The sequence below is a fragment of the Mesoplodon densirostris genome, chromosome 8, assembly GCF_025265405.1.
Source record: "Mesoplodon densirostris isolate mMesDen1 chromosome 8, mMesDen1 primary haplotype, whole genome shotgun sequence".
NCBI lineage: Eukaryota > Metazoa > Chordata > Mammalia > Artiodactyla > Ziphiidae > Mesoplodon > Mesoplodon densirostris.
The window spans coordinates 86724198-87276474 of record NC_082668.1 but is presented as its reverse complement, the minus strand read 5'-3'; the positions used below and the strand labels follow the sequence as shown (position 1 = coordinate 87276474).

General features: G+C 40.6%; 2 protein-coding genes and 1 pseudogene across 2 annotated transcripts; 2 read left to right on the top strand and 1 right to left on the bottom strand.

Moving 5' to 3' along the window:
- The first annotated feature begins 74198 nt into the window (after positions 1-74198).
- STK39 (serine/threonine kinase 39) lies at positions 74199-397917 on the top strand. Its single transcript, XM_060106877.1, has 18 exons — positions 74199-74528; positions 142925-143037; positions 158508-158616; positions 161942-162083; positions 163288-163343; positions 188478-188587; positions 188858-188959; positions 191892-192025; positions 199605-199653; positions 199756-199821; positions 264222-264344; positions 264442-264471; positions 273442-273504; positions 275251-275318; positions 338421-338473; positions 342612-342680; positions 388110-388174; positions 397353-397917. Exons 1-18 carry the CDS (start codon positions 74336-74338, stop codon positions 397425-397427), a joined length of 1620 nt encoding a protein of 539 aa, XP_059962860.1. The 5' UTR covers positions 74199-74335; the 3' UTR covers positions 397428-397917.
- Positions 397918-432217: 34300 nt separating this feature from the next.
- Positions 432218-433090, top strand: LOC132494753 (lathosterol oxidase-like; annotated as a pseudogene).
- A 95791-nt stretch (positions 433091-528881) lies between these two features.
- B3GALT1 (beta-1,3-galactosyltransferase 1) lies at positions 528882-530098 on the bottom strand. The gene has a single exon (XM_060107301.1). The coding sequence runs from the start codon at positions 530014-530016 to the stop codon at positions 529036-529038; it is 981 nt and encodes a 326-aa protein (XP_059963284.1). The 5' UTR covers positions 530017-530098; the 3' UTR covers positions 528882-529035.
- Positions 530099-552277: the final 22179 nt, after the last annotated feature.

Sequence of the window (552277 nt, the reverse complement as noted above, 5' to 3'; positions counted from 1 at the left end):
GCAGCGGCAGAGGCTGGCGTGACGTTGCACCAGGCTGAGGCGTGCCGTGCGTTCTCCCGGGGAAGTTGTCCTTGGATCCCGGGACCCTGGTGTGGCGGGCTGTACAGGCTCCCGGGGGGGGAGGTGTGGATAGTGATCTGTGCTTGCACACAGGCTTCTTGGTGGCGGCAGCAGCAGCCTTAGCGTCCCATGGCCGTCTCTGGGGTCTGCGCTGATAGCCGCGGCTCACACCCGTCTCTGGAGCTCCTTTAAGCGGCACTCTTAATCCCCTCTCCTCGCGCACCAGGAAACAAAGAGGGAAGAAAAAGTCTCTTGCCTCTTCGGCACGTCCAGACTTTTCCTGGACTCTCTCCCGGCTAGCTGTGGTGCACTAGCCCCTTCAGGCTGTGTTCACGCTGCCAACCCCAGTCCTGTCTCTGGGATCTGACCTCTGAAGCCCGAGCCTCAGCTCCCAGCCCCGCCTGCCCTGGCGGGTGAGCAGACAAGCCTCTCGGGCTGGTGAGTGCCGCTGGGCACCAATCCTCTGTGCAGGAATCTCCCCTCTGTGCCCTCTGCACCCATGTTGCTGCGCTCTCCTCCGCGGCTCCGAAGCTTCCCCCCTCCACCACCTGCAGTCTCCGCCCACGAAGGGGCTTCTAGGGTGTGGAAACCTTTCCTCCTTCACAGCTCCCTCCCACTGGTGCAGGTCCCATCCCTATTCTTTTGTCTCTGTTTGTTCCTTTTTCTTTTGCCCTACCCAGGTATGTGGGGAGTTTCTTGTGTTTTGGGAGGTCTGAGGTCTTCTGCCCGCGTTCAGTAGGTGTTCTGTAGGAGTTGTTCCAAATGTAGATGTATTTCTCATGTATTTGTGGGGAGGAAGGCGATCTGCACATCTCACTCCTCTGCCATCTTGAAGGTCTCCCCTTCCTACATTTCTTGAAGATAGTAGTATTACTGCTTTACTGAAAGCCAACAGGTGCTATATTGAAGTTGGTTCATTGGAATCACCTTTGCTTTTCACAGAGCAAGGTCTCTGCAGTACAGAACATTTACATTTGTGAAGCATGCCTCCTGCTGGATTAGTGGAATATTACATTGCATGTTTTCAAAGCTCTCCAAAATTGGATCTAATTTGTAAAGATGCCTTAACTGCTGTTCAGTTTTGGTGAGTGTGGGAAGGGAATAAATATAGAGATGATTTCTCTGAGCTTCTCAGATTATTTGTATAAACCTTTGCATGCGGTTTATGGGTTTTCAAATCATATCTGTCCCCAGAGCTCAAAATAAATGGTTTAAGGACCCAAAGAGATAATAACAACAACAATAATGGTAAACATTATATTCAATGTTTTCTGTGTGCCAGGAATGTGCAAAAATAGTCTGTGAACCCTGCCCCTTGCAATACTCACCAACACCCTAAAAGACAAGTTCGGTACATTATCACCCACACCCCCAGTTTACAGAAAGACTTAAAGAAGTTGAGAGCTCTTTCACCCCTACTGTCACCCACCCAGCCAGAGGTTGGGAGCCCCTAAAGTTTTTCTTGAACCACTTCACCCCATTAACTGGCCACAGAAATAGTCAGAAATAGTCAACTGAGCTGGGTTACCCAGATTCTTTCTCCTGGTAATTTGGATTTGGATTCAAATAGAACCTCCAGTCCGGCTGGTTACCTAAATGGAGGTCCTATAAACTCAGGGGCCCCCAGTGGAGGAGCCTTGTGCATGGAGAAGCAGAAAAAGGATGATCAGGAGAGAGGAAAATAATAAAACAAAGCACAGAGAAAGGCAAAGAGCATAGTTTTTCGTTCTTAGTCCCAATCCCTCATAAATTTCCTCGGCTGGTTTCATTGACTTGGCTTATTGAAATATTTCTTTTTTTCTATTAAAAAAAGTGTATAAAACCAAGTCACGTGAGCAATAATATGTAAAAGTGAACCAAATCTAGTGTTATAATGAAATAAAATCTGAAGTTAATATGGTACATTGAACGATGTGCATAATTTTTATTGTATTCCATGGCAATTAGACTAAAATAGGGAGCAATTAATGAAAATGACTGTCATTATTATGTCAACAAAGCCAAACCAAGTGATTCCAGAGTCAGCTGTAGGGAAGACAATTTACAGACAGCAGGAAGTGGTTCTGCAGTTCCTATGAAGGACCCTGGATTGAAAAACCAGGAGGTTAAGCCCTTCCCTTGCATCCACTTCTCTAGCAACAATAGTCCAGGTGGTCCAAGAGGTCCCAGCTGACAAGTGTGTGAGCCCCTTGGAGCTCCTCATCCCTGTGTTTCAGGACGGGGGACTGCTTCTAGGGCCCCAGAGTAGGCTCTTGTCTAACACTCAGAAATGAACTGTCCGAGGAGACACACGTGCTGACAAGCAAGAGACTATTGGGAAGGGGCGCCCGGGCGGAGAGCAGGGGGGTAGGGGAACCAGAACTGCTCTGCCACATGGCTCGCAGTCTCAGGTTCATGGTAATTCTGTTAATTTCTGGGTTTTCTCTCGCCAATTGCTCTGACTCAGGGTCCTTCCTGGTGGCGCACGCATCCCTCAGCCAAGATGGATTCCAACAAGAAGGATTCTGGGAGGTTGGTAGGGCATGTGGACTGGCATCTCCTCTCTCCTTTTCGCCTTTCCTGAATTTTTCCGGTTGGTGGTAGCTTGTTAGTTCCGTGTTCCTTACCAGGACTTCCTGTTGTAAGATAACTCATGCAAGTGGCTACTATCTTGACTGGCCAGGGCAGGTGGTTTCAGTCAGTGTTTCCCCTAACACCTGCACTGCCCCTCCCCCACTGCATCTCCAAGGAGAAGAATGCTGAGATTGATGGGTTGTGTTGGAAGGGCTGCGTCTGTTTGGGAGGCTCTCCTTTCCTCAACATTGGATTGGTGAGATACAGAGCATGGAGAATTTGAAGCTGCTCTTAGGAAGAGGCTGCCAGCCTGCTTCCCATGGTGCACGGTCCTTTGGTCTATGTCTACCATTAACTACCACAAGGCATCATCAATGTGGTCCAGTCTAGCTCACCTGGGGTCTGTACTGAGAGTGGAGGTGAAATCCTCATGGAAATAAAAAGTGTGAAATCGTCTGACTTTGCTCTCTGTGCAGATAGCTGTCTTCCTCAGTGGCCGGGGAAGTTTGAGGAAGAATTGGATTCTGGTTGTTGAGATTGCTGGGTCCCAACCAAACTCCATCCTCTCAATCTCTTTTCCATTGATGTAAGACCAACAAGGAACACTCAGAACAGTTACCATAAACCAGAATCTTAGAGTCCTGGGACTGGTTTGGCTTAAAGTAGCCATTACTTACAGGGATAAAAATTCAATGATTCAGAAATATTCCATTTTCCTCCTTCCACACATGGCTAAACCAATACCCTAGTCTCGACTTTGACCAATTAGAGGTGCATTTGTGCTAATGAACAAATGCATCTCGAATATTTTAGATGTATTACTTCCTTGAAAATGTTTTTGTCATATAATTAGCTATGATTCTGGCATGGGAGCAATGAGAATTACAGAAAGGACCAAAAAGTTTTTCCTGGGATTCATTCAGTATACATTATTGAGTAAATGCAAGGTGGCAGGCATGGTGTAAGGCACTAGAGAAAACATTACAAAATAATGTGTGTATTCTTCAGGAGCTTAATGGGTCAGGTACTCATCACTAACTAGTGTGATGACTTAGGGGAGCATTAAAAAAAAGGCTATCCCTATCTTGGAATATTTTAATAACCTTGGAACATTTTATACAGATAATGTTGGGTTAAAATAAAGATTAAGAGAAGTCTAGGAAGAAAAGGATGGGGGTGGGAGTGGGAGGACAATTATAGGAAAGGGGAGGGTGTGATCTCAGGGCTGGAGATGAATGCGTCCATATACATCTGAGGGCTGTTTTTAAATACTGTCTGTCTGAAGCCTCCCTCCACCCGCATCCTCCACTTTCCACCCTCCAACTCACCCCTCTTCCTGAGTCACCCAGATGGCCATTTCTCACTAGGAAAGGAGAAAAAGGAAAGGGTACAATTTGTCTAAAAGCTGCCGGGATACATTTGTGCATTTCATCTGCACACCCCACCATGCGAAGGGTGGGAGTTCTGTGTAAAGACGGGGAAACCGAGGTGCAAAGAGGTTGTGTGACTTCTCCACATTACACAGTTTGGAAAAGGCAGTGCCAAAATGCAAGCTCACATTTTAAAATTATAACTCAGACATATGTGTGCTTTTTAAAAAGTAAAAAAATAATAGAGAAGTATGAAACATAAAAAATAAATGTCTTCCCTTCACATTCCAAACTGTTTGGGGTATATCCCTATAGACATTTTTCCCTGTACATGCAAATGTGTATTTACACACATGACATATAACTGTATATGTGAACATCTATAATTTTTACATAAAGGGATGTTCTAACTATATCGTTCTGTAACTCACTTCCTTCACCTAACATTACATCATATATATCCTTCCTTATCAGAATCTATACATTTATTTCATTTTTACCTCTAATATGTATATTCAATTTGATGACTATATTACATCTTATTTAGATCTTTCCTTATTGATAAGGCTGGCCCTGTTTTGTTTCATTTTGAAATTCAATATTGGTGTTTTCTAATTAAAGTATTTTCTACATGTGAGTTTTCAAACTTAAACCATGAAGAATTCTGAGATGGAAATTGAAGGCTCTCTTCTCTCACCCTCCATTCCAGTTCCCACTCCCTAGAGTTTTGTTGTCATTTTTGTTACTTTTGTTTTTGTTCTTCGGGGTGCGTCACCTTACAACTGAATTAAATACAGATACTTGCAGTTCTTGATTTCTCTGCGTTAGAACAAACTGTTGTCCTGCCTCAGTGATAGCTGGGAAGTTTAACATACTTTTGCTATCTCAGCCTCCCTCTTTTAATGGTTAGCTATATTACGATTATTATAATTTTTAAGTTATTTAGGTTAATTACAGTTATACTTTTCTCTAATTAGGTCGTCTGTGTTTGTTAGAGGTTTCAAAAAATGTAAAGCCCCATCTCAATGCAAATATTTTCTGATTATGTAAATATTACACACTGAAGTGCCAAGTAGTATGCCAGGACCCATAGAGAAGTAGGTACTGTCCTCTGTGACCTAACCATGCTGACAGCTCTAAAGAAAAGCACTGAGGTCCCATGGATTCTCTTTTTATTTCTTCTCCATTTCCTTCTAGGCTGTACTGGGCTTCCGCTTTTCTTTGTAGATCATATCCAAGCTAATGGATCCAAGCCAAAGGGCTCCATATTCTCCAAAGCCTATAAGAGGCATGAGGGGCTGGGGGCTGAGGGAAAGTAGAGCTTCCATTATGTCCCCACTGAGGGGACATGGAAGTCCTCAGAGGGCCCCTGAACTGCCAGTGACCACAGGTTGTATCCAAGAGGCTGCCAAAGGCAGAGATGGGCTAAACCATCAACTTCACCTCTGAAGTTGAGAACGTAACATCTGTAAGTGCCAAAAAGGACCAGACTCTATGCCAGGGTTCTGGTTCTAGACGCAAAACAGGAATTTTCACTAGAACCTGCATGTGTTGATCTGAGGCCTCCTTATTCCCAAGCCCTAAGGTTACCTGTTCCCCAGCCCCAAACACCCAGATACCATTTTGATGAGGAGCAGCAGAAGGGAGAAGAAATACAATCTAAAAAGACTGTTTGAACCAGAAGAGACTAATATACTGAGATTTGTCTAGTTTAGTTATTTCTACCCCCATATCCAATGGGAAAGAGACCTAGAAGGAACATTAGTTCAAGAGACAGACACAGACCAGCGAGCTTGTTCACTAAACCCATTTTCCTTCCTCATGGACTACATTTCCCAGCCTTCTATGCAGTGAGGTGCAACCGTGCAAATGAGTTTTGGCCCCCAAAATGTGGATGTAAGTGATATATCCCATTTCCAGGTCTGGTACATAAAGACCTCCTCTGCATTATTCTTCAGGCTCTTTTCCTTTTCCCAGTGATCTTGGAAACCCCATATTGAAAATGGTGGAGCTTCATATGGAAGATCTCTGGGTCATCAGAGAGTTAAGGCAACTGCCTGCCAACTAGAAACACCTTTTCTGAAAAACACCTTGAGGTTGTTTTTCAGTTACTATCACTGTGTAACAAACCACTTGAAGACTTAGTGGATTAAGTCTTTATTATAATCTCTATCATTGTAATCGACACTTTATTATAATCTCTATCAGTTTTGTGGATTGACTGGGCTCAGTTGGGTGGTTCTCAATTCGGGGTCTCATTTGGCTGAAGTCTGATGGAAGCATCTTTCTTTTCATTCATAATTCAGTCATTGCCTAGATCCTTAACTAGCTCCTAGGAAATATGTTAAGAATTTAACTTCCCAGGCCCTGTTTCTGGGGAGTCTGGAGATTTGCAGTTTTTTTAAAGAAGATGTTTTAAAGAAGATTGGGGGTAGGAGTTTATTAATTAATTTATTTATTTTTGGCTGTGTTGGGTCTTCATTTCTGTGCGAGGGCTTTCTCTAGCTGTGGTGAGCAGGGGCCACTCTTCATCGCGGTGCACGGGCCTCTCACTATCACGACCTCTCTTGTTGCGGAGCACAGGCTCCAGACGCACAGGCTCAGTAGTTGTGGCTCATGGGCCTAGTTGCTCCGCGGCATGTGGGATCCTCCCAGACCAGGGCTCGAACCCGTGTCCCCTGCATTAGCAGGCAGATTCTCAACGACTGCGCCACCAGGGAAGCCCTGGAGATTTGCATTTTAACCAGCACTGTTTGGGGAGCTTTATTCCTCTTGTTAGTTCTCTCCATTTCCCAAGTCCTTAATTACCTAGACGATAGAGGTCAGCCCCTCCATAGACCTAGTAGGCCTTGCTTTACCCAACTCTGTATTTCACAACACACTTAGGAAACCTTCCATTTTGTCAGTCACTAGGAATTGGAGAAGTCCTGGAGTCCTTTCAGTCCCACCCTCCAGAGAGGAGAAAAGCGGAATTGCTTTACTCAGAGGAACATTGATCCTATTTCAAAAGACCACCAGGGAGGAGTGTCACAGGCTAGACTGCTCAAACACAGAATTAGCTTCTGTTGTGATTAGATTAACCTCATCTAGTTGACCTACAATTATTTCAAATCCAGAATGTTAATCACAAAACAAGCCTCCCCCCACCCTCCTTGTCTTTTTTTTTTTTTTTTTTTAATGCTTTGATCTTAGTCATTCTTTCTCTGAGCTCTCCACAGGCACTCAGCTCCCTTACTGAAAATTCTCAGCTCCTGCGTTCTGCAACTCCTCCAGACTTTCCTTAATAGTCATGCTTCTTGCCTGGGACTTGGTTTCCCACCCTGGCCCTGCTATGTTTTTACCCTCTTTGAAAACACTGCTAATATTGACCTGGCTCAAACAGCAAGCCATGTGGGGAGGATCAGAAAATGAGGAATGAGAAGAACTCTGTTCAAGGTCTGGCTTTGCCACCTCCTGGCTCTATTAACTGTCAACAGAAAAAAAAAAAAAAAAAAAAAAACAACATGAGAGTTAAATTTTATTTGGGGCCAAATTAGGACTATAGCTCGGGAGACAGTATTTCAGATAGCTCTGAGAAACTCCTCCAAACAGGTAGGGGGGAAGGTCGGTCTATATGTGATTTTGGTGAAGGGGGTGTACATCCAATCAAGTACACATTTTTGCAGAAGGTGGCTGCTAGTCACGAGGAGCAGACGTCACTATGAAGGATTTTAGTGCTTTTCTAGATATGAGGAGATGCAAGTATTGGGTTCATAAAATCTTCTCCTGGAAATATCTAACTATCTGATGGCCTGTTCTGCCAGTTTTTCCCAGAACGCAGAGTGCCTCATTCCTGATCTCCACCCTGAACTCCTTTCAGGGGGTGTTGAAGGTCAGCAGCTGTAGCAGGCTTGTAATTTTATCCTTGTAGAGGCAGATGGCAAGTGTCAAACTTAAGGTGGTGTACCAGACAAATGAAGTCCAGTAACTGGTCTTCATTTTCCTCATCTGTAAAATGGGTTTAGTATTAATCCAACTGTAGAGGGCTTGTGCTCCAGGCACACTGGTTTTCTTTCAGTTCTTGGAAGGCACCGTGCCCGCCTCCTACCACAGGGCTTTTGCAGAATTTATTCCCTCTAAATGGAACAGAGTGCCCCTCCCCCCCCTTACCCTGGTAAATGCCTACCCTTTCTTCAGGCATCAGTTCAGTGGTCATGTCCTCAGGGACTAGGCCAATGTCCCTTTCCTACCACTATTACCTCACCTTCAGGGCACGGTTCACAGTTCTAAATTTATATTGATTTGTGAGATTCTTTAACTAACATCAATCTCCTGTAATAGACTATATGCTCCCTGAGAACAGACACATCTGTTTTCTCTCACCCTTTTATCTCCAGCACCCAACACTCGATAAATCAGTGAATGAATATGAGTGAATGAATTATAGTTGTGAATAAAGGGGACCACGCATGTCAATCACTTACCACTGTTTTATTATTAATAATATTATCTTCTCCAAAACAGATTTTATAATAATAATACCAATGATCAGGTTCATAAGAAAGGAAGGTATATACAAGTTGTTTGTAAATTGTAAAGAAGTAGACAAATATTGGATTTTGGTGAGCATTGATATCCCTTAGTTCTTTTTCTTGCAAACACCTCACCAATCCCCTGCACAGCTATCTAACGCATAAGTACATAGAGACAACTGAGCTTCTAGAAAGTGATATGTATCTGGTTTGACTAGTAAGTAATTGTCTTCATAAACAAATCACAAGTCAAACAACAATGGCACCATGAGTGGAAGAAGTGATGCATTTTAAGGAAATGGCTCTCTTAAATCTCAGACACAGAGGTGCCTGTGATTATGGAGCAAACTTTGTCATAGAGAGATTGAGCAAGGGTAGAGGGGGCTGAGGCTGTGCAGGATGGGGAACTGAGCTGTCTACTGCCCTGCTTGCAGGAGGGGCATTGGGGCAGCCCAAGCACTAGGCCCAAAAGGATACGGCAAGCTCACGAGAAAGGCTTAGGCAATCATCCATCCTGGTGCACGACCTGTTGGATGCAGCATGGACATAAATGGAGTCAAGAACAGCTATGTGTAGTAGCTCCTAATGGTCCAGTCAACCACAGCGGGACTCTTCTCAGTGGTTGAAGCCACAGGGACTTCAGGGGAAAGGGGTCATGGCAGATTCGAGATGGCCTCAAACTCTTTGACAATCCTGCCACCGAGAAGCAGAGTGTAGTCCCTTCCCCTTGAATCTGGGCAGACTCTATGACTGCTTTGGCTGATAGAATTTGCCAGAAGTGATGCTGTGCCAGTTTCTGAGCCCAAGCCTTGTGAGACTAGCAGCTTCCAAATCCTATCTCTTGGAACAGTCTCTCTGAGGAAGCCAGATGCCATGTAGGAAATCCACCTACTCTGAAACCTTCATGCATGAGAAGGCCAAGCCACCGTACTGTCACTAGGCCCTGAAGGATGTGCCTGGGTGGGGTGGCGGGGCGAGAGATCGAGGAGAGAGAGAAAGGAAGGCCTAGGGAGCACTGAGGCACCACATGAAGAAATCACGATTGTTTGAAACCACTGCATTTTGAGGAAGTTGATTGATTCTACAGCAATAGATAGTTGAAAAGGAACCTACTGGCAAGAGACAGAGACTCCAAGGCAGGTGAGGTTCAGGGAAGAGCTGTCATCCTAAAGGGAGATTGGGCTATTAGGTAACTCATCGGGCTGATTCCTAAGAAGGAGAAGGCTAGGGAGATGACTCCAGGTTACTTGACACTCAGCATGTCCCTAGACACTGGACACACTTCACACTAGCCCACCAGAAGTGGGCCGAGGCCACTTGCCACACCTAGGCCATGCAGGTGACTAGATGAGAAACTGTCAGAGACTGAGCAGAAGGTAGGACCCATCAGGATGCCAGGAGGAAAGAGAGAGACAGAAGAGAGACAGAGAAAGCATGGGGAGCTGTGTAAAGATAAGATGGAACAGGGCTTCCCTGGTGGGGCAGAGGTTGAGAGTCTGCCTGCCGATGCACGCGACACGGGTTTGTGCTCCGGTCCGGGAAGATCCCACATGCTGCGGAGCGGCTAGGCCTGTGAGCCATGGCCGCTGAGCCTGCGCATCCGGAGCTTGTGCTCCGCAACGGGAGAGGCCACAACAGTGAGAGGCCTGCCTACCGCGAAAATAAATAAATAAATAAATAATAAATAAGATGAAACAATGCAAGAGTTGTGAATTCCAGTAAGTTTATGAGTTGTAGTAAGACTTTACAAGAGTTGACTCAAGTGTCTTTATAAGACTTGGAGTGTTCATATATTACTACCACTACTACTTATTCTTTTCTTTTAAATTTCAAGTTTAATGAAGGCAACAACTGTTCCACTATATTTTTTCCCCTCAGAATGTAGAATACATATGTTACAGGGGTTAATGTGATTTTGTTACCAAAATCCAACTTTCTTGCAGCTTCTTTGAGCACCCCCCTGCTTTTGGAAATCATAGGAGTGAGACATGAAACAGAGAATTGCAGATGACTGAGATCCCAAGGGAGGTGGAATTCTCAGGACCAAGTTATTTATATGAAGAGTAGGCAGTAAGAGAGGCTAGTTTAGCTCACAGTATTAAACAGAATTAAGAGAAAAACAAAAGAAGTTTTTGTGTAGGCTGCATTGTTTTGTTTACTAATCTACTGCAGTCATTCTCATAAAAAATTTTAATTACAGTGAGAGACAGTTCAATAACATCTTCAAATAATACAAAATTGTCCAATCCAAGAGTCCAGATTAGTATATGCCAATTCAGTGGGGAGTTTGTTATTCTGTTTTGTATTGTTTTTTCTTGTTTTGTGACCAACCAAGCTGAAAATACAGAAAGGACCTTGCCAAATTTAAATGACTAGAATGCCTTAGAACTGAAAGCATGCATTTCCTATCATTTAGGGAATTACTTCCTTCTTGTCTGACATAAAGGCTCTGTAGTCAGAGGTAATTCTCTTGGATTCTCATCTGAATGTACCTTTTCCACCAAGCACTCCTGCCTAGTGGTTTCAAGTGATCAAATCTTACTGTGCTCACTAGACTAGAAGACTCACAAGGTCATGTTCTATATATTAACTTTTTTAATTTGTTAAATCTTTATTGAAATATAGTTGATTTAGAATGTTGTATTAGTTTCAAGTATACGGCAAAGCGATTCAGTGACATTTGTATGTGTATATATATATACCCATACACACACATATATACAAACTTTTTATTTAATTTTATTTTATTTTAAATTTATTTATTTATTTATTTTTGGCTGCGTTGGGTCTTTGTTGCTGTGTGCAGGTTTTCTCTAGTTTCAGCGAGCAGGGTCTACTCTTCGCTGCGGTGCGTGGGCTTCTCATTGCAGTGGCTTCTCTTGTCGTGGAGCACGGGCTTTAGGTGCACGGGCTTCAGTAGTTGTGGCTCGCAGGCTCTAGAGCACAGGCTCAGTAGTTGTGGTGCACGGGCTTAGTTGCTCCTTGGCATGTGGATCTTCCCGGACCAGGGCTCGAACCTATGTCCCCTGCATTGGCAGGCAGATTCCTAACCACTGCGCCGCCAGGGAAGCCCCTGTATGAACTTTTAAAATGTTCATCACATACTTTAGGAGAATAATGACACACTATAAAAACTTCATGAATATGGTTGAATTAACTTCATTTCAAGGAACTTTTATAAACCACTGGTGATTATGTAACTACCCTTTTATGATACTAGAATACTTTATCATAGTGGCTATGTGCTTTAAAACAGTAATTGCTCTCTCAATTATTTCAAGCCCTAAATACACCTATTACAGGGATTAATATTTTTTGCATTGAACAATATTAATAATCTGTCTTTGTAGTTGAAAGAACTAAGATCACTTGGGTTTAGAAAACCCTGTTAAAAATCTATGCTCACCTCTTCTACCCAATCAGATAAATAGGCAACAAGCCGGTACTTTCAAATACAAGTAAGGTCCACACCAGATCGGCTAGCTCTCCTTGGTAGTAATTATATGAATTTTAAAAATTTCATATTTTATAAATATAACAAAAAGAAAGGTTGTAAAACAGAAAATAGACTTTGGAATTAACTATTTACAGTTTGCTAACAACTAACAAATATGTATTAGAAATTAAGTTTCTAGGGCTTCCCTTGTGGTGCAGTGGTTAAGAATCCGCCTGCCAGCGCAGGGTACATGGGTTCGACCCCTGGTCCAGGAAGATCCCACATGCCGGGGTGCAACTAAGCCCATGTGCCACAACTACTGAAGCCCGTGTGCCTGGAGCCCATGCTCCACAGCAAGAGAAGCCACTGCAATAAGAAGCCTGCGGGCACCTCAGCTCACTGAAACTAGAGAAAGCCCGCACGCAGCAACAAAGACCCAATGCAGCCAAAAATAAATAAATAAAATAAATAATTTTTAAAAAAATTAAGTTTCTCTCATCTTCCAAGATTATATCCTTAAAGATTCCCAAAGTAGGAAATGTCACTGAAAAGAATTTAAGAAAGAATTAGATTAGGGGCCAAGATTAGGGGTACATCTATAAACTCTATAAAAACTTTTTAATGTTTACTAAAATAAAGCAATAGATTCTACAGCTAAGTAAAGGAGAAGTCAGTGACACTTATGCATCTTAAATAGTAGTGTCATTGTTCGAATGATCTCTTGCTACGTAATGAGCCACCCCAAAACTTAGTGGCATAATCCACTTTATTAAGTTCCTGAATTCTGCAGATCAAGAATACAGAGAGGGTCCAGCAGGGATGACTTGGTCCAGCAGGGATGACTTGTCTCTCATCACAAATTCTGGGCCTTCAGCTGGGAAGACTAGTAAGTGGGAGCTAGAATCACCTGGAAGCTTCTTCAGTCTCATGTCTGGCACGTGGGCCATGATGAATTGAAGGCTGGGCTCAGTTGAGGCCATCACCAGAGACCCTATACAGGGCCTCTTGTCATGGCTTGGGCTTCCTCATAGCATGGCAGCCTCAGGATGATCAGCATTCCTACGTGGCCCCTCAGGGTTCCAAGAGCATGTGAATGAGGAGAAAGCTACGTGGCTTTTATGACATAGTCTCAGGTGTCACATAGTGAAAGTCTGCGATACTTTTTGGTCAAAATAGTCACAAGCCCACCCAAGATTCGAGGGTTGGGAACATACCTCACCTCTTGATGGGAAGGATGTCAAAGAGTTTGTGACTGTTTAAAAACCACCACAATCACACATTTTACCTCTCCTAACTTACTAGAAATAGTTACAGGTCTCATCTCCCACCTGTATTAGGCAGGGTTCTCCAGAGAAACAGACCAATAGCATGTGTGTATATATGTATACAGTAGACCCATGAGCCACATGGATTTGAACTGTTTGGGTCCATTCATAAGAGAATTTTTTTTTACTAAATACATACCACAGTACTACACTATCTTCAGAGGGCTGGCTGTAAGGTTATATGAGGATTTTTGACTGTACAGACTGTGGCCCTAACCCTTGTGTTGGGAACTGTTTCAGAAGGCATTGGCTCACACAGTTATGGAGGTGAACAATTCCAGAATCTGCAGGATAGGCCAGCTGCCTGGAGACCCAGAAGAGCCAACACTGCAGTTCTAGGCCGAAGGATGGAAGACTACTTTTGAACCAGGAAGAGCTGATATTGTAGATGAAGTCCAAGCGCAATCTGCAGGGGAATTCTCTCTTGCTCTAGGGAGGCCTCTTTTTGTTCTATTCAGGCCTTTGCTTGATTGGATGGGGCCCAACTACCCCATGGAGCGCAATCTGCTTTACTCAAAGACCACTGATTTAAATGTTAATCTCATCTAAAACACCCTCACAGAAACACCCAGAATAATGTTTGACCAAATATCTGGACACCCTGTGGCCCAGCCAAGTTGACACATAAAATTAACCATTACCCCACCCCATACCACATTCTCGGTTTTAAAAAGTACTTTAAAATTCCTTTTGTAGGGGCTTCCCTGGTGGCACAGTAGTTGGGGGTCCTCCTGCCGATGCAGGGGATGTGGGTTCATGCCCCGGTCCAGGAGGATCCCACATGCCGTGGAGCGGCTGGGCCCGTGAGCCATGGCCGCTGAGCCTGCGCGTCCGGAGCCTGTGCTCCGCAACGGGAGAGGCCATAATAGTGAGAGACCCGCGTACCGCAAAGAAAAAAAATTTAAAAATAAAATAAAATTCCTTTTGTTTTATTGCCAGATAATATGCATACTAAGGCTCGTTCTTCTTTTTTGTTGTCTGCCTTTCTGGTTTCATCAGAGCTCAGAATCGTTTTCCTAAATTACTATTTGGAGTGACTGGAGAGTCACATATATTTGATCCTATAATTCTCAGTTCCTAAAGGGACTCCAAGAAGTACATCTGCATTATACTTGAATTTATAATGCACAAGTTCATGCTGGGGAGGCGTAACCCCTGTGGTCTCCAGGTTTAAATCATCAGAGAACAGTTGAGATGGTATCTCCATTTTGGTCCTAATGCAGATCCTAGTTCACATTTGTTATCCTGCTTCCGTGTCTCCAACTTCCATTATCCTCATCTACATTCCATTCTGTTTCCTGCTGGACTGTTTCCTGCCTCACATTAATTAATACTCATTGTAGAGAGCTCTCAGCCAGTCAATAATTGTACAAAGTTCAAGCCATAAAATTCAGGCATTCTCTGCAGCTACAAAAAGTGCATCATCTGTGTTTATGTTGCTCTTTTTCTGCTTCTAGTAGTTATTACAGAAAACATGCAATGCAAGAATCACAGGAGGGGTGACTCTCCCATGTGGCTTCCTTCAGATGAGGAACAGAGCCCTGGATGAAGGCTTCTATTCAGATTTCTTACAGTCAGAAATGTTATGGACTTCTGTGGCCTTGCAGGAAAAAGAGTGCCTGGAAACTCTCCCATTAAGCAAACCCCTCACCCACATAAGACTTTACTGCAAAGGAGCTATTTTTCCTAGAGCTGAGATGGAGGATGTGTTCTTCCGACACCTGTTTTGGAGCACCCTGAGCTGGATGTTCCAGATTCCTGGGCCCTACCCAGACCAATTGAATCACATTCTCTAGTTGGAGGACTGCCTCAGGCATTTGAGTTTTGTTTGTGTGTGCGTGCATGTGTGTTAAAATATATGTGTGTGCATGTATATATATGTACACACGTGTATGTGTGTGCATATATATACATACACACACATAACATAAATTTATCATTTTAACAAATTTTAAGTGGATAGTTCAGTGGCATTAAATGCATTCATACTGATGTGCAACCATCACCATGACTCATCTCCAGAATTTTTTCATCATCTCAAACTAAAACTCCATGTCCATTAAAAAGTAACTTTCTTTCTCTTTATTCCTCAGCCCTAATCTTTATTCTACTTTCTGTCTCTATGCATTTGACTATTTTGGGTACCTCACATAAGTGAAATCATATAATACTTGTTTTTTTGTGTGTCTGGCTTACTTCACTTAGCATAATGTTTTCAAGTTTCGTCCATGTTGCTGCGGTGTTAAAATTTTCTTCCTTTTTAAGGCTGAATAATATTCCATTATACACACACACACACACATATATATATATACATATACATACCACATTTTGATTATCCATCGATAGACATTTGGGTTATTTCCCCCTTTTAGCTGTAGTGGATGATGCTGCTGTGAATATGGGTGTACAAATACCTGTTAGAGTCCCTTTCAATTCTTTTGCATTATATTGAGAATGCATTTGCATTTTTAATGAACTTCCCTAGTGAGCCTCTTGCCCTAAATTTTGATAGACACTAGCTTAGAGGATTTCCTAGTTAATTGTTTTGTCAAGTCTTGTGCAAAGGTATCTTGAAATTTAGTTTAAAGGAGAATGAATGAGTGGGTTTTTGCATCGTCTCTTTTCTTTTGCTATTCCCTCTTCCACATCCATGTTAAGGTCCTAAAACCTTGGGACTCACCTCCTATGAGAACCTCCTGTGATGAATATTTTCCTTTTCCTTTTCCAAGTTATTCTCAGCACAGTGGTCAAAGGACACTTCCTAAAACACCTCTCTCATTTTTCAAATCCATCCCAATTTCTTCCAAAACCTTACAACGATTCACAGTTGGGCTCCATCCATCTTTTCAGCCTCCTCTTCCCCTAGAAAAGCTGTCCTCTTGCTTAGGGTTTCTCTGAGTAAGCTCCCTGGACCACCAGCATCATCATTACCTGGGAACTTGTTAGAGATGCAAATTCTCAGTTGGCTTCAGATCTATTCAATGAGGAAGGGCGCAGGGTGTGGAACCCTGGCAGCTTGTGTTCTAACAAGCCCTCAAGGTGATTCTGAGTGTGAGAACCGCTGCTATTACTAAGCAACTTGAGATAGTCTTCCCAAAACCCTTCTCCTCTGCCAGCTCTTTGTCTTCACACTGTCCCACTTGGCAGAGATTACCCCCTCTTTCTGCCCATTCAAATCCTGTGTGGCCTCCAAGCCCCAAGTCATTTGCTACCTTCTTCACAGAGCCTCAGTTGAATCTGCAGTGGGAAATCCCTCTCTTAGCTCTGCACTCGAATGGGCCCTTTGCTGCGAGCCATTTGACAGTTCATCCTGTACTGGCTTGTATCCTTTGTTTCTCGCACAGGGCAGGTAATGACTACATTTTCTTGATTCGAGCAGATTTGCTTTACCTCTGCTGGATTAAAAAAAAAAAATTTATTGAAGTATAGCTGATTTACAATGTTGTGTCTAATTTCTGCTGTATAGCAAAGTGACTCAGTTATACATACATATATATAATTTTTCATATTCTTTTCCATTATGGTTTGTCACAGGATACTGAATATAGTTCCCTGTGCTATACAGTAGAGCCTTGTTGTTCATCCATCCTCTACTGGATTTTAAAGGAAGCTGAGGAATTCCTCAGACTATAGCCCTGGTCCCTTCAGACCAGCTAGAGTGCCATGTTGTTAGTCCTAAATCATTGATGAGGAGAACCAGACCTTTCAGACAGAAATCCCACCATGACTTACCAGCCCTGAGCCAAAGGTGGGTGCTGTGAACTGGTGTGAACGTCAGTCAGGTGGCACACTAATAAACATTTCTTTCAGGAAATGAGAGAGACTCAGCTGTAGCCACAGATGGGTAGTGGGCTTGGGGAATCAGCCGCCTGCATCCATCAGGGCGAAAGGGCTGCAGCAAAGCACAGGTGCAAGGCTTTTGTTCCCTAGCTCGCTCCCTGTGGGCTTATGGAAATGTCTGAGAGCCCTTCCCTTTTCTTTCAAGCTTTATGGCCCAAAGAATCTAAAGGATGCATTTGCTTCCTCGCAATTACTCTAAAAGGAATAAATAGTGAATTTTGTGTAGAAGATCTAGGAGAGTGTGCCAGGTTCAATTAAATCTTCTACAAAGCCTGTGAGAAGCAACGGTGGGAAGGCGAGATTTAATTTTCCCCCCAGAGGCTGAAGAGTCTCTGTAGTCTGTGGGGAATGCTGTAATGTGTTTGTAATGGGAACGTCTATCTTTTTGTTCAAGTGCTGCCTTATTCACTAGAAAATGGGGAGGGAAATGCTTTTCTACACATAACTTGATAAGAGGATTCCTTAGAAATACTGTTGTAGAATTAATAAAATGTTGAATGATTTTTCCATCATTTTTATTCCTAATAGTTGGTTCATGAGGATGAAAAGCAATTATTTTTATAATACATTTTCACGTAATTGACAGCTAAGTGTACTCAGTAGAGAATAATGAATGTACTCATTTGCAATGAATTCTTTAAAAGGAAAGAACAGAATTGGGAAGATTCTGAAAAATTTTACCCTTTGGGCTACAAACACAGACTTCCTGTCATCCATCATTGCCTATAATTTACAATATTTTAGACACTGAAGATGGTGTTATTATTTCTTTAAAAAGGCATAATTCTTTGAGAGTTCTGCATTTGGAACTAGTCTGTAGTGTTGCTTCAAATCTGCAAGCTGCATACAGTGACAGGAAAAACATGTTTGTTATTTTAAGCTGGCCATTTTTAGCTATACAGGCTAAATAGAAAAAGCAATCGTATTTAAAATTATGCTATTGAGTACAATTTCTTGATATATGAAAGGAAACTGTTTTCACTAAATGAAATTCAAAAACTACTCAGTGCATACAGGGGTCGGGGGGCAGGGAGTTGCTTAGTCTAAGAATGTTTTTTAGATCCTCTGCTCAAGAAGCTCAAGAAGCTCAAGAAGGGGGGCTTCCCTGGTGGCGCAGTGGTTGAGAGTCCGCCTGCCGATGCAGGGGACACGGGTTCGTGCCCCGGTCCGCGAAGATCCCACGTGCCGCGGAGCGGCTGGGCCCGTGAGCCATGGCCGCTGAGCCTGCGCGTCCGGAGCCTGTGCTCCGCAACGGGAGAGGCCACAACAGTGAGGGGCCCGCGTACCGCAAAAAAAAAGAAGCTCAAGAAGGGAATCACCACCTGATATTTACATATTGTGATCACAACAGCCAATAACCATTTAGAACCTTCAAGGAAATGACTCCAGTCTATGTCTCTAAAGACTCAATAATTTCCAGGTCCTAGGAAGAGGTCTCAAATACACATGAGAATGTTTGGAGCGCTCACTAGTTTCTATTTATCTTTTCAACAGAACTATTTTCACTATTACATACATAGCTTTAGGTCTCTACTTTAACCCCCTCCTGTATTCCCTTGGAGTTCTTAGTGCTATTGATGGAGAGTGTTCTTCTTGGGGCGCTGTCTGATTCAAGGTCAGGTTTGAAGTTATACAGAGGAATTTCCATGGGCATTCATTGTAGTGATGGCAGAACAGTACCGGCACGTAGCTTCTATTCCTTCTAAAGAGGGAAATGCTTTGATGTCTGTGAGAAAGGTTGGGATTGCTAGGTGGTCCTGTGGAGATATCAGAACTTGTGCAGTGGGGGATCTCAATTTTTATTCTCTTTTTCTGCACAGTTTTGCTAAAGAGAACTTAAGTTTGTTAGTTTGGTGAATTAATTTCAATAACCTTACTTCAGCTGCTTTCTTCTTCATATTTAAGAAATGCATTTGAATTTCTCTTTCTCCTCCAAACTTGTTTCCATACATGACTCTTGTCTGCTCTTCTCCTGAGACATGGCCAGCTCTAATGACAAATAGTCTTTAATAACTCCTCGGTCAACCATCAGATAGGAGATCTCTGAAAGAATCTCACTGGGCCAGGTGTCAATTTGACAGGAAATTACTATGCTGCATTCAGCAGCCTGAGAATCAAAATTTCAATTGGTGAAGTAAAACTTGACAGAGACATTGTGAAATCTTGTTTGACTAGTGACTGTATTCATGATTGATTTGGTTCTATCAAGCCTTGCATCCATCATGCCATGCTTTATTTATGCAAAGGTACTTCCCATAACAATATGCTTGTTTCTTTTCTTCATAAAAAGGCACCTGGTCCCTTCTGTCTGTCTCCATCTTTCAAACACTATAACTACCATATAATGCAGACCCTGTGTGTTTTCCCTTGTATACTGCCCCCATCTCCCCACACGATTCTACCTTATATATGCTCATCAAATTAAGCTTCCAAAATTGAAGCTCTGTCATATCATTTTCCTTGCCTGGAAACCTTCAGCTTTTCTCTCTTGCCTGATGAACTTACACTGGCATCCAAGGCTCTGCAAACTAGAGCTTTAACCAACTCTTTCAGTCCTATTTCCCACTCTCTCCTCCCCGCTGCAAACTTCCATAACCTTCAGCCAAAAGGAAACATACTGCAGCTTCTCACATCAACATCTTTGTTCATGTGGCCTACAAGAGGGGTTTGCGCACTCTGCCCTGTGGGATTGGGTCTGCAGCTTGTTTTTGTACAGACCTTAAGCTAAGAATGGCTTTACATGTTTAATGCTAGAGGAGAAGGAGTATAAAAGTATGCAGTAGAGACAGGATGTGACCTGCAAACCTTAAAGTATTTATTTTCTGTCCTTTACTGAAAAAGTTTACCAACCCCTGGCCTAGAGAACACCCTTCCTTCTCCTACTGTCGCCATGAAAATCACATTTATTACTGCAGGCCTGTGCTAAATGCTAAATACAGCCTCACACACCCCTTTCTGCCCAACTGCCCAAATGTCTCCTTTCTTCAAACCAGCTTAGGACCTTCTTGGACTCTCAGAGCTCTTACCTTTCTCTGTTATATAATAATTATATGTGTAAATTTTTATTAAGCTACAGCTCCTTGAGGATAGGGATGATTTCTTTCTTTCTTTTTAAATACATCTTTTTTGGAGTATAATTGCTTTGCAATGGTGTGTTAGTTTCTGCTGCACAGCAAAGTGAATCAGCTATAGGCATACATATATCCCCATATTCCCTCCCTCTTGAGCCTCCCTCCCACCCTCCCTATCCCACCCCTCTAGGTTGTCACAAAGCACCAAGCTGATCTCCCTGTTCTATGCAGCAGCTTTGACTAGCTATCTATTTTACGTTTGGTAGTGTATATATGTCCATGCCACTCTCTCACTACGTCCCAGCCTCCCCTTCCCCCCCATGTCCTCACGTCTGTTCCCAATGTCTGCATCTTTATTCCTGCCCTACCACTAGGTTCATTGGTACCATTTTTCTAGATTCCATATATATGCGTTAGCCTACAGTATTTGTTTTTCTCTCTCTGACTTACTTCACTCTGTATGACAGACTCTAGGTCCATCCACCTCACTACAAATAAATTAATTTCGTTCCTTTTTATGGCTGAGTAATATTCCATTGTATATATGTGCCATATCTTCTTTATCCATTCATTCATCTGTCGATGGACACTTAGGTTGCTTCCACGTCCTGGCTAGTGTAAATAGTGCTGTAATGAACATAGTGGTACATGAGTCTTTTTGAATTATGGTTTTCTCAGGGTATAGGCCCAGTAGTGGGATTGCTGGGTCATATGGTAATTCTATTTTTAGTTTTTTAAGGAACCTCCATACTGTTCTCCATAGTGGCTGTATCAATTTACATTCCCACCAACAGGGCAGTAGGTTTCCCTTTTCTCCACACCCTTGAAGGTAGGGATGATTTCTTACATTTTTTTTAAATTAACAAATTCCTGGGGCTTCCCTGGTGGTTCAGTGGTTAAGAATCTGCCTGCCAATGCAAGGGACACGGGTTCGAGCCCTGGCCCAGGAAGATCCCACATGCTGCTGGGCAACTTAGCCCGTGCACCACAACTACTGAGCCTGAGCTCTAGAGCCTGCGAGCCGCAACTACTGAGCCCACGTGCCACAACTACTGAAGCCTGCGTGCCTAGAGCCCATGCTCCACAACAAGAGAAGCCACGACAACGAGAAGCCCGCGCACCGCAATGAAGCGTAGCCCCCGCTTGCCGCAACTAGAGAAAGCCCGCGCGCAGCAACGAAGACCCAACACAGCCAAAAATAAATAAATAAATAAATAAATAATAATTTTAAAAAAAACAAATTCCTTCCAGCATCCCAGAATCTGGTAAAATGAATTAGAGACCAAATAAACTTAGTAAATATTTGTAATTGAATTCAATTAGGGTCAAATAAATATAAGCCATTTCCTAGGTTCCTAAAAATGGATGAGAAGTTTCCCCTTTACCTGAGCCTCAGGTTATGCTGCTCCAATAAGCAGTGTTCCCTGGAGAGGGGTCCCAGAATACAGTGGAAGGGTGAGCTAGGAGTTGAGTGAACCCACAGGAGTTGCTGGAAATCCTCTTGGCCAAGGGAAGAACACATGTGAGTTAACTCCTAAAGATGTCACTTACTCTAAAATGCTCTCAGGTTTGTGGAGTTTACTATTTAATAGTGGGGTGAGTAATTGATTTAGATCATTCTTTTTAAGAATTTTTTTTTTTTTTTTTTTTTAGCCACACAGCACGGCATGTGGGATCTTAGTTCCCTGACCAGGGAGCGAACCCACGCCCCCTGAATTGGAAGAGCGGAGTCTTAACAACTAGACCTCCGGGGAAGTCCCTATATGAATTTTTATATTGTAATTTGGAAGTTTACATTCTGGGTCTGTGAGGATCAAAAGTTTCCCAATCCCGGTGCTGTCTGAGGCACTCTCTCTAAAACTACAGCAAACATTTAGTAGAAGTTCTGGCATAATTCGATGATATACAGGGGTAAAATAAAGAAGTGGGCATGTGGGGTAACATGACTGATAAGTTGTTAAAGAGCCATGAGTGGGGTTGATCTGCCAAGTCAGGATAAAGCTGGTCATTCGTTGGATTTTGTGCATGTCAGTCATTTTCACTCGACAATGAGTTAAGTATAGGAAGCATCCTTTAGACAGGAAGTAAACCTAGTGGGTGTTCCAAGGAGGGACATGGACTTTGAAATAGGAAAAGAAGAGCTGATGTGTTTCACACAGGTTTCATACATGTCAACATGGTCATCAGTGTGAAGATCTTGTCTCATATTTGTGACAAATCCAGCAAGGACACACACTCTGAACTAGGAAGAAGTCCAAAGATATATATTAGGAAAACTCATGTCATAGAACCAGAAGGAGAGCTTGAATCATAGTTGAGGAAGGAAGCAAAATACTGAAACCAGAAATGGAGCGCCTAATTTCAGGTCTAAGGAGTGAGGCAAGGTCGTTATTAGCTAACAGGTAACCATACCAGAAGCTGGAAGATTGGACACAGCTCCAGAGTCAGAGGGTGAGGCAGGCAAGGGGAGTGGATCATGGTGAAGACTGTGCCTGGTATGAGGGTGTCAAACACATGATCATAACTACATGGGTAAGAATTTTCAGATCAAGATCAGTAAAAAGTAGCGATCTTCTAGTGAGATTGTATCCAGAGCACAGTCTAGGGCTTTAGAACTTTAAGCACCAATGACATTTTCCTAAGTAACCACAATATCGTTGTTACACCTAAAAGAAAAAAAAGAAAAAGAATTACTACTTAATATTATCTGGTACCTGGTCCATTTTCTAATTTTCTCAATCGTATGGAAATTCTTTACACATTGCTCATGGTGACATATTTTCAAAGACTGTGATGGAACCTAATGTTTATTGATTTTCTGTTCAATCTGTGAGGGTTGTGAATAAATATTTTCAGAATCCCATGATGACAGAAGCAGTAGCATGATGTCATATTGGAGACTCCAGCAAGGTCAGGAGCTGGACCGAGGGAGTGTTAATGGAAGCACAAGAGAGAAGCAGGGCTTGAACTACACCACGGTGAGCAGGCAACTGCCTACAGAGGGCTGCTTTCAGGGTGAAAACTCCTTCTCCACCTATCCCATCTGTTAACTCCTCCCTGTCACCCCGGGGAGCAAGCGCAGGCACCTGGAGCTACTGAGAGCCCAAATCAGGGCGCGCTGGCTGGCGCTTCCCAGCCTCGTTCTTTTTCTCGCAACGTGATCAGCCGTCCTGCCCGCTCTGTTTCAAGTCACGTACTATCTGCTTGCTCCGTGGCTCCCCCCTCACTCCTCTGCAGTTGCTTTGACATTCTGACTCCAACTAGTGCTTCGTTATATAGTTCCACGTCCTCTGGCCGAATTCCAGATACCCCTCAATTTGGGATCTCCACCCCTTACTTCATTGTGCTTGCCACCTGCCGCTAGTAATGGCCCTTCAGCTCCCAAACTCCGATAGGAGAGAGGCCCTAGTCTGTGCTTCCACATCCCGGCCAACATCTTAACCGCAACTCATGAGAAACCTTGTGCTAGAACCACCAAGCTGAGCCATTCCCGAATTCCTGATCCTCGGGAACTGTGAGATAATAAATGTTTATGTTGTAAGCTGCTAAATACAAGATACTGTTGTTACGTAGTAAGAGATAAGTAAGTTCCTTATTTCTTCCTACATTGATTCATTTGACCCAACAAATAATTATTGAGCTCTATTGGCTCAGTTGCAAAGCAAAGTCTGTGGCAGGGTATGCAGCACAAGCATCTGTGGACAGAAGAAAATGGCTACATCCCAGACTTACAGCCACAAATGGGCATCTCTCAGCCTTAGTTGTAGAACAGCCCCTATTTCCAAAGAAGCTGCATTTAACGCACCCCTATCAGACAAAGGGAAAGTACCCTATTTTTGACATATTTTAGGGACAGAGATTGTATCAATTCTCCCAGAGTTGTTTTCACTTCTCATTACTTTGTTTAGGAAGTTAATTTCCACCCTCCCTCAAAGTTCTTGCTATGATTTGAGTCCTTTTATTCTTATCACTTCTTTGGTGAAGTCAGGAAACATGCTCAGTATAACAAACCCTTTACTGACTCCAAATTACCCATTTCAGCATCTACATAATTAATTTTTAAAGGGCACAGATCCCACTGTGCTAAGTACAACAGAAATAAATAATGTATATCTATGCATTTCTCATGTGCTTGTCCCTAGCCATAGTGCATGGGTGAGAGTATTAATCAATCCCAATTTGGGCTCAGAGACCAACCCAGTGATGCAGTGTTACTACCGTTTGGTACAAGTATGCTTCCTTCAGTATGTAATTCTTTTTAATGCTTAGACTCACAGGAGAAAAAAGTGTAAGCCATCAGCCTTAATTTCCTGGCATTTATTTACTACACATCCCTGTTGGTACATTGCTGTTGCACATTCTGATGTATGACTTTCTTCTTCAGTACAAGAATTTTAAATGAAGTATGATTTTCCATGATACTTGTAAAGACTATATAGCAGCTTTGAATTCTTGAATAAATTATTATTATAGTCATGGCACATGTCCCAGGCCACTATATTAGACAGCTGAGGGGAAAATACATTCTTTAGATCAGCTGTAACTTTTCATTCCAGTAGAAAATAATCTGTTGGGCAAATGAGTAAATACATTTGAATTGTAATTCTATTCAAACAGTTTCCTCCAGAGCCAGCTTTTAAACCATGTTGACTGAAGATGCAGGTATGCCAATCGTTTATTAAAAGACCTACTGACCACAAGTTGCATAAATTAGACGCCCTAAATATAGTCATTTTTCCAATGAAATTCCTTAGCCTTTTGGTCACAGAAGCAAAAGTGAATCATTTTTCTTTGCAGATTCACTTTTTAGCTACTAAAAAATGTATGATGTTTGAACATTGGAATTATTCCTGAGTGGTCAGACATTTTTTAATATATAATTTTAGAGACTGGGGGCCCAGTGAGTGAGAGAGAAGATAAATGGATCTTTGGCAACTAACTTTAGACCCTGTGGCAGAGTATACAATTGTCCAATATGAACAGGCTTCTAAAAATAACCATGGGCAAACAGTGCCCGCATGGTAAATTAAAATACCTCCTACTGAAGACAACGGAGCTTCATATATATTTAGGTTTTTGGGTAGGACAGAAACCCGAGTCTGTTAGATGAGACTCTTAACCAGTCTCAGTCCTGTTTTAGTTGAAAGCAAGTTGTCAAAGAGATAGTAAGCCCAAAGAAATAACATAAGTTCACATTTATTTTTAGTTTCCAATTTCTCTACACAGTAGAGTCTTAAGAGGCAAAAAAGCACATTTCATAAATGAGTCAATTCATAGAACAGCTTTGTCAGACAGGTTATGTTGACAGAAAGATAGGTTGTGGGGTTGAAGAATGTCTCTCTGCACTTGAAATTCAGTGTGTGTTAATTTTAGAGAGAAATATTTATGTTACCATTGCAAATGTTTAACTTATAAAAAGCCATGCTGTGGAAGAGGGAAAGGCTGATGGGTAAGGCTTATGCAGCAAAAATATCTGGTTCTAATGTTTATAATAATCTTTTGTTTTGATAAAAGAACAAAAATACACATTTTCAGCATGTGTGTTTTTGAAAAATACCAGATGAAGTATTTGTTTAATTTGGTTTGAAAAGGAGTTTAAACTCAGAGTTAAGAAAAAATTCACTCTGGAAATGAATTTTGATTAATTTCTTTCATAAAGAGTAACTAAGGCAAATACTCTGTCCAATGCATTAACTATTAGCCATGCATGCTATATAAATTTATCTAAAATTAAATAAAATTAAAATTTCAGTTTCTCAGTTGTATGTGCCACATCAAGTGCTCAATGGCCACCTGGGCCTAGTGGCTACCATATTAAACAGCACAGATAGAGAACATTTTCATTTTCACAGAAAGTTTTACTAAACAGCACTGCTCTATATCCCACCTGGAGAATAGACAAAAATAAGTCCCACCTAAAATTGTTACCTAGGGGGGATTCCCTGGTGGCGCAGTGGTTGAGAGTCCGCCTGCCGATGCAGGGGACACGGGTTGGATCCCTGGTCTGGGAAGATCCCACATGCCACGGAGCAACTAAGCCCACATGCCACAACTACTGAGCCTGTGCTCAAGGGCCCACAAGCCACAACTACTGAAGCCCAGGCACCTAGAGCCCATGCTCCACAACAAGAGAAGCCACCACAGTGAGGAGCCTGCACACCTCAATGAAGAGTAGCCCCTGCTCGCCACAAATAAAGCCCATGTGCAGCAATGAAGACCCAACACAGCCAAAAATTTAAAAAAATAAATAAATTTAATTTTTAAAAAATAATAAAATTGTTACCTAAATTCAGTACCTAAGAGAAGATATAGGTAGTTCATTGGAAAAAGTAGAGATATTTTAAAAATAGAGAGGCACCTGAAGATTCTCATGCTACATAATGGTATAAGGGTAGTGGGGTGATCCACCAAAGATTTAACCTCTGTTTTGAATTGTGTTGTTGTTGGTAGTAGTGGTGGTTATTTACTTGTTGCATTAGCAAGATAGATTCCAGAGATTCCCTTGAATTATGCTGGGCAGGATGACTGATCAGGGAAGCAGAGAAAATATTGATATTTCCCATTAAAAATAATCTTGACCCAATCAAAGGCAAGCAAGCTCTGTTTTCTGGTGAAGGGTGTGGAATGAATACTCGATGTCTTGAAAGTTGGAAAGGAAAGGAGGTTGGCCAACCCCTCCCCAGTCTCCCCGAATTTCTGAGACTGGCTAGAGGGAGAATAGTTGCATATTCAGTGATGGACTGACCCTCTAATCAGCTCAAGCACAGCACTTCTGGGCAGAACTTAGCTGCCTGGGCACTTAGGTGATCTCCAGAGACCTCAAGGGAAGGAACCCTGCATCAAGCTGAGCCACCCACCTATGTGGCCTCCTTTGAAAGCTTAGGATGACCTGTGGCAGAAGTTGGCTGAGGGTGACTTCCCTGCAGCTCTGGACAGTCAAGTGGACACGCAAAAGGGACAGTGTGTAGCAGCAAGGAATGATGACCACAAAACAACAGCAGATCTTAAGACACAAAGTTCCTCCCCAGATAGAAGTGAAAGTGGATTGGCCTCTTTCTTGTATAGAAAGCCACCACAATTTTTGGATGAGCAAAGGGATTGAGGGAACCCCAAGAGTGTATTCTAGGATTTCCTTCCCATCTTACCTCAGGAAAATGAAAATAGACTTGATGTTAGACTTGAACCGCATGTGGTAGAGTAGTTAATACTTTTCTCGTGAAGACATGGCCAGCTGTAGGCTAACAGCTCACCCCTGAGCAGTTTGTATAAATATCCCAAGTTTAGAAATACTTCAATTGGCAAGAAACTCAAATAACTGGTAAATTAGCGATGAGACATGCCCATCTGCTGAGAAAACTTAATTCAGAGAGTGAACCAGTGAAGTTAATTTTAAAACACTTTTTGAGCAGATAAGAAAAAATTTAAAGATATATTTAAATTCTCGTAAGTTATAATTTTTATTAACAATTTTCAAACCCATAATATCTCAATGAATAACATATTTGCAAATATTGACTTTTTGTTTATTAAGTTCTAAATTAACTTTTTCAGTTCTTTAGGCAGGTTTGATCTGCCTTGAAAATAATTGGTTTCTATGCATGATTCTGTACATAACAGACTTTGTGTGTTAAAATTCATGGCAAAAATTGTCCTATTTTCAGATGAATTAACCCATCTTCAAAATTGTGAGATTTTCTAGAATAGAATAAAATATAATTTGCTTTTACTTAGATTTTGGAAAATAGTTCTGTTAATTTAAAATATTCTCGTAATTGTCATAACTTTTTAAATGATCATGATTTGAAATATTTGACTCATTTTAATTCACATGCTTTTCTTAGAAACTTAGCTCCTTTTATAATTATAATTATAAAATTATGTTAATTTTTGTACATAGATTATTAATGTCACAAATTTATAAATGCATCAGATTGGTATTAATATACATAACATTTCAACATTTCACTCTTCCACTATGTGCTCCAGTTCCCTGAAACCAATTTATTAGCTGTAGCTATTAGACATTTCCCTGACTAGTACCATATGAAAGTTTTTAATTGTTCAGTTCCCTGGTTTCCCAGAAGAAATGTTTATCAAAATATGTTTTCGGATAGGGTATGCTGAGCCTCACTCAACCCCACTCTATCTGCAAAGTCTGCTGCTCCCACTTTAAATCCTGGTTTCAGGATATTTATGATGATAAAAGGCAAAAGAGCTATAGTAATTCTCTTTGAGTTTTTTACTAAAAGTTTACAAAATTACTGTCTTAGACATAGCTACATACTCATACAACTATTCAATTTTGTGTGGTGTCAAGAATGACTGGCAAGTAAGTTCAAGACTAAAATAAAGATGGGATATTAAAAAAAAACTTTCATATTTGAGCTGGCTAGTGGACTTGCTGAATTACTAAATGGGCAGACTAAACATGCTTGGGCACCAAAAAAATGAGTGAGAAAGAGAAAGAAATTTAAGTTCAGTTTCAGTGAATTTATCCAGAATATTGCAATCTGAAAATCCAGGGGAAAAAGTATTTTAATTTCTCTTTAATGTAAATTGTGCATATTCCAGCTTAATATTATTTTAATTTTTATCCATACGTTTTGGAAAAGGGGCACCATTTTTTCCAACGGGTAGAGGCTCTAAGGGCAACAACTTTAGTAGGTGTCATAGTATCCAAAAGAGATGTGTTTCCACCATCAAGTCAGGCCATGTCTGTTAGGCAATAGGCATTTCTGTTCAGATGTAATGAACATATGTCCTCAACCATGCCAGCCAAGGACTCAGATGGGAGGAAATTCCCGAGGAAGTAGTACTTACTACCCTACACATACCCCTGAGTTTCAGGCCCCTGTCGAGATGTCTTATGTATTCCTGACAAATCCAGGTCTCTATGTCTCCACTATCATTAGAAGAATTCATAGACTTTTTTTTCAACCTGCCATAACCTGGATCTTAGGAGATTTCACCCACCAAACTGGCATTTCTTTCTGGTTGGTTGTGAATGAAACCCAGCATATACTAGGTGAGCCTGAGCCAGGGCCCCAGGAAATACTTACTTCTTTTCCAAAGAAGGTGTGAGTATTACCAGGTCACCCCTTTCCCAACTGGAACCCCTATCTTTGCCAGGGTGACCTTCTTTTTCCCTCCTCTTAGCCACTACTTCCTGCCTCTATCAGTAGATTCTCTACCTAATAAGATGAGCAATTCTCTTCTGGGGGCTTTTAACACATGCATAATTCAATCACTAAGATTGTATGTGCTGAAAGAAAGATTTATCTCCTGCCAGGAGTTCAAAAAGCACAGCTACTTTCCAGGTCTCTCAACCTCTAACCCTGTAAGAAAAGGTAACATTTCTTTCAGTGAACCAACCCAGAATTTTGTTTTCATTTAGACAGACATGAACGATACTAGCAAAACCCTCAGCTTTTTCAATCCAAATCGAAAGAATTCATAGGCCCAAAATTCTGGCCTCAGTTACAGGATATGTATGATGATACAAATCTTACACAATGAACGCGAGCATCACTCCAGTTGACTTAATCTGGCAAGATCTTCCTTAGGTATGAGTGTGAGTTTGGGCCTTAAGCCAGCAGTCAAAAGGGATTGTACATTTAAATGGTTACTTCATTTAGTGAAGTCTGCTTTTTGGCTAGGTCAGAGGCACCTTCTCCAAAATTTATTCAGAATACATATGAATCATTCTAGCTGTGTGACCTTGGAAAAATTATTTAATGTCTCTGTAGCTCTCTTTCTTCATCCGTAGAGTGACGTAAATTATAACATTTATCTCACAGGCTTATTAAGCAAGTTAACATATATAAAGCACTTGGATTACCTGGCACATAATAAAATCTATATAAGTATTAGCTATTATTATTATTACTATTTTTATTAGATTGGTAGAGGGAAGCTGGAAACACTTTACATTTATTCTGAACCCATGTAATTATCTAGCTAATATGATTTCCACTTAGAGAATATTTTAAGATGTATTTTTTTTGTACTTAAATATTCCCCAAATAACTATCTTAAATCAAATATAAACCCCTCTGGAAACAGTTTCTTTTTAGAAGAAAAATATTTTGCAAATGAATGGCTTATCTTTGGAAGATGAAGGAAGAGATAAAAATGGGAGGGACATTCACTGAAAAATCTTGACATAAGCTCCTAATTACTACTTGGGTTGTAAAGTTTTGTTTTTCATTAACCTGCATAAAGGTAACCACAGTTAAATACCTTGGTGATTTCTAACATTTATTTTTCAATTTACTTTAATATCACTTTGGCAATTTAAAAATCATTAAAAATACTTTTTAAACTGATAAAATACCTCTTGGAAAAAAATATTTCTGGTTTAAAAATGAACAGTCTTGGAACTTAAGGTTTTTGCTATGATTGTGTGCTGATACTGGACCAATTCTGCTATGGTAAAACACTAGAAAACTGGCTAAAATATTTGAAACAAGTATGTTCAGATATTGGACTACAGGCAGTACAGGACTATTATCCTTGAGGGAAGGAAAACAAGCAAAGTAAACCTACAATTACCCAGACTGACTCCATGGAAGCACCTTCCAGGCCATGGGATGGAAGGAAGAACCCAAGCAAAACACAGTAGTCTCACTGAGCAAAAAGACAGAGATCAGAGGCAAAGGGGGCTGAGGCAGCTAGAATCTGTGGCACAGAAAACAAGGGAATGAGAGGTGCACAGAATAAGGGCTCCAGAAATCTTCACAGGGATCCCTTTAAGTCTTTAGCTAAATACTTATCTGTATCTACATAGGGTCACAATCAATGAGACCAGGCAAAGATAACTACCAGGAAACTATAAACTGAAAAACCACTAGAGTATCCATAGAATTAGAAGACATTCAACTTTTGTACTTGAGCCAGAGTGGAGAAACTTCCTTGAACAATTGGGCATTCAGTAGAGGCTCCAGAAAGTCTCTGCCAAGACTAGAGCTGAGTTACCACTACAATATAGGTTATTCTACACATGCCCTACCAAAGCTTTAAGACAAGCCTCAAAAAGATTAAGGGGAACTGCAATAGATTAACTGCTCACAGGAATAAAACCCAACCTTCTTCAAAGAAAGATAGCAAAATTCATACACTTAATAAGATGAAATTCACAATAGAAGGCATACAATAAAAATTTACTGGAAGTGCAAGAATCAGGAAAATGTGACCCATAGCCAGGAGAAAATCAGTTAATGGAAGCAGAACCAGAATTGACAGAAACAATAAAATTAATAGATAAGGACTATAAATCACCTTTAATGAATATAATTAAAGATTTAAGGAAAACGTATACAATGAAGAGAGAAATGGACATTATTAAAAGAAAGCCAAGTCAAACTTCTAGAGCTGAAAATTAAAATATCTGAAATTAAAAATTCACTGAACTTAATATACTAGACACTGCAGAAAAAGGAATACGTGAACTTGAAGACAGTGCAATGGAAACTATCAAAACTGAAGTAGAAATAGAAAAAGAGATTTAAAAAAAGACAAACCTCAAATACTAATATATTTTCTTAGTGCAAGAAGCCAGACACAAAACAAAAAATGTTGTGTGATCCCATTTATATGAAAAGTGAAGACAAGGCAAATCATAGAGAGAAAATAGACTAGTGATTGCTTAGGGCTAGGGGTAAAAATGGGGGGTGACTGTAAAAATGTGCAAGATTCCTTTTGGGAATGTTGGAAATGTTCTAAAATTGTGGCAATGGTGCACATCTCTGCAAAACTAAGAAATCACATGGTTAAATTATATACTTAAAATGAGTGAATTTTATGGTATGTAAATCATAACTCAAGGTATTTTTAAAAATCAACAGCAAAGCATACATTGCTTAAGGAACAATGTCAAGTGGTCCAACATATATGTGATTTGAATCTCAGAAAAGGGAGAAGTCAGAAAAAAAATTTAAACACGTTATTGAGGTATAATTGACTTACCAAAAACAAAAAAGCACGTTTGATGTATCACCAAACTCTCCTTGAGTTTGGAGATAATTTACATCCATGAAACCATCACCATAATCAATGCAATAAACATATCCATCACTTCCAAGAGAAAAAAATTTTAATGGCTAAAATTTTCTAGATTTAACTGAAAATATTAATCCAGTGATCTAAAGAGCTCAACATACTTCAAAAAAGAAAACCAAGGCAAAGGCACATTATAATCAAATTGTTACAAAAATCACAATTATTATAAAGAAAAAATTTTAAATTAGCTAGACAAGAAAAGACTACAGGGGTCTGGGGACTTCCCTGGTGGTGCAGTGGTTAAGAATCCGCCTGCCAATGCAGAGGACACAGGTTCAAGCCCTGGTCTGGAAAGATCCCACATGCCACAGAGCAACTAAGCCCGTGAGCCACAACTACTGAGTCCATATGCTGCAACTACTGTAGCCTGCATGCCTAGAGCCCATGCTCCGCAACAAGAGAAGCCACCGCGAGGAGAAACCTGTGCACCACAACTAGAGAAGGCCCACACACAGCAACAAAGACCCAATGCAGACATACATAAATAAATAAATAAATAAATAAATAAATAAATAAATAAATGTATGTATATATTCAAAAAAAAAAAGACTACAGGGGTCTGAAGTTAAGAATAAAGTGACTTTTCATAAGAAACAATGCAAGCCAGAAGACAAGGGAAAACCATTTACAAAGTGCCAAAAGAAAGGTAAGTCTGTCAAACTAGTAATCTATATTCAGTAAAAAATATCATTCACAATGAAAGTAAAATAAAGATATCCTCAGACAAACAAACCTGAAAGAATTTCTTGTCCGCAAAACTTGTACTACAAAAAATGTTAAAAGAAGTTCTTCAGGCTAAAACAAAATAATACTAAATAAAAATTCAAATATACACAAAATAATAAAGAATGCCAGGGGCTTGCCTGGTGGTGCAGTGGTTGGCAATCATCCCACCAGTGCAGGGGACACAGGTTCGAGCCCTGGTCTGGGAAGGTCCCACATGCCGCGGAACAACTAAGCCTGTGCGCCACGACTACTGAGCCTATACTCTAGAGCCCGCAAGCCACAACTATTGAGCCCGCAAGCTACAACTACTGAAGTCCACGCACCTAGAGCCTGTGCTCTGCAACAAGAGAAGCCACCATGATGAGAAACCCATGCACTGCAACAAAGAGTAGCCCCCACTTGCCGAAACTAGAGAAAGCCTGCACACAGCAACAAAGACCCAATGCAGCCAAAAATAAATAAAATAAGTAAATTTTTTAATGCCATAAATGGTTAATATGTAGTACAATATAAAATACATTTTACCATTTTTAAATTATGCAAAAGATTGTTGATTTTCTGTACCAAAAAAATGACAATTTTGTGAGATTAATCACATTTTTAGAAATAAAATTAACAAGAAATCAATTAAGAAAAAGCATGAGGAGGGGAAATAGGAAATATACTGTTGTAATTTGGGTTTTTATATATGAAATAATATAACATTATGTGAAGATAGGCTGTGATAAGTTAAATATGTATACTGTAAACCTTAGAGCAGTCACTGGAGAAAAAAAAAAGAATGTGGAGGTATAGATAATAGTTCAATAGAGAAAGCTAAATAAAATTCTAAGACAATTCAACCTATAAAAAGGCATAGACTAAAGGGGAAAAGGAAGCCAAAAAAATTAGAAAGAGAAAACACATAGAAAGATGGTAGTATTAAGCCATCTTTAATGTGTGCTGGAGCTGATTGATGCCACCTCATGAAACTGAATGTACACCTTTCCCAACTCTCCATCTAGTGATAACATGTTGGTAGTTTGAAACCAACATTGGTGGGAATATTTACACAGTGGAAATCAGTAGATGCTATAAGTTAGGACTTTTTATTTTGGAAAACCTATTTACCATCATACCACTGACCTAAACCATATAAAAATTACATGAAATATAAAATGAATAAACTCTCTAATTAAGGGGCAGAGAATGGCATATCAATAGAACATAATACTCAACTATGATGCTATTTAAACAAAATATGCTTTAACAGAGATAGGTTATAAGTAAAAAAAAAAAAAAAAAAAACTATCCAACATTGTTCTTGAGATTCTAGCCTGGACAGTTAGATAAGATAAATAAATAAATAAATAAATAACATCCAAATTAAAAAGGAAGTATTTAAAACTTTCTGTATTCACAGAAGACATGATCTTGTATATAGAAAACCTAAGAAATTCATGAAAACACAATTAAAACTAATAAGCTTAGAAAGGCTGAAGGATACAAAATCAATACAAAAAATGTATTTCTATTGTTTACTTCTATACAGCAGCAATGAACAATCTGAAAATCATACTAATGGGACTTCCCTGGTGGCACAGTGGATAAGAATCTGCCTGCCAATGCAGGGGACACAGGTTCGAGCCCTGGTCCGGGAAGATCCCACATGCCACAGAGCAACTAAGCCCGTGCACCACAACTACTGAGCCCACGTGCTGCAATGACTGAAGCCCGCATGCCTAGAGCCCATGCTCCGCAACAAGAGAAGCCACCGCAATGAGAAGCCCATGCACCACAACGAAGAGCAGCCCCTGCTCACCGCAACTAGAGAAAGCTCACACGCAGCAACAAGGACCCAACACAGCCAAAAAAATAAAATAAAATAATAAAAAATTTTTTTAAATAAAATCAAACTAAGAAAACAATTCTATTTGTAATAACATCAAAAATAATAAGAATACTGGGCCTCCCTGGTGGCGCAAGTGGTTGAGAGTCCGCCTGCCGATGCAGGGGATGCGGGTTCGTGCCCCGGTCTGGGAGGATCCCATATGCCGCGGAGCGGCTGGGCCCGTGAGCCATGGCCGCTGGGCCTGCGCGTCCGGAGCCTGTGCTCCGCAACGGGGGAGGCCACAACAGTGAGAGGCCCGCATACCGCAAAAAAAAAAAAATAAAAAAAAAAAATAATAATAATAAGAATACTTAGGAATATTTTAACAAAGGAAGTGTAAGATTTTTGTAGTTTGTTAAAACTACAAAATGTAGTTAAAAGAAATTAAAGAAGACCTAAATAAATGAAAAGATAGCTCATGTTCATAGATCAGAAGACTTAATATTGTTAAGATTACAATACTTCCCAACTTTTCCTACAGATTCAACAAAATCCCTATCAAAATCCCAGTTGTCTTCTTTTGCAGAAATTGACAAACATCCTGAAATTCATAAGGAAATGGAGGGATTCAGATTAGACAAAACCATCTTTAAAAAGAACAAGGCTAGAGGACTCACATTCCCTGATTTAAAAACTTATGACAGGGCCTCCCTGGTGGCGCAGTGGTTGAGAGTCCACCTGCCGATGCAGGGGATACGGGTTCGTGCCCCGGTCTGGGAGGATCCCATATGCCGTGGAGCGGCTGGGCCCGTGAGCCATGGCCGCTGGGCCTGCGCGTCCGGAGACTGTGCTCCACAACGGGAGAGGCCACAACAGTGAGAGGCCCGCATACCGCAAAAAACTTATGACAAAGCAGCAATAATCAAGGTAGTAACGTACTGGCTTTTATCAAGGTAAGTCATATGCTGAAATGCTTTTCAATAAATTTATAATGATCAAAGTCACAGGGAATGTTTTTCAGTTACAATAGAATTAAAAATTAATTACTAATTAAAATATCAAAAATTTCCCAAATAGTTGGAAATTTAAAAATATTCTGAATAATCATCAGTCAAAAAAGTCATAAAGGAAATTAGAAAATATTTGAACCAAATTATAATGAAAACACAACATATCCATATTTGTGGGATTAGCAATAACTAGACAGAAAGTTATAGCTTTAAATGCTTATATAGAAAAAAATTTCTTTCAAATCCAAGAAGATATAAAATAAGAGTAAATTAAGCCAAAAAAATAGAGGAAATTAATAAAAAAGAGGAAATCTGTGAAATAGAAACAGGGCTAACAATAGAGAAAATCAATAAAATTAAAAGATAGTTGGGACTTCCCTGGTGGTCCAGTGGTTAAGAATCTGCCTTCCACTGCAGGGGACGAGGGTTCTTTACCTGGTCAGGGAACTAAGATCCTGCATGCCACATGGTGCAGCCAAAAAATAAATAAATAAATAAAAGATGGTTTTTGAAAAGGGAAAGAGGAAAGTTGAATACATTTATTAATCATTGTATAAACAATAGATATGAATTAAATTACACCATTAAAAACTGGCAAAAGAATAAAATATTAAATGAGAAAAAGAGGATTAGAGGCATATGCAATAGAGAGATAGCTGGGTTTGTATTTTTGTTCTAATGCATAGAGTGTGTGTGTCTGTGTGTGTGTGTGAATTTAAATATATATAATTATAGCCAGGCTTATTATTTATATGAAATTATAGCCAGCTTTCTCATTGTTGGAAGACTCCCTGAAAAAATGACTGATTCCAGGGCTTGGGCAGGAAGAGCACAGGGAAGCCTGGAACACTGTATTAGTTTGCTATTGCTTCATACAAATCACCACAAACTTAGCAGTTAAAAATAACACCCATTTATTATCTCAACATTTCTGTAGGTCAGAAGTCCAGGTATAGCTCAAATGGATCTCTGCTTAGCATCTCACTAGGCTGAAATCAAGGGGCCAACCAGGCTATGTTCTCATCTAGGGTTCAGAGTCCTCTTCCAAGCTCATGCAGGTTGTTGGCAAGATTCAGTTCCTTGTGATTGAAGACTGAAACCCCCATTTTCTTTCTGGCTGTCAGTGGTGATTTCTCTCAGATCCCAAAAGCCACCCAAAGGCCCTTTATGACCCTCTTACTTCATGGTAGCATTCTTCTTCAGAGCCAGCAGAACAATCCTTGCAGAGAGTTTTATATAATGTTTTTATAATGTAACAGTTTTATACATGTAACGCGATCATGGGAATCACTATCCTGCCCCCTTCCAAGGGGAGAGGATTATACCAAGTTTGTACATCAGGGGGCAGAAATCTCAGGGATCATCTTCGAATTCTGCCTGGTCTAAACATCTTGTACCAAAAACTAAGGAAGTTCTGAAAAAATGATGTCAGATGGATAGAACTGCCATCTTGAAAAGGCTTCTTCTCCTTTCGTCTTGATCAATTTGAGCAAACTAGATAAATAATAAGAGTAATGGGCTAAAATCCATTAAATAAAATAAAACAAGAACATATGAATTGGTACTACTGATACATATATACTGAAATATATACATTTATATATATATTGCTGTATATGGATGTATACATATATACGAATAAATGAATGAATAAATAAAAGGAGAACAAAAGAAAGCTCTTTTTTATGGTGGATCCCAGACGCTGTAATAAATGTTAGAAAATTACTATTTGTCAACCATCACAGTAGTATTTGTTTCAGGCAAGAATCACCAATAGATGATAAAATTAGTGGCCAAAAGTACAGTGAGAAACAGACTATTCACAAAGTCTCCTCTACAAGGTACAAATTAACGATAAAGGAGAAGGTAGCCACTTTACCGTGGAGGAACCTGGCAGTCATTAGTTAACATCACCAGTAACAGGACAAATTATCATCATGTTCCTCCTGATGTGCTCACTGGGATGGCATGATATCAATTCTTTAGTGTCCTGTCCAAAATGCATAACCTGATCAAATCATGAGGAAACATCAGGCAAACCCAAACTGAGGAACAATTTAAAAACTAACTTACCAATATTCTTCAAAAGTGTCAAAGACAAAGAAAAAGAAACACGACAGAACTGTTAGAAGCTAAAGGAGACAGAAGAAATATGACAGTTCACAAAAAATGAGATCGTACCTTGAATCCTGGACCCCCAAAAGGACATTAGTGGAACAATGGAGAATTGTAATAAGGTCTGTAAATTAGATATCATTGTATCAATATTAATTTCCTAATTTTGGTAACTGTACTATAGTTATATAAGAGAATGTTCTTGTTTTTGTTTTTGTTTTTTTGTTATTTGGGGTTTTTTTGGCAGTACACGGGCCTCTCACTGCTGTGGCCTCTCCCGCCCCGGAGCACAGGCTCTGGACGTGCAGGCCCAGCAGCCATGGCTCATGGGCCCAGCCACTCCACAGCACGTGGGATCCTCCCAGACCGGGGCACAAACCCATGTCCCCTGCACCGGCAGGCAGACTCTCAACCACTGCACCACCAGGGAAGCCCGAGAATGTTCTTGTTTTAAGGAAATATATATTTCAGTATTTAGAGGTCTTAAAAAAAGTCAATCAGTATAGGTCACCATATTAACAGAATAAAGGAGAAAAAACATGTTTATATCAACATACACAGGAAAAGTACTTGATAAAATTCAAAACCCATTTATGATAAAACAAAACATGATCAAACAGCAACAAAACCCTCAAACTCTTGGCAGACCAGAATAAAAGGAAACTACCTCAATCTGATGAAAGGTATCTATGAACACTCTACAGTTAACATCATATTTAATGGTGAAATACAAAATATTTCCCCCTAGGATCAAAGACAAGGCAAAGATATCTGTTCTCACCATTTATATTCAACATTGTATGGGAGACAAGAAAAACATACAAGACATATGGGATAAAAGGAAGATATAACACTGTCTTTACCATAGACAACATGATCATGTATACAGAAAATCGTAAATACTCTGCCGATAGACTACTAGAGATAATAAATGAATTTAGCATTGTTGCAGGACAAAGCTCAATATATAAAAATCAACTATTTCTATATACTAGCAACAATTTTAAAATTAAAATTAAAAAAATACAATTTACAATAGGATCAAAAACCTAAAATACTTGGGATACTCTTTTTAAAATTTTATTCTATTTATTTATTTATTTATATTATTTATTTTTTTTTTTTTTTGCGGTATGCGGGCCTCTCACTGTTGTGGCCTCTCCCGTTGTGGAGCACAGGCTCCGGACACTCAGGCTCAGCGGCCATGGCTCACAGGTCCAGCTGCTCCGCGGCATGTGGGATCTTCCCGGACCGGGGCTTGAACCCGTGTCCCCTGCATCGGCAGGCGGACTCTCAACAACTGCGCCACAGGGAAGCCCTCTATTTATTTTTTTATACAGCAGGTTCTTATTAGTCATCAATTTTATACACATCAGTGTATACATGTCAAACCCAATCTCCTAATTCATCACACGACCACCCCCCACCCCCTGCCTCTTTCCCCCCTTGGTGTCCATACATTTGTTCTCTACATCTGTGTCTCAATTTCTGCCCTGCAAACCGGTTCATCTGTACCATTTTTCTAGGTACCACATATATGCATTAATAAACGATATGTGTTTTTCTCTTTTTGACTTACTGCACTCTGTATGACAGTCTCTAGATCCATCCACATCTCTACAAATGACCCAATTTAATCCCTTTTTATGGCTGAGTAATATTCTGTTGTATATATGTACCACATCTTCTTTATCCATTCGTCTGTCGATGGGCATTTAGGTTGATTCCATGACCTGGCTACTGTAAATAGTGCTGCAATGAACATTGGGGTGCATGTGTCTTTTGGAATTATGGTTTTCTCTGGGTATATGCCCAGTAGTGGGTTAGCTGGGTCATATGGTAATTCTATTTTTAGTTTTTTAAGGAACCTCCATACTGTTCTCTATAGCGGCTGCATCAATTTACATTCCCACCAACAGTGCAAGAGGGTTCCCTTTTCTCCACACCCTCTCCAGCATTTGTTGTTTGTAGATTTTCTGATGATGCCCATTCTAACTGGTGTGAGGTGGTACCTCATTGTAGTTTTGATTTGCATTTCTCTAATAATTAGTGATGTTGAGCAGCTTTTTGTGTGCTTCTTGGTCATCTGTATGTCTATTTGGAGAAATGTCTATTTAGGTCTTCTGCCCATTTTTGGATTGCGTTGTTTGTTTTTTTAATATTGAGCTGCATGAGCTGTTTATATATTTTGGAGATTAATGCTCTGTCCATTAATTCGTTTGCAAATATTTTGTCCTATTCTGACAGTTGTCTTTTCATCTTGTTTGTAGTTTCCTTTGCTTTGCAAAAGCTTTTTAATTTTATTATGTCCCATTTGTTTATTTTTGTTTTTATTTCCATTACTCTAGGAGGTGGATCAAAAAAGATCTTGCTGTGATTTATGAAAAAGAGTGTCTTCCCATGTATTCCTCTAAGAGTTTTACTGTGTCCAGTCTTATATTTACGTCTCTAATCCATTTTGAGTTTATTTTTGTGTATGGTGTTAAGGAGTGTTCTAATTTCATTCTTTTACATGTAGCTGTCCAGTTTTCCCAGCACCACTTATTGAAGAGACTGTCTTTTCTCCATTGTATATCCTTGCCTCCTTTGTCATAGATTACTTGACCATAGGTGTGTGGGTTTATCTCTGGGCTTTCTATCCTGTTCCACTGATCTATATTTCTGTTTTTGTGCCAGTACCATACTGTCTTGATTACTGTAGCTTTGTACTATAGTCTGAAATCAGGGTGTCTGATTCCTCCAGCTCCATTTTTTTCCCTCAAGACTGCTTTGGCTATTTGGGGTCTTTTGTGTCTCCATACAAATTTTAAGATTTTTTGTTCTAGTTCTGTAAAACATGCCATTGGTAATTTGATAGGGTTTGCATTGAATCTGTAGATTGCTTTGGGTAGTATAGTCATTTTGACAATATTGATTCTTCCAATCCAAGAACATGGTATATCTCTCTATCTGTTTGTATCATCTTTAACTTCCTTCATCAGTGTCTTATAGTTTTCTGCATACAGATCTTTTGTCTCCCTAGGTAGGTTTATTCCTAGGTATTTTATTCTTTTTGTTGCAATGGTAAATGGGAGTGTTTCCTTAATTTCTCTTTCAGATTTTTCATCATTAGTTTATAGGAATGCCAGAGATTTCTGTGCATTAATTTTGTATCCTGCAACTTTACCAAAGTCATTGATTAGCTCTAGTAGTTTTCTGGTGGCATCTTTAGGATTCTCTATATATAGTATCATGTCATCTGCAAACAGTGACACTTTTACTTCTTCTTTTCCAATTTGTATTCCTTTTATTTCTTTTTCTTCTCTGATTGCCATAGTTAGGACTTCCAAAACTATGTTGAATAATAGTGGCTAGAGTGGACATCTTTGTCTTGTTCCTGATCTTAGAGGAAATGCTTTCAGTTTTTCACCATTGAGAATGATGTTTGCTGTGGGTTTGTCATATATGGCCTTTATTATGTTGAGGTAGGTTCCCTCTATGCCCACTTTCTGAAGAGTTTTTATCATAAATGGGTGTTGAATTTTGTCAAAAGCTTATTCTGCATCTATTGAGATGATCTTATGGTTTTTATTCTTCAGTTTGTTAATATGGTGTATCACATTGATTGATTTGCATATATTGAAGAATCCTTGCATCTCTGGGATAAATCCCACTTGATCATGGTGTATGATCCTTTTAATGTGTTGTTGGATTCTGTTTGCTGGTATTTTGTTGACGATTTTTGCATCTGTATTCATCAGTGACATCTGTCTGTAATTTTCTTTTTTGTAGTATCTTTGTCTGGTTTTGGTGTCAGGGTGATGGTGGCCTCATAGAATGAGTTTGGGAGTGTTCCTTCCTCTGCAAAGTTTTGGAAGAGTTTGAGAGAGATGGGTGTTACCTCTTCTCTAAATGTTTGATAGAATTCACCTGTGAAGCTGCCCATGAAGCTGTCCTCACGTGCTGAGCAGGTTGTCTTGGAAAGAGCTGGGAGCTCATGCACAAAACAGGACCTTCTGAATTTGAGAAATTACTGTAATTTTGTGTATAACGGTTTCTTACAAAATTTCACACCTTTACAATTCTGATGCTTTTTAAATAAAAACAAAAAACTAAGAACTCTTTAATATTTCCCCTTAACTGTAATAAAATGGGAAAGTACCTACAAAAAGCATATTGCTTTTTCAGATTATAAAGTTATCTTTTCTAATAACTTGGCTATTGTAAATTTTAAGGGAGTTTAGTGGACCTCAGAGCCATACCTTTCCTGATATCTCATCTGTGTATCTGTTTCCAGAAGCTGATTTCACAGGGTTCGGGGCAGGCGGCTGCATGTTTCTGTGTGTGGCTGTGTCAGCTCATCTCTGGAATGTTGAGAAACACCAAACTTACAGATGCATCTTTCTCTTGTCATAAAGAAATTTGAATTACAAATTTCAACCAGGAAACAAAACACATTTCTTGGTTTTGCTCAGTGTTTATGTACCACCTTACATGTTTTTTCCCCAAAAAAGATGATTAAAAGCAACATCTGAATAGAAATTGTTGAATTTTAAGTAACAATTTATTTTAAAAGATTTAAATTTTACCAGCCTAAAGAAAGTGAGAAAATAAACCAAATAAACCAATTTAAAGCCCGGGTGGGTGGAGGGAGTAGCTTTCTTTGATATGAATAATCAGGAACATTTTTGTTTGTTGAACTTTACCATCTGAGCAGTTCTTTCTATGTCCCAGGAAAAGTGCACTAGCTCCACATTGTGATACTTGTCAGGTGACAAATAACATTTGTCATTGAAATGGAACAATATTTGTATGAAGCCTGAGATGAAAATAGTGATATTAGCTTAAGAACTGCAAACTAGAAAGCTTTTCACTGTGAGACACAGTATAGTGCTTCTTGTCATGTATTTTCCAAGTACTTCTGAAGTGTAAAAGAGAGAAGAAACTTGCTAATTTATTTGACTGTACAAATACACTTTAATAATTTTTAAAATATTTTCATAAACTTAGTTTTGCAAATACAAAATTAGAGAATTTCATTTGTTCTGTGGAGTCTGTTCCATTGTACATCACAACAGACTTTTCACTTTCTAGCACAAACAGTTAAGTTATCAGAACATGGAGAACTTATCAATTTGGGGTGATTGGTGTTATAGACCCTGTCAGTAGGTTATGTTAAAGTGGCAATGAGTTCCAACATCTAATGTGATGTGACGGTTTTTTTTATGTGCAAAACAAAATTTTTCTAATCTAAATACAACAAATGTAAAAGATCAAGTGTGTTTCTTTAGGTTTACTTGATAGAAATTTCTGTAAATTGCATTTTATATTGCAAAGTATTCTATCACTGTGCATTAAAACATGGAACTTCATAGCTTTGTTACTTGAAGTAGAATAAACACCTACAGAAGAAAAAAAAAAGTCCTGGACTTTTGTTTGTTGGAAGATTTTTTTTGTCTGTGTGGTACACGGGCCTCTCAGTGTTGTGGCCTCTCCCGTTGCGGAGCACAGGCTCCAGACGCACAGACTCAGCGGCCATGGCTCACAGGCCTAGCCACTCTGCGGCATGTGGGATCTTCCCAGACTTGGGCACAAACCTGTGTCCCCTGCATTGGCAGGCGGACTCTCAACCACTGTGCCACCAGGGAAGCCCTGTTGGAAGATTTTTAATCACAGTTTCAATTTCATTACTTGTGATTGGTCTGTCCATATTTTCTATTTCTTCCTGGTTCAGTCTTGGAAGGTTATACCTTTCTAAGAATTTGTCCATTTCTTCCAGGTTGCCCATTTTATTGGCATAGAGTTGCTTGTAGTAGTCTCTTAGGATGCTTTGTATTTCTGCGGTGTCTGTTTAACTTCTCCTTTTTCATTTCTAATTTTATTGATTTGAGTCCTCTCCCACTTTTTCTTGATGAGTCTGGCTAATGGTTTATCAATTTCATTTATCTTCTCAAAGAACCAGCTTTTAGTGTTATTGATCTTTGCTATTGTTTTCTTTGTTACTATTTCAATTATTTCTGTTCTGATCTTTATGATTTATTTCCTTCTGCTAACTTTGGTTTTGTTTGTTCTTCTTTCTCTAGTTCCTTTCGGTGTAAGGTTAGATTGTTTATTTGAGATTTTTCTTGTTTCTTGACGTAGGCTTGTATAGCTATAAACTTCCCTCTTAGAACTACTTTTGCTGCATCCCATAGGTTTTGGATCATCGTGTTTTTGTTGTCATTTGTCTCTAGGTATTTTTTGATTTCCTCTTTGATTTCTTCAGTGATCTCTTGGTTATTTAGTAATATATTTTTTAACCTCCATTTGTTTGTGTTTTTTACATTTTTTCCCCTGTAATTGATTTCTAATTTCATAGCATTGTGGTCAGGAAAGATGCTTGGTATGATTTCAATTTTCTTAAATTTACTGAGGCTTGATTTGTGACCCAAGATGTGATCTGTCCTGGAGAATGTTCTGTGTGCACTTGAGAAGATAGTGTAATCTGCTGTTTTTGGATGGAATGTCCTATAAATAACAATTAAATCTATCCGGTCTATTGTGTCATTTAAAGCTTCTGTTTCCTTGTTAATTTTCTGTTTGGGTGATCTGTCCATTGGTGTAAGTGAGGTGTTAAAGTCCCCTACTATGATTGTGTTACTGTCGATTTCCTCTTTTAGAGCTGTTAGCAGTTGCCTTATGTATTGAGGTGCTCCTATGTTGGGTGCATATATATTTATACTTGTTATATATTCTTCTTGGATTGATCCCTTGATCATTATGTAGTGTCCTTCCTTGTCTCTTGTAACATTCTTTATTTTAAAGTCTATTTTATCTGATATGAGTATTGCTACTCCAGATTCCTTTTGATTTCCATTTGCATGGAATATCTTTCTCCATCTTCCTACTTTCAGTCTGTATGTATCCCTAAGTCTGAAGTGGGTCTCTTGTAGACAGCATATATATATGGGTTTTGTTTTTGTATCCATTCAGCAAGCCTGTGTCTTTTGGCTGGAGCATTTAATCCATTCATGTTTAAGGTAATTATCAATATGTATGTTTCTATTACCTTTTTCTTAATTGTTTTGGGTTTATTTTTGTAGGTATTTTTCTTCTCTTGTGTTTCCCACTTAGAGATGTTCCTTTAGCATTTGTTGTATAGCTGGTTTCGTGGTGCTGAATTTTCTTAGCTTTTGCTTGTCTGTAGAGCTTTTGATTTCACCGTCAAATCTGAATGGGATCCTTGCCGGGTAGAGTAATCTTGGTTGTAAGTTCTTCCCTTTCATCACTTTAAATATATCATGCCACTCCCTTCTGGCTGGTAGAGTTTCTGCTGAAAAATCAGCTGTTAACCTTATGGAAGTTCCCTTGTATATTATTTTTCATTTTTCCCTTGTTGCTTTCAATAATTTTTCTTTGTCTTTTATTTTTGTCAATTTGATTACTATGTGTCTCGGTATGTTTCACCTTGGGTTTATCCTGCCTGGGACTCTCTGTGCTTCCTGGACTTGGGTGGCTATTTCCTGTCCCATGTTAGGGAAGTTTTCTATTATAATCTCTTCAAATATATTCTTGGGTCCTTTCTCCTTCTGGGATCCCTATAATGCGAATGTTGTTACATTTAATGTTGTCCCAGAGGTCTTGTAGGCTGAGTTCATTTCTTTTCATTCTTTTTTCTTTATTCTGTTCTGTGGCAGTGAATTCCACCATTCGTCTTCCAGGTCACTTATCCATTCTTCTGCCTCAGTTATTCTGCTATAGATTCCTTCTAGTGAAGTTTTCATTTCAGTTATTGTATTGTTCATCTCTGTTTTTTCTTTAATTATTCTAGGTGTTTGTTCTTTAATTCTTCTAGGTATTTGTTAAACATTTCGTGCATTTTCTCGATATTTACCTCCATTCTTTTTCCGAGGTCTTGGATCATCTTCACTATCATTATTCTGAATTCTTTTTCTGGAAGGTTGCCTACCTCCACATCCTTTAGTTGTTTTTCTGGGGTTTTATCTTGTTCCTTCATCTGGTACATAGCCCTCTGCCTTTTCATCTTGTCTATCTTTCTGTGAATGTGGTTTTTGTTCCACAGGCTGCAGGATTTTAGTTCTTTTTGCTTCTGCTGTCTGCCCTCTGGTGGATGAGGCTATCTAAGGGGCCTGTCCTTATAGGGTATCATTTATTGCTTTCAGGGATTAGGCCTGATATTTTTTTCTTGGAGTTGAGAGAGGAGGGCATTATTTTGCCTATCACTATAGCCACTAACAAAATTAAAATTTCAGATCACCAGAGGGAGAAAATAAAGCAGGCATACTAACCCAACCAGGTAAATTCTACTCTAAAATGAAAAGGATCCTCAGAATGAATTAAAAACACATCTAAGTGTAAGCTATTAATGAAACGCCCAATTCATGCAAGTTAGTAAAAAGTTAAAAATGAAAGTTATGCACAAAATGTAAAGAAAGAAAAAGTGGCATTATTTGTATCAAAATAGAACTTAAAACAAAAATCATTAAATGGAACAAAGAATAATTTTATATTGATTAAAAGTAAAATCCACAACAAAAATATATTTAATAACATCTATATGCCAAATGACATACGTTTAAAATATATAAACAATTGTCAGATACAAAGAGAAACCACTAATGAGAATATACCTCCATCTGTTTCTAAAGATGAAGTGAACAAAATTAATCAAGGAAATGGAGAAACTGAAAAAGCCAGTATAATTACAAAGATGCAGAGAAAATTTTTTGAATCAGCTCCGCCAGAGGTCACTTTAATATTTCTAGATGTATGAGAGAGTGACTGAAATGCTCTATATCTGGTAAGAAAACAGCAGGTAAAATGGTGGGTTAATTAGCACAAGTCTGATGAATTCATGTACAGCTTAAGTGAGCAAATTCAGTTTCTTACAACAAATACCAGTGTGCTGGCAAAGGTTTTACAACCAGCAATCCAGGAGGGAAAAAGGGACTCTGTTTTGTACTATTTGTGCATTTCTGTGGTGTAAATACTTCCACCATGGCTGATTTCACGCTAACAATGTGAAGTCACTGAAGGTCGAGTTGGGGAGACATACATCCAATTGGCTCTCACAAGCTCTATGAGTTGACTCCAGCCTATGACTGATGCACTTAATGGCTTAGATAACAAGCACATTTTCCTTTTTAGTGAACAAATTTAACAAGCGTTCTGGTCGCTAAAGTCTCATGGATAAACAGTGCATTCTTGGAGACATAACTAAAACTTTATAGGTAAACAGTTAAGTATCACAAAAATCCACATGCCTTTCCTTATCATCAAACATAAAAATAGGAACTGATAATAACCCTAACAAAAAACAGAGCACATATAGATATAAACTTATGGCTCCCCCAGCCCATCTCCAATGGTGCTTGTTGTTTACTATTTCTTTGTGGCCACCTGAATATAAATGAATATAAAAAGAATGATTTCAACCTAGCATTTGAATACTTACACCTACAGATTATTCCCTTTTCAAAGCTTCTTATCAGATAAGATTGTAACCTAAAGTCTATCACTTTATTTATACATTCACATACACACATATAGAGATTTACACCCTACTGAGTATGTATTTCCCTTGAATATTGTTAGTCCATAGGCAGTTTAATAATCACAAATGTGAAAAAACTTAGAGAAGACATGATAAGATTGAACTTAAAATATATAGAGATATATTAATAAATCAATAAACAATTGCTTATTAGTTTTGTTGTAGGCTAATATTGAATAGTGGAAGAAGAGAGGGAAAGAGCCAGATTATTTTATGGGAAGAGAAGAAATTTAGATTCATGTAACAGATGGGAAAATGATGGATAAAGCCGATCAGAAGAAAAAAGTTTTAGGTTAATGGTAACTACATAAATGTATTTGTTTTTAGAGCATTTATAAGCAGATAATTATATAATTATGTATTCTTGGACATATTATGTATATGTGGCAATAGAAACAGAATGTACTAAATTAGTGGATTTATGAGAATATGTATTGGTCAATTAGATGTATGAAGACACTGACAGGACAAGGAGGCAACTGCTTGTTTTTAATCCTGCAACCACAAAAATGAGACACAGTTGTAGTTCATCAAATTGGAACAAAGGATACAACTATGACAACTATTTAGGCACCATTTCTAATTGCCCCAATGATTTAGTTAAGATTAAGTTTTGATGTGTGGTCTGTAGACTGATAGCAGCAGCATCAACTGAAAATTTCTCAGAAATGCAAATCTTGGACTACACTCCAGACTTAATGAATCAGAATTTCTGGAGGGGATGGGGGCACAGGAATCTGTGTTTTAATAAGCACTTCAGGTGAATTCTAAATGCTAAAAGAAGCATTGTATTAGTAGAAGTTCTTGAACAATGTAACTAAAGCAAGTGTTTTTTTAATCCAGCTAGTTTCCCTGATCCTGGCACTGTCCTTGCATAAAAGGAAACATTAGATGGAGCTGGATACAGACATTAGCATTAGTAAAATTAAAATGGAATGTTTATATATTTAAGAAAACAAGAATAAATCTTCCCCACACTTCCGTATATAGCTGTATTTATAAATATGAATTTATGTGTATATGACTGTTTCATATTACTGTTAACTGGTATTATGCTTGATGTGGAAAAATTAGACATTCAGTGCAATCAGTTGTTACTATTATTTAATGTAACCAGTGCAATTAATCCCCAAATCAAAATAAATATGATAAATACTGGAAAGAATGGTACAAATTTACCATTATTTACAGATATGAATGCCTTTTTAGAGAAATAAACTTGCTTGAAAGAATCATGGGAGGGCTTCCCTGGTGGCACAGTGGTTGAGAGTCCACCTGCCAATGCAGGGGACACGGTTTCGTGCCCCGGTCCGGGAAGATCCCACATGCCGTGGGGCGGCTAGGCCCGTGAGCCATGGCCGCTGAGCCTGTGCGTCCAGAGCCTGTGCTCCGCAACGGGAGAGGCCACAAAAGTGAGACCCGCGTACAGAAAAAAAAAAAAAAAAAAAAGAATCATGGGAAAAACCTAACTATAAGTATGCCAGTTTTCCATAGCCTAATGTAGTTAATTAAAGATATTAAACTAAAACCTCAAAGTGGTTTTTTAGAAAAAAATGCAGCAAAACTATCCTAATGTTCAACTACAAGCAAAAATAGCTATGAAAATTCTGAAAAAATTGGGATCTTGGTTTACTATACATTATGAACAAAGAAGAGAAAGAAATGAAAACATTGTAGTAGTGACACCAGAATAGGAGGGTGAAACAATATAACAAAATGGGAAACATGGAATCAGAGGTATATATGTAAAATAATTTAATATATGATAAAAGGGGCATTTCAAGATAGTGGAGAATGAAGGGTTTAGTCAATAAATGAGGTCCATACCCTTGGAAATATTCATATGCTTTGACCAGAGATATGTATGAATGGGTATCCCAAATATTTATTTCTACGTTTTTAGCTCATGACAAGAGTGGCAATTCATAGTGAGAAAAGGTATAGTTTATTGAATTCATAGCACTTGGATAATTTATTTTACAGGAAATACAGGACTATTTTGTAGGATTATTTTGTCCTCTAAAACAAAATAGTATTTTCTAGAAAGATTAAAACATTAAAATAGTTAATGGATAGAAATGCAAATTAAAATTAAAATGAGATACTTTCTTAAACTTACCAGATGGAAGGTTTGAAATTGCACTATGCTGGTGAAGGTATAGGGGAGACAGAAACTCTTAAGTATTGCTTGTGGGTATATAAATTGGTATAAGCCCTTTAAAGGACTCTTTGGCAATATCCATGAAAATGAAAAATACTCATCCCCTTCAACTCACTGTATCAGTCAGGACTCTCCAGAAAAACAAAACTAATAGGATGTATGTATAAAGAAATTTATTTATAGGAATTGGTGCACATGATTAGTGGGGGATGGCAAGTCCAAAATACATATGGCAGGCCAGCAGGCTGGAAACTCAGTCAGGAGTTAATGCTACAGTCATGAGGCAGAATTCCTCCTTTTCTGGAAGACCTCAGCATTTTCTCTTAAGGCCTTCAACTGATTGGATGGGACCCATCCACATTATCAAAGATAACATTTACTTAAAGTCAACTGATTGTACTGAATATATGTTAACCACATCTACAAAATATCTTCACAGCAACACCTAGATTACTATTTGATCAAAGAACTGGGTACTATACCCTGACCAGGTGATACATAAAACTAACCATCATACTCACCAATCTCACTTCTAAGTTTACTCTAAAAATATACTTGCACATGTAAAATTTTATACATATACACACATATTTATGGAAAATCTTTGCAGCATTGTTTTATAATAACCAAAGACTAGGAACAACCTAAATTTAAACAGAGGACTGGTTAAGTATTATATATATTGAGATGAAATATCTGAAATATTGTTAGGTTAAGAAAACTAGCTGGCTTCCCTGGTGGCGCAGTGGTTGAGAGTCCGCCTGCCGATGCAGGGGATACGGGTTCGTGCCCCGATCTGGGAGGATCCCATATGCCGTGGAGCGGCTGGGCCCGTGAGCCATGGCCGCTGGGCCTGCGCATCCGGAGCCTGTGCTTCGCAACGGGAGAGGCCACAACAGTGAGAGGCCCGCATACCGCAAAAAAAAAAAAAAAAAAAAAAAAAAAAAAGAAAACTAGATACCATTTTGTGTGAAAATATCTTTTAAAAATATTCACACTCATATGCACTATAATATGCACAGACTGTCTCTGGAAGAATATACAAGAAACTGCATGGTAGGTTAAAGGCCAGGACAAAGACTTCCCTTCTAGTATGGTCTTTAGTACCTTTTGAATTTTGAACTAGATGACTACGGTAATTATTCCTTAAATAAAATACTTAAAAAGCCAACTGGTCATATATCCCTAGAATGGCTAAAATTAAAAAGACTGACCGCACCAAATGCTGGAGAGGATGTGGACTAGCCATAATTCTCATACACTGTTGGTGGAAGGAATTGGAAAATGGTAACTTTGGAAAAAGTTATGGTGGTTTCTTATGAAATGAAACATATATCTACCCAACAGTCTAATGATTTCATTCCTTTGTGTTTACCTAAGGGAAATGAAAGCATGTGGCCACAAAAAAAAGACCATTATAGAAGAATGTTCATAACAGCTTTATTCTCAATAGCCAAAAACTAGAAAGAGCCCAGATATTCATCAACAAAAGAACAGCTAAACCTATCATGGTATATTCATATAATGGAATACTAAGTAAGGAAACAGAAGAAACTATTAATACTTGCTATAGATGGAATGTTTGTGTTCTCCCAAAATTTATATGTTGAAATCTAACCCCCAGTATGATGGTATTTGGAGGTGGGGTCTTTGGGAAGTGGTTATGTCGTGAAGGTTTAGTCCCCATGAATGGGATTAGTAGCCTTAAAAAAGAGACCTCAGGGGCTTCCCTGGTGGCGCAGTGGTTGAGAGTCTGCCTGCCGATGCAGGGGACACGGGTTCATGCCCCGGACCGGGAAGATCCCACATGCCGCGGAGTGGCTGGGCCTGTGAGCCATGGCTGCTGAGCCTGCACAAAAAAAAAAAAAAAAAAGAGAACTCAGAGAGCTTCCTCTCCCCTTCCACCATGTGAAGCCACAGCAAGAAGACAGTCCTGTATGAACCAGGAAGCAAGCTCTCACCAGACACCGAATATGCCAGTGCCTTGATCTTGGACTGCCCAGCCTTCAGAACTATGAGAAATAAACTTCTGTTGTTTATAATCACCCAATCTACGGTATTTTTGTTACCATATAGCAGCCCAAGCAAACTGATAGACTACTCAGAGATGCAACAGTATGGATAAATTTAAAAGACATTATGCTATTTGGGGCTTCCCGGGCGGCACAGTGGTTAAGAATCCGCCTGCCAATGCAGGGGACACGGGTTCAAGCCCTTGTCCGGGAAGATCCCACATGCCATGGAGCAACAAAGCCCATGCGCCACAACTACTGAGCCTGCGATCTAGAGCCCGTGCTCTAGAGCCCGCGCGCCACAACTACTGAGCCCACATGCCTAGAGCCCATGTTCTGCAACAAGAGAAGCCACTGCAGTGAGAAGCCCGCACAGAGCAACGAAGAGTAGTCCCCACTCACCGCAACTAGAGAAAGCCTGCTCACAGCAACGAAGACCCAATGCAGCCAAAAAAAAAAAAAAAAAAAGACATTATGCTATTTGAAAGAAGTTTTAAACAAAACACTACATATGATATCATTCCACTTATATAAAGTTCTAGAACACACAAAACTAATCTGTGATAGAAAAAGTTAGAACAGTGGTCTCCTCTGGAGAATGAGGGTGAGTGTTGACTGAAAGGAGGATGAAGGAACTTTATGGGGTTGGTGGTAATTTTCTACATCTTGATAAGGGCTTGGGTCACATAGGTCAAAGCTTCTAGAATGGCACACCTAAGGCTTGGATATTTCACAGTGTATAAATTTTAATTTGAAAATATTCTTAAACAAATATAGAACTCTAGTTGATATGCATATGTAGTTACTATATAGTAAATATATATTAAATATAATAAATAGTAAATATACTTTTACCTATCAAGGCAGCAAAGTTTATGTTTATTTTCAATGTAAATATACAGTATTGGCTATGGTTCAGTGAGAGGGGCACTGTTATACATGACTGATGGAAATGTTGATGTATAAATAATGTTTACTATGTTGTTATTCACAAATCTAAGTAATTGGAATTAATTTTTAAATTGAAAATATTTAAAAGTTAATTATATATATGAGGTGGAATACTTAAGCAAACTATTAAAAATTATAGAATATCAATTATGTGGAAATGTTTGAAAATATTTATTTCAGACATAAGATGTCTGAAATAAAAATTTTAGTTAACTAGAGAATAACTCAAATTATGTAAAATTTTGTGTCAATATTTAGAAATTTTATGAGGCATTGTCTTGCAGTAGAATATCACATACTAATTTTATTCCTTTTTCTGAATTTCAGTGTTTTTCAATTTTTTGACAGTTAATATGTTAATTTTGAATAGAGAAAAGTGCAATTTATTTATCTATTTATTTATTTGTTTACTTATTTAAAGTATAGTTGATTTACAGTATTATTTTAGTTTCAGGTGTGCAACATAGTGATTCAAAATAATTTTATAGATTATACTCCATTTATAGTTATTATAAAATACTGTCTATATTCCCTGTGCTGTATCCTTGTGGCTTATTTACTTTGCACATAGTAGTTCATACCTCTTAAACCCCTACCCTTATCTTGCCACTCCGGCCTTCCCTCTCCCTACTGGTAACCACTAGTTTTCTCTCTATATCTGTGATTCTGTTTCTTTTTTTTTTTTGTATTTACTAGTTCATTGTATTTCTAGATTCCACATATAAGTGATAACATACAATATTTGTCTTTCCCTGTCTGACTTAGTTCAGTAAACATAATACCCTCCACGTCCATCCATGTTGTTGAAAATGGAAAAATTTCATTCTTTTTAATGGCTGAGTAGTATTCGTGTGTGTGTGTGTGTGTGTGTGTGTGTGTGTTCTTTATCCATTCATCTGTTGATGGACATCTGTGTGTGTATGTGTCATCTTCTTTATCCATTCATCTGTTGATGGACACTTAGGTTGCTTCCATATCTTGGCTATTGTACATAATGCTTCAATGAACATAAGGGTACATATATCTTTTCAAATTAGTGTTTTTGTCTTTTTTGGATATATACCTAGAAGTGGAATTGCTGGATCATAGGTTTTTGAGGAAACTCCATACTGTTTTTCACAGTGGCTGCACCAATTTACATTCTCACCAACAGTGTATAAGAGTTCCCTTTCCTCCACATCCTCACCAACACTTGTTATTTGTGTTCTTTTTGATGATAGCCATTCTGACAGGTGTGAGGTGATATCTCATTGTGGTTTTGATTTGCATTTCCCTGATGATTGGCGATGTTGAGCATGTTTTCATGTGCCTGTTGGCCACCTGTATGTCTTTTTTGGAGAAATGTCTATTTAGGTGTTTCTGCCTATTTTTTGATTGTGTTGTTTATTTTTGTTATTGAGTTGTATGAGTTTATATGTTTTAAATATTAACCCCTTATTGGTCATATCATTTGCAAAGATTTTCTCCCATTCAGTAGGTTTTCTTTTCATTTTGTTGATGGTTTCCTTTGCTGTGGAAAACTTTTTAAGTTTGATTAGGTCCCATTTGTTTATTTTTGCTTTTGTTTCCATTGCCTTAGGAGACAGATCCAAAAAAATATTGCTACAATTTAGGTCAAAGAGTGTTCTGACTGTGTTTTCTTATAGGAGTTTTATGGTTTCTGGTCTTACATTTAAGTCTTTTTTTTTTTTTTTTTTTTTTTTTTTGCTGTATGTGGGCCTCTCACTGTTGTGGCCTCTCCGCTCCGGACGCGCAGGCTCAGCGGCCATGGCTCACGGGTCCAGCCGCTCCGCGGCATGTGGGATCTTCCCGGACCGGGGCACAAACCCGTATCCCCTGCATCGGCAGGCGGACTCTCAACCACTGCACCACCAGGGAAGCCCACATTTAAGCCTTTAATCCATTTTGAGTTTATTTTTGTATTTGGTGTTAGAGAATGTTCTAATTTTATTCTTTTACATGTAGCTGTCCAGTTTTCCCAGCACCACTTATTGAAGAGACTGTCTTTTCTGCATTGTATATTCTTACTGCTTTGTTATAGATTAATTAGCCATAGTGTGTGGTTTTATTTCTGGACTCTCTATTTTGCTCCATTGATATATGTGTCTGTTTTTTGTGCCAGAACTATACTGTTTTGATTACTGTAGCCTTGTAATATAGTCTGAAGTCAGGGAGTGTGATATCTCAGCTCCATTTTTTTCTTTCTTAAGATTGTTTTGGCTATTTGGGGTCTTTTGTGTTTTCATACAAATTTTAAAATTATTTGTTCTAGTTTGAGAAGGATAGGTGTTCACTCTTTCTAAATATTTGGTAGAATTTTCCTGTGAAGCTATCTCATACTGGACTTTTATTTGTTAAGAGGTTTTTTTTAAAATTATTGATTCAATTTCATTAATGGTAATTGGTCTATTCATATTTTCTATTTCTTCCTCGTTCAGTCTGGGAAGATTTTACATTTCTAGAAGTTTATCTGTTTCTTCCAGATAGTCCATTTTATTGGCATATAATTGTTCATAGTAATCTCGTATAATGCTTTGTATTTTTATAGTATCACTTGCAACTTCTTTTTTATTTCTGATTTATTGATTTGGTCCCTCTCTCTTTTTTTCTTCATGAGTCCAGCTAAATTTTTATCAATTTTATGTTTTCAAAGAAACAGCTCTTAGTTTCACTGATATTTTCTGTTGTTTTTTCAGTCTCAATTTCATTTATTTCTGCTCTGATCTTTATGATTTCTTTCCTTCTACTAACTTTGGGTTTTGTTTGTTCTTCTTTTTCTAGTTCTTTAGGTGTAAGGTTAGGTTGTTTATTTGAGATTTTTCTTAATTCCTGAAGTAAGCTTGTATTGCCATAAACTTTCCTCTTAGAACTGCTTTTAATGCATCCCACAGATTTTGGATGTTTTGTCTTTGTTTTCATTTGTCTTCAGGTATTTTTTAATTTCTTCTTTGATTTCTTCAGTGATCCATTGGTTGTTTAGTAGCATGTTGTTTAGCCTCCACATGTTCGTGGTTTTTGCAGTTTTTTCCTTATAGTTGATTTTTGTTTTATACCATTGTGTTCAGAAAAGAGGCTTGATATGATTTCAGTTCTCTTAAATTCACCGAGGCTTGTTTTGTGGCCTAGCAAGTTATCTATCCTGAAGAATGTTCCACATGCACTTGAAAAGAATGTGTATTCTGCTGCTTTTGGATGGAATCTTCATACCTATTAAATCCATCATGTCTAGTGTATGATTTAAGACCAATGTTTCCTTATTGATTTTCTGTATGGGTGATCTGTCCATTGATTAAGTGGGGTGTTGAAGTCCCTTACTATTATTGTGTTACTGTCAATTTCTCTCTTTATGTCTGTTAATATTTGCTTTATGTATTTAGATGGTCCAATGTTGGGTGCCTATATATTTACAATTGTTATACCTTCTTCTTGGACTGATCCCTTGATCATCATGTAATGTTCTTCTTTGTTTCTTGTAGCAGTCTTTAATTTAAAGTCAATTTTTTCTGATATAAGTATTGTTACCCTGGCTTTTTTTGAGTTCCATTTGCATGGAATTCTTTTTTCTATCCCCTCATTTTCAGTCTGTGTGTGACTTTAGATCTGATGTGAATCACTTGTAGGCAGGATATTTATGAGTCTTTTTTTTGTATCCATTTAGCCACTCTAAGTCTTTTGATTGGAGCATTTAGTTTATTGACATTTAAAATAATTATTGATAGGTATGTACTTATTGTCATTTTAATTGTTTTTGGGTCGTTTTTGTAGTTCTTTTTTGTTCCTTTCATTTTCTTTTGTTCTCTTTCCTTGTGAATTGATGATTATCTGGTTTTATGTTTGGAGTTTTGAGTCCTTTGCCTTTTTTGTGTATGTATAGATTTTTGGTTTGTGGTTTACCATGAGGTTTATACATAGCCATATGTGTGTGTGTGTGTGTGTGCGCACACATGATTTTAAGTTGCAGATCTCTTAATTTCAAATGCATTTTAACAACTTTGCATTTTTACTCCCCTTCCCTCATGATTACTGTTTTTGACATCATATTTAACATCTATTTGTTTTGGGTATCCCTTAACTGCTTATTATGTATATAGATGATTTTACTACTTTTGTCTTTTAACATTCCTACTAGCTTTGGATATGGTTGATTTCCTACTTTTACTGTATATTTGCCTTTACCAATAAGCTCTTTCCTGCCATAATTTTCATGTTTATAGTTGTGGCCTTTTCTATTTTTGCTTAGGGAAGTCCCTTTAACATTTCCTGTAAAGCCGATTTGTGATGCTGAACTCAGATTTTGCCAGCACCAGTGTCCACATGGTAGAACGAGCTCCCCAAGATGCCTGGCACCAGTATCTGTGTCTCCAGGGTGAGCTCCAGTTGCCTCCTGCCTCTCCAGGAGACTCTCCAAGATCAGCAGGTGGGCTTGACGCAGGCTCCTTTTAAATTACTGCTTCTGTCTTGGATCCTGGAGCATGTGAGATTTTGTGTGCACTCTTTAAGAGTGGAGTTTCTATTTCACCCAGCTCTCTGGGTCTCCCAAAAGTAAGTCCTGCTGGCCTTCAAATCCATACATTCTGAGGGCTAGTCTTCCTGGCACAGGAGCACTGGGCTGGGAGCCCAATGTGGGGTTCAAACCCCTCACTCCTTGGGAAGAAACTCTGCAATAGTAATTATTCTCCCCTTTGTGGGTTTCCCATCTCGGGGTATGGGTCTTTACTATACCATGAGTCCACCTCTCCTACCTGTCTTGTTGTGGTTCCTTCTTTATATATTTAATTGTAGAAGACCTTTTCTGGTAGGTTCTGGTCTTTTTCATCAATAGTTTTTCTGTAAATAGATGTAATTTTGGTATGCCTGTGAGAGGAGGTGAGCTCAGGGTCTTTCTACTCTGCCATTTTGGAAACTTCCCCAGTACATGCTATTCTTGGAAGGAAGTAATCCGGATATTTGAGGCACTCAGAAAATTTAAACAAGGTTAACTGAGAACAGTATTTAACTTTGCTGCATAACAAACACCCCAAAACTTAGTTTTAAAAACAATAACCATTTATTTAGTTCATGATTCTGTGGATCAGCAATGTGGGCTGGGCTTAGCAGGGTGGCTCTTCTGGCCTCAGCTGAGGTAACTCGTGTGACTGTGATCAGCTGCCAGATTGACTAGGGGTGGCTGGCTATTGACTTGGGTGTCTTGGCAGTCTTCCATGTTGTTTCTCATCCTCTAGTAGGCCAGCCTAATTCTGTTCACAAAGTCACTCAGAAAGTGTCCAACAGAGCTAGTAGAAGTGTGCAAGGACTCTTGAGGCCCTGGTGAAATTGGTACACATTGTTTCTGTAACATTCCGTTGGCCAAAGCAAGTTACAAGACCAGCTTCAATACTAGAGGTAAAAAAGAGACTCCACCTGTTAATAAAGTGAGCTGAAAAGTCACATCATGTAGCAGTTTATTTTATTTTTTTTATTTTTTATTTTTTTTCCTTTTTGCGTTATGTGGGCCTCTCACTGTTGTGGCCTCTCCCGTTGCTGAGCACAGGCTCCGGATGCGCAGGCCCAGCGGCCATGGCTCACGGGCCCAGCTGCTCCGCAGCATATGGGATCCTCCCAGACCGGGGCACGAACCCGTATCCCCTGCATCGGCAGGCGGACTCTCAACCACTGCGCCACCAGGGAGGCCCCATGTAGCAGTTTAGACAATAGGGGGGGGGAATAATTTGTGGCCATTTTTGCAAATCTATTATAGTGAACACTAGCCCTTATGTTATAAAAAGATAATATACTGACTGTTAAGGGTATGAATAATATGTAAAGATTTTTAATGGAGACTTTCCTTGTGGTCAATTGGTAAAAAAAAAAAAAACACCTTCCAATGCAGGGGATGTGGGTTCGATCCCTGGTCGGGGAACTAAGATCCCACATGACATGGGACAACTAAGCCCATACACTGCAGCTACTGAGCCCACACACCACAACTAGAGAGAGAAAACCTGCATACCACAACTAGAGAGAAGCCCGTGTGCTACAATGAAGACCCAACACAGCCAAAAGAAAAAATAATAAATAAATAAAGTAAAAGATTTTTAGTGATAAAATTATAAGTAATCAACCAATTCATGTGTAATTACTTACAAAAAGTTAATAAAATTCTACTTTTATAGTAGTTATTCAACATGGTAAAGCCCATCCACAACTTGTTATTCTTTTTTATATCTGGAAAACCTTAGTCATGCTAAATTTAATGAGCCTGATTCATTTTAGAAAAAAGAAATGTGGGAAGCAAATATAAGAATTAAAAATGTGAAGCAGAGTCTACTTCATTGTCTATATTTACCATATGTATTGAATTTCTGCCAGTTTGCTTTTACCTAGTCATGAGAAATTTTATTCATGAGAAATTTTAATTGACTTGCATTTACATGCACAATTCATACACGTGGGCGCACACATACACACATTCCTATACAAATTCTCCCCCTCCAAAGAGTAAATCTACTCTCTGCACCTCTTTGAAGACAATTAAACGTTTACATACACGACATTGTAACTCACCTACACTCCAATAAAATTAAAAAAAAAGAAAATTAAAAAAAAGAAAGAAAAGTTTACATAGTGTTAGCATGTAGGTGCTGTAGAATTTCTATCCAGTATCTTTTCTCAAGAAAGCCTAGAAAACTATGTAAATAAACATGTGGAAAGTATGTTTTTATGTACAGATTTATATATGGTTTAAAAATTTAGAATTTTTAAATCAAGGGTATACTTGGAGATCACCTTCAATCTGAGTTTTATACAGATAAAACTTCCAGGAAATTAATTGATTTATACATCTAATGCTGGTAATTTCTGAATTAAAGGAATAATTGCATGAACTATCTGTAGTAAATATGGTGGATTGGTGCTTAACATCTCTTTTATCTTCCTGTACTTTGGAGTCTGGAAAACGAATAACTATACTTCCTAGACTCCCTTGCAGCTAGGGTTCTGGATGTGATTTAGGATTGACCAATCAGATGCTTTTGCCACTGTGAGGCATAGGCTGTGCTTCTGCTGCATTTTCTTCCTCCACTGCTGGAAAAAATAATGATGGAAGTGTTTGCTTTTTCTGTGGGAGTATCAACTAAAGTCCTATTGTTCAAAGAACCCTGCAGTATGCCTTAAGACAAGGTGTGGACTGTTTGTAGCCAGTGTGCCACAATTCTGGAACCAGCAGTAGTGACATTCCTTGACCATGGCAGGTTGCCTGATCCTGTTGGTTTCCTGATTGTAGTAGTTTCCTGATCTTAAAGTCTTATTAACTATTAAAGTAGAAGTGTGATTCTGGAACTGGAGGATCCCTGATTATGGAAGATTCAGCAGCTCCCCTGGTGCCTGTGTTAGTTTGCCAGGGCTGCCCTAACAAAGTTCCACAAACTGGGGAAGCTTAAAACAACATAAATGTATTCTTTCACAATTCTTCAGGCTAGAAGTTCAAAATCAGGTTATCAGTAGAACCATGCTGTATCTGAAGGCTCTAGGGGCAATCCTTCCCTGCCTTTTCTAGTTTCTGGGGGTTGCTGGCAATCCTTGGCATTCCTTGGTTTATAGAGGCATCACTCCAATCTCTGCCTCCAGCTTCAAATGTCCTTTTCTCATGTGTCAGTGTCTCTTCTGTCAGTGTCCTTTTAAGGACACTAGACATTGGATTAAGGCCCACCTTAATGAAGTACAACCTCATCTTAACTTGATTACATCTGCAAGATCCTATTTCCAAATAAGGTCACATTTACAGGTTTCAGGTAAACATGAATTTTGGGGGGATAGTATTCAATCCAGTATAGTGCCTCAACAGTGAAATGTAGCTGTGCCAATCTTTCCTGAAAGTTCAATCCAGACTTAGTCCCTTTATCCTTCCTCCAAAATCTGAAGGTCTTTTAATATCCTGTAAACTAGCTAGAGTGGATTCTATTCTTCACAAATGAACTCAGACAATATATTTTTGTACATTTTTTCCTTAAGTGTTCCACTGAAGTTTTTTTTTTTATCACAGGTGTCAGTAAAAGAAAATTCTTCCTAATTTGAAACCTAAATCTTTCATACTCAGTCCTTTGAAATCTCAATTTTTTTTTCTTTTGTTTTGCAGTAGGCGGGCCTCTCACTGTTGTGGCTTCTCCCGTTGTGGAGCGCAGGCTCCGGACGCGCAGGTTCAGCGGCCATGGTTCATGGGCCCAGCCGCTCTGCGGCATGTGGGATCTTCTGGGACCGGGGCACGAACCCATGTCCCCCGCATTGGCAGGCGGACTCTCAAGCACTGCGCCACCAGGGAAGCCCAAGAATTTTATTTTTAATTGCTACTTTTGGGTCCATCGACAAAGTCCTAATCAGATACAGATGTGGGGAAGAGAACCAGAATTTGTGTGTGTGTGTGTGTGTGTGTGTGTGTGGTACACGGGCCTCTCACTGTTGTGGCCTTTCCTGTTGTGGAGCACAGGCTCCGGATGCACAGGCTCAGCGGCCATGGCTCACGGGCCCAGCCGCTCCGCGGCACGTGGGATCTTCCCGGACCGGGGCATGAACCCGTGTCCCCTGCATCGGCAGGCGGACTCTCAACCACCGCGACACCAGGGAAGCCTGAGAACCAGAATTTTTTGAGAGACTACTATATGACAGAGACTTTATTAGTTAATTAGGCTCTACAATTTGGTATCTGCATTTAACAGAAAAGAAAACTGAGGCCCAGGTAAGAGACATAACTTTAATAATACTTTGCAGCAAATAAATGGGAGTCTAATAAATTAAACAATAATTTTTTTAATAGTTCTATTGTTCCATGAAGTACTTTATTGGAGAGGGAAAGGGTAGTTGAAGGATTTTAAGTATCCCTGATTGTTAGATTAACACGGCATAAATAATATAATTATCCAGCAATGGAACCAACTTAAAATAAGAACTTCTAAATCTAAGAGAGTATTGTTTCCTCCAAATAAGTCACATTGGGAGCTATGTAGTGATTTCAAGTATTGCCCCAAGTATTTTGAATGTTTTCTGTTGGAATTGCCATTAGAACTGAAGTCACTGTCTTTTGAATATCCTTAATGGCAAGTTTTCTTTCCTTTTTGGGTTGCTTTTTTCCTTTTAGTATGACACTGATTTTAAAGACTAGTCAAAGGTTGTCCAGAGCAAAGTGTAGTAAATAAAATGGATGATCAAGCAGTGATTTCTGCAGTATACAATACCACAGATGTTTTAGAATTTCTGCATAATAAGCTTGCCTGACTGTTTGACCTTGTAGATTAATTCAGCATGGACAATACCATTTATGTTGATGAAACAAATTAACATTATCTTCATTTGTGATTCAGGCAGGCATACTTTCTTAGATCTTTGGTTTCTTGGACTTTTCCATTCAAGATTTTGGCATCTTCTTTTCAGGTGATACTTGAAATATCAAGTTTCCTTAGGTTTCTATTGTCCTCAGAAACACATTACTTTGTCCAGCTTCTCCTGAAAGGTTAGAATAAATGTCAAGTCTTCTGTGTTTCTGTTCATCACTCCAAATACATGGCAGTCTTCACAGCACCTTTGCTTTGGCTCAGATTTTCTTTTGGAATGAAGCTATTTAATGCTTTTTAAACACACGAAAAGATGCTCAGCATCCTCTGAATGAGAGAAACAAAATTAAAGCTACAATCACACTTTATCCACCTACCAGTGGGCAAAGATCAAGAAGTTTAATAACCACAGTATACTGCAAGAAAAACTTTCATAAATTTTCAGCCAGAGTGTACAACCCCTATGGTATGTAATTTGTCAATATCCTTCTGAGTTAAAAATGCACATAACCTTTGGTGTAGCAATCCTAATTCTAGGAAATATCCCATAGGTGTACTTAGACACATGCAATATCATACATATACATGTTATTCACTGCAAACTTATTTATAACAGCAAAAGAGTGCAAAAATAGAGGTTTGGTTAAATCAGTCATGGCACATCCATGCAGTGGAATATTAATTAGCTCTTAAGAAGAATTATGAAGTATTCTAAATCTTGCTTTGAGAGATGGTTACACCCTTGTATTCAGTTCTCCAAATGAATGAAAATGAATCTTAGCATCTTACTAAGTGCAAATTTTACCCCAGTATAAAAAGAAATATGGACAGCATAGAGCTAGGTTAAAAAAAAAAATTAGGACTCCATGACACCTTTTCCAAGACATTTGTTAAAGTAAAAAAAATGGGACTATGGATCAGTATGTATGTTATTATAAGTATAGAAAACAACATATAAATATGGTTGCATATGCATGGGATATCTCTTGAAGGATGCAAGAACAAGGTAATAGTAGTTGCTTCTAGGAAAGAGAACTACATAGGTGAATGATAAAGGCAGGAGGGAGATACAGTTTTCACTTTATACCCTTCCTACTTTCAATTTTTATAACTTGTACATCTACTTATGTATTCAAAAGGAAAAAAATTTTAATGAAGCACTTTCATAATCTAAATTTGTCATCAGCCACTATTCCCATGATTAATTGCCTATTTGAAAGAACAAACCTCTGTCAATAGCTATATGAACTCTTTGGGCTTCTATTGTGCTACTGTTTTCCACCTCACAGTAAACATTCTTGCTATCTTTGAAAAAAATGTTTGTCCCAATAAAATAATATTTTCTTGACATGATATTACCTCCATAAGCTCTTTCTTTTAGTATAGCGAGTACCTCATTTGCTGAATTAAACCCATCTGTGACAGTATCTGGGAAATACAAAATGGGCCATGCATTTTCATGAGAAAGGAAAAAATAATGGCCTTTCTTTATTCACACAGCTGGTTAAGGCAATGATCGGCTTCCTTTGACAGCCCAGTCATGGGAACACAAAGTGGTAAGCCGGCTATAATGCTCAATATTCAAATAATGCGTGCATTAAATGGCTTGAAAATAACACCAAAACACTGTGATTTTTTTTCTCTTTTTTCAAAAATTTCTTTTATGTTTTAATGGAAATTTAAAGAGTTAAACTCATGAAAATGCAAAAATTATTGGATTATCTATTGAAATATGTGTCAAAATTCTGTAACATTACCTGGCCTTTTCTAGTCTCTTGAATTGCTTATATATACGCCACTCTTCTTTGTATTTAAGGAACAACTGATTTGAAGACTACTTGACTGAACTATCTGCTTCATTGAGCTGTGAAATACTGTCATATAGCTTTTACTTGATTTGGAGACCAAACTAATAAATTATTTATATTGATTATTCAAGTTAACGGTTACTTTAGCATTTTTAAAACACAGATTAACAACAGCCATCGTTCACAGAGTATTGTTGCGGGTGCATAAAGGTAGTTTTGGAACTAATATTTATAATATTTGGATGGAGGAATAGAGGAACATATGGAGTATTTGTCTCTTAACTCAAAATTACCAAAATTTGATGCTTGAAGAAGGAACACTCCACTCTTAGTGATTGTCTCCTGGCTATCTACAGCCTTACCTTCTGGCTTTAAATGGTCTTAAACTGCATAGTACCTCAGTAGGCATTTTTAATTAAAATTAAATTGAAATTTAATTTAATTAATAAAATTTTGTTTAAAAGTTTTAATGTAATAATAGCGAATATGCCTTGTTAAGTGATAGAGGAATATAGTGCTGATTTTAAGTTTTAGCCTTTGGAGTTAGAGCATGTTTGAATCCTGGCTCTGCTGCAGATAAACTGAGATTAGGGTTCGGTTTGTTATTTAAACATCATGACCTTCAATTTCTCCGTCTATAAAAATGCACATAATGTGATCTACCTCAGCAGGTTGTAGGTGAAGATCAGTCAAGAGAATGTATCTAAAATGCTTAGTGCAATGTATCTATAAACTATAGCTATTGTTATTGTTGTAAAAGGAAATGCTTTGAATCATAGACATTCCTGAAAATTATCCTAAAGGAGTATATTATGATCCAATGTTATCTTGGTTATGAGGATTGAAATTCTATTCATTCACTCAGTGATTCATTCACATGTGGGGTTCTGAAAGAGAAAGTCATACCAAAGTCTTCTTTATAGCAAAGGAAAAAAAATTTCTTTGTAACAAGAACAAAGCTTTTGTGGGACTTCCCTGGTGGTCCAATGATTAAGACTGTATGCTCCCAATGGAAGGGGCCTGAGTTCAATCCCTGGTCAGGGAACTAGATCCTGTGTGCCATAACTAAAAGATCCCACATGCTGCAACTAAGACCAGGTGCAGCCAAATAAATAAATAAATAAAAAGTATTTTTTTAAAAAAAGAAAAAAGCTTTTGTGGGTTAACCTGATTAACTTATAGTAAGAATAGGTTCTCGAGGCATAATTTTTTAAAAATTTATTTTACTGAAGTATAGTAAGTCCCCTACATACGAACGAGTTCCATTCGAGAGTGCGTTCATAAGTCCAACAAAGTTAGCCTAGGTACCCAACTAACACAATCGGCTATATAGTACTGTACTGTAATAGGTTTATAATAATTTTCATACAAATAATACATAAAAAACAAACACAAAAAATAAAGAACATTTTTAATCTTACAGTACAGTACCTTGAAAAGTACAGTAATACAGTACAACAGCTGACATACAGGGGCTGGCATCAAGTGAACAGGCAAGAAGAGTTACTGACTGGTGGAGGGAGAGGAGGTGGGAGGTGGTAGAGCTGAAAGATCGTCAGCAATAGGAGCTGGAGGGCGAGCTGCAATTTCACTCACACCTGACGTTGATGGAATGAACGTTTGCATCTTTGAAAGTTTGCAACTTAAAGGTTCGTATGTAGGAGACTTACTGTATAGTGATTTACAATGTTGTGTTAGTTTCTGGTGTACAACAAAGTGATTCAGTTATACATATATATATTCTTTTTCGTATTCTTTTCCATTATGGTTTACTACAAGATATTGAGTATAGTTCCCTGTGCTATACAGTAGGACCTTGTTGTTTATCCATCCTGTATACAATAGTTTGCATCTGCTAAACCCAAACTCCCAACCATCCCTCCACCCCCCCCACCCTGACCTTGGCAACCACAAGTCTGTTCTCTATGTCTGTGAGTCTGTTTCTGTTTTCTGGATAAGTTCATTTGTGTCACATTTTAGATTCTACATATAAGGATATGTAAATACTAAATATCATATAGTACTTGTCTTTCTCTGTCTGACTTACTTCACTTAGTATGATAATCTCTATGTCCATCCGTGTTGCTGCAAATGGCATTATTTCATTCTTTTTTATGGCTGAGTAGTATTCCATTTTATATATGTTCCACATCTTCTTTATCCATTCGTCTGTCAATGGACATTTAGTTGTTTCCATGTCAAGGCATCATTTTTGAACCCTTCATATATTTAACACTGTCTGAAGTCAAAGTCATTTTAAGATGATTCCTTTCCATTCTGCTCTTCTCTCCCAGCTTCTGGGGTCTCTCCACCAAACCCAGGCCATCAGAGAATGGTTAAAATAAGACCCTGTGACCCAATAACTTGAATGCTCTAGTTTTGGAGTCTTTGAGTCAAAACTAGAGTCATACTCACATGACCAGTCTCCATCTCCCCAAACGACAAATTATTTGTTGACATGTCTGTCTGCACCATTAGATGTTGTTTCTTTGAGAGTAAGGGATAGGGCTCATCCATCTTTCCATCATTCCACAACTCTATGCAGAAAGCTTGCACACAGTAGGTACACAGTTTGTTTCTTTAAAATAATGTATTGAATAATATTTTATTCTAACCATTTCAATGAAAATATTTTTTTAAATAGTTACTCTTTAAATAGTTCTTATTTCAATTTTCTTATTACAAAAAGACAGTCCTTTTTAATGAGTATTTTGCTTTCATTGTCATTTGTTATGTCTAATTCCAGGAAAGCCACCAATGGCCACTGAGATTTTTAAAGTTGTCACCTATCTGGGAGCCCCCCGACTCAGGTGCTTTTCTAGTTGTGGCTTTCCTGTGTCACGGTGATGTTCTCAGAACTATCACAGTTATTTTCAACTCTGGTTGCACATGAGAATCCCCTCGCTGCCCAGTTTCTAGATGCAGCTTATTATTTAGTAGAATCTAGGTGACACCCAGGCATGGGAAGTTTTAACAAGCTGGACAGGTGACTCTGATGTCCAAGCAGGTTGAAAACCACCTGGACTACCTATGTTTTACTCTTGGGGGGAGGGGCAGCCAAAGTGCTGCTCACCCTGGTCTAACCTGAGTGTGGGCTCTATGCCTTTTGAATCATGCTATGCAGAGTCTGCAAAATTCTGCTCCACTGGTCTGATGTGGACTAAAAATGTTTGGCCTGTGCAGTATTATTGTCTTATAATTGTGAAATATTTCAAGCGTACAGAACAGTAGGGTCACTAATGTAATAGAAACTCATGGACCTATCATCTAGTCTAACAAATCTTATCATTTTGCTATATTTATGACAGATTTTTATTAAAGCAATAAAACATTACAGATGCCATAGAAGCCCTTTATGTGCCTCTCCCCTGCCTACCCTCTCAAGGGATCACCACTACCCAGAATTTGAAGTTTATCGCTCAGGTCCATGTTTCACTATGTATTTATTCAGAGACTGTGTTTAGCATTTTCTTGTTTTGAAACATTATGTATATGGTATCAGATTCTGTGCAGTATTTTATAAAGTCAGGCCAATATTTAAAAATGGAAATATTTCACATAAAATCAGATTTGTTGGCTTCTCCTAAAACAACCAGAAGATCTGGCAGTGCTGGGCAAGCTTTCTGGCATGATGGTGTACCATGCGGGGCCAACGCTGGTCGGTGTGACACTGTCCCACTGCTCACACTGTGTAGACATATGTGCTTGCACCTGGGCTGTGTCTCCTTGGATGCAGCTCTGGCCCCTGATACTGAACTTCCTTCCGTTATGATTCTGTGCTTTCTTCAAGGCCATTTCTGCCATCCTCTCCTAACTGCTTAATAGCAAAAGCATCTACCTCTCCTTCTGCTCTCTGTTTTGTTGCATTTTTATTTTATTTTTTTGCCATGCTCTGTGGCTTGTGGGATCTTAGTTCCCCAACCAGAGACTGAACCCCAGCCATGGCAGTGAAAGTGCCGATTCCTAACCACTGGACCGCCATGAATTCCCTCTTTTGTCTGGTTATCATTTTAATTTTCTTGCTATTTCCTGCCACTTCTCTTAGAATTCTTGACTTAGCACCAGTAGGGCATGGGTTTTTTGTTTTTGTTTTTTAGACTTTGCCAGTCAATAGTAAGAGAAGTGATTTATTTTGATCAGCAAATCAACCCATCATATGGCATCTCTGTGACCTCTGGTTTGGGCTAGTCTCCTTATTTTAAGTGTTGTTTACATGTTTCAGTAACTTGGGGGCAGCTGGGGTGCTGGAAGATTGGACACTGGATAAAATGGGATTGTATGGGTTATACAGTTCTTAAGGGCTGAGATAGATTTGTCTTTTATTTTTCTACAGCATTTGGCAAAGTGTCATGCAAATTATAGTCCCTAAAAATGTATTTACTGAATGAAAGAATATTAGTAAGTTAAATTATTAAATGTTTTATTACATACCCCTTATAAACCAGGGCAGCCCCTGACCCTCCTTTGTTTTTCAGAATACAGATAACTCAACATGCCTCTCCTGATAAAGATCTGAGGCTGGCATGGAGGCCAAAGAGGCAGAGATGAAAGAGTGCTCAGGGTTTGTTGACAGTTTTGGTGGGAGGATTTTTTTAATAGAGAGGAAAAGAGAGGCTTTGAGACATCCTTGGTGTTTGGAAAAATTTGAAGTTGAGAAGGGTTGAACAAAAATTTTCAGAAAATGCTGTTTTGTGTAAACAGGATTCCTGTTTGAGATTCTTCAGTGGAGACAGCAATAAAGAATCAGATTGCTTTTAATTACATTTTTATGTCAGTCTGCCTGGGACAAGACTAACAGGTTTTAGACAGGTTATATCATAGAAGACATATATATGCCACAGAGATTTATGATAATGCCTTTGGATGTTTTAGCAAAGGGCAAGCCTTGCTAAATATGGAATTCTTCCCTATGCATACAGAGAGTAGGGCTTCTAGTGAGACTTCTCTCTATCAGGACCCAAATCATAGTCAGAAACCTCTAAGATAAGTGAAGAGGCATTAATTGTCACCAGAGCAATTTTGTCTGTAACATAAAATGCAATAGAAAGTCAGTTTCAACAGTAGGTTGGGAAATAAATGAAAACACGTGTCTGGAAGTTACAACTCATATAAGTTTAATTCCTTAAATCACATGAATTTAAAAAGCAGTGTCTTTGCGATAATTTAGCTTAAAATAGATTTAAGCCTCTCTTTCCACTTATGGTTGGGAAATAGGCACCAATGACTCCTTAACATTAAATTGTGTTAACCTAAGAAAACTGGATCAACCAGCTCTGGACTTTGGGTAACAGATAGCATCAGCTGTGTCAGTGGCAAGCACATGACATCTCTATGGGTACGCTCATTGTAGGATGCCTTGGTCTTCAAAATTGGAAAGGTTCATATGTTCTCAAATGCATTTTTCAGATGGACATTTGACATCTCTGCTGAAAGTTCATTCAGATATTTACTCTACAGTTTTGTTTTTTTTTTCCCCACTTAAAATTGGATTAAGAACAAGTTGTAGTGTAAGGTCCAGGGCTTTGGTGGAGTGGTGGCTCCAAAGCAGTGGTTATTTCCATTGGTGCTCATTACTAAATTTGGTCCAAATGAAATGCAGTTGGCTAAAGAACAAATCCCATAATCCCGCAGTATTACTTCCCTAGGGCTGCTGTAACAAAGTACCACAGACTTCAGTGGAGTAAAACAACAGAAATTGATTCTCTCCCAGCCTGGAGGCTAGAAGTCCAAAATCAAGGTATTAGCAGTGTTGGCTCCTACTGGAGGCTCTGAGGGAGAATCCGTGCCATGCCTCTCTCCTAGCTTCTGGTTGCTGCTGGCAATCTTTGGCATCCCTTGACGTGCAGACATTGCTCCAGTTTCTGCCTCTCTCCTCACATGGCATTCTTCCTGTATCCCTGGGTCCAAATTTCCTCTTCTTGTAGGGATACCAGTCATTGGAATAGGCCCAGCCTAATCTATTTTGACCTAATCTTAACTTGCCAAGACCCTATTTGCAAATAAGGTCACATTCACAAGTGCTGGGGTTTGAGCCTTTGACGCGTCTTTTGGGGCGATGCAATTCAACCTGAGACCACCACCCTTGAGTTCCTCCCAGGAGGAAATTCTGGAGCCACTGCTATACTACTAAAGTGTGTCCCTGTGGGTAAGGTGTGTTTCACATACCAACTCATTCCATCTTTACTGCAACCCAATCATCCTGGGATAATTGTCCCTATTTTAAGAAAACAGAGGCTCAGAGAGTTTGAGCTGCCAACTAGTACGTGCAGATCAAGTATTTAAATCCAGCTATTACAGACTTAAACCCATACCTTTTCTACTACGCCCTGCCATCACCCTAACTCAAAAAAATTGGATGCTTGTCTTTGGAAGCAATTGTTGAAATAAATGTTCAGCTCTGTCACAACTTTCCCCTCAAACATAGTTACTAAAACAGGAATTATAAGAGAGTTGGAGATGGGAAATGTGGTGATAGATATTCTTCACACCCAAGAACATCTGGCCTTTTCTCACCAGCAATGGAAGTGACTTTGCAATAGATTATAGGTTAGCCATGGGAGAAAGACCACCTGTCAATCAAGAGAACCTCTCATTCCTTCAACAGAAGTCTATCTAAAACATTTTATACATTGTACTTGCGTACATCTACTTTTTTAATGCATTTGGGCAACTTGACTTTTAAAGGAATCTCATCTGTCATTAAGTTCCATTTTTCTGCTCCTTAAATAATTCTTAAATCTACCCCCTCATCATTATCCTCAATATCATGGCTTTATTCACATACACATTTCGCTAACTTTATTGCAGTGGCTTCCAAATCCGTCTCTCCGCCTCCAGTTTCCTCCCATCTAATCCACCCTTGGCATGGCTGACTCATTCTGATGCTTAAAAGCATGTTTTTATCCATTTAAAAAGTGTTATATTCATTCAACAAATATTTACTGAGGATATTCTGTGGCAGATGTTATTCCAGGCACTGGGATACAGCAATGAACCAAAGGAACAAAAATGCCTGCCCTCAGGGAGCTTATAGTCTGTACAGTTCATAACTGCCATTATTATAAATCTTTCTCTTCTATGTTCTGTTACAAATCTTGGCAGATAAGAATAACGATGATGACATTGATAAGGGTTTTCATTTTATTGAACATTTACTATGTGTCAGCCATTATGTTAAGCTGTTTACCTACAAATTATGTTGTAACAACCCATGTCAAAGTTATGATGCTGATTTTGTGAACGAGGACATTGAGACTCAGAAAGTTAAAGTCAGTCCAAAGTCAGAGAGTAAAAAAAAAATGTTGGTGGTGGTAAGATTTGAATCTGGCACTTTCTTTCTTCAAGGTCTTGGCCACTACACTACACATCTTCTTTTAGATGTTCAAAAGGTTGTACAGGAGGAAAAGCTTTTCCTTTAATTCTCAAATTTAGTAACTGGAAGCCTGTGAATTAAACTGACAAAAGACAGATTAGCAAGAGGAAAAAACACAGTTTATTTGCATGTGAAATGCACATTGGTGTGGGAGTACTCAGTGATGAATAACTCAAAGGGGTGGTTAGAATTGGGGGCTTATATACCATTTTAACAAAGGGTGATAAAGTATGGAGAAGTGACTAGACAAGGAAAAGGGGATTTGGGCTTCTGGGGGTGTGGGTAAATTGTGGGAAGGTAACTAGGAAATGTATGGGGGAAACTACCGGTAGATAAGCGTTGTTTGTGCAGACTCAGCACCATCTCCATGATAACAGTCATTCTCCTCTTCCTGGTATGGGAGAGGGGGCACCTTTGCAAATGGAAATTTCCTTTATAAATGGAAATTTCATTTACAAAAGGGCAATTTATGCCATGTTTTTAGGCAGACTGGGGGAGGGAAGAGAACTCTTCCTGTGTCTATTGTTTCTTAATTGCCTTCAGCTCAAAATAATTCTTATGCCAAAGTGGCATATTTGGGGTAGCCTATTCTGATCCTCTTCAGGATTTGTGAATAACTAAACCCTATTTAAACTCTTTGTAATGCAAATAACCACTGCAATAATCTGTTTATAAAATGACAATTTTGTATATTCGGTTTACCTAAAGAAGTGATTTGCTCTTCAGAGGACATTTGGCAACATCTGGGGTCCTTTTTGATAGTCATGACTGAGAGCGGGGGTACTACTGGCGTCTAGTGAGTTGAGGCCAGGAGAACAGACCTCTACAACACAGAGAATAACCTGGCACAGAATATCAAAACTGCTGAACTTAAGAAACCCTGACATATCATGAGGTAGTTGTACACACTTAACAAAATTTGGCCTCTTATTTTTTCTTTCTAATGTTTTAAAGTCTCTGACTAAATGTAAATAAAGAAAAAGATAAAGATAAATAAAGAATAAAGATATGCATTGAAATAAACGTTCTTTACATTTTAAAGGCTTCCTCCCCTGCCACCTTTCAGTTTAAATTTAGTAATAGGTTTTCAGGGGAAATTGCATGTCAGTTAAATACTTTTTAAATACATAGATTTCCAAGTTTTAAGTACCACTCTACTCAGTTGTTTATGGAAGCATTAACTTAAAATTCTAATCCAGTGCTTTTATATAATTTAAAAATATAATTCATGCTCTGTTCTTCATATATAAAAATGATGCCAAAGGCCACTGATTGTAAATGTTCTTTAAACTGATTTACTGGCAGTAGTGATGGGTCTGCACTCAGTCATCAGTTCTTACAAGTCATCATCCTAGGAGCCATTTGGAAAGTAGTCCGCTGGGTACAGATATCTGGTATATGACTACAGAACGCTTGTTCTTTGTGGGAAACTAAGTGATCCGTGTTTGATTCAAATATGTGCTATTGGTCTTGACAACATTATGTTTTCTTATTAAGTTCGAAGAACTTTCCTGGCCTTCACAGTTTCCCGGCCTTCATGGTTTGCAAGTCAAAATATAAATTCATATGACAAAATGGAAGTCATATTCATTTAATCATTTTTCTTTTCCCTAAAAAATAGTCCTTAAATGTTCTTCGGATTGGGAGAAGCACTTTAAGAGGTGAACAGTTACAGCATTCCTGTTCCCTATTTTTTCCCCCTTGAAACATCAGAGGCCTAGAATTTATTTGTTCTTGAAGTTGTGTTTCTTGACAGACATTAAAATTAATACAGTTTTTGAACACTCCTTCATAAAAGAATGTACAACTTCTCAGTTCAGCATAAATTTCTGTGTGTAGACCAGAGCACAGGAGTTGCTTTACCCCAACTGTTCCATCATGCTGTGAGAGATTAAGCATACTCACCATTCGGTTTCCATCAATGTTTTGATTAGACATACAACGTTTCTCCTAATGAATTTCTGGGTTTCATCTGAATTATCTTTAAAAAAAATTAAGGAGATTTTTGTATATAGACACAGGAGACAAAGTATCACAATCTTTCTGAATTTTTTTTTAATATGCTCATTATTCTTACTTATTCAGTAGTCCTCATCATGAAAACTACACAAGATAATTTTGGCCAAATGACCATTATGACCATTGGGTCACTGCACCGTTTCACCTTAATACAAGGATGGTGCAACCTTGGTCATCTATACCAGGGGAACACAGAGAACATTCAGCGTTAAATATGACACCTGTACTTAGGAAGACCTATGGTTATACCATAGCAATTTTAAGGATGAGGTAATTTTGGGAGTGATGAAAAGCAGCAATTGTTTCCAACGCAGTTTATTTATGCTGCGGTACAAACTTTGACAACCAGTATGCTCTGTAAAAGAAATGCCTGCTATCTGTTGTCCTAACGGGTTAATGTGTCTTGTTATTAAGGGTCTAAAATTTGAAATAGTGTCCAAATTTCTCTTACACTTCTTATTCTAGATGCACAGGCCCTTTCATCACCTCCCTGGGATCCAAGCGGCTTGGAACAAATGAAGAAAGTCTGTGAACAGCCAGAGACCTAAGGAATCATGTTTCACTAAGAAAAAACTAGAAGGGCTGCGATTAGATTAGGCAAGGTGGGGAAAGGGATATTGGCAGGTAGGTGGCCGGAAAGTTACAACTCGGGTTGTTTTTTAACTGGCGTCCTACAAATGGCCGGCGTGTAGGTGCCTCACTCGCTGACTTGTAAATGAACTTCAGGTTCTCTTTACTTGGGGAGACTTCGGAATCTGAGAACCTGGCGGCGGTTCAACGACCCCGTCCTCGGGGTCCCCAGGGGACATCTTCCGGAGAGTCCGACTGTCTGGGGCGAAGGCGCAGGGAAAGCAGGGAGTGAGGGGGCGAGGGACGCGGGCCCCGAAAGCCACTCCAATCCGGCCTCGCTCCCCTCCGGTGGAAACTTCCCCGGCCGCGAGCAGGTCCGGAGAGGGCGGCGGGGCGGCGGTTACCCTCGCGGAGACAGAGAACTGCGCGCACGAGGCTCGGGGCGCGCGGCGAGCGCGGCGGCCGCCGCCTCCTCCCCTCCCCTCCCCTCTCCTCCCCTCCCCTCCCCGCCTCCTGTGGCGCTGCCTCCTCCCTCCGCTCGGCTCGGCCTCCCTTGCTCCCTCCCCTCGTGGCTGGCTCTAGTGGCGGCGGCGGCGGCGGCGACGGGCGGGGAGGGCGTGCGCCGGTCGAGAGGTGTCGGCGGCGAGGGGAGGGAAGGGAAGTTTCAAGTGGAAGGTCGTCCGCCGGCCGGCGCGTCTTCTCGCTCTCCTCCGGCAGCATCATGGCGGAGCCGAGCGGCTCGCCCGTGCACGTCCAGCAGCCCCAGCAGGCGGCCCCGGTGACACCGGCGGCGGCGGCCCCGGCGGCCACGACAGCAGCGCCGGCTCCGGTGGCACCCGGGGCCCCAGCCCCGGCGGCGCAGGCGGTCGGCTGGCCCATCTGCAGGGACGCGTACGAGCTGCAGGAGGTTATCGGTTAGTGCTGCGGGCGCGGCGGGGCCGGCTCAGGCTGGGCGCTGAGGCCGGGCGGGAGGCGCGACCTGGGCGGGAGGGGACGCGGGATGCTGGGCTCGCCTCCATGCACGCCCGGGAGGCAGAGCGGTCGGCTTCTGGGCCTACCGGCTTCAACAGCTTTTTTTTTTTTTTTTTTTTTTTTTAATTTATTTGTTCGTTCCGTGAGCGCTGGTGCTGCAGGAGGAGGCGCGGCGGATGTGACTCGCACTGCAGACGAGCCGCATGCTGCAAACTTTTATCTCCCCGATCGCCGGGGCGGCGGAACTGGGGACCTGGCAATGCCGCCGCATCTTCTTCCTCCCGCGCGCCGGGCCCGCAGCCTGTGGTCGGTGGCCACGCGAGCAGGCAGCCGCGGCCGGGGTGGGGTTGCGGGGGCGCCGCCCTCGGCTTCCAGCGCCCCCGCGCCGCGCCTTGGGGACCGCGTCCTGGGGGACCCAGCGGGCGCAGCCGCGCCTCTGCTCTCCAAGCTCCGCGCCTCGGTCTCCCGTCAGCAGCCTCTCGGCGTGGATAACCGGGCTGCGTAGGAGTTGCGGAGGCCCAGGTTCTTTCCCGAGGCCGGGGAGGATGCTGGCCTCCCTCCCTGACAGCCGCTGCTCCACGCCCGCCTCGCAGCCCGGCTCTCCGCGCCGCCCGGCGTTCCCGGGTACCCGCCTCTAGGTAGCGGGGCGCGCCGCCTGCCGCCCAGCCCGGTCGCCCGTGGAAAGCAGGCACCCTGGCCTCTTGCCCTGCGTCGGGCCGATGCTTCCTTCTGGTCCAAGGCCGAGCTGCAAGAGTGAAAGCCGAGGCTGTCGGTGATATCCCTGCCTTTCGGTGCCTCTAGTCGGCCCACAAATACCACCTTATCTTACATTTTAAAAAACTTGGCAAAGTCGAATGGCAAGAAGCCGGCATTACCTTTCCCTGGGCCAGGCACGTGAAGGACCAGGAGAGTTGTGTTGGCCCTTATTGGATCATCTCGTCTGAGAGGCTTGTTAAACCCAGTTAGGGAACCCACAGGTAAAGTGGGCCCTCAGCTTCTAACCTTACTGGCGCTGGGATGGGATGCTGCCTTCCCATATCTTGATATTTAAGGACGGTGGTGAAAAAGGAATTCAGGATATTTCTCTTAAACTTTTTTTTTTCTTTTCATTAAAAAGAATGCTCCACTCCTCCCTTAAAAAAATTAAAACAGATACTAAGAATTTCATTAGGTGTTTAAACGAGCCTTTATCAAATGCTACTGTGTGAGTGAAACAGCATAGACTGAAATAAATACTTAAGGGCAGAACCCTAACCCTAACCTAGGCTATAAAAACTCCAAATAACCTAAAATAAGCATCTGTACATAAAATTCTTTGAAAACCAAGGACTTTCATAACTTTTGGCCAAAGACTCAAAGGATGAGGCTTCCTGTCACTGCGTGGATTAAATATTTTCAAGGGCTTCGCAAAGCCTAGAGTATTTGGTGAAAACTCCTTTAACCTGGTAGCTAAGCCCCTTCCTCTTCCCAGCTTTAAGGCCTACTCTCAACTGGCTTGCCCCCTCTCATATTCTGATTGCATTGATTGTACCCTGAATAGTCAGCTGTCTTAGGACCCATCTGGCCTTCCATTCCTTGTTGCCTTTCACAGGCTCTTCTCTAAGTGCCCATCTTTGTAGTGCATCTCACTCAGCTTCCAAGGCCAGTGTGAATGTTCTTGAGAAACCTTCTGCTTCTCCCAAGGCAAAGTATGGTGGCTTCTTATGCCCCTCTTTTTATATCTCACAGAACGTAACTCCATAATTTTTATATGGTCAACAAAATCTAAAGGCCTACTACGTCCCAAGCATCGTGCTAGGTGCTAGCAGTATAGAAATTAATAAAAATGGTCCCTGCCTTCAAGGACTTCCCAAGTAAACGACTGTAAGATGTGATGAGTGAGCACTGGTAGAGCACAAAGGAGGGATTGACTGCTAGGAGAAATAAGGAAACGGGGTATTCCGCGGAAGACATCTGAGCTGAATTTTGAAGTCTGAGTAAGTTGTAAGGTGCCTGATTATTTCCATTGCTGCCTTTCCTAGCTAGGAGTTCCCAGCTGTGAACTCTTCCTTGGTCTTATTTATCCCTCTGTCTCCAGCCCATAGGGATGATGCATAAAGGTTGAATGATGGTATCTGCCACATAGTTTCCATAGGGTCAGGACCAGCACTTACTTATAATCAATTTATATGCTTATTTTGTTAATTATTAGGGTCAGTATGCAAGCTTTGCTTTTTGAAAACAATGTTCTGAGCTGATCAGTTTTGTCAACTAAAATGAATTAAGTCTTAGTTTAATTAAAGTGAGGGGATTGATTGCAGGGCTTCTTTCTGCTTGCAGTAGCAACATCGTTAATTATGGTTGGTCAGTTTAATTAAAAAGAAGAAATTTACCTGAGGAATTTTCAAGCAGAAACACCTGCTTATTACTTCTACATTGATTTTTGCACATTCACACTGTGGAAAGGGCTTTTCTACATTTAAAATGTATCTCGTATTTTTCCAACTGAAAGAGCTGGCCTGTGGGGGGCCTGTGTTGTTGAAGTCAAATTGCTGGACTAGGGTTTTCCAGGGTCTTAATGTTTATAGGGAATTACAAACCCATTTCCATTTAGCGTTTAATGCTAGTTAAGTGTGAACTTGCGGTTAAGCACTTCTGCTTAAACATTACACGCAGAAGTTAGTAGTTCAAACATTGGACCAGTTTCGACATGAGTGCGGGTGGACAGCCTTGGCCTCTCCCGGCCACAAGGCAGGTGTCATATGATAGGGCTGCGGCAGTGTGAACCGTGACCAGCAGGAGGCTCAGATGTGCCTGAGCAGAAGGCCAAGAGAGGCAAGGTGTTTTAGCTTTGCAGTGTGGCACCGAGCACTTTTTCTTCTTCGTTTCCTTCTGGCAGAGGTTGCGGGGGGGGGGGGGTTCTCAAGATTTGAGGAGAAGAGGCTTACTAAAGTCCAAACAAAGCAGGTCCAGTTGTTCGACTTCTGTTTTAGAAAAATAAACACAGGATTTTGCAAGTCTAAAAGTAAAGTTTTCTCTTTGTTATATTGTTGTTCTTGTGTGGTGAAAGATGAGTGGAGAGTTTGTAATGGTAATCTGGTCCAAAAGTTTGTGTGTGACCTGGAAATGATGTACAGTCTATTGGAGGGAGCTTTATACTTAGAGAGGGGTTAACCATGTTATGAAATGATTAAATTCCTTCTTTTAGCCATCAGTATTAGTAGATTTCAAATATTTCTGTCTCCTATAGAAATAACTGCTCATGGGAGGTGTTCTAGCTTGTTTAATACTCTTCAGCCTCATCAATCTTTGTTCCTTAACCTCCCCCCCACCCCCGCCATCTCACTCTCAGATTCGTTCTTTAGAAGTATATGGGGCACCCAAAGATATGCTAGTTGAAAAATTAGTTTATTTGTTGGTGGTATTAATATTATCACTTTGATTTGCTAAACAAAGAACAAAAAGTGAATCGTGTAAATGTTGACTTGGGCCTCCTTAATCAATTGAAAAGCCTCAAGGAACTTTCCTGTCAAAGAGTTGTATTCAATGCAGTATCAGTTTCCTTATTTGAATCGGATAATTCTAGCAGGGTCTGTTATCCTTGTTGGTTTTCCTCTGAGAAACACTACACAGACTCATGCCTCAGAGCATGTTTGATTTTCTTAGATATTTTTTGCAGAATGAGTCTTTCTGTAGTTTTGCACCTTATTTCTCAGCGTTGCTTCACTTTTATCCTGGGCAGTCATTTAGAGTGATCCAAAAGTACCACCTACTGCATTTCTGGTTCTAGTCAACAAAAAGAATTTGGTTCCTAGACTCCTAACTGTAGTTTGACAGAGGGGTTCTCAAGTACTCTGTTTATTTCTCTGCCGGGAGCTTTGTTTAACCATTCCGGTGCATCTCCCCCAGGCACAAGTAATAGGCAACTCTCCAGGTCTTCAAGGAGCAGCAACCCAGAGCATTCCTGCTCTGTGCTCTCAGAGGTTCTGTGGAGCTCTGTGGTTTAGAGATTAGAACTGGTTTTATAGATGTTCTAGAGGGATCTTGAGGACAGTGGAACTATACTGCGTCACACTCTTTTGCACAGAACCTCAGAGGCCTGGAGCACTGAGTGTGTATTTTAATCTCCCAGACCTTTAAACCGGGCTGCTTTGCTGTTGCTGTCAGTTGCTAACTTGCCTTTTATTTATTTATTTGGCTGCTGGGTCTTAGTTGCAGCACGCGGGATCTTTAGTTGGGGCATGCGGGCTTCTTAGTTGTGGCATGTGGGCTCTTAGTTGGCGCATGCATGCGGGATCTAGTTCCCTGACCAGGGATAGAACCTGGGCCCCCTGCATTGGGAGCGCTGAGTATTAACCACTGGACCACCAGGGAAGTCCCACGTTGGCTTCTTCTTTTTAAGAAGAAAACAAAGAGAGTCCTGAGATGCTTAGCTTCACGCAGGTGTTTTGATTTTCATATCCTTTCACTTTTATTTTTTTGGTAAAGAGAAAAATGTGTATAGAACCGCTCTTTTCGTTTTTTTTTCATTATTGTGGTAAAATATACAAATATAAGTAACATAAGACTTATCATTTTAACCATTTTCTAAGTGTACAGTTCGGTGGTAATTACATTCACAATAGAAATGCTTTTCAATGTGCTGTTCAAACTAGCATGTGGGAAAATCTCTGGGTTAAGAGAAGCTCATGTTAGAATTTCTGTAATACTTTATGCATTTGATTTGTGACAGACAAAATTATAAATTCTCCCCTGTCTCTTATAAGTCTGTTGTATCCCCCATTTTTGATGGTGTTGGAGAGTAACTTAAAACGTGGCGGGCTCTGGAGTCAGATGGCCTGGCAGTGGCAGTCGCTGGCCTTGCGACCTTGAGCCAGTTATTTGGAGGTGTCTGCACTCAGTTAACTCATTTTCGACCTGGAGATGATAACGATAGGGTTGCAGAGAAAGGGAGACTCTGGAGCACTTAGAACAGTGCCTGGCACAGGGCGAGCTCTCCGGGAGTCTGAGCCTGCGCTGCCGTGCGCTGCGCCGGCTGATCAGGTCCGAGTTACCGGCAGAGAATACTGCCCTGACTCTGGCCAGACTGTGGAGCGTCCTGAAGAGTTTCTCTGCTCGGTTTGCATCAGGGAGTTTGCAGGAGGGGGAGTTGGCCCGCGAGCCCCCGCCTTCCAGTGGGCGGCGCCTTCCAGTGGGCTGCTGGCTGGACAGCCTGAGGCCCCTGCGGCGAGGTAGCTGCAGAGACCTGTGGAACAGGACAGCTCGGGGCCTCGGGTGCCAGATGGCCTTCTGACAAGTGGTGAGAGCATCCTGCGGGAAGGTTGCTGGAGGTACGGCCCGTCGCGAAAGGGCTCTGTGAGCAACCTGCTCCGACTGCACTTTTCAACCACCTCTGCATCCGCCCTGCGGAGGCTGCCGTGCTGGCAGGAAATGCTGCTGACTGAAAGAAATGGTCACTGTGTGCCCCAGCGGGTCAGGGGACGGGGCATTTGTCTGCAGATCAGGTCATCACGGTTGCTCTCCTGTCTCCTTCCTTGCCTCTCTGCTCTTCCCTCTACTTATAAATATTCTCGTCTCCCTCTAATCATTCACAGCAAAAGAGAACAAAACACCGACACTCTCGCTACTCCTTCTTCCTCTAGCTCCTGCCTTATCTCTTTCCTTCCCTTCCCAGTGGAGAACCTCCCATCCACTTCTCAGCTCACTGCAATCTGGCGTCTGCCCTCTTGCTAAGAAGCCAAAATTGGAATGTCCACAGTCACCGTGACCTTCTGTGGCTGCAGCCAGTGGACACTGCAGGCTTTCCCTCTCTTCCTCTGTCTGCAGGAGTCGGCACCATCTGCCATTTCTCCTGCTCCTTCCCTGCATATCCCTGCTCCAGGATCCACTTCTCACTGGGTCTGAGGCTTCACTGCCTAAAATGCCCAGGGCCTCTCTGGTCTTTGGACTGATATGAGGGCTACCTTTTAAACATCTTTGTTTAGATACTTCACAGAACTTCATACTCACAGTGAAACTCACTGCCTCGCCACCTTTGCTTCATCCTAATCCTGCTCCTTCAACGTTCTCCGTCTTACACAAGACCCTTGAGCGTGAAGCAGAAACATGCTGCTCGTCCTGCACTTTCCCGTCTTCCTGTCTCTCCCACATCTGATTGGTCCTCAGTCCTAAATACTCTGCGTGCTGGATCCCTTCTTTGCTCTCTCTCACTCTTCCTCTTCGCCATTGCAAGTTCAGTTCGGGCTCTTACCAGTTCTTAACTTGGATGACTGTAATGACTTCCTGACCAGGTTCCTTGTCTGCAGCCTTGCTTCCAGCTCTAGTATGCATTGCTACCAAAGTGATACTGCTGTACCCAAATTTTTCTCAGTTACCCCCAGGCTTAAACACTTTTAGTGGCTCTTCCATCATCCTTAAGATGGACTCTGAGCAGGTGTTTAAGGCCTTCGGGAATTGTCTCTTGCCTCCCATTCAGTGTGTTCCCCCCTGCCCCACACCCTTTGTCATTTCTATTCTCAGGACAGACTCACAGCCAGTGGGAACCTTTTGCAGTTGCTGAAATGCTTCATGCTTTCTCAGCCCCCGCTAGGCAAGTTTTCCCTCTGCTTGGAACACCCTTCCACACCCCTTCCGTTCCATTTTCATGTATTTAACAGAGAGCTCTGTTTCTCCTTTTAAGCATTACCTTTATTGAAGTGTAACATGCACATGGAAGGGTATACATGTCATAAATGTATAGCTTGATGCATGTTCATAAACGGAACCCACCCTGATCCAGGCTCGCTTTTAAGACCCAGAATAAATGATTTCACAGAAACAGTCTCTGCTCCTGAACCGCCTTCCCCTCCGCTCCTCTCTTGGCTCTTTCACCCCTGGTGGTCCTCATACCCTGTGCAGATTGTTTGCCTCCTTGCCCATCCCGGCACTCCTCCTTGAGGACAGGCCTTTGGCCTCCATAGCCCACACCTCCTATTAAAGATTTGATAAGTGTTTTCTGGATGAAGGTCTGAATTTTAGGGATAAATGCCCTCCCACCCCCCGTGGAAGAGGAACATTGCCTCGCTTCTGAATATTTGCCTCCTTGGATCCTGAAGATTTAATCTTGCCTGTGGTTAATGATGATGCTTATTCAGTTGCGTTTGGGCCAATCAGCTTAAAGGGCTCTGTAGAAATTAGCTCATTAATCCTCCCAGATCAAGAGTAAGCACTTTGAGTGATTGCACCTGCCTGTGCTCTGAAGGCAGGCGGGCAGGCAGGCAGGCAGCCAGCCAGCCAGCCAGAGGCCTGGCTTTCCTGAGGTCATTGTTCTGCGAGGTGGCCTCTCCAGATTAAAGGACCCGGAGCTCCCTGCCACAGTCTCTGCGTCCTTTTACTCAGGCATGCAGAGCAGGGTGGGGAAGTCCTAGCACGCCTCTCCTCTTCTTTAGAGCTTTCCTTTCTTGAGTGTACACATGAGCTCTCTCTTGCTGTTCGTGTAGTTACATATAACCCAACCTTGAAGATCTGTGGGCCTTCTTGCTGTGTAGAAATCAGGACTGTTGAAGAAGATCAGGGATACAGGTGAAACACAGCAGCAGAATATCAGACGGGTGGTTTTCAAAGGTTGATACGATGGCAGGAATTGTATTTTTATAAATGACAAGGGACTGGGGGGGTGATAGGATTGGTGTGGTACATGCTAAGACCACAGAACTGGATCTTTTAAAGTCAAACCAGTCTAATAGGTGTTCTAATTCCTCTGTGGTGTATTTTTGGGAAAGGTTTTTTTTCCCCGTTAAAAAAAAAATTCTCCATATAATCAAGTGAGGTTTTACATTTTCCTCCAGGACAGTTTTGCTTAAATTATCCCCAAACAACTCCAAGATGGCTGAAGTGATTCAAGTGCTTCAGGTGTTTCTTTTTCCAAATCTGCTGTTCATTGGTCAAGTTTGTGCTGCTAAAGAAGAATTCAGTATATTAATTAAAAAGGCATTTTAGATTTGGCTTAACTGGAAAGCAGAGGAGAAATAGCAGTCCTTTAGAGAATGGATTGGCAGTGCTTTAGTTCAAAATTGATTTGGATAAACACTTTGGGAATCTGATGTGAGTAAATGCTGATGTATTTCAAGTTTCTTCCCATTTGCCAAACAAATATTTGGGAATAAACTCTCACTTAAAGCTTTAAAAAACTTCTTGGACATTGAGGAATTAGATGAATTGACCTTTTAAACTGATTGTATATTTTGATATATGGGAAAACATCATTTTAAGATAGAACTTAAAACATCATTTTATTATTATTTTTTTTTGCGGTACGCGGGCCTCTCACTGTTGTGGCCTCTCCCGTTGTGGAGCACAGGCTCCGGACGCGCAGGCTCAGCGGCCATGGCTCACGGGCCCAGCCGCTCCGCAGCATGTGGATCTTCCCGGACCGGGGCACGAGCCCCTAAAACATCATTTTAAAATAGTTTTATTTTCAAACTTCTTCCTAGTAAGTGGCATTTGGTATAACTCAGAGGCCTAGTCCTGGGTGTTCATTCACTTCTTCGCTCAGGTGAAAATACACATTCTGGTGACATTTATGGGGTTCAGGTTTCCAACATTCAGTCACTAATGTACCAGAAGAACTAGTATGGTAAGTAGAGATTGATGACTTTCTATCACGTGAATGATAGATCTTCATCGGGGGAGTGTTTTAGAAGCCAGTGACCTGTGACAATTCTGAAACTTCTCACAATCACTCTATTGATGGTTGAGGTCTTAGAAGAATTTGTGATCTTGTTTTGAACGGTAACATCAGTTTGTACCGGGGTTTGTAATAAGGGGCATTCCTACTGGTTTCTTTCCTGCTCTGTTTTGTTTGGGGATTGAAAAGGATTCATCTTATGGATTGGTTCCTATTGGCGTGTCTTGTGTTGTTGACATTTTGCTTTGAATTGTTTGGTCTGTCCTTCCTTCTTCCCTCCCTCACTTCATCCTTTCCTCCCTTCCTTTCCTTTCTTCCTTCCTTTGAAATTGGCAATGTCACCAGCCCGTTTCTTAATTATGAGATGACTCAAGAAAGCAGAAGAGAGTGCCCAGGGGTAAGAATGATAGGTCAGTGCTGGCTTTTTAAGGTCAGCTCCTAAGTGAGGAATAGCATAGGAATATAGGGGGATAATGAAATTTAATTTTGGAGGAAACTGAAGAGAAAGTCCATTCCTGTTCCTTTGTTTCTACAACTGAAGATTCTAACCACCTAACTCAATTTGCCTGTGGTCCAGAAGTCCTCAGAATCTCAGGCCAATGCTTCCTACCCAGTTTAGTGGTTTTTTTTTTCCTTATATTTTGGCTGCGTTGGGTCTTCGTTGCTGCGCGGCTTTCTCTAGTTGCGGTGACCAGGGGCTCTTCTTTGTTGCGGTACGCCGGCTTCTCTGTGTGGTGCTCGGGCCTCTCATTGCCGTGGCTTGTCTTTGTTGCGGAGCACGGGCTCTAGGCGCGTGGGCTCTAGAGCGCAGGCTCAGTAGTTGCGGCACACGGGCTTAGTTGCTCTGCGGCATGTGGGATCTTCCAGGACCAGGGCTCGAACCGTGTCCCCTGCATTGGCAGGCGGATTCTTAACCACTGCGCCACCAGGGAAGCCCTAGACTATATTTTTAATCCTTAGTTAGAACCTATCAGTGAGGTGGAAGAGAGAGAGAGAGAGAGAGAGAGAGTGTGTGTGTGTGTGTGTGGGGGGGTGGCAAATAAAAGGTTGAGGAGCAGGAACTAGATGTACTTCAGGGCTGATCATTAGCTGGAGCAGAGCTTCTGCACTAGAGCCAGGTCCCTGCTGCCAGGCTGATAACTTTATAGCAGTCAGAGCAGCAACAGCCTTCCTAGCAGTGTCTAGTTCTGAGCTGTCCGGAATGGTAGCCACTAGCCTCGTGTGGCTATTTCAGTTTGACTTAATTAAAATTAAATAAATTTTGGGGTGGCAAGGAATGAAGAGGCGGAGCACAGAGGTTGTTTGGGACAGTGAAACTGCTCTGTGTGATACCATCATGATGGACACGTGTCGTACATTTGTCCAAACCCACAGAGTGTACAACACAGAGGGTAAGCCCTAGAGTAAACCGTGGGCTTTGAATGCTAAGGATGTGTCAGCGTAAGTTCATCAGTTGTAGCAAATGTACCACTCTTTTGGGGGATGTTGGTAATGCTGGAGGCTGTGCATGTGTGGGAGCAGGGGGTACATGGGAAATCTCTGCCTTCCTCTCAATTTTGCTGTGACCCTAAAACTGCTTTAAAAAAATAAAGTCTTTAAAAATGAAATAAAATACAGTTCCTCAGTGACACGAGCCACATTTTCAAGTGCTCAGTAGTCAACTGTGACTGGTGCAGCTGAGGAACTGTATTTTTTTAATTTAATTTTAGGTCTACAACCTGCACTATCCAGTAAAGTACCTTATTGGATAGTGCGGATACAGATTATTTCCATCACCACAAAAAGTCTTACTGGAGAGTGCTGGATGGTAATTTATCAGAAGTGTTCAAAAACTGACTAAATATTATTATGATGGCTGTAAATATCCTGAGGCTACCTCCTGATAACATGCTAAGGCATTGTCACTGACTTAGAAGTACAAAAGGAGACAAACAATGCTAACCTGATTTAAAAAAAAAAATTGTTTTCACTCTGTGCTCTATTAGAAAGCTAATTGATTCATATTTTCAGAAGAACAGTTATTCTTTTTTGTGTATGGTGAAACAGATACCCCTGTTGACGTAGAAAGATAGTTTTGAAGTATGAGTTTTTATCTTACTCACTTAACTCATTCTAGGATATTCTTGTGATTACTGTAAACACAGAATCCTCCTGAATGAAATCCAGTATTTTCAGAAGTATCAGAATGTTACATTTCCTTAAGAAATCACTTCAGAGTCTTGGGGCTGGATGTGGTAGACAGAATCACTTCAGTTTATCTTCTTTTATGTAATGAAGTAAGAAAGAACTGACAAAATAGTTTTTTTTTGGTGAAATTACAATGACTGTGAAATTAACTCCACTTAGAAAAAAATGATACCTGTGTCAGTTTTAGTCACTTAAATGGTGAGTTCGAATCATGGTCCCTTCTTTTCCCTTGATTTTAAAGCATTTCGGTAATTGAGTAATTAAAGGATTTAATAGTTTAGTCTAAGTTATATAACACAAAGCAAATAAAACGTTCAGTATTAAAGTCAGTACCTTAACAGAATTCAAACTCAATCATCACTGTTTGGTTAGGACACCTTTTTTGTTAGGAGAGGGAATTAATGACCTAGGGGTGGGTGAAAACATATATCTGTGTAGGGAGATTAACTGGGTTTAATTTTGGGCAATTCAGAAACAGTTTGTACTTTCTTACGTTTAGTGTCCCTAGGGTGACTGGGGCCGTCACAGAGAATGTTTTACTATGCAATCCTTTTTTATTTTTCCTCGTAGATGTCCTTTCAAGTTTCTGGAGTCCTAAATACAGTGCCTGACCTTCAACAAGGGCCGTTGCGGAAACATTTTTAATATGGCAGTTGGGTGGCTGAAATAGGACTAGGGGAAGTGTCTCTGTGTATTTTCAAATTAATGATCATTAGGACAAATTTAAGAATAGTGATATTTTTGGCATAAGTCTAGATCAGGACTAGATTGTATATCGTTACTAAAATAAATTCTCATTGGTTGTTTAAAAATTGACAGTCTTGGGCCTCCCTGGTGGCGCAATGGTTGAGAGTCCGCCTGCCGATGCAGGGGACATGGGTTCGTGACCTGGTCTGGGAAGATCCCACATGCCGCAGAGCGGCTGGGCCCGTGAGCCGTGGCTGCTGAGCCTGCGCATCCGGAGCCTGTGCTCCGCAACAGGAGAGGCCACAACAGTGAGAGGCCCGCGTACAGCAAGAAGACAGTCTCTAGGGTGAAGAGATAATGAGCCTCTTAGTTCATCTATAGCCATCTTCCTGATTGTTTCCATAGAGGCAGCAAGACTGTTTAAAGACTATAATTTCGTATTATATAATTTATATATTTTCATGAAATTATATAATTTATATATTTTCATGAAATTATATAATTTATATAATTTCATGAAATTATATAATTTATATAATTATATAATTTCATTTCATATTATATAATTTCATAATTTCATGTCCTACTCTTCAGAGCCCATTAGAAATAGGCAACATAGGCGGCTTTGTAGCTTATATATTTGCTTAAATAGTCTTAAAAGACAAAGAGGGTAACTGCTGTCCGGTCACTTGGATAGGTAAACGTTGCAGTCAGGCACTTGTTTGGCTTTTGCTTATAGGTTATGGTCCATTTAGCCTCCTGTATTAAGAGTGACATTTTTGGGAGTTCCATGGTGGCCTAGTGGTTAAGGATTCCGGGCTTTCACTGCCATGGCCTGGGTTCAATCCCTGGTTGGGGAAGATCCCACAAGCCGTGTGGCATGGCCAAAAAAGAAGAGTGACATTGTTCTCAGCTATATGTAGTTGTTTAAAAATGAAATATTCTCTTGGAGCTCCTTGGAAGAAAGGGAGTGACAAAAATGTGAAAAGGTGATATTTATGAGGTCTGACCAACTTTAAAATTAATCATATCAGGACTGATATGAACAAGAAGTATTGTTTCCTTCAAGGGGACATAGTGGGAGGGGGTCCACTTATACTTTATAGCCACATTTTATTTTAAACTAAAAAATTACCCATTTCTATCAGCCCTCTTATGAAGAAACGAGACTGGTTTTCTAATGTGACATTAATTTGCTCTTAAGGTATTTCCCAAGCTGTTTTTATCAGTTGTAGCTTGATCAGAATCGTTATTTAGCCTTACAAGATGACTCTAGTCTGAACAGTGCTGTTAGTTGTTTAAAGTCAGTTTTGTTTACTGTTATTTTTAATAGATTCTGCATCACTGCTTCATAGAAGTAATGAGATTATCCGGGACTGTGGTTTGCATTACAACGAGCAATTTGTCTAGAGGCAGGGATAGCAGTAGCAAAAGCTGAGGGACTGTGAAGATGTGTGATAGAGGGGTTGGGTGTGAGATTCCAAAACCAGATCTGTGAAGCCAGAGACAAGACAGGATCATTGGAAGGCAAAGACTAGCATGAGGCAGCAAGAGACCTCGAATCTGAGCAGGAGTGAATAAGGTGGAGAGTAAGGACTTGGGGGCATTTCCAAGTTTTGCAGGGGTTCAGCAAGGGGCCAAGGCAAGTAGGGACAATGTAACTTTTCCCAGAAAGTTTCAGTGGCAGCATCTTGCTGAGGTGGGCCCCTCATTTGAAGCTTTGCCTTCAAGGGAGGGTGCCTCTGATGAACAGAAAGGCTCAGTTCTGATGGTCTCGGTGTCAGCTATGTATAGCTATGTAACAAACCACCCCAAAACTTAATGACTTAAAATAACGACCTGTTTATTTGCTTACAGTTCCATGGGTTGGCAATTTGGGCTTCACTGGGCAGTTCTGCTGGTTTTGCCTAGGGACAGTCTGTGACCAGCTAGGCTGGGGCTATCTATTTTAAGATGGTCTCATCATGTATGTGGTGGTTGGTGCTGGCTGTTAGCTGGCCCTCTCTTTCTGTTGATTCCTCATTCTCAAGCAAGTGTGCCCGGACTTCATCCCTTGGCTGTGTTCCAAGGTAGCTGGAGTGGAGCTGCAAGGACTCTTGAGGCCTGGGCTTGGTGGAGACAAAGCGTCTCTGTGTCTCTTTCAGTTGGTCAGAGCACATCACAGGGTAGCTCAGGCTCAGGCGGGAGGGAGGTCGATTTTCCTGCTTGTTGGGAGGAACGGTAAAATCACATGGTGAAGGGACGTGTACAGAGACGGGAGGAATTCTTATTACCATCTTTGCAAACTCTCTACCACACAGCTTTATGTAGCTCAAGGGTGATGAGTACACAATGTTTGTCATTCATTTAACATTCGTTTCTAACTTGTGGTAGGGGAGCTAATTACCTGACTGCCTTACCCCTGATTGTTATAGTGTGGTTGATTACAGGTTTCATAAACTAATTTTTTGTGTGAACCATCCATCGGCATGATTTTGGCTAGAAAAGTGGCTTTAGAAATGTATGACTTTCTAAGAAATCTAAACATGTCTTTTCTAATGTAACATTTGAAGGGCAGAGGTGTGTGTGTGTGTGTGTGTGTGTGTGTGTGTGTGTGTGTAATGCTGATCCTTTTTTAGCCTTGAGGTGTTCTATTCCAGACTGACCTTCTTAAAACTCAAGAGCACCACATTAAAAATATAGATTGTTTGCATGCATATGTAATTATTTCTCCTGCCTCATAGAAGTCAGTGAAGTAGGTCTATCACAGCTCTAAAAACAACAGGTTTTCTATGCATCACTCAGTTTAAAGGTAGATTGTTGCTTAGACAATTATGAAAGCTTCTTTACTTTGAAGTCAATCAAGCAATATTGTACTGCCCATTTTATAATCAGTTTTCAAAAAAGAATTGCCAGCCTATTAGGATAAAAATATTAGAAACCCATTAATAGTTATTGACAGAAGTTGCCCATCATATACTAATGGCAGAAATCATAGAAGGACGGGAGTTGTGCAAGTATACCATTTTTTATTTTTATTTATTTATTTTTTTGCGGTACGCGGGCCTCTCACTGTTGTGGCCTCTCCCGTTGCTGAGCACAGGCTCCAGACGCGCAGCCTCAGCGGCTGTGGCTCACGGGCCCAGCCGCTTCGCGGCATGTGGGATCTTCCTGGACTGGGGCACGAACCCGTGTTCCCTGCATCGGCAGGCGGACTCTCAACCATTGCGCCACCAGGGAAGCCCAAGTATACCATTTTTTAAATTGCGATGTCTTTCTGGTAAACGCCCTTACAAAATATTATATGCTTTTAGATGTGGAAAGAGGGCTGGGTGTTATCTTTATACATATACAGATTTAAATGCTAAGTGGCTTGCTGTTTATTCCAAAGGGGAGACAGATCTGTACATGGATAAAATATGTGAAACTGGTTGGCTCACACTGCTTTCTCACATTAAGGAAGAAAGGCTGAGAAAAGGATGTTACCTAGACCTCTGAGTTATTAAAAAAACCCTCCAATCTAATTTATTTTAAAGTTCCAAAATATCATTCAGGTAATAATAGATGGTCATTATAGAAAGTTTGGATAATACAGATGGATAAAAAGGGGGAAAAAATCACTAGTTACCACCTGGCCCAGGACTAGATGCTTTGAATTTTGAATTTTGCTGGAGGAGTGTAAGTTTAAATGGGATAGGACTGCAGAAAAAAAGCATAAATTGATATTTTTGGAAATTAATACTTTTCAGCATTCCCAGTACTTTCACATTTAATTTGTTTGGAGCAAGAAAAATAAACTAGTCTTAGATTAATACTAGCTGGGCAAAAGTGATTTGTTTTTTGAGAACTTGGTACATACTGAGAGTCAAGCATACTTTATGATTACTGGACAGAGAACTATGTGTATTTTTCTCACACTTAAGTGTTCTTGGAATACATTTACAATCTAATCTTAATGTCTGTGTTACAGTTCATTTCTTAGAAGTATCTGTTACGCTTTGCCTTTTGTCCTCTATGTCTTATGGATCACCGTATTTGGTACTTGGCTGATGGGAAGTGGAAACATCTTAACAGAAAGTTCTGGGATAGAAGTAAATTAAGAGTGAGTAACTTCCCGTTGTTTGTGGGTGTGTTTGAGTACAGTAATGACTTAGATTTCACATTGACCTTTCATATCAAACCTCGTGCTGGCAGCGAGAATTTTCTAGATTGGTAAGATATCTTTTTGTAGAACTGGCTTGTTGATTTCAGGGACATGTGGGAGAAAGGAATCTCTAGGAATTTAATTTGATGATGTGAATGTTGAGCTTTTCGGTCTTTTAAGGTTGAATTTCATAGCATTTTGAACTATGATGAAATACCTGTTGGCACGACAAGTCTTTATTTTATTAAAAAAGTTTTAAATTACAAAGATATAATAAATACTTTTGTGTCAAATAGGTGAAAATAACAACCCTCAAATTTTCATTCCCCAGCGATACACACCAAATTGACCATACAGGGTATCCTTCTAGATGTTTCTCTGTGTATAAATGTACACATAGATTTTTTCCAAATGTAAATATTGTACATGAAATGTGGTAACTATGCATCATATTCTACCACTTAACAGATTTTACTTCTACAAGTAATATATATTACATGTATATTTTACTCCTGTGTATTTTTTATATGTATTTGTAGTAAAATATTATAAATATTCACAGCTTTCATTCTAAGTCATTTCTTATAGATCCACCTCATTTTAAAATATGCCAATTTATTTGTATTCTGGGTCCATTTCTATTCTGTGGATGTACTTTATTTAACCAGTCCTCTAGTGATTAACTTATTGGTTGTCTCCAGGTTTCCATACTTCTGTGGGATGGATACCCAGAAGTGGGATTGCAGGGACTAGTGGTATTGCCATTTGTACTTTTGCTAGATACTGTGAAAATCTCCTGCACTTGTTATGTTAATTAATTGCCCTCTTAGTTGCTCCCATTTCTGGTCTTAAAGATAGAAGAGTGTTAGATTGAGATGACATCTTGCCTTATTCCCTACTTGACCCAGACCTACAATATCTAAGACTAGGAGGAGAAAATGGTGGTGGGTTGGAAAGAGAAAAATAATCACCCAAGTTTAAGAAATCAAAGTTGCATCACTTTATGAACTAAAAAAGTGAAAGGTCGTGAAGTTTATTACTGTGGACAAATGTATGGAAAGACTTTCTGAATTGGTGAAAAGTCTGGGTTATAGAATGTAGCTAAATTGATTAATATACCCATTTGGTTAAAAGGACCCGGGACTCACTAAAATTACCCCCACATCATAGGGCATTCTTTATAAAGGTAGATATGGGGATGGGGCGACAGGAATCTCATCCATCATCCCAGGTTTTGCAGCAGCCCAGGAAAAAACTGAGCCTCTAGGTCTTTGGGGAATTGCAGTCAAATATGTTCTCGTGAACGCTGGGAGTGGACAAGACCTCAGCAACAGGAATTTTTGGATCCTCACTTCCGGATCCTCTAACCTTGGTGTGACTTAGCCAGTCAGTGTGTGTCTGCTTTTGCTTGTGCCTACCTGTTCCTCTTTTCTGCTGAGTCAGGATTTTGGCTCATTCATAATCCTTACGGCCCTTTCAGCTTCTCTTTTCCTCTTTCCCTTTTAGCCATAGCATCGGCTGCTAATTGCTGGCTATTTCTCAATCTTAATCCCAAAGATTGAGAATCTAGTTTTTACCAGAGTCCCTGCATAGGACACCTCCCAGCCAATGAACTGCTGCCTTAAGCTCAGGTGCCCTCCTCTGATAAGGATTTAACATCAGAAGCTCCCATCGGGGAAGGGAACTTGAATGTGGCAGGCACCACAAGTTAGTGTTTAATGTAACATTGCTCTTAGATAAGTAACCTGTCTAGAGTGTAATCCCGAGTAATGCACTTTTTTTAAATTAAAAAGTATATACTTATGATATGCTTTAAAAGCGGTTTATTCATTGAACTCAGTAAATACTTCCCTGGGAAGCAACCCCCCTTTTCCTATATGGAATGTAAATTTGGAAAGCTTGTACCCTGTCACAGTTGTAAGTTGTCTTCAGTTCTGCAGTACTGATGCCTGGATCATGAGATATGGTCTTTCCTTTTCTGCTGGACTTGAAAGTGCTACGAAATAGTTCATCCTGTTTATGTAATGATGGTGAAGTTCTGAAAAATATACCTAGAACCCGAAACTCCTGGAACAGCTCATTTTCCTATGTGAATATTTTTATCTCAACTGTATCTTTCCTGTGTACATTGAGAAGGGTATTGGGTTCTTCCTAATTTCGTTATGTGTTTGGCGCTCCAGCGTTTCAGAGATGAAGAGTTGCTAATATTTCTCTGGAAGATTTCTCTAAGCTTTTCTGTTTTCTTCCTGAGGGTTACTATCAAGTATCCACCCACATCCCCTTTTTCTTGTTTTCTTCTCTCCTTAACCCCAGTTTGCTTCTCTTTCAAGTAAAGGCTGGCAGGCTGAATGTTTCAGTGACTCTTGAATTCCTGAGTCCTTCATTTTGGTGCCTATGTCTCTCAGCATCTCAAAGGGCAGTTTCCGTGTTACTTTTAAAAATGAGAACCATGCTCATAAAATGCTGTCTTAGTTTGGTTTCAGATCACTTGAAATGTAATCTGATTTGCGAGGCAGCATTTAAGCTCCTGTTACCAAAAGGTTTTGATTATCATTTTGTAGGAATTTTTGTTGGGTCAGAGAAAGATGAACAACATATTTGCCTTTTGGAAGGACACCAAATGGTTTTATTTCATTTGGGGAAGTTTCTTCTGATGGTCTTGAATTCTGTGTTTTAATCTGCTTAAAAATGCCTTTTAGCACATAAGCAAAATTAAACATTATTTTATTAAAGTCTGTGCAATGCTCTTTATTATTTTGGAGAAAAATCTTTTAAATACTTTTTTGGTAAGGCCATGTGTAATTTAAAGCTTTCATTTTGGCAGCCTGGTCTTAGCTGATAGGCATGCTAATCTCTATTTGATTGCTTTGGTGGGGAGTTGGAAATCACTGAGTGCCTGGCTTAGAGTGTGCTTCTAAATGTGCTTTCTTTGGGTTTTCATTTTGTGAAATAATAATTTCCCTACATGTTGTTTTAGTATATTTGACTGTTCATCTGATTTCCAGATTTAAATGAAAAGTTTAACCATTTTCCCTTTTGGTGACATGTCCCTTTGTTTATTTCCCCCCCGCCCCCGCTGTTTTTTTGTAAATGCTGGTGAACACACATGTCTATGTGTAGAGGCCCTTTCATCTAGGAAAATGGATTTTTTTTGTGTTTTAAGAATTTCCCATTCTTTTCTGTTTTGGTTTAATTTTCATTACATTCTTTTCATTCTCCTTTGGAAGTGCCAAAATGTGGCAGAAATATAATTACATATAGAATATATGACTATATATCACTTTTTTTCTTTATGTGTATAGAGGGAAAAGAGATATATGGGTGTAAAATTACATATGACCGAAGAAAATTAGGGGTGATGCAAGTTATTTGACTCTTGGGTGAGAATTTTATTTAATACCTCGAGATATAGTTATCTTTTTTTTTTAATATTTACTTATTTGGTTGTGCTGGGTCAGTTGCGGCAGGTGGACTCCTTAGTTGTGGCTCGCAGGCTCCTTAGTTACAGCTTGCCATCTCCTTAGTTGTGGCAGGCAGCTCCTTAGTTGCAGCTCATGGGCTCCTTAGTTGCAGCATGCAGGCTCCTTAGTTGTGTCATGCTAACTCTTAGTTGTGGCATGCATGTGGGATCTAGTTCCCTGACCAGGGATCGAACCCATGGGAGATCAGAGTCTTAACCACTGTGCCACCAGGAAAGTCCCTGAGATGTAGTTATCTGTGAAAAAAAAAAAAAGTTGAGAATTAAAATTCTTGGAGGTTTTTTTTCCTCTATATCATGAAGACTTGAGGACTTGTAAAGGTGATTCAAGTCGACGGGATGATTCTGATACAAATTTATGGAGCACCCACTGTGTGCCAAGGACTGGACCAAGTACTTTACATACTTTATGTCTCATCTTTACCTTATTCCTGCTGGGATTGGTATGATTATCCCAGTTTTATAAATTAGGAAGCAGAGACTTGGGTGATTGCATTACCTTTTGAAGGTCACACAGCTGGGTCTGAACCCAGTGATGTCTGATTGTAAAGCCCCTGCCCTTTCCAGGGTTCTCTTTGCCTCCTCTGCTTTTGCTAAGCCATCTGCCTTTAGGATTCTCAAGCTATCAGGACAAGGAGTTAATTTCCAGAAGAAAGGTCACTGCTTTAAAAGCAGCATCACATGGCATTAAAGCTGGAACTTGCACATTAGGTTAACTCGGCTTGGAGCCCATTGGCATCATTTACCAGCTTTGTGACTGCGAGGCAGTTTCTGGGCCTCATTGAGCTTCATGGTATTTCATCATCAAAATCAGGACCATCATATCAGCTTTGCAGGATAATATAATGCATAATAAATAATAATGGTGATGATGATTATCATAATAGTAGTTAGCACTGAGGAGCTGTTATGTGTCAACCCCCGAACTAAACGCTTTTCATAGTTAGTTCATTTAATCCTCACGACAACCCGATGAGGCAGCTTCAGTTACCCCTGTTTGACATAGAAAGTCATCAGTACGTGAAGGCTGTTTTATTTATTTATTTATTTATTTATTTATTTATTGTTGTGTTGGGTCTTCCTTGCTGTGTGTGGGCTTTCTCTAGTTGTGGCGAGTGGGGGCTACCCTTTGCTTTGGAGCGTGGGCTTCTCATTGCAGTGGCTTTTCTTGTTGGGAGCACGGGCTCTAGGCGTGCGGGCTTCAGTAGTTGTGGCTCGCGGGCTCAGTAGTTGTGGCTCGTGGGCTCTAGAGTGCAGCCTCAGTAGTTGTGGCGCACGGGCTTAGTCGCTTCACGGCATGTGGGATCTTCCTGGACCAGGGCTTGAAGCTGTGTCCCTGCATTGGCACGTGGATTATTTTTTTGTTTTGTTTTGTGTTTTAAACATCTTTATTGGAGTATAATTGCTTCACAATGGTGTGCTAGTCTTTGCAACAAAGTGAATCAGCCATACATATACATATATCCCCACATCTCTTGCCTCTTGCGTCTCCCTCCCTCCCACCCTCCCTATCCCACCCCTCTAGGTGGTTACAAGGCACCGAGCTGATCTCCCTGTCCTATGCGGCTGCTTCCCACTAGCTCTCGGTCTTATATTTGGTAGTATATATATTATATCCATGCCACTCACTCACTTTGTCCCAGCTTCCCCTTCCCCGTGTCCTCAAGTCCATTCTCTACGTCTGCGTCTTTATTCCCGTCCTGCCCCTAGGTTCTTCATGACCACTTTTTTTTTTTAAGATTCCATATATATTTGTTAGCATACGTTATTTGTTTTTCTCTTGCTGACTTACTACAGACTCTAGGTCCATCCACCTCACTACAAATAACTCAGTTTCGTTTCTTTTTATGGCGGCCGGCAGATTCTTAACCACTGCACCACCAAGGAAGTCCCAAGGCTGTTTTTATTATTTATATTTCCTTAAAAAAAGTATATCGGAGTATTGTTGATTTACAGTGTTGTGTTAGTTTCAGGTATACAGCAATATTATTTATATTTTCCACAATATTATTTATATTTCCTTTCCATTGGTATGGATAATTGAGTATTCGATAACTTAGAGAATCCACTGTCATTCAATAAACTTTACTTAACACCTGCTGTGTGGTTATTAAAATAGGTAGTGATTTTTATCTCCAAGCTTTTTATCTTAGTGATAACTGTTTCATATATAACTAATATTTTAACAGGTTTCTTTTGTGTTGTTAAACAGGATTAATCGTACAACTCAAGTACTTATTTAAACATTTCACAGACAGGAAAATCATGGACAGAAATGCCTACATTCCGAACCAATTTTTTTTAAATAAATTTATTTATTTTATTTATTTATTTTTGGCTGCGTTGGGTCTTCATTGCGGTGTGCGGGCTTCTCATTGCAGTGGCTTCACTTGTTGTGGAGCATAGGCTCTAGGCACACAGGCTTCAGTAGTTCTGGCACGCAGGCTCAGTAGTCGTGGCTAGCGGGCTCTAGATCGCAGGCTCAATAGTTGTGGCGCATGGGCTTGGTTGCTCCGTGGCATGTGGGATCTTCCCGGACCAGGGCTCGAACCATGTCCCCTGCATTGGCAGGCGGATTCTTAACCACTGTGCCACCAGGGAAACCCCCGAACCAGTTTTTATGTGTCCTCAAAATAAAGTAATGCCACTATGTTGATAGAAAGGGCTCTGGAGATTATAGGAGAGGATGAGGAATCTTTAAAAAATGTCTTCTGCTGTCTGTCCTCCCATCCTTCTTTATCATATGACGTACCCCCCAATTCAATCAATAAATATTTGCATAAAGCAGCAATTCTCATGGCCTGTCATCTACCTAAATCAATGATGGGGGTCTTGGGAGGTTTAAAAAAGTTACTAACATTAATGCTGATGTGTTGACAACTGTAGAGAACACAGAATTTTGGCAGTGGACTCAAATGCATTTCATTACAGAAGAGAGAATATTGTAGAACTTCGCTCGTGTACTTCCCAACGTTGAAACCAGACTAAAAAATTCAGCCAAAACAGCAGACTGTTAAACATTTAAAAGAAAAGAAAACAAAACAAACCTGTGCAAACATACTACTCTCTAAATATTCCTGTAATACCCTGGAATCTCGTGGCTGGTAGTCAGAGGCCTCGTGTGGGTTAAGAAGGTTGTTCCTCACATATTGAAGAAAGTGGAACGATGGTTCTTAGAACCCAGAGAAGAGGGTAGGGATGAGTCTGTTCTTTAGAAAGACCTGAGGTGATGTGAGCTGGCCGAAGGTCCAAATTTATACACTTCCCTGCTTTTACTTGATCAGAGGGTGGGTTGATTATCCTCCACCTATTTATTTGGTGTTCGCTGAGCTCCGGTGTGTGCCAGGCATTGCTGCATCTTGATAGTATAAAATGGAGCTCCCTTTGGGGTCTGACCTTGAGGAACTTAGAAGGTCTAGAGGAGAAAACAGACAGGGAACCGATTACACCCCGGTGAGGTCATTCTCTAGTGGACATGTGTAACTAAGATTCAGAGCTAATCACCTCTTCTCCAAACTCCTTCTGACTTTACCACCAGCCTGTCATATAGTTATTGTCAGAATTTTAAAGGAAGGGATTTCAAATCCAAGTTGTGAAACTCCTGCCACCTACTGTGTGTTGTAAAGTTTGTTCCAAGGCAGAATTGTGGTGAGAGATAGACAGGACTAATGTTTTGATGAAGTTTGGAAATTCTCTTCATAAAAAGCAATTTCTGAAGTTTATTACTGTCTATACAAACATGGGTTAAATGCTAACATTAGTTGAATATCTGTATATGTAAGTATGTGTATGTATGAATCTGTGTCTGGCTTTTTGATGTGCATGTTTTGACATCATGCTTTTATCTTGTATATAAGCTGTGGACTCTTAGACAATCAGTGTTTAAACTTTCAACAAGGAAGAGAACTAATGAAAAGGAACAATGGTTTTTTTGTTTTCCCAGTAATTACATTTATCATTGTTCTGAAAACTCAACAAATGACCACAGGATGTGAATTTAATCAAGTTGTGCCTTTGAACAAAGATACCCTGGTTGTAGTGGAATTTTTTTACTTCCCATCATCCTGCTCACATGTTCCCTTGCCTCTGAAATCAACAGCAGTTCACTGTGGTTTAACCAACTTAACAAATAATAATTTCAAAAGAAAAAGAAATGGATTTGGGAAGCAAAAGGAACTACTGTTTCTCTGTCTCCTAGATCAGCATTTGAAATCAAAGATTTTAACCTTTTACTAGAAAAATATTTTTCTGTGTAAGGTGGCTCTCTTTAAAATATAACCCCTTCTTTATAGCCTAGATTTAACTGGAGGTGCTATTTGAATGAGTGAGGCAGGGTATATCATCTTAATCCCTTCAGTTGCCCACGTGTACAATTATATTATCTTTGACAGTTTAAATAAAAACTTAAAATTTTTTTTTTTTTTTTTTTTTATCCAGAAGAAACGAAAGCATTTAGTGGAGAAGTATTTAGAACCAGAACATTTCCTAGAAATACTGGCTTTCATTTGATGGACTGTTTTTCTTGATCCAGTAGAAATGCCTTGCCTTTGATTTCAACGTCTCTTTTGGCATTGCCTATACATGTCATCTCCTTGAGAGAAAAAGCTCTGTGTCTGTGTTGTTGGTCATCAGCACTTCATCAGTGCTGTGTTAATAGCTCCTCTTCCCGGTACTTTACGTGCATATTTTATTTAATAGTCATATCAAGCCAGTGAAAAAATCAAAGCCTTAAGATTACAAAAATTTGCCAAGGACAGATTTGGTTTCTCTCTCTTCAAAGTCCATACTCTTAACCATCATTGTCATACAGCTTAGGGTGGCTTTCTCTTTGTCCCAGAATTCTCACCAAGTAAGCCAGCTGCACCACTGTCACTTCTCTGCAGAGAGATGCTTTCTTTGGCATTTATTGCTCTTGTTAATTGAGCCGTTTAGTTTCATCCCATTACTTTTTCTCACACTGAAATCTGTTAAAAAAGAGAAACACTGATTATCACGATTATTCAGGTACACCAGGAAACGAAGACTGTTCATCTCTTTTCTGCATGAACACTCCATAGCGTGCCATTATGATCTGAGGTGCATTCCACGGTAAGATAAGCAAATAATGCTTACATGATAAAGTTTAAAGCAAATAAGTCAATCAAAATTAGCAATAGATAGATAAAAAACTAGATGAAAGCAAGAAAAGCAGGTTAAAGAAACTTGACTTGTCCTCCATCATAACATCAAGGTAAAGCGATGGCCTGGAAGGCTGTCTGTGAAGCCTCATCGTTTAAAAGGTTGACTCTAAGAAATGGCTTCTTTTGTTCCTAAGCCTGCATCATTAGGCAGCACTGAGCTTGCCAGGAAAGTAGTCGAGAGACCAGAGTGTTTTTGCGTTAAGAGGGGAGTGCTAGTTTGCTACAGACCACTCAGAGAAAAGATCAGGGATGGGCTAGGTAAGTTTTCTTCTTTAGCTGAGGGCATCTGTCTGATAGACATTGGGTTTGGACAGTGGAAGGACAGAGACCTACAAACAACCCTCTGTGATCTAGTAGGAGGGAAGTAAAAGAAGCCACAGGAAAAGCCCTCCCCTCCCGAGGAAGGGGACAGGGCTATGAGACCTCCTCATCATGGGGTGGGAGGAAGTCCCCCTACTCATGACTTATCCGTGCTCTGTAAGGCAGCTGACCAACAAATTGAGAGTTAAGTGTATATGCCGAGATGTGAACCCATTCAAAGTACCGATTTTTTTTTTTTTTTTTTCACTTAATGGCCGTAAAGAGTCATGTTTGGTCCACCAAGGTGCTTTAGGTACCACATAAGACTGGTAAGAGAATGGAGATTTTGCCTGGCCAAGGTAACGGTGCCTCCCAAGGACCGGTGTTACCTTCCTGGGTACCTGGGATCATTTGCTCATCTCTTAGACTAATTGGATACCTCTTCTCCCCTAAACAAATAGTACTAGATGGAAAAGGAACAGAGAAAAGCATTGGTCATCCCACATGTCATACTGCTCTGTTTGATTTCACTTTGAAGACAGGGCGGTCGGCGATCATAGCAGGTGATGTCAGTTGCCCTGATACGTCTCTGCTCCTCTCACTTCCAGCCCTGCTCGTCTGCTCTTGTAGGATTTCATCTTTTTTTTTTTTTTTTTCTTGCGTATTATTTAAGCCCCTCTGTGATCTGGTCCTAGTCTGCTTTTTTCAAGTCGTCTTTCATTACTCTTCACTTGTACTATTTCCTTCTTCCTGAAAATAAATGGTTGGTCCCACCTTTTTGCCTTTGTTGCTCCTTTGGCTACTTTCTAAGAGTGGTAGCATCCCTGTTTTTTTCCACCTGGTATATAAATTATATACGTCTTTCAAGGTTCAACCCAAAAGCCTGTCGCAAACTCTTGATTTATTCAGTTCTTAGGGAAAATCACCTATAACTAGATAATGCAGCTATGTGGGCATACAGCTTATTTGCTGTGGTAACTTTTAAATCCTTGAGAACAGGAAACATGTCTGTCCCAGGTTTTATATCCTGAGTAACGTTAAACACGGTTCTTGCCACTTGGCAGGAGCCGGTGGTCATTTGTTGAGTGGCTGCATGAAATTCAGTCTTCTGACTGTTCTGTTAGTGTCCAGTTCAGGCCTTCTCACCTCCCTTTTAGACCTTTTGGAATCTGTTTTTATTTATTTTACTTTTCTGGGAGTTTGGCGGGGGGAGGAGAAGTCTGTCCTCTGCTCGTGCCTTTGCTCTCTGTGCCTGGAATTACCTCTGGAGACATGTGACACTTTTTACTTTTGTCTCAGGCTTTCCAGGCTAATGTGGAGAAGTTTCTCTCAGGTCGGCGGTGTTGTTTAGGTGAGTCGTTCTTGCCAGCCCTCCTTGGGGAGCCTTTGTTGGGGAGGACTGGGAGGGCAGAGGATGTGGGCACCTCTGCCCTTACCTTGGTACGTGTGGTGTTTCTGTATCCCATGGTCACCGTTTCTGATGGTAGGACTTTGACCTGACTGGTCAGCTTCCCAGGAAAGATGATACATGTTGATACTGTGAAAGTGAACTTTCCCAAGACATTCTTTTGGGAATTTTCAACGCTTTTGTGGTTCTGTGCAAGTCTCTTACCTACTTTGGACATCCAGGCCAGGCTGCAGGACCCTCTGTACAAATGAAGCAAAGTCTTCTGCTGTCCTGTGGGCCTTCGGTGATTGACAGCACCAGTGCCGCTGATTCCAGAGAAAGGTTTCGTGGCGCAGAGCACAGGACTCGTGTGTGGTGCCCTCTTCCAGTTTATGTGGTCTGGTGCTGTTTAAATCCTTTCTTCGTCAGGATTCCCATCAGCCAGTGTAACCTCCATTTATTTCCTCCTTAATCATGACACAGTATTATAAGATGTTTATATTATCCCTATACATATTGTATTTTCAAAGTGGAGAGAATTTAAGTGATTTGCTGCTAGTAAGCTTTTTCTAAGTCATGATGCTAACATGGACTTGACCTTAAAATCAGTAGTTAATGCTTTTTCCTCTTTTTAAATATACATTCGCTTCCTGGACTGGCTTTGATTATCTATCTATCCATCCATCCATCCATATCCATATCTATATCTATACATATTATTCATTGAGTATATTCATGAATATATATATATATATCTTCATTCGTTCTATATATGAGGAATGGTAGGAAATTGAACAAGGTAGATCTGTAATAGAACACATTCTCTGTGTGACTTAAGGAATTCCAATATGTTACTTTCCAGGCTTCCTTTGTGGAATGTTCTTCTTAGATAAGTGGGAAGAATGGGATGCTTTTGAAGATACTGGTAGAGTGGCAGTGAAACACATCACCTATTTGGGTTTTGGGAGTTGGTTCAGGCTGGTAAGGAAATGCCTTGTGGTAATACAGCCCTGGCAGGCCTGAGAGAAGTCTCCTTTACCTGACACAGTGCCTCTGCTATTGCTGAGAAGCCAGGGCTGGAGCTGACCTCATCCCTCATCCCAGCCAGCTACTCCACCCTCGGCCACACAACACCTGGGCTGGCTTTTGAAGGAGACCCTGCTGGGGAAAGCTTCCTGGTGCGGAGAAGGGACAGGCTGTGCAGATAGCTGCCCAGCTGGGGAGGCCTGATGCAGGCCTGACTGAGACCTCCTTGGGAGATTAAAGTCCTCTCCTGTTCATGAGCTCATCTGTGGATAAGAGGTGCTGTGGTGGAACGGGCTTTGCCTTTAGAAGGTGGAAAGTACCCAAATAATGCATTCTTTTGAGTGCAGCTTTTAACGTTTCTCAGCTTAAAGACTAAAGACATATTTCTGTAAGGTTTGCTCAAGCTAAGGATGGTGATTCGCCACTTCATTAGATGAGTCACCTCCCTGAAAAAAGACATTTAGCCTCTTCTCCTGGACTGCCCTGAACCAGGAATTTCTTGCAAGAATTCCCAGGACATCCTTAAACAGCCAAACACAACTTCTGCCTTGGTGTGTAGGCACACTTCTGTTTCTGTCAGAGTAAATCAGGCTGGTAAGTCACAAATTAGGAAAACATTTTGGGACTTGTGTTTATTTATTTAACAAGTAGAATAAATAGCTGGCCTCAAAAAACCCAAAACAAAACAAAAACAAAAATCCAACCTCAGGTTAGTTGACAGAGAATCGTTTCAGTGTTTGCCAACAGTGAGGCTGTACCTTCTCTGGGTGGTGGGAAGCCTTTCCTCTGTCATCCTCTGATCTTATTCGCTGTCCCCTTCCATCTTTTGTCACCTTGCTGTTCTTTCCTCTGCCCCATGAGTTGGGTGGGGACATGAAAGCCTAGGAGGGAAGTGCTGGGGGCCCTTTCCTATCTCAACTGTTTATTTCCCTGTCTCTTCTCTGTTACAAAGTTTCTCCTTGATTTGCTTTTATCAAGTTTGTGAATGACTCCCTTTGTCAAGCTTATTGGAATGCCCTGTGGGAGGGATGCTATGCAAAAAAATAATTGTATTGCATAACTGCCCAGTCCTTAGAGATGCCAGATAGCCCTTGGCCCCAGAACAGACCCTCCTTGCTGGCAGGTCCTATGAAAGCAGGACACAGTGTATGTGAGAGGTGGCTCTGTCCTCCACCCAGGTACCACGGGGGTGACCTTTACCCCAGCTCTGATAAAAGGCTTATTTTAGGTTTCTAAAATGACTGTCTTTCCTTAGCCCAGAAGGGGGTGTTTCCCCGAGTGTATGTGTGTTTTCCCTGTGTGATTGTTTCCAGCTGCCGTTTCTTCACAAATGTCAAGTTTGTCTTTCCTGTGTCACCTCGAGGCACCTGACATTCGTGACTAATTATTAAAAAGGGCAGCCTTTTAGTTTATTTTGATGAAAAGAAAATCCCAGAGAATTCTGTTCAATACAGTATAATTGAGCAGGTGACATGTTGGTGTTTGGGATTTGGAAAAGCCATCCAGAAAAAAGTAGAGTTTTTGGCATGGTAGTTGGAAGAGCAAGAAGCTCCAAGGTGAACTTCAGGGATTTGTTACTGACACTGTGTGTATCCTCTGAACTAATTCCAAGCCTTTAAACTTAATACCAAGCGGTCAGGCCAAGGCAGTCACTGGGCTTAGGGAAGGGCCACTTTGGGGCAAAGAATCGTGCAGTGTGCTCCTATCCAGATAACATTTTCCTCCCCCTGTGAAATCAGATTAAATCAACTTCGGTTTGGAGGGTGTGGAAATGGAGGGGGTGTCATTGCACTCTTGGCTGTTGTGTTTTGTGGTAGCAATAGTGATTAGTGGGAGGTGTTTAGCTGTGAAGGATGCATATCAGCTAGCTCTAAAAGCTCACATTATTTCAGAATAGGATTTTATTTGGTATAGGCAGTTGCGTACCGTTTTTAACCTTTCTTTATGCAAATTTCATTAATTGGCATGTTCTGTATGCTCAAGGGCAAAATATCGTGTATGATGAAGTCAGGCAAGTTAAAAGTGGTTTTGGATCATGGTACATCCCTAGAGCTTCGAAACAATGACAAAGGATGATACGTACTAACACGAAGACAGCTCCGAGATATACACCAGTGGGTAAAAGCATCACATGGCAAAATGAAGAATAGAGGTGAATACCATTTCTTTTTTAAAAAAGAAATGGCAGCAGACCAAGGCAGAATTTGACCCCAGATGAGGAAGGTTCAACCACTCCGAAGTCTGTTCATGGAACACTGTCAGCAGGGCTCTTTTCCAAATTATGCTGTGTCACATTATTTTTTGGCTTTCATTTATGCTTATTCCCCTTACTCATCCCTTTCCCCCTTTGAACCTTTCTGCCTGTGTCTGTTCATCTTTTAATTTGTATATATTTTTGACAAACATGTTGTTTAGCATTCGTTTCCCTCCCCCGCCCAGGTGAAATTGATGTAAACAAAATTACATAAACGTCAAATTAACCCTTCAAGAATGAACAATCCAGTTGCATTTAGTGCATTCACAATGCTATATAACCAGCACCTCTGCCTAGTTCCCAAACTTCCATCAACCTGTAATAAAACCCCGGCCCATTCAGCAGTTAACTCTCCGTTCTCCCGTATCCCAGCCCCTAACAACCACCAGTGTGCTTTTCTCTTTTATTTTCCTTTTTCTTGGGGGGCCATGCCGTGTGGCTTGCGGGATCTTAGTTCCCTGACCAGGAATGGAACCCGGGCCCCGGCAGTGAGAGCACCAAGTCCTAACCACTGGACTGCCAGGGAATTACCGTGCTTTCCATTTCTAAGGGTTTACCTATTCTGGATATTTCATATAAATGAAATTACAGAATACTGTGACCTTTAGTGTGTGTGCATGTATTTTTGGATCAACTTAATTGAGGCTTAATCTACGTAAATAAAAGGCGCACATTTCTTAGTGGACCTTATACATAGTTTGTGTTTGCTTGTTTTGCATCGTTTGCATTTACTGACAGCACCCCCGTTTTGCAGACGAGGACTGAGGCTCAAGGAGCCTATTCCACTGCCCTGCAGCAGCGTGTGACTGTGGCTGGGCCGGCTCCAGAGCCCGTGCTGCTGACCACTGCTGTCCACGGCCTCTCAGCTCTCTTACACGTGCAGTTCAGAGCTTGTGTTTTCTCACGCAACGTGCTGTCTTTCCACACTGACAAAAAGTAGCTCTAAAATATTCCGCTGTTTGTACCATGGTAGAACTATTTCCCCATTGATGGGATGGATTTTTGGAATGTTTCTATTTTTTGTGTGTCATGAATCATATTGAAAGGACCATTAAGGACTAAAGAAAATTATAAAGTAATATATGTTTATACATTGTGGAAATATAGCCAAGCAAGAAGAGTAAGTGAAAACAAATATATGAGTTTCCTCAGAGGTAACCACTATAAACATTTTTAAACATAGCTTTCCAATCTCTTTTATGCATTAATTAATTAATTAATTAATTAATTAATTATTATTTTTTGTGGTGCGCGGGCCTCTCACTGTTGTGGCCTCTCCCGTTGCGGAGCACAGGCTCCGGATGCGCAGGCTCAGCGGCCATGGCTCACGGGCCCAGCTGCTCCGCGGCATGTGGGATCTTCCCGGACCGGGGCACGAACCCGTGTCCCCTGCATTGGCAGGCGGACTCTCAACCACTGCGCTACCGGGGAAGCCCTATGCATTATTTTTAGAGGAAAAGAAAGCCCTTTAGGAGAAAGGATGATATGTAAATGAAGTTTTATAATAGTTTACAATATATTATATAGATAGATCTTTTATATATTATATATGTAGATCTTTTTATCTAATTAGTAATAGTGAATATTTACTAAGTGCTTAAAATGTGACAGACTGTTTTAAGTGTTTTCTACCATTTCACAGGAATCACATAAGGGGTGTTTTGTTATTACAGCACATGAGGTTTATGCATGTTTTAAATTCATATAAAAGGTTTTGTGTTCTAACTTTTACCATTTTTAACTTTTTTTTCTTAAACTCGGCACTATGTTCTTATGGTTAATCTATTTACCTTGCTGTGTTTACATAGACATCAGTGCCACCTTGTCTTTTCTTCTAACTCCATGCACAGGACTGTAGGGCACATCCTGTATGTGCCCTCACGGACCTGCGGGGGGAGTCACTGGGGCATATGTCCAGGAACAGGATACACGGATCACGGGAGGGTTTATGTACTCAGACTCTATATAGGCCGAGGCAGATCCTTCCCCAGAATGGCTGTGCTGGAATCTACGCTCCTAGTCTCTCTGTTTTCTATGGTTTCAAAGATATGTGTATAAATGTCTAGAGAGAGGACCAGAGGATATATACATCACACCGGTGACACTGGGAACACATACAAGTGGACCAGGAGGAAGAGGATGGTCAGAGGGTACCTCGAGCCTTGCTGGTCATGATTTGATATAAGGAGGATGTCTTTGTGTGTAACTTGTGGTTATAAGTTACTGTTTAAAAAAAAGGTCTGGAAACCTGACCTCTACGTAAAGTTTACTGTTGTATTCTATGAATATGTTTGGAATTGTGAATGCGTGGATGAAGATTAGTCATGGCACATGGGATGAGGTCTTTTGCAGCTCGGTGCTTTTTGAGACCTGCTCTGAAGAGTTATCCTAGTACTACCTGTGAACCCTCTTGAGACATTTAATCCAGGCCCCCCACGTCAGGTGGCTCAGAGAGGTGAAGTGATTTTCCCAAGGGCACAGGGTCAAGACGGTTGGCCAGGTTTGCTGTGTGGAGAGGTGGTGTCGGGGAGATGGGCCTGAGTACGACTTCTCTCTGGAGGCTAATGTTTTGAAAATCAAGGTTTGGGAGGAAGTCAGTGCTACCTTCCTGCAGGTGAGGTGGGGAGGGAACATTCTCAACAGTGAGTTTCAGTAACTTCCTTGTCCAAACACTTAACTGAATGAATGTATTAGTTTGGTCTGTTTACTAAGCACAGGGTATTAAGATACGGTTTTCATGATGAGCGCTTCTCTGTAGAGTGAAGGTGTGTGTGGGCCTTCACGTCGGAACTCAAGCTTCCTTCTTTTCACCTCTTCTGAAGTGGGAGGAACGAGGGTTCTGGATGACTGAAGAGACATTTTTTTTTTTTTTTTTTTTTTTTTTGCGGTACGTGGGCCTCTCACTGTCGTGGCCCCTCCTGTTGTGGAGCACAGGCTCCGGACGCGCAGGCTCAGCGGCCATGGCTCACGGGCCCAGCCGCTCCGCAGCATGTGGGATCTTCCCGGACTGGGGCACAAACCCGTGTCCCCCTGCATCGGCAGGCGGACTCCCAACCACTGCGCCACCAGGGAAGCCCGAAGACACACTTTTTAAAGGGACCATTCTGGTTCCTCTGGGATATTATTTTCAGCTGAGATGCCTCATACTTTCTAAGGAGCCCAAACGCATAGCAAGCGATTGGTCACCTTTTATATGCAGTTATCTTCAAGGATTTCTCCAGTGCCTGCCTTGTCACCTTCACCCACACCCTGATCATGGTGCATAACTTGGTTTATAACAGAACCAGTGAATGTTTGTGTCTGAATTTTTACTTCAGAACCGGGAATAGGAATATTGGCATGAATGCACTGTGCAGAAAGAGGAGGTGTTTGCACACAGCCACAAAGATAGGTGCTTTTCTCCTCTTGCCCGGTGGTCATACTGGTTTCCTCTGATGAGCTACCTGCGGACAGAAGACAGCATGTTGTGGATGGTGCTTTATGAGGTAGACATGTTTACTGCTTACAACTAAGTAAAATAAAAAAGAATATATTGGAAGGCAGATGCAGGTACAAAGTCACATCTTTAAGACGGGAATGTTTCCTACCACTACCTATTACCCAGAACTCACTGGTTTGGAGGTTAAAGGAACAAGGCATGGTTGAGAAGGCAGAACTACCAGCTTCTCTGTTTTTCCCACGGTTGGTGAACTCTGTGTAAACTAGAACAGAAATGACCCTTATGAACAGGTACACATGTGTGGTAAGTACCTGATGGGTGTGTGCTGACCAGTAAATACTACTTCCTCCTTCTGACTCACATAGTTGAAATGAAGGCTTGTCCCTCTGACTGCTGTGTATGCTTCTGTTGAGCAGGGAAGTCGAGCAATCCTGCCATATTAAGTAACAGTCTTGAGACAAAATAGGTGCAATGGGAGAGATAACAGTTGTGCTTTGCTTTCTGGGTGAATTTAAGTTAAAACCTTCTTATTATCTAGACTTATAGCTACTGAATAATCTTTTGCCCAGAATATTGAAGATGCAAGATCTTTAAGTTAGCTTGAGAGGATTTGATCAGTTTGTTCAGTGGGATTAGATGACCATAGAGAGAACGGGCTGATTAATTACCTTTCCTTTTTAACTATATAATGCCTGCTCATGCTTGAGATTTTGATGAGCACATTTTTGCTTTACTGCAGAGAAAGGCCAGTGGAATAATAATTAAATTGTATAGCATTTTATGTAGATTGCCTTTCAGATGAAAAGAAAACCTTCCCTGGTGTTCCCACAGAAAACAAAAAGGAGATGAAAGATTTTTTCCGAGTGCCGATTTTAGATCTGTTATTCAAAGTGCGACAGTTTGCTTAACTGGTAGATAAATAAATGGGAGTGTGTGTCTTGATGTTTCTATGCAGCTTGTATGATATGGGAACTGGTAATGAAATTTGCAACACGCCTAAGATAGAAAATTATATGAAACCACAATATACATTTTCTTTCATAACTATTCTCTGAGCCAGCATGTGTGGGCCCCTTTCAAGAAGGGGAGGGAAAAAGGGTGATAAATGACCTTTGAAGTGAACTTTTGATATTTGCATTACAATTTCGTGGGTTTAAGCTTTTAATTTTTATATTTGTGGGTGATATTTGTGAAGAGTTTCCAGTATGTTCTGAGTAGTAGTGTTATGACCCTTAAAAAATGTAGCACATTTATCTGCCTATTTTATCTGCTCTTTTGAGTTCAGACCTGGCATACCCTTGCAGCATGGTGGTTTGGCGGGGGTGGGGGGGGGGCGGGGATTGGGATTTTTTTCAATTACATTAGTTTCTTATGGTAGGAGAAAAGTTATATATCTAAGTAGACATTCAGCTTCATGATTGAGTCTTATTTTTTCCCCTCTCAAAAATGGTTTTTTGGTAGTCTCTTGATAATTTCCATCATTCTTTAAAAAGTCTAACTTACTAAAATTCATTTGATTTTTTTGCTTAAGACTGATCACCATCAATGAAAATTTATCAAAACTGCTTCAGTGCAGTTTCTTCATTCATGCCTGGGGATGCAAAGGAAAGGAGCAGAACCTAAGATTTGGGGGGTTAACCAAAACAGAAGGTAGGTAGGCTTCTCTGGGGTTAGGTGGAAGACGGTGGAACATTTGGTTTTAGACGGATTTTTGGTGCCCTTGGGATGTCCACTAAGCTTGTTCTCTCAGGTAAGCTGGGCGATGGCGTGGTAGCAGACAATCCCCAAATCATAGAAGCTTAATACAACAAAAGCGTACTTCTTGTTCTCAGAGTCTTTGGTGAGTCTGGGAGATGCTCCAGGTCAGCTGTCTTTCCTGCAGCAACTCAGTGATCCAGGCTGCTTCAATCTTGTGGCTCTGTCATCTGATTGCCGCAGGAGGGGAGGGGCTTCGGGAGCTTTCCTCTGCCTCAGCCATGAAGAGTGACTCGTCACTGCCCACATTTCATTGGTCCTGCCATTCATGTGGCCTTGCCTATTGCAAGGTAATGCAGCGCTGTTGTGTTTAGGAGGGAGATACTGGTGAGCCCTCGTAAAGTCTGTTACGTGTGTCTAATTGAGGATGGGGTCTCGGAGGAGAGATTGGAACTAGACATAAGGATTTGAGAGAAGTCATTGTGTGCACTCAAAGGTGTAGCTTTCCATGATGGTTTCTCTGCATGTAGCTTTCTTCATAACTTAGGCTGTATTATGCTGCCCTAGAAGAATATAAAGGTAGCTGTTGCCACTGTCAAGGAAGTCAGGAAGGTTCTGTCGGTCCTTTGTTGATTCCTGTGCTGTGTTTACATTGTCTACCTCCAAAAGTGTGCTTGCACCTTGTTGATTGATCCTTTTGGGTGGTGTGAACTTGTAGGTTAGCGGGTCCTTAAATCTTTTTTTTTTTTTTTTTTTTGCGGTACGCGGGCCTCTCACCGTTGTGGCCTCTCCCGTTGTGGAGCACAGGCTCCGGACGCGCAGGCTCAGCGGCCATGGCTCACGGTCCCAGCCGCTCCGCGGCATGTGGGATCTTCCTGGACCGGGGCACGAACCTGCATCCCCTGCATCGACAGGCGGACTCTCAACCACTGCGCCACCAGGGAAGCCCTAGGGTCCTTAAATCTTGATGACAACAATTTGTCTTGGCCGGAGCTTAGGTGGTGAGCGGGTGAAAATGCTTATTATTATTCTCAATGGGATTAGGAGAGAGTTTGTGTGTACTCTTATGCATATTAAACATTATGGGGACACTGGCTTTCTACTATCTTTTTTTCCAAGAATGTTCATCACTTGCCCTTGACATAGGAATGTATGATCATACTTCTGCCATTAAACCCAAAACGTCCACAGAGAAGGGACCTACTGGGTCAGAGGATGAGCCAGTTTTGGTGGGTGTTTACTGCTCTGATTCTTCGTCTCTGATCTTGCCTTTCCCACCCCTTTTTCTTTCTTCTCAGCAAGTCTTCCTCTTTACTCTTCCCTCCGTGGTCTTTGGGAGCAGGCAGACCTACAGTTGGAGCTTGTTCCTGTGACCAGCTATTTGACATTGGGCAAAATTTACTCTTCAATCCTCAGTGTTCTTATCTGTAACATGGGGCTAAATGGCTGCCTCAAGGGCTTTTTAGTATTTAGAGATGTATGCAAAATACTACAGCACCTGGTGCATTTTAATTGCTCAATAACTGTTAGCTATGTTTAGAATTATCGCCATTTCCCATATTTCAAGGCACTCATGAATAATTCCTTCATGAAAGCTTACTTCGTTATTTCACCAGGCCGTGGATATTATTCACTCCATTGATCTGCCAGAACGCTTGAGATGTCTGCTAACATTTTGTTTTTTTCTTTATGTGTATGTGTATTCATGTACTGTCCTGTGGGGCAGTGAGTATCCTTAACTCATTGCTGATTCTGCTGCATTGCCTTCCTTGTGTGGTGCAAGTAATGGGTGCTCAATTAAAGGTTAAATTGGCCCAAAATGAGACAGAAGGGGAGAGTTGCTTCCCTAGTTAGCATATATATAGACAGATAGATAGATATACACACACACACAGAGATATGTGTGTATATGTATGTGATTCTCACTGTTTATGCAACTGAAACTTTAATGTAACAAAAAGGAGGAAGACAAAAGAAATAATGAAAATGCTGCAAATGGCATAAACAGTAATCACTATCATAAAGCAGCAGTTCATGACTGCTCAGCGGAGAGCTTAATACGAGCTTGGTCATTTATATCGCAGAGAAGGTGGCTTTCATTTCTCTGCTCAGCTCCTTGCAAGGCTCACAGCTTTCTGACTGGTTCTGCCTATGGGAAGTTGTACCTGTTGAGGCAAAAGAGGGGTGTTAAATGAGTCTCTCCTGGGGGCTTCCCTGGTGGTGCCGTGGTTGAGAATCCGCCTGCTAATGCAGGGGATACGGGTTCGTGCCCCGGTCCAGGAAGATCCCACGTGCCGCACAGCGGCTGGGCCCGAGAGCCGTGGCCGCTGAGCCTGCGCGTCCGGAGCCTGTGCTCCGCAACGGGAGAGGCCACAACAGTGAGAGGCCCGCGTACCGAAAAAAAAAAAGAGTCTCTCCTGAAGTCCGAGACTCATTAAGTGAGTGGATTTACCTGCTGTTATGCTCGTATTGTAGACCCAACTTGTGTCAGTGGAGTTGGTTTCCTTTCCTCTTAAAGGGGCCTCATTGGTCTTTCTGCCTGTGCCTCCAGGCCATCAGAAGAAGCTTGGAGATGTGTGTGAGTTCCCCCAGCACTCCTTCCGTACCTCGGATTGATATATCGCCGTCTTTGAACGCTGGATCCTCCAAGATGTCCTTAAGAAAGCTCTTGTTTTCTCATTCCTTTATTCTCTTCTAGAAGTGAGTGGAATGTTGGGGGGTCTGCCGTATAGCCTGTAACACCATAAAATGTGGAAGAATGTAGAGAGACCGTAGTGTGCGGAGGCAAGTACTCTCATTTTACAGTTAGGGGTCATGTGCTTTGCTCCAGGTCCCCCAGGGAATTGAGAGTTTTGATCTTCGGCTTTCTGCTACAGCACTTGGCTCATCAGGTGTCTCTTTGTGCTTGTGCCAGGAAGTAGGTATTGTACTGTATGCACCGGACAGAGAAACATGGGTAAACATGTCCCCTGTGGGATTTTTGGAGACCAAAGAAGGCCCCTGTGAGGACATTGCTGTCCTGTGTGTTGTGATTGGGATTGTGCTGTGCATTGGTGGCAAACCAGATGGATGTGACGGGGTTGTTAGAATTATAAATTTACAAATCTGCTTAAAAGGAACCGACTACTAAAACACACTTCCTCCTTTCTTGCCTTAATTGTCAAGAGTAGGACTTTTATAGGATTGTCCTCTACTGAGTTGCTTGTTCAGAGATCTGCTACTAAGGGAGTTGAATGTATATATTAAAAAACCAACGACAGTAAAACTTATTATAGTCCATATAATTCTCAATAGTAATTTAATAATTTATTTATAATTTATTTATAATTTATTTATTTATTTTTGGCTGTGTTGGGTCTTCGTTGCTGCACATGGGCTTTCTCTAGTTGCAGCGAGCGTGGGCTGCTCTTTGTTATGGTGCGCGGGCTTCTCATTGTGGCGGCTTCTCTTGTTACGGAGCACGGGCTCTAGGTGTGCGGGCTTCAGTAGTTGTGGCGTGCGGGCTCAGTAGTTGTGGCTCATGGGCTCTAGAGCGCAGGCTCAGTAGTTGTAGTGCATGGGCTTAGTGGCTCAGCGGCCTGTGGGATCTTCCTGGACCAGGGCTCGAACCCGTGTCCCCTGCATTGGCAGGCAGATTCTTAACTACTGTGCCACCAGGGAAGTCCCACAATAGTAATTTAAATTCAACTTCAGAGATTTTATTTTTTTAAACTTTATTATAAAGTAAATTTTTACTGCAAAACAATGCATGCTCATTAAAGAAAAATTGGAAAATGTAGAAAAGCACAAAGAAGAAACTATAAGTCACCCGTAATCCTATCGCCAAAACAGGAAGCAATATTTTGGTGTTTACTGTATATTCATAAAATTGGAATTACATTGTACATATTTCATAACCTGTTATATTAAATATAGTATTAATTTCCCCTTGTCATTACATATTATTCTAAGATAGACGTAGGGTTATTTAAAAATTGCTTTCAACATTTTCTAAAGAAAAATTTTCAAACATGCAGCCTAGTTGGAAGAAACTTACAGCAAACCTGGAAGAAATTTACAGCGAATACCCATATGTTCATCACCTATATTTTACCATTAATACTTTACCATACTTATTTCATCACTTATCCATCTATCCACCCCCTCTCTTCATCCATCAATCCATCTTATTGCGTTTTCCCTGCATTTCTAAGTAAATTTCAGTGCAGTGTATTGCTTTTAACCAAGCTAGTTAACCTTCATAGTTGTTTTTGGTTTATACCAATATTCAAAGGAATTTGTATTCCCTGAGCACATACAAAGGAAGGCCCAGAAAACTTGCCAAGAGAATTTTGTTGGGTGTAGTGAGAAAGGACATCCAGGGACCTAAAATTTGCCTTGGAACAGAGTGTGTGTCATTAGCATCTGAGGTGGCAAATAAAGAACCAAGAAGAAGGATCTCCTCCTCACTCATCTGCTTTTATGCCTAAAGCTGACTTCAGCGTGGGGACAAGGAAAATCTTTAGAGGGGCCAATACTTCCTTCCCTTGTGGTTCTCAATGCTGTCAGAGCCCCCAGTACTTGGTAAATCGTGAAGGTGGATTGACTTGTTGGGAGGAAAAGCACTTCTGCCCCAGCTGGGGCGGTTGACTCCCAGCTGCCCTGTGGCCCCGGGAATGTGCTTTCCTGCTTTCTTCTGCCTGGGGCTCCCTGGGCAGGAGGTTGAGGCCCTGTTGCTCTCCTCTGTAACTGCACTCTTGCTTCTGCTGGGGACAGATTTCCTGCCAGTTTAGGTGGCTTCCTGTTTGAGTGAGAGGTTCTTTCTTCTGTTTTGGCGATGGTGGTGGAATGTTGAGGGCCGGCGTGGGCCGCCGACCTTGGTGGCTCCAGAAAACACCTCTGCTCGTATCTCTCCGATGCCTGCTTTTAAAGCTGTATATCCTAAGGGGCAAGACTGGGTGTAGCCACCTTGCTCTGTGTACAGTTCCCAGCATATAGCACCTTGTGTGCTTAGCCCCTTAATAAATGCTGATAGCCAAGGAGCCTGTCCCTGTTAAACCCTCCAGAATCCCTGTAGCTAGTTGTTCTACTCTGCTAGCACGTGGTCCCCTCTCACAAGGATTTGAAGAACACGCATCGGTTCCACCAAGCTTGTCACCTGTTCTTGTGTTTGCAAGTGGCTGTAGGCCCCGGGGAGAGCAGGCTCTGTGCCTCTTCCTTCCCCTTCTTCTTTCCCGTGTTTCACATTCCAGGGTGTTCAGTCTCGGTGTCACGTCAGCGTCATTGAAAACTATAAGAAGCCTCAGTCCTGCCATTGGTGACGGCTCTCACCTGTTTTTTCTCATAAACTCAACTGCCTTCCTGGGAACTGGGGTCTCCGGAGCCCTGACTTGACATAACTAGGCTGCACAAGGCCATTCCCCTTCCCTTTTTTTTTTTGGTCTTCATCTCTTCCTTATTCTTGTTTTCCTGAGGGCAGTCGATTCTTAGACGTCTCAGGCACATCATCTGGTTTCTGAATTATCCAGGTTCCTTGATTTTTCCCTCAGGCAATTTCAGTTCTCATTGTCTGGGTTGGCTGGGACCTTGATTGTTGGAAAGAATGTCTAGTTTCTCTTGCGCCCCACCTGCTTTCTCTCCCCTCTAATTCAGGGGGATTTGGACCTCTGGAACATTTGTCAGTGTCTTCAGAGATCTTCGGTTGTCACAGCTGGGGAGGGCTGAGGGAATGTTACTGGCCTCTCATGGGTAGAGGCCAGGGATGCTGCTAAACATCCTACGCCATCTAGGGATAAGCCCCTACAAGAAAGAATTATCTGATCTAAAATGCCGATAGTGCCGAGGCTGAGAAACCCTGCCCTAGATTTAAAGGTACTTTTGGGGAAAATCTTCCCATCAATGGCATTATATGACCTCCATGCCAATATTACACCATCCCCTATCAGAAAGTTCATCTGTACATCCAGCCTAAGTCTCCCTCTCTTTTTTTTTTTTTTTTGCGGTACGCGGGCCTCTCACTGTTGTGGCCTTTCCTGTTGTGGAGCACAGGCTCCGGATGCGCAGGCTCAGCGGCCATGGCTCACGGGCCCAGCCACTCCGTGGCATGTGGGATCTTCCCGGACTGGGGCACAAACCCGTGTCCCCTGCATTGGCAGGCGGACTCTCAACCACTGCGCCACCAGGGAAGCCCAGCCTAAGTCTCTTATGCTTCAGTTAGTTGCTCTGAAGTGGAGATGAAAATGTGTGCTCACCATCTCCTGAGTATGATCATACTCTCCCAAGCTGATCTCAGTTAACTTTTAAAATTTATTCTCTTATAGCCTCTTTTCTGCCTCTCTTTTTAAGCTCTCGAGATGTTTTCCATATTTTTCAGGTATTAATATTATGTCTCAAATTGTAGTGACCCAATCCAGAGGCAGCATTCTAGCAGTTTGGCCAATACCACATATGACGAAAGTGGTTATCTTTGGGGTGGAACTGGTCGAGGTGGGAGGGAAAATCATGACCAACCATGTAAATGACTGCTAGGAGAGCAAGAAAACAGTTAGCTGCTTCTCCTGCTCATTAGAGGGTGTCCTTTTCCACGTCAGGGAGACCTGGGTAGAAATCTTTACCCTGCCACGTGCAAAAAGTGGGCCACAGGCCTCAGTTTTCTGGGCCATAAAATGGGGATGAAACACTTCAGAGGGTTGTTGGGAGTGTAAAGTGAACGGGACAATGTCTGTACGAATGATCATTAGCTCTTTGGGGTAAGTAGGGACTTGGTGTTTTAATTAACTGCGTCCATGGTTTTCTTTGGAGAAGGTACTCAAAATTGGGAAATCTACAGAGGTAGTTTGAGTTTGATGGTGGTTTTCAAACTTTATTGTGCAGAAGAGTTCCCAGGGTGCTTGTTTAAGCATGCAGGTCCTCAGGCTACAGGCCCAGAGATTCTATTTGGGAAGTTTGGCCGAGTCTGGGCATTTGTTTTTTTTTTTTTTTTTTCACAGTAACCCAGGTGGTTCTGATGCAGGCAGTGCACAGGTAACACTTGGCGAAATCCTGGCTAGTGGCTACCAGGTGAGCGTGAATGAGGAACCCCTGCCTTCTCAGGAAGCCTGGCTCCAGCTAGTTGATTTCTGTTTCTCTGGGGCCACTGACAGAGAATAATGTTTTAGAGCTGTTTCAAGCAGGACAGGACTGTTCTTCTTGCTTTTAATGATAACTGGAGGTATCTTTTTATTTTATTTTATGGAGGTATCTTTTTATTGGATGGTCTCCTCGAATGTTATTTTGACTCAGATTCCTAAGTCTTGCAGGAACTAGCTCAGGAACCCGGGCTGGGGAAATCTCCTTGACCGTTGGCTGATGGAATTGTGATCTGGGGTGGGGAAGGGGCAGGTTGGAGGTAGGTGGTGCTTATCCTTAATGGGGGTTTTGGAAGGCTTTGGGGAAAAAGAAGTGAGCCGTGGACGGGATTCCTCCCGGCTCCAAACTGCATTCCTTTAGGAATGGGATGAAAATGATCACGTTCGATCCACTTGCAAATTGTTCATATCTAGTTTATCTTTCCTTTCATTGGCAATGCTTGGCAATCTAGAATACTGACCACGTTAGTATTTTTAAAAGTTTCTTTTTGCAGCCGAGGTTTGAGGAGTGGGAGGATGGCTCACTGAGCGGACCCCTGATGGCCAGAGTTGCTAAGTCCTGAAATGAATGTTTGTAATTTCCTGACTTAAGGACAAAATAAACATCCAAGGCTTGCCCAGGAATATATTTTAGTGCTTCCCCTGTGCTGCAGCTTCGGATCTGCGTGTGTTCTCAGATCTCTTTCTGTGGCATATGTTTTACCCACACTTTCTGTCAGGCACAGCTTCTGGCTGCCAGCTAAGTTCTGGCCTCTGCAATGTAGGCTGCGACTCCAAAATATTTAAAAAGAAAACCTTGGAAGGAATTTTCATCATTTATTTAATAAATGAAAGTGCTAGGTAGAAATCAAAAGTCAACCAGGGAGTGTAGCTGGAACATGTAAACCATGTGAGATGTGCCTTTAAAGTTTAAAACCCTTCTTGGAATCCCCTCCTCTCCTTCCCTCGAGAACTCCCTTTAAAGTCCTGTCTGTTGAATTTAATGAGTTTGAAGCTGTGAATATGATTCTTACATGAAAAGTGTATAAACCAAAGAGTCAGGTTGCTTTAGTAGATATTTTCCAGTCCTGCATATAAGATGTTTGTTAAATATGTCCTAGTTTCTCTGAGTTAATAGAAGATTGTTTTGTTTGATAATGTTGGGTCCCTGAGCCCATGGCAGGTGGACATTTCTGTGGATTTTATCATAATAAAACCAAATAGAGGACATATTATTTGTAAACTGGTACAGAAATAAAAGGTGAATGTTTAATGGTTAAATGGTAGTGAAAAATGAGAAAGAAGGATTTGCTTAACTGAATAGTTTTTTTCCATTCCAAGTTTAACTAGTAGTATCCTTTAAATACATTTGTTTTAGAGTCAGGAATGAGGTTAGATAGTAGTTGGGTGTGCTTGCTTTTTGTAGATTTAAAGTGTGCTGATCTCTAAGACTACTGGTGTGGCATTTAATATTTCCGTGGATTTTTTTTTTTTTTTGGTCTCGTAAGTCATTGCCTTTTCCCACTTCTTAAATATTTTGATATGGTTTTTGATATGTTTTGATAAAAGCATGGAAATGTTACTTTAAAGTTCAAGAGAGAAACGAAGGTGAATGGAAAATAAACATTATTTTACTGGCCATATTTGGTCATTTTGGTTCTGGCTGGAGAATGTGAGGAATTGTAATACAGGTCAGATACCATCATGAAACATAATAGGACATCCGGATACTCCTAAAGCCCAAACATTTCCAAGGCTCTGCTGACAGCTTAATTATTTCAAGCAATATTTGATATGGCTGAATACCAGTTGTCCAAAGAATTTGGACATCCTTTTGGAGTCTTTGTCCAGCGTGAGCCCTGGCAGAAGATGTGAAAGTCTGCATGGACATAATGTTGAGATGCAGGGTTCCCATTTCCCATTTCCCTTTACAAAGGGAATCAGCACAAAGTGCCGCTTCTCCACCAGTGACTTTGAAATATGATACAGTTTGCAAAACTGAACAACTTCCTCAGTTTTCTAGGATGGAGTTCCGGTTCTCCCAGGATGGGATCTGATGTGTAGATAGCCATCTCTTTTTCCCCTTCTGACATTCTCCTGAAATGATCGGCCTCGTGAGTTAAGGATGGTGCATAAAAAGGTGGAAGAGGTGTCCCACTGTGGTCTCTGTGGCTGGTGGGAGTCTTCACAGAGGCTACAGCTGGCCTCCTCTTAAAGCTGAGAACAAACTTCAGTGGTGTAAGCCTCTTGTCTGCTGAAGGGTATAACCCCATTAAGGATCAGGGGGGTATCAAAGGATATGGGATTTTTCTTTTAAGCATTTCCTGAAGCTAAAGCCCCTGGAAGCCCCACCCTGCACCCCTGTGATACTTTTAGCATTGCCTAAAATACGATGCCACAGTGGAGAATCTGGAGGACAGCTGGGAAGCTGGGAATCGCATGAGCACGTTCCACTTTTTTTTAGTCACTCCTCAAGGAGTTAGGAAGCCTTAAAGAAAAGGCACAGCACAGTGTTCTCGCTATATATAACATATATCTCTATGTGTACTTTTTTAATTTTTAAAAAAAATTTTTAGTTTTTATTTTGTTATTGGAGTAGAATTGCTTTACAATGTTGTGTTAGTTTCTGCTGTGCAACGAAGGGAATCAGCTGTACATATACATGTGTATAGTTCAACGTTACCCGCACATGTTTAAATATAAACTATTTTAATGTAGTACTATTCTTAAAACATTCAGAGAGTTGCCTCCTGCAGCATTTCATCTGTGGACTCTTCTTACCTGTAAGTACTCAGCCACCTAGTGAAAGCTAAGACTTCGGCGAAAATTACAGTGCAGAGAACGTGATGTCTCCTCCAAGTCCATATTCCGTTCGCTTATTTAAAAAAAAAAGTGCACACTCTATGGTGCAGGTTCAGCTAATTTCCTGCTGGGTTGGTGAGTTATTCTTGTATCCTAGGTAAATAATCCTTGAATGAAATTGATGTATTTCTTTCTACTCAGTTGGTTTGGCAAATCATTGACAGACAAATGATTTTATTAGCAATTTAATGAGTTACCAAATAGAGCAATTTTATAAGAGCCTTGAAGCGTATGCATTTGGCATTGTTTTAGCATTTATTTGCGCCAAAGGTGGGTTATCCCTTTGAAATTGTTAGATAAAACTGAGAGAAAGGAGAATTCAAACGCCCACTTTTAGGGTTAAAGGCAATAGTTTATGGTTTAGTAACGTGTCGGGATTTTTTTTTTTTTTTTTTTTTTTTTGTGGTACGCGGGCCTCTCACTGTTGTGGCCTCTCCCGCTGCGGAGCACAGGCTCTGGACGCGCAGGCTCAGCGGCCATGGCTCACGGGACCAGCCGCTCCGCAGCATGTGGGATCTTCCCGGACCGGGGCACGAACCCGTATCCCCTGCATCGGCAGGCGGACTCTCAACCACTTGTGCCACCAGGGAGGCCCACGTGTCGGGATATTGTGTTGCAACTAATATAATTATAAACATTTTAGAAACATGAAAAATGTTTATGATCTAATTCACAATGCATTAGCAGAATACAGAGCTATAATTAACTGTGACTGTATATGTGAGTGCATATAAATGTGTGTGTGTATGTATGAATAAGGATTAGAATGTAATATGCAACTATGAAAATAGCTGTATTTGGATAATGGGATTTAAGAAAAATTATTTAAAACATTCTTTGTCCTTGTTGTTTAGTATGGTTTAATTTTAAGGAAGGGAGGAAAAAAGCTTTCATTTGACTGGTTTCTTTCTTTTAAGACTCCGAAAGTAAAAGAGCGGGATGGAAAAAATACCTTCGAATACTAAATATTTATATTTCTTCTTTTGGTTTTATGAAGTCTTCTTCATAGGAGTCAGCATCCACAAATATCCACTTGTAAGAGATGACCGAACAATTTGTTTCTTCCCAGAACTCTCTCTTGAATATGTGCAAACACATGCCCCTCCCTTGCTGACCTCTCCTCACTTAGTAACTGGGAGATGGCAGCAGTTTGGTGTGTACGTCTCCTTCCCCTGCATCCTCAGCCTTCTTTGCTCTTCCTGTTGGAGGTTGATTGAGCAATGCCTGGTAGCTCAAGCCTTTTAAATGTCATCTGGAGCAAGTAGAATTTATTCTGGTGGACAGAGCAGTCCTGGTGGACAAGTTTTGGGAAGGGTGAAGGGAGAATCAAGGCAATTCGTTACAAAATTCAGCGATGATTATAGTAGAGGTGATACATATTTAGCTTTAGTACCTCAGTATTTCCCCCCCCCCCCCCAGGTAATTTCCAATCCATCAGCTCTCATCCTTGCCCGGATTATCATTAATTTGTGCCCACACATTTATGGCAGCTCCCTAACCAGTCTTGCTGCATCTCCTCTTTCTCCACATACAACCATACCTCCATAGAGCAGCCAGAGTGAGCTTGATAAAATGTGAACCACATCATCTAATTCTTCTTTTCAAAATCCTCCAAAGCACTTATTTTGGTCCACAAGTCTCTCTCCATATGGTCCCTGCTTACCTGTCTGACCATCCCTTTTTCCATCTGCCTTCTTAGTCAACAAGTTCTGGCTACGCTGCCTTTGTCTGTGTCCCTTGAGCTCTCCACACTCATCCCTGACTCAGGCCCTTTACACGTGCTGCTCCTCTTCTTGGCGCGCTCTGCCCACAGATCTTTGTGTGGTGGCTTCTTCTCATCCACCTGATGTCAGCACCTTAGCGAAGCTTCCTTGACTGTCACAGCTCCGGGACTCTCCCCACCATTCAATATCACGCATGTCTGTTTTATTTTTTTCACAGCACTTATCGCAAAATAAAATTATTCATAGAGTTAAAAAAATCTAGCCCCCACCCCCATTAAAATGTAAACTCTAGGAAGGCAGGCACTTTTTGCTCTCTGCCTCCAGAACTTTAAATAGTGCCTGGCACATACAGGAAGCTCAGTAGAATCTGTTGAATGAATAAACAAGTACATATTCTCTGTCCTTATATGATTATATGACCTATAAATAGAAGTTCTTTTCAGCTCCAAGATACTGTTATTCTTTGCATGTTGAAGGTGTTATTCCAATTATTATACATGGTTAGTAGATCAGGCTTTTGGTTGCTGCCCCCCCCCGCCCCCAACTGGTGATGGAGTTGTTATATGTATCTATCCATTTTGTTCTTACTGGGACGGGATGGGCTGAAGCAACAAAGTGAAGCTAAGTGACACATGAGGAGATGGAATCTGAAACTTGGGGCTTTTTCAGGAGTTTGGTCTGCATACCATAGGCCACAGCCCAGAGCCTAGACCTGAAGGCCTGGCCATTATCACCAGCAGGTTTTTATTAAATTATGTGCAGGAGGGGTCATCTTGGTGGTGAACAAGGCGAATGAAGAGGGTAGGTAACTGCCTATTGAGAGCTTAGAGTTCAAGGTAGAAACATTAGTTAACCAAAAACTTGACACTAAATTAAGAAAACTAAATTACTTCCTATCATTTGTCGAGTAAATGAAACAGAAAGGAAATAAAGAAGTTTATCTGTTAAAAGATCAATTTAACAGGTACTTATTAATCCAGTTCAGCCCAGCTGGTAAAAGGTAATCAATGAGTGACTTACAAGACATATTGAAACTCATGCCATCCTAAGCAGCTCTCCACAGAATATACGTCTGCTTCCAGAGATATGGTCACAGATATGAGGATCTGGGCCTCATGCTGTAAGAAGGTTTCAATTAAACAATATTAGTAATGATTCTTTTTCTTGAACTATCATACGAAGTAATCTGTGTATGTTGAATTTAGACATCGTATTGCTCTTGTAAAGACTAATTGTTTCATGTGAATGTGACTAGGGGCCTGATATATATTGAATAAAAGCATTTGCAGTGATCTGGCTGTTCACCTTTGTTTACTGAGTATCCTTAGTTGATCATAATATTTGAGGAATCATGTTTTCTGGATTAATAAATTTCCAGGTAACTGAAGCCCAACTTAATTTCAACCATAGTTGCTGGAAGTAATTCTAAGTTTAATTACACTTGGTTTACTGAGGCAGGGAAGGAGAATCGTCCTCATCTTTCATTTGTGGTGCATTTCTGAAAATATACCTGAAAAGTAATAAACTTACATGTTGAGGGGAGGAGTGTTGAATCTTCATTTCTGAAGAGCTAAATACACATAAAATTCCTAAGTGTGGTTCCTTGGAGAAAGGGATTTGCTCCTTCTGGTGTCTTGCAGGCCGGGAGCCCATTCCCCGGGCTGGTCCCTCTGTTTTTGTTTTTGTTTTTGTTTTTAATTGAAGTATAGTTGATTTACAATGTTGTGCTATTTTCAGGTGTATAGCACAGTGATTCAGCTATATATGTATATGTATGTTTGTGTATATATATATATATGTATATATATGTGTGTGTGTATATATATTCTTTTTCAGATTCTTTTCCCTTATAGGTTATTAGAATACTGAGTATAGTTCCCTGTGCTATACAGTAGGTCCTTGTTGATTGATCATCTGTTTTACATATAGTAGTGTATATATATTAATCCCAAACCCCTAATTTATCCTGGTGCCCTCACCCCCTACTTCCCCTTTGGTAACCATAAGTTTGTTTGCTATGTCTCTGGGTCTATTTCTGTTTTGTAAGTAAGTTCATTTGTATCTTTTTTTGTTTGTTTTAGATTCCACATGTAAGCAATATCATATGATATTTGTCTTTGTCTGGTTTACTCCACTTAGTATGATAATCTCTAGGTCCATCCACGTTGCTGCAGATGACCTTATTTCATTCTTTTTCATGGCTGAGTAATATTTCATCGTGTATATATGTACCACGTCTTCTTTATCCATTCATCCGTCGATGGACATTTAGGTTGCTTCCATGTCTTGGCTGTTGTAAATAGTGTTGCAGTGAACATTGGGGTGCATGTGTCTTCTTGAATTAGAGTTCTCTCTGGATATATCAAGCTGCGCCCTTTATCCCTGACTCCCCAGTCATCTGCTTTCCCATGCCTCATACCTCCCTCCCCAGTCAGCCATAGGGGACTGGGAGGTGGGTCAGGCAGTTTCTAAACTTCCTACTCCCTTGTTAGGAGGTAAGTACCAGGAACCTTTGGGGGTCATTTGGGGAAGCTATATCCCCTATGCTTTAGCAATTCAAAGGGGTCCATGGACCAGCTACATCATACGTGTCACGGGGGAGCCTGCAGAAACAGAATCTCAGGCCCCACCCCAGACTTACTAATCAGCATCTACATTTTCACAGGATACCCAGATACCTTATGCTATCTGCACATCTTCCAATTCCTATATGGTCCTAACTCTTTGGCCGCCAGCTTTAAGACCATGGGAGGGAGAGTTCTGAATTCCTGCCAGGCCCCACCGATGGCAATGTGGGATCTTGCAGGAAGACCCACGAGGTAGGGCTGGCGGAGGCAGGGGCTGACAGCTTGCTCTTGCTCCCGTTGGTGCCCTTCGCGGGGCACTTCTTCCTCCTTCTGCTCATACAGCCGTGATCTCAGGCCTGATGGGGTTACCAGGACACTGCTTCCCCTGTGCCTCTTCTTTTCTAATGTCGTTTCAGACTGCCTGCGGCATCATTCCGCTGCTGCTGGGCAAGAGTGAGGCAAGAGAGAGGTAGGGAAAGCCCTTTCCCCTGTAGGGTTGCCTCTACTTCCTCTTGGATGGTGTAGTTTGGGGGAGAACCTCAGGTTGCCAGGGAGACCAGATAAGCAGGAGTTTGATCCTGAGTGAAGTCAGATCAGATGGAGAGATAGGGAGGGGCGGGCGGCATTAGCGGAATGGACTTCTTTCCTTCTGTCCTTGCGCTAGGAGAAATGTTTTAGTTCCTCGCTGCTTCGCGGATCTGGTAGCCAAGGATATTTACTTATCAGAGAAGTGGATCTGGAACAATGAATCATTTCCCTGCATAATTTTCCGTACACCCAGTCATTGTGGTGTAAGGGTTGGTTGGCCGAGCTGGCTCCCAGGAGTAGGGCTTGATGGGGTGGAGTTGAGAAGAAGCTGGCAGAAGCTGAGGCTCTGGGGGAGCAGAGGTGATCTCAGGGAGGGGGTTTCTCTGAAGCTTGTAGTAGGTCTAGTTCTAGTTTCCATCCGGGTGTCTGGGATAACCATAGTGTCGATAATATTCACAGTCAAAACATAATTAAACACTTCAGTGCCAGGCACGTTCCTTTGTATTATTACATTTGCATGTATCGTCTCATTTAATCTCTACAGCTATCCTGTGAGGTGGATACTGTTGCCATTCCCTTTTCGTAATTGAGGAAACTGAGGCACAAATGCCTGAGCAACTTGCCCAAGGTCGCATGGCTGCTGGGGCTGTCTGGCCCCAGGTTCCCACTCGTCATTACTACACGACCAGGAGGAAGTCGAGTGGGCTAGGCTTGGAAGTACAGAGTGGACATTTGGGGAGTGTTAGATGCTACAAAGGGCTATGATAGAAATTGTGTTTGAAAATAGAGTGAAGTGAGAATTAAATAAAAAAAGAAAGAAAAAGCCTGGCCTTTGTTAGGGGGAGCTTGGAATAGGCCCCATCCTCCTATTGGAGCCGGTGCACATCCTTATTAAGTGATTGTCTCTAAGCGCTAGACAGACTTTCTAGACTCGGCTTGTATATTGGGCTGGTACTCGGCAAACCACGTTCCTCCTTTGCCTGCTGTTCCCTGTTAAGCTCTGCTAATAGGGGGGTGCTGAGGGATTCTGGGAGGCTGGAGGAGGGAGAAAGGACATGCTTCATCCTGCTTGCTTACGGTTCTTATCAGCTTCCTTCCAGAAAGGGTCTTGCAGTCTCTAGCAGCAGTTGGTTCCGGTCTGCAGCTTCTTTCTGCATCCTGGAACCAGCCTCCTGACATCCCTCAGAGATGCCATCACCAGCCGGTCCTCAGACAGTCTCCCAGCCCCATGTGGGCCCTCACTGAGAGGCCCTCCTTGGAGCTCCCGAGGCGTTAGCCCCTGCTCCTCGGACATCTGGGTCCCAGCTCTGTGGGTCTCCTCCTCTAAGCTGTCACATTCTCATAACCCCAAACCCCCTCTTTGATTCCCCCGGTTCTAGGGGACATAGCTGCTTCCTGCAGTTACTCTGTGTCCCTCGTCTTTTCATTTCTCTTAACGCCTGTGGAACAATTCTTTATACTAAATAATATCTGTTACAAGACGTAGTGTAACTGGTTTTCCTGACTGACCCCTGGCTGATAAATTTTCCCAAGACCTGGTGCCCTGGCTGGGGAGGGGGCAGAGAAGCCGACACTCAGGATCCGTGGTTCTCAAACTTAAGGACATAGGGCAATCGCTGGAGAAGCGTATTAAAGATGCAGATTCCAGGCCTCTATCTGCAACAGTTCTGATTCAGTAGGTTGGATATGGGCTCAAGAATCTGCTTTTTAAACAGTTACACACTATACAGAAAATAGATAAACAACAAGGACCTACCATATAGTGCAGGGAACTGTATTCCATATCTTTTAATAACCTGTAATGGAAAAGAATGTGAAAAATAATACATCTATATAACTGAATCACTTGGCTGTACACCTGAAACGTAAATCAACTGTACTTCAATAAAATACAATAAAATCAGTTCGTCATAAACAAAAAAAGGAATCTGCTTTTTAAACAGACATCTTAGGTGTTTCTGAGATGAGTTCAGCTATTAATGACTGTGTCTCGCAGGCTTTGAGAAGAATCTGCCCAAACCCAGGGCTTCTCATGGGGACTCTTTCTTAGATCGGAGGTGGTTGTTGTCTTGGGGCTTAGAAACAGACTTGACTTATTTTTCTTAAACAGGCTTGGGGCTACGGATGTGCCAAGCTTAGACCAGGGGCCCCCAAAGTTGTACACTGGTCCCTGGAGGCTGAACACCCAATCCTTGCTCAGTGCAGCAAGCTCTGATGCAGTCAGCTGGGAGAAAGGAGCTTTCTGCCCAGTCGTGTGTTGTCCACTTGGCAGGCCTTGCCCTCCAGTGAGGGGGATGCCTTTTTCTTATTCCTACAAAGACAACGTGCGTGTGGCTGAGATGGGTAAGTGGGACTGACCTCGAAGTGTAGATACTGGCTCTTCCTTTTGCATTTAGAGCCCTTCCCACTTCCCAGTGGCTTAAGGTTGGAGCAGGAAGGAGCTGGAGACCATCCCCATACCATGTTAAAATACCGTTTGAGAACCAGGGCACTCAGCCTCTTTTGGCCTTTGCCAGTGGGTGTATCTGTTTATCTGTGTGAATAGCAATGGACATTCCTTTGTGGAATGTTGGCTTCTATTTGGTTGATTTAATCAGTAAAATGAGTGGGTTTTGCTGGGAGGAGTCGCTACCCCCTCAGAGCAGAACAGGAAGTTTTTCAGTCTTGCCAGATCATGGGGTTTTGAGTTTACAGGGGGCGAGGACTTCAAAGTGACCTTTACTGAGTATAAAAATCCAGTTTGCTCTGTAGGGATGTGTCCCTCCTGCAGTCCAGGGCCTGATGCAGTGTTTCCTAAGATGGATTTGGAGGGTTGTCATCGGCTCCTGTCTGTCACATCTCCACATTACCAGGTGTCTTATGTCACCTCTTTGTCATCAGGTGGAATCAATGAAGACCCTACTTTATTTTAGCCTGCCTCATTTTGCATGATTCCTGCATGCTGAGCAGTGGCCAGGGGATTCACTTTTTAAAAACTGAGGGTCCCAACCCATTCTGGTGGAACATTGCTCTTCAGTCTGAGCTTTCCCGTGGCACTTGACGACACCAGAATTGAAAGGGATGTTCTACAAACCATCAGTGCCTTCAGGCAGATGGCCTTGCAAGGCTTGTTCCTTGACGTTAACTGCCACGTCTACCAACAGCTACCTACTTACAAACACACACAGTGAGCGTACTGACTAAAAGTGCCTTGCCTCCTTGCCTCCAGGTTATATAGGCTCTTGGGCTGAGACTCGTCTGTATCGACCCAGCTTTGAGCACGGCTACACCTCCCTTGTTTACCTTGTCAACCCAGGGAGAGGTTGATGGGAGTTTCATCCACTTAGCAAACAGTTATGGAGGACCTCCTGCGTTCCAGGCAGGGGCCTCCGTGGAAGGGTTGGTTCTAGAGTCATAAGGCTGTGGACACCAACCCGATGAGCATGTTAAGTGCTGGGATGAGACTGGACTGAGTCCTTAGGGGCAGAGAGGCAGTGACTAACTCTGCCTGGGGTTGTTAAAGAAGGCAGCATCTCAAGTGATTCATAGCCAATCCCTGGGACTGGGTTGTCAAAGCCCCCCACCCCACCCAAATAGGATGATCTTTTTCTTAAACAATAAATACACATTCACGGACAGAGAGATCATATGTTTTACTCCAGCTTTTCTGGGGGTCAGCATTAGAATTAGTGTCAGCATTAGAACTCGAATCTTAGAATAACTATTCTGAGCCTCAGCTTTCTTTTTTTTTTTTTTTTTTCTTTTTGCGGTACGCGGGCCTCTCGCTGCTGTGGCCTCTCCCGTTGCGGAGCACAGGCTCCGGACGCGCAGGCCCAGCGGCCGTGGCTCACGGGCCCAGCCGCTCCGCGGCATGTGGGATCCTCCCAGACCGGGGCACGAACCCGTTTCCCCTGCATCGGCAGGTGGACTCTCAACCACTGCGCCACCAGGGAAGCCCAGAATAACTATTCTGTTTCAGCTTTAAGGGATCTAACCCTGAAGTGAGTGCTCTTCAGACTCCAGCTGTCCCCCTTATCCATGGGGGATGTGTTCTAAGACCCCCAGTAGATGCCTGAAACAGCAGAGAGTACTGAACCCTACATATACTATGGTTTTTTTCCTGTACATACCTACCTATGATCAAGTTTGAACTATGAATTAGGTACGGTAAGACATTAGCAATAACTAATCATAAAATAGAACAATTATAGCAATATACTATAATAGCATTTATATGAATGTGGTCTCTCTCTCTCCCTCTCAAAACGTCTGACAGATTTAATGCCCTTTCCACCTTAAGTAAGCACTTACGCACTGTGGCTGTAACTTCCGCAGTTTGAGGTGAGACAGCAAAACTAGCACACATTTCTGTTTCCTTCATGATTTCACAGGTGGAAGATTCCTTCTTCCCGTATATCTTAGCAATCTCTGCAGACAGTGTTGTTCTTTCCTTATGAAGTCGAGAGCGTTCACCTTTTCACTTAAAGGAAGCACTTTTCGGCTTCTCGTTGGCCTATCCGAATTGCAGCATCCCTACTCTTGTGCTTTGGGGCCCTTAGTAAGTAAAATAAGGCTTTACCTGAACACAAGCACTGCAATACCTTGACAGTTGATCTGATAACCTTAGATGGCTACTAAGTGACTTACAGGTGGGATACGCTGGTCAAAGGGACGATTCACGTCCAGGATGGGATGGAGTGGGATTTCATCACGCTACTCAGAATGGCACAACATTTAAACCTTGCAAATTGTTTATTTCTGGAATTTTCCATTTAATGTTTTTCGATCACGGTTGACCTTGGGTAACTAAAATCACGGAAAGCGAAACCACAAAAAGGGGGACGACTGTAATTGTGAAATGTTTTTTAAACTGGCAAGTAATCATATTTACAGAGTGACTCTTATCCACTGTGTATCATTAAGGAAACCAAAAATGTCTAGGAGTAAATCACAGTATCAATCACATTGAATTAGATGGAAGTTAAGAGTCTGATACTTAACAGCTTCTTATCCCATACGTACCACTCCTCTTTAACCAGGTACCTAGACTTTACCTGTATCCCTTAATAATAATTTTCTTTGTGTTAGATAATCCCAGTCCACTTTCCGAGTTTAGTAAGGGTAGTATAGAGCTGTGTTTAAAAATTTTAGAACATATTTAATTGTTGCTTTAGGTGTAGCTTGAGGTCCAAGGTGAGCATATGACATTCACTCCAGTTTGATTCCACGCACCAGTTTCCCTCTATCGCCCTTGCGATCAGAGCCCCGGGTGACTTTTTGTTTTTCTGTGGTATTATCAGATGGCTCTTGCTGAGTTACACACAAGCCTTGCTTTTCTTTGGTGAGGCCTGTGACCTCTAAAGGTTTTAACAAGCCAGGCTTTCCCAGGGAAGGTAGTTTATCCAGGTCAGTGGTGAAATACAAGTTCATTCACTGAGTGGCCATTTCTCTACCTCACCCTGGTCTTTATGATTTTTTTATAGTAAGCTCTAAATCTGCTCCAACAACCCCAGAAGGAAGCTCTGGTCACTGGTTCTTTTGACCGAGGCAGAAGGACATAACTCAACCAGCTTGGCTGTTACACAAACCAGGTTGCTTAGGAGGGTCACCTGTTTGTAGCTGCCGTGAGAAATGTGGCCTTGCTGTGCCCGGCCTGGTGTGTCCTGACAGGCCAACAGTAGCATCTGTTTTGTAAAAGAATCTGTCCAGAAAATTGCACATAACACCTGTCTCACTGTTTCTGTTCTTTGTGTTTGACTTGAGAGTTTACTGTGCCCGTGTTCCTTCCACATAGGATGCACCAAATGACCGAATAGCTCTGATGGCTTTCTCTTTGTATGAAGTAGCAGGATGCGGTGGATGGCCATGTGGTGACCTGCTATAAATCAGTGTGGGCCCATGACCTGAGTATATTCTCATATTATGTTGAACCATAGGAAATGTGACCATTTTTGATTTAGAAGAATGACAGCTTCATATGTGTAATCGAATAGATAATTTTAAATTTGTACCCTCAGGTAAGGAAGGGTACACATTTGAAGCCAACTAGCAGTTACCCAGGAAGGCAAATACGGCCTGTGGCGAGCTTTTTTTTTTTTTTTAATATATTTTTAAAATTTATTTGTTTTATTTATTTATTTTTGGCTGCATTGGATCTTCGTTGTGGTACACGGGCTTCTCATTGCAGTGGATTCTCTTGTTGCAGAGCATGGGCTGTAGGCACACAGGCTTCAGTAGTTGTGGTGCACGGGCTTCAGTAGTTGTGGCTCGTGGGCTCTAGAGCACAGGCTTCAGTAGTTGTGGTGCACGGGCTTCAGTAGTTGTGGCTCGTGGGCTCTAGAGCACAGGCTCAGTAGTTGTGGCGCACGGGCTTGGTTGCTCCACGGCATGTGGGATCTTCCCGGACCAGGGCTCGAACCCGTGTCCCGTGCATTGGCAGGCGGATTCTTAACCACTGCGCCACCAGGGAAGCCCATGTGGCGAGCTTTTATGTGGCTTACCATATTTTTATGTTTTAAAACATAAATTGCTAACCTTAATTTAGGAGCTCTCACACAAAATTCTGGATTTTCAGCTTTTCTGCGAGAATCAGAATCTTGCCCCGTTAGGTCAGTGATGTCACATGGCGCCAGTGGACTGAGGCAGAGTGGCAGCTGTGCCCCCGTGGAGCTCACGTGTGTGTCCATTCACACCCTGGCCAGCTTGTGGTCCTCATGGGATCTGATTGGCCTCATGAGCTATGAGGTTGGACACATGGCGTGAATAGGGCACCTCGAGCAAGTTGGGTAAAGAGAGAATTGGAAGAAATCACCAGCTGGACCAAAGTCATCTGTTTCGTTTACTGCATACCAGCAGCCAGCACCTCTAAAAAGAAACCCTGATACAGCTCTGGACTCTATTCACTAAAAAAGGACAACTATGCGTAACTAAGGAGCTTTTTCAGGTGCTAAGAGATGGACAAACTCTTGTTAAAGTTTCGGCTTGGTGCTCTTCATTTAAGTAGCATATGATGACAGAATTTGCTTCCCCTGGCCACCATTCCTGTCACAGGCTAATGTAATACCTTTCCTGTTTACCTTTTTGCTTTTTAAATCCTGACATTTATGGGAAGGGGTTACTGAACAGTTGACCATGTCCTAACTTTAACATGAAAGTTCTTGTCGACTAATATATATTTTAAGAGTTCCAGATGTTTATTGTTACACTGTTTGTAATGGGGGGGAACTGGACATAAAAAAAGTACTCATCAATAAAAGAAGGGCTGAATAAATTGTGGTACATCAACATCGTGAAATACTATATGGTGTTAACATGACAAATTGACAGGACACCAGCTGACCTGGAGGGATTTCCCTGAGGAGTAATTCTAGCTGAGATTTAATTAGTACGTCCTGTGTGCTAGGCATGGTTCCAAGGGCTTTCCATGTATTAACTAATTTGATCTTCACAGCTGCCCTGTGAACTCGGTGCTATTATTGACATCTTACAAGGGAAGAAACTGAGGCGTGGAGCTGTTAAGAAAGTTGTCCAAGGACAAGCAGTTAGTATGTAGCAGGGCTAGGATATGAACTCATGCAATCTGGATGAACAAAGACTTCTTAAAATCATTTTGTTTGACTAGATATCAAAGTACATTTTCAGTGAGAAATGTAGCTGTAGGATATTAATTCATAGCTGTTCCTGAATTCTCTGGGTTACTCTCTTATATCTTACACTCTTAAACTCATCATGCTGTATCAGACCTTAGAAATCATTTAGTCTTCTGGTTTTCCAGTTTAGCCCACCTCTTCCCCCCGCCCCCCTTTTAAACCAACTGAATCTTCCTGGTGAGCAGAATGAAACTTAGTCCTGACCTGGAGCTACTTTGCCCTCTCTCTTTTCCCCAGTACAAACTACAGATATAGTCCATCTCCTTCATGTTACAGATGGAGAAATGAGTCCCAGAGAGAGAGCCTAACATTTATTGAGTCGATGTTTTCCAGGGATGTGAAACTCATTGTTATTAAGCCTTGCAGGTAGATTTTATTATGCCCATTAAGGAAACGGAGGTATAGGTAGAAATAGGGCCAGTGTCACAGAGGGAATCAGTATCAGGGTTGGATAGAATCCCTGTCTACCCTTCTCAAGGGTCTTACTAACCTAACACTTGAGAATTACAGAGGCCTTCCAGAGGCCCTTCAGTTGAATCTTGCCTCTTATTGCTGTTGGAATTAATTAGGACGTTTTTGAGAACTTCTAACTTATATGGCATAATTTAGCATAGTGATCGTGGGAGAGTGACTTCAGAACAGACAAGGAAAGCTTTTTGTATTAGTCATCTTGGGCTGCCATAATAAAATACCTTAAGAATCGTTGCCTTCAACAACAGAAATTTATTCACTGCTTTGGAGGCTGGGAAGTCCATATCAAGGTGCTGGCTGATCTGGCTTCTGATGAGAGCTTGCCTCCCTTCCCTTCCTGTCCTCAGTCACATAGTGAGGGGCTAGACTTGATGGTCTTTAAGGCTCCCTGCACCTCTAAAGTTGTTCTTGATCTCTCTTACAGTTGAAGGAAATCTTTGGATTCAAAGTAGACTGTTCCACATCGTCCAATGAGTGGTTAAATCCATTCATGCTGTGACAGTCACCTCAGGTCATAAAGCTTTCATATTTATTCTTTCTAGAGATGAGAAGCTGCCAGTTGTTCTTTAGTCAGCTGTAGTTATAAAGCAATAACAATCCTCTAGTTGTATGGCTCTAATAAAAGACTTTCCCCAACACTACCTCCCCCTTTTAAATTAAAAAAATTTTTTAAAACACTATTTATTATTTTTTAAATTAAAAAAAGTTTTTTACAATTTTTAAAGGTTACTTTCTATTTACAGCTGCTACAAAATATTGTCTATATTCCCCATGTTGTACAGTACATCCTTGAGCCTATCTTATACCCAATAGATTGTATCTCTCACTCCTCCACCCCTTTATTGCCCCTCCTCCCCTCCCCACTGGTAACCACTAGCTTGTTCTCTCTATCTCTGAGTCTGCTTCTTTTGTGATATATTTACTAGTTGTTGTATTTTTGAGATTCCACATGGAAGTGATATCATACAGTATTCGTCTTTCTCTGATTTATTTCACTTAGCATAAGGTCCTCCAAGTCCATCCATGTTGCTAGCTGCAGATGGCAAAATTTCATTCTTTTTTATGACTAATATTCCTGTGTGTGTGTGTATGTATGTATCATATCCTCTTTATCCATTCATCTGTTGATGGACACTTAGGTTGCTTCCATATCTCGGCAGTTGCAAATAATGCTGCTATGAACATTGGCGTGCCTGCATCTTTTCATATTAGTGTGTTTGTTTTTTTGGATATATAACCAGGAGTGGAATTACTGGGTCATATGGTAGTTCTATTTTTAGCTTTTTGAGAAACCTGCGTATTGTTTTCCACATTGGCTACACCAATTTACATTCCCACCAACAGTGTACATGGGTTCTCTTTTCTCCACATCCTCACCAACATATGTTATTTGTGCTCCCTTTTTTTTTTTTTTTTTTTTGCGGTACGCGGGCCTCTCACCGCTGTGGCCTCTCCCGTTGCGGAGCACAGGCTCTGGACGCGCAGGCTCAGCGGCCATGGCTCACGGGCCCATCCTCTCCGCAGCATGTGGGATATTCCCGGACCGGGGCACGAACCCGTGTCCCCTGCATCGGCAGGCGGACTCTCAACCACTGTGCCACCAGGAAAGCCCTGTGCTCTTTTTGATAACCATTCTGACAGGTATGAGGTGTTACCTCATTTTGGTTTCGATTTGCATTTCCTTGATGATTAGAAATGTTGTGCATCTTTTCATGTGCCTGTTGGCCACCTGCATGTCCTCTTTGGAAAAATGACTATTGGCAGTTTTTCTGCACATTTTTTAATCAGTTTGTTTTTTGATGTTGAGTTGTATGAATTCGTTACATGTTTTGGATATTAATCCCTTATTGGACGTATCATTTGCAAATATTTTTTCCCATTCAGTAGGTTGCCTTTTCTTTCTTTTTTTTTTTTAACATCTTTATTGGAGTATAATTGTTTTACAATGGTGGGTTAGTTTCTGCTGTATAACAAAGTGAATAGCTGTACATAAACATATATCCCCATATCTCCTCCCTCTGGCGTCTCCCTCCCACCCTCCCTATCCCACCCCTCTAGGTGGATAAAAAACATCTAGCTGATCTCCCTGTGCTGTGTAGCTGCTTCCCACTAGCTATCTATTTTACATTTGGTAGTGTACGTATGTTCATTGCCACTCTCTCACTTCGTCCCAGCTTACCCGTCCCCCTCCCCATGTCCTCAAGTCCATTCTCTATGTCTGTGTCTTTATTCCTGTCCTGCCCCTAGGTTCTTCAAAACCTTTTATTTTTTTTTTTAGATTCCATATATGTGTGTTAGCATACGGTATTTGTTTCTCTCTTTCTGACTTACTTCACTCTGTATGACAGTCTCTGGGTCCATCCACCTCACTACAAATAACTCAATGTCATTTCTTTTTATGACGGAGTAATATTCCATTGTATATATGTGCCACATCTTCTTTATCCATTCATCTGTCGATGGACACTTAGGTTGTTTCCATCTCCGGGCTATTGTAAATAGGGCTGCTATGAACATTTTGGTACATGTCTCTTTTTGAATTATGGTTTTCTCAGGGTATATGCCCAGTAGTGGGATTGCTGGGTCACATGGTAGTTCTATTTTTAGTTTCTTAAGGAGCCTCCATACTGTTCTCCATAGTGGCTGTATCAATTTACTTTCCAAACAGCAGTGCAAGAGGGTTCCCTTTTCTCCACACCCTCTCCACCATTTATTGTTTGTAGATTTTTTGATGATGGCCCTTCTGACCGGTGTGAGGTGATACCTCATTGTAGTTTTGATTTGCATTTCATTAATGGTTAGTGATGTTGAGCATCCTTTCATGTGTTTGTTGCCCATCTGTGTATCTTCTTTGGGGAAATGTCTATTTAGGTTTTCTGCCCATATTTGGATTGGGTTGTTTTTTTTTGGATATTGAGCTGTATGAGCTGCCTGTATAATTTGGAGATTAATCCTTTGTCAGTTGCTTCATTTGCAAATATTGTCTCCCATTCTGAGGGTTGTCTTTTTGTCTTGTTTATGGTTTCCTTGCTTTGCAAAAGCTTTGAAGTTTCATTAGGTCCCATTTGTTTATTTTTGTTTTTATTTCCATTTCTCTAGGAGGTGGGTCAAAAACTATCTTGCTGTGATGTATGTCATCGAGTGTTATGCCTATGTTTTCCTCTAAGAGTTTGATAGTGTCTGACCTTACATTTAGGTCTTTAATCCATTTTGAGTTTATTTTTGTTTATGCTGTTAGGGAGTGTTGTAATTTCATTCTTTTACATGTACCTTTCCAGTTTTCCCATTACTACTTACTGAAGAGGCTGTCTTTTCTCCATTGTATATTCTTGCCTCCTTTATCAAAGATAAGGTGGGGCCTCCCTGGTGGCGCAGTGGTTGAGAGTCCGCCTGCCGATGCAGGGGATACGGGTTCGTGCCCCGGTCTGGGAGGATCCCATATGCCGCGGAGCGGCTGGGCCCGTGAGCCATGGCCGCTGAGCCTGCGCGTCCGGAGCCTGCGCGTCCGGAGCCTGTGCTCCGCAACGGGAGAGGCCACAACAGTGAGAGGCCCGCATACCGAAAAAAAAAAAAAAAAAGATAAGGTGACCATATGTGTGTGGGTTTATCTCTGGGCTTTCTACCCTGTTCCATTGATCTATATTTCTGTTTTTGTGCCTGTACCATACTGTCTTGATGACTGTAGCTTTGTCTATAGTCTGAAGTCAGGGAGCCTGATTCCTCCAGCTCCATTTTTCTTTCTCAAGATTGCTTTAGCTATTCAAGGTCTTTTGTGTTTCCATACAAATTTTGAAATTTTTTGTTCTAGTTCTGTGAAAAATGCCATTGGTAGTTTGATAGGGATTGCACTGAATCTGTAGATTGCTTTGGGTAGTATAGTCATTTTCACAATGTTGAGTCTTCCAATCCAAGAACATGGTATATCTCTCCATCTGTTTGTATCATCTTTAATTTCTTTCATCAGTGTCTTATAGTTTTCTGCATACAGGTCTTTTGTCTCCTTAGGTAGGTTTATTCCTAGATATTTTTTTTATTTTTGTTGCAATGGTAAATGAGAGTGTTTCCTTAATTTCTCTTTCAGATTTTTCATCATTAGTGTCTAGGACTGCAAGAGATTTCTGTGCATTAATTTTGTATCCTGCTATTTTACCAAATTCATTGATTAGCTCTAGTAGTTTTCTGGTAGCCTCTTGAGGATTCCCTATGTATAGTGTCATGTCATCTGCAAACAGTGACAGTTTTCTTCTTTTCCGATTTGGATTCCTTTTATTTCTTTTTCTTCTCTGAGTGCTGTGGTTAAAACTTCTGAAACTATGTTGAATAATAGTGGTGAGAGTGGGCAACCTTGTCTTGTTCCTGATCTTAGTGGAAATGGTTTCAGTTTTTCACCATTGAGAATGATGTTGGCTGTGGATTTGTCATATATGGACTTTATTATGTTGAGGTAAGTTCCCTCTATGCCTACTTCCTGGAGGGTTTTTTTTATCATAAATGGTTGTTGAATTTTGTAGAAAGCTTTTTCTGCATCTATTGAGATGGTCATATGGTTTTTCTCCTTCAATTTGTTAATATGGTTTGTCACATTGATTTGTGTATGTTGAAGAATCCTTGCATTCCTGGGATAAATCCCACTTGAGCATGGTGTATGATCCTTTTAATGTGCTGCTGGATTCTGTTTGCTAGTATTTTGTTGAGGATTTTTCCATCTATGTTCTTCAGTGATATTGTTATGTAGTTTTCTTTTTTTTTGTGACATCTTTGTCTGGTTTTGGTATCAGGGTGATGGTGGCCTCGTAGAATGAGTTGGGGAGTATTCCTTCCTCTGCTATATTTTGGAAGAGTTTGAGAAGGATGGGTGTTAGCTCTTCTCTAAATGGTTGATAGAATTCACCTGTGAAGCCATCTGGTCCTGGGCTTTTGTTTGTTGGAAGATTTTTAATCACAGTTTCAATTTCAGTGCTTGTGATTGGTCTCTTTACACATTCTATTTCTTCCTGGTTCAGTCTTGGGAGGTTGTGATTTTCTAAGAATGTGTCCATTTCTTCCAGTTTGTCCAGTTTATTGGCATAGAGTTGCTTGTGGTAATCTCTCATGATCCGTTGTATTTCTGCAGTGTCAGTTGTTACTTCTCCTTTTTCATTTCCAGTTCTGTTGCTTTGAGTCTCCTCCCTTTTTTTCATAATGAAGTCTTGGCTAGTGGTTTATCAATTTTGTTTATCTTCTCAGAGAACCAACCTGTAGTTTTATTGGTCTTAGCTATTGTTTCCTTCATTTCTTTTCATTTATTTCTGATCTGATCTTTATGATTTCTTTCCTTCTGATAACTTCGGGTTTTTTTGGTTCTTCTTTCTCTAATTGCTTTAGGTGTAAGGTTAGGTTGTTTATTTGAGGTGTTTCTTGTTTCTTGAGGTAGGATTGTATTGCTGTAAACTTCCCTCTTAGAACTGCTTTTGCAGCATCCCATAGGTTTTGGGTCATTGTGTTTTCATCGTCATTTGTTTCTAGGTATTTTTTGATTTCCTCTTTGATTTCTTCAGTGATCTCTTGGTTATTTAGTAATGTATTGTTTAGCCTCCATGTGTTTGTATTTTTTACAGTTCTTTTCCTGTAATTTATATCTAGTCTACTAGCATTGTGGTCAGAAAAGACACTTGACACGATTTCAGCTTTCTTGAAATGACCCAAGAGATGATCTGTCTTGGAGAATGAGCACTTAAGAAGAAAGTGTATTCTGTTGTTTTTGGGTGGAATGTCCTATAAATACCAATTAAGTCCATCTTGTTTTTTTTTTTTTTTTTTGTGGTACGCGAGCCTCTCACTGTTGTGGCCTCTCCCGTTCCGGAGCACAGGCTCCGGACACGCAGGTTCAGCGGCCAAGGCTCATGGGCCTAGCCGCTCCGTGGCATGTGGGATCTTCCCGGACCGGGGCACGAACCCATGTCCCCTGCATCGGCAGGCGGACTCTCAACCACTGCGCCACCAGGGAAGCCCCATCCTGTTTAATGTACCATTTAAAGCTTGTGTTTCCTTATTTGTTTTCCTTTTGGATGATCTGTCTATTGGTGAAAGTGGGGTGTTAAAGTCCCCTACTATGGTTGTGTTACTGTCGAATTCCCCTTTTGTGGCTGTTAGCATTTGCCTTGCGTATTGAGGTGCTCCTCTGTTGGGTGCATAAATATTTACAATTGTTATATCTTCTTCTTGGATTGATCCCTTGATCATTATGTAGTGTCCTTCTTTGTCTCTTGTAACATTCTTTATTTTAAAGTCTGTTTTATCTGATATGAGTATTGCTCCTCCAGCTTTCTTTTGATTTCCATTTGCATGGAATATCTTTTTCCATCCCCTCACTTTCAGTCTCTGTGTGTCCCTAGGTCTGAAGTGGGTCTCTTGTAGGCAGCATATATATGGGTCTTGTTTTTGTATGCATTCAGCCAGTCTGTGTCTTTTGGTTGGAGCGTTTAGTCCATTTACATTTAAGGTAGTTTTCCATATGTATGTTCCTATTACAATTTTCTTAGTTGTTTTGGGTTTGTTATTGTAAATCTTTTGCTTCTCTTGTGTTTCCTGCCTAGAGAAGTTCCTTTAACATTTGTTGTAAAGCTGGTTTGGGGGTGCTGAATTCTCTTAGCTTTTGATTGTCTGTAAAGCTTTTAACCTCTCCGTTGAATCAGAATCTGATCCTTGCTGGGTGGAGTATTCTTGGTTGTAGGTTTTTCTCTTTCATCACTTTAAATATGTCCTGCCACTCCCTTCTGGCTTGCAGAGTGTCTGCTGAAAGATCAGCTGTTAACCTCATTGGGATTCCCTTGTATGTTATTTGTTGTTTTTTTCCTTACTGCTTTTAATATTTTTCTTTGTATTTAATTTTTGATAGTTTTATTAATATGTGTCTTGGCATGTTTTTCCTTGGATTTATCCTGTATGGGACTCTCTCTGCTTCCTGGACTTGATTGACTATTTCCTTTCCCATATTAGGGAAGTTTTCAACTGTAATCTCTTCAAATATTTTTTCAGTCCCTTTCTTTCTCTCTTCTTCTTTTGGGACCCCTATAATTCGAATGTTGGTATGTTTAATGTTGTCCTAGAGGTCTCTGATACTGCCCTCAATTCTTTTCATTGTTTTTTCTTTATTCTGCTCTACAGTAGTTATTTCAACTATTTTATGTTCCAGGTCATGTATCCGTTCCTTTGCCTTAGTTTTTCTGCTATTGATTCCTTCTAGGGAATTTTAAATTTCATTTATTGTGTTGTTTATCATTGTTTGTTTGCTCTTTATTTCTTCTAGGTCCTTGTTAAACGTTTCTTGTATTTTCTCCATTCTGTTTCCAAGATTTTGGATCATCTTTACTATCATTACTCTGAATTCTTTTCCAGGTAGACCACCTATTTTCTCTTCATTTGTTTGGTCTGGTGGGTTTTTACCTTGCTCCTTCATCTGCTGTGTGTTTCTCTGTCTTCTCATTTTGCTTAACTTACTGTGTTTGGGGTCTCCTTTTTGCAGGCTGCAGGTTCGTAGTTCCCATTGTTCTTGGTGTCTTCCCCCAGTGGGTAAGATTGGTTTAGTGAGTTGTGTAGGCTTCCTGGTGGAGGGGACTGGTGCCTGTGTTCTGGTGGATGAGGCTGGATCTTGTCTTCCCTTTGGGCAGGACCACATCTAGTGGTGTGTTTTGGGGTGTCTGTGACCTTATTATGATTTTAGGCAGCCTCTCTGCTAATGGGTGGATTTGTGTTCCTGTCTTGCTAGTTGTTTGGCATAGGGTGTCCAGCACTGTAGCTTGCTGGTCGTTGAGTGGAGTTGAGTCTTAGCATTGAGATTTAGATCTCTGGGAGAGCTTTTGCTGTTTGATATTATGTGGGTCTGGGAGGTCTCTGGTGGACCAGTGTCCCGAACTCGGCTCTCCTACTTCAAAGTTTCAGGCCTGACACCCGGCTGGAGCACCAAGACTGTGTCAGCCATACGGCTCCAAACTCTGGAACTCCACACTTAGGCCCTCCTTTGCACGTGCTGCCTCTCCCCTTGTGCCGTTTTTAATTTTTTAATTAATTGATTGATTGATTTTTGGGTGTGCCGCGTCGTAGTTGCAGCATGTGAACTCTTAGTTGTGGCATGCATGTGCCATGTAGTTCTCTGACAAGGGATCGAAGCTGCGTCCCCTGCATTGGGAGGCGAATTCTTAACCACTGCGCCACCAGGGAAGTCCCTGTCTTTCCATTTTGTCAGTGGTTTCCTTTGCTGTGCAAAAGCCAACTCAACATCCCTTCCCCTTTTTAGAATTCTTCTTTGTGTCCATATTCTTGCGTTTGTCTGTGGAAGCCAGAAGGCTTTTATAGTCAAGGGCTCAACTGACTGGGAGTGGTAGTCCCGTAGTATGTACACTTATTTTACCGTTTCTGGGAATTCGTCTTCTTCTTTCCTGTTTTGCAGTTTTCCCAATGTGAGAATGTTCTGGGACGTGGATGGACGATGGCAGGGTGGGATTGGGGGGTGATTTACAACAGGTAGGGCTGAGCTTCCCATCAGCAGCTTGTTAAAGACGTTTGTTGATTTCTCTGCTGGGTACCAGGCCCAGCGCTAACTCGCTACTTATCACTTTTTCTGTGGCTCCCTTCGGTGATGGTCTCTTGTTCTGGAGACCTTGACTGGAAAATACACTCTGCTATCAGCAGGGCTCTTTGTAGTGTTTGGCCCTGGTATCTGGAGCATTCTGGATTGAGCCCAACATGCTGCGATCTGCAGGGCCAGTGAGGTTGATCCAGTGGGACTTGGAGTAACAGCTGATGGAGAAGCAGTGAGGTTAGGGACAGGCAGACCCTTTTTAACAACCTCTGACAGTGGCGTTTGCTCCTTGCACCGAGCTCTAGAGAGTGTGAGGCTCTCTAGGTTGTTTCTCTTTTCTTCAGCCATATAGGGCAGAAAATGTTTTCCTGGGAAGGGCAAAAGAAGGAAGGAAGGAAGGGAGAAGTGCGCTTCAGACTTGTGGGAGGTAGGAAAAAAGCATGGACGTTAGAGTCCTGCAGACCTGACTCAGATCCCGGCTCAGGTACTTGTTAGATGTGTGGGCACGTTTTCCGAGTCCCAGTGTTCTCACATATAAAATGAGACTGATAACAAAAACTGCACAGGCTTGTAACAAGAATTATGCGAGGAAAATCCCGACTCTATAGTGGGTGGTCAGTATCTGTGGAGTTTCTTCCCCAGTGAACACAGGTGGGACTTCCTGGAATGGAAGCCGTGAACTTGGAGACCTGTCTTTGGAGCATTAGGGTGACCTGCTCGGGTCATAGATCAGGGGGCCAGAGCTGATGATGAGACCACAGGGCAGAACTTCAGTGTTCAACACACCCATTTGGGCACTTCTTTGGGGGTGGGAAAGCCTTGATTTGCGCAAGAAGTGTCGTGCCTTTCTCTCACATGTATCAGGAAATCTATTATTGGTCTCCCCTCCTTATTGACAAAAGATCCTCCCTCCTGCCCTTTGGATGATATTCGGTGACTCATTTGGGAAATAGTACCCAAAGAAAAACTTGAAGGAGAAAAGTGGACGGTCACATCTGCCCCCTTTTGCACGGTCCCGAGTACAGGCTGTTTCTCTCCTTGGCAGTCTTGCAGGGAGAGGATTTATGTGATAAGAATGAGATTTTTGGTATTCTTTGCAGAATTGAGATGCCTTAACCTGGAGGTCTTTTTGCCCCTGTGGAATACAAATCCGATTAGGAGCTCTTTGTGCTGTGCCACAAATCATTACACGTCTACAGTTTGCTCTTATAAAATATGGATGAGGACATGACTCTGTCTCTTAGGAATTTGAGTGCATTAGCTAATGATCATGAAACCTTAGAAATGGGAAATGCATATGAATGCTGAGAGCTTTTGTAATTACACATTTGCATCATTTTGCTTGGCATCCTTGAAAAGCCCTGCTTTCAGCATGAGAATACTCAGGTTGATTCCTGTTCTTCTAATTGTAGAGCAGACTTGGAAGTAATAAGCTCACAGAGTGCTCAGAGTAGATAAGTTTTCACAGCATCTCATGGAAGCCCTGAAGTAGCTCAGGCTGGAGTGGTTTGGTTTGGGCTGAAGTGGGAGAAGAGCTTGAGATATTGTAAAGGCACTGAAATGGGAAGGCATCAGCATCAGACGATGGTAATGGCATCCACACAGGGGTGTGCTTAGATGCTTATGTCTCTTATTCTTTTTTATTTATTTATTTATTTATTTATTTAATTATTTTGGGCAGCATTGGTTCTTTGTTGTTGTGCTCGGGCTTGCTCTAGTTGTGGTGAGCGGGCTTCTTATTGCAGTGGCTTCTGTTGCGGAGCACGGGCTCTAGGTGCGCGGGCTTTAGTAGTTGTGGCTTGAGGGTTCCGGAGCGCAGGCTCAGTGGTTGTGGCACACGGGCTTAGCTGCTCCGTGGCATGTGGGATCTTCCCGGACCAGGGCTCGAACCCGGGTGGCCTGCATTGGCAGGCGGATTCTTAACCACTGCTCCACCAGGGAAGCCCTCTCTTATTCTTGTGACATGAGACCCATCACTTTCTCAGCCTTTGTTCTGGGCAGCAGTGAACACCCTGTATTGCACTGGGCTCTTTTTTTTTGGCGGTACACGGGCCTCTCACTGTTGTGGCCTCTCCCGTTGCGGAGCACAGGCTCCGGACGCACAGGCCCATCGGCCATGGCTCACGTGCCCAGCTACTCTGCGGCACGTGGGATCCCCCCAGACCGGGGCACGAACCCGTATCCCCTGCATCGGCAGGCGGACCCTCAACCACTGTGCCACCAGGGAAGCCCGCAATGGGCTCTTTTGATGTGGGTCACCTTCCTGGATTGTTAAGCCTCTGAAGTGCAGATACTGTCTTTGTATTCTCCAGAAAAGTGCAGTTTTTCCTTTTTTCTCCTTCATAGAATTATTTTGGGACTTAAGAAGCTCTTTAAAAAGATGTCAAATGATAATGTTTTGAATACTTTGAGTAGAAACTTAAAAAAATAGATATTAATTTGTGAAGGGGGTCACAAATAGTAACCAGACAGTGTGCCACTTGATAGCTGATGTTGTTTTTATTTCGTTTCAGGCAGTGGCGCTACAGCTGTGGTGCAGGCTGCTCTATGTAAACCCAGGCAAGAACGTGTAGCAATAAAGCGGATCAACTTGGAAAAATGCCAGACCAGCATGGATGAACTATTAGTAAGTAAAAATGAAGGGGATACTGCTCGTTGCTTTTCTTAACTCATGGATACATAGAGATGGGCCGGAGAAGCAAGAGAGCAGAGAGCAGAGGCAACTTGGTGTTTTCTCCTGTTTGGACACACTTATTTCTTGGAAAGCAGCCCACATGGCTTTTTTCTCCTTATGATTGTGTTGTGTAATATACAGCTTACTTTGCTTTGACAAACAGAATTTTGCTCAGTCCTCATAATCCCCAGGTGGGGAGGGTCTCAGTGTTGACACTCTTTTTTATGAAATGAGGGAACAGACTCAGGTGACCTAAGGTCATGTGATACTGAGTGCAGAGACTCAGATGACCTAAGGTAATGTGATACTGAGTGCAGAGTTAGATGGTGAGCTTCTGGTCCTCAGTCTTGAATCCTGATGCAAATAGGAGTTACTCCCTAAACAATTAGCTGGTCATTTTGGCTTTCATAAATTAAAAAATCTCCTATAAATTTCAGTTATTCAAAATACTGCAGGATAGCTTGCATTCTTATTGGCTAATGACAGGAGTTTATTTTTTGTACAGGGCAACTTGTACTTCTTCTAAATAAAGTACGTTACATAAATAACTGGAGCTTTTCGGTGTGGATATGGCTGTAGTACCATTGGTTGGTTGAAGGAACATTTGCTTTTGGCTTAGCTGACTCATTATTAAATGAAGAGCTTGGCAAATGGTTATTAGTTGCCCAGCAAACTGTGAAGGGTTTGAGAGTTTAATCTCATAAATATAGTTGTCGATCTGCCTGCCAATTTTCTTTTTTTCCTTGTGGTCATTTATTTGAGGATAATAGAATACTGCAGTGGAGGAGTTAACTGATTGGTTATCCCAACACTAATCCCAGGACAAATATTAGTCCAGTAGCTCCATACACGCTACAAAGTGTAATGACAGTTGGCTCCAAATGAAGAAGCCTTTTGTTAGAGCCTACATTGGGGGAATGGAATGTCATTAACAAGAGCTTTTTGTCTTTACTCAGAATATAGCTTTTACTTCAGGCATAATTACAGTACACTATAGTATAAATTAAGTACAAGGATAAAGCTGTACTTTTCCAGATCTATTTGGTCTTACATTTCAAATTAGATTACACAAGGCATAGTTTTCACTGGGATTGAAGCAACAGATTGCCGGCTAAAACTCAGATTAAAGGAAGGGCTTCCACAACTTAATGTTAATTTCCCCCCCCAAAGAAAACAACTCTTTTTTTTTTTTTGCATACATTTAAGGCTTTTACTCTCTTCAAAATTTCAGCTGTGCTTTGCTCTTACTGAAATTATTACTGCATACTTCTGTTGCTTGTTATCACGGTGACCAATAATATTGTGCCTTTGTCATGGGTCCAGTTTTCAAGATCACTTTCTGGAGTGGAAAAAGCTTTAAACAAACTGTGGAGAGAGCTGTGTCCTGCTTTTGCCACTAACTTGTTTTTCAATTTTAGTCAAGCTACCTAACAGCTCTGCACGCTTTAAAAAGAGCTGAGGGCCTCCCTGGTGGCGCAAGTGGTTGAGAGTCCGCCTGCCGATGCAGGGGATACGGGTTCGTGCCCCGGTCTGGGAGGATCCCATATGCCGCGGAGCGGCTGGGCCCGTGAGCCATGGCCGCTGAGCCTGCGCGTCCGGAGCCTGCGCGTCCGGAGCCTGTGCTCCGCAACGGGGAGGCCACAACAGTGAGAGGCCCGCATACCGCAAAAAAAAAAAATAATAATAATAAAAATAAAAATAAATAAATAAAAAGAGCTGAATCCCAAGATCTCTAAGATCCCATTAGGAGTCCTCAAGTTCTGTGGCTATACAAAGTACACATTAATTTTTAAAAAACCTTGGAGTGTACATTTATACTTACGCCCTATTTGGAAATAGCACTCTTGCCCATGACAACTTTGCCCATGACAGTTGTGTTTGATCGTGGTGTTCTGTTGGAGGTCTCACAGCCATCTTTTTACCACCAGCAGAATATTTATACAGAATATGTGTAAGGCTTGTGTAAGTACTTGTATCTGACATCTCTGAAAGCAGCCTGCTGGGCTGATGCTGTGGTCTCTGGTTCCTACCAAGCCGTCAGTTGCCTAAAGCTTCCATGTTTCCCCCTTGCTGACTTCTTATCAGCAGTCGGCTGCCAGTGATGATAGCTGTGTAAGGGTCCTAGTGGAGGCATGAGGGAGACTGTCATTCCGGGCCATTTTCTCTATTACCCCGGCACCAGGAACCATAGCAGTGTCATTTGGAGTTACTCGTAATTTAGCCAGAGCCGTCAGTGTGAGGACTGGTGCTTTTATGGCTTTGTGCTTGGCTCCATTAATCTGAGGTCTTAAGATTTACAAGTTTGCTTATTAGCAGTTAATTTCTTTCCTTCATTCTTCCCCCCTGCACCCCCGTCCCAGCAATGCCCATGTTGTGTTAATGGAGTATAGTGTATGTGCATAATTATCTGTTTTTCATTTTAAAAGATGTATTGATTTGTTGCTCTGATCTTTCCTTAATTTTGAACTTTTGACCTTTTTATGTCTTGCTATTTCTAGGGATGGGGAGAATGGCTCTGGTTCTTTAGGACACAAAACTCCCAGGTCCTTTGCAAACAAGCAGAAATGGAATTTACAGTCTAGCCTGCCTAAAGTTGTCAGGCTTTTGTAGCCCAGCTATCGGCACATGATTGTGTGGCGCGAAGTTGCTGTAATTCTTTTCAGCTTCTAATCCTGCTGCTGCTCGCGCTTTTATTATCTCTGTGGGTTCACATTTTGGCAGTGTTTGGACATCCGGTATCCTAATAATCCTTTAATTCTGTGTGTGTGTGTGTATTATATACAGGTCAGTGCTTTGCATCATTTCACAAACTGTGCCCTGTGTTGACTGGAAACCATTGTCCTTATAAGAAACAATGGCCGCTGGAATCCTTATCTTGTGGGAGTGTTATGTTATAGAAGTCACAGTTATCAACTATTTGCTGGCTACAGGAACAGCTGCCTCCCCTGTTGAAACTCTCACCTCCCACCCCTACTCTCTGCCCTGTCCCTACCCCCCTGCCCTGACTCCCATAGTAAGGTGGGATTTACCCATGGAGGTTGGGTATGATGGCAGAGAACAGTTTGGGACAACTGGCCCTGGACTCTGCTTCTTCATGTGATGGAGGCTGTCCGATTTTTCCATGGTCATAGAGTTTGTTCGAGGTTTGGCTGAAGAAGATTCGAGTGGTCATGATTTCTTTTCCTTTATTTTTATTTTTATTTTTTTGCGGTATGCAGGCCTCTCACTGTTGTGGCCTCTCCCGCTGCGGAGCACAGGCTCCGGACGCGCAGGCTCAGCGGCCATGGCTCACGGGCCCAGCCGCTCCGCGGCACGTGGGATCTTCCCGGACCGGGGCACGAACCCGTGTCCCCTGCATCGGCAGGCGGACTCTCAACCACTGCGCCACCAGGGAAGCCCTCTTTTCCTTCTTTTAAATTTATTTTTTAGTTGAAGTATCATGATTTCTGAAGCAAAGTAATAATCGCAGTGTCATCTTCTCTGAGAATGAAGGGAGGAAAAGAAATGTTCAGTGAGATCACTGGTGCTAAACAGTTGGTAATTTAAATAAAATTTATGCTGTTGAAATAAGTACTGTAATATCCTCAGAGATACTAATCTATTTGGTAAACACTTGAGTTTCTCCATTGTGCTTAGGCCCATAAAAAAGATGAGTTTTGGGTATATACATGAGAGGACAAAGGTATCCGCTCACTAAAACTTCATTTCATTTTAACAATTAGATTAGAACACCCTAGAGTAAATGTTTTCCTTGGCATCACATGAGTAGCGTTAACCTACTCAATCTAACCTAATTATTTTTCTATGCATTCTTTTGAATTTTCATACGTGTTTTTAACTTTGGCCTATACATCCTAATCTTACTAGGTTTGATGATCTTGGTGGTTAATTTTCCGGGAGCCAAGGGGTTTTACTGGTCTGTTCTATATTCTTAACCATCCCAACCTAGATACTTTGATAATTTCTGAGAGTTGTGAATCCCATGTTTGTTGTTAACCCCATATTTTGTTAATCCCACAGTGTTAAAAATGACTAATTATAATTAGCTTTACACCCTCTGGGAGATATAGTTTTAGAGCAGAATTTGTTCACTCCATAGTTATTAAAACCCTGCTAGATGGTAGGCACTGAGCTAGATGGTGGGAAAACAAAGAGGAGTCTTTTTTGTTGTGGAGCCCAGGGACTGGCCAGTGAGTCTCTTCATTTTGGTATTGGGTTGGTGAGATGTTTGAGCTAGGAATATCTTTCTGCACATTTCCCCCCTATTTGTCTAGAAATGGGTTAGCAGATTGATAGATTCTCTAATGTGTACTCCATTGAGGAAGTTCTTGCTTTCCAGTAGGAACTTAAGGCTTGCTAAGTGGGTCTGACCCACCGTCATGCAGACTAGTATATTCTTGTTGAAGATGGCCTTGAGGTTTCTTGAAAGACCTTGGTTCTCTGGTTTGTGGTCAACCTCAAAGGTTAGAGATGCTACTCGAGGGCACACTTGGCTTCTGTTAAAATTTATTACGTGGGTGGAGAATTTATTCCATGGATAGAGGACTTTTCTGAAGTCATCTATCTTTTTCAGTCTCTATTACCCGGTGACAATGAATTCCATAAATGTGACACAGTCCTTCCTTTTATTTATCCTAAATCCCACTTTTTTCAGCCTTCAGGGCACACTCTCCTTTAGTTCTACCCAGGGATTGTTGAACATTTTGGGTCATCATCTTACTTGACTTTATGATTTTTAGATTTTAATCATATTCTTCTCAATTTTTTTTCTCTAGACTAGAATTCTCATATTTTTAGTCTGTCCTTGGTACTGAGTCACAGAAAACTCAGTACCATTTTCTCATTCTTTAATATACATCAGTGCCATCAAATCTTACAGTTTAATTCTTAGGGGCAGGAGTGCTTTAGGTGTAGGAAAAATCATGGCCCTGGGGTTGAACAAAGTGCTTATTTCTTAAAAAAAAGCGGGGAAGGGGGTAAAATGTCTAGTTAAGTGATTATATTATGCAATAATATGTAATGATCATTAAAATATTTTAGTTTGTGATGAGTGACAAATGTGAGCAAAACCGTTTCAAAAAACAACTATGCACCAGTGATGAATGCTGAAATTTGTGGTAGAGGGAAGATTGCTTCCTGGGTCAGAGGGCCTGCATTCTCCACTTGGGTCCTCGGCTTGGGATGAATCACTTTCACTTCTGGTCCACAGTCTCCTCATTTGTTCAATAAAGAAGTATACTCGAAGGCAAAAATTTATTTTCACCACCAAAAGTTCTATGATTCTGTGTATTTAAAAATTAATTCTTTTAGTGAAATCCCCTTTTAAAATCATTTAAATAGAAACACTAATTACTAGCAAATTATGCTTTATAATTCGGGATAGTGTCAAGTCACTCCAGTATTGTGGTGTAACGATAAAAATTCACCATAAATTCGTAGATTTGGGTACACAGAGTGCCATCTGTTTCTCCTATGTACATAATGAAAAAAATTTCTCAGTCTTGAAATAGAAAAACTCTAGCATTTGCCCTTCTCTTCCTGTATCATCTTATAAAGAAAGATATTTTGCTCTCACCGACAGTATTTTTAAGTAAATCATGTTTATATTGCTCAGAACGAAGCCCTGCTCTCATTCTGCTTTCTGCTATAGTGCTATTTTATTTATATATTTATTTTTAAATAACTTTCTTTCTTTCTCCCCCCGCCGCCCGGCACGGGTTTCTGATTGCAGTGGCTTTTCTTGTTGTGGAGCACAGGCTCTAGGCATGTGGGCTTCAGTAGTTGTGGCACATGGGCTCAGTAGTTGTAGCTCACAGGCTCTAGAGTGCAGGATTAGTAGTTGTGGCACATGGGCTTAGTTGCTCTGCGACATATGGGATCTTCCCAGACCAGGGCCCGAACCTGTGTCACCTGCATTGGCAGGCGGATTCTTAACCACTGCGCCACTAGGGAAGTCCCTATTTTATTAATTATTTTGCTTTTCTCTTGATCTGCAGTTCCCTCTGTACTCCCCCTTCTCTCCCCCTGACCCTTTACCTTTCCCCCCTCAATCCTTCCATACGTTCCTTCCATTTCTTTAGAGGAATGAATTAGCTATGATTTGTAGGTTATTTTGGAGAATAAAGCTCTAGATATTGACTTTGCCTAATGGTCATTTGAGAGAATAGTTATCTCCTATTATCTAACACAGACTTCTCTCTTCCTTTTAAAATTAAATTATAGTATTTGGGGACCTCTAAGCAGTTCCTCTAGTCAGAAGGCTTTTTTTCCCTTTTAATTGAGATTTTTAAAAATGAAGAAAAAAATTTCTTCTGGTGCATTTTAACCTAATCTCTGTAGTTGTGTTAATACTTTTGCAAATCTTGTTTATTATAGAAAAAAATTTATACCAGTTTGAGGACATCAGCTTAAAAAGCTGGAAGCTATAATGTATGTGTTTTCTCTGTTGTGTCAGCGAAAGTACTTTCCATTCTTTTTGAACTAAAGAACTTTCTAATTAGTAAATTAATTATTCATATCCCAACACATCCCTTGTCATATGTGGTAACAAATTGCATTTGGCTATTTCTTGTAGAATCTTTTGTACCAAGGGTATAGCGTTAAAGTATAAGCCTACTTCACTGAGTGTAGTACTATTTTGAGCATTTCAGTCTCAAATATTACATTTTATACTGTCATTTGTCCCTTGCCACTTGGCTTTGTAATTATTTTCATGTGATTTGGTGTTTGTGCTTACCCAAATATAGTCCAGTTGAGGGCAGAATTAGAAATGAGAAACTTTTGGATAATTTGAGGACGTACCATTTTTAAGAAATTAGAGAATATCACATATGCAAAAGTAACTTATTTTTACAGCTCTAAAGTTACATTAGCTTAGGAATATGTATGATTTGGCTGGAGAAAAATAATTTTCTTTTTGGAATGTTAAATTTAAAAGTTATATCATAGCAGATCCAGATAATAATTAAATATCCTAATTGAATTTGCTTTTAAGTATTCTTATACATTTGTTAGAAATGGCTTGCTAAAATGTTTAATATCTCTTTTTTTTTCCCCAAAATGTAAGCAGAAATTAACATTTCAAGGCCACTCAGGTTTCTGGACTTATATGTGCTTGGTAACAGAGAGACCCAGTACATACTCATTTTCAGAGTAGGAGAAAATGGGGAAAACATTCCCAGATTGAATACAACTTCAGTTACATCTTTTTTTTTTTTTTTTTTTTATGCTTCACTTTTGCCATCCTCATAAACTTCTGGAAAATGTTATTGCTTGGGTTGAGACAGATGGTTCTGTTCTTTCCTATGTTATTGTCTTTCTTATTTTGGTTTGATTATATTTCCACAATTAATTAAGCTGACTCTGAAAAAGAAGGACTCGGAAACAGGGAGAAGGCTGGAGAGTGTTCAGCGGGGTTTCTGCCTCTGTTCGCTGGCAGAACCCCAGACTGCAGATCATACCCAGGCGTGGGACATGCACGGGAGGCCACAAAAAAGAAAGACACGTTTCACCTCGCATTCTCATCCTTTGGTGATGAAGCCAAAAATAGCAGCAGCGCTGAAAACTGGCCTGGGGTTTCCAGCAGCATAAATTGGCTGACAAGAAAGTTTCTTCATGTTTCTGTTTTTAACGAAGTCTTCGACTTTATTTTTCCCAGTATACCCAGTCATGGACAGTTAAATGATCAAATAGCAGTTGTTGATAGCTGAGTCTGATTCAGATTCCTGATGGCCAGCTTAAGAGCTTTCAGAACCCCGTAAGGCATCCTTGTTACTGTTTGCGGAAGAACTTTTTCAGCCAACTCTAAAAGAAAATAGTTCTTCCCCATTGAACTTTCCACATCACTCCTTTACTCTTTGCTTTCTTTCCTCTCCTTGGAAAGAGTTATTTTCTCTTGGTGAAAAATAACTATTGCGGCGACTTTTTCATTTCCAAGCAAAATTCTTTAGTTTTTTGGGGAATAGTTTTTGCAGAATGACCATCATTCATAACCAAGCAGACAGGCCCTGGGATGGGCATTCTGTTCTGTTGGAAGTAGATGTTTACCCATTGTGATTTCTCTGCTGATTTCCAGGAATTTTCCAGACCTACCTCCAACTGCCCTGATACTTTACCTTTTACAACTGCTCTCTCTAGTTTTAAATACTTCTCCACAAACACTGATTAAGGCTATCACAAAATTTGTTTCCCTTCTCCTAATTTCTTACAAGTGTTTCTCTGTCTTCAAAACATCTAGACTTTCCCCATTTCTAATCCTGTCTTCAACTGGACTGTACTTGGATAGACAGATACCAAATCATATGAAAATAATTATAAAACTAACTGGTGAGGGACAATGGTTGATTTATTCATAAATAGTACAGGTCAGAATATTTGACTTAACTCTTCCTTGAGTTGGTTTTTTCCTATTGGTACTCTTATTTTAAAAGAAGCAGGAGTTTGCTGCATATGTGGCATTTAATTTTTTATAATTAAAAAACCTCACAATGACATTTTTCATGATTGAAAATGACAGTCCAAAAAATACAGTGCTCTTAGGAGAGCTTTGTCAATCTTTTCCTTCCATTTCTTGGCTGACATTTGAAATCATTGAAGTTTATGGGTTTGTTTTTTCTTTTTCTTGAAAAAAATTCAGCTACTTACAGTATTGGGTTACTTATGAATATTGATGAGGTTACCCTTCATAATGATGCTGATGTTATGGACGTGCAAGCCTGACGACGACTTTCTGAAAAGTGTTTTCAATTAACGCAGTTACCCTCATGTCATTTAAGGAATTCTTTAGATGCTTGGAGGGTGTTGCATACATTTTAAAGATGTATTTGGTTATCTCTTGCATTTGGAAATATACGTTTTATTTGATAGTATTTGTGGGTCATATATTTATTTTTCCTTTTTAGATTAAGTTGCAGTGTGGAAATGTGCTTGGGAGGTAGATGTTTCTCTCAGCATTTCATTGAAAGAATTAATGCATCTCAGTGCTTAGCTGGAAAGCAGTGCTTCTCAACCTTTGCTACACAGTAGAATCACCTGGGAGCTTTTGAAAAATTTCATTCCCAGGCTGTGTCGTAAACCAATTTTACATCAGTGTCTCTGGGGCTGAGATCCAGGCATTGGTACTTTTTAAAGCTCCCGAGGCGATTCCACTGTGCAGCCAAGGTTGAGAACAAGTACTTTAGAATAAAGTTAGAAGTAGCACCTCCTCAGATTTAACTGCACATGATGTTGGAACTTGGGTGGGTGTGACTTCTCCACCAAGGCTGAGTAGGATATTTTGCCACCAATATCAGATAAAGAAGAATTTATTTAAGATTTAGCTAAGGTATTAAAATATGCTAATTTGGTTAAGTATAGTTTAATATTTTGAATTCAGGATCCATTTAAATCTCTTTCCTTTTAGCGCTTTGTGAATCGCATCGTCTTCAGGACAACAGAAACTAGACTTTAACTTTTCCCTAATTCTTATGTCTCCAAGCTCTTTTTTGTTTCTCTTTGTTCTGAAAGCTTTGCATAAGTATCTGTTTAGATTTCTTAATTTCAAAAGCATTTGAGGCGGCATACTAGGATACATGAAGTATGATAAGGTGGTATAAATTAAATACAGGATGAGATACTAAGGGAAAACACAGGTGAGGATGTTGTAGGGTTAGGAATGAAGTGAAAAACTCATGGCCCAATGACCTGGACACGTGTTACAGGACACTCCTTGAGCCAGCAGGGCACAGAGCATGTTCGTTATGTGACGTTTCTGTGGCGAAGGGTGAGTGCTGCTGCTAAGGGCTGTCTCTGTGCCTCTGAGACTTTAGTCGGGAATGTGGGACACATGGGATTAGTGATCAGCATGGGGATACTCACACACAAAGAAGGAACTGAGACATCGAGGGACTGACTTTCAACCTTCCTGTCATGTGCTAGGCCTTCTGCAAGGACTTGTATAGATCTCATTTTGCTTATTTCACAACAGTCCTGTGTAGATGGCATTATTAAGCTTGTATTACAGAAAAGGATTCTGAGGCTCAGAGATGCTGGATGACCTGCTCAGGTAACAAGCTGTGGTCAGTGGCAAAGCCAAGCTTCCAAGCCAGCTGTGTCTTAGAGTGCAGCCCTTCCGAAGTGGCTCCTGCTGGCTCACATCCCTGTTAATCATGGTTCCTGGGCTTCCCTGGTGGCGCAGTGGTTGAGAGTCCGCCTGCCGATGCAGGGGACACGGGTTCGTGCCCCGGTCTGGGAAGATCCCACATGCCGCGGAGCGGCTGGGCCCGTGAGCCATGGCTGCTGAGCCTGCGCGTCCGGAGCCTGTGCTCCGCAATGGGAGAGGCCACAACAGTGAGAGGCCCACATACCGCAAAAAAAAAAAAAAAAAAAAAAAAAAAAAATCATGGTTCCTGCTTATTCTCAGTAATAGGAGAAAAAAATTTTGGGGGGGGATGGTTAGACAAGGGCCATATAGCAATATTAGAAAATTGCTCATAAATATTTAAACACAGTTTTTTTTGTTGTTTTTTTTTTTTGCGGTACGCGGGCCTCTCACTGTTGTGGCCTCTCCCGTTGCGGAGCACAGGCTCCGGACGCGCAGGCTCAGCGGCCATGGCTCACAGGCCCACCCGCTCCACGGCATGTGGGATCTTCCCGGACCAGGGCACGAACCCGTGTCCCCTGCATCGGCAGGCGGACTCTCAACCACTGCGCCACCAGGGAAAGCCCAACACAGTTTTTTTTTTTTAATTTAAAACTTTCCAGTTTTGGGGATTTTGGGCGGTAGTTTTTTTCCTCCCAACTCATCACATTTTCAGGGTAGGACGCTTTATGTTTCTTTGTGCAGCCAAACCTAGTTTGTCCCATATAAGAGGGATGTGTCATGTCCTGTTTCGGCGAATTCATCCGGGCTGGGCCAGCAGCAGTGTGTGGGTGTCCCTCTTTGATCTGCCTTCGGCCCACGTCGCTCCCAGCAGAGATGCTGCTGTGGCTGCCACTTTGGTGTTAGCAGGTGGAAAGGGTTTTTACTCGCTGCCCCATTTTAGGTCGGTTTTCCCACTCTTGTGAAATTTCACTTGTACTGCGTTTCAGGTGAAGCTGCAAGAGCAGATCCAGCTCTTCAAGCCACAGGGAAGCTTAAATACCGTGCTGTGGCTTGGTTTGGCACTTGATGACATGTCTGAGTCAGATTTCACTAGACTTCCAAGGGAGCCACTGTGTTACATTCCTTGACTATAGTTTTGGCAAATGTGTTGCCTGGGTTTCAGAGTTCTGTGAGTTCTTCCAACTTTGACCTCATGTTTTTCTCTAGCTTTGAATTTTTTACCCTTTCCCGTAGTTGTGAAATTCAAACCACTTTAATCCCACGATCTCCCCGATTTCCAGCTTTGCCTCCTACCCCTTTCACGAGGTCTCACTCAGCTAGGCCTCGCCACTGGGCCTGCTCTCCTACCCTTCCAACCCCCGGGCCTGGGTTGCAGCCAGTCGTCTGTGCTCCTTCCTTTCACATCCCCTCCACCCGAGGGCCTGTCTGCCTGCCTTCTGCCACTTTGTCACTCAAAGTCTGGTTTCTGGACCCGAAGCATCAGCATCAGTTAGAAGCCTCTTAGAAATGCAGAATCTCAGGCCCCACCCCAGACCTACTGGATCAGAATATGCATTTTCACAGGGTCCACAGGTGATCTGTGTGCACATTCAGGTTTGAGAAGCGCTGCTCTAAGTCACACGTCTTCCGGAGATTGTGTCCTAATTAAGGGAATAGAGTGTTGGAACCCAGTCATTTTGTAGGAAGAATTGGATAAAAAGGATTCTTTTTTCATCCATTTATTCATCTTTGGGCAATACTTTGGTTACCTTTAGGGATGGAAGGGATGAGTATGTTTGAGGGTAAATGGCTTTGCCTACCCATGTGGGTAAAGTTAAGGCACTGGGAAAAGCTTGGATAATTTAGTTGATAGGCTGTTACCAAGAAAGGATCCATACAGCAACCATCATCACTGTTGAAAGAAAATGGGGAGAGTAGTTCTGTAGAAAGAATATTTGATTCAAATAATAGTTATATTTTTCAAATTATAAAAAATATATAAAATTGTCTTGGCACGTCTGGGCTGCTAGAACAAAATACCATAGACCAGGTGGCTTATAAACAAAGAAACTTATTTCTCACAGTTCTGGAGTCTGGAAGTCTGAGGTCAGGGTGCCAGCCTGGTTGGGTGGGGGTCCTCTTCCAGGCTGCAGACTTGTCTCTGCTTCCTCCTGTGGTGGAAGGGATGAGCTGGCTCTCTGAGGTCTCTTTTATAAGGGCACTAATCTCATTTATGAAGGCTTCACCCTCGTGACCTAATCAACTCCCAAAGGCCCCACTTCCTAATACCATCAGCTTAGGAATTTTGTAGGGACACAAACATGCAGACCATAGCAAAATTATAAATACAGTTGACCCCTGAACAATGCAGGTTTGAACTGTGGAGGTCCCCTTATACTTGTTTTCTTCCATAGTGAATACTATAGTACTACATGACTATGGTTGGTTGAATCCGAGGACACGGAGGAATGAAACCTTGGATACCTAGGGAGGGTTTTTGACAAACGAAGGGTTGGCGCCCCCTACGTTGTTCAAGGGGAAACTGTATAAAAATTTTGTATCTCTCTAAAAGGCAACTAAACAAAAGGTTTATATATAAATTAATTTAAGGGTTGGATAGGCCCGTATAACACCTATTTCTTCCTTTTTGAAAGTGTATTTCTACCCCATTTGTGGAAATATTACTTAATCTGGGGGTTCAGTGGTAGCACAGGTCATATCCCAAGACAGAGTGACCAGTGTTTTTCCCTAAGGCAAGTTTCATCGTGTCTTTACGCATTAGAGGCTCTACTGCATGGAAAGGCTGTGTAGTAGTATAGGTGGTGTAGGAGTGGGGGATATGGACCCCTGGCCAAGCGGTGAAGAGGGCAGTGAGTTTATGAGTGGTCAGACTGATGCAAGTCCCACCTCTCTTCTCAGGACCCACCTCTTCTTTGATCTGCCCTTACACTGCTCGTAGGGGTATATTAGTAGTGGCAGTATCTGTGTCTCCTCTTCTTCTTTTTAATCCTCAGGACTTTTAAATATCCAGCTGGTACCTCTAAGGCCCTGAAATTTGAAGGAATAGAATTTGATAAGTTACATCCATAGGCTATCTAAAACAGCTTCTCCATAGGATATGGGGAGGGGGAGGGTAAGCTGTGACAAAGCGAGAGAGTGGCCTGGACATATATACACTACCAAACGTAAAATAGATAGCTAGTGGGAAGCAGCCGCATAGCACAGGGAGATCAGCTCAGAGGTTTGTGACCACCTAGAGGGGTGGGATAGGGAGGGTGGGAGGGAGGGAGATGCAAGAGGGAAGGGATATGGGAACATATGTATATGTATAACTGATTCACTTTGTCATAAAGCAGAAACTAACACACCATTGTAAAGCAATCATACTCCAATAAAGATGTAAAAAAAGACACACACACACACAGACACACACACACACACACACACACACACACACAGACACACACACAGAGTAGCTCACTGCCATCATCTCAGAGAATCTGATCCTCTGGGTAGGAAGTGATACTGGCCATCTAAATACAAAGGTCTAAAAAAAAATGTGTTTTTCCAGACTCTGATCTGACTTTGCTTCCATGCAAAAGAATTTCCTTTCCTATGAACACCGGTTGTTGATTGTATGCTTTAATGATTTAAAAGTTTGGTGTTAGAGAGCTAGAAAGGCATTCATTTACATTGGATATAAAATGGTGAAAATGCAGAGCACACACACTTTGAAGAAACATTATTGTCATTTCTGTGAATAACGGGGGCATCTTTTTAAACTGGACCCTACATAGAGCTGCAGGCCTTCAAAGTGGGCCATCCCCACAACGAGCAGATGCTAGCCACTTGAAATGGGAATGCTGGTCAGCGTTCCATTTCTCCTTCAGAAGCGTCTTACGGTATCAAAACCTAACACCAGAAACAGATGGAAACTGGACCTCAGGTTTCAGATCTTCTTCAAAGGACAGGAGGTGCTGAATTGAAAAGTGTTAGATTTAGAAAACCTGTGATCAGTTAAGTGGATGAGGAAAATGTTGAAGGGGAAGTGTTGTCATATAATGAAAGGAAAATAGAAAAATTAGTGATTTTCTTACAAGTTTATCCATGATAAAAAGCACCTAAATAAATGCATGTATTAAGATGTGTATATGTGTTATATGTCATGGTATTTAGGCCAAGTTAATTGACATGTAGGGTCATCTTAGTAATTTGAGGATTAAAGTAGTACTGGATATATAAAGATAGCAGCTCAAACTGGAATAATCTGGTTGGCAACTTTAAGTTAACACAAAGTAGACACTCATTATTGAAAATATTTACAGGATGCACAGATACACTTTTATTTCATCATAAATACATAATAACATAAGTGAGGCTTCTGTGATGACTTAGGTTAGTTATTCTTGTGGCTTTTGGTCAGCACCTTGAAAGTGAGTTACACTGGTCTGGTACCTTTGATTGAGGGTTAGCATTCAACTGACATTTTGTAGGAGTCATCTGGCGGTGACTTAAAACAGCAAACCAACGTGAACTTGAGTATTGCAGAAAACTGTGGCTTATTGAAGTTGCCCGTTTGTTTGGTTTCAAAGCTTTGTTGTTTTGTCTTTTGATAAAACTTTTTTCTAAACTGTGACCCACAGAGCATTATTTTCCTGCATTGTTCCTGTGGATTCAACTATGACAGTTTATCTACTGCAGGACTTCTCAGAGCCTTTGACAGTACCAACATACCTGTGACGTGACGCCTGTAAACTGAGATGTAGTATCTGATGTTGCCCAAGCTTATTTCATTTTACCAGCTGCCCCTCCCACCCCCACCTTGCTTGTATCCTTGATGGAATATCTACCATGGAAGATAGTTTGGGAAATGATACTCTAGCATTTTTATAGGTAGTTTTTCATGTACCATCACAGCAGTCCTGAGAAACAAGCAGTTTTGTTGCCCCGTTTTGGATGAGTGAGGAGGACTAGGGTCAGGTTGGCATCAGGACCCAGGTCTCCTAATAGCTCACCAGCCTCTCTGTCGAGGCTTTGGGTTCAGGTAGGAGGCACTTATCACATATGGCGGCTGGGGGGGGGGCGGTTCTGGAGCTGTGTGCTGATCTGAAGTTCCTCTGTCCTGTGGCTGGTCCTCAGGGCTCTGGGGTCTCCTGTAGAGGCCTTCCTAATTCTAGCAAGTTGATAACGAGGGTGAGAGAGTTAGTTCTCATGTGGTTTCTGTGAAGTAATGGTTTAGGCAGCCCCTGGCCCAGGTGTGCTTTGAGTAGGAAACTTACCCAGATACTCAACTGTGGTTCACTTGTGTCTTGCTTCCTGATTTTCGCCCTATGGTACATGTCATGTTTTGCTCTTTTTATAGAAAGAGATTCAAGCCATGAGTCAGTGCAGCCATCCCAACGTAGTGACCTATTACACCTCTTTTGTGGTAAAAGATGAACTTTGGCTGGTCATGAAATTACTAAGTGGAGGTAAGTGGATTTTGTCATTTTTGTTTGTTTGCTTATTTTCTTTTCTTCCTTTTGTGCGAGTCAGCATATTGAATAAGACTTTAGATTTGATCCCCTTATTCCTGTATTTAAAAGTTTTCTTGGTTTATTCTTTGCCTAGAGAGTGAAGTCCGGATTTCTTCACACTGATATTCAAAGCCCTTCATAATTCAGCTCAACTTGTAGAATAGCTGTGTCCTCTTTCACCCCGGCCTTCTAGGTGTGGGTGAGACTCCCCAGGTGCCTTCTGCCCTCTGATGTCTCTGTGCTGCTCCTTAGCCCCAGATGTCTGTCTATCCTTCTCCATGTACCCAAGTCCCGAAAGGCCCCATCCTCTCTGTAGCCACCCCTTACTCTCTTCAGAAAAGTTAACCAATCCTTCCTCTTTAAAGCCTTCATTCTTAACATTATTCACATCTTTAACACATTGTCATATAATGAGTTACTTCAGCGCGATTTACTAAAGGTCCAGGTCCGTGGTGCTGGAAATGTTCTGCGGCTGTGCTATCCAGTTTCTACCAGTGGCTCTTAAACATTTGACATGTGGCTAGTGTTACCCAGGGACTGAATTTCTATTCAATTTTAATTAGCTTACATTTAAATAACCTCAGGTGGCCAGTGGCCTATGGTATTGGACAGTGTAGTTTTAGATCGTGGATTTCATGAAGAAAGCATGCGGGAAGGTGAAGGAACTTTGCCTCTCTAGCCTCAGATCACTGAAGTTAAAAAAGCCATGGACAATTAAATTTATAAGACACTTTCCCATTCCTGTATTTTATCTCTTTTAATCTTTTAACGTCACTCTTTGATAGGGGAGGATAATGATAACGGTTAATTTTCTTGAACCCTTCCTCCGTGGCTGGATCCTGTGCCAGGCGATTTACTGACTTTTATTTCCTTGTAACCTGGACAACACCAGTGCATGGCAGGTGCCATGATCCCTGTGTTTCAGAAAGGACACCAGAGCTCAAGAGAGTTAGGCTGCTTGCCCAAGGCCACACACGTCGTGCCTGTTAATGCTGGGATCTGTACACGTAAAAGCTACCCTGCGCTGCAAGTATCATCACCTTCATTTTACAGACCCAAAAACTGGAGCTGAGAAAGCCCAAGGGATTCCTTCCTAATACCCAGCATCCCCATACCTCTCATGTGTTCTCTTTGCAGGGCGTCCCTCCCTGTATATCCATCTTACTGAGACGTGAAGTATGGTTAGGAGTACAGGAGAACATTGGGCGGTACCTGGACGAAGCCAGAACTGACGGTGCAGAGTTTATTTGGTGGAGCCCATTTTTATCTGCAGACCCAGTTCAGCTAAGGCTGAATCAAGGCAGCCTCACAATTAAAAATTTTTTTCTTTTTTAGAGAAACTGTCTTGGATCCAGCAGAAGCCCTGCAATGAGATGACGAAGGCATTGTAATTGCCTTGGGTCTGCTTGTGTAGGTCTCGGTAGGGAGCCTGGGAGAGCTTAGTTCGGTTCTGTTTCCAGTCTTGTCAATCCTATTAGTTATTGTTTCCTTGACTGCTGACTCTGGCTTTTAATTAAAAAGGAAAAGAAAACATGGAAGGAGAAAGGAAGCGCGTTGGCGCCTACTGCAGTGTCGAGTGTCAGGACTGCTGCTTGGTTCTGCTGAGGATGGTGCTTTATTGATAAGATGATCTTAACCTGGCCTCTTCTTGTAGGGGGTCCACTAACTGGGGAAACAAGAAATTCTGGTGACCTGGGGCCCTGTGGATTTTAATTCCTCTCTTTATTTTTATCCCAATTAACCTTTGATAAGCTTGAGACTATCCCCTGTGCCCTTTCGTAAGGACTGGATAGAAAATTTCATTGTCTTTTTAAAAGAATCCAATTTGGTCTCCCCTGGCCCTAGGTAAGAGGAACAGGTTTCCGCAGGTAAGGGGAATGTGGGCAGATGTAGCCTTTTGCTCATTTTGCTTTCAGCAGGCCAGAAATGCATGCATGCCTGGTATGGTATATCCTTAAAAGAAAAAATTAAAATGTTTTTGGAAGTATCATTTTCTAAATGATCCCCAACTGCAAGAGTCAATGAATAAAGAGACATTTTGTTTCTCCCTGAGGGGAAAGATATGCATTTGTTTTCTTCTATATTATTTTATTACATCAGATCTCTTACTGCGTGGCAGGTGGCTAGCCTGATGTAGTAATATCTGATGGGGAAACTCAGTCCTCTTAGTTAAATCAGGGAGAGCTTGGAGACAAATTCAGGTCCTGAGATAGGCTATTTCGTAACTTTTCAGAAGTGTTGAACCCCCAGGTAATTAAGGCTCTTAAGGTGACTGGGAAGTTTAGAATATTAATTAACATGTGTTGAAACATGAATTCTCAGTGCCAAGGATACTAATCTGTTTATAGTAACAAAATACTATGTATTTATTTCTTTATTATTAAACTCTGTACATCACGCCTCAAGTAAATGTAAATGACGATTGCCTAGAGTCACAGAAAGGAATCTTCTGGTTATAAGCAGGGGTCTAAAGGCAACAGACATTTTTTCTCTCCTCCTACCTGAGGTTGAGGAAAAACTGCGCTTCTTTCTCTCAGAAGTTCCCTGCTGTCTTTTCTCCAGGCCTCTTGTTCTTTCTTTCTCAGTTTAGACATCCCGAACCCTCTTTTAATCTGTAAGCAGTTGCATGTCTACGGAAAAGGGACTAACTGTGAAGTGGCCGTGAACAGTCTTCTGCTTCCTGACTCAGAATCCCTCTCATTGAGTTCAGCTGGATGTGTGCTTGCAAACTTGGATTTAGTGTTTTTCTGGTCACGAGCTACCATGCAATTGTTTGTATGCCTTGGGAATATTTGTGTTAAATAAACAAATGAAAACTATATTTTGTTGTTTTCGTTTAGCTTTTTATCTTTCTAAGGATTTTTAAAAATTTCTTATCTATTTATTTATTTAATTTATTTGTGGCTGTGTCAGGTCTTAGCTGTGGCACTCAGGGTCTTCGTTGTGGCTTCTCTCTAGTTGCGGCGTGTGGGCTTTCTCTTCTCTAGTTGTGGCGCGCAGGCTCCAGGGCGCGTGGGCTCTAGTTTGCGGCACACGGGCTTTCTCGTTGAGGCGCGCGAGCTCAGTAGTTGTAGCTCTCGGGCTTCGTTGCCCTGCGGCATGTGGGATCTCAGTTCCCTGACTAGGGATTGAACCTGCGTCCCCTGCATTGTAAAGTGGATTCTTTACCACTGGACCACCAGGGAAGTCCCTCGTTTAGTTTTTTAAATAGGGAGGGCTATTCTGGAAAGGTAATGAAGGTGCTTATACAGTTGTTCAATTCTTCTGTCTGTCCACTTAGGTTCAATGTTGGATATCATAAAATACATCATTAACCGAGGAGAACACAAGAACGGAGTTCTGGAAGAGGCAATAATAGCAACAATTCTTAAAGAGGTTTTGGAAGGCTTAGACTATCTACACAGAAATGGTCAGATTCACAGGTATGACCCCTGCAGAGATGTTTAAATTCAGCTGTTCATATCTTCAGTCCTAGTTAGTAAAGAATACTAAGGAAACACACCTCACAGGTAGGTATTGACATATCTCTAACTTAGGTAGTTTAAATAGATGGGAAAAAAGTACTTAAGAACGAAACAAGAGAACAAGTTTTGATGAATTATATTGGTATATTGGTTTATCTGCTTTCACTGAAATAAGAGTAGACTACAGAAAGTACTGTGGGGACTCAAAAAAAATCAGTTTACATTTTATACTCATTTGAAGTATACTCATTTGAACTGGATAGCACCTCTGACTTTCTAATACAGACGAGAGTGTTCCAGACATTTAATATGTTAATTATTTTTGACATGGTGGTGGAAGAGAAGGAGGGGAGGCAGTAATTTCATCTCTTTTGTGGCATAAAATGCTAATTCTTTAAATAGCTAAACAGCATCGCATATGAATGCCTGATGCTTCAAATGGGTTAGTGCTCCTTGGGCTCTTAGGAATTGCTGCAAGTAAATAACCACTTAACAGTAATATGAATATTGCAATTCCCTTGCCCTGAGCTATAAGTGAGCTGTATGTTTAATGATATCTACTATGTCTTTCAATAATTAGAAAAAATATTACTTTAGAAGTCAAACTTACAAATTGTAAATTGTCATTTTTCTTAAGTGTTAAGACTACTCAACACAACTTCTGTATAGTGAAGAAATACATTACAGAGTATTGTAATTAGTATTTACCATCAGTATCTCCCCAGAGGAGAGACTGATCAAATCCATTGTTTTAGAGGCTGAGGGGATTGATTGGAAATTGCATCACAGACACATTTAAGTGGAAGTAGAACAGCTTTACATAGACTGGGCTTTAATTCTTGATAAAATGATAGTATTGTGTGTCTATGGCAATCTATAACTCTGTAACATGAAATAATCTACGAATTACTGTTTTAATTAAATCTGGATAATGATAGCACATAAACTATTTGTTACTAAAATCCTAATCATACCCCAGGAGCAAACTATAAAATCACAATGTACCTTTGTAACTTTTAAAATCTGTGATGTAATTTTAGTATTTATAAAATAATAATTTTGTCTAACATCTCCATTGTATGATATGTATTAAAATCTCCCTGAGTGAATATAATGTCTGTACTCCACAATTAAATTCTCCTTTTTTTTTTTTTTCTAATAGGGATTTAAAAGCTGGTAATATTCTTCTGGGTGAGGATGGCTCAGTACAAATAGCAGGTAAAGCTGACAAAGATAAAACATTCTTTACCTGTTTACAGAAGTGTTAGGGCTTCAAAGATGTAGACTTGTTCCTAAGAAATGAACAAATTGCATGTAATCTGTGTTTTTAAATTGAAGTATAGTCGATGTACAATATTACATAAGTTACAGGTGTACAGTGTAGTGATTCACAATTTTTAAAGGTTATACTCCATTTATAGTTATTATAAAATATTGGATATATTCCCTATGTTGTACAGTGTATCCTTGTAGCTTATTTTATACATAGTAGTTTGTACCCCTTTACAGTCCCTCCCCCTTTCCCTCGTCCCATTGGTGACCATGAGTTTGGTCTCTATATCTGAGTGTCTGCTTCTTTTTAGTTATATTCACTAGTTGTTCTGTTTTTTAGATTCCACATATAAGTGATATCATACAGTATTTGTCTGTCTCTGTCTGACTTATTTCACTTAGCATACTACCCTCCAAGTCCATCCATGTTGTTGCACATGGCAAAATTTCATTCTTTTTAACGGCTGAGTAGTATTCCATTGTATGTACCACTGTATCTGGGCTGCCCTATCATAGAATGTTTCGGTCTGAGGTATAACATGTTTTCCTGCTATTTTAGAATGTGGCCTTTTTTCTTTTTTGCAGTATGCAGGCCTCTCACTGTTGTGGCCTCTCCCGTTGAGGAGCACAGGCTCTGGACGCGTAGGCTCAGCGGCCGTGGCTCACGGGCCTAGCCGCTCCGCGGCATGCGGGATCTTCCCGGACCGGGGCACGAACCCGTGTCCCCTGCATCGGCAGGCAGACTCTCCACCACTGCGCCACCAGGGAAGCCCTAGAATGCGGCCTTTTAATAAAGAACAATTTTACTTTTAATTTTTTAATATTTTCTACCTTCCAGATTGAATAATGGTGATATTTATATAACTGTAAGAAGCACTTTTGAGAGTTTTTGGATGAGTTTGAAAGTTTAAAACTATTGTACACATTAATTTTAAACCTTTTATTTCTCAAGAGGTAGCTGAAAGAATTGTGAACTCTTAAAATCTAGGGCTTATTTTGCTCTTAAATCCGGCGCTTCATGGAGATTCTTGACAGTTGATAGGCATGGCAAGGCAGTAAAGGTCAAATGAGTGAGAGCATCAGGCAGGAGCCTTCTATGTGCAGAACCTCTCATTTTGTTAATGCTCCTAGAATAGCCTGAAAGGCCTGCTTTAACATGTAGCCATGTTCATATCAACTCTTGTTTTACGCCCCGTCTGGGAAGGTCTGTCTCAGCATCCTCTCAGCCATCATTGCTTTGGGCATTTTTGGCTGGACAGTCCTTCTCCATACTGGACTGTCCCTGTCATCGTAGGGTGTTCAGCCTTCTGGCTTCCGGGCATTAAATATCACCAGCAGCACGTCCTACCAACATCCTTGGTGTGAAGATCACCCATCTAGCTGTGTTGTTGATGAAATGTTGAAGATGTTGAATCAGCCTAATCGGCTTCTATTTGAGTTGGAGTGGAAGAGTCCTACCTTCTAGCATAGGTTTAGCGTCTTTGCATGTCTAGTTATTAGAACAAAGTTGATGGCAGTTCTTGGTCCCACTCTTGTTTCTGGACAAATCTGAGGATCTGGGGTTATTACTAGAAGTGTGAGAGTTCAGCAGGAAACAAACACACCCTCAACACAAAGGATAAGCCTTGAGTCATCTCTTTGTTTCATTGTTTGCCCCTCTCTCGGTACCAGAGGACCAGTCAGGTGATGATGCCCAGGCCTGTATGGCTAGCATGATGCTGACCTTAGGCTCTGTATTTAGTTAGGTATACTTACAGGGACCCTTACTGAGTTATTTTTTTAAAGAAGAGACAAGATGTCTTGAAAGTACCAAAGGGAAACTGAGAATTTGTTTCAGAACAAATGTTTCTTCCCTAGGGAACTAATAATGGAAGTGTTATCTTGTATTAGTCCTCCCCTTTGAAAAGATAAATTTAGTCAAGTTCAAGACCACTGGGGAGGCACTCATTGTGTCAGTTAAGCACAAAGGCTTTGGAATCAAACAGGCCCAATTTACTACCCACTGTGCAACATGGGGCAAGTTATTGCATCTCGAAGCCTCAGTTTCCCCATCTGTGAGATGGTGATGATAATGCCTATCATTCAGGAAGACGTGGATTTCCTGTGCAGCTGTTGAATCTTAGGATTCAGGCCCCTGTAAGTGCAATGTGTTTTGGGGAGTTACAGAGTGTTCTGGGTAGAGAGGAGATGCCAGTTTGCAGTCGGGAGGTATTTCTATACAGGCATTTTTATTAAATTGTCTAAAAAGATCCTAGAAGAAAGGACCTTAATCTTTAAAACTCCAGTGAAAGGCTTCCCTGGTGACGCAGTGGTTAAGAATCCGCCTGCCAATGCAGGGGACACGGGTTCGAACCCTGGCCTGGGAAGATCCCGCATGCCGCAGAGCAGCTAAGCCCGTGTGCCACAACTACTGAGCCTGTGCTCTAGAGCCCGCAAGCCACAACTACTGAGCCCCCATGCCACAACTGCTGAAGCCCACGTGCCTAGAGCCCGTGCTCAGCAACAATAGAAGCCACCACAATGAGAAGCCTGCATACTGCACCAAAGAGTAGCCCCTGCTTGCCACAACTAGAGAAAGCCGCGCACAGCAACAAAGAACCAAAGCAGCCAAAAATAAATAAATAAATTTATTAAAAAAAAAAAAACCTCCAGTGAATTGGTAATGAATTTTTTAAATTAAAAAATTATTTATTTATTTATTTATTTATTTAGGGTGTGCCGGGTCTTAGTTGCAGCATGTGGGATTTTTAGCTGTGGCATGTGGACTTCTTAGTTGCGGCATGAGTACGGGATCTAGTTTCCTAACCAGGGATGGAACTCGGGCCCCCTGCATTGAGAGTGCGGAGTCTTACCCACTGGACCACGAGGGAAATCCCTTTTTAAAATTAAAAAAGAATTTTTTGGCTGTGCCGCATGGCATGCGGGATCTCAATTCCCTGACCAGGGATCGAACCCATGCCCCCCTGCAGTGGAAGTGCGGAGTCTTACCCACTGGGCCACCAGGGAAGTCCCTGAATTTTTAATTTTAAAGAAATACACACATTTATACCTAATTTTTTACTCATAATTTTGTATTCTCTGTTTTACAGAGTATCTTCCAAATAGTATAAGTTTTATGTCCCATGAAGCCTGGATCCACCCTTGCTTACTGTTGTTGCATTAAGTAAATGAATGTGAGAAATGCTTAGTGTGACCCCCAAAATGACAATAGACAGGAAAAGACAGTCTAAGCTTATTTATTGTGATAACGAGAGATTGGGAACAACGGAGGTGTCCCAGTTAAATATGGTATATGGTGTATCTTCACTATGGAAGACCTACCAATGGAGAATGAAAAGTTCTCTGTACACTGACATGAAAAAAAATCACCAGGCTACACGGTTAAGTGAACACAACAAGGTGAAATACAATGTGTATAATATGCCACCTTTTGTGAAAGAAATGGGGAGAAATAAGAATATATATATTTATATAAAGAAACGTTAGAAGGATAATGGCAGTGGGAGCAGGGGTGGACTGCTTAGTATAGACCTTTTGTAACATTTTGAATTTTGAACCATGTGGAAGTATGACGTAGTGAAACAAATGAAAAGAAATGACTCAACAAACTTAATGAACTTGCAATAAGTCAGAGCCGTTTTTAAACCTTTTATTATGGAAGTTATCAAACGTAGCCCAAAGTAGAGAAGAGTAAGAAGAATCCTCTGGTACCCATCACCTGGCTTTGGTCCTCATCAGTCTTTGGCCAATTCTTGATTCATCTCTCTTTCCCTTCCCTGCTTTGGAGGCTCTTATCATTATTGATGCTGACTTTTGTTCTTGAGTCATCTAAGTTAGTGCCTTATGTATGCGTATCTTGTCCTTCCTCTAGAGAGTGGCCTTTATCCCACAGGCTAGGGACATTATGAAGAAAAGACTTCAACTAAACAACTGAAAGCTTCAAACCGTCCAGCATCAGATAGTCTAGCTGTTAAGAAGATAATCTCTGAGATCAACTGGCTTGGTTGAAATTCCCAGGTTGCCACTCAAGCTCTGGGACCTTGGTCAAGTGGCTCAACGTCTTAAAGACTCAGTTTCCTTAAAGGGAGATACAGGTATAACCCACTTCATCTCTTTTTTTTTTTTTTTGCGGTACGCGGGCCTCTCACCGCTGTGGCCTCTCCCGCCGCGGAGCACAGGCTCCGGACGTGCAGGCCCAGTGGCCATGGCTCACGGGCCCGGCTGCTCCGCGGCATGTGGGATCTTCCTGGACTGGGGCTCGAACCCATGTCCCCTGCGTCGGCAGGCGGACTCTCAACCACTGCGCCACCAGGGAAGCCCCCCCCCCCCCCCCGCCCCCGACTTCATCTTTTTTTGTGAAATCAAATGAGGCTCTTCGTATCTAGCACTCTTATAACAGTGGCTGGCACATTATAGATACACAGAAAATAGCAGCAGCTGCTACTGCTAATCCTATTACCGCTACTGTTTCTACTGTTAACTACTGCTACTACTGTTATTCCAACTGACAGGATCGCACAGACTGCCTCTCGCACTGCCTGGAGGTCACATGTACCTCAAATTCGTCTTGCAGGAGGTTCAGCTCTGAGGGGCTGTATGAATTATAAAAAGGGGTTGCTTATTAATTATGGAACTTGGAAGCTAACTTGTCATTAAACTTGCTCTAAGCTGATAAAAAAGTACAGCTAATTTTCTCTGTTTTGTGATGAAATGATCATTTCTCACTAAAAGGGTCAAAACAGCAGTGAACTGCCTTTGAAGTGCAGAGGCAGGTCAGCCCCTGGCTTATTCTACCACCTGCTACTCTGCCAGTCACTCCATCCCATTCTTCTTGTCAGATTACCGACCCGAGCTCCTTCTCTGGGCCTTCAGGAGCACATTGTCCTTTTCCTTTTTCTCAGTTGGGATCCCCCGAGGTAAGATTTCCCGACTTTTTCTCTCCCTCTCAGGTCTGTGGGTTTTTTCCTCACCCCGGGTGGTGGTGTTGAGTGTAACCAGCTGGTGGGTGCGATGTTCGGCTCCTGGGTTCGGAAGGGCCCGTGCAGGAAGCCACCGCTTGGGTTGTCATGAGGGTTAAATGAGTCGGTGTCTGTGGTGCTTAGGACAGTGCCTGGCACATGGTGAGGACTTGTAGACAGCCATTCCAGGCTTTCCTTGGTGTCCTTTTTGTGTGTGCAACTTCATGCTTGTGTAATGACGTTACCCGGAAGCCTCACTTCCCAGTGAGTAATGGTCGGCTATCAGGCATGTAAGTGTGCACTTTCTGTTGATACATCTCTGGAGCCATTATAGCTTTTCTAGAATTCACAGTGAATGTTCTCCGTGTCCTCTAACCTGAGCATAACATTGAGTTTATACAGTATTTAAAATTTTTTTGTGTGGTTTTAACTCTAAAATAAGATTATTGCATTAAAAAAAACCAAAAACATTTGTAGTGATTTCTTGGAAGAGCTGGATGCTGCTGCTCTCCCCATGTTACAGGAGTTTGACTTTCTTAGTCAGGCAGTGGGTCACTGCCTGAAAAACTCGGACCAGGAGTCCTCAGGCCTTTTGCTGGCATCTTGGGTGGGTGAAGTAGGGGAGGGTGGGAGAGTTGAAAGCAGAGACTCACAGCAACAGCAGAGCTAGACCGTCTCTTTGTTGCTGTTTTATTTGGACAAAAAATCCACTGCTTTTACTCAGATTATTTGTACTCTCTTTCCTTCACATCTTTATGCTCTCTAGGCTCTGTTTTTTGAAATACGAGTTAGACTGGGGAGAACTTTGCATTTATTTCTTTGAATATAATGTTTGTTTACCTTGAGAGTATTAATACGAGTATTCTTTTAAAACGAGTTTTCTTGCTATTCTAATAGAAAACATAACATTTTTTATGAAAATCACTCACTCTGTATGTATATATACACGTGTGTGTGCGTGCACGCGCTCACGTGTGTGTGTGTGTATATATTCTGTTTTTCAGAACTTTTTATTAGAAAAGGGAACATTAAGGGCCCAGGCTCAGACCCCTAGAAACTCTTGCCTTATTATACAGCCAACAAGTGTGGTGAATAACGCTGGTATGCTTGGTTCTATTTCCAGCAGTTCCAATTCCATGGGTATTATATATATTTTTATTGAGTGTGGCTGTAAAATCAGTACCTAACGTGTATCGAGTGTTTCCTGTGTGCCAGGCCTGGTTCCATGTGCTGAGTGCACTGTGACTCATTCAGCCTCACCACAGCCCCATAGGGAGGTGCTCTTATTATGCCTACTTTACATGCTAGAAGCTAAGATACGGAGAAGGGAAGTAAGTGGCCCAGGTCACACGCAGAATAAGTGGTGGAGTCAGGCTTCAGCTCTGGGCAGTTTGGCTCCAGAGCCTGTGACGCCACGTCTGTGGGTTTTCTGGGAAGAAAACCCTAAATCTTGATTTGAGTGATCTCAGTTTTTGGTGGAAGACCAATAGCAATCACTAGCACTTCTCCATCTCTGCAAATCAATTCTGTTTGGGGCCAGAGAAGATATTTAGCACCTTTTCCCCCCTTGCTCACAGCATCACTGCTAAGGTTTTAGGGGATGGGAGAAGCCATCATCTTAGGCATCATTTGGTGCAGGATTAAGCGTGGTAGTGACACCACGCTCTTTTCATACTAAAAAACTTCAGGTTAAATGTAGTGAATTAAAACCTGAGGATTGCCTACTCAGGGTTTGAAAGAAAATGCTTTACTTCTTATTAGATCTTCTGTGCTCAGAAAACCTGTGTGTGTGTGTGAGTGTGAGAGACTTCCTGATAATAAACTTGGAGAGGATGCTTTGGTAAGTGTAACAGATTTTGCTACAATATGATAGAAGGAGTGGCTATTTGAATGGCATGCTTTTCCCATGGTCTAGCATTTTCTTTTCTAATTTGATGCTCTGTCATAAACTGTCAGGAAGAGCTTAGTGCTTTGTCTGGCAAGTGTCTAAGGCTGTTTGTCCAGAATTATGAGAGACACTATTTTAAAACAGAAATTCATATAAAACAGGTCTCTTTGGGGTGGTCACTACAAATATATTTATCTTAGGATTTTTTACAAATAGTGCCCACTCTTAATCTACTCTAAAAATGTTAATTTCAAAATGATTGATTTCTGAAAAACTTTCTAGAAACATACAACTGTATTATGTACGGTAGATCTCATGCTCATTTTCACTTACTTTTGCCTTTTAGGTGTGTGTATGTGAGTGAATGTGAATTTCCCATTCCTAGTTTTTCATGACAGAAATCAAATCTGGTACTAGCTAACTATGGCAGCCTAGAAATTTAGAAAGTTATCACCACATCTATCTCAGTGTATCTGAGCCCATACATATCAGCTTATGCCCTAGGTTTTTCACTGTCTAAGGCACATTGGTGTGACTTTGGGTAGCATCTCTTTTCTGGGAGGGAGATTTTTTCCTTATTTAGCCTTCGAATGCATTTTCAGCTTTAGTCAGCTTCTTGAATGCTGAAAACCCTATGACTAAAACTTCTCCCAGGAAAACTTGCAACTAGACTTAACTTGCTTCCAGTATTCAGATATTATTCTCAAGGAGCCAGAGGAAAGTGCAAGGTGGTGGAGTTTTTATACCCACAGCTGCTGGGCTCTTTGGTGTTCCTTCTATGTTCTTTGGCTTTGGTAAAGTGTACTTGGATGGGGGGGGGGAAGGAATATTTCTCATGTTATAGGGAAGAGAGGCTGCTGCTTCAAGCAAGGTGGTTTGGGCTCCCTAGGTGCACCGGAGGCAGCCTGTGATTAGTATAAGAGAGCTCTGAAGCCCATGAGGCATCGGATCAGGAAAGGATGATGTCTCCATATTTAAGGGTGCTTTGGTCTAGAGCATGGGCTCTGACACCTGACTGCTGTGAGTCCAATCCTGGCCCTGTAGCCAAGTTATTCAACTTCCCTGCACTTCAGTTTCCACATCTGTGCAGTGTGAAAATACCAGAGGGTTAAAGGAGTTAACACACATTCCATTTTAGAATTAGTTAGCTCCTGTTGCTTTTGTATTGAAATGGGGTCGTGCCCTTTAATTATGCAAGGTGTCCTAAGGTCACAGGGAGGCGGCTGGGAAGGTGAGGTTGAAGGCACCTCGTGTGACCGCCTGCCATATCATTTTGCTCTCCCTCTTTCTTTCTTCTTTCCATCAGTTTCCTCAGTATCACCGGAGTAAAGAATCTACTATGCAAATCTGACCATCTGATTACCTGGCCTAAAGTTTAAAACTGTTGCTGATAGACTAAAGCCCTGGTTCCCTAATATGGCATATGAAGGCCCTGACTGTTTTTCCAGTCTCGTCCGCCAGTGCTTTCTCTTTACTTCTTTGTGATCCCCCTTGTTTACCTGGCTCACTTCTTCTCCTTCCCGATTCAGTTCCCTTGAGAAAGCCCTTCCCATCCTTTCCTCTACCACCCCCATTCTTGCTGCATTAAGCACCTTACCCTGGTGGCTTGAAAGTGCCCTTAATACACTCCAACTGGATTGCCTATTACACGATAGTGAAATTGGGTCTCTACGTCCCCCTTTTCCCTCCAGACCGTATATCAAAACTTATCAGCAGTAGAAACCCCATGTGTTCATCTCAACACTCCCTATTAGTGCCTGGCACGTGGCAGGTGTCCACGACCTTTTGGCCAATGTGATCTGAGCGGTCTCACTGGGCTCTGCACCCATATGCATTCAGGAATGATAGGGGTGCTTGTGTGAGTCTCAGCTGAAAGTTCAAACAAGCAAGAATATATCACCCTAACAGAGAGGAAGGTGAACGTATTTAAAATATTTAGGCTCATACACTAATGCATACTTTTAAGGCTGAAATAATTTTTTAAAAATATAATTCAATTTAGTAAATTTCTCCAAACTAGTCTCCAGAAAGTTATGAGATTTACATCAACGAACGCATCTAAACAATTCAGGGTATAGTTTCATTTATAATAATAAGTGAATTATCGTTCCATGTGAAATGTCCATTTTATTAAGCCTGAAATAGTTTTTTAACAGACATGTTTCAGCTCTGATTTTAGGCAAGCTCCGCCATAGCCAGCTAGCAATGAAATGATTAAGTCAAGGAAGCGTGGAGCAAAAGCATGAATTTAAAAGACATTGGGCACACTCAGAAAATAGAGTACAGTGCAAATTAAAATCTTGGGGGAGGGTATAAATTGCTTTATAGTGGACCAAAGTATGTTTTGAGTTTCAGGAAGTTTGATAGTTATGTGAATTATGGTTTAACAAATTATGCCAAAATTCTCATTTATTCCTTTTTTGGGGGGGTTAAGTAAATAAAGACAACAAATTAATGTGGCTTCCTGAATTTCGGGATCTTGACAAACGGTACCATTTGGTGAACCCTGTGGTGTGAACCACGTATACAATCAATTCTGGAAACTTAGTTTTCCTTTCCATTTGTATACCATAGGAGAGAAATACTTGGGGAGATTTTCAGCAGCTTCCCATCCTTTAACAGCTGCTAGCAGTTGTTTGAGCCGCAGTCTAAGGAAATCTTACCGGGTGAACTCAATGGGGGAGGACCACTTTGCTCTGAATCTTTCCTGAGCTGTGCACGTTCAGCTGCAGGGGGACAGGGCTGAGCTTCAAGGAAGAGTGCAGGAGGACCCTTCTCCCTCCGTCCACCCTTCTCCCCTCCCCTGCCCCTTTCCTCTCCTCCCTTTCTCTCTCTTCCTCCCTTCCCTTCTTTCTTCCTGTCTTTAAGGGCCTGCACTGTCATTATTAAATTAAATTTCATGTATTACCACAAGCTGCTGAGGTCTGGGGAAAACAAGAGTTTTTTTTTTTTTTTTAATTGAAGCTTAGTTGGTGTACAATATCATGTTAGTTTCAGGTGTACAGCAAAGTGATTCAGTTATCCATATGTATGTACCTGTTTTTTTTTCAGATTCTTTTCCCTTATAGGTTATTACAAAATATTGATAGGAGGTCCTTGTTGGTTGTATATCTTATATATAGCAGTGTGTATATGTTAATCCCAAACTCCTCTAATTTATTCCTCCCCATACCCCCTTTCCCCTTTGGTCACCATAAGTCTGTTTTCTAAGTCTGCGGGCCTACTTTTGTTTTGTATAAGTTCATTTGTATCATTTTTTCAAGATTCCACATGTAAGTGATGTCATATGATATTTGTCTTTGTCTAGCTTACTTCACTTAGTATGATAATCTCTAGGTGCATCCGTGTTGCTGCAAATGGCATTATTTCATTCTTTTTTATGGCTAAGAGTCCAGTGATGACACACACACACACACACACACACACACACACACACACACACACACACACACACACACACCCTTCTTTATCCATTCATCTGTCCATGGACACTTAGGTAGCTCCCACGTCTTGGCTACGTATATAGTGCTACAATGAACATTGAGGTGCATGTATCTTTTTGAATTATGGTTTGCTTTGGCTGTATGCCCAGAAGTGGGATTGCAGGATCTTATGGTAGCTCTATTTTTAGTTGCTTAAGAAACCTCCGTACTGTTCTGCATAGTGGCTGCACCAGTTTGCCTTCTCACCAGCAGTGTAGGAGGAGGGTTCCTTTTTCTCCACACCCTCTCCAGAGTTTTGAGACTGAGAGCAGAGCAGTTCAACTCAGTTCTTTGCTGGGTCATTTTTATTGTTTTCGTTGACTTTTTGTTTCCCAGAACCTTCAGTTGTTCTAACAAAAATGGTCCTTCTCTGGTGAAAAGGTGAACATTAGGTGTTCGGGTTCAATGCCTCTGGGGTGATTAGTTGACAGATATTTATTGAACATTTACTGTGTTCCAGGCACAGTCTCTGAGCTGATCTGTCATCAGCAATGGAAATTTCGTGTCTGCTGTCCTGGAGTTTACAGCTCAGGTGAAACAGACAGCTGTCAACAATTTGCTATGACCTTTAATTAAAAAAATTTGTAAGTGGAGAGAAATGCATATACCCGAGGAATTTAAGTTAGCCACTCTAGGTCTAGTTTAATATGTTGTCCTGGGGATAAATCTCAAATATGTATAGTAAATATGAGTAATTTGGGACTAGGCATTTTTGATCAGTAACATCTCATAAGTTACTGCATGTATCATATGTAGATTAGAGATTTTTAGGAAATTTAAATAGATTTAACATGTATGTACACCCTATGTAATATACTATAACACTTGATTTCACAGAGTACACTTGAGAACACAGTCGCCAAGGATTATCTAGCCCCCAGGTCACTAACTTACCCTGTGCCCTCCCTCAAGTTCTTTGCTGGCCATATATCACCTATAAAGTGAGGCTCTTAGGCTCTCAAGTTTCCTTTCAGCTCTAAAAATTGTATAACTGCAATACAGAATAGCTCTGTAACCCCCATGCCCCCCCAACAAACGGCCCTTCTCACTGTCTTCCCTGCTTCTTTTAATGGCAGCTCTATCCTTCTATGTAATAGGGCAGAAATCTAATGTTCCTGACCCTTCTTCTCTTACACCCCATGTCCTGTCCGATTTGTCAGCAAATGCTATTGTGAACCATGCCTCACCATCTCCCCTGCAGTCATCCTGGTCCAAGCCACCATCATCTCTCCCCTGGATTATGACCGTAGCCTCCTAAGAGGTCCTCTTCTGTCCTTGTCCCTGTGTGCTCAGCTGTTTACGCGGCATCCAGAGTGATGCTGTTAAATAAGCCAACTTGTGTCATGGCTTTACTCAAAACCTTGTAATGCCTTTCCACCTCAGTCAGAGTCCTAATGGTGGCCTCCTGGGCCTTACAAGGTCTGGCTCCTCCTTAGCTTGTTGACCTCATTTCCTAGTCCTTCCTCTCCCTCACTTTCCTCCAGTCAAACTGGCCTCCTTGCCACTCATGCTCCTGTCTCATGTCCTTTGCATGGGTTGTTCCCTCTACCTGGAATGCTCTACTCAATACCTCACATGTCCCATCAGTGAGGCTTCCATGGATGGCATCCTATGGTGAATGGCAAGCACCTCTGCCCCATACTCTCCATCCCCTGATCTTTTTATCTTTATTGTACACATTAATGTATCCTACATTAGTGGTTCTCAAGGTGTGATTCTAAATCAGCGGTATCAGCGTCACCATAGGAGCCTGATAAAAATGCAAATTCTTGTCCTCTTCCATCCCTAGTTTCTGCTGAGTCAGAAACTCTGGCGGTGGGGTCCAGCAATCCATATTTTAAGAAGCCCTCTCATGATTCTGATGCACACTAGAGTCTGAGAACCACTGCTGTCTATTGTGCTTCATAATTTTATTACCTGTATTTATCTCTCCTCCCCACCCCTGCCCCGACTTAAAGTCAGCTCCATGAAGGCAGGGGTTTCTGTTCTATAGTGCTAGAGTTTAGAATGGAAATAGTAAGAACTCAGTCAATAGTGGTTGAATGAATGAATGAACATGTGACTATGTAGTAAATTTAAATTAAAAGAATACTGAGCGGGACTTCCCTGGTGGCGCAGTGGTTGAGAGTCCGCCTGCCGATGTGGGGGACACGGGTTCGTGCCCCGGTCCGGGAGGATCCCACGTGCCGCAGAGCGTCTGGGCCCGAGAGCCGTGGCCGCTGAGCCTGCGCGTCCGGAGCCTGTGCTCCGCAACGGTAGAGGCCACAACAGTGAGAGGCCCGCGTACCCCCCCCCAAAAAAAAAAAAAAAAAGAATACTGAGCAATAGATTTTAATGTATGTTCCTCATATTTTAGTGACTCTCCTCAGTGTCAGGAGTTTTAAATATGAGGTTTTCTTTATCACAGATTTAAAAATCTGCAGATTCTTCGAAGATTGCGTTATCCCCGACTAATCCTTCTTGAAACTTTGTGAAAATGATGTGAATTGTTGCTTTAAATACTTGTGGCAACTGGAATTGTGCTATTTTAATCATCTCCCGTAGGGACCATCTCTTTAAAAGTGTACAGATAGGTCATTCTGGTTTATTGGAAGCTTCTGATAGTCGAGCTAGTTGAGTGGAGATTTGTATGAAAAAGACCACCTGGAGGTATATGAATATTGCATTGGAAATTTAGACTCATTAATCTTTGATCTAAGTTGCTTGTGCCTGTCTTTGTGGGTATGGCCAGCCAGGAGCCCCCAGTGACTGCAGAGCATGCCTTTGGCTTCGGAAATGATGATCCCTGTATAATATGCTTACCTAGTGTTCCCCTCACTTTGCTGTCAGTTCAGCAGAGTCGGGTCTTACAGATGAGGGTACTGAGGACTGCTGAGTGATTGTGGCCTCGTTGGAGGTCATTCTGAAGGTCGTAAAAGCAGATCACTCCAGACCTCCCCAGACTTCACTTTTTATCCTTGGCTGACTTCCTCGCCATTAGGCTCCCTGCCCCCTCCCCCACCTGCTTCTTCACGCAATGCCTTTTGACAGCTTGGCTGTCCCGGGGTTCAGTTCCTCAGCTGAAAAATAAGGAAGGTTGACAAGATGTTTTCCGAGGATCTATCTTGAATCAGAGTGTTTCAGTGTCCCTTCATTAGCCTCACTCACTAAAGGCATTCTCAGTCCTATTTGAAAGCATTCAAATCAGAGGGTGGTCTTGGGCATGGAGCAGAGAGTAAGCCAAGCATCTGTCCTGTGGCTACTTTCACCAGAGCATCTTTAAAAATATCCCTCCCACTCCCACTGGGGAGCCAGGGAGAATGAGTTTGTGACTTGGGGATTTTCTGTGGCGCTCCTTTGCTCACTGTAATTATCGCAGTTGATAGAAAGTTGACCACAAGTGGGCTCTTGGTGTGTCTGTCTTTAGACTTGAGAAAGCTGGCTCTTGCCTGCACCTGCAGCAGACCTGGTCTGGGTTTACTGCTCCAGCCTTCCTGGCCCCCCTTCCTTCTGCTGCTGGCCCGCCAGGTGTGGCCTCTGGCTCCATTTCTCCCCGGAAGTTCACCTGCTTTGGGCTTTGGGGAAGGGTTCAGCGATTCTGACATGGATGGGCAGATTATCGGTAGTTTGCTACTGTCTTAAACTGGTGTTCTCCTTCACGCTGGGGCTAATTGGCTGTATTAGTCAGCTGAACTGTGAGCCAACTGTGAATTGACACCAGCTACCACTTATTCTTCTTTTTGTCTCTTTTAAGCCTGTGTTGTATTGATTGTGAGAATGGTTGAGGAATTGGGGAGGGCTGGCAGCTTGTGTAGCCTCCAAATTTTTACCGAGAATGCCTCTGTTGAATTTTTAAAATAATTTGTCTGTGTCACTGTGGATTGATGTTGACTCCATGGATGAAGTACAAATAAGTGCTAAGAACTTTTCCTTTATAAGTAGAAATGTAGCACATCTGAAGGAAACCTGTTGATGGCAAGTTCGAGAGTCTACATACATGAAATACCAGTCATGGGAAGGTTTGCTTCTTTGTGGGTTTTTTTTTGTGTGTGTGCTTTGAAAGGTGAAACTCTAGCTTTAGGAATAAAAAGATGTCTTCTGATTTCTTCTTTTGCCCTCAGAAAAGGCTGTGAAATTGTTATTCTCTGATATTTCAAACACGGTCGGGACTGCCTCTCCCTCATTAATAGATGGGAAACGTGGACTTGTACAGAGCAGCTAGAAGTGACTCCCTAGGGCCCAGGCTCTGGAAATATGGCAGATCCTATTTCCTGATCCTGAATGCCTTGGACACCATGGCACATGTGGGTGGGGCTGCAGTCTGTAGAACCAGCCCAGGCCATTGAGACCATTTGCTTACGAGAAGGAATAAATAGAATTGAAAACCAGGAGTCTGATTCAGGCAAAGAAGTTTGGGTGGAAAGCGAGGGTTTTCAGAAAACTCTCTTTGGTTCTATCTGGTCTCTCTTGGGGTCCCTCCCTCCAGAGCAGGACAGGTGGTGTGCCCCACCCCCCCATAGTGAGGTGGTATGTGAATAATTGATTACTAATAGCAGATAAGGTACCAACATATTTCTTATTGACTTGCCTAAAAATTGAGTGGATTCATTGTTATCACTTTAATATTATAATGCTATCACCCTCACACAACTGCATTTCAGAGCTTTCATTAGGGGGAGAGAGAGGTTTAGTGTCACACATATCTGTGCTGAGGCTGATGCTTACCCGCAACCGGACTCTTCTATGCCCTGGCACCTCCAGTGAGCAGCTGTTATGGACAGACTGTTACTAAGTTTTGTGATTATAAATTATGTAAATGTATTATAAAAAGATTTTGTACAAATCTGAGTATTCCCACGGAGGTGTGCCACGTGTGTGAATTTTTCCTGCGTGACACATTAGAATCACTGGGTCAGACAGTTCTGTGTAGGACATGATTTTCGTTTGTAGTGTTGGCCTTGTACTTACGTGTCATAAAATACATGAATGTGCACTCGACTTTTTCCAAGCCACTCTCTTTCTACTGCTGTGGTTCTCTTTACTAAAGAGGTGAAGGAGGGAAGCTGTGGAGCTGGCTGTACTTGGAGGTCTTCCGGTCATACTGAATCGTGCCGTGGTGCCTGCTAGGAAGACGGTGCCCTTGAGCAGTGCTTCTTCAGCTTCACTGTGCATCGAATCAGCTGGGGCTCTTGCTATAGTACAGATTCTGTTCACTAGGTCTGGGGTGGGATCCAAGATTCTGTGTTTCTCAGAGGCTCCCAGGTGATGCTGATGCTTCTGGTCTATGGACCCCACTTTGAGTAGCAAGGACCTAGATGAGAATGTTGAAGATACCTCTCTCTCCTATTTTCCTAGAAGTGTATTATTGTTCCATTTTTGGAACATTTATGTGAGTGTAGCCCCAAATAGAAACTATTGGCAAAAAAGTGAATTAGGCTCTTCTTGTAGTATGTTTTTTTTTTCCCCTTGAGACGCCGGTGCATTTATTTGTTTTGCTTTGTGCCCCTGGTATTAAAAGCCATGCTTAATACTGGAACCGTTTAAAACTCCAAAATTGCACTGTGTGCCAAATCGTTTTCTTGCTGATTTTTACCAAGCCCATTTGGGGCTTGCATCGACTTTGGCCTCTGATGCAGTGGTTAACTCTTAACAGTCAGGAAGTATGAATAAACATGGCTGGACTGGGGAAAGACAGGGGATTGTAAGAACTAAAAAGCCTTTGGGGGGCTCCCCTGGTGGCGCAGTGGTTGAGAGTCCGCCTGCTGATGCAGGGGATGCGGGTTCATGCCCCGGTCTGGGAGGATCCCATATGCCGCGGAGCGGCTGGGCCCGTGAGCCACGGCCGCTGAGCCTGCGCATCCAGAGCCTGTGCTCCGCAACGGGAGAGGCCACAACAGTGAGAGGCCCGCATAACGCAAAAAAAAAAAAAAAAAAAAAAAAAAAGCCTTTGGGTACAAATACCAGAGGGCTTGACCATCAGGAGATGAAGCAATACGGACGTTTAAGAATCTCACGTGGCATTAGTCTGGGCTATACTGTTCCAGGGTTGGTGCAGGAGCCCAGGGGTATCACAGAGGTCTTGGGCTCTCTACTACTCTCTGTTCTGCACCTCAGTAATGTCAGGCAGCCCATGTCCCCACGGGCTCCTTTGCTCCCAGCATCACATCCTCACGTGACACTGTCTCTAACAGGCAGGGGGAGTGGGGAGGAAACCACCTTGGTAGGGGGGTTCGTGTGTTAGGCAGAAAATATTCCCGCAAGTGTCTGTACCATATTCCTCTTGGATCCCATGGGTCAGGACTAGGGCAGACCCTCAGACCCTTCACCAGACCAGGAACCAGACACCATGATTGACTTAGGTCTGTACAGTTCATCCCCCTGGGGCCCGGCACACCAAATCAGGATGCTGGTAGAGATCGGGGTATGGATGTTGGGTAGCCAGTCACCAGTGTGTGCTGCCAGGGACTTAATATTACTAGGAAACTACTATATGCATTCTGTGTGCCCCTCTTTTTATAGCTTGTGAAACTGTTGCTCAAAGAAGTGAAGTGGATGATCAGGAAGTGTAAATGGCATCACACGCAGGCCTGTTCGATTCCAAAGTACCTCCTCGGGGTGGAAATGTGGCTCCTTGCTACTCACTGTGTCCCCCCTCGGTGCCTCTCCTCTCCCCTGGGATCCTTGATGGGGACTCACTGGGAACAGTCAGGAGCCCATGGTGTGCCACATGTCCCACACGAAGTGTGTCACTATTTGGCCTCTTACTACTTATGCCCACACTGCTGTTAGAATAGAGAGAAAACTTCGCCTGTGTGTCAAGTGGCATTGCTTCAAGAAGGAAACCAGCCTGGTGAACATTGGCGGCCACTGTGTAGGTCTCGCCACATCCCGCCCTGGCCCGCTGGGCTCTGGGCTCTGCTTCTTGCTCTGGGTTTGCTGAGTTCTGCAGGTACCTGGAGGCGCCGCGTCCTCCTGGAGGACTTGAGGCATCACCTCTGGGTCAGCGCTGCCCTGCACTCTCTCCTGCCTGGTTTCAGGGGTTCCCTGCAAGCGCCAGGCAGTGCTGCCCTTGCCTCCCCACCTTCCCGCCCCTGCAGACTTGCTTCTTATTGCCTGGAGGTCTGAGGACACCCTGAAGATGGCAAGCCTCCAGGAGAGTGAAAAGTTGTTCCTATTTAATTTACAAACAGAAATAAAACAAGCAGTAAAACTGGTAGAAAAGGCTGGGTTTAATTATACATTAAAGAAAAGTAAAATTGAGAAACAAGTGATTTGGTCAGTTAAAAAAGCAAAGAGCACTGTGCTCAAGGATGTGATAATGGGGTAAACATTGCAATCAGAAGGGAACACTACTGGGTGACTGTTTGTTGGCTTCTACATACAGGATGAATTATGGCGGGGGATTCTGCCTTGTTATTCTTCAGATGCCATGTGGGGAGAGAGTTTGACCAGAGAGGGCTGTGATCAGAACTGTGCTTTAGGAAGAGTAATCTGCATGGAATAAGTCTGGATTGCAGTTGGAGGAGGCATGCCTCTGATTCTGTAGTTGCTAAAGCCTTCACCTACCCTGGTCTGTGTCTTTCCTCTCTCACCAAGAAAATCCGGGGGCGGAAAGGACACCTTGGAATTACCAGCCAACAGAAGATGATACCTTAACATAATTCTTCTCTTCGTGTTGTTTAGGTCATGTAATAGCCACTCTATTTAAATTAATGTCATATTTTCCCATGCTAGCTCTCACGAGGAGGCTGGCATTGTGTTTAAATCAAAGCTCTGCCAAATCAAAGCGACACACACGCCAGTTGGACACCACTGTGCCTACGGGGGCGCTGCACCACTGAGACACGTTTTACTATAAAAACAACATGAAAAGAACGAAATACATCATTTAAAGCAAAACGACTGTTCATGCAGTGCCTAACAGGATTAAGAAAATATTTGCTTCTGTGTTCTACCCATTATCGTAGTCTGCATAATTTAAATCATAATGTGCTTCCTTATATGCTTCTTCATTCACCAACATTGGATGTATAACGTTTTAAGGAAACCTGTGAGATCACGAAGGCCGGATGCTGGCAGCCCTAAAAATGTTCCTGGGTGTTTAGAAGTACATTTCAGTTTCGCCAGTAAAGTCTTGACTCTCTCATGAGAAAAAAACAACAACTGGGAATCAAACCAAATTATGCAGGGATTGTTTTTGATGATATAAATATGACATTTAGGATGAACCAGAGAACCTCAAGCCAGTTTTTCTATGCTGGGTGATCACAACTTGATCTTTACTCAGGGAAGAGCGTAGGAGTTGTGGAATATTAACCCCATTATTCCTTTTTGTGTTTCCTTTCTGGTACCTAAGAATACACCAAATTTTCCCAGAAAGGAGCCTGGGGCTATGTGGCCAAAACTCCTCTGTGAAGGACTGTGGATTTCATTCAGACCTTCAGTAACTTGCTATATGGTCCTTGGCAAGTTATTTCATCTTGTTTATTCCTTCCTCTCTTTTAGTTCCAGTACTCACTAAATTATCACATTTCGTTAAGGATTTGTCCCATGCTTTCCTTTTTCAGAGTCTCTGTTCAAATACAGGCCCTGTGGATTTTACTCCTGGGCTATGGCTGTGGTCTTCCTGCTTCTAGTCTTTCTCTTTTCCTGAACATCCCTGCATGATTTCTTTTCCCCAATTCTCCTCTTGACTAGAGAGAAAGCAACAGCAGTCCAGGGTAGTAACTGGGTCAAGTACAGCTTCCTTTATCTGCAACTCAGACTCTGTAGTTGGGCTCTTTGACAGGCTCAGTGCTTCTTCCCTTTTCCAGACCATGGCCCCTGGGGAAGAGAGGCTGCTGCTGGCAGGGAACTACCAGGGGCCCCTGGAGCCACTGTGACTCTGGCTGCCCCAAACCTGCAACCAGCCACTTGGAGGTCTAAAGGATCAGTGTCTTTTGCAACCCATTTTGAATATGATTTAGGAGGCTCTGAGCTCTCAGATGTTGATTCCATTACTCTCTAGCCAAGTATGGAATGGACCTAAGCCATTTTTTTTTTTTTTTCCATGCACAACTCAGGTTCCCTTTCACAGATATTAGTAGATTTTATAGATGTTTGAGGTAAGTTCGGGTTGGCTAACTCACCTACAACGTCACTCCCAGGTTTTAAGGAAATCAAGTTTCAGACCAAATTTTGCCCTTCGTTAGCAAGCAAGAACCCTAGAGATTTCTCACAGTTTATTCCGTAAGCTCAAGGACATTCCTGCTTTCTGTCCTTCTAGGTGAATGAAAAATTCACTTGAAGCCGACATGCCAACATTCCAGATGCAGTTTTCTTGTACACTTGTGCTTGGCATCTAAAATCTAACGAGGCAGAAAACTGGTTAGGGGTTTAGCTTACTCTTGGGCCTGGCTGGATTCTTTCTATTCATGCCAGATGGGGAGTATATCTAAAATATTTTAGCCACTCTCTGTGTGCTCACTACTTTGACTTTTACCAGTGAAAACCTGTTTCTAACATGCATCATGCCTCTCAGCAGGTGACTCTTTTCCCCAACAATAGTCCCTTTTAAGCTTTCACCTGGCTCATACTTATCTGTACTTAGATACGGATAACAGAAATACTTCTAGCAGCTGCTTCTGGCCTCCTGAATCAAATGCTGCCAGACCCTTCTAGCACTGGGCATTCTGGCTCAGAACACCACTTGACCACCTGGGTTGCAGTACCACAAATATAATATCACATGGTGTATATTGAAGTATTATAGGTAAATTTTAGACATCATAACAATACAGTTGGCAGACTAGTTTTGCAGGTTAAGTCAGGCAGGCGGAATTGCTTTATCGTACTTTTCCACTTTTTCTTTTTTTAATGAATTTGTTGACAATGACAGCAAAAACGAGAGGTTTTACATCAAGATCTCAATGTTTGACTTTCTCTGGGAAAACTGGGGCATCTGCAAAACCAGGGCCATTTTCCTCTATGACAGTTTTCTTTTCCAGCTGAACAGCTGAAGCTTGCTTTAGACCTGGGGATGGGCTCCTGGGAAGGGCCCTGCACTTCCTAATGTCCCCCTATGCTGAGACAGATATCAAGTGTCCTTCATCATTGAGATGGAGCTACTGGTTTGCAGGACCGCCTTCCCTCCTTCATATTCCTGCCTGGGCCCCTGTAGGTATTTGAGTTTTTGAGCCGTGCAGCTGTCGGACAGTTTTTCTTCTTGGCTCAACACTTGTGCTTTGCTCATGCTGCTTCTTTGTCTGGAGTGTCACTTCCTTTTGGGCTTGTCTGTCCAACACTCAACCTCATCTTCAAGGCCAGGTCCAAGGCCCACTGGGAGATGGAGTCTTTCATGGCTATTAGAGTCCTAGCTCTTCCACTTCTACACGGACAGCAGAGCATAACGTTTGATTCTACACATTCTGTTTCATGCCTTCTCCCTCCTTGATGGTAATATTCTTAAGGTCAGGAAGCATGTCCTTCTCGTATTTTATATCTACCATTGTAAAAACGTCAATGCTTATCCCCTCAGCCCAGTTTTGTAAGTCAGAGAACAGTAGCTATTGATCTACCTAACAATTATTATAAAGCATATTTATCCATGGTAAAAAGAAGTAGGGGGGTGTTATAAATGTGAAAATAATGTAAAAACAGGCATAACCAAGAAGCCTGAAAACAGAGCTCCAGAAAGGTTAAGTGCCTTGCTGGAGTCACACAGTTGGGGAATAGCTTAGTCTTCAGCCTAACCACTGAGCATCCTGCCTTGGTGCCTTAGGGCTGTGCTATTTCCTGGCAGATCTGCTACTTGCTAAATCAGGTAGCTGCACCCCAAACCCCTGCAGATCCTCCACAGGGCTTAGCGTTCACATGTCAAAACAAGACAATTCCCAAAGTCACTTAAATCGTACACCACAAATGAGGGAAAGGTGATGAAGGTACATCAAACTTAACCATACCCTAACGCAGAGGCAGCCGCGAAAAAGCCCCAAGGCACCAAGAGTCAGGATGCCAAAGATGCTTCTGTCATTAATAAGGACCAGCAGAGTGTCCTCTGCTGATGGTCCTCCCCTTAGTGGAGGGAACAATGCACTGGGATGATGCCAAGGCAAAGGCATCATCCATGTACAAAGGCAACACTGCTGAGGGCAAGGATGGTGGTGGGTTCAGGCAATTAAAAGTAAGTAGGAGGGCCGGGGCCCAAGGTTGGAATTTGGGAGTAGCGTTAGATGAGGAGAGGGAAGGGGAGTCAGATTTGCATGTTGTGCTGAGGGATTCTGACTTTATCCTGGGGGAGCAGGGAGCCTTTAAAGACTTTTAAGGAGCTGTCAGGCCTGTGACAAAGAAGTGCCTGGCTGCTGCAGGCTGGTCTGGGGAAAGCAGGGAGGTGGTGACCTCGGAGGCTGCCCCAGGACACTTGGGCTTAAACCAAGGCAGTGACAATGGGGAAGGAGAGAACTGGATGGATTCAAAAGATGTGAGAGGCTTTTCGTTACCAGGATGACCGCACTCTTTCTGGTGTGAGATGCAATTATTCCTGGAGGCTGGCTAACTTGATGTGTAGCCTTTGATTCCGTGTTGCCAGAGAAATGTTCATGGTTTCTGGCCCACACGTATCTGGCTCCCCTCCCCTGGGCTGTCTGGACGTCCCCCCAGCAATCAAGGGCGCTTTGCACTGTTCTCTGCTCTGCCGCCTCCACTTCTCTTGTCACATGTAAGCTGTCTCCACAGACTATATCCGTCTTCCTGTTTACACAAGCAGCCTACAAAGTTCAGTCCAAACGTTCTCTTTCGCAGTACATGTAAATCTTTTTCTATATACACTGGCCATACGTATGAGCAAATTGTACATGTATTCTGTAGTCGTAGGGTGAGTAGATGTTAGGATTGGTGTTTTCTGCTTCCGGAATTTTTCTTCTGAGCTTTAAAGACGTTTAACCATCTGTTGATGACTTAAAAGTGAGTGTTCTAAGTGGAGTCTGTGAATACAAATGTGAATCAGGAAAATACATTGAAGACGTATTGTCAATAATGAATTGCAACTATGCATCTCTCTCAGCTGTTTTTGCAGCTTTAAAAGGTCTAATGTAATCAGATGGGTTTTTTGGTTTGTTTGTTTAATTTTTATTTTTTATTTATTTATTTTTGGCTGCCTTGGGTCTTTGTTGCTGCGTGCGGGCTTTGTCTGGTTGCGGCGAGCGGGGGCTACTCTTCTTTGTGGTGTGCGGGCTTCTTACTGTGGTGGCTTGTTGCGGGGCACGGGCTGTAGGTGCACGGGCTTAAGTAGATGTGGCGCACGGGCTTAGTTGCTCCGTGGCATGTGGGATCTTCCTGGACCAGGGCTCAAACCCGTGTCCTCCTTCATTGGCAGACGGATTCCCAACCACTGTGCCATCAGGGAAGTCCCATCAGATGGTATTTTTAAGGAATTAAAAACAATAAATGTTAACAATGGATTTTTGTCTGGATCATATCTTTTAGGAAGATATATGTATATTTGAGGTGTAGAATTGCTTCAACTGCATGGAAAAGAATTTATTTTTCCTTAAAACAACTTTTACCCATATCCTTAATTATTTACAGATGATATGTATTTATTTAATATTATCATGTTACAAAATTATTTTAATAAAAACAGAATGTTGGATTCACTGTTAAACTTCTTTTCTGAAATACAAATGAGGTTGAAATTTATATTTTCAAAAGCCATATCATGTTGTCTCTTCCTCTAGCCAAATCTAGTAGATACTTACAAATGATTAAGTTCACCCAGCTCTTCTGTAAGAGAATGAATTTTATCTCCTCCTACTGGAAGGAGACTGGTTCAGTGGTTTCTTTTCAGAAAGCTTGATTTTTCTGACTGTAATATAAGAGTTCAAATAGAGTTCAGCACATACATGCAAATTAAATTATATAGCATTTTCAGAATATACTTTTGCTCACTAGTAACACGAGAGTAGCAGTTGGAATAAAGACTCCCTTTGTCAATTTTTATTCCTTTTACTTGAAGTTGTAATCCTATTGGGATTTGAGTAAATTTAAACGTTAATAAAATGGAACAGTCAACAGATTTCAACTCAGGGAAAGTGTTATTGCATAACTTAATAATGTAGATCTGGGCTTCCCTGGTGGCGCAGTGGTTGAGAGTCCGCCTGCCGATGCAGGGAACACGGGTTTGTGCCCCGGTCCGGGAAGATCCCACATGCTGCGGAGCGGCTGGGCCTGTGAGCCATGGCCGCTGAGCCTGCGCGTCCGGAGCCTGTTCTCCGCAACGGGAGAGGCCGCAGCGGTGAGAAGCCCGCGTACCGCAAAAAAAAAAAAAAAAAAAAATGTAGATCTAACACAAATGATAATATTTGACCTTGGTGTGTACTTGACATTGTTCCTTGGTGATTGCCATCATCCTGGCAATCACCAAAGGGGGCCAGCAAAGAAGAGTCATGTGAGAGCAGTTTGAAGGGGTCCACACTGCATAATCTGCTGCAGTGTTTTGAGGTGTTGACATCCCTTTTTTATAACTACTTACCAGCTGTCTCTTGAGGTGCCCTTGAGTTGGCTCTTACTGGTAGGTCTGTACTAGCCCTAAGTAGTTGGTAGTTTAACTTACTAACTAATTTTAACCATTAGTAAAACTCTAAGCACAAATGCATGCATTAATAATCACTGGGTATTCCCTCTCTACTTTCACATATACAAACATAATTTTTGCATAAATGCATGCACGTATACAGTATGCTTAATTAATTCATGTCCTCACAAGAAGAACTTCTAATATATAATGGATGTCAAGAAGAGTATTATTTCACTCTACAAACCTTTCCATCTATATCTATGAAAATTATCCAGAAAGCAAACATTGAAAAAAACCCAATCTTTACTGACTGGGCTTATCCTTTGTGTTGATTGCTACGTGTGGACAAAACTGGGCATGTTGGCTTTATGTACCTGGGTTTGTGAATTTGCCATTATGATTTTGGCTAAAGCACTGTTCAAGGAAGGGCATGGGAATGTGGAAGTTGTATGTTATTCATCCTTTATTTCAAGGAAGAAATCCACTCCCCAAACATTGATGATGTGGAATTAAAGAGGCTAGAAAATAATCATAATAAAAGAAAACATAAAAAGAAACACACGCTAGTTTTTCTGCCTTTGGTGCTATTCTTATAAATGATTTTCTAAAATGAATCTTAGCTAAAAGCTAAGATCCTTTAATTTAGGGCTTTGGAAAGGTATGTGTATTTTTATTGTAATCTTTTATAATTAGTTATGACTTGTGATACCTTTTTGGTAGAAAATATAAAATGATATGCTGAGCTTTTGGACTGGTGAGCTTGCCGACCCATAACCTGTGATGAGGGCTTTCTCTGAAGTGTAGGGCAGGGGTCCCCAACCCCCGGGCTACAGACCGCTACCTGCCCACGGCCTGTTAGGAACCCAGCCGCACAGCAGGAGGTGAGGGGCAGGTGGGCAAGTGAGCGAAGCTTCATCTGCCGCTCCCCATCGCTCCGGCTCGCATTATCGCCTGAACCATTGGCTGTCCCTGCCCCCGGGGAAAAATCGTCTTCCACGAAACCGGTACCTGGTGCCAAAAAGGTTGGGGAAAGCTGGTGTAGGGGATGGCGGGTGGCAGGACTGCCCTCCTGTATGGCTGAGAGAGCTCCACAGTGTTTGGAGCAAGTCATCACCATTGCGAGGCCCACCAGGAAAAGAGATGTTCATAAAGTCAGGATTTGTAAGCCATAATGTCTTACCTAAAATAAGGGTTTTTTTTTTTTTTTTTTTTTCCTTTCAGATTTTGGGGTAAGTGCTTTCTTAGCAACAGGGGGTGATGTTACCCGGAATAAAGTGAGAAAAACATTCGTTGGCACCCCGTGTTGGATGGCCCCTGAAGTCATGGAACAGGTGAAATAAATTAATAAATAAAATAAAAGTGATGTTTTGATTGACATAGCATAGTTGTACAATACATATCATTAGTACACTAACATTTTGTTCAAATCAATCATTTTACTAGAATGCGTCATGCAATATCTAATTCCCGATTGCTGGGCCTTAGCAAAGTAATCTCAAGGTTGTGCACGCACAGCCGTGGACTTCTGACATAATATGGACCTCGTCATGTATAACATGCCGGCTGTATAATTGTGTTTTTTTTCCTGCTTCCCTTCTTAGGTGAGAGGCTATGACTTCAAGGCCGACATGTGGAGTTTTGGAATAACTGCCATTGAACTAGCCACAGGAGCAGCGCCTTATCACAAATATCCTCCTATGAAAGTAATTGCTATTGGAAATATTATGTTGGGTTTGAAATATGATTTAACGGAATCCATTCTCTAATCCTCTTAAACATAGTCATTTTTCTCTTAGACCCAAGGGGAATTAATGGAGGGATGCAGCCAAGTTAAATGTTATCTGATGCTCTCAGTCGACAGAATGGGACAAAAGTAGCACAGTCCCCAGCTTTGAAGCTTGCTTGCTTTACGTTCTTAGCACAGAAGAATGTGATCAGATTGGTCGATGGAGGTTGATAGATGAGACAAATGCTGGTCATGACTCTCTCTATCACAGAATACCCCCAGCTCCCCAAGAAAAATCTAAAAATAGATTATAGTGATATCATCTTTACAGATGGATTTCCCAAATTTTCAGGCCTTTTTTTCCCCATGGTCTGTAACATTTCACTCCTGTTCTCATAGTGTCATGTTGGTGACTCATCTGAAATAAGGGAGCCCAGTGTTTTTAGGAACTAACATACTTTTGGATACTATTTTTAGATTTCTGTTATTTTTTTTGGAAGTTACTCTTTATTGTTATTATTTTAAAAAATATTTATTTATTTATTTGGCTGCATGGGATCTTAGTTGCAGCCCGCGGGATCTTTTGTTGTGGCCCGCGGGCTCTTCACTTCGTTGCGGTGTGTGCGCAGGCTTCTCTCTAGTTGCAGCACTCGGGATCTCTAGTTGTGGTGCGTGGGCTTAGTTGCCCCTCAGCATGTGGGATCTTAGTTCCCTGACCATGGATGGAACCGGCATCCCCTGCATTGCAAGACGGATTCTTAACCACTGGACCACCAGGGAAGTCCCTATTTTTGTTATTCTTTTAACTAGACTACATCATTATTTCTGTTAGTTTTGAGGTGGTGGGATCAGGGCTAATTTACCCAACTGGATTTTGTTTTGTGGCTGAAATAGTTGAATGGAAATTATGAAGGTATTTTACAGAGAATATGGTCCATGTTTGTTTCAACATTTTCCTAGGATTTTATTGGAAAAGCTTTAAGAGGATTTAGAAAAAAAAGACCTGAGGATAAAAAAAAAGTTAAATGATTTTACTGATTAAAAAGTTAATACGGGGCTTCCCTGGTGGCACAGTGGTTGGGAGTCCACCTGCCGATGCAGGGGACGTGGGTTCGTGCCCTGGTCTGGGAGGATCCCACGTGCCGTGGAGCAGCTGGGCCCGTGAGCCATGGCCGCTGGGTCTGCGCGTCCGGAGCCTGTGCTCCGCAATGGGAGAGGCCACAACAGTGAGAGGCCCGCGTACCACAAGAAACAAAAGTTAAAGACAAGTTGAAAATATTAAAAGCAACAGGAGAAATCAACTTTTTACATACAAAGGAACTCCCATAAGACTATCAGCCGATTTTCCAGCACAAATTTTGCAGGCCACAAGGGAGTGGCACAATTAATTCAAAGTGCTGAAAGAAAAAAAACCTTCCAACCCAAAATACTCTACCAGTGCTCCGCGGCGGGAGAGGCCACGGCAGTGAGAGGCCCGCGTACAGCAAAAAACAAAAACAAAAACAAAAAAAACAAACAAAAAAGTTAATACGTTCTTATTGTAGAAAATTTGGAAGTCCAAATAAGAATAAAGATGAAAACAATCATCCATAATCTCATCAACCACAGACAATCCCTTTTTAAGTTTTAGTGTAGTTCATTACATTGTTTTCCTCTATATATTTATATACATATTTTTTCAAATAGTTAAGATTTGGGGGTTGTGTGTACACACCTGATTTTGTCAGCAGAAAATTTAAAATTGAGGTGTAAACAATTGAAGTGACCTTTTGGGGAAAAAGCACTGAAACAGCTCTGAGGACTTTTCTTTCATCTGGTTTTTCTCTATTATTTTTTCTTATTTCTTGTTTGCGTTCTTTCCTACTTTTTAGTGTTTTCCACTTGAATCCAGTCACATTGCTAATTCTAGCCTAAAGTCCTGCAGGACTTTTCTTAAAATCTCACAGATCTCCCACTTTTCTTCGGTTTGCTATTATCCTCCACAAACAATAAACTGTCACTTTGATCCTTCATCTATTCACACATCTCAAAGTGTTTGAACAGTGTCTTGGCATGTATAGCATTTGCATAAATTAAGGCTGATTTATGCATTAATGAGTTTTTTTTCATTTTATAGGTCAATAGTTTGCTACAAATTCTACACTTTTTTAAAAAAAACAAATAATTTTGATGTTAATGTGAAAGAATGGAATTTTTTGCCTTTTCAATGTGAAAGCTGTGTTTTGGTTTCGTTTCCTCCCTTTCCAAAAGCAGCATGGCCTTTTGTTCTGGTTATGGTTTTTAGTAACTCACTTGTGTCCTAGCTATCTTTCAGTGTCTTACTGTCTCATTTTTGCCAAGCCTTTAAGCAATTTTCTGTATGTTTTTTCATTTAAAAAAGAAAAAGGGAGACCATGTGTTACCTCTTGGGATGTTGTGGATTTATTTTTAGGGCTGGTAATGTATTACAGAAGCCTTGAGTACAGGCGGTCCCTTACTTAGGAATACCCTGTATACGTGAACATTCCCTGCTGCTCTGGGCCTCTCTTTCTCTACCCTCCACTGCCCCCTTTCCCAGCCAGAGCATAGCCTGCACTAAGCTGGTGCTGGAGCTAAGTGCTCCTGCAGGCCTTGTGAGAGCTAGTTCCCAGGAAGCCCTTGTCCTGGCCCCTTTGGGAGAGCACTGTTGACACATAGAGCAGATTTTGTAAATTCTGTCAATGGAATAACAAAAAGGTTAAAGGGCACGTGAACAGATTTGCAAAGGGAACCGAATACTCTGAATGCACACTTTCTAGAAGATGAAAATCATGGGGAAGCACATTTGTACCTAATCAAGGAGGGTCTTTGAGGCTTTGCTGAAAAATGAAAAACTCAGTTGTAGCAACTGCTGTCCTGAGATCCTGTCTTCCTGTTTGTTTCTGCTGCAGGTGTTGATGTTGACTTTGCAAAATGATCCACCCACTTTAGAAACAGGAATAGAGGATAAGGAGATGATGAAAAAGTACGGCAAGTCCTTTAGAAAATTACTTTCACTGTGTCTTCAGAAAGATCCCTCTAAAAGGTATGTCAACCTGAGCGGATGAGTGAGTGGTCATGACTGGGTGGGGTCACGACAGAGCTTGGTTTGTGGATGGGGAAGGGCTGTGTGAGGAGTCCTGAAGTTTAGTTCTGTCCAGTTCAAGGGAAATCCAGCTCTGGTCCCCAGGTTTCCAACCTGTTAGTGGAAGCTTGGGTCCAAAAGGGAGAGAAGTGAGTGAGGACGAGGGAGAGGCCGAGGAAAATTTTCCGTGTTAATAAGATTGGTTGTGCTTGTTAGGTATGGGCTCTGTCATCAAAGGAAGTGAAGTAAAACAGAAATCAAAAGCAATTGGCAGTGGTGAATTCAGAAGCTGAGCTAATATTCTGCACTGTGTAGGTTGCGCTGACCTCTCAGGATTTGAATATCCTGCCAGCTCCAGTCTAAACCAGGCAGAGCTGTTGAATTTTGCATGAGCTTCGAGTTGCAGAACAAGTTGTTTGTGCTGTTTAAAAGATTATCAGTAAAGAAGATTAACATTTTTACATTCAAAAGATTAATCGTATAAATAGAAGCAAATGGTTTTAAATTAACTTTAGTATTTCCTCTTTATTCTTGGATTATTGCCCTGCACTGTGGTTTGTCTGTTTTCTGAGTTTTGTTTCTTCTTCTTCATCTCTGTGAGTTTGAAATGTCCTGGGTAGTGATAGTAGAGCCCAGTGTTCTTTGTCACTTGAAGGAGAATGTTAATGACGTGAACTGAGCATAAACCTTGGCTGGGTAGAGTCCCTTTGTAGTGCTTGGCTGTGTGCTGCATTGTCCGAACGTAAGGTGAACTTGGATTACACACCTGGAGAGGCTGCTGAGAAGTTACTGGCTACCCTCATCCACCCAGGACTCCAACTTGATACTTGTGTTCTAAAACATAAAAACTGGCTTGTCTTTTGGAACTTTCTTTTTCAGGGAAGGACCCTGCTTTTCGAAGGCTTCCTTTATCCTTAAGTTCTTTATGAAACTTAAGCCTTTTGCCTTCACACAGTGATCTACTGTTTGAGCAGGCTACCCTTCTCTAAAATAAACATAGTTTCCATTATTTTACCTGTTCTTTGTAGCAACTCTGTTCATTCCTTTACATTTTACTGAATTTGCCTTGAATCTTTTCTATATCAGTTAGTTACCTTTCTCATGGAGCCAGTTCTAAAGACTCTTTGCCGTTAAACATCTTGAAATTATTTATTGTAAAAGGGGTGCAGCACTTGCTTGCCTTCCCCTTGTATTTGGTGTCATCTCCAAACGTAAGTTTTTAGCATCACCAAGGAGACAGACTTTGATCCTCTAAAGCCCAGTGAGAGAAGAACTCGTTTTCCCCGTTAGAAGGACTGGGTTGTGACTGATGGTCTTGGCGATTCTCAAAATAGTTGAGATTCCACCTAGTGGTGGTGATGTGTAATGCCGCACGATTCCAGCTCTTTCAAAAAAAAGATTCTGTAGGGTAGAACTGTTAGTGCACTAACTGATAAATATATTTCTTCAGGAGACTTATAGTTTGGTCAAAATAAATTAGACCGTCATACATTATATTGAACAAGCCATCCTTCTCAATAATCTTGAAAGTCTTTCCAGTTTTTATTTATTATATGAGCTCGAATATCAGGTTCCCACCACCCCAGCAAACAACAATAATAATAACAACAAAAGTTTTAGAAGAGAGCCATACAGAATTTATTCGAATTCTCACAACATCTTTCCCTCAGAGTGTTCTCTTGGTAACATTATTGATTTATAAAGTATTAATAGGTTAAGAACTTCTGTTAGATATTTTCTGTATAATGTAATCTGTTCTCCCTATTGTGCAGTTGTCCTCTATAACAAACAGAGAGTGTCACTGGTGCACAAACTTCCCAGGTAATTTTTTCTTGTAATGAAAAGACACGACGTGGGAAGTTTGGGGAAAAAAGATTCAGGAAATGTGAGAAGGGAAAAAAGCAATATTATAATTGTTGAATTATTTATTATACAGGATGCAATTAAAAAATATGTATTCATGACTGAATTAATCAGTAAACATCTAATTGCTGCTCAGGTCTGAAAGAAACCTGCGCGTATTTCTTATCTTCTCTGCCTTTGTTTATATTGTCCAAAGATTTTTTCCTCTTCTCCTGTCCCCCTTCCACCTGTCTTTCAATACTTAGTTCAAAGGCCCCAGGTTCTCAAAGTTAGATACATCTGGGTGCGATTCCTAGCCCTACATCATCTGCATGACTTAGTTTCCTTGTCTGTAAAATGGGCCTAATAACACCACGTCATAGGGTTGCAATGAGGATGGAGATGATGCCCTTAAAGCAGAGAACACAGTGCCGGAGCATTCCTAAGTATTCAGGAAATTGGGATTGCCATTCATTATTTGCCCTTTCTTTCTGACCAAGTAGAGTTGTTGCAACCTCGAGTTTCCTGCAGTATGTTGATGATATGTCTCTTGTAGCACTTACCACACTGTGTACAATTATTGACTCACATGTTCAATTTCCTCATGAGTTTCTGAGATTTTTAGAAGGAGAATCTGTGCCTCTCATCTTTCTATCTCTCTTTTTGTCCACAGTGACTGGTCAGTATTACGTACTCAGTGGTATTTCTTGAACACCTGCAAACAATTGGGAGCTTGCAATTTGGGGATGATTTGGACTCATTGAAAAGAGTTTCAGAACCAGACCAGATTGGAGTGGGTTGAGGAGTGAAGGCAAGAGTTTCGATCATTGTATTTATTTCTGTTGCCAGCATGTAGATCCTCTGCTTGTAATGTAAAAGCAGTTGACTAGTAGTGAAATCCTGGTCTTGCTGAGTACCTTTTTAGCAATGAATGAAAACATATATCACAGGGGAACAGTGACCAGGACAGAATCATTCCTATGCTGGAGCCCTCAGGCTAGCTGAGAAGGAACTGTGCTTTCTGTCAACCTTGAGAGCTCGTGGAACTTTCCTATTGCCTGAGAGCTGGGTGTCAGAGCTGTTTGCCTCATCCAAGTCTGTGCCCTGCATTTGCATAGGTAAAGATTCGCTTGTATTTGCACAGCAGAACATTTTGCTATTCTTAAAAAAAATGAGCCTTAATCTTGAAGGTTATATACTTCATATGGATGACAACTATAAAAGTTAATTATCATTTTTTTGGAGCAACAAAGGGGTGGATGTTGCATAGATAACTCCACTGGAAACAAATAAAACTTGGAATATTTCTTCTGAGGGAAGGGGTGGGGTGAGAAATGCAGCTCTGACAGAGGTCAATGTATTGTTAGTTCTAAAAATTTGCATTTTAATTTCTATTTAAACTGTATCATATTCATCCTGAATCCTTTGAAAATTATGTTAAGTCTCAGTGGACTTTGGTTCATCCATATGTATTGGAATCCTTTAAGGGATTTTCTTCTGAGAATGTTGGTACTTGCAGACTTCCGCATTGTTTTTAAGGATTTAAAATTGGATCATTATTCAAAGCCTGGGCCATCATTTTGGTTGCTGGTATAGCATTTTAGCATTTCTTGTAAAATGGTGTTTGTGTTTACATTATATTGTATTGCTTGATAACTGTTAGTGGACATGTAAGACAGAATGGTGCTTGCAGAATTCTTTCTTCTGTAGTACTCGGCTAAGAGGCAGGCAGCACTGTTGGTTCCACATTAACCCTACACTAGTAATTCCTATAGCATGAGACTAAAACAAACAAAACACGCAAAACCCCTAAAATCAGATGGGCAGCACACATCTTGGCTTTTCTCATACTTTCTAATCACTTTCTTCCCTCCCTCATTTTCCTCATCCTTTCCACTTTCCACTTTTCCATGCTTTTTATGGAGGTAGTTTGGCACATGTAGGATTCAACTCCAAAATTCAACACCTGCATTCAGTTCTCTGTATAGAGTAGAAATTACCTATTATTTAACATAAATATTAAGCCTGTTAAAAAAGGAGTGTGCCTTCTTAAACCACTTCTCCTTTCTCATGTCATTGTGTTTCTGTATCTGTTGATGAAGGCTGAGGGTGGAGTTCAGAGGAAAGTTTTCTCTGCAGCATGCTTTTCCCCTTTACAGTTTTGGTTACTATAGAAATGACCTTGCTGGGGAAGGGAAAGTATTCCCAGCCCTGTGTCTCCAGGTTTGCCTGGCATTTCCCAGCCTTCTCTCTACATGGGTCCTACACTTGACCCTGGGATGAGGAGGCAGGAGGTGGGGTGCGGAGGAGAGAGCGGGTTGTCTGTGGCCCGCCTCCTCAGTGCCTCCTGTGCACAGACACATCCCTCGCCTTTTCTTTTTTGTTAGCCTGAGTCTTATTTTCATTACATCATTCTCCTGCTCTCTACCATATTGAGTAGATGCTTAGAGTGCTGACTAACTCTGGCTCCAGAAGCTGTGGTTTGGGGCTCCAATGTCTAGTGGCATCACTTTTACCCCATATTTGGTTATAGCATGAAACTGAGCTCTAGCAGTTTTGTGCTCTCTGTTAGGCTTTGGGTATATAAAAAATGAATACTGTGTGGTCCCTTTCTTGGAAAGGCTTATAACCTAGTGGGGTGGAGGCAGGGAGATACAGGAACAGATTATTGCAAAGTGTGGTGGATTGGTGTGGGAGCAGTGAATTCCGCTACTTGTAGGACACCTCTGAAGATGGATGGCATTTAAATGGGTTCTTGACGGACGAGCAAAGATATGCCAGTTGGTCACAAAACATTCTAAAGCAAGAAAAGCAGTGTGTGCTTTGTCATGAAAGAGCAAGAGATGGCGGAGACCATCACCATAGCTGGAGGATAGAGTTCACGTGGGGCGTGCTGGGAAATGGGGCTGGAGGAGTCGGGGTCTCAGGCCACTGAAATCCATTGGGAGGGCTAAGAAATTGTTTTCGTTTAGAAGCCAGCTAGGGAGCAGTGTGGGTGATGGGTTGGAATGAGGAAGAGAGAAGAGGCAGACAGACTCACCGGGAGGCTGTGTCGTAACCATATTGACCAGAAGGGATGAGGGTTTCTACCAAGAGAGTGGCCTGGAGTTCCTTCATCATCTTGATTTTCCTAGATTTCTTTTCTTTTCACTCTAAAAAGTTAAATCAAAGTTATTTTGTATGCCTCTTGGTTTTTAAAATTTGGTTTCATATGGTAAGGTACCAAACATGGTCGGTCCCTTGTGTCATGGTTCCTCTTATATGTTTTCTCAGTAGCCCTGTCCTTTCCCCAAACACAATTCATGTGTTGAATGTTCTGACCTTGCTCTTACAGTCTGACAGCACACTCTCTTATCTGCCAGATCGTAAGTTGCTGAGGGTAGTATTTATGTCTGTCATAGTCATTAGAGTGGGCCTAGCACCTAACATGATGCCTGACAAACAGCAGATGCTCAGTATATATTTACTGAGAGAATGAAATGATGAGTTTGGAGTAGCTGGAAGCCAAAAGCTTTGCCAGTAATCACTAAGAGTAGTCTACATTAAAGAGACAACCAAAGTTAAATCACTGCAGTTATCCTTTTTAGTTCTAGTGCCTGGTAAACAAGGTCCAAAAACAAGGTCCAAGGTACAAATTCATGAATTTGAACCAGCTTACCAAGGGATACGGAACACAAAATGTAATGCGTGGCCCACCTGTTGTTTAGACCTTTGTTTACTCCAAGCAGTTAGCAATTAGGGGCTCTCGGTTGCAGTGGCTATGGCGATTTGGGGTTCTTTGTTAGGTACCCCTAACCAGTGTTCCACTTGAACTTGAGGAAAAGAGCAATAACAATTGAAAGAGAAAATTTCTTTGCACAGAAATACGGTTTATGGCCCCTGCAGACTTACACAGTTTGTGTACCGTTGCACTTAATGATGTTTCCTAATTCTTTTATACGCTTGGGTTTTGTCCCTGGAAACATTTTAGTGGAGCTTCCTGGTTCAGAGCACTGGTTTCCAATCTCTTCAAGTGTGAGGACTGCCTTTAAACTTGGATCCCCTTAACACAGTAGTCTTGGTCCCTTTGGCAGTCACTGCCTGAGAGGAGACCTAATGGTACTCAGTCATGCTTCCCTCCTCCCTCCCAGTTTTTTATTATGAAAAATTTAAAAGATACAGAAAAGGTGCAAAAATTGTAGTGTTTGCTTCTACACCAACACCGAGATTCAGCAATTGTTCACATTTCCCATATCTGCTGTCCCTATTTACCCACATTTTATTTGCTGAACACTTTGAAAATAAGTAACAGACGTAATACCTCAGCCTGCATTCCCCCCAAATACAGACACGTTCCTACGTAACCGCAGTGCTTTTCCACACTAAGTAAATGAACAGTAATTTCCTAAAATTGTCCTATACCTAGCACACTCACCTATCTCTATTTCTAAAGGTCTCTTGCAGCCTCTCCCCGTCCCGTCCAAATCAGGACTCAGGAGAGGGCATGTGTTGCATTTGGTTGTATGTTCCTTTAAGTCTGTTTTAATCTAGAACAGTCCCCTCACGTCTCCCCTTTTCTTCTGTGACACTGACTTTTTGAAGAGATCAGACCAGTTGTCTTGCTGACTGTCCTGTCCTCTAGGTATATGTGATTCTTCCTGCATGGCTGTGGGAACTATTGATGAAAGAAGCTATTCTTTATGGAAGAGTGCCAGTTATTAAACGTAGAAGGAACGAGAGAAGTAGAAAATCAGTGTTCTGCCACCTCCAATGAAATAATTATTTAAGGCAAAGATGCTAAAATCATCAGGTGAAAGTTTCTCCAGAACAGGATATTCATATCATGGCAATGTATTATCCAACAGAATACTTGCCCGTTGCAGTGGCAAAAACTTACCTTTACCATGGAGAGACCTTGGGCCTGGGGACCACGCGGTTACACTTGGCATCCCTCCCTCTGAAATAACCTATCATTATGTGCCTCGCACATGCTGCAGTAAGATGTGTGTCATCTATGACGTGTTCTTCCCCCCAAATGCTTGTGTCAACCTAGCCAAGCCTTCAGACCCAACTTGCATTTTATGGGAAATACAGGACAGAGAAACAAGTTAAATGACACCATGAGGAAACAATCAGACCAATCCCATAATGCTTTTAAATGAATTTGCATTCTGTTGATCACCATTCTATTAATTACCTTCCCCTGGAAAACAATAGTCCATGGACACTTGAGACTGGGTTACTCGGTGGCCAGACAGAGCTTGTACACATGCTGCGTGATCCCCTTGCAGAAACTGCTGTTCTTGGGGAATCATAGAACACTGTGGACACAGTTTCTTCGATAGGGTCATATCGCAGCTTGTACTGCTTCTTAATAAATACAGGGATTTAGCTCACAGACGTGTCAGTCTGCCACCTTTTAGAAACACTGAATTCCCTTAGTGAAGTGCAAGGGTGAAGGATGGAAGATTGATCATGCCCCAGATATTTAACTTACAGGAGTTTATGTAGAGGAGGAGTTTTGCAGTAGAGGTGTTTGGAAGGAACTGGAAAATTGGCACCATTTAATTTGGTGCCAACTAATGATTAATTTAGTCTGTGGCTTTGCTATTCATGAAACTGGTCTTCCAGAAAGACTCTAGGATTAACTTGTTTCGTCAAGGCAGTGTCTTTATTGAGTGGTCATTGTTTCAACTCTAATTTATTATTGATCTTTCAGGCCCACAGCAGCAGAACTTTTAAAATGCAAATTCTTCCAGAAAGCCAAGGTAACATGCTTAAAAACCCAAGTAAATCTGCTATTTTGAAATCACTATGAATTTCAGTGTATTGTATTTGATGTTAAACTGTTGGGAATATTTGTTTTGCAGAACAGAGAGTACCTGATTGAGAAGCTGCTTACAAGAACACCAGACATAGCCCAAAGAGCCAAAAAGGTAAGTGCCATGAGCCCTCCTGCCCCAGTGGGAGCTGCTCCCCATCCAGGGAAATGGAGCCTATAGAAAAATAGGAAAAAGATTTCCACATACTCAGGATATGTGTAGAGGTTATCTGACCAGCGATTACTCAGATAACTGAATTTTGCCTTTTGGTTATCTCAGCCTGCTGCTATGTGTTTGGGTGTGAAGCTCAAATGACTTCATTTTTCCACTTATTGGCCTGTTTAAGGAAGGTCAGAGGGGAGGGGCTTGTGTTGAGGCTTAAACACTGGAGAGGTAAAATATCTTTGAATATCTTTTGGGCGGGGGGATTTTACTGAAGAGGAACAGTCATTTTAAATCAGTTTGAAGTGACAAAACGAAAAACAAAACTTTTGTTTTTAATGGTTATTTTGAATATCTGTGGGTTATAGGTTCCTTCCTCATAAAAGACCCATTTTTTTTAGTCTACGCTGTGTGAACTAAATTATGCTAATCCTGAAAAACTTTCCATTCTAGTATTTAGATTTTTTTAAATGGTATGTATGTGTGAGTGTATTTATTTATGTGTTTTTACCCAGAGTTTTACTTATTTGTTATTACAGATTTCATCATGGTATGAATCCTAACAAAATTTAACCTCTGGTTTGGTTTGGTTTAGTTTGATTTGAAAATTATATTAGATATTTATAATTTAAAATATTGGTGTAGTCAACAGATTTAGAAAGAGGAAGCTTCTTTGTTTTTTTTTTTCCTTTTTACAATTAATGTTTACAGGGAAAGGTGATAAGAATCTGAGTTGTATGCTCTGTAAATAAAATTGACAAAGAAATAGGCATGAGAGATTGCATCTCATCATGCCTAGGTGTGGGTAACTTGGACTGTTAACTTCCAGACATTGCCCTTTCGAAAACATTGGGTATGGAATACATTTAGCTGATGCTTTAGAATTGCTTTAAATAGATTTTAAAATAGACTTCAAGAAATGACCCATTCTGTGTGGGTGTCGAGCCCCTCTCCTGGACCCGCAGAATCCTTTGGAGTGGGCTGGTCCCCGGGCTGTGGGCCTGGGCCAGGGATGGGAGATTGCTGTGCTGACTGCGCAGCCCTGAGCCAGGGTAGTCCTCTGGGACAGCTCAGAGGGAAAAGTGAACCTCTAGTGATGGTCCATCAGAGTGGCACATCCCACAGGGCAGCACAGAGAAGCTGAAGCTTCAGTTTGAGGCAACAGAAAGTCAAAGTGCCCAACCGAGTGCGAGGGCTCCATCCAGAGGGCTGAAGGAGGTGCCTGGAGCACTGCTCTGGGGTGTCGGAGTCTAACAATGGGGCCTTTTGATCAGATAACTAAAACGCCAACCAGAGTTGAAGAAAGCTGTTAGAAAGCCATTGATTTGTACAGTATGTGTCCCCAAAGGACATTGTTTTTGGTTTCCCTCTGATCTCATCCTGTCGCTGTTCCCCGGGAGGAACTTTCCCAGGCCTGCATCCTTCCCGCGGAGCTCCAGCCTTACACCTCCAGCCCCCTGTGCAGTGTTTCCAAACTGTGTGTCTTCCCTCCCAAACCTCATCTCCCTGTGCTCTCTGCTGCTTTCTGAGCCACCCGACCTCAGAGCTCTGGGATGATTTTTAGGCCTCCTTCTTTGTCTTCCCCCTCTAAACCAGCTCCAAGTCCTCTCCACATTTCCCTCTGCAGCGTTGCTTGGAACGTTTCCTCCTGTTTTTAATTGAACATTGGCAGTGGATTTCTAACTACTCTCCTCCCCCACCCATTCCTCCTTAGACACTAGTGCAAGATTAACTTTCTAATCGTGGCGCTTAATTGCTCAAAAGTGGTTTCCAAAATTAAACAAAAACAAAAGGAAATAAATGGGGGAAAAAAAGGTTCCTATCAAATAAAGTCCAAGCCCCTTAGCCTTGAATTCATGGCACCATTTCAACTTCCCGCCTTATGCAGTTGACCCTTGAACAACCTGCCAACCCTCTGCGCAGTCAAAAATCAGAGTACAGTTTATAGTCGGCCTTCTGTATGTGTGGTTCCTCTGTGTCTGCGGATTCAATGAATTGTGGGTGTGTTGTACTGTAGTATTTACTATTGAAAAAAATCCATGTATAAATGGACTTGTGCGCTCCAAACCCGTGTTGTTCAAGGGTCAACTATATTCTAAACTCCAGCAAAACCTGAACCATCTCTAGTTCTTACTACATAACCCATACTTTCCTTTGAGATTCCATCAATGAGGACTCTGTTCAGGCTCTCACTTTGTTTTCTTTCCTTTTCTTTTTTTAAACATTTAGATTATTTATTACATATTAGTGTGTTGTGCATTCCAAATTCCATTTTGCATGTATCTTAAACAATAAGCAGCCAGAGTTTCGGGAATTATGATTTTCCAAGCGTGTCTTCTGCCCTTTTACTAGCTCCTCAGGGATTGTTTTGTCATCCATCCCTTCAAATGGAAAATGGCCACACATCTGAGAGTCACACAAAGGAGGAAAGGGAGAATATAAATTAGTTCTTTAAACATCTTAATAGAGAAGAACAGGGGCCCATAATAATGCTCTTCTGGCTCTCCAGCTTCATTAGGTTGGCTGTTGTCCTGTCATAATTCTCATTTAAAAGTGCACATTGGTTATCAACTATACTCTACACCTTGCCAGTAGGTTCCGTGGCAGGTATACTGTCCTGGTCAGCATCAGTCAGTGTGTGTCTTGTTCATAGTAAGTGCCCACAAAATGTCTGCTGACTCAATGAACACATGCTTCAGTGGACCAAGGAAAGATCATTTGAAGCTCTGTTTGTCTCTCACTTGAACCCCCCAAGTGCTTGGCATATACTTGTTCCTAGGCTTCCTGTTAATAATAGACAAACTGCCCTCATTCCCCTGGGCTCATGATGTTGATAAGCAACCATCCTGTTCCTTGTTTGAAACCCCTCATTCAGGCTTACTGGCCACTAGGAAGTAAATATTATTTTAATTGCCATGTGCGTTGAAAACCTTTGTGGCACTATGCCTTTGCTTGTCTTAGGTCCTTACGGTGTTTAAGTGAATTTAACTTAAAAGTTGATACAGGGGAGTCCTTAGTGTTACTTGTGTTACTCATCCTTGGACTTGTCTTTATTGGCATCTGCTCAGCTGTCTCCCTTCCTGTTTGCTATGGTGCCCGCTAGTTGATGATGCTCTAGTTTCTTGGTGGGGATTTGTTCCTTAGAGGATAACTGTTGATGTTGGTCCCTTGACTTTTGTCACCTCAGTTTGTTGTTTTTAAAACAGGAACAGACAGTTCACTGATATATCAGTGTTTATGTGACAGCTGGGCCTGTTGACCAAGCTCTGGATATTTAGGCAACCATGTTGATTTGAAATTTGTTGTCATAAACTATAGTCTCTGCTTCTCCTCCTTTATGGTAAGCAAAATTAAGAGCTATTTTTCAGTAACATGAATAACTCTCATATTTGAGAGAGAGAAGGGCTGGTATTGTAGCTGCTCTCAGGAGGTCCTATGGAGTCCATCAGCGTGGTCTTTTGGTGAGAGACAGAGGCTTATCGTATTCATGTTTGCCCAGAATGTGAAGCATTAGTTGAGAGCCACATAATTCCATGTGGGTATGTGATCTTGTCTGCATCCGCAATGACTCCTCTAAATCAGGAAAAAAATATTGAAAAATAGAAACAGACCAGTGTGGCTTCTCTGGTAATTTAGTGACATAAAATGGTTTTTTTTTTTTTTTTTTGATGTGGTAATTGCAGAAATCAGGGATATTTGTGGGGTTTTTTGTTTTTTTTCTCTTGAAGGCAGCGTATTTGGTCCATTCTGGGTTCTTTTGCTAAAAGGTAGTGTTGTTTAGGGATCATCTTAATTTTCTTTTGCCTTGATTTTTCTGTCTGTGAAATAGGAATTCTGTCTGACCCCAGGAATGTGATAAAGGGTAATGGGAGATTTGATGTTTCTGGACCTCAGCACACTCTGTAACTTCTAAATAAGAGCGTGCCAATAATGACCCATGAGAACAGGGTGAAGTTCAGCTGTATAACTTCTTTTCAACTTTTCGCTTATCCTTGTGCATGAGAAGAAAAGGTAGCCATTAGTCCTTCTCATGTGGCTTTTTAGCAGCCCGTCTCCAGCCATCTTTTGAGGTTTGAAAGCTTGACTGCGAGGTGTTCAACCATTTACGCTACTGGAATCACTGGGTGGAGAAGGTGTAAGTCATTCTGTTCGAATCAAATGCAGATGCTTCAGGCTGTGTGCACTTTCTGTAGGAACATCTAAGTGTCAGAGTTGGCTGATGTCTCTGTTTTACGTTAGCAAAATGAACCTTGAGTCACCACACTCACACTCATATCATATACTTTTCTGTGGCTAAAACCTGTCGATGCAGGGCAGGGCAGGGACAAAGGGATGTCTAAATGCCAACTGCTTAGCCAAACGTGTATTGGTCAGAGAAAGGATGAGGTGGGTAAATGTAATACACAGGGTATCTTTTTACTATGGTTGTCTGTGTTTTCATGGGAAGTGGAGTCACTGGAGGATTTTTGGTTTGAATTTTCTTAATTATGAAATTGAGAAGTTAGAAACGGTTAGTGATTATCAGAAAGAGGAAAGGGGTATTGTATCACTGCTACATTTGGGTGGAACCATTGTGAGTTGGAAAAACTAGGGTGGTATTTGTGGGTACCAGAATTTCTTACATCAGTCTCTAAGATTGCTTTCATATTAAGGATGCAAGACTGTTGGTTCCTTTTTTTTTTTTTTTTTTTGCGGTACGCGGGCCTCTCACTGTTGTGGCCTCTCCCGTTGTGGAGCACAGTCTCCGGACGCGCAGGCTCAGCGGCCATGGCTCACGGGCCCAGCCGCTCCGCGGCATGTGGGATCTTCCCGGACTGGGGCACGAACCCGTGTCCCCTGCATCGGCAGGTGAACTCTCAACCACTGCGCCACCAGGGAAGCCCTGTTGGTTCCTTTTGATCCTCCTGTGTGTGTGCTTAGGAATCAGTAGGTAGGAATATTCCAATTCACATTTATTTAATACTTGACATGTATTGATAACTTTTACTGTTTTTACTTTTTGTTTTGAAATAATTTCAGACTTACAAAAATGTTACCAAAATAGTACAAATATTTCTGTATATATTTTCTCGCACTCTTTCTTTTGGAATGTTTCAAAACTATAGACATGATGGGCTTTATCTTTAAATATACTTCAGTGTGTATCTTCTAAAAACAAGGACATTCTCTAACATAACAGTATAATTGTCAAAATCAGGAGATTAACTAACAGTGACAGGATTAATTTTCAGATCTCATACGAATTTTGCCAATTTTGCCATTGGTCATTTACCTGGTCCAGGATCCAATCCAGAATCATGTAGTTGTTATGTCTCCTTTAGTCTCCTTTAATCTGGAATAGTTTTTCTTTTCCTTTTACAACTGTGACACTTTTGAAGAGTACAGGACAGTTATTTTATAGACTGCCCCTCAGTTTGGGTTTATCTGATATTTCTTCACGAATAGATTCAGTGTATGCATTTTTTTTTTTTTTTTTTTTTTTTTTTTGCGGTACACGGGCCTCTCACTGTTGTGGCCTCTCCCATTGCGGAGCGCAGGCTCAGTGGCCATGGCTCACGGGCCCAGCCGCTCCATGGCATGTGGGATCTTCCCGGACCGGGGCACGAACCCGTGTCCCCTGCATCGGCAGGCGGACTCTCAACCACTGCGCCACCAGGGAAGCCCTCAGTGTATGCATTTTTGACGGGAATATCTAGGAAGTGATGCCACGTTCCTCTTGGCATATCATGTTGATTTAGTCCTTTACTGGTGATGTTGCCACATGTGTAAGGAGGTATCTGCCAGCTTCTTCACTGTAAACGCAATTACCTCTTAATAGGAAGAATTCATTAATATTACATTCCTTCTTTATATTAAACATTAAAAAGTAAAGTGAATGTACTGGGTCATTAGTCTTTTTTCAAGGAAACCTATCTGCTTGGTGTCATTATGGTTGTGCATTCATAGGATGTTAACGATAGGATTTCCCTATGATTTCCGAGCAATCTTGCAGACACGGAACCCCTTGCTAGCGTGTGACGTTCAGTGAGGTGGGAGGTGGCAATGGTGCTGCTCCAGACTCTGCAGTGGGTCTGGAAGTGGAAACAGCTGGATCTGTGTCCTTTGTTGGGTGAGCTGCCTAATCTTTCTGATCCTAATCTGTCAAATGGAGCCAAGGACACGGACGTTGTGCTGCCCTGGGGGTGAGAGTTGATCTGCCCAGGGAGTCTGGTGCTGTGTTTGACTCATAGTGGTGCTCAGTCCAACAGTGGATGACATGACTATCATGTAAATAAGGAGAATAATTTTTGCGGGTATAGGAGACAGGCATTTTAGAAATATGTAGTGAAATAGGGAGTGAGGAAAGCGGCCTGGTAGCGGGCAGGTGGGGATGGGTGATGTGGGTGTTTCTCTGTTGCTGTTGCTTTGGGTGGAATGGAGTAAGCGCCCATGGAAGCCTACAGAAAGAAGGGAAGAATGACGGTCGTTATTTCATCACCATTGCCTGTTCACCTGTCTTCGCGTGTTCTTTTCTGCCCTATCAAAGTACTGACAGTGGGCAAGGGCCAGGGCGTTCCCTCTCTGTAGCAATCCCCTCTACTGGGTGAAGTGCAGGATGTGTGTTTGTAAAGAGCCTAAGAATAGTAAGAATTAAATGCACACAGAGCTGTTATCCTTTTACAGCTTTTGGATTGCTTTCGTATATGCCTCCTTATTTATTTTAAACAATTGTGCTCCAAGACAGGTAAGGCAGGTATTATTATTATTATTATTATTTAAAAACATTTATTTATTTATTTATTTAAGTTTGGCTGTGTTGGGTCTTCGTTGCTGTGCGCGGGCTTTTCTCTAGTTGTGGCGAGCGGTGGCTACTCTTCATTGCGGTGCGCGGGCTTCTCATTGCGGTGGCTTCTCTTGTAGCGGAGCACGGGCTCTAGGTGTACAGGCTTCAGTAGTTGCAGCACACGAGCTCAGTAGTTGTGGCTCGCAGGCTCTAGAGCAGAGGCTCAGTAGTTGTGGCACACGGGCTTAGTTGCTCCGCGGCATGTGGGATCTCCCCGGACCAGGGCTCGAACCCATCTCCCCTGCATTGGCAGGCGGATTCTTAACCACTGCGCCACCAGAGAAGCCCCAGTATTGTTTTTGTAACCTGTTTCACTGCTGCTGCTGCTGGGGGCGCCAACTGCTGCTATTCCTGTTTCTCCTGCTGCTGTAACAGCAGCTACCATTGCAACCACTGCTACCAGTAGTGGACACTGAGGTGCAGACAGATAAAGGACACAGTCCAGCCAGTGAAACTCACCTTTCAGTGGGGAACACAGTGCAAGCATCCCAAGACCTGGAAAACTGAAAGAGTAGCAGAGAATAAATACTTCAGGATATGGGCATAGAATATGTACTACAGGAATGGAAAGGGTCATGGAGCTGGTCAATGGGGGAACCTGGGGAGGGGAGAGAGGGAAACTCACACTTATTGTGGGCCTTCATGCACATGCAAAACACTTGGTTTACGTCTGTCTCATTACTGAAGACTTAAAATAATCAATGAAGTCCTAAGTAATAGGACAGAGGATATCATATGTTAGATTATTAAGACTGGTTAAGAAAAAGCTATGAATATTTTGAAATCTGAATGGAAAAGAGCAGCCAGGATCATAAATGTCTCCTGGGTTGCGATCCTTCAATTTGCAGGACTGAAAATTGAGACCTAGTGTGGTTGGGCCCCAACCAAGGTCATGCTGTCGTGTAGTGGCTGAATCCGAAGCCAGCCTCCCAGTTTGCTATCGTTTAGTCTCTTCCTTTGAGTCAATGAAGAGGGAAAATGACTGAATTTTTGCAAACTTGCTTTTTTTTTTCCCTCCTGTAATCTTATAATTAATTTATAAGATACTGAAGGTTATACATTATCAAGAAACCAGAGAAGAAATTAGGTGATTCAAATGCTTGATGGGTGGATTTTTAGTTTTGTTCCAAGTCTGCCCAGTAGAGGGCAGCGATGGCTTTTAATTGTCTGTGGTTGTGGACCGGGAGCTGAGCAAAAGTTTCCAGCTTGGTTGAAGGTCTCAGGTTTGGTTCGAGTAGAAGGATCCAAAGTATGTTAGGCCCCTACTGAACTACTAGGTACTAGCACCGAGTACTAGGCACCTCAGTCAGTTGGGGTGTTTGTTTGTTTGTTTTACTGGGCAGGAGGTTGAAGGGTGATGGTTTAAGTACTTCTTGTTATTTCCAATTTCATTTTAAATTATACTTTCTGTTAACAGATCACAGTAACCTAACATTTATGTTTTACATAGTTCATGTCAGAAAGAAAAATCTCAGTGTTGAAGATATGATTTGAGAGCTTCCAGTATTTTGTGGTCAAACTAATAACGTTCTGGGTGGTGGCAGAAAGTTCCAGAAGGTTCACTGGTCCCTGCCGTCCTCCTCAGAGCCAGTAAAATAGGGAAGGAGAGAGTCAAAGTGTATATACCTGTGAAGGAGACGTGAACAGAACTCTGTACCTGTCACCACGTATGTTATGGGTTTAACAGAAACACTCCTGATGATCCAAGTAGGCCCGAGGCTGCGTGTCCTCTTATTGCTTTGTGTTTCTTTTCCGCTTCCTCTTGTTTAAAAACAGCTGTATGGGGCTTCCCTGGTGGCACAGTGGTTGAGAGTCCGCCTGCCGATGCAGGGGACACGGGTTCGTGCCCCGGTCCGGGAAGATCCCACGTGCCGCGGAGCGGCTGGGCCCGTGAGCCATGGCCGCTGAGCCTGCGCGTCCAGAGCCTGTGCTCTGCAGTGGGAGAGGCCACAGCAGTGAGAGGCCCGCATACCGCAAAACAAACAAACAAACAAACAAAAAAACCAGCTGTATGTACTTGGGACTATATCTTATTGAGGAACTTAACATGCTCACAGGGGAGAGGACTACGGTGGTTGGGGATGTTAGTTTTCCTATTTTAGAGCTGAGAGAACAGTTGGCCAGAGGTTAACGTCGTTATTGGTTTAACTGGACAGGTGTTCCCAGAGGGTAAGGTCATTGATGTGTTTGTTGTTTATTTATTTATTTTTAGATGTTGGGGATAGGAGTTTATTAATTAATTAATTTGTTTTTGCTGTGTTGCTTCTTCGTTTCTGTGCGAGGGTTTTCTCTAGTTATGGCAAGCGGGGGCCACTCTTCATCGCGGCGCGCAGGCCTCTCACTGTTGAGGCCTCTCTTGTTGCAGAAAACAGGCTCCACATGCGCAGGCGTAGTTGTGGCTCACGGGCCTAGTTGCTCCACGGCATGTGGGATCCTCCCAGACCAGAGTTCGAACCCGTGTCCCCTGCATTAGCAGGCAGATTCTCAACCACTGCGCCACCAGGGAAGCCCATGTTTGCTATTTTTCAAATTTTAAATGCATTGCTTTTCATCAGTTTAGCGTGCAGAGTTCATAAAGTGCTTTTGGTCACTAGGGGGCGCTATAAGAATAGTTCATTTATTCTTAGTCTCTGGACAGGAATTGCTTCCTCGTCTTTAAAAAACCCTTGCAGCTGTGGATGTCTTCCTTTTGCTCTATGCCTGCTGTAAGGAACTTGACTGGTGTTTGTGCTGGGGGTGAATTAGGCAGAGAGGAGGAGAGAGGAAAGAGCAAGGGGGAAAAAGCATCATAAATCACTTTCAATTCAGTTGGTGAATTGAATTTAAAAATGCATATATTCTGGGTAGGTGGCCTCTTTCTGGTGGCATTTGACTTAGAGCAGAAAGGATCCACTCTGGAAATTGTGATTTGCTAATCCTGGCAGCCCAATTTAGGATGAATGTCTGTATTTTCAGGTTGAGGTATCTTTTAAAGATACTAACTGCTTAAGAGAATGTTTTAAACTTTTACAGATCTCGGAGATCCACTTTTGGAAATTTAAAAATAATGACATACATTCTGAAAATATTGTGAGAGATAGTGTTTGTACAACTTAGTTTGTAGAGGACTGATTGTTTTCTGTTACTGGAAATGAATAGGCAGAATCAGTGGCCTTATTTCACATCCAGCTGGATTTTTGAGACCTGTGTGTTCAAGTGCATTATGTGCTTCATTTTTGCCTTTGGGAAATTTGCTAACTTCTTCCAAAGCTTGTGTGCATCACGTAGCTTTTGGAAACTTAACTGGCTTGTGTGTGCTAGGAGAGGGGCCCTGACTGTCTGCCCATCCGGTATTCACTGAGCATCACTGTTAACATACAAGGTACTGACTGCCATTAAGGTGGTTTGTCTTTATTCAGCTTTACAGCTCACTCTAATACTAGCATACCATGTCTTTTTAAAGTAAATAAACCACGAAGAATGGAAAGGAATTTGTCTATGGTTGCAGAAAAACTAGTATAAAAACTTAGCAGATGCCTTTTTGATCTTGTCAGAACCCTAATATGATTGTTCCTTCTCCCTGGTTTAAAACCAGTCAATGGCCTCTTGTCCATTACAGGGTAAGGTTCAAGTTCCTGCCGCTGATAGATTAAGGTCCATGTCACTCGCAGGATGAGGACCACGCAAAGCTCCTGTGATCTGTGTTTGGGCCTCGTCTCCAGCCTTTCATTCAACAACTTGCCACCTCATCCTGGACACACTCCTGTAGAATTATTGATTCTCCTTTCCTACCAATACACTTCTGAAATCCCATGCGTGTTCTCCATGAAGGTGCACGTACTGGTCCCTCTGTTTCGGCTTCTCCCTGTGCTTGTAGCTTTCCAATGCTAGCGCCTCTTCAGTGGAGCTTTCTCGTACCACACCCCAAGCCCTGCACCCCAGACGGTCATCCGTCCTTCATTCCTGCTGCTTCTGAAGCTCAGGCATAATTCCCTTGTTGCACGTTGCACCGTTGGTAGTTTATTTCCTTACACTTTTGCCTTCTGTACCAGACTGTGAGCTCCTTGGGTGTAGGAATGGTGTCATGTTATCCCCCATGTCCCTAGTACCCAGCACAGTGTCTTGGTTAATCAATAAGTACCTCTGGAATTGAAATTCAGCAAGCAGGGCTGTGAAGTTATGATGACAACCTATGTAGGGGTTGACATGAGAGCTCGAGGGGAGGCAAAGCAAATCTGCTTTTAGTTTTAACGGAGAATTGCTAAGATGTTTTTCGGTTGGTGCTGTGTTCTTGTATTTCAAGTCTAAGACTCAGTTTCTCTGATCCCAGGTTTAAAATCCCTTGTTATCTCCAACTTGCTAAGAGTCTTGGGTGAGCCAATTAATTTTATTCACCTTTGCCGCCTTACAAAATAGAATGGTTAGATTTTATTATCTAACAATTGTGCATTATCCACTTTGGATTACTTGGCAGCAAAAATTTTGTCCCTGGCACTCAGCATGTTTCTATGTTGTCATTTTCTTCACCCAGCCAGTATGCATATAATAAGTTTTCCTGTTACCTGAAGCCACATCTGATTAGGAATATATTTCTAAACTAGATTTAAATTAGTTTTCAGTACTCTCTCATTTTGGGTTACCTGTTACTTATCTCTTCATTTAGGGGAAATAATTTAAACTTAACGCTTATATCACAATCCTGTAAATCTTTAAAACATGTATGACATTTTGGAGAAGGGAAGGGTAGAAGAGACAGAAAATAATGGAACTTTTGTACATAATTCAGAAAGGAAGAACTCCATGACAACGGAAGAAATGCAGATGTTTTGCTACATTATGGTCATTCCGGAAATGTGGTGAGGCCAGCAGAGGGCGTGGTACACATGCCTGAAAATCATGTGGGGTGGGCCAGAGGACTCTGCCTGTTTTATGTTGATCAGATTTGACTGACATAATAGAGGTATGTGGCTCTGTTTTTTTAAAAAAAATCCAGAAGTATTTTTTTTTAATTTCTCTTTACTTTGAAATTCAGTAGCTTTAAAACAAATTAAAATTCAAGAGACCCAGTTAAGGTTGCACTTTGATAGAGGATTTTCTAAGCTTCCCATAAAATTAGTCTCACAAATTCAAATACTGATTTAGAAGGGTGTATAATAACTTTTTAATTTTTTTCTCACATATAGACATACAGAAAGGCAAAGAGCCTTATATTACAACTTACAAAGCAATAATAGAGCTAAGAGATTCAAACAACGGCCTTTAATTTAACCCAAATTTAAAAGACCATTTGAAATTGTTTCGGTTGTTGTACAGCCAGCTTGTTGGCTGATTGTAATTGAATTAGAGAGGAACTGGGAAGGTCCTGTTTTATCCAGATGGGAAGGATCCCTTAGGGGATAAGGACAAAGTTCTGAGGGGGTGGGCTTTCTCTGTGACTTTTTGGAAAGCAAAAGGAGGTAGAGGAAGGAGAGAAAGGAAGAGGAAAATGAGAAACCAAGCCTGGAAAGAGGCAGAAAAGGCCTGGAGAGAGGGAGAGGCACATGATCAGGAAGCTGGGATGCATAGAAGTCTGTGACTGAAAGTTACGACCAAGCTTAGGCTCTGCGACAGGCTCCAGCCTGACCCTGGCTCTACCACTCACTCACAGCATAGTCTTGAGCATTAGCTGAACCCCCTGTGCCTCATCTGTGAAATGCAGACTTCCCATTGATCTTCTGGGGTGAAAACCAGAATCCTTAATCAGGCCTCTAGGGCTTGGCATGGTTTAGTCCCTTCCTCACCCTTAGGACTTCTCTCACACTCTCTACCCAGTTTTCATGTGTCCAGTGGCCCAAGGCTGTTACAGGTGCTGCTTTCCCCTGTGTTTGGAAGGGTCAGCCCCCTCCATCTTCAGCAGACCTCAATTTCAGCTTAGTCATTTCTCCAGAAAACAAAATTGGAATCATGCTGTATTTACTGCTCTGTGATCTACCTGCATTTTCATTTAAAATATCTGTGGACATTTTTTGTGTCAACAAACATAGATTTACATGATGACTTTTTTTTTCTTTTGTTATTAGCAAAAGAGAATAGTTCTTTCTTTTTATTGAAGTATAGTTGATTTACAATACTATATAAGTTTCAAGTGTGTAGCAAAGTGATTCAGATATTTACATATATATATTTCAATTATTTTTCACTAATAGATTTTTTTGAATTTTATTTTACTTATTTTTTTATGCAGCATGTTCTTATTAGTTATCAATTGTATACACGTCAGTGTATACCTGTCAATCCCATTCTCCCAATTCATCACACCACCACCAGCACCAACGCCCACCGCCGCTTTCCCCCCTTAGTGTCCATACGTTCTTTACATCTGTGTATCAATTTCTACCCTGCAAACCGGTTCATCTGTACCATTTTTCTAGTTTCCACATATATGCGTTAATACGTGAAATTTGTTTTTCTCTTTCTGACTTACTTCACTCTGTATGACAGTCTCTAGATTCATCCACGTCTCTACAAATGACCCACTTTCGTTCCTTTTTATGGCTGAGTAATATTCCATTCTATGTATGTACCACATCTTCTTTATCCATTCGTCTGTTGATGGGCATTTAGGTTGCTTCCATGATCTGGCTATTGTAAATAGTGCTGCAATGAACATTGGGGTGCATGTGTCTTTTGGAATTATGGTTTTCTCTGAGTATACGCCCAGTAGTGGGATTGCTGGGTCATATGGTAATTCTAGTTTTAGTTTTTTAAGGAATCTCTGTACTGTTTTCCACAGTGGCTGTATCAATTTACATTCCCACCAACAGTGCAAGAGGATTCCCTTTTCTCCTCACCCTCTCCAGCATTTGTTGTTTGTAGATTTTCTGGTGAAGCCCATTCTAACTGGTGTGAGGTGATACCTCATTGTAGTTTTGATATGCATTTCTCTAATAATTAGAGATGTGAAGCAGCTTCTCATGTGCTTCTTGGCCATCTGTATATCCTCCTTGGAGAAATGTCTATTTAAGTCTTCTGCCCATTTTTGGATTAGGTTGTTTGTTTTTTTAATATTGAGCTGCATGAGCTGTTTATATATTTTGGAGATTAATCCTTTGTCCGTTGATTCTTTGCAAATATTATCTCCCATTCTGAGGGTTGTCTTTTCATCTTGTATGTAGTTTCCTTTGCTTTGCAAAAGCTTTTAAGTTTCACTAGGTCCCATTTGTTTATTTTTGTTTTTATTTCCATTACTCTATGAGGTGGATCAAAAAAGATCTTGCTGTGATTTATGTCAAAGAGTGTTCTTCCTGTGTTTTCCTCTAAGAGTTTTATAGTGTCCGGTCTTACATTTAGGTCTCTAATCCATTTTGAGTTTGTTTTTGTGTATGGTGTTAGGGAGTGTTCTAGTTGCATTCTTTTACATGCAGCTGTCCAGTTTTCCCAGCACCACTTATTGAAGAGACTGTCTTTTCTCCATTTTATATCCTTGCCTCCTTTGTCATAGATCAGTTGACCATAGGTGCCCAGGTTTATATCTGGGCTTTCTATTCTGTTCCATTGATCTATATGTCTGTTTTTGTGCCACTACCATATTGTCTTGATTACTGTAGCTTTGTAGTATAGTCTGAAGTCAGGGAGTCGGATTCCTCCAGCTCCGTTTTTTCCCTCAAGACTGCTTCGGCTATTCAGGGTCTTTTGTGTCTCCATACAAATTTTAAGATTTTTTGTTCTAGTTCTGTAAAAAATGCCATTGGTAATTTGATAGGGATTGCATTGAATCTGTAGATTGCTTTGGGTAGTAGAGTCATTTTGACAATATTGATTCTTCCAATCCAAGAACATGGTATACCTCTCCATCTGTTTGTATCATCTTTAACTTCCTTCATCAGTGTCTTATATTTTTCTGCATACCAGTCTTTTGTCTCCCGAGGTAGGTTTATTCCTAGACATTTTATTCTTTTTGTTGCAGTGGTAAATGGCAGTGTTTCCTTAATTTATCTTTCAGATTTTTCATCATTAGTTTATAGGAATGCAAGAGATTTCTGCGCATCAAGTTTCTATCCTGCAACTTTACCAAATTCATTGATTACCTCTAGTAGTTTTCTGGTGGCATCTTTAGGATTCTCTATGTATAGTATCATGTCATCTGCAAACAGTGACACTTTTACTTCTTCTTTTCCAATTTGTTTTCCTTTTATTTCTTTTTCTTCTCTGATTGCTGTGGCTAGGACTTACAAAACTATGTTGAATAATAGTGGCAAACGTGGACATCCTTGTCTTGTTCCTGATCTTAGAGGAAATGCTTTCAGTTTTTCACCATTGAGAATGATGTTTCCCGTGGGTTTGTCATATGTGGCCTTTATTATGTTGAGGTAGCTTCCCTCTATGCCCACTTCTTGGAGAATTTTTATCATAAATGGGTGTTGAATTTTGTCAAAAGCTTTTTCTGCATCTATTGAGATGATCATATGGTTTTTATTCTTCAGTTTGTTAATATGGTGTATCACATTGATTGATTTGCATATATTGAAGAATCCTTGCATCCCTGGGATAAATCCCCCTTGATCATGGTGTGTAATCCTTTTAATGTGTTGTTGGATTCTGTTTGCTAGTATTTTGTTGAGGAGTTTTGCATCTATATTCATCAGTGATATTGGTCTGGACTTTTCTTTTTTTGTAGTATCTTTCTCTGGTTTTGGTATCATGGCGGTGGTGGCCTCATAGGATGAGTTTGGGAGTGTTCCTTCCTGTGCAATTTTTTGGAAGAGTTTGAAAAGAATGGGTGTTAGCTCTTCTCTAAATGTTTAATAGAATTCACCCGTGAAGCCATCTGGTCCTGGACTTTTGTTTGTTGGAAGATTTTTAATCACAGTTTCAATTTCATTACTTGTGATTACACTATCACTTTTAATGGCTGTACAATATTCTAGTGCAAGAATGACTACAGTTAATAATCAGTTATTTCTTGATGGACTGTTAGATTGTTTCCAATTTTAAAATTTCATTTTATTTTTATTTTTTTGAGAATTTGTTGCCTTCTTTTTTTAATTTTTAATATTGTGTTTTGTTTTCTTCAGTTTATTTTTTTTGCTTTTTTTTAAAATTGGAGTATAATTGCTTTACAATGTTGTGTTAGTTTCTGCTGTACAATGAAGTGCATCAGCTACATATATATATATATATAATCTCCACTCCCTCTTGGACTTCCCTCCCACCCCCGCCCATCCTACCCGTCTAGGTTGTCACAGAACACCGAGCTGAGCTTCCCATGCTTTATAGCATGTTCCCACTAGCTATCTGTTTTATGCATGGTAGTGTATATATGTCCTAATCTCCCATTTCGTCCCTTCCCCACCGTGTCCACATGTCCATTTTCCCTCTGTGTCTATATTCCTGCCCTGCAAATAGGTTCATCTGTGCCATGTTTTCTAGATTCCACTTATATGTGTTAAGATACGATACTTGTTTTTCTCTTTCTGGCTTACTACACTTAGTATGATCATCTCTAGTTGTATCCATGTTGCTGCAAATGGCATTATTTCATTCTTTTTTATGGCTCAGTGATATTCCATTGTATCTATGTAGCACATCCTCTTTATCCATTCATCTGTCGTTGGACATTTAGGTTTTTTCCATGTCCTGGCTATTGTAAATAGTGCTGCAGTGAACATTGGGGTGCACGTGTCCTTTAGAATTATGGTTTTCTCAGGGTATATGCCCAGTAGTGGGATTGCTGAGTAATATGGTAGTTCTATTTTTAGTTTTTTAAGGAACCTCCATACTGTTCTCCACAGTGGGTGTATCAATTTACATTCCCACCAACAGTGCAAGAGGGTTCCCTTTTTTCCACACCCTCTCCAGCATTTATTGTTTATAGATCTTTTGCTAATGGCTATTCTGACTGGTGTGAGATGATACCTCATTGTAGTGTTGATTTGTATTTCTCTAGTAGTTAGTGATGTTTAGCATCCTTTCATATGCCCCTTGGCCATCTGTATGTCCTTGGAGAGATGTCTATTTAGGTCTTCTGCCCATTTTTTGATTGGGTTGTTTGTTTTTTTTGATATTGAGCTCCATAAGCTGTTTGTATATTTTGGAGATTAATCCTTTGTCTGTTGCTTTGTTTGCAAATATTTTCTCCCATTCTGAGGGTTGTCTTTTCATCTTGTTTATGGTTTCCTTTGCTGTTCCAAAGCTTTTAAGTTTAATTAGGTCCCATTTGTTTATTTTTGCTTTCATTTTCATTACTCTGGGAGGTGGGCCAGAAAAGATCTTGCTGTGGTTTATGTCAAAGAGTGTTTTTCCTATGTTTTTCTCTAAGAGTTTTATACTGTCTGGTCTTACATTTAGGTCTTTAGTCCATTTGGAGTTTATTTTTGTGTGTGGCGTAAGGTAGTATTCTAATTTCATTCTTTTTTTTTTTTTTTTTTTTTTCTTTTTGCGGTATGCGGGCCTCTCACTGTTGTGGCCTCTCCCGTTGCGGAGCACAGGCTCCAGACGCGCAGGCCCAGCGGCCATGGCTCACGGGCCCAGCCGCTCCGCGGCATATGGGATCCTCCCAGACCGGGGCACGAACCCGTATCCCCTGCATCGGCAGGCGGACTCTCAACCACTGCGCCACCAGGGAGGCCCCTCTAATTTCATTCTTTTACATGTAGCTGCCGTTTTCCCAGCATCACTTTTGTTTTTTCCTTAACATCTTTATTGGAGTATAATAGCTTTACAATTGTGTGTTAGTTTCTGCTGTATAACAGAGTGAATCAGCTATACATATACATACATCCCCATATCTCCTCCCTCTTGTGTCTCCCTCCCACCCTCCCTATCCCACCCCTCTAGGTGCACACAAAGCACTGAGCTGATCTCCCTGTGCTATGTGGCTGCTTCCCACTAGCTACCTCTTTTACATTTGGTAGTGTATATATGTCCATGCCACTCTCTCAGTCCCAGCTTATCCATTCGCCACCACGTCCTCAAGTCCATTCTCTATGTCTGCGTCTTTATTCCTGTCCTGCCCCTAGATTCTTCAGAACTTTTTCTTTTAGATTCCATATATATGTGTTAGCATATGGTATTTGTTTTTGTCTTTCTGACTTATTTCACTCTGTATGACAGTCTCTAGGTCTATCCACGCCTCTGCAAATGACCCAATTTCATTCTTTCTTATGGCTGAGTAATATTGTAGTGAATATATGTGACACATCTTCTTTAACCATTCCTCTGTTGACGGACCTTTAGGTTTCTTCCGTGTCCTGGCTATTGTAAATAGTGCTGGAACGAACATTGGGTTGCAAATGTCTTTTTGAATTATGGTTTTCTTAGGGTATATGCCCAGTAGTGGGATTGCTGGGTCATATGGTAATTCTATTTTCAGTTTTTTAAAGAACCTCCATACTGTTCTCCATAGTGGCTGTATCAGTTTACATTCCCACCAGCAGCTAGCACCACTTATTGAAGAGGCTGTCTTTTCTCCATTGTATGTTCTTGCCTCCTTTCTCATCAGTCAGGTGACTGTATGTGCGTGGGTTTATCTTTGGGCTTTCTAGCCGGTTCCATTGATCTATATTTCTGTTTTTGTGCCAGTACCATACTGGCTTGATTACTGTAGCTTTGTAGTATAGTCTGAAGTCTGGGAGGCTGATTCCTCCAGTTCCGTTTTTTTCCCTCAAGACTTCTTTGGCTATTTGGGGTCTTTCATGTTTCCATACAAATTGTAAAATTTTTTGTTCTAATTCTGTGAAGAATGCCATTGGTAATTTGATAGGGATTGCATTGCATCTGTAGATGGCTTTGGGTAGTATAGTCATTTTCACTATATTGATTCTTCCAATCCAAGAACATGGTATATTTCTCCATCTGTTTATGTCATCTTGGATTTCTTTTATCAGTGTTTTATAGTTTTCTGAGTACAGGACTTTTGCCTCCTTAGGGAAGTTTATTCCTAGGTATTTTATTGTTTCTGTTGCAGTGGTAAATGGGATTGTTTCTTTAATTTTCACAAATCAATAAAATTAGAAATGAAAAAGGAGAAATTACATCTTACACTGCAGAAATACAAAGGATTGTACGAGACTACTACCAGCAACTATATGCCAATAAAATGGGCAGCCTCGAACAAACAGAGAAATTCTTGGAAAGGTACAATTTTCCAAGACTGAACCAGGGAGAATTACAAAATACAAACAGACCTATCACAGGTAATGAAATTGAAACTGTAATTAAACATCTTCCCGGACCAGATGGCTTCACAGGGAAATTCTGTCAGACATTTAGAGAAGAGTCAGCATCCATCCATCTCAAACTGTTTCAAAAAATTGCATAGGAGTAGCACTCCCATGTTCGTTCTATGAGGCTACCGTCACCCTGATACCAAAATAAGACATCGATATCACAAAAAACGAAAATTACAGACCAGTATCACTGATGAACATAGATGCAAAAATCTTCAACAAAATGCTAGCAAATAGAATCCAACACATTAAAAGGATCATATACCATGATCAAGTGGGTTTTGTCCCAGGAATGCAAGGATTCTTCAATATATGCAAATCAATCAATGTGATACACCGTATTAACAAATTAGGTAATAAAAACTGTATGATCATCACAATAGATGCAGAAAAAGCTTTTGACAAAATTCACCACCATTCATGATAAAAACTCTCCAGAAAGTGGGCATAGAGGGAACCTACCTTAATATAATAAAGGCCATATATGACAAACCCACAGCAAACATCATTCTCAGTGGTGAAAAACTGAAAGCATTTGCATTAAGATTAGGAATAAGACAAGGATCTCCACTCTCACCACTATTATTCAACATAGTTTTGGAAGTCCTAACCATGACAGTCAGAGAAGAAAAAGAAATAAAAGGAATACAAATTGGAAAAGAGAAAGTAAAACTGTCACTGTTTGCAGATGACATGATACTATACATAGAGAATCCTAAAGATGCCATCGGAAATCTTCTAGAGGTAGCCAGTGAATTTGGTAATGTTATAGGATACAAAATTAATGCACAGAAATCTGTTGCATTCCTATACACTAACAACGAAAGATCAGAAAGAAATTAAGGAAACAATCCCTGTTTCCAATTTTTTAAAATTGTTCACCATACCGGAATGAACATCGTTGTATGTGCATTATTGCATACAGTGTTACCTATTTTGTTAGGACATGTTCCTTGGGATGGAATTGCTTGGTCAGTTTGGTCAAAGAGTGGATGCCTTATAATTATTGATGTCCCTTGGCTTAGTCATGTCTAAAATGGGAGGCCTTGTATTTCAGATCTTACCCTGAGTCTCAGGTCTCTCATCTGTGAATAATATATTACACACACACACACACATGCATGCACACAGGCACTTAGCCCAGTGCCTGTCATTTCATATTTAATATTATTACTTATGTACTTTTTGTATTGAAATGTTTTCCACATACATTTATTTTATTTCACTCTTTCTTAGATCTGCAGTCAGCTATTTTGTAGAGAGTATTGGAGGTCTTCTAGCAGTTTTCCAACCTTGAGACATTCACTAACTTTAGGAGAGATTAGAATGTACCATGTACTAAAAGCTGATCGATAGAGAGCCTATTATGGAGTTCCCAGCTTGGGGTCCTAATGTCTTAGGGCCATTAAAGGTATTTCAGAGAGTGCTGTTGGTGGTGAAAAAGCATTACAAGCCCTATTCTTCTGTGGCCTGTTTTTGGATAAGGAATTATTTTCAATGTTGGGACTGGGCTTAAGTGTACAGTGTTATGAGGTGTTTTTGCCCATTATTCTGTCACTGTGATCTCTTCTGTCCAGAACAAACAAATGATAAAGCAGCTGGCAGCCTGTGAGTAACGATCAAACCATTTTCATCATCCCTTGGTTTATGGTTTGAGCATGCTCATTATGAGGTCTGATGTCAGTCATTTGTGCTGCACAAGGTGTTGGTCATGCCCAGCATCTGCAGACAAAGGGTGGTACTGCACAGTTTGGGTATTGAGCTTTTCCTCTTTTTTTTTTTTTTTTTTTTGCTTTTGTTGTATACCAGTGTCCTGGTTCTGATCCCCTATGATCTTAACCAATTATAGCTTCTAAAATTGAAAACCCCATTTTTAAAAAAATCATTGTGTGGCATGTTTTAAATAAAGTTAATCTTGAGATTATACTTCCCCTCGACTCCCCCTTGGCTGGCTTTGAACCTTGGGGGTGTCACCCAGGTTCTCTGAGCCTCGATTTTCTCACCTTCCCAAACTCCGAGGGTTTTGTAAAGTTTCAGGGTGACAGTTTATATCAAATGCTTTTGCAGCATCTGTAACATAACGGGGATTCATAACTGCCTTTGCCTTGTCTCCGTTTCCTCATTGTGCATCAGGGAAGGTTTTGTAAGGAAGGAAAGTGTTATTCAAGTGAGCAAGAGGAAGTATTTAAATGTCATGTGAGTATTGTTTTTTATTTTCTGAAGGAAATTAAAGTCTAAGACTAGTGAATTTCATCCCTCTCCTTACTTTCCTCTTCCTGTCTCTGTAGAGGCCCAGCCGCTAACCCTTGTTCTTCAAATAAAACTGTTCTCCTCCTTCTGCCAACACACACAGTCTTACTAGTTTCCTTGAGGACTTCAAATTACTGAAGTTTAGCTAGAACTCTTATTATTTATTCTTGTTTTAATATTAAGATTTCTAGTTTCTTCATTTACTTATGAAGACTTATAATTAGAAAATTTCCCTATTTAATGCATTTTTAACAACTATAATGAGTTTATCTGTTAGAATGAAGTTATAAAGTTTTGTGAAATAAATGATGTCTAATTTAGCCCCTCCACCTCTGATGTTTTCTGTAATAGGATATTACTACCATGGGACCCTCCTGCTTTTCTCTTATTTACCACCTCCAGAGGTGTTCTCTTGTCCTTTTTCTTTACAGAAGCTTAATACCTAGTTGTTCTGAAACTTCCTGTGTAGACACCCAGGTCCCTTAACCAGAGATCCACATTTGTAGGTCTGGGGCCATGACCCAGGGCTCTGCATTTTTCATAAGCAGGTCAGTTGATAGTTATACAAGGGATTGAGACAAACCTGGTCTGTCTCCATTATATTATATTGCTAAGCTCACTTTACAAAAAGTTAATAGTCCTGGTACAAAGCTGCTGGGCTAGAGATAAGAAGGCCCCTCTTCTGCAGAGGAGTATCAATCCACAGAATAGATGTGGGAAACAGTGCCAAGAGGAGCCGGAACCAAGATGGTGGAGTAGAAGGACGTGCTTTCACTCCCTCTTGTGAGAACACCAGAATCAGAACCAGCTGCTGGACAGTCATCGACAGGAAGACACGAACTCACAAAAAAAGATACCGCACATTCAAAGACAAAGGAGAAGCCACAATGAGATGGTAGGAGGGGCGCAATCACAGCAAAATCTAATCCCGTAACTGCTGGGTGGGTGACTCACAGACTGGAGAACACTTATACCACAGAAATCCACCCACTGGAGTGAAGGTTCTGAGCCCCACATCAGGCTTCCCAACCTTGGACTCCAGCAACGGGAGGAGGAATTCCTAGAGAATCAGACTTTGAAGGCTAGCTGGATTTGATTGCAGGACTTCGACAGGACTGGGGGAAACAGAGACTCCACTCTTGGAGGACACACACAAAGTAGTGTGCACATTGGGACCCAGGGGAAGGAGCAGTGACCCCAGGGGAGACTGAACCAGACCTACCTGCTAGTGTTGGAGGGTCTCCTGCAGAGGTGGGGGTTGGCTGTGGCTCACCGTGAGGACAAGGACACTGGCAGCAGAAGTTCTGGGAAGTACTCTTTGCCGTGAGCCCTCCCAGAGTCTGCCATTAGCCTCACCAAAGAGCCTAGGTAGGCTCCAGTGTTGGGTTGCCTCAGGCGAAACAACCAGCAGGGAGGGAACCCAGCCCCACCCATCAGCAGTCAAGCGGATTAAAGTTTTACTGAGCTCTGCCCACCAGAGCAACAGTCAGCTCTACCCACCACCAGTCCTCCCATCAGGAAACTTGCACAAACCTCTTAGATAGCCTCATCCACCAGGGGGCAGAGAGCAGAAGCAAGAAGAACTACAATCCTGCAGCCTGTGGAACAAAAACCACATTCATAGAAAGATAGACAAGATGAAAAGGCAGAGGGCTATATACCAGATGAAGGAACAAGATAAAGCCCCAGAAAACAACTAAATGAAGTGGAGATAGGCAACCTTCCAGAAAAAGAATTCAGAATAATGATAGTGAAGATGACCCAGGACCTCAGAAAAAGAATGCAGGCAAAGATCGAGAAGATGCAAGAAATGTTTAACAAAGACCTAGAAGAATTAAAGAACAGAGATGAACAATACAATAACTGAAATGAAAAATACTCCAGAAGGAATCAATAGCAGAATAACTGACACAGAAGAACAGTAAGTGACCTGGAAGACAGAACGGTGGAATTCACTGCTGCAGAAGAGAATAAAGAAAAAAGAATGAAAAGAAATGAAGACAGCCTAAGAGACCTCTGGGACAACATTAAACGCAGCAACATTCACATTATAGGGATCCCAGAAGGAGAAGAGAGAGAGGAAGGACCAGAGGAAATATTTGCAGAGATTATAGTCGAAAACTTCCCTAACGTGGGAAAGGAAATAGCCACCCAAGTGCAGCAAGCGCAGCGAGTCCCATAGAGGATAAACCCAAGGAGAAACATGCCGAGACACATAATAATCAAATTGGCAAAAATTAAAGACAAAGAAAAATTATTGAAAGCAGCAAGGGAAAAACGACAAATAACATACAAGGGAAGTCCCATAAGGTGAACAGCTGATTTCTCAGCAGATACTCTACAAGCCAGAGGTGAGTGGCATGATATACTTAAAGTGATGAAAGGGAAGAATCTACAACCAAGATTACTCTACCTGGCAAGGATCTCGTTCAGATTCGATGGAGAAATCAAAAGCTTTACAGACAAGCAAAAGCTAAGAGAATTCAGCACCACCAAACCAGCTTTACAACAAATGCTAAAGGAACTTCTTTAAGTGGGAAACACAAGAGAAGAAAAGGAACTGCAAAAGCAAACCCAAAACAATTAAGAAAATGGTCATAGGAACATACATATCGATAATTACCTTAAACATGAATGGATTAAATGCTCCAACCTAAAGACACAGGCTTGCTGTATGGATACAAAAACATGACCCATTTATATGCTGTCTACAAGAGACCCACTTCAGACCTACGGACACATACAGACTGAAAGTGAGGGGAAGGAAAAAGATATTCCATGCAAATGCAAATCAAAAGAAAGCTGCAGTAGCAATAGTCATATCAGATAAAATAGACTTTAAAATAAAGAATGTTACAAGAGACAAGGAAGGACACTACATAATGAACAAGGGATGAATCCAAAAAGAAGATATAACAATTATAATTATATATGCACCCAACATAGGAGCACCTCAATACATAAGGCAACTGCTAAGAGCTGTAAAATAGGAAATTGACAGTAACACAATAATAGTGGGGGACTTTAGCACCTCACTTACACCAATGGAAAGATCATCCAAAATGAAAATAAGGAAACAGAAGCTTTAAATGACACAGTAGACCAGATAGATTTAATTGATATTTGTAGGGCATTCCATCCAAAAACAGCAGATTACACTTTCTTCTCAAGTGCGCACGGAACATTCTCCAGGATAGATTACCTCTTGGGTCACAAATCAAGGCTCAGTAAATTTAAGAAAATTGAAATCATGTCAAGCATCTTTTCTGACCACAACGCTATGAGATGAGAAATGAATTACAGGGAAAAAACCGTAAAAAACACAAACACACGGAGGCTAAACACTATGTTATTAAATAACAAAGAGATCACTGAAGATATCAAAGAGGAAATAAAAAAATACCTGGAGACAATTGACAATGACAACACGACAATCCAAAACCTGTGGGATGCAGCAAAAGCAGTTCTAAGAGGGAAGTTTATAGCTATACAAGCCTACCTCAAGAAACAAGAAAAATCTCAAATAAACAATCTAACCTTACACCTAAAGGAACTAGAGAAAGAAGAACAAACAAAACCCAAAGTTAGCAGAAGGAAGAAATCATAAAGATCAGAGCAGAAATAAATGAAATAGAACAAAGAAAACAATAGCAAAGATCAATAACACTAAAAGCTGGTTCTTTGAGAAGATAAACAAAATGGATAAACCATTAGCCAGACTCATCAAGAAGAAGAGGGAGAGGACTCAAATCAATAAAGTTAGAAATGAAAAAGGAGAAGTTACAACAGACACCGCAGAAATACAAAGCATCCTGAGAGACTACTACCAGCAACTCTATGCCAATAAAATGGACAACCTGCAAGAAATGGACAAATTCTTAGAAAGGTATATAACCTTCCAAGACTGAACCAGGAAGAAATAGAAAATATCAACAGACCAATCAGCAATAATGAAATTGAAACTGTGATAAAAAATCTTCCAGCAAACAAAAGTTCAGGACCACATGGCTTCACAGGTGAATTCTATTAAACATTTAGAGAAGAGCTAACACCCATCCTTCTCAAACTCTTCCAAAAAACTGCAGAGGAAGGAACACTCCCAAACTCATTCTGAGGTCACCATCACCCTGATACCAAAGCCAGACAAAGATACTACAGAAAAAGAAAAGTCCAGACCAATATCACTGATGAATATAGATGCAAAACTCCTCAACAAAATACTAGCAAACAGAATCCAACAACACATTAAAAGGATTACACAGCATGATCAAGTGGGATTTATCTCATAGATGCCAGAATTATTCAGTATATGCAAATCAATCAATGTGATACACCATATTAACAAATTGAAGAATAAAAAGCATATAATCATCTCAATACATGCAGAAAAAGCTGTTGACAAAATTCAACACCCATTTATGATAAAAATTCTCCAGGAAGTGGGCATAGAGGGAACCTATCTCAATATAATAAAGGTCATATATGACAAACCAATAGGAAACCTTCTCAATGGTGAAAAACTCAAAGTGTTTCCCCTAAGATCAGGAATGAGACAAGGATGTCCACTCTCACCGTTATTATTCAACATAGTTTTGGAAGTCGTAGCCACGGGAATCAGAGAAGAAAAAGACATAAAAAGAATAAAAATTAGAAAAGAAAAAGTAAAACTGTCACTGTTTGCCGATGACATGATACGATACCTAGAGAATCCTAAAGATGCCACCAGAAAACTACTAGAGCTAATCAGTGGATTTGGTAAAGTTGCAGGACACAAAATTAATGCACAGAAATCTCTTGCATTCCTATACACTAATGATGAAAAATCTGAAAGAGAAATTAAGGAAACACTCCCACTTACCATTGCAACAAAAAGAATAAAATGCCTAGGAATAAACCTACCTAGGGAAACAAAAGACCTGTATGCAGACAACTATAAGTCACTGTTGAAAGAAATTAAACATGCTACCAACAGAGAGATATACCATGTTCTTGGATTGGAAGAATCAATATTGAGAAAACGACTATACTACCCAAAGCAATCCACAGATTCAATGCAATCCCTATCAAACTACCAATGGCATTTCTTACAGAACTAGAACAAAAAATCTTAAAATTTGTATGGAGACACAAAAGACCCCGAATAGCCAAAGCAGTCTTGAGGGTAAAAACCGGAGCTGGAGGCATCAGACTCCCTGAATTCAGACTATACTACAAAGCTCCAGTAATCAAGACAATATGGTACTGGCACAAAAGCAGAAACATAGGTCTATGGAAGAAGATAGAAAACCCAGAGGTAAATCCAGATGCCTATGGTCAACTAATCTATGACAAAGGAGGCAAGGATATACAGTGGAGAAAAGACAGACTCTTCAATAAGTGGTGCTGGAAAAACTGGACAGCTACATGTAAAAGAATGAAATTAGAACACTCCCTAACACCATACACAATAATAAACTCAAAATGGGTTAGAGACCTAAATGTAAGACCGGACACTATAAAACTCTTAGAGGAAAACACAGGAAGAACACTGTTTGACATAAATCATAGCAAGATCTTTTTTGATCCACCTCGCAAGATCTTTTTTGATCCACCTCTTTGAGTAATGGAAATAACAAAAATAAACAAATGTTACCTAATGAAACTTCAAAGCTTTTGCACAACAAAGGAAACCATAAACAAGACAAGAAGACAACCCTCAGAATGGGAGAAAATATTTGCAAACGAATCAACAGAGAAAGGATTAATCTCCAAATATATAAACAACTCATGCAGCTCAATATTAAAAAAACAAACAACCCAATCCAAAAATGGGCAGAAGACCTAAACAGACATTTCTCCAAAGAAGACATATAGATGACCAAGAAGCACATGAAAAGCTGCTCAACATCACTAATTATTAGAGAAATGCAAGTCAAAAGTACAATGAGGTATCACCTCACACCAGTTAGAATGTGCTTCACCAGAAAATTTACTAACAACAAATGCTGGAGAGGATGTGGAGAAAAGGGAACCCTTTTGCAGTGTTGGTGGGAATGTAAATTGATACAGTCACTATGGAGAACAGCCTGGAGGTTCCTTAAAAAACTAAAAATAGAATTACCATATGATCCAGCAATCCCACTACTGGGCACATACCCAGAGAAAACCACAATTTAAAAAGACACATGCACCCCAATGTTCATTGCAGTACTATTTACAATAGCCAGGTCATGGAAGCAACCTAAATGCCCATCAACAGACGATTGGATAAAGAAGATGTGGTACATACATAGAATGGAATATTACTCAGCCATAAAAAGGAACCAAATTCGGTCATTTGTTGAGACATGGATGAATCTAGAGACTGTCATACAGAGTGAAGTAAGTCAGAAAGAGAATAACAATTATCTTATATTAACACATGTTTGTGGAACCTAGAGAAATGGTACAGATGAACCGATTTGCAGGGCAGAAATAGAGACACAGATGTAGAGAACAACCGTATAGACACCTAGTGGGGAAAGCTTCACAGGGGTGGGGGCAGTGGTGTGATGAATTCGGAGATTGGGATTGATATGTATACACTGATGTGTATAAAGTTGATGACTAAGAAGAACCTGCTGTATAAAAAAGTAAATAAAATAAAATTAAAAATTAAAAAAAAGTTAATAGTCCTTTTTTCCTTATTGTTTAGCCATAATTAAAATGCCTTTATTTCACCCGCTGATTTTCTCATTTTTCCTACCCAGCTTTGGGCAGTGTTTTCCCCTCCTCTCTATCATTTTCAGTCTGAGCTCCACTGGAGCAGCCCCTCATCGTTGTTGCACATAAGACCTATCTTATCTGCATTCGATCAGCTGCTAGCAGGGCTATACCATCTGAAGTAGAGCTATGGTATCTTCTTAAACTATGGCTTTGTTTTGTGTTGCATAATAGATCTTATATTCACTATTTAAGTGAATAGTGTCAATCTTGAGAGTGCTCTGATTTTACTGGCATTGTTAATGTAGGCACTTGTTTCTACCATCCCCATAATGCTGGTTTCTTTGGTGCATAATACTGGACGGTGTGTGGCAGTCTCACATATTCTGGTGGCAGAATGGATGTATGAGCCTTCAGCATACCCTAGTTCAGAGTTGTGCCCAGGACAACAGAATTAGCTGATAATGTTGCAACTTGAAAGATGGCTAAAATGTAGATGGTGCCTCTTGGTTTATGGCAGAGGCAAACACAAATATTTTTTGCAGGAACACTTTCCTCCAAATATAAATAAAACATTAAAAATAAAGAACTAGGGACTTCCCTGGTGGTCCAATGGTAAAGAATCTGCCTTGCAATGCAGGGGACGTGGGTTTGATCTCTGGTCAGGGAACTAAGATCCCACATGCTGCCAGGCAACTAAGTCCACATGCCACAACTACTGAGCTCACACGCCTCAACTAGAGCTAACGTTCCACAAACTACAGAGCCCACATGCTCTGGACCCTGCGTGCCACAACCACATAGCCCTCACGCCCTGGAGCCTGTGTGCCACAACTAGAGAAGAGAAAACTGCATGCAACAACTAGAGAGAAGCCCCCGTGCCACAACGAAGAGCCTGCATTCCCCAGCAAAAGATCCTGCATGCCTCAACGAAGATCCTGCATGCCACAGCTAGGACCTGATGCAGCCCAAAACAAATAAAATAGATAAATAATAAATAAATCTTTAAAAAAATAAACAACTAATTTAGGTAGCACCCCCCAATGAAATTCAGATGTTGGAATTATCTATATTATGCATTCTATTAAAAAATCATATATGAAATGTTTAAAGAAATAAAAAATAGAGAATCGTAAGGAGGAGCAAGCAACACAATATGAAAAGTGACCAGCAGGTCTGAAAAAGAAACAGATTTTAGACATGAATCTTATAACTGTTCATTAAAATAATAAAAATAATAACCAAACAAATAAAAACCTCAGTGGAAGGTCTTAGATGAAAAAATATTTGGTGATTAGACACAGATGAGAACTGCCAAATTGAAGAAATTACCGAGAATGCAACATGGGTAGACAGGAAGATGAAAATTATCAGACAGAGAGGTTAATAATGTACAGGGTAGAATGAGAAATTATGACATAAATCCAGTCATAGCCTCAGAGGAACATAGAGAAATACAGAAGAGGTAATCGCTTAATAATTTTCCAGAAGATTTGAGAGAGAGCAGTCCACAGAAACAGGAAATGTATTGTGAACCATGAAAATAAATGAAATCTTCACTTTGGTATTTTGAACTAAGATTGCAGAACCCCAGAGATAAAAGGAAGATCTTAAAGTGAGCTAGAGAAGTAGAACAGATCGCCTACAAGGGAATAATAATAACCCGACTGACAGCAGACACCTCAGTAGGAATAATGCAAGCCTGAAGACAGAGGAATCAGTTAATATCTTCAAAGTTTTGAGAGAAAATTAAAAATTTCTGAGACTGAAGATGAAATGAAGCCATTTTAAAATTAACAAAACCAGAAAATTTATACTTAATGAACCTACATTAAAGGAACATTCAGGAAGCAGAAAAGTGAAAACAAGCTAAGCATCAAACTTGAACTAGGAAAACAAGAATGTTAATATGAAAACAGTGAAAGGAAGGAATGATAAAGGCATGAGAAAAAATTAGTGAAATTGGAAAGAAAAAAGATACCACAAATAAATTACACTACAGCTTTAGCAGAGATTAAAAACAAACTATAATAATACTATGAATTACTGTATGCCATATATCTAGAGGAGATGGATAAATTCTAAGAAAAATGTCACTGAACAAAACTAAGGTAAGAAAAAGAAAAATTGATTAGTCTTATAGGTTAACAGACAGGACAGATTATTGTTTATTATTTCTATTACCTTAAGTAAATTCTAACAAAGGGTGTATAAGAATTTTAGGTAGAAAAACTATAAAACTTATTGGAGGATTTTGAAGAAAACCTAATAAATGAACAGGCAAACCATGCTTATCAGTAAGAAGACTCAGTATAATGAAGAAGCCAGTCATCCTCAGGTTGATTGGTGGAGTCAGTGCTCTTCCACATCAGATTTTCTACAGAGACTTCTGAGAAACTTTATTCCAAAATTTATTTGAAGAACTAAGGCCCAAGAATATACAATGTAGCTCAGTAAGACATTGTGATAGACATTGGGGATAGACAGGTGATCAATGGAATAAAATAAAGAACTCAGAAATGGTAAATGACAGAAACTTGGTAAATGACAGAGATGTATTGCAAATCTGAGTGGAAAGAGGGAATAATTAAGTAAATATTTCTGGGACAAGATATACATCCCTATGGAAAACAGTTCTTTTTCTGTCAATACACAAATGTATAACTTCATTTCTGACTAACCAGAAATTTAATGTAAAGGCAAAACTTGAAAACTTTTAGAAAAAGAAAACATACTTCTTTGGAGCAGGGAAGTTTTTCTTAAAGTAAGATTCGAAAGGTCTATCCATGAAAGAAAAGACTCACCTGCATTAAAGTTAAGGACAACTGTTCATCAGAGGGCACCATTAATGTAATAGAAAGACAAACCTCAGGGACTTCTCTGGTGGCACAGTGGTTAAGAATCCGCCTGCCAATGCAGGGGACATGGGTTCGATCCTTGGTCTGGGAAGATCCCACATGCCGCAGAGCAACTAAGCCCGTGTGCCACAACTACTGAGCCTGCGCTCTAGAGCCAGTGAGCCGCAAGTACTGAGCCCACGTGCTGCAACTGCTGAAACCTGTGTGCCTAGAGCCTGCAACAAGAGAAGCGAAGCCATGGCAATGAGAAGCCCGTGCACCGCAATGAAGAGTAGCCCCCACTCACCGCAAGTAGAGAAACGCCGCGCACAGCAACGAGGACCCAACGCGGCCAAAAAAAAGAAAAAGAAAAAGACAAACCTCGAACTGGGAAAAGATTTTTTTTTTTTTTGCGGTACGCGGGCCTCTCACTGCTGTGGCCTCTCCCATTGTGGAGCACAGGCTCCGCGGCCATGGCTCACGGGCCCAGCCGCTCTGCGGCATGTGGGATCCTCCCGGACCGGGGCACGAACCCGCGTCCCCTGTATCGGCAGGCGGACTCTCAACCACTGCGCCACCAGGGAAGCCCCGAAAAGATATTTTTAAGACATACAACAGACAAGTGATTTGTGTCTAAAATATACAAAGAACTTCTTCAAATCAGTAGAAAAATGAACATAAACACACAAGCAGGCATTTCCCAGATGAATAAATATTGAAAACAGGTGCCCCAGAAACATATCAAAAGATGCTCAACATCATTAGTATTCAACAAAATGTAAACCAGAAAAGCAATGAGGTACCGTTGTGTCCCTATTAGATCAGCAAAAATTAAGAAGCCTGGTAATTCCATGTTTTGTTCGGGATGTAGACCTACTGCACTTCTTATAAATAGCTGGTGGGAGTGAAAAGTAGTACAACCAATTTGGAAGAGAATGTTGCACCTTCTTATAAAAGTTGTTTCTATGTCCTATAGCCCAGCAATTCTACACTTAGGGAATTTATATCCAGAAAACCTTTTGCACACCCATGCCAGCAGACATTTATGAGAATGTCCAGAACAGCTATGCTTGTAATCGTAAACACAAGAAAATAACCCATATATTCTTACATAGGAGAATGAATAAATGTTGTCTACATGCACATCAGAATATCATATAACAGTGAAATTGAGCCGCGTAGATGAGTCTCAGAATTTAATATTGAATGAAAATAGGCAAAATGCAGATGACTAGTCAGATCGATACCATTTTTATAAAACTTAAAAACAAGCAAAACTAAATAATATGTGTAGAGATATGTTTTTGCGATAATATTGTTTTTAAAAAAGAAATAAATGACAACAAGTTTTGTGGTAGTGACCAGGACTGGGACAGGGAAGGAACAAGTGTCAATGTAGCAGTATTTTAAGTTGGATATTATTATGCATTATAACTTATACATATGGCACATATGTTCATTTGTATGTATGAAAAATCATATAGCAACAAGTTAAAGAGTCAGACAACCTGGGTTCCTGTTATGGTACTTCTGTTCACTAAAGGTTCAACCATGGACAAGTTACCTAACCACTTCAAAGATCAGTTTCCTTATCTGAAAAATGGGGTGATAGCAATGGTACTTATATCATTGAGCTGTTGTGATTATTAAATGGGACTCCACAAGGCTTAAGTTAGTGCCAAATACAGAGTAAGTGTGCAGTGTATTTAGCTTTTATTTCATTATCTTATTCTTAAAACATGATATGTGATGCTAAATACTTCACCTAGAATTAAAGTAGACAGTGTTCCCACACAGAATGCACTTCTGATTGTACGGCGGAAATGAGATGTTCACAATATGCTTTTTTTTTTTCTTTGCGGTACGCAGGCCTCTCACTGTTATGGCCTCTCCTGTTGCGGAGCACAGGCTCTGGTCGCGCAGGCTCAGCGGCCATGGCTCACGGGCCCAGCCGCTCCGCGGCACGTGGGATCCTCCTGGACTGGGGCACGACCCCGTGTCCCCGGCAAAGGCAGGCGGACTCTCAACCACTGCACCACCAGGGAAACCCACAACATGCATTTAAATATGCATAAATAATACATATTGATTTACTCAGAAGGGTTAATGAGTTTAGTAGAGATTCCTTGACTCTGACAGACCAAAGAAGAAGTCTTCTGGAAGGAGGAGCAACTTTTATGCCTGCTAAGTCTTGCAAATTCTGGAATATTAGCAAAAGTGTCCCATCATTTCTTACGTACAGCAAGAGAACATTAGAGAAAGGCTGTTTTCCAAAAGTGGGTCACAGGTTGATACACCATGGGGTCAAGACATCCCCAAACAGACATCCCACTGTGCTCTTAGAAGTAATCACATTTAACTTCAGTGGGTATGAATGGAGCTCAGTAACTCCAGAAGACATTTTATAATGTAAAATGCAATTCCAATTCCAACGGATAATTTAAAGTGGCATGTATACTCTGTAGGAAGTAGGATTTTGCCAGGGCTGTTGAAACAGTTGTGCTAGGATTAGAAAGAGAGCATTTAAAATTTGGTTGGTTTGAAAATGTTTTGACTGCACACATTGGGAAGCACTAAACTGGATTTGTCAAGAATAGCATTATTGGTGGAAGAGCGGAAGTCACTGTATAAATTGGCCTGTTACCCCGAGCATAGGAAGGTCTAAAAATTTTTATGTGTGGTCACAAGACATATCACTAAGAACAGTGTTATAGTAGCTGTTACCACTTGGTGGATTAATAAGGAATGTGAAAATGTGGAAAATTTCCAATAATGCCCCAATGTTTGGTTATATTTACACATATTTTCATTTTACTATTCAGTGTAACTGTGTGGCAGAGAAAAGGCCACATATTTCACAAAGCAGTCTGTTACAAAGTTGAGGTACATAGATGTAAAGTGGTTTTTTTTTAAGGTGAACTAGCGAGTCAGTCCAGATTTCCTTTATTTTGTGGCAACTCCCTGATGAGGAATGTTTGAACTAATTCCACATTTCAGTGCTTTACAGAGGCTGACAACAGATATGTTGTGTGTACTGTGAATGAAGTATAATTATCCTTCTTTTTTTTAGGACAGGTGCTTTCTTCTTTCAAGTAGGCACGTGGTGAGGTGACTCACTCTGAAAAGCTTCAGATTCCTAAAATCTTTCAAAAGGTTTTCCTATAGCAGGTCCAGCCCAAGACCTATGGGTTTTTAAAAGACCAATTCATCATGTTGTGAAGTTCTTCATCTGTGAATTAGGCTCAGAAAAAAAGCAAAGTTTAGGATATTTGAGAATAAGACCTGAGGATAAAATCATAGTCACCTCTGAGGTCCAGTTTAATAGCCCTGAAGTTAATTAACGATTATTTTTAAAGTATTTTGTAAGCAGTGCCATTGATGCTAAATAGATGTTTATGGTAAAATAATCAACTGAGATAGTTTTTTACATTTAAAGCTGTCATGAGACAACTCCCCTTCTCCAGGTGACTCATATATTGTAAAAAAAAAAAAAAAAAGCAGATCATCAAAAACGATTCCTTAATTCTTTTTGAGTGAGTTTTGTATTATGTATTACATGTAATTCTGGATTATAGTTTAAGATTCAACCTAGGTACGATTTAATCTGGGATATCTTCTGTTCTTTAAAATTTTAGTTCTAACGTAGGTATAGTCAATAGGAGAGGAAGTATTGATAACAACAATAACAGTAACAGGAATAATAACCATGATAGCTAATCTCTATTGAGTTTAAACTAGGCAAATACTGTGCTAAGTGCTTCACTGAAATCTCACTGAATCATTGCATAATCCTTATAAGTCTGGTACTGTTCTATCTCCATACTGCAGATGAGGGAACTGAGGTGCATTAAATGTGATTTTATGTGGAATCTCACTGCTGGTAAGTGTTAGGGTGGGGATGTGTACAGAGGCAGCCTAGCTCTAAAGCTGATGTTTAAAAAGAGTATGCATATGCAGTTCCACCTCCACACTGAGCATCATTACTTTACAGATATATTGGAGACTTGATATATCACTGTTTTCAAGGTCTGTACACTAGGACTGCAAGGCAAGACTGCCTTAAACGAAACCATCATTGTTCTTTAAAAGAAGTCGGAATTCTTATCTTGAATTTCATTGCTAAAGTGACGTTCTGGAATAAACGTAGCCCTTCAGTAGGACACAGCCTATTTCATTTCTCCCAGAATTGGAGTCATTACTCACACAAAGTTTTGCCCTTTTGGTTATGAAGCCTGCAAACCCTGGCTTTAAAAATTTCAATTAAATGTGTACATCTCCACATAATCCCTCTAAGACATGATTGGTATTTCCTGTATATGTAAGCTCCTCTAGGAAATGGTATTTGCTTATTTAAAAATTTCCCTTTGATTTTCCAGGTTTTATGGCTGCACTGTGTCAGCATAAGCTTGCCTTTGAAATCGATTTATAAGCCCAGATTCCCTTTCCCAAGACCTTTTATTTCTATGCCAATTAGATAATGTCGTATTGTGGGGATTTTCTGAAGTATGCCCACTGAAACAAGGCAGCCATCTGCCTTTCCGAGGTCTGATCTGCTGACTTCTGTTGTTTTATAAAATGACTTCAAGGTACCTGCGTGGGCTGAAACTGGTTTGCAGTTTGCTGAATCGTTGAGTTATGTTGTCCCTAATGGAGCCCAGGCCTTGTTTTGTTCCCAGAGAGCATCAGGTTGGAGGGAGAGCACAGGAAGCTGTGAAGTTCATCGGAAAGAGTAAGGTGGACTGAGTTCTCTTTCTCATATTAATTAGTTTTCTGGCCGTAATTAGAGGTTATAATGTAGAAGCGCTTTTGAAAATCCAACCTACCTACCACTGTCAGAATCACCTTTTAAAAATAGTTTTTCACATGTTTATCTGCCCAATATGAACACAGATTCTTAGTTTTCACTCATTTTAACCCAGAAAGGCAGCATGTATACAGTTCTTTGCCTTGGGTTTTTTTCACTGAATATATTTTCATGTGTGTACACAACTTCCCCATTCTTTTGTGTTGCTACCTAATATTCTATTCCAAGGCATATTATAATATATTTAACCAGTTCCCTATTGTTGGAAATCTGGGTAAGTTTCTAAACTTTTGCCATCACAAGCATTGCTTCATTAATTATTCTTGTATACATGTCATTTTGCATGTAGTTAAGTTTTTCTGTAGGTTAAATACTCAGAACTAGAAATGCAGGATGAAAGGGTGTATGTGTATGTCATGCGGGTAGATATGGCCCAGTCGTCTTACAAACCGTCATGATTTTTAGACCCCTCACCTCTCATTACTCTGCAGTCAGAATGCTAGGCATCAGCTAAACTAATTAGGAGCCCTAGTTAGTGGCCCTGGAAAACTTGATAAAGATTTTCACCTATTTTTTGACTTTCTCAAAACATCCTTTCCTTCTATTCCTTCCACTCCACACCTTCACAAATCCTTCCCAAACACATAGGAAACCCTTCTCTCTTATGGGCTCACAGCCTCACAGTTTATGTTGCTTTTCTTTTCTGAATGTTTATGGTATGTACACACTGTACTCACTTCAAAACTCCATCTTATACTACTTGCAACTTAATTGCTTCTTTTGCAATGTCTGGCCTTCCCAGCAGGTTTATCAGCAGGATGAGGGCTCTTAGCTTTCTTTTTCACATTTTGTATACTTCTTAATGCCTAGGACAGTGCCATTGTGGGCTTCTTTTCTAATCTTCTGAGGAAAATAGATTTATTGCTTTGGTTAAAAACACCTGCTTTTTATGAGGAAAAAAATGGGATGAAAAAGTGCCAGATATAGAAAAACTCCCTGAACTGTCACTATCCAGAGATAGCTACTCTTGACATGCTGTCACGCATCCAGTTCTCTCTCTCTCTTTTTTTTTTTTTTTCGGTACACGGGCCTCTCACTGCTATGGCCTCTCCCGTTGCGGAGCACAGGCTCTGGACACACAGGCTCAGCGGCCATGACTCACGGGCCCAGCTGCTCTGCGGCATGTGGGATCTTCCCAGACCGGGGCACGAACCCGTGTCCCCTGCATCGGCAGGTGGACTCTCAACCACTGAGCCACCAGGGAAGCCCCAGTTCTCTCTTTATGGATAAATATACAGATCTACAGATAGATGTGCACCGTTTTACACATGATCTCACACTGTTCCAATAATTAAATACCTTGCTTTTCTTCAATAGAAGATTTAGATCTTTCCCCATGTCAACTGATATGGTTCTATATAATTTTTAATGGCTATATAGTAGTTGTTTCTACATACACACGGTAGTTCATTTAACCAGTACTGAACTGATTGACATTTGTGGTTTACAGTTTTCTCTCTGAGTCAGTGCATCTGTCAGTACTAGTGTGATGATCTCTTTAGGTAAGGTAAAGTCTTGGAAATGAAAAAACTGTGTTAAGGCATGGGTAAATGTTATGGGATCTAAATAATTACTCATAGAAGAGAAGAAAATTTAAAGCAGCGTTGAGTACTTTTTCCTAGGCAGCTGTCAAACTCTGATAGTTAGCTGTGGCCTTCAGTACAGCATTCAGTCATCAAAAAGTGTTGTGAAATATTAGACATAAATAAAAGGAAAAAAATCTCAAAGAGGTACTCTAGGAGAAATAACCTTTGCATGTATTCATGAGTGTACAAATGAATCATTGCTTTCTGCCTTTTATCCTGCTGGGCAGTGACTACCTATCTTTCTCCTTCCCCAAACTATTTTGGAAAGCTTGTCTAATTTAGAATATTGTAAAAGCATTTTCTGTCCTGCCAAGGTACAGAGAAGAGCAGTGTTTTCTGTTTCTTGGAGAATAGTTTGCTTAGGAAAGTACACAATCTGATGAAAGAGCCTGCAGCTGTGGGCTATTTTGAAGCCAACTTGAAAACACTTTGATATGTTTCTTTACTACTCCACTTTATTTCAGAAAAGATTTGAATTGTTTACAAAGATGAAAACAATGGGCTAGATAAAATTTATTTGATAGATGAGAAAAAGGAGGTAAAGGGAATATGAGGGTAAGAAAGTGCATAGAAAGCCAAGAGTAAGGATAGTTCACAAAATACACAAGCAAGATGAAATTGCTATCTTTGGCACTGTAGAATAGTTGCACCTGGGCAGTTTTGTATGGTTCACACACAATATTAAGTCATGTGTACTTGCTTGAGACGGGCCTCAGGTTTGGCCCTGAGCTGGCATGTGGGGTTGTAGCCTCATCGTTGTTATGATTAGAACACAACCCTCCTACTCAGAAGAAGTCATATATTCCTGATATTGAGGCCAAAGTGAAGATTTACCTAGAGAAGAGATTTTGAAACAGTGTAAATTCATGAACCCAGAATATCACAGCTGGAAAGGCCTTAAGAGGCCGTCCTGTTCAACCTTCTTAGGATCATGTGAGGCCTTGTAGTTGTGTAGTGCTTTTCAGGGGACTCTGGAGGAAACAGAGTCTGCATATGACCTGACCTTGAGTCAGTTGCTTCACCTCTCCAATCCACAGTTTCTTTGTGCACCAAATAGGAGTAAGGACTGGTTCTTACCTCATGAGGTTGTCATGAGGATTAAGATAATGCAAGGGAGGGAAATGCAAATGAAAACCAACCACGATGAGATACTACTTGGTGCCCATGGGATGCCTGTAACCAAAAAGACAGACGATAAGTGTTAGTGAGGATGTGAAGAAACCAGAACCCTCATACACTACTGGTGGGAATGTGAAATGGCAGCTGCTTTGGAAAACACTCTGGCAGTTCTTCAGAAGGTTAACATATAAACCAGAAATGCCACTGCTAGGTGTGTACTGAAGGGAAAACACCACAACTTGTGTACAAATATTCATAGCAGCATTATTCGTAAGAGCCCAAAGTGGAACCAACCCAAATGTCATCGACTAATGAATGGAAAAAAGGACAATATACTGCATGATTCTATTTATATGAAATGACCAGAAAAGGCAAATGATTAGAGACAGAAAGTAGATTAGTGGTTGTCTTGTGCTGAAGGCTATGGGGGAAATAGGGAATAACTGCTAGGGACATGGGGTTTCTTTTGGGGGTGATAAAATTTTTCTAAAATTGATTGTGGTGATGATTGCTCTGTGACATGTACTCTTTTTTTTTAAATTTATTTTACTTTTATTTATTTTTGGCTGCATTGGGTCTTTGTTGCTGCGCACGGGCTTTCTCTAGTTGCGGGGAGCGGGGGGTTCCTTTGCAGTGTGCGGGCTTCTCATTGCCGTGGCTTCTTTTTTTTTTTTTAACATCTTTATTGGAGTATAATTGTTTTACAATGGTGTGTTAGTTTCTGCTTTATAACAAAGTGAATCAGTTATACATATACATATATCCCCATATCTGCTCCCTCTTGCATCTCCCTCCCTCCCTCCCACCCCCCCACCCACCCCCCCATCCCACCCCTCTAGGTGGTCACAAAGCACCAAGCTGATCTCCCTGTGCTATGTGGCTGCTTCCCACTAGCTATCTATTTTGCATTTGGTAGTGTTTATATGTCCATGCCACTCTCTCACTTCATCCCAGCTTACCCTTCCCCCTCCTCGTGTCCTCAAGCCCATTCTCTATGTCTGCGTCTTTATTCCTGTCCTGCCCCTAGGTTCTTCAGAATCTTTTTTTTTTTAGATTCCATATATATGTGTTAATATACGGTATTTGTTTTTCTCTTTTTGACTTACTTCACTCTGTATGACCGACTCTAGGTCCATCCACTTCATTACAAATAACTCAATTTCGTTTCTTTTTATGACACAGTGGCTTCTCTTGTTGTGGATCATGGGCTCTAGGTGCGTGGGCTTTAGTAGTTGTGGCACGCGGGCTCAGTAGTTGTGGTTCACGGTCTCTGGAGCGCAGGCTCAGTAGTTGTGGTGCACGGGCTTAGTTGCTCCGCAGCATGTTGGATCTTCCCGGACCAGGGCTCGAACCCACGTCCCCTGCATTGGCAGGCAGATTCTTAACCACTGTGCCATCATGGAAGCCCCGACATGTACTCTTTAAATAGGTGAATTGTATCGTAGGTGAATTATATTATTTATGCACATATGTGTATATACACACACACACACAAAAGGTAATGCATGACAAAGTTCTTAGTGTAGTGCAATAAGCAGTATACTAAGTAAACAATAAATGTAGCCTTTTCTTTTTCAAACAAATGATGAAACTGAGGCCCAGGGAGGTGAAATGCCTTATTCTAATCAGGTGGCTCCCTTGGCCTAAACCAGAGCCCGGTTCTCCTGAACCTAAATCAGAGTTCTCTCCTTCTTCAGGAGAGCAGCTGTAGAGACCCCATGGTTCCTTCTAAGGAGATCTTGGATTGTTTTGACTTCAGTTGGCCTTCATTTGGCCTTGAACCTTTCCCTCTTGAAAAGATTTTTGAGTTTCCCAATTGTGGATGCAATATAAACCGTGAAAGAGTCAGCAAAATTTTCAATCAGCCATGATAAACTTGCTTAAATTGATTCATGGCCCTGCCTGTTATTGACTTCTCAGAGACTGATTAGCCTGGCTCAGAGTTACCCAGGCACTTGGCTTTTTTTTTTTTTTTTTTTTTTTTTTGGCTGCATTGGGTCTTCCTTGCTGCGCGCGGGCTTTTCTCTAGTTGTGGCGAGTGGGGGCTACTCTTTGTCGTGGTGCGCGGGCTTCTCATTGCGGTGGCTTCTCTTGTTGCAGAGCATGGGCTCTAGGTGTACGGGCTCAGTAGTTGTGGCACGTAGGCTCAGTAGTTGTGGCACATGAGCTTAGTTGCTCTGTGGCATGTGGGATTGTCCCGGACCAGGGTTTGAACCCGTGTCCCTTGCATTGGCAGGCGGATTCTTTTTTTTTTTTTTTTTTTTTTTTGCGGTATGCGGGCCTCTCACTGTTGTGGCCTCCCCCGTTGCGGAGCACAGGCTCCGGACGCGCAGGCTCCGGACGCGCAGGCTCAGCGGCCATGGCTCACGGGCCCAGCCGCTCCGCGGCATATGGGATCCTCCCAGACCGGGGCACGAACCCGTATCCCCTGCATCGGCAGGCGGACTCTCAACCACTTGCGCCACCAGGGAGGCCCGGCAGGCGGATTCTTAACCACTGCGTCACCAGGGATGCCCCCAGGCACTTGGCTTTTTAACTTTTTCTGTCTTTAGCCATTTCACTTTTCAAACTTCTCTCTTGAAATAGGCTGGGCAGTCAAAAGCAATGGAGACCCGTCTCTCGAGTTTTCTCGGTAGCAAATCTGGCATAACTTTTGAAGCTTTGGTGTCAGGTGAAATTTGGGTTTCCCATTACAATTTTTTAAAAATGTTTATGTTATGGGTTTTTTTTTTTTTTTTTTGGCCACTGCGTCTAGGAGTTGACCAGTCATTGTGACATGAAAAAATTATGAAGCTCAGTATCAACCTGATAGTCTCAATCCAGTGAAATTGACAGAGTTTTAGATGATTTGAATTATATCAGTTTGTTGTTGATTAGTGTTAGGGAACATATAAATTATCAATAACTTAAACAAGATGCATGTTTAACTTTGTATAAAGCTTAGGGCTTTAAAGGGTATAGCTGAGGTCTTGACAAATATTACAGTAAAATGGAAACTTTCTGAAAATTAGATTTCAAGAATACTTAGGTTTCCAAAACTGCTTTCCCTTTAGAAGTAGTTGCGGAATAAACAGTTAAGACCCTTCTTTGGAGCATAAAAGTAACCTCCAAGTAATAAACATCAATAAAAAGTTAACAGAGGTTAACTCTTCACATTAACAACCCCACTCATGTTTGGATTGGTAATTTCAGTCTGTAGATGTGAAGGCACACTCTGATATGTTAGGTCACTATTGCTTATTATCTATTGGTTATCTACATTTAAAAAATTTATTGAAGTATAGTTGATTTACAATGTATTAATTTCTACTGTACAGCAAAGTGATTGAGTTATACATATATATTCTTTTTCATATTCTTTTCCATTATGGTTTATTACAGTATATTGAATATAGTTCCCTGTACTATAGTAGGACCTTGTTGTTTATCCATTCTGTATATAATAGTTTGCACCTGTTAATCCCAAACTCCCTCCCAGTGCATCACTCCTCCACCTCCCATCCCCCTTGGCAACCAGAAGTCTGTTCTCTATGTCTGTGAGTCTATTTCTGTTTTGTAGATTAGTTCGTTTGTAACATACTTTAGGTTCCACATATAAATGATACCATATGGTATTTGTCTTTCTGACTTATTTCAATTAGTATGATAATCTCTAGGGCCATCCATGTTGCTGCAAATGACATTATTATTTTTTTAAATGGCTGAGTGGTATTCCATTGTGTATATATACCACATCTTCTTTATCCATTCATCTGTCAGTGGACATTTAGGTTGTTTCCATGTCTTGGCTCTTGTGAATAGTGCTGCTGTGAACATAGGGGTGCATGCATCTTTTTGAATTATAGTTTTGGCCAGATATATGCCCAAGAGTGGGATTGCTGGATCATATGGTAATTCTATTTTCAGTTTTCTGAGGAGCCTCCGTACTGTTTTCCATAGTGGCTGCCCCAGTTTATATTCTCACCAACAGTGTAGGAGCGTTCCCTTTTCTCCACACCCCCTCCAGCATTTGTTATTTGTAGACTTTGATGATGGCCATTCTGACCGGTGTGAGGTGGTACCTCATTGTAGTTTTCATTTGCATTTCTCTAATAATTACTGACGTTGAACATCTTTTCTTCTGCCTACTGGCCATCTGTATGGCTTCTTCGGACATGTCAGACATGTCTGTGTAGGTCTTCTGCCCACTTTTCGACTGGGTTGTTTTTGTTGTTGTTGTTGTTGAGTTGTATGAACTGCACCAATTTACATTCCCTTATTGGTTATCTATTGCTGTGTAATAAATTACCCCAAAACGTAGTGATGTAACCTAGCAGCAGCCATTTTATCATTCTCTGTCATGGTTCTGGGGCATGATAGGCTCAGCCAGGTGCATCTTGATGGGCTGTCTCATGTAGTTGAAGCCGTCAGTGACTAATGGCTTCTTTAGGCTGGTTCGCTCACATAGCTGGAAGCAGTTGAAGATGGCTGTTGTCCGGGACCTCAGCTGGGACCACGCATAGCCTCTTCGTGTGGTCTCTCTGCATAGTGACTGGGGTCCAGGACTGAGCTTCCCCAGTGGGCCAGGCAGAAGCTCTATGGCTTTTATGACCTAGTCTTGGAAGCCAGGTAACATTGTTGCTTCTGTGGTTACAGCCTGACCCAGATTCACGAGGAGGGAACATGAACTCGACTCGTCAGTGGAATGAGTGTCAATGACGCATTGTAAAAAAGCACGTGGGATGGGAAATCTCATGATCATGTTGGAAAACACCATCTGTGTGGTCACTTTTTCAGTAAAAGGCAATAATGGGAGGAGGAGACAAGAAATAAAAAGAAGAACCCGAGGGGTTGGTAGTGGGATGGCAACAGTGAGTTGCATACAGCAAAGATGAGAGTGGGAGGTAAAGGCGGGAGATGAAACAGTTCAGATGGAGGGATGGGGGAGGCAGGATGGAAACCCTGGTGCATAGGGTGTCCCTGATGCTTATTGGCCTCACAGTCACAGGGTCTACACCTGAGGATGTGCCCTTGATGGTATCTCAGTCATGAGTACAAGGCATGTTAACCCATCCCGTTCAGCATCTGGGAGGCGGCTGGCCCACACTCTAGTTGCTGTAATAAGCTGGCCAGGATGGCATGTGGTGAAGTACAATAAGTGTAGTATCAGAATCGCCTTGTGATAGATGGGGATTTCTAGTCTTCCTGTAAGGGGAAGTAAAAATACTAGTAAAAAAATGATCGTGCAGACCTTGAATGAGAAAATGGACACTTAACAATTGTCCGTTCTCATTCCCTGTTTCCTTTGCAACAGATATTTATTTTGATTATTAAAACATGTGCACTTGATAAAAAGGATCAAATATTTATTGGGTGCTTACAGTTTGCTAGGCACTATTCTGGGTTGGGGTATTTAAAGGGTGAAGATGAGTAAATCTAGTGATTACTTTGGATTGTTTTACACAGCTGTTTCAATTACACTACAGGAATTTTGAGAAAGGGTTAGTGTTAGCTTGCTGTGAGACCTCAAGTAAATCATTTAGCTTCCATGAGACTCTATTTTTCAGACTCTATCTGTAGTGCCCATTTACACAGCACTTGTAGGTGTTGGAGACATGTTTGTAAAATGAAAAGCACACAGAAGCACTTAATAAATGTTGAATTTAGCACCTGTATAGACTGTGATCCCACCAGATGTTCCAAAGCAGAATCACATGACACAAATTCTGGCATAAGTTCAAGCATTTACTGACTGTCTGCCTTCTTTCATTACACTACTCTTGGTTGAACATCTGGAATGTTCCAGAGTACCAGGCTCTGGGGTTCAAGGAAGAACAAGCTGGGCAGAGTGTCTGTTCTGTGGAAACTACATAAGGAGGATTCCTCTGTGAAAAGGATCTGAAAATGCATATGACTTAGTGAAAAGGTGAAATGGCCACATGAGCACAGATAGCCAACTGTGTGCCTTTTCAGAGGTGGTACTTCTCTTTCAGATAGATACGGTATGGAAGGGGTTTCAACTGGTTAAAAAGCAGTCAGCAATGATGCAGTAAAACTCTGGCATTTTCAAAGAAGTCATCACTGAGTGCATTGTATTGCCTGAATAATTTCAGAGTGCTGGAGAAATGGTCTACTTGGTGGTACTTGTCAACTTTAACGCAGGCTGGTGTTAGGAACCCAGGTTTGGTAGGACAAGGACACAGTAGCATGTGTTAAGAAAGGGCCCTACAATAATAAGTTAATAGCTTGTTCTCTCTCCCTTGTGGGTATTTTGGGCACAGTTATATCCTATGCAAGATTTTTTTCTATGCTCACTGATTCAGCATAGATATTTATAAGAGTATAATTCAGAATATAAATGTAGAAAAGGTCTCATAAGGGAGTTTATCTTTAACTCAGACATTGTATCATTAATACTTTAGATCTCATTATAACATTATAACCTGAGTCCCACATCTTTCTTCCTGTATGGAGACCTTAGAGGACATTTGCGGCCTGATGCCATCTCCATCTGCTCATTTATTAACAGTGTTTATGATGATGAGCTCAAATATCCAAAAACAGTTGTATCAGGCAGGATATTTCTAAGAAAATAGGTAAGTGTACAGCAGGTTTTAAAACTCCACATATTGGGATGTAGTCCACAGTGATGCATTCTCTGAGAATTCTTGAGGCTGAGGATATGCCCAGTCTTTGTTTTTTTCTGGAGTAGAATTCAATACAAATCAACCTTTTTTGAACACCTGCCAAGTTTTGGGGCCCTGGCCTAAAAATGTTTTATACACATTCTCATTTGTCCTCATAATAAGCTGATGAGGTAGATATTATCACTCAGTTTTTCAGTGAAGAGACAGACACTTGGCGTCTAGTGGGTGGTCAAGTTGGAACTTAGCCTCAGATCTCGCTGATGGAAAAGCCCCTTGTTGGCATCTGCTGTGCTGTACTATCACGTAGAGGAAAAATTCTAATTCTGTCTTTGTTCTTTGCTTTATTTCCCAAATTTTCTGTAGTAAATGTGAATCAATTTTAGATTCTAGTAATCTCAACCAATACCATTTAAACATGTATTGTAATGCAGTTAGATTAAAAAACATATTTTTGCGTGTGATGTGAAAAATATAAAACTACATGAATCTGAACGTTATACCCCTATATTTAGCAATTAGGTAGGTATTATAATTAATGCTTAAAATAAAATGTAGTAGACATATAAGTATTAAAGTTTCTGCTTCATTTATTTTTCTTGGGAAGATAAAACCTATTGATTTAAGATCTTTACCCCCAGATTCTAAATTGATTTTCTTATTTCATTGTCATCGTGTTTAGGGCAAGGACAAGAAAAGCATTTCCTTCCTCTTTGTAGAGATTTATGTATACAGAAAGATTATAGGTGATACTTGAGGGAGTTTGATGATGAAAGGAAGAGAGATAGCTGAGTGGCTAGAAGACTGAGTAAAGTTTCTGATAATAGTGGGGATTTGAGCACTTTTCCCCTTTCTTTCTCGTGCCCCACCACCATAATTTGATTTTAGGAGGAGTTATCAGTACTGTGAGAGACAAATTAATTTAGATAATCAAATCAGCTAACTTTAGGCTGTTTCTTTAATCCCCCTCCCCCCAAATCCGTCCTTTTTGGCATTGAGCCAGTTGCAACGGTCCCTTGGAGGTTTTGCCTCATTTGGTCTTGGGTAGGACCTGACAAGCTGCGTTTTTAACAAATGATCTGGGTAAGTTGTATGATTAGGCATATTTGAGAACTCCTGGGTGAGAGGAAAGCCTGCATGAAGACAAGCAGTAGGAAATGAGATTTTAAAGTTGGGTTGGGTCCAGAACGTGAAGAGCCTTGAATCAGAAGGCATGGGTCTGGGAGGGGTGCTGTAAGCTGTGGGGAGGCAATGAGGGGCACCTTGTGAGCTGGAAACAGCTGTAGAAGTCAGATTGGAAGGGGTGGAGAGTAGTGGGCAGCCTGAAGGAGGAGTTTTGGGCTGGCAGAAGCTGTTAAAGACCTCGAGGCATGAGATAATGAGGGTTTGAATTAGAACCCTGACAGAGGTGTAGGGAGGAAGGGACATGAATACGCACTATTGAAGTGTCAGAGTTGAAAGAGCCTGGCCAGTAATGGGGGTGGAAGGCAAATCACAGAAGGGAGACAACAGAAAGAGATTGAGGCTGTATGGATAGCAGGATGGCAGGGAGGACGAAGAGGGATGCCAGGCTTGTTGGCATCTACTGGAGTTTGAAGTGCCATTGGGGCTTCCATTGGAAGGTGTCCTGTAGGGAGACAGAAATGTGGAGCTCAGGAGAGACTGTGACTGAAGGAGCTGTGCTTTAGCAATTCTTCCCACATAGGTGATTGTGGAAACCATGTGATCAGGTGAGGTTGCCAAGGAGGACATTGCAGGGGCGATGGAGAAGGCCTGGGGGAGCAGTTATGGAACAGGTGGAGGATGGAGAGAAAGGAAGTGCTGTCACAGGACCCAAGAAGGTGGAAGTGGTCAGCAGTTTTGAATTTTGCAGAGAGGGAAAGGAAAATGAGGTCTTCTCAAAGGACATTGGATTTAGCTCAGTTTTTTTTTTGTTTTTTTCTCGGTACGCGGGCCTCTCACTATTGTGGCCTCTCCTGTTGCGGAGCACAGGCTCCGGACGCACAGGCTCAGCGGCCATGGCTCATGGGCCCAGCCGCTCCACGGCACGTGGGATATTCCCGGACCGGGGCATGAACCCGTGTCCCCTGCATCGGCAGGCGGACTCCCAACCACCACGCCACCAGGGAAGCCCTTAGCTCAGTTTTAATAGTAAGGGGAGAAGCTGGACATTCAGATTAGTGAGTAAAGAGATGGTGATGAAGTGCAAGTGGGTAATTTTTCAAAGCTTGATAGTGAAGGGCAGGAAGAGACCATCATAGCTTGGGATGTGAGGAGACTTTGAGGTCACTGGAGACTTGTATATATTCCAGAGCTCCATGTGGAGGAGGCATGGTGTGTGTCACAGAGGAATCTAGAGGGCAGTGGTTCCAAAGACACTGACTTTTCATGTATCAAGTTCCAGGACTGTGCTAGGGCTCCAGAGGTAAGACTCAGCCTTCACCTGTAAGTATCCCAAGAGAAAGAGGGAAGTTGGCAGTATGGATTTGAGCCTGGATGACTCAGGGGTGGCAGCGCCACAGACGACGGGAGGACTTGGGCAGGAAACGCCAGTGGAGCACCAGAATCAGCACTCTGATGAAATCATGCACAGATGCCGGCCCGTGTCGAGGAGGGTGGAGGGCAAGGCGGCCAAGGACTTCATCGAGGACATGGTGCTTTTGTTGTCCTGTGTAGGATGTATGTTCCTTCTCCAGTAGGCAAGGAAGCTTATTGCAAGTTGGGGGCCAGCCTGGGCAAATGCTTGGAAATGTATTGGAAGAGCGATTGTCTGAGCGATTGTCTGTGTGATTGAAGTAGAGGGAAGATACAGGTGAAGCTGGAGGGGTGGACAAGAGCCGGAACAAAAAATGTCACGTGCCTTGATGAGGAGTTTAGGGTTTTACATTTATTGGTTGTTGTTTTTCTTGATAGCTTTGGGAAACTGTGATAAGAATTTAAGCAGAGATGTGCAGTGATCTAGTTTGCCTTTAGGAAGACCACCCTGGCAGCAGTGTGGAGGATGGTTTGGGGGCAAGGTTGGCAGCAGCAGCCAGGTTGGAACACTGGTGCTTAGTCCAGGTGAGGATCGGTGGGCACTGAAGGTAGAGCAGGCAGAGAACAGGCAGAGGAGACACTTAGGAAGCAGAGTGGACGGGACTGAGGATTTGAAAGATTTTCATGGGGATGGGAGGTTAAGAGGAAGGAAAGGGAGAGGGGGAGATTTCGGAAAAGGTGAGGTTGACTTCCTTTCTGACATTGAGACTGTTTGGAAGGTAGGAAGAAACATTTACTGGGGGAGATGCTGAATGTTTAGAATGTGGTGAGCTTCATGGGATGCCTCTTATCAGATGGAGAGGAGAGTAGACCAGTGTCCGTGTCAGCAAATCGTGGGAGGGTGTGGCCTGGAGAGAGAAACATGAGGAGCCATAACTGAGACCAGTGTATGCAGAAGATATCCTGGAGTGTGGAGCCCACACATACACACACACACAAACATAAACACACACAGAAACACATGCAGAGCCTCTCGACTCAAGAACTAATGATCCATTTTCTGAATTTTCTGACAAGTGCCTTCTAACTTTCCAGTCTTAGCTATCTACAGGTTAGACATTGGACTCTTACTGGCATGAGGCAGAAAAAGAAAAAAAATGATGGCATCCAAATATATTTAGCTTTACTACCAATTAGCAGATGGGATGAGAGGTTTGGATCCTTAGAAGAAGAGCGTCAGATCCCACAATAAGACTTGGATTACTTGTAAAACTCATTTATATTTCAACGCATGCTCCCACCCCGGCCCCCGGCCCTTACCAAGGACACTGAAGCTCCTTGGTGTTAAATGGAGCTCCTCGCTCCTTTTTTTAAAAAAAATTAACCCCATGAGAATATACAAATATGTTCTTTCTTTTTTTCTTTTTAAATCGGTGGTTGGACAGATAATTGTCTTTGGCAAATACATGAATTAGAATAGATAGTTTTTTGTAATCTTTTACAGGGAAATCTATGTTACTTTGCTGCTCTGGCAATCTCTTCTTAGTACTAAATGAACTAACAAAAATAGAATTTATGGGCCTTTTCAGCATTGAATTGAAACACAGTTGAGACCTTGCCCCAGAAATAAAACTCGTATCTGGAGCATTTTTACGCTGGAGCCTTCTAAAAATTTATTACTGAGAATTAATTTTCCCAGTGATGTAAAGGAAGTGAGTGTTCTCCCGCTGGAGGTGGTGTTTCTTGTTAGCAATAAGAAAACAATGAGGCTCTTATAGTGTCTTTTTAGTTGAAAAAGTGGCATCTAAGTCAGAGCCTGCTTAACTGGGTATGCTTTTTTTTTTATTTTTTATTTTATTATTTTTTTATTTTTTTGCTGTACACGGGCCTTCCACCGCCACGGCCTCTCCCGCTACGGAGCACAGGCTCCGGACGCGCAGGCCCAGCAGCCACGGCCCTCGGGCCCAGCCGCTCCACGGCATGTGGGATCCTCCCAGACCGGGGCATGAACCCGTGTCCCCTGCATCGGCAGGCAGACCCTCAACCACTGTGCCACCAGGGAAGCCCGGATGGCGTGCTTTTTAAGAGAGACCCTAATGAGAACTATTACAGATTTAAGAATGTGGATTGTATATGGGTCTTGTTTAGGTCCTGTTTTGAATAAATAACTGAAAAAGACATTTTTGAGACAGTGGACAAGATTGAACATAGACTGATATTTAATTCTACTAAGGAATCATTGGTGATTTTGTTGTTCGTGAAAATATCGTGATTGTGTTTTGAAATGTTCTTCTCTATTAGAGATGTGTGCTGAAGTATTTACAGGTAAAATGACATGAAGTCTAAGGATTGCTTTGAGAATACTGAAGCTTGAAGAGTTGGTGTGTAAAGATGAAATCTCAATGGCAGGACAGTTCGTTAAAAAAAAAAAAAAAAGCCTTAACAAAAGTGAATGTAGGAAAATGTAGAAGCCAGGAACAGGAGGGAGTTGAAGGTCTGCTTCTCACCCCATTTTGACACTTCTGTGGATAAGTGTCACTCTTTTTGCACATACGGTGGTAATCTTTTTGCCTTTTTGACCCGAGAATCCAGGAATATGGCACCACCGTTAGATTGTGCTGTTGTGATTGTAACACTGCAGCATCCAGGACTCGGGCCGTGGTCTGGGCAGTTCCTATCTCATCCTTCTCAGAGGCTTCAGCCCCCTGTGGAAGAATGACCATGCAGGGTATTCCTTGTCCCCTGTTACATTTTTGAAACTTTTGACTGAGTTAGACATGAGATGATAACTTGGGTGGAGTGGTCTGTAAAGACAGATGGAATGGGAGAGAGTAGAGATTTTAACATGAGGTATGTTTTTGCATAGAGACCTTATGATGTAATTGTTGGCTCTTTCTTATCAGTTCAAATTTGTACTGGAATCAGACTCTTCACTCTTTCAAACCAAAGTGTAAGTCAGTGCTGTGTGTGTATTTTTTGTTTACTAACTAAACCCCCATCCGAAGTCTCTGCCCTTTGCAGACAGCAGGATAGCGAACTGAGTCCATTACAAAGGGAACACGATTTCAGCTGACCACCACGGACTTGTTTGCTTCTTTGAATTATTCCCAGCACAGTGGGTTGTTAATGTGTCATCTCCGAGGCAGATGGGCCCATCCATTTTGGTCACCAGCTTTGCTCTTATTTGACGTTTAGAGCTATGCCTTTCCTCTCAGGATCTTCAGATGCTTAGAGGATAGCCCAGAGTTTCCTTGAAACCAGCTGCTGCTTTGCTTGAACAGGTGGAAGAAATTAAGCCCTTCAGCTTCCTCATACTCATCTGTTAAGCATGTCACCACAATGACAGGGTCCATGATGGCAAAGGGTAGTAGCTTTCTGAGGATGTGATAAAATGCCTTTGAGCTGCAGGTTGAGGTATTTTGGCCCAGAACTTTACCGTGTCTGTATGTTTTAGCCAAGGATGACTTACTCGTTCATTTGTCCAACTAATACGTTTTAAGTATCTGTTATGCATTAGTAGTCTGTATTGGTGTGCTGGTTCACAGAGCCAGGTTTTCTGTTCACTGCAGCAATTTTCAGGTATGTTCTGACTCTAGGGATTATGGACGCGAGGAGCTAAAAGGGTTTCAGGATGTCATGGGGTCTTAACTTGCCTTTCCCTCCATATCCCTTCAGCAACCCCATGATGCTGTGTCTGCCGCCCCTGACATCCCTCTCCAGGGGAAATGATGAGAAAAGGATGGGGAGAAGTTCCCTCCTGGTACGAGTTTTGCTTTGGCAAAGCTTTTTTTTTCGGGCAGCAAAAAAATGTTGTTTATGCATTTAACAACTATATATTTGTCACCTGCTAAATAAAAGATACTCTCAATATAAGGACTCAGAATAGATTGAACTGTGTCTTACCACCAGGGCATGTGCCTTCCCAGCTCCAGATTTTCTTACATGCTGGAACATCTTCTTAATATCTTTGGAATTTCGTAGCAAATACCAGATTAACAAAAACAGCAGAATCCATTACTCTGTGGACATAATATAGAAGAACACAAACTCATCCACTTGGCTAAGAGAAATGTAAAGGCAGAGAACTAACAAGCACCAGCTCCTGTCATTACATGTCCTCTGTGTGCAAAAATGTGATGATCCTTTCATTGACCAAATAGTTTACTGTAATGGTGAGTCTTTATTCCAGAATTCATTGCATAAAAATCAAACATTAAAAATGTTGGAAATCCTAAATTGTTACACTTGTAATAAATGCAGGTGCACATAAGTTGATCCCATTGTCACATCAAGATTTTAGAAGGTTTCATCATTTTCAATCTTGAGAATTTGTTTGATAGCTCATATTTCCATCACTTCCTCCCCTCCTGGAAAAGTCATGTCTTTGAACATTGTTTAGAAGTAGGAAGTGGTTACTTTTACTTTCTGTTTTATACACTCCCATGTTGTTTGAATTTTTTTTAAAAAAACGTGTATCTTTCATTTTTATTTTTTTTTTGCGGTACGTGGGCCTCCCACCGCTGTGGCCTCTCCCCCTGCGGGGCACAGGCTCCGGACGCGCAGGCTCAGCGGCCATGGCATGTGGGATCCTCCCGGACCAGGGCATGAACCCGCGTCCCCTGCATCGGCAGGCGGACTCTCAACCACTGCGCCACCAGGGAAGCCCCATATCTTTCATTTTTAAATACCTGTTTTTCAACTGATAGCATCATACATAATAATGATTAAAACTTCAGAAGATACAAAAGTGTGAGGGGCAGAGGGAACATTTCTTCTCTACTGCTGATGGAGTGAGCAACACCTAGATTAGTGTTTGATTAATAACTGTGGACGGGAGCGTAGCCAGGTCGACACCTAAACCCAACCATCACAGTGTGCCTCTCTGCTGCTTGTTAGAATTCTCCTGGTCCTCGTGGTCAGTTCTGCCTGCCTGGAGCTGCGTGCAGTCGGCTGTATGCTCTTCTTTCTCCTTCCCACGCCTCCTCCCCCTGCCGTTAAGTTAACCTGGTAACTCATTGCTGGATCCAGAGCATCTTTGGTTCTGCTCCACTGCCAAACATTTATTCTCCCTTTTCACCCTTTGGTTTTTCTCATCTGGGTTATTTGTCTTACCAGGACAGAATGTTCCCATTGTTTTCTTTATTAGCTAAAGTCACAGATCAGCTTGGCACCCATTCCAGCAGGAGCTTTCCTTCTCAAAGACAATAGTTGCAAAATTGGATGCTGCTTTCGTGGCTTCTGGCTGTTGTTATTGTTCTTTGTCACCCTAACCTGGGGAAATGCCATATTGGAGGTTTGATAGGACTAAAACAGAACAAGAGATCGAATTACTTTTTGTTTTGTGCTGCTGCTTCAGAATAGCTGCCTTCCAGCTTCCAGAACATTCTGTCTCACCGCATTGCCCTTTCATGTTGGATTTCCGAAGTTACAAAATTCCATTGTCATTATCTGAAGAGCGACATTTATCAAATTTGATTCTTTCACATTGGAAACTGTTCAAGCGTTATAAGAAGTCGCTACAACTGTGTCCTTCACTGAACTAGCTCAGTGTTTTGAATTGTTATTATTGAATTATAAGAGATTTTGCTTCTCTAGAATTTCTTCCAGTTGCCTATAGGACGTTTCAATTCTCTCCTTTTACATTCTAGAAAAAGGGAATGCCAAATTTTAGCAGAACTAGGTAAGCATTGAATTCCAAGAGGTCAAAAAAAAAAAGTTAATGCAAATCACTGGCAAAAGGTCCAAGATTTAGCTGTAGCCACTTATCTATCATTGATAGAAATGGACTTTTTTCTTCTTGGTATTTTAATGAGTAATAACATGGTCAGACAGAAAAAAATGTGTAAGTATAAATTAAAATCTGAGTGTTCAGATGCCCAGAAAGTCCAGTCAGAAGACACTGGCCAAGGAGCAAAGTATGGTAGAGCCTGTCATTTGTCATGGGAAGGGGTATCAAATATGACCTACGGATTTTTAAAGAATTCCTAACTACAGAAAAATGGAAATGAGATTCAATAAATAACCTCATCACCATCCTTATTCTGATTATCTATAGCCGCTTCAGACAATAACAGTCATTTTAATAAGCTTCTGTGGGTCAGGGGTTTGGGATAGTGTTAGCAGGCTGCCTTCTGGTCTTGTGCAGCTGCAGTCAGATGGCCAGGCCTTGTCTTCATGGGTTCTCTCTGGGCTGCCTGGCAACATGGAAGCCTCAGGGCCATCAGACTGCTTATCTAGTGGCTGCAGGCATCTGCTGCCCATATTCCAGCGAGCAGGGTGGAAACTGCATCACCTTTTCCGATGCTTGGTTCTGTCGGTTACAGGCAAGGCACAGACCCACCCAGGTTTAAAGAGAGGACACTGGACTCCGTCTCTTGACAGTGAGGGTGGTAAGATTCTGGAAGAACACGTGAGGCAGGAGGTGCTGTTATGGGCCTCTTTGGAGAAAAGCAGTCTGCCCTGGTCTACCCTCTGGCCACAATAATTCACATCTCTCCCACATGGAAAATACACTCTGCGCTTCCAAAACCCTCCAGAAGTCTCATCCCATTAGGGCTTCAGGCTCAGGCTCAAAGTCAAGGGCCTTACCCTCTAATCATGTGCCTGACACACACCCAGAACACAACAGGAGGATAGGCCTCTTAAAGGTCTGCCCCAAAGCGGGAAAACCAGAGGCACATGGGACCATGGCAGTTGTGGAATTTGGCCAGTTGCCTGTTGCCTGTTCCTCTTCCACTGCTCTCTTTGGCTCTTGGTTCCATGCTCTGGGATCTTACTTCTACTTTTTAAGTGACCCTTCCTTTTTCAAAAGAAAGAGCCAGGGCTCCCCTGGTGGCGCAGTGGTTGAGAGTCCGCCCGCCGATGCAGGGGACACGGGTTCGTGCCCCGGTCCGGGAAGATCCCACGTGCCGCGGAGCGGCTAGGCCCGTGAGCCGTGGCCGCTGAGAGCCTGCGCGTCCGGAGCCTGTGCTCCGCAACGGGAGAGGCCACAACAGTGAGAGGCCCGCGTACCGCAAAAAAAAAAAAGAAAGAGCCAGTGTTTGCAGCAGAGTAACCTTCTCAGACTGCTTCCTGCCCCTAAAAGTTTGGGGAGCTGAATGCTCTTTTCATTTTGTACTCTCTCTGTTTTAGTGTAACCTGGCAGTAATTTCACAGTACAAATGTCTAAAAAACTTTGTGGGTTTTCTTTGAATGTTGATGAGTTCATGTATTAGACAAGAGTCACGACCTCAAGATGCTTTGTCTACCTTGGGCTCCCTGTGACACTGGGGGACCACACCCTTAAGATTCTCAGAAACCTTATTATGTAATGCAGAGTTTCTGCAAGGTTTGCTCTTCAGAGCCTTAGAAAGCCTTAGGTCTGTTTGAAAGCGTCCAGGAGGCACCGCCTTGGGTCTTTCTGAAGTCTTAACAGAGTGTCACCCAGTCACACCCTGGATTTGATCTTTGCCTTGAAGCCCTGGCTGAGTTTGAGAACTGCTGGATGTCTGGAGAGGCTGGGGATGAGGAACCATTTTGTATTTAACGGTGTGTCCTTTTTGCTCATCTCTCTCTGCTCACGTTTTATCACAGGCCGCGAGCAGCACCCAGGTGTCACTTCGAGTACTCTGCCTGGAAGTCTCTTCAGCTAGATCATTAGGTCCATTTCTGTTCCCGCTTTACCGCAGATATCAGTGTTGCCAAACTCTGTCACTGCACAGCCGGGTCCTCCCATCCTCCAACATCCAGTAATATTCTCCTCACTTTCCTTTACGCCCTCACTGACCACCCTCTTAAAACAACAGTCCTTTCATTATCTTCCATTATCTTGCGTGTCAGGAATTCAGGAAGGGCTTGTTCTGATTTGGGCTCAGAGTGGAGCGGAAGCACTTTTGCTAGGAACCCAGGCCACCAAGGAAGCCAGTCTGACTGCCCCGGGGCTCCTGGGATTGTTGTTGCTTTAAGTCACGCAGTTTGAGTGTGATTAGTGATGTGTCAGTAGTTCCTGGAACCGATAACACTACTGTTTTCTTTCTGGCCTTTGTCACCCTGAAGTCCCGGTACGTCTGCTCTGCTTTCAGGAATCCAGATTTGATCATTCCCCTTCCCCGCCATGGCCACTGGAAAGCCTCTCTGCTTTTCCATTGTCTGAATTCTAAGCCCCCTGGCTTGGTTGACCACGGAGGGTGCAACTCACAGGCCAGAATTGTCCCACAGACACATCGTTTCTTAGGCTGTGCCGGAGAATTTTATTTGAACTTGATGTACGCTCGTTAACGTTAAAAACCTCCAGAGCATTCACATTCAAATCCACTTCTCGGGAAGAATCAGAAGATCTGGCAACACTAGGATACCGTCCTGTGGCAGCAGTCGGCTCATGCTGGGCACCACTCCCTTAGGGTGTGTGTGGTGGTGAGGAGGTTGGTCCTGTCCGGAGCTCCCACGTCCTCACTGGGTCTGCCTTCCATTTCCCACCTGGTTCCTGCAGGCCTTTGAAGTGGCCATTCTTATTGTACAAGTGCTCCACACAGCTTTCCAGCCTTATTCTTAGCTGTTTCCTTAAACCCAGCGCCTAGACCTGCCCCAGTCCCGTGTGACCCAGCCCTGGTACATGAGTCAGCAGAGCTCTATAAGTTCATACCTTCCCACTGGGTGGAGTAACTTCTCCACTTCCTCTGCCTGGTGAGTTACACAGATGGTCATCCTCTCTTCTGAGATTTCACAGCATTTGTATCTCTGTTGTAGCATTCACCTTTTCTTGAAATTATTAGCTTAAATGTCTGTCCACCTCTCTGGATTGTGAACTACTCCAGGATGTAGGCTTTTATTTTATTTGTCTTTTGTCTAGAACTTGTCACCAAGGTAGGTATTAAATAAGGCTTTGTTGACTGACTGAATAAATGATTCTCTGAAAAGGCTAAAGCTAGTTCTCTGCCCTGTAAGAGTATACAGTTCAGTATGTCACCTGTTAAATGTCACACAGAGTAGAATGATATAAAGGTGCAGGCAAAATACCAGTGAAGCTTCTTGGATTGGAAGAAAAGAGGTAAGTAGAGATTGTGGAAGGGCATATCAGGCCAAGATATGTATGTGATACATATGTAAAAAGGTAGAGTTGTGTAAGTATTTAATTTGTACAAGACCGGATTGTGGGTGTCTGATGGCATATGTTGGGAAATAAGTCTTGAAAACGTAATTTGGAGCAAGGGTATGGAGAGACTGGAATATTAAGGAATCTGAACTCATTCTGTAGGCGATAGTGAACTCTTATTGTTTTTTTTTCTTTTGGAGAAAGTTCTGATCTGTGACTCGTGGCAATATGAAGGATAAAATAGGCAAGAGTGTAGAGGCCAGAGGATTGATTAGCGGTTTGTTTTAATAGGAGAGACAGGAGATCAACGTTGAAGGGGACCTGATCTAGCACAATGGTAGCTGAGGAGGTAAAATCTGCAGAATATAGTGTTTGATAGATTTGGCTTGTGAGAAAGATGAAGTGTATTCATGATAATAGCACCTGTCATGTCTTGAGTGTTTATGTGCCAGGCATCATGTTAGGAACTTTATATGACTGTGCCCTTTGGCCAAAATGACAGGGGTGGGGGAGTTTCAGAGGTCTTTTTTTTTTTTAAACCGAAAATGGAATTTTATTTTAAATTGAAAAAATTTATAGGAAATATGTGCCTTGTTATCCAGTGAATGCTTCATGCAGAAACTTTATATGTATATACAAACACACACACACAGACATACATACCCATGCATTGTAGAAATAATACATTTATGTGTGTATTTCTGTTTCTTCTGGGATTAGTAGGTACAGACAGAAAGAAATGTCAGCTAGTCTGGTAGTTCTCCATCTTTCACATTTTACTTCTCCCAAATAATCTATCAAATAATCAAGGTTCCAAATTGTTATAAACAAAATGAATAATTTTTCAATGACATTTACGTTTACCACTGATCTGTTGTCATGTTAATATTTACAGGAAATTTGAGAACCTAGTTTCATGCTTTAACTAGAAGGATCTTTGTTTCCATTTTGCAGAAAAATCAATCAGGTATAAAATTTTGGATCCTGTTTGTAAAATTTATCATGCCTTCCTAAATACAAAGGAAGCTTGAAAATACTGTGATACTTTACTTTCCAAATCTAAAGATTAGAAAAAAATAGTTTTCTGGTCAGTTTGAACTTATGAACACTTACGGACATAGGTGAAATAACAGAATATCTACTCATAATAATTTATTAGTATAACTATATATAACTGTTAAATAACTTGCATAAAACATTTTTATTTAGAAATACACCATTTGTTCTCCTTTCTTACTTTGTATCAAGCAGTATTATTTAGGCTCTGACTTGCAGTGTTGGCAGTAACTATCATAAAACCAATTTTTGCATCATCTAACACAGTTTTTCAGAGGACACCCTTTTCACTTCTGTCTACATTAAAAAAATATATAGCCCTGTGTTTCCTCATGATGCTTTCATAAGAAATGTTATCCCAAGCCATATGTATCAGTTTGAGAAATGTTAAGTTTCCCCCCTGCCCCCATACTTATATTGGTATATGTTTGGTATATAAAAATCAGTTACTGTGTTGCTTTTAAAGGTGAGATTTGAGAGGCTTGTATAATAAAATTGAGATATTTGCCATTGCAAAGGAAAGTAGTTATTTCCAGGAATAACTACTAAGTTCTTGTGAAATGTTGTCAAATTTTTAAATATTGCCGTGAGCCGAGTCTTATGGTCAGTGGCATGCTTGTAAACCTTGAGAACTGCCACTTTGGCAGTAAGGGGGGAGTGCAAATCCTAATTTGTACTATTTTTCTATTTCCATTGTATAAATACTCTTACCCTGGCCAATTTTAAGTGACCATTGTGAAGTCAGGTGTCCTGTAAACTTTCTGAAATGCTAACAGTGGGCTCTCCTGAGCCAGCATGAGCCAGCTGCACCCCGGAAGCGTTAACTAAGACAGGCGACCCTGCAGAAGTGTCAGAGTGAGGCTGGGGTGGAGCATTAATAAATGGGCTGGAGATGGCGAGCTAGAAATTGATCAGATGTTCCTATCCAACAGAGCATTTGCAAAACAAGACTAAGAGATGAAGTCTCCAAGGTCATTGACTTCCATGGAGAGAGGGGGCTCTGGAGACTGTGTGTTTTAGGTCACTAGACAACGTCGTCTAGTGAGCCAAGAGCATGTAGTGGGCTAAGAGCAGCCATTTTTGTGTTAAAGACAGAGAACAGCGGGAGACAGAGCAGGACAAGAGAGGAGGAGGAGAAAGGTCACCAGCACAGGTTTGGGAAGAGTGTGAAACAACGGAAGAATGGATTTCAGCTGTGTCTGCAGGATAACATTATAGCAACAGAGAGAAGCGCTGAATCACACAATTGCGATGGTGTTAAATCTCGGGGAGAGAAAGCACGCAGTTTTCATGGCCAAATGGGGACAGATAACATTTTGTATGAGACTAAAGATTGAGGAAGTGAGGGCAGCAATCAGAGATGCTCTTTAGAAAGATGTTGACAGTGAGAGGGGTGAGTGATGGAGTGATGGAAGCAGCAGAAACTGAGCCCCCTCCCCGCCCTGTATGTGGGGAGAAGAAGTATAGGAGATACTTACACATGTTTGTGATGGACGTAGAGGATCCAGAGCCTGGCTGTTTGTGTCTTGAAGGAATGAATGAGTGAATGAATAAATGAGCACAGTAGGAGGCGTTGGTCCTGTAAAGGAAAAGGAATCCATTTTCCTTACACGCTGGAGGGAACGAGGCTCAGGGGGGTGAGGGTGTGAAAACTTTTCTTGGGAATAGAAAGTTGGGGTATAAGTTGGATGGCCTTGTTGCTCTCAGGGTCGCAGGTGAAGTTATTGGGGTGAGTGGGGTAGGGCGGGATGGGCACTCCCGTGAGCAGCGGCAGCAGGGGGTAGCCCTGGAGTCTGGGGTGGGACTTCCAGCGCCCTCACTCCCAGCTGCATGAGCTCGAGCCGGTTGTTTAAATTCCCCTGCGCCTCGGTTTTCCCTCTGAAAAAAAAGGGGAAGAAAGTGGTTCTCAGCTCCCAGGGCTACTGTGAAGGTTAAATTAGTTAATACGTTTCAAGTGCTCAGTCACTCTTGGTACATGAGTAACAGCTGGTATCAAGGGCTGGGGAGGCGGACTTAGACTAACAATGAGCACAACTTGTCAAACCTGAGGGACCATGTGAATCACCCGCGATCTTGCGAAAAGGAAGATTCTGATTTAGTGGGTCTGGGGTGGGGCCCAAGGTTCAGCATTTCTAGGTGATGCTGTTGCTGCTCACCTGGGGACCACGCTTTGAGTGGCAGTGTTGTAGCAGGACTGATGCCCCGATTAGGAGTGGTTCCCTGTGACATCACCAGGCAGTGTGCCTCCTCTCCATTGGCTCAGGCTGAGCCCAGGCTTTCCTCAGGTGTGGCGTGGCCAGGAATGGGCACGGGGCCGTGGGCTACTAACAAGTGCAGCCTCAAGAGCGTCAGCTGTGGGCTCCAGGCTTTATATGATACGGCAGAAGCCAGGCGGGGTTGATGGAAGAGGCGGAAGCAGACCGAGGGCCCGAGAGCACAGTAAGGCCAGGCAGTAGGCGTGGGACGGAGGGGCCCGAGAGCTGGTGGGCACAGGCGCCAATGTCAGAGTATAAGCTATGGGGACAGGAAAATACTTACTGCTGAAAACTTGGTGAGTCCAATTTTATTTTTTGATGTTTAATTTCTGATGATTTAGAAGGCTTTTTGTTTGCTTGGCCGTGCCTCAAGGACATTATAAACGGCAATTGATTAGAAACATGTTTTCTACTTCTGGTTATTAGAATGCCTGAGGAGAGAAAAGTTACTGGGTGTTGCTTTCTGCCATGTCCAGGGTGTCCTTGGTGGGCAGATGTGAGGTGGGTGGGCTCCCCATCTTGGGTTCGGGCTACATACAGTCAGGCACGTAGTTTGTCCAACAGGTGGAGGGGAAGTGGAGAACAGGATTCCCAGAGATGGGAAAACCATTCCAAGGAGACCCTGAAATTCCACTCCAGGGAGAAGTTATGTGGTAGTGGAAGTAGCTGGCCGGTGCCTTGGAAGAAAGTGCATGCAGTACTGAGATGAATTCTACTAAACTGTGGTCAGTATTTCTTTGGGTCACATTCCTCCTTTGTTCAGGAGTGTGTCAGAGAAACACACTTGCGCTTCTAACATATTTAACCCCTTGTATAGAAAGTGCTTCCGTTGGCCCTCTTGTACTCTCTTGTATACGTCCTTCCTCCTGTTCTGGTGTCTGGGGCCAGGTGGCAACCTGAGATATTGTGTGGAGATCCTGGGTCCTGATAGTTATAGACGGCTCCTGTTCGAAGGGGCGCCCCTGGGAAGATGAGTCCAGGAACAGATCCAGGGACTGTGTCCCTGGTGGCTGCCGTTCCCTCTCCCTGGCCTCCCCATCTCGGCTGTGCCTCTGACCTGACCCCATGGCCACAAGAACTGGCCGGGGAACCACACCATTTGTTCCCTCTATCTGTCTGGTGGAGCCTGACTTTTTGTGGGAATCAGGACTTCATTTCTTTAATGGATTTTCATAAAAATGCTGTTTCAAGGAAGAGAAGATAATATTACTTTCCTTGTCAGAGGTATGGTATAAGTAGAACTGCTCAATTGTGTTTTATGCCCAGTTTTGGGAATAAATGTTATTGCATGTAAAACTTGGTCTAACCTCGCTACTGCCAGCTCTGACCTGAGGAATTTGTGGGCTTATGAATAGCTCTAGCTGTCACTTAAATTGAGCTCATTTCTCTGAGAAGCACTGGGTTATTTTTTTAAATCGCCAACAGAGAAAAAATTTCATTCAACCACCTCTTGGCTTTACTCAGTGAGTGAGCCATTTAATAGAATAAGAGCGATGTAACAGGAATGCAATCAGAGTTCTGGGGGTGGGCAACCTCCACGCTCATCACTGTAGGGGATGGGGGAGGGTAGAAGCTTTTACGCATCTTTTTTTGAAGCATCTATTTTGTAGATGATTCTTCATTTCCTAAATAAAAACCCCATTTGTTTAAACCATGTGAAACTTACTTGCCTTGGCTCAAGACCTAAAAGCTTCCTGTCATCCCTACACACTCCCTACAAGGATGTAATTTTGTAAAATTGCTTTCTGGTCTCTTCCGCCGAGGTCAGTGTCGCATAAATACACTGTGAAACCTGGGTTTCAAATTATGCTGCGAGTTTTTTCCTTTCCAATAAACTGAGATAACAGTCTTAAGGCATAAATTTGTATTCTTATTCTTGCTACGCTTACACCAGTGTTTTATGCTACCTAGATGTTTGAGTGTTTGTTGTCTTAATTTCTACATTTATTTGTTTAATCAATATTTACTACTTAAAGGCCCATCCCACCATTTCTTTCAGTGGCTGAGGCTATAATCCTAGACATTTTGCTTTATCTTTCTCTCTTCCAGCAGATAAAACTCTAAGAGGAGGGACACAGTCAGGGTTATAAAATAGAATAGAAATAGAAGTTGGCCATTTTATTGTCTGTAGTTGGATCCCACTTGAAGAAACAAAATGGACAACTTTTGTAAACGTAGAGCGAGAGGAAAAAGCACATAAACTAAATTTTAGGGTGTGAAGCTGCACTATCTGACTCTGCAGAAAGAGAGGTTTCCCTGGTGTGATCTTTTGAATGAGTACTTGAAGAATACTAATTCATCAACCATGCTTGGGTTTTACAATCTGAGTGAAGGTAGAGTTTTTTTCTGTTCATGATCCACAATTTTACTTTTCTTCTCGCTTCTTAGTTAATAGTATGTTTTGTAGTAGATGTGGCTTTAAATGCTTTCTTTTAATGTAGTCATTAGCAGATTTTCCTCTGTATTGCTCTCGTCATGATTAGTGTTGCTAAGAAAATAATTAATTTTACTGTATATGTCAATAGAAAATCTTTTCTTTATCCATTTCTTTGTAGCTTTAAAATGAGCAGTCTGCTCTAAAAAATCCTGAAGTGCATTTCAGCATCTTTTCTACAGTACCTTGCCAATGTCTATAAGCATCATTAAAATCACTGTCATTAAATAGGTCTTTCCAATGACTCAAAACGCAAGTGGAAAAAATATCTTATGCCAAGCACAGAAGGAGTTTTTACTAAGTGCTAAGTGTTTTGAAGGTGCATTAGTGGAGAAAAAAGCTTTTTAAAAAAATTGAGCATAACCGTTTGCAATTATGTGTAAGAACCTTTTGCTTGTTTTTTAAGTTTCTATGTTGCAGCTCAAGACCAAGTGGTCAGGCTTACTTGTACAGGTTCCACATGGTAATGCCTTCAAATCAAACCCAACCCCAAGTCTGCATTGTTTATGACTTCACATTGATCCAACATGTGTAAATGATTACTTTACACCTAAATTCAGTGGTATTTCTCTTGGAACTCATGAACTTCCTGCGGTATAACTGGATAGTTTCTATTATGGAAAATAGTCTTTCTTCATGTCATACTCTTTCAAAGTCTTCACAAGACATTTTTAGACAGCTGGTTTTTCACAGTTACCATTCAGTGGCATAGGAAAACTTGCATTTGAATGGGAATCTGAAGGCTTTTTTTCTTGCCTTCATTTTGTTTTTACACCTGTGTGATATCTTGGGTCACTTTCTGGACCTTCGTTCTCCCATCTGTAAAGTGAGGGGGTTTGACTAGACAGTCTCCAAGGTCCCTTTCCACTTGTGATTTCTCTGAATCAGTGGACCACTGGTTGTTATGTTCACGTCATGTTCGCTTGCTACATTGCTTTGTTTAACCATGTCTCAGACCATTTTTTGCTCTGTTTTTTAAATTGAAGTAGAGTTGATTTACAATGTGCCAGTCTTTGCTGTACAGCAAAGTGACTCAGTTATACACACATATGCATTGTTTTTTCATATTCTTTTCCATTATGGTTTATCACAGGATACTGAATATAGTTCCCTGTGCTATACAGTAGGACCTTGTTGTGTATCCATTCTAAATGTAACAGTTTGCATCTACCAACCCCAAACTCCCAGTCCCTCCCTCTCCCTCCCCCTCTCCCCCAACCTTGGCAACCACAAGTCTGTTCTCTATGTGTGAGTCATCTCAGTCCATTTTTTAAAGCAAATTACTTTGGTCAGAGGCTCATTATTCTCAGTCATCCGCTCCTTTGAAAAGTTTTGCCTTTCCAACCACAGAGACACGTGGAAAGCATTCCCCGTGGACCACATCTCTACCCTAGCTCAGAAAAATATGAAATAATGGCAGAAAATTGTTATCATCTGTTTAGATCATCTGACATGGCTGCTGGTTATCTTGCTGTGTTCCTAGCAATTGCGAAAGGTGTGTTAAGAATAGTCTTGATGTTGTTTTGTTTTGCTCAAGTAGGTTGAGCAGGATCCTGGGAAAATAAGCATGATGTCAGGTTCTTAAAAAGAGCAAGGTGGCAACAGAAGGGTATTTGCTTTTTTGATATAGGTTGTAGATGGCTGATGCCCTAGACTAGTATGCTTCATTAGGCTGCCTGAGTCCATTGACTTCCCTTAGTCCTCAGTCTCTTGCTTGCATGCATTTCCTTAAGCAGTTTTGAAACCTACCATGTGGCCTTTCACGTGTAGTGATTCATACAGTGTTAACTGAAGCCAAAGTGAAAAATGGGCTTGATCCTTCATGGCTGACGTGTGTCGTACTCTTCCAAAATATTTTGCTCTACACACATAGAGTAAAACATTTCAAGAACTTAATATCTTTGGAAAGAGGATGAGTGTAGGAGTCTGGAGGCTGTGTAGTCTTTTGGGGTATTCACTGCTAGTTACCCCTGAATTCATAACCACTCAGGTTATTTTCAGGGTAAGCGTATGCTGTGTAACCCAAGTAGCTGCACCTGCGAACACTGGTCGTGTTCAGCTGGTGAAGAATTGGGTGGATTTGTTTTGGTGCAGGTGAGAAGAGTTCCGGGGTCAAGCGGTCACCTTCATAAAACCGAAGACGGTGACTGGGAGTGGAGTGACGACGAGATGGATGAAAAAAGTGAAGAAGGGAAAGCAGCTTTTTCGCAAGAAAAGGTAAATGACATTGATGATGATTTTCTAACCTGTGTCATTTTTATTTTTGTGTTTTTGGGGGCGTGTGTGTACTAATGAATATGTAATTGTTTTACAGTCACGAAGAGTAAAAGAAGAAAATCCAGAGGTGAGTGGTGGTTATTTATTTAGTTCTTTGCCTCGTCTCCCCCCCAGCCTCCTCCCACGAGTATCAGAGTCTGATCTCTTTGGGGAAGAACCTTCAAAATTTTGTTCTTGTGGTATAGGAAAAAAAAAAAAAAGGCACATAGGCTTTGCAGGTCTTGATACTGTCTGAGATACTTTGGAGCTGTGCATATTGGGGCAGATTACTTTACTCTCTGAGCCTCAGTTTCCTCCTTTGTCAAATGGGGGTGATCACAATACTTATAAAATTGCTGTGAGGATTGATAAAATCACATACATGAAGCACTCAGTGGGGTTCTTAGCACAAATTAGTTACTCACTTCATCTTAATTCTTAGAATTACTGTCACTTAGAAAACATAATAGGCATACAGGAAAATTTCTCCTAGATTTTTAGTTTACCATAAAGCAAGATATTAACATGGTTAGGAACTCTAGGTTGAATTTGTTGGTTTTGATTTTTAAATCTCCTGGGTGACTTAGTAGGCAAGGAACAGTCTTTCATCAGCCTCCCTTTGAGAACTGGTCATCTTTTGATTAACTTTACTTCCTCCACTGGTTAATTATTCTAATGACTAATGATGACTGTAGTTCAAAGGACTTCCTAATTCTCCTAGAGGAAGTTTAAACATACTTAAATAGCTCCAAGTATTTTACAAATCTAGTAATTAATGTGTACTTTGATAAATTCTCTTTAAGAAAACAGAAGACTTTGGGCTACAGATGATATCCATCCCAACTTTCTTTTTAAATTAGCAGACATTTCCTTTTAATTAAATAGAGTAAATCTTATCATTCTGCTTTAAGTGGCAATAACCAGCTGGACCATCTAAGAAGAGAGCATCAGAGCTACAAGCCACCCTTCCCCCTGTCATCCCCCCCACCCCGGCTCTGGTCTCTTTTCATTCTCATGCCTTCTTGAAGGGCCTTTCCTAGGGATTTTTCAGTCTGCCTGCCTCCTACTGGTAACTCTCCTTCAGATCCTGTTTCCTCCTATATTTATCATATGAATTAATCTCTCTATTTCATACATCAAACATGAGCTTTGATCAAGAAGTTAGAAGGATGGTGATGTGCTCCACAGTAGGACATGTTGGCTACACACATATCCTGCTGGATTTTTGGAATGATCTTAACCCATTATCATGAACTCTACCTTCTTCTTGCCCACTGTTTTATCTAGAGTGAAGTGCAGATCAAGGTTTTTCATCTATTTCTAAGAGTGACTCTAACTAAAAGTGTCAGTTCTCCTTAGAAATAGAACAAAATAACATGATTCAAGTAGCGTCATTGACTCAAAAATCATTCGTTATTGGTTCACTGCAGGACATTTTTGTTGGAAGATATTCACTGGAATCCTGCCTTACTAGTGTAGGCTGATGGGTGTAGATTTTTCCTCATGAGGATTTGTTAAGTTTATTTTGAGAATATCTTACTCTGTGCTTATTGTAATTGCTCTGATAACTGATCTGTTGTTTGGATAATAGTAGTATCTTTCTGGCAAATGTATTTTCTTCATAGACAGGAAAAAGAGTAGTGTATAGCATGCTGTCAGTTGTTCATCAAACATCCCTGTCAACCTTCTTGAGTGAAATTTGAAAGTCTTAGGCACTTTACTGTATCTAGACTCACTTGATTTCCCAGTGGCATATGTCTGTTCCCATACTGGCTTATAATTAAGGAAGCTTATAGATAAGCTTCTTATTTCTGTGGAAGGATACATTAGTTTGAATGTAAACACTCCGCCCAAACTTTAGGAATCACCAGCTCTATCTGCATTACACAGCTTCCCACGCCATTTTATTGTTTTTGGTTTTTTGGGGTATTTTTCGCAAGGCTGGCGTTTCAGCATCCTGAGCTGTGTTCAGAATCTCTTCAGTGTTGGTTCCTGTGTCCTTTCAGCTTTTGATTAAAGTAGCCCCCTGATTTACCAACCACACCAAGTCACTTTTTGGATGTGAAGCAAAAAATATTTTTTAATCTATTATAAAGGGAATTAAAATGATTGAATATGTAAATATTCAACAAACATAAAGATAAGTATATAAATTATATAAACATAAATTATATATATAAATATATATAAAATATAAATTATATATATAATGTATGTACTGTGTGCACTGTTTTAGTAGGTGTTGGGGATACATCAGTGAGAAAAACAGAGTGAAATCCCTGTCCTTGTGGAGCTTCCATTCCAATGGGAGTAGATAAATGATATCCAATAGCCTTCATAAGTAAGTAAGTTATGTGGTTTGTTACAATGGAATAGGAGTAATGGAAAGAAATAGAATAGGGTAGAGGGTGAGGTAGTGTGGTAGGGGTTTATAATTTTAAAAGGGTTAGTCTGGATAGGCCTTAGTGAGAGGCACATAAAGACTTGTAAAAGGGCTTCCCTGGTGGCGCAGTGGTTGAGAGTCCGCCTGCTGATGCAGGGGACACGGGTTCGTGCCCCGGTCCGGGAAGATCCCACATGCCGCAGAGCGGCTGGGCCAGTGAGCCATGGCCGCTGAGCCTGCGCATCCGGAGCCTGTGCTCTGCAACAGGAGAGGCCACAACAGTGAGAGGCCCGCGTACCGCAAAAAAAAAAAAAAAGACTTGTAAAAAGGTATGGGAGAATTAAATAGAAATAACTCTGAAGGACCACTTTTATCCTGCTACCGTTCTTACCCCTGTGACTGTCCTATCTTTCCAGAGGTTATCAGTTTGCCATGTTTTCTTCCAGACCTTTCCTGCTCGTTCACATACAAATATGTACTTAAAGAAATCTAGTATATCATTTAAAAAATATAAATGAGATTATAAAAACTATAAAATTTTTCATCTTGCCTTATATCTTGGAAATCTTTCCACAGTAGTTGCTATAGATCTGCCTCTTTATTTTTAACTGCTGAGGAGTATTACCTATCAAAATGGTTTATTTAGCCATTTCTTTCTTCTTAAGCATTTAGGTTGCTATTACAAACTGTATCCATTAACATTTTTTGTGTACACACTTTGAGGGGCGCACATATAAATAAAGCATAGGTACGTAGAACTGTGATTGACAGAATCTGCTGATTTGGGATTTTTATAGCTGTTATCAAAAGCTGTATCATGTTAAATATTGTATTTGTCAGTTACACCTCAAAGCTGGAAAAAAAGGCTGTATACAGTCTCAGACAGTGTACCTTATACCTTTAAACATCTTTTAAAGGGAAAAGATGTACTAAATGGCACCTTGAAATGCCAGTGTGTTTACTTCATAATAAGCTTTTCAATAATACTTATCATTTAAATTGCAGTTGAGTTATTATTATTATTATTTTTTTTGGTACGTGGGCCTCTCACTGTTGTGGCCTCTCCCGTTGCGGAGCACAGGCTCCCGACGCGCAGGCTCAGCGGCCATGGCTCACGGGCCTAGCCGCTCCGCAGCATGTGGGATCTTCCCGGACCGGGGCACGAACCTATGTCCCCTGCTTAGGCAGGCGGACTCTCAACCACTGCACCACCAGGGAAGCCCACAGTTGAGTTATTTACTTGACTATAAGCCACTAGGTGTCTGGGGATAGTATTTTTTTCATGTCCATGTTCCCTTAGCATCTAGTAGACATGCTATATGTATTTGTTGGTGACATGGAAACCTATGCACTGAAAATCAGACTCTAAACAAGTGCCTGAGTAGGTCTATCATATTTATAAGTAGGTAAGAAGTGGGGGAAGGATCAGAAGACATTTTATAATCGAGCTGAAGTTCAGAAAAAGTAGCCTTAGTAGTTCCACACTTAAGAGTGAGATGCTGCAATAAAGAAGGGGCATTTTAGAAATGCTTATTTTGTGAGGGGCTATTTGGCTTCCTGGGAAGTATAGGCAGAATGTCCAGGTTACAGCACTAGTTGGAGAAGACTGAGAAGGCCAGGGTGGGGTATTTGAGAGGGACATTTGGTAGATGTGCCTGGTACAGGACCATATTTGGAGATGAGAAATTCCGGTGTAAAAATGTAAAGTTCCAGAGTTACACTACTTGTCTAATGAGATTCGTAGCCAAACTTACTGGGAAATTGGTCCTAGTGTGTTCTTAACCTGGTTTTTAAGAAATAGCCTTGCAAAGTATTCATCACCTACTAGTAATTATTAATTTGTAATAAGGAAATAATTCATGCTAATTTCATTTATTTAGTATCTTATTTCACTTGGATGGTGGAAGCCAGTGGAGACTAAAGGTTAATAATATAACAATAATAATGAAGTTAGTTAATTGGACAAATGTGTAATCTGGGTCTGATTTCCCATGGAGCTGCGTTAGGCACTGTGGCATTGTGGGAATTATACAGAAGCACAGAAGAAGGCCTTCTCTCCAGAAGCTGCTCATCTCTTTGGGGGTAGGGCTTGGGAGTGGTATTTGCAAGGACAAATACCAAATAGGTGGTATTTCTTAGGTAGGGTTTCCTAGTTGATACAGCATCCGAGCTTATATAAAACCTTTCAACTATTATCTCATTATTGATTTTTTTTTTTGCTTTATAAAAAATTTTCATTGTTGTGGTTTGATCTTCTTTTTGACCAGTGATTTTGGAATCCTTTTGTCAGACTCCAAAATAATCAATACACGTCTTATAATTCTTTAAACAATTTTTATACCTTAATTTTTTATATAAAAGTAAAATTGACTTTATTTATTTTTTATTCTTTTTAAATTTATTTATTTTTGGCTGCATTGGGACTTCGTTGCTGCATGTGGACTTTCTCTAGTTGAAGCAAGCAGGGGCTACTCTTTGTTGCATTGTGTGGGCTTCTCATTGCGGTGTCTTCTCTTGTTGCAGATCACAGGCTATAGGCGCGTGAGCTTCAGTAGTTGTGGTGCATGCACTCAGTAGTCATGGCTCGCAGGCTCTAGAGCGCAGGCTCAGTAGTTGTGATGCACAGGCTTAGTTGCTCCATGGTGTGTGGGATCTTCCCGGACCAGGGCTCAAACCTGTGTCCCCTGCATTGGCAGGGGACTGCACCACCAGGGAAGCCCTGACTTTATGTTTAAATTCACACTTTCTTTTGATTTCATTTAAGTGAGGAGGACATTTTCCAAGGCTTCTATTAAGGAAAAACTTGATTTATAGTAGCCCTTCTCTTAGGGGTCATGAAAACATGGTTTGCAATCATGGCTCCACATCAGAAAAACCAAAAGCTTTAAAAATGCGGATCCCTAGACCGAGCAAATCAAATTGTGATTCAGTGGTTTGGGGTGATGTCCAAGGCAACTCTGATTTTTAAAAAGCTGTTCATGTGATTCTGATACATGACTAGGATGAAGGACCCACTGACTAGGAAAACCACACTAGTCGCTCTGAATCCAAAAGTGCAGACTGGAATCCAGGAAGATTGAGTTCTGCAAATACCTGAAGATTTGTTTTAAATATCTGCCTATCAGAAGTCTAAAAAAAAAAAAAACAATCCCCAAAACAAGCAAACAAACAAAAAACCCCAAAAAACGACTAAGACATTTCAGAAATCCCTTGGAAAAGTTGTCCTTATTTAATCAAGTGTAATGGTGCCAGGTGGGAAGGTTTGATGACAGAAGCCCTGTAGGGCCCATGACAGGTATATTGAAGAATTTTGTTGTAGAGTCTAGGCTAGGTTAATTGTTTCCCAACTCTGATATTTTGTTCTGAGGAGAAAATACATTTGGTGTGGATTTAGGTTGAGTGAATTTTACCAGAGCTTAGACACAATGTGAAAGCTAAATTCATTGCATATGTTACTCAGTGCTATTGCTGGATGATTGTTAAAACTGCCTTTAGCTTTTTGAAATTATTTCTGATGACATTGTGTTTTCTAGACGCCTGTCAGCTCTCATGTTGTCATACCCATTTGTAGTTGGAGGCAAAGATTTGATTTCTCCCTCCAAATTGATTGTACCGGATCACAGACGGCTTTTGCTTGATGCTTTTATGATGTCACTTTCTAAAAGGTGTTCTTATTGCAGGTGACTGGCTTTCCAACTAGTTGTGGTTAAACTTAGAATCTCCTGTATTTCTGAAAATAAACCTTTTGTTTTGGAGTAATTTTAGGTTTACAGAAAATTTGCAAAGATAGTGTACTCTGTAGGGTTCCCGTACATTCTTCATCCATGCTCTTTTACCGTTAATTTCTTTCGTAACCCTGACATGTTTGTCACAACTAAAAACCATCAGTGTTCCATTACTATCCGCTACATCTCAGATTGTATTTGTATTTCATTCGTTTGTCCACTAACATCCTTCTTCTGTCCCAGGATCTAATCCAGGATAACACATTGCATTTAGCTACAGTATTTTTTTTTTTTTTTTTTGGCAGTACGCGGGCCTCTCACTGTTGTGGCCTCTCCTGTTGCGGAGCACAGGCTCCAGACGCGCAGGCTTAGCGGCCATGGCTCATGGGCCCAGCCGCTCCGCGGCATGTGGGATCTTCCCAGACCGGGGCATGATCCTGTGTCCCCTGCATCGGCAGGTGGACTCTCAACCACTGTGCCACCAGGGAAGCCCCCTCGCTACAGTATTTTTAAAAATAGAAAATGAGAAGATTAGATAGAGCACTATGAAAAATTAGAAAGTGGATGTTGTCCCTTTTTTGTCTCTATTCCAAGATCTTTTCCTCTTTCACTCAGTCCCAGAGGCCTGTCTCCAGGGCCGTGTCCAACATTAATCTGTTATTCTTCTCTTCCCCTGCTATCAAAACACCCATTCTCTCAAGTATCCTTCTTAATAGCAAACTGTTTAAAATTTTAAAAAATTCCAATAGACAAATTTATATTATACTGTTAATGAATGACAGCTGCTTAATGTGTTAGGTTTCTTGTAAGTTTTTACATTTAAAAATGCATGCCCAGAAATCATGCCCTAAACTGATAGAATGGGGTCCATAATGGTGAAACTTGGCAGACTACAGTTGGTTGTCAAGGAAGATGTTTTGTGCAGGGAACCTCCCTCTCCACCACTCCTGTGCATCTCTGCGCATTTCCTGCACCAGTGGGAGCCAGAGACTGGTTTCTTCATCACGTGCAGGGTTACACCTACACAGTGAGGTTGCACGGTAATAGCTCTCTGTGCCCCTGACTGGGAGTAAGGGACAGGGCATGAAATGGGCCTCCCCAGGGGAAAGAGAAGTTGTCACCTATAGTAAATGCCATTAAGAATTTTCCATGTTACAAACCTTCTTTGACTAAAGGTAGGATATTCTGTAGGTGATGTGATGTGGCTTTTGGTAGTATCTCAAACCTTAATTAAGAATGAACTTATATACAAAATGGAAACAGACTTACAGACATAGAAAACATATTTATGGTTACCAAAGGGAAAAGGGAGGGTATAAATTAGGAGTTTGGGATTAGCAGATACGCACTACTATAAATAAAATAGGTAAACAACGAGGTGCTACTGTATAGCACAGGGAACTATATTCAATATCCTGTAATAAACCATAATGGAAAAGAATATGAAAAAGAATATATATATGTATAACTGACTCACTTTCCTGTACACTAGAAACTAACACAACATTGTAAATCAACTATACTTCAATAAAAAAGAAAAAGAAAAAAATTTAAGTTTAAGAAAAAAAAAAGTTTGTGGAATCAGTCTGAAAAATTCTTTACAAGAGATCATTTGGGGTAGACCAAGGCCCTTTGGCTGGTTAATGAACACAGGTTGTTTGTTCTTCTAACATAGTCATGTTCCCCCAACATTTTAATATGAAAAACTTTCAAAATATTGGAACATTAAAAACATTTTGTAGTGAACATCCACCCAGCAATCACCTGGATTCTGCCATTACAATACTTGCTTCATCTCATGCACAGCCATCTATTCATCTATCGGTCTATCTTCATTTTTGGATGTAATTCAAAGGAAACTGCAGACGTGGGTATACTTCCCCTTATTTCTTCATTACTAACAGTTATTTTCACGGAAGCAGAGAGAGTAAGAATTTTACGCTCTTAAACTTTAGAAAACTCTTGCCACGAAGAGTTTCTGATGACTTCTGATAATTTTAGAATCAATAGTAAGTTTAGGGAATAATATATATTTTTCATTCTTTGTCAGTGTTGTTTCTCTTTTAGTTTGCCTTTCAAGTTTTGTTCCAGGGAAGAGTTCACAAAAGTAGGGCTTGAGGCAGAAATATTTTGGGTATCACATTAGGGTCATGTTTCCAGCTTGGAGAGAAAAATATAACCTATCACTCTAGCTTTTCTTTTGGGGAAAGTGTGCTTTAAAAATCCACCGACCCTTGGGCTTCCCTGGTGGTGCAGTGGTTGAGAGTCCGCCTGCTGATGTAGGGGACACGGGTTCGTGCCCCGGTCCGGGAAGATCCCACATGCCGCAGAGCAGCTGGGCCCGTGAGCCATGGCCGCTGAGCCTGCGCGTCCGTAGCTTGTGTTCCGCAACGGGAGAGCCCACAACAGTGAGAGGCCCGCGTACCCCCCCCAAAAAAAAATCCGCCTACCCTTAAATATTTTTGAAATCCAGTGCTGTGAATAAATTGTTCAAAGTAATGATTAAAGGGGCAGGTTGTGCTAATCCTAACATCCTTTCATTAGGGGGCCCTTAACTTGAGATGAAGTTGTGTGACAAGAAAAAAATGGTTGTAGGGCATCTTTCTGTTATCAGGTTTAAAATATCAAATAGTCCCTGCCTTTTCACTTTAGCTCGGTGGTTCTCTAAAAGCCTAAGGATCACCTGGGGCACTTATTAAAGATACAGATTCTCTTCTGTCTCCATGAAATTCTGAATCATAGGCTGGATGGTGCCCCGGAATCTTTAACGTGTGTCGTAGGTGATCCCAATGCAAGTAGTCAAAGGACCATACTCTGGGAAATGGTGCTTTAAAATTACTTAAATTATTTAAGATTTTTGTCTCTGATAACTGAGACTTACTGTAACCACACTGACCTTAACGTCTTATTTTGGTGTTCTTACGTGCTGTAACGGTGGCTCTGTTAACAGATCGCAGTGAACGCCAGCAGCATACCCAAGCAGATACAGTCCCTGTCTGTGCAGGACTCTCAGGTACGTTTCTCTGCCTGTCATTTACGTTGTAGACAGATTTTCTTTTTTTCTTTTAACAAAACCTGACATTTTAGAAAGATAGACAATATCAGGGTGGTGCTTCCAAAGCGGAGGCTTGTAAACACTCTTTTTTAATAAGTATGGAGAAAAGAGGACTGTCACTATTGACTGTGATTTTCAGGGCCTCCAACCTTTAAATGATAGGTTCAAGAGCAAGAACTGATTACCAGACTGCTTCTGAAATTGCTGGTACTGTGTGAAATGAGAAAAGGAAAGAAAATGACTCACCATTCTGCTAGATTCCAGCCACAAAACATTATAGTTAATTGATACTTTTCTTTTTTGCTCCTGGTTGGATTTCTAAACTGTTTTTATAATTCTTTGATCACTGAATTTTATGGCCAATTTATCTCTACAACTCGCCTTGTAAAAATAATAGTCCAGTGACTGTGAAATGAATTCATATTAAAAGTTATATGACAGAACACGTGTGCCACGAGTTGTGTCGGGTGCTGATGAAGGATGCTGAGCTATCCAGGGCAGGGGCTGTGGACGTAGAACCAGAGTGCAGGCCCCCGTTCTGGTTTTGCTGTGTAATTAATAGGCAAGCCCTTCAGCTCTCAAAGTGGTTATACTTTCAAGTATCACCAGCCGGAGGATCACATCTTCCCTCCAAAGCTGCATATTCCATTTAAACTGATTTCTATTCTACCTGATCTGTATTTTATGAAACAGCTGTATGCAGAGGAGATAGAGTGATGGGATTTCATGATTGCAGGTTAGACATCTAGTCCTTGACCCTTATCTTTTGTACCTGAGGAAGCAAAGATTTGCAGAGGTGAAGTGGCTCAGCCAAGGTTGCATAAGTACTTAGAGGCAGAGCCTTTACATTGTATTGGGCAACTCAGTAAAACACCTTGAAGTAAACTGTAGGGATTGGTTGAATGATGAAAGGTAGGGATAACAACAGGTCAGAAGGCAAAGAGTAAAGGAAACAGGAAAAGGGATAAGGATACCTAGTAGTAAATAACATGGTATAGTTTGACTCATTTTCATATACATTATTTTGTTCTCCCAGGAAACTTTTGAGGCAGGTATTATCCCCGTTTTGTAAATGAGAAAACAAGTCCGGAGAATGACTTGCCTACAGTCGCATAGCTGGTCAGTGGCAGAGCCAAGTCTTGACCTAAAATCCATTATTTTTCTACTCCAATAGGAATGTCTCATGTCCAGGAATTGGTAGGAGTAGGGCAAGGCTGTGTAGCAGAGGCAGTCATGACTGATGATCTGTGTTCAAGGAAATAGACTCTAGGGGAGAAAGGCGAGAAAGGTAAACTGTGGCCTCACCTACTAGGTTCCTCCATCCTCTGCATCATGAGGTTTAAAGTGCCCAACCTTTGTGCATCACCCAGGCCCAGTCGGTACAGTCCACAGCTCGGGTCGCAAGGTGCCCCTCCAGATGGCTGAGCTTTCCTTTGGACTTAACTGCTGCTTATACCAGTTGTTCCTAGGGCCCGTCCTCCTACTGAGGCTTTCTATATGAAACATTTGAATCGACAGTTGTGATGGGAAGTAGACACCATTCTAGTGTTCACACAGAGGTCTTATGTGGACAAATAAGACCTGCATGTGTAAAGACCTAGATTTGAAATTTCCAGGAAGAAAGGGCTCTATGAGTCAAGGGCTATCATGATTTTATGCATTTGTTTCCCGAGTTTATAACAGTTTGCTGTTTTGTTTTTAAAGGCCTTACTCAATGCTAGTGAAGACTACAGAGAAGCTTCTTGTGCCGTGAACCTAGTTTTAAGATTAAGGTAAATAATATTGTTTATTTTGCATCACTTTCCCTACATATAGTACAATATTCTGATCTCCTTCCTTAGCTTTTCATAATACTAGCATAAAATAAAATTGTTACCTTGCTTGATCTCCCCAAATAGCCTGTGGGTGCTGTATTCCCAGGACTAATTGCTCTCTTCTAGTTGCTTCCTCAAGAAGAATAAGAAAGAAAAGCACCATGTGAGTGTATTTGCAGGCTCAGTGTACCCTTCATTAAGTATTTTTTTCCTTGCCTTTTCTTCCTTGGGTTTTTCTTTCTCTTTTTTTTTTCTTTTCTTTTTTTACAATGTTAGATCACAGTAAGAGATTTTTAATGAGTTTCTTTCTCACTTCAGCAGTCAGTTTCTGACAGAAATAAACCATGCTTGTACTGACAAGTTGCCTGTTCAGAACATTCTTTAGTGACAGGTTTGATCAGCCACTGTGGAGAAATGATAGATATATTATGAAAGAACCCTCAGTCTTCCAGGAAATGGATACAAATATGGTGCCTGACAGTCTAGTCTTTGTCTAGTGAATGAAAGCTTTCTATTTCAAGGATTTTTAAAAATAAGGTCAATTTAATGTATATTCTTTGTTAAGAATTTGGAATCTCAAGACGAAATTTGCTTGAACTTAATTGTAAATAGATGAACTTACCAGGTCAATCACCATCACATTTTTTAAAAAAAAATTTTATTGGAGTAGTTGCTTTACAATGTTGTGTTAGTCTCTACTGTACAGCAAAGTGAATCAGCTATACGTATACATATATCCCCTCTTTTTTGGATTTCCTTCCCATTTAGGTTACCACAGAGCACTGAGTAGAGTTCCCTGTCACATTTTTGAAGGCATTTTAAAATACGTTCTCCTTTGACAATTAAACAAATAGAACGCATGGCTAATGGGCCTTTTGCAGAGCCATGGCTATAAAAGGTGGATTCATTTTCAAGTTTAGTTTCCAGCCCTCTGAATTATCATAATCTCTCAGGGTAGATTATCTTCGCCATAATCACCCCTTCCTCCTGATGGTCATTCACAATCTGCAGTGCATTTTCCCGTACTTACCATGGGAACCTCACAGCAACCCTTGGTGCAGTTTAATTCAGAGTTGATTTCCAAGTCAAGATGTGAAATTATTACAAGACTATTTTCCTTATATTTGAGAGTAACCTTGCTTGTGATTCACAGTTAGTGTATTTAGCAGTCTCCAGAGAATGAAATAGCCCTTTCTCTTTTTGTTTGACTTTGGAAACAGGTACTCCTTTTATTTTTCACTTGTTCATTTATTCACTTATAAATATTCACCGATATTTCTGAGAAAGCAATTCTGTGCGGGGCTCAGTGTTTGTCTTTGAGACGCAAGTGTGAGTGAGACTACGGAGGTTACAGGCTAGCCCGCTGAGCATGCAGTGTTGGAAGTCACCTTTAGACCCCAGTCATCCAACCTCCTACTTGACATACGCAGGAGTCTTTTCTTCAGTGCCCCTGCTGGGTGTTTACCCAGCCCCCGTGCATACTTCAGTTCACTCTTTTTCCGTGATCACCTCTGCGATACTGAGAAGCTTTAATTGCTATGTCCTCTTGAAGATTAAGCTGACCTTCCTATTCTGGGCTCAAATTCTGACCCTTAGAGCACATATCAGGTTCTCTGGATAAGTCTCCTGAAGAGTGTTACAATGCATACTTTGAGCCTTATTTCCAAATATTGTTTTGCTCTAGGTGCTGGGACAGTATAAAACAGTTGCGTTCTCTCATTTTTCTGAGAGCCATTTGTTGTTTGCCAGGCTTCCTCTTCTCCTTTCCTAGGCAAAACAGCAAAAGTACCTTTAGCCTTGCTTCTCACGATATAGTTCTCTATCCCCCTCCCAATCATCCTTGTTTACTCCTATTGACTTTTAGTCTGTATCTGCTTTTGTTACCCTTTTTCTCATGGGCTTAGGTGGTGGTTTTCCTGAGTTCGTGGCTTGGGTCACTAGTCTTAAAAGATTCTCCATGAAGAAAGAGTTCCATGTTCAAATAAGTTAAGAAACAATGGGTAGTATCCATCTATTACACATACACACACACACACACGCACACCTTTTTTCGGAAATCACAAGGAACATTAACATGAAAGGTTCTAAGAAGTTCTGCAGGAGAAATTTGTTTAACTTTGTTTACTCTAAGACCTCTTCAACTTCAGAACTCTTTTCATGGTATTATTTTCCAGTTTAACCTTGTCCCTTTTAAATGGAGCACCCATATTTAAATGTAGGACTCCAGATGTGATCTGAGCAGGCTAGAATACAGTAGTTAGGTCATGTGGTTTTTTTGCAGTTCACACTCTATTTCTCCTAAGTAGAGAAATTTATAAATTTCTCCTAAATCAGTCCAAGTTTTCATTGCCTTTTGAAATACCTGTGTACTTTGGTGATGAATTTAGCATGACCCAACAGTCAAACAAAAACCTCTGATTGTGTTTTTTCCATTTGAAGGGCTACCAAGGCTGACTCTGAACTGCAACTTATGTTTTAAAACTCTGTGTACATCTTAGCATTTGTCACTATAAGAATGGACCTGGTGGTTTTGACTCATTGCTCGCCCACCATACATTTCACTCCTGACTGTCAATGTGTCATATTAGTTACAATGTTTGTATATATGTCCTTTGTCAATTTGATGACCCTATCTTTTGCACCTTTATCCAGAACATTGATTATCGTATTCAACAGTTGAAGTAGGACAGAGCCTTCTGGCATCTGTTAGAAACTGCTCACTTTCTGAATGCCTTTCAATAATTAACTAGTATTTTTTGGTATAGTTGCTCAATCAAAAACAAATCCTATTGACTCTACTGCCTTTTAGTCAACATTTAACTAACTATTCAAAAGGCTATCATAACAGGATCCATTAAAAGTATTTCTGAAATTAAGACATATCAATGATATTTTCAAAAAATGGAAGTGAATTTTAGTATAACTTATTTTTAGCAAACACATGTTTATGCCTAATTGCTTATATGCATCTTTTTTGTTGTTGTTAAATGTTTACAAGGTATTTGTTTAAATTCGTGTTTTTTTACATTTGAGAACTCATGAATATCTCAGAATATGTTGTTGGACCCCTTTAAGGGCAATCCTTGTACAGTTGTGAACAGTGCAGGTGTTAGGAGCACTGACCCCCAGCGAAGTTGAAAATCTGCTTATAACTTTACAGCTGGCCCTCTGTATACACAGTTCCACATCTAGAGATTTAACCAGCCATGGGCTGTGTAGTCCTGTGATATGTATGTATTGGAAAAAAAAATCCTCATATAAGTGGGCCTGCACAGTTCAAATCCCTGTTGTTTGCAGGTCAACTGTACTTTAATTTGAGAAATAGCCTTGAAAGTTAACAGTTAAAAGCTATTAAGTTTTGGGGATCACTCTCTGCTGATATACACGTAAACAGCAGCTACTCTCATTCATCCTATAGATATTTATCAAGCACCTACCTTGTGCATGGCACTGTTCTAGGCCCTGTGACGCAATAAGGGAAAAAACAAAAGACAAATTTCCTGCCCTCCAGGAGCTTACATCCTAGAGGCGGGGAGAGGAGCAATTCAAATATGAGCATTGCTGATATGATATATCAAGTTCTCTGAAGGAAAAGCTGCATCGAGAGGCTATAAAGTCTGAGGGTGCTGTTCTGTATTAAGGAAGGCATGTTAGTTTTCTATTGCTACGTAACTAGTTACCACAAATTTCGTGGCTTAAAGCAACATCCATTTATTATCTCATAGCTTCTGTAGGTCAGAAGTGTGGACACGGCCTACTTGGGTCCTCTGCTGTGGCTCACCAGGCTGCAGTTAAGACCTGCTTACCTGGAGCTTGAGGTCTTCTTTCAAGCTTATTTGGGCATGGCCAGAATTCAGTTCCTTGCAGGGGTGGACTGAGATCCTTGGCTCCTACAGGCCACCCCACTCCAGACAGTTCAGAGCCTGACTTTGCTTTTTTCAGGGGCAGTTGGAGAACATTTCCCCTGCCCTCCAAGGGCTCAGTCCCTCTGTTAAAGGTTTTTCACCTAATTAAGCCAGTCTCATCTAGAATAATCTCCCTTTTGATTAAGTCGAAATCAACTGATTTGGAACTTGAATTACACCTGCAAAGTCCCTGCACCTTTGTCATAAAACATAACTTAATCACAGGAGAGACAGCCCATCATATTTAAAGGTCCGGGTCACACTCAGGATAGAGGATTATGTAGGGCATGTACACCAGGGGACAGGAAGGTTGGAGGCCATCATAGAATTCTTCATTCCATAAAAGGGCTCTCTAGATAAAGGGATAGTTGAGCAGACCCCTGACAGAAGTGAGGAACCAAGCCACGAGGTTGCTTGGAGGAAGAAAGTTCTAGGCAGAGCAAACAGTGATTGCAAATATTCTGAGCAGGAAGGATGTTCTAAGTAGTTATAGAAAGAGCCAGGGAACCAGTATGGCCAGAGTGGTGGTGGGGGGTGAGGTCTGAAGGTTAGCAGGGGCTGAATCATGAAGGGCCATATAGCCTGTGGTGAAGACTTTGGATTTCACCGTTTGTGGTTGGGAAAACATGGTGGAAGGTTTGTGAGCAGAAGAGTTACACCATTTGAGTTAAATTTTAAAATAAGTACTGTGATTGCTTTATGGAGACTAGACCATATAGAGACCGCTCAGGGTGGAAGCGGAGGGCCCATTGGCTGGCTATTGCCCTGGCGCAAAAAATGATGATGTGGCCTGGATCAGGGTGGGAAGTAATAGAGGTGGTGAGCGATTATCAGATTCTGGATGGAGGAGAGAGGACTTAAAAGGTTTGGGCCTGAAAATACAGATGAATGGAGTTGCTGTCTTCTGAGATGAGGAGGGGAGTTGGAGTTGCAGGTTTGGGCAGAATCAAGAATTCAGTTTTGGACAAGTTCAGTTTGAGTTGTCTAGTGGAAATCTATTTCATGATGTCAAGTAGGCTATTCAGGTACATGAGCCTAGATTTCAAAGGAGATATATTTCTGGGCTACAGAGATAAATTTGAGAACTGGTGCATACGGTTTTTAAAGCTATGAAGTCATATGAGCTCATGTAGGGAGTGAGTGATGGTAAAGAGTTCAAGGTCTTAGGCTTCTCTGGTGGTGCAGTGGTTGAGAGTCCGCCTGCCGATGCAGGGGACACGGGTTCATGCCCCAGTCTGGGAGGATCCCACATGCCACGGAGCGGCTGGGCCCGTGAGCCGTGGCCACTGAGCCTGCGCGTCCAGAGCCTGTGCTCCGCAACGGGAGAGGCCACAACAGTGAGAGGCCCGTGTACCTCAAAAACAAAAAAAAAAAGAAAAGAAAAAAGAGTTGAAGGTCTTGCACACTCAGGTGGTGCATGGATGAGAAGCAATCAACAGATTGGTAAGGAGAGATGGTGGTCCTGTAGGTCAAACAGAGGAAGTCTCAAGAAAGGAGGAGTGAAAAGCTGCATCAGTTGTTATCAATAGATCAAGTACAATGGGAACTGGGAATTCACCATTGTGTTTGGCAAAATATCAGTACATTCTTAACCATTGTTGACCTTGGCAAGAGTTATTTTAGTAGAGTGGTGGGGATAAAAGCCTGATAGAACTGGGTTCAGGACAGAGTGGCAAGCGAAAACAATGTAACAAAGATAGATGACTTGTTAGTATGGACAACTCTTGCTAGAAATTTGCTGTACAGGGGGAGCAAAGAAATGGGGTGTTAGCTCAATGAGAATATGGGATGAAGGGAGGGTTTTTTTAAAAAAAGTATTGTTTAATGGAAATGATCCAATAGAGAAGGAAAATGGAATGAGAGACGGGACATTTGTAAGCCTGATGTCCTCAGATGGGTGGGAAGGGATGATGCCCAGGTATCCATGTAGATGTCAGCCTTAGACAGGAGAATGGATAGATGCCTGTTTGACATTGCAGCTGCAGTGATGGAAGAGCAGGCAGAGGTGCAGGGAGCTTGGTGATTTGGGGTGTGGGCTTGTGGAAGTCTTCTGTTAATTCTCTTCTCTCAGTAAGATAAAGAATGTCATCATTGAGAGCGAGGAAGGAAAAGATGTTCAGGGTTGGAGAAATGAGGAGATAATTGTGTCAGAGAGCTGGAGAGTCACTTCACCAGGGAGATGTGATAGGATGAACAGGCTGCACCAGTGATCACTTGAGGTGAGGGATTGTGAATTTAAAGTGAACCAGCAGTTTGTTCCCTGAAATGGACATTATCCTGATGTCCCAGAATATAAGTGCGTGTGAGTGTGATCATCATCTAAATGGAAACACAGCATTTAAAAACATTCCTAGAGGGTTCTCTGAGCACACCCTTGCAGGCCCCAGCTTTAGAGTCACTTTTTAAATCATGAACAAATATGGGTCATAGAGTTGCCCTCAGTGGTCTCTTGTGTGCGGGGTGGCAGTCTCCTGGCCTCTTCTTTTACCAGCAGCACCCGCTCATAGGTCCAGCTTCTCTTAGAACCTTCAACATTACATGCTCATTGAGCATCAACATCTGCCATGTTGGTCCCTGCCATACAATTTCTTCATACCCCAGTCCCCATTTGAAACTTACTCTGGATCACTTGTACCAGCCTGTGTGAGAGGAAGCTGGAAGGTTGTTCTGGCCAGTGTTGATCAGATTTAGGAAATCCATGTGCTGTTTTGTACCCTTTTCATTCATTTCCATCTAGACCACAAGATTCTGACATATGTATATGGTACATGTATAGACACATATTTATATACATACACAAACATAGGCATATACACACACACACAAATATACCCTCACTCTGTCCTTGTGGATCACTGGTCTAGACAACACGTGGCTATTGGGTGTTAGAAACAGCGTGCCTGCCTTTCTTATCCCCTGAGGCCGTCTGGGCATGACATGTATGTGTATCGTGCTCCACAGGCTAGTGAGTAGACATCGGTTCATCCCAGCATTTCACCAGTTGTTAACTAATGCTGTTTGGGTGGCTGCTTTCTCCACCTCTTGGAAAGGTCACTCTGACTTTCTTTTTGACATAGCATTTTATAGACCTACCTACTAGGAATATGGCTTCCTTCCCCAAGATGCTGGGTAAACCTCACCTTCATTCTCTAGGTAAACTGGGAAATACTTTTCACAACGCCACATTCTAAAAAGAAAAGACAAATACATTTTAGCTACAAGTAGTATATTTATTTCTCCATTTCTCATTTCTGGTGATCATAGGCAAAAGACTGAGGAGACAAAGGCTAATTTCTTCTTTGAAAAAATATAATATTGCTTTAACTTGCTTTTAAAACTGATCTGTTATATGTAAGGTTGGAGAAAAAGGATTAGACCTTAGATCTCCATGTTAAATGCTGAACATAGTTAAAATTTTTTTCTTTTTCCATGTATGTGCTTTTCTGCAGATATTCTCTTGTCCATTGTGTGTATGGTAATGTTGTCAAAAAAATGAGTGTCATAAATTTAGGTACAAGATAAGGAAATCCTCTTACATCTGAGGAGAAAAATACCAGCTCACAAGTGAGCCACCTCATAATTTATGTAACTGTAGATGTTATTACAGTTTCTGGTTTGAGTTAGGCATTGCACAAATATTTTGTCATTAGTATATTTTTCATAAAATAGAATAGTCATTTGGCATAAAACATGTTTTTTTAGAGTCAGGCTCAGTGATTTGGAAAAATGATAAACTTATCAGTTAAATTGTTAATTCCTTTGTGTTGGATGCTGTTCATACTTTGACAGTGCAGCCCGGTGGATTGCAGTTAGTTTAGCTGAAGGCAACTGTGACAGTTATCACACATAGATGCTTTGGTCTATCCCATCAATTTGCTAATAATGAAGTTACTTGGTTATTATGTAGCAATATCATTAGACCTTGATGGGCCAGTTAAAGACCCTAGACCAACAAAATAGTTTTCCTCTTTGTGGGGGAAGAGGATCTCTGGAATAGGATATTTATTTTACAACAATCCTTTAGCATGACAGTATTACTTACTTTGACTTATTATTTTAGTTTCTCTATTAAGAGGTGAACTTAGATAGGGGTAAAGTGTAGACTTAGTAAGTTATAATTTCATAAAGAAAGCTGAAGCCGCTAAAAACAATGTTGTTCACCATTTTAGCATTAGTATGCCTGAATTCGAATTCCATGTTATCATCATTCAGGAGGGATTAGAATTCTTCAGTGAGCCTCTAGTCTGTAAAATCAGGTTAATTGCATAATTCTAGTCAAGTGGTTGGGGGGCTTGATTAATTTTTCCCCCAAAGGTTAAATAGTATAGTCATAGTGACCAATTGTGGCAGTGCTTTTTAGTACATGGTCTTTCCCCCCCACCAACAAACTACATATTTATGGGTTTCTTTGTGCAAGGCTTTGTTGAAAATCCAGAGGTGAATATGACAGGGTCTCTGCACTCAAAGAGCTTACTGTGTAGGCGGATAGATCAGACCCTGCACAGATGACTCTAACACAAGGTAGAAAGTGATAAATGCCGTAAGAAGACGGATGAAAAGAAGAGCTATGGGTAGTTAAAGGAAGGTGAGAGCCCTTTTGTCTGAATGTTATCTTTGGATTACTTGTTCCCATAGTAACCAGTGTTTATTTTTTTCAACATCCACGTTTTGCGAAGAGTAATGGTTGAGTTGAATCCAGGGGCAGTGTCAGGCTGTGGTCTTTGGTACAGGCCTTATCAGACTTAGATGATTCCTGAGAAGACTATGTTTGTTTTTCAGTAGAGTGGTATGTATTATTATGTAGGTGCCAAGTTATTAGAAATACTGTTCTTTAGTATGAAAAATATTTAGCATTTAATTTTTTGGAATGTTCTCTGGTAATTTCCTTTCCTCTGAGAATTGGAGTCACTGTTGTACTTCTTGGCTATTTTGAGTGAGGTCCTTCAGAAAGATGAGGTTCCTACAATGGACCAGGCACCGTGATAAGCACTGTGTATGCTTTGTCGTGTTTAATCATCACAAAACCTCTGCAACGTCGATACTGTTGTTACTGACATCTCACAGGTGAGAGACTAAGGCGTAAAGTCCTGGGGGTTACTCGTCCAATACCTTCCAGCTCAGATGAAGCAGAGATGGGTCTTGAACCTGGGTCTGTTGAGCATGCTGGTCCTTGCTGTTTACCACTTGACCCCGTGGCCGTGCTCTATTCAGTTCCGTTCTGAATGCCATTAGAAATCCATGTATTTTTAGGATTGTTACATTTACCTGTCTTCTCACTGACATTTTACCTAAGTATTCTTTTAACGGTGTTTCCTGATATGCCCATCATTAAATATTATGACAGGAATACCTGAAAATATTTTAGAGGAGATACTAAAGTTGATGATGAAAATAGCAGTCAGCATTTGTAGTGTCTTACAACTTTAAAAGCACGGTCACATCACTTGCCACATTTAATTTTTTCTTTCATCCTATGTTTGCTGCTTACCGGTGAGAAAGCAAGATCAGGGATGTTAAATAACTTTCCTGCAGTCACAGAGATAGTACACTTAGGCTGGAGACTGGGTTTTCTGATGTTAATCCAGTGTTATTGGTGGTGTGGTATAGGTAGATGGTATAAGTAGAGATGATACAGGGTAGTGGAGGGTATAGATCTTTTGCATTTAAAAAATCGTTCTGCTGGTAAACATGCTAAAGGAAGGAAGATTTGTATTCAGAAAAATTTGGTAATTCATGAGAAGCAAAATAGAAGAATTAAAAGCCATTCATTGTGAGATAATGTCCTTTTCTTTCTGACAGTGGAGCAAGCAGATGTTTGCAAGTGCAAATACTTTTAGCAATAGGGAATGTATTGAGTTCTGTATTTTCAAGCAATATATGGTCATCTTAGAAATTTAGAAAATCAAAGTAAATTAAAAGAAAAGAACAAGAAATAAAATCTTCCATATCTCACTACCCAGAGATACATCATTACTAGCCTCTTGACAAATATTCTTCTACTCTTTTCTACACTTATGTTAATAATGTTATAGTATAAATATTTTATTTTACAAAACAATGTTTTATGGTCTGCTTTATTTAGTAATGTCTTTGATATCTTTTCATATCTTTGAGTATAAACCTACACAATCCTTTTGGATGGCTTCTTTATATTTTGACTGAGTGTGCCAAAACATGTTACTTTAAAAAGTATTATTTGAGGGCTTCCCTGGTGGCGCAGTGGTTGAGAATCTGCCTGCCAATGCAGGGGACACGGGTTCGAACCCTGGTCTGGGAAGATCCCACATGCTGCAGAGCAACTAGGCCCGTGAGCCACAATTACTGAGCCTGCACATCTGGAGCTTGTGCTCCACAACAAGAGAGGCCACAACAGTGAGAGGCCTGCGCACCGCGATGAAGAGTGGCCCCCGCTCGCCGCAACTAGAGAAAGCCCCCGCACAGAAACAAAGACCCAACACAGGCAAAAATATAAATAAATAAAATTTTAAAAAAAGTATTATTTGATATTTATGGAATTCCCGGTTTTTCAGTATGGCAGTATATGAAACCTTATATGTGCAAAAATGATGTTTTAAAACTGCCCGGTAGAAAAATCCCCTTTAGCATTGGATTTTGACCTTGCTGAAATGCTCTCAGACTTTGAGAAACCTGGAGATACAAAACGGAGTAAGCCCAGTATTGAAGCACATGGGGATTCTAGGGGCTGGTTGTGGCACTTGGGCTAGCAAGAGGTGTCACTGTCCATGTGGCAGCTGACACTGCTTCCTTACTCTTCGTTAGGGCTGAGTTCTTAGGCACTGCACTGAGAAGCCATCAAAATGAATGATTCCTGGGTGTAACATGCTAACAACAGTAGAACGCAAACACCGAGTTCCATTTTGCAGCCATTCTTTTGGGTTCTTCCCTCCAGTGCATGTTCTTTAAGAAATCCTCCCTTGGCTGCTTGCTGTGAGCAGCCTGGGGTTAGAGGAAGTGACATGTGTGTGGGACATAACTGTGGGAGGAGATGACAGATTGCCTTTATTCTCTTAGAGCCTTACACAGTGCCTAGCATGTGATAGACCCTTAATACATGTGTATTGCACAAGTGCCAACTGAATGATTCTTAACTAAAGGGATTTTCCACAAACTGAATATCAAGATGCCTCCCAAGATTTGTATGTATGTATGTATGTGGCTAAAGATGTTACAGTGGAACAATAGTTTTTGATGTTATAGTGGAAATGTGTACAAAAAATACTTCTTTACTAGATTTCCTCTACAAAAATTCCCAAGTGAGATAATACTTTAGGTATAATCTATTTTATTTTTAAAAATACATACGGACTCCATGCTATAAGAATTGCAAGATGGGGCTTCCCTGGTGGCACAGTGGTTGAGAGTCCACCTGCTGATGCAGGGGACACGGGTTCATGCCCCGGTCAGGGAAGACCCCACATGCCGCGGAGCGGCTGGGCCCGTGAGCCATGGCCGCTGAGCCTGTGCCTCCAGAGCCTGTGCTCTGCAACGGGAGAGGCCGCAGTAGTGAGAGGCCCGTGTACCGCAAAACAAACAAAAAGAATTGCAAGATGGTTTCTGTGGCAGAGATATGAACAAAGTCATGCTGAAAGAGGCTCCTTAAAGGAGCATCCTCTGCCCTTCCTATGTATCCAGCTTGGATTACTTCCTCTAGGGTTGTCACCAGCATCCATTGGCCATACCTGCCTCTGGGTCTCAGCACCAGGTCTCAACTTGTGAGTTTTGAAGTATCGGTGTGTTACGCTTCTTCCTCCAGACCCCTCTCTGGTAGAAGTTTCCCTGTTAAAAAGTTCCTGAGTCCTACAGGCAGCTTAAAGGTGGCAGCTGGCATGTCTCTGTGGAGCTTACCCACAACTGTAGCTCTGTTGCAGAATGTTCTCAGGGCAGCTCTCATCTAACCTTGGAAGGGCAGTGAATTGTGCAGTGTCACGTGACCAGTCACTATCGGTGCCAAGAATAGAACCCCAAAATCAGCCTGCGGAGGGGTAGCCTCCTTGCCGTCCTCTCTCTCATCATAAATTCCACCGTGCTCTGGCCAGCAGTCAGTCTTACTTGCTGGACCAATTGTTTGGTCACATTTCTGGGACTTTCACATCTCCCCTGAACTCTTGCATCTTTCTCATGAGGTTTTTTAATGTCATCGAACAGATAGGCATGAAGAGAAAATGTCTTAAAATAGTGGGTACCTTAAGAAGATTTGGTGTCATTTAAGTCAGTGTTAGTTACCTGAGATACCTTGGCTGACAATAGCCTGAAATTTTAGCAAACACCTGAGTGTTTTAAGTTATCCTTTCTGTCACTTTGCAGAGGCTGTCTCTTATCCTTTTTTATATTCCACCTTTCCTAGCTGCTGATGACGTAACCTGATGCTCTTAGCATTCTAAAAATTCTCCTCTCCAGTTTTATCAGGGAAGGTTTTCTCTTAGGACGCGTCCTCTTGATCAGAGCTGAATAATTCAGAGGTCTGTTTGCAAATTTATTTCAGTTACCATATCCCTGGAGATAATGAGTGGTGAGATTTCTTCCTCAAAATGTTCAGTCTTGGAAAAGCAACAAGCATATTTCAGTTTGGGGGCTTTCTCTGCATTAACTTTTCTTTGCCCATTGAAACCAGCCTCCCTGGAATATACTTTCAACTTTATTTTGCAATTCTCAGAGTGCTAGAAAACTTTGTTCTTCTTGGTAAAATTGATACAGTTGTTAACTGGTGGTGTAGTGGGAAATCTCTGCTGCCTAGTGAAATTCATTGATTGGTCTTTGTATTAGTTTTCTATTGTTGCTATAATAAATTACCACAAACCTAGTGGCTTAGAACAGCACAAATTTATCATCTTTATTATTTATTCTTATCTTACAGTTCTGTAAGTCAGAAGTCTACATGGGTCTCAGTGGGCTAAAAAATCACGACGTTGGCAGGGCTGTGCCCTTTCAGGAGCCTCTAGAGAAGAATATGTTTCCTTGACTTTTTTTTTTTTTTAAGACTTTATTTTTTAAGAGCAGTTTCAGGTTCAGAGCAAAACTAAGAGGAAGGTGTGGAGGTGTCCCATTTACCCCTGGACCCCTCACATGCTTAGCTGCCTTCACCGTGTACACCCCAAACAGTGTTGTACGTCTGTTACAGTCTCTGAGACTACAGTGACATGTCCGTATTCTTCAAAGTCCTGTAGCGTACATTACAGTCCACTCTTGGTGTTGTACATGCTATGATTTTGGACAAATGTATCCACCATTATAGTACCACATAGAGTGTTTTCACTGCCCTAAAAATCCTCTGGGCTCTGCCTGTTAGCCCCCTCCCATGCTCCTGGCAACCACTGATCTTTTTACTGTTTCTATGGTTTTGCTTTTCCCAGAATGTCATATAGTTGGAATGTGCATTTAAGGTTCCCCCATGTCTTTTCATGATTTGATAGCTCATTTCTTTGTAGCCATGAGCACTGTGCATTTTCTGTATGTTCCACAGTTGGTTTATCCATTCACCTACTGAAGGACATCTTGGTTGCTTCCAACTTTGGGCAATTATGAATAAAGGTGTTATAAAATATCCACACGTACATTTTTGTGTAGACATAAGTTTTTAGTTCCTCTGGGTAAATACCAAGGAGCATGATTGCTGGATTGTGTGGTAAGAGTATGTCTAGTTTTGTAGGAAATTGCCAAACTGTCTTCCACAGTGGCTGCACCATTTTGTGTTCCCACCAGCAATGAGTGAGTTCCTCCTGCTCTACATCCTCAGCAGCATTTGGTGCTGTCATTATCAATGTTCCAGATTTTGGCCATTCTAATGGTGTGTATTGGTATCTGTGTTTTAATTTGCATTTCCCTGATGACATGTGATGTGGAGGATCTTTTCATATGCTTATTTGCCATCTGTGTATATACTTCGCAGTGTTTGTTAAAGTCTTTGGCTCATTTTTCTTTTTCTTTTCTTATTGTTGAGCTTCAAGTGTTCTTTGTATATGTTGGACAATAGTCCTTTATCAGATACAGCTTTTGCAAATACTTTCTCCCAGTCTGTGGCTTGTCTTCTCATTCTCTTGAGATTGTCTTCCACACACTAGAGGTCTTTAAATTTAACGAAGTCAGGTTATCAACTATTTCTTTCATGGACTGTGCCTTTGATGTTGTATCTAAATAGGCATCACCATACCCAAGGTTATCTCCAGGAGGAAAACTAGTAAGACGATTATCAGGGCTTTCACTTACTCAGAAATTGGAGTTTATTTTTCTTGCTGCTTTTATTTATGTCATTATCCAACATTACTTATGTTTCCTAGGTATTAAGCGGTGGCTGGGAGGGAATTGGTTAACTCGGGGAGTCTTTGCCTTCTCCAGTTCACTCTCATAGACCTGGAGTGTTCTGCAGTGCTTGTTTCGCACTATTTCTCCGTGACTCTGCATCAACTGACAGTTCACAGAGCATCTGGGCAAGGGCCTGCCTGTTTATAAGATGCTCAGTCACCACAGGTTATCAGTGCTGTCACTAGTTACTCCTTTTGCAGATGACGATTAAAAAAAAAATCATCTTCTCAATAGCATGATGTATTGGGTTGTTTGCTGGAGTTGACGATGTTTAGTCTGAGGGCTGCTGTTGAGAGTGTTACATAGGTAAGGGAAGTTGTGTGCCTAGGGGCTGGAGGTGGCCTTTCACAAATGGCTAAGCCTGGCCCAGTGTTTATGAAAGAAGATGAAAAACAGTAACTTACCTGAACTTAAAAGCATAGTCTGAGAAAGAGGTAGAAAATACTCACTAGATTTTAGGGGACCACAGCAAAATGAAAACTCATCACGTGATAAGGCTCTTAATTTAATCTGAATTTCACTGCATAGAGAAACTAGAGATTATCTTCCGAGTTCCCAGACTCTGGGCCACGTGGAAATCGGACCGTTACACAAATCTGGGAACTAGTCTTCTTAAAATTTTTCAGAAAATAAAACTCTATCCTTTCCTCTCATAATCTGCTTAGCTTTGTGAGTTTTCCCAGTGAGGTATGTAGTTAAGTAACTTTAATCTCCAAAAGAAAGTATGAGTTTTGGTGGAGTTTTTAATGAATTTGGACACTGAAGATGCTGGAAAGCACGCCTGGCCACAACATATTTATGTAAGTCTTCTTCAGAACCCTTGGCTCCTTTTTATTTGCAGAAGTATGTCTCTTATCAAGGAAGTAAGTGGTGGAGGGCTTCTGCCCTGGGTGGTTTCCACCTTCTCCGACACAGGGAGCCCCCAGGACCAGGGGTTGCTCCTCTCACACCCATTGGTTTGGGGCTCTACCTGTGCTCATCGTGTAAGTCAGAGCCCTCTTCGGTGGGTTCTCTGTGATGACTTGTCAACTTCCTGAATGGAGATTTGCCAACTTGCCAGCTGGTTGCCTTTGTTGTCTTAATGGAGAACCTCTGGGGATTGAATAAAATCAAACTGTGCACCTTTGTCTGGAGTTGGTTCTAGATTTTCATGCAGTGGAGTGGATATGAGGTCGGCTTGGTGAAAAAGGTATTGGAACTTTTGTACTTTGATCCATTCTCTTTTTATGGCTTGATTGAACCATTTTGCTCCCTCGCTCAAAGAGAGGTCTTTCTCTGAGAATGTTCAGATGAAGTATTAGTCCTTTAAAAGGCTTAAAATGAATGTTTATTACCACAGCAAGGACTATACCATTTTAAACTCTTGCATTGTAAATCACACCAAGGATCCTCCTCAGGTTGGCCTTTTGACTGTATTAGGCTAACTGCTGTGTTGCAGGAAAGTGTAGGGTTTGCTTAGAGTTCTTTGAGCAATATGCGAGTAGTTAAGATAAGTCTTTTTCCTTTCTCAAAATATTCTATCTCCCTCACTACCCCCTCTCAGAAAATCTAAAAGAAAATGAGGAGGTGAAAAAAGCAGGGCTAGAAGATATTTAATAATCCTTCCTTCATTCTTTTTAATCAGTTTGTTGAATACTCAGTACTATCTGGGGTAAAAAAGTTTTATTTTCTTTAGTCACCATTTTCAAAGAGCTTTGTTGAGTCTTCCTTTCCCATCTTTTAATGGTGTTTTGGGCTGTAGGCCATAATTTTCCAGTGAGTTATGACATAAAGAAGTCAAGTCTAGTCTAAACTTCAGTCTCTATTCAATTTAGCCTCTATATCTCCTCCCCTCCCCCACTTGTCCCCTCTGGCTGAGTAGGGGACACACTCAGCTCTTTCACCCTATTCCACCCTCCCTTTTCTGCACTGCTTTCTCCTCTCGGTTGTCACTGCCTCAAAAACACTAACTGGCTGCCAGTGTCCTCTTTGGTGGGGTCCCTGCTGGGACTCTGAAGAGTTCTGATCCAGCACCTTCTTCCCTGCACCTGGGCAGGTGGGAAGGAGGTCCTCAGGAGTAGGATCATGGCAGGATGGCTTGGTTTTGGCTGCCTTCCCCTTGACTCCTTTGGCAAACCAAGTGTGAGTATGTATACAGGCTCTACGGCTGCTCCTTCTCTCCACTCTGCTGTGTCTCACCAGTTTTCTTCTCCTTGTTCAGGGAGTTAGGAGTAGGCTGATAAAGTTGATAAATTTGCCCCATAAGCAGATAAACGTGTGGAGTGAGATGCCAACCTTTCCTCCTTACAGGCACCTCTGATGTGTTAAGTGATGCTCTGGGAGACTTCTGTAGTTGGCTTGGTATTGGGGCTGGACCAGCACATTCTCTGGACCAGTAATTCACCATTGAAGATTGTCCGACCTTCTGTACTCACACCCTCGAATTTTGTTTATATAGGTAAGGGTCGAGGGAGTCATAGGTCATGACTGGTGCTAGCAGAGTGATTTTGGTGAGTTATTAATAAGGGTTGGAGTGGCTGACCTCTAATATTTGCAGCACTCTTTAGAATATGTGGTTGCTGATGCCTGTCTGTCCTTGGCTTAGCATCCTGGGAACCAATTTTGGAGTAACAGGGAAAGATCCACTCAATGTCTGCTGATACAGGCATGCATCTCCATGTAGAACTACTTCTGGGTGCTTCCCTGGTGGTGCAGTGGTTGAGAGTCCGCCTGCCGATGCAGGGGACACGGGTTCATGCCCCGGTCTGGGAAGATCCCAGATGCTGCGGAGCGGCTGGGCCCGTGAGCCATGGCCGCTGAGCCTGCGTGTCCGGAGCCTGTGCTCCACAACGAGAGAGGCCACAACAGTGAGAGGCCCACATACCGCAAAAAAAAAAAAAAAAAAAAAACAACTACTTCTGGGAAAGTTACCCAGGGAATATCATGAAATATAACCCTTGGCCTTTAAGGATCATATTAAATTTTAATTTAAGGAAATAAAAATAGAAACATAGGAAATATTAAATAGCTGTATCAGGCATCATGTGATGAATTGTTCAAATAAATGTAATTGAGGATAAATGGTGCAGTAATTGAGGATAATGGTGCAGTGGTGCAGTGTCCACTGGAGTAGCCCACCAAGACCGCATCTCTGACCTGTTACAAGGGCTGCGGCAGGGGGTGAGTGAGGAGGTGACTGTGTGGGGTGCCTTCCAGCTCTGCTGTGCAGCTCCTGGCTGTGCTCTACAGACTATGAGGAATGAGAGGAATGGAAGAGGAAATGTGAAAAGGTACTATTGCAGTTTTAAGACTAACTTGATTTAAAAAAAAAAAAAAGCAAGCTGAATTTTGTTTCTTTTTTTTTTTTTTTTTGCTTTATAACAAATTTAATCAGTTATACATATACATATGTTCCCATATCCCCTCCCTTTTGCGTCTCCCTCCCACCCTCCCTATCCCACCGCTCCAGGCGGTCACAAAGCACCGAGCTGATCTCCCTGTGCTATGCGGCTGCTTCCCACTAGCTATCTACCTTACGTTTGGTAGTGTATATATGTCCATGCCGCTCTTTCACTTTGTCACAGCTTACCCTTCCCCCTCCCCATATCCTCAAGTCCATTCTCTAGTAGGTCTGTGTCTTTATTCCTGTCTTACCCCTATGTTCTTCATGACATTTTTTTCCTTAAATTCCATATATATGTGTCAGCATACAGTATTTGTCTTTCTCTTTCTGACTTACTTCACTCTGTAAGACAGACTGTAGATCCATCCACCTCAATACAAATAGCTCAATTTCGTTTCTTTTTATGGCTGAGTAATATTCCATTGTATATATGTGCCACATCTTCTTTATCCATTCATCCGATGATGGACACTTAGGTTGTTTCCATCTCCGGGCTATTGTAAATAGGGCTGCTATGAACATTTTGGTACATGACTCTTTTTGAATTATGGTTTTCTCAGGGTATATGCCCAGTAGTGGGATTGCTGGGTCATATGGTAGTTCTATTTGTTGTTTTTTAAGGAACCTCCATACCATTCTCCATAGTGGCTGTACCAATTCACATTCCCACCAGCAGTGCAAGAGTGTTCCCTTTTTTCCACACCCTCTCCAGAGTTTATTGTTTCTAGATTTTTTGATGATGGCCATTCTGACTGGTGTGAGATGATATTTCATTGTAGTTTTTTTTTTTTTTTTTGCTGTACGCGGGCCTCTCACTGCTGTGGCCTCTCCCGTTGCGGAGCACAGGCTCCGGACACACAGGCTCTGCGGCCATGGCTCGCGGGCCCAGCCGCTCCGCGGCATGTGGGATTTTCCGGGATCGGGGCACGAACCCGTGTCCCGTGCATCGGCAGGCGGACTCTCAACCACTGCGCCACCAGGGAAGCCCTCATTGTAGTTTTGATTTGCATTTCTCTAATGAGTAAAAATGTTGAGCATCATTTCATGTGTTTGTTGGCAGTCTGTATATCTTCTGTGGAGAAATGTCTATTTAGGTCTTCTGCCCATTTTTGGATTGGGTTGTTTGTTTTTTTGTTATTGAGCTGCATGAGCTGCTTATAAATTTTGGAGATTAATCCTTTGTCAGTTGCTTCATTTGCAAATATTTTCTCCCATTCTGAGGGTTGTCTTTTGGCCTTGTTTATGGTTTCCTTTGCTGTGCAAAAGCTTTTAAGTTTCATTAGGTCCCATGTGTTTATTTTTGTCTTTATTTCCATTACTCTAAGAGGTGGGTCAAAAAGGATCTTGCTGTAATTTATGTCATAGAGTGTTCTGCCTATGTTTTCCTCTAAGAGTTTGATAGTGTCTGGCCTTACATTTAGGTCTTTAATCCATTTTGAGCTTATTTTTGTGTATGGTGTTAGGGAGTGATCTAATCTCATACTTTTACATGTCCCTGTCCGGTTTTCCCAGCACCACTTATTGAAGAGACTGTCCTTTCTCAACTGTACATTCCTGCCTCCTTTATCAAAGATAAGGTGACCATATGTGCATGGGTTTATGTCTGAGCTTTCTATCCTGTTCCATTGATCTATTTTTCTGCTTTTGTGCCTGTACCATACTGTCTTGATTACTGTAGCTTTGTAGTATAGTCTGAAGTCAGGGAGCCTGATTCCTCCAGCTCCATTTTTCATTCTCAAGATTGCTTTGGCTATTCAGGGTCTTTTGTGTTTCCATACAAATTGTGAAATTTTTTGTTCTAGTTCTGTGAAAAATGCCAGTGGTAGTTTGATAGGGACTGCATTGAATCTGTAGATTGCTTTGGGTAGTAGAGTCATTTTCACAATGTTGATTCTTCCAATCCAAGAACATGGTACATCTCTCCATCTATTTGTATCATCTTTAATTTCTTTCATCAGTGTCTTATAATTTTCTGCATACAGGTCTTTTGTCTCCTTAGGTAGGTTTATTCCTAGATATTTTATTCTTTTTGTTGCAATGGTAAATGGGAGTGTTTCCTTGATTTCACTTTCAGATTTTTCATCATTAGTATATAGGAATGCCAGAGATTTCTGTGCATGAATTTTGTATCCTGCTACTTTACCAAATTCATTGATTAGCTCTAGTAGTTTTCTGGTACCCTCTTTAGGATTCTCTATGTATAGTATCATGTCATCTGCAAACAGTGACAGCTTTACTTCTTTTCCAATTTGGATTCCTTTTATTTCCTTTTCTTCTCTGATTGCTGTGGCTAAAATTTCCAAAACTCTGTTGAATAAGAGTGGTGAGAGTGGGCAACCTTGTCTTGTTCCTGATCTTAGTGGAAATGGTTTCAGTTTTTCACCATTGAGGACGATGCTGGCTGTGGGTTTGTCATATATGGCCTTTATTATGTTGAGGAAATTTCCCTCTGTGCCAACTTCCTACAGGGTTTTTATCATAAATGGGTGTTGAATTTTGTCGAAAGCTTTCTCTGCATCTATTGAGATGATCATATGGTTTTTCTCCTTCAATTTTTTAACATGGTGTATCACGTTGATTTATTTGTGTATATTGAAGAATCCCTGCATTCCTGGGATAAACCCCACTTGATCATGGTGTATGATCCTTGTAATGTGCTGTTGGATTCTGTTTGCTAGTATTTTGTTGAGGGTTTTTGCATCTATGTTCATCAGTGATATTGGCCTGTAGTTTTCTCTCTTTGTGACATCCTTGTCGGTTTTGGTATCAAGGTGATGGTGGCCTCGTAGAATGAGTTTGGGAGTGTTCCTCCCTCTGCTATATTTTGGAAGAGTTTGAGAAGGATAGGTGTTAGCTCTTCTCTAAATGTTTGATAGAATTCGCCTGTGAAGCCACCTGGTCCTGGGCTTTTGTTTGTTGGAAGATTTTTTATCACAGTTTCAATTTCAGTGCTTGTGATTGGTCTGTTCATATTTTCTATTTCTTCCCAATTCAGTCTTGGCAGGTTGTACATTTCTAAGAATTTGTCCATTTCTTCCAGGTTGTCCATTTTATTGGCATAGAGTTGCCTGTAGTAATCTCTCATGATCTTTTGTATTTCTGCAGTGTCAGTTGTTACTTCTCCTTTGTCATTTCTAATTCTACTGATTTGAGTCTTCTCCCTTTTTTTCTTGATGAGTCTGGCTAATGGTTTATCAATTTTGTTTATCTTCTCAAAGAACCAGCTTTTAGTTTTATTGATCTTTGCTATCGTTTCCTTCATTTCTTTTTCATTTATTTCTGATCTGATTTTTATGATTTCTTTCCTTCTGCTAACTTTGGGATGTTTTTGTTCTTCTTTCTCTAATTGCTTTAGGTGCAAGGTTAGGTTGTTTATTCGAGGTGTTTCCTGTTTCTTAAGGTAGGATTGTATTGCTATAAACTTCCCTCTTAGAACTGCTTTTGCTGCATCCCATAGGTTTTGGGTCGTCGTGTCTCCATTGTCATTTGTTTCTAGGTACTTTTTAATTTCCTTTTTGATTTCTTCAGTGATCACTTCGTTATTCAGTAGTGTATTGTTTAGCTTCCATGTGTTTGTATTTTTTACAGCTCCTTTCCTGTAATTGATATCTAGTCTCATAGCATTGTGGTCAGAAAAGATACTTGATACAATTTCAATTTTCTTAAATTTACCAAGGCTTGATTTGTGACCCAAGATATGATCTATCCTGGAGAATGTTCCATGAGCACTTGAGAAAAATGTGTATTCTGTTGTTTTTGGATGGAATGTCCTATAAATATCAATTAAGTCCATCTTGTTTAATGTATCATTTAAAGCTTGTGTTTCCTTATTTATTTTCATTTTGGATGATCTGTCCATTGGTGAAAGTGGGGTGTTAACGTCCCCTACTATGATTGTGTTACAGTCGATTTCTCCTTTTATGGCTGTTAGTATTTGCCTTATGTATTGAGGTGCTCCTATGTTGGGTGCATAAATATTTACAATTGTTATATCTTCTTCTTGGATCGATCCCTTGATCATTATGTAGTGTCCTTCTTTGTCTCTTGTGATAGTCTTTATTTTAAAGTCTATTTTGTCTGATATGAGAATTGCTACTCCAGCTTTCTTTTGGTTTCCATTTGCATGGAATATCTTTTTCCATCCCCTTACTTTCAGTCTGTATGTGTCTCTAGGTCTGAAGTGGGTCTCTTGTAGACAGCATATATATGGGTCTTGTTTTTGTATCCATTCAGCCAATCTGTGTCTTTTGGTGGGAGCATTTAGTCCATTTACATTTAAGGTAATTATCGATATGTATGTTCCTATTCCCATTTTCTTAATTGTTTTGGGTTCGTTATTGTAGGTTTTTTCCTTCTGTTGTGTTTCTTTCCTAGAGAAGTTCCTTTAGCATTTGTTGTAAAGCTGGTTTGGTGGTGCTGAACTCTCTCAGCTTTTGCTTGTCTGTTAAGGTTTTAATTTCTCCATCAAATCTGAATGAGATCCTTGCTGGGTAGAGTACTCTTGGTTGCAGGTTTTTCTCCTTCATCACTTTAATTATGTCCTGCCACTCCCTTCTGGCTTGTAGAGTTTCTGCTGAGAGATCTGCTGTTATCCTGATGGGGATTCCCTTGTGTGTTATTTGTTTTTCCCTTGCTGCTTTTAATATGATTTCTTTGTGTTTAATTTTTGACAGTTTGATTAATATGTGTCTTGGTGTATTTCTCCTTGGATTTATTCTGTATGGGACTCTCTGTGCCTCCTGGACTTGATTAACTATTTCCTTTCCCATATTAGGGAAGGTTTCAACTATAATCTCTTCAAATATTTTCTCAGTGCCTTTCTTTTTCTCTTCTTCTTCTGGAACCCCTATAATTCGAATGTTTGTGTGTTTAATGTTGTCCCAGAGGTCTCTGAGACTGTCCTCTGTTCTTTTTATTCTTTTTTCTTTATTTTGCTCTGCATCAGTTATTTCCACTATTTTATCTTCCACCTCACTTATCCGTTCTGCCTCAGTTATTCTGCTATTGATCCCATCTAGAGTATTTTTTATTTCATTTATTGTGTTTTTAATCGATGCTTGATTCATCTTTAGTTCTTCTAGGTCCTTGTTAACTGTTTCTTGCATTTTGTCTATTCTATTTCCAAGATTTTGGATCTGGGAAATAGAATCTTGGATCATCTTTACCATCATTATTCTGAATTCTTTTTCAGGTAGACTGCCTATTACCTCTTCATTTGTTAGGTCTGGTGGGTTTTTATCTTGCTCCTTCTCCTGCTGTGTGTTTTTCTGTCTTCTCATTTTGCTTATGTTACTGTGTTTGGGGTCTCCTTTTTGCAGGCTGCAGGTTCGTAGTTCCCGTTGTTTTTGGTGTCTGTCCCCAGTGGCTAAGGTTGGTTTAGTGGGTTGTGTAGGCTTCCTGGTGGAGGGGACTAATGCCTGTGTTCTGGTGGATGAGGCTGGATCTTGTCTTTCTGGTGGGCAGGTCCACGTCTGGTGGTGTGTTTTGGGGTGTCTGCGGACTTTTTATAATTTTAGGCAGCCTCTCTGCTAATGGGTGGTGTTGTGTTCCTGTCTTGCTAGTTGTTTGGCATAGGGTGTCCAGCACTGTAGCTTGCTGGTCGTTGAGTGAAACTGGGTGCTGGTGTTGAGATGGAGATCTCTGGAATATTTTCGCCGTTTGATATTATGTGGAGCTGGGAGGTCTCTTGTGGACCAGTGTCCTGAAGTTGGCTCTCCCACCTCAGAGGCACAGCGCTGACTCTGGGCTCCTCAATTTGGGATGATTTGTTGTCTATTCATGTATTCCACAGATGCAGGGTACATCTAGTTGATTGTGGAGCTTTAATCCGCTGCTTCTGAGGCTGCTGGGGGAGATTTCCCTTTCTCTTCTTTGTTCTCACAGCTCCCGGGTCTCAGCTTTGGATTTGGCCCCGCCTCTGCGTGTAGGTCGCCGGAGGGCATCTGTTCTTTGCTCAGACAGGACAGGGTTAAAGGAGCAGCCTCTTCGGGGACTCTGGCTCACTCAGGCCGCGGGGGGAGGGAGGGGCACGGAGTGCGGGGCGAGCCTGCAGCGGCAGAGGCCGGCGTGACATTGCACCACCCCGAGGTGCGCCGTGCGTTCTCCCAGGGAAGCCGTCCCTGTATCCCGGGACCCCGGCAGTGACGGGCTGCACAGGCTCCCGGAAGGGCGGCGTGGACAGTGACCTGCGCTCGCACAGAGGCCTCTTGGCAGTGGCAGCAGCAGCCCCAGCGTCCCACGCTCGTCTCTGTGCTCCACGCTTTCAGCCGCGACTCACGCCCGTCTGTGGAGCTCCTTTAAGCAGCACTCTTAATCCCCTCTCCTCGCACACCAGGAAACCAAGAGGGAAGAAAAAGTCTCTTTCCTCTTCAGCAGCTCCAGAGTTTTCCCGGACTCCCTCCCGGCTAGCTGTGGCGCATTAGCCCCCTTCAGGCTGAGTTCTCGCCGCCAGCCCCAGTCCTCTCCCTGCGCTCTGACCGAAGCCCGAGCCTCAGCTACCAGCACCGCCCGCCCCGGCGGGTGAGCAGACAAGCCTTTCGGGCTGTTGAGTGTCGGTCGGCACCGATCCTCTGTGCGGGAATCTCTCCGCTTTGCCCTACCCAGGTACGTGGGGAGTTTCCTGCCTTTTGGGAGGTCTGGGGTCTTCTGCCAGCGTTCAGTAGGTGTTCTGTAGGAGTTGTTCCACGTGTAGCTGTATATCTGGTGTATCTGTGGGGAGGAAGGTGATCTCCGCTTCTTACTCTTCCGCCATCTTCCCCGGAAGTTCTGAATTTTGAAATATTATTATATTCTTGGTTGTAACTTTTTGGGTGCGGGAGAGGGGTCTGTCATACTTGCAAAGGTGCAAATGAGAAATGTACCTTTGAGAACTGCTTTTCCTTTTTAATAGAAATTGCAAGGAACTTGCTGTTTGCTCACTGCTTTTCTTTCCTGTCTCTGTTACCAGGTGTATTCCGGTTCGGTGTACTGATTCATTTTTCACTGTATTTAATTGATAGGGAATTTAAAATGCCCACCCTCTTTGGTAATGGTCCTGCTAAAATTGTTACTGTGCTTGGGTTTTCGGATACGGTTGGTGGTTTTGCCCCCGTTTTGCGGCTTGCTGCATTCTCAGCCTCCTTCCCCCAGTCTGATTTGTCTTCTGTGACCCATGCCCAACATGCTTACCACCTCTCCTTTCACTTGATACAGTCTTCACTCTCCTTCTCGAAAAAGCTGTCACTGGTTTCATTGAGTCTGCCCCACCACAGTGCAGCAGAGACAGTGTATGAATTCCGGGTGTTGATAGACTTGGTAGCATGTACCTTTTAATCTTCTGCTTTCTTTTCTTTTTGTAAGCTCCTGGTCTTTCTATCCTTTCCTTTTTGTTTCTTAGAGAATTATTAGAGGCTACTCTCTTCATTGTTGTCATCTTTTATATAAAACAGCCTTTGGGTCATATTCCAGTATTGTATCCAGATTACCTTAAAGACAAAGCAAGCTGCTGCTCAGTAACCTCTCTAAGCCTAGAATTGAATTTATGACGTTCATTAAATCACCAAGTTTTAAGGACTTCAGATTTATCTTAGTGGCCTTGGACTTCAAGTTGTGTGTTGAGTGATAAGGAAAAGGCATATCTTTTCCCCTTTTATTCTCTTATTACTACTGTTGAAGCTGGAAGGTTCATTAAGTTTAAGCTTACCTTAAAGGGAGGCTATCTCAGCCATTAACCTGACAATACCCTTGATGTCCTCAATAGTATTGCAGGGACCTTTCCTGTGTCCCTCAAAAGTCAGTTATTATTATTTACTGACACTCCTGCGTAACTCAGAAGAAAGGAGCCACATAAAAATGATACATTTTAGGGCTTCCCTGGTGGCGCAGTGGTTGAGAGTCCGCCTGCTGATGCAGGGGATGCGGGTTCGTGCCCCAGTCCGGGAAGATCCCACATGTCGCGGAGCGGCTGGGCCCATGAGCCATGGCCGCTGGGCCTGCACGTCCGGAGCCTGTGCTCCGCAACGGGAGAGGCTGCAACAGTGAGAGGCCCGTGTAATGCAAAAAAAAAAAAGATATATTTTAAACAGCTTATGGATACATTTAGTGGCCTGTGGAGCTGCTCTCAAGGAAAGTGGAAGGTGGGCTGTGGACTCCATTTCCGCACTCGCCCACGGCCTTGCGCCAGCTTGCTGGTAACACTCAGAAAACAGTGTATACACTTGTCTGGAACCCTAATTTTTGTGACTGCTGCCGCTGGGACACCTTCAGATTGTCTGGCTCAGGTAGCCAGCAGGGCTTACACTTGTGGACCCTCAGGACTGTATATATGTGTATACTTTTAAAAGCTGCTGCCTGAGGGTCTGGCTTCTTGTCAGCCTGAGCCTAGGTGCTGAGATCCTCCCCTTTGGGACACTGACAGGTCTTGGCACACCCTCAACATCTGGGAGCCATTAAAAATATAATAGGCTGCTTGGACTAGCACAGAGGTTTAAGAGATGAAGAGCTGGGGCACAGCTGGGCAAAAAAGTTCATATCCTACTCCTTCAAGATGGGGGAGATGGTTGTTTCATCTTCTATATACACAGAAAGTCAAGCAACATAAAGAAACAGAGGAATATGTTAATGAAAGAACAAGATAAAACCACAGGGGGGGAAAAAACCTCAATGAAGTGTAGATAAGTTAATTTACCTGATAAAGAGTTTGAAGTAATGGTCATAAAGATGCTTACTGAACTGAGGAGATGAATGGATGAACACAGTGAGAACTTCAACAACGAGACGAAAAATATATGAAAGTACCAAGAAGAAGTCCCAGAGTTGACAAATACAATAATTGAACTGAAAAATACAGTAGAGGGGTTCAGTAGTAGACTAGATGAAACAGAAGAAAAGATCACTCAAGTCAAAGACAAGGCAGTGGAACTGACCCAATCAGAGCAGCAAAATGAAAAAAGAATGAAAAAATGTGAAGATGGCTTACAGGACTTATGGGACAACATCATACAGACTAACATTTGCATCATAGGACTCCCAGAAGGAGAAGAGAGAGAAAGGGGCAGAAATCTTATTTGAAGAAATAATGGCTGAAAACTTCTCTAACTTGGAGAAGGAAACAGACATCCAGATTCAGGAAGCCCAGAAAATTTCAAATACCCAAAGAGACCCACACCAAGACATGATACAATTAACTTGTCAAAAGTTAAAGACAAGTTGAAAATATTAAAAGCAACAGGAAAAATCAACTTTTTACGTACAAAGGACTATCAGCCGATTTTTCAGCACAAATTTTGTAGGCCACAAAGGAGTGGCACAATTAATTCAAAGTGCTGAAAGAAAAAAAACCTTGCAACCCAAAATACTCTACCTGACAAAGTTATCATTCAGAACTGAAGAATAGATTAAAAAGTTTACCACACAAGCAAAAGCTAAAGGAGTTCATCACCACTAAACTGGCTGTATAAGAAATGTATAAGGGACTTGTTAAAGCTGAAAAGAAAGAACACTATAAACAGTAACAAGAACACATATGAAAGAAAAATCTCTCTGAAAAAAGTAAATATGCAGTAAAAGTAGTGGGTTAATTATAAAGCTAGTTTGAAGATTAAAGAAGAAGTAGTTTTTTAAAAAACCCAAGATTACAATAATTAGAGATGCACAAGATAAAAAGATGTAAAATGTGAGATCAAAAACATAAAATGTGGTGGGGGAGAGTAAAAATGTTGAGCTTTAGAATGGAGTCAATTTTAAATTGTTATTAACTTAAAACAGACTGCTATAAGTTGTTATATGTAAGTCTCATGGTAACCACAAAGCAAAAACCTATACTAAGTACAAATGATCAAGAGAAAGGAATACAAGCATACCATTAAAGAAAGTCATCAAACAACAAAAAAGAGCAAGAGAAGAAAGGAACAGAGAGGAACTACAAAAACAGCTACAAAACAATTAACAAAATGGCAATAAGCACATACCCATCAATAATTACTTTAAGTATAAATGGTGTAAATTCTCCTGTCAAAAGACATAGAGTGATGGAATGGATAAAAAAACAAGACTCACCTATATGCTGCCTACAAGAGACATAATTTAGATGTAAGGAAACACACGGACTGAAAGTGAGGGGATAGAAAACGATATTCCATGCAAATAGAAACCAAAAGAAATCTGGAATAACTATACTTCGACAAAGTAGACTTTAAAATAAAGAAATAAGAAAAGTCTCAAACAGCCTAACTTTACACCCCAGAAAACTAGAAGAAGAAGAACAAATATGCCCAGAGTTAGTAGAAGGAAGGAAATAATAAAGATTAGGGCAGAAACGAATGAAATAGAGACTGAAATGACAATAGAAAAGGTCAATGAAACTAAGAGCTAGTTCTCTAAAAAGAAACAAAACAACCCTCTAGATAGATTCACCAAGAGAAAAGGAGATAGAACTCAAATAAAGAAAATCAGAAATGAAAGAGGAGACATTACAACTGATATCAAACAAATATGAAGGATCATAGAGACTACTATGAACTAGTATATGCCAACAAGTTGGACAACATGGGAGAAATGGATAAATTGCTAGAAACATACAACTTGCCAAGCCTAAATCATGATGAAATAGAAAATCTGAACAGACCAGTTACTAGCAAGGAGATTGAATCAGTAATCAAAAACCTCCCAACAAACAGAAGTCCAGGATCAGATTGCTTTTCTGGTGAATTCTACCAAACATTGAAAACAGAATTAATACCAATCTTTCTTTAAGTCTTCCAAAAAATAGAAGAGGCGGGGGAATACTTCCAAACATATTTTATGAGGCCAGCATTACCCTGGTACCAAAACCAGAAAAGGATGCCACAGAAAAGAAAATTACAGGCCAGTATTCCTGATGAACATAAATGTAAGAGTCCTCAACAAAATATTAGCAATCTAAATTCAGCAATACATTAATGATCAAGTTGGATTTATCCCAAGGATGCAAAAATGGTTCAACCTCTGCAAATCAGTCAATGTCATATGCCATATTTACAAAAAATAAGTCATATGATCATCTCAATAGATGCAGAATAGATCTCAGTAAATATAGAAAAAGCATTTGACAGAATTAAACATCCATTTATGATTAAAAAATCTCAACCAAGTGGGTATAGTGGGAACATACCTCAACATAATAAAGTCCATAAAAACCAGACCCACAGGTAACATCATAACAGTGAAACGCTTAAAGCTTTTTCTCTAAGATCAGGAACAAGACAAAGATGTCTACTCTTCCACTTTTATTCAACATCTTATTGGAAGTCCTAGGCAGAACAGTTAGGCAAGAAAAAGGAAATAAAAGGCATTCAAATTGGAAAGGAAAGAGTAAAAGTCACTATTTGCAGATTACATTATATCATTTGTAGAAAACCGTAAAGACTCCATCAAAAATTGTTAGAACTAATAAATTCAGTAAAGTTGCAGGATACAAAATCAGTACACAAAAACCTGTTACATTTCATTATGCTAATAATAGAATGTCAGAAAGAGAAATAAAATTCCATTTACAATTGTATCAAAAAGAATAAAATACCTAGGAATAAATTTAACCAAGGAGGTGAAAGTCCTGTCTATTGAAAAGCACAAGATGTTAATGAAATAGAAGATGCAAATAAATTGAAAGATATCCTGTGCTCATGGATTGGAAGAATTAATATGGTTAAAACGTCTGTACTATCCAAAGCAATATACAAAATCAGTGCAATCCTTATCAAAATTCCAATGATATTTTTCACAAAAATAGAATAAACAGTTCTAAAATTTGTATGGAAAAACAAAAGAACCTGAAGTGCCAAAACAATCTTGAGAAAGGAGAACAAAGCTGTTGGTATCATGTTCCCTGATTTCAAATGATCTTACAAAGCTGTCATAATTAAAACAGTATGGTATTGGCATTAAAACAGACCCATAGATCAATGGAACAGAATGGTCAGTTAATTTGCAACATAGGAGCCAAGAATATATAATGTGGAAAGGACAGTCTTTTCAATACAAAAGCAAGAATAAACAAGTGAGACTATGTCAAACTAAAATGCTTCTGTACAGCAAAGCAAACCATCAAAAAAATGAAAAGGCAACCTACTGAATGGGAGAAAATAATTGCAAATCATACACAGGTATACTTAGTTTTATTTTGCTTTGCTTTATTGTGCTTCACAGGTATTGCATTTTTTACAAATTAAAGTTTGTGGCAACCCTGCATTGTCAGATGATGGTTAGCATTTTTTTAACAATAAAGTCTTCTCTAATTAAGGAAGGTGTATTTTTTTAGACATAATGTTATTGCACACTTAATAGACTACACTATAAATATAATTTTCATATGCACTGGGAAACCAAAAAATTTGTATGATTTTGCTGTATTGTGATATTCACTTTACTGTGGTAGTCTGGAACTGAACCTGCAATATCTCCAAGTTTTGACCCTTATGAGGGGCTAATATCCAAAATGTACAAAGAACTCATAAAACTCAATAGCAAAAAAAAAAATCCCATTAAGAAATGAGCAGAAGAACTGAATAGACAATTTTCCAGAGATGTCTTATAGATGGCCAAAAGGTGTGTGAAATGATGCTCAACATCATCAGTCATTAGGGAAATGCAAACCAAAACCATAATGAGACCAAACCAAAACCAAAACCTCACACCTGTCAGAATGACTATTATTAAAAAGACAAGAAATGACAAGTGTTCTTGAGAATGTTGAGAAGACATTCTTGTGCACTGTTGGTGGGAATGTAAATTGATGCAGCCATTATGGAAAATAGCATGGAGTTTCCTCAAAAAAATAAAAAAGTAGAACTACCATATGATTCATCAATTCCAGTTCTGGGTTTTCATCTGAAGAAAATGAAACTAATAATTCAAAAATATGTATGCACCTCCATATTCATTGCAGCATTTTCTTACAGTAGTCAAGATATGAAAACAGTCTTCTAAGTGCCCATCAATGGATGAATGGATAAAGAAGATGTGGTATATACATGCAACAGTACATTATTCAGCCATAAAAAGAATGAAATCTTGGTATTTGTGACAACATTTGTGACTTTGAGGGCCTTATGCTGAGTGAAAAAGTCAGACAGAAAAAGACAAAGACCATGTGATCTTTCTTATAGGTGGAATCTAAAGCAAACAAACAAATAACAAGGTCAAAGATACAGAGAACTGACTGATGGTTGCAAGAGCTGGAGGGGGCTAGAAGTTGATGAACTATGGTTCTGTTTTGTTTTATTGGTTTAAATAAATTGAATGGAAAATTTAAAGATAAAGACTTCAGTCAAAGAAGAATAAATAAACAGTGCATTTTAACACGTTGTAGATAAGGACAAAGGCTTTAAATCAGCCTCTCCAGAGAAAGGTATAATAAGAATTTTTATAAAATGCTGAGATCCTCATTCTAGGAGATTTTGATACTGGTTAATCTGCACCCTCCAGAGCTCACTTAAAAAATGGAAATTAGAACCCTCTAGTTTTCAAGTATACATAATAATGCTGCCAAAAGTACAAGGTCAGAAATTTGGAGAACATAAAAATCTTCACAAAGTAGTAGGATGTGCTTTTTTTTTTTTACTAAGAAGATGATTTTATTTTTAAACACATGCACACTAAATAAATTGCTCTCAGATACATAAAACAGAACATAAAATGACAGGAAAAATAAATAGTTGGTGACTTTAACAAATCATCCTCAAATACTATAAGATTAAATAAATATCAAATTTATAAATTTTGATAACATAAGTTTATTTATTTATTTATTTTATAGCTCCCTTTGCTCCCTCCTCCCTTGCATAACAGTTTAAATATATGTAATGAATAAGTGAATAGAGAATACAAATTTTGTTTTATTCAAACAGAAAGTCAAAAAAATTATAATCATCCTCATCAGTTCACTCACTCCCATGTAATTAATTTTTTTTTATCTTGAACTTTTGTTAGCACCTTTATGAATTCATCAGTTTTCCATTAGAGTTCTGAAAATGCTTATTCATTCAGTTCAGCAGTATAGTCAGTTGCCAGAAACCTGTACTTGTCAGAGTCTTTTCCATGAATTCCTTGAACATGAAAGCCTTTTATAGGAACATATTTGCAAAAGCCTCAGACTTCACCCAGAACTGTCTGTAAATGACAAAAGATTTAAAAATGACCACGGTTAAAGATTTGATGACAGTTTGTAATAATTCAATTGACAAGGGAATTTAGTTATTTCTGAGATATACATTTTAAAGTAATAACTAGAATTATGACATAACATTATACCAGAATATATAAGATTTTTAGAAATTTCATGTAATGTCTGAAATATTTATATTAACATATTTCCATACAAATAACCCAAAGAAAGTTTAGTGTTAGTTGTTTGTTTGTGTATACTGCAGGTTCTCATTACTCATCAGTTTTATACACATCAGTGTATACATGTCAATCCCAATCGCCCAATTCAGCACACCACTATCCCCACCCCACTGCGGTTTTCCCCCCTTGGTGTCCATACGTTTGTTCTCTCCATCTGTGTCTCAACTTCTGCCCTGCAAACCTGTTCGTCTGTACCATTTTTCTAGGTGCCACGTACATGCATTAACATACGATATTTGTTTTTCTCTTTGTGATTTCACTCTCTATGACAGTCTCTAGATCTGTCTACGTCTCAACAAATGACTCAATTTCGTTCCTTTTTATGGCTGAGTAATATTCCATTGTATATATGTACCACAACTTCTTTATGCATTCGTCTGTCGATGGGCATTTAGGTCGCTTCCATGACCTGACTATTGTAAATAGTGCTGCAATGAACAATGGGGTGCATGTGTCTTTTTGAATTATGGTTTTCTCTGGGTATATACCTAGTAGTGGAATTGCTGGATCATATGGTAATTCTATTTTTAGTTTTTTAAGGAACCTCCGTACTGTTGTCCATAGTGGCCATATAAATTTACATTCCCACCAACAGTGCAAGAGAGTTCCCTTTTCTCCGCACCCTGTCCAGCATTTGTTGTTTGTAGATTTTCTGATGATGCCCTTTCTAACTGGTGTCAGGAGGTACCTCATTGTAGTTTTGACTTGCATTTCTCTAATAACTAGTGATGTTGAGCAGCTTTTCGTGTGCTTCTTGGCCATCTGTATGTCTTCTTTGGAGAAATGTCTATTTAGGTCTTCAGCCCATATTTGGATTGGGTTGTTTGTATTTTTAATATTAAGCTGCATGAGCTGTTTATATATATTGGAGATTAAACCTTTGTCCGTTGATTCATTTGCAAATACTTTCTCCCATTCTGACAGTTGTCTTTTCGTCTTTTTAATGGTTTCCTTTGCTTTGCAAAAGGTTTGAAGTTTCATTAGGTCCCATTTGTTTATTTTTGTTGTTATTTCCATTACTCTAGGAGGTGGATCAAAAAAGATCTTGCTGTGATTTATGTCAAAGAGTGTTCTTCCTATGTTTTTCTCTAAGAGTTTTCCAGTGTCCGGTCTTATATTTAGGTCTCTAATCCATTTTGACTTTATTTTTCTGTATGGTGTTAGGGAGTGTACTAATTTCATTCTTTTACATGTAGCTGTCCAGTTTTCCCAGCACCACTTATTGAAGACACTGCCTTTTCTCCATTGTATATCTTTGCCTCCTTTGTTATAGATTAGTTGACCCTAGGTGCGTGGATTTATCTCTGGGCTTTCTATCTTGTTTCATTGATCTGTGTTTCTGTTTTTGTGCAAGTACCATATTGTCTTGAATACTGTAGCTCTGTAGTACAGCCTGAAGTCAGGGTGTCTGATTCCTCCAGCTCCATTTTTTACCCTCGAGGCTGCTTTGGCTATTAGGGCTCTTTTGTATCTCCATACAAATTTTAAGATGATTTCTTCTAGTTCCATAAAAAATGCCATTGGTAATTTGATAGGGATTGTATTGAATCTGTAGATTGCTTTGGGTAGTATAGTCATTTTCACAATATTGTTTCTTCCCATCCAAGAACATGGAAACTCTCTCCATTTGTTGGTATCATCTTTAATTTCTTTCATCAGTATCTTATAGTTTTCTTCATACAAGTCTTTTGTCTCCCTAGGTAGGTTTATTCCTAGGTATTTTATTCTTTTTGTTGCAGTGGTAAATGGGAGTGTTTCCATAATTTCTCTTTCAGATTTTTCGTCATTAGTGTATAGGAATGCAAGAGTTTTCTGTGCATTAATTTTGTATCCTGCAACTTTACCAAATTCATTGATTACCTCTACAAGTTTTATGGTGGAATTTTTAGGATTCTGTATGTATAGTATCATGTCATCTGCAAACAGTGACAGTTTTACTTCTTCTTTTCCAATATGTATTCCTTTTATTTCTTTTTCTTCTCTGATTGCCATGGCTAGGACTTCCAAAACTATGTTGAATAATAGTGGTGAGAGTGGACACCCTTGTCTCGTTCCTGATCTTAGAGGAAATGCTTTCAGTTTTTCACCATTGAGAATGATGTTGGCTGTGGGTTTGTTGCATATGGCCTTTATTATGTTGAGGTAGGTTCCCTCCATGCCCACTCTCTGGAGAGTTTTTATCATAAATGGGTGTTGAATTTTGTCAAAAGCTTTTTCTGCATGTACTGAGATGATCATATGGTTTTTATTCTTCAATTTGTTAATATGGTGTATCACATTGATTGATTTGCGTATATTGAAGAATCCTTGCATCCCTGGGATAAATCCCACTTATCGTGGTGTATGATCCTTTTAGTTTGTTGTTGGATTCTGTTTGCTAGTATTTTGTTGACGATTTTTTATCTATATTCATCAGCGATATTGGTCTGTAATTTTCTCTTTTTGTAGTATCTTTGTCTGGTTTTGGTATCAGGGTGATGGTGGCCTCATAGAATGAGTTTGGGAGTGTTCCTTCCTCTGCAATTTTTTGAAGAGTTTGAGAAGGATGGGTGTTAGGTCTTCTCTAAATGTTTGATAGAATTCACCTGTGAAGCCATCTGTTCCTGGACTTTTGTTTGTTGGAAGATTTTTAATCACAGTTTCTATTTCATTAGTTGTTATTGGTCTGTTCATGTTTTCTATTTCTTCCTGGTTCGGTCTTGGAAGGTTATACCTTTCTAAGAATTTGTCCATTTCTTCCAGGTTGTCCATTTTATTGGCATAGAATTGCTTGTAGTAGTAGTCTCTTAGGATGCTTGTATTTCTGTGGTGTCTGTTGTAACTTCTCCTTTTTCATTTCTAATTTTATTGATTTGAGTCCTCTCCCTCTTCTTCTTGATGAGTCTAGCTAATGGTTTATCCATTTTGTTTATCTTCTCAAAGAACCAGCTTTTAGTTTTATTGATCTTTGCTGTTGTTTTCTTTGTTTCTATTTCATTTATTTCTGCTCTGATCTTTATGATTTCTTTCCTTCTGCAAACTTTGGGTTTTGTTTTTTCTTCTTTCTCTAGTTCCTTTAGGTGTAAGGTTAGATTGTTTATTTGAGATTTTTCTTGTTTCTTGAGGTAGACTTGTATAGCTATAAACTTCCCTCTTAGAACTGCTTTTGCTACATCCCATAGGTTTTGGATCATCGTGTTTTCATTGTCATTTATCTCTAGGCATTTTTTGATTTCCTCTTTGATTTCGTCAGTGATATCTTGGTTATTTAGTAGTGTATTGTTTAGCCTCCATGTGCTTGTGTTTTTCACTTTTTCTTCCCTGTAATTGATTTCTAATCTCATACATTGTGGTCAGGAAAAATGCTTTATATGATTTCAATTTTCTTAAATTTACTGAGGCTTGATTTGTTACCCAGATGTGATCTATCCTGGAGAATGTTCCATGCACGTTTGAGAAGAAAGTGTAATCTGCTGTTTTTGGATGGAATGTCCTATAAGTATCAATTAAATCTATCTGGTCTATTGTATCATTTAAAGCTTCTGTCTCCTTATTTATTTTCATTTTGGATGATCTGTCCATTGGTGTAAGTGAAGTGTTAAGGTCCCCCACTATTATTATGTTACTGTCGATTTCCTCTTTCATAGCTGTTAGCAGTTGCCTTATGTATTGAGGTTTTCCTGTGTTGGGTGCAGATATATTTATAATTGTTATATCTTCTTCTTGGATTGATCCCTTGATCATTATGTAGTGTGGTTCCTTGTCTCTTGTAACATTCTTTATTTTAATGACTATTTTATCTGATATGAGTATAGCTACTCCAGCTTTCTTTTGATTTCCATTTGCATGGAATATCTTTTTGCATGCCCTCACTTTCAGTCTGTATGTGTCCTTAAGTCTGAAGTGGGTCTCTTGTAGACAGCGTATATATGGGTCTTGTTTTTGTATCCATTCAGCAAGCCTGTGTCTTTTGGTTGGAACATTTAATCCATTCATGTTTAAGGTAATTATCGATATGTATGTTCCTTTGACCATTTTCTTAATTGTTTTGTGTTTGTTTTTGTAAGTCCTTTTCTTCTCTTGTGTTCCCCAGTTAGAGAAGTTCCTTTAGCATTTGTTGTAGAGCTGGTTTGGTGGTGCTGAGTTCTCTTAGCTTTTGCTTGTCTGTAAAGCTTTTGATTTCTCCATCAAATCTGAATGAGATCCTTGCTGGGTAGAGTAATCTTGGTTGTAGGTTGTTCCCTTTCATCACTTTAAGTATATCATGCCACTCCCTTCTGGCTTGTAGAGTTTCTGCTGAGAAATCAGCTGTTAACCTTATGGGACTTCCCTTGTATGTTATTTGTCGTTTTTCCCTTGCTGCTTTCAATAATTTTTCTTTGTCTTTAATTTTTGCCAATTTGATTACTTTGTGTTTCGGCATGTTTCTCCTTGGATTTATCCTGTATGGGACTCGCTGCGCTTCCTGGACTTGGGTGGCTATTTCCTTTCCCACGTTAGGGAAGTTTTCAACTATAATCTCTTCAAATATTTTCTCTGGCCCTTTCTCTCTCTCTTCTCCTTCTGGGACCCCTATAATGCGAATGTTGCTGCATTTAATGTTGTCCCAGAGGTCTCTTAGGCTGTCTTCATTTCTTTTCATTCTTTTTTCTTTATTCTCTTCTGCAGCAGTGAATTCCACCGTTCTGTCTTCCAGGTCACTTACCGTTCTTCTGCCTCAGTTATTCTGCTATTGATTCCTTCTAGTGTAGTTTTCATTTCAGTTATTGTATTGTTCATCTCTGTTTGTTCTTTAGTTCTTCTAGGTCTTTGTTAAACATTTCTTGCATCTTCTTGATCTTTGCCTCCATTCTTTTTCTGAGGTCTTGGATCATCTTCTCTATCATTATTCTGAATTCTTTTTCTGGAAGGTTGCCTATCTCCACTTCATTTAGTGTTTTTTTCTGGGGTTTTATCTTGTTCCTTTATCTGGTATATAAAAGCCCTCTGCCTTTTTCATCTTGTCTATCTTTCTGTGAATGTGGTTTTTGTTCCACAGGCTGCAGGATTGTAGTTCTTCTTCCTTCTGCTGTCTGCCCTCTGGTCGATGAGGCTATCTAAGAGGCTAGATGGGAGGGACTGGTGGTGGGTAGAGCTGATTGTTGCTCTGTTGGGCAGAGCTCAGTAAAACTTTAATCCACTTGACTGTTGATGGGTGGGGCTGGGTTCCCTCCCTGTTGGTTGTTTGGCCTGAGGTAACTCAACACTGAAGACTACCTTTGCTTTTTGGTGGGGCTAATGGCAGACTCTGGGAGGGCTCACACCAAGGAGTACTTCCCAGAACTTCTGCTGCCAATGTCCTTGTCCTCTCGGCAAAACAGAGCCACCCTCTGCCTCTGCAGGAGACCCTCCAACACTAGCAGGTAGGTCTGGTTCAGTCTCCCCTGGGGTCACTGCTCCTTCCCCTGGGTCCCGATGCGCACACTACTTTGTGTGTGCCCTCCAGGAGTGGAGTCTCTGTTTCCCCCAGTCCTGTCGAAGTCCTGCAGTCAGTTTCCACTAGGCTTCAAAGTCTGATTCTCTAGGAATTCCTCCTCCTATTGTCAGAACCCCAGGTTGGGAAGCCTGACATGCGGCTCAGAACGTTCACTCCAGTGGGTGGACTTCTGTGGTATCAGTGTTCTCCAGTCTGCGAGTCACCCACCCACCAGTTATGGGATTTGATTTTACTGTGATTGCGCCCCTTCTACTGTCTCATTGTGGCTTCTCCTTTGTCTTTGGATGTGGGGTATCTTTTTTGGTGAATTCCAGTGTCTTCCTGTCAGTGATTGTCCAGCAGCCTGTTGTGATTCTGGTGTTCTTGCCAGAGGAAGTGAGAGCACATCCTTCTACTCCGCCATCTTGGTTCATCCTCCAGGATATGCTTTTGACAGAGGTCAGGGGAGAAACCAGGGAAAGGATTGCAAAAGGACTGTGGTGGTGTTAGCAGTGGCCCGCATCTTTGACGGTGGTTAAAAGTTGTGCCTGCTTTATGCTTCTGACTTCATTGTAAGCTCATGTACCCCTTCTTGCTGCCTCACTCTTGCAAGGAGAATTTGCAGGGAAAATCCACATTTGCATTGCTTCCATGTCTTAAGGTTTAGAAACAGCTGCAACACAACATAATCAAGCAGGGAAATATTGTTTAATTATATCCAGGGGATTGTTTGTTTGCCTCTTTTCTGTACACACACACTTAATTGCTCCTATTACTATGGTTTATATTTATTTTCAATTAAAAAATTAGGACTCATTGGCCTCCAGATTAGGCTTATCACTGTTAGTTATTGGAGAGTGGTTCTTTGCTATCAGTGACTAATAAATAGAACTCCTCAGATTAATTAATTCTATTTGCTCAACAATTTTTAGTTTTCACCATATGTCAAGCATTATGCTTGGGATACAGAAATGAATAAAACAAGCTAAAAGATAAATGGAAACATACTCTGGTTTCTGAGTAAAAAGTGGCCTTTGAGCTATGTTTTGTATTTGTGGTCAGGATTCTGTAGTTGCAGATTGATTAGGTGGAGTTGGGCAGTGGGGGCCAGAGGGGTCAAAAGGGTAATAGCTCTTAACCATTTGGGGGGATGGTTATAGACTTAAAAATCAGATTCAAGCTATGGGCTGCTCCCCCCAACCCCAATGTGCATATTTAACATTTAACAGCATTTTGCATGCAGTTTAAGTGGGTTTGCTGATGCTCAGAAACCCTTCATAGACCCCACATATCTCCTTGATTAGAAAGCAGGGAGCTAGAATTAGAATCCTTATAACCTGTTGTTACTGTCTTTCTGTGAATGTCCAGGCTCCATCATAACCCCTACCTTTGAACTGTGTTAATCTGACTTGAAATATGAATTATGTCATAACATATTTGTTTGCTGTTTTGAATGTACAAAAGGAAGATTGCTCACTTCTACCATAGAGTATAGGCTATGTGCAAAGGCGATGTCTAAAGAGAGAACTCTTCGATAGGTAGGTAGGTAGGTAGATGATAGATGGATAGATAGATAGATGGGGTGATATTAATGCAGTGGCAGAACAGATGAATGGAAACTGCCATAAGTGTTCAGAAAATACTTTCTGTGCATTTGACCCCTTTGCAGTTTTAACTTCTGCTTATTACTCATTGAAACAATTAGGTATTTGTGAAAAATGGAGCAGTGAAGGATGTAAACACCGATGCAAGCCAGGATACATGAAGAGAGATTTAAAATCTTCCAGTAAAACCCATGCATTTAAACACTGAATCCAGGCGCCCACTGAAGCCGCATAAGCTTCAGTCAATGGTCCCCACTGTAGGCCTTTGCCCAGGATCCATCCCCATTGGCTCTTGGTCTCCTGCTTGCTTCCTTGACTCCATTCCCAGAGTCCTAGGTTATACTCTGGCTTCTCAACTTACTTTTGGCTGATCTGGTTTTGGTGAGCCCCTTGGACTTCCTTCCTGAGTTGCTTTTGGTTCCTGCCTAATTCTCCCCTCTACTTTCCTCTCTGGATCCGTGTCCTTTGTCAGAGAATAGAAACATCCCACACAGGCCAGCCCCCAGGTTCTCTATGGAAGGAGTGCTGGTGGACTTGGACATGTAATTCATGTAAAATTATGAATAGGCCCATATGTTCTACATAATATGTTTTGAGAGTATGTCTCCTGTTAGAAATGGGGGAGTAAACGTTGTGAGAAAAAAAAATACTTTTAAATTTTGTTATTTTAAACCAAGCAAGAGTTACTTAACTAGAGGAACTTTGTGATGTTCATAGAAAACAGTGTATTGAATAGTGAGTTGGAAAAGGGGGTTTGGTGTAATGTGCCATAGAGATATTTAGAGGTACCAGAACTCAAGCGTTGGTTTAATCACATGATATACACTTCTTATAAGAATGACTTCTTATTTCTACCTTGCCTTTTTTCCAGAGAAGACTTGAGATAACTTAAAATAGGAAGACATCAAGTAGGAGAAATAAAATGAAACTAAAATGAGATTTTAAAACTATTTTGAGAGTGGAAAGAGAATTGGACCAGGAACCCAAGGTGATATTATTACAACCAGTGAGAGGTAAATTTAGGTCTCAACTTCTTAGCAACCAGGAAATTATAGTTGTCTATGTAGTTCTCCTTTCCCGATAAAAGTAAACCTGTACCATTAAAAGATTATATAGAGAGGTAAGCTTTTGCTTGAAACTAAATTCAAGAGAAATTTATCTCATGGTTCTTTCTATAAAGAACCTTGGATAACAGAGCAGAAAACTCGACTCCCTGTATTTTTGCAAAAAGTGTTGTTGAATTGGTTTTTTCTTAGATAGACCCTCCTTATAAGTCAAGGGCTTGTCCTCTTTGAATTACAGCATGAAGTTATCTCTTCAGGGGCTAAACCAGGTTCAGGTTTATATTCTTTCTGCTCATCAACTCAGAGAGGGCCCTGAACTTAGGGAAGTTAAGGAGATGCTTTTGGCAGGGAGAGGATAGCAGTTAGTCCAAGTTAAGAGTCTGACAACCAGAGTGCTCCTTTGCAGTGCATTGTTCAAAGAAAATTCTTATGTATAGATATTAGATATGCAACTAGCACTGTTGCCATTCTCATAGGAATATTCAAGAAGCTGCTTTGTACAAGACCCAGATGGAGGAGTCCTCATTTGCAAACCTGCTGCAGAGAAGGAACAAAAGGCCTCTAATATTTTCCCCCAAGTATTCAATTTATACCCCATGATTCTGAACCATACAATACAGAAGAAGTGTTTTTAGCTTGAGCAAAATTACTTCACAAGTAGATGTGATTAATGGCTTCCTCTTTTATAAGCCTAAGGTACATCCTTTAGAACTTTGATTATATTAAATGCTGTGGTTTCAATACATCTCCAAGAGTTTTGCTTGAGGGTCGGAAGGATTGCATATTTTTTATTTTAGTGTTAGCAAATGTTCATCACAAACACTCCATGTTGGTTTTAGAATCTTTTTTTTTTAAACAAAGTCCAGAGAATCATCTGCTCTGGGAGACTCCTAGTGATTTCAATCCTGGCTTCTTCCTACCAAGCAGTAAGCTCCAGGCAGACAAGGACCAGGTCTGTTTTTTTATTTAAATTAAGTTAAATGCTTAACTAAGCATTCAGCTGTGTATATGATCAACATTCACTTTATTTTCTTATTGAGATATAATTAACATGCACATTATATTAGTTATAGGTGTAGAGCATAATGATTCAATATTTGTGTTGCAAAATGATCACCACAGTAAGTCTAGTTAACATCCATCACCACACATAGTCACAATTTTTTTCTTGTGATGAGAACTTTCAGGATCTACTCTTATCCACTTTCAGGTATACAATACAGTATTATTAACTTTAGTTATCTAGATTAACTTTAGTCACCATGACTATAGGTCTGTTTTGTTCATCCCTGTATGTTCTGTGCCTCACACATTCCTGCCTTTAGAAGAGCTTATTAAAACACTTGTTAAAAGGATAAATGAATCAGATTCTTACCTTCCTCTATGCTGCGTTAAAGGGGCATGACACCACGAAATTTAAAAACCAAGGCATTATTTAGACGTATTAATGAAAGAGACATTGGAAAGAATCCCTTCTGAGAATGAAATCGATGTTAGGTTATATTAGGAGATATATTGCATCTTCCATTCCGATTATACATAAAATATAAGGAGGCACGTGTATGGGACCTGTGCACCTGTATCAGGTAGCAGCTGCCATGTATTAAAAGAAAGAGCTCTTTTCACTCAGCTTAATTATTTTGAGATTCACGCATGTTGTTGCATGTATAAACAGTTCACTCCCTTTTATTGCTGGGTAGTATTTCATTTTATGGATATACCTCACTTTGTTTATTCACTCACCTACTTATGAACATTTGTTTTTTCTCCCCTTTTTTTTACTATTATGAATAATGCTGCTATGGACATCCATATACAAATCTTAATGTGGACTATATTTTGATTTCTCTTGGGAAAATACCTAGTTGTAGAACAGCTGGGTCAGATGGTGGGCTTCTGTTTAACTTTTTAAGAAACTGCCAAAACAGTTCTCATAAGTGGATTTTCCATTTTGTACTCCATCAGCAATGTATGTGAGTTCTAGTTCCACTACAGCCCTGCTGTATGGTATGGTCAGTCTTCTAAATTTTAGCCATAGGTGCATAGTGGGATCTCATTATGGTCTTAATTTTCATTCTCTGATTAGGGGCACTGAGCATCTTTTCATGTGTTTAATAGCCATTTGTATATCTTTTAAAATTTTGTGTCAATATTTTATTGAATTGTCTTTTTATTACTGAGTTGTAGGAATCCTTTGTATATCCTGAATATGTCCTCTGACAAATATATGTATTGTGATTATATTCTCTCATACTTTGGCTTGCTTTTCGGTTTAATAGTGTCCTTTAAAAAAACTTAAATCTTGATAAAAAGTTTAATTTATTAATAGTTTGTGCTTTTTTGTATAACTGTTTACCTCAAGGTAAAATTCTTACCTCAAGGCTGCAGATATTTTCTCTTTTTTTCCCTATGTTTTTCTCCAGAAGTTTTATCATTTTAGCTTTTACAGTTAGGTCTGTGGATATTTTAAGTTAATTTTTGTGTATGGTGTAAGGTAAAGTCAATTCTCATTTTTGTTGTCCTTACAGATACACAGTTACAGCCTCATTTGTTCGATGAGCTGAACATTTGTCAAAAGTTTATTTGTCATAATAAAAATAATGTTTTTTGGGGGAGGGTTCAAAAGAATAAGCTGAAAGATTGTTTCCCATCTAAACCATACACCTGCATGTTGGTGTCTTTCTTTCAAGCACTATCTCCGTGCTTGCATATGTGTTTTTAATTATTGCCATGGACATGGCTTTGTAACCTAGCTTCAGGTAACATTCCTCCAATTGTTTTTAGATTATCATCTCAACCTCACCCAAGGATCCCTATTTCACTGTTTTTTTTCTATTGGTGACCAAAAATACCTACCTAGTTGTTGCTTTTATTTTTTAAGTTTGAGCTCAGTTCTGCCTTTTCTTTTAAGTCTTTTCTACCCAAATGATGATGAGTCCTTGTAGCACATCTTCTCTTTCAAATCTTAGTGGATCGTTTAAAGAGATTTTTTCCCCTGCATTATAAAAGTAATACGCGTTCATTAGAGGAAAATTGAAAAATACAGAACATTATAAAGAAGAAAATGATTACCCATCGAACCATCACTCAGAGATAAGCACAATTAAGGTTTTGGTGTATTTCCTTCTACTTTTACTCTGCACATATATTTTTTTGTTGTTCCAATTATGCTACATATGCAGTTTTGTTTTCTGCTTTTAATACTGCTTTTAATATTACATTAGAGCCATTTTCTCATGTCATTAAGAATCCTTTACAAACAACATTTTAATAGCTACATAATATTGCATCCTGTGGTTATTCCACTGCAGTTTATTTAACTATCTCCCTATCATTGGGGATTTAATTTGGTTCCAGATTTTTGTTACAAAATAAATGCTGTAAAGACTGGCCTTATACAGAAAACTGTCAACTTTCTCTTTTTTTTTTTTTCTTTTTTGCGGTACACCGGCCTCTCACTGTTGTGGTCTCTCCCGTTGTGGAGCACAGGCTCCGGACGCGCAGGCTCAGCAGCCATGGCTCACGGGCCCAGCCGCTCCGCGGCACGTGGGATCCTCCCAGACCGGGGCACGAACCCGTGTTCCCTGCATCGGCAGGCGGACTCTCAACCACTGCGCCACCAGGGAAGCCCCAACTTTCTCATTTTGTATGTCAAATTCATGATGTAGAATTGCTAGATCAAAGGGTATTTCTGAAATTTTGTAAACTTATTGCCAAACAACCTTCTCAGAAGAAGGTATCAATCTATATTCCCAATAGCAGTGAAAGAAAGTCTAACGGACTGTATCTTTGCGAGTGTTTCACGCTTTGCTAATTTAATTTGGTAGATGAAAAAAGTAGTAATTGGATTTTTAGTTTGCGTTTCTGTTGAGCCAAACCTCAAAATCCCCAGGTAGACAAAGTCACGGAGGGCATGGAAAGACCATTTGATTGCTATAGGGTGTCCAAGCCCAGTAAAATAACTTACCCCTTTATAAGAAGAAATTGAAATTTCTGTTATTACCCTGAAAGAATTCACACCATGTTCCAAAACGTGTGTTAGTCTTAACAATGCAAGCCTAAGGCTTTCCCTTGAAATTGTAAAGTTTATTAAAATAGCAAAGAAAAGAAATTAGGTTATTCCGAACTTATCTGTTCTTAGTGATTTACCTGCTGAAGTCCAGCGATCATTGAGTGCTCTCACCTTATCCCTTTAATAACGAAATGTGGAGGAGCAGCTTCTCCATAGCAGTCTCTTTGTTCCCTCTCCTTTCCTAACTTTTCCCTAAAAAGGCAGTGTGCGTGCTCTTGCCCTCACCCTTCCTCTATAGTGGGCAGTAGGAATCTAGTGGCTGGGTTTCCCTGCTGGCTTTTAGGAAGCAGAAGCAGGGCATCTGTGGGAAGCCCTTGACTTATGAGTATCCAGGGGGTACTGCTCTTCCGAGCGCTCAACCAGACAGAGATACCCAGATAAGCCTGGACCTATATGTCACCTTCTCCCCTTAAAATCTCTGCTTCTGAGCCTGTCGTCTGTTGATATGGGTAAACAGTTTTGCTCCACTTAAGAACAGTAAGCCCAGTTTCAGACAGAGCTTAGTAGGGCTCTCAACTCTAGGGCCAGAATCTTTAGGCTTGCCTGATGCCACAGAGAAAACAGTATGGCATCTGTTTTCCCACAAAGGCACGTGGTGGCGTGTTTCTGACTCTGATGGAGTCCTGGAGTGTAACCTCCAAATGACTAACAAGTACTGGAATGGGCGAAGGTGGGGAGCCCACTCTGTGAGTCTTCTTCACCAGTTCATCCTCTTGCCACCGGGCAGCAAGTCCTTCCCCTGTGCAGCCTTCACAGTACCGCAGTTTTGCTCATGGCACAGTAGCCACACAGATCTGGGCTAATCTCACAGAAAAAATACTCTGAAGTTACGCCCTGATCTTTGGTAAACCTGCCCTTGTCTGTTTTAACGTAAGAAACCCGCAAAGGGATATTGAAATTCCTTAGTCATTTTTTTCCTAGCTTGAGAGATTTGAATTTTCTCTGTGCTTGAGCATTTATTTGCCACTTTATTTTAGGAAATGTGAAGTCTGGGGATGATCTCCGTTCTGTCACCGCTGCCTTCATAGTATTAGCAGTTCCCTTGCTCTTTAAGAGTGTGTGTGTTTAAGGAGAGGGTGGTAGGGATGGAGAGTAGCAGAATGGGGTAGGCATTTGGAAGGTAAAGAAAGAGGTGTTCCTGGTCCCAACATCTGAGATGGGAATTCTCTTAAGGACAGCACATCAGACACCTTTGATGCACCTCAGCTCGCTCACCTATAGAGTTTCTCTCCAGCTCTGAATGCTGTGACTGGTCGTAAACCCACTGGGCACAGTCTGTACATCATTTTGTCTCTGTGTGATCTCTCCTCCCAAGACTCCACGTTGCCTACATGTGTCCTCTATGTGTATCTGAGTTGAATGAGTGAATTTCTCTGCTTGCTTCATTTAAAACTCACCCAGATACATTTGATCACATCTTCTCAGTTAAATGGCCTGTAAAATGTTGTTTGAAGTTGAAAGAATTGCATATTTTTACTTATGTTATTTTTGTCAGACGAAAGGGAGGGCAAGGTAAGAAAGGATCAAACTCTTCTCTCTGGTTTGCTTTCAAGAACTACCCATTAGGATATTTTAGAATTGCAGGGGCTTCCCTGGTGGCGCAGTGGTTGAGAATCTGCCTGCCAATGCAAGGGACAGGGGTTCGAGCCCTGGTCTGGGAAGATCTCACATGCCGCGGAGCAACTAGCCCTGTGAGCTACAATTACTGAGCCTGCGCATCTGGAGCCTGTGCTCCGCAACGAGAGGCCCCGCGATGAGGAGTGGCCCCCGCTTGCCACAACTAGAGAAAGCCCTCACACAGAAACGAAGAGCCAACACAGTCATAAATAAATGAATGAATAAATAAATAAAAATAAAAAAAAAAGAATTGCAAAAGTAGTAACATTACTCTTATTATTCTAACATTAAAAAGAGTTTGTAAGAAAGCACGGTGGTGATCACATGTAAGATAACTGGAGTGAACTGAAATCAAGTCTTTATGCGTCCCAAGCAAAGCAAGACCATCATCACAGGCATCTTTATTTCCAGCTTTTAAAACTCCTCAAGAGTGGGAATCATTTTTTCATCCATAACCAATCAAAAGCATGAATAACCCTCTGGGCACAGGAGGTTCCCAGAACAAGCTTGAATCATCAACGGCCAACTTTGATACCAACTCCAAGTCTTTCAAATACACAGCTGTGTGGCAGCCAGATTCATTCTCTAGTTCATAGGAAGCCTTTCAGGTCATTTTTATTAATGGCCACATCAGCGGGCTGGAGGAGATCAGTTTGCTGAGGTGCAGATAAAAATTAGTATTGTATTTCTCTCCCCCTCCCAGTTGGCTCAGTGGGAGATCCTATTAGTGTTCTAAAAAGTTATATAATTGTCTTGACACCCGCTGCTCACTTGGTGAGCCATAATGGTTTTTAATGTTGAGAATACAAAACATGGAAGTGTCATCTTCATAACGCACCATGCTGTCACTGATAGCCGAGAGCGTTTCCGATGACAGATCTGTAATAATGGTGATGATGAGAGTCACAATTAAATAGCACTCTGAGCTTGGAGCACTGTTCCTTCAGGCCTTCCTGAGTCCAAGGAGGCCCTCAGTGGTGGAGAGTATATAATATGAATGACATGTGTGTGCTGTCTTCTGGTGCAAAGGAAAGAAAGTTGCCAGAAATGCTGGTCAAACCATCGGCAAAATGGGTGCTTTTGTTGTGTCTCCTTCTTCAGGAAATTCCCCTAATCTCACAGACAGGATTGCTTACCTTAGGCCTTGTTTCATTCTTCTACGTGTCTTTCTACCTTCACGTAAACTGTGATCTTTGATTTAACCAAACAAAGTGGAGAATTTAAATTATTCAGAAGAGAAAGAGGTATGGGATGGATTATCAGGAGAATTCTCAGCTCTTCATGGGTTTATTTCACTTCCTGAGGGTTATGGAGGATTCCAAAGCAGGCCCAGTTACCAGTCTCTGTCTCCTTCAAAAGCTCAGCTGGAGGGCTTCCCAGGTGGCGCAGTGGTTGAGAGTCCGCCTGCTGATGCAGGGGACATGGGTTTGTGCCCTGGTCCGGGAAAATCCCACATTCCGCGGAACGGCTGGGCCCATGAGCCATGGCCGCTGAGCCTGCGTGTCTGGAGCCTGTGCTCCGCAATGGGAGAGGCCACAACAGTGAGAGGAAAAAAGCTCAGCTGGAGAGTGCCAGTCTCCTCCTCCCCATTGATTCAAGCATTATTGGGATTCTTAAGGAGAAATAGAGACGTTTACCCCCCTGAAATCTTGTTATGTATGTTGGGTCTTATGGTTAGAGTCTACTGTAGGACTCAGTGGACGATTGGATACCTATACTACTGCTCAGGTTAGGTGAAGGGATAAGAAAGAATAGATCTCAGGGCAGGGGCTAATAACAGACATAAAGAACTCAATGGCGAAAGAGTGTACTTATTACTACTGTTGTTGATATTTAACGAACACTGACTAGAGTGCTTGCTGTGTGCCCGGCACTCCCATGCCTTCTCTCTGATCCTCCTACGAAGTACTTACTGTTTTACAGAGAGCGATACTAAGACTTGGAAAGTTAAGTGAATTGCCAGAAGATGTCATAACTAGTCAATGTTGCAAGTCAGTGTTACAGTTGGCATGTGAACTCAAGAATGTTGTCTCCAGAATCCAAGCTAGGGTAGACTTAGTGGACCAAGCAAGAAAAGTATGTTTTGTTCCCTTTGACTCCCCATGAAACCAACTCAAAGATTTCAAATAGAGGGTAAGAAAGAACATGAGGTGGAGAAGAAGCCAGTTATAAGGAGATGTGCTCCCTTGCCTTTTTTTACAGAAATACAAATAAGTCTGATGTTGACCTTACAGCAGCCTGAAGCACAGTGCACAGGTGCCGTAGCAGCAGCATTTCCTAACTGGACTTTTCAGCCACCCAGAGCCTTGGTGCCAGGCAGCTGAGCCCACAGCTTGTATTTAATGCGAGTCTTATGCAGGTTGAGCCCACCACCCTGGATGCTGACTGTTGGCTCACTGCTCATGACAGATAGCTTCTTGGCCAGAAATCTCTTCAGTATAACAGACCCTGCTTCCCTCTCCCAGATTCATTCCTAATGTGACATCTGCTCTTTTAATCATAGCTCTGGCCCACATAGCTACTTAAATGCCCACAGCCCAGAAACTCATTTTTTAGGTTATTTGGATATTTACGTAGGGTTGGTTAACTCCATACCTAGGAGTTTTGTCAGGTGTACTTACATTAAATACAGTGTCATGCAGCTGGTAAGGAGGAATAGTGTACCATTTGAGTCAGTTTGATAATCTTGAATATTTATTGAGAACTTACGTGGCAGACACCATGGGGAGGACATGACATCGCATCTCGGCTCCTCTGGCCCATCTTTTGGATTCTGTATTTTAACTTAGAATGCTCATGATTGTTCACCTTTACCATCTCTTTATCTTTCTTATGGATATTTAGTGGCTTGCTTATTTTTGTTATCAACTAATTCTCTGATATTACATTACACTTGACAAATAATCAGTGATTATTTTATTTTGCCTCACACCAATGGAAGGAGGCTCTCCTGATATGTTAATCATTTTGGAAAGGGCCCCTTGACTTTTCTTTCTGAACCCCTACCCCCTCCCTAGTGTAGCGGCACTTATTTTTTGGACTTCCTTTATGAAAAGCACATCTGTCAACTTAACAGTAAAAAAAACAAACAGCAAGTAGTTTGCAGGATGTACCATATAAATATTTCTGTAGAGTGCGAACTCTTCTTTATCCAGCCTGACCTCTTTTATTATATTTTCACTTAAGAGATCTAAAAAGCTAAGTCAGTCCCAAAAACTTGTCAAAGATCAACAGACCTGGTTTAAAGACCAGTCACTTAAAAAAAAATCATGAAGAAAATCCTTGGGTATATCTTTTCAATCAGTGATTCTAAGACATGGAAAATGTATGAAACCTGCAGTCACGCTAAGTCCTTCACTTTGTGGTGCGGTTACCCACGTGGGTGTTGATTAATAAACATTCCCAGCGTGTTTTTCAAAATCACTGAAATTTGAGTTATGGCTCCAAATGGTTCCAAGACTCACACATGAAAATCAGTTTTACTATTTGATGATTTGTACAGCATGTGTTTGAACACAGGCCAACAACTGTTTTGAGCATTTGGAGTAAGATATAATACACCAGTCTGCTTTTGAGTCTTGTCCTCAGAGATGCCTTTCGTGGAGGAGACGGCATGGCACCATTGCAGGGTAGCCTCCATGATTCAGCTGCGGGTCTTTCCAATTTTGGTGAACTGTGGATACTTGGAATTTTCCAGTAAGGACGGTTGGATTTCTAGGTCATCAGTGCCATTTTGTTTACTTTCTCTGGGACTGTTGAAGGGATGGTTTCTTCCTGAAACACTATAACGAGTGCCATACATTAGTGCTCCAGAGGCCAAGAACAAATTTAGTGGTTGCTAAAGTTTATTGTAAATGTTAACTTTTAAAGGTTTGCCAGGATCAGATGAGAAGGAAGAAGGCATCACACGGTGGCTGCGTTTTAAGGGCCATTTTACAGTAATAAGAAGAGTCATGCATTCAAGAGCATTGGGGGGTTTTCAAAAGGGCGTCCATGGAAAGCAGATAAGACCAAACTTCAGATATCTGTCTTCCTGCTTGTGGCGATCTTCAGATTTAAAAAGAAAATCAATTTTGTAAAAATACCTGTAAACACTTCCAGGTATTTGCCCTCACTTTAAGTCATATCATGCAAATAATGAACTCCTTCACAGCCCTTTGCCCTTTTGGAATATGTTAATCTGAATGAAGCTTCTCACACTCTGCTCTCTGTGCCATTTCAGCCCTGTTAGGTCCAAGAATTGGAGAATCACATGATGCCAAGTCTCAAAAACAAGTGGTTGCTTTTTTTTTTTGGCCTTGAGAGAGGTTTTGGATTTTTTAATGTTTGTTTTCACATTACTCTGAACAAAGGTCCTGTCCTAATCCAGCCTCCTGACAAGTATGGCCTGATGTACTCTAATATACATTTATTTCTTTCAACAACCTATCAAATGCCTAGTAACAAGGTTATTTCCTGTGCAACTGCGTATTTTATAAAGAGCCATTTGCCGAAGTAATACCAGAAATGTCCAACTTGAGGAGTTATGCTATCTTTGCCAAAGGGTCATCCACACTAGCTTGTAAATACATTTAATTATAGACCATTTCTCTGAAATGGATCAAAAGGGGAAATACTGGCTCAACCTCATTTATCATTAAATATAATTGTCTTCAGATCTTACCTGTAGAAAAGCCAAGGAGAACTATGCTTACATTTCTAACCTAGAGGACACTGGTATTAACACTTATTATTCATTAGGCCTTTACAGTTTTCTCCTTCATTGGATGGGTATTTTGTTTTATTTTTATTGAAGTATAATTGACATGCATTATATTAGTTTCAGGTGTGCAACATAGAGATTTGATATTTGTATATTTTTGTGAAATGTTCGCCACAGTAACATTTGTCACAGTACATAGTTACAGAATTTGTTTTTCTTGTGATGAGAACTTTTAAGATTTATTCTCATAGCAACTTTCAAATATACAAGAGTATTATTATTTAAAAAAATTTTATTGAAGCATAGTTGACTTACAGTGTTGTTTCTGGTGTACAGCAAAATGATTCAGTTATACATATATATGTATTCTTTTTCATTTTTTTAATTACAGTTTATCACAGGATATTGAATACAGTTTCCTGTGCTGTACAGTAGGACCTTGTTGTTTATCCATCCTATATACAGTTCTTTGCATCTGCTAGTCCCAAACTTCCAAACCAATGCATCCCCCCTTCCTCCCCCTTGGCAACCACAAGTCTGTTATGTGTGTCTGTGAGTCTGTTTCTGTTCAGATAAATTCATTTGTAGCATATTTTAGATTCCACATACATGTGATATATGGTATTTATCTTTCTCTTTCTGCTTTAGTTTGCTGAGTATGATGATCTCTAGGTCCATCCATGTAGCTGAAAATGGCATTATTATTCTTTTTTTTTTTTTTTTTTTTTTTTTTGTGGTATGCGGGCCTCTCACTGTTGTGGCCTCTCCCGTTGCGGAGCACAGGCTCCGGACGCGCAGGCTCAGCGGCCATGGCTCACGGGCCCAGCCGCTCTGCGGCATATGGGATCTTCCCGGACCGGGGCACGAACCCGTGTCCCCTGCATCGGCAGGCAGACTCTCAACCACTGCACCCCCAGGGAAGCCCTATTATTCTTTTTTATGACTGAGTAATATTCCATACAATACAGTATAATTAATTAGAGTCACCCTGCTGTACATTACAGCCCCATGGCATATTTACTTTATAACTGGAAGTGTGTACCTTTTGACCCCCTTCACCCATTCTCCCCACCACCATCTCTGGTGACCACCAATCTATTCTCTGTATTCATGAGCCTGGGTTTGTTTTGTTTGTTTTTTTTGCTTGTTTTGCTAATCTTTAATGTAGGTTTCCCTGGATTCAGTTATACATATAAATCAATAGGAAAATTACAAGAATAGGAAAGTTTAAATAAAGCGTGGTTCTTGCTGCTTTTGTGATCACCTAAGGTTTAAAGACTTTTGTTATCATCTACTCACTTTATATTTGTTGCAGCTCTACTAATGTTCTTTTATGGCTGGCTCTCTTGATTAGTAGCACAAATTCTTCAAAGCTTTAAGCAAAAAGTTATCCTTTCTCTGTTCTGAAGCAACAAAGTTTGGTGTTCAGCTCAGCACATGTGCAAGTTCTTGGCCAGACACAGAGCTTCCTTTTGAAGTTCAGACAGCCTGCAGCCCACCTGTCTTAGCAGCTAGTTAGCCAGCTCTCATGGGGAGGACATAAGTCAGTCAGTCTCCTACAGGTTCACAGCAGAGTGTTACCTCTGCTTCCCATGTATGTTTTAGCTAAAGTGAAAGATCTGTGTTTCATCAGCACACAGACCATCAGACTCCTTCCAGTACTTGCCAGAGTTCAGTCATGAAATCACCCATTGCGGTACTTGGCAAAGACACTCTGGGGGCATCAGGAAGCTGTCCACATAGCCATTCATTTCTCCAGGTTCTTTGAGCTCCCTCTATTGAAGTAAATCATCAGGAAACAATGTACCTTGGCTATCTTATTTCAGCTCCCAGCAGAAATGCCATCATTCAGGTAAGATTTAATATTGTGCCTTCAGCACATGGGAGAAAAAAAATCCCATCTTTTGCACCACATAGTTGAAGACATTTGTATGAAAAAAAGTTTCTGTCTTTTACACCATAGATTTGAAGACATTACTCAGTGTCCCTGATAAAGGGGCTTTCATAAAAAATTTCTCCGTGGTATTAATGCCAAGGGGGGAAAATGTGCCTTGCATGTTTCCTTTTTGGTAAATTAAGAACTGTATCATGCAGTATTTCCTTTTTTTTGTCTTAGTTGCAAGCAAACAGAGCTAAGTTAGGTGCTCTGTTGGAGTACTTGACATCTCAAGCATGTGTAATGTTCCCTTTAACTAATTTCTGTTATTTTTAATAATCAAATGTTTGGTTACATACTTGATTTATTTTGAAAGTACTTGCATCCTTTTTTGCAAGAATTAAATGAACCAAATCAATAGTTAGCAAGGGAGATGATACTTGGCCATAATAGAGTTTGTAGCATTTTGTGCCTTAAAGAAGTAAGCTTCCATTGTCTTGCAAATTTACTCATCCTGGAATCCTGTAAATATGTTCAGCCCCACCCACCTCCCCACATACTATATCAAACTGCATAAATACACCTGCCTTGACCTGATGTCTAGAGCCCAATTGCACATTTATTGAATCCATGTCTTAGGGGTACCTTTATGTTTTTATTGTATAATTGACTTGGCATGTTGATGCAGGATCCTGATTCATTGAAGAGAGGTTTCTATCACAAAAACATTGATGAGTCTGGGTTTTCTGCAGTAAACCCTAACACACTTCAAACTTTCAGGCACAAATGTTAACAAAGGCTGCTTCTATACTTACATCAGTGGATTATAATCAAGAGGCATACACAAAACCCCTAAGTAAGAAGTGTGCTTAATATTTTTTTCCTGCTACTAAAACACGTGAACTCCAACTCGACTATGTTTCTGTTCTCACCAGCCCTACACATGAGCCAAGTTTTTGTGTGGTCACTGCATCTCCCTTTTGCCCTGTGGGTGAAAATGGGTTCAATAAATATGTTCGCTGGACATTCTGAATGCTGAAGAGGACTGCTGCCCATGAAATATGGTTCCACTATCTTGACAGGAAGCAGAGCCCTTACACAGTAATCTGTTTGCTCATGATTTACCACAGCTCAGATGTAACACAACTGATTTTGTACTGTGTAGGTCAAACATTATTAAAATTTTATGATTAGGCTCTGAAGAGAATATGACAAAAATGTTATTACCATTTAAAATTTTCTGGGTGGTAGGTACGTATGTATTTGTTTTGTTACTCTTTGCACTATCCTCTATGTCTGTCATGATTTTTGAAAGTATGTCCTGGAGAAAACCGGATCAGATGTGTTTGTTTAGGTTGGAGAGTGGATCAGGTTGGGGAGAGGAAACAGCTGTGTCCTCTTCTTGGCAGTCATGGAGATTTTCAAGAGGTTTCTGTTAAAGAACAAAACCTTAACCTAGTTTGGACTCTTTCCAGATGAAAACTATTGTTTGTAGACAGGAAAGGTGGTTATTTATGATAATTTTTTGCATGTGATTTATTCATAGGTGTCAGCCTGGTACAGAGCATCAGAAATTTCTGTATGCAAGTCTCTGCATAGGCACCTCTAATTTAAGTGTCTGCTGTGTGAAATCATAGGCAGCCAGATTGTCTGCTCCCTGCAGGCTGCAAATCTAAAAGGGTCCTTCAGCACACTCCACAGCAGTGGGAGGCTTCGGAGTCCTTAGCCTGTGGTTTTAGTTGCAGAAAAACTTGCAGACAACCAGCACGTAAGGTCAAATTTTTTGGTATGTCAAGATACCTTATTTAAAGAAACCCGTGTCTGTGCGTGTGCACGCATGTGTGCTTGCACATGTGCATATGCATATGTATGTTTGTCACTGCTCTTTTTTTTTTTTTTTTTTTTTTGTGGTACGCGGGCCTCTCACCGCTGTGGCCTCTCCCGTTGCGGAGCACAGGCTCCGGACGCGCAAGCTCAGAGGCCATGGCTCACGGGCCCAGCCGCTCCGCTGCATGTGGGATCTTACTGGACCGGGGCACGAACCCGCGTCCCCTGCATCAGCAGGCGGACTCTCAACCACTGCGCCACCAGGGAAGCCAAACTGCTCTTGTTTTTTTTTCTTTTCTTTTTTTTTTTTGGTTAAAGGGAACACTATGATGTCCTGATCTATTTGACATTGATCATGAGCTATGTGATGCTGCATGGCTTCATGTAGACTAGAATTCTGGATGCTACGAACTTATACTTTCTAGACTATAAGCATAATTCTGGGTGTCGAGGTATAATACTGAGAGGAATGTTCACTTTCACTTTTTAGGACACTCACTGGTCTAAAAGGCTCTTTTGAGGCAAGTCAAATGCAAGGCCGGGGGTTGGAGGGGAGAGGTAGGTATAGGACTCAGTTACTGTTCTCACACTCCTGGAGCATATGGCTTGTGGTACATGGAGATACATACGTATAGGAGAGCTTTGGTTTCAGGCAGGCCTTTGGGGCACGGTGCTGGTGGGTACAGCGGTGGCTCTCCACCTTTACTTCTGCCACCACGTCCATCCTACGTGAAACAAATTCCCATCAATAACACCTCTCATTGCATGCAGTAATTCTTAACTAGGGGCAGGGGGTTACTGGGGGAAAAAACTTCTTTCTTTAGAGATTGTGCCTCCATCCCCTGCCTGCAGCTTGGGAACCACCGGTGGAGAATAAAGAGCAGTCATCTAGGAATCTCAGTCCCTGGTTTGGGTGTCCTTTCTGCCATGAGTGGCTACTAAGATAGGGCTGACACCTAGTAGGTGATCAGTAAGGATTTAGGATTTAATGTTGAGTGAATTAACCGGCTGTGTAGTCTTAAGCAAGCCACTGAATCTCTGTGGCTTCTGTTTCCTCACCGGAGGAACGAGGGAAATGGATTAGATGACCTCCAGGGCCCCTTTCAGTTGTAAAATTATATGATTCTGTGATTAGACCTTTACCCCAGAGGAAGATTAATTTGACAGGAGTATGAAGGATGGATAGAGTGAGAGCTAAGAGAGGGGGAATGCTCCTTCCTCTGAATTAGTCTGATATTTCCTTCTGTGCTTTTTTTTTTTTTTTTTTTTTGCGGTATGCAGGCCTCTCACTGTTGTGGCCTCCCCCGTTGCGGAGCACAGGCTCCGGACGCGCAGGTTCAGCGGCCATGGCTCACGGGCCCAGCCGCTCCACGGCATGTGGGATCTTCCCAGACCGGGGCAGGAACCCATGTCCCCTGCATCGGCAGGCGGACTCTCAACCACTGCACCACCAGGGAAGCCCTATGCTACTATTTTTAAAGCACGTATTTACCTTGGGGTCTTCCCGGTGATTTTACATAGATCAGCTGTCATTCTCTGGGCAGATTGTAAACTCATTCAGGACTGGAACCATGACTTTCTGCCCACTTCTGTGTGCCTCAAAATTTAGGGCATCACAATGCCTGTAAGTGGCGTGAGGGAGCCACGTGGTGCTTTCACACAGTTCGTTTAATCTGTGAGGGAAGCTGAAGAAACTGCAGGTGAGGCAGGGGAAGCAGGTGGTGAGGGTCTGAACGGCAAAGTGAGCTTGGATGAGTCCAGGTGAGTCTCCAGCATTTACGGCAGTCTAGATAGCTGACTTAAAGACTCTGTTCTGGGAAAGCCCGGGGTGAGGTAAACGTGGCTTGGCCATAGGAAGCTTCTTTTTTCTCTTCCTGATTCTTTTGTCACTGGCCTTACGCTGTAGGTGTCCTTCAGCTTATCGCTACGTTGGCATTTTTCACATCTCATGAAGTACAGCAGTTTTCTTCCTGGGCTACACATTCATCTACCAAAGGTCACACCCTGAGTAGTAGCTCTCTCACCTTTTATGCCCCTTTTCCCTTCTGCTGTACATCTTTAGTTTTAGCAGCAGCTTTCTCTTTGGATATCTGCATGGTACCTGTGAGTGTGGGTAAAATACTCTTTGGTCATTAAACCATTTATTCTCATGTGCAGCAGATAATGGTGGTGACCTGCCCTTGGTCAGTAGTAGTGGAGTTTTAGAGAAATGGATGATCTGAGAAACTTAAGGAAGGTATAGCCCACGGGTCATGGTAGGTGGCTGGTCATGGTGGGGAGACGGACAAGAGCAGGTCTCAGAGGGTCATGCTAAGGATTTGGAATCTTGCTTTAAGAATAAGGAGACGGAAATGGAGTTTTTCAGCAAGGGAGTGACCTGACTAGGTTTTCAGGTACAAGCTGACTGACTCCTCTGGAGACCGTGAGCTTGAATGTGGAGAGACCAGTTAGGAGCCCCTGCAGACTCAGGGCGGGGCTGATAGAGCCTCAGGTAAGGGTTGTGTGCTGGCAAAGACGATGTGTAATGTTTATTAAGTTCTCAATCTAGTCCAGACGTGCTGTTCAGACACCTGCTTTTGGATATATCCTTTACCCTCTCTGAGCCTCCTCCATTTCCTCATCTGTAAAATAATGTGGGTAATAGTCATCCCTACTTGAAGGGTTGTTTTGAGCATGGAATGTGATGACACATGTGAAGCCCCAAGCATGTACCAGCAGGTTGTAAATGCTATTAATTATTATTTTCCCCACCTCATAGTTGAGGAAACAGATTCCAGAGGCCAGACAAGTAGCATGTGGATCTGAACTCAGACCTCTCTCCACAGTTTCGCAGGATCACCTCCTTCGCACCTCGCCGCCTCCTGTTATGGAGAGGCGTCCTGTGTCTCTTCCTAAACCCGTGGGAAAGGACATCAGTTCAGTGCCAAGAGTAGGAAAGAAGCAAGCTGAGTGATGCTCCAACTGACTCCTAGCCCAACATGTTTGAAAGGTCCCCATCCTGCTCCCGTGAGGGGGAGACACTTTAGGGGTCCAGGAGTCCCTCTGGACTTCCTTGGACACCAGCAACTTTCCCCTCACCTGGAATGTTGTTGGCTAAGAAAATCCCCTGCTGCTTAGGAGGGAGAGGCCACCTCTGGATCCTGGGAAACACTGTACCTACTGCCCTTACAGGGATCCTGAGTGGTGTTAGTCCAACTACGTCCTTCAACTTCAGAGCTTGGGGAACTGGTTGACTTTCAGCCTCACTCCAGAGCACCCTGTGATGGAGGGTACGCAGCGCCAATGACACTTAGAGTTTATGATGCCCTTTGACAATGAGTGGTCTTTGGACTTCTAAGCATTTTGCTTCCATCTGGTTCTTGGGGGGGTGCATGTGCCCCCATATATTTGTTGGCATGGGCTAAGAGACATTCATGTGCAGCTGAGGAATGCAAACAGTTCTGAGCTGGCCTTTTAGTTTGGGAGCCCTCCCAAAGCAGTAACTCTTTCAGGTTATCTTGACATGGTAATTTAAGAGGTGCAGGAAAGTGCTACATCCTGTAAAATATATATTTCAACTGTCCGGACCTCCTGCACCTCCACCAGCAGGAAGGGTACGTGTTCATTCATGTGTTTGTCGTCACCACCCTCTTAGCCAGAGGCCTCCATTGAGTGTTCACTGTGTCCCTTGTAGATAAATTGAAAGAGCAAAAAGAAAACCCCTATGCATGCCAGTCTGTATCTTGGAACTTCTCACTTTGAATGGACATAAAAAATAAAATTTAACGAAATTAAGCCCCAATCCTGCTTCATCGTAACCAGGTGGTGCTGAGTAGAGGTTGCCCCCTTTCAATGGGGAATAAGTTTTCCAGCTGGCACAGTCCCCACATTTCCCCGGTTTTTGTTTTTTTGTTTTAAATACACTTTCTGCCATACTCCTTTAACGTTCCTGCAGTAGTGCTTTCAAATTGCTTGTGAGAGTATAAATTGATACAACTTAAATGAAAGGGAATTTGATAGTATCTAGCAAATTGTAAATATATGTATCCTTTGACCAAGCAATTTTCTTCTAGAAAATTTATTTTTATACTCATATATTTGCCAAGTGACATAAGAAGAAGATTATTCATTGAAGCATTGTTTATAATAGTGAAAGACTAGAAACAATCTATTCATAGACTGGTAACTGGTTAAAGAAGGATATGGCATACAACAGAATACTATGTAGCTATATACGAACAGAAAAGAATGAGAAAGCTCTCTGTGAACCTATACGGAGAAATTCCAAGGTATATTATTAAGTTAAATAAAAGGCAAGGTGCACAACAGCGTATAGAATGCTATTACCATCTCCCACTTGAATTAAACAGGCTAGAGGGAACTCTGTATGTGTATTTGCTAGAGCATACGTAGAAAATCTCAGCAAGGATGCACAGAAAGCCTATAACATGATTGCCTCTGTGAGGTAGACCAGGAAGATGAGTGACAGGAGTTGAGAGGTCTAGATATCGTGGAATACCCTATTGTATTTTTTGATTTTTAAGCCATGTGATTGTATTACCTATTTTAAGAAAGAAATTTTTCTGCCTGAGCCCTGTAGGCATTTGCATCTGTGATGCAGTATATACTCCAATAAGGAATAAGGGATTGTGCCTTACCAAGTTTAAGAGTTTGTTGTTTCGGGATTTTTTTTAGGATTGAAAGAGTTTTTTTTAATAAGAGTTATTAAAGGTCCCCTGGGTCTTGAAACTGTTGCTCTCAAGTTATTAACGTTTCCTCTGGAAAGTTGCACAGACATAGTGTCTGGCTTTAAATCATACCTATTTTCAGCTTCCCTTAAATCAGGAGTATCTTGTGCCATATCAATTAAAGTAAATGTACTTTGAATTAAAGGTGTTAAGTATGAGTCCAACAAAGATTAATTCTTTATGAAAGGATGACCTTCAGTAGTTAGATCCAATTAGGCATTTTTCCAACTATATTTCACCCTGATGGGACAAGTCTACTACACACAATCAATCACTGTGATCTTTTCAAAGGTGGGTATTTTAGGTTCAGAGTCATAAAAGAATGACGTGACTAGGCAACCTCCATAACTTGAGCCACCGTTGATGTAGATAAAGATTATGGATGTTGGGTATGTATTACTTTTGTAGGATTGATATGTAAAGAATAAGGATGTGCACGATGATATGTTGGGTATGGTTCTTTTTTTTTGTATTTTTAAATTAAGGTATGTACATTGTTTCTTCACACATAATGCTATTATTGCACACTTAATAGAGTACAGCATAGTGTAAACATAACTTTTATATGCACTGGGAAATCAAAATATTTATGCGACTCACTTTATTGCAATATTCCCTTTATTGCAGTGGTCCAGAACAAAACCCACAATATCTCCGAGGTCTGCCTGTGTATAAAGAGTTTTTTCACCTCTCCAGAACCAGTTTTTACCCTCATTGGGAATGTAGGTTCTAGACCCAGATCCACCATTACCTTGTTAGGTTTTCTTAAGCTATTATCATTTCTGGGTCTAAGTTTACTCCTTACAATCTGACCAGGAAGTGTGAGATGATTCTCAAGATCCCTCCAGTGTTCTGCCCCTTCACAGTTACTGTTCCATTAACGGACTTGCCCTTTGACATATGTACAGTGTTTGGTTGCATCTCTGTGAGTGGTGTACATTGAAAAGCTGCCAATAAAATGAGTACAAAAATGAGCTACACTTTTTCTCAATCTGGCATCAATGTTGCTTTTGAGCCCCCAGGGTATGGTTCTTATACCTCTCTGCTCATGACCTTAGTAGAACCAACTAATTTAGACAAGCCTGATCCAAAGAAAAAGAGGAAAGGAACAAGGGCATAAATTATGGTCAAACCTAATTCCTTTTCTTTTTTTCTCCTTCTGTCATTTCATTATTCAACACACTATAAATACTTGCTTTCCTAGTGATTATTTTTTCTTTTTGAATTGTTGTAGTCCTAACTCAACCTTTGCTGATGCACAACGCACAAAACCAAGGCTGTTAAATAAATGAGTGCTTGCTGATCTTTTTATAGTAACGTGTAACATGTTGAAGAATATTTGTTTTCGCTCAAAAGTTAAAGGGAATTGACCATTTGTATTTGCATTAGGTATTTCCAGTGTGGAATTGTTGGCCCTCACTCTGCCACTCATTAACTTTGTAAAAAAACCATTGAATGTACTCACCAAAAAATGGGAAACAAGTAACACCTGCTTTGTATATCTCAAAAGTTGATTATCAGGATCCAGTGAAATTTGGTATCAGTATTTCTCAAAGTGTGGTCCTGTAACCCCCCGGGGTCCTTGAGACCCTTTCAAGGAGCTTATGAGGTGGAAACTATTTTTATAATATTAAGAAAGTACTGGCCTTTTTCTCCCTTATTGTTTCACATACATACAGTAGAATTTCCAGTAGCTGGCTACATGATATGTGATATTGCAGCAGATTGAATACAGAGGCAAATACAAGAATCCAGCTACCTGAAGACAGACATTACAGAGGTTTACAAAAATAGAAAACAATGCATTCTTTTCACTGATTTGTTTTTCTTTTGGAAAGTAAAATAATTTTACGTAAAAAAAAAAATTGGGGCGGGGGGCTTCCCTGGTGGCGCAGGGGTTGAGAATCCGCCTGCCGATGCAGGGGACACGGGTTCGTGCCCCGGTCTGGGAGGATCCCACGTGCCGCGGAGCGGCTGCTCCCGTGAGCCTTGGCCGCTGGGCCTGCATGTCTGGAGCCTGTGCTCCACAGCGGGAGGGGCCACAGCAGTGGGAGGCCCGCATACCGCAAAAAAAAAAAAAAAAAATTTTTGACATTAACGTGTGATGGGCTAATTATTTTCATTTTCAAGTGAATTAATAAATATTTTAAAACTTAGCAGTTTTAATTCCTAATACAGTAAATATTGATAGATACAACCGACATAAACAAAAGTTCCTTAGGGGTCCTTAATACTTTTTAAGAATGTAAAAGAGTCCTAAGACCAAAAAGTTTGAGAACTGCCGACGGATATGAAAACACTGTGTAATGTGCAGTGACATTGTAGTTTATTAAGAAAATTCAGGCAACATGCAGACAGCCCTTCCAGTGCAGGCACTGGTTGTTCATGGCCCACTCCACCTCCGGGGCAGGCTTGCTTTGCCTGGGGTCCAAGATGATCTCTGAACCATCTACAGTTGCCTGCAATTTTATATGTCGGTCATGTGTCTGCTTTTTTAGCGGGAGCATTCACAATTTTCACAGTTTTCAGATTCTCAGAAGGTCCTAAAAGAAGCACAGCTATAGGAATTGCTAATGTCCGCTAGTTCCCATTCTGTCTTTGAGAGGAGTAGCGGTAAAGTCGTGGTGCGGACACCCGAGAGGAGATGCTGAGGTTCCAGGATGTCATGTCGGTAGCCTGGGCTTGATTGTCTCTGGAGTTCCTGACCCTTTACCTCTCTGGTTGTGGAAGGTATTAGACTTGGGTCAGCTTCTCCAGGCACTGGGAGAAGGGCTTTCTCTCAGTTGGTATCATGCCTTTGTCATCATTCTGGGCCTCCTCACACTTGGTGTCATAGGATGTGGTAGGACATAAAGAACCACCATCAGGCTATGGACCAAAAAGGGCCCATAGACTGACGTCATCAAGATTCGGGCACTGTACCTAGAGACCAGGAGACATTACCAGAGTTCTAGAGTATCAAACTGGAGTATCAAAGGGTTTGATCAGACTTTCCTGGCACCGGAAGGAGGATGTTCAGGGCTTGGTATTCAGACCATCTCTGTCTCTGTCTCTGTCACTCTTGGCAGCTGAGCAAAGAGTTGAATGCATACAGAAATTACTATTTCATGTGTCCTACTACAGTTTCTTAAAAGTTTTTTTTTAAATTAACTTTAATTCTAGCATCTGTCGAGAGTTACTCATAATATTTTAGTGTTCTTATGAGAAAATAAAACCATTCTAATTATAACTCACTGGCCCTTACTATTGTCTTGAAATTAATATGAATGGAAAACTCACATCTTAGATGCTTATTTGTTCCATATTTCCCCAGTGTCATTTGATATTTTGATTGAACGTACATATATGTGTCTATTGTAGTTTTATGTAAGCATTTTAAATTTCTTAAAAGTTTTATATATTCAGTGGGCAATTTCATAGCATTCAGAGGTCCCCCTCTACTTATTTAGATAAAATTTTTAACAACAAAATACACATCTTATTCTGGACATTTTTGTTGTATGATTTAATGTATAGTGCTGTCGTGAAGTTTATCGCTAAGGCTATCTTCCTTGTTTGTTTCACTTTTAAAAATAATTTGAGGGGACTTCCCTGATGGTACAGTGGTTAAGACTTCACCTTCCAATGCAGGGGGTGTGGGTTCGATCCCTGGCCGGGGAGCTAAGATCCCACAGGCTTCACGGCCAAAAAAACAAAACAAAAAATAGAAGCAGTCATGTGACAAATTCAATAAAAACTTTAAAAATGGTCCACATCAAAATAAAAAAAAACAACTTAAAAAAAGTAAAAATAATTTGATAAAATACTATTTTCCCAGGAAAAATATGAAAAATGTATTGAATACTATTTATGCTAGACTAAAAGCTTCTGAAATTTTTAATTATGGAATTTAAGGTTACTGATTTAGTGTAGATTTTATAAAAGGAGCATTTAGTTTTGGAGTTTTGTGATACAGTCATGTTTGTATAAGGTAAATTCAATCAGTTAAACAATATCTCCCTTTATTATTGTCATAACTGACTCTTCCAGTGGAAGAAGTATTTAGAAGTAACCCCAAACTATTAAATGCTATCTATATGTCAGTAGCATCTTGTAAAAATTGGAATACATTTAGTTTGGTTAAACTCTGCTTCATTAGATTTTAATGTGCTATTTGTTATGTATTTCAGGAACTCCAGAAAGGAACTTAATGATATACGATTTGAGTTTACTCCAGGAAGAGGTAAGTTTTAATTGCAGTTATCATTTTATTGCTAACAAGAGCATTTCAGAAATTAATTACAAGCATGTGGTTATAATTTGCTATTCAAAAATGAGTTCTCTAAAAACAAAGGAGGGAAGGAAGGAAGAAAGGAAGGATTTGCAATAATTGTGGGGAATCCAAACCGAACCCGCTACTGACTGCGTGAATTCCAGTGACACGTGCTGCACAGAATATACGCACTTATAAATTAGATCTGTTAGCTCGACCATGAAAAGAAGTGCTGGCGTGGTGATTCAGGGCCTAAAGGACATTATGATCAGTGTGATGAGATGCGCATAGCAGTCTTAATTAGGGTTGAGCAACAAACAGTGACATCAGACCAAAAGGTAGCATACTTTGCCTCTCTGTTGTCGGTTCAGATTACACGAAGCCTGTGCTGAGGAGTATCTGGGCCTCTACTTGCTGCAGGCACCGCTAGGAAACTTGGTAGGAACAGTGCTAGTCTTGCTGCTGAATATAATTTTAGTATTTTGAGTAGTTATTAAAATAGTTTGAAGGCTAGACTGGTTGCTCTTTTAGCGCCTGGATGCCTGGAAGTCATCGAGCCATGTCCTGTTTCTTGGTGTCTCTAGCACCTGGCAGGTGCCTGGTATGCAGGAGAATCTCAAGTCGTTTTGGTTAATTATTGGATACAGGCTTTGGAGATCACGACATCAGTTGTTAAACAAAAATTGCTCTTTTCACTCTTTAGTTCATAACCAAAACAATCTAGAGAAGTGAAAAACAGATGCTGATGCTAAGACTGGAGCTGTTCACCTTGATCTCTGGTTTCAGACTTTTATATACATGAAAACAGCCTCGATGTCTCATTAGTCTTATACATTTGAACATATTAATATATGTAAGCTAATAACATTCTCTAATTATTTTATGTATTAGAACTCCACATAAATTTTTATTCGATTAAATAAATTGTATTTGCTAAAATTTTGAAAACCCGAAACTTTCTGGCTTGATAGCTAGTCAGTCAGTTAACTGCTTGACCTCCCTGCTATTATCAACTGTAAGAAGACACAAACTCAAATGCTTACAGGAGCCAAAGTGAATGGTGGGAACTTCAGAAAACCAAAGAGTTCTGTCTAAGTACATTCAGGTTCAGTGCCCACCAAACAAAATATGTTCCTGGGCCATAGGTGGTCAGTCATAGATTCATTGGCCCTGATGTCTAGTCCCCTGTAAACACAAAGATTTCATGATTTCCAGTATATTTGAATTAAACATATCTTTTTACAAAAGAAATGTGAATAAGGCCCTAGTGAACTTTCTAACTGATCTTTCTTTCTGGGGGCAATCTTTGACAATTTAGAGCCAGTCTGTGAAATTGAACGGTTGCCGGTTGCTGTTATCAAAAAGCTGTTTTGTCATGATACAAAGATATTGAGCAGCCAATACTGTAATAAAATCTAGCAATTATATAATAAATGTTTCAAGTATAGTGAGTAAAAGAATTCTTATTTTAAGGGGTTTTTTTTCATCTGATTGTTTAAGATTGACAGTGGCAATAAGAATCAATTTTAATTTCAAAGGTACCAAAGAAATGAATTTCTGAGTTGAGGATTGCTGGGGATAAGATGGCCTTATCAGTATTACCTGGCCCTTTGTGCTAGCTTTGGCAGCCTCATTTGCCATGGTTAGATTCAGAGTCTCTGCTTTTGTTGCCCAGACAGAAACCATAGTGCTGGCTTCCTGATGATAGCTGGCCTTCCCTGGGGAGCGAGCACAGCTGTTTAGTTTCAGAAACACCATAGCTATATCACTGTACCTCTGGGATTACTGATGCTGTCTGCATTTGAGATGTTCTTTGCGCTCGATCTGTGCATGAATACCATGTGTACTATGTCTCTGGTGTATACACACATAAATATACACGTCATTGAGTGTATAATATGAACATATCAAATATTCTGTCGTCATTTGAGGGCAAGCCCCTTGTGTTTACTATGTTGCTGTAATGATCTAGAAAGCAGAGCGTACGTGATTATTTATGATTATTTAACCCATTTACACATTAGGAATGTCAAGCAGCTTAAAGAAAAATAAATTACCAATTACCTTCAAGTTTTTGTTCTAAACTATTACTGATATGTTACTTAACATGCATGAAAAATAACTGCTTAATGGCACACACACACAAGGAATATTTCCATTTTTGACCAACCAGCACAACCCTTTTGCTATTTTAATATGACTCATTTGGTACCCAAGAGTCCTGAAAATAGTCAGAGATGCTGTACACTTTGATCATTTGGGCACGTTAATTTGCTTCCGTACTGCTTTAGTGCTAGCTAGCCCTCAGTGTGACTTTGTTGATTATTCCATTTTCAACTACTTTCTTTGATTATAGCTCCTTACTCAAGTGTAAGATCTTACTGATAGTTTAGAGATAGTGGTAACACATCCAGTTGCTTTAACAGACGATCAGTCAGTAGAAGTGTAACCACTGACTACTCTGTGCCCGGTGTCTATGAGGCAGGCACTTTAATTCAATAGGCTCCTTTTCCTGAAGTTTCTAGTGGCATCTAGGAAGATGGCGATTGTGAGGCTGAATGTTCTAGCCGACCTTTTAAAGCTACATCATTTTCAGAGTAGAGCCTTTCATTATGCTACCCTGGGTTCCATGCTATGAGAGGTTTTATCTCTGAGAGAATTTTATAAGGTGTTTCTTGTACTTGTAACAGTAAGGACAAAGCCCAAGATAAGCCCACCTTTCATGGAATTTCATTGTTTAGTAAGATTCCTATGTTTTTCTTTTCCATTTCCTTCATTCCATTTCACTGAATGAATACAATGATAGAATACCACAGTTTCTCTGAAAGTACAAAGAATATATATCAGCTCTCAAATTTTTATTGGAGATTTAGGAAATAGGGCCATGTATGAGAGGGAGAAAGAGCACAAGGGTGTAAGGAGCATTTCACATGATCTTTGGCTGCCTCATCATCATCAATTACCATTTGTTGAGTAATTACTATGAGTCAGACACTGGGCTAATAAGCACATTAAAGCCCAGCGTGAAAGATAATTGTACCTTCAACTATGTGGTCATACAGGTACACACACACACGCATACACACCCTACACACACTTGAGCCCACTTACATAATCACCACATGTGAAACACAGACTAAGCAGGGAAACCCAGTCTGCGTTGAGGGCAGGCTTTGGCATAGCAAACTGCAATTCAGTTTAGGTGCTTGTTTGATTCAGGAGCTATGCTTTCCCAGTTTCTTCTTATCCAGCTATAGTATTGGCTATTTGTGAGTATATCAGGCCACCATGGAGACCATGTCATCTCCCTTGTGAAAACATAGGGTTCATAATGGTTCTTTGAGCACATGGCAATTTATCAGTTTCCCTTTACAAAGTCTTCAAACAGACTTCTTACTATTATCGTGTTCGTGTATAACCTCGATTAAGTAATTTCAGTTATATTCACTTGCTACAGCCTGTTCAGTCCCATCTTTATGAGATTGCTAACTCCTGTCACTTATCATTGAGAAACTACATTCTTTTATCCAACCACATTTTCTAAGAGAATGAGTCTGTTGCTATCAAATGATCAATGTCATGTTAAAGGATTTTCTTAATAGCATAAATTTAAATAGCTCATCTTAATAGTCCAACAGGCTCATAGGCTGTTTGTACCAAATATAAGGTTGTATCAAGTGCTACATCTTCAACCTTTGCCATAAATTCTAACTCAGTAGCTACTAATGATAGAAAAGGATTGATGGTGGCTGGTGTTTACCTTGGCAAGAAAGAAAAGCAGTGTTCATAGCGAACAGTTATGAGCTAACTTCTAGAGGGGCATTTGAGAATAATTCAGATAGTAGACAAAGGGTAATAGTTTTTTGGTTCAACAAAAATGAAACAATAAGTTTGTAAAACTTCTGTTGAATAAAGAGCAGGATGCAGATTGTACGTGGCAAATGTATTTCACATTGCTTCTGATTTTTCCTCCTGATAGAATCTGAATTGTTGAATTGAAACACACATGGATGATTTTTCTAAATGAATAATATATATTTTACATTTTACTGGACTGTTGGTTTTTATTGTATGGTTACTGATACACCTTCATTTCACGTTTGGGCAGATACAGCAGATGGCGTTTCTCAGGAGCTCTTCTCTGCTGGCTTAGTTGATGGTCATGATGTAGTTATAGGTAAGTCACTTTTTAATGCATGTAGTGTCATTTTGTTGATACATCAAATGGAAATGCTCTTAGAAACAAAAGTTTTCATAAAGGAATAATTCTGTGAATTTCTGAAAGTTTCTTGAATTCTTATCTTTTATGTGAAATAAGTATATCTAAGAGTCATATTTAACTTCCTGTTTCAAAAGCTCTTAATGTAATTCTGTCCCATTTGTCTGGACGTGATTTATCCAATGCAGAATGTCACTTATTGGAGATAAAACAAAGAACCTAGAAGACTGAAACGTCCATGACGTAGCAAACCCGAGATACTATAAATTCCATGCAGCAAAGTACAGGAACTTCTGAGGTCCTTTGTCTGAGTTTCTCTATTCTTTTACCTAGCTCTTAGTAAGGTTCATTCATTATAAAGTTTTAAGGTTGGCTAGGACTTAACGATCATTCAGGCCAGTTCTACCATTGTGTAGACAAGGAAGCAAATTCCTAAAGTGATTCAGTGGTTTGTCCAGGGCCATGCAGCTGGGTTGTGGCAGAATCACCACACTTTGAGACCATGGCTCTTTCTACTACTTTTAGAATCAAGAAAAAGCTGCGTGGAAATAAGGGAGCCTGCTAGCTCTAGGCATGCTGATAGGAGCAAGAAATGACTGCTGGCCAAGCGAGGCAGAAAAGCTGTAAGAGGCAGACAGTGTCATCTAAGAAAAAGCATAGCCTGATTCTACCTAGGGTGAGGGTGAAGGGCTCCACACTCTTCAGCAAATTCTGAGTTTATGAAGATTTTATAATGTAGCCTATTACTGCATATTGGTAATGATAACCCTAAGTAATAAGGATGAGTTAATGTTAATTATGACATTATGTTCATTATATTGTTAATTATATATAATATAATTATAATAACACTATAATAGTATTATGATAAAACTTTCTTTAAAAATATTAAAATCAAAACCAATCCTTGAAATAGCTTCGGCCCCTTAAATGATATGTTTTAACTTTTTAAAAAAATCACTTACTTGAAATAAATCCTTCCCCAGTAATACTGGAGTGTGTCACTAAGAGGGAGCTTGAGGCAGATATACTTACCCATCAGAATAGTTTGTTCTTAGAAGCTCTATAATATACATCATTATAAAGTGAATTGTTTGGGCTTCCCTGGTGGTGCAGTGGTTGAGAATCCGCCTGCCAATGCAGGGGACACGGGTTCAAGCCCTGTTCCGGGAAGATCCCACATGCCATGGAGCAACTAAGCCCGTGCACCACAACTACTGAGCCTGCGCTCTAGAGTCCACGGGCCACAACTGCTGAAGCCTGGGTACCTAGAGCCCGTGCTCCACAACAAGAGAAGCCACCGCAATGAGAAGGCCGCGCACCGCAACGAAGAGTAGCCCCCGCTCGCCGCAACTAGAGAAAGCCCGCGCGAAGCAACAAAGACCCAATGCAGCCAAAAATAAATAAATAGGGCTTCCCTGGTGGCACAGTGGTTGGGAGTCCGCCTGCCAATGCAGGGGACGTGGGTTCGTGCCCTGGTCCAGGAGGATCCCGCATGACGCGGAGCAGCTGGGCCCGTGAGCCATGGCCGCTGAGCCTGTGCATCCGGAGCCTGTGCTCCGCTACCCGGGAGGCCACGGCGCTGAGAGGCCCGCGTACTGCATGCATGCGTATATATATATATAAAGTGAATTGTTTTATGTAAATAAGAGTAACAGGGGGTTTAGTGGGAGATTGGAATTCTGACTAAAGAGTCAGTATCTAATATGTTATTGGTATACAAATATTCATAAATGTAGATACAAAGATATCTTTGTAATTAGAAAAAAGTAAGCTTTTCCCGATTAATTACACATGAAGTGTACACATTGGCCTCACAAGGGAGCTCTGTTTCCTTTGCCAAGTGGTACATGTGTAAAGAGATAGAGACATATTTTAAAGGAAAGTGACATACATCATGCACATGGACATACACGTGTGTGTATATATTTCCTTGTATATTGTCTTTCATACTTTACTTTAAAACCTTGTGAGGTCCCATGGCCAGCTGAGTTCTTCCCTCAGTTTTCTGATCAAATGTGAGGGGAAGTTGAGTAATAAGATCAATTCAACTTTGGCATCTATTGTATAAATAAGTTCCATCTCAGAATTCTTTATGTTAACAGTTGATAAACATAGATTCTCTCATTTGAAAAAATGAGCACACACCTCTGTGTCTTAGTTTACCTGAAGAAATAAGGAGAAAAGTTAATGGCTAGATCAAGATACCCTGTAAGGTATTGATATATTTTCCTTAAAGAGAGCTATGGTCTATACCCAAAGCAGCCAGAATTTAAAATTAATTAACAAATAAAAAATAATTTAAAGACACCCACTAATGTCTCCTATTTGGCAAAAAACTTGAGGACCACATGGTCTTTTGATTTGAGGTCATCGTGGCAGGGGGTAGGGCGCAGGAAGAATGAAAGAGATTCGTGGAGAAGTACCAGGTCACATCTGTATTTAAGCATGATCTTGCTTCAGGCCTACCGTCAAATTTAGTGTACTTCTTTTTTCGCTCCAGGCTCAGCTGAATCTAAGCTAGAGGATTTTGGATTGTTGAGTTTTTTAAAAGTGGAAATTAAGGCATAATTCATGTTCAACTTATTGAGTGTGATTTAAATAACCAGAAAGCTTGGGGCTTCCCTGGTGGTGCAGTGGTTGAGAGTCCGCCTGCCGATGCAGGGGACGCGGGTTCGTGCCCCAGTCCCGGAGGATCCCACATGCCGAGGAGCGGCTGGGCCCATGAGTCATGGCCGCTGAGCCTGCATGTCCGGAGCCTGCGCTCCGCAACGGGAGAGGCCACAACAGTGAGAGGCCCGCGTACCGCAAAAAAATAAATAAATAAATTAAAAATAAATAAATAAATAACTAGAAAGCTTCTGTTTTTCTATGCTGTATTTATTCTTCCCCAAATTTTTCATTTTGCCTTTTTCCCCTTCTTAGAGCTGAAGTGTAGAGTGTTGGAGTTAGAGTGAGCATGTGCACTTGTTCCTTATCTAGCAGTACTGACCATGCCTCACAGGGACAGCTCACCTAAGAGTTACAATGTCTGCATATTTCATTTGATCATCACATCAATTCTATAAGGTAGAGAGGGCAGGTTTTAATCAGTATTTTATGGACAAAAAAGAGAGGTCAAAAGAAGTTTCTGGGTTATTATAACTTGTCATAGTCCCTGAACTTGGATCTTGTGACTCCAAGCCCAGAGCCTAATCCTGAACCTGACACTCTGTGTACAATTAATCCAATATCTTTAGCCTTGAAGAACGGACCTAGATAATTTTAACTGGTTTCGGTGTCTCCTGGGGGGGGAAAAAAATAGCTTGCCCTTACCTGTTTTTCCTGTATCAGTAGATGATTTATATTTTAAGTGTTGACTATTTGATAGATGAAATGTGTTTAATTCTGTCCCCTCTAACCCATCTTAGCCCCTCCTGCATCACTTACCTCCCTCTTTACTAGATTTGTCCTGCCCTCACATGGACATGTTTTTGTCTCCCATTCTAAAGCCCTCTCTTTACTCCACCTCCCATTACAGCTACTTCTCTTCATCCCCTTGCAACTAAAGTCCTCAAAAGAATTGCCCCTGACTTCAGTTCTTCTTCTACCACCGTCTCTTTTTTTTTTTTGCGGTTTGCGGGCCTCTTACTGTTGTGGCCTCTCCCGTTGCGGAGCACAGGCTCCAGACGCGCAGGCTCAGCAGCCATGGCTCACGGGCCCAGCCGCTCCACGGCATGTGGGATCTTCCCGGACTGGGGCACGAACCCGTATCCCCTGCATCGGCAGGCGGACTCTCAACCACTGTGCCACCAGGGAAGCCCTACCACTGTCTCTTGAACTCATTCCAGTCAACTTCCTCACTCCACTCAGACTATTTTTTCCAAAGCCATGTCTGGGGAAGGCACACCCTTGGTAGATAAAATGGCAAGTGCAAAGATAGATGTGGCCGGAGTGGAGTAAGCAAGATGGAGGGAGAGAAGATACATGATCTGTGAATGACTGCCTGCCATGCTCCTAAATCCAGTGGTTAATTCTCAGTGACCTGTCAGCAGCATTGGGCATAGTGGACAATGCCTTGCTCCATAAGTGTTTTCATTTGGTTTTTAAGACTCCATTCTCTCTTGGTTCTCCCACCTTATTTATGCTTCCTTCTTAGTCTTTTTTGTTGGTTCCTCCTCATCTCTCAGACCCAGAAATATTGACCTGTCCAGGGACTCTTTCCCTGGATTTCTCCTCTTTTCTCTAGTCACTCACATCCTTGGTGATACCATCTGGTTTCATGGTATTAATGCCTTCCATTCTCTAACTCCCACATTTATATCTCCAGCACAGACCTATCCTTTGAATTCCAGACTCATATATTCAGCTCTCTTTTTGGCATCTTCACATGGAAGGCTAATCACTATCCCAGGTTTAATTAACATCTCCAAGAACCAGCCTCTGTTTTTCCTCCCGATCTGCCCCTCCAGCAGCCTTGTACCCTAAGTTGATGTCAGCTCCATCTTTTCAGGTGCATAAGCCCAAAACCTAGGAGTTGTCCTTGACTTTTCTTTCTCTCATAGTTAATATCCAGCCTATCTAAATGTACTCAAGACCCAGCCATTATTCACCATCTCCCATCCTGTTTCAAACCCCTCTCATCTCTCAGTTGCATTATTGCCTTCATCTAGTCACTGGTCTCCCTGCTTATGACTTTGCCTCCTTTCAGCCTATTCTCATCACAGCAGCCAGAGAGATACAAGTAAAACATAAGTCAGATACCAAAGGCCACACATGTTATGATTCCATGTATATGAAATGACCACAATATGCAAATCTGTAGAGTCAGAACGTAGAGTAGTGGTTGCCAGGGCCTGAGAGGGACAGGGAAAAGGGGAGTGACTGCTTAGGGGTCTTGGGCTTCTCTCTGCAGTGCTGAAAGCATTCTGGAATTAGAAGTGGTGATGGTTGTACAACCTTGTGACTATACTAAAAACCACTGAATTGTGCCCTTTAAAAGGGTGAGTTTTATGATATGTGAATTACATCTCAATAAAAAAATGTGAGCGAGATCACATTAATGCTTTAAATAAAACTCTGATAGCTCTCCATCCCACATCTCAGTGGCTTACAATCCTCTATATGGTCTGTCCCCTGTCATTTCTCAGACCCTTCCCTCTCTTTGGCTCTCCCTGTTCCCCATTTCACCCCAGCCACAATGGCTTTTATACTTGGGATGCTCCTTCCCCAGGTACACCTGGGCATCTCCTAGTGCTTAAATGCTGCCTCTCAAAGGGGCCTTCCCTGCCCGGCCTACTTAGAATTGCAACCCGCTCCCAACTCTCTACCCCCATCCTTCCTTAAGTACTTTACCTAGTCTCTCCCCATCTAATAGGCTATATTCCATTTATTCATTATTTAACTACATAGGATTTTTCCTTGAGCATAAGTTTCTTGAAGGTCAGGATTTTTGTTTTGTTAAGTGCTATTTTCCCAGTGCCCTAAACTGTACATTTCATATAGTAGCCACTCAGTAACTCGTTAGAGATAAACAAATACTACCTTGAAAAATATAGAGATATCTCGTTAACACTTTCTCAAGAAGGCTAGTTTAAGTATAGGGTTCAATTATTTTAAGAATCTTGCTTTCAAGAGTACAGAATTCGAGTGGCATTTCACAAATGTGAAATACATTCACTTGACAAAGTTTGCACCAAGAATAGTCCAGTTCATTTGAGAACATTGGCACGTAGTGGTCTGGGTGATTTCTTGTGTGTGTATTTTTTCAGTTTCCATAATATAAAACAGCTAACATTTAAATAGATTAAAAAATCCTTTTTTTCCCCCACCAGAATTTCCTCTTGAATCCGAGTAAATGCTTAGGGCAATATAAAAAAACTGAATAAAGCAATGGTATATGTTATGGTGCAGTGAGTGTTATGACTTTTACTATAATGTGGCAAACATAACGTTACCAAAAAATTTTCAGTATCCAGCTTCAGGGTAATCTGCCTTTAGTGCCAACCTTCACAAAGCAGAATTTAGACTGAAGGAGCAGTTTAGTGACATGGAGTGATTGCTTTCTCACACAAGCAGAGCAGCACAGAAATTAATTGCAGCATTTGTAGACTGAAATCATAAACCCACTTCAGTTGTGCTTCAGTGCAGCACTACCTTAGGCAAGAAACAGAAAATATATCTAGGCCTTGTGTAAATCAGAACTAAGAATGACAAGGCCTCCTGGGTGGGTGTTGGTTTTAAAAGTAAGTTAACTTTGCAAGATGCAGAACCTGATGCATGTATGAATTTGCTTCTCTTGCCTTGCTGGGATGGCTGACAAAGAGACCAGATGTGAGTCCTTGATCCAGCTGTTTCAAAGAGGGACCCTCAGTAAGGCAGCAGAGATACTTGGTCCCTTTGCCTCCTAGTTCAGAAACAGCCCATCAGAAGTTTTCTCAGCAGTAGAAGCAGAGAGGAGAGAAAATTAAAAACAAATTCATGTAGGAAAGAAAGCAATCCTAGTTCAGAAACAGCCCATCAGAAGTTTTCTCAGCAGTAGAAGCAGAGAGGAGAGAAAATTAAAAACAAATTCATGTAGGAAAGAAAGCAAAAGTTCTGAATTCTCTTCACGCCTTATGCTACGTGATACTTTTGAGTCTCTGTTGAATGAGTGTTAGGACTTCAGCAGTAGAAGGAACGCTGATGCGTGTGTTAAGCTAGCAGGTTACCTCTCCTCCTTCAGTCTCCAAGGCCCGATCCAGGGTCCAAGATTTGACAGTGAGTGAATGTGGGAGAGGAAGCCGCTTGGCAGCTGCCTTTTGAGAAGGTGCCTCCTGACTGCTCTTTGCTGGGTTTTTACACCACCGTTTCCTGGCTTTGTAACATATGTCTTTTTTTTTTTTTTTTCCTTTAAGTGGGTTGAGAACCAGATGTTGGAATTTCTGTGTCCTGAGAAGGGAGCTCTGTTTCTGCATTTATTTGTACAATTTTCCTTTGAGGGATTTTGTGCCTAGGTAACTAGTTACCATTGCCCTGGAAGCTAATATTAGCGATATATATTCCCATAAGCTCTCTCAGTGGACTTACGGACATTCTTCTTATGTCCCTGGCATGCTGTTTTCCTGCACATGGAATAACCTTTTCAAAACCTGTCTGCCCTCAAAGATTCACTGTAAATGCCACTTCCAGGAAGCCTTCTCTGATGCTCACCCCGTCCCTAATGAAATCTAGAGGACAGGTTTTTCTTGTCCTGAACACCAGAGAACTATTTTTACCTTTAGCAACATGTGTCTTTCATCCTTCTCTGCTCCTGGTGCCCACCTTCTCTTTGTGAGGAGGTTGAGTGCACCTTTAGGGCAAGGCCTGTTTTCTATTTTTTTGAATCTCTACCATCCTTGCCACACATAGGCATTTCAATATGCTTATGGATCAATGAATAATTTTAATTCCATTTGGGAAATTTAACACTGGAATAGTTCATGAATTGAAGACCTGGGCAACACAAATACTATTGCACCCTCTCAAAACTGAAGAGTAATTCACCATGAATGATTTCTCTCTCTCTCTCTCTCTCTCTCTCTCTCTCTCTCTCTCTCTCTCTCTCTCTCTCTCTCTGTCTGTCTGTCTCTCTCTGCCCACCTTCCCCTTCTTTATCTCTTTCTTAAGAATTGACTTTTCACATGACTTGAGTCTTGCCTCTTGGGTAGGAAATGTGGTTGGTCTCGAAGGCCTTCTGTCTTCCAGTGCTTGCTGGGGTTGTCTCAGAAGTATAGACTGTGAGATGGCCTGCATCAGAATCTTACCTTGGGTATGTATTTAAAATGCACATTTCTTGATTCCAGCCTAGAGTTACAGAATCTGGAGTCTTGGGCATAGAGGGTGGAAATTTGCATTTTTAACAAGCATCCCAGGTGATTCTTAAACACAGTAGAATTTTGTGGCTACTTCTTCAGTTCTGCTTGTGGTAACCTTTGGAGACTGTTTTAGCTCATTTTATCATCTGTATCTCCTTTTCAATCTCACTAATCTCCTTTGTTTTTCTGCCTTGATTCTCTTCTCCCTTTAGGAGTCTCTTTTAAAACTGTGCCAGTTAACTTTTAAGAACTGTGTGTGTATAAATGGTGTAGATGCGTGGAGGAGCCTCATCTGTATAAATTTTTACCATAATGAGTCATTACAGTTTTATTAAAACTACTATTGTTGCTTGGGGTGCAGTAGATCCTCCAGGTGGCCTTCACCTTTTATGTTTCTCTACAATGGCAACGTATCTTTAGGCTCCAAAGTACGCAAGCAACAGAATATTTGCTCGATCATGAGCATATGGTTGGATGTGTGAAGTGCTTTGTTCCCCCAGCTATAGCCAGGGATATTTAAGTTTGTTGTGAGAGATCCAGGATTTATTGAGCAGCCGTGCACTTTTACGATGCAAGTCTTGGAAAAGAGTGAACATATTCTCTCTTACATTCAGTTCAGTGATTATGCTGTGATGTTTATTGATGTTGAAATTCAATGAAGGAAAACTTTCATTAAAAAATAGTGTCTCTATTAAGCAACTGTACTATGATTTTTAAATGGTGACAGATAATTTGAAAAAGGAAGAAAATTCGGTAAGCCCTTCCTGGGTTTAGACAGGCTTAGTGTTAGTTAAATGATGTCAATAAATACAGTCGAGTGATTCCTGATTAAAAGTTGTCTGTATGTTAAGTTTAATAGGCTAGGGAATTAGGGAATATAAGTGGCTTGGGAGAACTACTTTCCTTGTATATATTTACTAGAAATAAATGTTGAACAGTTTGATATGGCACAGGGTTACCATTTTCAAAAATGTGCCACTGCCCATTTGATTGTAGCTCATTGCTCCTGGTTTTCCAAATACCATTTTTTCTTTAAAAAATCCTTATTGAGGGCTTCCCTGGTGGTGCAGTGGTTGGGAGTCCGCCTGCCGATGCTGGGGACACGGGTTCGTGCCCCAGTCCGGGAGGATCCCACATGCCGTGGAGCGGCTGGGCCCATGAGCCATGGCCGCTGAGCCTGCGCGTCCGGAGCCTGTGCTCCACAATGGGAGAGGCCCCAACAGTGAGAGGCCCGTGTACCACAAAAAAAAAAAAAAAAAAAAAAAAAAACCCTTATTGAGGTATTAATGCCTAAGTAGGAAAATTTATTTTTAATTTTAATATGAAAAAATAGTATACAGAAATTATTTTAAAATATTTACAAGTGATAGGCTGAACCATCTAATATATATAAAAAATGTACCATGCATTAGATGACTGACCATCTCATTCAGCATTTGTACTCTTTGGAAAGGTGGTAGAATCATAGTTTTGCTGTTTAAATATTTAAAGAGCTGTTTGCCCTGTCGAGCGCTGGGAGCCAGGCCTGAATAAATATGCAAAGAGCAAGCGTGTACACATACACACACTCAGCATTAATTTGGTCACAGGCCTAAAAGTTAATATATTTTTTAAGTTTGTTTAAGTGCAACAGGAAGACAGATAGACTGAAGTAAACTACAATTTTTGTTTAACAAAGTATCATTTTTATAGTCTTTTTGACCGTACTCCTCCTGTCCCCCAAAATTCAAGGAAATTAAACATAAGGAGAGTTTTCCTAGCAAACCAAATCAGAACCCTGAAAGAAGCTGCCTACTCCTATGATTGAACCCACTGCCAGCCTTAGCCACCCGCTCTGCTTACTTATCTGCAGATTCCAATGGAAAATGATTGACTATCCTGATAAGGGTTGGCAGACTTATTGTTTACAAAGACATCTGATTTGGGGGGTGTGGGGGTGATTCAAAATTACCTTTCAAAATGTGGTCAAAGGTTATTTCCAGGAAGTTCTAAAAAGCATAAAATCTGTAATTTCCCCCAAAGGTGTTCTCAGTTTCTGTATCACATGATTATGAACCAGTACATCAGTAGACCACACTGTAAGCTCTGATTTTCTAATTAACTTTGTCACTTTTTATTTAGTTAGGAGTTGTGGATCCTCTTTAAAACCACTGATAAAGATAGACTCCAGTTAAGATCTGTGTTTAATTTCACTTAAGTGAAACAAGAGCTTGCTAGTGGATTAGTTTTAGACATCCACTGTCAGAGTCTTGTTTTTTTCACTTACTTTAAATTGTCCTGTTTTAATTTATGTTGATCTGTCTTGTAAGTCTAGAATCAGATACGCCTGAGGATTACATTCAATCCAGCCAAACTTTCTAACCTATAGTATTACAATAAACCCCAAATACCGACCCCTACTTGTACTGAGAATGTCTTTCTGGTGGAAGTAAAGTAGGTTTAATCTGGTGTAGGAAACCTAGTTTTTCTGATATTATATATTTTTCTAACACTACCAAGTACATAGGATTTAAAGGAAATGGCTCTTTGGCTGAACAGCCTATTTCATTAGTAGATTGATCTGTTTTGGGCTGTAGTCGTGTGTGTGTGTGTGTGTGTGTGTGTGTGTGTGTGTGTGTGTGTGTGTGTGTGTGTGTGTGTGTGTGTGTGTGTGTTTACCCACTTCAGAAATCTCTGGCCCATGTGAATTTTAACTATTCCATCAATAGTACAATATTGCAGATATAAGTAGATTCTTAGTTGTGCTTGTTAGTAGATTGACAAGCAGATCTCTTAATACCAAGCCATATCTCTCTGCTGCATTTTTTACTGTTAGTAAAAAAAAAAAAAAAAGTCACTGCCTCCTAATTTCTTCTATAACAGAAAATAAACTTGTATATCCAATCAAGAACATTTTAAAGCCAAGAAAGAAAATTAGGTCAACATTTTTGATGAAATGTGGGCTTATTATCATTTTATTTTTGGCTTCAGATCCAATTACACTCTTAACCTTGATCCTATATCTTGTACTTGGTTACCATTTTTCTAAAACAAAGAGTTCCTTCCTGCTGACTCTTAAGAATACCTTCTTCTTAATCCTGCACTACTTACGTTTAGCATCCAAAAGGTGTCTAAGAATGTTTCACCCCAGATTCATTTAAAACAAGGAGAGGCCTTGATTGGTCACGTTCTAATAGACTGTGACACATGCCCATGTCTGATGAGCCATAGAACCACCCAGCAGGAATCTGTAGTCAGGATATCATTTGAATAGCCATGGGTGTAAACCCGCGGGCCTGGCTCCATGCCCCTTCTGGCCAGAGTCCACTATGGCAGAAAGTGAAGAAGAGGCTGTCCATTAGACCTGGCAGACAGGTTTTGGTGTTTTTTTTAAAAATTTTGCCTAATTTTGTAATAGGCAAAGATGAATGCCTTAATCTTCACCCTTAGGGAACTTGGTCAGCCATGAAAGGATTGTTACTTGAAAGAAGATCACCAAATTCAAAGCATCTTTTCCGTAATAGGCCCCCAGGAGGTCTAATTTATAATAGATTTTGAGCCTCCTTACCAGTCTGTGATTGTTAGCCGGGTCTTTAGAAACTCAATGTGCTTGCGATCCTTTTCTTCCTTGGAGGGATGGATCTGGGGTCAGAATTCTCCTGCCAGGTCTCTGCACTTTCTAATCTGTCTGTGATATGCAGGGCCAGAAGGACAGGAAAGACTTCCAAATGGCTTAGGCAGTAGCCTTGCTTTCCTCCCCTGTGAGCTGACTGTTCATTCCTCACACAGACTTCTCACTGTTTGGCTTCTAATTCTTGCAGTTGTCAGTGGAACTGATTGATAAGGTGAGAATGGCATACACTGGAAATCTGATATCTAACAGAAAGGTGGGATACAGGTGAGAGGACATGGTTTGGACAGCACAACTCTTGGGAAGCATAAAAATGCCGAAGGTTATCTGACTCATGGGATTCTTGGCCCTGGCACAGTAGACTGGAGCTCTAAGGATTTCTTTAAAACTGAAAAGTTGGGGGCTTTTCCTGGTGGCGCAGTGGTTTAGAATCCACCTGCCAATGCAGGGGACACAGGTTCGATCCCTGGTCTGGGAAGATCCCACATGCTGTGGAGCAAGTAAGCCCGTGTGCCACAACTACTGAGCCTGCGCTCTGAGAAGCCCGTGCATCTCAATGAAGAGTAACCCCCGCTCTCCACAACTAGAGGAAGGGCGCGCACAGCAATGAAGACCCAATGCAGCCAATAAATAAATAATTTAAAAAATAAAAACACTTGGAGTTTTAACAAAAAAACAAAAAGATGAAAAGTTGGCTTTTTAATTTAGTGCTCGTGAAAATTGTCATTAGGTGAGGAATGGGGATGAGAAATTGATTTTTTTGTTCAGGAGGGATTTTTTTTTTTTAACATCATAAATACAGAATTCTGCACTTGAAAGAACTCTGAACAGTGGTTTTACATGATTAATTTGCAATAATTAAATAGAACAGCTCAGGCTTGTTGGCGTACCCTGAAATATCCATGCAGTTCAGATGTCTGCAGACTAAATAGTTCTTAGCCAATAATAACAGATATTCCTCTGGGATATTACTGGGAGTCTCAAAGGAATGTGTCCCAGGGGTTCATAAATCGCTCTGTTAGTGCTGGCTACCATGTGGCAGGCTCGTTGGCTCCCACTTGTTCCCTGCCCAAGAGACTCTTGAAGAAGCGTCACCAATGTCACCAGCCACCATGAGGGCCTGAGTGCTCACCTCAGGGATGCTGCTTCCAGAAGGTCCCAGGGGGCTTCTTGTGATTCAGCCAGAGTGGTGGTTGCTTTCATGCAGAAGTGGGGAGAAGAGCCTTCTACCACACTTGTCATCCAGGCCCTGAAGCTGCCCTCCTTCATTTACTCAATAAATAAAGCACCTCATCTACGCTGTGCTGGGTACACCTGGTGAACGAAAGAGACAGGGTTCTTGTCCCCCATGAAGCCTCCAGTCTCACAGGAAAGGCAGACATTAAGTCAATACACAGGTAGAAGTGAAATTACAAACTGTGAGGAGTGTGCAGGAAAAACAATGTGCTGCAGAGACAATAACAAATAGTGGGGGTCTGGAGGTGCTTCTCATTTAGATTCAAGAGCAGAGTGAGCCACTCTGAGGGAGAAATATTTGAGTCAAGTCCTGGATTTAGCCTGGCCATCCCGGGCAGACACATAGCCTGTGCAAAGATGATGAGCTTTGTAAAAGGTGACCAGTATGGCCAGAAGAGGTGAGCGAGGAGAGAGTGATACGAAATAAAGTCAGGTAGGAGCGAGGGCTGGATAGTGTAGGACCTTGTAAATAGCCACTAGTCATAATGCCTTGTGAATACTAATTTCTAGTTGTTCAACTTTGATTGTCTCTACATAGGTAAAGTAGAAATCCTGCGCCTTTCTTGCCTTTTTCCTGTCGGGGCAAGTAAATGCTTTCCTTTAGCCTCATTTATTCTGCCAGGGAATCTAAGCAGTTTACGAAAGCTTGGATCCCTTTGCTGCCTGAACTTGGTGCCCATTTTGACCAAGGTGAGTAGGAACCACAGAAGGAAAGGACAGTAGCCCTGGAGGATTTGAGAAATAAAAACTGAATGGTGGGGCTTCCCTGGTGGCGCAGTGGTTGAGAGTCCACCTGCCGATGCAGGGGACACGGGTTCGTGCCCCGGTCCGGGAAGATCCCACATGCCGTAGAGCGGCTAGGCCCATGAGCCATGGCCGCTGAGCCTGCACGTCCGGAGCCTGTGCTCCGCAACGGGAGAGGCCACAACAGTGAGAGGCCCGCGTACCGCAAAAAAAAAAACAAAACAACTGAATGGTGTTTCAGTATTCTAGGTTCATTTAAGTTTGAGGGCATTAGAAAAGTGACTTGTGATTTATTGTTTGGGGATCAGGAGAATTTCAGAGATATCTTCCAGTAATTCTGAATCCAGTTATTTGATCAAAGGGAAATAAGGATTCCTAGAAAAGACAAAACTTGGATATTAATTGCAGGCATTTTCTTTATATTAATTGTAACCAAGGGACCTTCATGTATATTCCTAAAGAGGATGAAGCATATTTTCCATTTCGTAATATTGCCTAATTCTCACACAAATTATGGAGTGGGCTAAGATAGTACTATACATACAGTAGAACTATTATCATTATAATAGAGTACAGAAGACATAAAATATTCATGTTCATTGGGTTAAAGAAAGCTTGCCATTTCAAGTCCATTAATTGCAGTTGAATTCGGCAAATTTTTTTTCAGGGACTAATACTCTAATTACCTAAAGTAGGCTTTCAGGTGGCCTCATGTTCAGAATGCAGGCATAGTAAAATAACTTCTTGTTGAGCTAACCTTTGTCCTGGTCAACTGGCTATAGAGTTGTGACAGTGATTTCTCACAGTGGTGATTTCTAGAGTGTTTATAAACTAGTAAAGCTGTCTGACAGTTCTGGTCATGCCTTTTTCACCCTCTCCCCTTCATTGGCTTTATTCTCTATGGAGTTCTTTCTAGGAAAACATCTTTTCAAACTTCTGAGAAGTAGAGGTAATAAAAACATTAAATGGCATAGAAATTACTATACAAGCTTCCAGGCTTCTTTAGCTGACATTTCCTATAATTATTTAGATAACCGATTTCAGATTGGTTATTGGTAAATTTGGGTAAAATCAAATTTTACGTGTCTCTTGAGTGTCTGCTTTCCACAGTCCCTGCTTTTTGTGATTAAACTGATAAAACATCCTCCATCTTATTTCTTAGACTCTCCAAATCCAAAGCATATAGAGACCGTGTGGTGTAGGGAAGGGAGTGAGCACTTTCAAATTAGACAGATTCGAATTCAGATCCCAGCTCTCTCAGTTATTAGGTGTGACATTGGGAAGTTAGTTCTTCTCTCTAGTCTTCAGTTTCTTCTTTACCCGTAGAGGGACCCACTTAACTCGTAGAGCTGTTATGAGTGTTACTTGATTACGTGGAGAGGTTGGTGTGACAGCGGGCCCACAGAGGCACTCAGTAAGTTCTTTCCTCTTCCTATTTTGGAGTGAATTCATCTGGCCTCCTGTCCACTATGATACTTCTTCTGTGAAATGCCAGTCGGAGCATGTAAGGCAGTTCTGCGGTTTCCCAGTGTAAGATGGGAGTTCCTTGGCGGGGGCTGGAGGTAGAAACTCCGCTTTGGGGACCATGACCGAAACACTGTGGTCTACATAGGTTTTATGAGAGTCACTGTTAGTCACCTCCACCACCTCTGTGCTAGCACTGGGAGTTACCTTCCCCGTTACTGCTCTGGCCCAAGCAGTGCTGGAAAGTGGTGTAAAAACAACAAAATGGACAGAGACACGCAGGAACAGGCAACTAGATAACTGGTCCTACCCAGTTGTTTACTGGAGGTCAGCCTGGTGTGTGACTCTCAGGACACCTCCTTGTTTAGTTTTCTGCCTGCTTCCCTGTGACTGAAGTTTCTCATTCCTACTGCCTGGGAAGACGTCACACACATGTGTACTGGGTGGCCTGAGAAGACAGGTCCAGAGAGAAATGTGAATTCCCTTGTCTCCCTGAAGCTTGCCTTTGAGCTCTACTTCCACAGCCATGAGCTGCCTCTTTCTCCATCACCTTTTGAGTTATAGTTCCTTCACCAAAGACCTACCTCTTTCTCTGAACTTGGCGGTAGGAATGTCCACCAGCTTCAGGAGGAGTTAACACACCTGCCTCAAGGAAACTCACACTGCTTTCTCATGGGCATGCGGCGGTGCTCATCAGCCTCAGCAGGACAGCCCAAACAGAAGACAGTGCAATAAGCCTAATACTTCTGCAGAAGAATAGCCAACCTCCATGAACTTGACCCGCTGAATTAAGTGGTGCTCGCAGTTCCCTCTGTAAAATGCACTGGTGATGCCCAGGGCATGCTGGCTGCTCACTGCTGGGAGATGACACTCTAGTCTGTCCCCCCAGCACCACCCCCATGTCAGCTCCCACCAGGGAAGGTCCATGTTTAACAAGAGTTTGTTCCCACGTTTGTTTATGCAGATTTACTTCTTATTAAAATTATATCATTTAAATAAATGATAAAAGATTAGTTCCAAAAGTGAGTTGTTTGTTCAAAAAAACAAGTGGGATGCTTGGGGAAATCTCTTAATAAAGGCAAATTGTTAGCTATATGGGAAAAGAATCTAAAAAAGAGTGGATATATGTATATGTATAACTGATTCACTTTGCTGTACACCAGAAACTAATACAACCTTGTAAATCAACTATACCCCAATAAAAATTATTTTTTTAAATGGCAAATTGGGGGGCTTCCCTGGTGGCGCAGTGGTTGAGAGTCTGCCTGCCGATGCAGGGGACGCGGGTTCGTGCCCCGGTCCGGGAAGGTCCCAAATGCTGCGGAGCGGCTGGGCCCGTGAGCCATGGCCGCTGAGCCTGCGCGTCCGGAGCCTGTGCTCCGCAACGGGAGAGGCCACAACAGTGAGAGGCCCGCGTATCGCAAAAAAAAAAAAAAAAAGGCAAATTGGGCTTCCCTGGTAGCGCAGTGGTTGAGAATCTGCCTGCTAATGCAGGGGACACGGGTTCGAGCCCTGGTCTGGGAAGATCCCACATGCCACGGAGCAACTAGGCCCGTGAGCCACAACTACTGAGCCTGCGCGTCTGGAGCCTGTGCTCCGCAACAAGAGAGGCCGCGATAGTGAGAGGCCTGCGCACCGCGATGAAGAGTGGCCCCCGCTTGCCACAACTAGAGAAAGCCCTCGCACAGAAAGGAAGACCCAACACAGCAAAAATAAATAAATAAATAAAAAGAGCAGCCCCTGCTCACCACAACTAGAGAAAGCCCACGTGCAGCAACAAAGACCCAACACAGCCAAAAATAAACAAATAAATAATAAAAAGGCAAATCGTTGGGACTTCCCTGGTGGTCCAGTGGTAAAGAATCCACCGTCCGATGCAGGGGATGCGGGTTCGATCCCTGGTGGGGGAACTAAGATCCCACATGCCTCGGGGCAACTAAGCCCACGCACCACCACTACTGAGCTCAAGCGCCTCAGAGAGAGCCCGCGTGCCACAGACTACAGAGCCCACATGCCCTGGGGCCTGCACGCCACAACTAGAGAGAGAAAGCCCACACACCACAACCGGAGAGAAGCCTGTGCGCTGCAGCTAGAGAGAAACCCAAGCAGACCGCACGCCGTACGAAGAAGATCCCGCATGCCTCAACAAAGATCCCGTGTGCCAAAACTAAGACCCGATGCAGCCAAAAAAAAGGAAAATAAATAAATAAATATTTTTTAAAACCAAAAAACAATTCATTAAGAAAAAAAGATAAATTGTTAAACACAAACTGTTATTAAATTCAGTATAGAAAAGATAATTGTAAAAGAAGAGATTTTTTAAATCTAGGATTGGTAAAGGAGTGTACATTAATGTGATTTAAGTTAAAACATTAATTTTAAGGTTTATTTGTATCACAGTTTCATGTTCCCCTGCTTAAACTGCCTTTTTACATTAACCAACCAAATACCACTGCCAACTTCATCAGATTAGAGTATTTCTTCTACACCTACACACAGGATTGACGACTACATAATTTGCACGGCCCAGTGCAAGATGAAAATGCAGGGTCCCTTGTTCTAAAATTAATAAGTTCAAAATGGTGACTGCGGAGCATTAAAACAAGCGCAGAGCCCTTCTAAGCCTGGGGTCCTGTGTGTCTGCATGGGCCAAGGGGGCGGGGAAGGAGAGGTGTTTGAGGGGCTTACTAGCTCTCTGACCGTCTCTACTGCTGAGCAGCTTCCCCTGGTGAGAGGCACCATTGTTGTGAATTACTGGTTGGAAGGTCTTTATCAGATCCACTCTGTTTAATTTCTGGCCTCTGGAGCAATGCAGAACACATCTAATCCCTTTTTCAAGTATTTATTCAAATATTTAAAACTGCCAAAGCTTCCCCTTATCTCCTTTTCTTAATGAACTTTCTTGGGTGGCAGTATCCTTTTTAAAACCGCCTCTATCTCATCTCTCTTGATGCCCTGTAGTTTTTCTGAATCCTCCTGAAGGGTAATGACTGTCAGTATTGTATACGAACTCCAAATTCCTAATGCGATAGGGGGGTTGCAGGGCTTGGGGACCCCTCATGTGTGAGGGGAATCCTACATTTCAGCTAATGGCATCAAATACGATATGAGAATTTTAAATAAAATAGATGTCATTGTTTTATATTGAACTTCTCAGCCAAAAAACTACTTACTCTCTTTTAATTTTTTTCATGTTTTTATTATTAAGTATTTCAAATATCCAGAGAAATCTGTAAATTTCTGTAGGCGTACACACTTATCACTGAGATTTCATTGTTTTTGACATATTTATTGCATGTCACTCCCTTCCTGCATCCCCTTTTAGAATCTTTTTCCCTCTGGATGCTACTTACCCAGTGTGCTCTTATTCTGCGTTTGTGTAGTTGATTTTTATGACCTGAAGGCTTTAACTTTGTCTGTTATTATTTTTCTTTGTTTGGTCCCATACAGGGTCTCTGTAGCTGTGCTAGAGACCTCTCTCCGGGGCGTTCTAAAATGAACACTCTTTCTGGCATAATTTTTAAGTTTATTTAAATTCTATGAAATGAACCTTGAAAGCATTATACTAACTGAAGTAACTAGACACAAAGGGTCACATATTGTATGATGCCATTTCATATAAATATCCAGAATAGATAAATCCATAGAGACAGAAAACGGATTAGTGGTTGCCAGGAGGTGGGGATGGGGAGTGACTGCTTAATGGGTGTGGGGTTTTCTTTCAGGGGATGAAAGTGTTTTAGAACTAGATAGAGGTTGTGGTTGCACAACATTTTGAATGTACTAAATGCCACCAGATTATTCACTTTAAAAAGAGTTACTTTTTTTGTTATGTGAATTTCATCTCAATTAAAAAAAAAACAGGGCTCCCCTGGTGGCACAGTGGTTGAGAGTCCGCCTGCCGATGCAGGGGACACGGGTTCGTGTCCTGGTCCCAGAAGATCCCACATGCCACGGAGCGGCTGGGCCCGTGAGCCATGGCCGCTGAGCCTGCGCGTCTGGAGCCTGTGCTCCGCAATGGGAGAGGCCACAACAGTGAGGCCTGCGTACTGCCAAAAAAAAAAAAAAAAAAAAAAAAAAAACATGAAATGATATTTACATATTTGCATTGAGCATTGTGTATAAATATTGAAATCAGCAATGTTGATATTTCTTTACTAGTAACTGTATTATGAGTATCATTTACTACACACCTAATCTCAAGTACTGCTTTTTTCTTGGTAGGTGGGAAGATGGTTATTGACGGTGTAGCAATTCTTGTAGATAGTGTTTTAAGAACAAATTATGTTCATATAATATTTGAGACTGTCATTTCCTTGTGCTCATAGCAATGAAAGTTCTGTAAGTCTTTAGTAATGTCTTGGGTACTGGTATGTACTCCTGCCATTCACTTAAGCTGTTCACAGGTTGGCATAAGACTGTATTCCAGAACTGGCAAAAGAAATTGGTTGGGTCAAACCCAGAAAGTTTTCCATTGCAGAAACTCCAAAGGAATCTCTCTCGGATAGTGTGAAAAAATTGCTCCATTTGTATTTAGCCTGTTGACATCCATTTCCAAATAAAATACATCATTCCTGGCAGATTACAGTGTTTTAAGAAACTGATAAGACGAAGGGAATCTTTTTCTCTGTAGTTCTATGTTTTTGTAGGAACAAAATCAGTGCCTATCACTGATTTTCACCCAGAAACCACACTGGGTGAAAATGGACCTTTAACATTCTGAAGAATTTGAATGATTCTCCAGGGGAAAGTGCATTTTCAGTTGGAGTGATTTAAGCTACAAGTAGCAGAAAAGTCTGTTAAAATGGTTTTAACAAGAAGGACTCCTAGCTTATAGAACTGGAAATGCCTAGAGGAAGGGAAGGTTTCAGGGTTGTTAAGCATCTCAGCAGCATCAATCAGGACCTTCGGTCTTTCCTCTCTTAGCCCGGTTCTCCAAAACTTTGACTTTTATCCCAAGTCTCATTCCCATCACTGTCCTAAGAGGCTGTCTACGGCAAAAAGTGCTGCATGTTTCCTACTTAACATTTGGCTTTTTGTGGTCCTTACTAAGGAGCAAGAAAGTTTCTCTCTTAGAAGCCCCCAGCAAGCCTTTCCCCCTCTGTCATTGGTCCACATTGGCTTACCATCCATCTGCCCAGCCCTAAACAGGCCCCATGGGGGTGGGGCACTGAGATACCCATGAACTGATTGTGGGGCATCAGCCACAGTAGCCACTGCTGGCCCTGTGGTATTCTTGCCCATCTTCTATCTTGTAAAATTGTCTTCTTTTAAACTGACTATATTCTTGGTGTAGACAAGAAATATTTGTTGTGCTGTGTTTAGGTTATGCCATGGTAGCGTAACATATCTTTCAAATGTGCTATTGAGATGTGCTATTTGCAGCCCATTTTCAAAAGCGAGGAATATTAGGAGGAAGAACCAAAATGTGCCTTCCTTTGTGCTCATATTTCATTGGTGAGTGCCTCATACTTGACAGAAGAGGAAAATCTAGGTTGTGTATGCACCCGTTTTTGGATTTTGCAGGCTGTATAGGTTTTTTTTTTAATAGATAAGCCCTCTTTTCAAGTTGGTGCACACTTGGTGCTTCACTGCTGACTGTGTTGTTTTGTTCCATTTCTTTAACTGCATTTGGTATGCAAAAGCTCAACCTTCATTATGTATTATAGACTTTCCCCTGACTTTAAACCATGACTGCTTGTGTTTGAATATATTAAAAAAAATAAGTCCCAAACTGTGAAAAACTGATTTTTAAAATTACTTCAGCCTGCATTTTCTATCTCATGTCTTAATTTAATCACAGTTCTTGAGGAAATGAGCCTAGGCAGTCTTAATTGAGTGTCTCTCTGCCTGTGGAATTTTTTTCCTCTGTTGGCATACCAAAATTGAAATCTGTTGAGCTTCAAGTTTTTACTGCAAAGCCTCAGAACCACATTTTAGTCATTAGTCCATCCCACATCCTTTTTTTCTGCCCCGGCTCCGGTTCCCAGCAGTTCCTTCTGTTTTTTTATTTTTATTTGTTTATCTTTTTTCTTTTGCTGTACTGAAGAGGTTACCACCTAGTGGCCCAGGCTTGGTTCTTCCCTACAAATGTATTCTGTCTGGCTTAGACAACGTTATTAAATTTTGGAATCAGTTGCCAACATTTAAAAATTGAGAGAGAGTGGACGTAAGATCCACGTCTGGCTTGTCTTAGAAAAACCAGAAGATCTGAAAACAACTGGCCTAAAATCCTAAATGGAAAAGTTCTGCTGCTTCCTCTCTGAATGAGTCACATGATCTCCCTGGCCCCTGAAGACATCTGAGTTTCTGACCCCTGTAGAGTGCATTCGTGCTAACTGGTGCCATCCTGTTTGCTTCCTACATACATAGCATATCGGCTCTGCAGACCTAGATAAAGTTAGCTTAAGAGTATTTTTCTGAGCAAAATACAAGTACAGTTGTTTCCTCTTGGACCAGGCTATTGACATAAGGCTCTGCATCTTTTTTTTTTTTTTTTTTTTTTTGCGGTACACGGGCCTCTCACTGTTGTGGCCTCTCCCGTTGCGGAGCACAGGCTCCAGACGCGCAGGCTCAGTGGCCATGGCTCACGGGCCCAGCCACTCCGCGGCACGTGGGATCTTCCCGGACCAGGGCACGAACCTGTGTCCCCTGCATCGGCAGGCGGACTCCCAACCACTGCGCCATCAGGGAAGCCCGGCTCTGCAGCTTTTTAAAGACTCGCATCTCCCTTATAACTCGTTGGAAATCAACATCATGCTTAGACGTGATCTTGGACCCGAAGAATTCAGTAGGCACCTGATTGGCCAGTTTGGGAAAAGATTTAATACCGAACCAGTAGGTCATAAAGTCCTAAACCATTTCCCGTAAGGGAGGAGGAGCCATCTGTAATCACGAGGATTGACTGGATAGCTAAGTAAGGAGACACAGACTTCTCAGGGGGCCAGGCCCTCGGTCAGTCGCAGCCAGTGCCTGCAGGAGCACCCCCTTTAAGAGCACCCACTGTGCGGTCACTCCTCCTGGGATTCTGTCTCCTATACAGACTCCCTGCTCATTTATTAATTCTTTATTGATAGAGCTCAATCAGTATATGCTCCCCATCTGACATGTAAAACTGCAGCGTGAACTTATATGCCGTATTCCTATGACTCGGTAATCAGGCAGCAGCAGCAACACATGGTGTTCTTGCTCAAAGTTGATTACAGGGGCATCCTAACATCCCCTTATTGCTCTTGAGGATTATAGTTTTGAACTACCTCCAAGACCTCTCCCACCCCCATCAGACAAACTCATATTGAAACTCTAACTCACATCCCTTTAGATTATTTTTAGGCAGACTGTCATTTCTTAGGTCACCATTCTCCCACTTCCTAACCAGGCTGCTGCCCGGAGCTGAATATGCCAATGCTAATGATAGTCTCAGACCAGGCACACAACTTAGAGTAATGCTCTGTTCTTGGCTTCGTTTTTCTAGTCTGATTTAGATGTTTGTCATGGGAAGTTCCATCACTGGAGAAGTGTGTAAGTTGAAAGAAACTCTTGTGTTCTCCCAGTAGTTATTTATAACACTTTTATGATTAACAGGATTGTGCAGACCAGCAAGTTTTGAAAGTGTTTATAACATCTACTAAGTAATCCCAGATAGTAAGTGTTTGTTACTTTACCCATCTAGGTAATCTGGATGGTCCTTAAAACTGAAGCTAGGGGGCTTCCCTGGTGGCGCAGTGGTTGAGAGTCCGCCTGCCGATGCAGGGGACACGGGTTCGTGCCCCGGTCTGGGAAAATCCCACATGCCGCGGAGCGGCTGGGCCCGTGAGCCATGGCCGTTGGGCCTGTGCGTCCGGAGCCTGTGCTCCGCAACGGGAGAGGCCACAACAGTGAGAGGCCCATATACCGCAAAAAACAAACAAACAAACAAAAAAAAACTGAAGCTAGTTCCTCTCCATTATTTCACCATGGCATCCCCTCCTAGTCCAGGTTCCTAGGTTTCTGCCACTTTGGACTCTGTTCGGGCACTGTGGCTAGTAATGCCTGGTAAAAGGTAGTTTCTGGAAAATGCTGGGCGTTCAGTGGCTCTGCTGAGAAAGTACACTCATTACTGGACCAAGCTCCATGCACACAGGGTTTTCTTCTGCTTTCTTGACTGGTGTACCTTAGAACACTAGAAGAATAAAATAATATTGAGTGCTTAGTAGATACCAATAAATATTTGTTGATTTGTTGGATGAATGATTGAGTTCACTTAAGACGTACCCTTGTACATGCTATAAAAATGTATGAGGTTCTTCTTTGCTATTGGGTTGTTTTGGTCTCAGTCAAATTGCCGGCATGTGTTAGCAGCCAAAATTGGGATCTGCGTTTGTACTGTTCAGATTCATAGGCTAAGCCGGATGGGCAATCTGGAGCTTTCTGTCTTCCAGAATTATGTCTCGGAAACCAGAAGCTGGAATGCAATCATTTTTTACTACATTACCCAGGCAAGAATGAATTCATCATTTTTATCTCACCATTTCTCATTAAAAGCCTCTCTCTCATCTAGAACACTGCCAAATTTCGGACTCTGCTACAGTAAGAATTGAATGTATGTTTGAACAGCGCACTGCGGGCCTATGGCAGATTAACTTTTGGGAAATGGAAAACATATATATTTGACTGACCTCCAGCCAGCCAGAAATAAATCCTCTGTATAATCTTGCCACAATGTCATTTGGTTGTGAACAGGGCGCCTCATTTGTCTTATGAGAGCCTGCATATCAAATGCCAGGGCCCTGCAGTCTTATCTGCTTCTGTTTTGTAATCCCAGGCAGCTGCATCTTGGATAAGGTGGATTGGTGAAGAGATATAATTGTCCTCCTTTACTTTGTCATTAGCTGCATTCTGACCTTATTGAAATATACGTTGGATGAGGTTTTGTCTTTTTTTTTTAGTTTAGTTTCTAATAACCATTTAGTTGGTGTTTGACCATGTTTCTAATTTGTTCTTAAGGTTTCAACCTATTGCTTCTTTTCAGTTAGACTTGGTATTGTATCTCACGTTCAACTCTGTTCTAATAGCAGCTAGAACTTATTTAATCTACCATCACTACATTTAAAAATAAGTTCTCTTATGCATTGGCGTGGGCAACTTGGATCATGCTTTTCCTGTTGCCTAACACCCTGTTTATTTAGTTATGCATCTAATGGGTGATTGATGTGTTTTCTTTTTTTAGTTCAGAGTTTCCTGCAATTTAAAAAAGTCCCTGTCCCTAATGTATATGATGGAAATAACATTTAATGGGACCAGGTGACTATTTCATTTTTGCTCTTCTAGAAAAAAATACCTGTTTCTGGATATATAAATAGGGATGAAAACTTACAAACAATATCCTTTTGAAGTTTCTTGAATAACTATTCTGCACTTTGGAGTCCAAACCTTCAACTCAGTCCCAGTCACTCCATTACCCACTTGCCGCCTGGCCATCCTTGCCAAGGACCTCTTAGGTGTCAAATTTACCCCCCTCTCTTCCAGCACTGGTTGAATATTTAGCATCCTGATTTTGTTTTACTTGTTCTTGCATAAAAAGCAGACAAATTCCCTGAACCAGGTGCTGTTGGTTCTTTAGGGACGGTGGATAGGAATGTATTGGGTAGCAAGGGAATTCCACAGAGGATAGCTATTTAGTGAAGACAATTTACCTGACAGTTCGCTGTAAGGGTCAATTCCCTGATGTTATTACCAAGCATTGGACTTTCAAAACCACATGCATGATCCCGCGTTCACCACAGTTTTCTTATTCCTTGTTTTGGAGAATGACTGGCTTTATTGCTTAGAGGATGATCCATCCATATGGTGGCTCCTTATGATGACTGGGAGTGGGTTCAAGGCCCTGAAGCAGCTAATGAGTGATGGCGCATTGGTCACATCCTCAGCCCTGCCCTAGCCTAGTCTCAGCCGTATTAACTAAGGGATGTCAGTGTTGAGGGAGAAAAGTAACAGCTGGGAGTACTGCTCACCCTGGGTCTTTGGGGGCTGAACCCTCTGGTCTGAGGATGGTGATGTCTTCAGTGCTGCTCTAGGTTAAAGCCATAGGTTGTTAATTGCACCCTGTTTATCATTGTGGCTGCCCTCACACAGAGCATAAGCAAGCAGCGAAGCTGCCTATCTCCTCATCCCCTTTGCCTGCTAGAGGCATTTCTCTCAATATATCCAAATACCACAGTTTTTTTTTAGGTGGTTTTAAACACACTCATCTCTCAGGAATTTTATGTGTGAATTTCTAAAATTGTCATTTAACGTAAACTAAATCAACTCTGTTACCATCTTCTATTCAAGCAACACTTTTTTCCCCCTTACGTTAACAAGATGAAGCCTTCACCTAAGGAAAAAGTTTTTTTTTTTTCTTAAAGCAGGAAAAAAGACATAGAAACATCAGTAACAAAATAATCCTCAAAGCTTACTTTTCTACAACTTTAACTGGGACCAGCTGTCAAGTGTTTTCAGTGTTGAGGCATCTGAAAAATTTTGGCTGAAAGACACTAAGATCAAAAAGATGATGGTATTTTATGTTGGGAAGTATTAGCCCCAATTCTTCCTAAAACAGTCAAGCTGGAGAACACAGAGGGCTTTGTGATGTGTGTTTTGCTTTGCTTCTTCTCTTGGTTCACTATTTGGATCCCCAAGGGGATCTTCATAGGAACCTCGTGATTGCTTTGCAGTAGCAAAGTTGGCTTTTAGATGAGTTGGAAGCTTCACTGGCACCTGCTCTTTGATGTAGGGGAGAGGACCCATACGTGAAGGGCACCAATAGTGCTTCTTAAATCCCAGATTTTAAGTATCTTCAAACAGTAACTGTATGTTTTAAGGAGGTAGCTATCTGAGAGGCAGCATGCACTGTGGCTGTGTACACGAGCTCTGGAGAGCCACACTGCTGGCGTTCAGGTCCTCCCCCCATCCCCTCCCTAGCTGCGTGACCTGGGGCATGCAGCACTTTATCTCTCAGTGTCCTCTGTAAAACGGGGCAAATGCTCGTTCCATCCTCACAGGGCAGGTGCCTGCGGGATCACAAGTTGATACATATAGAGCATGTTAAATCTCAGTAAACATGTTCATCATTAATAATCGTTTAGAAATAGAACCACTTCATCATTCCAGTTTTCAGAATTCCTCAAAGTCAAAATGAACTGTCAGTTCCCAGGCTTGTTCAACCAGTGGTCACTAGCAATCAGTGAAATTAAAATCTCATTAAAAGGAACACAGGAAGACATGAGTAATTGGGCGTTATTTGGAGGTTTCAGTATTCCCTGGGTGGCTTAGTTGCAGAATGCTCTTTGATTGTGAAAACATCAGGATCTCAGCCAGCTGGGGTTACCTCTGCCGTGCCCTTCCCAGGACCTGATTAGAAGTTCAGTGATCATCTCCTTAATGATCTGTTCTATTAAATGACTGGACAGTCATGAACAAAATACACCAGTAAGAAAGAGAAATATTATTTACCTTTTGCCTCAGGATTAGCATATCTTATTTTTCTCATGCGTGCTCTGCTGCTGTAGAAATTTCTATGAAGAGGAGTGATGTCATCACAGAGTTTACAAAGGCTGCAGTCTGTACAACCTTACTCTTCTCACAGTTGGCTAATCTAAGTCTGTTAACCCTCTTCTTAACGTCCTCAAAGTATAGGATTATGATAAGCCCGGGGAAGGGAAAGGGAAGGGAGGGCTTGTAGTAAAACTGCAGTGAGGCTGGGAACCGCATTGTCTTTGCTTGCGGCCCCGTGCCCACCGTGCCCCCCTTCCCCCCGCCAACCCCGGTCTTTTGAACCTGGAATCGACTTTCATTGCATCTTGCAGCATTTCATTCGATTTCTTCCAATGGGTAGGAAAAGCCAGGTCTGCCCAGAGTGAATGAGATCTTGCTGCCTTAAACAGCCCCAGAATAAGTAGCACAGACCTGTTCTTCGAGTCTGCACACACAATCCAGTCTTGTTTGCCTTTTTCACTGCTGCCAAACATTCTTCTGATTTTTTATTCCTTAGTGCATTACTGATGATCATTCCCAAGTCAGCATCTCTTTTTTGGCTCCTCTTCTGTATTTTGGTTGCTTGTGCCTCCTCTAAGTCCTCGGTCTCATTACGGCACACCGCGTGAGCCCCCCGCTCTGCATCCTCTGACAAACCCGAAGACAATCAGCAGCTTTATTTATATGGATAGGAAGCTACCTGCACTTCATGACCTCACAGTGTTCCTTTCTTGTCTGTTCCCTTGCCAAAAGTGTTTTGTTTGTCTCCCTCCGGTTTTTGTTCCCCAAATCAATGTGATATCTCTTCGGCTTATTTTTTACCTGCTATCTGTCGTAAAAGTCTAAATCCATTGGTTGTGCTCAGGTATCTAAGGTTAAAAGACAGCAGGTTGATCTTTTCTCTCTTTATTGGAGACGGGATGGAAATCCGAAATTCAGTTCGTTTTATTATGTTTCATGTACATGCAAGGAACTTGTGACAGCTGAGCCCTTTATAAATATATAACATTTCTGAAAGGCTGATAATCTTCTCCTTCAGAAGTTCCAATATCATTGCAAGGTCCAAAGCAAAAATTTCTGTCGTTGTTTCCCAGATTGCTCTGGGTTGCTGTTTTTAAGCATAAGAATGATTTAGTCTCCCTTCAGTCCTTAGAGATCTAGCACATCCTTCCTGCAGGCTGTCTTATTTCCCCTGGCATTCTTTCAAATAATTTCTGATAACAGCAACAAAAAGTATCTTTTTGATAATTATCTCGACTGGGGTTGGCATTAAAAGCAGTGTTCCTGAAGCATACATTTAAGATGATCTCTGCTTTCTCCACCCCAAACAGGGTTGGAATGTCTCATAGATCAGTATATTGTGCAAGCAGGCAGTGCTGGCTGTGCACATATAACTGGTGAATTCCAGTCTAGAGAAATATTAGTAGTTTAAAGATTTAGAAAGGCTGTGACTATGGACTCTGTGATACAAGTGTCTGGCATACTCTGTATTTTCTTTCTTCCCCCAAATACTGCATTTTATTTAATGAATAAGATAGAAGTTCAGGCCCATTATAACAATTTTCAATATAAGGTTGTTTTGAAGCTGTTGGATTTTTACAATATTCACTTTTTAAAAGTACCTTCTTAGGGATTATAGTAGGTGCTGAACAAATGTCTTGATACCCCAAAGCATGCAATTTAATATATATTATTGATAATAGTAATGCACTTGCGGAGTCCTTGAGGCTATGTTTTACTATTTAGACAGCCATTGTTCCCCCTAAATTAATGTCATTTATCCACCAAGAATTCAGTAAGGCTGCTGGTTTCATTAAGATGCGCTACCATGGGAGGGAAGCTCAAGGGGGAGGGGATATGGGGATATATGTATACATATAACTGATTCACTTTGTTATACAGCAGAAACTAACACACCATTGTAAAGCAATTATGCTCCAATGAAGATGTTAAAAAAAAAAAAAAGATGCACTACCATGTAATAAAGTTGTAACTGGTGTGCTATGAAAATGGGTAATGAAGAAAGATCAGAACATCCTTCTGACAGTAGACAATCTCAGATGTAGGATAAACAACTTCCTCCCAGTCTTGAGCGATGTACGGCAATCCTGCCTGAAGAAGAAAGGCCTGGATACCCCTTCTCATATCAGGACACGCTGTAAGCTGCTTTTCCACTGACACCTTTATTCATACAGTATTGTGGTAAAACAAACAAATGTACAAACAAAAAATTCCGAACTCCTTCCACCGAAGATTTCTTTTCCCACTCCTGTTTTTTTTTTTTTTTTTTAATCTGTTTATAATAATAGCTCTTACTTCTCCATTACCCTGGTGGTAAGAGAACAATATCAGGAAACAAAAATGAATTCCCTCATAGGGGGTTTCTTATCTGTTCAATTAGGGCAACTAACATAGCGAGATACAGTGATTTCTCAATTAATGAATTGTCTGGAGGAAAAAAGCTCCTCTACGTAAGATTAGTTGTGTTAAAACCCACATCCCTTGCACACAGGCATCTTAAACTATATGAGGCAGAGCTGCCTGCATGAGAGTACTAACGTCGGCTATTTTAATGCCCACTTCAGTTTCTCTTAACCCAGACAGTGTACTTCATTTATTAACCTCTTTCACAGTCTATGGGAGAACATCAGTTTACATGAGCAGTAAATGTGAACACTACTGTACATGTATAAAGCTTTTCATTTAAAAATGCATTAAAGGGCTTCCCTGGTGGCGCAGTGGTTGAGAGTCCGCCTGCCGATGCAGGGGACACGAGTTCGTGCCCCGGTCTGGGAAGATCCCACATGCCGCGGAGCGGCTGGGCCCGTGAGCCATGGCCGCTGAGCCTGCGCGTCCGCAGCGGGAGAGGCCACAACAGTGAGAGGCCCGCGTACCGCAAAAAAAAAAAAAAAAAAAGTTGACATATTTAATGATATTTTCAGTTCTAATCAGTGTGTATCACATGCCTGTTAAAATATTTTTCCTTTTACAAAGCCAAACCCAAAGTTTGTATTTCTCCAGACTTTCATAAATAATGATAATATTCTTCAGTGTGTGTAGTTAACATCGTTATTACCTGGTGTCATGTTTAACACCTTGTCCCTACAAGATGAAGTCCACACTCCTTGGTGGACCAGGCGTAGACGGCTGGCCTCTGCCAGCTCCTCGTCCCTCAGCCCAGGCTCGCTCCGGGGCGCTGGACCACTGCAGTGCGGCACTCAGCCTTGATCTGCTCCCTCCCGCCTCTCCCAAGCTCTTCCTCTGCCTGGAAAGCTCCCGGTCACCTGGCAAACTCCTCCTCCTCTTTCAAGTATCACCTCTTCCTAGAATCCTGCCCAGAACTCTCCAGGCAGTTTGCCTCTGTGCCGTCCTTGCTCTGTATTCCTCCCCTGCCAGCAGCACTCATGTAGCCATTCCTTTATGAATCCGCCCATACGCTAAGCAAGGCAAGGTCTGCATTACTGTAGTCTGTATCTCCCCAAAAATCTAGCAGGAACACCAGCTTGGGGCGCACACTTTTGTAAGAATGAGTTTACTAGCAGTGCTTATGGTATACATACTGGAACACACACCTGCTTTTAAAAAGTCATGGATTTTATAGTGTTTATTTATTTTTACTTGTTGACAGTTTTGCTTTATTTATTTTTGCTGTGTTGGGTCTTCGTTTCTGTGCGAGGGCTTTCTCTAGTTGTGGCAAGCGGGGGCCACTCTTCATCGCGGTGCGCGGGCCTCTCACTATCGCGGCCTCTCTTGTTGCGGAGCACAGGCTCCGGATGCGCAGGCTCAGTAGTTGTGGCTCACGGGCCCAGATGCTCCGTGGCATGTGGGATCCTCCCAGACCAGGGCTCGAACCCGTGTCCCCTGCATTAGCAGGCAGATTCTCAACCACTGCGCCACCAGGGAAGCCCAAAAGTAATGGATTTTAATAGGCAGTAACTTGAATGTCCTCGTCCACAGCTTCTAACACTCCGTGCCCTCCACCCCCAGCCTTTGCCCTACAACACAGAGGAGCTGAGTTCTCAATAGCCTGTCTCCTCGTGAGCTACTTTCTGATGATGAAATATACATCTGAAGGACCTTTGAGTTAGCACTACTGCTCCCCCCTCCCCCCTCGAGTCTCTGGAGGGTTGAAAACAGCAGAAGTTAGAGTCCAGAAGGCTCTGAGCTTTTAAGTTGGGTTGGGAGCAGGTGCAGGAAAGTAGGAGAACATAGTCCAAGTCGCGTATTACGGTTCAGGGAGAGGAGACCCTGGGCGTTATGCTACATACCTAGCATAATTAGAAGGTGGGATCAGTGTGAGCTCTCATACCCAGCCTCCAGCATCTGGGAGACCTAATTTAGGAGGCAGGGACGAGGATGTCTCAAGTTCAGTGTACTGTAATCAGAAGGTACACTTGAATGCCTGAACTCCTTATGGGTTTGGTGAAATTTCGGGAACACAGAGGCTTCACCCCTTCCTTCCACAATAAAGGAGAATAATTCCGTCTCCACTAGTTTCTAATGACCTAACATTTCCTTACTGTGAAAGCTATCCTATCCATAATGAGACATCAAGGTTCAGATCTAATTGCAGATTCCTAGAAGAGTTAACACGTTATCTTTGAAAAAAATACGCCACTAGTTTATTTTCATTCATCCCATCCTTAGTTATGTGCACCTTCTTTGAGGCAGACCCTGTGCTGGGTATTGGGTGTACAACAGTGAGCTACACAGACCTTGTCTCTCTCTCCACGCCTCCTTGGCCTTTGCCGCTTGGGGAGAGGGAAGAGTTTGTTAAGCACCTAATAAGGTTGAAGAGGTGACTTCTGTGGGATGAGATGGTCATGTACAGTGGAAGGGGGAAGGTCTGATACAACAAGCTTTTATAACTTCATCCTGATCAGCTCTGCTTATCTTCTTCATCTTTGTGAGAGGAAAATATCAGCTTCTGAAAAAATACTTTCTAATCATGGCAACCAAGCACTTTCCGATCTTTCCTTTGTTCATTCGTTCAGTGCCTGCTGGGCACTAGGCCCAGTGCCGGGTACTGACTGGAGATCTACAGGTGATTGACGGTGTCTGCTTTCAGGGAGCCTCAGTCTAGCTCCCTTGTAATAAGTAGGGTGACCAAGTCCTTTATTTTTCAGGCTATGGCCTAACCTAGAGTGAAGACCCAGTCAACCTGTGAATTGCTTTCATTTCTTATCATTAAAGAAGAAAATTATTCAACCTTGCTCTGTACCTTTCACTGGCTACTAAACCCTTACTACGTTAAATGCTTTGGAATATACCACAAGTAAAGAAAAAAAGCCAAAGAACCTCAAGAAGCGAAGATAAAAGAGGTGCCCTTCTCTGGAGCAGTGCCAGGTGATGTAAACAGAAGGCCAGCTCTCTCCTCCTCTGCGTGGGCGGGCCACAGGCGTGAGGAATGTTTGTCTTTGGAAGGCTGCCGCTGCGTTCCAGGCTCAGAGTCCTTCAGACCTCGCCGCTGTTTGTGCTCATGCCAGATGGCTCTGCCTCAGTTGGCTGCATTGGCCCATAATTTAGGTAGCAGTCCTCATAGCAGTGTGTTTACTGGCTCATTAATTTTGACTTTTCCAAAGCTTTTCCCAGTTCAGAAGCTACTGGGTTAAATCTCAAGCTGTGTGCGCCTTATTAATACATGATTATTGGAAAACCTCTTTATAAAACAGATTCAGGTAAAGTGAGAGTGACAGTAAGAAAAAGTCCTCTGAAGTTAAGTGTTTTATTTCCCTTTGGCCTGTTTCCTCTGACTGATGAGAATTTTTCTGAAATGTGTATGATTTTACAAGGTTGTAAAGACAGCTTAAAGACTTACACAGACTTAGGTTGTACAGACTTATTTCTGTAAGTGTTTTTGTTTTTAATCAAGGGATTATGGGCACTGAGGGAGACACAGATTGTTTTTAGTCTTACACATACAGGACATTGGAGAGCAGTCGCCCTGTTGTCTTTGTTTGTCCTTAGTTAATATTTGCTGTGTTATAAGTCTTCCCCCAACAGTCGCTGTGAGATTGTCATCAGAATCCCAGAGTATGTTTTGCCTTCATGCTTTATACACATGTAGTCTCGTTAATATTTCCAGAATGTGCTCCTGGGTGTAAGACTCTTCTCTTGGAATCCAGACATCTAGATAATTCAGTAAAACCTTTTTGCTGTAGACCTGAAGAGGCTTCTCTTGATGCCTCTAGAAATCAAAGTTGGATGAATTTCCTATGTCTTCTGCCTTCCATGGTATGATCACTTCCTTCTTTTCTTTAATTCAACTCAGACTTACGACCTACACATTAAAAAAATCCCTAGTGGAAGAGGGTTGAGGTTTCTGCACTGTACAGGAAGCTCTAGATTTTCCAAGATGTGGGCTGGTGCTGCTTGTGCTCTGTCTGATACCTGTATAAATGCTTTTTATTCATTTACTGGGTGATCTAGAAGAAGATCTGATAGACACTCTGCATATCTTACCTCTCAGATGAAGAAATGCCTATGGTTCCTCAACAAAGGCTTTTGATTCTTTTTAGAAAAAGCCTTCGACTTAACCCAGAAAAGCCACACTTGTATTTGTGGAACCCCTAAATACTTTCATTGTCAGAAAGTGGCTGTAAAACAACTTCACTAAATGTGTACAATTTAAAACTACAGTGAGATTTCACTACACATTAATTAGAATGACAACATTTTGGCAATTTCTTTAAAAGTTAAACATATATCTACCATATGATTTAGCCTTTCTGCTCCTAGGTATCTGCCCAAGTGAAAGGAGAAAGTATGTCTCTACAAAGACTTGTATTTGAATGTTGATGACAGCTTTATTTGTAACAGCAAACCCTGGAAACAGTCCTAATGTTCATCAAGAGGTGAATACATAAACAAACTGTCATATACTCATACAATGGAATACTTCTTAGCAGTAAAAAGGAAAGCATTTTTGATACCGCTGCAACATGGACGGATTTCAAAATAATTATGATGTGTGAGAAAAGCCAGACAAAATGAGTACATACTCTGTGACTCCACTGGAATGAAATTTTACAAAATGCAAACAGCGCATTTACCGTGACAGAAAACGGAGTAGTGGTTTCCTGGAGAGAATAAAAAGAGGGGAAGGTGGGGAGAATTATAAAGGGTCTGAGGAAGTTTTGGAGTGTGACAGACGTGTTCATTATCCTGCTTGTGGTGATAGTTTTACTGGCGTATACATGTGTCAAAACTTACCACGTTGGGCTTCCCTGGTGGCGCAGCGGTTGAGAGTCCGCCTGCCAATGCAGGGGACGCGGGTTCGTGCCCCAGTCCGGGAAGGCCCCACATGCTGCGGAGCGGCTGGGCCCGTGAGCCATGGCCGCTGAGCCTGCACGTCTGGAGCCTGTGCTCCGCAACGGGAGAGGCCACAACAGTGAGAGGCCCACATACGACAACAACAACAACAAAAAAAAACTTACCACGTTGTACTCTTTAAATATGTGCAGTTTATTGTATGTCAGTTATGCTTCAGCAAGGCTGTTATAAAGAGAAACAAAAGGTCCCACCTCCAAGCTGCCTGCATTAGTGTAAGAAAAGATGGTAGTAAGCATCTGGAACAGTGATTATTAAGGTTATAAAGGACATGACCCCATAAGAATCTGATAAAAGGTAAACACCCTTTCTCCAGTAATGTGGTCACAAAACTTTGCCTACAGTTTAGAGGGTTCCACGACTAAAAACCCCAGGTTAAGACACCTATCGAATTCTTCCTATTCTGGGAAGAACTAAAGCACTTCTCAACAACTGTGTCTCCTAAGCAATAATCCTCTTTTCTTTTCCAAAGCAAATAAATTAATTCTTACCTTCATCTCAGATGAATGTTGGGTATTCTTGACAAGCACGACTGTAAAGTTTAGCCATTCTTCACGGTTAACTATAAACGTACTGGTATATTACCTCCACCAGCTGAATGAGGCTGAAGTTTCATTGATGATACCATTTCATTGCTTTCAAAATGAACAGTAATAACATAATGCTTATTGGACACTTTCATTACCATGCTGTTGTCCAGTTCATAAAACTCTATCTTAGGCACAGTAAAGGAAATTCAGGATAAAAATATCAATTTTATTATTATATTTTAGAGGACACATTCAATTCCAGCCACTTGAGCTATTTCATACTGTTTCAGACTTTCCCATTATGCCAAGATAATAGTAATAAACTGAAATTTGCCCAAGCCTTAATTAAGGAGGATGGCAAGGGTATTTCTGTTTCTTTTATATCCTGTAATCCCTTCCTGCTATATGTAAGTAACACTAATACTCAACTCTGTTTAAAATTTTGACCTCAAAGGTTGCTTGCTTATAGTACCTGTAACATTCCTAAAATCTCTTCCAACTACTGCTTTTTCTCATCATCCAGGATCCTAATTCTGAGCTAAATGCAAAGAAGAATGTCGTATGACACACTGATTTCCCCCCTTTCCTTGAATATTTTATTTATCGTTTGCACTGTCTTAAAATTTGGTTAATGAAAACGCCTTCTAAGGTGATTGTACCAAGTCTATCCGTGCGTGGAGTCTTAAGGTTTCCCAGGGAAAAGACTCAGAGGTATAGGTTTGCATGCAGGTGGTTTTTCAAGGAATGCTTTCATGATTGACATCAGTGAGGGAGTAAAGGAAGTCGAATTTTGCAGACGGAGGAATTAAAACTAGGATTCAACCGCAGCCAAAGCCCCCGCTAATCCCATGAGGAGCTTTGGATCTGAGCTGACTCTTGCGATTGTCCTGCCTTGAGGCACCAGGGGCTTTCTGCTGTCGTGGGCAGTCACTGATGTGGGCTGCCTTTGGGGAGAGGGCAAAGACTCGGGGTGAGATAGTACTCTTTGGCAAAGGGAATTCCCAAAGAGGGGTGAAGCCGAGAGTCATCAGCCACCAATAACCCCCACAGATGGGAGGACAGTTGCATCATTCCTAACGAGAAGATCTGGACAGCACAAAATAGTATTCACTCTGTTCTGCACTGGCACTGCATGGAGCCACCTGGGAATCGTTCCTCCAGGAGTGCTTGGTCTCATTTCCTGGAGGAGAGCTGTAACAGGGAAGGTTAGTGGTGTGACTTTTAGTCCCCACTGTGGCAGCTGGTCTTGAGGTCACAGCAATACTCACCATGTCCATCCTCTACTACCCACTGTAGATTTTCTTTGTCTGGGGACCCCCTATGCTAGTCTGGCTGGTTTACCTGGAGAGTGACCTAGACTGTCCTCTCTGGAAAAAATGAATGAAAAACGGCCAATCTTGGTGGTTCCTTGTAGATGAAATGGGGTGGAGGTAGCAGAGATGAAAAGAAGTAAACCGTTGCACATCTGTATTAATGGCAAAACTGTCGGAAATTGCGGATGGATTAGAAGTAACAGATGAGAGAAATAGGTCAAGATAAATCCTGGGTTCCGGTTCAAGATGTTGACACAGGAGGATCCCAAACTCACCTCCTCCCCACAGACACACTGAATCTGTAGCTACCTGTGGAACAATTTCCTCTGAAAGAAACCCCAAAATTAGCTGAGTGACTGCTTCATATCAGGCAAATGAGAAAAATCCACATTGAAACAGGTAGAAGGGGTGGAGACACAATTTTGCCATGACCCACATTGGGAGGGGACTCAACTCCAGGCTTCTCCCTGAGGAGCAGAGGGTTTGAACCCCAACTCTTAAGACCCACTCCTGAGAGATGAGCCCCCAGACCATCTAGCTTTGAAAGGCTGGTGTCCGCAAGACACACAAGACTATAGTGGACTGAGAAACAGTTGTCGGAGGGCTTACAGGGACTCACTGTGGCTACAGCCAGGGCCCAGCATGTGGTGATGGATGTTAACTAGACCTATTGTGGCGATCATTTCATAATATATACATACATCAAAATAATAGCTTGTACACCTGAAGCTAATATAGTATTATATGTCGATTATATCTCAACGTTTTAAAAGATGGCTAATCTTTATTATAGTTGATTTACAATCTTGTGTTAATTTTTGCTGTACAGCAAAGTGATTCAGTTAAACATATATATATACATTCGTTTTATATTCTTTTCCATCATGGTTTATCACAGGATATTGAGTATAGTTCCCTGTGCTATTTAGTACGACCTTGTGTTTATCCATTCTATATATAATAGTTTGCATCTGTTAATCCCAAACTCCCAGTCTATCCTCTCCCACTCCACCCCCCATCCCTTGGCAACCACAAGTCTGTTTTCTATATCTGTGAGTCTGTGTCTGTTTTGTAGATAGGTTCCTTTGCACCATATTTTAGATTCCACGTATAAGTGATATCATATGGTATTTGTTTTTCTCATTCTGACTTACTTAGTATGACAGTCTCTAAGTCCATCCATGTTGCTGCAAATGGCATTATTTCATTCCTTTTTTTTTTTTAGATTTTTATTGGCGTATAGTTAGTTTACAATGTTGTGTTAGTTTCAGGTGTACAGCAAAGTGAATCAGTTATACATATATCCACTCTTTTTCTTTTTAGGTTCTTTTCCAATATAGGCCTTTATAGAATATTGAGTAGAGCTCCCTGTGCTATACAGCAGGTTCTTATTAGTTATCTATTTTGTATATAGTAGTGTGTATATGTCAATCCCAGTTTATCGCTCCCTCCCCTTATCCCCTGGTAACTATAAGTTTGTTTTCTACATCTGTGATTTTAATTCTGTTTTGTAAATAAGTTCATTTGTACCCTTTTTTTTAGATTCCACGTATAAGTGATATCATATACTTGTCTTTCTGTGTCTGACTTCACTCTGTATGACAATCTCTAGGTCCATCCATGTTGCTGCAAATGGCATTATTTTGTTCTTTTTTATGTCTGAGTAGTATTCCGTTGTATATATGTACCACATCTTCTTTATCCATTCATCTGTCAGTGGACATTTAGGTTGTTTCCATGTCTTGGCTCTTGTGAATAGTGCTGCTATGAACATAGGGGTGCATGTATCTTTTTGAATTACAGTTTTGTCTAGATATGTGCCCAGGAGTGGGATTGCTGGATCATTTGGTAGTTCTATTTTTAGTTTTTCAAGGACCCTCCATACTGTTTTCCATAGTGGCTGCACCAGCTTACATTCCCACCAACAGTGTGGGAGGGTTCCCTTTTCTCCACACCCTATCCAGCATTTGTTATTTGTAGACTTTTTGGTGATGGCCATTCTGACTGCTGTGAGGTGGTACCTCACTGTAGTTTTGATTTGCATTTCTCTAATAATTAGTGATTGAGCATCTTTTCATGTGCCTGTTGATAGACAGTCTTCAAAGTCATGGTTGCCTAGGATACTCGGTATTCATTTGAGATGAGCCAAGAGTTAATTGATTTGCTTTGGGAAAATAAATTAGATTATTTTAGGAGACACATTTGTAGAACTTCTTCTAAGATATGAATAATTCTTCTATAAAAGGATATTAACCTGGGGTTTTTAGAATCTTAGAACCCTCTATATTGACACTATGTGTCAGGCACTAGCAACATAGCAGTGAACAGACAGACAAAGTTCCTGGACTCATCGGAGCTTATGTGCCTCATGCGGGGGTAAGTGAAAAGCCATATCCAAAACTTCATAAATATATAGCATGTCTGTTGATGATAAGTGCTATGAAAAAAATTCTGGGTAAAGAAGTAGAGAGTGCAGCTGTGGAGGGGTGTTGATAGGGTAGCCAGAGACATGTGAGCAGCAACTTGGAAGGGAGAGCCATGGAGAAGCAGCGTTTCTGGCAGAGGGAATGGCAGGTACAGAGGGTCTCGGGTTTTAGCCTGCTTTGAACACTCAAGGAGCAGCACAGAGGCTATTGTGGCTGGAGTAGGGGCAGTCAGTAAGAATGGTGAGGGATGAGGTCGGACATGGACCAGGAGACTTGCTCATTGTAGAGACCGTGGTTTTTAGTCTGAGCTGCACAGCTGGCAGGGGGCTTTGAAAAGAGAAGTCACATGGTCTTATTATATGTTAGAAGGCTCATCTGACTGCTGGGTGGAGGCCAAACTTGAGGGACTGGGATGGGAGCAGGGAGACGATAGGTCATTGTACGAATCTCGACAGGATGATGGTGGCTATGCTTGTGTCGTAGCAGTGGAGGTGGTGAGAAATCGTCAGTTTCTGTGTATGTGGATATATGTCTCACACATACACATATATGTCAAAGGTAAACCTTTTGCAGAGGTGGATAAGATTTTGTCTGGGTTATCAAAGAGTTTAGTGGGGAAATCATATCTATAACAGATAATTTCAGCACACAGTGGTAGCGATGTAGAGGAGAATGGGGGTTATAGAACCCTTCCTGGGAAAATTCGGGGTAGGAAATGACAAAAAATAAACCAGGGAGGTAGGATCATAGAGGGTCTGTTGGACTACATTAAAAACTTGAGCTCTGGGGCTTCCCTGGTGGCGCAGTGGTTGAGAGTCCGCCTGCCGATGCAGGGGACACGGGTTCGTGCCCCGGTCCAGGAAGATCCCACATGCCGCGGAGTGGCTGGGCCCGTGAGCTATGGCTGCTGAGCCTGCGCGTCCGGAGCCTGTGCTCCGCAGTGGGAGAGGCCACGACAGTGAGAAGCCCACATACAGAAAACAAAACAAAACAAAAAACGAAAAAAACCTTGAGCTTTGGGAACAGTTAAACAGTATTACCTAAGGAGGCAACACGTTCCAATTTTTGACTTAAATTCTCCAGGTAACTCAGGTGTGAGAAACAGGGCTCTTGAGAAGTTTAGACTGAAAACAAGGAAACCAGTTAAGATTCACGGTTGTCCAGGGTAGAGGCAATAAGCTAATGTTTATTATGTACTTGCTATAAATCAAACAACTGTTCTAAGAACTTTGTTATTAACTTAATCCTGAAAACAACGCTATCAGGTAGGCACCATTAATATCCACATTTTACAGATGCATAACTTCAAGCACAAAGAGGCTAAGGAAACTTGCCCAAGTTCATGGGGCCACACAGCTCTAAGCAGGAGAATTTGAACACAGGCAGTCTGGCTGGAGAATTCAGTCTCTTGCACACTGTGCTACACTGCATCTCCTGAAGATAAGCGCCAGAGATTAGGGGGAAATAAAAGGGCAAATCTCTTTTATTTTGTCCCAAACTGAATTGTTAATTAGCCATAATTTTGCATTTGTGTTATAGCAGTATCCATAAGAAACTCACTCTCCTAGCCTCTCCTTTTCTCCTTACTTAGAGCTTGGATTCTCTTTTGGTACCCATGTCTCTTCCTTTGCAATTTCATGCTGCCTTTCTGCACCAATGCAACCTACAGGGTGTGTCTTTGAGTAAAACACATTGTGACATTATCGTCGTCAGGAAACCCAAGTCTACGCTTTTTTCTTACCTCAGAATTTCTTACTAGGGGAATACATCAGCCTTGGGGTTCATTTGGTGTGCTTTTCCCCACAGCTTTTGTTTGAGAAGAGCTCGAATTAAATTAAGTCATCTCCATGAGAACATCAGTACTATATGAGATTGTTGTGAAATATGCTGGTACGTAAGGAGAAAAGTGTATCTTTTGAATAATCACTCAGAATACAAACACAAACTGTAAATAGTCATTATCTAAATGTTACTTTTCCTAACTGTCAAAATGTGCAGGATTTGAGTAGTACAGGGAGATTGTAGAGAAAACAGTATCTGAAGAATGCCTGACTTAGTTTGCCAGAGAAATGTCACCTCTGCTGCCTGGCCTCTGGTAGATTACCCCTGGGAGACTCTTTATTTCCTTCTCTGTTTAGATTCAGGAGGGTATTGAGCATCAGCATCTTTTTCCATGTGGCTGTTAATGATATTATTACAGCTTCATAAAGGGCAGTACTTACTGTACATTAGGCCAAATGTTATCCAGAAGAGCAAATAGAGACTTCCAGCCCTGACAGAGATTCAAGCGTGAAGTGTGATGCAGGGACACAAAAAGAGCAAGAAATAGATGGCTCACACAAAGGTATCATGTAGTCCCAGTGGTAGGGCAAGAGGGCCACAATCCCTGGGGCCTTAGTGAGTATCATCTGTGTCCTGTGTGGTCAAGAGACAGAGAAAGCACCGAGACCAAAGACAGTGGGCTGTGGAGGATGGAAGGGACAAGTTCAAGGAATAAGACAGAGCCTGCATCAGAAACTAGGAGAATGAGGGTTTTTTGTTTTTGTTTTTTAACATCTTTATTGGAGTATAATTGCTTTACAATGGTGTATTAGTTCTGCTTTACAACAAAGTGAATCAGTTATACATATACATATGTTCCCATATCTCTTCCCTCTTGCGTCTCCCTCCCTCCCACCCTCCCTATCCCACCCCTCTAGGTGGTCACAACGCACCGAGCTGATCTCCCTGTGCCATGTGGCTGCTCCCCACTAGCTATCCACCCTGTGTTTGGTAGTGTTTATATGTCCATGCCACTCTCTCAGTTTGTCACAGCTTACCCTTCCCCCTCCCCATATCCTCAAGTCCATTCTCTAGTAGGTCTGTGTCTTTATTCCCGTCCTACCCCTAGGCTCTTCATGACATTTTTTTTCTTAGATTCCATATATATGTGTTAGCATATGGTATTTGTTTTTCTCCTTCTGACTTACTTCACTCTGTATGACAGACTCCAGGTCCATCCACCTCACTACAAATAGCTCAATTTCATTTCTTTTTATGGCTGAGTAATATTCCATTGTATATATGTGCCACATCTTCTTTATCCATTCATCCAATGATGGACACTTAGGTTGCTTCCATGTCCTGGCTATTGTAAACAGAGCTGCAATGAACATTTTGGTACATGACTCTTTTTGAATTATGGTTTTCTCAGGGTATATGCCAAGTAGTGGGATTACTGGGTCGTATAGTAGTTCTATTTTTAGCTTTTTAAGGAACCTCCATAGTGTTCTCCATAGTGGCTGTATCAATTTACATTCCCACCAACAGTGCAAGAGGGTTCCCTTTCCTCCACACCCTCTCCAGCATTTATTGTTTCTAGATTTTTTGATGATGGCCATTCTGACCAGTGTGAGATGATATCTAATTGTAGTTTTGATTTGCATTTCTCTAATGATTAATGATGTTGAGCATTCTTTCCTGTGTTTGTTGGCAATCTGTATATCTTCTTTGGAGAAATGTCTATTTAGGTCTTCTGCCCATTTTTGGATTGGGTTGTTTGTTCTTTTGTTATTGAGCTGCATGAGCTGCTTGTAAATTTTGGAGATTAATCCTTTGTCAGTTGCTTCATTTGCAAATATTTTCTCCCATTCTGAGGGTTGTCTTTTGGTCTTGTTTATGGTTTCCTTTGCTGTGCAAAAGCTTTGAAGTTTCATTAGGTCCCATTTGTTTATTTTTGTTTTTATTTCCATTTCTCTAGGAGGTGGGTCCAAAAGGATCTTGCTGTGATTTATGTCATAGAGTGTTCTGCCTATGTTTTCCTCTAAGGGTTTGATAGTGTCTGGCTTTACATTTAAGTCTTTGATCCATTTTGAGCTTATTTTTGTGTATGGTGTTAGGGAGCATTCTAATTTCATTCTTTTACATGGAGCAGTCCAGTTTTCCCAGCACCACTTATTGAAGAGGCTGTCTTTCTCCACTGTATATTCTTGCCTCCTATATCAAAGATAAGGTGACCATATGTGTGTGGGTTTATCTCTGGGCTTTCTATCCTGTTCCATTGATCTATATTTCTGGTTTTGTGCCAGTACCATACTGTCTTGATTACTGTAGCTTTGTAGTATAGTCTGAAGTCAGGGAACCTGATTCCTCCAGCTCCATCTTTTGTTCTCAAGATTGCTTTGGCTATTCGGGGTCTTTTGTGTTTCCATACAAATTGTGAAATTTTTTGTTCTAGTTCTGTGAAAAATGCCAGTGGTAGTTTGATAGGGACTGCATTGAATCTGTAGATTGCTTTGGGTAGTAGAGACATTTTCACAATGTTGATTCTTCCAATCCAAGAACATGGTATATCTCTCCATCTGTTTGTATCGTCTTTAATTTCTTTCATCAGTGTCTGCATACAGGTCTTTTGTCTCCTTAGGAAGGTTTATTCCTAGGCATTTTATTCCTTTTGTTGCAGTGGTAAATGGGATTGTTTCCTTGATTTCACTTTCAGATTTTTCATCGTTAGTGTATAGGAATGCCAGAGATTTCTGTGCATTAATTTTTTATCCTGCTACTTTACCAAATTCATTGATTAGGTCTAGTAGTTTTCTGGTAGCATCTTTAGGATTCTCTATGTATAGTATCATGCCATCTGCAAACAGTGACAGCTTTACTTCTTCTTTTCCAATTTGGATTCCTTTTATTTCTTTTTCTTCTCTGATTGCTGTGGCTAGAACTTCCAAAACTGTGTTGAATAAAGGGGAATGAGTTTTATTTGGGAAAGCCAGGAGGGATCAGAAATGAGTCGATGGCCACTGAGTAAGCAGCGTTCAGAAGCCCCATATTTTATTTTTGGAAACTAGGTTATCTTAAAACATTAAGTTATCAGCATATACTTGAGGAGCTCTAAAGTAACAGCCAGCCCTACCCAGCCCTTCCTTCTCAGCGCACGTTCCAGGTAAGGAGCGTTTTTATTTTAGAAATCCAGGTGCAGTCAGGAGAAGGGAAGAAACAGTGACACCCATCTTTTTTAATGAGCATTGCTACTAGAAGAGAAATTAGCATCACCCTGAATTTTATGTGATGTCAGTTAAATGAAGGTATTTTATAGCACTTTATAACAAATTAGAATCAACGAAATTGAAAATAAGCCTAGCACCTGGGATGAGTAATCAGGTAAGTGGCCAGTTTTGCTATTTTTGCTTTGAGCTGAAGACAGAATTTGAATTTCTAATGTCCCCCGAGGTGTAGGGTTCACAGCTGGGGACATGGTTTCTAGGGATGATTGTTTAAGATGGCAGCAGGTCATTGTTGCCCTTCAGGCTACAACTTGCTTGTAGCCATGTTCCTTGGAAATTGGCCCTACCACAAATGCGTGTCCACCAGAGAGAGGGTTGTGAATTAGTGTAGGAAGCAGCTCTGCTTTGGGTGGAACATTAGAGAGCAGACTGGAAATAGATGACCCAGAGCAAGGCAGTAAATCATCCACATTTATGGGGAGACTAATGAAAGGACTGAAATTCATGTGAAGACTTTACAGCCACTCGTGAAATCAGCCCAAATCCAAGGAACTATTAGAACACTTTTATGCTTTAAGAAGAGGGTGACTCTGCTCAGTTGCTTCAGTTTGCATGTAGTCAGAATGCCCTGACACCATCAGTACTGGCTTTAGTGGGCAGGATTTTACAGCAGAGCTTTTCACTCCATGAGCCAATGTTTCTTGTGTAGATTACTAGATGATTTTAGTATCTGAGATAAGTTCAGGAAACTGTGGAGGAGGCCAAAAGAAGATTGAGGTTGGTGGCCCAGGGTCTGTACATGATGTGTGTAAGTTTGCTGCGTGGGCAAAAACGAGGGAGAGAAAAAGATGAGCGGGGGAGACGGGTGTTAACAAAAATGAAACTTTGTCTGTTACTCAGATTGGAAGTATTAAGAGGGCAACAGATGAAGATTAAATGGTGCTTGTAATTGTGCTTTATGAAGAGAAACAGGCCAGGGCTTCCCTGGTGGCACAGTGGCTAAGAGTCTGCCTGCCAATGCAGGGGACACGGGTTTGAGCCCTGGTCTGGGAAGATCCCACATTGTTGCAGAGCAACTAAGCCCGTGTGCCTAGAGCCCGTGCTCTGCAACAAGAGAAGACACCACAATGAGAAGCCCGCGCACTGCAGGGAAGAGTAGCCCCTGCTCGCTGCAACTAGAGAAAAGCCCATGCAGCAACAGACCCAACGCAGCCAAAAATAAAATAAATAAAATAAATTTTAAAAATAAAAAAAAGAGAAACAGGCCATATTGAATATATAATTTTTTCCCTCCACAGCAGATGGATTAAATGAAACTAATCTGCTGAGAAATTCTTGTGTCTAGGTTGTTTTCAGTCAACCTTAGAGAAAAATAAAACTTGCACAGATTTCTTTCTACTTACAAACTTTCTACTTGAAACACTTTTCTCAAAATATTTATATGTTTACTATTTTCTCTTAAATTGTTTTTTTTTTCCTTAAAATATTCAGATAACTTTTCAGATACCTAATGACTGAAGCAGCAGGGGGGTTTCCTCATGAAAAATAAAAATGATGAAGAGGACCTTTCTCCTAATTTCTTCAATAGTAACTTCTCTTTCTTTGACCAATAGTACTTACCCTGACATTCAGGTTTGGATGTGGAAAGAGGAAGGTGTTAAATTTCCATCAGCCATCACCTGTTGAGGATTCTGTTCATAAACAGTACCCTAAGCAAGAAAGGCTGACTTCTCTATGAGAGCATCAAATACATCATGGCACCACAGAGAGCAGGATGGGTCTCTGATGAATCTGGCCAATACTAAAAACATATCTGTACTGTTGAGCTCCAAACGGACAGCCTCTAGTGCTTGACCCTGTTCAGCCAATTCTGGTGTTGCTCAAGGTGGTACTTCACTGCTTTGACAGATCATCATGCTCTGAAAGCACTAAGACACATGCCTGAGTCGTAGAGGATATCCACTGTATTTTGTTGCTTTGATAAAAATGGATGCAGAGAATTGAGTGAATTTATAGGGACAGGAGTTCAAAATGCTGACCTATTATTTCCAGAGAAATGGGTCATTGCGATACCCCTCCTCTTTGTTTTGTACTGCCCTCTCCTGGCTAATAGATCTCTTAATAATGAGTGTTGAGAAAAACCAGGTGGTGGAAACACTGGGGGCTACTATCATTTCTACTTTCCACGAGAAAGTAATTTCTCATTTTATTGTAGAAAACGTGGGGTCAGTGTATAGTGATTAATTCAGATGTGCTAAAGATGTAGGTTGTGGTAGAAAACGTCTTTATGAGAGTAGTTTGGTCATTTATATGGACTTTGTAATGTCTGTGAAAGAAATGATTTTGCAGGTTATTGCATCATTAGATTTTCTGAATCATTGATGTGAAAATCCAGTTATTGGAAATAATTTGGACACTTTTTCTTCATGTTTGTATTTTACAGTGGCTGCTAATTTACAGAAGATTGTAGATGATCCCAAAGCTTTAAAAACATTGACATTTAAGTTGGTAAGTGGAAAGTTATGGAACAAAGGTAAATATTTCGCCATGCTGTGCCAACAAGGAATAACAATATCATTTAGTAACCTGTTCCATAATTCTGCTGTTGGTTCTGGAGGGTGGGGATCCGTTTTTGCATTCATCATTTGCGTGGTCAACATTTGGGAAGATTTTCTGGGGTGTTTTGTTTTGTTTTGTTTTTTAATTGGAATATAGTTGATGTACAGTGTTGTGTTAGTTTCAGGTATACAGCAAAGTGAATCAGTTATACATATACATATATCTGCTTTTTTTTTAGATTCTTTCCCCGTATAGGTCGTTACAGATTATTGAGTAGAGTTCCTTGTGCTATAGAATAGGTCCTTATCAGTTATCTGTTTTGTATATAGTAGTGTGTATATGTCAATCCCAATCTCACAATTTATCCCTCCCCTCCCTTTCCCCCCTGGTAACCATAAGTTTGTTTTCTACATCTGTGACTCTGTTTTGTAAATAAGTTCATTTGTACCCTTTTTTTATTTTTGGATTCCACATATAAGCGGTATCATATGATATTTGTCTTTCTCTGTCTGACTTACATCACTCAGTATGACAATCTCTAGGTCCATCCGTGTTGCTGCAGATGGCATTATTTTGTTCTTTTTTATGGCTTGGGAACAGTTTCTGATCATGACTGGTAAGTTCCCCTTCCATGAGCATAGCTTGTTCTTTTACCATCACATCTTTAATAAGAGTAGCCATTTGAGAAGTCTTGAAGTCTGTACCCTTTTGCTTCCAGTTTGTATGGCAACTTGACCATAAAGACAAAATTAAACTGAGTTTGAAGCAGCACTCTTAATAAAGTTTTCCTGAAGCAAAAGCCAAGTTAACGTTTAAAAATTGAGGCCGATTGTTGTAGGAATGGTTTAAGTAATTGGAAGCGATTGTAGAACAGACCTCTGAAGGCTAGTGAGCAAAGACATAACATTTTAACTCCACATTTCAAATCACAGTAACAGATTCTTGTAGAGGAGATATTCCAGCAGTTTTTCTGCACTAGCAGATTTTAAATTTAAGAACTAGGGTAGCCACAGAGACACAGATACTGAGCATTCTGGGGTCCTTGTGAAACTAAGAGATTGTGATCATGGCCAGAAATGGAGAGAAGTCCAAGTAGTCAAAAGTGACGATTTTCCTGAAAGTTTTTGCAAGCAGGATGTTAAATGACTCTTTTTTTTTTTTTTTTTTTTTTTTCCCGTAAGCGGGCCTCTCACTGTTGTGGCCTCTCCCGTTGCGGAGCACAGGCTCCGGACGCGCAGGCTCAGCGGCCATGGCTCACGGGCCCAGCCGCTCCGCGGCATATGGGATCCTCCCAGACCGGGGCACGAACCCGTATCCCCTGCATCGGCAGGCGGACTCTCAACCACTGCGCCACCAGGGAGGCCCATGACTCATTTTTAAATTATAAATTAATCTTGTCAAGGGCCAGTCTTGGATGCTGCATGCAATTTAAGATCTAGATGACCAGCACTTTGTTTTGCACAACATACGTTGATGGTCTCTCTTTATTATTTCTTGTGAAAATTTAATGGAAAATGTGCATGGCCAAAAAATGCTAAATGATTCGCTACAGTAAATGTTAACCTGGTGCTAATTAACTTTCTGGGTCTTGCTCCTCATCTAAATTCAGATGGCCAGGCTGAGTGATAAAAGAAAAACACAAAGATTTTCACAGAAAGAATTTAGCTGAAGAAATTCATTTTGTTTTGATAACAAAAGAACATTTTAGTCAGACAAAGAGTGAGAAATTAACAAATTGAAAAATTCATCTTCTAGCTTGGGACTCCTCTGTCACCTCTATTATGTTTCTAATTCACCTGCATCTTCATAAACATGTTTCATTTATGAGGATATATCGATGAGAAAGATGGCACCCTGTGTCTGCATTTCCAGCCAGTAGTAATGTTTCTTCATTTTTTTTATACTGCAAAAAAAGAAGTTACAACATAACACCTCCTGAACATTTTCCAAATTTTGAACATGTAAACCTAGAGATAAGATTTTACGCTGGCTTATTCCCATTGTCTCTAAACTTGCCTGCCTATAAAATAGGAGTAGCAACCCCAGGCCTTTCATAGTACTGAAGGTTTTGTAAAAACACCCACTATACTGTCCCTAGATAAACTATACTGTCCCTGTGAAACTAGTTCCCTGGATTCCCTCTCTTGAATCTGTTGTTCTCCTTATCCCCATTCTCAGCCCCCTAGTGGGATCCTCTTATCTTCTGAAACTGAGCTTCCTGCCTACAACTTGCCAGCCTCCAGCTCTGTTTACCACACTGGGGCTCTAGCCCACGTAATTCTTCCTTAATTCCAAAATGCCCCAAATACTGGACTGGCTCTCCACTGTCCTTTCTGAAACTCAAACCCTGATCATGGCTAAAGGAAGTCCTCCCCGATCAGACTTCCTTTTAGGTTCTGCTCCACCTTTCTTTATCCCCCCATTCACTTCTTCCCCTAGTCCTCTCTCCTCCTATTTTCATCAGCTGACCCTTTGTATGTACTTTTCCCTAAAATAGCCTTCTCTCCCAACTTCTCCAGGCCTGCTCTCTGTGTAACCAGCACCTAGACACGTTCCAGTTTTCTGCCTTAATTTCACTTCTCCAACTAGCTTTTTCTGGCATCCGATCTTGGCCTCGGTGCTCCTTCTGGATTCTCTCCCCGAAAGGTTATATTATATTGAAATTGTGTAGAATCTTATTTGTGTCTCTAATAAGTTTAGAGGCTCCAAGCAGGCAGGGACTTCTGTTGGATTCCCTGCACGTAGTAGGGACTTGATCATAATTAATAAAATATATCAGAACACAAACCTCATTTAGGAAAATTTCTCTCAAAATGCCTTGGCCTTGCCTGCAGAAATAACAAGAATCACTACTATTTCATGTGCATCCACCATTTGCAGGGCATTGCATGAGGTGTTTTACATACTTCAGCTCAGTTAATTTAGTCCTCACGATCCTCCAAGATGGTGATGTCATTGGGTCCATTTTATGTCTTGGGAATCAGAGGCTCTGTGAGGTTAACTTGCCCCAGGATCAAGCAGTGCAGAAGCTGGGAATTTAACCCTGATCTAGCAGCATCACGGCCCAGTGCTCAACAACTATTCAGTCTTACAGGCGGGACCTTGCAGCATTATGGTTTTACAGGCTTCTGTTTGTGGATTCACCTTTTGGATGACTGGACACACTTACACTGGTTGAGACCAGATCTCCTTTGTACCTTAAGCAGAGTGAGTAATGTTGGCCTGTCTGGCGCAGGAGACCTGCAGGAGAAGCCGTGCAAGTTTTTCTTTCCCTTTATAGCTTGAGAATGTATTGTATTGTATAGTTGAGAATGTATCGCTCCTTGGCTTAATCTTCTTTCTGTAGGACACTAACATCCTGGTAAAACCACAGAGATCCAATTTGGTTATTTTAGTGAAGACTAAAAGATCAAAGTGTTTCGGAAGCATTTTTCCTCCTAAGCAGCTACGGCTCATGGCCCTTTCACCTCTCAGCTATTTATCATTTTAATCTCAGCGCTTTCTTTGCTTTCTAAAGGAGAATGTAAGGGGCCTGAAAATTATCTAAAGAGTAGTAGTTAGTATTGTGGTTCTTCACCTGGTTGCACAATGGTTTCACTCAAGGAATGGTGGAGAATGCCTGGGTCCTGTTCCACATAGCCTAATTTAATGGTTCTTCGTGCAGCCTGGGCTGTGGGAACTTGGAAGGCGCCCCTGGTGATTCCAGTGTTTAGCCAAGGCTGGGAAGCATTCCATTTGTAGATGACTCCTTCTCCAATCTCTTTCCTCTCCCAGCTCCCACCACAATTTAGGCTTGAAAAGGCTTGAAAAGGCCTCAGGCTTGAAAAGGTGTCTCTTATCTTATATATCTGCTTATATAAGAAGGATAATGGCCTGAGGGGCAAGGACATTGGTTATTTAAAGAAGTACATGTACTTTTTTTTTCTCCACCCAATGAGATCTTTAGCTTCCTTTGACAGGTAAGATAATAAGTGAAGTACGATTTCCGTTGTTGACATGGCTGAGAGCCGGGAGATCAGTAAACCTTCTTACCACTTTCAACAAAGTGGTTCAGGCATAGGGGGCATTTCAGCTCAAGTAGTATGTGCTTTGAGTTTGACATATCAGTATGGTTTTATTGTTGTAAGCCTCAAGGCAAGTCTTCATAAATGTTTTTTAAGTCATTTTTTAATTTGCTACCTTGCAGTTTTGTAAAGTAGGTAAGTCTTGCTGCTTTCAGTGTGGAATTTTTGAAATCATTGTTAGTGAAAATATAAAATATTTAATTTGTCCTTGAAGAAAGAACACAAATTGTAAGTCCAGTTGACCCTTGAACAGCATGGGTTTGAACTGCACAAATCCAGTTAGACGCGAACTTTTTTCAGTAAACACCTACAACAGTACTAACAACCTGTGATTAGTTGAATTCGCAGATGCAGAGGAACCATGTTTAAGGAGGGCCAAATAAATAAATAAATAAATAAATAAATAAATATTTAAGAAGTAAGTGGAACTGGCTCAATTCCCCACTTGAGAACACATCTTTTTAGTATCCTGTGTGATGAGATGGGAAGCATTTCTTCAGTACTGAAGTAAGATGGTTGTCTCCAGGAAAAGCACTGGTGAGTTGTTAGAGTTGTGAGCCAAACTAGCCATATTTTTTTTCATGGAATATCGCTTTTACTTGGAAGAACAACTGATAAACATTGGCTATTCAGACTAGGGATTTGGCAGACTTGTTTTTCAAAATGAACCAAGTAAGCCTGACACTTTAAGGAAAACAACTGACAATATTTGTTGTCAATAAGAAATTTCAGATTTCAAGCAAAAACAGGATTTTAGAAAATTTGTATCTGCCACGGTAAGCTTGACAAACACCCCCCGCCCGACCCCCAGTACTTAAAGGCATTTCTGATGAGATTGGTGATGGGTAATATTAATAAATACGATTTGTTGATATTGTTTAATATGTCAACATTTGGAAGGTTTGCATAGCTCAGTGATGCTAAAACATCATACACAGGTAACAGATCCATTCAAAGGTAAAATAGACCACTGTTTACTATAACAGAGTTATGAAAAGTTGAATGTGATAGTTTCACATTCTACATTGCAACTAAGCTTTAAGAAAATACCACTTGGCAGTCAGCCTCGCAGTGGTCCCCATGGCAGAGAGTGCAGTTGAGAGGAAGATCGGGCCTTCTTCCCTCGGCCCTCCAGGTCCTCCCGCCTCAGGGCCAGCAGGGGAGCTGAGGGGCCCGGGGACAGGCTCAGGGCTGTGTCCCCCAGTGTCCTCTCAACGGCCACCCACTGGCTGGGCCCGGGCCTTGAAGCAGCAGTGAACCTCTCTCCCCCATCCTACCTCTGCGACGTAATGACGGCGACTGTCTGCACGGCTCACAGTCCATGGAGGCCTCAGCAACTGCAGTATATATGGACACTGCCATTAAGGGTAACCAAATAGTTGAGGAGAAGTTTCTTTTTGTAGAAGCATTCAGCTAGCAAATAAGGAAGGAATGATGGAATATCATCATTTTGCAGCCCCTGATGAATGAATGGATCTTGACAATGCTCACCATTGGCATTATGAAAAGACGTGCTCCTGAATAAAAAGGAACCTGAATCTGAAAAAAAAGAAAAAAGATAATACCACTTGGCAAGTTTTGGCATAGTAACAAATGATATCCACAATTATCTGGAAAGGCTATTAAGATACTCTTCCTTTTTCCAACTACCTATTTGTGAAAGACTGGATTTTCTTTATACACTTTAAGGAAAACAGAGCAATAGAGTGAATGCAGATGCAGGTGTAAGAAGCCAGCCATCTTCTATTAAGCAAAACATTAAAGATTTGCAAAAATGGAAAAAGTAGTGCCACTCTTCTCAAATTTCTGTTTTAGGAAACTATGGTTATTTATTTTTCATGAAGATTTTATTTATTAGCACACAGTGGGTTTACTTCTATAATGTTTAATGAATCAGTAAATGAATACTTTAGAAATAACTTCTAAGACGGTCAGTACCATATAATCTACATAAACATGTTTTATGATTTAAAATGTATTTAGTACTTTAACATTACTAAAAATATTTTTTATTGAAATATAGTTGATTTACAACTTTGTGTTAAGTTCTGCTATACAGCAAAGTGATACATTCTTTTAATATTCTTTTTCCATTATGGTTTATCATAGGATACTAAATATCATAGTTCCCTGTGTTATACAGTAGGACCTTGTTGTTTCTCCATTTATATCTATAATAACTTTAACCCCAGCCTCCCACTCCATCCTTCCCCCAACCCCCTCCCCCTTGGCAACCACAAGTCTGTTCTCCATGTCCATGGGTTTGTTTCTGTTTTGCAGATAAGTTCATTTGTGTCATATTTTAGATTCCATGTAAATGATATCATATGGTATTTGTCTTTCTCCTTCTGATTTACTTCACTTAGTATGATAATCTCTAGGTCCGTCCATGTTGCTGCAAATGGCATTATGTCATTCTTTTTTGTGGCTGAGTCAGTATTTCATTGTATATATGTACCACATCTTCTTTATCCATTCCGTTGGTGGACATTTAGGTTGTTTCCATGTCTTGGCTGTTGTGAATAGTGCTATGAACATAGGAGTGCACGTATCTTTTTGGATTAGTTTTGTCTGGATATATGCCCAGGAGTGAGACTGCTGGATCATATGGTAACTCTAGTTTTAGTTTTCTGAGGAACCTCCATAGTGGCTGCACCAACTTACATTCCCACCAACAGTGTAGGAGGGTTCCCTCTTCTCTACGCCCCCTCCAGCATTTGTTATTTTTAGACTTTTTAACGGTGGCCATTCTGACCGGTGTGAGGTGGTGCCTCATTATAGTTTTGATTTGTATCTCTCTAATAATTAGCGATTGAGTATCTTTTCATGTGCCTGTTGGTCATCTGTATGTCTTCTTTGGAGAAATGTCTGTTTAGGTCTTCTGCCCATTTTTTGATTGGGTTGTTTGTTTCTTTGTTGTTGAGTTGTATGAGCTGTTTGTATGTTTTGGAAATTAAGCCCTTGTCGGTGGCATTGTTTGTTTGCAAATATTTCCGCCCGTTCTGTAGATTGTCTTTTCGTTTTGTTTATGGTTTCCTTTGCTGTGCAAAAGCTTGTAAGTTTAGCTCTGTCCCATTTGTTTATAAAAATAATTTTTTTAACATCCCTAAGTCGGTACAATAAATGTAACCCATAGAGACATAACTGTTTGGAGTTCTTGATAAAGTTTGAGAACTGCTATGTTAAGGGTTTCTGGTCACTTTTCTCTAAATTTTAGTATCATTTGCATGTTGCCCTCGTGAGCATTTTGCAAGTCGCAAAGAGGCAAGGACTTGGCCTTAAGAGAGAGCTAGCAAGATAGTTGGAGGAGAGAGGGCTGAGTGCCTTGAAGCAAAATCAAACCCCCTGGCCTGTGCCTCTTTGCCAGGAAGCAGAACATAGGATGGGACGTGGGCCCCCTATGCCGTGTACCCACATAATCACTGGTTTGACTGACTACACATTCTCACTTCTATTACTCTTCACTGGAAGAATTTTAATGTTTTTATTTCTAGCCATTTTAACCTCCTGCTATTCACATTTACACATTTCTGATGGAGCTTTCAAATGCACTGACGTGCTTCACACTTGCTAGTCTGACCCCTTTGTCAACGGCAGCAGCAATAGCTTGACCTCAGATGTTTGTCAGTTGTCTACACAGATTGTCTGCCTGCATCAGTGGGCTGAGTAAATGACGTTGTTAGCAATAGCGACAAGGAGAGAAGGGAAGGTTTAGGAGGATAGATCAAGAAACAGAGGTAGTAGAAGGAGAAAACTGGTGAGGTGGTAAGCATTACAGTATCAGTATGACTGCTTTGTTCACAGTGATAAGGAAAGAAGCGCTTCTGACCTTTCAGCCCCTGGCAATGCAAACAATGGAAATGGTATTTTACTGAGTATCTTATCTGTCAAGTGAAACTAGAGACATCATTAGACAGACACAAAGTTTGTTAATATTCCTACTCTTTAGGCTATGGATTTTCTTATTAAGCATAACTGCTCATACTGAGTGTTATTTTAAGGATAATTATTTTAAAATATTAAGTTATATGTTCTAATTAGCTGCTTATTTTAAAGGAAAATGCTGGGGTTGGCAAAGGGCTGGTTTCTGTACGTTGTTTTTGGAGCAGTGCTAAGCAGCTTCACTGTGATGATTTTGGAAAGGGCTTCGTACCCTGGGAAACTAATTGTTTCAACAATAATTTAGCGGGCATTAGGCCAAGAAAAGGTTTGTATGGCCCTTTGGTAATTAATTGCCCATTCCCAGGCATTCAGACTTTCTTCACCCCACTCGTAGTACTTACATAATGTCCAGTTGTGATTTGGGTACTACAGAGTGAAGAGGCAACTTAGAATGGTGATCTGAGTACTCTGTGTGCGTGTGTAGGAGAGGGAGGTCAAAAAGAGGAGAATAAGCTGTGAATTAGGGCCAGTGAAAGCTTTGATGGGCAATGGCTTATTTGCAGTTTCTTTGGATTTTGCAGTGATAAAGCATTTGGCACTCTATAACTTGGTAATAAATAATATGTCCTAGATTATTATAAATTGTTTATGGAAAAACTTGTTATGGTACCTTTCCGTGTAAAAATTACATATATTTAAACAACATTTGTCTGTCATGAGCTGTTCCACTACTTGGTGACCACTTTTTTTTTTTTTTTTGGCCAGTTTGACAAAGGAAGTGCTTTTGATAAAAACCAAGTTACCCTTGAGTGTGACCTGTTAGATCTCTTCTGCTCACTTTCATAATATTCTTTTAAAAGTAAAGCATATTTAAAAGCATTTTACTTAGTTGTTGAGATTGTGTATGTACCTTCCACGCAGTCCTGTGGTTCATCGGTGGTTCATCGGTTCAGTGGTAGTGTTCTCACGGGTAACACATCCCTTCTGTACTGGAGGTCCAGGTTTCTCAGGGTAGTTAGTGCCCAGTAGTCACTGAAGAAAGTGATTCTTAGGATGTCTCCTGGAAGAGATGGGACACCTGGCCCCATGAAGACGGTGCTTGGATCTGCCATCACACGAACAAGTCTGTAAAAAACCAGTAGCAACGAACCAGCACTGAGCATTTCTTTTTCCCTTTTCAGGCTTCTGGCTGTGATGGGTCAGAGATTCCCGACGAAGTGAAGCTGATTGGGTTTGCTCAGTTGAGTGTCAGCTGATGTCTGTCCCTTGATGTCACCCTGATCTGCCATGCCTCCCCCTCGCTGTGCCCTCCCCCCAACCTTTCCCTCCCCTGCCACTTCCTCCCACCCCCTAGCAAAATCAGAGGATTGTGAAGAGGCCGGCTTCAACATAACGGGATAAAAAAGAATTTTTTTAAACTTAACAACACTGAGTTCTGCTTTATTCTCTAGCAACCCACAATATGAGAACAAGCAAACACCACAGCTGCACGACTGTTGCTCATTTTTCCAAAAGCAATTTAATATCCTCAGCAGTCAATTTGGATCTCCCTTACGTGAAAAGAATCTGAAACACACTCAGGTGGTCCCATTTATTGGCAACGAAAGGAATTTTTTCTATCAGAAGCCTATTTCTTCTCTCGTTGTTGTCCTTCCTTTCTGTTATAATACTTTATTGTACATCTGACAATACTGCCTCTTCTGTTGTATTTAGAAATTAATATAAAATTAAGATTTATTAGCCGAACTTGAATTCTAGTTTTAAAACTGTGAATTTTATTTTTCATATATTTATGCATTACACACCTTAGCTATAAGAAAGAAAAAACGTTTTTGATTATATATGCTTCTTGCAGTTACTCTCGTTATTTAAACAAAAAGTTTCAGGTCTATCTTTGGAGTATTTATAACTTGTGATTTTTGAAATGACTGAATTAGGAACTAGGATGCTTACTCTTTTGGTTTGCCTGAAAACCAGTCCACAAGCTGATTGTCTCTTGGGAGAGGGAGGTGCCTTGCAAAAACAAAAAAACTTTCACATTTAGAATGTGCCTGAGGCTGCTTTACTCTGGAATAGTCTCAGATCTAAAATTTCCTCTACATAAAGTGGCATATGTAAGTTTTGCTTCACTGGAACGTTTAGGATGCTTTATAAAATGTTGCCATTCTATTAGATTGCTAATTATGTACCCACCTCTGATTTGACATCTCCTGAAGTGATAGGATCTGTCGTTCCAAAGGTGATAAACTTGAAAATACCAGAATCCGTGTTTTACTTGAAATTCTGCAGAATACCCAGATGGAGTGAAAAATAATAGAAAGGGTTTTGTGCAATGACTAAAAGGTAAAAACGCTGTTAAGTTTCAAGAATAAATACTTTCAACCCAAATAGCCCTCTGCTTGACTATACATTATGGAATAGTAAACCTTAGGATTTTCAAAATTGGAGTCTAAACTTTCAGGGAGGTGGCTCCCAGATGGTAGCATTTGCTCTTTCCTAGCTAACCCTAGATATGGCAGCTCTTTAATGTACTTTAAAAAGCAAATATATATTACTAAGGACAAAAAAGTTATTTATAATTGCCTTGTCATAATTGTTAAGGTGTTCTAGAGCCATTTGCATACAATTTAATGTAATTTCATTCCATTCTATTGTTTACACAACAATTACTCAAAGATGACTGCAAAGGTAAAAGGAAAATAAAAGTGTATTATTGCACAAAGAGGTAGTGTCACATTGTTTCATTCCTCCTCTAGGTAGTGTCTGCATTGCTGCAGTGATATTTAGCGCTTTCATAAAATGCCTAGTGAGAATTAACTGGTGAAAAGTGCCCCAGAGGAAGACTAAGTCATCCATCAGGCATCCGTCCAGTCACAGAAAATCAGGTATGACAATTGCTTGATAAAAGAATGAAAGACAAACATTCACACTCCATGTAGACAGTCTGTCTTTAAATCAAAAACCACAGGGCTGCAGGGGACAAGTGAGAAGAATTCCTTCCAACTGCTAAGGCAGGAGTGGCTATAGGGCTTGTCCAGGGCCTTTCAGAGCTTCCTGCAGAGCTGGCCTCCTAGGGCCCTGGCTTCCTGACATCCACTGCACAACTTGTGGCCAAAAACAGTATAAGAAAAGACCCTCATATTCTTCTCAGAGTAAAACGTACATGAAGAACTGTAGAACTCTGTTTTGCAATATAGTAAAGAATAATGCTATATTTTCTTTATGCCCATATTCCCATATCTTTCCTAATGGTATTTGAGGGAGCTTACATATATTTATATACCAAGATAAAGACTTTCAAATACATAAAGAAATTAGGATGAAGGGTAAGATTTGGCTAACAAGATGAATGCAAGTATAAAGTTAGGACACAGAAGTTCATGATGAGGTCCTGCATCATTGCTAGAGCAGCACACAGATTGGGATTAGAGCTTCCAACACAGCAACAGTGAGGAGGAACACTTTTTTTTTTTCTCAAGGAGAAACACGATTTTTCCTAGTACTAAAGCCTGAGATGAAATTCTTCTTGCAAGTTCGAGTTATGTATTCAGAAACTTAAAAACTCTCAAAGCATTGATACACATATCGCAAGTTTTGAACACTTACCCTTTCTAGTACTTTCTGCGGGGGCCCAGATGTGTAGAGTATATGATAGGAAATGCTGGTCAGCCAGGAGCTGAGAGTGTAATCCAAGCAGTTGCTCTCACTTGTGGTCTAGAAAGATATAACACCCTTAAAACTGAGTGGAATGAGTGGGCTATGTTTCCTTTAGGCAATCCTCTGTGACTGTTTCTTCTAATCAGGCTTTTGATTAAACCCAACACATTGTGATTGTGCTCACCGGCAAAGACCTAAACTTCGCTAACACAGATATCTGGCATTATTTATTTGGACAGCTTCACATGCTTTGACAAACAGGAGGGTTTACACTTCTTCGTAAAATCAAGGCAGTCACATCTCATACCTAAATATATACAAAAACTGTCCCACATCCCATGTGTCTCTACTGTGGTCAACTTGCAAAGATCTAAAATAGAAGGAAGTTATTATCTCATTTTAACTTCAATATATTGTTCTTATATGAACAAAATGGTTTTCTTTATATAAGACAACTTACAGAGACACCTACAAATCGTGTGTGATGAAAACTTAATTTTTTTCCAAATAATTATCCGTGTAAAGTTATAAATTTCCCTATATGTTGTTACATATATGCTGGTAAATATGGTATATCTTCATGCCTCTTCATGTGGGAGTAGGGTGAAGTAGCAGCCTTTAGGGGAAGAGCCAAGAATTCTCTCAAAAAACAAATCTAGTCCCATATAGAATCCTAGCATGGGAAACTTTTATATCAGGATTTTCACTCATCTCAACAGTGCACCTGTGGTCTATTTTGTGTTGAGCAATATACCTTCCTGGTGAACCCTCCAGGTTAAATTGGTAAGCAGAATCTACAGTTAAGTAACTAAATTACAGAGATGGTGAACATGAGCCAATTAACATTGGAGGACTTCTGCCCAAAGTTAGGATTTGCATTTGATAGTAAATGATGCTTAGGTCTTCTTTTGCCTTAGAGGTGTATTTGATAAGAGAAGCTGTCACTTAGTGAGGCCCATTGAGACTGTGACAGTAAAATCATAGGATCAGTTTAAAATATTTATCCATTCATATAGCAGAGAGCATGCTTCTAGCTCACCCAAAAGTGGCTTTAGCCAACTATGATACAATTAAAGGAACTCAAATATATCCCCATTTTTCTGCTGCACACATTTATTGTCTAGTTTGTTTGTTCGGAAATCCTAGCCCATTTCATACTCTCACCAGGACATTAAGGGGCAGGATGGGTTTAAGTATAAGTGGTGTGACAGGGTAGGTGGTACTAGAACGTACCCTCAGGGCCAGAATGTCCCAACCTAGGACTATGTAATGCTTTCTAGGGTTCTAAGTTTCAAGAGGTCTATTACTAGGCCAAATAGGCATAAACAAATGGTTTTCAAGTGACAATTTCCATTGTATATTGGCATGAACTAAAATTTCAAGTAATGAGCTTTGATCATATGAGAGTGTTTCCTTTAAGCTGATGCAATACTTCCTAGAGTTAGCTGCTTAGGATGTGCACTAACAAGAATGAGTAAAATGTTTAATGCATATAAAGAGTGGAGACTGTAAGCACATGTTTTTAAAATATGATTAAGTGACTGATTCCTTCAGGGACCCTAGACACAATATCAACACCCAAAAACACCACATGAAAGGAGCTGGCACTCCACTGGAATAGACACACCATAAAAAATAGTCAAAAGTACCTGTTTCTAGAAGGTCCCAGTGGTTGCCTCGGTGCTATTTTGCCACAGAGAAAAAGTGTGGTCCAATAACAGTGATGTTTCTTTACCTGTCTTCTTATACCTTGCTCAGCAAACCTAGTCATGGCTGGTTTGGGGACCTAAAAAAAAGAAAAATTTGCACTGTTAGCTTACCAGCTACTGTGCATCTGTGTCAAACCAATGGATGCTAAAAAAGGTACATAAAACTTCCCCACATGAATTGTAGCGTACAAAATGAGCATCATTGGCTGAAGAGGTTTGTTGAACCTGTATAATGCAGCTTATAACTCAAAGGGCAAGGAATATTATTAAAAATTACTATCTTATGCTATTATTTGAATTTGCTACAGAATGAAGAAAGGTAATAGAATAATGATTCCTATAGTGTATTTATCCCTCATGTAGAATACTGGCTTGAGAAACCAAGATTTGTAATTTATCATAGATGAAACTAACTTATTTAGGTAAAATGTTGTAAACTAATGAGTCTATAATCTGGAAGAAGTAGGATAGTGCCCTTTAAAAAATGGTATAGAGGGCTTCCTTGGTGGTGCAGTGGTTAAGAATCTGCTTGCCAATGCAGGGGACATGGGTCCAATCCCTGGTCCAGGAAGATCCCACATGCCACGGAGCAACTAAGCCCATATACCACAACTACTGAGCCTGCGCTCTAGAGCCCATGAGCCACAACTACTGAGCCTGCATGCCACAACTACTGAAGCCCGTGAGCCTAGAGCCTGTGCTCCACGACAAGAGAAGCCACCGCAATGAGAAGCCCGTCACTGCAACTAGAGAGAGCCCATGAGCAGCAGTGAAGACGCAACGCAGCCAAAAATAAAAAACTAAATTTATCTTTTTTTTAAATGGTATAGACAACACTCCAGTCCAACCTCCACCCAGATGGACAATTTGGTATTGAACGATTCTGGCAGCAGTGCTTAGATGTGTAAAGTAACATTATGTTCAAAAGTAGCAGGTGCTCAGAGTGAGATTCAGTACATTCAGGTAGATTTTTCACATACATAAGTAGTTTTCTTCTCTCTGCAAACTCTGGGATTCTGAAGAAAGAAGTGAATTAAGAGGTGAAGATCAAGATGGCAGAGTAGGAAGATGTGGAGCTCACCTCCCCCCCCCCCCCCGCCATGAACACATCAGAAATACCTCTACATGTGGAGCAATTCTCACTAGAAACAAACTGGAGACTGGCAGAATGACTTATACAACCAAGGCTGTAAGAAAGACCCACAGAGGCAGGAAGAGAGGAGAAGCAACCAGGTCAGGACCTGTGCCCCTGGGAGGGGACACAGAAGAGGAAGGGGATTACACAGCCTCAGAGATTGTCCCTGGGGAGTGAGGGGTCTGAACCACATATCAGGCACCCCATCCCTGGCGTCCAACACTGGGAGGAAAGGTCCCCTTAGCAGGTTTGAAGGCCAAGGAGACTGACAGCGGGGCTGCCAGAAACCTAGACTATTATGAAATGTGCATGCATGCTTACTCCCTCAACAAGGCAGTGGAAGCAGATTGAAATGACCCAGAACTTTGGCTGGTTTTCTGCAACTGCCCCATTGCAGGCCCAAGGCCAAGCTGAGCACCCACCATGGCCCCTCTTGCTCTGCAGAGCACCTCCACACTAGGGCAAAGGGTGCTGTAGCTAAGTGCATAGCTGTCAGGGACAGAGTCTGCTCAGACCTGGCAAGGCATCCATCCTGGTGTTCACAGCAGTGAAAGATCAGTGCTCTGACTGGTGCCTGGACCACCCCAGCGCACACTGTGGCCCCTCTTGCTCCACAGCACAGCTCCCCACTAAGGCAAAGGCTGCTGCTGCTGAGCAGAGTATGCAGTTGTGGGGGATGGAACCAGCTTGGACCCAGCACTGTATCTGAACAGGGTGAGGATGGCCATCACTGGCACTGGCAGAGGCAGCAGATTGGGAGTGATCTGGAGCTTTGACTGGTGTGCGTGGAACACCCCAGCTCACACCCTGGCCTGCACGGGACACCTACTCCAGCAATGCTCCCCTGCAGGGCGAAGGTGCCCATGCTTGGATGGAATAGAGCACACACTTAGAGGGAACCTGACCCTCAGGGCTTCTGCTCCAGCAACTTTGGACCCGCCCCCTCCCTCGATAGGGTGATGTTGGCCACTAGGCAGAGGAGAAACCCCCTGTCACACCTGGCTCTAGCTCTAGCCCTCCCCCATCTCTGCCATCTCCAAGCTCCACCTCCTAGCAAGGTGATAGCTGCCCAGCACACCTGGAAGAGGAATGTGACTCATGCTCACTTCAGATCCAGCTCACCTACAAAAGCCACTGGGCACATGCAGACTGCATAAGGATGCTCCCACACAAGGACACCCAGTCAGGACCAGGATAGGTAACTGTTTCATCTAATTTCATAGAGACAGAGAAAGATAAGCAAAATGAGAAGACGGAGGAGTTTGTTTCAAATAAAAGAACAAGAAAGAAAAAACACCCGAAAAAAAATGAATGGAACAGAGATTGGGGCTTCCCTGGTGGCCCAGTGGTTAAGAATCCACTGGCCAACACAGGGGACATGAGTTCAAGCCCTGATCTGGGAAGATCCCACATGCTGTGGATCAGCTAAGCCCATGTGCCACAACTGCTGAGCCTGCATGCCTAGAGCCCGTGCTCCACAATAAGCCACCACAATGAGAAGCCCGTGCACTGCAACAAAGAGTAGCCCCCACTCACCACAACTGGAGAAAGCCCGCGCACAGCAACGAAGACCCAGTGCAGCCAAAAATAATTTTTTTAATAAAATGAATGAAACAGATAAATGATTTACTGGATAAAAATTTCAAAGCATTAATAATAAGATGCTAACTGAACTACGGAAGAGAACAGATGAACACAGTGTGAATTATAACAAGGAACTAGAAAATAAAAAAGAACCAATCAGAACTGAAGTATATGACAACTGAAGTGAAAAACACACTAGAAGAAATTAACAGCAAACCAACTGATACAGAAGAACGTATAAGTGATCTGGAAGATAAAATAATGGAAATCACCCAATTAGGATTGCAAAAAGAAAACAAATTTAAAAAATGAAATCAGTTTAAGGAAACTCTGGGACAACATCATGTGTACCAACATGTGCATTATGGGGGTCCCAGAAGGAGGAGAGAAAAAGGGGTTGAAAATGTATTTAGTGAAATTATGGCTGAAAAGTTCCTGAATCTGAAGAAGGAAGTACATCCAGGTACAGGAAGCACAGAGAGTCCCAAACAAGATGAATCCAAATAGATCCACAGCTAGGCATCAAAATTAAAATGGCAAAAGTTAAAGAGAGAATTCTTAAGACAGCAATAGAAAAGCAAGGAGTCACATACAAGGGAACCCCTGTAAGTCTATGAGATGATTTTTCTGCAGAAACATTGCAGGCCAGACGGGAATGGCATGACATGTTTAAAGTGTGGAAAGGGAAAAACCAACAACCTAGGATAATCTTCTCAGCAAGATTATCATTCAGAATTGAAGGAGAGATAGAGCTCATCAGTACACCAACCCTAAAAGAAATTTTGAAGGGTCTTCTCTAAGTAGAAAAGAAAAGGCTGTAACAAGAAGTTAGAATCTATAGGAAAGGAAAGATCCCACTAGTAAAGGCAAGCACATAGTAACAGCTGTGGATCAACCACTTTAATAAGCTAGTACAAAGACTGAAAAACAAAGAATTGTAAAATCAACTGTAACTACAACAAACAGTTAAAACATAAAGATATGAAATATGACATCCAAAACAAAATGGAGGGAGGGGAGTAAAAAGATCTTTTAGAAAGTATTTAAAATTAAATGACTACCAGTTTTAAACAAATAGATATAGGTATAGGTCAACATGTATGAATTCCATAATAATCACAAATCAAAAACTTACAATAGATACACAAAACCTAAAGAGAAACGAACACTAGGATACCATTAAACAAAATCATCAAACCACAAGAGAAGAAACAAAAAAAAAAGAACAGAGAAGAACTATAAAACAACCAGGAAACAACAAAATGGCAATAAGTACATATGTATCAATAATCATTTTAATACAGCCACTATGGAGAACAGTATGGAGATTCCTTTAAAAACTAAAAATAGAACTACCATATGACCCAGAAATCCCACTACTGGGCATATACACAGAGAAAACCATAATTCAAAAAGACACATGCACCCCAATGTTCATTGCAGTTCTATTTACAATAGCCAGGACATGGAAGCAACCTAAATGTCCATCGACAGATGAATGGTAAAGATGATGTGGCACATATATACAATGGAATATTAGCCATAAAAAGGAACAAAACTGGGTCATTTGTAGAGACATGGATGAACATAGAGACTGTCAGACCAAGTGAGGTAACTCAGAAAGAGAAAAACAAATATTGTATATTAACATGTATATGTGGAATCTGAAAAAACTGGTATAGATGATCTTATTTACAAAGCAGAGATAGAGACACAGACATAGAGAACAAACACATGGATACCAAGGGGGGAAGTGGGGGAGGGTGGGATTAATTGGGAGATTGGGATTGACTAATATGTATAAAATAGATAACTAAGAAGAACCTGCTGTATAAAAAAATAAAATTCAAAAATAAAATTTGTAAAATGAGGAAAAAGGACTAGAATGGCTGACCAGATTAAAAGACAAAATACATGTATATGCTGCTTAGCAGAGACTCACTTCAGAGCTAAAGGCACACACAGACAAAGTGAGGAGATGGAAAAATATATTTCATGCAAATGGAAATGACAAGAAAGCTGTGTCAGAAATGCTCATATCAGGTAAAGTAGACTTTACAACAGAGTCTACAACAAAAGACAAAGAAGGAGGGAATCAGGAAGATGGCGGAAGAGTAAGACGTGGAGATCACCTTCCTTCCCACAGATACATCAGAAATACATCTACACGTGGAACAACTCCTACAGAACACCTACTGAATGCTGGCAGAAGACCTCAGACCTCCCAAAAGGCAAGAAACTCCCCAGGTACCTGGGTAGGGCAAAAGAAAAAAGCATAAACAGAGACAAAAGAATAGGGACGAGACCTGCACCAGTGGGAGGGAGCTGTGAAGGAGGAAAGGTTTCCACACACTAGGAAGCCCCTTCGTGGGCGGAGACTGTGGATGGCAGAGGGGGAAAGCTTCTGAGCCGCGGAGGAAAGCAAAGCAACAGGGGTGCAGAGGGCAAAGTGGAGAGATTCCCACACAGAGGATCAGTGTCAACCGGCACAAGCCCAAGAGGCTTGTCTGCTCACCCGCCGGGGCGGGCAGGGCTGGGAGCTGAGGTTCGGGCTTCATTCGGAGCGCAGGGAGAGGACAGGGGTTGGCGGCGTGAACACAGGCTGCAGGGGGTTAGTGCACCACAGCTACCCGGGAGGGAGTCCGGGGAAAAGTCTGGACCTGCCGAGTAGGCAAGAGACTTTTTCTTCCCTCTTTGTTTCCTGGTGCGCGAGGCGAGGGGATTAAGAGCCCTATTAAAGGAGCTCCAGAGACGGGCGCGAGCTGCGGCTAAAAGAGCGGACCCCAGAGGCGGGCATGAAATGCTAAGGCTGCTGCTGCTGCCACCAAGAAGCCTGTGTGCAAGCACAGGTCACTATACACACCTCCCTTCTGTGGAGCCTTTGCAGCGTGCCACTGCCAGGGTCCCGGGATCCAGGGACAACTTCCCCGGGAGAACGCACAGCATGCCTCAGGCAGGTGCATCGCCCCGCCGGGCTCTGCCGCAGGCTCGCCCCGCATCCGCACCCCTCCCTCCCCCCAGACTTAGTGAGCCAGAGTCCCCGAAACACCTGCTACTATAACCCCGTCCTGTCTGAGTAAAAAACAGATGCCCTCCAGCGACCTACATGCAGAGGCGGGGCCAAATCCAAAGCTGAGCCCTGGAAGCTGTGCGAACAAAGAAGAGAAAGGGAAATCTCTCCCAGCAGCCTCAGAAGCAGCAGATTAAACCTCCACAATCAACTTGATGTACCCTGCATCAGTGGAAAACCTGAATAGACAATGAATCATCCCAAATTAAGGAGGTGGACTTTGAGAGCAAGATATATTATTTTTTCCATTTTCCTCTTTTTGTGAGTGTGTACGTGTATGCTTCGGTGTGAGATTTTGACTGTACAGCTTTGCTTCCACCATTTGTCCTAGGGTTCTATGCATCCGTTTTTTTGTTTTTTTAAAAAAATTTTTTCTTAATACTGATTTTTTATTTTAATAACCTTATTGTATTTTATCTTACTTTATCTTCTTTCCTTCTTTCCTTCCTTCCTCTTTCTTTCTTTTCTTTCTTTCTTCTTTTTCTCCATTTTATTCTGAGCCATGTGGATGAAAGGCTCTTGGTGATACAGTCAGGCAGGAGTCAGTGCTGTGCCTCTGAGGTGGGAGAGCCAACTTTAGGACACTGGTCCACAAGAGACCTCCCAGTTCCACATAATATCAAACGGCAAAAAACTCCCAGAGATCTCCATCTCAACACAAGCACCCAGCTTCACTCAACAACGAGCAAGGTACAGTGCTGGACACCCTATGCCAAACAACTAGCAAGACAGGAACAAAACCCCACCCATTAGCAGAGAGGCTGCCTAAAATAATAAGTCCACAGACACCCCAAAAAATACCATCAGACGTGGACCTGCCCACCAGAAAGACAAGATCCAGCCTCATCCACCAGAATACAGGCACTAGTCCCCTCCACCAGGAAGCCTACACAACCCACTGAACCAACTTTAGCCACTGGGGACAGACACCAAAAACAACGGGAACTACGAACCTGCAGCCTGCAAAAAGGAGACCCCAAACACAGTAAGATAAGCAAAATGAGAAGACAGAAAAACACACAGCAAATGAAGGAGCAAGATAAAAACCCACCAGACCTAAAAAATGATGAGGAAGTAGGCAGTCTACCTGAAAAAGAATTCAGAATAATGATAGTAAAGATGATCCAAAACCTTGGAAATAGAATAGAGAAAATGCAAGAAACATTTAATGAGGACCTAGAAGAACTAAAGATGAAACAAGCAACGATGAACAACACAATAAATGAAATTAAAAACACTCTAAATGGGATCAATAGCAGAATAACTGAGGCAGAAGAACGGATAAGTGACCTGGAAGATAAAATAGTGGAAATAATGACTGCAGAGCAGAATAAAGAAAAAACAATGAAAATAATTCAGGACAGTCTCAGAGACCTCTGGGACAACATTAAACGCACCAATATTTGAATTATAGGGGTTCCAGAAGAAGAGGAGAAAAAGAAAGGGAGTGAGAAAATATTTAAAGAGATTATAGTTGAAAACTTCCCTAATATGGGAAAGGAAATAGTTAATCAAGTCCAGGAAGCACAGAGAGTCCCATACAGGATAAATCTAAGGAGAAACATGCCAAGACACGTTAATCAAATTGTCAAAAATTAAATACAAAGAAAACGTATTAAAAGCATCAGGGGAAAAACAACAAATAACACACAAGGGAATCCCCATAATGTTAACAGCTGATCTTTCAGCAGAAACTCTGCAAGCCAGAAGGGAGTGGCAGGACATATTTAAAGTGATGAAGGAGAAAAACCTACAACCAAGATTACTCTACCCAGCAAGGATCTCATTCAGATTTGATGGAGAAATTAAAACCTTTACAGACAAGCAAAAGCTGAGAGAGTTCAGCACCATGAAACCAGCTTTACAACAAATAGTAAAGAACCTTCTCAGGGCAAGAAACACAATAGAAGGAAAAGACTTACAATAACAAACACAACACAATTAAGAAAATGGGAATAGGAACATACATATCAATAATTACCTTAAACGTAAATGGACTAAATGCTCCCACCAAAAGACACAGACTGGCTGACTGGATACAAAAACTAGACCCATATATATGCTGTCTACAAGAGACCAACTTCAGACCTATAGACACATACAGACTGAAAGTGAGGGGATGGAAAAAGATATTCCATGCAAATGGAAACCAAAAGAAAGCTGATAAAATAGACCTTAAAATAAAGACTATTAGAAGAGACAAAGAAGGACACTACATAATGATCAAGGGATTTATCCACGAAGAAGATATAACAATTGTAAACATTTAGCACCCAACATAGGAGCACCTCAATACATAAGGCAAATACTAACAGCCATAAAAGGGGAAATCGACAGTAACACATTCATAGTAGGGGACTTTAATACCCCACTTTCACCAATGGACAGAGCATCCAAAATGAAAATAAATAAGGAAAGACAAGCTTTAAATGATACATTAAACAAGATGGACTTAATTGATATTTAAAGAACATTCCATCCAAAAACAACAGAATACACATTTTTCTCAACTGTTAATGGAACATTCTCCAGGATAGACCATATCTTGGGTCACAAATCAAGCATTGGTAAATTTAAGAAAATTGAAATTGTATCAAGTATCTTTTCTGACCACAACGCTATAAGACTAGATATCAATTACAGGAAAAGATCTGTAAAAAATACAAACACAAGGAGGCTAAACAATACACTACTGAATAACGAAGTGATCACTGAAGAAATGAAATAGGAAATCAAAAAATACCTAGAAACAAATGACAATGGAGACACGACAACCCAAAACCTATGGGACGCAACAAAAGCAGTTCTAAGAGGGAAGTTTATAGCAATACAATCCTACCTTAAGAAACAGGAAACATCTCGAATAAACAACCTAACCTTGCACCTAAAGCAATTAGAGAAATAAGAACAAAAAAAAAACCCAATGTTAGCAGAAGGAAAGGAATCATAAAGAACAGATCAGAAATAAATGAAAAAGAAATGAAGGAAACTATAGCAAAGATCAATAAAACTAAAAGCTGGTTCTTTGAGAAGATAAACAAAATTGATAAACCATTAGCCAGACTCATCAAGGAAAAAAGGGAGAAGATTCAAGTCAATAGAATTAGAAATGAAAAAGGAGAAGTAACAACTGACACTGAAGAAATACAAAAGATCATGAGAGATTACTACAGGCAACTCTATGCCAATAAAATGGAAAACCTGGAAGAAATGGACAAATTCTTAGAAATGTACAACCTGCCAAGACTGAATCAGGAAGAAATAGAAAATATGAACAGACCAATCACAAGTAATGAAATTGGAACTGTGATTAAAAACCTTCCAACAAATAAAAGCCCAGGACCAGATGGCTTCACAGGCGAATTCTATCAAACATTTAGAGAAGAGTTAACACCTATCCTTCTCAAACTCTTCCAAAATATAGCAGAGGGAGGAATACTCCCAAACTCATTCTACGAGGCCACCATCACCCTGATACAAAAACCAGACAAGGATGTCACAAAGAAAGAAAACTACAGGCCAATATCACTGATGAACATAGATGCAAAAATCCTCAACAAAATACTAGCAAGCAGAGTCCAACAGCACATTAAAAGGATCATACACCAAGATCAAGTGGGGTTTATTCCAGGAATGCAACGAATCTTCAATATACGCAAATCAATCAATGTGATACACCATATTAACCAATTGAAGGAGAAAAACCATATAATCATCTCAATAGATGCAGAGAAAGCTTTCGACAAAATTCAACACCCACTTATGATAAAAACCCTGCAGAAAGTAGGCACTGAGGGAACTTTCCTCAATATAATAAAGGCCATATATGACAAACCCACAGCCAACATCACCCTGAATGGTGAAAAACTGAAAGCATTTCCACTAATATCAGGAAAAAGACAAGGTTGCCCACTCTCACCACTCTTATTCAACATAGTTTTGGAAGTTTTAGCCACAGCAATCAGAGAAGAAAAGGAAATACAAGGAAACCAAATCGGAAAAGAAGTAAAGCTGTCACTGTTTACAGATGACATGATATTATACATAGAGAATCTTAAAGATGCTACCAGAAAACTAGTAGAACTAATCAATGAATTTGGTAAAGTAGCAGGATACAAAATTAATGCACAGAAATCTCTGGCATTCCTATACACTAATGATGAAAAATCTGAAAGTGAAATCAAGAAAACACTCCCATTTACCACTGCAACAAAAAGAATAAAATATCTAGGAATAAACCTACCTAAGGAGACAAAAGACCTGTATGCAGAAAATTATAAGACTGTGATGAAAGAAATTAAAGATGATATAAATAGATGGAGAGATATACCATGTTCTTGGATTGGAAGAATCAACATTGTGAAAATGACTCTACTACCAAAAGCAATCTACAGATTCAATGCAATCCCTATCAAACTACCACTGGCATTTTCCACAGAACTAGAACAAAAAATTTCAAAATTTGTATGGAAACACAAAAGACCCCGAATAGCCAAAGCCATCTTGAGAATGAAAAACGGAGCTGGAGGAATCAGGCTCCCTGCCTTCAGACTATAGTACAAAGCTACAGTAATGAAGACAGTATGGTACTGGCACAAAAACAGAAAGATAGATCAATGGAACAGGATAGAAAGCCCAGAGGTAAACACACGCACATATGGTCACCTTATCTTTGATGCAAGAGGGAGGAATGTACAGTGGAGAAAGGACAGCCTCTTCAATAAGTGGTCCTGGAAAAACTGGACAGGTACATGTAAAAGTATGAGATTAGATCATTCCCTAACACCATACACAAAAATAAGCTCAAAATGGATTAAAAACCTAAATGTAAGGCCAGAAACTATCCAACTCTTAGAGGAAAACACAGGCAGAACACTCTATGACATAAATCACAGCAAGATCCTTTTTGACCCACCTCCTAGAGAAATGGAAATAAAACCAAAAATAAACAAATGGGACCTAATGAAACTTAAAAGCTTTTGTGCAGCAAAGGAAACCATAAACAAGACCAAAGGACAACCCTCAGAATGGGAGAAAATATTTGCAAATGAAGCAACTGACAAAGGATTCATCTCCAAAATTTACAAGCAGCTCATGCAGCTCAATATCAAAAAAACAACCCAATCCAAAATGGGCAGAAGACCTAAATAGACATTTCTCCAAAGAAGATATACAGACTGCCAACAAACACATGAAAGAATGCACAACATCATTAATCATTAGAGAAATGCAAATCAAATCTACAATGAGATATCATCTCACACTGGTCAGAATGGCCATTATCAAAAAATCTAGAAACAATAAATGCTGGAGTGGGTGAGGAGAAAAGGGAACACTGTTGCACTGCTGGTGGGAATGTGAACTGGTACAGCCACTATGGAGAACAGTATGGAGATTCCTTAAAAAACTACAAATAGAACTATCATATGACCCAGCAATCCCAGTACTGGGCATATACCCTGAGACAACCATAATTCAAAAAGAGTCAGGTACCAAAATGTTCATTGCAGCTCTCTTTACAACAGCCAGGAGATGGAAACAACCTAAGTGTCCATCATCAGATGAATGGATAAAGAAGATGTGGCACATATATACAATGGAATATTACTCAGCCATAAAAAGAAACGAAATTGAGCTATTTGTAATGCGGTGGACGGACCTAGAGTCTGTCATACAGAGTGAAGTAAGTCAGAAAAAAAGAAAAATACCATATGCTAACAGATATATATGGAATTTAAGAAAAAAAATGTCATGACGAACCTAAGGTTAAGACGGGAATGGGGACACAGACCTACTAGAGAATGGACTTGGGGATATGGGGAGGGGGAACGGTAAGCTGTGACAGGGCAAGAGGGTGGCATGGATAAATATACTCTACCAGGCATAGAATGGATAGCTAGTGGGAAGCAGCTGTGAGGCACAGGGAGATCAGCTCGGTGCTTTGTGACCACCTGGAGGGGTGGGATGGGGAGGTTGGGAGGGAGGGAGACACGGGGGGGAAGAGATGTGGGAGCATGTTTATATGTATAGCTGATTCACTTTGTTGTAAATTAGAAACTAACACACCATTGTAAAGCAATTGTACTCCAATAAAGATGTAAAAAAAAGAGACAAAGAAGGGCATTATATAATAATAAAGGGATCAATACAAGAAGGGGATGAAACATTTGTTAACATACATGCACCTACTATAGGAGTACCTAAATATATAAAGCAAATATTAACAGACATAAAGTGAGAAATTGACAATAATACAATAACTGTAGAGATTTTTAATACTCTACTTACATCAATGGATAGATCAACCAAACAGAAAAGAAATATGGAAACAGTAGTTTTAAATGACACATTAGACTAATTGGACTCAGTAGATGTTTATAGGACATTATATCCAAAAACAGCAGAATACACATTCTTTTTAAGTGCATTTGGAATGTTCTCCAGGACATATCACATCCTATGCTATAAAACCAGTCTCAATAAATTTAAGACGATAGAAATTCTATCAAACAGTTTTTTCCTGACCACAGTGGTATGAAACTAAAAATCAATTACAGGAAGAAAAATGGGGAAAACACAAACACGTCAAGACTAAACAACATGCTACTAAAATAGATAACTAATAAGGACCTACTGTATAGCACAGGGAACTCTACCCAATACTTTGTAATGGCCTATATGGGAAAAGAATCTTAAAAAGAGTGGATGTATGCATATGTATAACTGATTCACTTTGCTATACACTTGAAACTAACACAACATTGTAAATCAACTATACTTCAAAAACAAACAAACAGACAAACACTAGTGGGTAAATGAAGAAATCAAAGAGGAAATCAGAAAATACCTCAAGACAAATGAAAGTAAAAGCACAACTTTCCAAAGTCTATGGGGTGCAGCAAATGCAGTTCTAAGAGGGAAGTTTAAAGTGATAACAGGCCTACTTCAAGAAACAAGAAAAATTAGAAATAAACAACATAACATCTAAAATAATTTTTAAAAGAACAAAGCCCCAAGTCACCAGAAAGAAAATAATAAATTTCAAAGAGAAACTAAATAATATAGAAACAAAAAAAAGAAAAGAAAAGAAAAAAAAATCTGTGAAACCAAGAGCTGTGTTTTTTGGGTTTTCTTTAAAGACAAAAAAAATTGATAAGGCTTATCAAGTAAAACAGAGAGGATCCAAGTAAATTAAGGAACAAAAGAGGAAAAATAGCGAATATCACAAAGATACAAAAAAAACATAAGAAAACTACAGTTATATGCCAACAAATTGGATAACCTAGAAAAAAAATGGGTAAATTTCTAGAACCATGCAATCTTCCAAGATTAAATCAGGAAGAAATAGACAATCTGAAGAGATTAATCAATAGTAATGAAATTGAATTTGTAATTTTAAAAAACCTCCCAGCAAACACAAGTTCAGGACCAGATGGCTTCACAGGGGAATTGTACCAAACATTCAGAAAAGAATTAATACCAATCTTTCTCAAACTCTTCCAAACACATTTTATGAGACCAGCATTACCCTGATACCAAAACCAGATAAGAATGCCACAAAAAAAGAAAATTACAGGTCAATATTCCTGATGAACATAGATGCAAAAGTCCTCAAAGAAATATTAAGCAAACTGAATTCAACAATACATTAAAAGGCTCATACACCATTATCAAGTTGGATTTACCCCAAGGATACAAGGAAGGTTCAACCTCCACAAACCAGTCAATGTGACACACCACATTAACAAAGGATTAAAATCATATGATCATTTCAGTTGATGCAGAAAACGCATTTGACCAAGTTCAACATCCATTTATGATAAAAACTCTCAACAAATTGGGTATAGTGGGAAGGTATCCCAACATAACAAAGGCCATAAAAGACAAGCCTACAGGCAACATCATACTCAAGGTGGAAAGCTGAAAGCTTTTTCTCTAAGATCAGGAACAAGAAAAGGATGTCTACTCATCACTTTTATTCAATATAAGAGCACTTAGGCAGGAAAAAAAGAAATAAAAGGCATCCAAATTGGAAAATAAGTAAAACTGTCACTATTTGCAGATGACATGATACTATATATAAAAAACCCTCAAGTCGCCACAAAAAAAACTATTAGAGTAAATGAATTCAGTAAAGTTGCAGGATACAAGACTGACATATAGAAATCTGTTGTTTTTCTATACACTAATAATGAACTTCCAGAGAAAGCAAAAAACCAGTCCAGTTTGAAATCACATGAAAAAAAATAAAATATCTAGGAATAAACTTAACCAAGGAAGTGAAAGGCCTATGCTCTGAAAATTATAAAGCATTAGTGACAGAAGTTGAAGATGGTACAAAGAAATGGAAAGATATTTTGTGTTCATTGATTGGAAGAATAATATTGTTAAATGTTCATACTACCCAAAGCAATTTACAGATTTAATGCAATATCTATTAAAATGCCCAGGACATTTTCACAGAACTAGAAAAAATAATCCTAAAATTTATATGGAACCACAAAAGACCACAAATATCCAAAGAAATCTTGAGAAAAAGAACAAAACTGGAGGTATCACACTCCCAGACTTCAGACTACACTACAAAGCTACAGTAATTGAAACAGTATGGTATTGACACAAAAACAGACACATAGATTAAGGGCATAGGATAGAGAGCCTAGAAATAAACCCACACACTTAAGGTCAATTAATCTACAAAAAAAGAAGCAAGAATATTCAATGGAGAAAAGACAGTGGTGCTGGGAAAACTGGAAAGCTATGTGTAAAAGAATGAAATTACAACATTTTCTCACATCATATACAAAAATAAACTCAAAATGGATTAAAGACCTAAATGTAAGACCAGGAACCATAAAACTCCTAGAAAAAAACAGAACAATCTTTGACATAAACAGTAATATTTTTTGGATCTCTTTTTAAGGTGAAGGAAACAAAAGCAAAAACAAACAAATGGGACCTTGTTAAACTTAACAGCTTTTGCACAGCAAAAGAAACCATCAACAAAATGAAAAGACAACCTACTGAATGAGAGAAAAATTTCCAAATGATATGACTGACAAGGGGTTAATATCCAAACTATATATAAAGAGCCCATACAACTAAATATTTAAAAAAAAAATTAAAAGTGGGCAAAAGACCAGAATCGACATTTTTCCAAAGAAGATATACAGATGGCCAACAGGTACACGTAAAGATGCTCAACATTGCTAGTCAGAGAAATTCCAATCAAAATCACAATGTGATATCACCTCACACCTGTCAGAGTGGCCATCATCCAAAAGTCTACAAATTACAAATTTTGGTGAGGATATGGAGAAAAGAGAACCTTAATATACCATTGGTGGGACTATAAATTTGTGCAACCACTATGGAAAACAACATGGAGGTTCCTCAGAAAACTAAAAATAGAACTAACATATGATTCAGCAGTTCCACTCCTGGATGCATATCCAAAGAAAATAAAAACACTGACTTGAAAAGATACATGTTCATAGCAGCATTATTTAGAAATAGCCAAGATATGGAAGCAACCTAAGTGTCCATCAATAGTTGAATGGATAAATGGAATATTACTCAGCCATGAAAAAGAATGAAATTTTACCATTTGTAACATGGATGTGGCATTTACAATAACATAGATGCATCTGGAGGGTATTATGCTTAGTGAAATAAGTCAGACAGAAAAAGACAGATACTGTATGTTATTACTTATATATGGAATCTAAAGAATAAAACAGATGAATGAATATAACCAAACAGAAATAGACTCACAGATATAGGGAACAAACTAGTGGTTACCAGTGGGGAGAGAGAAGGCAGGAGGAGCAAAATAGGGGTAGGGGATTAAGAGGTACAAATAAATACTATGTATAAACTAGAATAAGAATATGTTGTACAGCACGGGGAATACAGCTAATATTTTATAATGACTTTAAATGGAGTACAACCTATAAAAATATTGAATCACTATGTTGTACACCTGAAACTAATATAATATTGTAAATCAACTATACTTCAATAAAAATATAAGTGAGCATATCACATACTGGGATGCCAATGCTATTCTTGCATATTTTGGGGAAAGCCTGAATTCGGATTCCACACTCTTATTTTCCCATTCTAGAATATTGTATGAAGCTTGGTCATATAATCAAATTTGATTCACACATTAGTCCTGTGATAATGTGTATTTGTACACTAAGAAACAATGTAAGATCTATTTTTTATTGTGGGCTGTAGCCAAAAAGTTAACAGCCACTGTTTTGTTTTGTTTTGTTTCGTTTTGCGGTATGCAGGCCTCTCACCGTTGTGGCCTCTCCCCTTGCGGAGCACAGGCTCCGGACACGCAGGCTCAGTGGCCATGGCTCACGGGCCCAGCCGCTCTGCGGCATGTGGGATATTCCCGGACCGGGGCACGAACCCGTGTCCCCTGCATCGGCAGGCGGACTCTCAACCACTGTGCCACCAGGGAAGTCCCAACAGCCACTGTTTTAAGCTATTTTAAATGTTTGTTCTTGACGTTACTTGCAGCCAAAGGCCATCACTCTGATAAGCACTTTACATCATCTCACTTAAACAACTCTATCGATTAGGTTTTAGTGAAATAAGTCAGACAGAAAAAGATACTGTATGTTAATCGTAATCTTAAACAACTCTATTGATTAAACTTAATCTTAAACATCTCACTTAATCTTAAACAAGTCTATTGATTAGGTTTTAATACCCCATCTTAAAGATGAGAAGACTAAGGTTCAGAAATACTAAGTTGCCTAAGATAATACAGTAAGTATTGGAATATAAAGCAGGAATTTGAATAGACGTATCTCTGGTTCTAAAGCCCACTTTCTTAATAGCTGTATCAGACAACCTCCCTACATAATACAAGAGTGCCTTTATTGCAGGTTTGCTCTGGCCCAGGCACTAAACCAAAGACTTTTCCCACCTTACCTTGCTTAAGCCATGCAGGAGCTCTAGGAAATCAGTTTCATTATCCACCTTTTATAAATGAGGAAATAAATGTACCAAGATCTTCAGTAATCTCTCCAAGGTCAGCCAGGTAGTAAGTGACAGAGGGGAGTTGAACCCAAGTTGGTCCGACTCCAAAGCATTCTCACTATATCCCTTAGAGAGATGCCTAAGGGCAAATTCAGATTTTGTGGGTCCTGAAGTGTATACACTTTGGAGTAGGAAACTCTTAAGTTTTGTGTGCAAAATCATTCATAGAAAATTAGGTACTGAGTCACACAAAGGGACCTGAAGATTATTCCTGGTAATTCTGCCCCTGAGCCATAGGTGTTGCACTTGATTTACATTCATGATTTGTACTATAACTAACTTTTATGTTCATCAGAACCTTTTGTGATGTGGCTTCCAAATCCAGGAAGGTAAGTAATTTTCCCAGGATCAAAGAATCAGAAAAAGTTGTTTGAGAAGGGACAGTTTCAGTTTGATTCTTTATCTTAAAGTCTTTAAAAACCTAAAATAAGAAAACAAATTACATTCTTTTTACATTAATGAAATATCAAAACCAAAATGGCTTCTTCTCAGGCTTTGTTGCTGTCAGCATGACCTCACCCAAGTTCTATTCCTCTAAGCCTCAGTCTACTCACTTTTATTTATTTATTTATTTTATTTATTTATTTTTGGCTGCATTGGGTCTTTGTTGCTGCACATGGGCTTTCTCTAGTTGTGGTGAGTGGGGGCTACTCTTCATTGCGGTGTGCAGGCTTTTCTCATTGCGGTGGCTTCTCTCGTTGCAGAGCACGGGCCCTAGGTGCCGGGCTTCAGTAGTTGTGGTGTGAGGGCTCAGTAGTTGTGGCTTGTGGGCTCTAGAGCACAGGCTCAGTAGTTATGGCGCATGGGCTTAGCTGCTCCGCAGCATGTGGGATCTTCCCAGACCAGGGCTCGAACCCGTGTCCTCTGCATTGGCAGGCAGATTCTTAACCACTCCGCCACCAGGGAAGTCCCTACTCAATTTTGGATTGAGGGGAATTAATTAGTTAATCATTAACTTCGTTTTCAACGTGAACATTCTAGGGACCTAATTGAGGCAAGGAACGAATAAACCACTTGCTGCTTGACTGAACTGGCCATCCATTCAGCTGTAACAGTTGAGCTATTGGTGGAATTGGGTTTTCAACATTCCAATCAGCTAATTAGGATCTTTTGTTACAGCAAAGAGTTGTGTAGGGAGTCAGGACTCACCTACTGGAAGTTACAAGGATGGTATGTTAATGAAGTTGATTGTGGTGATTATTTCATGATGTATGTATATATCAAAAACGTCAAGTTGGGGCCTCCCTGGTGGCGCAGTGGTTGAGAGTCCGCCTGCCGATGCAGGGGACACGGGTTCGTGCCCCGATCCTGGAAGATCCCACATGCCGCGGAGCGGCTGGGCCCGCGAGCCATGGCCGCGGAGCCTGTGTGTCCGGAGCCTGTGCTCCGCAACGGGAGAGGCCACAGCAGTGAGAGGCCCGCGTACAGCAAAAAAAAAAAAAAAAAAAAAAAAAAACGTCAAGTTGTACCCCTTAAATATACACAATTTTTATTTGTCAATTACACCTCCATAAAGCTGGGGAGCAAAAAAAAGAGGTGGAGGGTCATTGTTCTACAATGCAGCTTTATTGCTTTCTGATTCTTCCCCCAGAGCCTCTTGAGAGCTGATGGGTGGGAAGCAGATAGCACAATCTTCAGGCTGCAGGAAGCATCACTCAGCTCTGGGCACCTTATCTTCATAAGTATTTTCTCTGAATGTTATATTAGCAAGTGGACATGGACTTAAAATATTTAAATATCTACATTTCTGGGGCTATACCCTAAGCACATGCACTCCGCAGGCGCCATTCCTCCAAGCTCTTTCTTTCTCCACAGAGCTCCCCTTACAGGAAAAGAGGCAGGACATAAGGTGGAAGGAGAGGCAGGGAGGGAGACACCTAACAAATGATCCCAACCACACACCCTGCCAACCCTGAATAACAGCAGGCACGGCATCCTGACTGATCCCAGGATCTAAGTCAAAACCAAAGTCTTGAAATTGCATATTCCTAATATTTCTAACATGTTTGTTCTCTGAATAGTTAATATTAAAATTATTAAAAATAGTTACCATTACCTAAAATAGTAACCCGAGTAACTATATTCTAGGTGCTTTTCATACATATTATATCTTCATCTTATAACTATGCCAAGTAGGTATGCCTATGTCCAATTTACAGATAAAAGAAAGGAAATTCAGAGAAGTTAAGTAACTTATCCAAGGTCAACAGCTAGTAAACGGCAGTGCTGGAATTTGAACTTGCCTGCATCTTTCTACCACATCACTTTGCCTCTCAGTTAAATCTGCATTTTCCCTGTATTGCTTAAAATGTTATTTGATTGCCTTTCAATCCAGTAGAGTATAAGTTTCTTACAGGGGCTGTTTCAAATGAAGCTTGTAATATTAAATTGTCTGGTACAATTTACACTCAATATGTGTTGGAAAATCAAAAAAAAAAAAGTCCATCAGGAGAAATATACTGTTGAAAACCAATGACTGCAGTCAGACCAGCAAAGAATCTAAGCTATAAAAAGTACAAATGGTAGTTGCAGGCTGATCAAGAAAAGGACAGTCTGGCTGGGAAGTAGCATTTTCAGCTGTTCCTCTATGTTGGCAGCCTTTCAAAGCCACACAACCATTAAATGCATTAGTATAAGGAAGACTGTGATAACACCACAGTCAGCTGTGCAAAATGAATCTAAGAGTGATTGACAGATAAGTAGAATTGAAGTAGCAAATTGCTAAAAAGATCAGCCCAGAACTGTGAAACATAAAATGATACTTCAGTGTGGGTTAAAAGAGAAAGAGTTGACTTGTCCATCACTAGAGCCACTTTGGGAGATCAGTCAAGTATTTCTTGAACTTCTCAGAACCAGCAGGGATATCTATACTGAATAAGGTTAAACTTCTCCTTGAAGTATCACCTGGACAATGCTCACTACCATACAAAGATCATCTTTGAGTCTAAATCACTTCTGTCTCCTGTATATAGCTCTTTGCCTTCATCAGGAAGATAGGAGACTGGTTTTTAAACAATGATATAATGTTGGGCTCTATATGGTAGAGCTCTGTAAATTTCAGGAAATAGTTTGGGGTTGCCTCTGAAAAAGTATCATCAGTGTCTGGGCTCCATTTGTACAAGGAGACTTTGCATTTGCTCATGGTAGACATGGCTAATCAATCACAGTTATCTTCACTGAGCCTCAGTATTTTTCAACACAGCAATTCAGACAACCCCGACTAATTAGGCACTTATGAAGTGAGCTAAGCCATGAAAACAAGAGCCTCATGCCTATTTTATTAACAACTTTACACACAAGACAGCGTAATTATGCAATAATTGTTGAATGAATGAATGTCATGGCTGACTTATACCAATTCTCTCAAATTTAGACTCATTGAATATACTTCTTAAAAGATCACAGGATTTTGGAATCATCTAATCTAATCTCCTGGCAATCATCCTTGGAACCCAAGCTTTCTAACTCCCAGCATTGTATTTCTTATACTCTACATAAAAAGAATTTCCCTTATTATTAAAGGAGAAAGAGCTTGAAAATATGAGACCAGACAGTTTTCTGAGTGGGCCAGGGTTTGTGTTTTTGAAGGTTTTAATCAGAGAGAATACGTTAAATGTAAGGTGATACCAAAAATATGACCCTCAGAAACTCCTGGTCTGGAATAAGCACATAAGTACACAGGGAGGTAATTTGATAAAGTTTCACCAAATCACCTTGAAACCTTTAGTTGCAGAGAAATGTTTAATTTTTCAACAATGACTGAGCAAGGGAAAGTTCTCTACACCTATGTTCTGTGTTGAAGACTGTTGAGGCTTTGTATTCATTCCTTATCCTTGAGTTTGCAACTGATGGTGATGAGGTGGCCGTATTTGGAAAGCCAACCTCAAAGGAGCCCATTGACCAAAGCCAATCCAAAATGAGGAAAGAGAGCCAAGCACTCATCTGTGATGACTTTTTCCTCAAACACATTATTCAAAGAGCAGCATTTTGTCCACCTAGCTCAGAACACATGAGGATGAAAGTGTCGATTTCAATATTTTTTCAACTTCCTTTTCTTATATGGATATAAAGCTCTTATTACCTTGTACTGATCTTGAGAAGATAGTTACTGGTCTACAAACAAATTCTTCCATACAAGTTGAATCCTCTGTCTCCCTTTCCCCATTTGTGTTTTGTTCCAAAGACCCCCTTACTGTCCTGGGAGTTGAAGTGGAGAGCTAAGGATCCTTCAGTTGTCTGAAGATGATGGCTCCCATCATCTCTATGACCTCATCTCTTACCATCCTCCTCTATGCTCTCTTGACTTCAGCTACATTGGCCTCCCTGCTATTTGTTCCTTTAACACACCAGGCACTGCTTTATCCATTCCTTCAGAGACAGGGTTCTCCCAGACCCCCTTGGCTAATTCTCTCTTCTTCTCTAAGTCTTTGCATAAATGTTACTTTCTCAGTGAGGCCTCCCCGAACAACCTTCAACCCAATTACCTGGCACTCTTAATCCCCTCTACTCTGCTGCTTTTTTCCCCAAAGCACATATCACCCTCTAACAGTCTATAAAATGTACTTATTAGGTCTAGTATATATTCTCTCATTCTGCCCTCCAAGGTTAAAGATCTTTGTTTATTAATGCATTTAAACTCCCAGAACAGTAATGAGGATATTATAGGTTTGCAAATACTTGTTGATGAATAAATAAATGAATTCTTAAGAAAAAACTTAGGAAAAGCTGTGAAACAACAGCAACAGCTCAGAGAAGCTAACCAAGGGAGCTCCATCTGGAGCTTTTTATGTTCTCTTTCCACTCAGCCTGAGATTTTACCAATTATAGATTTATTTGCCATAAGGGATATTATCTTTTTTTTTAACATCTTTATTGGAGTATAATTGCTTTACAATGGTGTGTTAGTTTCTTCTTTATAACAGTGAATCAGCTATACATATACATATATCCCCATATCTCCTCCCTCTTGCATCTCCCTCTCACCCTCCCTATCCCACCCCTCTGGGTGGACAGAGAGCACCGAGCTGATCTCCCTGTGCTATACGGCTGCTTCCCACTAGCTATCTATTTTACATTTGCTAGTGTATATATGTCCATGCCACTCTCTCACTTCATCCCAGCTTACCCTTCCCCCTCCCCATGTCCTCAAGTCCATTCTCTACGTCTGCATCTTTATTCCTGTCTTGCCCCTAGGTTCTTCAGAACCATTTTTTTTTCTTTTTTAGATTCCATATAAGGGATATTATCTTTTAAAATGCAAATACTGTGGTGTTTGTGCTAAGGACTGTCAGTTACTAACACATTATTGTGAATCAGTTTGAGTTCAGTCACTCTCTCCCAGTTTCTAATGGAGACCAGCTTCCTGATGAGGACAAGAAGGGTAGAGGAAGCTAGGACATTTTGGAACACAATGACTTTAGGGAGTATGGAAGTCCTCGGTGGGCACCAGAGTGGGTAGGTTTAAGGCAGTATAATAGGGCTCAGCCTCTAGGGATGGGAATCCACATTTACATATTAATGTTTAGTTTCTGTGATGATCTTTTCAAAAGCCCTCAAAGAAAAGTTTGTTTAGATCAATGACCTCCTCCCCTTAAATCAATAAGTTCTGTTAGCCAAGTAGAGCCTACTTCCCAAAATGCTCCCAGCAGTAGCTTGTTTAAAGGAATAAATGGGAACAGGGATGGGCATTTGGTTTCCTGGATCTCTCACTGTGTCTCTTGCCAAGAGGCTAAACATGCTTATCAGATTTGCTTCATCTAGAAAGAATGGTTCTATGTTTCCCTTGCAGCTCTCTACAGGCTGGTCCAGCTGATTAGCTATCCAGATTTCACCGCCCAACACTGTGGCACTTCTATAATTTATTTGGCTGCCATGAATAACATAAACATTATAGCCTACACAAACATCACTTTATGGGTATTTTATGACTGTTAGATTGTTGATGGTCAAGCTGTTTTCAGAGTCTACACACCAGTCCGTAGTGTCCAGGGGTTTCAGACCCAATCAAAGATCTGAACCAAACAACTTTGGTATAATGGTGAGGGGCTGTGTGGGGTTGGTATAAGCAGTGGTGCATTGAACTCAAGCTTAAAAGTTTGTGGCCATTAAAGTTATTCATATACTAAGGCTGCAGAAGCTTTATGAAATCATTTTCCTCCCATCTTTCCTGGATACCAAATGATTATTTGTAGTGCAATTTGAGATTTGAGAAAACAAGAAAGGATAGGATGAGAAAGCTATTGACTCTCAAGGCATTGTGTCCCTGTGAGTCAAATGGAGGGATGTCTTTACAGAAAAGCTGAAAATTCCTCTGCAGATTCTTCTGGATTAAAAGTCTTCTACAATAAATAATAATAACAGCTACCATTTACAGAATGTGTACTCCCTGTCAAGCACTGTATATGTAAGGTTGCATTTAATCCTCATGATAGCTCCCTAGAGATGGGTGTTATCTTTATTCTACAGATGAAACAAATATCTCATTGGATATCTGCCCAGGCTCCCCAAATAAGGAAGGGGCAGAATCAGAGCCCAAATTAGTGGCTGAGCTAACATGCATGTGCTTCCTCACTTCATTATACTATCCCCACAGAGGAACCATGAAGGGTATCTGGGTCTCCTGGCTCTGTCTATACAGAGTGTATTTCAAGATAGTTGTTTTACACTAGAAATTTCCCCCATTAGAGCGTGGAGTCAGCTTTCAGATTGAGAATTCCCTTCATCTTTGTCTTCTTATCAAGCCCTGTGACCAGAAGAGTGGTGTGGACTCCACCTCTTCCTCCCACCTGGGCAACCAGCTGCCCACAGAAAACATACATTCTTCTCTGCTGCTCAGTGCCATAAGCTTCACATGGAGAGGGCTGCAGATTATACCTGGAGAGCGAAGGCATCAAGATGGCGACATAGGTCATCCCTGACTGTGCTCCCCCTCACAAGAAGAACAACAACTCTTCATGAACAAGACAGCATTAAGGGAATCCTAGAACATGGGGGTGAGGCTGAAGCACCCTCCTCCACCATAGAGACCAAGACACACTGCATTAGAAGGATAAGAGAAGCAGTTACATGTGACTGCATTGCCTCTCCCTCGGGCCAGCACAGCACCCTTTTGAGAAGTCTCCCTAGTGCCTTTGATTCCTCCAATGGGAAAAGAGCACAGGGGTTTCAATCCTCTCTCCCAACACTGTGGGTCACTTTGTGGGAGCCCCTACTCTGGTCTCCCCCTTGCGGATTGCAGGAGAATCACTGGGAATCTGGAACTATGATAGAGAAGGGGGAAGGGACTCGCAACAACCAGCACTCGGATCTTGGCAGATGGAGCTCATTATCAAACAGCGACTTTGATCACCTGTAGACCCAAGTTGGTGGTCCACTCTGACCAGGGAACCCACTGGGAGGTAGAACTGCCTGCCTCTATGTCCTCAAATGAGGAATTTTACCATTCTTACAGTCTGGTTTGCCTACACCCATGAAAAAAACCGAGTCATAGCCCCACTCACTGGGGAGAGTGTTGCCTGACCCCATCTGGCCAGAGGGGTTGGTAAGAGCACCTAGGAGCTGGGTAGCCCAGCACTGCTCTAGCTGAGAGGTGAGTGGGAGCCAACTGCCCACAGAGTAAAGCCAGTACAGGGAGTTCTTCCACTACGCCCAGGCAGAGGATTCATTCATAGCCAAGGCTGACGGTAGCTCAACCCCTCGCAACCAGAAAGCCTGCTTGGAAAAAATTGGAGAGGCCTGGAGTGGCCCCTCTCTGTTCCACCAGACAGGGGAATGGAAACACAGCAGCCTTACCTGCTGTAGAAGGTGTTTCCTAGTCCCATCTGTCAAGAAGGGCTAGTGAGAACACCTGGAGCCTGCATAACCCAGCAATGTTTGAGTTAAGGGACTGGCAGACATAGCCAATAATGTGCAGAGCAGAGCAGAGCCAGTGGCCCTTTTTGGCCAGGGAACTTGGGGCATGGGTTGGCTTAAGGCAACAAATAAAGAGCTTTACCAGTTTTAGAGCTGCTCTTCCAATGCTCCTGGGCAGGGAAACAAATTCATAGCCCCATTCACTGCTGTATACCACTCATTGTCTTCAGCCTGCCTGACCAGGAACCTAACTAGAGCACATGGGATGCAGTGTAGCCCATCCAACAGGCCTGCTTACACTGACACTTGAACAGAGAGCATAGCTCATGGCTTTGTCTGCAGGACAAAACTGGTGACCTAACCTGACCAGAGAATTAAGTGTACACTCTTGCCTGACATGGGTCTCCAAACAATGTGTGTTAGAGGCCCTGGGCCCCATCCTACTGCCCTGCCATAGCAAGGAAGCTAATTCATAGCCCCATCTACTACTGAATATAGTAGTCAGTCCCAATGATCTAGAAAGCCTGACCAGAGAATCCAGGCAAACATGGAGCCCATTCTATAACCTCACTTGAGAACCAAGCCAGCAGCACTCAACTAATGGGGTCCCCATTCCCAGTCAAAGAGCTTGAACAGTTGCCTTGCCCCCAGATAAACCATAATAGCAGGTCTCACCTGCCCAAGAATATTACCAGCAGACACACCCACAACCCAAACTGAGCTGACTAGTGAAAATCTGTCTCTGTCAATGCAAACCTGTAATGTCTAATTACTCAAATGTGCAGATAATGACATAAGGATTCAAGGGTCACAAAAAATCATGTAAACATGACATCAAAGGAAACAAGTAAAGCTTCAACAACTGATGCTAAAGAAATGGAGATCTATGAACTTTCAAAGAGTTCAGAATAATCCTCTTTTTTGTTGTTTGTTTTTTTTGTTTTTTTTTTAACATCTTTATTGGAGTAAAATTGCTTGACAATCGTGTGTTAGTTTCTGCTTTATAACAAAGTGAATCAGATATACATATACATATGTTCCCATGTCCCTTCCCTCTTGCGTCTCCCTCCCTCCCACCCTCCCTATCCCACCCCCTGTGCTATGCGGCTGCTTCCCACTAGCTATCTACCTTACATTTGGTTGTGTATATATGTCCATGCCTCTCTCTCGCTTTGTCACAGCTTACCCTTCCCCCTCCCCATATCCTCAAGTCCATTCTCTAGTAGGTCTGTGTCTTTATTCCCGTCTTACCCCTAGGTTCTTCATGACCTTTTTTTTTGTGTGTGTGAACTATAAGAACATGCAGACAGACAACTAAGCAAAATAAGAAAAAAAAAAAAAAGCATGAACAAAACAAGAAGCTGGGCAAAGAAGTAGAAACCATTAAAAAAAAAAACCCTACAGTTGAAAAATATAGTAACTAAACTGAAGAATACAATAAAAAGTTTAAAAAGCAAATTTGAAAACGCAGAACTAGTGAAATAGAGGATAAGGAATTTGAAATTACCTTATCAGAGGAACAAAAAGAAAAATAAAAAAGATGAAGAAAGCCTAAGGGACATATAGGACACAATTGAAAAAACAATATTCACATTATGGGATTTCCAGAAGGAGAAAACAGAAAAGGACAGAAAGTATATTTAAAGCAATAACAGCTGAAAACTTCCCAAACCTAGAACCAGAAGCTGGAAGCCTCAGCATGAGATAAGGCCTGAAAACCAACTGGACTGGAGGTCAGTGACACCTACCAGACCACCCACAGTAGTTAGTCTGCCACAACGGAAGGACCCATGTAGCCCACATAGGGGATATCCCTAGAGCATATACCTCTGGTGACCAGAGGGGAGTGTGCAGCTGGTATGTAGCCTACCAGCTACATACATCCTTTTTATAGGATGTCTCCTATGAAAAACCACTTCTGCGAGGTCAGGAAATGTAAACCTACCAGATACATAGAAATAAAAACAGCAATTAGGCAAAATGAGGCAACAGAGGAACATGTTTCAAACGAAGGAACAAGATAAAACCCCAGAACAACAACTAAGTGAAGTGGAAATAGGCAATCTACTCAATAGAGAGTTCAAGGTAATGATCATAAAAGATCAAAGAGCTTGAGAGAAGAATGGATGAACAGAGTGAGAAGTTAGAAGTTTTTAAACAAAGAGTAAGAAAATATAAAGAAGAACCAAACAGAGATGAATAATACAATAACTGAAATGAGAAATACACTAGAAGTAATCCACAGTAGATTAAATGATACAGAGGAATGGATCAGTGAGCTAGAAGAGGGAGTAATGGAAATCACTGAAGCCAAACAGAAAAAAGAAAAAAGAATAAAAAGAAATGAGGACAGCTTAAGAGACCTTTGGGACAACATCAAGCATACTAACACTCGCATTGTACGGGTCCCAGAAAGAAAAAAGAGAGGGGCAGAGAATATGTTTCAAGACATAATAGCTGAAAACTTCCCTAACCTAGGGAAGGAAATAGGCATTCAGGTCCAGAAAGCAGAGAGAGTCCCAAACAGAATCAAGCCAAAGAGGACCATACAAAGACACATTGTCAAAAATTGTAAAAAATTAAAGATAAAGACAAACTGTTAACAGCAGCAGGGAAAAGCAACCAAGTTATATATAAGGGAACTCCCATAAGGCTATCAGCTGACTTTTCATCACAAACTCTGTACTCCAGAAGGGAGTGGCATGATATATTTAAAGTAATGAAAAGGAAAAACCTACAATCAAGAATATTCTCTCTACCCAGCAAGACTTTAAGACTTGAAGGAGAGATCAAAGTTTTACAGGCAAGATAAAGCTAAAAGAGTTCATCACTACTAAATCAGCTTTATAAGAAATATTAAAGTGATTTCTCTAGGCAAAAAAGAAAAGGACACAACTAGAAACATGAAAATTACAAAGGAAAAAGCCCACTGGCAAAGGTAAATATACAGTAAAAGGTTATAAATTAACCACAAAGCTAGTAGGAAAGTTAAGAGACAAAAGCAGTAAACATCATCTACACATCTGCAATAAGTAGTTAAGGGATACACAAGACAAAATGATGTTGGGAATTCCCTGGTGGTCCAGTGGTTAGGACTCCACATGTTCACTGCTGGGGCGTGGGTTCAACCCCTGGTTGGGGAACTAAGATCCCGCAAACTGCGTGCAGCGTAGCCAAGAAAAAAACAAAACAAAACAGAAAGACGTAAAATATGATGTCAGAAACATTCATGGAGGGAGGGGAGTAAAAATGCAGGGTTGTTAAAAGGCCTTTGAAATTGAGAGATATGAAATTTAAAATAATCATGTGTGTATTAAACCTCATGGCAATCACATACCAAAAATCTATAATACAGAAAAGATAAAGGAATCCAAACATAACACTAGAGGTACCGTAGTCATCAAATCACAAGGGAAGAGAACAAAAGAAGAAACAGACAAAAAAGAACAACCCCCAAACAATGAGCAAAATGGCAATAAGTACATGCTTATCAATAATTACTTTAAATGGACTAAATGCTTCAATCAAAGGAAAGAGTGGCTGAATGCATACAGAGACAAAACACATATATGTGCTGCCTACAAGAAACTCACATAAGATCTAAAGACATACAGACTGAAAGCAAAGGGATGGAAAAAGGTATTTCATGCAAATGGAAATCAAAAGAATGCTGGGGTAGCAATACTTATCAGACAAAATAGACTTTAAAACAAAGACTGTAACAAGAGACAAAGAAGGACATTACATAATGATCAAAGGATCAATACAATGAGATATAACAATTACAAGTATATATGCAGCCAACATAGGAGTACCTAAATACATAAAATATTAACAGACATAAAGGGATAAATTGGCAGTAACAATAATTGTAGGGGACTTTACCGTCCCACTTACAATGGACAGATCATTCAGACCAAAAAAAAAAAAAAATCAATAAGGAAACACTGGCCTTAAATGACACATTAGACCACGTGGATTTAATAGATCTATATAGACCATTCCAACCAAAAGCAGCTGAATGCAGTTTTTCAATTGCACATGGAACATTCTCCAGGATAAATAACATGCTAGGGCACAAAAACAAGTCTCAGTAAATTTAAGAAAACTGAAATCATATAAAGCATCTTTCTGACCACAACGCTATGAGACTAGAAATCAACTACAAGAAAAAAAATTGCAAAAAACAAGTGGAAGCTAAACAACATGATACTAAACAACCAATGGAGCACTGATGAAATCAAAGGAGAAAAAAATCAAAAAATAGCTGGAGATAAATGAAATGAAAAAAAAATCCAAAACCTGTGGGACACAGATCAAAAAAGCAGTTCTAAGAGGCAAGTTTATAGGGATACAAGCCTATATTAGGAAATAAGAAAAATCTCAAACAACCTAACCTTACATCTAAACTAACTAGAAAAAGAACAAACAAAACCCAAAGTTAGCAGAAGAAAAATAAATAATAAAGATCAGAGCAGAAATAAATGAAATAGAGACTAAAAAACAATAAGAAAGATCAATGAAACTAAGAGTTGGTTCTTTGGTTCCTTAAAAAAATAAAAATAGAGCTACCATATGATCCTGCAATCCCATTCCTGGGCATATATCCAGAGACAAACATGGTTTGAAAGGATACAGGCACCCCAATGTTCATTGCAGCACTGTTTATGATAGCCAAGACATGGAAGCAACCTAAATGTCCACCGACAGATGAATGGATAAAGAAGATGTAGTACATATACACAATGTAATATTACTCAGCCATTAAACACAATGAAATAATGCCATTTGCAGCAACACGGATGGACCTGGCGATTATCATACTAAGTGAAGTCAGAGAAAGACAAACATTGCATAATACCACTTATAAGCAGAATCTTAGAAAAAAATGATATAAATGAACATATTTACAAAACAGAAACAGACTTACAGACTTAGAGAATAAACTTATGGTTACCAAGGGGGAAGGGTGAGGAGGAGGGTTAGACTGGGAGTTTGGGATTGACATGTACACACTGCTATATTTAAAATAGATAACCAACAAGGACCTACTGTATAGCACAGGGAGCTCTGCTCAATATTCTGTAACAACTTAAATTGGAAAATAATTTGAAACCGAATAGAAACATGTATATATATAACTGAATCACTTTGTAGTACACCTGAAACACAGCATTGTTATTCAACTATATCCAACATAAAATAAAAATTAAAAAAATAAAAATGAGTTGGTTCTTTGAAAAGCTAAACAAACCTGATAAACCTTTAGCCAAACTCATCAAGAAAAAAAAGAAGGGTCCCCAAATCAATAAAGTTAGAAATGAAAGAGGAGAAGTTATAACTGACACTACAGAAATATAAAGGATCACAAGAGATTACTGTGAACAACTATATGTCAATAAAATGGACAATATAGAAGAAATAGTTTCCTAGAAATGTACAATCTCCCAATACTGAACCAGAATGAAAAAGAAAAATATGAACAGACCAATTATCAGTAATAAAACTGAATCAGTAATAAAGAAAAAAAAAAAACCTCCCAACAAACAAAAGTCCAGGACTAGATGGCTAAACAGATGTATGCTATCAAACATTTAGAGAAGAGTTAATACCTATCCTTCTCAAACTATTCCAAAAAATTGCAGAGGAAGGAACACTTCCAAACTTTTTCTATGAGGCTAGCATCACCCTGACACCAAAACCAGAAAAAGATATCACACAAAATGAAATTTACTGTCTAATATCACTGATGAGCACAGATGCAAAAATCCTCAACAAATTAACAAACTGAATCCAACAATATATTAGAAGGATCATACAATATGATCAAATGGGATTTATCCCAAGAATGCAAGAATGGTTCAAGATCTACAACTCATGTGACATACCACATAAAAAATTGAATAAAAGACTAGCCAGAGCAGCTGAAGCCCTGCAGGAACCAAATTGGCAGCTGGCAGTGGACCCTCTCTAGGGGCTAAGATGCATCTTGTACCCAATTGTTTTTTTACACCATACATATATTCGGCCACATGGCCAGAGGATGACGTCTTCCGACAAGCTATCAGTCTCCTGATTATAACAAATCTCAGTACATATAACCTTTATTTCTTCTTTGCAACACTGAGTTATTATTTTGTCTATGATCATTCATTAATGAAACACTCACAATTTTCCAAGAATCAAGTCTATCAAGAGATTTAGCATTCTGTCCAGTCAATACCATGGATCAGCATCCTCAGAGTTTCACTGTTCCTGCTAGAGGTTACAGCAAATTGTATGACAGCATAAAGAGTTTCCATACGGCTGGTTTTGACTCATTGCTGTTATCTTGCTCTTTCTCTTTTTCACTGACATGCTGATCTACGGGATTCACAGAGGTCTTCATCATAGACTTATATATAAGTGCTTACAGAAACCTCATCACATCTGGAAGATTCTGACTCCATTTACAAGTCATGCTTTTCACCATCTGGCTGGCTTCCTTCAGAGTCTACCTTGCCACATATACCTTTTTATTTTCCCCTTACACACGGTAGTTTATATAGGTTTGTATGTCTTGGTCAATATCTGGACAATTTCCATTCATGATGGTGACTTTCATGTTCCCCAAATCTTAAGGCCATTTATTAATGGCTCAGCTCATCAGACCACCACATGCTGTTTGACCATAACTATGGACAGTATTTCACATTGTGGGATAGAATTGGAGGCTCCTTCAAAAACCCCTCCTCCTTTGAAGGGAATGGACCAATTAGTCATGTGAAGATGACAGAAGAAGAGAGCAAGAGCCATGCAGGAAATGGTTGTAAAAATGAAAAATTATTCAATGTAGAGTTTACAAAGACTGAGTAGATTATTGCCCAATTATTAAATATTTTTGGTCAAGAAAAATAACCTACATACATACAGCCAAGAGGCATAGCAAGTGAATAGTATCATTTGAAAATCAGTATTGTGGGTATAGCTGAGTAATGATCATAATGGTAGGTCAAGGGAACATGTCGTGAATACCAAGATTTTAACCTCATGCTTGAAATAATGGACGTTGGTCTAAGGGACAAGTTGTGTCTTTCTAGCCAGCAGAGCTGTAATTTGAATAGCTTGAACAATGATGATTTAAAAGATAGAGGATAAATTATCAAGGGGACTAGGTTATGCCCTTTTGCCTTAATTCATCCATATTCATTAAAATTCATTGTGCTTAATGGTATCAAGACTAAACACCACAACAAAGAAATATTAATATAAAGATTGTTCCTTGTTTCAAGAATGACTAAGTATTCAGTATTTGTATGATAACGACTACTTGTAGTATTTTGCTCAAGTGGAAACACTGGTGTGAAAAAAATTGTTATATAATGTATTAGCAGCTCAGTGGCCTGATTAATAGCAGGTGTTATAAAATTATCATCTTCCTACACATAGAAAACTTATTTTCTGGAGACGCTGTCAAATATTACATTTTACTGATGAACAAGTAAATTGGAATTTTAGAAAATATTAATACTACCATGATTTAATCCAGATCTGGGATTATTTAAAGATTTTGATGGTTACTGTTTTAAACCATTATTTAATAAGTGTACAATTATGTGACTGAATATATTTAGAAAGGGAAATTTGAGGCCCAAATAATATATTTGATCCTACTGACTTTTTACTTAAATTGATGCATTTGTGTCTCAAAGTTACAATCATATGACTTTCTATAAAAGGAAATAGTTGCCAAATATTTAGGACTATCACTGAAGACTAGTTTTGAAATCTTATTTTCCCTCCTTTTTCTTCACTTTTCCCCATTTCCTCTATAAAAAGATTTAACAAATACTTTTATAAAGAAATGTCATGTGTTACAACAAATATGTTGGGAAAACATGGTTTGCAAAGACATTCTATAATCTATTTATGTAAAAATCAATAAAAGTTGATTATGACTGTTTAAAAAATTGAATAAAAATAATATGATCATCTCAATGGATGCAGAAAAAGCCTTTGACAAAATTCAACATTCATTTATGATTAATCCTTTATACCCACTTTGTGAAGCGTTAACACACCTCAATGCAATAAAGGCCATATATGAGAAGTCCACAGGCAACATCATACTCTGATAAAAAGGTGAAAACATTTCCTCTAAGATCAGGAACAAGACAAGAATGTCCACTCTCCCCACTTTTATTCAGCATAGTATTGGAAATCCTAGCCACAGAAATCAGATAAGAAAAATGGGAAAGAAAGAAGTAAAATTGTCACTGTTTTCAGATGACATGGTATTATACATAGAAAATCCTAAAGACACCACTGAAAAACTACTAGAGTTCAATGAATTTGGCAAAGTTGCATGATACAAAATTAATATACAGAAATATGTTGCATTTCTGTACACTGATTATGAACTATCAGAAAGACATTTTAAAAAGAGTCCCATTTATCATCATACCATAAAGAATAGGATACCTAGGAATAAGTCTAACTAGGGAGATAAAAAGACTTGTACTTGGGAAACTATAAGACACTGTGAAAGAAACTGAAGATGACACAAATGGAAAGATATACCATGTTCATGGACCGGGAGAATTAATACTGTTAAAATGATCATACTTCCCAAGGCAATCTACAGATTCAACGAAATTCCTACCAAAATACTGAACATATTTCACCCAATTAGAATAAATAATTCTAAAATTTGTATGTAAACACAAAAGACCCTGAACAGCCAAAACAATCTTGAGAAAGAAGAACACAGCTAGAGGTATCACATTCCCTGACTTCAGACTAGAATACAAAGCTACGATAATCAAAATAGTATAGTGCTGGAACAAAAACATACACATAGATCAAAGGGAAGGAACAGAGAGCTCACAAATAAACCCCCACATTTACGGTTAACTAATCTATGATAAAGGAGGCAAGAATTTACAACGGGGAAAAGATAATCTCTTCAATAAGTGGTGCTGAGAAAACTGAACAGCTACAGGTAAAAGAATGAAATTAGAACATTTCTTCACATCATATACAAAAATGAACTCAACATAGATTAAAGTCCTAAAGGTAAAACCAGAAACCATAAAACTCCTAGAAGAAAACATAGGCAGAATACTCCTTGACATAAATCATAGTAATATTTTTTGTTTCCTAAGGCAAAGGAAACAAAAGCAAAAATAAACAAATGGCACCTAATTAAACTTAAAAGCTTTTGCACAGCAAAGGAAACCACTAACAAATAGGAAAACAACCTACAGAATGGGAGAAAATATTTGCAGGTGATGACTATAACGGGGTTAATATCTAAAGTATATAAACAGCTCATACTACTAAATATCAAAAAAGCAAACTCAATCAAAAAATGGGCAGAAGACCTGAACAGACATTTTTCCAAACAAGACATACTGATTGCTAACAGTCATATGAAAAGATGCTTGACATCACTAATCAGAGAAATGCAAATCAGAACCACAGTGAAATATCACCTCACACCTGTCTGAATGGCTATGATCAAAAAGGACCACAAATTACAAATGTTGATGAGGATGTGGAGAAAAGGGAACCCTTGTCTACTGTTGGTGTGAGTGTAAATTGGTGCAGCCACTATCAAAAACAGTATGGGGGTTCCTCAACAAACTAAAAATAGAACTACTAAATGATCCAGCAATTCCACTCCTGAGTATATATCAAAAGAAAACAAACACACTAATTTGAAGAGACACATGCACACCAATTTTCACAGAAGCATTATTATAATAGCCAAGACATGAAAGCAACCTAACTGTCCATCAACAGATGGGTGAAGAGGTGAGATATCTATATCTAAATATAGATATATATGAAACACACACACAGTGGAATGATATTTAGCCTTAGAAAATAATGAAATTTTGTCATTTGCAAAAACATGGATGGACCTGAAGGGTATTATGCTTAGTAAAGTAAGTCAGACAGAGAAAGACAAATATGGTATGTTATCAGTTACAGTGGAATCTAAAAAATAAAACAAACTAATGAATATAATAAAAAAGAAACAGTCACAGATTTAGAGAACAAACTGGTGGTGACCAGTGGGGAGAGGGAGGAGTGAGGGCAAGAAAGAGTATGGGGAGAGTGGAAGTGAGCCCTGAACCAAGAAGGTGGAGTAGAAGGACGTGCTCGCACTCCCTCTTGTGAGAACACCAGAATCACAACTAGCTGCTGGACAATCACTTGACAGGAAGACACTGAAACTCACCAAAAAAGATACCCTACATCCAAAGACAAAGGAGAATCCACAATGAAATGGTAGGAGGGGCACAATCAAAGTAAAATCAAATCCCGTAACTGATGGGTGGGTGACTCACAGACTGGAGAACACTTATACCACAGAAGTCCACCCACTGGAGTGAAGGTTCTGAGCCCCACATCAGGCTTCCCAACCTGGGGGTCCAGCAACGGGAGGAGGAATTCCTAGATAATCAGACTTTGAAGGCCAGTGGAATTTGATTGCAGGACTTCAACAGGACTGAGGGAAACAGAGACTCCACTCTTGGAGGGCACACACAAAGTAGTGTGCACATTGGGACCCAGAGGAAGGAGCAGTGACCACAGGGTAGACTGAACAAGACCTACCTGCTAGTGATGGAGGGTCTCCTGCAGGGGGTGTGTGTGGTGGAGGGAGTGGCTGTGGCTCACCATGGGGACAAGGACACTGGCAGCAGAAGTTCTGGGAAGTACTCCTTGGCGTAAAACCTCCCAGAGTCTGTCATTAGCCCCACCAAAGAGTCCAGGTAGGCTCCAGTGTTGGGTTGCCTCAGGCCAAACAACCAACGGGGAGGGAATCCAGCCCCACCCATCAGCAGTCAAGCAGATTAAAGTTTCACTGAGCTCTGCCCACCAGAGCAACAGTCAGCTCTCTACACACCACCAGTCCCTCCCATCAGGAAACTTGCACAAGCCACTACAGCCTCATCCACCAGAGGGCAGAGAGCAGAAGCAAGAAGAACTACAATCCTGTAGCCTGTGGAACAAAAACCACATTCACAGAAAGATAGACAAGATGAAAAAGGCAGAGGGCTATGTACCAGATGAAGGATAAAACCCCAGAAAAACAACTAAATGAAGTGGAGATAGGCAACCTTCCAGAAAAAGAATTCACAATAATGATAGTGAAGATGATCCAGGACCTCAGAAAAAGAATGGAGGCAAAGATCGAGAAGATGCAAGAAACAAAAACCTAGAAGAATTAAAGAACAAACAAACATATGAACAATACAATAACTTAAATGAAAACTACACTAGAAGAAATCAATAGCAGAATACCTGAGGCAGAAGAACGGATAAGTGACCTGGAAGACAGAATGGTGGAATTCACTGCCGTGGAACAGAATAAAGAAAAAAGAATAAAAAGAAATGAAGACAGCCTAAGAGACCTCTGAGACACTGTTAAATACAACAACATTCACATTATATGGTCCCAGAAGGAGAAGGAGAGAGAAAGGACGAGAGAAAATATTTGCAGAGATTATAGTTGAAACCTTCTCTAACATGGGAAAGGAAACAGCCACCCAAGTTCAGGAAGTGCAGAGAGTCCCATACAGGAAAAACCCAAGGAGAAACACGTCAAGACACATAGTAATAAAATTGGCAAAAGTTAAAGACAAAGAAAAATTATTGAAAGCAGCAAGGGAAAAATGACAAATAACATACAAGTGAAGTCCCATAAGGTTAACAGCTGATTTCTCAGCAGAAACACTAAAAGCCAGAAGGGAGTGGCATGATATACTTAAAGTGATGAAAGGGAAGAGCCTACAACCAAGATTACTCTACCCGGCAAGGATCTCATTCAGAATTGATGGAGAAATCAAAAGCTTTACAGACAAGCAAAAGCTAAGAGAATTCAGCACCACCAAACCAGCTCTACAACAAATGCTAAAGGAACTTCTCTAAGTGGGAAACACAAGAGAAGAAAAGGACCTACAAAAACAAACCCAAAACAATTAAGAAAATGGTCTTAGGAACATACATATCGATAATTACCTAAAACGTGAATGGATTAAATGTTCCAACCAAAAGACACAGGCTTGCTGAATGGATACAAAAACAGTACCCATATATATGCTGTCTACAAGAGACCCACTTCAGACCTAGGGACACATACAGACTGAATGTGAGGGGATGGAAAAAGATATTCCATGCAAATGGAAATCAAAAGAAAGCTGGAGTAGCAATACTCATGTAAGATAAAATAGACTTTAAAATAAAGAATGTTACAAGAGACAAGGAAGGACACTACATAATGATCAAGGGATCAATCCAAGAGGATATGACAATTGTAAATATATATGCACCCAACATAGGAGCACATCAATACCTAAGACAACTGCTAACAGCTATAAAAGAGGAAATCGACAGTAACACAATAATAGTGGGGGACTTTAACACCTCACTTACTCCAATGGACAGATCATCCAAAATGAAAAGAAATAAGGAAACAGAAGCTTTAAATGACACAACAGACCAGATAGATTTAATTGATATTTATAGGACATACCATCCAAAAACAGCAGATTACACTTTCTTCTCAAGCACACACGGAACATTCTCCAGGATAGATCACATCTTGGGTCACAAATCAAGCCTCAGTAAATTTAAGAAAATTGAAATCATATCAAGCATCTTTTCTGACCACAACACTATGAGATTAGAAATGAATTACAGGGTAAAAAATGTAAAAAGCAGAAACACATGGAGGCTAAACAATACGTTACTAAATAAGCAAGAGATCACTGAAGAAACCAAAGAGGAAATCAAGAAATACCTAGAGACAAATGACAATGAAAACACGATGATCCAAAACCTATGGGATGAAGCAAAAGCAGTTCTAAGAGGGAAGTTTATAGCTATACAAGCCTACCTCAAGAAACAAGAAAAATCTCAAATAAACTATCTAACTTTAGACCTAAAGGAACTAGAGAAAGAAGAACAAACAAGACCCAAAGTTTGCAGAAGGAAAGAAATCATAAAGATCATAGCAGAAATAAATGAAATAGAAACAAAGAAAACAATAGCAAAGATCAATAAAACTATAAGCTGGTTCTTTGAGAAGATAAACAAAACTGATAAACCTTTAGCCAGACTCATCAAGAAAAAGAGGGAGAGGACTCAAATCAATAAAATTAGAAATGAAAAAGGAGAAGTTACAACAGACACCACAGAAATACAAAGCATCCTAAGAGACTACTACAAGCAACTCTATGGCAATGAAATGGACAACCTGGATGAAATGGACAAATTCTTAGAAAGGTATAAACTTCCAAGACTGAATGAGGAAGGAATGGAAAATATGAACAGACCAATAACAAGTAATGAAATTGAAACTGTGATTAAAAATCTTCCAACACACAAAAGTCCAGGACCAGATGGCTTCACAAGTGAATTCTATCAAACATTTAGAGAGGAGCTAACATCCATCCTTCTCAAACTCTTCCCAAAAATTGCAGAGGAAGGAACACTCACAAACTCATTCTATGAGCCCACCATCATCCTGATACCAAGATCAGAGAAAGATACTACAAAAAAAGAAAATTACAGACCAATATTACTGATGAATATAGATGCAAAAATCCTCAACAAAATACTAGCAAACAGAATCCAACAACACATTAAAAGGATCATACACCATGATCAAGTGGAATTTATCCCAGGGATGCAAGTGTTCTTCAATATAGGCAAATCAATCAATGTGATACACCTTATTCACAAACTGAAGAAGAAAAACCATATGATCATCTCAATACACGCAGAAAAAGCTTTTGACAAAATTCAACACCCATTTATAAAAACTCTCCAGAAAGTGGGCATAGAGGGAACCTACCTCAACATAATAAAGCCCATATACGACAAACCCACAGCAAACATCATTCTCAGTGGTGAATAACTGAAAGCATTTCCACTAAGATCAGGAACAAGGCAAGAATGTCCACTCTCACCACTATTATTCAACATAGTTTTGGGAACTCCTAGCCACGGTAATCAGAAAAAAGAAATAAAAGGAATACAAATAGGAAAAGAAGAAGTAAAACAGTGACAACTGTTTGCAGATGACATGATACTATACATAGAGAATCCAAAAGATGCCACCAGATGACTACTAGAGCTAATCAATGAATTTGGTAAAGTTGCAGGATACAAAATTAATGTACTGAAGTCTCTTGCATTCCTATATACTAATGATGAAAAATCTAAAAGAGAAATTAAGGCAACACTCCCATTTACCATTGCAACAAAAAGAATAAAATACCTAGGAATAAACCTACCTAGGGAGATAAAAGACGTGTATGCAGAAAACTATAAGACACTGATGAAAGAAATTAAAGATGATACCAACAGATGGAGAGATATACCATGTTCCTGGATTGAAAGAATCAATTCTGTGAAAATGACTATACTACCCAAAGCAATCTACAGATTCAATGCAATCCCTAGCAAATTACCAATGGCATTTTTTAATGGAACTAGAACAAAAAAATCTTAAAATTTGTATGGAGACACGAAAGTCTCCGAATAGCCAAAGCAGTCTTGAGGGGAAAAAATGGAGCTGGAGGAATCAGACTCCCTGACTTCAGACTATACTACAAAGCCACAGTAATCAAGACAATATGGTACTGGTGCAAAAACAGAGACAAAGATCAATGGAACAAGATAGAAAGCCCAGAGATAAACCCATACACCTATGGTCAACTAACCTATGACAAAGGAGGCAACGATATACAATGGAGAAAAGAAAGTTTCTTCAATAAGTGGTGCTGGGAAAACTGGACAGCTACATGTAAAAGAATGAAATTAGAACACTCCCTAACACCATACACAAAAATAAACTCAGAATGGATAAGAGACCTTAAATGTAAGAACGGACACTATAAAATTCTTAGAGGAAAACATAGGAAGAATATTCTTTGACATAAATGACAGGAAGATCTTTTTTGATCCACCTCCTAGAGTAATAGAAATAAAAACAAAAATAAACAAATGTGACCTAATGAAACTTCAAAGCTTTTGCACAGGAAAGGAAACCATAAACAAGATGAAAAGACAACCCTCAGAATGGGAGAAGATATTTGCAAACCAATGAACAGACAAAGGATTAATCTCCAAAATATATAAACAGCTCATGCAGTTCAATATTAAAAAAACAAACAACCCAATCCAAAATTGGGCAGAAGACCTAAATAGACATTTCTCCAAAGAAGACATACAGATGGCCAAGAAGCACATGAAAAGCTGCTCAACATCACTAATCATTAGAGAAATGCAACTCAAAACTACAATGAGATATCACCTCACACCAGTTCGAATAGGCATCATCAGACAATCTACAAACAACAAATGCTGGAGAGGGTGTGGAGAAAAGGGAACCCTCTTGAACTGTTGGTGGGAATGTAAATTGATACAGCCACTATGGAGAACAGTATGGAGGTTCCTTAAAAAACTAAAAATAGAATTACCATATGATCCAGCAATCCCACTACTGGGCATATACCCAGAGAAAAACATAATTCCAAAAGACACATGCACTCCAATGTTCATTGCAGCACTATTTACAATAGACAGGTCATGGAAGCAACCTAAATGCCCATAGACAGACGAATAGGTAAAGAAGATGTGGTACATATATACAATGGAATATTACTCAGCCATAAAAAGGAATGAAATTGGGTCATTTGTTGAGACGTGGATGGATCTAGAGACTGTCATACAGAGTGAAGTAAGTGAGAAAGAGAAAAAGAAATATCATATATTAACTCACGTATGTGGATCTTAGGAAAATGGTACAGATGAACCGGTTTGCAGGGCAGAAGTTGAGACATAGATGTAGAAGACAAATGTATGAACACTAAGGGGGGAAGCGGCGGGGGGGTGGGCATGGTGGTGTGATGAATTGGGCAATTGGGATTGACATGTATACACTGATGTGTATAAAACGGATGACTAATAAGAGCCTGCTGTATAAAAAAATAAAATTAAATTTAAAAATTAAAAAAAAGGAAGATTATGGAAATAAGAAGTACAAACTACTATGTATAAAATAAACTACAAGGATATATTGCACAGCACAGGGAATACAGCCAATATTTTATAACTTTAAATGGAGTATAGTCTATAAAATTTTTGAACTACTATGTTGTACACCTGAAACTATTGTGATATTTTTACTATTATGACATTTTAAAATCTACCTTGATAAAAAATAAAAGGACAGGGCTTCCCTGGTGGCACAGTGGTTGAGAGTCTGCCTGCCGATGCAGAGGACACGGGTTTGTGCCCCGGTCCGGGAAGATCCTACATGCCGCAGAGCGGCTGTGCCTGTGAGCCATGGCCGCTGAGCCTGTGCCTCCGGAGCCTGTGCTCCGCATCGGGAGAGGCCACAACAGTGAGAGGCCCGCGTACCGCAAAAAAAAGATAATTAAAAAAAAATTTAAAGAACATAAATAAAAGTAGCAAAAAGAAGTTACATATAAGGGAACCCCCACAAGGGGTTTCTGCTGAGATATATGCCAGCATAAGACTACTGGCATATTTCTCAACAGAATCTTTTCAGGCCAGGAGAGAATGGGAAGACACATACAAAATGTTGAAAGAAAAACTCTCACCATGAATTCTATACTCATTGAAGCTGAAGGAAGGATAAATAATTTGCCATACAAAAGCTGAGGGAGTTCATTATCACTAGACCTGTCTTACAAGAAATGGTGAAAGGCAGTTTTGATTGCAAGTAAAAGGATGTTAATTAGTGTCATAAAAACATGAAAAGGTAGCATAAAACTCACTAGTAATGATAAATATATAGTGAAAGTTAGAGTCTACAATATATTAATGGGGGTGTATAATATACTAACAACACTAAAAGTTAAAATAAATGTAGTAAAAATACCCATAAATACAAAAACCTGTTCTTAGTTATACAATGTAAAGGTATGTAAATTTTAACAATAATCTAAAATGTGAAGGATAGGAGAAGTAAAAGTGTAAAGTTTAGGAATTCTACTGAAATGAAGTTGTTATCAATTTAAAATAGTGTTATAATTTTAAGATATTTTAGGTAATCTTCATGGTAATGACAAAGGAAAAATCAGTAACAATTACACAAAAGAACAAGATAAAGAAGTCAAAGAATACTGATGCCAAAAGACATCAAAACATGAAAAAAGATAGCAGGGTAAGACACAAGGAACAATGAATCTAGAAAACAGCCAGAAAACAACAAAATGGCAATAGTAAATTCTTGCCTATCAATAATTACTGTAAACATATTAAATTCTCCAATCAAAAGACACAGAATTGATGAATGGAGACAAGATCCAAAAATATGCTGCCTTAAAGAGACTCCCTTTAACCATAAAGGCACACACAGAGAGAAGGAATGGAAAAAGACACTCCAAGCAAATGTCAACCCCCCCACTCCCCACAAAAAAAAGTAGGGGTAGCTATACTTACATCAGACAAAATGGACTTTAAACTAAAAATAATTTTTTAAAAATAAATAAATAAATAAGGTCATTATCCATTATATAATTTTTAAAAAGTCAATCCATAATGTTATAGCAATTGTAAATATTTGTGCACCCAACATCAAAGTACCGAAATACATAAAACAAAAACTAACAAAGCTAAAAGGAGAAATAAACATCAACACAATAATAGTTGGAGATTTTAATACTCCACTCTCAACAATGGATAGATCATTCTGAAGGAGAACAAGGAAACAGTGTATTTAAACAACAATACAGTCCAAATGACCTAACAGACATATGTAGAACATTCTAGTCAACAACAGCAGAATTCACATTATTCTTGAGTGCACATGGAACATTTTTTAGGATAGACCAAATGTTAGGCCATAAAACAATTCTTCAATAAGACTGAAATCATAACAAGAGGAAAACTGGAAAAAATTCACAAGTACATGGAAATTAAACACTTTCCTGAACAACCAATGGATTGAAGAAGAAATTAAAGATAGAAAAGTTTGAGACAAATTGAAATGTAAACACAACATACTAGAACTTATGGGATGCAGAGAAAAGCAGTTCTAAGAGTGAAGTTTATAGCAATAAACACTTACATTAAGAAGCAAGAATGATCCCAAATAAACAAACTAATTCTATTCCTTAGGAACTTGAAAAATAACAAGCTGAGCCTAAAGTTATCAGGAGGAAGGAAATAAAGATTAGAGCAGAAATTAAGGAAACAGAGAACAGGAAAATAGAAAATATTAATCAAACTAAGAGTTGGTTCTTTGAAAAGAAACAAAACTGACAAACTCTAAGCTAGACTATCCAAGGAAAAAGGAGAGAAGACCCAAATCAAAATTTTAAATGAAAAAGGAGACATTACAACTGATACCACAGAAATACAAAGGATCATAAGATGCTACTGTGAACAAGTATATGCTAACAAACTGGATAATCTAGAAGAAATGGAAAAATTCTTAGAAACATACAACCTACCATGGCTGAATCAGGAATAGAAAATCTGAATAGACCAATTACTGGTAAGGATATTGAATTAGTAATCAAAAACCTCCCCATGAAGAAAAGTCAAGGGCCAGATTGCTTCACTGGTGAATTTTACCAAACATTTTGAGAATAACTAAGACAAATCCTTCTCAAACTCCTCCAAAAAATTGAAAAGGGAACACTTCCAAACTCATTTTACAAGGCCAGCCTTATCCTGATACCAAAGCCAGATAAGGACATTACAAGAAAACTACAGCCCAATATCCCTAATGAATGTAGTTGCAAGTATTCTCAACAAAATACTAGCAAAACCAAGTTTAGCAGCACATTAAAAGGATCATTCACCATGATCAAGTGGAATTTATCCCTGAGATGAAAGGACTATTCAACATATGTAAATCAATGTGATACATTACGTTAACAGAATGAAAGAAAATAATCATATGATAATCTCAATGGACACAGAAAAAGCATTTGACAAAATTCAATATCTGTTCATGATAAAAACACTTAACAATTAGGCCTAGAAGGAACATAACTCGACATAATAAAACACAACAAGTGAGAAGCTCACAGCCAATATTATACTCGATGGTGAAAAGTTTAAAGCTTTTCCTCTAAGATCAGGAAAAAGACAAGTGTGCCCACTCTCACCACACCTAATCAACATAGTACTGGAAGTCTTAGCTAGAGCAGTCAGGCAAGAGAAACAAAGGCATCAGAATTAAAAAGGAAGAAGTCAGATTGACTCTATTTGCAGATGACATGATTTTATATATAGAAAATCCTAAAAACTCCACCAAAAAACTGTTAGAAGTAATCAATGAATTTGGTAAAGTTGCAGGATACAAAATTAACATACAAAAATCAGCAGCATTTCTATACACTAACAATGAATTTTATGAAAAATAAATAAATCCCATTTATAACAGCATTAAAAACAATAAAATAGTAATAAATTTAACCAAAGAGGTGAAAATTTTCTACTCTGAAAATTACATTTCCATTGATGAAAGAAATAGAAGACACAAATAAATGGAAAGGTATTCATGCTCATGGATTGGAAGATTAATATTGTTGAAATGTCAGTACTACCAAAAGCCACCTGTAGATTCAATGCAACCCCTGGAGTTTGGGATTAAAATATACACACTACTATATACAAATTGGATAACTAACAAGGTCCTATGGTACAGCACAGGGAACTACACTCAACATCTTATAATAACCTATAATGGAAAATAATCTAAATATATATATTATGTATATAAATAAAAATTATCTATATATATATGTACATATATCTGAATCACTTTGCTGTACACCTGAAACTAACACAACATTGTAAATCAACTATATTTCAATAAAAGTTTAAAAAATGAGATTCTAATGGCATTTTTTTTACAGAAATAGAAAAAGACACTCCTAAAATTTGTATAGTACCACCTAAAACCCTGAATAACCAAAATAATAAGAAAGAAGAACAATGAAGGGGGCATCACACTTCCTGATTTCAAGCTATACTATAAAGCTATAGTAATTAAAACAGTATGGTACGGGGATTAAAAAAAGACAAAGAGACCAATGGAACCGAATCAAGCATATGCCTAACAAATTAGGCATAGAAGGAACATATCCCAACATAATAAAGGCCATAAATGACAAACAACCAGCCAACATCATAAATCATATAAGGCCAACTAATATTTGACAATGGAGCCAAGAATACTCAATGGAAAAAAGACAGTCTCTTCAATAAATGGCAGTGGGAAAATAGATTATTCACATGTAAAAGAATCAAACTTGACCCCTATCTTACACCACTCACAACAATTAACTCAAAATGGATGAAATACTTAAATGTAAGAACTGAAATCATGAAACTTCTAGCAGAAAACATAGGAAAAAAGCTCCTTGACATGGGTCTTGTTAATGATTTTTTTGAAGTCATACCTAACGTACAAGCAACAAAGGCAAAAATAAATACACGGACTACATCAAACTAAAAGGCTTCTGCATACCAAAAGAAATTATCAACAAAGTGAAAAGACAACCTATGGAATAGGAAAATATTTGCAAACCATGTATCTGTTATTTATAAAATATATAAAGAACTCATACAATTTAGCAAGAAAACAAGTAATCCAATATAAAATGGGGCAAAAAAAAACCCTCAAAAGACATCTTTTCAAATAAGATATACACATGGCCAATAGGTACATGAAGGGATGCTCAATATCACTAGTAATTAGGGAATTGCAAATTAAAACCGTAATGAGATATCACCTTATGCCTGTTATAATGGTCATCATCCAAAAGACAAGAAACAACAAATGCTGACGTGGATGTGGAGAAAAGGGAACCCTTGTGTTGGTGGGATTGTAAATTGGTGCAGCCACTATGGAAAACAGTACGAAGTTTCCTCAAAAAATTAAAAACGGAACTACCATATGATCCAGCAAGTCCACTTCTGGGAATATATCCAAAGGAAATGAGAACACTAACTCAGATATCTGTAATCCCAGGTTCATAACATTATTTACAATAGCCAAGACATGAAAACAACCTAATGTCCATCAAGGGATGAATGGATAAAGATGATGTGATATCATATACAATGGAATATTATTCAGCCATTTAAAAAATGAGCAAACTCTACCATTTGCAACAACACAGATGGATCTTGTAGGCATTATACTAAGTGAAATAAGTTAGAGAAAGACAAATACTGTATGATCTCACTTATACAGGAAATCTAAAAACTAACACACCAAACTCATACAAAAAGATCAGAGATCAGACTGGTTATTAGAGGGGACGATGAGGGGTGAGAGGAGGGGGAATTGGAGGAAGTTGATCAAAAGGTATAAACTTCCAGTTACAAGCAAGTACTAGGAATGTAAGCTACAACATGATATAGCTAACACTGCTGTATGATATACAGTATAGGAAATCTGTTAAAAGAGCAGATCCTAAGAGTTCTCATTACAAGGTGAAATTTTTTTCCTTTTGTTGTGTCTATGAGATGATGGATGTTAGACCTATTGTCATCATTTCAAAATCTATGTAAATCAAACTATATTGTATACTTTAAACTTTATACCATGGTACATGTCAATTATTTCCCAATAAAACTGGAAAAAATAGTTGAATAAATAAAAAAGAGGTGTTTGGTGGGGGACAAAAGGGTTCATATAAAAAATAATTGAATTCACTGGGGTGTATATTTTACTAACATAGGAGGAGTAAGATGAGCTTTTATTGGAAATAAAAAGTGTTTACTCTCAGTCTAAGGTAGACTGTTTATCACAAGTTTTGTCTGGCTTTCCCATCAAGACATTATTCTTTTGATAATTTCTAGAGTTGCCTTTCTATCGTCGTTTAGCAAAGCACCCTCACCATTCACCCCTGCAAGCTTTAAGGAATAAAAGGCCAAGCAGATGAGGCAAAGTCTCAGTTTGTTTCCTTCACAAAGTGAGCCTAATGTTTTCTGAAGCAAGAACCCAGAGAGTTGTCATTAGTTGGTAGCAGTGATATAGGGTTTAGGCGACTCACATTGTCTCCTTAAATGTTTTCAAAATGCGTTAACGTGAATGAACATTACAATTCTGTTGCCAAATGCTTTTGGGGATGTGAAAATGAATAATTTGGGTAAAAATTAGGAAATCTCTTAGATAAATGCTTCTCTTTGATTGAACAGGGACAGGATGTAATTGCCCTAGTGTGCTGTAATTTGGAAGGGCTTCTGGAGAAGACCCATGTCTTTAAAAATTAAGTATATGTTCGGCTTTAACAGTAAGCTTTATAAGGATTCATGACATTGTGTAGTGCAGAAAGGAAGTTGCATTAGAAAGGCTATAAAACAAGACATGAACAAATGAAAAAATAAAGAGTCAAAGTTCTCTTAATTTTTTTCTTTACCCATAAAATGCCCTGGATCTATTTGACTGCTTCTTGAAGAATTTCTTTACTCCATATGCTTCTCTTGGTATTATTTATGTGGTACAGCTGCCACAGGGTGTTTTTTAAAAAAAACTATTAAACACAAGATATAAAAACCAATCCATAATGAAAACCACAAGAGCCCACAACTCAGAAATGAAGCATATATATTTCCAAGTATTTTAATTTTTCTGAAAAGTCACATAAGTACAATATTTCTCAACTTCAAAAGGCCAAACTAACCAGGTGGTAGTGGAACACTGTTCTCTAGTGAAGGCATTAAGTCTTTTGTCTGTGACAATCCTAAATGGAGAGAGCTGTTCACTCTTATTTTATTCCTATCATCCTAGCCTGGAACTAGGTCTACGTATATTTTGGTGGATATGTACTTTTTGCTTGTATTACAATGTGTACAGCGAACAATTATTTCTATATAGCACCTAAACTGAGTACCAAGAATCCCTGATGCTTTAAAAGAAACTGATATATAGAACTTTAGGAAATACAGAATGCCTAGCCAGAAAATCTCTCCGTTTAACTAAAAGGAACATAAAAGTTCAGGATTTTCAGTTTTGACTGAAAGAGTAGGGGAAAGAAAAAAATCTAAACTGGACATAGTCCACCATAAACCTGCTTTTCTGTTCAAAGCATTTTGTTAGAATCGTGCATAAATGGAACTGAAGCTATACATCTGCTTTTTCATCCACAATCTCAATTACCAACATATAACCGAAGCAAACTTTGGAGATGACATAGTAGTTGAGTTTTTCCAAGCTAATTACAGGCTACACTAAACAAGTAGACACCCAACAAATATTTGTCAATTCCTCCTTTTATTCACCAACAGTGAAAAGAGTCAAACTAAGCTCTTTAAAATGTGTCTTCCCATTTTTTGGCTCTTGAAAATAATAGACACATTATAATGCCTGAGAGCTCAGATTCAGGAGAATATTTTGACAGAAGTCATGAATTTGAGAAATTCTATGCTCTAGTCATGTCTATTCGCATATGGAGAAAGCCAGGCCCAGAGAGATGAAACTCACAGCCTGCATCCCACACAGCTTGGCAGTGGCAGAGCCAAGGCAAGAACTTAAATAATTTTACCTTCAGGCTCATGATCTTCCCACTGTGCCACCTGCCTTCTCTTTACTGTCACAGGTGTGGTAGCCTTAACTATGTTATCCCTCCCATACTACTCCAGTGACTTCCTGGTTTTCTATAAATGCTAAGTCATCTAAGGAATTAGTAAAGGGAATACCTCAATGATACATTGAGGCAGTGTATAATCATGCATCATGTTAACTGTGATTCTTTCAGAGTCCTGAATGATATACCCTTGAATGAACCCACCAAGGTGACCACTGGTACCTGATCAGGTTACATTTGACACACTTTTTGTAGCTAACTACATGGTAAACATTTTTCTTTTTCTTTTCTAGCTTTGAGGTATAACTGACAAAAATTATATGTATTTAAGGTCTGCAACTTGATGCCTTGATATACATATACCTTGTGAAGTGATCTACGTGGTGAACTTCTTATGCTGGCTTATAATTTTACAAGGTTCAATCACAAAGAAAATACGTTAAGAAATAATATTGAATCTAAAATGACAGTGTTAGAGTAGCAGAAGAAAAACATTTTACCAGGCACATTCTCATGTATAAAAAGCGTTTATTTTTTTGCTTTGGAAGCTCAGTTATGCTTGTTTAGCATAACAAGTTTATAGTGAGAGAGCAGTTAATATATTAGCATGTGTCATCCATTACATTCCTGACAGGAAATTGAGCACAGATAAATGGGACCTTAAGGAGACATCCAATTCCTGCATTTATACTTAGTCTGGGAGCCAGAGAAGAGGCAAAGCAATGCACATAAGTATAAATATGCATGACCAGTAGAGTGGTGATGTTCAGATGACTTTCTGTCATCAATAAGCCAGTTGAACACACACAGACGTTAAAGACTTTTTTTTTTTTTAACATAGAAGTTTTTTTCCTACAATGCATCTCTGCCATGTCTGGTTGTTTTCATTGGTTGAGTGGGCAGTTTTCTTAAGCTACTTTACATTCTGTATTAGTTTGCTAGGGTTTCCATAAAATACCACAGACTGGGTGGTTAAATAATAGGTGTTCGTTTTCTCACAGTTCTGGAAGCTAGAAGTCCTAGTTCAGCATGTCAGGAGGGCTAGTTCCTTCTGAGGGCTGTGAGGAGAGGATCTATTTCATGCCTCTCCTGGCTTCAGATAGCTTCCTGGCAATTTTTGCTGCTGCAAAACTCCAATCTTCCTCCTTAATGGGCATGGCCATGGAATGATATTCTGGCCAATGAGATGTGAGCAAAAGCACTGAGAGCAGGTTCTGGGCAATATCCTTAATGAAAGTTGCTTTCCCTCCACTTCCTCTGCCTCCCTTCCCTTCACCTGGAACATGGACATGGTATGAGCCCACTTCAACCTTACACATGAGGGAAACATCCTAGGGCAGTAATTCTCAAACTTTATGCTTTCTGGATTCCTTTAAACTCTTAAAAATTGAGGACCACAAAGAGCTTTAATTTATCTATTGATATTCATGTTGCTTGATATGAAGTGAGAACATTTAAATATTTATTTTAGAGCAACAATGAATCCATTACATGTTAATGTCAACAAAATTTTTAGTGGAAGATAACACATAAAACAATTCAGTGAAAAGTGTAGCATTGTTTTACATTTTTGTAAATCTCTTTAACGTCTAACAATAGAAGACAGCTAGACTCTCAGTTCTGCATTTAGTTTGTTGTGGCATTACATGTCATGTAACCTGTGGAATACTTCACTGCATACCCATGAGAAAATGAAAATGACAGAAATGCCTTAATATTTTTATAAAAATAAGTTCTTTTGAAAATAAGATCACTGATAAAAGAAACTGAAGATGATGCAATCAGATGGAAAGATACCACATTCACAGATTGGAAGAATACTGTTAAATTGACCAGACTACCCAAGGCAAACTACAGATTCAATACAATCCCTATCAAAATACCAATGGTGGCAGAGCTTCAAGATGGCGGAAGAGTAAGACACGGAGATCAACTTCTTCCCCACAAATACATCAGAAATACATCTACATGTGGAACAACTCCTACAGAACACCTACTGAATGCTGGCAGAAGATCTCAGACCTCCCAAAAGGCAAGAAACGCCCCCACGTACCTGGGTAGGGCAAAAGAAAAAAGAATAAACAGAGACAAAAGAATAGGGACGGGACCTGCACCAGTGGGAGGGAGCTGTGAAGGAGGAAAGGTTTCCACACACTAGGAAGCCCCTTCGCAGGCGGAGACTGCGGGTGGCAGAGGGGGGCAGCTTCCGAGCCGCGAAGGAGAGCACAGCAACAGGGATGCGGAGGGCAAAGCAGAGAGATTCCGCACAGAGGATTGGTGCCGACCGGCACTCACCAGCCCGAGAGGCTTGTCTGCTCACCCGCCGGGGCGGGCGGGGCTAGAAGCTGAGGCTTCGGTCGGAGCGCAGGGAGAGGACTGGCGGCATGAACACAGCCTGAAGGGGGCTAGTGCACCACGGCTAGCTGGGAGGGAGTCTGGGAAAAAGTCTGGAGCTGCTGAAGAGGCAAGAGACTTTTTCTTCCCTCTTTGTTTCCTGGTACGTGAGGGGAGGGGATTAAGAGCGCCACTTAAAGGAGCTCCAGAGACGGGTGCGAGCTGTGGCTATCAGCGTGGACCCTAGAGACGGGCATCAGATGCTAAGGCTGCTGCTGCAGCCACCAAGAAGCCTGTGTGCGAGCACAGGTCACTATCCACACCCCCCTTCCGGGGAGCCTGTGCAGCCCACCACTGCCAGGGTCCCGTGATCCAGGGACAACTTCCCTGGGAGAACGCATGGGGCGTATCAGGCTGGTGCAACGTCACGCCAGACTCTGCCACTGCAGATCGCCCCACATCCGTACCCCTCCCTCCCCCCGGCCTGACTGAGCCAGAGCCCCCGAAGCAGCTGATCCTTTAACCACGTCCTGTCTGAGCAAAGAACAGACGCCCTCTGGTGACCTACACGCAGAGGCGGGGCCAAATCCGAAGCTGAACCCTGGGAGCTGTGAGAACAAAGAAGAGAAAGGGAAATCTCTACCAGCAGCCCCAGGAGCAGCGGATTAAACCTCCACAATCAACTTGATGTACCCTGCATCTGTGGAATACCTGAATAGACAACGAATCATCCCAAATTGAGGAGGTGGACTTTGGGAGCAATGATATAAATATATTTTCCCCTTTTTCTTTTTTTGTGAGTGTGTATGTGTATGCTTCTGTGTGTGATTTTGTCTGTATAGCTTTGCTTTTACATTTGTCCTAGGGTTCTGTCTGTCCTTTTTTTTTTTTTTTCTTTTTGCGGTATGCGGGCCTCTCACTGTTGTGGCCTCTCCCGTTGCGGAGCACAGGCTCCGGATGCGCAGGCCCAGCGGCCATGGCTCACGGGCCCAGCCGCTCTGCGGCATATGGGATCCTCCCAGACCGGGGCACGAACCCGCATCCCCTGCATCGGCAGGCGGACTCTTAACCACTGCGCCACCAGGGAGGCCCCTTTTTTTTTTTTTAACTATAGTTTTTAGCACTTGTTATCATTGCTGGATTTGTTTATTGGTTTGGTTGCTCTCTTCTCTCTTTTTTTATTACTTAAAATTATTTTTAATAATTATTTTATATTTTAATAACTTTATTTTATTTTATTTTATCTTTTTCTTTCCTTCTTTCATTTTTTTCTCTCTTTTATTCTGAGCTGTATGGATGACAGGCTCTTGGTGCTCCAGCCACATATCAAGGCTGTGCCTCTGAGGTGGGAGAGCCAAGTTCAGGACACTGGTCCACAAGAGACCTCCCAGCTCTACATAATATCAAACGGCAAAAATCTCCCAGAGATCTCCATCTCAACGCCAAGACCCAGCTCCACTCAACAACCAGCAAGTTACAGTGCAGGACACCCTATGCCAAACAACTAGAAAGACAGGAACAAAACCCGATCCGTTAGCAGAGAGGCTGCCTAAAACTGTTATAAGGCCACAGACACCCCAAAACACACCACCAGACGTGGACCTTCCCACCAGAAAGACAAGATCCAGCCTCATACACCAGAACACAGGCACTAGTCCCCTCCACCAGGAAGCCTACACAACCCACTGAACCAAACTTAGCCACTGGGGACAGACACCAAACACAACGGGAACTACAAACCTGCAGCCTGTGAAAAGGAGACCACAAACACAGTAAGTTAAGCAAAATGAGAAGATAGAGAAACACACAGCAGATGAAGGAGCAAGGCAGAAACCCACCAGACCTAACAAATGAAGAGGATATACGCAGTCAACCTGAAAAAGAACTCAGAGTAATGATAGTAAAGATGATCCCAAATCTTGGAAATAGAATGGAGAAAATACAAGAAACGTTTAACAAGAACCCAGAAGAACTAAAGAGCAAACAGAGATGAACAACAGAGTAAATGAAATTAAAAATTCTCTAGAAGGGATCAATAGCAGAATAACTGAGGCAGAAGAACGGATAAGTGACCTGGAAGAAAAAATAGTGGAAATAACTACTGCAGAGCAGAATAAAGAAAAAAGACTGAAAAGAATTAAGGACAGTCTCAGAGACCTCTGGGACAATATTAAATGCACCAACATTCGAATTATAGGGGTCCCAGAAGAAGAAGAGAAAAAGAAAGGGACTGAGAAAATATTTGAAGAGATTATAGTTGAAAACTTCCCTAAAAAGGGAAAGGAAATAATCAATCCCATCCAGGAAGCACAGCGAGTTCCACAGAGGATAAATCCAAAGAGAAACATGCAAAGACACATATTAATCAAACAATCAAAAATTAAATACAAGGAAAACATATTAAAAGCAGCAAGGAGAAAACAACAAAAAACACACAAGGGAATCCCCATAAGGTTAACAGCTGATCTTTCAGCAGAAACTCTGCAAACCAGAAGGGAGTGGCAGGACATATTTCAAGTGATGAAGGAGAAAAACCTAAAACCAAGATTACTCTACCCAGCAAGGATCTCATTCAGATTTGAAAGAGAAATTAAAACCTTTACAGACAAGCAAAAGCTAAGAAAATTCAGCACCATCAAACCAGCTTTACAACAAATGCTAAAGGAACTTCTCTAGGCAGAAAACAAAAGAGAAGGAAAAGGCCTACAATAATAAACACAAAAAATTAAGAAAATGGTAATTGGAACATACATATCGATAATTACCTTAAATGTAAATGGATTAAATGCTCCCACCAAAAGACATAGACTGGCTGAATGGATACAAAAACAAGACCCGTATATATGCTGTCTACAAGAGACCCACCTCAGACCTAGGGACACATACAAACTGAAAGTGAGGGGATGGAAAAAGATATTCCATGCAAATGGAAATCAAAGGAAAGCTGGAGTAGCAATTCTCATATTAGACAAAATGCACTTTAAAACAAAGAGTATTACAAGAGACAAAGAAGGACACTATATAATGATCAAGGGATCAATCCAAGAAGAAGATATAACAATTGTAAATATTTATGCACCCAACATAGGAGCACCTCAATACATAAGGCAAATACTAACAGCCATAAAATGGGACATCGGCAGTAACACAATCATATTAGGGGACTTTAACACCCCACTATCACCAATGGACAGATCATCCAAAATGAAAATAAATCAGGAAACAAAAGCTTTAAGTGATACATTAAACAAGATACACTTAATTTATATTTATAGGACATTCCATCCAAAAACAACAGAATACACCTTCCTCTCAAGTGCTCATGGAACATTCTCCAGGATACATCATATCTTGGGCACAAACCAAGCCTTGGTAAATTTAAGAAAACTGAAATCGTATCAAGTATCTTTTCGACCACAACGGTATGAGACTAGATATCAACTACAGGAAAAACTCTGTAAAAAATACAAACAGGGCTTCCCTGGTGGTGCAGTGGTTGGGAGTCCACCTGCTGATGCAGGGGACGCGGGTTCGTGCCCCGGTCTGGGAGGATCCCACATGCCGCGGAGCAGCTGGGCCCGTGAGCCACGGTCGCCGAGCCTGCGTGTCTGGAGCCTGTGCTCCACAACGGGAGAGGCCGCAACAGTGAGAGGCCTGCGTACTGCTTAAAAAAAAAAGAAAAAAAACAAAACACATGGAGGCTAAACAATACACTACTTAATAACCAAGAGATCACTGAAGAAATCACAGAGGAAATCAAAAAATATCTAGAAACAAATGATAATGAAAACATGATGACCCAAAACCTATGGGATGCAGCAAAGGCAGTTCTAAGAGGGAAGTTTATATCAATACAATCCTACCTTAAGAAATAAGAAACATCTCAAATAAACAACCTAATCTTAAACCTAAAGCAATTAGAGAAAGAAGAACAAAAATCCCCAAAAGTTAGCAGAAGGAAAGAAATCATAAAGATCAGAGCAGAAATAAATGAAAAAGAAATGAAGGAAACAATAGCAAAGACCAATAAAACTAAAATCTGTTTTTTTGAGAAGATAAACAAAATTGATAAACCATTAGCCAGACTCATCAAGAAAAAAAGGGAGGGCTTCCCTGGTGGCGCAGTGGTTGAGAGTCCGCCTGCCGATGCAGAGGACACGGGTTCATGCCCCGGTCCGAGAAGATCCCACATGCTGTGGACCGGCGAGGCCCATGAGCCATGGCCACTGAGCCTGCATGTCCGGAGCCTGTACTCCGCAACAGGAGAGGCCACAACAGTGAGAGGCCCGCGTACCGCAAAAAAAAAAAAAAGAAAAAAAGAAAAAAGGGAGAAGACTCAGGGCCTCCCTGGTGGCGCAGTGGTTGAGAGTCCACCTGCCGATGCAGGGGATACGGGTTCGTGCCCCGGTCTGGGAGGATCCCATATGCCGCGGAGCGGCTGGGCCCGTGAGCCATGGCCGCTGGGCCTGCGCATCCGGAGCCTGTGCTCTGCAACGGGAGAGGCCACAACAGTGAGAGGCCCACATACCGCGAAAAAAAAAAAAAAAAAAAAAAGGGAGAAGACTCAAATCAATAGAATTAGAAATGAAAAAGGAGAAGTAACAACTGACACTGCAGAAATACAAAGGAACATGAGAGATTACTACAAGCAACTATATGCCAATAAAATGGACAACCTGGAAGAAATGGACAAATTCTAAGAAATGCACAACCTTCCGAGACTGAACAGAGAAGAAATAGAAAATATGAACAGACCAATCACAAGCACTGAAATTGAAACTGTAGTTAAAAATCTTCCAACAAACAAAAGCCCAGGACCAGATGGCTTCACAGGTGAATTCTATCAAACATTTAGAGAAGAGCTAACACCTATCCTTCTCAAACTCTTCCAAAATATAGCAAAGGGCGGAACATTCCCAAACTCATTCTACAAGGCCACCATCACTCTGATACCAAAACCAGACAAAGATGTCACTAAAAAAGAAAACCACAGGCCAATATCACTGATGAACATAGATGCAAAAATCCTCAAGAAAATACTAGCAAATAGAATCCAACAGCACATTAAAAGGATCATACATCATGATCAAGTGGGGTTTATCCCAGGAATGCAAGGATTCTTCAATATATGCAAATCAATATGATACACCATATTAACAAATGGAAGAAGAAAAACCATAGGATCATCTCAACAGATGCAGAGAAAGCTTTTGACAGAATTCAACACTCACTTATGATAAAAACCCTCCAGAAAGTAGGCATAGAGGGAACTTTCCTCAACATAATAAAGGCCATATATGACAAACCCACAGCCAACATCATCCTCAGTGGTGAAAAACTGAAACCATTTCCACTAAGATCAGGAACAAGACAAGGTTGCCTACTCTCACCACTCTTATTCAACATAGTTTTGGAAGTTTTAGCCAAAGCAATCAGAGAAGAAAAAGAAATAAAAGGAATCCAAATCAGAAAAGAAGAAGTAAAGCTGTCACTGTTTGCAGATGACATGATACTATACATATAGAATCCTAAAGATGCTACCAGAAAATTACTAGAGCTAATCAATGAATTTGTTAAGGTAGCAGGATACAAAATTAATGCACAGAAATCTCTGGCATTCCTATACACTAATGACGAAAAATCTGAAATTGAAATTAAGAAAACACTCCCATTTACCATTGCAACAAAAAGAATAAAATATCTAGGAATAAACCTACCTAAGGAGACAAAAGACCTGTATGCAGAAAATTATAAGACACTGATGAAAGAAATTAAAGATGGTACAAACAGACAGAGAGATATACCATGTTCTTGGATTGGAAGAATCAACATGTTGAAAATGACTATATGACCCAAAGCAATCTACAGATTCAATGCAATCCCTATCAAACTACCACTGGCATTTTTCACAGAACTAGAACAAAGAATTTCACAATTTGTATGGAAACACAAAAGACCCCAAATAGCCAAAGCAATCTTGAGAATGAAAAATGGAGCTGGAGGAATCAGGCTCCCTGCCTTCAGACTATACTACAAAGCTACAGTAATCAAGACAGTATGGTACTGGCACAAAAACAGAAATATAGATCAATGGAACAGGACAGAAAGCCCAGAGGTAAACCCACACACATATGGTCACCTTATGTTTGATAAAGGAGGCAAGAATATACAATGGAGAAAAGACAGCCTCTTCAATAAGTGGTGCTCTGAAAAGTGGACAGCTACTTGTAAAAGAATGAAATTAGAACACTCCCTAATACCATACACAAAAATAAACTCCAAATGGATTAAAGACCTAAATGTAAGGCCAGACACTATCAAAGTCTTAGAGGAAAACATAGGCAGAACACTCTATGACGTAAATCACAGCAAGATCCTTTTTGACCCACCTCCTAGGGAATGAAAATAAAAATAAGAATAAACAAATGGGACCTAATGAAACTTAAAAGCTTTTGCACAGTAAAGGAAACCATAAACAAGATGAGAAGACAACACTCAGAAAGGGATAAAATATTTGCACATGAAGCAACTGACAAAGGATTAATCTCCAAAATCCAAAAGCAGTTCATGTAGCTCAATATCAAAAAAAGAAACAACCCAATCCAAAAATGGGCAGAAGGCCTAAATAGACATTTCTCCAAAGAAGATATACAGATTGCCAACAAACACAGGAAAGAATGCTCAACATCATTAATCATTAGAGAAATGCAAATCAAAACTACAATGAGATACCATCTCACACCGGTCAGAATGCCCATCATAAAAAATGTACAAACAATAATTGCTGGAGAGGGTGTGGAGAAAAGAGAACCCTCTTGCACTGTTGGTGGGAATGTAAATTGATACAGCCACTATGTAGAACAGTACGGAGGTTCCTTAGAAAACTAAAAATAGAACTACCATATGACCCAGCATTCCCACTACTGGGCCTATACCCTGAGAAAACCATAATTCAAAAAGAGCCATGTGCCAAAATGTTCATTGCAGCTCTATTTACAATAGCCAGGACATGGAAGCAACCTAAATGTCCATCAACAGATGAATGGATAAAGAAGATGTGGCACATATATACAATAGAATATTACTCAGCCATAAAAAAAACCGAAATTGAGTTATTTGTAGTGAGGTGGATGGACCTAGAGTCTGTCTTACAGAGTGAAGTAAGTCAGAAAGAGAAAAACAAATACCGTATGCTAACACATATATATGGAATCTAAAACAAAAAAGCGTCATGAAGCACCTAGGGGCAAGACAGCAATAAAGATGCAAACCTACTAGAGAATGGACTTGAGGGTATGGGGAGGGGGAAGGGTAAGCTGGGACAAAGTGAGAGAGTGGCATGGACATATATACACTACCAAATGTAAAATAGGTAGCTAGTGGGAAGCAGCCACATAGCACAAGGAGATGAGCTCAGTGCTCTGTGACCAGCTAGAGGGGTGGGATAGGAAGGGTTGGTGGGAGGGAGAGGCAAGAGGGAAGAGATACGGGGACATATGTATATGTATAACTGATTCAATTTGTTATAAAGCAGAAACTAACAACCATGTAAGGCAATTATACTCAATAAAGGTGTTTAAAAAAATACCAATGGCATTTTTCATAAAACTAGAACAAATAATGGTAAAATTTGTACAGAAACAAAAAAGACTCCTAATAGCCAAAGCAATCTTGAGAAAGAAGAACAGAGTGGAGGAATCATGCTCCTTGACTTCAGACCATACTAGAAACCTACAAAAATTAAAATAGTATGCTACTGGCACAAAACCACATGGATCAATGGAACAGAATAAAGAGTCCAGAAATAAACCCACACACCTATAGTTAATTGATCTTAGACAAAGGAGGCAAGAATACATAATGGGGAAAAGACAGTCTCTTCAATAAGTAGTCTTGGTAAAACAGGATAGCTACATGTAAAACAAAGAAATTAGAACATTTTCTCACACCATATACAAAAATATACTCAAGAGGGATTGAAGACCTAAATGTAAGACCAGACACCATAAAACTCCTAGAAGAGAACATAGGCAAAACACTCTTTGACATAAATTGTAGCAGTATGTTTTCAATCTGTCTCCTAAGGCAAAAGAAATAAAAGCAAAAATGAACAAATGGAAACTAATTAAACTTAAAAGCTTTTGCACAGCAAAGGAAATCAACAAAAATACAACCTACTGAATGGGAGAAAATATTTTCAAATGATATGATTAATAAGGGGTTAACATCCAAAATATATAAAGTCATACAACTCCCTATCAAAAAAACAACCCAGTAAAAAAATGTGTAAAACAGACATTTTTCCAAGGAAGACATACAGATGGCCAATAAGCACATTGAAAGATATTCAGCATCACTAATCAGAGAAATGTCAATCAAAACCACAATGAGATCATCTCACACTTGTCAGAATGGCCATCATCAAAAAGACCACAAATAACAAATGTTGGTGAGGATGTGGAGAAAAGGGAACCCTAGTACAGTGTTTGTGGGAATGCAAATTTGTGAAGCCACTATGGAAGACAGTATGATGGTTCCTCAAAAAAACAAAGATAGAAACTACCAGGAAGATCAATCACGACGGCAAAGTAGGAAGATGTGGAACTCACCTCCCCCAACGAGCACATCAAAAATACATCTGTGTGTGGAAAAATTCTCACTGAAAACTAACTAGAAACTGGCTGAGAGACCAAGGCTGTAAGAACCACACAATCAGGTACAAAGGGAAGAGAAATGATCAGGTCAGAACCTGTGCCCCTGGGAGGGGACTCAGAGCAAAAGTAAGATTACACAGGAGGAGATCCACCATGGGGAGTGAGTGGTTTGAACCACACATTGGGCACCCCAGTCTTGGGGTGAAGCTGTTCTGCTTGGCCTGAAACCTTGAGGGTGGTAGAAGGTAATAATACTGAGTGGTGTCTGCTCTGGCTCCAAAGGGCCAGAGTGAAGCCATAGGCCCACCCCAGGGAAGAGGCATGAGCTCAGATCCCCTGGGGCTATGTGCTGCTGGGGTGGATCTTGTTTCTGGCCCACAGGGATGGGCCTGTAGCCAGGTCAATGCCTCGACTGGCCTGAGCAAGGTGACTGGGCAGGACTGGCTGCAGGCCTGGAGAGGGGTGGGGGGAGGTGAGGCTGGGGTACCACTACTCCTGCAGCCACGCAGGCCCTGCAGCCACCACTCCAGCTGGTAGATGTCCTCCGTGGCCTGGTTGAGTCAGTCAAACTGGCAAGTAGGGCCTCAAACATGGCTTGGAGGCAGAAAGGCTCAGGCTCAGGCTCCCCTCTGGGTCCCGGCTGGCCCAAGCTCATGCTCAACCTGTCCAGCTGGCTGGAGTTGGTGGAGGTTGAGAGAGGCCCTCTACTGGGTGGGAAGATGAGTCCACCTTGACTGGTTAGAGAGCTGGTGAAACTAACAGGAGGGCTGTGGGAAACCCAAACTCCACTCAAGAGGAACATATGCATGTTTGCTTGCTCCTGAGGCAGTGAAGAGAGGCCAGATTGCAAACTGCTGGAGTGGCTGCCCAATTCCCTGCGACCAGCCCTGTGTGTGTGCCCCAGCCTGAGCCCAGTGAACTCTTTAGCCCAACTTATTAAGTCACAGCTCCACACTGGAGCAAGAGCCATCACAACAAAGGAAAGAGCTAGGCCATATGATGCAGAGGCCACTCAGACCCAAAGCAGGATCTGAGTAGGGTGGTGGCCGCCATTACTGGCGCTTTCACAGGTAGTGTATCAGAAGCATCCCTGATCTCTGATGGCAGGTGGACCGCCACAGGCTGTGCATCAACACATGCTGAGTTCACATGGGCCCTGCCTTCCCTGCAGTGCAGCTCCACACGAGGGTGGGGGTGGCAGATGCTGTGGGGAGAGATCAGATGTGAGGGACGAAAGAGACTCAGACCCGAGCATTGTCTGAGCAGGGCTGAGGAAGCTATTACTGGTGCTTGTTCAGGCAGCACACCAAAAGTAGCCTGGACCACTGTCTGTGGACAGACCACCACACCCCATACCCTGTCACAAACTGAGAGCCCTCACAGGGCCCTCTTGCTCTAGCACTGCTCCTGTCAGGGCCAAGGGTGCTGGTGCTGGCATGGAAGAGAGCTCACCTTTAAAAGGGGCAGAGCCAGCTTGGATATGACCCTCAGGGTTTCTGCTCCAATAATTTGGGACCAGGGCCTGGACCTGCCTGTGACACGTGATGGACCCTGAGCAGAGGGGAATCCCTGCCTCACACCTGGATCTGGCCCTAGTGCCCCTGCATCACCAGCCCTACCTCCTACCAAGGTTATAGCTGCCAGCACACCCTGAGGTAAGATGTGACTAGTGTTCTTGTCAAATCCAGCTCTCCTACCAAAGCACTGGGCACAGGCAGGTTGTATAGCGCTACTTCCACATGAGGATACCACTTTAAGACTGCAATATTTAACTGTTTCACCTAAATTCATAGATACAGAGAAAGTTAAACAAAATGAGAAAGCAGAGAAACTAGTCTCCATTGAAAGAACAAGAGAAAATCCCTGAAAACTAATGAAACAGAAACAATTTACCAGATAGAGTTCAAAGCATTAGTAATAAGGATGCTAACTGAATTAGATGAACACAGTGAGAATTTTAACAAGGAACTAGGAAATATTAAAAAGAACCCGTCAGAACTGAAGAATACAATAACTGAAATGAAAAACACACTAGAAGGAATTGATAGCAGACCAAGGGATAAGGAAGAATGCATAAGTGACCTGGAAGACAGAATGGAAATCATCCAATCAGAGCAGCAAAAAAGGAAAAAAAAATAGTTTAAGAGAGCTCTGGGATAACATCAAGCATCCCAACATTCCCATTATAGGGGTCCCAGAAGGAGAAGAGAGAAAGGGGTTGACAAGGTATTTGAGATTATGGCTAAAATCTTAACAAACCTGAAAAAATATATCCAAGTACAGGAAGCACAGAGGGTCCCAAACAAGATGAACCCAAACAGACCCACATCAATTCATATCATAATTAAAACAGCAATAGTTAGAGAATTCTAAAAGTAGCAAGAGAAAAACCAAAGTCATGTGCAAGGGAACCTCCTAAGGCTATCAGCTGATTACTCTATAGAAGCTTTGCAGGCCAGAAGGGAGTGGTATGATATATTCAAAGTGCTGAAAGGGAAAAATCTGTAACCCAGGATACTCTACCCAGAAAGATCATCATTTAGAATTGAAGGAGAGATAAAGAACTTCTCAAACAAAATTAAGAATTCATCAATACTAAACCTACACTAAAAATATATTAAATGGTCTTCTTTAAGTGGAAAAGAAAAGGCTATAACAAGAAGTAAGAATCTATAGGAAAGGAAAAATTCTATTAGGAAAGGCAAATATATAGTAAAGGCTGAGGATCAACCACTAAAATTAGCTACTATGAAGATTAAAAGACAAAAAATTATAAAAGCAACTATAACTGCAACAAACAGTGAAGGGATAAACATGAAGGTATAAATTATGACATCAAAACACAAAATGTGAAGGAGGGGAGTAAAAAAAATGTAGATATTTTAGAATGTGTTTGAACTTAAATATTTAATTACTTTAAATGTCAATGGACTAAATGCTCCAAAAAACATGGGGTGGCTGATTGGATAAAAAAACAAGACCCATCCATATGCTACTTACAAGACACTTACTTCAGAGCTAAAGACACATATAGGCTGAAAGTGAGGGGATGCAAAAAGATATTTCATGCAAACAGAAATAAGAAACAGGTTTAGTAACACTCATATCAGACAAAATAGCCCTTAAAACAAAGTCTGTAACAAAAGACAAAAAGGGCATTATGTAATGACAAAGGGATCAATATAAGAATCAATACAGGGAGAGGATATTATACTCATTAACATATATGCATCCAACAGAGGAACACCTAAATATATAAAGCAAACATTAACAGACATAAAAGGAGAAATTGACAATAATACAATAATAGTAGGGGACTTTAATATCTCACTTACATCAATGGAGAGATCATCCAGAAAAAAAATTCAGTAAGGAATGGTCTTAAATGACAAAATAGACCAGTTAGACTTAATAGATATCTACAGGACCTTCCATCCCAAACACAGTAGAATACACATTCTTTAAGTGCACACAGGACATTCTCCAGGATAGATGACATGCTAGGCCATGAAACTATTCTTGACAAATTTGAGAACATAGAAATTATATCAAGCATTTTTTCGACCACAGTGGTATGAAACTATAAGTCAGTTTACAGAAAGAAAAATGGGAAAGCACAAACACGTGGATACTAACAACATTCTACTAAAAAACCAATGAATCAATGATGAAATCAAAAAGGAAATCCAAAAACACCTTGTGACAAATGAAAATGGAAACACAACTTTCCAAAATCTATGCAGCAAAAGCATTTCTAGGAGGGAAGTTTATAGAAATACAGGCCTACCTCAAGAAACAAGAAAAATTTCAAATACACAATCGAAATCTACCATCTAACAAAATTAGAAAAAGAACAAATGAAGCCCAAGGTCAGCAGAAGGAAAGAAATAAGATCAGAGGGGAACTAAATTAAATAGAGACTAAAGAAACAACAGAAAATGATCAATGGAATTAAGAGCTGTTTTTTGGAAAAGATAAACAAAATTGATAAACTTTAGCCAGGCTCATCAAGAAGAGAGAGGACCAAGTAAACAAAATAAGAAATGATAGAGGAGAAACAATCACCAATACCACAGAGATACAAAAAAATCATCAGAGAATGCTATTCACAGTTATATGACAACAATTCAAACAACTTAGAAGGAATGGACAAATTTCTAGAAACATACAACCTACCAAGCTGAATCAGAAAGACAACTTGAACTGACAAATCACTAGTGGTGAAATTGAATTTGTAGTTAAAAAAAAAAAAACTCCCAGCAAAAAGACAAAAACAGTCCAGGACTGGATAGCTCAACAGTGGAACTGTATCAAAGTAGAGCTAATACTATCCTTCTCAAACCATTCAAAAAATTGAAGAGGATGAATACTTCAAAATTCATTCTACAAGGCCACCATTACCCCAATACCCAAACCAAACAAAGGCACTAAAAAAAAAGAAAAGAAAAGAAAATCACAGGCCAATATCTTTGATGAATATAGATGCAAACATCCTCAAAATATCAGCAAACTGATTATATATATATATATATGCACACACACACACACACACACACTATATATATATATACACACACACACACACACACACACACGCACAAAAGGGATCATACATCTTGATCAAGTGGGATTTATTTCAGGGATGCAGGGATGATTCAATATTCACAAAAATCAACATGATACATCACAATAACAAAAAGGATAAAAATCACATGATCATCTCAATGGATGCAGAAAAAGCATTTGACAAAATGCAATATCCATTCATGATAAAAACTCTCAAAAATGGTGTAGAGGGAATATATATTGACACAATAAAGGCCATTTATGACAAACCCACAGCTAACATCATACTCAACAGTGAAAAGCTGAAAGCCTTTCCTCTAAAATCAAGAACAAGACAAAAATGCCCACTCTTGCAACTTCTATTTATAGTATTGGAAGTCCAAGCCACAGCAATCAGACAAGAAATAAAAGGCATCCAAATTGGAAGGGAAGAAGTAAAACTGTCACTACTTGTGAAAAACATGTTAATATAAAAACCCTAAAGTCTCCACCAAAAAATTATTAGAATGAATAAGTGAATTCTGTAAAGTTGCAGGATACAAGATTAATATACATAAATCTCTTTCTTTTCTATGAACTAATAATGAACTATCAGAAAGAGAAAGCAAAAAGAAAACAAAACCCAATAACTCTTAAAATTGAATTAAAAAAACCCCTAGGAATAAACTTAGGAGGTGAGACAACTATACTCTTAAAACTACAAAACATTGATGAAGGAAATTGATGATAAAAAGGGAAAGATATCCCATGTTCTTGGACTGGAAGAATCAATATTATTAAAATGGTCATACCACCCAAAGCAACCCATGGATTTAATGCAATCCCTATCAAAATACCCAGGACATTTTTCACAGAACTAGAATAAATAATCCTAAAATTTATATGGGACAACAAAAGACCCCAAATATCCAAAGCAATCTTGAGAAAAAAAGAACAAAGCTGGTAGTATCATGCTCCCTGACTTCAGAACATACAAAGTTACAGTGATCAAAACACCATGGTACTGACACAAAACCAGAAACACAGATCCATGGAACAGAATAGAGAGCCCAGAAATAAACCCACACACTTATGGTCAATCAATCTACAACAAAGGAGGCAAGAACATACAATGCAGAAAAGACAGTCACTTTAAAAAGTGGTGCTGAGAAAACTGGATAGCTATATGTAAAAGAATGAGCTTAGAGCATTTCCTCACACCAATACAAAAATATATTCAAAACTGATTAAAGACCTAAATGTAAGACCTGAAACCCTAAAACTTCTAGAAGAAAACATAGGCAGAGCACTCTTTGACATAAATTTTAGCAATATTTGTTGTCGTCTCCTAAGGCAAAGGAAATAAGAGCAAAAATGAACAAATGGAAACTAATTAAACTTAAAAGCTTTTATTCAGCAAAGGAAACCTTTGACAAAATGAACCACCTGCTGAATGGGAGAAAGTACTTGCAAATGATATGACAAATAAGGAGTCATATCCAAAGTATATAAACAGGTCATATGATTCATCAAAAAAAAAAAACTCATTTAAAAAATGGGGGGCTTCCCTGGTGGTGCAGTGGTTGAGAGTCCGCCTGCCAATGCAGGGGACATGGGTTCGTGCCCCGGTCTGGGAAGATCCCACATGCCACGGAGCGGCTGGGCCCGTGAGCCATGGCCGCTGAGCCTGAGCGTCTGGAGCCTGTGCTCCGCAACAGGAGAGGCCACAACAGTGAGAGGCCCGTGTACCACAAAAAAAAAAAAAAAAAAGGGAAGACTTGAATAGACATTTTTCCAAAGAAGACATTCAAATGGCCAATAGGCACATGAAAGATGTTCAACATCACTAATCATGGAAATGCAAATCAAAACCACAATGAGAGACCGCCTCACATCTGTCACAATGGCTATCATCAAAAAGTCTACAAATAACAAATCCTGGAAATGGTGTGGAAAAAAGGGAACCCTCCTACACTATTGGTGGGAATGTAAATTGGTGCAGCCACTATGGAGAACAGTGCAGAGGTTCCTCAAAAAACCAAAACCAGAACTTATCTGATCTAAGCAATTCCACTCCCAGTTATGTATCAAAAAAAAAGGCCTTTTAAGACACTCATTCAAAAAGATACATGAACCCCAATGTTCATAGCAGAACATTTACAATAGCCAAGATATAGAGGCAACCCAAGTGCCAATTGATAGATGAATGGATAAAGATGTGTTTTATATATATATATATATATATATATATATATATATATATACACAATGGAGTATTAGCCATAAAAATGAAATTCTGCCATTTGCAACAACGTGGATGAACTTACAGAGTATTATGCTTACTGAAATAAGTCAGAGAAAGACAAATACTGTATGCTAGCACTTACACATGGAATCTAAAAATTAAAACAAACATATATGGGAAAATAGAGACAGACTCAGATATAGGGAACAAATTAGTGGTTACCAATGGGGGGAGGGAGGGGGAATAGAAAAGATAGGGGTAGGGGATTAAGAGGTACAAAATACTATATATAAAATAAGTTACAAGCATATATTGTACAGCACAGGGAATACAGCCAATATTTTATGATTATATTGAACTGAATATAATCTATAAAAATTTTGAATTACTATGTTGTACACCTGAAAATAATATAATACTGTATATCAACTATACCTTATTAAAAAATAATTTTGATATTGTAAACCCTTGAAAGTGTCTCAGGGACTCCCCAGAAGTCCTTGGACAAGATATCGAGAACGACTGCAGAGGACAAAAGAGACTGGAGTCCCAATATAACTGCATGGAACAGAATCCTCTAACCCCGACACCCCAGACCACCTATCAACATATACCTTCATGTGAATGATAAATAAATCTTCTATCTTCGGTTAGCCACTGTACTTTGATCTCCGTTTATGCAGTCAAACCAACAACCTAAGACAATCATTTAACTAGCAGGGTTGTTTTTCTTAAAGCAGTTAAGAATGAAGTGATATTTCTCGTACAAAGTGTGAACTAAAAGTGGAAAATAAACTGTAGATTTAGAAAGCCTCCACTATCAAAATAAATGGAAGGAAGTGCCTCTCCTTATGGAAGTTAGGAATGTTTCCAAGCTTTCAGATCTGAAGTGTGCCTGTTTCATTTTGTCTGGCCCACTTTGCTCACTTAGGATACTTGGTGACCCCAGTAGGTAAATGAGTCAGTGGAGAGCCAATGGAAGGTTTCTGGTAGGGAAGTGATGTGATCAGAGCAATGTTTCAGAAAGAGCAATCGGATAGCCCTGGGCAAGAGGACTGGAAGAAGAGAGGCTAGCAATGGGAGAGCTGGGCAGACGTAAGGTACCATAAGATTCTAGGAGAATAATGAGTTTGGATTAGGTCAGTGGAGAGGAGGAGAGTGGATTGAGAGTATTAAAATGCCTGGATCACAGTCCCTACACTGTTACAGAGAACCATGGCACAGAGCACAGCCCAACTCTGCCCCCAGAATATTCCTTAGGATGGCTTGTTTTCAGAGCCCTGCCTGCTGGTCTGGACCATGTCAGAACATTAAGCATCCCTTTAAGTCTTTCCCGAAGCTGCCTAAAGCTGATCCCATATTTCCTTCCCCAGAGCCGAATTATCCCACTCTCCACCTCCACACGCCGATGGATCTGAAACAGACAGCACACGTGGCCACATCCCAGCTCTTAGTAGGTGGTAGCGGTAAAAGAGTTGCCCCCTTGGGCTGCCTGCCTTATAATCCCCCCAGAAGTCCCTGCCTCCCAGTCCTGGGAAGGGAACAAGGTGGTCACTGCCCTGGGCTGTGGCCCTTACCTGTGTTCAAGATATCCTCGACGGTTCTTTGAATGTATCATAGTCCTCCTTCCTGCAATCTGGAATGAAATATTAGTGTGCTCAGCAATGGAAAGGATAATAGCCAACACGTACAGATTGTTTACAATGTGCCAGGTACACCTTTAAGTGCTTTATATACACGAAGTTGTTTAATCCTCAAAACAACCATTGAAGACAGGTAGTAGTATCATCCCCATACAGATGATGGAACTTAAGCACAGGATACTGAATAACTTGCTGATATCGTATATCTAGTAACTGAAGGAGCTTGGATTTAAGCCAGGTCATCTGTCTCCAAAACCCTGCAGTCTTAACCATGACATTTGACCATCTCAAATATGGTGCCCAGGGTTCACGCCTGGGTTCTGGAGGATAGCCGTTCCCAAGAATGTGAGAAAAAGAGAAGGCAGGGAGGGCTTGATATTATATTCACAGCACCTAAAACCCAAACAAACAGAACTGGAGAAAAATCAATTTGATTCTCTTTCTGTGCCTTTACAACACATGCCCAAATCCATCGGATCTCTTGTGTCAGAAATAGAATGGAATCAAATACAAGTCTAAAGTGAGGAGTCTGGAGTGCTGGACTATTGGTTTTAAATCCAATCAGGAGCTTTCATTTATAACTTGCTGAAAAGCAGGGAGAAGTGTTCCTGGTTCCAGGTTGCCTCTGGGCTTCCAATTACCCACTCAGAAAGGAATCTCTCACCAGGGCCAACACCGTGGTGCATTCACGGCCTTACTTGTGTGTCCTAAGGAAGACGGCAAAGCCCTCTCCTCTCTTCACGGGAGCTGCCTGATAGCCAGGGTCCTTGAATCTCCAGGTTTTATCAGTAGATGAGATAATTAGGCACAGTTGGTCAAAGGCCATCCATGTGTTTTTCTTCCAGAATGATTCTGAGTTTTTATTTGTGGAATCCGTGTTTATGCCTTTGGCAGCCAGGCCAGTTTTCTACATATTTAAAATACCAACTCAAACCTTACCGGCACTGATACCTTTTCGTCTTGCAATAGGTAGAATCTCCTTCCTGGGGTCTTCACAGTACCTTGACCATACTTTACTTTAGCACTTACTAAATCACATTATTACTGATTGCTTAAATAACTGTTATTCCACCAGATTATGAGCCTCTCTAAGACAGGTGTTACCAAACCAGGTTTGTTTTGCTTGATGAACAGCAAGCCAACACTCTGATACCGAGGTTTGCAAGCGAAGAGAGGGTTTTGCAAGGCAGCCAAGCTAGGAGACAGGAGAATAAACCTCTAATCAGCGTAGCCCTAGGCAAGGGGCTCAGGGTATTTATGGGGTAAAGAATAAAGAAGCAGGGCATGGGGAGCATGGCAGAAGGTGACTGGAAAAAGTTGTGGTAATAGTCACTCTGTGCAGGTGTAACTAGGCTACGGGCCTCTCCACGTTCTGAAAGGTGGAGTTATTGGCCCTTTGATGTCAAAAGGTCATCGAGCTCAAACACTCATGCATGCCCAGTTGGAGGGTCGGTGTTGATATAGCCCTGATATCTATACATAAAATTGATACTAAAATAAGCACCAGGATTCCAAAAATGCATCAATGGGATATGCAGAATAATCACATTTTTAACCAGCTCAGGTTAATCTAGACACAGCTGACTCCAAGTTCCTGGAAAATAACTCAGGCAAACATCTCATTGTTTAGGCTATGTGCCACTTGGAGGACAGGCAAGTCTTAAAACGACTTTGATTAGTAAAGGCAGGTGAAATGGATTTGACTAATTACCACCCACGGTTTCACAAGGACTGTGCCCCATCCATCTTCTGTACTGAGCACAGGGGCCTTACACATAGGAGGTCCCATGGTTGATGAAAGAAAAACAAAAGAATGGAAAGTGAGAATGAGAGGCAGATAATGGTGTTAACACTTTTATACGATTCAAGATGTCCTGAGAACAACCCTCCTGTCCCCGAGAAATCTTCTTCCTGGCCCTGCTTCTGTGACATTCTACTGTAATCAAGGAGTTTTGAAAATACAAGTAGCACTGGGAAAATAATTCTTCCTCAACCTATAGCTGTAAATATAGGATGGAATGATTTTTTTTTTTTTTTTTTTTTGCTGTACGCAGGCCTCACTGTTGTGGCCTCTCCCGTTGCGGAGCACAGGCTCCGGACGCGCAGGCTCAGCAGCCATGGCTCACGGGTCCAGCCGCTCCGCAGCATGTGGGATCCTCCCAGACTGGGGCACGAACCCGTGTCCTCTGTATCGGCAGGCGGACTCTCAACCACTGCACCACCAGGGAAGCCCTGGAATGATTTTTAAAAGGTGCTTTGCAGGGTAGAAAGAGACTGGGAAAGATTGGGCTGTGATGTTGCCCACGATGGGTTGTGTCAGGCAGAGGGAAAAAGCCAGAGACAGTAAATGTCTTGCTAGGTAGAGGAGAGAAGGGTAAGGGAAGGGGACGGGAGGATTTAAGGCAAATTTCCTTACATCATAATTGTCTCTAGAACCAGCCCAGAAGGGAGAAACATATGATTATTCTGCATATCTCATTGATGCATTTTTGGAATCCTGGTGCTTATTTTAGTATCAATTTTATGTGTAGATATCAGGGTTAGACCACCTAGGCTAATTCTCTTGGAAATGTGGCACCCAATGAACCAAACTGCTGAAGTGTATAATTCAGTGTTTTCAAGGCCAAAGCAAATGCTCCACATTTAGCCTTCTTTTTTCTGAGTAAACTAACTAATCAATCCACTGGATGAACCCACATTTCCTTTTCACAGCCAAATCCCAAATAATATGATGATTTTTCAGTTCCCAATGGCAGTTTAGTCTGGACCTGGTTGTGCTATGTGACTTGGTAGCTTAGTGGGCACTTCGAGACCTCCATAACTGAAGAGACCTGGAAAAACACAGCACATTGAGCTGCTCTGCGCTGTGGACGGGAGGCTCATTTCTGCAGGACTCCAGACTTCCCACTCCTTATCCACCACCTCCCGTCCACTGTTGTTTGCTTCTCCCCTCCCCTGTTGCTTACCTTCAGGGTCATTTACTCTTCCAAAGCCACCTCCTCCTCCTTGCCTTTGAGTTTCTAGGTGCCAGTTCTCTAAGATTTGACCTCGGGACCTGCCAAATCAGAGCTGGGATGGCTTTTCCCATCTGCAGCAAAAGCCGTTTCAAAAAGCAGGCAGAGCGCTGGGCTTCTCATATCTTCCTTGCTGCATATGTTTGTGGCTGCAAAAACCAATTACTGAAGCTCAGCTGTAAGAAATGAAATGTATTTAGTCACAGGTGAAGTTCATGAACACGGCATTAGCTGCAGAATGTGTGTGGTGGTATCTTTTACAAATGAATGCATATCCTCAATCCTGCTCCTTTTACAAATAAGCCATCTCCAGAGCGATGTTGATGGCAAAAACAGAAGTAAGTCTAATGGCCTGGCAGCCGCAAAGCTGCTCAGAATAATGAGCTATGGCACATAGCACTTTATCTTCATCTGATTTTTCCCTCTGCTTGTTTATAGCATCTGAAATGCCCATATTCCCTTGGGATCAAACAGGCTTATAGCCCTGCAGGATAAACTCTCCCCTCTACACTTTCTGGGTTAATATTTGAAGCTGTTGCACCAAGAGGAATTGTTGCATAGAGAGAACACAGAAAGCAAATGAGGGCACGTTTGGATACCACTTAGACTTTCCCAGCACCAGTCCTGAGAATGACTGTATACTCTCTTCCAATTGCCCCAGAATGATTTGGAAAACCAAGGACCAAACCATCAGATTTAGTTGACCTGTTCACACTAGATACAAACTTTGGTGAAAATACATTTTTTATTGAGAAAGCAACTTGATTTGATAATTTGTGCTTCCATAGAGAAGTTACACCTGGTAGACCCCTCAATATCAACTGTTATTCTAGGTAAAAAGGGAAAGCTTTTTAAAACCAGATCTAAAAGGACCTTGAAGAGGCCTTGAGAAGTCAGACTTTTCAGGCTGTTGGCTTATTGTTCAAACCATACAAGAGGTATCTGTATGGGTCACTTAGATCCTTGATTGAGCCACGGCCTCTGCTAGTGGTGGTTCTCCTTGGTTTGCCTCCCAACAGAAGGCATGCTGACTTACCAGGTTGAGTGCTGGTTTCCACCGCCGGCTCTCTTATCCATACGGCTGGATAGTACTAGGTTAATCCTACAATATTATCTAACTGCTTTTAACTCTCCTTTGTTCTTTACTTTCTACTTGGAGCCCCTATAAGGTAAAAAAAGAAAAAAAAAGTCTGAAGGAAGCTTCAACTTGAAAACAGTTTGTTATGAAACGTTGCAAATGCTTGCAGAGACCTTCATCCACTCAGCTCTTCTCACTTTTGGCCAATGCCTCAGTGCTTCCTTTACTGGGAGGAAAAAAGGCTACAGTTGTGTGTTTTCTTGTTCACCCTCTGGTCCGTTCAAAATTCCATCTGCATATGAATACCCTGCTCTTTTTTATGATCTCAGGTGGTGTCTAACCCTTCTTTCCCAGGCTAATTAGTCAACTTGAGTTCTTAAATCCATCCCCTCCTTTTCCTTGGTGTCTTTGCTCCACTACCTTCCCTCTTCCCTGGTACCTTCAGTTTCTACTCCTGCCTCGGCTCCCCTTCCTAACTGCCTGCAGATATGCACACACCTGTGCCTGGGAAGATTTCCCAAGCTATCCGGCTACTTTACTTCTGCTTTTCCCTACCAAGACTCTTGACCAAATGCCACCCAGCCTCCACCTCCAGTAACACTAATACTAATAAAGAAATGATGTTACCAAACCAGGTTCATATTGCCTGATGCACAGCAAGCCAAAATGCTAAGACACTGAGGTTTGCAGCAGAGCGGGTGTATTCACAAGGCAAACCAAGCAAGGAGGTGGAGGATAAGTCTCAGGTCTGCCTCATGGAAAACAAGGGGTATGGAGTATTTATGGGATAAAGAATAAAGAATCAGGGTGGTCTGAGGCGAGGGGAAGGGCGATTGGGAAAAGGTGCAGTAATCATCATTCTGCACAGGCTTAACTATGCTACAAGGCTCTGCCTGTTCAAAAAATGGAGGCAGTTGGCACGCTCTGAGGGTGGAGTTTTCGGCCCTCTGACGTCAAAAGATCACTGAGCGGACACTCGCGCATGCCTAGCTGGAGGCTCCGTGGTCCTATCCAGTCTCAACCAGCTCAGCTGGAACTAGACTCAGCTGACTCCAAGCTGCCGGAAAACAACTTGGACAAACATTTTTTTTTTTAACATCTTTACTGGAGTATAATTGCTTTACAATGGTGTGTTCGTTTCTGTTATTGGGCAAACATCTTATTGTTTAGGCTACTTGCCGCTTGGAGGACAAGTCTTTTGTAGATGACCTGGATTAGTGAAGGCAGGTAAAATGAATTTGACGAATGATCACCCACGGTTTCAATGATAAATAACATCTGAGTGCCTACTCTGTGCCTATACTGTCTGAGAACTGTATACACATTGTCCTTTAGCCTCACAAAAACCTTTGAGTTAGTTACTATTATTATCATTATTATCTCCATTTTAAAGATGGGGAGATGGAGGCATAAAGCAGGTAAGCATCTTGCACAAGATCACACAGCAAGCTTGGAGCAGAGATGGGATTGAAATCCAGGTAGTCGGCTCTCAGGGCCCACAGTTTACATCACTACCTTGTACTTGCTTTTCTCTTGTTCTGCAAATAGCCCTCCCAGCATTCTGAACCCATATGCAAGAAGTGCACTGACCTCATAAGAGTTGAACCCACTGACATGATCAATTTCTTGTTCTCATCAACCTTTCTGCAGGATCTGATATGGTTGATCTTCTGTTCCCACCTTCTTTTTGACCCTCTCCTCTCGTTTGGCTCTCACAGCACCATTCTGTTATAGTTCTTATCCATTCTCTCTGACCTTTCTTTCGCTGTCCTCTTCACTAACTCCATTTTCTGCCCTTAATATATATGAGCATGCCTGAGACGTTGCCACTCTTAATATAAAGTCTCTCACCCCATGCCTTCAACTGTGTCTACTGCCACTGAATCTTAGTTCTATAGCTTTAGCTCCACTGTCCCTCCTGGCACCAGGCTTGTATTTCCAACTGAATGGTGAACTTTTCCACTAGATTATATCACCTTCACTTCAAATGCACTATGTTAATATAAGTGAATCATATTTTCTCCAAATTACTAAAGCATTCTTCTTCTCTGCCCTCCACCTCTGCTTTTGTTCAATGGTGCTATTACTCATCTAGTCACTGGGCTTAAAATGTGGATGTCATCTCTGAAGACTCCCTCCTTGTCACCATTTAGCATTATCTACTCAAAATTAAGTCTTTTCAGTTCTTACTTTCATGATGCTCACAACTTTCTCTTCTATTCTATTGTCTTTCCAATGCCAGCACCCTAGAAGATGTCCTTATTAGCTAATGCTTGGCCTACAGTTTTAGCCAGTCTCTGACCTTCTTCCCTCTCTTGCTGACCCCAATCTATATGGCTGGCTGCCAAAATGTCATCAATCCAAAACACTACTTCCATCACATTATAACCCTGCTCATAAATCTAAAGAGAATTCCTATGAGAAAGTCCCAAACTCATTAGCCTGGCATTTAATGCCCTCTCTAAGCTGAACACAGTTTGTCTTTCCAGCTTTCTGCCCTCTACTCCAAGTGGGCTCTGCCTATATCCAAACATATTCAGCACACTGTTGTGTCCACACCATGGCTCTCCCTTCCTGGGATGATGCCCCTGCTCTTCTCCACAGACTACTAACCTTTCAGGATCCAGCTTCAGTTCTTGTTTCTTCAATCAATATGTTATGACCACATTCTCCTAGAAATGAGCTCCTTCCTCTGAGTTCTATAGTAATGATCATCTATGCTATCAATGTAGCACTAAGCATTTCCTGCCTATATTTTCATGTGATATGCATTTCCTCCCAAACTCTTTTTTTCACACACATTGTGCAGTTGTTAGAATCTGGGTACTATATTTGGTGTTTTAAAGTCACCGTATTTTAATAATATATTGAGAAGTAGGTATTTTATCTGTACTTTACAGATAAGGAAACTGAGTCTCTGAGAAGTTAAGTAAATTGGCTAAGGAAGGAGCTAACATGAATCTAAGCAGGGATTTTAACCAGGGAGTGTGACTCTGGAGCCCGTTCTGTTTCCGTTGTACCACATCATGTCCTTTCAACTGCCTCGAGGGCAATGATCCAATTTTATATCTCTCTGTATACTCCATGGTTCCTAGCACAGCTCTTGAACATACTGCTCAAAACTGTTGCTGTGTGAAAGATGGTGCTGCCCCAAAATTAAAATTTCCTAACATAAAAAGCCCGGGTCCTCCATAGGAGCCCATTGTCAACATGGGAAAGGAGGGGCGTCAGTCTGCCATAACAGCCTCATTGTCAGTGGGGTGTAGCTGCAGCCACAGTGGGTTCTGTGAACTCTGTGGGCATGAACATGCAGAGGTGGGGCTGAAATATGAGCCAGTTACTGGCAATCCACTGTGGGCCTGGGGAGGCAGCCCTGTTGGGTTCTCACTCTGGTGAATTTTGGAACCAGGCCTGTGTACATATTCCTGAGTTGATTATTTGTGGGTTCAGGGGACACAGCTCCCGAGGGTTTATGTGCTGATGGTTTTATGAGCGTGCATGTGTACCTAAGAGACTTCTGAGCCAATGACTGGAGTCCACAAGTGGAGGTGGCTCCTGAGGACAGCACCAGCAACAGTGATCTTTGTGGGCACACACACCAGGTGGCAGGTGGCAGGTGGCATCACAGAATCAGACTTCCTGGCGGACATCTCCTGGGGAAGAACACACACAGTGGCTCCTTTCCCAGCGAGAATGCTCTAGCTCTGCCTACCTCACAATGCAGCTTAGAACCAGACCTGGGGGCTTCTACTCCAACAGCTGGAGAGCAGACCCTGACCCCAACAGGGCTGTGACAACCACAGAGCAGAGAGGAGGCCCTGCCCAACATCCAGTGCAGGCTCTGGTCACCACAACACCAAACACACCCCCTATCAATGGGACAAGGGCCAGCACACACTAAGGAAAGACGTGGCAAGAATCCATACCAAAAACAGCCCTCACACCAAAAATATTGGACTCAAGCAGGCTACACAGGGACAGTCCAACATAAAAAACAGCCCTTCAAAACCACGGTTGATACCTGTTTCTCCTAGATTTATAGAGTCAGAGAAATATAAGAAAACTGAAAAAGCAAAGGAACTATTCCCAATTAAAAGAACAAGAGAAATCCCCTGAAAGGACAAACAATGAAACAGACTGCTCCAGTCAGAAATGCTGAAAGAATTAAGAAAGGCTATCAAAAGAAATGTGGATCACTAACAAGGAACTAGAAACTATAAGGAGAAGCCAATCAAAATCAGACAACTCAATTGCTGAGATGAAAACTGAGTTAAAGACCATAAATAGCAAACTAAGTAATGCAGAAGGATGAATAAGTGATCTGGAAGAAGAATAACAAATCACCCAATCAGAACAGCAGACAAAAAAACAAAAGAAAAAAAATGAAAGCACCATCTGAGATCTATGGGATAATACAAAGCATGACAATCTATACATAATAGGAATCCCAGAAGGAGAAGAGAAAAGGGGGTCAAAAATGTATTTGAAGAAATTATGGTTAAAAGCTTCCCAAACTTAAAAGAGAAAACAGACACCAAGGTATAGGAAGCACAGAGGGTCCCAAAAAAGATGAACCCAAACCAAGACATATTATAATTAAGATGGCAAAAGTTAAAGAGAGAATTCTAAAGGCAGCAAGGGGAAAAGAAAAAGTCAGTTATAAGGGTACCTCCATAAGGCTATCAGCTGATTTCTCTACAGAAACTTTGCAGGCCAGAAAGAAGTGGCAAGATACATTCAAAGTCCTGAGAGGGAAAAACCTGCAACCCAGGATACACTACCCAGTAAGATTATCATTTAGAATACGAGAGATAAAGAACTTCTCAGACAAGTAAAAACTAAAAGAATATAGCAGTACTAAACCTATCTTAAAAGAAATATTGGAAGGTCTTCTCTAGAGACAAAAGAAGCAAGAATCTATAGGAAAGGAAAAATCAAAACTGGAAAGGTAAATATGTAAAAGGATTTAAGATTACTTTAAAAAGCCAGTACATAGATTAAAAAACAATCAAAAAATTCTGTGAAAGTAATTATAATTACAATGAGCAGTAAAAGGATAAACATGAAGATATAAAATAGGACCTCAAAATCACAAAATGTCAGGGAGGGAAGTAAGAAATATAGATCTTTCAGAATGCGTTTCAGCTTATATGACTACCAGTCTAAAGCAAATATAGTTATGTGTTAACATACTTGAAAATCAGGGTAACCACAAATCAAAAACATACAATAGATTCACAAAAAGCAAAAAGAAAGGAACTCAGACATAATACAAAAGAAAACCATCAAACCACAAAAGGAAAAATGAAAAGAAGAAGAAAGGAACAAAGAAGAAATATAAAATCAACTGGAAAACAAGGTTTAAAGTGGCAATAAGTACATACTTATCAATAATTACTTAAATGTTGGGACTTCCCTGGTGGTGCAGTGGTTAAGAATCCGCCTGCCAATGCAGGGGACACAGGTCCAATCCCTGGTCCAGGAAGATCCCATATGCTGCAGAGCAACTAAGCCTGCAAGCCATAACTACTGAGCCCATGTGCCACAACTACTGAGGCCTGCTCACCTAGAGCCCATGCTCTGCAGCAAGAGAAGCCCACACACTGCAACGAAGAGTAGCCCCCACTCACTGCAACTAGAGAAAGCCCACATGCAGCAACAAAGACCCAACACAGCCAAAAATAAATAAATATTTTTTAAAATACTTAAATGTCAATGGATTAAATGCTCCTATCAAAAGACTTAGAGTGGCAGATTGGATAATGAAACAAGAATCTACAATATGCTGCCTACAGGAGACCCACTTTAGGGCAAGGACACACAGATTGAAAGTGAGGGGATGGAAAAAGTTATTTCACACAAAAGGAAATGACAAGAAAGTAGGGGTAGAACTACTCATATCAGACGAAATAGACTTTAAAACAAAGGCCATAAAGAAAGACAAAGAAGGACACTATATCATGATAAAAGGATCAATACAAGAAGAGGATATTGCACTTGTTAACATATATGCACCCAATATAGTGGCACCTAAATACATAAAACAAATACTAACAGACATAAAGGGAGAAATCGATTGGAGTACAATAATAGTAGGAGACTTTAACACCCCACTGACATCAATGGACAGATCTTCCAGACAGAAAATCAATAAGGCAACAGGGATCCTGGATGACATAATAGAACAGTTAGACTTAATTAATATCTAGAGAACACTACATCCAAAAAACCCAGTATACACATTCTTTTCAAGCACACATGGAACATTCTTTAGGATAGACCACACAGGTCACAAAACACGCCTCAACAAATTTAAGATGATAGAAATTATTTCCAGTGTCTCTTCTGACCAAAATAGCATGACACTAGAAATCAACCATAGAAAGAGAAATGAGAAAAAAATGATTACATGGAGACTAAACAACATGCTACTAAAAACACAAATGAGTCAATGATGAAATCAAAGAGGAAGTTAAAAAAATACTTCGAGACAAATGACAATGAAAACACAGCCATACAAAAGTTATGGGATGCAGCAAAAGCAGTTCTAAAAGGGAAGTTCATAGTAATACAGGCCTTTCTCAAAAAACAAGAAAAATCTCAAATAAACAACCTAACCAACCACCTAAAAGAATTAGAAAAAGAAGAACAAATAAAGCCTAACGTCAGCAGAAGGAAGGAAATAATAAAGATTGTAGAGGGCATAAATAAAGTAGAGATTAAAAAAATAGAAAAAATCAATAAAACTAAGAGCTGGTTTTTTTGAAAGGATTAAAAAATTCGACAAACCTCTGGCCAAGCTCATCAAGAACAAAAGAAACTGGACTGAAATAAACAAAACAAGAAATAAAAGAGGAGAAATAACAACTGTTTCTGCAGAAATATAAAATACCATAAGAAAATATTATGAACAGTTTATATGCCAACAAAATGGACAACCTAGAAGAAATGGATAAGTTTCTAGAAACATAGAGCCTGCCAAAACTGAATCAAGAAAGAACAATGTGAACAGACTGATCCCTAGAAGTCAAATAGAATCTGTGGGCTTCCCTGGTGGTGCAGTGGTTAAGAATCCACCTGCCGGGGCTTCCCTGGTGGCGCAGTGGTTGGGGGTCTGCCTGCCAATGCAGGGGACACGGATTCGAGCCCTGGTCTGGGAGGATCCCACGTGCCACGGAGCAACTAGGCCCGTGAGCCACAGTTACTGAGCCTGCGTGTCTGGAGCCTGTGCTCCACAACGGGAGAGGCCGTGACAGTGAGAGGCCTGCGCACCGCGATGAAGAGTGGCCTCCGCTCACTGCAACTGGAGAAAGCCCTCGCACAGAAACGAAGACCCAACATAGCCAAAAAAAAAAAATAATAATAATAAATTTAAAAAAAAAGAAAACTCTTTAAAAAAAAAAAAAAAAGAATCCACCTGCCAATGCAGGGGACACAGGTTCAAGCCCTGGTCTGGGAATATCCCACATGCCACAGAGCAACAAAGCCCATGCACCACAACTACTGAAGCCCATGCACCTAGAGCCTATGCTCTGCAACAAGAGAATCCACCACAATGAGAAGCCTGCACACCACAACGAAGTGTAGCCCCTGCTTGCTGCAACTTGAGAAAGCCCGTGTGCAGCAATGAAGACCCATTGCAGCCAAAAAATAAATAAATAAATTTTAAAAATTATTTAAAAAATAGAATCTGTAATTAAAAAACAAACAAACAAAAAAACCTCCTTGTAAACAAAAGTCCAGGTCTGGATGGCTTCACTGGGGAATTCTACCAAACATACAAAGAACATATAACTCTCCTCAAACTCTTGCAAAAGATTGAAGAGGAAGGAACACTCTCAAAGTCATTCTATGAAGCCACCATCACCCTTATACAAAAACCAGACACAGATACTACCAAAAAAGAAAATTACAGGCCAATATCACTGATGAATATAGATGCAAAAATCCTCAGGAAAATATTAGCAAACTGAATCTAACAATACATAAAAAGGATCATACACCATGATCAATTTAGGTTTATTCCAGGGTCACAAGGATGGTTCAGTGTACTCAAATCAATCAATGTGATATACCACATCACAAAAGCAAAGACAAAAACCACATGATCATCTCAATAGATGCAGAAAAAGCATATGATAAAATTCAACATCCATTCATGATAAAAACTCTTACCAAAGTGAGTATAGAGGGAACATATCTCAACATAATAAAAGCCATTTATGACAAATCCACAGCCGACATAATACTCAATGGTGAAGAGCTGAAAGCCTTCCCACTAAAATCTGGAACAAGACAAGGATGCCCACTCTCACTACTTCTATTTAACAGAATATTGGAAGTCCTAGCCATGGTAATCAGACAAGAAAAAGAATTAAAAGGTATCCAAACCAGAAGGGAAGAGGTAAACTTGTCATTATATACAGATGACCAGTACTCTATGTAGAAAACCCTAAAGATTCCACACAAAAAATAAACTATTAGAATTGATAAATGAATTCAGCAAGGCAGCAGGATATGAGATAAATATACAGAAATCTGTTGCATTTCCTTACACTAATAATGAGATATCAGAAAGAGAAAGTTAAAAAAAATCCCTTTAAAAATCACATTCAAAAATAAAATACCTGGGAATAAACCTAACCAAGGAGGTTAAAGACATATGCTGAGAACTATAAAACACTGATAAAGGAAATCGAATGTTATTCAAGGAAATGGAAAGATATCCCATGCTCTTGGATTAGAAGAATTGATATAGCTAAAATGGCCATACTACCCAAAGCAATCTACAGATTTAATGTGATCCCTATCAAATTACATGACATTTTTCACGCAACTAGAACAAATAATCCTAAAGTTTATATGGAACAACAAAACAGAACTGCCAAAGCAATCCTCAGGAAAGAGAACAAAGCTGGAGGCATGACCATTCCAGACATCAGACAATACTACAAAGCTACAGTAATCAAAACAGCATGGTATTGGTACAAAAACAGACATATAGGTATTTTTTTATTTCCTCTTTGATTTCTTCAGTGATCACTTTGTTATTAAGTAGTATATTGTTTAGCCTCCATGTGTTTGTATTTTTTACAGATCTTTTCCTGTAATTGATATCTAGTCTCATAGCGTTGTGGTCAGAAAAGATACCTGATACAATTTCAATTTTCTTAAATTTACCAAGGCTTGATTTGTGACCCAAGATATGATCTATCCTGGAGAATGTTCCATGAGCACTTGAGAAAAATGTGTATTCTGTTGTTTTTGGATGGAATGTCCTATAAATATCAACTAAGTCCATCTTTTTTAATGTATCATTTAAAGCCTGTGTTTCCTTATTTATTTTCATTTTGGATGTTATGTCCACTGGTGAAAGTGGGGTGTTAAAGTCCCCTACTATGAATGTGTTACTGTCGATTTCCCCTTTTATGACTGTTAGTATTTGTCTTACATATTGAGGTGCTCCTATGTTGGGTGCTTAAATATTTACAATTGTTATATCTTCTTCTTGGATTGATCCCTTGATCATTATGTAGTGTCCTTCTTTGTCTCTTGTGATAGTCTTTATTTTAAAGTCTATTTTGTCTGATATGAGAATTGCTACTCCAGCTTTCTTTTGGTTTCCATTTGCATGGAATATCGTTTTCCATCCCCTCCCTTTCAGTCTGTATGTGTCCCTAGGCCTGAAGTGGGTCTCTTGTAGACAGCATATATATGGGTCTTGTTTTTGTATCCAATCAGCCAGTCTGTGTCTTTTGGTGGGAGCATTTAATCAAACAATACCAAGAGGGATTCCCTGGTGGAGCAGTGGTTGAGAGTCCACTTGCCGATGCAGGGGACATGGGTTCGTGTCGCGGTCCGGGAAGATCCCACATGCTGCGGAGCGGCTGGGCCCGTGAGCCATGGCCACTGAGCCTGCGTGTCCAGAGCCTGTGTTCCGCAATGGGAGAGGCCACAACAGTAAGAGGCCCGCATACCACAAAAACAAACAAACAAACAAACTTATAAACAAATGACAATGGAGACACGATGACCCAAAACCTATGGGATGCAGCAAAAGCAGTTCTAAGAGGAAAGTTTATAGCAATACAATCCCACCTTAAGAAACAGGAAACATCTCGAATAAACAACCTAACCTTGCACCTAAAGCAATTAGAGAAATAAGAACAAAAACCCCCCAAAGTTAGCAGAAATAAAGAAATCATAAAGACCAGATCAGAAATAAATGAAACAGAAATGAAGGAAACGATAGCTAAGATCAATAAAACTAAAAGCTGGTTCTGTGAGAAGATAAACAAAATTGATAAAACATTAGCCAGACTCATCAAGAAAAAAAGGGAGAAGACTTAAATCAATAGAATTAGAAATGGAAAACGAGAAGTAACAACTGACACTGCAGAAATACAAAAGATCATGAGAGATTACTACAAGAAACTCTCTGACAATAAAATGGACAACCTGAAAGAAATGGACAAATTCTTAGAAATGTACAACCTGCCAAGACTGAAGAAATAGAAAATATGAACAGACGAGTCACAAGCATTGAAATTGAAACTGTGAATAAAAATCTTCCAACAAATAAAAGCTCAGGACCAGATGGCTTCACAGGTGAATTCTATCAAACATTTAGAGAAGAGCTAACACCTATCCTTCTCAGACTCTTCCAAAATATAGCAGAGGGAGGAACACTCCCAAACTCATTCTTTTTTAAAATTAATTAATTAATTAATTAATTAATTAATTTTTGGCTGTGTTGGGTCTTCGTTTCTGTGTGAGGGCTTTCTTCAGTTGTGGCGAGTGGGGGCCACTCTTCACTGTGGAGCACGGGCCTCTCACTGTTGCGGCCTCTCCCGTTGTGAAGCATAGGCTCCAGACGTGCAGGCTCAGTAGTTGTGGCTCACAGGCTTAGTTGCTCCGCGGCATGTGGGATCTTCCCAGACCAGGGCTCGAACCCATGTCCCCTGCATTGGTAGGAAGATTCCCAATCACTGTGCCACCAGGGAAGCCCCCAAACTCATTCTATGGGGCCACCATCACCCTGATACCAAAACCAGACAAGGATGTCACAAAGAAAGAAAACTACAGGCCAATATCACTGATGAACATAGATGCAAAAATCCTCAACAACATACTAACAAACAGAATCCAACAGCACATTAAAAGGATCATACACCATGATCAAGTGGGGTTTATTCCAGGAATGCAAGGATTCTTCAATATATGCAAATCAAGCAACGTGATACATCATATTAACAAATTGAAGAAGAAAAACCATAGAATCCTCTCAATAGATGCAGAGAAAGCTTTTGAAAAAATTCAACACCCATTTATGATAAAAATCCTGCAGAAAGTAGGCATAGAGGGAACTTTCCTCAACATAATAAAGGCCATATATGACAAACCTAGAGCCAACACTGTCCTCAATGGTGAAAACCTGAAACTATTTCCACTAAGATCAGGAACAAGACAAGGTTGCCCACTCTCACCACTCTTATTCAACATAGTTTTGGAAGTTTTAGCAACAGAAATCAGAGAGGAAAAGGAAATAAAAGGACTCCACATCAGAAAAGAAGAAGCAAAGCTGTCACTGTTTTCAGATGACATGATACTATACATAGAGAATCCTAAAGATGCTACCAGAAAACTACTAGAGCTAATCAATGAATTTGGTAACATAGCAGGACACAAAATTAATGCACAGAAATCTCTGGCATTCCTATACAATAATGATGAAAAATCTGAAAGTGAAATTAAGAAATCACTCCCATTTACCACTGCAACAAAAAGAATAAAATATCTAGGAATAACCCTACCTAAGTAGACAAAAGACCTGTATGCAGAAAATTATAAGACACTGATGAAAGAAATTAAAGACGATACAAATAGATGGAGAGATATACCATGTTCTTGGATTGGAAGAATCAACATTGTGAAAATGACTCTACTACCCAAAGCAATGTATAGATTCAATGCAATCTCTATCAAACTACCACTGGCATTTTTCACAGAACTAGAACCAAAAATTTCACAATTTGTATGGAAACACCAAAGACCCCGAATAGCCAAAGCAATCTTGAGACCAAAAAACGGAGCTGGAGGAATCAGGCTCCCTGACTTCAGACTATACTACAAAGCTACAGTAATCAAGACAGTATGGTACTGGCACAAAAACAGAAAGATAGATCAATGGAACAGGATAGAAAGCCCAGAGATAAACTCACACACATATGGTTACCTTATCTTTGATAAAGGAGGCAGGAATGTACAGTGGAGAAAGGATAGCCTCTTCAATAAGTGGTGCTGGGAAAACTGGACAGGGACATGTAAAAGTATGAAATTAGAACATTCCCTAACACCATACACAAAAATAAGCTCAAAATGGATTAAAGACCTTAATGTAAGGCCAGACACTATCAAACTCTTAGAGGAAAGCATAGGCAGAACACTCTATGACATAAATCACAGCAAGATCCTTTTGGACCCACCTCCTAGAGAAATGGAAATAAAAACAAAAATAAACAAATGGGACCTAATAAAACTTCAAAGCTTTTTTACAGCAAAGTAAACCATAAACAAGACCAAAAGACAACCCTCAGAATGGGAGAAAATATTTGCAAATGAAGCAACTGGCAAAGGATTCATCTCCAAAATTTACAAGCAGTTCATGCAGCTCAATATCAAAAAAAGAAACAACCCAATCCAAAAATGGGCAGAAGACCTAAATAGACATTTCTTCAAAGAAGATATACAGATTGCCAACAAACACATTAAAGAATGTTCAACATCATTAATCATTAGAGAAATGCAAATCAAAACTACAATTAGATATCATCTCACACCAGTCAGAATGGCCATCATCAAAAAATCTAGAAGCAATAAATGCTGGAGAGCGTGTGGAGAAAAGGGATCACTCTTGCACTGCTGGTGGGAATGTGAATTGTAACAGCCACCATGGAGAACCGTATGGAGGTTCCTTTAAAAACTGCAAATAGAACTACCATATGATCCAGCAATCCCACTACTGGGCATATACCCTGAGAAAACCATAATTCAAAAGGAGTCATGTACCAAAATGTTCATTGCAGCTCTATTTACAATAGCCAGGACATGGAAGCAACCTAAGTGTCCATCATCGGATGAATGGATAAAGAAGATGTGGCACATATATACAATGGAATATTACTCATCCATAAAAAGAAATGAAATTGAGATATTTGTAGTGAGGTTGATGGACCTAGGGTCTGTCATACAGAGTGAAGTAAGTCAGAAAGAGAAAAACAAATACCATATGCTAACACATAATATGGAATCTAAGAAAAAAAATGTCATGAAGAACCTAGGGGTTAGACGGGGATAAAGACACAGACCTACTAGAGAATGGACTTGAGGATATGCGGAGAGGGAAGCGTAAGCTGTGACAAAGTGAGAGAGTGGCATGGACATATATACACTACCAAACATAAAATAGATAGCTAGTGGGAAGCAGCCGCATAGCACAGGGAGATCAGTTCGGTGCTTTGTGACCACCTAGAAGGGTGGGATAGGGACGGTGGGAGGGAGGGAGACGCAAGAGGGAAGAGATATGGGAACATATATATATGTATAGTTATACATATAGCTGATTCACTTTGTTATAAAGTAGAAACTAACACAGCATTGTAAAGCAATTATACTCCAATAAAGATGTAAAAACAAAACAAAACAACAACAACAAAACAGACATATAGATCAATGGAACAGAATAGAGAGCCCAGAAATAAACCCACACACCTACAGTCAATTAATTGTTGACAAAGGAGGCAAGAATATGCAATGGAGGAATGACAATCTCTTGAGCAAGTCATGTTGGGGAAGCTGGACAGCCACATGTAAATCAATGATTTTAGAACACACCCTCACACCATACACAAAAATAAACTCAAAATGGCTTAAAGACTTAACGATGACATGACACCATAAAACTCCTAGAGGAGAATATAGGCAAAACATTCTCTGACTTATATTGTAGCAATGTTATTTTATGTTAGTCTCCCAAGGCAATAGAAATAAAAACAAAAGTAAACAAATGGGAACTAATCAAACTTATAAGCTTTTGCACAGCAAAAGGAACCATAAACAAAGCAAAAAGACAACCCACTGACTGGGAGAAAATATTTGTAAATGATGCAGCTGACAAGGGATTAATTTCCAAAATATACAAATAGCTCATACAACTTAATAACAAAAAAATCAAACAACCCAATCAGAAAATGGGCAGAAGACCTAAACAGACATTTCTCCAAAGAAGACACACAGATGGCCAACAGGCACATGAAAGGGTGCTCAACATTGCTAATTATTAGAGAAATGCAAATCAAAACCTCAATTAGATACCAGTCAGAATTGCCATAATCAAAACATCTATAAATAATAAGTGCTGGAGAGGTTATGGAGAAAAGGGAGCCCTCCTACACTGCTGGTGGGAATGTAAGTTGGTGCAGCTACTTTGGAAAACAGTATGGAAATTCCTCAAAAAACTAAAAATAGCATTACAATGTGATCCAGCAGTCCCACTCCTGGGCATATATCCAGAAAAGACAAAAGCTCTAATTTGAAAAGATACATGCACTCCAATGTTCACAGCAGTACTATTTACAATAGTCAAGACATGGAAGCAACCTAAATGTCCATCAACAGATGAATGGATAAAGAAGATGTGGCACATATATATAATGGAATATTACTCAGCCATAAAAAGAAACGAAATTGAGATATTTGTAATGCGGTGGACGGACCTAGAGTCTGTCATACAGAGTTGATGAATGGATAAAGAAGGTGTGGCATACACACACACATGCACACATATAAACAATGGAATACTACACAGCCATAAAAAAAGAATGAAATAATGCCATTTGCAGCAACACAGATGGACCTAGAGATTATCATACTAAGTGGAGGAGACAAAGACAAATATCATATGATTTCACTTACATGTGGAATGTAATAAATAGTACAAATGAACTTATTTACAAAACAGAAACAGGCTCACAGGTAAAGAAAACAAATTTATGGTTACCAAAGGGGAATGTGGGGGAGGGATAAACTGGGAGTAGGGAATTAACAGATGTTTAAAACTGATAAACAATAAGGATTTACTGTAGGGAACTATATTCAATATTTTGTAATAAACTATAATGGAATTGAATCGAAAAATGAAGAATACAGATATATACATATATACATATAACCAAATCATTTTGCTGTATACCTGAAACTAACACAATATTGTAAATCAACTATGCTTCCATTAAAAAAGTCATATTAAATTTATTGATTGATTTAGGGAGAATTGATATCTTTAGTTATGATGTTGAATCTTCTATCCAAAACCAAGTTATACTTTTCTGTTAGTTCAAAAAAATTTATTTGCTTCTCTTAAGAGAATTCTTAGGTTTTATTAATAGAGATTTTATACATTAATTGTTAACTTCACTTCTAATTATTTTGTTTTTATCTTTAATTTTTGTGTTTAATTTTCAATTTTCAGTTGAAATTATAAATGGCATCTTTACTTCCATTATATTTTGTACCTAGTGCTTCTTTATTATATAAAGGCTGTTAATTTCTGTCTGTTAATTTTATGGTCAGAAATTTTACTGAATCCTCTATTGTTTGTAGGCAATTTTCACATTATTCTCTTGTATATTTCAGGTATAAATTATATCAATTATATTTAGTTTTATCTCTTACTGTCCAGTTTTCATACACCTAATTTATTTTTCATCTCTAATTTCATTGTCTAATACATGCAAAAACTCTTAAATTTTAGTGATGATAATGAAGACATTTGTTTTATATCTAAATTTAATGGGGATGATTTTAGCATTTCTCTATTGGCCTAATGATAGATGTATTTTAACTAGTTAAGGAAATATTCATCTATTTCTAGTTGATTAAGATTCTTCAGCATCACAAATGGACTTTGAAACTTACCAAATGCATTTCCAGAAACTCTAGAGGTGATTTTATATGATTTGTCCACTCTTAGATTTATTGCTGTAGAGAATTACATAAATAGCTTTCCCAAAACTAAAATTTCTTACATTATTGGAAAAATCTTACTTGGCTAGTATGTCATTTTCTTATAATGTGGTGTTTAGGTCTGCTAATATTTTATTTAGAAGTATTTTGCATTGATAATCATAAAAGAGATTGACCTATAAAGATTTTCTTTTTGGAAATTTTTGTTGAATGTTGGTATTAATTATTGCATCATAAAAGAAACCACTGAAGCTTTTCTTCTTTTCCTATGTTATATAATTATTTGTTATTTCAAAATTTATAAGAAATCCACCACAAAACCATTTGATCTTTGTGTCTTTTGGGGAGTAAGGTAGGGATAGCTCTTTGAAAACATTCTCTATTTCTTCTATTTAATTGATATGTTTACATATTTTATCTTTACTTGAACATGTTTTGAGACAAAATTATATTTACTTAGAAAATTATTTAGTTTAACTGGATTTTTAAATTTAGTCGACTGTAATTAAGTAATACTATGTTTTATGATTACTTTAACTATTTCTGTAAATATAATTCTTTCCCCCTTATTATTTCTTACTTTGTATATTTGTGCTTCCTATTTTTTGATTACATTTGTTATGAGCTTACCTATTTTATATTTCCAAAAACTGGATTCTGTATTTATTCATTAGTTTTATTATTTGTTTCTTAATTTATTATTTTCTCTGTTTATTGATTTTGTTCTGCTTTCCTTTGATTTATTTTATTTTGTTGCTCCTTTTCTAAATTCTTATGTTGGATATTTAGTGGATATTTCTATTAATAGTTATTGAAGTTTTTGCATTTTCTTTTGAGTGCTTCTCTACACAATCACACAGATTCTGACATGTGGTCTTTTTATTTTTTTCCCCCAGATACCCTCAAACTTGTTTTGGAGTTTTTCTTTTTCCCAACAGTTGGTTAAGAGAAAGTGTTTGAATTTCCATGTAGTTTTCTGGTTTTGTTGTTTGTTCCAAGTTTTAATACACTACGGTCAGTGATTATACTATTTCTAAAAACTTTAGAACATAAAGAGGGTTTTTTGTGACTTAATAAGTTTTTATAACCATTCCATAGATTCTTGAAAAGTAGAAATGTTCTGTTGCTTGAATACAGCATTGATGTCCATTTTTATTATTTTATCATTTGCTCAGTCACTGCCTGAGAGAAATATATTAAAGTTTTATCTTATTAATATATTTCTGCCTTTATCTTCTTTAATTCCTGAAGTTTATGATTTATGAATATTGCTGCCAAGTTACTTGCTTCATAGATATTCACACTTCTTACAACCCTATTATGTGCCTTTAATATTATAAATACCTGTCTGCTTTGTGCCCTGTTTATTGCTTTTGGTCCTGAATGATACCTTTTCTGATATTGAGATTGTGACCCCTGCTTTCCTTTTGTTTGCTCTCCTGTGGTGCCCTAAACTCTTCTTTCATTTTCAACTTGGTTTAGCAATTCCAATTCAATGATTCATCCAATAAAAAAATCCACTTCCTAGAGTAATGGAAATAAAAACAAAAATAAACAAAGGGGACCTAATGAAACTTCAAAGCTTTTGCACAGCAAAGGAAACCATAAACAAAACGAAAAGACAACCCTCAGAATGGGGGAAAATATTTGCAAACGAATCAACGGACAAAGGATTAAACTCCAAAACGTATAAACAGCTCATGCAGCTCAATATTAAAGAAACAAACAACCCAATCCAAAAATGGGCAGAAGACCTAAATAGACATTTCTCCAAAGAAGACATACAGATGGCCAAGAAGCACATGAAAAGCTGCTCAACATCACTAATTATTTGAGAAATGAAAATCAAAACTGCAATGAGGTATCACCTCACACCAGTTAGAATGGGCATCATCAGACAATCTACAAACAACAAATGCTGGAGAGGGTGTGGAGAAAAGGGAACCCTCTTGCACTGTTGGTGGGAATGTAAATTGATGCAGCCACTATGGAGAACAGTATGGAGGTTCCTTAAAAAACTAAAAATAGAATTACCATATGATCCAGCAATCCCACTACTGGGCATATACCCAGAGAAAAACATAATTCCAAAAGACACATGCACCCCAATGTTCATTGCAGCATTATTTACAATAGCCAGGTCATGGAAGCAACCTAAATGCCCATCAACAGACGAATGAATAAAGAAAATGTGGTACATACATAGAATGGAATATTACTCAGCCATAAAAAGGAACCAAATTGGGTCATTTGTTGAGACATGGATGGATCTAGAGACTGTCATACAGAGTGAAGTAAGTCAGAAAGAGAAAAACAAATATCGTATATTAATGCATGTATATGGAACCTAGAAAAATGGTACAGATGAATGGGTTTGCAGGGCAGAAGTTGAGACACAGATGTAGAGAGCAAACGTATGGACACCAAGCGGGGAAAGCCATGGGAGTTGGGGGTGGGGATGGTGGTGTGATGATTTGGGTGATTGGGATTGACATATATACACTGATGTGTATAAAATTGATGACTAATAAGAACCTGCTGGGGCTTCCCTGGTGGCGCAGTGGTTGAGAGTCCGCCTGCTGATGCAGGGGACACGGGTTCGTGCCCAAGTCCGGGGAAATCCCACATGCCATGGAGCAACTGGGCCCGTGAGCCATGGCCGCTGAGCCTGCGTGTCCGGAGCCTGTGCTCCGCAACGGGAGAGGCCACAACAGTGAGGGGCCGCGTACCATAAAAAAAAAAAAAAAAAAAGAACCTGCTGTATAAAAAAATAAAATTAAATTCAAAAATTAAAAAAAAATCAGTTATTTACAAAGATTCATGTGTAAGAATAATCATTAAAAGTGGAGGTTGATTGGGCCTCCCTGGTGGCGCAGTGGTTAAGAGTCCGCCTGCCGATGCAGGGGATACGGGTTCGTGCCCCGGTCTGGGAGGATCCCATATGCCGCGGAGCGGCTGGGCCCGTGAGCCATGGCCGCTGGGCCTGCGCATCCGGAGCCTGTGCTCCGCAACGGGAGAGGCCACAACAGTGAGAGGCCCGCATACCGCAAAAAGAAAAAAAAAAAAAAAAAAAAAAAAGTGGAGGTTGATTAAGTAAATTATTCTATACTCACAACGTGTAATAACATATGTGCTAAAAGCAGATTGAATGAAAATACTTAATGGCAACAATGTTTAAAATATAAAGATATTTTATATGCTTTATACTTTCTGATAAAGCCAGTTACCAAATAGATTGTGTAGTTTGATCCCAACCTAAATATCCATTACCATATCTTTAATCATACCTATGTATCTATAAAATATAGCTCTATAAAAATTGGACAAGTGTGTATAAAATACTAAGTTATTATATCTAAGTAGGAGTAGTAATATAGATGGTTTTAATTTTCTTCTTTGTGCTTTTCTATATTTTCTTAAGTTTTTATATTTACATATTCTTTATAATCTCAAAATGTGATTTTTTCCCTAAAAATGAAGAAAGAAAAAAAAAAAGCTTATTGTCTAATAATTTGACACTAAAATCCTGGCAACAGTTAATGATAGGTCTCCTTATTACCTGCCTTACTCCCCAGCATTCTGAGTAGAGTTCTAGAAAGTATCTAGTTTTCCATTAGTAGATTCCTTAAGACTTTGGCACGTAAAGGAAACTCAATCACTGTTCTCTCTCTCTCTGTCTCAGGCTTCCCTCTCCTGCTTGGAAGGGGGAGGGCTGCCTTAATCCTCTCCTAGGGTCCCCGTTGGCCTTCAGGCCCAGTGCATGTAGCTTTCTTTTACCTACAGGTTTCTGTAGCTGTTAAGAATTCCTCACAGAATAGCTCCCAGAGGAACAGCATGTTTTTTTTCTTCCTTTAATTCACTCACTAGTCTTTGTTTACTTGGGGGACATGAACATTCCTTTGACTAAAAACCTGTCAATTTTGCTTTTCAACTCCTTCAATGGCTAATTTAACTGGCTCATTAGTGTTTTTAATGTGTGGATTTTTACTAGAATCCCTTGGAGTTTTTGTTGTCCCGGTTGATGTGGAGACACAAGCTGTCATTATAAAGCCTCTTAAGAAATTAAAACCATTTCTTTGAAACAATCTCCATAACGAACTCCCAGGATTTGTGTTTTACATCTCAGGCAGGACTTCTCTCTCATTAGATTCTTCATTTGTAAGCTTCTGAGGTTGAAATGAAGTTTCTTAGAGCCTTGGTTATGTGTCCAATTTGGAGAGGGGTGTCATGAAAGCACTTGCAGTGTATGGTTTTTGTTTTTTTTAGTTTGATTTTTGCTTCTCTTTTGTTTTTTTTGTTGTCGTTTTTTAAAGATGTGGCTATTTCCACAAATGTTTGGGCAATTACATAACCACTGAAGGAGAAGAACTATCTAAAAACAAAACTGGGCAAAACAAAATGCAGTCTCTCAAACCATTAATTTCAGCTTCTCACAGTATAATTTGGGGCTGAGGTGATATTCAGAGTAAAAACCTATAATTTTGTTGTAAGTGTATTATACTCCTTCCTCTCATTAAATTTCTATATCCAATTCCTCAGTGAGTTCTTAAAGCACGTAGTGTATTGATTAGGTTTTTATATCAAATCTACTGCTAGACTGAGATAAAACTGACCTAGCTGATAAAACCAAAGACTTCCTTCTTTTTTTTTCTCATAACCAGAGTCAATCCTAGGAAAAAATGTCAAGTAGGCACAGAGTGTCACTGTCTCTCCTCCTGTTTTGGTCCTTCCTTGGGGTCCCCAGCAATAAACTCCAAGTGTCTGTGTTGCCACGGATGACCCCCTAAAGAAAACATTGACCACAGGTTGAATTTGCCTGGCAGATATATTTTATGAGGCCTGTACAGAGTTAACAATTGGGAAATGTCACATCAAAATTCAAGTATCAGAATCTCTTAGAAAACTAAAAAATTTGGCCTACAGAACCTAGAGTCTTGCAGAATAGCAGCTCACTTCTTCTTTTTGATTTATTTTGGACAAATAAAAATTGTATATATTTAAGCTATACAATGTGATGCTTTGATACATGCATATGTTGTAAAATGATTACCACAATGAAACTAATTACAATATCCATCATCCCCCATAGTTACTTTTGTGTGTGTGTGTGTGTGTGTGTGTGTGTGGTGAGAACACTTGAGATCTACTTCATTTTTTCTTAATGTACACATTTATCACTCACTATAAACTTTCCTCTTGGAACTGCTTTTGTTGCATCTCATAAGTTTTGGTATGTTGTGTTTCCATTTTTGTTTGTCTCAAGATTTTTTTTATTTGTCACTTTCGACATCTTCTTTGACTTATTGTTTGTTTAGGAGCATGTTGTTCAGTCTCCATATATTTGTGAATTTTCCATGTTTTCTCCTGTTATTGATTTCTAGTTTCATACTATTGTGGTGGGAAAAGATACATAATATGATTTCAATCAATTTTCTTAAATTTGTTAACTTGTTTTGTAGCCTAACATATTATTTATCCTCTAGAATGTTTCATCTTCACTTGAGAAGAATGTGTATTCTGCTGCTGGCCTGCAAGGTATGTGTTGAGAAAAAAGCTGATAGCCTCATGGGGTGTCCTCTTGTATGTGATGAGCTTCTTTTCTTTCTCTGCTTTCAAGATTCTGTCTTTATTTTTGACAGTTTTATAATAACGTGCCTCAGTGAAGTCTTCTTAGGTTGAACTGATTAGACACTTTTGAGCTTCATACACCTGGATGTCGGTATCATTCCCCAGATTTGGGAAGTTTTCGGCCATTATTTCTTTAAAGAAGCTTTCTAACCCTTCCTCTCTCTCCACCAACTTCTATAATGTGAACATTGTTTTGCTTGATTGTGTCCCATAAGTTCTATGGGTCTTCTTCAGTCTTTTTCATTCTTTTTTCTTTTTATTCCTCTGACTGCATAATCTCACATTACCTGTTTTCAAGCTCACTGATTCTTTCTTCTGCTTGATTGAGTCTCCTACTGAAGCTCTCTATTGCATTTTTTTTTAGTTCAGTCATTATATTCTTCAGCTCCAAAATTTCTATTTTGTTATTTTTTTATGTTTTCTGTCTCTTTGTTGAACTTCTAATTTGTTCTGATATTGCTTTCCTAATTTTGTTAAACTGTTTATCTGTGTTCTCTTGTAGCTCTCTGAGCTTCTTTTGGACAATTATTTTGAATTTTTTGTTGGACAATTTGTGGATCTCTATTTTTTGTGGTCAGTTATTGAAAATGCATTGTTTGCCTTTGGTGGTGTTATTTTCCCAGCTCTTCATGATATCTGTAGCCTTGCGTGGGTGTTTGCACATTTGAAGGAGCAGTCACCTCTTCTAGACTTTAGGGACTGCCTTTGGTAAGGAAAAACCTTCCCTGGTGTGTGGAGCCATGCTGGAATGTGCTGTGGCCCTGGGTCTAGTTGTGAAGGGTGCCAAGTATGGGCATGAGTGGTGGCTGTGGGTCTGGGGGGGGTATAGTGTCTTGTTGGCTCAGGCAGCTGGGGTCCACAACATTGAATCTGCATTCTGACAAATTCTGAGATGATCCAGATACTGCTGTTCCAGGAGCCACACTTTTTGAGAACCACTGCTTCAAGGTATTATTCCTCTGAGGGTTATTTAGATTTTCATTCATTCATTCATATACTCAATTTTTACTACAAAGTACTTCACTCTACATTGAAGATTCATTACTGATCAAATACATACGGTTCTTAATTGATAATCAGGCAAAATTTTAAACTTTATAATTATATATATATAATTACAGCTGTTACAGTGTTCTGAAGAGTATTCAGTATGGCTTCTTTGAAGAATGACATTAAGCTAATCTATGGATCTAGTCCTAAATAGGGCTTGGTCAGATTAGGGAGAGGGACCTTTTTTTTTTTTTTTTTTTTTTTTTTTTTTGTGGTACGCAGGCCTCTCACCGTTGTGGCCTCTCCCGTTGTGGAGCACAGGCTCCGGATGCGCAGGCCCAGTGGCCATGGCTCACGGGCCCAGTTGCTCTGCGGCATGTGGGATCTTCCTGGACCGGGGCACGAACCCGCATCTCCTGCATTGGCCGGCGGACTCTCAACCACTGCGTCACCAGGGAAGCCCGAGAGGGGACCTTTTTAGGTCATAGGAAAAATGTCTGTGAAGCTAGGCAAAGCAGCCTCCCGGCTCTAAATGATGAATCTCTGTTGGGGATTCGAGAGGCTATGGGAGATATTTCAGGTTGGGATACTGCCCAGTCATCATTCCAAGGAGCCAGGTACCTATTCTGATGACTTCTGAGGCTGATTATTTCTAAAACTGCAGGGAACAGAGCCAGGAGAGAAGGAATTGTCGGTCCTGGCGACCTGATCCATCAGTCCTAATGAAGTGGGCTACACAAGGGAACAGTGGCAAAAGTTATTTTGAGATCTTCCTGTTCTGGGGGAAATCTCAGTGGCATGTTGGCAACTCATCCCAGTTTTTCTCTACTCCAGTTTCTAGGCCTCTGAGCATTGCCAGGAAAAAAAAAAAAAGATAGCAAATTGCAAGATCAGATCATTAAAATTTCAGGCTCAGCTCACCTGAGCCTCTGCCCTGGCTCATAACATAAGCCTTGGATGCCAGTTTCTCCTCACATCTCCAATCTCATCTCCTTCCTCTCACCTGTGCCTAGTCCTCCCACATCATCTGTGGATTCTCCTCCTGTGCCATCTGAAAGTATGTATGTATGTATTTATTTATTGTCTCATAGCTCTTTTTTCTTATTCTCAGATGTCTAAACATAAAATGCTTTGTTTTTGTTTGCCTTCTATTTCCTTTTCTCTTTTTGCCACAATCTATAAACAAGAATACCTTCTACTTCAAAAATATTTTTCTATATTTCTTCTCAAGTTTCTTCATCCATTTATTCTATTTATACACATAAAATTTATTTGCAAATAGGAATATCTAATTCAGATCTCCAAGCCTTTGTTTTTACTCTTTGAGCAAATGGAATGGTTCTGACATTGTCAATCACTGTTGGCTCTTTTGGAGGCTGATTTGTTTTCTGCCCCTTCATTATTCCTCGTAGATTATCTTCTGTCTTAATTTTCTAATATAGCAGTCATATGGAATGTTTTTCAAGGTCATCTTTTGTTCTGAAATATAATAAATTTGCTCTTCTTCCACATAAATTTTTATTGAATCCCCAGGTTTTAATAAACTAATTGTGATGGTTCTCATAGCCTCATCAAAAAAAAAAAAAAAAAAAAAGAGAGAGACACGTCTTTCACTTTACATTTTACAACTTCTCTTCTCCTTTCAAATTAATTGTACCAATGCTCTTGGCCAACTTCTTTTTATGTGATTTTCTTCTGGATTCTAAATACCTAAAAATGTGTCCTTTTCTAAAAGTGTATCTTACACACTGATTTTAATATTTAACTTTGGAGGTTACTTTTATGCCCATCCAGATTTTTCCCAAGGTGGTGGAATCCTTGTGCCATTTTTCTTTTATGCAGAAAGCATAGCAGGTTCTTAAATAATTTTCTTCTCACACTTCTTTTGGGAGTACATGCATTTTATACATCTAAACTTGTGCCCTCCCCAATTCATATCCATGCATTCTCTTTCCAATACAGACCTCATGGATCTTCCAGTATTTGACTGATAATCCAAAACTTCATACAGAAATAAGCTTCCTTGGTTCTGGAGGAGGTGCAAATCCCAGTCCCTAGTCCTCTTGTATCCAGTAAAATTTTCTGTCTCTTTTCTCAAATATGACATTTTCTTTTCTCAAGGTCTGATAGCACTGACAGTTTTGAGTTTTGTTTCCCTGTTTGTATTATTTTCCAATTTAGGTAATTTTTATTTATTTGGTTAAGATTTTCTTTAACCTCACTCTTTTGACGCCTTGAGTTCTAACTCTTTGCCTTATTGAAAATACGGTGTTATTCCCTTCTCCTGTGTTTGAATTTCATTTATAGTCTGCCCTATTATCTCCATTTTCTATGATATTTTTCTCAATGTTCTTGCCTTTTCTTTCTCCCCCATAAATTTTGAGTGGAGATATGTCATTATTCTCTGATAACTTGCAATGCATTCATATAATCTTAAATTCTATTACTTTTTAAAGTAATTTTTAAAAATTAATTAATTATTTATTTATTTTTGGCGGCATTAGGTCTTCGTTGCTGCACATGGGCTTTCTCTAGTTGTGGCAAGTGGGAGCTATTATTTGTTGCAGTGTGCGGGCTTCTCATTGCAGTGGCTTCTCTTGTTGTGGAGCATGGGCTCTAGGCATGCAGGCTTCAGTAGTTGTGGCTTGTGGGCTCTAGAGCATAGGCTCAGTAGTTGTGGTGCATGGGCTTAGTTGCTCTGTGGCATGTGGGATCTTCCTGGACTAGGGATTGAACCCGTGTCCCCTGCATTGGCAGGTGGATTCTTAACCACTGTGCCACCAAGGAAGTCCCTATTACTGCTAATCTTTATGTTGAAATGTTTTGATTCATATTTCTTAAATTGTCAAAAACATGAAAAACATAAAGACTTCTGACTCTTGTCTTCATAGACTAAGGAATTTAGCAAATTCTTATTTCTCCTCATCTTTTTAAAAACACATTCTTGTGTTTGTTATAATATCTGAACTCTTTCATTCAGATTATTTTCAAATCATTATTTAGTATTGTGTGTCTTCTTTTAATTTCTATTTTTGAAATATGTATTTAGCTATGTAGCCATATAATAACAATTATTTTATTTAACCTTTTGTTTAATATATTCAATGCTAACCCTCAAGACTTTTTAATCATGTGTTCAATATTTTTATTCATCTCAAGAACGAACAGAATATATCTTTAATTTTATCAAAGAAGTTCAGTCAAAATACCTGGGAATCTCTTACTGTTAACTTCGCCTAAGAAAGACAAACTTACACAGGAATAGATTTTTCACCTTGAAATCTGTACTAGGTGGAAAGAGCACAGATATTCATTGACATGGAGTTAGTTAACTATATACTGGTCCATCAGTACAACAAAATGCTTGATACTATTGTTTTAGAAAAGAAACAAAAAGCTCTCTATACATAATATGGAAAGATCTCCAATTTATAACACTGATGAAATGAAAACATCATGGCACACTGCACATCCATGTTCAGAGCAGCACTATTCACAACAATTAAGAGGTGGGAGCAACCCAAAAATCCACCCATGGATTAATAGATAAATGAAATGTGGTATATACATACAGTGGAATATTATTCAGCCTTTAAAGGAAGGAAATTCTTCTATGCTGCAACATAGATGAATCTTGATGATATTAGCTAATCAACAAAATGACACTGTATGATTCTACTTATATGAGGTATCTAAGGTAGTCAAATTCATATAAACAGAAAGTAGAATGGTAGTTGCCTGGCACTGGGGAGTGAAGAGAGTGGGGAGTTATTTAATGGGTATAGAGTTCAGTTTTGGAAGATGAAAAAATCCTGGAGATTGGTTCCACAATAATGTAAATTTTACCTAACACTACTAAACTGTACACTTAGAAATGGTTAAGATGGTAAATGTCATGTCATGCGTTTTTTACCACCATATAAAGATCATGGTACAGGGTATGAAAACTTCATGGTAAAAAAAAATGGGTTCAAAACATAGATATATTTGTAATTACTTGAATATGCACAAACAGTATAACATTCAAAGGAAGATACCAATAGTAGTTATAAGTGGGTAGAAGTTTAGAACACGCAGATGTGTGCATCAGCATTGGGAGGGAGATTTTTCACTGGATAGTTGTTTTTATATTCTATTTTTTTTAATCATGAGACTGTATTACTAATTCATTAAAAATATAACGAACAAACCCAAACAGTGAGTAGATAGTGTTGGTGTTTATGTTCCCCCCAATCTATCTCCTACTTCACAGTAAGAGAAGTTACATAACTGATAGGAGGTAATGTTTCTTGAAGCCTCCATTCCCAGGGCCCAAAATGTTTCTTTTTACTGATAAAACCTGTGAACTGACTGTAGTAAGCACAGTAATGACTCCCTTCCTCCTGAAAAGATGTCCTCATCCTACTCTCTGGAACCTGACTTTCCATGGCAAGGGGGAATTAAGTTGTGGATGGAATTAAGGCACTCATCAGCTGACTTAAGATAAGGGGTTATTCTGGATTATCCAGTGGGCTTAATATCATCATAAGGGCTTCTTAAAAGGGGAAGAGAGGCAGGAGAGGGAGTCAGAGAGACATGATGTGAGACTCTTCCTGCTGTTGCTGGCTTCGAAGATGGAAGAAGGAGGCCACAATCCAAAGAGTGTGGGAGGCCTCCAGAAGCTGGAAAAGGTGAGCAAATGGATTCTACTCTAGAGTTTCCAGAAGGAACACAGACCTGCCAACACCATGATTTTAGCCCAACGAGACCTGGGTAGGACTTCTGACCTACAGGAGTGTAAGATAATAAATTTGTTTTTTTTTTGAAGTTTGAACTTTTAAAAATTAATTAATTATTGAAGTATAGTTGATTTACAATGTTGTGTTAGTTTCAGGTGTAGAGCAAAGTGATTCAGAGATAAATCTATTCTTTTTCAGATTCTTTTCCCATATAGGTTATTACAAAATACTGAGTATAGCTCCCTGTGCTAAACCGTAGTTCCTTGTTGTTTGTCTATTTTATATGTAGTAGTGTGTATATGTTATTTTTAAGCCACTAAGTCTGTAGTCTTTTGTTACAGCACTCATAGGATACAGTGACTATGGAGTGGGCTGAGGAAACAAAATAATCCAACTCCAACTAGTCTCTCTAAAAACCTAAGTGTTTATTCATTTTATGAATTAAATTTGGATAAAGATGAATAAGAAAAAACCCCCACAGATATTGGCACATCATCATCTATTCTTTAATGTAGGAAAGAAGACTGAAATCAGAGTGATTCTCTTCCTTTAAAAGTAACATGTTTTTCTATTTTTCTAATTGTGTGATTTTTCCCTCTCCCTTAATCCTTGGGGAAAAAAAAAGGTCACTACCCAATCAGCAAATAGAAAATACAAAAGAACAAAACATCACTCTTGAAATTAAACACAAATCAGGACATGCCTAGGTGGGATCTGTTTTTGCACTGAGGTATTTTGCAGTTTTTCCTTGGTGTCAAGCACAATGCTTTAATTCTGAAAACCACATCAAGTAGGAATGATCAGTATCCCCATTTTATTGGTGATAAACCCAAAGCTTAAAACAGTTGAGTAATTTTTCCTAGCTAATCAGTTTTGAACCCACATCTGTTGACTGAAGGGCCCACATTCTTACGCACCAAAGTTCCCTGTTCTCATGTCCTACTTCCATTCCTCCTGGCTGTTCTCCAGAAGCACTGCCCTTTATATCTTGCTTCTGTGGCCCCTGGCCTCTCCCTATGACATATTTCTCATCCACAGACTTTATCATGCTTTCTTTTTCCCTCACATTTGGTCTTTCAAATCATTGATCCCTATTTTTCTAATATTACCTCTACTCTTTACTACTTTCAACATAGATTTTAGTATACTATTGTACTTTTAGTGTCCTTGTGTATGTGTGCAAGTTTGGCTTTTTTTGAGGCTGATCATTTAAAATAATTCTATACTGACACTTATTTGTTCTTTCATCTCTTGATTCATAGAAACACATAGGAAAATACAAAGTGAAAACACAAAGTAAATGCTTTCTAATTTTTTCCTCTGTTTTCTATGACAGATTCTCCTCCCCTCTTCAAATCTATGGCATCTTTTCACTTCTCTTGGGTTCTACATTCCACAGAAGAGAAGATAGCTCTATAAGTACAAAATGTTAAGAACTAACCATTCCCCCACCTTCCACGTGGAAACTGGTGGCATCCCTCTGGTGGATCTTTACTTGCAGGGACCACCCAGTGCTGATTCTGACCAACGTGACCTAATGCAGCTTTCCTGAACTAAGGTAGCATTGTTTACTACTTCCTGCTCTTCTGGTTCAGTGCAAAGCAATTTGTCTTTTCATATTAGAAGTTGTTTGAAATTCTTCTCCAGAATTTTCTCAAAAACTTAAGCAGAAGCATGAAAACTACAATTCCCAGAGTGCATTAATCCCTGAAGTTTCCTGTTTATATCCCTTCTTGAAGCCTCCTTCACATGCTACAATGTCATTGATCGCCTGTCTGCTTTTACCATTGCCTAAATGCCCAATAGGACATCTTTAAGGACATGGAGAAAGAGGGAGTGATGAAGTTTCTATAAGTGGACGCACATTGTGTGTGCATGCTTCACTCTGTTTGTCTTAGCACTTACGTCTTTGAGGTAAGGATCCATGTAGGACAAAGGGCATGTGTAGGAGTCTCTCACTGCCTCTCCTCCCCTCCACTCCTCTCTCCTGCAGGAACCTACTGTTATGACTCACAGGGTACAGCATTCTCTTGCCACTGTTATTTTTCTCACCTGACCTCCTCTGGGCTTTGTCTAGTAGGATATTCCTTTCAGAGTATCAAATTGTTGATATTCATTTTTGCTTTTCAGTGCTGTTGTAACTTTGCAATGCATTGTAACCTTTCATTGTTATTTCAGTGGGAAAGGTGAGAAGAGTGAATGGGTACCACTCCCATAACCCAAAAGTCAGCTCCAGGAAGACATTTTTGCTACCTAAGTGCTTCTTGTTTTCATCCTCAGCAGAAGCCATCATCTCTGCATCCTACTTTTCCATCCCTAGCGATTTGCTCTATTTTCTTTTGTCTTCCTCTTCTTTACTTCCTTTCCATTTCTTTCTGAAGCCCACGTAGGCTCTGTCCTCTTATGGCACCAAAGATTTTCTGTGTTCAGGTGGCAACTCTGTTCTGCTATCTATCACTTGTCATCTTTAATTGCAGGCCTTTGAAACTGGCACTGGTTGCCTGTCTCCCATTCAGGACCTTGAGCACTTTGCTTGTATGTAGCCCCCTTTCATCCCAAAGGATGCATGCAATGTTCTTCCCAGGAGGCCCTGCTGTGCCCTTTCCTCCATCCGAACATGCTTTCCCAACTGTAGGTTATACTCAGATGATTTATTGAGCCTCAGCTGTAACATGTCTTTGATTCCCATATACTCACTGAGAACCCTCCGTGTCCCTAAATGAAAAGCACTTGGCAGGTAGTTAACCTTTACCTTCCCTCGCCACAGTTCTATTTCATGCCTGTGTTAGCGAGACCAACTCCTAAACTGCTCCTTCTACTGAAATCATCCATAGGTCACAACTGCTTCTTAAAAAGTCACAGAATCATTGATCCTTAGGGTTGAAAAGGATTTAAAAAGTAATTTAGCTATATATAATGACATTGGGATAACATGACATAAAATTAAGCAGTCATGATGTGAAATTAAATATACAATATGACCTTGTGTGTATGTGTGGTGTACGTGTATGTATGTGTGTGTGTGTGTGTGTGTCCTGAAACATGTAGACATCACAATGTTAACAGGGTTGTCTCTGGGTGTAGGATTACTGTTGCTTTTAGTCTTCTTTCCTACACTTATTCACATTTTCTTTAATAAGTAATACCAGATTATAGGAAACACTGGAGAATCACTTTTAAAATTCCAAGGGGAAAACTGTTCAGCCTAGAGTTCTATACCGATCCAATTAATTACCAATAGCATGCCGAAATGCAGACATGTTAGACATGAAACTACTAAAAAAATGTACCTTCAACTTGTCCTTTTAGGAAGCTCAGTGAAAATGATTTATTACAAAACAAGGGAATAAGCCAGTGAAGCAGAAGACATGGGATGTAGGAAACAAAAAACCCAAACCAAAAAATCTTTGAAGAAATAACTAGGAAAGTGGACATGAAAACAGTCATGGAAAGAAATCACCTTAGAAAGGAGAAGAAGCTGAATGGGAGAGCTTGTTTCCCCCCCCCCCTTTGGGAGAAACAATTAAGAAGAAATTAGCTCTGATATGTCCCTAGATGTCATTTTCAATGTATAGCATTATTCACACATTCACTCACGCAGCACCTATTTACTAAGCATATATTATGTGCCATTGCTATGCTAAGCACTGCTTAGAATAGAGAACCAAAAAATCATCTTTTTCTATGTAGCATAAGAAAACAATGGTTATTATCTCCTTTAATTTCCCCCAACAGCCCCATTTTATAAATGAAATCTTCTCTCCTTGTAATAAATAAGGATGTCAAGTTCAGGGGGTTTGCATAACTTTCTCAAGGTTGCCAATTAACAAGTGCCAGGGCTGACATTCAAACAAGGACTTAAAGCCTGTGTTGTTTTTCCTCTGTTCAAAGTAAAGTTTTTCTTCTTCTTCTTCAGGGGGAAAAGAAGTCTCTGCTAGGAAATCTGCTTTCTTAGAATTTTATACTTAGCAAAAAGGGTGAGGAAAAGAATTTTGAAATCTCTCCTGGCTGGCCATTTTGCAGATGATGTGCCTGGATAAATCTGAACCTGATTGCCTATGACAACCCGCTCCTGTACAGATGGACGCCCAGCGGACAATGCTGCAGCTCGCAGCCTGAATTACCACTGCACTTCGCAGAATGTCTGCTCAGCGTAACCGCAAATGGAAAATAAACTTGTAAACCATCGTCAGTGATGTAGCTCAAAGACTTGACGTGCTGAAGTGCCTTTAAAGTTGTTGTTCATTACAGAATGCCCTTTTTCAATGGGCAGAATTAACTTTCTCCTCCTTAAGTGTGCTCAGTGAGGGGAAAACGGATTGTGAAAGCAAGATGAAGGTCTGATTTCCTGGTGCCCTGGGTGAAATACATCCTCTCCTTCACAGCGAGGATCATTCTCTTCCTTCTTCTCCTCACCCCATGACCTCACCCCACTCCACAAAATTCCTTCTCCAACAGTCTGTCACTCTCAGGCAAGCTGCTCCAAGGTACCCAAACTCTGCATCCAGCTGTGAGAGATTTGCTGGGTGTGGACAGGTGTGCAGCCTCTCTGATGTTAGGTTTGATTCAAGCCCTCAACTAACCTCAGGTTTGGTTAGCACAGTGGTTTCAGGTTTCAACTCTGCAAACCAGGACTGCCTTGGTTCTAATCCCAGCTCTATCTCCACCGAGCTCTGTGACTCTGAACAAGCTATGTAATTTCTCTCTGCCTTGACTTTCTCTAAAGTAGGAATGATAACAATAACTCTTTCTTTGTAGGATTTTAATGGGTACTAAGTGAGGTCATGTATGTAAAGCCCTATTGGCAAAGCATGTGGGTGATTTGGGGTTTTACCAACTTTCTTTTCACCTGTCTTCCTAGCCTCAAAATAATTTGTCCCAGGATTACAAACAAAAGATTCCCACAGTATGATCTGTCTCCATGTAACTGACTCTGGATTCGATAAGCAGTTTTCATTCCCAATCTCTTCTCCCTGATCAGACACTGTGTCCTCTATAGAAATGCACTCAGCTCTGATGCCTCACGTCTGCAGTTCCATGACTCTGCTGGTGCTAAATGCTTAGACTCCAGACACTTCTTTCCTGCCCAAGAGTGAGCGCCTTTCTCTTTCTACAGCTGTTCCTCACCTGGCACCTCACAAAACCTGCTAACTTGGAAATCTGTGTCAGGATTCCAGCGAAAATTTAATTGGTAACTTTCTCAAAGTTATACATTCTTTTTTTTTTTTTTTTTTTTGCGGTACACGGGCCTCTCACTGTTGTGGCCTCTCCCGTTGCGGAGCACAGGCTCTGGACGCACAGGCTCAGCGGCCATGGCTCACAGGCCCAGCCGCTCTGCGGCATGTGGGATCTTCCCGGACCGGGGCACGAACCCGTGTCCCCTGCATCGGCAGGCGGACTCTCAACCACTGTGCCACCAGGGAAGCCCAAGTTATACATTCTTAAGAGGTTCTTAATGGCCAAACTAGGTTTCCAAAAGGGAAATACTTCCCCTCAAACCCAGAAAATGCAACTAATGCTCTATGTCAGCTGTCTGGGCTACTGTATCTCCAGTCCTGAGCACAAAGGACAATACCCCCACTTACCAAACCTCCTCCATGCACATCCGGGGCAAGCCTGAGTCCCCTGCGGTTCACTAATCAGGGATAAGGAGAAAAGCCTGTGTCCAGCCTGCTTTTAACCTTCAAGGACGCTGAAAACCAAAACCAACAAAACCTGTGAAGGAAAAGAAAGCCTACCTTTTCCTTAAAGATTGGGGCAACCCCAGGATCTATCCTAGGTGTGTCTCTATCTTCCTCCATTTCTCTTTCCTCTCCTTCTCTCTCCTCACTTTACACACATCCACGGCTTAATAACCATCTCTAAATGTGTAGACCTCTGGGAGAGGGGTAGCCCCACCCTCTCCGTCCTCTCCAAGGAGGAGGAATGCTCATCTGACGAGTGAACCCTTTCGAGAGTAAGCAGAATCACTGTGTCTTGAAAGACCAGTTCACGGGTGCCTCTTTCACTGGTTTCTTCCTTTCCCCTGGCTTGGCTATTAAAGACTAATTCGCAGTCACTCATGAGGGGAGGCTCTGGCACCTTACTGTCTCTCTGTTCTCTGTGCAGCTGCCCTGCTCGGCTGCTCCAGAGCCTGCTGCTTCCAAGTAGACCTGGCCACCCGCTGCTGCTCTTGTGGACTTTCCCTGGACTTCCGTCTTTCTCTTCACCATGCTTGCCGGGGGTAGAGATTCAGCCATCACCCCTTTCTCTCTCAGCCTCTCTCTCCCTCTCCTTTTCCTCTTTCTGCCACATAGCAGCTGCTGTAGTTGGGGCCTTGTTTGGTTAAACAACAGGACTTGGGAAATAATGTCCTTTTTAAAACAATTATTTTGTTTTTTCTTTTGAATTTTTGAATTTTTTTATACAGTAGGTTTTTATTAGTCATCAATTTTATACACATCAGTGTATACATGTCAATCCCAATCGCCCAATTCATCACACAACTCCAACCCCCCCCACCCCCGCTGCTTTCTCCCCTTGGTGTTCATACGTTTTTTCTCTACATCTGTGTCTCAACTTCTGCCCTGCAAACCGGTTCATCTGTACTTTTTTCTAGGTGCCACATACATGTGTTAATATACGATATTTGTTTTTCTCTTTCTGACTTACTTCACTCTGTATGACAGTCTCTAGATCCATCCACGTCTCTACAAATGACCCAACTTCATTCCTTTTTATGGCTGCAAATATTCCATTGTATATATGTACCACAACTTCTTTATCCAGTTGTCTATCAATGGGCATTTAGGTTGCTTCCATGACCTGGCTATTGTAAATACCGCAGAAATGAACATTCGGGTGCCTGTGTCTTTTTGAATTATGGTTTTCTCAGGGTATATGCCTAGTAGTGGGATTGCTGGGTCATATGGTAGTTCTATTTTTAGTCTTTTAAGGAACCTCCATACTGTTCTCCATAGTGGCTGTATCAATTTACATTCCCACCAACAGTGCAAGAGGGTTCCCTTTTCTCCACACCCTCTCCAGCATTTGTTGTTTGTAGATTGTCTGATGATGCCCATTCTAACTGGTGTGAGGTGATACCTCATTGCAGTTTTGATTTTCATTTCTCAAATAATTAGTGATGTTGAGCAGCTTTTCATGTGCTTCTTGGCCATCTGTATGTCTTCTTTGGAGATATGTCTATTTAGGTCTTCTGCCAATTTTTGTATTGGGTTGTTTGCTTTCTTAATACTGAGCTGCATGAGCTGTTTATATATTTTGGAGATCAATCCTCTGTCCGTTGATTTGTTTGCAAATATTTTCTCCCATTCTGAGGGTTGCCTTTTCATTTTGTTTATGGTTCCCTTTGCTGTGCAAAAGCTTTTAAGTTTCATTAGGTCCCATTTGTTTATTTTTGTTTTCATTACCATTACTCTAGGAGGTGGAGCAAAAAAGATCTTGCTGTGATTTATGTCAAAGAGTGTTCTTCCTGTGTTTTCCTCTAAGGAACTTTATAGTGTCTGGTCTTACATTTAGGTCCCTAATCCATTTTGAGTTTATTTTTGTGTATGGTGTTAGGGAGTGTTCTAATTTCATTCTTTTACATGTAGCTGTCCAGTTTTCCCAGCACCACTTATTGAAGAGACTGTCTTGTCTCCATTGTATATCCTTGCCACCTTTGTCATAGACTAGTGGACAATAGGTGCGTGGGTTTATCTCTGGGCTTTCTATCTTGTTCCATTGGTCTATATTTCTGTTTTTGTGCCAGTACCATATTGTCTTGATTACTCTAGCTTTGTAGTATAGTCTGAATCAGGGAGTCTGATTCCTCCAGCTCCGCTTTTTTCCCTCAAGACTGCTTTGGCTATTCGGGGTCTTTTGTGTCTCCATACAAATTTTAAGAATTTTTGTGCTAGTTCTATAAAAAATGCCATTGGGAATTTGATAGGGATTGCATTGAATCTGTAGATTGCTTTGGGTAGTATAGTCATTTTCACAATATTGATTCTTCCAATCCAAGAACACGGTATATCTCTCCTTCTGTTTCTATCATCTTTAATTTCTTTCATCAGTGTCTTATACTTTTCTGCATACAGGTCTTTGGCCTCCCTAGGAAGGTTTATTCCTAGGTATTTTATTCTTTTTGTTGCAATGGTAAGTGGGAGTGTTTCCTTAATTTCTCTTGCAGATTTTTCATCATTAGTGTATAGAAATGCAAGAGATTTCTGTGCATTAATTTTGTACCCTGCAACTTTACCAAATTCATTGATTAGCTCTAGTAATTTTCTGGTGGCATCTTTAGGATTCTCTATGTATAGTATCATGTCATCTGCAAACAGTGACACTTTTACTTCTTCTTTTCCGATTTGTATTCCTTTTATATCTTTTTCCTCTCTGACTGCCATGGCTAGGACTTCCAAAACTATGTTGAATAACAGTGGTGAGAGTGGACATCCTTGTCTCGTTCCTGATCTTAGAGGAAATGCTTTCAGTTTTTCACCATTGAGAATGATGTTTGCTGTGGGTTTGTCATATATGGCCTTTATTATGTTGAGGTAGGTTCCCTCTATGCCCATTTTCTGGAGAGTTTTTATCATAAATCAGTGTTGAATTTTGTCAAAAGCTTTTTCTGCATCTATTGAGATGATCATATGGTTTTTCTTCTTCAATTTGTTAATATGGTGTATCACACTGATTGATTTGCCTATATTGAAGAATCCTTGCATCCCTGGGATAATTCCCACTTGATCATGGTGTATGATCCTTTTAATGTGTTCTTGGATTATGTTTGCTAGTATTTTTTTGAGGCTTTTTGCATCTATATTCATCAGTGATATTGGTCTGTCACTTTCTTTTTTTGTAGTATCTTTGTCTGGTTTTGATATCAGGGTGATGGTGGCCTTATAGAATGAGTTTGGGAGTGTTCCTTCCTCTGCAATTTTTTGGAAGAGTTTGAGAAGGATGGGTGTTAGCTCTTCTCTAAATGTTTGATAGAATTCACTTGTGAAGCCATCTGGACCTGGACTTCTGTTTGTTGGAAGATTTTTAATCACTGTTTCAATTTCAATACTTGTGATTGGTCTGTTCATATTTTCTATTTCTTCCTGGTTCAGTCTTGGAAGCTTATATCTTTCTAAGAATGTGTCCATTTCTTCCAGGTTGTCCATTTTATTGGCATAGAGTTGCTTGTAGTAGTCTCTTAGGATGCTTTGTATTTCTGCGGTGTCTGTTGTAACTTCTCCTTTTTCATTTCTAATTTTATTGATTTGAGTCCTCTCCCGCTTTTTCTTGATGAGTCTGGCTAATGGTTGATCAATTTTTTTTATCTTCTCAAAGAACTACCTTTTAGTTTTATTGATCTTTGCTATTGTTTCTTTGTTTCTATTTCATTTATTTCTGCTCTGATCTTTATGATTTCTTTCCTTCTGCTAACTTTGGGTTTTGTTTGTTCTTCTTTTTCTAGTTCCTTTAGGTGTAACATTAGATAGTTTATTTGAGATTTTTCTTGTTTCTTGAGGTAGGCTTGTATAGCTATAAACTTTCCTCTTAGAACTGCTTTTGCTGCATCCCATAGGTTTTGGATCGTTGTGTTTTCACTGTCATTTGTCTCTAGGTATGTTTTGATTTCCTCTCTGATTTCTTCAGTGATCTCTTTGTTATTTAGTAATGTACTGTTTAGCCTCCATGCATTTGTGTTTTTCATATGTTTTTCTCTGTAATTCATTTTTAATCTCATAGCTTTGTGGTCAGAAAAGATGCTTGATATGATTTCAATATTCTTAAATTTACTGAGGCTTGATTTGTGACCCAAGATGTGATCCATCCTGGAGAATGTTACGTGCGCACTTGAGAAGAAAGTGTAATCTGCTGTTTTTGGATGGAATGTCCTATAAATATCAGTTAAATCTATCTGGTCTATTGTGTCATTTAGAGCTCGTGTTTGCTTATTAATTTTCTGTTTGATCTGTTCATTGGTGTAAGTGAGGTGTTAAAGTCCCCCACTGTTATTGTGTTATGGTTGATTTCCTCTTTTATAGCTGTTAGCAGTTGCCTTATGTATTGAGGTGCTCCTATGTTGGGTGCATATATATTTATAATTGTTATATCTTCTTCTTGGATTGATCCCTTGATCATTATGTAGTGTCCTTCCTTGTCTCTTGTAACATTCTTTATTTTAAAGTCTATTTTATCTGATATGAGTATTGCTCCTCCAGCTTTCTTTTGATTTCCATTTGCATGGAATATCTTTTTCCATCCCCTCACTTTCAGTCTGTATGTGTCCCTAGGTCTGAAGTGGGTCTCTTGTAGACAGCATACAGATGGGTCTTGCTGTTGTATCCATTCAGTGAGCCTGTGTCTTTTGGTTGGAGCGTTTAATCCACTCACGTTTAAGGTAATTATCGATATGTAAGTTCCTATGACCATTTTCTTAATTGTTTTGGGTTTGTTTTTGTAGGTCGTTTTCTTCTCTTGTGTTTCCCACTTAGAGAAGTTCCTTTAGCATTTGTTGTAGAGCTGGTTTGGTGGTGCTGAATTCTCTTAGCTTTTGCTTGTCTGTAAAGCTTTTGATTTCTCCATCGAATCTGAATGAGATCCTTGCCAGGTAGAGTAATCTTGGTTGTAGGTTGTTCCCTTTCATCACTTTAAATATATCATGCCACTCCCTTCTGGCTTGTAGAGTTTCTGCTGAGAAATCAGCTGTTAACCTTATGGGACTTCCCTTGTACTTTGTCATTTTTCCCTTGCTGCTTTCAATAATTTTTCTTTGTCTTTAATTTTTGCCAATTTGATTACTATGTGTTTCAGCGTGTTTCTCCTTGGGTTTATCCTGTATGGGACTCTCTGTACTTCCTGGACTTGGGTGGCTATTTCCTTTCCCATATTAGGGAAGTTTTCAACTATAATCTCTTCAAATATTTTCTCAGGTCCTTTCTCTCTCTCTTCTCCTTCTGAGACCCATATAATGCGAATGTTGTTGAGTTTAATGTTGTCCCAGAGGTCTCTTAGGCTGTCTTCATTTCTTTTCATTCTTTGTTCTTTATTCTGTTCTGCAGCAGTGAATTCCACCATTCTGTCTTCCAGGTCACTTATCCGTTCTTCTGCCTCAGGTGTTCTGGTATTGAATCCTTCTAGTGTAGTTTTCATTTCAGTTATTGTACTGTTCACCTGTGTTTGTTTGTTATTTAATTCTTCTAGGTCTTTGTTAAACATTTCTTGCATCTTCTCGATCTTTGCCTCCATTCTTTTTCGAGGTCCTGGATCATGTTCACTATCATTATTCTGAATTCTTTTTCTGGAAGGTTGCTTATCTACACTTCATTTAGTTGTTTTTCTGGGGTTTTATCTTGTTCCTTCATCTGGGACATAGCCCTCTGCCTTTTTCATCTTGTCTATCTTACTGTGAATGTGGTTTTTTTTCCACAGGCTACAGGATTGTAGTTCTTCTTGCTTCTGCTGTCTGCCTTCTGGTGGATGAGGCTATCTAAGAGGCTTGTGCAAGTTTCCTGATGCGAGGTACTGGTGGTGGGTAGAGCTGGCTGTTGCTCTGGTGGGCAGAGCTCAGTAAAACTTTAATCTGCTTGACTCCTGATGGGTAGGGCTGGGTTCCCTACTTGTTGGTTGTTTCGCCTGAGGGGACCCAACACTGGAGGGTACCCAGGCTCTTTGGTGGGGCTAATGGCTGACTCTGGGAGGGCTCACGCCTAGGAGCACTTCCCAGAACTTCTGCTGCCAGTGTCCTTGTCCTCAGGGTGAGCCACAGCCACCCCCTCCACCCCCACCCTGTCCACGCGCAGGAGACCCTCCAACACTAGCAGGTAGGTCTGGTTCAGTTGCCTATGCTATCACTGCTCCTTCCCCTTGGTCCCAGTGCACACAATACTTTGTGTGTGCCCTCCAAGATTGGAGTCTCTGTTTCCCCCAGTCCTGTTGAAATCCTGCAGTCAAATCCCACTAGCCTTCAAATTGTGATTCTCTTGGAATTCCTCCTCCCGTTGCTGGACCCCCAGGTCGGGAAACCTGACGTGGGGCTCAGATCCTTCACTCCAATGGTGGACTTCTGTTGTATAAGTGTTCTCCAGTTTGTGAGTCACCCACCCAGCAGTTATGGGATTTGATTTTATTGTGATTTCGCCCCTCCTACCATCTCATTGTGGCTTCTCCTTTGTCTTTGGAGGTGGGGTATCCTTTTTGGTGAGTTCCAGCGTCTTCCTGTTGATGATTGTTCAGCAGTTAGTTGTGATTCCAGTGTTCTCGCAGGAGGGAGTGAGAGCATGTCCTTCTACTCAGTCTTCTTGAACCAATCTCTTGTTCCTTTTTTTTAAGTTTGATTTTCAAATGTACTTTTTACTGCTGCTTCTCTCTCCCTCTGGATCTGATGGATGTTTTCTAGTTGTATCTTGCATGAAACAAAGGGAAAATTATTAGCTTAAAAGAATAAGGTCGTAGTGGAAACCTCTGTTGTTTTTACTTCCTAGCACCCATTCACTCTTCTCCTGGAAAGTTATCCAGTTTATCTCTGGGAAGCTACCCTCTTTCCCACTGTCCACTTATATTTGTTGGGTGGAGCTCCCACCCCCTGGAGCAAGTGGCTCAGGCCTGGGCGATCACAGCATTGCACCACCCTGGCCGCAGTGTTTGTTTCAGGGAGAAGAAACCAATGAGACAATTTCTGAGACTGTTAGGAAAAGGCTCTTTTCCACTGGACTTGAGATGGGAAGATGTTAGGTTGGAACTTCTGGTGGCCATCATCAGTCACAAAGGGACAGCCTGCCTGAGAATGGAGCCAATACACAGGGGTGTGTTATGATATGGATGGAAAGATACCTGTGAACTGAGCTACAGGACAAAGCATCCCTGAAGCCAGTCCCACCCTTGAACTTCTCATTTACAACTCAATAAATTCTTTCTTCTTAAGCCAGTTGATGAGATCAGTGATCACTTAACCTGGGGTAAATGCCAATTAAAGAAGGGGGGTTCAATTCCAGGCTCTCTGATTCAGTTTACCAGTTTTCATCATTCAGATTTGGGGCTCATACCCACATTAATCATAAGATGGTGCTGTGACTTTCTTCAGCTGTTGTTCCTTGTGCTTTCATCTTCCCTAGGTAATGTTAATGGGGCAGGGTTTGAGTGTTCCTGGATTCCCTGGTGACAGTATCTTCTGGACACAACAAGAATGACATTCCAATTTGGTAATTCTTAGATTCATTTTTTTTCAGACCAGACTTTAAGCTCTTATATTAAGATCTATGATCCATTTTGAATTAATTTTTGTGTGTGGTGTGAGGTATCAGTGAGGTAAAATAATTTTTGTTGGCTGAGGATATCTTACTGTTGCAGATCATTTTTAAAAAAGATTATTCTTTCCCTATTGAATTGTCTTGGCACCTTTTTTGAACATCATTGGACCATAAATGTAAGGATTTATTTCTGAACCCTCAATTCTATTCCATTGATCTATATTTCTATCCTTACACAGGTACCCCACCATCTTGATTTACTTTGTAGTCAGTTTTGGAATTGGGTGATGTAAATCCTTCAGGTTTTTCCTGTTTTTTTTTTTTTTTTCCCTTCAAAACTGTCTTGGCTATTCTGGGTTCTTTGCATTTCCATGTAAATCTTAGGATCAGGTTGTCAATTGAAAAAAAATTTAAAAACCTGCTGGGATTTTGAATATTGAATCTTCTAATCCATGTACATGGAATGCCTCTCTGTTTTTAAAGATCTTCTTGATTTATCTCAGTAATTCATTGTAGTTCTCAGTATACAGATCTTGTACTACTTTTGTTAAATTTATTCCAAAGTATTCTTTAAAAAATTTTTTTTTGATGTGGACCATTTTTAAAGTCTTTATCGAATTTGTTACAATATTGCTTCTGTTTTTTGTTTTAGTTTTTGGCCCTGAGGCATGTGGGATCTTAGCTCTCTGACCAGGGATCGAATCCACACCCCCTGCTTTGGAAGGCGAAGTCTTAACCACTGGACCGCCAGGGAAGTCCCCAAAGTATTCTTTTTGATGCTGTTGTAAATGAATTGTTTTCTTTTCTTTCTTTCTTTTTTCTTTTTTTTTTTTTTTTTTTGTGGTACGCAGGCCTCTCACTGTTGTGGTCTCTCCCGTTGCAGAGCACAGGCTCCGGACACGCAGGCTCAGTGGCCATGGCTCATGGGCCCAGCCGCTCCGCAGCATGTGGGATCTTCCCAGACCAGGGCACAAACCCATGTCCCCTGCATCAGCAGGCAGACTCTCAACCACTGTGCCACCAGGGAAGCCCAAGAATAAACACTATTGAATGAAGATCAGCTAATGGTCTGAGCAGCCACCTATACCTCCCTGTCTTCCCCTTCCCCACACATTCCTTCAGTCAGAGTAACAAAGGAAGAGGCAAGAGTTCATTTACGGGAAAAAAAAGTTGGAGGTTTGAGTTGATTGCAGGCTTAATATGAGTCTAGCTATCCAAGCTTAGATGGTTTAGGGATGATGGACCACTGAGCACACCTAGACTATTGTATTGTGTATGAGAGCATCTATGTTACAAAGGATACTGACAAATCGTATTGACAAGGGGGAACTCTGACAAAGGAATGCTGAAAATGTTGCTCCACCTGCTCCCTCCATCTTGCACTTAAGTGGTCATCTATACTGATTCTATTTGAATCCAAATATGACTCTTCAGTCTAATCCAAGCTCCACTGCTACTACCTTGAATACCCCACTACCAGTACCTATTCTGCTTTAAAACCTTTAAGTTACTCCCTATATTCTACAGCTGCCACCTTCTAACACTGTGTTTCAGCTATACCTAGCACAATAATTTTTGGCATATGCTAAATAACAAAAAATATTTGCTGAATGAAAAAGCACTCCTTTATCAGTTACTGTGTGAATGAGAGAATGAATCAAAGAACTGTCAACAATCATTTTCCAGAATAGTAGAATAAGGACCTCTGAAAATCTGCTCCTCCATGAAAGCAGTGAGAATATTAGAAAAAACTCTCAACTGTCAAAATGAACTTTATCAGAGCTCTGTAAATTAACTAAAGCCTTGCAATGATCTGAGGAGTGTTTATTTAATAAATATGGCTGGACCTTTATAAGAACAGCAAGCTTTGTGGGGTATTAATTTGCCAGTCTTATCCTCCTCTGCCTAGCTCTGCAATAGTCTTGAAAACAACTATGGTAGTTGTGGAAACCAGCAGCCCAGAAACCCACGATGCATTTGGAACTCCCCAAATACCCCATAACCAGAAAGTTGTCACTATTTGACCTGCCTGGCAACTTGCTGATGGGCTCCATTCTCAGGGCTTGCCTTTACTGCAACTGACATGGATCTCACTCTGTGAAAACAGCCCTACCCATAGAGCATTTGTCAAATACAATCCATGGCAATTGTTTAACATCACAGCTGCCTGAGACAGTGTTACCAGCAGGAGTAACAAGAGGCTGACCAAATTCTTCAAAGAAATCCTGGAGAATGAGATGTCCATAGGGGGCTTTGAAAAGTAGTTCTGGCATATTCCTGGGAGTCAAAAAGGCCACACATATGTACCAGGCTATGTATTTGCCCAGGAAAGACTTAAGAAGGCCTGATGGTCATAACTCTAGCTAACTCAGAATCTCTGTGCAAGCAGAAAGTGAAGGCAAAGGTAGAGTTGTAAACAGCTTTCCAGAGCACTGAAAGCATGGCCAAGCATGCACACATACAGCCCCTTTGCAAAGGCTGGAAAACATATTGGTTCAAGGCATTTAAAGAAACCTCTATCCAAAAAAATAAAAACCAAAAAAATGAACCCCAAGAATTTCAAAAGAAAGAAGTCTCTATCTAATCACTAGTTGGCCACTAACCTTACTGAATAGAGACTGCAGTGGCCAATACAACAAAGAATATAGACTTTACAAAGTTAGCCCAGGAAGATCACTAAACAAAGAAATAGTTAATAACTACCACAACAAACAGCAATAACAAACCCTGAGGAGGGGGGAGAAATCTAGTTTCCAGAACTGGCACATTGTATTATTTAAAATGTCCAGTTTTCAACAAAAAATTATGAGACATACAAAGAAACAGGAAAGTATTAACCATCTGGAGGAACAAAACACTCAATAGAAATTGTCTCCAAGGAAGCCCAGATGATGAATACTAGACAAAGACTTTAAATCAGCTATAATAAATATGTTTAAAGAATCAAAGAAAGCTATGTCTAAAGAAGTAAACTACGAGAACAATGGTTTAATAAATAGAGAATATCAATAAAGAGAGAATAAAATTATAAATAACAGCCAAATATAAATTATTTTCAAGTGCATATGAAAATCTTCCAGGATAGACTATACATGCAGCCACAAAACAGTAAATCACAATAGACTTAAAATAAATGGAATCATTCAAAGTATGTTTGCCAACCATGATGAAACTTAACTGGAGATCAACAATAGAAAGACACTGGAAAATATTTAAATATTTGAAAATTAAACAATACACTTCTAAATAATATGAGTCAAAAAAATCACAAGGGATATTAGAAAATATTTTGAACTGAATGAAAACAAAAACAAAACATATCAGAATTTATAGGATGCAGCTAATGCAGTGGCCTAGGGGAAATATATAACCCAAAGAAGCCTATATCAGAAAAGAAGGTAGGTCTAACATAAATAATCTAAACTTCACCAAAAGAAACTTAAAAGAAAAAAAGACAAAATGAAGCAAAAAACAAACAAAAAAATTAAACTGAAAGTAAGTAGGATAGAAATAATACAGACCAGGGTGGAAATCAATAAAATAGGAAAATAAAAGCAATAGAGAAAAATAAATGAACCCCAAACTTGGTTCTTTGAAAGATCAACAAAATTTGGGAGAGGATAAATAATGTCTGCAAAGTCTAAGGTTGGAAGTAATTGTTTGATCCATTCTAAAGGAGCTCATCAGCTCTTTCAACATGAAGGGCAATGATCCAGGGAATCTTCCCCTTACCCCAGTGGATTGATACTAGAGGGTATTTGTGACTTTAGCATTATATTGGGTGAACTTCATATTTAGGGAGATTACATGGCATCATCAAATGCACTTCTGAAGGATTTTTATTTTGAGAAAAGTCCCTCAACTCTCATAATATATGATTGCCTACACCTGCACCTTTCTTTGAATTATGGAAAGGCAATCAAGAACATGAACGAGCAATATTTGACCTGAGTCTTGAAGTTTGGGTAAAATAAAGGTGTGTATTGGGGAGATCATCCCAGACCATGGAGTGGCTACCTCGCTGTAGGAGAGACTTTAAACAAGCACTTACTTTGTATGTAGGTGGAGATCAGTCAAGCTGAGAGGTGCCTCAGCCCTGGTGGGGCAACTGCTGAACGGCCTGGAGATTTCAAACCATGTCCAGTTGCACATACATAGCTGTGAATACACATTGGGCATGGCTGTTGACTCAGGACAGGGAGCTGGGACAGGACTGCTTCCTCAAAGCTTTTCAGCAAATTCTATTACCCATTGTGCAATCTGCTTCTCTTAATTTCACAGAAGTACGTTTTCATCTTCAATTATTAAACCTGTTTAAAGTCCTGGTAATCTTCCATTTGTTTGAAGAAACAAAAGTATCAGCACATAATGTAAATTAAACCTACTGTTTCCTGTTTGGGGCTGGGGCGCGAAGACAATATTTGTTGCTATGAGAATGGATTTAGCATTTGAGAGACAAACATGTAGGACTACATATGCATTGCTATATTTCTTTTCTGGTTGACAGACACTAACCTTTATTCTAATGCATTAGGTTTATTCATAATGATGATTCCATAAACCAAGTTATAAACAATTCTGCCTTGATGATCATGGGATCACAAGTTCTTCTGAAGTGAAGGATCTCCTACTAAGGCAACCAGGGGTTAGGAATTCCAAGCATATTCTGATTCTGAGTAACAAAGAAGCTTTAGCTTTGAAAGAATATTGGAAAATCCGCTCCTAAAATGTATAACATTTTGTGCTAACAGTGCATCTGGTTCCTAGTCAGCCTTCAAGGAATATACATTGAGTGAATGGTTGAATCAATGAATATGCCTTCATGGACTTCCATCAACATTCTGCCTCTCCCCAAGGGTAAGGAAACAAAATGACAGCTTTCTCAACTAAAATTGGTTTTATAGTTTATCAGGAACTTAATGTGAATCTCTTTACATTGACTTTAAACCTAGGTTGCTCTAGGTTATACCTGCTTTCTAATGTGGAGAAAAAAATATCTAACTATCTCTTTCTCTACTTAAAATGTTAGGTATTTCACTTAATACTTAATCCAGGCCCATGGAAATCCAAGCAGGTCTAATTTCTGTGATCCAGTCCATAGCAATCCTACGAAACTTAATGCAAAAGAATGTAGCATTTCTCATATGGGCATGAGAACTGAGAATAATTTTAAAGCAAAAGTAAGCAAAGCAAAACAAACAAGCAAAAAATCAAGCTGATACACAAGAGAATGTGAACTGACAAACACATTACCTTAGAAAAAAGCACGATTGAAAACTGCCTCTGGGGAGCCTCCCTGCTCCCCTCCTTTTTCTTTGCTTCTCTAGCTGCAAGAGAATTTGCTGAAAAATGGATTGAAATCTATGACACTTAGATACTTTTCACAAAAGCGAAAGCGAAAGCAAAAGCAAAAGCAAAGAAGCATTGGTCAACATAAAATGAAAACAGGTGTGACCCTTCCCGGACCTTCCACCTCACCTGAGTTAACTGCTTTCTCTTTTCTTCCCTTTCTTCCTGCTCTTTGCTCCTGGTCTCCTTTCAAAGTTCTCATTGTCTCTGTTGCTGACTTCTCCTTTGTCACTTTAGAGTCATTTTCTCTTCCCTCCGTTTGACTTGGAAATAAAAAACACATGCAAAGCCTTTGCAAAATGTGCTTGGTGTTCTTGTTGGAAAACATTTATGTGATTTGTGGCTGCATCTGATCTAGGTCGCCTCCAGATTCAAAGCAGAGTTACAGCCCTCCCTCTGAGAAACCTGTAGCCAACCCAGGACATGGCAGTTAAAAGTATTCCTGGATGAGAGTTTCTGCCTGAAAAATCTGCTTCTCTGTTTTTTGCCACTTAATATTAAGTAATTCTGATGGATGTTCTGAACCTATTTCTCCGACTCTTACCTAGATTCTGAGGCTATTTTCTTAGCTATCTGCATACTCTTTGGGCTGCATATCTGGACTCTGGATCTTTTTGGTATACTGACTTTCAAGCACTTCAAGCACTGACTGCCCTTTTGGTCTTGGATATAATGCTACGTCTAACCTTTAAAGCCAGGGTTTCCCCCTCCTTTGTTTCCAAAATTGCAAATGGAATAGAGTATGACATAATGGGAAAAAGCATTTGGACTCCAGTCAAAAGACCTAGAGTTTGAATACTATCTTTCTGGTTACCAATTTTGGACCCAGGAGAAGTCTCTTACTTTGACTCCTGGATTCCTCATCTCCAAAGTGGTACCAATAATAAATGCTGGATTCCTTACTTAGGAGGGACCACCTAGTTTCTGATTCCATGCCAGAAAAACTTCCTTCCTCTCACCCTAAACATTGTTCCTCTGAATGGCCATATTCCAAGATGATGGTTAGGCCACATTTATGCCTGTTTGGGGGTCACTGTTTGTTGGCAGATGACATATGTGTGTATTTCTCTCTCTGCTGCTTTTCTTCTGTTCCTGTTGTCTCTATGCTCCAGTACCAGGAGACCTGTAGCCTGGCCGTACGTGCTTTCCTCTTTCTCCTCTACCTGCGGTATAGTATTCTTCTCCTTAGGCTTGGTAAGCATTTGGTGGTTGGTGAGCAGATGAAGCCATCTTTGATCTGGACCTAAGTTATGAGTTGCAACTTGGTTTTAAGATAGAATCCTGTATTGGGCTACTGGGCACTGTACCAGTGAAATAATAGTGTGGTATTTTGCTTCCCATTGTTTTTGTTTCTTGGGTGTATTGCTTCCTCAAGGACCTCAACCTTCTCCCATAAGGACTTAGAGAAAAACTATATAAAAGAAGTAAAAAGAATGAGTTTCTAACCTAAGACTATACCAGAGAGTCAAACCTCACTCAATCTTTAACACCTCCCAACAAGTTTTTGTGAAGATTTAAAGAGGCAATATACACAAAAGCCCCTAGTGCAGTCCATAACAGAGGCTTATTTTTTAAAAAATAAATTTACTTTTTAAAATTTTATTTTTGGCTGCGTTGGGTATTCATTGCTGCACGTGGGCTTCCTCTAGTTGCATCGAGAGGGGGCTACTCTTCGTTGTGGTGCATGGGTTTCTCATTGTGGTGGCTTCTCTTGTTGTGGAGCACGGGCTCTAGGCACGCGGGCTTCAGTAGTTGTGGCTTGCGGGCTCTAGAGTGCAGGCTCAGTAGTTGTGGTGCACAGGTTTACTTGCTCCGCGCCATGTCGTATCTTCCTGGACCAGGGCTCGAACCCATGTCCCCTGCATTGGCAGGCGGATTCTGAACCACTGCGCCTCCAGGGAAGCCCCACAAATGCTTATTGATTGCCGGTATCTCTGTCTAAAATCTAACCTTGAATCCTAGAGTCTTGCTACTAAGGGCAGTCCGTGTACGAGCAGCATCAGCATTGTCTGAGCGCTTATAAGAAAATAAGAACCTTGGGTTATACCCCGAACTATTAATCTGCATTTTAGCAAGATTCCCAGGTAACCACTAGGCACGTTACCATCTGAGAAGCATTGCCGTAGAGCATACATGTCCTTCATGCTGGCCTGCGTGCTCCAGCCTCCTGTTTCTCTCCCACAGCCATGCTGCCTGTAGCTTGGATGGCCTCCCAGACGGAGGGGCACATTGTTACCAATGGCGTGCTTTCCAGTTAACTCAGATACTTCTGCAGAGAAAGTCTGAAGAGAAGCTTGTAGTGGTGAAGTTACCTTTTCCTAAAGGAAATGTGATCTAGCATATGTTGAAGAAACCCATAGAAAGGAAGCACAGGTAGGTACAGAAGCAGAGCTCGTCTGAGTGTGGTTTGAGACAAATCCCCGAGTGCAGAGAGCGCTTGCCTTCTTAATGAGCTCGCAAGTGATGGATGCCTCTCTAGAGGATTCTTTGCTTCCAAGAGGGGAAAAAGTATAATTGAGCTTATAGATCATTCTTTCTACTCCACAGAAATGTGTGTGTGAGCTCTGAAGGATAGAAGCTCTATTAAAGTTCCCAGTGAGTTAGGTTAGATCAGAGTGAGTGGGGTTATAGATTTTTGACTTGCACCTTCTTATTAATATTCATTAGATTTGGATATTATCAAATCAATGGTGGCTTATTTTAAAATTCCTGAATCTTTTACCTGTACCTTCATGTTGTTTAACTATTATCTTAAGATTTGTTGTCTTTTTCTATTGTCTTCCTTTTCAGATTTTTCCTTTTCTTTGTACTAAGTTGTCATAATGGGTTATCCGAAGAAACTTTTTCTAAACAAAACCTTTTTTTAAAGCAAAAGTAAGCAAAGCAAAACAAACAAGCAAAAAAATTAAGTTGATACACAAGAGAATGTGAACTGACAAACACATTACCTTAGAAAAAAGCATGATTGACAACAAACATTAAACATATATATGATGGCTACTGAATAAAATGCAAATCTCATGTAAAACAGAAGTTTGGAAATAGATCAGTGATAGCCAGAGGGTAGAGAAGGGGGCTGATTATGAAGAGGTGTGAGAGAATTTGCGGGGGAGGTGATGGAACTGTTCTATGTCTTGACTATGATGGTGGTTACTGGAACATATGCATTTGTCAAAACTAACTGTACGCTTTAAAAGGGTAAATTTTAAAGTATGTAAATCATAACAAAATAAGAAAGGGGGGAAGTTCCAATCTGAAAACAAATTTAAAAAATTACACTGCGTTGCATAGGACGTGGGTGTGTGTGGGTGTATATGTTCTTACCTTTGAGATGAAGCTGCATTGGTTAAGAATATGGCTCTTAGAGCCAGAGGACCTGAGTTCACCCTGGAAGTTATAAAATTCTTTGTTGCCTCAGTTTCCTAATCTGTCAATTGAGGTAACAGCAGCATCTACCTCATGGGGGCTATTGTTAGGAATAAACTACAACAAAGACAATGACAAAACAGAGGAATGGGCGCTGAAAATTTAACGCTTTGCAATGGGAGAAAGTCTCTGATGTTTCCTTTTTCCTCACCTCATGCCCGGTGAGGTCATCCTTGTCTCTGCTGAAAAATAGTCTTCATCACAAAACGCCCACACGTAAGTCTTCCCAGCCTGCCCTATCAGGCAGCCACTGCTGAGGAAGTGCTCTGGAATAAACCTCAGAGAGAGAATAAATCACCTCTCATGCCATGCTCCCTCCAGGTGAGGACTGAGGTCATTGCAAGAGGCATAACAAATAGTTGACATAATGTACCAAACTAATAGATTCTATAAGGAAAACTAAATGGAAAATTCTTCTTGAGTGCTAGGCACCTCTGGCTGAAGAGACAGTGGAGCCTGTGATATTATAGATGTAGTTGAATCAGTAATACTTGTTCATTCATTTCTTTTTCATCTCACAAAAATGCCTCTTTTAACCAAAGAGGTAAGGAAATATTATCGAGGGCAATTTTTCATGCTCACATGGATTATATTCTGGGACACCTTGCTTTTCTAAACAGCCTCATTTCTGTTTTTTTTCCTCTCAGAAATGTATTCAATTCTCTTCCAGCAGCATGCATTCATCTGGAAAGCTGTAACAATCAATTAAGTAAATGAGAAAATAGAATGCTTGTAATTATGATAATCGAGCTATATATGAAACCCACCCTCTTAGGTCTACCACCCGCACATCTTTAAGCAATATATTAATTAAGCTTTGGGTAATTGTTACAATTAGAATCAAGCTTTTATCATTTTAAAAAATCACTATGAGAGAGACAAACGAAATATTTTAAAAATATACGCAGCTGTTGGTTTTTAATGCAATTCATTATCACAACTCTACTGTCATCTCCCTGGTTGCACGGAGACAATTCCAGGATGCTTTACTGATGTGACTTTTCATTGACAAGTGGAGGAATTTCATGTGTAGCACCTTCTTCAGATGTTTTCCTGTTTCTCTAAATCAGAGGTTGGCAAACTTTTCCTGTAAAGGACCAGATAATAAATATTTTAAGCTTTGCAGGCCAACAGGCAAAGTTGAAGATATAGGAAAGTACAAATGTTGGCAGTTTCTGTATTGATGGGTTCAAAATATAATAAAATAATAATTAAGTACAATTTTTTTTTTGCAATACACATCTACTAATGAGAAAAGCAGAATTCTTCCTGTTGGGATAATATTTTGCTTAGTCGGAATTCAACGTTAGTGTCTCCTATCTTTGAGTCATTGCAAATGTTCATTGTGAATCCATTCTTAGAAAGATGTGGTTCACAGAGTGTGGTCTGCCAACCCCTGCTCTTGATCAGTGTTCTCAACTTTAAGGGGCAAGAAAATCACCTAAAGGGCTTGTTAAAATAGAAGGCTGAGCCACACCCCCAAGTTTCTGGTGGAGCCTAAGAATTTGCATTTCTAACAAATTCCCACTTGACACTGATGTTCCCCGTCTGAGACCATACTTTTAGAACACTGCTGTTGATGTTGGTCCTTTTAAAAAGTCACATTGAATACAAATCTATTTCATGTTTTCATCCTTCTACTCACGTTTCAGCTTACCTGATGGACTTTACCTTTTGAACTCCGAGGTACAGGGTTAGTAGATCCAAAGTTTAATATCCATTAAAAAGTGAAGACCTATTTAGCTAGATCAGACTGATAATAAAAGGAACTTTTGTCTCTTAAAGAGCTATTAGTCTCTTGCTTGCAAAGTGAGGCATCAGCAATCAGCATCTACTTGTCAGCTGTAAAGAAGGCCTGAATAGCACTTTTCCAGTCCCATCAAACTTTTAAAAGAGTATGCAGTATTCCAAAGGATACATGTGGGTGAAACACAAGAATGACACTTTTGCCTTAGATTTGACATATCCTAGTTCACCATACATTATCAGTATAATACTCTCTGGATTGGAATTTCTTGGCATGTTCAACCCATAAAATTTAACACAGAGACTTTCATGAGGCCGCCAAAGGGCAAGGGAGATAATAGTTTCCTAAATCCTGGAGTAGCCCATAGTCTACTAAACCAAGTCATCTCTGAGTTGACTGTTAAATTGCCCTGGGCTCTTGCGGATGAGCTCCAAATGGTTTGAACTGTCACCTATACTGAGTTACCTCAGTATAGGTGACAGTTCAAACCATTTGGAGCTCATATAGACTATGGAGCTATGGAGTTCAAACTATGTTCAGACTATGGAGTTCAAACCATTTGGAGCTCATATAGACTATGGGGAAGGTTAATAATACGACAGGGCATCAGCTAATTTCAGTAATCACATCTCACCAAAGAGGTCCTTTCAGAAAAGAGCCAAGTGGAAAATATGTTCTCCTTCTGTTTATTTGTCCCAGTGGTTTAAAAAATCAGCTTTAGGGAACCATAATCTTCCTCATGACAGATGGGCTTATACATTAGCATCGTGCTTTCAATCAACAGTTTACATTTCATGAGGAGGTGAAGAAACTGAATGTAAAGACATTTTCAGCATCTATTTGTCATTTTTCAGTTTTATAACATTGATACAAAAAATAGTATTCTGATTAGCAGCTTGATTGGCAACCCATGTAACCCTAAGTAGTACTACAAACCTGGAGAGTGCACTTTTACAGACAATTACGGTTGGTGAAATAGTATGTACAATTTTGACAAATAAATACATAAATACAATCATTCAAATATAACGATATACCTAAATGTCAATTATCATCAACAAGCATTTCTAGTAAATTACTTCTTTCATTCACAAGTTATTCTGTTGCTTATAAAAACTATGTTCACCTTTACAGAAGAAATGACATAATCAATTCCCCCCTAAACCCACATATTAGGAAAGGTAGAAAATGAATCCCAGATGCTTTATGTAAATATTCCATTGTCTTTTGATAGAAGAGCTTTGATTGAAAAAACTCCTTCCTTAGCTTCTCTGTAAAGAGTTTCTTTTCCCCATATCATATCACGCAAAGGGGTTTTGTTCTTCTGAATTTATTCCAAATTGAAAATGATCTTCATTTTTTAATTCTGGTTATTTAAAAATACAATAATATATATATTGAAACTGGCATTTGCTCCAATACAAGAGACACAAAGCCACGCAAACTAGTCACCAAAGATAAAAAGTTTTTCCCCCAAAATAAAACTTTAAATGAAAATTTAAGAGTACAGACACGAAGTATTGATACCTTTTGTTATCCAATGCATAATGAACAAAACAGGTGGAGGGATAGCAGATTTTTGTAAAACTTGTCTGAATGACTCCTGGTAAAATGCTATCTGAAACACTATTTTATGTCAAAGAAATGATAATAAATTAAAAAATGGCTTAACAAATCATCATTTGGCCAGTGTCATAAAATTAACAAAAGTAGAAAATTAGAGCTTTTTCCTCATCACTTGACTTAAACATTTGTGGAACATTCAAAAAACGAAGGGCAAACATGCTTTAGGCTATTGAAACACTGGACAAGTGGCCTTGCCTCACCAAGCTCCATGCAGAAGAAAATGTACATAGCAAGCTGATTCTAGCAATACATACAGCTGGGGAGAAGGAAAAAAAATGCCTTTAAAAATATATACATACGGTCTTTGATGAATATTTATATGTTTGTCACATGGGTACTATCTAGCATAAAAAAGTTAGGAAATAGTTCTGTAAGACATGATTCTCTGATTTTTGCCCCTTTTAAAGATGAGGGCTCTATTCATAATTTACTCACACGCAGACATATAAAACGACTCGCAGATGTACACATATGATGTTTATACTGTGCAATTCCTTGACAGTGAAAGTAGCTCGACTGAGCATAAGGTAAACGCAAGAAGTTGGTATGACACTGAGCCTTGATTCGACTACACGATTGACAGGCAAACCAAGTTCAAAGTCATGAGACTTTCCCAGCGATCGGAATGCACAGCAGTTGAGAGTTGGGGGTTGGAGGGTGGCTCGCCTTATGCTGATCCATCTTTCTCCAGGATACCTAATGCTATTTTCTAATCGAACTCAGCAGTCCTGCTGACTTGAGATGACGATGTATTAAGGGAAGGAAAGGCCTATCATCTCCTATTGGGTTCTCTCGGGCTGGAGATGAGAGATCTGGTGTTTTCAGGATATAAGCCATGACTTCCATTTGTACATTTCATCTACTTGTTTGCTATCAACTCCTAGGGGGGCTTGCAAAGGTCAGGTTAAAAAAAAAAAAAGGTACACTCTTTCAGTTGTGGAGCTTCTTTGAGTGAAAACAGAAGTTTTCTAATGAATGGTAGAAGCGTGCAATGTGTGGGTTTGCTGAGTGTCTATTCTTCTTCTGCCAGAGGTGGACTAGCTCTACCAGGCCTCAAAGTTCTTACTGAGAATTCAGATCAAATGTTTCCTGAGATCTAAGTTGATGTGATACATTTTGCAAAGCACGTGCTTCAATGACTGTAATATACCCCCAGCCAGAGGCTCCTCCCCAAAGAAAGGCAGCTGCCTTCCCTTTCAGCAGCCTGGGATATCAAGGCAATTCACTGAAGTAATAACTTATTCACCGAAACCTGAAGAAATGACAGAGAAATGGAAACTTCCCCAAACACCTAACACATTGAAGGAAAAGTCAAAATCTTAGAAGAATCAGGTACACTAACAGTTCATATTTGATCTGTATTTTGGCAGATATTATGTTAAGATGATGTTACTACTAGTGATGACCATCACTGTAATTATGTAATTATTTTAGCATTTAGCATAATGCATGATACGTTGCATTATGTAGCACCTTTTAAACTAAGGATCCCAAAATACTTAGCAAATGTGATTTTCTCTCACAGCACCTGTGAGGTAGGCGTTTTCTCCAGCCGTTTTAGAAATGAGCAGACTGAAGCACAGCCAAGTGAGGATGCCTGCTTAAGTGACCCACACGATGGCAGCAGGAGAACCTGAACCCAAGCTTCCCCACCCTTCCTTCCTATAAACCTCAATCACAGAGCTTGCAGAACACCCCCAAACAGCATTGCTGTTAGAGGTACCTGGCTGTTCCAGATGTTAGAGAGATTACATCTGTCAACAGCGGGGCTAAATCCTTCAGTACCATTGCTCCCTGTTCAAACACTTTCTCATGTGCTTTGCAAAGGTATGGAAGGGGCATCTGACTCTAGTGCCAAGCTTTTGTTAACTGTAATGCACACATACATTTATATTTCTCTCCATGTGATATATTGTCCTTCTGGTCTCCTACCAACTTATTTCTATTTTTTTTTTTTTTTTTTTTTTGCGGTACGCGGGCCTCTCACTGCTGTGGCCTCTCCCATTGTGGAGCACAGGCTTCAGACACGCAGGCTCAGCGGCCATGGCTCACGGGCCCAGCCACTCCGCGGCATGTGGGATCTTCCCGGACCGGGGCACGAACCCGTGTCCCCTGCATCAGCAGGCGGACTCTCAACCACTGCGCCACCAGGAAAGCCCCCAACTTATTTCTATACATGTATCTGCCTGAGCCAGAAAGTGTGAAATGTATTTAGTGACATTGTATGGGGGAAGCAGGTGAGATTACATTTAGCAAAATCTCCTTGGAGGCACCGGGTAATGTTTGTTCTGAAAGAGCAGGAAAAAAAAAATTCTCCCGTTTATTTTGCTACGTAGCATTTTATATACATTCTACCCGCTGACCAGGTTTAATCCTTGGATGAGCAGAGTTGTCTTCCAAACATACAGAATATTTAATTCTCAAGTTTAAATTCCCATTTATTTAACTGCAGCCTTCCTGCCAGTACTAAGTTCATTTCTTGGTGGAACTGCAAATACTGTACACATTACATGGCAATATATGTAAAAATTCAATGTAACAGCACACACAGTATTAATAATCACATCCAGTGTGTCTCCCTGACTGTGCATTATTTCTGAATTGTTTTTGAAAAAGTGTTATTTACTTATTTACTTTTGCAGAGAGGATATGAAGACATTACCGTGAGTTCTAGTTTCCCAGAACCAGATTTTTATCTCAGATGCACAGTATGTAAATCCTAGCAGTTGTTTTTGAGATAAATGCAATACTTCAGGACCTGAGAATGAAATCTGGCCCTTTTAACTCATGTATTATTTCTATGAGCAGAGCTTAACACGTATAAATTGGCAATCCAAGAAAGGAACTAGGAGTGGGAAGAAAAGCACTTTTTACAAAACCCCTTCACCAGTTCATTTCCTCTGGTGACACCTGTAAAATACCTACACCCTAGGCCTCATTTCTTAAAAAAGAAAAGAAACGTATTTACATTGGTAAAAATCCTAACATCTGAGATGTTTCTTGCTTGACATGTCATTCCAGATTCTGTGCATTTCTTCTGGAGAGATCTGATGCACGGTGATAACTCGGCGATACCTACACAAACTGTAGGCCATTTTCCAGTGATTGAAGCCACTGTTCTGGAAAGGATGGATGCCCAGCTTTCGAAGACACAGTCCCACATATACATCTTCCAGGTGAAGCAGCCTGGTGTGGAGTGAGGTCTTGTAAATGAGTTCAGCCACATCAGCTGAAAAGATATAGCCAGTCCCCGAGCAGAAGGGTGGGTAGTTACTGTCAGGGTACAAATCCCTGGGCATATACCACTTACTGCGGACATCTCGGATTGGCCCTCCATTGATGACATAGCCAGTAAAATACCTTCTTCTTGGCTTGGTGGAGGGTTTTAATAGTTTATAAATAAGGTTGTCCATGTTGACAAAAATGTCGCTGTCTGTTTTCATGACATACTTGGCTTTTGAACAAAAAGTGGCAACCCATCTCATCCCCATTAAGGTTTTGAGGGTAAGGTTATGGTAGGAATCAATGAAGTCCTCCACGATAATGTCGTGAAAGATTTGGCTTTCTTGCTCCACCATCTGATTGAGAACGGGATCAGCGTTCTTGCCCAGGAGGAAGAGAGTGGCTATCTTGATCCCTTTAAAGTTGTTCTCATCCCCCCAGGTCTCTCGGATCGCCTGCCGGGCATCGAATTCTTTATGGGTGGTGCTGATGAGGATAACGAGGAAAGGAATGTTTTTCTCACATTTGTTGGGCTCATTTATAAGAAATTCAAAAGAATGGGGGTTTATAGGTCGAGTTCTTATGTTGCCAAAGGTGAAGTTTTTCCTGGCAACTGTCAGATGGCTGAATGGCTTGGAGCCAGTGTAGGAAGAAGTAGGGCGAGTTACACTCAAGTACCAGAGAGCGCTGGCCCAGCACACGACGGTCAACACGTATAAACAGGAGACCTTTGAAGCCATTGTCTTGAGAGCACGTCTATTCCCAGTATTGAAGAGTATGCCTTCTTGGCATTAGTTTCTTTTCATTTGGCAAAGGTAGCATATTACTAGTAAATCTTAAAGTTCGACAGAGAAGCGTGAGTGCAGGACTGTCCATGGGTCTCAGTGGCCGTCTGGCACCTCTGCATTCACTCTACTTTTCTCCAAATCTGATACAAGGGTCCAGGTCTCATAAATCTTCCTCTTAACTCTGCAAAATCAAAGTACAGTTGTCATTCAGATTTATTTAGTCATTTCACATCCTCAAATACACATAATAAGGGTATAAGGATTACCCATGCTGATTAAAGTAAACACAGGCATTCATTTCCATCAGTATTGACAACTCCCTGACACAAGCATTCTACCTTTCTTCCCTTGATAGAAGTTGTTTATGGATATTCATAGCTCCATGGTATTAGCAAATACATTATAAATTATAGATGAACATGAAGGAAACTGAATATTCGTAGTTTTAAAAAAGATTCCCCCTCTTCACAAGAGGCCTTCTTTGCAGTTAAATATCAATACTTTCTGATGCTAGAGTCTTCTTTCAACCAGGAAAATCTCACACATGGCCTCATATCTTCCATTTTTCTCAAGTCTAAGTTCTTGTTTGCTTGATTCTGATGAAGTAATCAGTTCTCAACATCTCCTTGTTTTCTCTAGCCCCGTTCTTGAAAATGTGTCGATCACCACTGGAAAACCTTTGCTGAAATTGTCTTCCTTGGCTTTGACTTAGAAGTAATTCCCAACTTTTCTCACTTTTTTCCTTATTTTGGCTCTCACAAATGTTAGTTCTTCATTCTCAGTTTTCTGTGACGCTTCGTATGGAGAATATCCTTACCCCTCATGCATGGAGACCATGGCCCTCGTGTCCTTCAGAGAGTGAGCAGCATTCATTTTGGAGCTGATCTAGATGGTATCGCTTTTTGTGGTTTTCAGCAATTCACCCTTATGTTCTTTTGGTGAAATTATACTGTCCTCTTTTAATTCTTTTTACTTACTTACACTTGCCTATAAACATGGCAGGAGTATAATAAGGGAGACCATTGAGGTTGGGGGCCACAAATTCAATGGAGATGTGATAGAGCACTTTAACTGATGTTCAAATGAAAAAGTTGTCCTTCAGAACCGTAATCCTTTCTAGAACTTCAGCTGCTGTCGTGCCAGTCAAAAATATATGCCAGGTTACAACAACCATTCATGTAAAAAATGATCTCTTCCTTCTTAGTTAGATCAAAGTGTGCAAAATGTGTCTTGGAAGACAGAGATAGCAGATAATGGATATCAGTTTCACCAAAGTCTGCTTCAAAGAAAACTAACCACTTAAATGTACAGACTGTGTTGAAAGAATTTAACTGGGATTACAGATTGAAAATCATGTTTCCAAGCGCAATAGTCATAATGAAATGAAAAGACATGATGGGCAACAGCAGAGGTAATACACATCTTCTTGTCTAAGCCAAGCACTGACTGTGAATATATGATCCGCATGAGACCAGCAATAACTCAGCGCAGTTATGGTTCTAACTAAATGAATATTAGAATGGTTTCAAGCAGCATGACTCTAGGCATAGTCAGGCCTTCATCCAACCCATATTAAGTACTCTCTAAATATAGGCTCCAGTATCCTTGGCCTTCTGGAGGGAATTTCTGCTCTAAAGATAAAAAGGATGTGATGTGCAGCAACCTTTGAAACTTTAAGCAGTAAGCCAAAGGAAGTGTGAGAAATCAGCAACAGAGAGTTTAGAAAAGGGTTTCTCACCTTGGGATATACAGACATCGACTCCATTTGAATGCCAAAGGGACGCGAGTGAGTCTCAAGATGGTACTAGAAACCAAACTTTCTCCACCATTGTCCTAGCCTAGGATCTGATTCTTATGAGCCTACCTTTATCATCATATAGCCCTTGTCACCTTTCATAGTTTCCTACTAAACTGTGAGCCACCTATCACTGAACTGTGAAGGGGCTCCCCAAAAGCATCACCTGGAAGAGGCTTCTACCAGGTTCTCTTCTGGAGCCACTAATCAGGCTATCAATCGGGGGTTAATGGTGTGCTGCAATGTATTGGAAAAACAGAAATAGAACCCATATGCCTCCTCAAGGAACTCACAGTCTAGGAGGAAAGACGTCAAGTGAATGATTAAAGCAGTGGGATAAACATTCTCATCATAAGGCTAATGGAGTACATAGGAGAGGTGGGCTGGTGGACAGGGCATGGGAGAACTAGGGATGGTCCTGCAGACTGTGCAGAGTGCTGCTCCAAAGGGACCATTCTCCTAAACTGCAATGTGAGTCCCAGGCTCCATCTGCTCCCAGAGTCTAACAATGAGGTTGCCTTGGGGACAATGCCATGGAAAGTTCATAGAGTCTAAGCTGAATCTTCAAGGACATCTAGGAATTATCAGGATGAGGGTGGGGCATTCCAGGCAGTGGGACCAGCACACGCAAAGGCATAAAATGAAAGAGCCTAGTGTGTGCCAGGGCTGTAGAGTAAAGGAAGAAGACACGGCGATGGGGTGGTTCCTCTGGAGACAGGCAGGGGGCAGATGGTGAGCGGTGCTCAGAAACTATTCTTAGCCGAGTAGCTGGTTACCCATCTTTGCAAACTAAAGGGCGTAAGGGAGGATTTTACCTTCCCCAAATCCTGTCCACTGATTTTCAATAGCAGTTCATTTTTCCATATTAAGGATATCTATCTCCCATAGCTCTGTGCCCCAGAAGAATAAGCAAAAATTTGTTTGATCTGATAACTTTCTGTACGGTTTTCCCGGAGAAGGGACTCCATAAACACAAGCACCTGGGCAATTTAAAAAGAGCTAAAAGAGGGAGAAATATGAGAGGAATAGGTGAAAGCATGAATAAAGTATATATATTTACAAACGCTTTTCACAGAAGAATGAGCATTCTTCCCTAGACAGCTAACAAACATGATACTTCTTACCATTGTTACTGTAGGTCTCATTTAAAAATGTGTACAGTGCACCAGGCACTGTGCTATGCGCTGTATTCAATGCCATGGATTTTACAGAGCTTCGTTCCTCACAGTTTTACAAGGGCGATATTTTCTCCATTTTACAGATGAGAGAATGGAAACTTAGAGATAATAAGTAGCTTGTTCAAGATCACACAGCAGGTGAGTGACCCGTAAGTAGTCATCCCAAGTTTCCTAAGGCCTGTTAGGACAACAGGCAAAATCTTGCATGGGAAAGCCCAGGGTGGAAGGGATTATCTCAGGCTGCTATTCTCCCACGATCCACAGGTTTATTTTCTTAGATGTGTGTCCATTGCTTGAATTTTTTTCTAGTTTTTGGTTTGCTACCCACCACACTACACCAATTCTGAAGGGATCCTTGGTCATCAAAAAATGGTGATTTGCAAAGAGCACATTAAAGCCTGAAGATGCTGGGGGTGGGGGAGAGCTTTAGAAATTGAAATGGTTCAGAAACACTGCAGTTCCCTTTCTCTGAAGTCCTGCAACACACACACACACACACACACACACACACAGAGTCACACACTGAAAGAATCACTCTTTCTATTGACTTATTTTTCATACGAGAACAAAAGTAGGCACAGTGTTACATCTTGGTCACCAATAAAAGAGAGGATTTGAAATGGGAACAGGAACCAGCCAGAATCTGAAGAGCGGCCAAGGATAATGTGGACCCACAGCAAGGGGTGCTCAAAAACGTTCTTTTTGCTCACAACCAAACAAATTTCTCAGGTGGCCAAACAAGCACAAAAATAGACCCCTGGACCAGAAATAGTAATATAAGTAAAGACAGGAGAGAGTAGCTTGGTGCATTTAATGTTAACGAGCAATTTCATATATGTTGGATTAAGTAGATGGTAATGGGCCAGATGTCCTTGTTGTACTCCTTGAGTAACTTGCTGTGTGGCTTTCTGTGCCTTAGTAGCCTTGGGTATAAATAAGGGCAAAAGTAACATCTGCTTTACTTCCAAATACGTTAAAGGTATTAATTGTTTGAGTTTCCGGGGAAAGAGTGTAATACAGACAGATGGTATTAGGATACAAAGAGCAAGTTCTAATGGGGCGAGGGGATTCTGTCAGTCCATCAGTTCATGATTTGGGATCCAGGCACATACATTGATCAATCCTTCTAGATACATAGGATTGCTGTCAGTTTTTTGGGTTAGTGACTACACTGTACAGATTTTCTTGCTACAGAACTCTATCTTCTTCCTGGAAAACTCAAAGACAAAGGTGCACCGAAAATCTAAGAAAATTCATCAGCTGAAAAGTTCTGGGGAAGAAGCTGAGCGTCACACAGCAGAATCCTCCAGAGGGTTCTTTTAGTTTTACAAGATTGAAAAAAAACCCCTGTTTAACAGACACGTTAATGTATCAGTAAAGTAGAAAGCGAGACACAAAACATTTGTTATTCCTTTCAGCAGCCCTACCGCAACTGCAGACACTGATGACACATTAACTTGTCATCCATTAAAGACAAACCCCTCCACACTCTTGCACTGTCGGTGGGAATGTAAACGGATACAGCCACTATGGAGAACAGTATGGAGGGTCCTTAAAAAGCTAAAAATAGAACTACCATATGACCCAGCAATCCCACTACTGGGCCTATACCCTGAGAAAACCATAATTCAAAAAGAGTCACGTACCAAAATGTTCATCGCAGCTCTATTTACAATAGCCAGGACATGGAAGCAACCTAAGTGTCCATCGATAGATGAATGGATAAAGAAGATGTGGCACATATATACAATGGAATATCACTCAGCCATAAAAAGAAACAAAATTGAGATATTTGTAGTGAGGTGGATAGACCTGGAGTCTGTCATACAGAGTGAAGTAAATCAGAAAGAGAAAAACAAATACCGTATGCTAACACATATATATGGAATCTAAGGGGGAAAAAAAAGGTCATGAAGAACCTAGGGGTAAGACCGGAATAAAGACACAGACCTACTAGAGAATGGACTTGAGGATATGGGGAGGGGGAAGGGTAAGCTGTGACAAAGTGAGAGGGTGGCATGGACATATATACACTACCAAACGTAAAATAGATAGCTAGTGGGAAGCAGCCGCATAGCACAGGGAGATCAGCTCGTTGGTTTGTGACCACGTAGAGGGATGGGATAGGGAGGGTGGGAGGGAGGGAGACGCAAGAGGGAAGAGATATGGGAACATATGTATATGTATAACTGATTCACTTTGTTATAAAGCAGAAACTAACACACCATTGTAAAGCAATTATACTCCAATAAAGATGTTAAAAAGAAAAAAACATTCGACTAGAATATTTAAAAGATTCCACCCACCCCCTCCACCCGGCGGCCTTACTGTGTTGCAGATTACCTCATTCACAGAACACCTTCGGTAACCATGCACCTTCACCTTTCAGAAAGTTAATGGGGCAGAATTTTCAATTTGAGAAGCACATGTTTCTCCTAGAAATTGCATCCTAGATAGTCTGTTATTTTGAGTAATTTATTTTTTACAAAGCCCCTGAATCTGCTAAAAGTTCTGTTGTATAGCCAGAGGTCAGTCCCAAGAGCAAGTGGGTAGTGTCCCTTGGGTGACCTGTGCATAGTTTAGGTGCCAAGTTCATGTCCTTCTCCATCATAGTTCAAGCAGGCACAAGTCAACTCTGATTTCCTAAGCCTCGGTTACCACTGAGTTGGCTTGACAATTATTTCAGCTGCCCTACACCCACGGGCAAGGCTGCAGGGGCCCCAGCAAACGGCCTGCTTCCACTCTCTGGTGTCTCAAGGAATATAATAACTTCTTCATTGGTTCATCAGAGATGCACTGAACACCTGTTGATGCCAGGCACTGTTCTACAAGCTGGTAAGATGGGTGGGGAGCTTACTTTCTAGGAGAGGGAGGCAGAAATTAAACACATGATAAATGAATGCAAAAATACGTTCACGTAGAGATAAGTGCTGGGATGTAAATAAAGTGAAGCAATGGAATGAAGACTGAACAGAGGTGGAATGGGGAGGGGCTACTTTAAGTAAATTGGTCTCTCTGAGGGGGTGACGCTGGATCTGAGAATAGAAGGTCTTGATAGTTCTGGTTCAGTCCTTGAGTCTTTCCCTAAATTTACGTTTCTTAGCTTGGCTCTTTGGAATTAATGCTTCCTTAGGAGCACCTTTCTGGTTTTTGACCTCTGCCCCTCCCTCATTTTTTGGATTTTCTTGGCTTCATGTTTCTCAGCTGTGGCCATTCCGTCCACTCCTGCAAATGCCCTCAGCTTCTAGATATGTAGGTTACCTACTGTCTTAGTTTGCTATGGCTGCCATGACAAAGTAGCACAGAGTGGAAGCTTAAATGACATAAATGCGTTGCTTCACAGTCCTAAAGGCTGGTAGTCTGAACAGATGTTGGCAGGGCTGGCCTCTTCTGGGGACTCTGAGGGAGAAATCTGTCCCATGCCTCTCTCCTAGCTTCTGAGGGTTTGCTGGCCATCTCTGGTGCTCCCGGCTTGTAGATGCATCACCCAGACCTCTGCCTTCATCTTTACTTGGCGTTCTCCCTGTATGTGTCTCTGTGTCCAAATTCCCCCCCCCCCACCTTTTTTTTTGTGGTACGCGGGCCTCTCACTGCCATGGCCTCTCCCGTTGCGGAGCACAGGCTCCGGACACGCAGGCCCAACGGCCATGGCTCACGGGCCCAGCTGCACCGCGGCATGTGGTATCTTCCCGGACCAGGGCACGAACCTGTGTCCCCTGCATCAGCAGGCGGACTCTCAACCACTGTGCCACCAGGGAAGCCCCCAATTTTCCCCTTTTTTATAAGGACACCAGTCATATTAGATTAGGGCTCACTCCGATGACCTCATTTAAAAACCCTGCTTTCCAAGCAAGGCCACATTCTGAAGTACTGGGGCTGGGACTTCAGTGTGTCTTTCGGAGAGACATAATTCCACCTCTATCAACTACTTTCCTGGGTAGCAACAAAATGAAATACTTTGCTTGACAAGACTTCACTCCTCCACACATTTTACTTTCTTGACTTAAAGAGGTAAATCCTTGGGTTTTGGTAAATTAACTTTAAAAGGATGAACAATTTGTAACTAGCATTCAAAGGAGGATGAAACACAAGTGTGAAATGGGACACAAAGTTTGGTTTGCTTTTACATTAAAAAAAGCTAGTTCAGATTACTTTTTAAGACCATGTGAAGAATATGGGACAGTTAATTTATTTTATTTAAGCAGTCTTTTGTTCCTGCCACTTCTCTTTCCTTTGGGCCCCCCCCCCCACCCCCGCTTAAAAACACTGATTAGTTGAGAAAGCTATGTCAGGGATGTGGCCAATTTTCCAAAAGGTTGGGGCCAACAGTTCTTGAAATACTGACTTGGTTTCTAGAGAATAAGGACAATTCTCCTGGTCAGCTGAAATTACCAGCATGTCTATTATTCTATTTCTATTAGAGCCAATTTTGAATATTCAGAGACTACATGGCACTACAGAAATGGTCTTAACATTAAAATCCACATAGTAACTTTAAAATCATGGTGTAGAAAGATAAACCAGTTGAAAAAAAATAAGCCCATTTTTAACCAGTTAAAAGAGGAATGAAAAGAAGACAGAAATTCAGAAAGAGAGAGAGAGAGAGAGAGAAAGGACTAAATACTAGTGCTTATGAAATGCTCTTGAAATGAATGAGAAGCTGGCTGTACAACACATCGTGGTAGTGAGTAGGGTAAAAGAGATTCGTTCTGAAAAATGTTTTGATCTCAGATGGCTTTCCTCAGAGCTGGTCTATCAGTGAAATCAAAGAATCTTCATTCTGTGGGGAAATCCAGGAACTCAGGCTGCAGGAGAACTAATTGATAAATGAGCCCCAAAGGCCAGAGAGTCTACTCAGCAGCACTGATTTAGCAATGGTTATCTTGATGCCATACTAGCTCCCTTCCTCTCACTCTTGTAATTATGTTCTAAATAAGCACAGGAAGAAATAAAGCACTGGTCCTTGAAGGCAGAATTTCATAAACCATTATATTATACACCTTGCTAACTTATTTCAAATCACAGAGGGCTGACCTTTCTTTGAAGTAAGCCTCCGTGGCTGTGGAACGCACCATATACCAATGAAGTCGAAATCCCTGAATGCTCTTAGAAGTTAAGTGTTCTGACTCCTTTGCCTCAGAAAGACAAAGAGCTAATCTGTTCTTTAAAAAAAATTTAATTATGAAGTCTTTCAAAGAGACCCCATAATTGAACTTACCCAACAGATCATTTGCAACGAGGAAGTGGCAGAAAGCAAAAGGTAATATTCGTCATGACTTAGCAGTTGAAGTCATTTCCTTCTCAAATCTGGAAGAAATTATTTGAACTTTCTTTCTTCAGTTCAGTATACCTTGAAATTTATTGAAAAGGCCTTTATAAATCCCTGCATTCAGAAGAATGGGGCCAACTTGAAAGAGGAGTGGTTGGGATGAGGATGCCTTTGTATGGGCTTAGGGCTCCTGCTATTCTGGAAGCTACATTCTATTTCACTGCAGAAAAAGAGCACTTCGAATTAGAAGGGAAGATTATAGCTTTCTTCAAATCAATGGGTTGCCCTAGTTCTAGAATTCAGGGAATTTTTAAACATCGCTACAATCCTCTCAGGAAAAAATGAAAATGAGGATATCTCATTTTAAATAAATGCTTGGCTTCCTTTGCAGCAATGGATATTGTGTCTTTTTTTTTTTTTTTTTTTTTTTTTACGGTACGCAGGCCTCTCACTGTCGTGGCCTCTCCTGTTGTGGAGCACAGGCTCTGGACGTGCACGCTCAGCGGCCATGGCTCACGGGCCCAGCCGCTCCGCGGCATGTGGGATCTTCTCGAACCGGGGCACGAACCCGTGTCCCCTGCATCGGCAGGTGGACTCTCAACCATTGCGCCACCAGGGAAGTCCGATATTATGTCTTGACTGCCTTATATGAGACACGTTTTTAAAGATGGGCAGGGCAATCACTTATTTAATCATAGGAGCTTGGGAATCTGGTAATGTGGTCGGGCCTTGGATAAGGGCTTCTCTACTGGGAAAGGAAATGCCAGGATGTTTCATGACAGATTTGGAAGAGCATGGGAGGAAAGACATCCTGCTAATATAAACAGCAGCTGGGAGAATTTAAAAATGATGAGCCATGTGATACCCAAAAGAGTTTTCACTTGGCCCATTATTTTGGGGGGAAACTGATAAAAATGGCTATTTTTAGAAACCAGAAAGATGTTAGTGTATTACTACCTGAAATTTACAAAGTCTAAGGAGAGATATTTCTTAGACAGCTCACCACAGAGAGATAATATTATTTTAAGTCAAATTTCAAAGAATGATGTAAGTACCATTTAGCAACTGATAACATATGGATGAGAATTTGCAATTTTTATTTTCTTTTTTTCTCCCTTTTCTAACTTGAACACCCCTTTATACAATATCACTTAATTGGAATACGTAATAGCCAAAAATAATTTCATGTAGATGCTGTCAATGGAAATTATTCTGTAGGCAGTCAATCTTATGGCACTGGGAGAACTGGATTCAACTTCCTGATTTTAGTCATTGGTTCTGAACTCAGTGCATCTCTCTGCCTTGTTTCCTCATCTATCAAATGCGAATGGTAACAACTGGACACACTTTGCAGGGTGAGTGTAAGGATCAAATTTCAAAAATTATTTTAAAGTAATTTGTAAGCTGAACACTGTGACATGAATTAGAAGTATTATCATTGTTAATATAAACATGATAAAGACAAATCCTGAGACGATTACCTATAAAATGTTTCCTGAGCAATGATCAGTCAATGCCTCTTGAGTATGTAGTACAAAAGCAGTTTTCTGACTTGGCTGTTGCTCCAAAAAGCTTAGTATTTCCAGTTGAATGTTTTCATAAGAAATTTCAAGGTCATTTTATATTGTCTATATTAAAAGGGTCTTGCACTTTGGCCAAAAAAATGGGGGGTTTATGCAAGTTAGAGGAAACATCATTATGAGTATTATTATTAGCACTAACGTGATGTAGAATTAAGTCTTCTCAAATAGGACTTAAGAATATGAAAAATCTACCAGATTTAAATAGCCCTTTGAGTAGCATTTACATAGCCATAATTAACATTCTATGTACACCAAGACAGCCTGAAATGGCTACGCCATGATTCTTTTACAGATGCTTAAGACAAAGCCAATACAAGATTCATGATTTTTTTTCTTTGTAGGATTGTCAAGGTTTTTAATAGAATCTATCAGAAATGTACTATTACAAAGTATCTCATCATTTCAACACCTAACTGAGAGACTAACCAGTTTTCACCATTAGAATTGGCTTTATGAATTGTTCTAGAAATGCACCCAAAGGAATGCCTGGGTGACAATGATGGTTTTGTTTGACAGAGTAGCTTTTGAACCATGCCTTTTTGTTTCTGAAATCTCTGGTTTTGTATATCATTTTCTTAAATTAGTACCTACTGGCCCATCAGATGGAAATGCTGCTGTTTGGTTCATTCTCATTCTCAGTCAACTGCATTGGCTCTTCCCTAGCCTTGCTCCCCTCAAATTGTTGACCAAACACTTGCTCAGCTTCATCCTCATCCGCCACTACTTTGTGCCTGGGATTTCTATTTCTACACATTCCCTTCTGTTTACAACTTCCTTTTTGCTAAAGGTTCTTATTTCTCCAATGGTTAGACACCCAGCCTGCCAATTTTCATTCTCCTGCTGCCTTGAACTCTTCACCACAATCAACCTTACATAACTCTCGAATCTGTTTGAGGCTACACTGGACTCCTCTAGCTTGGATTCCACGGGCAGGGATTACAATATCAATCTCTCCCATGGGCTTTGGGTTCAAATCTCACTTGTGTGTCATTTCTCCATTTACTCTCCCCACTTCATTAATCCCCCACTCTTGCCTGTCATCTTTCTTCTTACTCCTGTGCCTTTAAATATTGTGGGGTAAGGTCTCATTCTCAAAGAGACTGAGACAGTTTGTCTCCCGGACAAAGCACAGGATTGACAGTAGACAGGAAAAGATTCTAGTTGTAGCTCTGCCACGAAATCTCTTTGGAAACGTACCGCCATCCCCACGCCCCGCCCCCGCCAAATCTCTCTTAGTTTAAAAATTGCATTAATCCTCACTGATCAGAAATTCTGCCACTGGTCCATGTACTCTCAACCCACTCAGTGAAGGTCTCTTCTAGATGTGGTGTTTTCAGCCTCTCCATTCCCATTGGCTCCTCTTCTGTCTTTAGAAGTGCTTATCTGCCCTTGCTTAGAAAAATGACAGGAGTAACAACAAAACCTTCTCCTGACCCTGGCCTCACATTCAATTAGCATGGTATTTTTCTCCTTCATTTCATAACCTCTAAATGAGTGCTCTTTCCTGCTTTTCTTCATTTTCTCACCTATTTAACTCCTCCAGTTTATCAGCATGCTACATGATGCCCTCCTTGCTCTCAGCTGCTTTTGATACACTTGGTCCCTCTCTTCTTTCAACTCTTACCTAGGATTCCTTCCTACTCATGTCTCTCTGCTCATCTTTTTCATGGTCCTCTGTGTTTTCTTCTCTTCATCCGTCCTCTGCCTGCTCTTTACACTCTCCAAACCAGTACTCAGCCCTCGTTCCAGTCTCATCAGCACGGGGAGCTCATTCTTTTGAGAAAAGGCTTCCGCTGTCAACTTTCCAACAGCGTTCACTGGAAAGATGGAAGAGAGACCAAGGAACTTTACATCTCTTCCCATTTTCAGCACCCCGTTCTCTCTCTCAGACAGGGTATAAATGTCAGCTTGTACCAAAGCAGGGAGACATTTGCCTTCCTTCTGCTTTTTGCTTTCTTTTCCCCTTGTAGACAATATATTTCAGAACACGCGTCCGAGTCTAATTTCTTAAACAGGGAAGTCTGCATCACAGACAAACTCAACAGACATATAGGGCAGGTTTTACTAATGACAACAGAAAGTAAAAAATGATTCTGTGCTTTGTGTTCACCTACATATATGAGAGGTTTTGCTTTTCGTTATATTTGAGATGTCAGGCTGTTTCTGAAACTGTGAAAATGTTGTAAAATCCTATTCAAAGCATTGTTTTACTTGGCCCATTAGAGATGACTTTCCATGAAATTCTGAGGCTAATTTTTGTTTAAGGACTGCATTTTAATAGTCATTTTTTCAGTAAGTCACAGACAGATAGTACAGGTGACTTTTCTAAGAGATTTCAAGCTATTTGCTTTCCTTTTCCCTGATTATATAATTTGAAAACCCATCAGACAGTTTTAAAGTTTTGCAAAAGTAGAATTTAGGAAAGGTCTTTAAGTATAATTGGAAACAGGTCAGTTGTGAAAGGAAATAGTCTTGGAAAAAAATCTCACTTGCCATTCTACATTATATTTCTTCAGTCAAAACTGTAACCATTTTCATGACTGGGTAGATTATCATGGCACATCATTATTAAGATTTTAAAAATCATAATTAATTATTTTGAAATAATATTTTAAATAGTAGTTTCTATTTAATCATTGCTTACTATTTGCTAGGACTATATAAAGTGCTTTTTTTTTTTTTTTTTTTTTGCGGTATGCGGGCCTCTCACTGCTGTGGCCTCCCCCGCTGCGGAGCACAGGCTCCGGACGCGCAGGCTCAGTGGCCATGGCTCACGGGCCCAGCCGCTCCGCGGCACATGGGATCCTCCCAGACCGGGGCACGAACCCGCATCCCCTGCATCGGCAGGCGGACTCTCAACCACTTGCGCCACCAGGGAGGCCCTATAAAGTGCTTTAACAAATAATATTTGTTCATACAGTTTACATACTTAGAAGACATACCATTGCTTTCCCTGCCTCTACTCACATCTGTGATGTTCTCTATAGTTTACATAATATCTTGCTAACAATTATAAGAAATAGGCATCCTTGTTCCCATTTTACAGAAGAGGAAACAGACCCAAAGCAACTTGTTCCACCAGCATCTTATAGCTAGTGAGTGATTAAACCTGGATTTAAACCCAAGTCTGTTAAACTGTAATGTGTGGGTCCACACAGTATATTCTGCATTTCACTTTTTACATGGTAGTCAGATTTTAAAAGTTTGTGTTTCTTATTTCCTTTAATAAACAATTATCCATGGAGTAATGTGAGAAATAGGGAAAATTGACTCACAGCTGCTGAAAATATTACCGTGGCTTTAAGGGTCTTTCTGGCCCTGAGATCCTTAGTTTCATAATGTAGATGTGTAGTTATCATTTTTTAATGAAAACTGGAGAAAGGATGAAGGACTCATCCCCATTTACAAGGCTACTCCCTTCACCATATTTAGATATGTAGAAAACCAAACCAATAATGATGCTTAGAGCTCATGCAATTCTATGTCAAAAGGAACAGTTGCTCTTAAGGGATATTTTAATTAAGCTCTGAAGGCCAGATGAGCTACTCATCCCTACCATAATGAAGCACTCATTTTTATGTTGTGGAGAGTGTAAGACTTGGCATCTGAGGCTCTGTCACTTACTAGCTATGTGTCTGTAATCAAGTAAATTCTCCACTTACAGTAAATTTGGTAGATTAGCTAACTGATTTCCTATTCTAATCCCCCTTTAGCTTTTCTTCCAGGAAATGGGCCAGTTGTAAAAGAAGCTGAAGTCCAGACTAAATTTCCCAGGTCCCTTTACAACTAGGATAAAGGCATATGACCTAATTTCCACCAATCAGAAGCCTCTGGGCAAGACAAAGATGCAGGAGTGAGCAACAGAAGATGGCAGCTGCTTTCTGGTTATTTGGATTGACTGGAAAGCACATGGAGTGACAAAGGTATCTGGTTCTTCTGGAACTGCTGTGATGAAATTTCCAGCCTCCAAATGTGAACATCGTAGGGGTGAATAGAGGCAGTGGAAGCAATGATGCATCCTCTAAAAGAGCTCCAAATAATTGTCAGGCACTGTTTAGGCTGTATTGTTCATGACACTGCTGTCTGGCTGGTTAGTAACCAAATCTGGGTCTTGCCATCCCAGAAATTCCATGAACTACCTAATGCCCTTTGACAAGTTCCTTTCTCCTTAACCTGGGAGAGAGGATTCTACTGTTTGTAACTAAGAACCCCAAGCCTTACACCATTCTACTTCTTTAAGGATAAGATGAGATGGTAATCTATTTTTTAGGCTGGTTGTGAGGTACATGGTAAGCTTTAAAATGGCACATAGGGGCTTCCCTGGTGGCACAGTGGTTAAGAATCTGCCTGCCAATGCAGGGGGCACGGGTTCGATCCCTGGTCCAGGAAGATCCCACATGCCGCGGAGCAACTAAGCCCATGAGCCACAACTACTGAGCCTGCGCTCTAGAGCCCGCAAGCCACAACTACTGAGCCCACGTGCCACAACTACTGAAGCCCGTGTGCCTTAGAGCCCGTGCTCTGCAACAAGAGAAGCCACCGCAATGAGAAGCCCGCTCACCTCAACGAAGAGTAGCCCCTGCTCGCCACAACTAGAGAAAGCCCGTGCGCAGCAATGAAGACCCAATGCAGCCATAAACAAACAAACAAACAAATAATTGAATAAGATGTTTTAAAAAATAAAATGGCATGGAAATTTTAATTTTTGTTATTATTAATTGCTGGCCACTTAAGCTTTGCTGGAGAGAACTACCAACCACCACAAAATAAATAAATAAGTTCCTGCTATACTCACCTTGGAAAATGCTGCATAGTATTGCCCATGTGAGGTGCAGCCTTTTGAATTAAGGATTATATTTGAAAACTCTATTATTCTCTCTCCATGTTGTCTAAGAATGTATAGCATATGTCTTTGGACTAGATGTCACTTGGCCCATATTTTGTGATCTTGCTTAGGGCAAAATACCCTGTATGACAACTGATTATTTCTTTTGGGGAACTGCTGTGCCCCTTTCTCCAAGGTGAATTCACTGAAAACCACACAGCCTTCATTTAAAAATAGGACTCCAAAAATACACTCTCAAAAATTGCCGAAAATTCATTTGGTTCTTTGTGATGTGTTAATTTTACTTATATAAGTATACATGGCATCATACATGTACCCACCCTTGAGTCTGAAGACATGCTGACAACTTATTCTCTGTTCTTTTTTTTGGTCCTCAAAAGGACCACTATAGTTTTGTTTGCACGTATTCACTCATTATATTTGACAATCCCATGATTAAAATTTATAAATGTTACATTAAATATACAAACTGAGGGCTTCCCTGGTGGCACAGTGGTTGAGAATCCGCCTGCCAATGCAGGGGACACGGGTTCGTGCCCCGGTCCAGGAAGATCCCACATACCACGGAGTGGCTGGGCCCGTAAGCCATGGCCGCTGAGGCTGCGCGTCCGGAGCCTGTGCTCCACAACGGGAGAGGCCACAACAGTGAGAGGCCCGCGTACCGCAAAAAAAACCCCCAAAACAAAAAACAAACTGAAATGAAAATCCCCTACTTTTAAGGAGCTTATAGTTATAGTAACTATAATCTAGAAGAAATAAGAAATAATTAGTTATGCCACTATAACTGAAACAGTTTATTATTGATGAGGATGACTGGGTTAAATTCATGGAAGAGACAACACTTGACTTAGATTAAAAAATTTTTTTAAATGAAATCTCAACAGGAGAAAAATTGGTTGTCAGGGAGAGACATTCAATGATAAGATGAAAGTACTTGCAAAGAAACAAAGGTGTTACATTGTTTGATTTATTTGGAGAATTGGGAGCTGTCCAGTATAGCAAATTCCTGGATTCATGACAGTGTAGTTAAAATTAAGAATGCAGAGGGAGTCCTTGCTCATGAGTATATTTCTTCTCCACCATACCTTTTACAATTTCTTCATCTTCAATATACTTTCATAACTTTACCATTGATTGTATTTTAGGTTGACTGTTTCTTTATGTCATATGGAAAAACCCCTCAATCCATAGGCTAGTTTCCTCAAGTGCTTTTTAACTGTGTCTCTTTGATAAACTGTAACTTCTGTAAGGGCAAAGATTTTATCTGGCTTTATCACTATTTTATTACTCTCATTATTATGTCTATCTTTATCACTATGCCTAAGCATAATAGCATAGTGTGAGAAATACTGTAGTTAATAAATACATAATTGCTGAGTAAATGGCTTCTAGATAGCCATAAACAGCAATCCATCATCCAACAGTAGCATCAACAAGGGCCCTTTGCTGAGATATCATAGATAAGTGGGCCATATTCTACAGCAAGTATTTATGTGATGTGCTGGAAAGATACACCAGAAGGTGCTTTTTGTAGTCTGGATGTATGATAACTTTTCCTATGCTGGGCCCTTTTCACAATGCTATTCAAGGCGAATTTTTGCCTCTGATTTAATTCCTGAATTCATGACTTAGTTATAATGATTCTAGATTAAAAATACATTTTCTGGATAAAAGATAAAGTTTCTGTAGGTGACAATAAAACACACATACACACAGTAACTCAGCATTAATAAGAAGAGAAATTCAGGAAACACAGAATTTGCAGCTTTTCTGGGTGAATATTTTTCAAAGTTTTTCACGAGTTGTCAACTGTCACATCCTTGAATTATTATTTCCTGAATGTCTTTCTGAACCGATTTTTAATAAATTATCTGGCTTGCTGTTGTGGTGGGTCATTTATGATCACATCCACCTTGTCCAGTTACAGCGGTAACATGTGTAAATTGGATCTCTAAGGAGTGATAAAGTGATGCAGATAGTGTTTTTCACCTTGGGTTACCATAGCCACAGTCATTACTTGCACCAGCTTCTGTACTGTGTTCTTCTATGAAATCCCCTAACAAGATGCTTCACCTCATGTCACATCGAAGCTACTGATAAGAATACATTCATTGAAAAGTTTGGAGCTGACATCATTTCACTGCCAAAATTGCCCTTCCAAAAAATTATCTTCAGAGCTATTGTTAGGTTGATTTTAATATGCTTGGAAATTCTTTATTTATAGAGACCATATGTTGTCAGATTCAAGAGGATAATTTGTATCCTGGGTAATAGGAAGGGGGTGAAGAATAACCCTCTAATAACTGGAAAGTTTTCAAGGCATGAAGCACAAGAGCAATAATGGGCTCCGTGGTTCCCTGGGCATATATCAGTCCCAGAAAAATAGTAGAGAAGTGTTAATGCTTCTGGGTCTCTGGGGAGCTCTAGGGCATGGTTTCTGTGGCAGTTGTCAGAAATCAAGATTATTATTTATTTTCCACTTGGGTCAGAGAGCTAATAAGCAAATAAGTAAATTCCCAATAGGAGTAATATATTCTTCTAAGAGGAAGGAGGAGGTTTTTCAAAGTGCTCTCTTATAGGCAGAGTGATTCCAGCATCCTTATTATTTTGAGTTGTGAGATGCTAAAGGGTGGGAACACTGGGTTAAATGAGGTTCTTCAGATTTACTCACTGCAGGATGGCTCAGAGCCTTTAATATGATCTTTTCCTTTGGGAATCTCAATACACAGATATAACATGGCTCACTGAATTCTGTTATTACCAGTAGCTTCTTGGGAACACAGTTTGGGATGCTGTGGCCTATTGGACAGTGAAGATGCTCCATAACTTCCCTTTTGGAATTATGAATGACTATCACCACTTTTTTGTTATAGTATTTCTTGTTTCTTAAAAAAAATGGTCTAAAAAAAGGCAGACTAGTCACAGCCCTTTTGCTACTTCATGGGGTGAACATAATCCTATTAGAGTATCTATTTTAAAAAACTTCTTGTTTGCCTAGTGCCTTATTACTCTTAATTTTCTTAACTTTTCTCTTTCTAACAGTGTATTTTAAGGCCTTATTGCTTTGGAGAAAGCTTTTGTTTTAGTAGTACACAAAGGATTCATACTCAAGACAGAAAATTTAGAGGATCAAAATAAACAAAAAGAAGAAAATAAAAATCACCCATAATCCTATCAAGCAGATATGAGCATTGTTGACAAGTAGATGTAGATCTTTTATTTGCATTTTAGATATTTTCATTTATAACTATAGGAACATGTTGTGTGGACATTTTTTTTTTTTTTTTTTGCGGTACGCGGGCCTCTCACTGTTGCGGCCTCTCCCGTTGCAGAGCACAGGCTCCAGACGCGCAGGCTCAGCAGCCATGGCTCACAGGCCCAGCCGCTCCGTGGCATGTGGGATCTTCCCGGACCGGGGCACGAACCCGTGTCCCCTGCATCGGCAGGCGGACTCTCAACCACTGCGCCACCAGGGAAGCCTGGTGTGGACATTTTAATATGCTTTTTTTCCACTTAGCAAGCAGGATCAACACTTTTGCATGCTATTACCTACTCTCATGCCACTTCATTTTCAATCACTGCCATATTTCATTTATGTAATCATTCTTCCACTGTTGGATGTTTAGTCTTAACAGGCTTACTGCTCTTCCCAAGTTTACTCTATTAGCATTCTCAGAGATTTCAGTGATGTGAATATCAGAACAGATGACAGTGTTCTCAGTTCTATAAAGCCTTGTCCTAGAAACTTCACATCTCAATTGCTGTATCAGAGAACAAAGGCACTGACAATGACCTGCCACCTGGAGTCCCTGAGATTATACTCATGGTGCTACAGACGGTGATAAGTCCCCAGCCCGACTCATCAATCTGCAGCTACAACTTATTCCCAGGCCACTAATACTTCAGAGGGACAATGCAAGCAAGTTATGGGATAAATCCACAGAAGGGCACTAAGTCAACCCTTCTGGCTCTTGGGATGAGGACAGTATGGGATGTGGGGATCTTTAGGATGGCAGCATGAGACAGTTCCCTGTTTTGTTTGAAGTCTTCCAGGCTATTTATCTCACAGCTTGACCTGGAATGAATGCCCACATCACTTACACCAAAGATAATTCCTTCAGCACCATAGGAACAGTTATTAAAAGGCCGATATCATCATAGCCCAGTAGTCTCTTCGATGAGCTAACTCCAATAATGACTGTCAAGTACTGAGAGTTCATATCTGTAGACTGACCACAGAAGTTCTTCCTGGCATTGACGGGCATGACGTGAGGGAGGCTGGTGGGCTGGATTTTGCTGGTCTAAGTGGAGCTCTTACTCCATGCATGTTATTTTAGGATAAGATCTTTTTTTTTTTTTTTAGTGCCTTTTTTTTTCTATTTTTTTTTTATTAGTCTCTGCTTTATAACAAAGTGAATCAGTCATACATATACATCTGTTCCCACATCCCCTCCCTCACGCATCTCCCTCCCTCCCACCCTCCCCATCCCTACGCTCCAGGCAGTCACAAAGCACCGAGCTGATCTCCCTGTGCTCTGCGGCTGCTTCCCACTATCTGTCTACCCTACGTTTGGTAGTGTATATATGTCCATGCCTCTCTTTCGCTTTGTCACAGCTTACCCTTCCCCCTCCCCATATCCTCAAGTCCATTCTCAAGTAGGTCTGTGTCTTTATTCCCGTTTTACCCCTAGGTTCTTCATGACATTTTTTTTCTTATATTCCATATATATGTGTTAGCATACGGTATTTGTCTTTCTCTTTCTGACTTACTTCACTCTGTATGACAGACTCTAGGTCTATCCACCTCATTACAAATAGCTCAGTTTCGTAGGATAAGATCTTGATTGCCTCTCATCCTTCTTTCCTTAACTGTGAAGCACCTTGAAGTAGTCTTTCATACAAAGGAGGTCAAATTGGACTAGAAATATCTTGGCTCTCTCTACAAGTCAAATGTTTATGAAAATGTGCAGCTACAAACTTTTAGTATTTAATTCCCAGGATTTTGGATTTTGTCAGTAATTTTGAAAAGCATTTGTTAAGGGATTTGTACCAGGAGGCAGTATTGTGAAGTGTTAAAACTATAGACAGTATATTCAGATAACCTGAGTTCAAATTCTGCCATTTACTAGCTGTATCACCGTTCTGCAATCATCTCCTCAGCTGGAATACAGGAAAAGTGTGTCTACTTCAGATTCATGAAAATTAAATGAAATAAATATCAGGAAAGCACTCAATATCCATCTTGCACACAGAGATGCTTAATAAATACTATTATGATTAGTTTTAATACTGAAAGAAAATTATAAATATATTTAAATATTTTAATACAATTTATTATCAATAAGGATGCTATTATTAATTGTCTCTACTATGTGTGAGTGCTGTGCTTGTTCCTGGGGGTAAAAAGTTGAATAACATACTTTCCTCTAAGGAGTTGAAGTCTAGAGAGTAGTCACCTGCAGTTTATTTCAATATAGTGTTGTAAGTGACGAAATAAATGGTAATCAAGTATGTATGAGATGTGGAGATGCATTGTTCAGTGTAGATGGATATAGGGGAGACTTAGTGGAGCCACATGGCATGGGCAGTGGAATTTTACTTGCAGGGCATCAGCATGAGTTACTGAAATGCTGTGGTTGCTGCTTCCCTCTGGTGCTTTCAACCTGAGCTTAAATCAAAAGAACTGAAGAGACCTCAAGTGTTTTTGTTTTGTTTTGTTTTAACAATTGGCTTTTACTGTCTTACAGAAGATGTGAGAAAACAAGTCCCTGCTATTCTCTGTACAAAATAACTTTTGAAATATCATATATCTTTATATAGCCTAGTACAGGGAATACATTTTAATTCATTTGGGTTTTTTTTTTTTTTTTTTTTTTTTTTTTTGCGGTATGTGGGCCTCTCACTGTTGTGGCCTCTCCCGTTGCGGAGCACAGGCTCCGGACGCGCATGCCCAGCGGCCATGGCTCACGGGCCCAGCCGCCCCGCGGCATATGGGATCCTCCCAGACCGGGGCACGAACCCGTATCCCCTGCATCGGCAGGCGGACTCTCAACCACTGCGCCACCAGGGAGGCCCTCATTTGGGTTTTTTTTTCAGCTTCTTTATTATGTACACCAAACCACATTCTATTCAAGTGTTTAAAAACCTAGACCAAATCAAGGTAATAGTTTCTGGTGTTTAATTATTTTATTTTATTTATTTTATTTTTGTCTGTGTTAGGTCTTCATTGCTGCGTGCGGGCTCTTCTCTGGTTGCGGCGAGCAGGGGCTACTCTTCGTTGCAGTGCGCGGGCTTCTCATTGCAGTGGCTCCTCTTATCGTGGAGCATGGGCTCTAGGTGCGTGGGCTCAGTAGTTGTGGCGCACGGGCTCAGTTGCCCTGCGGCATGTGGGATCCTCCCGGACCAGGGCTCTAACCCGTGTCCCCTGCGTTGGCAGGCGGACTCTCAACCACTGTGCCACCAGGGAAGCCTGGTTTCTGGTGTTTAATTAAGCAAAAACAAGCCAACCCCCCCAAAAAAAGACAGTTATATTTTAAAGGAAACATTAGGGTAGGGAAAATTACTTAAATACATTAGCCTTTCATCCTTATTTCTTGTGGTTTCCCATATTTTTCCTTCTCCCTGAGATATTCTCTTGGCAGCAAATACAGAATCTCAAGATCTGTACTACTGTAGACATTTGGATTTCTTGTATCTTTGTCAGGGCCATTTTACTTTCCTAATTAGGAACAGGGCTTCAGTGGCTACTGGCTAAAAATCAAGCCTGATATAGCTTCTCACCCACTATTAGGAAAAGGGGGAGGCTGGAACGGGCCTTTGGTCCTCATTAGATGCCTGATACGTTTTATTTGTACACTTGCAGAAGTGGCTCAGCAAGTGTGGCAGTGCCACTGTGGCCAGATTTGCTAATTGGAGACTGTGAAAGAGTAGCCATATAATCTCAGGGTCTCTGGGGAATTTGCCAAACTGGAAGTTTAATCCCATCATTGTGTTTCTTATCCTAAAGGCATAGAAAGACACTATCTCAAATTTTTGGTCTCCATTCAGACAGCAATGTGGCTTACAAAGATCAAATGTCAGATGTGAATGAACTACAAAAGCCGACCTTGTCTTAAGGGTGAAGACCTTGGGCCGATCCATATTGTGTTCTAACACTGGACAGAGGAGATTGCTCTGGAGTGGCTTTTTTGAAAAGCTTTTTTTTTTTTTTTTTTTTTTTCAAGGAGGTTCTGAGTATCACATAAGTATAGAGTTGACCTTTGAACAATTCAAGGGTGAGGGGTGCTGACCCCCAGGCAAAATCCAAAATCCACGTACTGCTATCTCTGCCTCAAAAACAAAGGAACTGATAAACAGTGTGGATAGAATCAGGACTCAAACCCTCGTTCTTGGGCCTCCCTGGTGGCGCAGTGGTTAAGAGTCCGCCTGCCAATGCAGGGGATACGGGTTCGTGCCCCGGTCTGGGAGGATCCCATATGCCGCGGAGTGGCTGGGCCCGTGAGCCATGGCCGCTGGGCCTGCGCATCCGGAGCCTGTGCTCCG

What these genes read in the sequence shown, in the direction of transcription:
- STK39 (XM_060106877.1), top strand. Translation starts at nt 74,336, where the DNA reads ATGGCGGAGCCGAGCGGCTCGCCCGTGCACGTCCAGCAGCCCCAGCAG. An exon ending in TAAAAGAAGAAAATCCAGAG is followed by an intron (nt 264,472 to 273,441) that starts GTGAGTGGTGGT and finishes CTCTGTTAACAG; the next exon opens with ATCGCAGTGAACGCCAGCAG. An exon ending in AAACATTGACATTTAAGTTG is followed by an intron (nt 388,175 to 397,352) that starts GTAAGTGGAAAG and finishes TTCCCTTTTCAG; the next exon opens with GCTTCTGGCTGTGATGGGTC.
- B3GALT1 (XM_060107301.1), bottom strand. Translation starts at nt 530,016, where the DNA reads ATGGCTTCAAAGGTCTCCTGTTTATACGTGTTGACCGTCGTGTGCTGG.